This window comes from Ursus americanus, chromosome 12, assembly GCF_024610735.1.
Source record: "Ursus americanus isolate L20-20 chromosome 12, mUrsAme1.1.p, whole genome shotgun sequence".
Classification (NCBI taxonomy): Eukaryota; Metazoa; Chordata; class Mammalia; order Carnivora; family Ursidae; genus Ursus; species Ursus americanus.
Genome location: NC_142138.1, coordinates 17,942,585 through 18,411,220, shown reverse-complemented (window position 1 = coordinate 18,411,220; position 468,636 = coordinate 17,942,585). Strand labels below are relative to the sequence as shown.

Sequence of the window (468,636 nt, the reverse complement as noted above, 5' to 3'; positions counted from 1 at the left end):
TTTTTCTGTCCTTCGGTGCCCACAGTTCTTGGTCACCCGGCTTTGAAGAATGAAGAGGGAGACCAGACAGAGTGGTGGGCCGCAAAGCAAGGTTCACTGAGCGAAGTGATAGCACAATGCTCCCGAGGAGGGAGGGGACCCTAGAGGGTTGCCGTCAGAGTTTCTAAGTCTAGGGGTTTTTATGGGCTTCTTGGAGGGCTGTTTAATCTGATGAATCCTCCCCGCACCTGTCACCCAATCAGGTTTTTGTCACCTACTATCATGTGGGGAAACGGCGGAGGGCTCCTTCCAGGGTGCTATAAAATCCTTGTAATGGTGGTTCCTTTTAGGGCAGGGACCCCCATCCTGGCCTACCTGCCTTCCAACCATCCTTCAAAGCTTCCGCACCCAAGACAGGGCTTGAACTCACAACCCTGAGCTGGAGAGTAGCATGCTCTACCCCCTGAGCCAGCCAGGCAGCCCTGAGTTAGTAAAGATTTTAAGCAGAATTTTGGCTGAGCTAGATGAGGAGAAAAGTAGCAAGTTTTGTTTCTCAGCTCTCTTAGCTTTAAAGTTCCTGTGTCTGGTGATCAGGATGTCTTTTTACTTCGTAGTGCGGGGAGAGTGTCTTTCATAGGGGAGATTTGTTTCCGCTTTCAGGAGGATGGAAGAGGGTCTGAGTGTCCTTGCACCAGCTATTTCTGTAGTAACTTCTATTCAGAATAATCAATATGCCAAAGTGGCGGCCTGCCCTTGGCCCTACAGTATCAGTTGTTGTTAACTGAACACAGCATGTGGGGATCCCAACTCAACCACAGAAGAGCACACCAAACAGGGACAAAAAGGAATATTTGAACAGACTGGATATTTGATGATTTGAAGAGATTAGCTTTCATTTGCATTAAGTGTAATAAGGGTACTGTGATTAGGTGTTTAAGAGCGTAAGACCTCCCCCAGCCCTGTGTGCAGCAATTTTGGGGGTGAAAAGCTTTGAGCCTTGGGCCTTGGGTTTAATGGGCCCATCAAGGTCTATTTATTGTAAGAAGTGGAGTCGGCTTCGGTTGCAACCTAGAGCACAAAGGTGCCAGCTGGAGCCCGCTGTCCCCGGGGTATGCGGAGACCTTCCGGAGGGCATGTGGGCCTGAACAGTTGGGGCTTTTTACAGTAACATAGTACCTTATTTATTCTATCCATTAATAATTAATATTTGAGAACACTTACAATATTAATGGAACTTAATCTAAGAGAAGTTCAATTTACATTTTGTTTTACATCTCAATACATTTCAATAAGAGAGACAGTCAAAATAATCATGGTCAACATTAGAATGTCAAAAACTTACAATGCTTAGTGCTACTATGCCTACATTCAGTAGTTGTTTTTTTTTTTTTTTTTGTAAGATTTTATTTATTTATTTGAGACAGCGTGAGCAAGAGAGAGAGCATGAGCAGGGGGAGGGGCAGAGGAAGAGGGAGAAGCAGACTCCCCGATAAGCAAGGGAGCCCAAAAGGGACTAGATCCCAGGACCCTGGGATCATGACCTGAGTGGAAGGCAGATGCTAACCCAATGCTTTCCCCAGGTGTCCCCCTTGGCTTCTTCCTGCTATTCCTTTATGATTTTATGAATGGGATTGATTGGAGAGGTATTTATGTTAATTCCAAAAAAAAGTACACAGCCAATTGCTATAGTTATAAGGAGGTAGACAGGTCATGCAACTGCCCAGCGTTTTTGAGGCCAATAGGCTAAGCTCAAGAAGTTTAGCTAAGATTCAGGAATAAAAGCCCATACCAGATACAGTATGAAGCCAAATTGGGGGGGTAAGAAAACCTTAGGACCTGGATAAATCACTTTTTTTGGCATGGCAACAGTGAATTTTCCACCATTTTCCCTGTGGCTTTGGACAGTCTCAGGGCTGAGTCCTCTGCCCAAGCGCCCACCTGATAGTAGCAGGAAGGTGAGGGAAAAGATCATGGCGCCGCAGTCACCTGACCTACACTTGGTGGTGCCCAAGTAGCTTTAAAACAAACTACCCAGGAGCTTTGGGCAAACAGGGTGAACAAGCAGGCTCCCAGGGATGACCACCAGTTCATCTTTGAGTCTGCCTACCTCTTCAGACTTGACTTGCCTGTCGGGAGAGAAGATGTTTGCTGGTTCCAGTTGGATGACCAAGTTGACACCCCTTCCTCATGCCAGGACAACCCTAAGCCTGAAAGGAAGGTGTTCTTGAACTTGTAGCAGAATGCTGAAGAAAACCAACCTGGAGTTCCAGCTGAGACACAGCCCTTATACACTCATTCTCCTTGGAATGCCCTTCCTCACCCTAATTCTACCCTCCGTTCTGGGTCAGTCAACTCACTTGTCAAATATTGTGTATGTACTATGTGCCAAGCACTGTTCTCTCAAAGTTTGGCTTTGATGACACCTCCTCTAAGAAGTAGCCTTGTTGGACTCTGTAGCCTCAGTTAGGAAGTCTTCGGAGGGCCAGCATGCTGGGATTTCAGGGGCTCATTACTCTGCAAGTTTCCTTGGAATTCACCAATGCCCACTCATAAAGCTGGCTCCAGATTCAGGCTGTTGGGTTGAGATCACCACTTTGCCAGCTATGTGACTTTGAGTAAATGAGTTACCCTCTCTGTGTGTCTTTTTTAAAAATCTACAAAGTAGGCAAGATAGTACCTACTTCATGGTGTTGGGAGAATTGGAGATAGTTCAGTAAAGTACCTTTCACAGAGCTTAGAAGTCAATAATACATGCATATTGAGATAGATTTGTTAAATACAAGAAAGTACAGGGGCGCCTGGCTGGCTCAATCCATAGAGCATGCAACTCTTGATCTCAGCGTCATGAGTTTGAGCCCCACGTTGGGCGTAGAGCCCACTTAAAAAATAAAATACAAGAAAGTATAGAGAAGCGAAAACACCTCCAACAAGTTGATGCACATTCTTTCAGATTTTTCTACACACACACGTACTTTACATAAAATATGAACCTCTTAGTGACCTTTCCTTCTTTTGGAATTCTGATGAGATTCGAGTTAAACATAAAAAATAATTGGGGGAGAAATATATATATATATATATATATATATGTATAATTCAGGATCTCCAGCTCTGTTTCCTGTAAAATTAGAAATCCTATGGTACCTACCTCATAGGTTGTGGATTAAATGGAGTAAAACATGCAAAAGTTTTTAGAATAGTGCCTAGGGCAGGCATGGTAATCCTCAGGTGTTTGCTATTAATATTGTTAATTTCATCAATTGCTTAAATGCTTGGCAGGTTTTTCCCCCCATCAAACAGGTCTTACATATTTTTTTTGGTTAACATTATTTCTGGGTAATAATTATTTTCATTGCTATTGTGAATGATAGTCCCCCCACCCCCATTTTTTCTTTCTGGGAAAGTAGTAGCTGATATCCTATTGCTAATAGCTCATGGCCTAGCATCTCCTGGGAAAGACAGATCTTGCAAACAGATTAATTTTAACATACCATATTAATTGAAAAGATAATGATAAGCAGTGGTTCTATGAACGGTAGAGAAGGCTGTCAGCCAAACTTGCGGGGGAGGTCTGGGGAAGGTTTGTTAGAAGCTGTAATAGGGGACTGTGCCTTGAAGGACAAGGCATTTTGCACACCTTGCTAGTGATGTGCTCCCATAACTGCTTACCTGTTCCTCAGTGAAGGTGCCAAGGTGAGGGGGCTTTGCCTCCTACTCCCACTGATGTTAGGACTTCAAGTAGAACATCTGTCTTGGGACTAGAGACCCTCTCCCTTTCCTTTTCACTGCTCTTGTTCCTAAATTTCACAGAGAACACCTTATTCTAACAGCTAGCCCTGAATTTGCAGCCAAAAAACCCAAGGGATTGGTTGCAGCTCTCCTTTGGGATGTAGTACTGTTCTAGCCCAGAGGACATATCCTAAACTACTAATCTTTCTCTGGAGAAGAATGGTTTCTATGGAGACAGGATACTTAGTCCTACCTGTTATTAAAGATTCTGGTTTCTTGTTTCTCATCACAATTTCGGGGTGGGGGTGCTCCTCTGTATTCATGTAATAAGAGCAAAAATTTTCTTCTGAACAAGATTCCTTCTGAGGGCACATGAATCAGGTAAATGGAAAACCTGCGCCACCTTCTGGCCACGAGTGTGAGTAGCTTTCTCAAAACCCATTGTTCTTTCATATTAAAGGCAGGTTTTTCCCTTCTTGTCGCTAAATCTGAGGCTCTGAGCACTTTCAGCGTGTGTTCAGCAAAGACTCACCTGAGTTAGGTTAATGCATATTCTGACTCCTGCACCTGCCTGCCCCGGGGTGCTGATGAAACTGTTCACGGACCACACTCTCAGAAACAGTAACAATGATGGGATGAAGGCCAAAATGTAAAACGAAAAATGGTTTTGTTTTGTTTTTTTAAAAATGTTTTCTAATTAAAAAAGAAAACACTTTTGGGGTGCCTGGCTGACTCAGTCAGTGGAGCATGCAACTCTTGATCTCGGGCCTGTGGGTTGAGTGTAGAGGTTACTTAAAAATAAAATATATTTTTTTTAAACCCATTTTTCATTAAAGTGTAAAAGTTTGGGAAGTACAGAATATGAAAGATGAAAATTAAAATCACATATAATCCTGGCAAAAGCATCGTTTTATAGTCTTTCTTAATGTTTTTTCAGTTTTGTGTCTGCAGTGCAAAATTTTCTTAGAAAATATGCATCATTTTCCTTTGGGAGGCTCCAAGCTATATGGTATTTAACCATCCCCACGTGGGTTACTGATGGCCCTTTAGGCCGTTTTCACTATTATAAATAATAGTATAGTATTGGTGTGACCATCCATTTACATTAGTCTTTGTGTACAACTGTGATTCTTTCCCTAGAGTGTAATGGGAATGACTCTGGTACAGACTTATTATGGTAATATCGCCAGTTTGTTGTTTCTTGTTTCCATACATTGGCCAGAACTTCCAGAACATGGAACTGCATAGATGAAGGGAGTCAATCCCTCTACAAATGTAACCGTCTCTAACTGGAATAATAGAGACTATCCTTCCAAATGTCGGATGGAATTTTACAACCCGCAAGGTAGTTCCTCTCTAGGTATAGTTTCTTCTGTTCTTTATTTCCCTTTCTCCTTTTCCCCCAAGCTAAAAAAAAAAAAAAATTGGAGTTTGATGATTTTTCATTATTAGCTTCGTTTTATCTATTTATTTATTTTTAAAGATTTCATCCATTTATTTGTCAGAGAGAGCACAAGCAGGGGGAGGGGCAGAGGGAGAAGCAGACTCCCTGCGGAGCAAGGAGCCCAACACAGGACTCCATCCCAATCATGACTTGAGCTGAAGGCAGACACCCAACCAAGCCACCCAGGCATCCCTATTAGCCTAATTTTAATGAAGAGGTTGGAATAATAGGAGAGTTTGGTGAGAAAAAAAAGATATACCTTTTTTCATGATGAAGTATATGTGATATACCAAGTCCAGTCCTACTTTATTGAGTGCTAACTTGGTAAGGCACTACGTTAGGCCCCATGGGTATCAAGTAAGTGGTGATCTAATTCACGACCTAGAGAGTAACATAGGTATGAAAATAATTACAGAAAAGAAGTGATGGATGCACTAATAAAACAATGCTCAAGGTATAGATAGACTAATAATAGGTAATTCATTTAACTTTCCTATGTTATGTTATCCCTTGAAGTAGGTTTTACTCTTATCATCATCATTTCCATTTTACAGATGAGAATACTAAGGCACAGAGTAACTTGCCCAAAGTCCTAAGAGCCAGGATTTGAACCTGGGTGTTCCTGCTCCAGAGTCCAAGCACATAACCATTAAACAATAATGTCTCTCTGCAATACCAAGCAGGGAAAGACTATAACTCTGGGGGATCAAAAAGTCTTGTTAAAAATTAAAACTTTCAACTAACGTTCATTGAGCATCTATTAAATGGCAAGCACTGTGCAAAGAGCTGGATACACAGTGGTAAAAAGGCGGTCACGGTCCAAGTCTTTATTAAGCTTGCAGTCGAGTGGGGCAGCCATACAGCAAATAAATAAAACCACAAATGGATACATAATTATATACTTTATATATATATATTGTGTGTGTGTGTGTAATGAAGGCAAAGAACCAAGTACTAATATAAAAATAATAATAACAGGCTGAGGAAGAGGAATTAGATGACGGTGGCAGCAGGCATGGCCTCGCTGAGGAAGTGACATGCAGGTCTGGAGCTGAAGTATGAGGAGTTAGCCAGACACAAAAATGGGAGGAAGAGCTTGAGTAGAGGGGGCAGGAGCTCAGGGCAAGAGGGACTAAAAGAGAGGCTGTGATAGCAAGGGAGGTGCTGGTAAGAACAGATCGTTCTGGGTCACATTAAAGAAACAGGGCTTATTCTAAGGTCAAGGAAGTATTTGAAGCAGGGGTGGGGAGGAAGTTACAAGGTTCTATGAATATTTCAGGATCATTGGCTTCTATGGAGTATGAGTTGAGGGAGAGAGGAAGAACTGGGAGAGCAGTTAGAAGTCGGTCCAGGCACAGAATCACGGTGACCTGGTCCAGGCTGGTGGCTCTGGACACGGAGAGAAGTGGGCATCCTGCAGACATACATTAGGGGCACAGCTAACAATTCTGCTGGGTAGCTTAGATGTTGAGGGTGACATCTAAAGGTTTGACTTGGCCACCTGGGTGGATGTGAAGCTGTCTACTGAGGTGAAGGAGCCTGGGGGTGAACAGATTTTGGAGGGGTCACAGATCTCTCAAAAATCCAACTCCCAGAAATGAGCTTTCACTGGAGTTCAACTGGCTTAAATCCTGCTGCTTTTTTCAGCCTAATTCACACTCGCCTCCCAATTCCTCTTCTCTTCGATCTCTAAAAACAATCATAATCACCCCCAAATAAGCACTGGTCTTTTCTTCCTCTTGTAGGCGCTTGTGCTATGACTCCAGAATATGAACTCTTCTTTGGTTGTTCACCCATGTGTCCCTCTTCTGAGGGGCACATTCTATTTTCTGTCTTCTTCCCTGGTGAACTCCCCGCCAGTCCTCCCCATTCACAATTGGTAGGTTTATCACCCCCTCTGCCTCCATGTTATTTGCAAACCAGTTTCAAAGGGGAGTGCAGGACTAATTTGAACATTGGTGCAGCTATCTGAGATTTTCAAGCCCCAGAAATCTTGTTCTTGACTCCATTATTAGAGTGATTTCTTTCAAGGGCACACGAGATCACAAAACTCCCCAGATGAAATGATCTCACTGACTCCAGAATGCGGAAAGGACGAGTTCCAGGCTTTGTCAAGTGGCCGAGAGGGTCCTTCCTGACTTAGACCCTTTGGTCTGCCCAGTTATATCTTTCCACTTCCCTTCCCACATTTTCTGTTCACACTCGACCCCCCCCCCCCCAACTGAGCAAGTCAAGGGCAGATAATAGGTCTTATTCACTTCGGTATCCCCTGAGCCTAACATATAGTCAGCTTGAAATAAGTCTTACATGAGTAACTGAAAAAGTTTTATTGTACCTCATGTGTGTTTTTAAAAGTTAATTTTAATGACTGCTAAATCTTCTAGCACTTTGTAAGCGAATCCTACAATAGCAATTTTATATAAAATACACAAGAAAATGATAAATTCCAACAGGAGGACTCCTCCAGAGTGCAGGTCCTGGAAGGGGCCTGGATAAAGGGGGCAGGGGGCGACAGCTGAGGACTGAACTCCATGCCCAAGCTCTTACTGCTCAGTGTCAAGGGCCACGCAAACGGATCCAATTTAGGTAATGGAAAAGCGAAGATTTCAAGGCAATGCAGCTTGGTCATAGTCAGGACCAAACCACGAACAGCTGCGAGGATGTTTGCCTTCTTGTTAACAACGTGGCCAGGTGCGAGCACCAACATTCTGACATTCTGCCCGCATTGGAGGTCATGCAAGCTTTCACTCCAGCCCGGACTCCCCTGCCATCCCTCGCCTCTCCAGCTGGTTCCCACCGAAGGCTCAGCTAAATGAACTTTTTTTTTTTTTTTTTTTTCTGCTGGCGCGGCCTGGGATTGCAGAGACCCGGGGACTCGCTGCTTCTCGTGCGCCCCCGCGCGGCCGCCTGTGAATTCGCAGGCTGCCTCAGGCCGTGGCGCGGCTGCAGCGAGTCGGAAGGGAGCAAGTTTGGGTGCAAGTGGTCCGGGGTTTTCGTTTCTAGCCTCTGCAGGGGGAAGAGAATCAACCCGCTACTGAAGCACGTGTCCTGTCCTCATCAGCGTGCAGCAAAGCAAACGCCTGGCAAACCTCCCTGGTTAGAAGGCTCACATGGCTGGTAGAAAACCAGTGATCAAGGGAGGGTTGTAAAGAGGACGTAATTATATTTCAGCTATGGACACATAACTCCAAAGGCTGTGGGAGAGAAATCGCAGTGGTGTTTCCAACAAGCACTTGATCTCTCGCTCAGATCTTTAAGCCATATTGTATTGATGCGGCTTTGCCTTGTTTAATGATCACAAATAATGGCATCACAAAGCCTGTGCAGTGGGCGGGGCTTTCAGATAAGGAAATCATCTGAGCAGTCAGGACGCTAGGGGAATGAGGCGCAGGTGGGGTGGGGGGGTGGTCCTCGAACCCCCTGAGGAGACAGGGAGCCCCTCTCCCACCCTTCTGCAATGGCTTGAAACAAGTGTGTTGTGGCCTTCCCACTCCTGAAAGCAACCCATTTTCAGTTTAATTCATGAGTCAGAACTGGGCAGTCTGGCCCGCCTTCTATTTGACAGCCAGAGAAGGAAGTCTGAGAGCAGATGGGGAGCTGGTTTTATAGAGACAGCGTGAAGCCTGCTTCCACCCGTTGTGTGATTTCCAGCAGGTTTCTAACTTACCTGGTTCTCAGTTTCCTCTTCTGTAAGCAATGGAGACAATAATACCTATCGTGAGCTATTGCTGTGATGATTCATTGAGTTCCCTACCTCCCAATATTTCCTTATGCAAAATTTCAAACATACAGTAGAGAATTTAACAGAGTATCCACCAAGATTGTGTCATTTTTAAAAAAGATTTTATTTATTTGACGAGGGGTTGGTGCACAAGCAGGGGGAGTGACAGAGGGAGAAGTAGAGGAAGAAGGCAGACGCTTAACAGACTGAGCCACCCAGGCACTCCAAGATTATGTCATTAACATTTTACAAGACTTGTTTTGTAACACCTCCTATCCGTCCATGAATCCATCTTTTAAAAAATGCATTTCAAAGTAAATTGCAGGGACACCTGGGTGGTTCAGTCAGTTAAGTGTCTGCCTTCAGCTCAGGTCATGATCCCAGGGTCCTGGGATCGAGCCCCTCCTTGGGCTCCTTGCTCAGCGGGGAGCCTGCTTCTAACCTCTCTCTCAACTGCCCCTGCTTGTGCTCTCAGTCTCTCTCTGACGAATAAACACAATCTTAAAAAAGAAAAGTAAATTGTAGAGATTTTTTTTTTTTTAGAAAAATGGTATTGGGGCACCTGGCTGGCTCAGTCGGAAGAACATGTGATCTCTGGGTTGTGAGTTCAAGCCCCACACTGGGCGTAGAGATTACTAAAAAAAATAAACTTAAAAAATTGTATTTGGCATATTTGCCTGGCCAGATATTTCAATTCAACAAATACTTGAAAAACTACTTTGTGCCAGGAACTATGCTAGGAGCTGGGGATGCAATAATGAGACAAGACATTGTTTCTGTCCTTAAGGTATTTAGAATTTGGCGCAAACAAGAGGCAGGTTAACAGGTACCTACTCTCCCAGGGGCGCCTGGCTGGCTCAGTTGGTAGAGCACACGCTCTTGATCTTGGGGTTAGAAGTTTGAGCCCCACATGGGGTGGAGAGATTACTCAAAAAATAAAATTAAAAAAAACCCCACGAAACAAGATACCTAACTCTCCCACCATCTAGTTGACATTATAGGGAAGCTCAGGGTGATCAGAAGACGTGGAGAGAGTTTTATCTGCATCTGGGGGGTCGGAAAACTTCCCCGAGGAAGTGGCTTTTAAAAGGCTTTATTATAGTCTATAAATACTGTTATATACATAGTGTGATGTGCCCATAACTAGCTTTACACTCCAGGGGTGGTGAGCTAACACTGGAGATGTACCCAATCAAGAATCTATATCCAAAGATGGATAATTAGCAATTGAAAGACCATATACTCCTGGGATGGCTTTAAACATCATCTAAAACTAAAGGGTGCATTAATTACCTTAAGGGTAACGTTTTCTTTTCCTTTTTCTTTTTAAGTAGGCTCCATGCCCAACATGGGGCTTGAACTCATAACCCTGAGATTAAGAGTCCCATGGCCTACCGACTAGGACAGCCAGGCCTCCCTTAAGGGTAATTTTTAAATGCATGAAAAGAACGTGTTCAGGGGCACCTGGGTGGCTCAGTCGTTAGTGCCTGCCTTCGGCTCAGGGCGTGATCCCAGGGTCCTGGGATCAAGCCTACGTCGGGCTCCATGCTCTGCTGGGAGCCTGCTTCTTCCTCTCCCACTCCCCCTGCTTGTGTTCCCTCTCTCGCTGGCTGTCTCTCTCTCTAATAAATAAATAAATCTTTAAAAAAAAAAGTATTCAAAATCTGTTGTTGGTAGAAAGATGGAAGAGGCACCCCCTTCCCCTTTGCTTAAACAGCATCTAATGATCTAAAGACCAACACCTTCAGGGGAGCCTGCTGGGTCTGGAGCTCCTAGTTCTGCTTTTCCCCCTCCCACCTCCAGCCACCTCCTCAGGAAGGGTTTATTATCTGATGGGACACAAAGTTTCAATGTTGTTGCAATTGCCTTGGGAGTGAAACTTTTTAAACCAGGTGTTTGTGGAAAGGACCTTGAACAACTGTTCTTAACCCTGGCAGCACGTTAGAATTCCCTGGGAAGCTTAAAAAAAATCCTTGGGTCTCACCTTCCGTGCCCCCCGAGCTCATTTAATTGGTCTGGGGTGTATCCCAGGCGTTGGGCATTTAAAATAGCCCCATGTGATTTTAATGTACAGCGAACGTACTGGCCTAAAACAGACACAGTGGGCAGCTCGCTGAGCTTTCTGGACGGGTGGGGGCTGTGTCTTGTGCCGCCTGCTAATTCTTGTTTATATGGGTAGCTAGCTCAGTCAGACTTGGTCTTGATGGAACATACCTCAGACAGGAAGGCGGTGAGGGAGGAGGCCTGCATTCCTGTCTGCCTCTGACCTTTTGGAGGTCATTGGTATCTACCAAAAAGAACTTGGCGATTGAAAATTACCAGACAGGAAGGAAAAAAGGGAAAGCGCTCTAGCCTCGGGGTTTTCTAACTTCACTGTGTATCCAAATCAACTGGAGAGCCTGTTAAAACAGATTTCTCAAGGCACCTGGGTGGCTCAGTCGGTTAAGTGTCCGACTCTTCATTTCGGCTCAGGTCATGATCTCAGGGTTGGGAGATCAAGCCCCAAGTCCGGCTTTCCGGGCTGAGCATGGAGCCTGATTGAGATTTTCTCTCTCTCAAAAACAAACAAACAAAACAAACACAAATTTCTGGGCCCTACCCCAGAGACTGGGTTGGTCCAGGGCAGAGGATACATTTGCCTGTCTCCCAGGTGATGTGGTCATAGCTCAAGCAGCATTGCTTTCCATGCTAATGAACAGATCGTGCAACGTCCTTAGAGTGAGACCTTGGCTTATTCTGGGAACCATCTGGTGGCATGAGTGTTTATATAACTGCCAGAGATTTAGATGGAAGCTAATCACAAAGTGCTTCAAAAACATGCTGAGTTTGGACTTTACTCTGAGCGCATGAGAAGTCATCTCCTTAGGTATATAAATACCTGGGGGTCCCTGGTGATGAGACAGCGGAAGTAGCAGCTCAGGTGTCTGCTCCTGGGGGATCGGGGCAGGTGGTAGCGGTGATAGTGACTGCTCCACAGCAGAGGACACCAGAGGGGGTGGGAGGCTGGGAAAGGGTTGAGAACAAGGACAGAGACCACTTCCGTGTTTAACTTAAGGCAAGGCCATCCCTAAAGGAGTTGCAATCTGGGGCACCTGACTGGTTCAGTTGGTAGAGCATGTAACTCTTGATCTTGGGGTTATGAGTTCAAGCCCCACATTGGGTACAGAGATTACTTTAAAATATTAAAAATAAAATAAAGGGGTTGCAATTCGAAGTCCCATGATGTCTGTGATAGTTAATGTTATATGTCAACTTTGAGGGTGCTTTTGGATGACACTAACATTTAAATCAATAGACTTAGTTAGCAGATTGCTCTCCATAATATGGTGAGCCTCATGCAATCAGTCGAAGGCCTGAATAGACCAAGACTGGCCTTCCTGAGCAAGAGGAAATTCTTTGGACTTCATCTGCACCATTGACTCTCTTGGGAGATGAGCCTGCCAGCTCACACTGTAGATTCTGGGCCTGCCAGCTTTCATAATTTTATGGTCCAGTTCCCAATCTTTAAAAACCGATGAGTCCTATTCCTCACCTCAGGGTGGCCCTGGAGCCTGTTTTCAAACAGCTATCCTGAAGTTCCCAGGAAAATAAATCATGACTCTGGCCTCGAGGGGCCTTAAATACTAGAAGGCCCACCTTTAGTCCACCATTTCTTCTGCTCTCCCAGAAGAAAGCTAGGCCCAGGACCGGCCAAGACATCAGGCAGTTGACACTGTACCTGTCACCAACTATGGCTACCTTGGGAAGAAGAATGCATAAAGCATGAGGGTTATGGGAAGTCCTATCTTGGAAATTCTTCCCAGAATGTAGAGGTATACGGGGAGTTGGTAGCCCAGGTCTTTGTTTTTTTTTTTTTTGTTGTTTTTTTTTTTAAGAGAAAGACCTCTTTCTTCAAATTAAAAAAAAAAAAAGATTATTTATCAGAAAGAGCGCACAAGCAGAAGGAGCGGCAGGCAGAGGGAGAAGTAGGCTCCGTGCTAAGCAAGGAACCCGACGTGGAACTTGGTCATGACCTGAGCTGAAGGCAGACACTTAACCAGCTAAGCCACCCAGGCGTCCCAGACCAGGTCTTTTTTGTCAACAGCTAAAAGATAGGTCTATTTTTATTTTCTAGGCTTTGTTTTTATTTTTGTCTTGAAAGTGCCTTGTGTTGCAGAGCTGTTAGGCAGAACTGAAATACGCTTTAAAAATTGGGGCTAACTTAGAAGCCCTGCAGGGGCGCTCTACCATAGCCTCTGCTAGACTGATGGATTCCCACTGAGGTTTCCTGAGGACTCCTCTGCCTGCAGATAGCTGGGCACCTGGGCCGCTTACTTCCCCTGGCATCGCTCCCACCGTGAAATGGGAGTGGCAGTGTGGCAGGCAGGGCAGACTCCAATTCTGAGTCTGCCACCATCTCTAAAATCTGATTCTAGAAAGAGGATCACAGAAATTTTTGTTCCTATATAACTTGGCCCTGCTTGGGTCCTAAAATGTGACAGCAACATCTCAGGGATTCAAGACCAAAGCTGCTTACTTGCTCCTTAAAGTGACTGGGAATAAAATACTGCTGAGAAGGGGTGAAAGTTAAAGTCTTTTACACACACACACACACACACACACACACACACACACGCACACCCCTCTTCCAAATTTTAGTTTATATTGGCATTGTGCAGACAGTAAAATGTTTCTTTTTTAGTCTTTACTTAAATATAGGGAATCTGACAATTGGGAGTCAAGCTGTCAAAAACTTTGCATTAGGCTGACAAAATGGAACTATTACCTAAATTAAAAATTTTATGTTCAAAAAAGTCTATTCTGATTGACTTTCATAGAAAAATATAAGTATAAATAAAATATAAAATAGAGGAGGAAATTGGAGCTAAAAAGTTTCAGTTGCTTATAAAGTTTGAAAACTAATGCTGTAAGGAGAAGGCAATGTTGCTTGAGCTCCCAAGAGAAGGTGGTGGGGGTTCTGATCCTGATTTAAAAAAGCGTGTTCCTGAGAAGGGACTGCCTCCTTAGGTCACACGGGCAGGTGTGGCTGTGGGCAGAGGTGTGGGAAGGAACCGAAGGTTGGAGTCAATTCCAGAAGCTGGGAAAAACCAAGGGGCTTACTGGTATACTGCCTGTTTAAGTGCAAAATGCTGACAGAAAATTGAATCATCATATTTATGAGAACTTGATTCCCGTCAGCATCTTAAATCCCTTTGATTTGATCAAGGATAAAGGGCTGAAGGGATTTTGCTTTTGTCCATGAAGAATTAAGTGCTATGGGAATTGCCTTCCTGCTGTAGTAAACACCTGGAAAAGTGGACATTATAGATGAAACAACAGTTTTCAGATATTAGACAATTTTTGTCCCTGAAAGAAGGGAAACAAGGCCCACAACGGCCGCAGTGTCCCACCAGGAGGCAATATCCAGGCTGCAGCTCAGGAAGGGGAAACTGAAGAGACTCCATTGGTAGAGGAGAGATCAAAGTCCAGGGAGGCCAAGGTGGCTGGAATTTGTAAGACAGAATACTGGACAGGAAGGAGCTTCACAGAGGCGGAGCTCTAGAGATCTGCAGAGGGACCCCCTTAGTCTTGGCTGGAGTACTCATCTGTACGTGCATGAGAGGAAGTCGTCAAGGCCAGGAAAGAACCACCTGGAGTTTAGGCAGGGCTGTGAATAGTTTCCAATGTTCAGGATGGAAAGACCTAATAATACACCGGCATTGGGTAGAATTTTTCTGGATAAATCCTTAATTTAAGCGGGGAAAGATTAGCCCTAAACTCAAGCCGCATGAGACCCAGCCGAAGAAAGTCTAAAAACAACACTTGAAAGGATCCAACCGATCACAACTTAAACTGCAGGTAAGAACCATCCACTGCTATTCAAAGGAATACAACAAAATCCACCCAAAATGTAGATTTACAATGCTTGGCATCCCATAAAAATCAGACATGCAAAGAAGCAGAGAAATAAGACCCATCCAAAATTAGAAAAGATAAATCAATCAACAGAAACAGCCCCAGGAATGTCAAAGACAACGGAATACTATAATAGACAAGGACCTTAAACTACTACAAGTCTTCAGATATGTTCAGGTATGTAAAGCAGGGGCCAAGTACACATGTCCTATGAGCCAAATTTGGCCCGCTGCCTGTGTTTGTAAATAAAGCTTCATTGGAATACAGCCAAGATCATTCATTTATGTATTGTCCATTGTTGCTTCTGTGCTACCATGGTAAAGCTGAGTAGTGATAAAGATGGCAAAGGGCTGCGAAGCCGATGATGTTTATTTTCTGATTTTTTTTTTTAAAGATTTTATTTATTTATTCGACAGAGATAGAGACAGCCAGCGAGAGAGGGAACACAAGCAGGGGGAGTGGGAGAGGAAGAAGCAGGCTCACAGCGGAGGAGCCCGATGTGGGGCTCGATCCCACAACGCCGGGATCACGCCCTGAGCCGAAGGCAGACGCTTAACCGCTGTGCCACCCAGGCGCCCCTATTTTCTGATTTTTTATACCAAATGTTTGCTGACCCCTGATGTAAAGGAAAACATGAACATGAGGAGGGAAATGAAAGATATGTGTGTGTGTGTGTGTGTGTGTGTGTGTGTGTGTGTGTGTGTGTATCCCAAATAAAACTTCTAAGGATGGGACATACAGTGTTTGAAAAGTTTCCTGGCATACTGGATGGAATGAACACAAAGAGGAATCTGACCCAATCTGCTTTCAAAGAAGCTCATGATCTGGTGGGGTAGGCTGACCTCTTTGACAACAGAGGGGCGGGAAGTGTGTGGCTTGGTTAAAAGAGGAGCAGTTTGCAATTCCGAATTCCTGGAATTAAGGTGTGTAGCAGGTTAAGATTCCTCACCAAAGGGTTGATGGTCTTTGAAGCACCTTGCCCGGTTCCGGAGGTAGGAGCGCAGGCCCATGGAGTGGACATTACCCCCTATCCCAGTGGCCTGGCCGATGGCAGGAGCCCTGGTTTCAGTTCGGTTGTGGCTTTTTGATAGCACAGGCTCTCGCTCCTGAAGCTCACGCCATTATAAACAGTGACACAAGCTGCTGATTTGGGGCAGTAGTTCTGAGCTAAGCCACCCTCAGAAATATGTTTTTTAAAGGTCATTACCGATTGAAACACAAATCATTGGCATAAATGTCTAATTTCAAGCCACTCCCATAAATGGGAAAAGAGGTTTATTGCTAATGTTTGTTATGTAATACTTCACCATGAGCCAGGCACTAAGGATTCGACCTGGACTTTACCCACAGCAGTACTTAGAAACCACCCACCTTCACCCTTTTCTAACTGAAGAAACTAAAGCAAGGGATAGTTAAATAACTTGGACAGGGTCACGAGGCTGGGGAGTCGGGATTTGAACTCGGGGGGATGCCGAGACTTGCCCTCTGGATGACTATACTGGCTCTTTTATAAAGCACCTGTTCTAACGCCTGGCAACACACTTGTCACGAGGCAGCCATTAGTGGAGCCCGGACTTTAACAGGACCGGGAAACGTTGTGAGAAGTCAGATCCGCCTCCCCACCCCCATGAGGGAACAACATGGCTTAAAAAAAAACCAAATCAGATGTAGAAATTACACTTTTTCATATATAATAAGATTCCATTTGCCCTTTAGGCAACTACACTTATTTAGAATCTTTGGAAACAACTCACACATACATTCGGCAGTTTTGCTTCTCCTGATTTACTTCCCTCTCATGCTGCCTCCAATCACAATAGATTTCCCAAATGGTGAGGCCAAGACAATAGATGCGGCTATGAGACAACCACTCTCCTCACAAATCCCCATCTTCGTGCCTTCTTAGCTTGTCAGTAAGTTCTGATGCAAAAAAGCATTTTTGGCAAGGCAATTATTTAGTAGTCACGGAGCAGAGGCAGAACCAGTGATGAGAATTTTGGTCAATTTACTGCAGCAAGGAGTATAAAGCACAATTCCTCAGTAGACTTTTAGTGGCATGACCTAAGAGCATAATGTATATGAGACCCAACAGCAATGTATTATTTCCAAATGTGTATTTAATGGCCATTTCATCAAAATCAAGCAGAATCACATTTTAAAAGTAATATATGAAGTCTTTTGCGTGTGTGTGTATACACACACGTGTGCACACACACACACTTTTTTTAAGGTGCATTTTCAAGTTTTATTTGGGCTTCATTTCTTCTTGGCTGCCTCAGGTGTTCTCGCAGGTACAATTCGCATAGAACTTCTGAGGCTGAGAGCTTCTCATGCACTGAAAGATAAGATCCTAACGACATTGCACATCTTGGATGCATCAGAAATTCCAAAAGCCGTATGTAACTTCAGAAAACTAAATACCAGTCAAGAAAGACATTGTCAACGTAAAATTTGTCAATACTTTGGAATAGCCACAAAATATTCTGACAAGAGCTAATGCACTTTGTGATTACGTCTACTCAAAGGTAATTCTCAATTAAAATCGGTAATTATTAAATAAAATTTTTAAATTAGAGCCCATTCCATTTTGATAACGACTGTGAACTATTTGCAGCATTGTATTTGAGTTCAAAGATGCTAAACTACTACTACTGATCCTGGCACTCATCTTTCATGGTACATTTTTTTTTACAGAAGAACCTATAACATTCACTGATAAACATCTCCCCCCTTTTTCTGCTGATACTTAAATAAGAATGCCCCTATTCAACTTTAAAGGTATTTTTTGTATTTTCTGCTGGAGTTGCTTTCTTAGCATGTAAAACTTTAGCAAATGGGAGGCTTCCTGAAGATCAGGAAACATCAGCCAAGGAGCCCCCCTCACTGACTCTTGGGCTGAGTTCATTTCCACAGTCACTTTGTGGCTAAGCACATTGCTCCATCCCTATGTTCCTACAGTTTGTGCTGCTAGATTGACCAGTATGGAGCCAAGGGAAAGGACCCTCAAATTTGCCACTCCACTTTGCACAAGTTCAAGGCCACCCAGACCTTGTCTGACTTGAGGGAAAACTTACTGATCTCTGCAGACTGGTTCTGGGGCTTCTACCTCCTTGTGTGAAGACTGAAGGGGGGGAATGATGGCTGCCTACTGGGATGCCATTAACTCCAGCTGAACTTCCTGGACTTGAACATAATTTAGCATGGTGAGAATTCAGAACACGGATGCTAACTGTTCCTGTGGAGAATAAGGTGCATTTGCTCAGCGGTATACATTTATGTAGCCAAGAAAACAATTAGAAAGCCTTCCAGAATTTTCAGATTACAGTCTGTAAACTGACTCATCATAATCACCAATGACTAGCTTATAAAGATCTAACCAGAGAAATAAATTTGAGACTTATTTGACTCTAAGTTGTGCAGAAAAGAGCACAATAATTTCCCATAGGAGAAGTGGGTGTTTCATCTTGGGGATCAATGGTAACTTAATTATACTACTACTGTTTTCTGGCATACTCGAAGAGACAATTAGCTTAAGTAAATCATGAGTGAGATGACAAGTTGCTTAACATTTGTTTCTGTTCATCAGAGGATACGTGAGCTTGCTGTTAAGCCTATGAGTGAGGAGGGATGGGCAGAGAAGGGCACGGGAATGAGAGGCGGTTAACTTCGGTTTCAGCAAATATAATCAGAACCAGTTACTACTAGTGGCTAAATATGGATGTGAGATGCAGATCAGGTAAGACTAGTTCTAGCTTTAGAAGTTCACCTCACCCAGAGGTGACGACTGATCTGGGCAATTCACGTGAAACCTAGCCGCCTCTCCCGAGCAAAGAGGGTGAGGTGCTAAAGGAGGGCGGTTCTAGTGGGGGCTGCTCTTCGTCCTCTCTCAGAGCTTCGCGCCCCGCCGGATGTTCTACGGCATCTATCTCGTGATTAGGACCCGGGGCTCACGACAGCACAGTTAAGATTACAGTCCCTTTCTGGCGTTTTAGAATGGCCACAGCTTGCTCATGGGTAACACCTTCCAGCGTCTCGCCATTAACAGCTAAAATCTGATCGCCTCGCTTCAACCGGCCGTCATCTGCAGCGGCTCCCTACAAACAAGAGACGTTTCAGTTTAATCCGGGACCAAGCAGTTCACAGATAATATTAATATTATGGTGTGCTCATGAAAAGAGTAACTTTAAAAACTACCAGGTAAAGTGATTTCTAGGTAATGTTTTTCAACCAGGAAAATTATGAATGTAGGATATGTTATTTGAATAGTGATTGAATGGTAACCATAATTACGCACTGTTTAGTTTACATACTAGTTTAGGTAACATACTAGTAGAAATGTCCTGATATTCACATTTCGTTTAATACAAGTAGGAGCTTATTTCAATATTCAGTACGGAATGGAATTTGAGTGTCATATTCATGAATACATAATATACTGACAAAGGCAGTGCTGAATCTGGTGTTAGCCTTATTGCCAATACCATCATTTATATAGGGTTTCTATTGCATTACTAAGATATCAGCATTGAGGTGATCTGTCAAAAATAAGTGTAGCCTTGGGGCGCCTAGCTGGCTCAGTTGGTAGATCATGAGACTGTTGATCTTGGGGTCAAGGGTTCAAACCCCATATTAGGTGTAAAGATTACTTAAGTAAATCAACTTAAAAAATAAATGTAGCCTCTAAATGGGATGAATTGTACGTTATGTGCGTTCTATCTCAATAGAGTTGTTCTACGTGAAAGTACACAAAGTGTAGCATCTCTAAAATTTTGCAATATCATATTCAAAAGCTTCCACTGCATTTATCTTTGATCATTTAGGGTTCTAAATGATTACTTTCATTATATACTCAGTCATGCATGGCTCCTCAAAATGGCATGAAGCCAGTGAAACTTGGGCTTTTTAAAATTCTAAAGCCAAGTATCTAAAAATACCATATCACTAGAAATATTCTGGATGAGTAAAGAAAAAAAATAACCTAGGAAATGATTTGTGGGAGGCTTTCTCCTTTTGTTGGGCTGTGAAAATCCCTTGAAAAATTAGTGCCGGAAGAGTTCCCTAAATGATGTTGAAGTGCTGGGGAAAATAATCAAGGCCCACAGGTGGCCTGTCCTGATGGACTCAGTCAGGAGTCAAACTGAGGGACTAACTAATGCTCCAGAGACCTGTGTCCACCTGCAGTATGAAGGTCCTCAGGTGACGGGTGAATTACCTAGAATCTCCAAACCGTGAAAAGAGTGAAATTCTGGTATAATGGAGTTTTAAAGAATATTCAAAACCAGGTCTGTACTGGGGGGAAATACCAAAATTAAATAACTTGTAACTTCATTAAATTTTTTTTTAAAGAAAGTATATTAACTGCAATACGGATAAGATTAAACAACTTGTGGATAAAATCACAATTATTTGGCTAACTTGATTTTATTAAATGTTACATCTAAGGGCTTTAGGAAGCCTCAGATATCTATGTAGTTAGTTGAAAAGCATGTCCAGTTTTTTAAGTTTTCATTTTCTGGGATGCAAAAAAGGATGACTTCACTGACGTCTCCTACTTCATCAGTATGGCATTTGCACACTAAGCGAGGGAAGGGAGAAATAAATGAGTCACAGTCAGACCTCCTTCTACTTCGGAAATGTGGCTCTACCCACTTGCTGTGTCCCCAGCATTGGCACTTAGCCCTCCCTGATGCTGTAAAATAGGCATCTACTACCTATCTCTTGGCCTGTTCTAAGGACTGAATGCATGGTACACGGTATTTACTCAATAATGGTGGTAGTGTAATAAAGTGAACCGAGCTCATGTTTTCAGATTTCACAGTCTCTGAAAAGCTGTTCCCTAAACGTTCGGGATTGTTGCGGTCGTTGTAAGCCAATTTCTTGTTGGCTTATGGTAAAATCTGATTGCTGAGAAGACTGAGACCTAAAGCTGGCTTTGACTTTGAAGTTTCCAACCAAACACCTGAAAGAAAATGGAAGGTTCTGACAGCCCGTTAATCAGACTGACTAAGTCCCAAAAATCCTACACATTCAAAGTGCCTGTCATGCTTCCTATTTCTGGAGGGGAAAAAAGACCTCAACGGGCCAAATTAATTTCTTAGTTGAGCAAGAGAATTATTAAAAGAAGCTTAGGGACATTAAAAAGGTCCCATAAAAACCCACACCTTGTGGGCATCTGAGATCCAGAAACTTGAGAAGACAAACATTTTTAAGAATAAATGATTGTTGTTGGGCGCCTGGCTGGCTCCATCAGAAGAGCATGTGGCTCTTGATCTCGGGGTCATGAGTTCAAGCCCCATGTTGGGGTGTAGAGATTACTTAAATAAATAAACTTAAAAAAAAAAAGAGTTTATGTTCATTGTTTAAAAACACGGAAAACATATAGCTATAGGTCCTTCCTCAAAATTCCTATGGGGGAAATGTTAAGCTTAGTGTCAAAATTCATTTTTAGAAGGATTTCATCGTTTAAAAAAAAAAACCCAAAAACTCTTTTGCCAGTTTTTGGTTTATTGATTCTCTAAAGAAAATTTTTAAATTTGGATATATTGGTTCATTCAAACAAATGAAAAAAGAAAAAGTCACCCAATGAGGTATCATTATAATAAACACCATGGAACAATCTAAAAATAATAATTGTTTGCAGTAGAATATTCTTTTATTGAGATTGAACTAAGCAGGCCATTGGCTAGAGCTTTAGAACATTTTTTTTTTTTTAATTCAGAGCTTTTCATTTTCAGGTGGGCCTCACTTTACAAACAAAGGTCCATTCCTTAAAAAATAAACATATCAAGGATGTTCAAGATTTCCTCCTGGGTTACCACTTGCAGAGGTGCTTTCTAAATGAGCATTTTTCAATGAGGACCTTTGAAAAGAGGTTCTGTCAGAGCTTCAGTCCATTCATTATCCCCACTACTTTGTCCCACTGTGATCTGATGGTGGTTTCTTTTCAAACCCACTAGCCAGGCACGGCCATTTCGTCCTCAGCTGTATGCTCTGCTGACCTGACCGAAGGTGCCTGGCCCCAGTCCCACTGTCTATGAGTTGTCTAGATCGGTGGAGCTGGGTGGCTGCTAACTCTGGGCTGCGGGTCAAAAGCCTGAGAAGCTAACCGGTCCTCTGTTTGAACATCGTGGATCCAGCTCTACAGTTATGAAGTGAGCAGGGGATTACAAACATTCTGGAAGGGTTTTATGGAGGCAAAGGCAGGGAAGTAAACGTGTTTTTCACGATTCTTATCTATGTAGCTGGCTCTTTTAAAAGCAAGTATAATAATACCCCCAAAGAATAGTTATCACAACTACTTATGGTGTTGTCTTTGGAAAAGGAGGGTCTGTAGGTAGCTTACCACCTTGGGAATTATCAGACTAGGGCAGCACTGCTATCCAGAATGTTTCTGATCTGCCTTCCCTCTCGCCTTTTGCCCACGACCAGGTCAACAGATGTGTAGTTTGGGAATAACATGTCTTCTTAATAGGCTCCCAAACAAATTGGAAACAGGTGGGTAAATCTACAGCTGCCTAACATGTTCCAAAAGGAAATGCCAAATGACTTAAGGAGTATGTCAGGTCATGGTTAGGTTCAATTAACAGGTGATAAGAGCTGCACAGGTAAAAGTGAACTTGTTATTTAATGTATAGTGTAGCTTTCTAGAAAGAGTATCTATCTTATTCCTTCTCTTGAAGACCTTTATTTCTTTAGGAAAAAGCAGGAGGGATCAATTAATAAACAAATGACTACCATAAAACCAATGAAGAATAAAGTTGTACTAGCAATACTAAGTCCTTTTCAGAGACCTCCACAATCTATAATAAAATTGAATTCCAACTTTTAAAAATCACAACAAAGTGAAAAATAACTTATCTAAGGGGCGCCTGGCTGGCTCAGTTGGAAGGGCATGCAACTCTTGATGTCGGGGTCGTGAGTCTGAGCCCCACATAGGGTGTAGAGATTACTTAAATAAATAAACTTAAAAAAAACAAACAAACAAAAAAACCCCAACTTATCTAAGAGCCATCTAGAGGCAGCAGTAGGAACGTACACCATGACCTATGTATCAAGTAGGATGTATTGGTGTATTTAGTTCCTGAAAAGCACTACTACCCGTCTGGAGTCTACTTTAGTGGCCTGATCCTGCAAGTACCTTAGCAGAGGACTGGAAGAGAGAGGGCAATTTAAGCTGAAGCATCCTGAAGTTAGTGGAGACGGACAGCCATTAATGCTGTACCGACCCGAGGCTCGTACAGAGCTTTCTGCCACGGTCCTCTGCTGTCATCTCTTCTTGAAGGAGAAAGCCAAACTTTTGTTCTAGCTCAGAATAATACTTCCAAGGTCAGCTTCCAAAGAGCACGACACTGCTCCTTGTGTTCTTGAAAGAAGACACTCTTTAAAATCTACTTTTATAATAGGGTCCAAAGAAAATTACACTTCCTGTAACTCCACTCTTACAAAAGAACTCTTCTTTCCCTAGTCTGGTGCGGGAATGTCCTACACAAGGTTAAAATGAAATAAGCATACAAGCACACACCCAGGTATAGCTAAAAGTAAGCAAAGCAAAGCACTTTAAAAAAAATCTCACCTAGGTTAAAAAAAAAAAAAGTACAGTAAAAAGGAAAAAAATACCTTTGCAAATATAGTCTTGACATAAATTGGCAGGTCTCCATGGGGACTTCCATAACCCCCTACAATACTAAACCCCAATCCTTCAGAGCCTTTCTCCAAAGTAATAATCTTAGGTGGAGGTGTTCTGAAAACACAATGCACGCTGTTTAATTCAAGAATAGATATTGAGAGGGAATTTCATTTTAATGGAAGAACACAGATTTGAGAGAGACTTTCATACTGCAAAACTATGAAGGCCAGTTTATGAAATCGAACTCTTGGCAAACTAGAAACTTACTTTTACATTTCCCATGTCATGTGGGACTGATGAGCAATATGTCTTTAATGACTTGACGTATAAGGGGTTTCTCTTTCATAAAACTCACTGTTTTTTAATTAAAAATAAAGTCATGATGCTGAGGTTGTCACAGCACCCTTCTCCATGCTTAGTTTTTAACTCTGACACTTCCTGTTTAAAGCTGAATGAGACTGTCTTTATACCCTCAAAGAAGGTGCGGGAAGACGGAGAGGTGGGGTATCGCTTAGCTTAGTGGCAGGCCGCCAGTCTGCAGGTGGGCTTGGATGAAGGGCAGGGGACACCAGCCCAATAGCTCAGTACGCTGCGGCTCCTTTTCTGCCTCCGTAGCCTCACACACCCGGCCCACCACTTCCACCTAGGGGACCCAGGGTGGGAACTCGTTCTTCAAAGCCCACCTCCAAGGTGATGCTTTCCCTTGGGAGAGTTAGCCGATCCTGCTTCGTGCTCCCTCTGCAGTGGGTCCCGACGTCCCACTACAGTCCTCGCTATACTGTGGCGTGACCGCTGAGTCACCTTTCTCCTCTACCAGACTACGAACTCCTTAAGTCTCTGTCATCTCAGTATTCCCAGCTGTCTGCATTGTGCTTGTCACAAACTCAGGATCATGACTGTGTCCGTGAGACGTGAAATCCAGGAGAAAAGAGAGAAACCAAAGAGAAGCAAAATGGATAAAGGACAGTCTGTTCCAAATGGGTAATTTAGATTTTCAAAGTTTCGTCCAGTGTGGAAGTCTTCTCTCTTAGAAATAACATGGCTAAAAATTAAATGATCTACGTGGGCTCAAGTAGTTTAGCTTAGCGAATGGCAATTTCTTCTTCCCAAATGTCCTTGTCCAAAGGGTAAAAACCTAAAGGAACCCTGGGATCCCAGCGCCTGCTGTCTTCCTCGTGGGAGGTTCATATTTACACACTGGTCGCCTCACTTGGTTTGTGGCAGCATGCATGTCCGAGGGGCAGAGCCGGGTCCCACCAACTCAGCCGTTCGCGGCTTTAGAGAAATTTGCAGAACTGGGATATAAGCCACCTTTGCATACGCTGTTCTGTCTGACTAGAATATTCTTCCCTCTCCCCCTCCTCAATTTTGCCCGGCTTATTTTTGGATTGATTGTCAGCTGGTTCCCACCGATACAGGTCGTCTGTTGAGGTACTTACTGGTTGTTTACAGCTGGCAATCCATAGTAATGGCTGAATGTCCATGTCACAGAAATCGTTAACTGTTCTGAATGCCACTCCTGCTTATTCTAATTCTTCTAAAACTAAGCCAAAGCACCAGTGTCTCCAACGACACGCCCTAACGGGGTTGTGTCCCACTTCCAGGGTTTCACAGGACCCTGTGCTTCATAATCTTCCTCTTGGAACTGGACTCCCCTATACTTATCAACTCTTACAAACGTAGATTTATGGGCCTCTTTTCCCAATTCTCTGGCAATTCCTTGAGGACTGGGGCAATGCCTTCACCTATGTTTTTTAAGTTCGAATCCTCAGAACCCAGTACTTGTACAGTATCTGGCCTTCGGAAGGTGCTCAATAAAGATCTGCTGAAATAATGATGAATTATATCCTACGGCCACATGGTAATGATGTCATGAATAAAGCTCCACAATTTCATGACTTGGTGGCCTTGTTAAGTATTCTCAGTCATGGCGCACTGGCCAGCCATGAATTGGATTCATGGTTCCTCTTTCACATGCAGCCCCCTGTTTCTAAGGATCCTGAAATAGGAATTGAGACGTCCAAAGTCATTTTCTTAGAGCTAGGCCCTGGGAGCCACCAAATCATTAGAGACCTTCATAATTGTGCTTCTTCACAAATAAAGACCTGTTTTCGGGGGCGGGGGAATGTAACTCCACTCCTCAGTTGGCAACATCAGATGGAGCTTGCCTCCATTTATCTCACATTTTCAGTTTGTTTTAATTTACTTTCATAAAAAAGACTAGTAAAAAAAATCTCCAAATGTTAACAGTAGTCAGATTCTAAATACTTTATAAATTCTTTTATGCCAGTGGGTCCCAACTTGCCAGGAGCTGTGTTCTTAGCAAAGGACCCAAGACCACAAGGGCATCTCTGTATCTCCATCGGGACAGTAAAGGGTGCTGAAGGTGCACTAACCACTCTGCCTATAATAGAGTCCTGGTTTTTTTTTTTCCCACGAAAGGGCCATTGTGACTTGAAAACAGCATAATTTATATATTTGTCATATTTTAAGAGCATGCATTTATTACTTTCATAATGAGAAAAAAGTAAAATGAGCTCAGTTTAATATTCTTTCCTGTAAAGTACCAGGAAAAAGTCTGAAATGTCTGTGATCATCAAAGCTTTCCAATGACACATTCAGATCCGTCAACAAGCATTTACTGAGCACGTACTGGTGACCAGGCACTAGCGGTATTGAGAGGCATAACTTTGGGCAGCATTTCCGAGAGTACGGATCCTCTGTCCTCGCAAAACTGCTCTGGGGAATTCACAGCAGACCACTCATGAGAGTCTCTAAGAATGGGGCCAGAGGAATGAGCCATTTAAACTATGCTCCTTAGATACTTAATACATGCATTCTAGTGTGAGAAATACTGCTTTCATGGCAATGACTGGTTTTAATGAAGAATGCCAGCAAGTATAACAGTAAGATTAAATCTTGGAACAGGACTTTAGCTTAGAAAACATAATTCCCTGCATAATAAAGCAGGGTGCACCTGGGTTGTAAATCTGTGATTCCTAAGGAAGAAGGCACTGTGTCAAAGTGACCAGATGCCGGGTGTGTGCAGGCCCTTCGCAGCCGTCTCTTAAGATTCTACATGGAACCAAGCCTGGTGAGAAATCAGGAAACCCTGGTGTGTTCCTGGAGATTCTCTAGGAGTTAGAAAAGGTAATGTGTACTTCCCCCTCATCTTCTTTAGAGAGCACACTCTAGATTCTGGAAAAGGTCTCGCTGAGCCTTGCCCACACATGTAACAGGCACTCTGCATCTAGAATACTCACTCTGTGTCTTCTGGATGGTGTTCAGCTGTGGGAGAACCAAGGTGGTAGCTTGTAGACATGTTTTCAAGCTGAGTTGCTATGGCGCTTATATTGGTATCTGCTACAACCTGGGGGAAAATTAGAACAAGAAAATCCACTGAAAGTCAGGAGAAAATTAGAGAAACCATACTATATTCAATGGTTGGTTCTCATCCTCATCGGACTCAACCTATCTGCAGCATTTGACACAAATGGATTATTCTCTCAAACTATTGTCTTCATTTGGCTTCCATGACTCCATACTTCACTAGTTTCCCTTCTACCTGCTTCCTTTCCTTCTTATCTCCTAAACCTCTGTGTGAGTGCCACAGGGCTTGGTCCTTGAGTTTCTTATCTCTCCCATCCACACCTCCCCTTAGTTAGCTCATCCTATCTCATCTTACCGTATTTGATCATTTAAATACCATCTATGTAATGATAATTCCTGAGTCCGCATCTCCAGCACCACCTCTTAACTCCAGATCTCTCTATCCAGTCACCAATTAGTGGAATGTCCAGCAGGTATGTCAAAGCTAACACGTGCAGCACCGAGCCCACCCCCTCCGACCTCAGCTCTTGTAGCCTTCCTCATCTCAGGTAAGTACAACTTCATTCTTTCAGTTTCAGCAAATGCCTTGGTGTCATCCTTGACTACTTCTCTCACAACCCACATTCAGTCCTCATAAAATTCTATTGGTCTTTCTTTCTAAAGATTTTATTTATTTATTTGTCAGAGAGAGTGCACACATGCGCGAGCACACAAGCAGGGGGAGGGGCAGAGAGAGAGAGGGAGAAGCAGACTCCCCACTGAGCAGGAAGCCAGACCCAGGAACCTGGGATCATGACCTGAGCCAAAGGCAGACGCTTGACTGACTGAGCCACCCAGGCATCCCTCTATTGGTCTTTCTTTTTCTTTTCCTTTTTTTTTTTTTTTTTTTTTTTTTAAAGATTTTATTTATTTATTCGACAGAGAGACAGCCAGCGAGAGAGGGAACACAGCAGGGGGAGTGGGAGAGGAAGAAGCAGGCTCCCAGCGGAGGAGCCTGATGTGGGACTCGATCCCGGAACGCCGGGATCACGCCCTGAGCCGAAGGCAGACGCTTTAACGACTGCGCTACCCAGGCGCCCCTCTTTTTTTTTTTTTTTTTTAAAGATTTTATTTGTTTATTTGACAGAGAGAGAGACAGCCAGCGAGAGAGAGGGAACAGAAGCAGGGGGAGTGGGAGAGGAGGAAGCAGGCTCCCAGCAGAACAGGGAGGCCAGTGGGGGGCTGGATCCCAGGACTTCGGGATCACGCCCTGAGCCGAAGGCAGACGCTTAACGACTGAGCCACCCAGACGCCCCTCTATTGGTCTTTCTACAAAATCATCTCTTGCCTGGAGTTCTACAAAAGCCCCCTTGCTGTTCTCCTTGCTTTAGCCCCTCCCCAACTCACTCCACAGCAGCTAGAATGGTCCTGTTCAAACACAGATTATTACATTCCTCTGCTTAAAACTGTCCAAAAGAAAGCCAGCTCCCTATGATCACAAGCTTCAGTCCTTACTGTGACCCACAAGGTCATCTGCAGATGACCTGCCCAGTTATGTCTCTGCCTTCAGCTCTTAACATTTTCCTCTGCAGTCCCGGTGTTCCGGCCACACCGGCCTCCTCGCTGTCCCTCTACCATGCCAGGGCATCTCCACCTCCGTGCTCTGCTGGTGCTCTGCCTTCTGCCTGGAACGCTGCAGTCAGCATCCGCATGGGCGGCTCCACTTCCCTCAGGCCCTGGGCCACTATAACTATAATTTCCGCACCAACACCCAGTCCAGCATTTCATACCCTTCTCTGTTTTGTGCTTCCTTCTTACCGCCATTACTGCCTAGTAAACTCTACCTATTTTACCGTATTCATCTTACTGTCACTTCATATGAGATTGCAAGAGCAGGAAGCTTGTCTGTTTCAGTCACTACTGTATCCGCCTTATGTACAACAGTGCCCGGCATATAGATGTTCAAATAATATTTGGCAAATGAAAGAAAGAATGAATGACTATCTCTGATTCCCTATTATTTGTTTTTATAGATGGTTCCAAACAATAGTACATGACATGTAAACATTCACTCTATATTGGTAATCTTCAAATAACATTCAAAGGCATTCAAAAGAAATATGGTATAGCTCTGACAGCTCATTCGAGGACACAGAATGAGGTTCTGGCATTCAGTTCCTGCCATTTAAAGGTTCTGGCATTCAGTTCCTGAATTTCAGCTTTCTCATCTGTTGAATGGGAATCATAAAAGCCTGCCTTGTATACTTAGCCTGGAGATGTCTTCCATCTCCACTAGTTCCAAGCTTCTCTCTCTCCAGAGCTCCTGGGCTACTCCTACCTCTGATCAATGGTTCTTCTTTTAGGTTATAATAGTCAGTACACAAGTAAGTATGGAGTGAGGAACTTGACACCAATGCAAAGGAACTGGATTTGACTGCAGTTTCAGAATGAGCCAACAGAGGGCATGGCTGCCTAAACTGCTAAGCTTAGCTGCATCTGTTTAAAATAGAGTTTTTACAACAAGGAAAGCAACAGGCCGGCCATGGCGAGTCAGAACACATTTTGGTGAAGTATCCTATTCCGGAGGAAAACACAGCTGTGTGCAAGGTATGGAATCTTCTGGAAATACCACCATATACAGAATGACTGAATGAACTATGCAAATATTTAGGATAAGAGACAAAGAGGAAAAGACAGATTCGCCTTGTCCACAAGAGCCCCTCCACTTTCCACCAGCCCTTTTTCTACTCTCCCCATAGCAAGCGTATCAGAGAAGTTGTCTTTGCATCTGACCTCTGTAATCTCAACCTACACATTCTTCCTGAACCACTCCATCTCAGCAGCCATCCCCATCACCAGACCTAAACTTCTATGACCCACTTTCTGGCCTTCCTCTTGCTGCTGGGGCCCACTTTTACACCTCTTGGCTATTCTACTCACTCCTGTGGCTCAGTCCTGTTCCCAATTCCCACATGCACACTCAGGGTCTAGGTGGCAACAAGGTGCTGAAAATTCCCAGCCTAGTCTGCTATATGCAATTGCCAACTTACCATCTGCATTAACCAAATTCAAACTCTTGATCCAACAACCATTTTCTAATTCATTTCCCCTTAGTTTTCCCTCTTAGTAGATGGCACCTCTGACTACCTGATTAAAATGTGTTAGGTATAAAACTGAAAATGCTTGATGGCTGACTGGTGATGACTGTCTAACAAGAAAGGATGCAGGGATGCTAACCACACAGGTGTTTACTCTCTGAATATCAACCTGATACATCCCTCTCTCACCTGCCTTATGCAATCCACCATCAAGTCTTGTGGATTCTACCTCTAAAACACTTGTCCAACCTGTTCCTTTTTGCCTCTATGGTGACCATCCTAATCAATTAATCATCATCATCTGCCTTTTAACCGGCATCCCCACTCATCCTCTTCCAATCTCTCTTCTATACAACAGCCAGTTATCTTTTTCAATATAAACTGCATAATGGCACTCCCCTGCTTAAAACCTTTCAGTGGTCTCTCTTTGTACTTAGAATAAAATTCAGACTCCCTAATTATATACACAAAGGTCCCCCCCCCAGCCTGCTCCTCTAATCCCATCATTCTCCTTCCACTCCACCCCACATTCCAGTTCTCTCTGCCTGCAATCTGTCCCCCCACCCCAAAACCACCAGTTGGCCTGGTATCAGCTTACAAGTCACTTTCCTTATACCAGCCTTCTTTACAATTGGTGCTTAAATTAATTTCTCCTGTTTTTCTCTCTGCAGCGCTCTCCAAATATTTCCCACAAACTGTGATGATACATATTTCCGTATCTCCCCCACTGCCCCATCACAGGATTCATGAGGATAAGGACTGCTTCTCAGTATTAACATGCCTGGCATGTAACAGTTGCTTAATGAGTATTTGTGGAGTGAATGAACCCAAAACCTTCCTAAGGAATAAGGATTATGGGACTCAATTTTCTGAATTTCCACAGAACAGAGTGAGACTGATAGAGGTTACAAGGAGATTGGTTTTGGGTCCTTTTAAGGAGAAAAAACCTCTAGTGAGGCGGTTACAGAACGGAACGGCACAGCTTGTTACAGCATAAGCATCCTCAAACAGAGGCTCAAAATCTATTAACTTGGGATATAGTAAAGGGGATTCCTATATTTGGTGGGAATTTGGACTTGTACTCTCAGCTGACCAAGAAAGAGACCATCCATTATGGGGCTGACAAAGAAAGTCAGTAAAATATTGTCTTCTCTAAGGTGTCTTCAAAAGCGAAGATTTGATGGCAACCTGCTCCTTTCTTTGCCCATTTGTTCAATCTGTAACAGTGCCATGACAACTGGGTATCAACTGAGCACTTCCTTTACGCTAAGCACTCTCCTGAGTCCCTATAGAGGTAGGTGCCACTATTATTTCTGTATTTCAGATGGACGAACCTGGAGCAGAGGTTAAGTAGCTTTCCCAAAGTCTGTTAAGGAGTGAAGGCTGGTTTCATTTCCATGTCATTTCACACTAGAATCTTGTGCTCTTAATCATATGCAGTGTGAGGGTATAGACCTGGCCTTGGACCCTCACACCAGGCAATCTGACTCACACTGCATGTAGTTAAGCACAGTCTCGATATGGTGTCAGGGAGGAAGAGGGGAGAGAGATAGTTGAACAAGCAGTTGCAAATAGAGCAGATCATCATGGCGTGTGGTTGACAACAGGCAGAAAACTTCCTGGCTCTCAGAAGGTACTGTTAAGAAGAGCACTCAGGGCGTGGGAGACATATGCCCATGGATGTTCCAGAAGGATCGCTTTTTTTTTTTTTTTTTTTACTTTTAGAAAGAGAATACACTTTCAAGAGTCTATGAAATCGGCCATATAAATTGTGATACCAGAGTCACAGTTCTATTTGGGTAAAAATTAAATTTTTTTATCTAGCTAGAAAATACAAGAACACTTCTAACAGCACCATCTTACAGAAAAACTCACATCCCTCTAAAACCTGAAGGCCTCTTGCTTACCCCCAACCCTGAAATAAAAAGTGCCTCCCAGCCACTGATGATATTAAATCCTAGGGGCTTACCTAGGCTCCTTGGGGCTGTTTAAGCTCCTGTTTTGTAGGAGTGGAAGCCAAGAAGCTAGATGGGAAATGTGAAGATTTTCACTAATGGCTTAGTCTTTTGTAGGAAGGCAGGGAGACCATAAACCCATCACCCCCAGAATGACTTTATAGCCCCAAGGTGTTTGCATTAACCATCTTGGTCTCAGAGTTGATTGGTCTTCCCAGGGACTGATTTGTGAAAGATGATAATCTGATCTGATTTTGAAGGGTGTGTGTATTCAGCTGGGTACAAGTCCAAGGAGATGTGGCCTATGAGTCTTAGTTCAGTCCTGCATCTGAAGTGCTCGTCCCCCATCAACACATTCAGTTCAGGAACTGAACAGCATGGAGGTAAGGCTGGGAAAGGTCTCTTCGTGTGTTATGAAAAGGGGAAGGTAAACAGACTAATGGGAGGTTTATTCATTTTTTTTTTTTAAAGTAAATCTAGAACTTCGGGTACAAACTTCTGTGGTAGGTTCTGAGGATAGAGAAGGGAGTAGAGGAAACCAAGGGAAAGCAGATGTGTTCAGTCCCTTCCATGGACAGGCTTGCAGTTGATGTTACCTAGTGTGGGGGGCAGATCTGAACACATGCTGTACAAAGGAGAGAGAAGAGGGGAAGAATAGGTTTTCTGGGTAAAGCAAAGGCGACTTTGAAGTCCTCAGACAACAGATATTAAGGTCTGTGCAACCTGAATACATGGTTCAAAAGCTGTGGTGTCCGGAGTCCTTGGACCCAGCTAGGGCCAGCTCCATTTCCACATTACTCAGATCAGCAACCTTTCTTCTCGTCCCTCATCCCTAGGGACTGGAGCTATGACAGATGTCTTCCTTGCTTCCCACTCACCCTTTAAAACCATTCACTTGGTTCAAAACCTGTGGGTCCTGCACATAGTGCTGCTACATAGACCTTGAGTGGCTCTTTAAGACAGACAGCTAGGTGTCTGGGTACGCACAGCTGGGTGATGGGTACGCACAGAGTAAATGTCATAGATCTTCTGAAGCTGCCAAGTAGCTGCAGCAGTTTGAACTCTTACCGGGCTTTAATGAAAGTACTTTGTCTCCTCACCTTCTCCCCAACCTTGTTATGACAAACATTTAATAAGTGCCTACCTGAGGAGAGGGAGGTCACTGGTCTGAAGGAAGACGAGGAGGAAATCCCTGTGCCTGAAGAGAGGGAGACATGTGAAATGAAAGAGAAGGAGGAAGCCACTCTACCTGAGGGGAGAGAGACTCATGAAATGAAAGAGGGGGAAGTCACTCCACTTGAGGAGGGGGAAACTTGTGAAATGAAAGAAGAGAAGGAGGAAGTCACTCTATCCGAGAGGAAGACTTGTGAAATGAAGGATGAGGAAGAAGCCTTATCCGAGTCTAATGAAAAAGTGGAGACTTGTGAATCAGTGGAAGAGGAAGAACCAATAAGGATGTTTCCCCCTCCAACTGCCCTTGCCCCTCACAGAGTGTTTCCCCCTCCAACTGCCCTTGCCCCTCACAGCGTGTTTCCCCCTCCAACTGCCCTTGCCCCTCACAGCGTGTTTCCCCCTCCAACTGTCCTTGCCCCTCACAGCGTGTTTCCCCCTCCAACTGTCCTTGCCCCTCACAGCGTGTTTCCCCCTCCAAATGGATTCCCTCATCAAACTGTGTTTTCCCCTCCAGGAGGGTATTCATTCTGATATGCTTTCTCATGCCTTGGCTTCCTGTGGCATTTACTAATTTAGGTTAAAAGCAAAACTAAATTCAATTAGAATTGTAAGTTCTATATTAAAATGACGTATGCATGATGCTTTCTAATTGAGTAATAAAGCACAATTTTTATTGCATGGACCCTAGGCTGAGTACCTTTTCCTTAAAAATAGGGTTTTTGGGGGGGGGGAGGGACACCTGGGTGGCTTATTCGGTTAAGTGTCTGCCTTAGGCTCAGGTCATGATCCCAGGGTCCTGGGACTGAGCCCTGCATCAGGCTCCCTGCTCTGCAGGGAGTCTGCTTTTCCCTCTCCCTTGGCCTAATTCCCCCGCTTGTGTTCTCTCTCTCTCTCTAAAATAAAATCTTTAAAAAAAAAAAATAGGTTCGGGGGATTGTTTTGGAGAATTGAGAAGTCGAAATACTTTCCAGTAAGTAGGATTATCACAACGCACACAAGCTTGAGCTCCTTGCTTACAAGTCCCCCGAGCTGTGGCTCCTGTAGAAGAGTAAGATTAGCCCTTAGACTTGTTAGGGCTCCAACCCTGCAGTACAGAACACGAACTCAGCACTCACACCCGACCTGGATCCCAGATCCACAGTGTGGATACGCTGAAAGCCGACGGGAAGCTAAGGTGCTCTCTGAGAAAGCTGGCATCTTAAGACGGGGCACAGAACAGAAGAGCAATCAAGAAAAGCTTGCCTTGGTATCCAAGATCTACAAAGAACTTCTCAAACTCAATACACGAGAAACAAATAAACAAATCAAAAAATGGGCAGAAGATATGAACAGACACTTTTCCAATGAAGACATACAAATGGCTAACAGACACATGAAAAAATGTTCAAAATCATTAGCCATCAAGGAAATTCAAATCAAAACCACACTGAGATACCACCTTACGCCAGTTAGAATGGCAAAAATAGACAAGGCAAGAAACAACAATTGTTGGAGAGGATGTGGAGAAAGGGGATCCCTCCTACATTGTTGGTGGGAATGCAAGTTGGTACAGCCACTCTGGAAAACCGTGTGGAGGTCCCTTAAAAAGTTAAAAATTGAGCTACCCTATGATCCAGCCATTGCACTACTGGGTGTTTACCCCAAAGATACAGACGTAGTGAAGAGAAGGGCCATATGCACCCCAATGTTCATAGCAGCAATGTCCACAATAGCTAAATCGTGGAAGGAGCCGAGATGCCCTGCAACAGATGACTGGATTAAGAAGTTGTGGTCCATATATACAATGGAATATTACTCAGCAATCAGAAAGAATGAGTTCTCAACATTTGCTACAACATGGACGGCACTGGAGGAGATAATGCTTAGTGAAATAAGTCAAGCAGAGAAAGACAACTATCATATGATTTCTCTCATCTATGGAACATAAGAACTAGAATGATCAGTAGGGGAAGAAAGGGATAAAGAAAGGGGGGTAATCAGAAGGGGGAATGAAACATGAGAGACTATGGACTATGAGAAACAAACTGAGGGCTACAGAGGGGAGGGGGGTGGGGGAATGGGATAGACCGGTGATGGGTAGTAAGGAGGGCACATATTGCATGGTGCACTGGGTGTTATACACAACTAATGAATCATCGAGCCTTACATCGAAAACCGGGGATGTACTGTATGGTGACTAACATAATATAATAAAAAATCATTATTAATTAAAAAAAAAAAAAGAAAAGCTTGCCTTGGCCCATGCCTGACATTTGGTGTAACTTAATGAAGTAGGAAGCACATCTGCTTCAAGATTTTATTTAGAGTCTAATGACACTGATTCCAGGGACATCAGAGAACACTGACCTCAATGTATCTGTTTGAAAAATATAATGGTTCGAAGTGTCAAATGTTTTAAGTTTGGAGTAAAACAAGGGGCCAAGTGTCTGCTAGTGACATCACCATCCAGTGGCACACATCTCACGTGCCACCTGGAAAACCACCCACTTCCAGGGTCCTAGAAATGTTTGCATCTGCTGACCTCGAGCTCATGTTATTACAATGAAAGTAATACAAAGCCACTTATATAATGCTTACCATTGGCAATTCACTGTTTTATTAAAAATTACACCTCATTTAATCCTCACAGCAACCTTGGAAGAAAGGAGCTATGATCCCTATTTATAGAAAACTGAAGAGATAAGTGAGAGGACTCAAACACACAACTTTCTGGTATTAAAGACTACTTGGTTCTATAGAACTCCCACTGGTCTTCATTTCAATTTTCAAACCTTCAGCTCTTTGTCCTTTTCCTGGAGCTTACCACTCCCTTCCCAGCATCACTTGGCTTTCTATCCATCATGACCTCCACCGGTCAGCTGGTTACCTATTAGAAACACCTGGGAAGCTTTAGACTCTCTCAAAGTCCATGCCACATCCCAGACCCATTAAATCCCTGTGGTAGAACCAAGGACTAGTATTGGGATCAGTGACTCTATCGCACAGCCAAGGTTAAGAACTGCTCACAAGCCCCTCCTTTACTGATGCTCACATGTGCCTTTAGATGCTTGCCCTGCGCCCTCCATCACACACCTTTTCCGTTCCCAACCCAATCCATCTCTCACCTCTAGTAGAATTTTTCCAGACCGAATTGGTAACCGTGCTGATTAGTTCTCTCTAAGTTGGTATCTTTTAACTCGATCAGCATAGCTCAGCAACCCACTCGACGTGACCAACACTTTTTAGGCCAGGCCCTGTGCTGGGGGCACAGACATTACTTTGGAGCAGTTCATGGTCTCAGGGCAAAATGAGCCCCAGGCACTCCCTATTCCCCAACTTCTTGGTTGGAGAGTTTCTAAAACAAAGGATTTCACAGGATTTATAGAGAGGGCATGGAAGTGGGGTGTTACAGGTATTCCAGGCACAGAGAATAACGTGCTTTCTTCTCTCTAAGTAATGCACCCTCCAGTGGGTCTCAGCTCGGCTTCTGAACTAGCAGCAGCACTGCAATAATCAGCTCGCGGAAAATTTGTTTTCTCTTAAAGATTTTAAGTAATCTCTACACCCAACGTGGGGCTTGGATTTATGAGACCGCAATGAAGAGTCTCGTGCCCTACCAGCTGAGCCAGCCAGGCGCCCCTTCACTACAGAACTTGTAATCTTCTTTTTCAGAGGTAACATCATCCCTACCTTGTCTTCTATCTTTTTTGCTCCCAACTATTCCTTTGCTCTCTACTGACTCACCACCAACTCTGAAAGAAAATCAATTTCTTTAAAGATTGCCAGTGATTTATCTACCAGTTGTAGTGATTTTTGCGATTTTATTTATTTCTGCTTCATTGGAAGTGTGCTGTTCTTAAAATTCTTTTCTCCTTAAGTGTCTAGAATCTGTATTTTTGACTCCTGGTTCTTTCCTATTTTATTTTTCCAGGATATTTTTGTGTGCACATGATAAAAAATTAAATAGTACAGCACATGATAAAAAATTCAACACTTTCACTCTCTGGAGACACACTAAACATTTCTCTTTTCAATTCTAGAGGCATAAGCTAAGTAATATGCTTACAAGCCTATTTTAAAATTTATCATCTTGTTGATGTCTATCAACTCCCTATTTCAACAGATGAAATAATCCAGTGGATGAAAATTTAGCTTGCCAAACTCTTCCACTTTATATTATTTTAAAGTTCTACTTGTTTCCTGTGTTTCCTTAAATATACTTAAACCTCTACAGTTCTAACAATTTCCAACAACCTCTTTTATTTCAGCTTTAAAGATTTACTTCTCGTATTTTCCTCTTCACTAACACATCCCAAATAACCATGATACTAACAGTTCATGCATTATGCTTGGTTGTATTGGTTTTATTATTATGACTTACAATTGTTTATATAAACGTTATTTATACTGAGTCAACTACTGTACTATGATTACATTTCCTTTTCTTGGTACAAGTTTATTTTCTCCAAGGTAACAATGATCTCATTTTGTTTAATTTTGATATACTTACCACCAACTGAGCCCCAGATTCTCCCAGTGATCTCAAACTTCCGATTTAGTTAAACAGATGAGATAATACATCTGTTCCTGTTCTTTCCTTTCGATGCACAGGCATCTCTCTTAGAGTATCTTCTCCCCCTGCTCCAGTTTGGGTAAGTTATTCTCTATGCTTGCTACACAGCTGCCCTGGGACTTCCATGTTTCTCAGCATTGAATCCACTGGCTTCCCTCTTTTTTCTTTCTTACTTGCTCTTTTGCTGGATTACATCCTAAAGTGATTTTCTCAGAAATACACTGCTGAAAAAGAGGTGCCATCTGAATCTCTTGTTCTTTTGTAAGTAGCTTTTACTTTTCCCTTTGGAAAGTTTTAGAATGTATACAGGTATTATACTTATTTATCCTGCTTAGATTTATGGACCTTAAGCTAAGATTTATTTTATTTCTTTCTTATTTTTTTTTCTTTTTGCAACTCCTATTTGTTGGATATTGGATCTCCTGAATTAATCCCACGTCTTTTTCTCTTCCATTTTCAATTGAGGGTTCAAAAAGAAGTCACTGTTTTCTCTATATTATCTTAATAAATATGACACACTCTCTTTCTCCAAACCAGCAGTTTGACCCTCTTATATCAATTTTGTCATTGTTGTTCTGGAGAATGTCCCCAAAAAGCCTCCCAAACTACTTTGTAGACAGACCCCTAATGAATCTCCCTGATTTCAGACTCTTCTTCTGCCTTCCCTACTTGCTGTTGACTCCAAGCCTTCGTCCTGTCTTTGTCACACTGTTTTCATTCATATTCAACCAGTATCTATGATAAATAATGTGCCAGGCAGTGGGGATGTCGACATGGAAAAGCCTCAGATGGCTTTATTTACCCTGTTCCCAGCAGTGAAGTCTCCCTGAGTATTGGTGGTAAAATTTCCTCTGCCTATTGGACATCTCCAACTACAATGTTCTCTCCCAACATCCTCTTCCCATATCCCCTAGTTTAGTTAGTGCTCCCTCAATCCACCCATTCTGCTACACTCTCGACTGTTCGCAAAATTTCTTAATGGACCCAGAACAAGCCTCACAAGTTCCTTTACTGACAAAAAAATCTCTGATATGCTCTTTTTATCTTCTGTGTTCTCAAAGAAAGATGTACCAAAAAAAAAAAAAATTCTAGCAGAGAGTCTGGGTTACCTGATTTTGTCCAAAAAAGGTTTCATGGTCATTCTACAGACAAAAGAGCTTAACCAGACAAACTATCAGACTAGAAACGCAAATATAATTGGGAACATCTAAAATGACACCGTGTAGCCACATCAGTCTCCACTGACCAATCTATGATTGAGAATAAGAAACCATCAGACTCTAAGGGCAGGAATATCTACCTGCTTATTAACACCCAGAGACAGTAATGTATACTGTGGGGAGAAGCTTCTGGAAGTGTTGGTCGTCTCTTCCACTCTTTCCCCTTCACCATCCTGCAGTCTGCTGACCCAGACCTTAATCTTCCCCATGCAACCAGCAGTTGCTGACTGCTTTGCATGATACACTGACAGTAAGTCTTTTCCACATCATCAGACACAATTACCTGACCTTCCCTATTGCTCTGCCAATGGGCTGGCTCACCTGATAAAAATAATTACCTATGCCAAGTCAGCTGTAATAACTATATTGCTGGTACTATATGCACATTGTTTTAATTAGGGCAAATACACTATGTAACTGAAAGGCATCTGATGCAGGACATAGGAGTTTTCCGGGTTTTGAGTCTAAAGCCTTTGGCAGCACATATGTTCCATACCCATAACTGTGTAGATTATAACTGTAAAAATCCCAAAGGATTCCATTAAGCTTTTAATAGCACAGGTTAGAAAATAACACTACCAACTAATGTGATTAATGCAAGAGAATTTTTAAACCAAATGTCATTTTCTTAAAATACAGAAATAGGAAAAATAAGGAACTCCTTCAAAGGTATGTGAATAGAGGTAATTTGAATGAAGTGTTAATTCTGCATGGGAGAGCTTGAGTTCATTGTCATTTAAGGTGCTTTTGTAGTTAATGTTACAGTTTTACATTGTGGCTTCTTATTACTTTGTGAAGAAGGAGGAGCTGAACAAATTATATTGGTGTATGGAAATACTGGTAATACCTGAGTTTGCTAAGAGAGACATTTTTTTTTGTCTTGACATAGTTATTCATTCAAATAACTTCCTTTTAAAATTCTGTGTAACTGATGGTCCCCAGGCAGAGACTGAGCAGTTGCACTTTTAGGCCTCTAGGGGTCAGCATAACTCGAAGGAAGAACAAGCGCAGCACAGAAGAAAAGCAAGGACACACAGGGTCTGATGGGACTGAGGTGGGGTGGAGGGAGGAATGTGAGGCGGCGGCCTAAGTTCCATGAAAGTGAGGACTAGGAGGAGAGGGGAAGCTGACTCTACCAGTCCACACAGTGTTCTGGTTTGCGTTCTGCAGAAACCCGGGACCCAAATCACTGAATAATACGTTGCCTATCACATAAACTCCCTTGAAACTACTGACAGTATTTTTATGATCCCCTTCATACATGCTGAAAGTAATTTTTTTTTAAGGATTTTAGAGGGGAGAGGGGCAGCAGGAGAGGGAGGGAGAATCCTGAGCTGACTCCCCCCTGAGTGCAGAGTCCAACGTGGGGTTCTACCCCTTGACCCCGAGATCATGACCTGAGCCAAACTCAAGAGTCAGAGCTTAACCGACTGAGCCACCAAGGTGCCCCATCGTTTACTTTCATAATGTCTGTTTTGGCCTTCTGGATTTAGACCATTGAGATGTGAGAGTTAAGCACCACAAACTGGTTCTCCCCAATGCAATGGCTTTTCAGTTTGAAATTATTATTTTCAAGATTTTAGTGTTAAGTAATTTCCATACCCAATGCGGGGCTCAAATTTGCAACCTTGAGATCAAGAGCTTCATGTTCTACTGACTGAGCCAGCCAGGCGCCCCTGAAATTATTATTTGAAGGCTAGAATGATCTGAGGGGCTGGCTAGCCCTCTCTCAGGCACTAAATGGTGGGTTTTATTCTTTTCACCTGTAAACCATTCAGTACTACCTGCAGAAGTGTGGTGATTATAATCATACATTTTGGAAGAAACTCATTAGCAAAACTCACTGCAGTACCCTGCCTCTCACTGCACCATGTCAATCTCAGAGACATATAGAGTACTGAAATAGAAGGAGGGGTAACAAACAGCACACATTTCTACTTCCTGCTATACTTTTCCGTGCATCTGGACAATACTCTTGGGGACCACAGCTGATAAACAATTGTCTGCCTCAGTTGATGACAACCACACAGTGAGAACTGAACAGTGTTGGCAATCATTTATGCTAGGGGGAAAAAGAGCATTGTATTTCTTCCTTCCTCTAAAGGGAGTGGAAGAAACAGCGTTTGGGCAGTTCGGTAACAGTTTTTGGGCATAAGAAAAGAAATCATTTCCTATTCCTCACAAACTTTGATTTACAATAGAACGCTGGAAGCTAAAAGCCTTGTTGATTTATCATGTGAAGCAAAGAGTAATTTTTCTCCCCTTGTTATGCTTTCATATAATCATGCTCACTGCCTGTATGGGTGGCATTAAAGAATTTCTGAATAAAAATAATAATTTCTTGCTTTCAACCTTCATAATTCACATCAGCAAGCACCCTGCTGGGCGGTGATGCCTACTGCCAGTGACGCTCAATCTTTTTTGCACGCCACTTATCTGCCTCGCGCAGCTGCGTGTTCCATTGATCGCAATACCTGCAGGATAATGCGCCCGTAGGCGTTCTTAAGCAGATTAACCACATCCGCGTGAGACAGCCCATCCAAAGGTTGCCCATTAATGCTGACAATCCGATCTCCAACCTGGAAGTACAAAAGTGGTAGAAAATCACTATCATTAAGAAAAATTAAATTTGAGGAGAATGCTTAAGATTCTTTGTAAGTCATATTTCCCATTTGTGGCTATTGTGAAGAGTCTGTGTTTCTCCGTGCATGCATGTTCCAGAAGCATGAGGAATTTTTATGGCTTTCCCCAAATACAGACCAATCAGAGAAACAAGAAGGGGGTCAGATTTGATGAGGGGAAGGCACAGCAGGCCACTTTTGTATTTTGGCAATGGTGGTGATTCACACATCCATTCACCAGTAATAGTGGGGCATACAAATTAACTGTTCAATAAAGCTCTAATGAGGAAGCCAAATATTTTCTCCTTTATTTTCCTACCTAAGTTAAGATTAAGGGGCAATGGGGAAAAAAATCCTAAGAACATTAATTCTTCTGGTTGAAGGACGATTCTAAGGTCAAATCTCTCTCAGGTGAAAATTAATTTTGGGTGGAATGAAGTGCTAAAAATGGTATGGGAGGCTTTGCAAATGAGCTGCTTTCATCGAGAAGCTTTGATACAAACAATAATATTTTTATATGCCCAGGGACCTAATGAATTTTAGGTGTAAACTTTCTCCAATGCATTTTGCCCTCAGCGTGGGTCTCTGCTGGAATTCCAACTTTAAATAAACCGCCCATGGCTGCAACTTTGTCCCCCACCACATGCTGTTAGCACTTCACCATTTTCCTTTTGTTTACCTTAAGTTTCTGGGTACGTGCAGCCACACCACTGGCCTGAATCATGGCAATAAATATTGGGATATCTCCTAAGGGACTTCCTTTTCCTCCGGCAATACTGATTCCCAGGGCATCACTGAGCTCCTAAAAAAGACGGAAAACACAGGCTCATATATTTACTACAAACCCACAACCTGATTGCCCCCGGACAGCTGTCGCACAGACTCCTTCCATGATGCAGGAGGCCAGGGTAACGGGAGGTAAGCACAGCGCCTGTGGAGTCAGGAAGAGACCTGTGTTTTCAGCTCTAGCACTTAATTAGCTGGGGGTGGGGAGGGTCTCGAGGCAGTTCCTTAACCTCTTAGAGTTTCCATCTTTATGTTGGTTTGAGGATTAAATGAGATGATACAGTGCAGTCTTAGCCTACCGAAGACGCTCAGTAAAAGGCAACAGTAGGAGTAAAAACAAAAAAAAAAAATACAAAACAACCCTATGTTACTGCTCAGTGTAGTGGCCAATTTTGATGCAGACTTGGCAAGTATGTTCTCATATGGTGTTTATGATTAAACTGCCACACATATCATGCTCTTCTGGGTGTGAACAAACACACTTGGCTCTAAAAGAGCTGCACGGCTGCATTACAACAAAAGATCTGAGAGGACACCCACTGGAATGACAGCGGAGTCTGCAGAGAGAAGGAAGATGTGGCTGGAAGTGTCCGCTGAGATTATGAGGTGAGGCAGCTTGGCTCGCTCGGACCCTGGTGAAGAGATCCTGGCTCTCGTCCAGGTTTTCCCCACATTTGTATCACAGGGTTTTACTATTTTAAAAATCAGGGGAAGAATGACTGACGCGTTCCAGTTCCAGCCTGGTGGCTTTCGCTCAGCTAGAGCACGTCTCTCCTGCTGATGAAAATGAACAACTCTGTCAAACACAGCAAACAACTACCTGAGGCTTCGGAAAAGTAAAGACACAAACAAACTGTGGTGGAGAGCCAAAACTCGGAGAAAAAGCAGCAGGGGGTGGACCTGGCCCTTGTTTTCCTGGCAGCCTTGTCCTGAGCACCAGAGCCGGTCTAGGAGCCGGAAAGGGGGCGCCAAGGGTAACACTCTGTGTGGATGCCTGACTCGCCCCATCTCGCCTCATCTCGCTGGTCAGAGGAACCAGGCAAAGGGGCCCCCGGTGGCTGGAGAATAAAGGAAGAAAGCTGGAGTAGACAGAGCCTGAGAAGGGGAGCCACAGAATTCTCTGGCTTCATTCTAAGCGACTCGCGTCGCTCACCACAGACCTGAGCTGGGAGCTGCACCGCCGCTCCTGGAAGGTGAGATGGAACTTGCAGTCTAACCCGAGTGGGCTGACTGCCTGCTAAGCCATAAACATCAACGCTCTCCACGGTCTATACAGTGTAACATTCCTGAGGTCCACGATACAATCCTAAACTGCTCAGTACGTAAAGAAAGTGTGACCAATTTTTTTCAGCAGATGCAGGACAGGGCACCTGGGCGGCTTAATCACTTAAGCATCTGCCTTCGGCTCAGGTCATGATCTCAGGGTCCTGGGACCAAGCCCCACATCGGGCTCCATGTTCAGCAGGGAGTCGGCTTCTCCCTCTGTCCCTGCTTGTGCTCTCTCTCTCATTCTCTCAAATAAATAAATAAATAAATAAATAAATAAACAAATAAAATATGTAGGACTGCTGAAAGTAAAAAATTATAGCACTGCTTCGTGGGTTTCTCAATTTTTGTAAATGTAAACATGACGACTATGGCATAAATATTACTGGCGTGGGTGAGGTAAAGGGGCTTACGTGGTAGCAAGACTCCTGACGTTTTAATTGATTATTTAAAAATATACACAGCTTAGTGTGCTTCGATTTTGCCTCATCAAGTTGGAAGATGGGAAAAGAACAAAATGACAACAAAAACCACATAGGAAAGAACTTTAAAAACTCAAATAAGTTTGAGGAATTCTTTACTATTAATAATATTACTAATGCTGCCATGTCATGCTTATAAAAAAAGAATGGCAAAGCTGACCTCTCCAGTCATGGGTAATTCATATCCTGTTTTCAAACACATTTGTGTCTGGCTTATGTTTTTTGAATGCATCAACAGTAGAGCAGTGCACGCAAAACGGCAAGAAGAGTTTCATCACAAAAGTTTCTGCTTGGAACATGTGTGGGAGAATATGGTTACTGGGAGCAGGCCTTTTTATAAAAGCCTATAAAAAAAAAGTGGCTGAAATGACTAAGGAAACATAAAATGATATTTACATATACATACACACACATATATATTTAAGATTCATCCATTTATTTGAGAGAGAGAGTGTGTATGTGAGCCTGAGTGGGAGGGGGAGAGGGAGAAACTCAAGCAGACTTCGTTGCTGAGCTCAGAGTCTGACACGTGTCTGACACGGGGCTTGATCCTACTGCTGTGAGATCATGACCTGAGCCAAAACCAAGAATCAGAGGCTCAACCAACTGCACCATTTTATAAAATGATATTTTATAAACCTTGGAATGAGGAGAAATTTATGGAATAACTTGGCTTTGTTCAAATCCATCATAACGCTTTCATAATTTATCCATAATTATGTACACGTTGGTAGATTTAACTTTCCCATCATAGGTACATCTGAGTTGCCACATGGTGGAAAGATACTAGGAACAGATGAAGCAGATTTATTTCAAATTGTAGTCAGTAATAATGAATGACACTTCTTGGACATCTGGGACGCACTAGGTACTATGCTAAATACACTACTTGCGTTATCTCATTTAATCCACACAATAAGATTTACCTTGTGAGGTAAGTGTTGTCATCCCCAGTCTACAAACGAGAAAAACTGAGTAACTTGCTGAAGGTCACAGAGCTAATAAATGGTAGAGTGCCTTCAAACACAGCTATGACTGATTCCAGAGAACTAAGCTATGCTGGATATCTTTTTTTTTTTTTTTTAAGATTTTATTTATTTATTTGAGAGAGAGAGACACACACACATGGCGAGAGAGGGAACACAAGAGGGGTAGAGGGAGAGGGAGAAGCAGGCTTCCCGCTGAGCAGGGAGCCCGATGTGGGGCTCGACCCCGGGACTCTGGGATCATGATCTGGGCCGAAGGCAGACAGTTAATGACTTAGCCACCCAGGCGCCCCTGGATATCTCTTTATTGCAGTTGAACCATGATCATAACAAGGTCATAATTTCTTTTTTAAGTATTTCTTGAATCCCAAATTTAATGGTTGAAAGTGGTCAAAGTACTTTCCAACATTCTGGATACCACGCAAGAGCTTGAAAATCAGGACTGACAACGTTATGAACTTAAATACAACTTACACAATCTTCTCAAGAAGGCAATTTAGCAATATGCATAAGAGCCTTTAAATAATAAGTGTGGCTTTTGACTCAATTCCATTTCTAGGAACGAGTCCTGAGGAAATCACCCATGATATAGACAAAAAAAGAAGAACAAGGATGTTGCTATAAAGGAGCAAAAGTTGAGAAATAGGCTAATTGTTTAGTCAGAAGAAGCTGATTAAGAAAATCACAGCACATTTATATGATGGAATCCTATGCAACCAATAAAATCATGCTGTGTGCTGTCAAAAAATATCAGCACGGCTAAAAGTTCATCCTTAAATGGGACAGGGGCACCTGGGTGGCTCAGCTGGTTAAGTGTCTGACTCTCGATTTCAGCTCAGGCTGTGATCTCAGGGTCCTGGGATCAAGCCCCGCATCGGGCTCCAGGCTTGTCATGGAGTCTGCTTGAGATTCTCTCCCTCTGCCCCTCCCCCTGCTTGTGCACACGCTCTCTCTCTAAATAAACAAATCTTAAAAAAAAAAAAAAGTGAAAAAGACAAGCTACAGGAGTATGTTTAATATGATACCTTTTTTTTTTTTTTTTGGTTTGTTTTATAAACTTAAATACATGCACAAAACATAGTGGATGGGATATACCAACAAACTCGCAATGGTCCTCTATGTGGCTTTACTGTACTTCTAAGTCTATGTATGTCACACACACCATTTCAGGCCTTCCGTAACTTAAAAGAGCACACTAACAATCCAACAAATTGTATTCATTTTAAGGGAAATACAACACAAATCTGAAAAACAGCAAAATTATTGACCTACCCTGATGATCTCAACGGTCCTTGGTCCCATATCTGTGCCTACAAATAAGGAAGCAACACAATTAACTTTTTAAAATAAAGAGATAACACAGTTAGGATTTAATATTCTCCTATAAAAATATTATCCTTTAAAAAATAGTATCATTTTCTAGGCCTTTCAAGACAGAATATGAACAGTTATCACATACTTTCTCAAAATCCAAACCGGTAACCATTGAAGGGGTGCTATTTTAAAGAGGCCCTCTGTTTGAGGTAGATGTGGTCATAACCACGTGGTGTGACAGAAGCTGACGGCGGTACCAGGAGCTGCCAGGGATATGGTGCCTGAGTGGCTTGGGGGATGGGCTATCTCTGTGTCACTGTCCGTTTCCCTGCCTTGATCGAAGACAACCCTCTCCTCAAGGAAAGGCTTAAAAAGGACTCCTTGCCCTGCCCTACCCGCAATGGTATATGCGCTTTGACCTTCCTCAAGTGACCTGTCATTTGAAATTTTTCTCTTTGGGAAATGGTTTTCCTCTCTGAAGTAGTTTAGATTTCCGCTTTCCTGGTTTTCATGTGATTCTTGTACAGTTAAAGGCACGTTCCCAAAATGAGTCTCTATGGCTTTACTTCCTTTAGAACAGGCTTTTCATCAAGCTTGGGGCGTAGGTGGACACGTTTGAAGATTTCAACGTATCTGAATTGAGGGTGAAGAAATTGTTTTTAAAAAATATTAATACTTTAAAAAATCGGGTCACAGGTCCTGCTGGATGTGTGTCCAAGTCATACCTGAACTTTTGGGGGAAGGATCTGTAGCTCTTTTTGTGCCGACCAGGTTCTGCAGGCTGGTGATGACAGGAGCCAGGGAGGGAGGGAAGCTGCTATGTGCGCTCTGCTGGCTTCCCTGGAAAGAAACCCCACCGTCAGCTGTGCTCACACACTGACTTGGTCTTAAAAATTCAGACTTAGTATTTTAATTACAAAGTAGCCATAACCATGTGACAGAAAAGTCTGTAGAGGCTAAAAAAGAAAACAGAAGTGATCCCTCCTCACACTCTCTTACCACTCCAACCCAATCCCATTTGACATTTTTCCGTTGCCTTCCCCCTTATATGAGCTTTTATATATGGTTTCAATCATCAAGATAGAAAACATGCAATAATTTAAGCTTTTCTTGCTCCCCATGAAATAAAAAACCATTTTCCTAGGTTGTTGTTACGTACTGTTGATATATGATCAGTTAATGGTGCTGTGTGTCATTTGGGGCTGCAGTCAACATTTATTACCTTATTACCCAAATTACATGATCTGTTTTGCTAAAACAAGTATCATAAAATCTTGACTAACAGAAACTTTCTCCTCAGTTGTAGGAGAAAGCAGCAAATATCAAGGGAATATTTTGTCTTAGGAGTGGGTTAAATTTTTTTTCTCAAAGATTTTCCTAGAGTCAGTGGTAATGGAGCCCAATCTGTTATACTTCCATTATTGTCCTTTTATTCATTTAAATAAATATTTGAGGTCTACACTGTATAGTCATGTATGGCTAGTAGCTATTCAATGAGAATCATATACACAGTGGAGGACCTTTCCAATGCAGAAAATAATGTAACCCCCCCACCCAAAAAGTAACCAATAATGAATAAAGAATGTTTTCTACCAAATTATCAAGGTTATGCCTAATTGCCTCAAAATTTTAAGCTAAACCTAAGATCACAATTATAATCTGATAAATTATAATTTGATCCAATTCCTTAGTTCTATGATGCATAGTTGTTTAATATTTTAATTCCCTAAGTATGAAAATACTCAAACATAAAGAAAAGGTAAATTATATAGCTGACATTCATATGCATGCCACCTAGATTCCACAATCAATACTTCGCTGGATTTTCTTTATCACATTTTCATTCATCTATTCATCATTTTTTTAAAAATTCATTTCAAAGTAAGTTATAGACATCATACACTTCACAGTGGATATATATATTTAAAGGAGTGTTTTCTATATTTTTGATTTAAATCAATAGTGCTATAAAAATATTCAGAATTCAGGGAGGATAGCATATTATAACTTTTGCCTAAAAAAAATCTTAGAACAATGTGTTTGCCATGGCCTTTATAAATATGAAGTGTTCCCTCAGTTACCTGAGGAAAAGATTTTTCAAGTGCTCTTCCATGACACACTTTCCTCGGCAGAGTAAAGACACTCTTTTCTGGTTGGTGGGAAAAGACATTTAAAAAAAAAGAGGCTTGGTGGCCCCAACAATAGAAGATCCCTCTTAATGAACCCACTTTCTCCAGGCCAAGTCAACAAATTATAATTCTCCTTGGCCCTCAAAAGAAGACATTTATCTCCCCATCTTATAATTGCCCAGAAAAAAATCTGTGCCCCTAGAGGGTCTGAAGGTAGAAATGCCTGGGAACGGGATCCTCTTTTTCTCCAGTCAGGTCAGGGGCTGGTCTTCAGCTTGTGATAATGGAGGCCATTTCCTTTTCACAGTTGGCTATGAGCCTTCTTTCAATTAGCCAAATATCACTGCAGACTCTCCTATCATCTCAGCCAAAATTTTAAGGACAAAGTAAGGATAAAACATATTTACTGTTTTTTAAAAAGCGGAATTAAACTTCTGCCCCCTCAGGTAAAAATTCCGTGCCAGAAGGTTAGATAAGTGTTTGATACTTTGTCTTAGGTTTCCAAAATAGGACAGCTCACATTTATAGATCAGCTAAATGGTGATGATGGTTTTATTGACACTTAATTATAGAGCTTCTAAATTTGTTAGCTCTGTATTTAACTTGAGTGTGAACTTTATTAACCACTAAGACATTCTTACACATGTTCCTCAAGGACAGAAATCTAGTTCTACCTACTACCTCAGCCTTCGGTTCAAACTTTTCTTAAAATAGTGGGATTCTTTGTATCCCTTTATGCTTTTGCATATGTTGTTCCATCTGTCTGGGATGCCTTCTTCCTCTTTTCAACCTATCAAACTCCTTGTGCAGTGAGATCCAACGAGCCTCCCCTGTGGCACCCTCCCATATGCTCCAAAGAAGAAAAATCTTATTGCCAGTATTGTTCAGTCTGAATTCTAACCTGCGTACAACAAGGCTTTAGTGAAATCCTCAACAAGTGGAACTTCCACTGAGGAAGACGCTGAGACAACTATTTTTGCAACTGAAGTTCCCACTGTTGATACAAGTCTGCTCAGAATCATTATCAACCATTTGCTCCTGGAGTCGCAATGCGACACTGGGTCTGAGTACTCATGGTATTTGCTGCTCATTGTGGAGGCCAGAAATGAAAGAGAAAATATATTCTAAGCTTAATATGATGTTTATTGGGTTTCACTTTTTTGAAGATTCTCTAAAACAAGATAGCTAGCCTGGGATCCTAGCTGAACAATGGTATTTTTCTTCACCCACTTTCTAGTGGAGCAAAGGAAGCAGTTCATAGCATTCCAGAAGCTTCTGTGTGCTAACCACAAACTCAGAACGACTTCTGAACAAAGGCCTTGGAAAGGTTTTAAGTCTAAGGCAGCCAGGGAGGGGACCAAAACTCATGCTTTTAACCTCAAAACAAAGGCCCATCTATAACCCACAAAGGAGATGGAGGTCACATGTTAAGTTTCTACAGCTTCATTATATACCAAATGGGACAAACATATAGTCTACCATCTTGATTTTGTCAGCCATCATAATGAAAACAAAACAAAACAAAAAATCCCAAAACTTTGAAATATACTTTGTTAAAAAAAATGTGGCACTTACATCAGCCTTGCAAATAAACGTAAGATGCTTGCTAACCTACAAAATATCACCCATTAAGGCCTCCCTCTCAGAAGAGAACCCCCCACACTTTGCTCTCTTAGGAATATGCCATTAATTGCCCTCAGCATGTGTGAGTGGCTATTCACAAGTTAACTTTATAGCAATATTTAATTGAATGAATAGAACAATGTTGTGCTAATGAGGGTCAAATTGCCACCAGATGTTGCTTCTTTCTTTCTTTTTTTTTTTAAATAAACACAGCTGTGTACATGCATGCATGGGCAATACAGAACTACTAGTGGACGAGAAAAGTGGTTCTAAGGAAACACTGGCAGGCAATAAAGAAGAGAAAAATCTAGGGATTAACGAATATTAATGAATTTCTATTCCACCTTTCATTTTTATTTCAAACACATGAAAATGCACTGAACGTGGTCTTGCGAATATGCTGTCTAGTATACATTATTTCCAATCATTTATGAAATGGGGGGCTTTCTCCCGGTGGGGATAGGTGAGTGAGTCAGTCTGACAGGAAGCCATCAACAACCTGACTGTTCTGTGAGGTCTTCCTCGAGGAGGTCCAGGAACCAGCTCGGAGTCTTCCAATCTCTAGCTGCACCAGCCCCTGTGCACACTTGGGAAGACAAGAAAAGAGGTGAAAAACAGCATTTATATTCTAAATTATCATGGCAGAGAGTCCACTCATCTCTGCACCAAGAATTGTAAATGGGTGATGAAAGCAAGAGGAAAAAAAGGAAATTCAGTAAGCAAAAAAATCACACAAAATAACAAAAATTCATCAACTTTGTGGTATTCATCTCATGACTTCATGACTTCTTTAAACATGGTAAGAGGATTACATTTCAATTCACCTCTTCCTTCTCCCTTCTGATGAAAGTATTCATGAGCAGTGAAATAATTAAGAAAAAGTAGTGAAAGGAGCACAGAAAAATCATAGAGGTAATCTACAAATAACACATTCTCTCATAAGTCATAACTGCTGACTACACTTGGAAATCAGGAGTTTAAAATAAACAAGGTTCATTTGTGTTTGCAAAAACTTCCACAGCTATTTGTGAAACAGTATAAGATGCAGCTGGTTATAGGTGAATGGAAATTTACAAGAATTTTTATTGGATCCGTTTCCTCCAAGGGAGGCAGCGCCCATGTGGCAGAGGCACCCGGAAGGGAATTCTGAACCCAGCCTCTCTGCAACTTCAGTGAGAAACAGCGTGCGTGGTGGGAAACCCACTCAAGCAGATCCTTGTCATCTTGGGTGTGCTGCTCTACTTTTTCAAACTTCATTTGTGAAACCGGAGTTGGTCTGGATAAGACTGGATAGTCTTTAATGGTCCCTCAAGCAATAAAAGCTGAATTTGGTACATTCATGACAATACCACTTTAGAGAGAGAAGGATGAATTTTTGGATTCCGGGAGAACTTATTCCATCTAATGCATCTGGAAGGTAATTGTGGGTACTTGGTTTCTCACAAATATAAAAACTAGCTTAGAAATCCCCAAAGAGGTTTCTCGTCAATCCTGTTAAGTCAACGTAACAGCCTTCTTGTAAAGCTACTTATGATGGGTTAAAAAAATCAGAGATTAGATCTCTAGTGAAAACCAGGGTTAGCATAAAGTCGAACCCATTTTATAACCAAGCTAGATGAGACCGGTTCCCTCTGGACGTCAGTTATACCAGCCGGGCAGACAGCAGCCTGAGGACTCACCTTGAGGACAGTGGCCACTGTCTCCTGTGAGGCATTTCTCATGTCCTCCCCATTCACAGATAAGATCTGATCTCCCTGAATCAATCTCCTATCAAGGTCTGCAGCTCCACCTTTCACGATGTCAGAAATAAACACTCCACTTCCATTTCTGTGAATACCACAAAGCAGTGGGTAATGGCACAATTTAGTACTTCTGAGCAAATCTGAGATTATGGACATTCTATACAGTTTCACTAAATCCTAAAGCTTGGAATAAGGGTCCTACAAAGCCATCTCATCCAGTAATATCACTGACTTCCAAAATGATAAACCTCAGAGTGCTTGCCCTTTAAATAGTTTATAACTATTTATGCTGCCTACTGTAATATTCATTTTTATTGGCCCAAGGGCATCATTTCTGCAAGAGGATAATCTTAGTGAAATGAAATGGAAATCCACTTTTAAAGCAGAGTTAAGTACTCTTAAAATGTACAAGTTATTTCCTTATAGATCAGCTCAATTATTAGCATCTGATCTGTTCTGGTTTCTCACTCTCTATTCCTTCCCTTATTATGGTTTTAATTATATTTACTTGTTTGAGGAGTAAATAAATGTATGTCTCAAAATTCAAGAGGTTAAAAAGTGGAGAAAGAGGTTGAAAAGTCTCCCCCTCACTTCTGTTCCCCAGTCCCCAAGTTCCTTTTTCAGAGGTAACCAGTATGTTCCCTTCTTCTTGTGTATCTCCAAGAGATAGTCTGTGTATACATCAGCAAATGCATGTACGTATAGCACATATGTGTGTGAACAGATATACACACACATATTCTCCTCCAGAGTTTTTTCTTCCAGTTTTATTTTCTTTATCTTTTTCACTTGATACACCTTGGAATTGGTCTTTATGAGCACCTGGGGCTTCCTCATTGTTTTTTAGGGCTGTATACTATTCTACAGATGTTCCTCAATTTCACGATAACTAAACTATTGATAAAAAATACACAAGTTATTGTCATTCACTAGCTATTGTAAACAATGTGCAATGGATACAATATCTACAAGCATACCATTAGGATACACTTCTAGTCATGGAATCGCTAAGTCAAAGAATTACGAATCGTGAGAGTTTATATACCTGACCTTTCACAGTGGAACTTTCTGGGCTCAGGAATGTGACTGTTCCTTATAAACTCAATCTGAAATACTAGTGCTGTATGAAGATTGTTTTATCAATCCAGCACAAGACAAGAAAGTAAAACACATTCCTCTAAGTGGAATCTCCCCAGGCATATGTATGTGTCACAACCAGCAAGCAAACTTCAACATGGGCTCTGTCAGGTGCTCTGCACCCAGGTGTGCCTTGAATGTATTAAGAAATAGGAGTCTCAGCTTTTTTGATTTACAATGCATTTTCAGAGTGATGATCATGACAGCACAGTACCTGGCACAAAATCAGTGCTCTCAAAAACTGTCACTGATATTTTTATTTTAATAATGGCTTGGACTGCTGGAAAAAAAGCACTAGGCTAGCCATCAGAGGTCTGGGAGGGCACGAGACATAATATATGAAAAAACAACTTCAATTCTTCCTAGGAAGATGGCTGATAATCATTAAGGCCAAGTGACATCGGGATGTCACTTGGAAACCTTGCGGCCCTGTTGGAATAAATACACACTAAATATCGAAAACCAGTAAACCATGGAAGCTGGAATTGCAGTTTCAAGATTTACTTACTTCTCTAATCTGCTACTATTATTCTATAATGCCCATCGTATGGGTAAGCAGCCCAGACTTCAAAAGAAAAGCCTAGCCAACAGGATCTACCTACATTTTTGTTGCAAGTTCTTCTTTGGGGACAACTTTCTTAATGAAAACTACTCTCATGAAAAATGTACATTTGTCTCTCAACTACATCTCTCAGCTAATTTTTGAAACTCACCAACTAGTTGTAGTTAACATAGCATGAAATTCACATGGTACTCCATGGCAGAGCAATTTTCTTAACCCAAGACTGTATAAACCTCTCTCTTGATATTTGCTGTTTCTCGGGTATGGTGTCTTTAATTCACCCTAAGGGACTCCAAGGTGAAAAACCTTTTTGACTCTGTTCTTATCCTATATGGGAGCAAATACAGTCTGGGTTGATTGGGCTTTGAGTTCTATCTTCATATGACACATGCTTTCCCGGTTAAGATCTTGCTTAGGTTAAGGTCACTCTAATATTTATAAGTAGGTTAATTTTATAAACCATATTATTAGTTTACACAAGACTTTATCTGGTGTTCGTAGGCTCCCTAGGGCTCCGGGGGGACAGGCCAATCTGTCCTGACTTGTATTTCCTTACCGTTTCCCAACAATGCTCAGACCCAGTCCTCGGCCAGCCTTTTTCTGCAGATGCACCGGGAATATCTCCAAGTTCTCCTCATCCCTGTAGTGTGCCTCATCTCTATACACCACCAGTCGCACCTTCTGGGGGGTCTGCCTCAGGGCTGTGATGGCTTCTTCGTGGCTGGCGCTTCTCAGGTCAATCCCATTAACCTGGAACAACGGGCATCTGAGATGGGCTGCTGACCGCAGAGGCCTCTATGGCTGCTCTGTCTGCTGAGCTCCTTAATCCAACCAGTGGAAAACCTCTAGAAATTTCCAGCCATTCCCGAGGCACACAGGCAGTGACTACTAGTGGTAGTAGCTGCTTCATGTGTAAAGGAGGTTAACCCTTATGCTTCCCCCAAGCCCCCAAAAAGCTTAGTACACACAATAATGCAATTTTGCATAGCCGTGAACTTTACTATGGGACCAACATGGTTGGGGAGGGAGGGCGAGAGGGAGCAGGAGGGGTGCAAGGGGCTGACTGGCTCATTTAACTGAGGTTGAACGGGAAATAAACATTAGTGTTTGGTCAGCATTTTTAGACTCAGTTCGCTTATTGAATTTGACATCCTCACTCTTAATTGCAGACATCACAACGACTTTAGAATAAGTAGGAAGGAAATGAGAGATTTTCAACAGCGTCAAAGCCCCTTGAAGTACACTCTTCTGAACCTGGATCTGAGTGGGCACAAACAGGACCACGAGTTAGAGACAAACTATACTGGCAACAACACTGAATAAGGCCATGGCTCTGCTTCTGGCAAATCATGCGACTGTAGACAAGCCGTGTCACCTCTTGCAAGCCTCTGCTTCCTCGTTGGCTAAACGGGGATCATAGCCAACTTATTTTTTTTTCCTTAACAAATGTTTGTGTAGTGCTTGCGAATCAACCTTTATAAATATTTACTCATTTAATCCCTATATTAACTCACTGAAATAGGTCCCATTACCATTTTACAGATGAGGACGGTAAGGCATGAAGAGGCTAAGAGACTTGACCAAGGTTACACAGCGAGCAGATGGGCGAGTCACAGTTTGAACCCAGACTGTGTTCCCACCCTTAGTCTCTACACCATTCTGCCTCACCTTCCTCTCAGAATGAGTTCCTGGAGCCCCCTGCCACAGAGAGTCAAGTAGCGCTGTGGATTAGTGGATTTAACACAAGGGAGAGACTGAGGGACAGAATGGCCGAGCACTCAAAGGAAGGGAGTCATGGGTCACTCCCTCAAGGTCACAGCTAGGAAATAAGCCAAACAAAGGGAAGAACAGGCCCAGGTCATGGCCGGGGGGATGGAAGAATGGAAGAGGTCCCTCACTATGCCGGTTCCACTCCACATTCTGGTCATTCCCTGTGTGTCCTGGGCAGGTCAGGCTTATCTCTGGTCCTCCCATCCTTCATCTGTCCAGTGAGGGACTGGTCTCAGGCTTCCCCAGTGCTAACATTCCAAAGATGAATGACTCGTGGCATGAAGAATGGTTACAGAGAAGGGAGAAGAGAGCAATGAGCCCTTCTCGGAGAGGTGAGTTTTGAGCTATTATTTAAAGCTGATTCTATGAGCCAGAAAAATGTTTGAAAAGCCTAATTTTCAAGGTGCTTTTTTCATTTCTGGTATATCTTGGGTTTGTGTTCTCACTTAGACTAATCACATCCAGCATAATAGTGGTTAAGGGGCGCCTGGCTGGCTCAGTCGGTAGAGCATGCGACTCTTATCCCAGGGTTGTGAGTTCAAGCCCCATGTTGGGCTTGGAGCTTACTTAAAAAAAAAAATTGAAGGGCGCCTGGGTGGCTCAGTTGTTAAGCATCTGCCTTCGGCTCAGGGCGTGATCCTGCCTTTCTGGGATCGAGCCCCACATCAGGCTCCTCCGCTATGAGCCTGCTTCTCCCTCACCCTGCTTGTGTTCCCTCTCTCGCTGGCTGTCTTTCTCTCTCTGTCAAATAAATAAATAAATAAATAAATAAATAAATAAATAAATAAATAAATAAATAAAATCTTTAAAAAAAATTGAAAAAAACAAAAAACAGTGGTTAAGCATGGATTTTGGATACAGATGGGCTTCAATTTAAGCACTGATTCTAACTTATTCTGTGAAACCTTATGTACATTACTTAAGCTTCAACTGTGTCCTCTATGAATTGGAGACAGTATCTACTTAGTGTTGTGAGGATTAAGTGAAATAAACCCTCTCAGACATTTGGACAGGACTTGGCCCGCAGTTAAGCTCAGCGTAAATTAGAAGTTGGTAATTTACGGGGGACTGAAGTAACCCTAGTCAGGACTGTTTTCTGTTGGCGCCAGCATCCACTGTTACTTCGGGCCCATGCTGCATTCTCATTGTTTGAGAGGTAAATCCATAGAACCAAGGGGAAAACAGTGTCTTTAGAAAATGTGGTCTGAGCTGATTATTTCCCCGTATTCCAACAGATGGCACACAAGACCACTTCTGTTACTCCACTGCAGCACAGTTACTCCCACGGATTGAAGGTGAATTCTCTTAAGCCTCTAAAATACCTTTTGAAAGGCCCTAACAATTTTACTTCCAATAAAAAGCACTGTCATGAAACTAATATTATAAAAGCCATTTATACTAAATTCCAGGATTACGATGCCTGCTCAAATCCAAGTAATCTGCTCCAAGTTCATAGTTTCCATTTCCTCCTCTGCTTATCAAGAGGCACCACTAAATGCACCAGGAATCATCAGAGAAATATCGCCGCGTAGCTTGAATATTGTGGAGTGATGTATTACCTTAAGTGCCTTACAGAAGCACTATATGCATTATTTAGAGCATCGATTGCACGGGTGGTAATAGCAGGGCTCCCTATTTGAGACAAAGAGCCATAGGAGGCCCCAGTTGTCAACGGATGTGTACCACATCTCTTGGGTAGGACGAGGAAGTGGGTGAACCGCTGCTTGAGAAGGAAAGAATAGCCAAACTAGGCAGCAGTTCCTCGCTATTTTAGTTCAGGCATTAGCCCTCTACTCTTTCTGCTCCCACATGCACAAAAATAGAAGAGGATGATGGAAGTAGGGGTAGGGTTAGATGAGGGACTTTATTTGTTTGTTTGTTTGGTTTTTTTAGGAAGAGCTAACGTGCATGTGCATGGGATGGTGGGGAGAGGTAGAATCTTAAGCAGGCACCATGCCCAGTGCAGAGCCCAATGCAGGGCTCGATCTCACAGCCCTGAGTTCATGACCTGAGCCAAAATCAAGTCTGACACTTAACCGACTGAGCCACCCAGATGCCCTGAGGGACTGACTTTAAAAACAGAATCAGAAAGAAGGCAGTCCATGATAATTATGGAATAATTAATCTTGCTGTGCTAAAACATTATTGGACTATATCTTTGCAAGCAAAATCTGGCTTGTCCCAGTTGTTGTTGTTATTTTTTTAAGTAATCTCTACACTCAACTTGAGGCTCGAACCCACAGCCCCAAGATTAACAGTCGTGTGCTCTACTGACTGAGCCAGCCAGGTGCCCCATGGCTTATCCTAATTTTCACATGAGGATAGAATTAAAACCATGAAAGACCAGCTGCCAATGCAAAGGACTCTCATAAGCAGAAAGGCCACTGTCTGGAAAGAAACTCCACTGGTGTAGAGTTCTCTGGTTTCATGGTCTTGAAATATACCACCGAAGCTGGCCTGTCTTCTTAAGGCAAACCTGCAGGCCACAGGCTGATTAGGCATCATTATGCATCTATACACATCGACCACAACTAGAACAAGTCCAAATGTGGGGCCTAAGTTGCTTAGAAAAGAAACATGTCACTTGAGCAAACAGCTATTTCTTAACTAAACACACCATATGCTCTTGTGGACTAGATACTACATGGGGTAAAAGAACAGCCTGTCCTGACCAATTAAAAAAAAAATAACTTTCTAGTTGACACACAGTGTTACATTATGTCCTGGTCATCTTTAATGAGAAGTGTAGACCATCCGTCCATATCGGGTATTGTAATTCAGTTGCTTTCTTCATGTTAACCTGTCCCGAGTGTTCCCTTGTATGTGAATATACTTTACAGAAGACAGCAGCTACGGCTGAGGTCTATCCAATACAAATAGATACAGTTTTAAAAAACTTTTTTTTAAGAAAGTTTTTTATTGAGGTATAACTATTATGAGATAAACTATATTTATTTTTTTTCCTTTTTTTTTTTCATTTGAGATAAACTATATTTAAAGTGCCCAATTTATACTGTGAATTTATGTGATTTAAACCTATGCAACCATCACCATAATCAAGGAAATGCACATATTAGATTTTGTTTCAAGTGACCATTATAGAATAATCCATGGGCTTACAGATCACATAAGTATCTAGGCATGTATGCAACTGTACTCTTGAATATTCAATCTATTTATTTTACAGAGCCAATTACAATAACACCAGTTAATTAGAAAACCTAGGGAGGAAAAAACCCTCAAAACTTCTGACCACTAAAAACCAGTGTTGTACGCTAAAGCAGTCAAGCCAATTCCCAAAGAGGTCTCGCTTATTTTTCTAACCTCATACACTTGCGCCTTAATGAATGTACTGGGAATATGTCCTAATCCAATGATGAAGCACAGTAAAAGTCTGCAGAGAAACCCTGAATTTAATTTGCAATAAGCCTGGCTTCTCCTTTAACTCCTTCTTGCCTATATTTTCTGCCCTTAATTATATCTGTGGTTTCATCTTGGGAGGCAGACTTGAACCACCAAAGGGAAAATAAAATTCTATGATGTCATTCATAATGTGCTGTATTAAAGCTGCAAAGCAAAAACGCACATGCCCACCATAAAATGTTAACTATTCAATTAAATTCATCCCATGAAAGAAATAAATGTTGCCTAAAGGTTTCACACCATCAAAAAAGCTCTTTCGTTCCACCTACCAGAATGCCTGGCATTGACCTGCCACTCATCCGTTCCCTAGTTTAGACACTGCCTGCCCTGGCATTTTTTAAAAGGCTTTAATGCCTTTGCTAATTGAGAGTCCATTTGAAAGAGGCAAGCTAACCATTTCAAATTATTAATAAGTACCATGTACCACCTAAAGGAGAAGATTCTACATTTTCATCAACTAGAAAACAGAAGAGGAAAGGCATGGACCTCCACTTTACTTACAGATTTATTAGGAGTAAGAAAACAATACTTACAACTGCAATAAAAGTCTCTAAAACATCAGCTGTGCATGTTTATGCATATGTGTCTGTATGTCTGTTTGTTTAGGAGAGAATTTAGACAGGTATAATGGAGGCGCAAAACGTCGAACTGCAATACTGTACACTCTCATTTGATATTAAGATTCTAGAACTATTAGAACTACAGAACTTGCATTGAAAAAAAGTTTTCACAGATTTAGACAGATAATCTGCCATGATTCTGATGACAGTTATTCAATGTACATTAAAAAAAGAAAAAAGTAAGGTCCATGTTTTGCTAAATGGCAGAGAAGTGAGGATACAGTTGAGTACAAGACAGTGAGTAAACAGTGGATCAAGATCAGGAAAGGAATTGTATCTCCTAGTATTTTTTTTAAGTTAATTAATTAATTAATTACATTACTTTAAAAAATTTTTATTTATTTTTTTTAAGAAGGCTGGGAGGGACAGAGAGAGAATCTTAAGCAGGAACAGGCTTTATGCTTAGCGGGGCTGAATCTCAACCCTGAGATCATGACCTGAGCCAAAATCAAGAGTCGGACAGTGAACTAACTGAGCCATTCAGATGCCCCTGTATTTGCTAGTAGTAAATAAAATGCATAGTCCCATACCTCTAATATCTGGTCACCAGCCCAAAGTCTTCCATCTCTGGCTGCTGCTCCTTCTTCATAGACTTCGTGTATAACTATAGCATCCTATAAAAAACAAATTCTGATTAATTTTCAACAACCATAAATGCTTCCTTACACAAACAACCAAACCATAGGCAGCAACCCATAATTTGCTCTTCGCTAATAATGTCATATTTTATTTGACCTAAAGGTAAACAAAACACACAGTTATGATACATTCAGAGGTATAATTAATTTTTCCTAGGTTTATTATTTCATTCCTTTAGGACTGGCTTTGCCTAATATTTCAAGTTAAACTTCCCCCATGTGTTTTACTGTTAACCTGTACATTGCTGCTGTGTATGAACTTGAGGTGAACTATGTGTCATTCTTATTTACATTTTATGGTATATTTTGAAACATGGTTTCAGGTATTTATTAGTATTCAAGGATTTGGCATAGATGTGTGGCCTGACGCAGGGGGTCTGTCAGGCCTCATTACTTGGGCAATGAAAGAAAAGAACTGAAGTGGAATGAAATGAGCATGGAGGAGGGGAAAGGGTGTTCATGAACCTAAGTGTAAGACAGCAGTGGGTTCCAATTCGGACCTGCCGTTGTGTAACCGTGCGCAAATAAACTCCTGAACTTAGCATTCTGAGCCATAAAAATCAGGATGATACCCAAGGTAGGTAAGCTTAGGCTGAGGAAAGCGTTATCATGGTTAATGAATGTAAAAGATTCCTATCTTTTCAAATCAATAACCTTACATTTTTTATTATCATAAAAATAACACATGTAAAGGACTCAAGCACAACCACAAGGTGTAGTAAACCACAGAAAGAGACCGCCTCCCTTGCGTGCCCCTCAGTCCCACTCCCCAGAGACAATCACCACCAACAGTTTCCTAAGGATCCCTGCAGTTTACACCTGTACACCCAAATACTGATATTATACGGATATGGACTTTGCTGAGACTATTTTTAAAATATTCAATTGAATATGTTCACACAACTCTTCCCCCTCATGTTGAGCAAACGGGATTTTTTAAAAGACTTATTTATTTATTTGGGGGAGAGAGCGAGCGAGCGAGCATGTGCACGCATGAGCGGGAAGGGCAGAGGGAGAGAGAACCTGAAGCAGACTCTGAGCTGAGCACAGAACCCAACGCAGGGCTTGATCTGACAACCCTGACGTCATGTCCCTGACATCACGACCCTGAGATCATGACCTGAGCCGAAACCAAGAGCTGGATGCTAAACCGAGTACACCACACAGACGCCCCACAAGCAGGGGATTTTTATGGAGCTGAAAACTGAACCAGAAGTCACTGGTTCCTTCTGTTGTTTATCAAACTGAGGGGCACTGAAAAAATGATGCTGGAAGGATGATGCCAGGTGTGTTGGAGGGCTTCTGGGAGAGGAAACGAGCTTCTGATGGAGACTAGAAACAGATCTGTGCGTTCCATGAGAAGTGCGGATTTGAGCCCTGCACTGCCCAGTATCCCCCCATTCCGCACCACTCCCCAACACACATGCTGTTTGTAAAACCCTGCAGGCAATGGTCAAGGGGCAAACTCTAGGCATAATGGATCCCACCTTGAAAGCAGTCCTGTGTTCCAAGCATTGGGGCTTGGAAGTAGCAGGATTTCTTGACTTGTGATCATAAAGGTCTGGGTAAGACAGGGCTTGATGATTACCGGAGGACTGATGATAATGAGGGGCCTATCAATGATGTCCGGGAGCTTTGTAAAGAAACCAGAACTCTGAGAGTTTAAGGGGCCTCCAGAATGACTGAGGTTGATACTGCTTTAGTCCAGGAATATGGAGCCTCAGAATCAGAAATTGACAAGAAGTCAACATAAAGAAATATTCCTTGCAAAAATATAACAAATAGGAGAAAAAGACACAAGACAAATCTACTTTTTAAAAAAATTTTAAAAAAAATTTATGAGAGAGAGATATAAGAGCACAAACAGGGGGAGGGAAAGAGGCAGAAAGAGAAGCAGACTCCCTGCTGAGCAGGGAGCCCAATTCAGGGCTCCAACCCAGGACCCTGGGACCTAAGCCGAAGGCAGACGCTTAACGGACTGAGCTGCCCAGGCACACCCCAAATCTACTTTCTTGAAAAAATAAAATAGAAAGGTTTGTATACAAACTCTGGAGTAGAGAAGAAATACATGAGAATATTAAGAGGTTCTTCAACCAGATGACCCTACTGGATTCCAAATATCTTTACATTATTAAACACTTTCATTTTACTACCACACGATTCTGAAAACATTCTTTATTACAGCAGTTAGAGAGGCAGCTCCCAGGAGACAGGAAAGGTTCCTTAATCCAATTTGCATTGTGGGATTCTGTACCAGCAACAGATTTTAGACCATTCTTTGTTTTAACTCTGATTTATGAAATTTTCAGACCCAGGGAGCATCTACACTGCCAAGAGTTGGTTTCTCTGAACTGTTTCAGGGGAATGGTTTTGGGGAAACGTGCTGGGTCAGAGGCTTCAGGTGACCCCAACAACACTGCCAAGATGACGCCAAGGGTCACTTTTATGAAAGTAGTGCGAGGAGACACTAATGCAAGCGTCTGGTAACACCCCACATCATACTGGCTTTCCAAGTTTGGAGGCCAAACACCCCATCTTCCCTGGACTGGGAGAATCAGAGTGAACTCCTACTACACGTGGTTCTTACAGCGTTAAACGTTCAGCCTCAACTCCTTTAATCCTGCAACATTACAAAAGTCAAATGGGAAACTTCCTGTTTATACTTAAAAGGAAGAAGAAGACCTAATGGAGTTTTTATTTCATAAAAGTAGCCTGAATCCAAAACTCTTCAATACTTTCTGGGTGTTTAGTGAACTGGGTATTTAGTGAACTCTTGTACTTAAAAGAAATACACTGCTGGGGTGCCTGGGTGGCTTAATTGGTTGAGTGTCTGCCTTTGGCTCAGGTCATGATCTCAGAGTCCTGGGATCGAACCCTGCGTGGGGCTCCCTGCTCAGTGGGGAATCTGCTTCTCCCTTTCCCTCTACCCTCACCGCTCCCCCCACGCTTGTGTTCACTCTCTTGCTCTAATGAATAAATCAAATCTTTAAAAAAATTAATATACATCAAATGCCAAACTCATGGTTGATGATCTGTGTTTGGTCCACGGGTCTGTGTGAAAAACTCCCCATTTATTTCGTATCTTGACTACTGCTGTGATTTCTCTTAAAGTCATCAATGAAAATATAAGAAAACATGAGACACTCTGACCTATCAATAGAAAAAAGTCACATTTCTTACCATGTGCCCTGTGTGCTGAAAGTGTGTTGTGAAGTTATGGTTCTGGGCGGCTGCATTAGCTGGGGACGCTAGAGGTGAGAGGTGGGGGCCAACAGCTAAATTAGAAATGTGGATTAGTGAACTGAAAAGAAAAATGGATTTATTTTTCAAAACCTACATGGTTCATAAGGTAGGACAGAATAATAAAAAAAAGATACTGCATTGAGATATTTTAGGCAGCTATTTGACAAGGCAACATTAAAATTTTCTTTCTACTTTGAAACAACTGTGAATAGATGAAATAATGGGTCATTAATGAAAGACTGCCCTTTATTGTTTTAAATAAAAAATATGGAGTTGACTGTACATAGGATTCTTATCTCCTCATTGTATATCCTCTTAAATGTTAATGGTCTTGAGCTAGTCACACAAAACTGCTTGTTGGCACAGTTCTGAGTGGCTTCTCTCCCACTCCCTATCTCTGCATATTTAAGTAACGCTCCTTCACCCTAGAATACCTCAGTGACTCTGTCTACCAATACCAATGACTTCTTCTAAAACTCATCTATTCCAGAAGCAGTGTATTAATCATCTCCCTGTGGGTGGGTTACTGGCTTACACCAAGGACAGGCTGTAGAGACAAATGATTATGAGCTAGGTCTCTGGAGTCAGATTTCTTAGTCCAAATCCTGGCCCTGCCACTTCTGGCCATGGGCCTCGGGAAGACTGTTAACCTCTCCGGGTCTTAGCTTCCTCATGTTTATATGGTTTTAACAATATTATCTACACATAAAGCTTTATGTACAATGCCGGCACATAGTAAGGAAGTGAGAACATCTCATTATATTTAACGCCTCTGTGCCGAAGCCGCTGCACGCTTCCCCTTCGTGCCATCCAATCCTCATAACAAGGAAGCAAGTGCAGTATTATTAGTCTCATTTACGGTTGGGGGTATGGAGGCTCAGAAGGATTCAGACTTGACCAGGTCTTTGCAGCTTCTAAGTAGGAAAGATCAAATTCCAACTTGGGACTGTTTAACACCAAAGCCTGTGTTCCTACCACTATTGCAAGCATCTCATCTGTTTTGAATATTTTATTTTGCACTTGTATAAAAGCTAACTTGGGATTTTCCATATGGCATCAATTCTGTTGAATGATTGTCTCCTCAACTCCACAGTAAAAACCTTGAGGGCATGAGCTGATCATTTTATAGAGAGTGAACAAAAAGACCACTGTGGAAGTGAAAATTGAAGCCTTGATGGGGTGGGGTGATGATCTATGGACCTCACTTGCTGGTGCTGGTACCTGGTTAGGGGTTTGCACTACACAAAGCACGATGGGGAAGCCCTCTCCCCAATGCAACACGGAGTCTCTCTCTTAATTCTGTTTGTTATTCTTGTCTCTTTCTTTCTTTCATTTCTTTTTCATCCTCTTTCTAAAGTGTACCCAGATTATTCACTGAGTGATTTTTTTCTACAGGAGCAGATATAAAAGAAAATTATATACAAGGGATGCAATGACGTTTGAAATAAAAAGCTGAGTTCAGTCCAAAAAAACCAGATTAATTCCTCCTAATGGCAGACTTAAGAATCATGTACAGATGACCAAGACTGACATACGATAAAAAACTAATTTCCCCTTGGTAGTTGTGATTTTCACTGGGACAAGAGAAATTTAAGTAAGATGGTCTGCTTATTTACTGCCTGAGATGAGACCAACAATTACGCTCTGGCCGCTCTACATTCTCACTGACAGGCCAACTCTGTAGCCAGAGAAGAGTTTCATCGGTGAGTTGGAGAATCTGACAAATGTTGGGTTTTCCCTCATCAGAAGGGTCGGGCAGGATTTCAGAGATGTAGGAAAAGTCTTCTGCCTAAAAATTCTCTCATATCAGTTTTTGTCTGAAACATGTTTAACTTGAGGAAAATTCCTTTATTCCATTAATTAGGGATAATATTAAAAAAACCAGACACCCAGGAAGTAGCTGACTAGTAAATTTCACATATTGTTTAAGGGACCACTGTCTTAATGTCTCCATTCTTTTTTTTTTTTTTTTAAGATTTTTAATTATTTGACAGAGAGAGAGAGAGAGCACGTGCGCACAATCAGGGGACGCAGCAGAGGGAGAGGGAGAAGCAGGCTCCCCACGGAGCAGGGAGCCAGATGCCCGGCTCGATCCCAGCACCCCGGGATCATGACCTGAGTGGAAGGCACAGGTTTAACTGACTGAACCACCCGGGCACCCCTTACTGTCTCTATTCTTAAAGAAAAAGTATCTTTTAAATATAGATAATATACACATATGGTACTAGACTCAAAGGAGTACACACTGAAAAGTTTCTCTGTACCACCTGTCCCTCAGCCACCATATCTCCCTAATTAGAAACAAACAGTATTAAGTTTCTCGTGTATTTTTATAGAGATAGGCTATATATATTTGGAAAATACAAAGGCACCATGGTCTCTCTTATTTGCTATCTCCTTTGTTTCATGAAATTCTACTTGAGCCCGCCAAGTGGCACCTCTTCTATGAAACCTTCTCTGACTCTCTCCCCCTGGCAAGGCTGATCAACCTTCCTGTGGGTCACTGCTGTCTTTCTTACCGAACTTATCACAGTATCACAATAGCTTCTTCACGGATCTAGGTACTATACTGAGTCCTAGCCTCAGTGGAACCCTTCTAACTCCTCTTTGCATCCTGGTGCTGAGCCCAGAGTAGGCGCTGAATAAATGTTTGCTAAATGATTATCAAGAAATTGGTTGGGATAGGGGCGCCTGGGTGGCACAGCGGTTGAGCATCTGCCTTCGGCTCAGGGCGTGATCCCGGCGCTATGGGATCGAGCCCCACATCAGGCTCCTCCACTGGGAGCCTGCTTCTTCCTCTCCCACTCCCCCTGCTTGTGTTCCCTCTCTTGCTGGCTGTCTCTATCTCTGTCGAATAAATAAATAAAATCTTTAAAAAAAAAAAAAAAGAAATTGGTTGGGATAGAAATGGGATCAAAATGACCCAGAAAGAGGAGGCTGGCAGGGCGTGTCATAATCTTACTCTAATCCAACCAAGCCTCTCCTCTCTCTCTTTTTTTAAAATCCCAGCCAAGCTTCTGATGGCAAAATATTAGTGATATACAACCAAAATGCCCACCACACATGGATGCTGAATCCATGTGAATTTCCAGAGGATTTACGTTAGCTTAGAAAGAAATTTTTTTTAGAGGGAGGAAGGGGCAGAGGGAGAGAGAGAGAGAGAATCCCAAGCAGACTGCACTGAGTGCAGAGCCCAGCACGGGGCTCGATCTCACACCCTGAGATTACGACCTGGGCTGAAATCAAGAGTTGGATGCTTAACCAGCCAACTGAGCCAACCAGGTGCCCCTCAAAGAGCAACTTAAAGAGCCAAGGGTGAGGGACTTAATTATCACTGAGCCCCACAAAAATCACAAACTCCTCCAAGGGGATTTAGAGTCAAAGTCATCAGACACTTCAGCCCATCCGCCACCATTTTCTTTACTGTTCAAGTTGCCGACAAGTAGATAAAGCAACTCATCAACGTTATCAACATTCAGCAAGAGGCAATCTGATTATTGTCACCACAGGCTCGGAACCCTTAAAGAAGCCACGTGTTAGAAAAAGTAACTATGGGTCTCCTGTGGGCAGAAGACTATCAGTAAGCACCCTTGTGTGGGTGAACTCTTTCCACAGAACGAGATTTTACAGATCATGTTTCCAGATATTCAGTGGATTGTTTCAACAAGCATTTCAGAACAAAACTTTGATAAAGAATTATGTTGTAGATCTTACTATAAAGGACCACGTATATATGGCTTAATTCCTGTTTGCAGGCATGCTTAATCTGGATCACTCTAGAATTAAACCCAATCTTTGCCATACTCATAAAGCCCCTGCCCCCCTTCTCCTCAAAAAAAAAAATCCTAAGGGACATTTTAACTACAGAAAAATTTCACATTAGATTTCACATTTAGGGGGAAAACATATTACCAGTGGTCCCCAAAGAGTGTTATGTCTTATTTCCCTGCTTTATGGGAAAAATCCCTCCTAATAAGAAAGACCCATGAGGACCAAAGAAGGATTAGGAAGATTGTGTATAAAATGGGCATTGTTTTTTGTCTGCAAGAAACCATGGTTCAGATCTGTGGTCTTGGAGGAATAATGCTCCTTTTAAACATCATTTAATAGTGCTCCCCTCTGAGGCTGTTGCTGCCCAGAAATGATACAGACGTGTCTTCTGTATAGTAGACGACTTTCTCAGCAGGAAGGCCAAACCAGCGAGGGGTTGTAATATAGTGGGGGTAGTAAAATGCTCAGTCCAGTGCTGTGCAAATCAGAATGACATTCACCTCCACACTAAAAAGCACATGGAGATGTACAAGTTACTGATTTGTGATGTCTACCGCAGTTCGAGAGTTTAAAAAGAAAAGTGGGGGTTAAAGCTGCAAACGAATATCTCACTCTGAACAAAGCTGACTGTACTTATGTAAGTAAAGAGATGAGTGTCTTTACAACATGATGCTTTTCTGTCTCAAACCCTTTGTGTAAAGATTCTTTGGAAACAAAAAACAAAAAAACCAAACTAATGGAAAAACCAAGCTTCCCTATTATATTTTAATTAGAATGTGATTTGGAAAAAAAGTAGGGGGGCAGTACGGTATGGAAGAAGGATAGAAAAACCCAGGACTGGGAGTGGAAGGAGTTAATTTTTCTCATAGCTCTGACCGGCCAATTTTGCAAGTGGGTCTACATTAATGGGACACTTATCAGTAAAGCACAGAGTTGAAATACATGGTTTCTAAAGTCATTGCACCTCTAAAATTTTAGACCTCAGTGAACTCATATATAGTGCAAAGCAAAGCAGAGAAAGCCATTGTTTTATGCACATACTTAGGCCCTGCCTAGGAATAATAAGACCTCCTTTTAAATGGCAGACCAGAAGAATCCCAACTCTCAAAGGCTAAGAAAGTTCAGAAAGAGACTGGCGGGGCACCTGGGTGGCTCAGCTGTTAAGCGTCTGCCTTCGGCTCAGGTCATGATCCCAGGGTCTTGGGATCGAATCCCGCATCGGGCTCCCTGCTCTGCTGGGAGCCTGCTTCTTCCTCTCCCACTCCCCCTGCTTGTGTTCCCTCTCTTGCTGGCTCTCTCTCTCTGTCAAATAAATAAAATCCTTAAAAAAAAAAATTAAAAAAAAAAAAAAGAAAGAGACTGGCGGTGGGGGGTAGGGGGTGGTAATGCTGGCTATTCCATTATCTTTTGCTGCAAAACTTAGTGGCTTAAAACAAAAACTAACCATTTGTCTGTCCATGATTCCGTGGGCTGTCAATTTGGGCTGGGTTCAGGGGCAAGTTCTGCTCTCTGCTGTCTCAGTTGGGCTCACATGAGTTGTAGTCAGGTTGGCGGGGGCCTCAGCAGGATAGCTAAGCCCCTCTCCCCCCATGTACTCTTTGCAAGGTGCGTCACCCCCCAGGAGGCCTGTCCAGGCTTGTCTGCAGAGAGCTAAACCGTAAGGCCTTGAGGCTAAGTCCTGGAAGTCATTTGATGCCACTTTCACTATGACTGGTCAGAGCAAGTCAACTGGCCAGCTCGAATTCAACGAAACTAAAGAGCTGCACAAAATTTATGATCAGTTTTAACCTCCTACAGACTCTATCAAGTCTGCCAGAGGAATTTTCCAGCCCGTAAACAATGGAAGGCAGCAACGTACAGTGGGAATCGTGGCTATGGCCACATAAACCTGCGTTCAGAGTTGAGCTCTGCCACTTACCACAGCTTTGTGATACTTCTATTAAGGTATTTAACCTCACTGAACCAGTGTTCCCGTCTCTGTCAAACGGAAAAAATCCTACCTTTTAGGGTTTGAGGCTGAAATGAGATTATGTATGTAATGTGAACAAAGTGTCGGCCAAACAAATGTTGAATAACTGCTAATGAGGACTCCCAACACACACATCTCTAAGGTTGAGGGGGGCCTACACGGGACATGAAGGAAAGAATGTATGTCACAGTGGTTGAAATTCATGACTCCCAGGATGAATGACGCCAGCCTTGGTCCATTTTTTAATTTCTATTTTTCCTATAATCATGGTGAACTGAGAATACAACTGATTGCTTTCTTTCTTTTTCTTCTTTCTTCCTTCTTCCCTCCCTCCCTCTCTCCCTTCCTTTTTCTCTTTCCTTTTCTTTTTTCCTTCCTTCCTCCCTTCCTTGTTTCCTTCCTTCCTTCCTTCAAGATTTTCTTTTTAAGTAATTTCTACACCCAACGTGGGACTTGAACTTACAACACGGAGATCGAGTTGCATGCTCTACCAACTGAGCCAGCCAGGGTCCCCTGATTGCTTTTTGAGAAAGATTATACACAGGATATTTTAGGTTCTTCTTCTTTTCTCTCCCTCTCTTTTTCAGAGGGAGAACAAGAGGGAAGGGCAGAGGGAGAGGGAGGGAGAATCTTAAGCAGGCTCCACACCCAGTGCAGAGCCCAATGTGGGCTCGATCTTAAAACTCTGAAATCATGACCTGAGGGGAAATCAAGAGTCTGAATGATTCTTAACTGGCTGAGCCACCCAGGAAACCCTTTAGGTTATTCTTTCTGAAGTCATGGACTGCTCAGGGCTAAGGCCAAGGGACCATTTGTTTTTTTGTTTTTGTTTGTTTTTTAAAGATTTTATTTATTTACTTGACAAAGAGAGAGCACAAGTAGGGGAGCAGCAGGTAGAGGGAAAGGGAGAAGCAGGCTCCTTGCTGAGCGGGGAGCCTGATGCAGGGCTTGATCCCAGGACCCTGGGATCATGACCTGAGCCGAAGGCAGATGCTTAATTGAGGGAGCCATCCAGGAGCCCCCACAAGGGACCATCTGGATGCAAACATGATCTAAGCCAGACTGCAAAAGTCCTGTTCCCAGGATTCTGATGTTTTTGTTTTCATTAAGTATAGTCAGTCTTCACTGTCTGTGGGTTCCATATTTGCAAATTCACCCACTCCCCCAAAACAATGTTCCTGGTGCATTCACAGTCATGTGTGGACATGGGCAAAGTGGTGAAAAATCTGAGTTGCCCGATTTCACTTGTTCCCAGCTGAAGTCGAAGAAGGTGACATTTTGCTTTCGGGTTTCAGCTCTCATATTGTGAATAAGCATCTTTTTTGTGGTCTTTTTAGTGCCACAGGTTTTGTATTTTTGTGCTTTTTGTTTGTTCTTTTGCTGTTTAGAACAGCCCCCAAGCCCAAGACTGAAGTGCTGTCGTATGTTTCTAAGCAGGAGGAGGCTGTGATGTGCCATATGGGAAAAATACACATTAGATAACTTTTGTTCATCTATGAGTTACAGTGTTGCTGGCCATGAGTTCAATGTTAATGAATCAACAATAGATATTAAAATAACCTATCTTTAAAAAGTAATACATGTAAAACAAGGTTATGTCTTTATTGACTGTTAAAAAATGTTGTGACCAGAGGAAGCTATCTCTGTATTTACCCTAGAAGTAATGGTTCAGTATTCACGAACTCAGGGTTTGCTATGATTTTATAGAACATAATTGCCACGAATAACAAGAACGGACTGTACTTCCTACTGTTGCTTCTCCCTGCCGATACTTCTCTACGACATAGCTGGGAAGTCTAACGTGAAAGGTGATAAAGGTAAACACGCAAACATGGGCTATCTATAATAGGGATGGCAGGACTGTCAACAAAGGCAGGTCTCTGTTTTCCCTATTGTGGGGCAGTAGGTTGATTAACCCAAGGATGGAAGACTGAATGCATTTTTCCAGCTGCAGCATGTGTTATTATAATTTCGTTCCATGTGTTTTGTAGCTCCATATATTTTTGAACCCATTACAAATGTAAAGGGCAAAGATGATTCAAGACAAGTTGCAAAGATGCTAATCTTCCCCACCGTTTAAGCCCCCTGCTTTGATGCAAAAGGTATTTGGCATGCCCTTGCTGATTCACAAGAAGCAAAATGTTAGATTACTTTCAGTATCTCATAAGAACATGCAGGACTTGTGGCAGAACGTAGTCCATAAATGCCACATTTCCTTTATTCTAAGAGGATTTTTTTCTCCTTTTATTTTAATTTTATAATTTTGATGAATCTCAGAGTCAAGTGTACATTCAATATACTGCTTTCCTACCATGGATACAGTAAAAGATTATTACTTTAGAAGAAGTACAGTATTTGTCAAACTGATATAGCTTTGCTTGCCAACTTCATAGGCTGAATAATTTTTCTGTTCACAAAACCCGAAGAAGCCGTAGCTAAACAAGGGAAGTCAACAAAAGTCAAAAGAACTTATAATACTTGAAATCCTACTTTTTGAAATCTGGATACTCTAATAAATTAGGGTTCACTACATAGATTTTCTATGAATCTCAAATCACAGTCTTTAACTAATCCCCATAAAACTATGCTATGAAAGGAACAAAGAGTGATTCTCTATATCCTAATCTCAACTTATTCATTTATTCTAATATGCTTCGGGTCGGGTATGAAGATTCATACTGACCAAACCCTCCAAGAGAAAGAAAACGGATCACAACGTCCGGCACCGACTATTCTGAAATACTGAAATTTCCTTGGGTAATAAATTATAGACGACATAAATGAGTGTTAGCTCAGCAATCCTAGTGGCTCTTGACTAAAAGTATGGATTAAATGATCAGTTACACAGGAAGCAGTAACAGCAGTGTGTGTGTGTGTGTGTGTGTGTGTGTGTGTGTTAAAGCAATGGACTATATAAGCTATCCTAAAACTCAAGCTCAGGGATTGCAAACTCTTGCACACTATAGTAACAAAAATGTGGAATGAAAATCACAGCAATAAAACAGCTAATATAAGAACTGCAACGAATATATAAAAAGTTTCACATTTTAAGACTCTGAAAAGCTTTCCCTTCTCAAACTCAGAAAAGAAACTATTTTATATTTACTTAAAATGGAGTTCCCTTGCCAAAACTGATTTAGCAAAAGGTTGATACTCATCATATGAATATAATTTTTCATACTGAAATATAGATTTATTTTAAGGAAATGGGATAATATTTGCATTATATTTTATAAGTCTCTATAGTTCCATCTGGTCCTTATTTATCTAAACTTTACTCAGCTTGCATAATATTTTTGCTTACAGTCATATTCTTTAAGATCAGAAATGCCCAAATCTGGAAATTCAGAGGTACTATTCGTTAACATTCTTTCAGTGTGATTCATAGACTTTTTGCAAACTCTGCTTTGATTTTAAAATAAAACTAAGGTAATAAGATGTTTTGTGTAAAAATATATGACTTAAGCAATAATGATAAAAGGAGCCTGGCTTTGGGGGATTACACGCCAAAGCAAACCACACTCCTCATGAAACAGACCGTGCAAAGTTCATTTGAAGGGGAAAAGTAAAATAAAACACTTAATCAAATGTAAAATAGTTTTCTATTCTGCTTACTTAAAAAAAAATACCTAGTGGTTTAAATTGCTACAGTTCTACATGTAAATGGTTAAAAGCAGTTAACAGCTAAACAACGGCATGCAACATGGTGAATCGGGGTTAAGGGAGGTCACTGCAGAGCTGGACATAGCGTTAGCGCTAAAAGACAGGTATTTTTCACTTCAATTTCTAGATGGGTGACTTTACCACATAGTATCCAAATGTGATAGTCCTTCTACCTCGATGCTTCTTGCTAATGTACCTCTCTCCTATCTATAGAACTTCTGTTTAACGAGACTGAATTAAACTGGTACTAACTCAGGTGGTGAAAAAAATACTGATTTGAAACATGGAGAGAAATAAGATTTGGAATCTGACATTCCCAGGCCTTCTAAATATTACGAGCATTTAAATTTTACGATCTACCCTGGGCATTCACTGACCTCAATTACAACACTGGATGGTACCAAGAATATAAAGACAAAACAAATGCCCTAGGCTAACTGTTTTCCTCTTACAAAGAGACAAGCTTATCTCCAGCCCCGAGGAACAACACAAGTGTAACAACTAGGGCTTATTTATATTCATAAATTTAACCTTTCCAAAAGTGATAACAATGACTAGCTTCCATAAAACAAAACTAAACAATTAAGCCTTATTCTCTAGTTAAAAGAAACTCAAGACTGAAGTTTTAAGAAATCTGTGAGACGGGAATGTAAAGAGAGAGAATGAATTTCCTTAGACTGCTATAACCTTGAGAAAGACACTTACCAATGTAAATGTTCCTGTCTGATTAAAAAATAAAGCCTACTAATATCCATTAAGAGAGCGGCTGCCTGCATTTGTCAAAATATTTCTCAAGATTTGGCACTCACTACAGAGTTCATTCCACCTTTGCCCAGCTGATGTTTAGAAGGTCTTTCCTTATGAAAATGTGAAATCTGTTTTCACCAGGCCCCTTGGAAGAACCTGTTCTTATTCCTCATCCACAACAAGATAACTACATGTTTGCAGAGAGTTGTCGCGGTCCCCTCTGATCTTCCCTCTCCCAACGCTATTCAGTTCTTCCTTGCAATGATGTGGTTTCAACAATGTCCTTGTCGACCACATAACCATACCCAGAACTGAACAGGATACTCAAGCTACAGTTAAAACTGATCAGGGAAGCATTCCAGACAGATCTAACAGCATGGGCCAATATCTTGAGAGGAATGGAAGGAGTCCAGAGTGGCTCACAGAGGCTAGACAGTCATATTGTTACGTGTGCAAGGCACTGTATGCCAGTACTAAGGGTACAAAATACAATAAAACAGGCCTGTTCTCAAGATACTCAGGGTCTGGTGGGTGAGATGAATAACTCCCTTTTACAGGTGAAGGTCGGTGATACATGGAGGTAAGCACTAGAAAAGGAGCCCAATCGTGTGGCTTTGGAGTCAGATCGTCTGATTAAACCACAACTGGACCAACTGCCAGCATTAAGTCCTTGGAGAAGTTACCTAACTTATCTGCATCTCCATTTCCTCCTCTGTAAAACGGGGATAATACCACTACCTCTTCTCCAGGGTTGTTGTGAGCATTAAGAGGATATGTATTAATTACATATTAATAAAAGCGTCAAATCACATTTTAAAAGTGTGATGCTGAAAAATATTTAAACATGCAGAAACAAAGTCATGTTTCTCCGTGTACAGCTGATATATCAAAGACAGATGAAGGGAACTGAGGATATATTTTAATACGAATGTTTAACAATAATCAATAATAATTGAACTCATGGGGTGCTTGGGTGGCTCAGTTGGTTAAGCATCTGCCTTTGACTCAGGTCATGATCACAGGATCCTGGGATAGAGCCCCACGTTGGGAGCCTGCTTCTCTGTCTGCCCCTCCCCCCCACTCCTGCTTGTGTTCTCTCTCTGCCCCCCTCAAATAAATAAATACAATCTTTAAAAAAGTAATGACTGAACTCAGTATACAGGCATTGGAAAAAGTCCTTTATATTCTTTATCTTATTAATCCACACAACAACCTTAAGAAATAGATTTTGTTGTCACCACTATTGCACAAATGAAAAAGCAGATTTAACTTCGAAGGGTTAAGTTGCTTGTCCGCGGCCCTACAGTTAGAGACCGGGGACTCAGATGCCACGCATTCAGCATTATTACTCAGTCTTATCAGATGATACAACACACTGCCTATAGTCTGGGGCCTTTGGCAATGGTGACCAGAGAGGGGAAAATGCACAGAGTGAGGGTCCTGGAGAAACTTTTGTCATTCTTTCTGCACTCCAGAACAGCCCAAGTCTGCCAATAATCTGAGAGAAAAGATTTGTTTCTTAAGTTTTTCTTTCTCTTCCCAAAGCTGATAATAAAATAACCCCAACAAGATGACACTGGAGAACTATGTTTTACTTCTTCTGAGGACACTAGAGATAAAACTTCTCATCAGCAAGCAAACATTTCAGAGAAGGAGGAATTGCAGGATGCAGGGAGAGGGTAGAAATACGGGGTGAGCTTCATAAGAGGTAGGAGTCTTCAGTCTTTCATTCAGCAGAATATGTCAAGTCTTCTGAGCTGCAGGACTTCATGCAGACTAGCACTCCAAGACCAAAAAGAGTGGTGGTGGTAGTGGGAGGAGAGAGGATGATGGGTGGATGAATGCACGGAAGGAAATGATATGAATAAATATACTACCTATTTCATACCTTATCTGATTTCCCTGCCGTGTGCCCCTCTAAATTCACGTGTAGAAACTCTAATGCCCAATGTGATGGTATTAGGAGGTGGAACTTTCGGGAGGTGATTAGGTCTTGAGAGCAGAGTTTTCGTGAGTGAAATTAGTGCCCTTATAAAAGAGCCTTCACAGAGGCTCCTTTTACTACGTGAGGATATGAGAAGTCTACAACCCAGAGAGAGCCCTCATCTGACCATGACGGCACTGACCTTGGACTTTCAGCCTCCGGAACTGTGAGGAATAAATTTCTGTTGTTTATAAGCCTCCTGGTCTGTGGTGTTTTGTTACAGCTGCCTGAACAGACTAAGATACTGGCTTATAAGAAACACATAAAAACTAATCCATATTAATTAAACTTAGAAAGTGTGTACTGTAGTCCTTCCTTCCCTCCCTCCCTTCTTTCCTTCCTTCCTTTCTGTAGGTAGACAGGGCTTGAACTCTCGACCCTGAGATCACTACCTAAGGTGAGATCCAGAGTTGGAAGCTTAACTGACTGAGCCACCCAGATGCTGCTAGTTGTACTTTTTTCTACTTTTCAGAGAAAATCCCCTATTTTAATAGCCCTTATTAGGGTTTTTCATTGGCTGGTCCCTTATTTTAGACCATAAACACCAAAGGTGGTAGAATAAACTTGATTGAACGTGTACGGACAGGGTTATTTCACTCAACTTTATGTCTTCGGCACTAAGAAAAGGGCAAGGCTTTAAGCAAACACATGCAAGCGATCATAGAAGAGCCACAACCACCAAAAGCAGACCCGGGAGCGCAACAGAAGATTAAAACAACAGAGGCAGAAGTCTGTCACTGAGGACTGAGTGCAGGTGCGCTCATAAACCTTCCCAAGAGGCTCACCCTCACCATTATCTCGGTACCTAAAAAGCCTATTTAGATGACTGGCTGCAAACATACTGGGATGCTAGCAGATCTCCCTCTCTGCTCTCAGAAACCATCTGCCTTGGCTCTGGAGCTATTATTTATAGCAGATAGGACTGATGTGGTGTCAAGACCAAGTCCCAGAGGCTTGATTGCTCCAAAGATGGCAAAAGTATCTGTTGGACACACAACAAGGAAGGCCCAGAAACCCTAACTGGGAGCTTAAGAAGGGTCACCAGCACTCAGAATGTGCTCTTTCCCCGCATCAGAGCCGAAGTGAGGGTGCGTCACACAATCAAAGGTGCAAAGACAAGTGCAAAGGTACTTTTGACAGTGGGTCAACACTGTCCAAATTTCCTTTCAGATGCTCTCATCTGCATTTGCTAACTTCCTGCTGGCTGGGCGCAGTCGCGTGACCTCACTGGATAATGTGGCCTGGAGTGTCAACAAGGCTGCATGTTCCATGTCAAAATTTGGAAGGAAAAAAAAGATCTTCACTGTGGTAAACAATGGTTTTATTTGTGAAAGCACCTTCCACCAGCCCCTGCTGTTCATCTTCGCCAAAAAACGGCATGGCTGTAAATAACTCGTGAGTCTAACTTCCAGCTTTTGATAAGGTACCTGAGGTTAAGAAATAGAAGCTGTGTCCCATTTCTCATTTTTAAGTGGTACTTATCCTTCCAAGGACAATGGGATTTACAGTCTCACAAGGCAGACTTACAGATTATGAACTTCAGAATGCTGTTACAGAATTTTTTTGGGGGGGGGGGGGCGGGCTGCGTCGTGTGGCCAGAGAAGCGGGAGCAGAGCACAGTATTTAGCGAACAGCCTCAGCCAGGAAGCAGGAGGTGACGTGGACAGCGGAAGCCCCCAGGCCGGCAGCCAGCAACGCAAGCGTAAGCAACAGTGAAGCCCCAACAGTGGCATGGGTGCATCTTGTTCAGGTTTTCTAACCCACCCACATAGAGCAAAAGCAGATTAATAAAAAAGCCAAAAAAAAAAAAAAATCAGCTAACAAAGTCATTCAGCTGGGCAAAACAGGCTGTGGGATTTCCTATGGGAAAAAATTTCCGTATTTCCTATGAGGAATTCTAGCTTTGCCTTATTTTAAGCAGGGTGGACGCAGATTCACAAAAAATAAATCAGAGGTTACCTCTTCATGAAAGAATTCACTACAGAATTTCTCTAAAGTGTAATTTCCCTGGTTCATTTCAAATATAGATTTATACAAATTCAGTTTATTCAATATTCAGGAATATCTCTTTGGAAAGATGAGAAAACAGGCTCCAGAAGGGAGAAACAGCCAATGTTCAGGGTTGGCCAAAAGCTTCTGCATACTACCCCAAAGACCTGGGGATAACAATTTATACATGATATGCTTTAAAAATAGAGAATATGTATATACATTCATTCCTTATGACCCCAGAACTTTTCTGCATTTCTCATTATCTGGCTTAGAAAGCTATCTGTTCAGCTTCTGTCGCTGAGGAAAGGGACAAACTTTTCTTTAGAAGTTTCCCTTCAAGTGACCTGGTCTAGGCGATATTTTTAAATCGTATTTAAATCTCACCCCATGAAAGGGTGGGGGCTAAAACTGGCTGCTGAGCTAGTTACCTCCAGGTGTTCCCAGTTCCATCCAAGCTGATGAAAAAATATCCCCGTGTATGCATGAGGCCACACACCTCAGGCCTTGCCTACACAGGCAAAGGGAGAGTAATGCAGGAAATAAATAATCCTGAACTCGGGAGGAAAGTTACAGCAATACTTTAATCAGGTGGATGGAGCTAAAATCCTTTAATGAATAAACCCCGGCGTCTAAGCACAGTCCTGTTTAGGTTGCGCACTAGCAGAGCGCGTGGTGCCGCCTTTGCGAGATCGGGTGGGACGGTGGGAGGGTGAAGGCTGAGGCCAGGGAGCGGGCAGAAGGCACGGAGACCTGGGTTTCCGCCGCACCGCGCGGTTCTTGAGTTGGCTAGGGCTTCAGGAGCCTAACAGTTACTACAGAAAAATATAACGGGATCTCCCCGCCTCCCGACTGTACTAACGTGGAAATATTATATTCCTGCCAAAAATGAAGATGATTTTTACTGATCCTATTACACTTGTTTTATCTGTAAATCTGCATATACACTCTACTCCTTACTAAATAATATGGGCAAAAGAAATACCAAAATATTCATTTAAAAACATATTTATTAAGAAGAAGCCTCGTCTCTAGGGAGAGGCCCAGGATGGGTGTGGAGGGCAGGGCTAGGGCGAAAGGGTTGGAGGGAGATTTGCTTTCTACTTTATATGCTTTTGTGTCAATTTAACTGAGTATAATATGTACGTATTACCTATTCAAATATATATGCATTGATTCATCACATTTTTATAAATCAAAATCCAGAAACTTTTACAAAAAAATGGTAATGAGTAGTAACATCAAAATATACTAAACAGGGTGCCTGGGTGGCTCGGCAGGTTAAGTGTCTGACTCTAGATTTTGGCTCAGGTCATGACCTCAGGGTTGTGAGATCGAGCTCTGGGTGGATGTGGAGGCTGCTTAAGATTCTCTCTCTCCTTCTAACCAGTCCGCTCTATAATGTATATATATATATACACACATGCACACTGAATACTCAAAGATCTGTCATCCATTCAAAAACTAACATTCTAGACTAATTTTTAAAAAAATTATGAGTAGACATGAACATAGTTAGAATAAAGCAAAACCTTAATTGTTGTGCTAGAATAACTGATATATATTTTTATCTAGCATTCCATGAAATAATAGTGATGATCATAATAATAACAGTTCATACTTACTTTACACTTAGTATGTACCGGAACTGGCCTAAATCCTGTTATTTTTTTTAATGTTTATTTTCTAATTTAGCAGATTTGAGAGAGAAAGGGCGAGTGTGCATGTGAGCTGGGGGGAGAGGGAGAGAGAGAATCTTAAGCAGACTCTGTGCTGAGTGCAGAGCCTGACTTGGGGCTTGATCTCATGACCCTGAGATCATGACCTGAACCGAAATCAAGAGTCAGACATTTAACTGACAGCCACCCAGACACCCCTAAATCCTGTTACAATATTTCTAAATGCTGCTACAATGTTGTTAGTCTAATAAGCATTTATAAAAAACACTCAATGTAGAGAAAATCCTGGTGAAAATTCAACACTGAGAAAAACTTGAAAGCTGGCCAGAATATACATGCATATCTATCCTTAGTTTTTTTCTATACCATGAGAAAGCCAAGTCTTCCACAGAAGTGATAAAGGCCCAACAACGAACTCTGTGACAGCGGATATACTTCACTTCTAGGAACTTACCAAAGGGGTGTCTTTTCCTCCCACAATGCTGAGACCAAGACCTGAACGTCCCTTGGATATTTCTATAATCATTTCCTGGCCAGGAACAATGGGGCACGTGGCAGGGTCCACTGACAGAGGGGCCTGGAAACCACCTGGAGAAGGATGAAACACAGAATGACACACAAGGAGGAGAGGCAGCCCGCATGCACACTCCGTTAGCTGGGGAGTACATGGTTTGCACGTATTTGTTACTTCACTCTTTTCCTGCTAAGCACCATGAAGGAAAGAGTTGGGTCCTTAATGCCTATTCAGGAAGGGATGAAACGCGACACCTTTGAGATGAAAACAATAACTACCGCCTGACTTAATCATCTATTTTAAGTATACTTGAAAATTTTTAAATCTTAAAATATACCCTGAAAACTCATACGGAAAGATGTAAGATGATTCAATGACTAAGTACATATAGGCGTATGTTATAATGAAAATGAAGACTGGTATGACAAAAGATTCTGAGTTATAGTTAGACGACACGAAGAAGAATTAGTGCTTAAATACTTTCAATTAGAGCATATCACAAATGAACATACACAAAGGATTTCATCAATAAAGTATGACGTGGCTGAAAATAAGAATTACCCCTAAGAATGATCCTGAAATATATACACAGTAAATGAATGAATGAATGAATGAATGAATGAATGAATAAAAAGTGTCATAAACACAACATTCAAGGACTAATTACTGGGTCCATAGCTGAAAAACTTCTTAAAAGAGTTACTGCTACTTTATAAAGGTTTACTTTTTACTTCTTAAAATTTTAAAAAAGATTTCATATTTAAATTTTTTAATGTAATCTCTACCCTCAAAGTGGGGCTGGAACTCACGACCTGGAGACCAAGAGTCTCATGCTCTATTGACTGAGCCAGCCAGGTGCCCCAAGGTTTACTTTTGAAAATCACTGTTTTATTTTATTTATTTATTTTTCTTAAGTAGGTTCCACAGCCAACGTGGAGCCCAATGTGGGGCTTGAACTCACCACCCGGAGATTAAGACCTGAGCTGAAATCAAGAGTCGGTCACTCAATCGACTAAGCTACTCAGGCGCCCCTAAATCATTGTTTTAAATTGGGTTTCTCTAACAAATGAGAGAAAAAAATATTTACTGGCTAGGACAAGATGTTTCATACAACCCCTTTATCTAGCATAACTTCTACATATGTGCATTTTCCAGATGACTGAACCTAACTAATTGAAAAACCAAAATATTCAAAATGTTAGCTTCAAGAGATTCTTGTACAAATAACAGCCTCCAGAGAATGTCATCTTTTTTGACAACTAAGTTCGATCCTCATGAGTACTGACTCTTACCCTGGGATAGAATTTAGTTAAGGGCTGATAATAAAGGGCCCCACCTGCTGGTCAGCCGCAGCTAATGCACAGGGGCCAACTTGGGATCCACAAAGCTCATTACACATCTGTACAAGCAAAGGCCCGCAGACTATGGCCTGCAGGCTAAGAATGATTTTCACATTTTCAAAAGGTTGAAAGAAAAAAAAAAAAAGAAAAATAACATTTCAAGACATGTGAAAATTACATGAAATTCAAATTTCAATGTCCATAAATGAAGTTGTATTGGAACACAGCCCTGCTAATCCATTTACTTCCAGTCTACGGCTGTTAGCACCCTGCGACAGCGGAGTTGAGTAGTTGCAACAGAGACCATATGGTCCACAAGCCTTAAATATTTACTATCTGGCTCTTTGCAGAAAAAGTTTGCCAATCCCTGATATTAAACAAAAGGAAACAGGCTCTAGGTAAGCCTGTGGAGGGCTCTGCTCTGACTCAGCAATAATAACAGAGCAGGTTTTGGAGTGGTGGGGACGTGGATTTAAGTTCCCAAGAAGGAAATTAATAGGTGGGTGAAATGGAGGCTCATTCCTCACCCAAAAAATGCATGTAACGAACTGCTTTCCAACAGGAAGTAAACGAACAGTGTGTGTGAGATGCCCAGCCCAGCAGCTGGCATAACGTAGCACGCACACAGTTGCTCTTTCTGACCACACGGAATTTATTAATCTAATGGCCTCCTAGTTAAGAGTGAGAAATTTAGTGACGCAACCTCAGTAACAATAAAAAATGCCCCATTAGAAGGAGAATACTAAATTATAAACCTAATTTGACTCTAGATCTTTTGGCAGCATATGTATTTCACACTCCATTCTCCATTCATTTACAATAAAAACAATGTGCGATAGTGCATAATTTCATGAATGCATTACAAAGTTTATACTCCTTTTATAAATGACCAGTTTAGCCTTTTGAGTGAGAAGAGAGAACACATAGTCAGAGATGCTGGGGATGTCGTTCTCTTCCTCCATTTCTGCCTCCCCCAAGCCAGTCCTGAGTCAGGGTTGGTACGCACTTCTCCCGTACAGCCCAGCCCAGAGCCTGACATATCAAGCCCCTGATAAATGCTTGGTGAGGAGATGACCGAATGAGTAGAATTTCCACAGATTAAATTATAGGAGATTAATTTCTGTTATCAAGATATAAATATGTGATGCATCTTATCAAAACTCAATTGGTCTACAGTGCGGTTACTTTCTCAGTAAAAGGCCAGGTGGTAAGTATTTTGAGCTTTACAGACCATACATTCTCTGCTGAACTACCCAATTCTATCCTTATTCTGTGAAAGCAACCTTAGACAACAGGTAAACAAATAAGTATTCCAATAAAATTTTATTTATGGACATGGAAGTCTGGGTTTCAGATAATTTTCATGAAATATTCTTTTGATTGTTTCCAACCTCTTAAAAATATGAAAACCATTTTTAGCTTGCAGACCGTACAAAACCAGATGGTGGGCCAAATCTGACCCACGGGTCATAGTTTGCTGACCACATTCATTAAGTATTTTCGTAAAAATCCAGTACTTTAGAATAATACCTGCTTTCTAAAGTTTTTGTTGAGTTAATATTTATGAAAAATATGCACAAGACAAATGCATAAAGGTGTCAGGCCCGTTAAATTCATGCAGGGGTATGCTTTGCCACTGGTGAGCACAGTGTTTTAAATAGGCCACTTTTTGTTTTTTTTAACGGACTTATATCACATAAAAAGCAAAGTGGAAATACTCATTATTCATTTCGAAATTCTATTTTCAACTGCCAGTCAGCATAATTCATGCCAGGAATTCAAAGAGAGAAAGTGAATACTCATGTCTTTAAGCACTGAAAATTAACAGTCTTCAAATAACTTACATCAACATATGCAAGGCTAACAATTTGACTGAATATGATTTTTAGGAGATAATACTCATACACTAAACACACTCTTTTGGAGAGATTACAGAATAATTTGTAAGCCTCATATGCAAACAGTATTTACTGAGGGCCTTTTTTTGTTCTGGCTCTTTCCTACTCAATAAGCAATAGGCAATCCCGGTAGCAGGTGAGGAAAATGGTGACCTGCCCAAGTCCCAGAGCTAAGGAAGTGGAGAAGGGGTGCAAAGCCAGGTTTCCTGACTCCTGATCCAGTGCTCTTTCCAGGGTATCACAATCCCCTCCTTTTCTCATGTTTGAGGAGTCAATTCAGTTCGGCTCACAGAAAGAATCATACCATAGCTTGTGAAATCCGCATCCGTTGAATGGTACAACGGAGCTGGTGCTAAAGGTGTCTCTTGTGAACCGAAGCAGACTTTTGTTGAATATTTTTGCTGTTTCATCTGGCTGACAGCCTACAAAAGAAGGGAAAATAAGATGAATGTCAAAGAGGAGAACGAAAACCAAAGGATAAGACTTTAAAACTGGTGTGTTGTTACCAAAACAATGGTGGCACTCCAATAATGTCTTCTGAGAATTTAGAGCGGGAAAGGTTGCAGGAGGAAGTCAGGATGATTTCTGTCCCACCCCCCATGCTTCCCTATTTAACTTTACATCTAAGATGCTCCAGTAAAGGATGGATGGAGGAAGGGAAGAAGTATTAACAGCTGACGATACTCTATCACTGTGGTCTGTATATGATGTTGGGGCCGGGAAGCCGAACAAAAATTTTGACAATTTCCACTGATTCTGATGAAGTCGATGTGAAGTCCACATACCCATGTTGGGCCCACTGAAAAGCAATCTATGTTGCAGATGTTCTGAGCATACAATGATGTCCTTCTCTTCTGGATACACCCACAATCGTTAAATGCTTTAGGCAGGTTAATTGAGCAACATGAGGGCCAGGAAGAGGAAATAAGCATCCACTGAAAGCCTACTAAGTGCCAGGTACACCAACTACATTTTAATTCACCTCAATGAACTATATCTTATTCACCCTTGATTCCCAGTACCTGGAACATAGTAGAGCCTCAATACATGTTTGATGAATGAATGAATGAGTCAATGAATGGATATAGAAGAGCAAAATTGAAGACATGGAATCTCACAGTTGAAAATGAATTTGTAAATCAATGAAGGTACAGAGACCTTTGCTGTGTGAGCTTTGGAAAGCTAACTCGTAATTCTGGATCTTTGTTAATAATACCGCCAATGAATATTAGTATTAGAAAACTGAGAAAAACCAAAAGGACTCCATGCTTGCTTAACAGGCAGTTAAGAAACATAGGTAGTGACCTGACCTGCCTTCTGGATCTGTAGTTAGCCAGGGAACCCATCCCCAGCTGGAAGATTCTGGTGGAGGCAGTGAAGCACCAGGCTGTCCCTGGAGTCTAGAAATAGGATCAAGGTAACTGCTCCAGAACAATGATACCTCAAGATTCTGTCCGTGGAAGGCTATGCCTCAATTCAAGGCACCATGCAGTATATAAAAGCCAGAACACCACGAGCATTGTGTATCTGTATTGTGCTTTCCAGTTTTTAAAAACACTTTTACATCCATGAATTCTTTTAATCCTGAAAACAACCTGGAGAGGTAGACAATATTACTTCTTTTCCAGATAAAGGAACCATTGTCAAGTGACACGTCTGAAATCACACCATTATTTAGAGGAAGAGGTCAGACTGAAAGTCAGTAGTAGCTAAAGAATGTTACAAATTATTTTTTTATTTTTATATTTTAAAGATATTATTTTATTTATTTATTTAATGTTTCTTTTATTATATTATGTTAGTCACCATACAGTACATCCCCGGTTTCCGATGTAAAGTTCGATGATTCATTAGTTGCGTATAACACCCAGTACTTTTAAGCAATCTCTACCCCCATCGGGCTCGAGCTCATAACTCTGAGACCAAGAGTTGCGTGTTCTACCGACTGAGCCAGCCAGGTGCCCCAGAATGCTACAGATTTAAAATGCTTATCAAACAGCTGCTAGGCACTGATTCTACGGATGCTCATTTTCTTTTCTGTAGTTTTTCTCACCAACGTTTAACGACGACCGTATACTTACTTAAAAAGACTTAATCAAAGACATATTTTCAGTGATTTAAAAAAGAGGTTAGTGGAAAAATGACAAATATGGGTTTACTACCAGAAAACTGAACACTGGAACCACCTAGATATCAATTACTCTGAGGACCATATTTCCCAGTGTCCCTGAAGCTAGATGCATCTGCAGACTAAGTCTTGGTCAGTAGGATGTACACGGATGTGAACTGTACAATTTTCAGGTCATTTTCTACAGGAAAAGGATCCTGCCTTCTCTTCTCCCTAACTGGAATGCAGATGGGATGACAATAACCAGAGCAGCCATCTCAGACCAAAAAATGGACACATTTTTTTGAGGGCAGTAATCAAATAAGAGGCGCCTGAGTGTGTGACACTGTGGAGACACTGTATCATCCTCAGACTGATTACACCCATACTTGACGTAGAAGAGAAACTTCTTGCAGAGATTGAGCCTCATCTGAACAGTACTTACGTTCAACTTTTGTTTTGTATCACCTTTAAAAAGACCATCAATAACAAAGCTGAATGCAAGCTAGAGAGTGCTCTTGTGACAAAAATCATGTGATTAAAAAAGAGATTTATTTAATTTAGTTTAGAGAGAGAGAGCGCATGAGGAGGGGGGAGGGGCAGAGGGAAAGAATCTTCAAGCAGACCAACCCATGAGATCATGAAACCAAGAGTCAGACACCTAACTGACTGAGCCACCCAGGGGCCCCAGAATCATGTGATTTTTACAACAGGAATGTCGGTGCTAATCATTACATCCCAGCTCCAGGTAGCATCCCACTGCATTGTGCATAACACGTTTCCAACAGATAGTGATAGTACTGAACTCAATTGAAAAACAAGGAGACAGTCCACAGAAACCAAGTGAAACACCCACCATGTATTTTTAGAGGCCGACCTCTTGTTGGTAGGTGTGGTGATGGGTGTGTGCTCCTGTGACTCATCCGTGGGCACAAACCCACACCACTAAGAATGAAAGATAAGAAAGGCTGGATTCGCTGTTGAACGTCTTCTAACTCAAACAGGAGAGCTGGAATGGATGTTCTAGGTTATCCAACCTAACTAAACCAGTGGTTCTCAAACCCTGTCTTCATAATAGAAATTGTCAGGGAGCTTTTTAAATTTATGGATGCTGGGAGCTGGGAGCCCCCCCCCCCATCCTAGACCAAATAAATCGGCACCTAGGTGGAGCCCAGGCAAGTTCTGTTTGCTTTAGGAATGACTGCTTCAAGTTAATCCATGGATTCTTCACCCAGGGTAAATGGGTTTCTAAGAGACCACAAAGGGCATTTTGGGAATTATAAAAATCCTGTGTTGTGCCAAAATTATGTTTATCAGGGTTTTCTGGGGGAAAAAGTTTACAGTTCATTTATGATGGGAAAACAAAAATCACCATTTAAAGAAGATATGAATTGTTGAGTTTGCTAGTACTGATTAGCCGTGTGGCCACAGGCGAGTCACTTTCCCTCCTTACACCTAAACTTCTTCATCTGTAAATTGGTAGGGATATTTCTAAACCTTGAGAGCTTGTTCCAAAGATCAAAAAGAAAAGGACATAAATAAACCTATCATTATGCCAAGAGCAGTTTAAGATTTCAGCTGATAATAGCTATTAATGTCTTTATGTCTTTTGGTAATAAATGACCAGCCAGCTCCTGGTTAAAAACCATCCAGGGTGGTTTGGAACAGCTCAGGGGGTTGGGAAGTTCTTCATAAGGAACTGACACAGCCTCACAGCAGGTGTTGTCCACTGACCTCGGCTGGTTCTCTTCAGCAGCCATGGAAAAGGGTTATAATCACTTTCCCGAAGGACAATACTTTAGATATTTAAGCACTCATTTTTCAGCATGGAAAAGAAAGGACAGGTGGTGTTTAGGATTTGTCACAGCTCTAAAGTTCTATGGTTATAACATTTTAGGGATGCCTGATACATGCCTTGAGATAAGTGGCAGCATATGAAGCATTAACATATTAATAGTATTCACAAATATATCACATAAAGTCTGGTCTTAAGTTAAAAAAATTTTTGCTTACACATTTCCATTTGAACCAAATCTGGTTATTTTTAAGCTTCTTTCTATACCTACTCATTTTTTAAAAAGTGATTTTATTTATTTGAGAGAGACACAGAGATAGCGACAGAGACGGTGACAGAGAGTAAGAGCGGGGAGGAGAGGGAGAAGTAGGCTCTCCGCTGAGCAGGGAGCCTGCTTCTCCCTCCCCTGGCTCGCCATCTCTGTCTCTCTCTCAAACAAATAAATAACATCTCTACACCCAACGTGGGGCTCGAACTCAAAACCCTGAGATCAAGAGTTGCATCTTCTACTGAGTAAGCCAGCCAGGTACCCTTGCACCTACTCATTTTTAAAAAAGTGTATTTCAGAGAGAGAATGCATGAGCAAGCAGGGGGTGGGGAGAGTCTCAAGCGGATTCCCCTCCGAGCATGGAGCCCAATGCAGGGCTTTATTCCAAGAACCTGACATCATGACCTGAGCCAAAATCAAGAGTTGGATGCTCAACTGACTGAGCCACCCAGGCACCCCTACAACTACTCGTTTTTATTTAGGTTTTTAGCATTTAAGTGTGGAGAATTTTCAAAGGTATTTTCTTTGGCAGTGTTTGAAATATCATGGGAGCTCTAGTTCCTTAAACATAGAAATAGCTAATACAGTAATAATGTAAATTTTAGTAGCATGAAAGTATTAGCCAGCACATAGAAATGAGAATCAAGATTTTAAAAAGGAAAAAAAAAAAGGAAACACTCAACAGCAACAAAAGTACAAAAATTTGACAGACAGAAACTTAGTTGTTTTTTTTTTAAGAGAAGTGAACATAAAACATAAGGAACACCAAAGTTACTGTATTTATATTTTTATAGAACTGCAAATTCTCACACTTCAGATTTTTATTCATGACATTAAGACACGGCACTCTTAGGATTTAAGTGCAGGTGTGTTTGTAGGGATGGCTCACTTTTAAACACCTGCTCAGGGTATTGGTCCAGGAAATGCACACAGAATATTTCCACACACCTTGCACAGAATCAGTGATATGGCTGTGGGTTGACTTCAAGTTCCAAGACACACCATAACCTCCTAGCAAGTAATAAAGGGTCTGATTTCATTGCAATCACTTCCTTTTCTTCTGGATCCCATTTATAATGCACACCATCCCAGTAGAGCAAAACCTAAAGTGGAAATTACGTACATCATCACTTGGGCACTCCAGTGCCTTCTGCTGACCTGCCACCATGCCCTGACCAGCCACCTGGGAGATGTCCTCCTGAAACGTAAAAGATACAACAGTTAACGGCATTGAAGAGCTCAAGTGCACGCTCCAACTTTAGCAAACACCACGGGGCTTGGGCTCCACTACAAAAATGACCAAAGCACCAGTCATAAAAGTTCTGTTCCTCCATCTGAACTAAGACTCATTAATGAAGGCAGTCTCGTCATTTCCAAATGCTTCTTTTGGGCCCTTTAGATCAGGCTTTAACCCTATCAGATACCCATTCATGGTCACTTCAGCTAGAGTTTGCACTTCTTTTGCCATTCCAGTAATCTCTAACTCTGTATTCATACCGAATATTTAGTTCTTTCAGGGTCTGAACTCTGATGTTAGAACTTTTTTCTCCTCAAAGTCACTAAAGACACTGGAGGATACAGAGTTAAGTTAATCCTGAATCCCATGGAAAAGTGCAGAGGCCAGATTTTTGAGAGAAATAAACTACCAAAACACACAGGAAACCAATGCATCCTAAAGGGCAGTTTATTGACACCAACAGATTGGCCAGAATGCTTATGTCTGCTTCCCACCATATCCCATCCTTCTTTACAGGCAAAGTTACAGAGGAAATTATCATCTGATGGTTTACTCTCAGGCATGAACTGCTGCATTTGGACATGGACAAGGCAGGGAACCTGGAAACAGACTGACTGGGATAGGAGAAAGGATGGGCTTACTGTAGCCCTTGGCAGATGTCTGAGAGACACCAGGTGGCAGGTCTAACATACAGACTGCAGGTAGGTAAGCTATCTGAAGATGGTGAGAGGTGTGACTTGTAGAGCAAAGTAGTAGGAGTTTGTGACCCTAGATCCTTGACTCAAGAGTTCTGCAACCCTGAGCAGATTATCTGACATCTCCAAGCCTCGCTCAGTCTCCTCATTTATAAAAAGGTTGTTATGCTCTAGGGGTGATGTAAGGATTAAATGAGGCAATGCATGAAAAGCACTTAGTTTGGTACTGAGCAGACAACAAATACGTAATAAAGATGTTAATGATGACAGTAAATGGGATCCAGCACTGATGCACCCATATTCCTAACTCTACTATAGAGTTGGTGAAAATAATTACATGGACAGGACACTTCCTCCTTTGGGGAATGCTGGAGTACAATCTGACATCCCCCACCCCCACCTTGGTTTCTTTTTTGAACATAACTGACATACCCTTGATTCAACAGGCTCCCATCAGATTTGTAACAATACAATAGATAATGATGAGGTCATGCCCACCCATTCATTATTATTAGATTAGGTTACAATCTCATCCTGTCTCATCAATTCTCTATTGGTTTACAACCTGAGAAATTCAACACCAGAACATAATATCCGGAGCCTGCAGCCTAGGTCCCTGGGATGGTTGTGATTTCCCTTATCTGTCCACTTATTTTTTAGGACCATAGCTCTTTCTCAGTTAGATGTAGATTCTCTCTCAATTTCTCCCATAGAGGGCAAGCACTCTAGAACTCCTCCCCAACAACCCCCTCCCCAACTTACCCCCCCAAGCTGTGCTCCTAAACAGATTACATGACATGAATTCACAAGTTACTTCATGTTGTAATTCTTCCTTGAGGCCCTGGGCAGTGCCCCTTCCATAACATGACCAAGTTTTTTCTCACAATTTATGCAACACTGTGTGGTATCTTTTTATGTGTCTGTCTCCCATACACTAATATGATTGACTTTGTCTTGTTTGTTTCTTCAAAATATGGCAGAATAGACTGTGAGCTTGATAAAGGGCCAGTGCTGAATGAATCAAAGTTCAGGAACTCAAATCTTAAATGCACCTGCGTGGACTTCAGAGCCAGCCCTGAAAGAAAGGATGCACAGCGAAGGTGATCCTGTGGCTCGCACTTAAAAGGATCACAGTTGAAAAAAAGACAGACATGGGAAGGTCAATAAACGGTGCTCACGGGAATTTTTAGAATCAAACTTCTAACCTGCCTTATAAATGGAAACCACTGGTATTATTCCTTCCGGTGTGGATCAAATAGCCTTCCGAAGAGCAACAGTGCCTCTATTTGAAAATGATACTGCAAGTCTGCAATTCTGCCTTTGCTTAAACCCAGATTAACTAGCATGGGAAGGAGCTGACCTCCCCAGCCAAAGACTTAAAAACCCAATCTGGATATCACACAGAGCTACTACTAATTGGTTGCATTCATCCTCATTTGCACTTGTAAATAAAAAGGACACTGGAACGGTCGCCAGAAAAATCTGGGTTCAGATTGGTTCCACTACTTATTAGCAGCAGTAGTGCTCGGAAACCTTAATTTTTAGCATCAGGAAGAATACAATAACAGCTACCTAAGTAAGGGGTTGCCAGCAAAGTTGAACTCAGCACATGCTTACAGATTATCTACTCCGTGCCAGCAAGGAAGACGACTAACGGAGCTTTGCACTTATGACATTTACATATCTGGTGCGACAGATAGTAGAGAAAAAAGTTATGGAAACTTTGAATTATAAGTGAATGATATCTGCAGGAAAGTGTGTGGCAGACAGCAGGTGCCTGAGAAGTGACAGTTTCCTTCCCTTTCTCTTGTCCTCAAAATGTGGAAGGATGAGATGAGGAAATCAGAGCTCTGAAAAGCATCTGGTCCAACACCTTGTTCCATTTCCTTCCTCTCTCTCTCTCTCTCTCTCTCTTTTCTTTCTTTTTCTTTCTTTCTTTCTTTCTTCTTTCTTTCTTTCTTTCTTTCTTTCTTTCTTTCTTTCTTTCCTTTTTTTCCTCTTTTCTTCCTTCCTCTTCCTTCCTTCCTTTTTCTTTCTTTCTTTCTTTCTTTCTTTCTTTCTTTCTTTCTTTCTTTCTTTCTTTCTTTCTTTCTTTCTTTCTTCTCTTCCTTCCTTCCTTCCTTTTTTCTTTTCTTTTCTTCCTTCCTTCCTTTTTTCTTTTTCTTTCTTTCTTTCTTTTCTTTTCTTTTCTTCTTTTCTTTCTTTCTTTCTTTCTTTCTTTCTTTCTTTCTTTCTTTCTTTCTTTCTTTCTTTCTTTCTAGATTTATTTATTCATTTGAGAGAGAGAGGGAGAAGCAGACTCCCCACTGTGCAGAGAGTCCATTGGGGGACTCAATCCCAGGACCCTGAGATCATGACCGGAGCTGAAGGCAGACTGAGCCACCCAGGCGCCCCCTGTTCCATTTCTTATGCTGATTCCCCTTAAACCTCTGGGCCAAGGGACGGGGCCAGTGCATGATGATGGTGATGACAGCTAAAACTTACTGAGCACTGTCTGTGCCAATTACTGAGCTAGATACCATCCCTATTTTGGATGCTGATGTATTACGAGAGAGCTAGGGGATAAGGGTTATTATCATCCTCAGTGCGTGGTTAACTGGGGCACAGGAGGCTAAAGCATATGCTGAACCAGAACTTGATCCGGACGCATTGTGCTGCAGAGCCCCTGCTCCTAAGGATAAACCACAAGGGAAAGGCAAAGTGCTGTTCACCTCGTCCCAACGACACACATGAGATTCTTAGGAGCCAGCCTCAACACAGTGATTCCATTTTTAGACACAACATTAACTCAGAACGAGTCATGCCACCTTATTTTGAGCGTGGGCAGGCAAAAAGAATTCATGGTACTAGTCACTGCAGTGACCTAGGGTGTGCGACTTTTTTCTGTGTTTTGTGTTTAGACATAAATTTAGAACTTGCTAATTTTCCAACTACTGCACCAAGGGAGTTCTTAGTGCCTTCAAAGCTGAGGTTCTGGGACATTCTAAGGTGTTGACTTTGCACAGGGGACCCCCTAAATAAGAAGGCTGAGGAAGGAGTGGGGAAAGATCAACTCATTTTGTGAAACAAACTGATAGAGCACATTCTGTGTGCGTTATGTTATAATCATCAGCACAGTACTATAAGCTCCTGAAAGAAAATGCTTTGTGGGCCAAGCAAATTACTCTCATCAAGAGAAGGAGCTTTCGAGTGGTGGACATAAAAAGCAAGACTGGGAATATTCTATATAATAGATAATAATGGGATGTCCAGTTTACAATCACCAAAGCTGGTTAACTTCTATCCCAAAGTTGGGTAATCAACATGCCCTGTCTGTCCAGCCGAAGTAACTAGTCCAACGGTAGACATTTGAACCACACAAGAACATCCTGTGGATTTTCCAAAGTGGACCCAAGGGGAGAGAGTCAGCCCTTTTCTGGCCGAGAAGCTTAGGAGCTTTCGGTGGCCACACTCCCACTAGGCTAAGGAAGCAAGTCTGAGGGAGAAGAGAGTCAAAGAGACATGCAGAGACCTCTGGCAGCACCAGGATTCAGGTTCCAACTGTCCCTAAGACTTTCACCCCTGCCTTCCCTGTAGTTATGTAAAAAGGACCTGCAGCCTATCAGTAAATCTCCCTTTGTCAGGTCAAGCAGAGGTTTTACAACTTGCAGTCAAGAGACTACTGATTAAAATGAGGTGGAACCCAGAAAAGGTCTATTAGGGGAAGAAACTCACAGGGGTCAAGCCGTAAGGTAGCTGACTGGAGATGAAGGAAGTGAACGGAGCCTAAGATAGCAAACTAGACAGGGCTGCTCAGCTTAAAGGTAGTCGAAGTCAACAGTAGTCAAATTCAACGATTTTTAAAACCTGCCTCAGACACAAATTGTCTCCTGCGGATTTGGGTCCTTTGCGGATTTGGGTCCTTGGACTCCCACTCTGTAGCATGTGGATACACTAGAAAAGGACAGCTTTGCCTCAATCAGTCCCACCCTAACCCCCCCCCCCCCACCTGACCGCTTGGATTAGCTGACATCCTATCAGCAGGAGCTCCCCAGCACCTTCCTGGGCCCTTCTACAGTACTTGGCAACACTGGGAATTACTTAGGGAAAGTTGGATGCCAATCCTGGCTGTGACACTTAGCTGAGTCTCTGAGCCTTAGTTTCCTTATCAATCAAATGGGGATATTAATAGGCTCAATCTGGGACACCTGGGTGGCTCAGCCATTAAGCGTCTGCCTTCGGCTCAGATCATGATCCCAGGGTCCTGGGATCGGGCCCTGCATCGGGCTCCCTGCTAGGTGGGAAGCCTGCTTCTCTCACACTCCCCCTGCTTGTGTTCCCTCTCTTGCTGTCTCTTTGTCAAGTAAATAAATAAAATCTTTAAAAAAAAAAGGCTCAATCTCTTATAAAATAGAAATTAATACATTTAGAATGATGCCTTTTGGAGCACCTAGGAAATGCTGTGAAAGCGTTAGCTGACATTATTCTCAGCAGTTCTGAAAGCACCTTCAAGATAAGATTTATGCGTCTTGTTCACTGTGGTATGTCCTGTGGCGGGCATGGCGTCCGGGACATAATAGGCCTTCAATACTAAACTTGCTTAATTTCTGCTGCCTTTGAAGGATAAGATATACGATATGGGTTTTGGATTATAGGACCTTAAAAAAGATGGTGACAAGTAAGACATCTCCAGAGAAGTGAAAACTTTACAGGTTCAAAGAACAAAGTGTGAGCAGCACAAGGTTTCTGACAAGCTCTGGAATTCAGAAACTAGGGCCCTAGACACAGGTAAGAAGGTCCGAGTTCTGGGCTCTGCCAATGCGTCATTTTCCTTCGCTGGGTCCTAATAATTGTGATTGCAATTGTGCTAATAATTATGATTGTAAGGTTATTTTCTCAGTTTAGAAAAATCTGATAAGCAATAGCTTCCTTCCAGGCAAGTTGAATTTCACGTAACGAGTCTTCACAGCAGACCAGTTAAAGGGGTTGGGAGTGAAAGCAAGCGAGCAGACGTCAAGATGGGAATTTGTGTTAAAAATGTGCACCTCTGTTTCTGCTGTCTCTGAGTTCATGAGGTTACCTTTGCTTGCTACCCTCGGGTCTCTATATTATCTTCATTTATGATGCAGAGGGAGAGAGAATGGAGGAAAAAGCCAAAAGCTTTCCTCTTGTGACTTTCACGAAGGGAATAGACTTGACTGTAAATCTATTGTCTTTTTTTATGACCAGGATAGGGAAATTTATCATGTAGGCAAATCTCAAGTGATTTTCAGAAATACAAGATATAAAGTACAATGAGCTGTGAAAAATGCCACATATTCGAATGCACTTGAACTCTGCCATTGGCAATTTGCATACTATCACAAAAGAGAGGCCGGTGCTGACTCAGACACATTCTCTCTGGCTTCTATACAAGGGAATTCCTAGGCTCTTGTTATAGACACAATTTTCATATTGGATCTGAAACAGAAAATAGGATTCACACAGTGACATCTGCTCCCTTAGCCAAACTAGAAATCCTGCAGTTCTTGAAGGACTACAAATTGGGGATAAAAATGGATTTTAAGTACACAGTCCAGCTGTTTACAAATGAGCAGGATATACATCTGAGAATTCCAGCCCGGAATTAAGACCTATAATCACCAGACACATATTTTAACCTATTTTTCCAAACTTGGATGCTGGCACTTTAAAAACAATTAGGAATAATTTTTAATCAAGCCCAGTAGTCAAAATTGATAAACTAATGTCAATTATACTTCATTTAAAAATTTTTTAAAGCAAAATAAAACATAAAAATAGATAAAATGAACCTGCACTAGAAATCACATGGCATATTATTACCTTAACAGTTAAAATTCTAGGGGCGCCTGGGTGGCTCAGTCAGTTGAGTGTCTACCTTCAGATCAGGTCATGATCCCAGCGCCCTGGGATCAAGCCTGCATTAGGCTCCCTGCTCAGTGGGGGAGTCTGCTACTCCCTCTCCCTCTGCCCCTCCCTCTGCTTCTCCTCTCCCTCTTTCTCTGTCTCAAATAAATAAAATATTAAAAAAAAAAATTCTACACTGAACTCATTATCTTCCTCTACAAATCTATTTTTTCTCATTTCTTTCATGTTATTGTTTTAAAAATTAGAGACAGTATCAGCCTCCTATTTACCCAGGTTCAAAACCAAAGTCAGCTTTTACTAATCTCTCTCCTTGCCTGCTTTGATTCAATCATTTGCAAAACAAATCCTTTCAGACTTTGGGATTTCACAGACCAGAAAATTGTCAAAAGAACATTGGGATTATAGAGATACTCTCCCCCCCCCCCCCGCCCCAAGTAATGAAAACTAAAGAAATACAGGTTGGAGCACATGAATTTGCCATTTTGTAAGTCAAGAAATGGTCAAGTATCAGTGATTTCAGAGGGTTCAACCTATTAAAGTCCTCTCCTCCCAATTACTACCATATATCATTACCATAATGTCACATAGGAAGAGCCATTTTAACACTAAAAATTTAGGTAGGGCACAGTTTTAAAGGGCAGTCCATGAAATTGAATAGATTTAGCTTTATGCAGAACTCTCCATGTGGTTGTTTTTCATATTTCCCACAAATCAATGGAAACTCACAGATCCCCATGGGTCTAACTCTTTAGTATTATCTGAATAGAAGAGAAAGCTTGGACTTTGGAGTCGGATAGTGGTTTACATCCAAATTTCTCTACCTCTAGGTTATGACAAACTAGACTTCTCTAAACTTCAGCTTCTTCATAGGTTAATGTCAACGATCTCTTGGAGAGGCAGTGTGCCATGGATCTCTTGGAGAGGCAGTGTGCCATGATCAGGCATGTGAGTCCAGCACATAAGGCTCTGAATCCTTACTGTGACACTTAGTGCCCCTAAGCCTTTGGGCAAGTGAATTAACTTCTGGAATACTCAGGTCACTCATCTGCAAAACGGAGACGGTAATAATAATGCTTTCATGATAGGGAGGATGGAGAGAAACACCCTGTTCAGGCCCTAACAGATAGTAAGTGCTCAATAAATGGTGGAGGGTATTATCATTATTACTACTACTGTTTTTGTCAGGACAAATGAGGTAATATTTTAAAAGTGCCTTCCTTCTTACAGAGAAATCTGAAATTCAATATACAAGAAGGAATGCATGAGATCAATGGCAGCTACGCTTTCCCAGCACTTCCTAGGTGCTCCAAAAGGCATCATTCTAAGTGTACTAATTTCTGTTTTATAGGAGATTGAGCCTATTACTATCCCCATTTGATTGATAAGGAAACTAAGGCTCAGAGACTTAACTAAGTGTCACAGCCAGGATTGGCATCCAACTTTCCCTAAGTAATTCCCAGTGTTGCCAAGTACTGTAGAAGGGCCCAGGAAGGTGCTGGGGAGCTCCTGCTGATAGGATGTCAGCTAATCCAAGCGGTCAGGTGGGGGGGGGGGTTAGGGTGGGACTGATTGAGGCAAAGCTGTCCTTTTCTAGTGTATCCACATGCTACAGAGTGGGAGTCCAAGGACCCAAATCCGCAGGAGACAATTTGTGTCTGAGAGGCAGGTTTTAAAAATCATTGATTTTCACGAATTTGAATTGGATTAGGCTGAGCAGCCCTCTCAAGCCTGTTGTCTTATACCCAGTCCACTTCATTCATCCTTCCCCACAAATGTGTTCTTTCTCCTAGCTTTCTTTTCTCAGTAGAAGCACCCACCACCCAGTCAGTCAGCTGCCACGATGCATGGAAGTCAGTCTTGGTCCCTGTCCTCCTCCATCAACTTTCATCGCAGTTACTCTGCCAACTTTTTAATTCTCTCCCTGCCTTCAAGCTTTGACATTTTCTAAGGGATTTTTCAGAGGGCATTCGGTCTTTTCAAATGGCTCACCCCATCATCATCTGTTAAAAACCAGTCCAAAGGCTTCCATTGGTCCCCGAGGCTTTCCACCACCCAGCCCCTGGCCACTCTGCCTGAATGGCCACAGCTCTGTCTCCAGTATTAGTCCCGGGATGCAGACTCAGGTGTCTACAGGTGATGGGGATGCGGGAAGCAGGCTGGGGTGAGGGAATGCTGGAAAAGTAGGGGCAGAAATAAACTGGAAGTGCATAAATGATTTATGGGGCAGCTTGGAATACTGGTCTGTTTTGAGGAGAAAAGCAAAACCAGGATTTTTATGTAAGTATTTCCTGATTTATAAAATCAAACATCATAAGAACTCATCACGGAGGTGAACTAAGATCTGGACTGGACTCTGACAGCCAGTTTGTGACCTCTGCATCAGACTGAATGAAAGAGGTCTTATTTACCTTTACATTCCTAGAGCTTGACACATCACAGGTTCTCAGGAACTGTGTACTGAATAATAAGAGTCTTGGCACACCTAGATTTTTTATAGGCAAAATCTGGGGTTAACAATAGCTACATTTACGGAGCCCTTGCTGCATGCCAAGCACTGTACTAAGCATTTCATGTCTAAAATCATACTCCATTCTCACAACAGAGGTGGACATCCTCTTCTTCCATTTTTGGATGAAGAATGCAGACAGACAGGATGAGGCATGTTTTCCTAGTGAAGAGAAGAGGTGAAATTTAAGTCTGTCCAGATTTCAGAGCCCACGATTTGTATCTGATTGCCTCTGTCATCTGAGAAAGCGAGTACTATCAGGCCATTTGGAGACATGGGTAGTATCTATAACACTCAACACTGATTTTTCAATAGGTGTGTTTGAAAATTTTATATGGATCAAGCATAGCAAGTGGAGAGTAAAAAGTGTTCCTAAAATGTTGCTATTGGAGCTGGTGGAGACTGAAATGGTAGAATGCATGGCCAGTTACAGCGTGAATTTCCATGTCACAGCTCATTGAGGTTAGCGATAGTTAATTCAGAAACGACTCATGCTTCCTCAGGCATCTCGTTACCCCGTACATTCCAAAATCTCCACAAAGAACCCATAGGTTGAGGCCACTCTGAGCTGACTGACACACTCTCATTTTTCTGTTCTTGCCCTAAGGAGCAAAACTATTTCACAATGAAAGATAACAGTAAAAATACGGTTGGAAAAATCTAAACGTTTTTGAAAATTTCTGAAAAATCTAAAATGTTATTGAGACAGCTGTATCAGATCTGTGATGACAAGGATCACTGGACACATAGACACACGGACTATATTGTTGTGAAGCAGTTTCACATATTGGGGAAAGAACGCTGAGCACATCTGTTAGGGGCATTTCCTAGCAGGTCTGTCTTGGGCTGCTGGCCAAGGGCTGGGATGATGCTTGTTCTCCAGACCCAGACGGTACAACAGTTGCCATTTAAATAGCTCTACACCTGCCTTCAGAGGAACGTTTTAAAGTATACATAGAGCAGAAAGTTTGCATACTGAGGGCAAGAAAGGTAAATTCCTTTACTGGCAACTTTCTGTGGAACTTGCATTACCTTGCTGTTCATTAAAATCTTTGCACAGAGTATGAGAATATATAGCTGTCACCATTGCTTCTGGATGGCCACTGCCACAATGAACTTCCAGCTCGTCAGGCAGCATCCAGCCCGGCCCCTGTCCAAGCTAACCACCACATCACAGCTCCAGTGCAGAGTCACCTTCTAGGGCCCCGCAGGGCCTCCCATTGCTTTCAGCGCAGAGATCCCCTCGTTAACGTGGCCTGGCTCCAGCTTGGTGTTCGTGTCACCAGTCCTGGTAACCATGAACTTTCATACTTTCAGTTCACCAGATGCCCCAAGGCTCTAACATCACCTCGCACCCTTCCTTCTTTCTTCTTTGCTACATTCCCAGTACCATCAGCTTCTCCTTCCGATTTCAGTTCCTCTCCCTGAGAAAGCCCTCCCTGACTACGTCAAATCCCCCTTTAAATGCTCCCTTAGCACCAAGCACCTCCAGTTCTTAGCTTTGCTCAAAGTTGAGATTTCAATCTATTTGTGATATTATTTGAATGACGTTTGTCTCCCATGAAGACTGTAAACAACACAGGAAGAGAGTTTTGTCGGTTTACCTTCTGCAGCATCTTCCCAGGATCGAGCACAGAATGCAGTAAGAGGCAAAGTGCAGGAATTTATAAGATGGACAAAGAATCTGGGCCTTTTCCACCAGGGATTATTGAACACTGGCAAAACATCCCAGAAGGTGGAAAGACTATACGTTACAAGTTCCATGCATAGGATCACATTGTAGTTATTTAACAGATTCACAGAATTTCTAGAGGTTACCTCAACATTGCTCATTTGATTTCACTTTGTGGATTATCTATATTCTTACTTCTCCTCTTTCCTCTCCTGCTCCTGTTTTTTAAAAATGTTTTTATTGATATATAATTAACATACCACAAAATGCCCCCATCTCAAGTATACAACACAATGGTTTCTGCATTCAGAGTTGTACAAATATCATCACAATCTAAGTTTAGAACTTTTTCATAACCTCAACAAGAAATCCTATACCCATTAGGGTCACTCCCATCCCCCGCCCACACCCCCAGCCATAGGCGGCCACTAATTTACTTTCTGTCTCTATGGGTGTGCCTCCTCTTGACATTTCATACACATAGTATGTGGTTGTAGCACCACGTATCAGTATCAGGACTTCATTATCTTTCATTCCACTGCATAACATACCACATTTTATTTATTCATTTGTCAGTTGGTGGACATTTAGGCTGTTTCCATTTTGGGGCTATTATGAATAATGCTGCTATGGACACTGGTGTACAAGTTTTTGTGTAGATATGTTTTCTTTTCTCTTGGGTGTACACCTAGGAGTGAAATTATGATAATTATGCTTAATATTGTGAAGAACTGCCAACTATTTTCTCAACTGGCGACACTACTTCATATTCCCACCAGCAACGTATGAGAGTTCCATTCGCTCCTCCTCCTCGCCAGCACTTGCTATTATCTGCCTTTTTGATTACAGTCCTCCTAGTAGGTGTAAAGTGGTATTTCATTGTGGTTTTGGTATGCATTTAATTCCCTAATGGTTAATGAGGTTGGGCATCTTTTCATGTGCTTACTGGCCATTTGTTTGTCTTTAGAGAAATGCCTATTCAGATCCTTACCCACTTTTCAATTGCTTTGTCTTTTTATTATTTTGTGGTAAGCTAGTTGCTTTAAAATGGTTTTACTGGCTATTAATATCTGTTACAGCAGGAAGAAGGAGACAGACAAGAACAAAAAAAAAGTAAACTGGTTTTACATCAAAGCTGACAATTACGGTATTTGACAGAGTTAGAGATCCCAAAGGTGGTAGCAAGAACAGAGGTTAGCTACTTAGAAGGAGAGGGTACTATCCCTTCCTTCCCTTCCGTCGCTCCTTCCTTCCCACTAGCCACTGAGCTTCGAAACACAGCAAGTTGATGTGAACACTTGTCCTCAAACACCTCAAGCTCTTTAAGAAGTGCTAAGAGTTCTGCTCATCACTGACTCTTCTGCACACAGCAAAACATACTCGATTAATATTTGTTGTTTGAACAAACAGACCACACAGTTGATTATTTCTGATATTCCAGAAAGACTCTCTATGTGAACTATACAACGAAGAGAAGATGGGCTTTCGGAGCAAAAAGAACTGGGGTTGAGTCCCAGCCATACCACCCACCTGCTGCGAGACCTTAGGAACATACCTGCCACCTCTCAGCCTCACTACCTCGTCAGTAAAGTAGGGCCAATGATACATGCAGTGTTGGGTTAAATAAGATAACCAGCATGAAAACAACTAACAGGTCAGCTTCTCGAAAAATTTGAGTCCTTCGTTTTATGATACATCTATTTGGAGGTCGATATAACTTTACTTGTCGACGTAAAAGGTGCATTTCTGTATATCTGTTTCTATTAGCCAATTTTCTATGTTGAAGTTCAAGATTTAGATAAAAGGGAATGAAAATCATGAAGTTCGGATCCCAATGTAACTTTCTCGTTGTCCTTTGACTTCAGTGTTGTTCCAAGTCTGTATCTCTCTGAAAGGCAGTAGTGCACAGAGGTTTAGAGACTAGCTTCCAGCCTCACAGTGCATGGACCTGGATCTTTGCTTCACTGGGTGATGGATTATTTATTTGCTTATTTCATTTTAGATTTATTTATTTGAGGAAGGGAGGGGTAGAGGGAGAGAATCTTCAAGCAGACTCCTCTCTAAGCACGGAGGATGCAGAGCTTGATTCCAGGAACCCGAGATCATGACTTGAGCCGGAACCAAGAGTCGCGTGCTCACCTGACTGAGCCACCCAGGCGCCCCCCGCTGGGTGATTATTTAATGTCTCACTGCCTCTGCTTCCTCACCTCTTAAATGGGGATAATACTAGTACTAACCTCATAGTATTATGTAAATGAGCTTAGAGTATGTTTAGCACATAGGCATTCAATAAACACTGCCTATTATGATCAGCATTTGCATTTTTCAGGTTGAAAAATTGACTTCGGTTTTCTAAGTTACACCTGAATGCTTCACTTACAACAGCGAATCCTTCTGTGGCTAACACTAAATGTTTTAATCAGAACAACAGCAGCAGCAGCATTGACAACAACTCACCCTGCACAGAGATTCCAGTGCACTCTGACAGGGTTCTGCACACTACCGTATAGCTGGTACCTCCTCAGTTCTCACCAACTGTGGTTTCTGTCTCCCATTTTATAGATGCAGAAACGGAGGCACAGAAAGGTTACGTGTCTAGGATTATACTGCTAGTCAATGGTAGAGTCAGGATTTGAATCTAAGTAGTCTGGCTCTAATGTTTGTACTCTTCATAATTTAGTTATACTGCTTCAAAAGAGTATATTAATGCAGATATTCTCAACATGATAAAAACAGGCTGAAGGGCGCCTGGGTGACTCAGTTGGTTAAACATCTGCTTTTGGCTCAGGTCATGATCTCAGGGTCCTGGGACTGAGTCCCACGTTGGGCTTCCTACTCAGCAGGGAGTCTGCTTCTCCCTCTCCATCTGCCTCCCCCCCACCCCGCTTATATTCTCTCTCGCTCTCACTCTCTCTCTCAAGTAAATGAAATCTTAAAAAACCAACCAAAGAACATAGGTTGATATCCAAAAGATTAAGATAATTACTTTAGGGATTCATGACCTTCTGTGTCAAGATACCAGGGAGTCAAAGACCCTTCAGTATGAGCCCCAGCTTTTCCCATTTCCCATTTTGTGATCTTCCACTAAGCAGATTAAGGTCTCATCTGTAAGTCTGGGATAAATAAGTCCTGCCCTACTTTTTACATAGGGTTATTTTGGGGATAAAATTGAATAAGATCACAAAGTATCATTTTAGAAAAAAATTAGATATTAAAAAATTAAGCTAATGAGGCAATGACGCTTTGTTTTGCAAATCACAAAGCTCTGTGCAGATAGCTTTTTAAAAGTTCCTTTCAAAAGGCTTAAAAACATAGTCTTAACAGGCTCTCACCTAGACTTCTGAAATAGATTCCAGACACTTCCCTGCCTCCAGTCTCTCACAATTGGAATCTATGTTTCACAAACCATCATCTGATCAGTTGTCTAAAAACAAGTTATTCTCCCTTTAAAAATATTTTAGAGAAAGCCAGTACCTACTGAAGTTATTATAAACCCCTTGGCTGTGAATCTGGGGACTACTGAGATATGGACCAAAGCCAACCAGAACTGAACGGTGGAAACAGTCCTGGAATATGCTGACCCACGGTTTAATCTTAGCTCTGAAAGCAGGTAGTCTTGAAGAATTTAATAGCTCTCTGAAGGACAGTTTCTCAGAGGTGGTACCTTGTGTCTCCATGGATCCATGCAATACCGAAGACACTGACGGAGCACTGAGCACATAAAGATGAATAAATTCATCTATAATTCACAGCATATAGTCCCTTCAGTTCTGTGAGTCTACTGTTCAAACCGTATTGCCCATTGTTGCCCTACAAAAGCCCAACACTTACTCTCTACTCCATAATCCACACTGACGGAGCTGGTAAACCTATCTAGGCCAACCTCACCAGTCAATTGTCTTCTCATCTTCAGAGGTTTACCTTAAATGCCATGATGTTAAGAAACCCTTCTTAATCCCTGAATGACATGGTCTTCCTCCCACTTTTGAACACATGCAACATAGTGCTGTTTTTTCTCTAATATACTTCTGCATGTATGATTTTCCAGATACAAATTCTATTATCCTCAAGGCTGGTGTTTCTCCTGGTCATTCCTGCAGGGGCCAGCATAGTGCCTGAGACAGACATATGTCCCCCATAAGAAGCAAGGAAGCAACTTTTAGAGGGTTAAGGCTTAGTGTTTCCAACTGTCCTGACATAAACAGGGGTGAAGAGAGTCAAGACCCATACATATCACATGCTGTCCTTTGACAAGATGCATTGGGCAACAATCCTAGGATGGTGTACCAACCCTTGCACCAATCTTTTAATAGAAATAATCATGATAACTAGTGACAATTAACAGTTATTAATACTTTATAACATGGTAACACATGTTAGGTTGTACCATATGAAATTCTTACCTACAAAAACAGCAATTTCTTATGACCCAAACTAACATTTTGCTAATCTGTTATCTATCTCCTTCCCCTACTTATTCCTGAAGAGAGACCACACGAGAGCAGGCATTTTTTAAAAAAAAATTAATTTAGGGGCGCCTGGGTGGCACAGCGGTTAAGCGCCTGCCTTCGGCTCAGGGCGTGATCCCAGCGTTATGGGATCGAGCCCCACATCAGGCTCCTCCGCTATGAGCCTGCTTCTTCCTCTCCCGCTCCCCCTGCTTGTGTTCCCTCTCTCGCTGGCTGTCTCTATCTCTGTCAAATAAATAAATAAAATCTTTAAAAAAAAAAAAATTAATTTATTTAATTATGGGGGGGAGGGGCAGAGAGAAGAGCAAGTCTCAGCCCGGAGCCCAATGTGGGGCTCTGTGGGGCTTGAGATCACAACCCTGAGATCCTGACCTGAGCCAAAATCAAGAGTCAGACACTTAACCAACTGTTGCCACTTAGGCGCCCTGAGAGCAGGCATTTTTCTACATTTTGTTCACTGTTGTACCTCTAGCGCCTGGAACATAGTGGCATTCAGTAAATATTTGTTGAATTAATGAATGAACTTGCTAAACACCAACTGTTTGCCTTATACTCTACTACATGATTTATACCTTATAGCCCATTTGTTTCCTCGTAACATCCTGAGTACAATACTTCTTCAGGTGAGAAAACTGAGGGTTGGTGAGGTCAAGTAACTCGTCCAAGACCACACTATTGACTAATGTTTTATGGTAGGCATCTGTATTTATACTATAAAAGTTGTTTAAATTAAGGCTATCTTTCCTCTCTCAACTAGACCATGCATTGATTCTACTGGAAACAGTGAGAAAGAATTGTAACACTAAAAAGAGAGGGAGGTGAGGAGGGGAGGGGAGGGAAAAAGAAAGGGAGACAGCAGTCAGGGGGTATGGGAAGGCTTCCATCTTGGTGAAATGGAGTATAAAACAGTATCTAAAAATTACCCCCAGCCCTTCAAGTCCTCTGCCTGAGGGTGGGAGCCTTCAATTGTCTTGACACTTGGAGACCCACCACTGGCAGTGGATAATGGATGGCTGTTGCCTGTAGCCTACAAGTGAATCTCTTTGGATTACCAGATTCTTCTGGCAAGCAAGGAAGTGTTCTCATCCTCTTTACCATTTCCTCTGTGGATTGTGTTGGAGGCTCCTACTTAGAAAATCCTGTTGCTTTACAAGACTTTCCTCTAACCTATCTATAGAGATACAGTGCCCCAAAAAACCACGTTAATAGTGTTTTTAAATGAAGGAGCTTTGAGTTCAAACCTTCTTGATGTTACTCTCTCCCCTTCCAGTGGAAATGTGCTGTTTATCTTTTAGAAAGGGAACAGTGTAACCTAGGGACACCTTGTTCAAGAACAATGGCTACAGTCTGTTAGTCGTGTTCTTGACCCCAGAGTTCTTGAGTCCCATTTACAATTTGTCCAAGAGTAGCCCATTGTCATTTCCACTTTTGCTGAAATGTCCTTTCCCTTCAGCCTGAAAGAATAGTTTCTTTTCTAGGACACAGAATCTAAGACAGTCCCAATATACATTTTCTAAAGGCTGAAAGAAGATAAATGATTTCTCAAACTCCCTGAAGTAAAATGAACAACTCGGTGCTGCCGTAAAATCAGGGTGACCCTCCCAAGTGATAATTCTTTGAGATTTGTAAGACATTTTGAAATAGAGAGAAAAAAAGCCCACATTTCTTTCTAGAACTTGTAGTCTAACCCTGTAAGCATAAGGCTGCAAAACAAAAAGATGGATTGTGAATGAAAGCATGGGAGTCAGACCAAATGGGGGTGAATCTCCAGGTCTACCACATTCTAGTGAGTGGCCTCTGGCAAGTTAGTGAACATCGTCAGTCCTGGGTTGCTTCATGTGTAAAAGGAAGGTATCGCCACCTGCACTATATAAGGATGAGGAGATGAATGTAGAATGCAGCACGGTACCCAGTACCCAGTACCCAGTACCCAGTAAAAGTTCAATAAGTATCAAATAAAATATCAAGCATTAAAATATATACGGAGGGAGGGTTCTCTAAAACTGACTCTCTTTGGCGCAACCAGCCGGATCAGTTGGAAGAGCATGTGACTCTTGATCTTGGGGTTGTGAGTTCAAGCCCCACGCTAGGTGTAAAGATTACTGAAAAAACAGTAATTAACTTAAAAAACAAAACAAAACAAAACTGACTCTCTTCTAATGCTCCAGCCCCTGGGTGAGTTTAACCATCTTTTACTATGAATCAATGGATTACATTTAATGTCTTTTTCTGTGCCTTTAGGGACTAATCGAGGACAGCCCTAGCCTTAAAGAAACCTAATATTACACAAGATTAAAAGAGAAATTGCTTCTTTTGTCCCAGACAGCACAATTCAAGTGTGAAGAAAATAGGAGTATATGCTATTCATTGGAATTAATGGGTCACTCCATATGGAAAAGCTTCTACTAGCTCAGAGATCAAGATTCCTAGAGAAGTAAATACAATGCAAGTTGATCCTTTCCATGGTGGTACAAAATATAAATGATATGCCTTTAAAAAGGATTCTCACCAGTTTGGAGCTTTCATTTTCAGGCAATTGTTTAATACCAACTTCGAGACTGCCATCTTCCTCACTGCTAACAGGTTCCGTACCACTCTGATCCTTTGGGACATTAAGAAAAAAATGGTAAAGACATTATTCTTCACTCACACTGCCTAAAACTATATAGATACTCAACCACAAAAGCTTGTTTTATTATTGTTGTAGATTGTTTCCTCTCTAGTGGCCATTCCTATTTTCCTCCTTTCCCCTAGAAGGCCATCCCCTCAACCTCTGCCCCCCCCTGCCCCCAATCTGTCCCTGAGGTTTCCAGATATGCCTTGGAAAAAGCTGATCCCTATTCTCTGTTCCAAGGTTGGGCCTGATTGTCTTACGGTTAATCCCACTCTTTTTGCCAATGACTTTGTCAGGAATGGGTATGTGATCCAGTTCTGCTCAATGAGACACAGAGACTTCTAGAAACGTTCTTCCTTGATCTTTTTTTTTTTTTTTTAAGATTTTTATTTTTTAAGTAATTGCTACACCCAGTGTGGAGCTTGAACTCACAATCCCTAGATCAAGATTTGCGTGCTCCACAGACAGAGTCAGCCAAGTGCCCTAGCTCCTCCTTAGTTCCTCCTTGGTCTTAAAGAACCACAAGAAGTCCCCCTACCTCCCAAATTAACAAGAAAGCATGAAGCTCAAATTGCCATGGGCAACAATCCCACAGTCCTGAGGAAACCAGCCTTGAGATGAAGCTGACACTGTGAATGACAGAGCCAAGTTAGAGATGGAAAAAGTGGACTTTGATGGCAAAAGTGGGCCACTCCATCAACCTGACCTGAAGTACAGTCCTATTCTTAGCAGCCTTCACATGAGAGAGAATAAATTTACTTACTGCTTCAGCCAGTTAGCTCTTCTATTCCCTCTAGCCAAAACTTTCTGAGATGCTTATTTATCTTCTATGCAAGATTAAACTACTTGAGATAAGAGACTATTTATCCTGTTTATCTCTGAAACTTAAGTACCTAATACTATGTCTGGTACACGGAAAACACGGGACACATCCTGGTAAACCAAAGAATGGAACAGTTGTTTTCTTCATGGTTATTTTCTGCAGAATTCTGAAAATATTTATGTAATATAAATGAGACATAAGAATAAGCCCCATTAAAATTCCAAAACGGGGGCTCCTGGGTGGTTCAGTCAGTTAAGCATCCGACTCTTGATTTTGGCTCAGGTCATGATCTCAGAGTCCTGGGACTGAGCCCTCTGTTGGGCCCCATGCTCAGTAGGGAGTCTGCTTGAGATCCTCTCCCTCTGTCCCTCCCCCAGTTTGCAGGTGTGTACCCTCTCTCGCAAATAAATAAATCTTTAAAAAATAAAATTCCAAAACACATTCAGTATGTCCTTAATTGAATTGTAACATATTAAATGTTATACTTAATTAACGAGGAGTTTGTTTACTTTCTGAGGGCACACAGGGAGGATAAGGATGATACATGGAATATCTACATTGTATTTATTTGGATTTTTATATTAAAACACCACCATTTTGGGATTACTACAGATTTGGTGGGATTGTTTGGAGAGAAAATAGTTTTGATTTTGGGACATTCAACATCATTTGTAACTTAAGTAGTACAAACCAAAGCAAAGACATGGCGTTCTTTCATCTATCAAACGGACAAGAGAATAGAAAGAGAACATTCAGTATTGATAATGTAGAGAAAGAGGAATTTTTACATGCCATTGAAAGAATGTAGGTTTGAACAATCTTTCAGAAAAAAGATACAAAATATACACATATATAGATACGCATGCAGGAAAATATCTGTCAGCATATAGGACAAATTTTTTAAATTGCTTACTTCTGGGGAATAGGATTAAAGAATGGGAAATTGTTGCATTAGTTATTTCTGTACTGTTTGATTACAGAAGAATTCACATGTATTATTGCAAGTTTAAGAAATAAAGGGGAGCTATGAGAAATATCTAGAAGAAAAAAAATATAATAAAGAAGGTAGCATAGGGGCGCCTGGCTGGCTCAGTCAGAAGAGCATGCAACTTGATCTCGGAGTCATGAGTTTGAGCCTCTTTACACTGGGTGTAAAGATTACTAAGACAAAAAAGAAAAAAAGAAAAAAGAAAAACAAAAAAACCCAAAAAAGAAAAACAAAAACAAAAACCCTAAGGAGAGAAAAAAGCATGGATGTTAAACTGGTCAGATCCAGGTTCATATCTCAACTTGCAAATTAGAACTATATGCAAGGTTCCTTCTGAGTACTTATATTTAACACAGAGATAAAAGTACCAGATTAAAAATACTACCCAATCAGGTTGCCTTGAAGATTAATACATTAACATGCAAAATGTCTATTAGCACATCAGGTGCAGTTAATTTGTTTCCAGCTTTTTGCTGAGACAGGTTCTTTATCCATCCCCCATTCCGTGGGGTCTTTGTAACAACCCCATATGAATATGTACCAACGTCATTCCAACTCATGGACGGGAAGATGATACATTTTAAATGAACCTGCCTAGCTAGTGAAAGGCAAACCCAGGATTCAAAGCTAGGGAAGACTGATATCAAAGGTGTCGTGCTTTTTAATTAAGCCCTAGGTCCTAAGTAAATGATGCTCTTGTTTCTTTTCTCTCTTTTTGATAACTAATCTTAGAGAAAACAGGATTCACAAGCTTAAAAAAAAATCATCAGACCATTAATTTTAAGCAATATTTTAGCATTTGTTAACCAGAAAATTTCATTAGGTAGAGCATCCTCCTCTCAGTGAATTTTGGGTAAGCAAGAAGTCACCATATAAAGTAAGCATGCCCAAGTTAAGAAATGAAGCTTGAGAATACATTGATTTTCAGCATTTTAGACAGTGGGTAAGTTCTAGAGACAGAAAAATTCAGAAGAAATGAGTTACACGTTGATTTTTATTTTTAAAAAAGATTTTATTTATTTGAGAGAGAGAGACCACAAGCAGAGGGAGTGGCTGGAAGGGGGAGAGGGAGAAGCAGACTCCCCGCTGAGCAGGGAGCCACACCTGGGTCTTGATTCCAGGACCCTGGGATCAGGACCTAAACCGAAGGCAGACACTTAACCTCCCTGAGCCACCCAAGTGCCCCTGAATTACACTTTTAAAAAACAGTACTTATTCTATGGGAAACCTTTAACTCCCCAAATATTTCGTGTGTCTGCTTCTGTACGCTGTGGTGAGCCACGAAGAAGCCCTGGGGAGGGGGGCGCTTTGCTATCCCACCGAGGCTTCAAGACAGTCAGTGTTTGTAACTACAGCACATTCAGTTATAGAACAAACACAAAGGGAGCTCCTCTGATCCCAAATGAGAGGAGATTTTCACCAGGACAGTGGTCAGCTGATGTCATTCATCTAATCATGCATATATCTTCTTGCGGAAGGCAAAGTGCTGTGTAAATAAGTCACAGGAATTTTTTACATTTCTCAGCAGTGTGAGTATAGAAGTGAGGTGGTCTTAGTTTTTATAAAAGGAATACTGATGTCAGACAGAAAAGAGCTGTTTGATGCTTCAACTTTGAAAATGTAAGAAAACATGGGCAAGGCAGTCGGGGTTGCAAATACGCTGTAGATCTTTTAAGATTTGAATAAAAACAAAAAAGAACACCCTTTACATCTATAGCTACAGAATTATCACACAAAGCCGAGTTTCAAATGTCACTTACTCCATAAACCCTTTCCTTCTCCTCAGCTAGAAGACATCTCTCTTCCTCTCACCTCACTTGACATTTTACCTGAACTTCCTGTGTCACTTATCATCTCATTTGTATCCTAATTACGTATGTACAGCATTGATCTTCCCGATGAGGCTGAAAGATCCTTGAATCCAACATCTGTGCCTCATTCATTTCCTTTGTCTGATCCTTCTTTATATTCATCCTAGGTCTCTCTCACTTCAAAGTCAATGCTCTTTATAACTCTACTATGAACCCCTTCTAAAGCTTTTCCTCTGTTTTCAGTCACTGGGTTAGTTTGAGACCGCTCCACAGAGGAGGGTTTGAAGTCAAAATCTAGAGGGAGAGAAGTCAGGTAAAAAAGGAAGTTGGAATTGAGAGAGGTTAGCAATAAAGCATGTGCTTTCCTAGGAGAGCTCCCGCTTATAGAAGGGTTTTCATGCTTAAATGAGGCACAGAATGAAACAATGTGGGTTCTGTTCTGAGAACAGAATGCCTCACATGTGTTAGGCAACCTTTAAAATACCCCGCTGACCAGGAGCTTAGAAATCAGCAATCAGTCAGGGATGGGAAGAGGAAAATAGGTCAGCAAGCATGACTTCCAAAGCACAATTGTATCACGGTGGTTTGAAGACCATCTGGCTGATGGATGGTGGCCCAGTGTCACCCAAGATGATTCAGCTAACTTGGGTAGCTGGGTGTTCACTTCCTTTCTTGCTGATCCTCAAACCAGCTGTCCAAAGCTGCCTGTGCAGCCAAGGCTGCTCGTGGACAATGACCTTGCCCCACAAGACCACAGACAGTAGTTTCTGTGATGGATTATGTTTTAAAGATGAATAAAAAGAAAAAGCAAGGCTCATGACTGTATGCTTAACACAGCCGTTACCAAAAGAAAAAAAAAAGAAAAAAAAAAAGATAAGAAGTGCTGTTCAATCCTCAGAGAAGTCCCTTCCAAACCTTCAGGAAGTTCGAAATTCCCTCCCCTGGGCTCCTCAAAATCTACATTAAGTGATGATAGTTTTTATTTTTATACTACTTAATTTTTTCATACCCACTACTTACCTATAGTTTTCCCCAGCTAGACAGTGGGAGAACCTTGAGAACAGGAATTTATGTTTTTATTTGAAAGCAGGTTATCAGGGGCGCCTGGGTGGCTCAGTCGGTTATGCATCTGGCTTTTGGTTTCTGTCCAAGTCATGATCTCAGGGTCCTAGGATCGAGCCCCACAGCAGGCTCTGCGCTCAGCAGGGAGTCCCCTTGTCCCTCTCCCTCTGCTCCTACCCCCACTCGCTTTCTCTCTCTCTCAAAATAAATAAATACATCTTAAAAAAAAAAAGAAAGAAAGAAAGCAGGTTATCAAAGCTAAATTAGTTAAGGATGTTACTGTGGATTGGAAAAGCCACACTTCTGATCAGTTAAATGCTCCGCAGTGTTGCTCCCTACCCTCTTTCCCCATTTAACATGAGGGGCGCCTGGGTGGCTCAGTTGGTTAAGCATGTGCCTTCACCTCAGGTCATGATCCCAGAGTCCCGGGACCGAGCCCCACATCTGGCTCCCTGCTCAGTGGGGACTCTGCTTCTCCCTCTCCCTCTGCCCCACCCCCTGCTCATGCTCTCTCTCTCTCTTGCTCACACACACATTCTCTCTCTCAAATAAACAAAATCTTTTTAAAAAATGATGAAACAGTATATTAATATATACAACTATTTTTCTTTTAAGGTTTTACTAAGCAAATTAAAAAAAAAAAAACCACAACAATAGCAACTACAACTCCTTGGTACAACTGAAAGTTTTTTTTAAAAATAAGAAACTTATATTGGCTTAAATTTTATCATCCCCATATTTCCCAAACCCAATGCTCTCTTCCAAAAAACCACAGGATGATTTATTCATTTCGTTGCCAGCCTAAATTCACAAATATTCCTTTCTGCAAAGTCATGTTGACCGGATGTGACAAACTGAATTTCTTTCTTCTACGCCATCCTGAGCGTATTTTCTAGGCTGCTCAGAATTGCAGGAAGGCGGTGCACAAGGAAAGGTAAAATGGGAAGTATGCTAACGGCGCTCCCTGGGTAGTCAACCTGTCCAGTCTTTGGGAGGCCTGCCTCAGCTCCCTTAGTATTCAAAAAAGCACAACTTCTGAGAAAAAGACAAAATGAAGTCGCTTGCTTCTGTAAAGATATTCTAAAAGAGTCACCCTGCCTTGTCGAGGAATGAGGCAAATACCTTGCAACCCAAGTATACTTGAGCCTTGAGCACCTCTTACAAGACCACGGCAGTGGCTTCCTAACTGGGTTTCCCTCTCCGAGACGTCCTCGATGTTGCTATTAGATGAACCTACCTGAAGTAGAGCTCTGATCAGACCATTTCATTGTTTAAAATGCCTTCGAAAGCTCCAAGGGCTGAATACATGAAATTCAAACCTTCTGAGATTTAAATTCAAGTCTGTCTCATTTGACCTCAATTTATTTTTCAAACCTCACCTTCTATTACTCTCTTTTACATACCCTTAGATTCTTCTCCCCATTCCACAACCTGATTTTTCTTATTTCCATGTTTTTGTTTGTGCTATACCCACATTCTTATCTAACCATATTCCTATTTTAAAATCCAATCAACCCATCAGAAATAGCTGTTCTCTTACCAGGAAATACTTTTCATCTTCTCTGAACTCCTCCTAAAGCTTTATCTCTTGGGACACCTTATTTTAGTGATATACATGTCTTATTTTCCTAATGAGACTAGAAGTTCTTTGAGGTGAGAGACTATATAGGTGATCTACAAAGTGGATATCTGATACATAGCAGAATAAACTAAATCAGTAAGAAGTATCCAACATTAAATGAAAGCATCAGGATATGGTAGAAAAGCTTAAATATGGTTCACCCCATTCACTGATTCAACAAACATTAAGGAAGTGTTATATGCTAGGCTAGGAATGCAGTGGCCAAGAAGACAGTAAGGCCAGCCCACCAGAAGACTACAGTTTAGTGTGGTGCATATAGTCGTACATTCTTTTTTTTTTTTTAATGGAGACTTTTATTCTTGGTCACATATTTATTATTTTTTAAAATTAACATATAATGTATTATTAGTTTCAGAGGTACAGGTCTGTGATTCATCAGTCTTATACCCAATGCTCATTACAACACATACCCTCCCCAATGTCCCTCACCCAGTTACCCCATCACCCCACCCCCCTCCCCTCTAGCAACCCTCAGTTTGTTTCCTAAGATTAAGAGTCTCTTATGGTTTGTCTCCCTCTCTGGGTTCATCTTTCATTTTTTCCTCTCACCTCGTCCTTAAATTCCACATTTCAGTGAGATCATATGATAATTGTCTTTCTCTATAGTCGTACATTCTTAAAATGTTGAGATAGTGAGAGAATACAAGCAACATACTCCTAGTTGAGAAACTCCTTCAGAAACGGGTCCCTCTTTTCTATAAGGCCCAGGTGACATCACATAAAGGACAATTTTTATTTTTTAAATGAACCATGAATATTACTTAACTATGAGGGGAGTTAAGATTACTGAAGGGAATGATGTGGGATGAAGCTGGTCATAATAATATCTCACATCTGAACACTTATATTCCAGGTGTTAGGCATTATTTTAATCAGTTTTTTAAATATTTTATTTATTTATTTGAGAGAGAGAAAAAGGGGGGGGGCAGGGAGGAGGGGCAGAGGGAGAGGGAGAAGCAGATGCCCCGCTAAGCAGAGAGCCAGACATGGGACTAGATCTGGGGACTCTGGGATCATGACCTGAGACAAAGGTAGAGGCTTAACTGATGGAGGCACTCAGGCACCCTTATTTTACTCATTTTGAATCAAAGAAAACTTGAAGGAGTCTTTCTAAAACAACCCTTCATGAAATTTTCGTTGTGAAATAAAAAGGAAGTGGAAAAGCACCCCAGGTGTTAGAAACAATAGGAACCAAGACATAAGTATTGGCGAGACCAAGATGTGCGTGTGTGTGGGGGGGTGGAGTTGACAGATACATGGAGAGTGTCTAGTGCTTTATTATGCATTAATGAGAAAAGAAAGCTCATAAGTAGAGATTGGGAGGTAAATACAAAACCTTTATACTAACCTTGAAACAAAGATTCTGAAACAAAGATCTGCTAGGCAAGAGGTATAAAAGGTTTTTGAGCAAGAGCACAAATACAATAATATAGTAAGAAAATAAATCCTGTGTTACGTGTAACTGTCGAAAATGGAAGATGCTGGAGGCTGGGAGTTTTACTAAAGGGCTATAATAATATGAGTATAATCACAACTAAAATGAGTTCTTACTGTGTGCCAAGAATAATGCTAAGCATTTTATAAACATGATTCAATTCTTCCAACAAATCCATAGAATTAATTATTATTATCACCCCCCCCTTTAAATGTGAGGAAATGGGAGCTTATAGAGCTTAACTGGCTCAAGTTCACTCTGCTAGTAAATGGCAGAACAAATATTAGGACTCGGATCTGTCCAACTTCCAAGCTTATGTTCTTAATCACTGTACCATATGGCTGCCCCAGTATTACAATTACCAAGAATATAGCAACAGAAATGCTAATAATCCCTTATATACGTATATAGCTACATGGATTATAAAATACTTTTACCTGCGTTCAGTGTTTGATCCTTGTAACTACCTGCTGACACAGACAGGGGAGGTTATGAATGTGGCTTTACAGAAAAAGCAAGACTTTGAGAGGCTAACTACCTTAACGAGGTCAGGTGCCCAAGAGGTAACTGGTAAAGCTAAAACAAGAACCACATCTTCAGACTTTTTGTTCAATGTTCTACTAGCACTCTTGTTCACTCTGCTAGCACACGACTGCATGAGGTGATTTTGTTCTCTGCCATATCCTTGGTGTCTAAAACAGTACCTGACACATAGAAAGGGCTCAAAAAATATTTGCTCAATGAGGGAATGAATATGAGATCCCATTCGTATATAATAGTGCTATTCAATGTGCTGAACTATTATCAGGCCCAACTTAATAATGATATGGCTGTATTTCATCTATTTAGTTCTGATTTAAGTGGGCCAGTGCTTTCAGCAATATGTCAGACATGAGTTATGCTTAAGTACTTACTAGAAAGGGCTGAGGGAGGAAAAGGCCTCATGAGAGGGTCACACAGGCGAGAGGGAAGGGATAATGAAGTGGACACGGGACCAGAGCATACTCAGAGACTTAACATACCACCCAGAAGAGGGGTATCACTCATCATTTGGTGGCAGTTGTTGGAGGCTGACAGTCCAGAGAAAAACTAAAAACCCCCTTATAATATAATTCAATTCATATATTCAACTGTAATATAATACAATTTATTTTTTACTGGTGACTGATGATTAGAACCCATTTCTGTGGTTAGCACAATTAAAAAAATGAAAACAGTAGCTAATATTGTACAATATACTTAAAATTGAGTTAAATATACTTAAATACTTGAAGAAAGGGTAAGCAGTTTACATTTATTGAGCATTTGCCTCGCACCATGAGCTGTACTAAATACTTTATATATATTACTTCCTTTGCTCTTTACAAGTCTATGAATGTTTGATGGTGACACCCGTAGGTGCAGGTGAAGAAGCTGCCGCTGCTAACATACCCACCTCTGGGCGTGTGGACATACTATTCAGCCTCTTTAGACCCCATCTCCTCTTCTGCAGTGTGGAAGTAATGCTACTACTGTCTCTCAAAGGCCTGGATATAAGTGGGACACGAGACCACATTTTGAAGGCCTCTACGACAGTGTCCGACCTAGTAGACACAAGATTCAACCATCTGCTTAAAATTCAGTTCCAAGGAGATATTTTGATGGGAACATTCACAACTAACAATACAATAGAAAAAAATTATTCTAAAGTGATTCCTCTTATTCTTCCCCACTCCCCCCCAAAGACTTAGATGACATTCTATAAACACAAAAAAATTAAAAATTAAGTACTAGCGTTTACTGAGCAGCTACCATGTGTCAGGCACAAGATACATATGTCTTATTTAATCTTAAGAACCCTATGAGGCGAAAGTATTGTTACCCTTCCACAGATAAGTAAAGAGATGACAGGACAGGTAATGTACTGTTCAAGACCGTGTGTCTAGGATACAGTTAGGCTAGGATTTGAACTGAAGCAGTACAGGTCTGGGGCCCCTCTTTCTGCCACCCCAGGTCTTAATTAGAATGAAAATACCCAGTGCTGGCAAGCTTTGGCTAAATGGCTATTTGTGGGGCGTCAATACCTATCACTATAATCTTGTCAGATAGTAAGTGGTCAATATAAGTGAAAAATTTCAACTTGTATAGCTTATGACTCAGCAATTGTACTCTGGGGGGAATCTTTGCTATAGAAATAAAAGCACTAGTACCTAGTAATTCTCTCTCTCACACACACTCATAATCTTTATTTTGGTATTCTTTGACTGGCAAAACATTGGAAAATCATCTGAATATTTGTCAGTTTGAAAAAAAAAGTATAATAACAGCATATTAAAATATGGCCATTACATTAAGCAAAAAAAAGCAAGGTTTTAAAACAATGAATAGAATCTATTCCAGAAGTCTGTATAATATGCATCTCAAACTTAATCTATCTAAAATAAACCTCTTAATTTCTGCTTTCCTGTTGAAGAACAATTATTCTTCAATAGACTGTAATAAATCATACCACTATCCACCTAATTGCTCAAGCCAAAAATCTAGATTTATTCATGATTCTCTATTTCTTCTCAGCTCCCACATTAAATCAATCAAGTCTGATTCAACATTCAGAACACCAAGAATCCACTCACTTTCCTTCGCCTCCAGTACGAAACTGCAACCTCACCTAACTGCAAACGGGTCTCATGTGGGTCTCCACCTTCTAGTGTATTACTTTTACCTTCCAGTTGTCCATTCTCTACCTAATAGACTGTACACCAAGCCAACGAATCCCCCTTTACTGGCTTCCAGCACACACAGGCTAAACCCAAACTTCTTACTCTGACTCACAAAGCTCCCCACACCGTTACCACTCTCCAAGCTCCCAATATGCCTCTAGCCATATCCCTCAAATGCCCCAGCGTGTTCTCACTTGAGAGTTACTTCTGTCCCTTCTGCAAAGAAAGCTCTTCCCCTTTATTTCTGTGTCTGGCTCCTTCTTATCATTTTGATCTTGTTTACATTTCACCTTGTCCAAGAGCGCTTCCTGAACACCAACTGAAGTGGTCACAAGCTACATTCCCTATTTTAATTCTCTGCAAGGCACTGACCACTATGGATAATTCTCTTGGTGTATTTATTAATTTCCTTATTAGAATGTAAGCGGAACCACAGCAAGGAGGCTTCTGTTTTATTCACACCTATGTCTCTAACACCCAAGACTGCCTGATGCTTAATATGCACTCACTGAATACTTGCTGAATGGAAAGAATGTATTATACAACTGAGTTTTTACTAAAAGAGATATTATTCATACACAACTGTTTATTTTTGTGGTAGAACAAAAGGAAAAAGTATGGAAAGATACTAAACCATAAACATTAACTTCCTCGGGGAGGTAGGTAAAGGAAAATTAACTTTTTTTTCTTTTCTTTTCTTTTCTTTTTTTTAAAATTTTAGTGTTTTTTTTACTATATTATGTTAGTCACCATACAGTACATCCCTGGTTTCTGATGTAAAGTTTGATGATTCATTAGTTAACATTAGTTAACTTTTTTTCTAGTAACTCTGCATGGTTTGATTAGTTTTGATTAGTTATAAGTATATATTTCTTTTTGGAATTAAAAAATAATTCAATAAATAAAAAATGTAAAGAGAATGTAATATTCCCTCAGCTGAAGAGATACTTGATTACATAGCTAGTTAGCTATCTAATGTCAGTCTAACTCTAGAAGCAGATCTAAGTGATATAACAATCTTGTACTAGTCATTTCCCCATTAATAGATTAAAGTAATTATTTAAAGATACTTGTGATCATAGATAATAGGTACTAAAGTGTTTTGAAACTACAAAGAAAGAGGTACTGATGGTGACCAAAGGGGAGGGGGATGGGGTGATGGATTCAATAGGTGATGGGGATTAAGGAGAGCACTTGTCCTGATGAGCACTGGATGGTGTATGCAATTACTGAATCACTATATTGTTCACCTGAAACTAATATTGCACTGTAACTTAACTAACTGGAATTTATTTTTGTTATGTTCTTTTTTTAATGCTTTACTTTTATTCATTTATCTGTCAGAGAGAGAGTGAGAGAGAGAGCACGAGCAGGAGGAGGGGTAGAGAGAGAAGCAGACTCTCTGCTGAGCAGGGAGCCACACATGGGACTTGATCCCAGGACCCTGGGATCGTGACCTGAGCTGAAAGCAGACACTTAACCCACTGAGCCCCCCAGGTGCCCCTAACTGGAATTTAAATAAAAGCTCAAAAAAAAAAAAAAGATAATTTTTTTCCTAATAAATTCTGAAATGCTCAATTAGGACAAATTATAGGCCCAGAAAAAACTTTAAAGAACTTTGAGGAAGGCTATATTCATATGTTAAGTTTTAATGTGTTTCACATTATTATCTATTACCATTTTTTCCCATGGCTTGTTTGTTTGTTTGTTAAGGAAGCGGAGAGAGAGAGAGGGGGAGGGGTGGGGGGCAGTGTAGAGGGAGAGCAAGAGAGACAATCTTAAGCAGGCTCCACGCTCAGCATGGAGCCCAAAGCTGGGCTCAATCTCATGACCCTGAGATCATGATTGAGCTGTAATCAAAAGATACCACCTTATGCCAGTTAGAATGGCAAAAATTAACAAGACAGGAAACAATAAATGTTGCTGAGGATGTGGAGAAGGGGAAACCCTCTTACACTGTTGGTGGGAATGCAAGCTAGTACAGCTACTCTGGAAAACAGTATGGAGGTTCCTCAAGATGTTAAAAACAGAGCTACCCTATGACCCAGCAACTGCACTACTAGGTATTTACCCTAAAGATACAGATGTAGTGAAAAGAAGGGGCACATGCATCCCAATGTTCATAGCAGCAATGTCCACAATAGCCAAACTGTGGAAGGAGCCGAGATGTCCTTCAACAGATGAATGGATAAAGAAGATGTGGTTCCTATATACAATGGACTATTACTCAGCCATCAGAAAGGATGAATACCCACCATTTGCATCGACATGGATGGGACTGGATTATGCTAAGTGAAATAAGTCAAACAGAGAAAGACAATTATCATATTTTATTCATATGTGGAACATAAGGAATAGTGCAGAGGACCACAGGTGAAGGGAGGGAAAACCGAATGGGAAGAAATCAGAGAGGGAGACAAACCATGAGAGACTCTGGACTCTGGGAACCAAACTGAGGGTTATAGAAGTGAGGGGGGTGGGGAGATGGGGCAACCACATGATGGGTATTAAGGAGGGCATGTGTTGTGATGAGCACTGGGTGTTATACACAACGAATGAATTGCTGAACACTACGTCAAAAACTAATGATATGCTATATGTTGGTTAACTGAACATAAAAAAAAAAGAGCTGGACACTTAACTGACTGAGCCACCCAGGTGCCCCTATTACTTTATAGTAATATATATTACTATATTTATATATATATTATATAATACTTATATTACTTTATATATAATGTATAAATATATATAATATATAAATATATAATATAATAATATATATAATATATAATAAACATAATAAACATATAATATAATAAATATAATATTTGTATATTACTTTATAATCCTACCTCAAATACTTTCTGATTGGGGAAATTCCCTATTTAACAAATGCTATGAATTTGCAATACCAGATGCTGAAAATCAAAAATGCTAGATTTGGAAAAAATAATCATGACCAATCCATCTAAATCACTACACGCTAATTAGGAGCCATCTTACCTCAAGAGAGGATGGGGAACTTGAGGGTACTGGAAAGGGAGCAACGGCCATCTGATTGACTGCATCTTCATTTCTGTGGATGTGAAAATAGGCAGAATCAGCACACAGCAAATGCTAAGTTTCTGGCTCAAATTACAACCACTTCTTCTGTTGCAAATGTATACAAAGCACCTTAGAATAAAAATATGTACAAATATATATGGTTTTAAGCATGCAAAGCTATTAAGCACAAAAAGGTACATATTACCCCAGGGACACTGGGATATGGTTACTAGTGACAGAGAATGATGATGCCAGGGATTAGCTAGATCCTGCTCAGTAAGTCAGGTGCTGCTGAGGATCATTTTGGAAAGACATCAGCTCTTTCAGCACTGTGGAGCATAAATTTTTCAAATGGCCACATTTAACCTCTAGGCCCATTCATGTCCAGAGCATTTTTGTTCTTTGAACTGGATAGGTTCCCGGTCTCCTCATTTGGCTTCTAACTTTGTTCTGCCAAATGAAGGATGATGCGATGTGTACGATAGGCCCTCCATGGGTGGACACAGTGAGGAGGAGTGATGGATGGAGAGTGCCGAGATCCAGACAGATAATGCTTTGTGGGTTAATTCCACTCCTCCTCATCCTAATGGAAGCAGAGACGGTAGGAGCTAAAGCTTCATCACCCGGGTCACAGGCACAGAACAACTCCTATAATACTAGTTCTAATTATTTGGATCTATTTCCATGATGTTACCAGCAAATGATACGCAGTGGTTCTGTGGGAGATCTAAACTTTACCACTCACTCATGGCGCAAAACCAACATAATTATCTCAAGATTTATGTGACATTTGACTTTAGGTCTCACAGCATAAACCAAGGGAGATCACAAAAACGTTTCTCTCTGGTATGCAAAGATCTAAGGCCGCTCACAGATCTCTCTCCATATGACCAATATATTCAGGATAGGCACTACTGGATTTGGAAGGGCCTCAAAATCCAATCCCATTTTATCTTTTACTTCTCACCAACTGGAAAAGGATCCACTGGTCCATGTCATTCCTACTTTGATGCTTTAATCCTATCACTGCCTTTACCTGAAATGCCTTTCTTTATTAAATTTATAATCTACCCGTCCTTCTTCTCCAGTGTAAGTTCAATAGCCTCAACCAGGTGAGTTATTCCCTTAAGTCAAAAGACCATCTATATATTGATGTCTTCCAAATTCACATAGTTAGCCCAGGTCTTTTTCTGACCTTAATATCTTATCTCTAACTCCTACTTTCTATATCCGTTGGATGTCTTACAAGTATCTCAAATAAAATAGATCTCTTATTCCCACTCAGTCACCAGAGGGTTCCATGATCAATCCTCGTCATTTGGTAAATGTCAACAATGTCCACCCAGTTATTCCACCAGGAACTGAGGAGGCAATCTTGAAACCTCTAACCCTTCAACTGTATATCCAATCAAGAAGTCTTGTTAATTCTACCTTCAAAACGTATCTTGAGTCTTTCCACTTATTTCCATTCTATCTTAGGGCAAGCTATTATAATTTTTTTCTTTCTTTTCTTTCTTTCTTTTTTTTAAGTAGGCTCCATGCCCTGTGTGAAGCCCAACGTGGGGTTTGAATTCATGATCCTGAGATCAAGACCTGAGACCCAGTTGGACACCCAACAGACTGATTCACCCAGGTGCCCGTAGCTATTATCATTTCTCACCAGAATTAATATAAGAGCATCCTATTTGGTCTCCCTATTTATATTCTTAATCCTTTCTCCAATCTATTCTTCACCGAGCAGAGTTATTACGGTTCTAATACATAAATCTGATTATATTTCTATCCCCTGCTTAAAATCCTCCTATGGCTTCTTATTACACTTAGGATCAAGTCCACAATTGTTAGGGAGGCTGTAAGGCCTTGAGCAATCTGGCCCAGCCCTCATCTCTGGCTTCCTCTTGTTCCCTCTTCTCCTGGCTCACTCTGCTCCAGTCTAGCTACATAAGATTTCTTCCCATTTCTCAGGGGAGCTAAGCTCCAGCTACCTCAGGGCACTCTCTAGCCCTATCCTCTTCTGCTCTGCATGTCTGTTGCCCAAATCCTTTGTCTGATTTATGTTCTTATTTCTACTTTGTACCTGACCACAAATGTCATTTCCTAAAATAAGCCTTCCAGGAGCTCCACTGTATGTGTATAGCACCCTATACAAAGACCGACCGTAGTTCTGTGTCTTTTGTAATTTACGTAAGAGAATTGTATGAAATGTGCTTCCAATCTGCCTTCCCCGAGATGGTAAACACTCCAAGGACAGCAAGCATGTCCTTCTCACTCTCTCTTATATTATCTAGGGCAAACAGTGCCTGGCAAACAGTCTGTACTTAACATAGTTGTTAAATGAACTAAACTGCAAGAATTCAACTGAACTGCAAGAATTCCGGGCTGATGTAATTGGAATGAGGCAGAGTATAAAGAGATGAAGTCCAGGCACCATTTCTTATTCTAACCTTCTGAGATTCTTGGATTATCTGGCATATGAGCCAAACCAAAGCAAAAGGGGGAAAAACTAAAACCATCAAGTGACACAGTGCATGAAGAATATCTCTGTGTTTTCCCACAGTATTACAGATGCATTGAGCATGCACGATTACATTAAGAGGTGGCTATTGTTTTTCAGGGACTACAATCCATTTCTCAGCAGTTTGCTCATACACAGAAGAAGTAATCAGTTACCTCGGGATAAGTAATAGCATTTTCAAAGTGGTAATTCCCTTTCTCATTCATTTTCCTTCATTGAGTAACACAACAGAACTCAGCTCTACCTTAGAGCTGAAAGCCAACAGGACCTGTCTGCTCCAGATTCAGAGCTCATGGGGCAGAGTATATTTGGCAGTAATTAAGCAGATGGCTCTTCATACCTCTTTCAAAGGTTACTAGCATTAAAAATACGGCTGCACATAAATTCTTATTGAGAAGTCATGATTACCTGGACCAAGTTACTTCAAATCAGCCAAGTTATCCCTTCATAATTTAATGGTTTTCTCTAAATTAGTATGACTTTAATGGCCTTTAAACTCCACATTAATTTTTTTAAACCTCACAAAAAAATAGAAAACCTACAATTACTCTCAATAGAGAGAAGGAAGCTGCTTTAAGAAGTTACATTTCATAATCCTTTAGAATCCACTTAGTAGGGAGTGTTCACACCTCCACATTAAGCAAGCAGAGACTTGACAATTTTAAAGAGAAATGAGTAGGAAGAGGGAAGCCAAAGGAGAGAAGGCATTTATACTTCAAACAAGCAGTTAACTTGAATGACTTCTGGGGACCCTCCCACCCCTCCTCTCCTATGATTCTCATAAGGAATAAAGTCTACTTGCTTTATAACTTTCCTTTCCTTTCCAATATAATTAATATAAGCTTCTTAGGCCCAGGTGCCCCATACAGGACACAATCAGAAATTGTAATTGCTTATTGGTATTTTTATAATTATCTTTAACAGCTGGTGAGAGAGATAATGGAGTGCCACCATGGGTAAGAGAATAGTTTTCCAGAGTACAGAACCCCGCATGTATCATTGTATTTGCCGTGCTCTATTAAAATTATCTGTGCTGTTCTTTCTCCTTCTCCAAGCCCAGGGATGGGATCTTATCTCTGCCTCCCCCAAGCTTGCAATAAGAGACCTGACAGAGAGTAGGTGTACTATATATCTGTTGAATAAAAGTGATCTTAACAAGGCAAGAAAAAGACTTGGAAGCAGAACTATCAAAACTATGCCCTGAGTTTTTCGAGCTGCTTCAATGAATTAATGACGGTATACTGCCTCTAGCCAGCCAGCTATCAGTATTTGCCAACTTAATGGACATTTCTTGGGCTGTCTGACCAGCTCACAGTGACTCCCTGAATGGATCACAGTAGCAATGTCTATACTGTGTAACAATGACAGTCTGCCTCAACCTCGGTGGATGTAGGGGGCAAACACCTGTCTCAGTTTGGGCCAATCAGATTCTTTCCCAGGGACTCAAAATTTAGAACAGATACAAAGGTCTAGAGTGTAGTAGCTAGATAATACCAACGGAAATGCTCAAGGCTAAAGAGGGGGTTCGGACGTTCCTTCTGCTGATATCTCTGGAGTCATCCTGGCTCCTTTTCTTCAGTCTCAGCTGTATGGCTTCTTCTTCTTCTTCTTTCTTCTTTTTCTTTCTCCTTCTTCTTCTTCTTCTTCTTCTTCTTCTTCTTCTCCTTCTCCTTCTTCCTTCCTCTTCCTTTTCCCCTTCCCCTTCTTCTTCTTTTTTAAAAATATTTTATTTATTTATTTGACAGAGAGAGAGAGACAGCCAGCAAGAGAGGGAACACAAGCAGGGGGAGTGGGAGAGGAAGAAGCAGGCTCCCAGCAGAGCAGGGAGCCCGATGCGGGACTCGATCCCAGGACCCTGGGATCACGCCCTGAGCCGAAGGCAGATGCTTAATGACTGAGCCACCCAGGCGCCCCTGTATGGCTCCTTCTTAAGAGTCCCTGAGATATCCCTGTATTCTTACAATGCATTTTCCTTTTAATTTAAGCTGGTCAGGATTTACTTTAATTGGCTGAAACTCAATAATATAGCTCTGATTTTGAATATAGGTATTAGTTCATTTAGTATTTATACTATGGGTACAAAGATGAATAAAACATTATTCCTGTCTTTGATGATAATAGCAATTAGTGAGGAATATAGCTAAATAAATAAACAATTACAATAATGGAATTACTATACAGGGACTGTCAATTTAGTTTTTCTCCAAAAAGATGCTAGGAACACCCCCAGTTCAGTTTCTTGTCTATAGAATATATTTATATATTCTACACAATCTACCTCCTGATTTCAATTTTACTTTGTTATAAAATACACCCACTGGTACTTGGTGTTAGGTTCTAAGAAGGTTCCCAAGATTCTTGCCCCCTAGTTTACATACTGCATAGGATCAATTTCACTTCCATGATTAGGTTATACTATACAGCACAGCTGACTGTTAAGATTATCAGTTTGGGCCTGACCTAATCACATGGGTCCTTTCAATCTGGAGATTTCACTTCTCAGAGCTTCAGTGCCCTGATGTCCGAAATTAGCAGTCGGTGTTACCTGAACCCTAAGGAATGCGTGGAGGTTAGAGACAGGCAGTCAGAGATTAGAAGCACTATTGCTATGGGTAGTAAGGAGGGCACGTATTGCATAGTGCACTGGGTGTTATACGCAACTAATGAATCATCGAGCCTTACATCGGAAACCGGGGATGTACTGTATGGTGACTAACATAATATAATAAAAAATCATTAAAAAATTTAAAAAAAAAAACAATCGATGTATCCAACATTAAAAAAAAAAAAAAGAAGCACCATTGCTGGTTTGAGGATTACGGAAGCATGTAACAATGAATATGAACGGCCTCTAGGAGCTGAGAGTAATCCTCATTTGAGATTCAGCAAGGAACTAAAAGACACCACCTAGGATGAACCTGAAAACTGATTTTTTTCCAAGGCTCTAGAAGAGAACTCAGCTTGGCCAACACCTTGATTTCTGTCTTGTGATACCCTGAGCAGGGTATACCTTGTGATACCCGGCTACACTGTACCACACTTCTGATTGACAGACCTGTGAGCTAATAAATAGGTGTTGTTTTAAGCCATTAAATTGGTGGTAATTTGTTACAAAGCAAGAGAAAACGAATACATGACAAAACTCTTTGATTTGGAAAACAGGTCACCAAAGCCATAATATTTGCGTTCTTATCACCTACCCCTGTTCTAAATGCTTTTCACAGATTAATTCATTTAACTTTCGTAACAACTCTACATGGTAATTACAATTACTTTCTTCATTTTACACAGAGGGTAAGCAAACTGACCAAATTCACAAAGCTATTCAGCAGAGCTGAGATTCAAACCTGGCAGTCTACTTTCACAATCTATTCTTTTGACTACCACACTACAGTGTTTCCCATTTTAGCAGCCTCTTCCAGAAACATATATATCTTCTTCTCTTATATATCCAGGCTAATATTCCCAAACCAAAAGTTTGACTAGGTCACAATTTACTCTTAAAGCTCTTTCATAATTTTCCTTAGGGTAAGAAGCATGAAAGATTCTGAGTTTGTTCACTCTATCAACTTTTCATACTTACGATCCAAGTGTCATATCTTCATTACCTAGTCCTTGTATAGATATAATGACTGTAAAGTGCTTTAAAATACTTATCAAACATGATAGTGCAGGGAGCATGGTAAAAAATACAGTGGAGTGTAATTCCCTCAGTACTCTTCTGTGATAGTAATTAGAGCTGTTCATGAACCTCTGGTTTGTACGTTTCTTCTCCTTTAAAGCTGAGTCACAACTTGAACCAAATAATCAGTAATCATAGAAATACATGTTGAGATCTTGCCTTGGGTCCCTCAATGATCAAGGTGAGCAGCGAGGCCCCCTTGCCAAACCCTGATGGACATGTAACATGATAAAGCAATAAACCTTTGTTGCTTCAAGCCACTGAGATTTGGCTGTAAGTTCACTGAAGCATAACTGAGTTTATCCTGACTCCAACATGCTCTACACAAGTTGAATCTATAATAATTATTTTTAAAAGTCATGCTTCTACTGTATTCAGAATAGCTAAAAACTAGAAACAAACCAAATGTCCACATACAGGAAAATGGAACAACAAATTATGGTATGTTTATAGATTGGAATATTACTCAGTAACTGAAAAAACAAACTATAGATACACATAAAAACAGGGGTAAATCTTGAAAAAATTATGTAAAATGAAAGAAACCAGACACAAAACAATTAATTCTATTTGATTCTATTTACGTAAGTTCAAGAACAGTTTAAACTAATCTATGATGAAATAAATCAGGAAGTGTTTTCTCTAGGGCCCAGAGGGACTGACCAGAAATGAGAACCAGCAAGCTTTCTGGGATGCATGAATGTTGCATATTTCTGTTTTGGCTGATGGTTACACAGGTATCGGTTTTGTATTCTCAAAACAACAAACTGAATACTTCAAGTCTATTGCACTGAGTGTAAATAATGCCCCAATTAAAAAATTAATTCATTGTTACATCAATGTAGGACAACTATGCTATTCTGGAAAGAAACCTAGAGTGAGGCGGATCTAGGCAAAGGTACAGATTCTATCACTAAGATGTAAGCAAGATTCTAAACAACTTTTTAAAAATCTTGGTTTCTTAATCTATAAAATTGGGATGGTGGGATGCCTGGATGGCTCAGTCGGTTAAGCACCTGACTTTGTCTAAGATCATGATCCCACGGTCCTGGGATCGAGTTCCATATCAGGTTCCTTGCTCAGCGGGAGCCTGCTTCTCCCTCTGCCTGCCACTCCCCCTGCTTGTAGGCTCTCTCTCTCTCTCTAACAAATAAATAAAATCTTTAAAATTGGGATAGTATCTTCTAACAGAATTGTTGTAAGATAAGGCCAATGTCAAAGCACCAAAGCACAACAGTTGTTAACATTTACTGTTTTATGGTTTCATGATGTTCAGTCTCACATGCTTAAATTTCCAGGGCCTAAGAGTGCTCAGTTACCATTAATTCATTCACCCATTGACCCTTATATCCAAAGAAATCACTAAGTCTGATGGTTTCATTCTAGACTTCATTCTTTCTTCTCTTTTCTTCTAGGCCCATGGCCCCCATCCTAATTCATGGACTTTTCACCTTGTCTGTACTATGGCAAGAGTAACCTTACTGGTTTCCTTGTTCTGCTGTCTCAAAAAATCCAAATCACTCCTTTCTCAATTATGAAAAACACTCTGTTTCAACAAGCCTGAACATGCAATCTGAATAACTCAATATCACAGAGTTCCCCCTATAGGTGCTTATTTTGCTTGATGTATAATTATTTATTTGTATGTCTTAGAAGTTCTTAAAGAACTTCTTATTTAACTCTATGGTCTTATTAGCAACTGACATACAGAAGGTACTTCATAAATGCTTGAATTAAATTTGTTCATGCAGTTTGGACTCAATTCTTTCCTATGTAAATCTACCCAGGTATCATTAACTAGCTTTTGCTGTGCTCGCTTCTCCAACAGTAATCTCTCCCTCCTCTGCATTTCTAAACTACTTACATAGCTTTTCTCAGTAACTTCATTCTATTCTTCCAAGAATACTTCACTGCAATCTTGGAAGCACATACATGTTATACACAGGGATTTGTTGATAAAACCCTTTACACTTATTGCTCATCCATCAAAGTTGTAACCATAATTCAAATTGTAAATCTCTTAGGATTTCATTAACATGTTACTTGAAGCATTTATCCAACAACTATTGACTACTTCCTTAGGATAAATATGAGATACTCTCTCCAATATAACCTCTACAAGAACATGACAAATTATGGTAAAAGAAAGATTAGTGGGCTACGATAAGAACATACTTACCCTTCAGGCAAGCACAATGAACTCATGACAACAATTTATGAATGAAGAAGAGAAAATCTGATATAATGGGTGGTATATGTATGTGTATGTAGAATGCCTTAACTTTTCATTTATCATAGTCAGAGATCTCTCCAAGAAGCATTTCTACATCTTGCAAAGTGAGTGTGTTCCATCTAAAATCCATATGGAATCTCAAAGGACCCTGAACAGCCAAAACAATCTTGAAAAAGAAAAACAAAGTTGGAGGTCTCACCCAATGAAAACAGTACTGGCATAATGAGAGACACACAGACCAATGAAATAGAAGACAGAGCCCTGAAATAAACTCTCACATATTTGGCCAAACGATTTTCAACAAGGATGCCAGAACCATTCAATGGCAGGGTGGGGATGTGGGCGGGGGGGGGGCGGGGGCGGGGGAAGCTGATCTTTTCAACAAATGGTGCTGGGAAAACTAGATAACCATATGCAAAAAATAAAATTGGATCTTTCCCTTATACCACATTCAAAATTAACTCAAAATGGATCAAAGCCCTAAACATAAGAGCTAAAACTGTAATACTCTTAGAAGAAAACTTAGAGGAAAAGCTTTGTGTCATTGAATTTGGCAATGATATCCTGCATATGAACCAAAAACACAAGTAACAACAACAACAATTAAATTGGACTACATCGAAATGAAAAACTTCAGTGCATCAAAGGACACAATCAACACAGTGAAGAGACAACCTATGAAACGAGAGAAAATATTTGCAAATTATAGATCTGATAAGGGTTTAATACCCAGAATATATAGAGAATCCCTATAACTCAACAAAACAAACAACCTGATTAAAAAACAGGCAAAAAAGTTGAAAATAAATTTCTCCAGAGAAGACATACACATGGCCAACAAACACATGAAAAGCTAATGAGCAGAGAAATGCAAATCAAAACCACAGTGAGATACCACCTCACACCCAACACGATGGCTACTACCAAAAAACCTGAAAATAACAAGTGTTGGTGAGGCTGTGAAGAAATTGGAACCCTTGTCCACTGCTGGTAGGATGTCATATGGTATGGATGCTATGGAAAATAGTATGAAGGCTCCTCAGAAAATTAAAGATAGAATTACTATATGACTTAGCAATTCTACTTCTAGGTATATATCCAAAAGAAACAAGAGTAGAGTCTTGAAGTCATTTGTACTCTCACGTTCATAGTAGCACTATTCACAATAATCAAAAGGCCGAAGCCGCCCAAGTGTCCCCTGACAGGTGAATGGATAAATACAAGTATATACCAACAATGGACTATTTTTCAGCATTGAAAAGGAGGGAAATTCTGACATGCTACAACATGCATGAACCTTGAAAATATTACGGCAAGTGAAACGAGCCAGTAGCAAAAGGACAAGTGCTGTATAATTCCACTTTCATGAGGTACCCAGTATAGTTAAATACAAGCACAGAAAGCAGAATGATAGTTGCCAGGGGCTGGGGGTGCGGGGGGAAGAACGGGGAGTTATTACTGTTATTTTCAACCAGGTACAGATTTTTACCCATCTGGAGATGGACGGGGCGGCGGCTGTACAACAGCACGAACATACGTAACGTCACTGAAGCACACACTTAAAACTGGTTAAGACGGGAGAGTTCATGTTACACAGATTTCACAATTTTAAAATTGCGTGAGACCAAAGAGAAAGTGCAAGTGTGATGAGAATATATTTGAAATACTTAGACTATCACTTAAATATCATTTTTGTCTTCTGGATTGTTGTGGTCCTGCCACTTGGAAATTCACTTTCGGTAAACCCAGAGGATCTGACTTTATGCCAACAAAACAGCACTATGTCAAAAACAGAAGTTATGTCCCTGAATTCAGCCTGGATAGCTGAGTAGATAGACTTCACCTTGTTTTGAAACCTGTTCTAAAATGGTTACAACTACAATCTAGCGCCTAGCACATTGTTTGAACTCTCACACACACACACACGCACACTGGTTACAACTACAATCTAGTGCCTAGCACATTGTTTGAACTCTCACACACACACACGCACACACACTGGTTACAACTACAATCTAGTGCCTAGCACATTGTTTGAACTCTCACACACACACACACACGCACACTGGTTACAACTACAATCTAGTGCCTAGCACATTGTTTGAACTCTCACACACACACACACACACACACACTGGTTACAACTACAATCTAGTGCCTAGCACATTGTTTGAACTCTCTCACACACACACACACACACACACACACACACTGGTTACAACTACAATCTAGTGCCTAGCACATTGTTTGAACTCTCACACACAAACACACGCACACACATGATGAATAAATGAGGAACACATGAACACAGCTAAACAGGCCTACATACTATTTTCTGACTGCACTAAATATAGTGATGTAAGACACTCGAGGATAGAAAAAAATAAAGTCTACATTTGTTGTGTTAATTGGGACACGACACTGAATTAACATTTGGTCGGGAAGCTTGATATAAATGAACCAGAAGTCACATATAAAGCACATCATTATATTTAAGTGGGAGCAAAACTACTTTCTGAAAAGGTTCCAGGAGACATCTCTAGCTCTATGAACAGACTGAATAGTTTTCAATTTCCAATTGAATGAAACCACCAAACCAGCAATATGCTGAATCTGAAACAAATGACCAATGATTGAATTATGAACTTTATTTACTTGGCATTCCAAACAATGCCAATCACTAATGAAGGCTGTTGGGAGTAACTCACATTTCACAAAGGCGGGCCCAGGCAAGTTCTAAATAATTATTGCCAGTGTGCAGAGAAAAAAGTGGCTCATAAAATATTTGGCAGTGCGGGTGGGCGGAAGGGTTGATGTGGGGAGCACAGGACTAGATAGACGGGATGACTTAGCCTAATAATTTTCTCACAGAAGTTCTTTCTGAAAGATAATGTAGTAGATACCCTCAGCCACCCTCCCCTTATCCTGGCTGGCAAAGGCCTAATGTTCAGATATCCAGCCCTCACCATAAGGCCACGTTCTGGGGAAAGGTGACTTTCCCCCACCCTAGGTATAAATCCAGGATAAATCCTGATTCCTCTGAGATAATCATGGCAATCTCATTTCAAGAGCCAGTGAATGGTCTGGCAATGGAAATGTGTCACACTGGAGATCCTCAGTAGAGACTTGCTCAGGGGTCTTGTGCTTTGCTAAAGAAGTCTGAAGGAGAAAAACTTTTCAGAATCAAGGCTAAAAGCCTACAGGTGACAAGAAAATGTGCAGAAGGAACCAAATATCTTACCCTGGTTGCTCATGATTTGTTCAGATAGCTCACTTTTATCACCCTTACTATTCATTAGGATTCTCTGGCAGCAAGCAAGAGAAATGAATTTAGACCAACTAAAGCAAAAGGGAAATTATTAAAGGGATACTGAGATCTCACAAAACACAGGCAGGCTCGATGATTGGACTTGGAACATAAAGAAACTAGGAGACCTCCAGAGGACAAGGAAGCAGGGAAACAGAATGATGTCATAGTAGGAACCTCCCAGTAAGGCCCTGTGGTTTCATGAATAAACACCATTCATATAAAATCACTCATATTACTTGCTTCCTATTCTAAGCTAAGTATCATATTGCCCAAGTTTAGGTCACATGCAACCCCCAGCCACATCTCAGCAGGGAAATACATGTCTCTTCCAGCTTCCGCAGAGGGAGAGAGGCATCTCGATGGACCGCCTTTCCTGTTCCACCACAGTACATACACTGTGTGTGTGTGTGCGTGCGTGCGTGTGTAAGAAGGCCTACTTAAGGAAACAGACATTCTATGAGGATAGGAGTATAAATACTAACCAGCAAACAAAACAAAAAAACAAAAATGAAGAAAAGAGAAAACTGCCCATTTCCTCTCTGTAACCAGACACAATTAGGTGTTTCTGAGTGTTAAAAGGAATCAAACAAATATAGTCTTAATTCCCTCAAGCTGATACCATGTTAAGGAAGGCGGGGGGGGGGGGCAAAGAGAAAATTACCAATTCTGTCCATGAAATAAAAATGATTTTCAAAGATATTTTACAAGTCATGCAAGAAAGTTTGGTAGCAACACTTTACCTAATACACTGAATGCACCAGATTCATGAATGATCCTGCAAAATCTGGAGTCACTTCAGATTGACTAGCTACAACGACCCTCAGAAGAGGGAAAACTAAGCTTTCTGTGGCTATTCAAAAGAATATAGCATAGGCTTTCAAGATGATTCCACAAATGTATGACCCAATGGAATGATAAGTGGATTAAATGTACAGCTTCCCCAGGTGACCACAGCAGATCAAAGGAAACAATGCTTCTTATTTGGATAAATTCCGATGTCTTGACAAAAGATCAAAATACTCCAATTCCACCTTGTCTTTGAACTACAAGTCTTATAAATTCTAATTACAAATATAAGATTAATAAAGTTACTCTTGAATATGGAGAATACAGGACACAAGCACTGAATAAATTAAGCAAGAATCAGCATTTCAGAGCACTTGAGAGACTCCTATGGGTCTATCACGTGCTCCAACTAAAAGGAGAAAACAGAAGAGCCCTGAAGTTGAAGAGTGTCTCTAACTTTCTTTTTCCTGCAATTCCTAGTAAGAACTCAATGCTAATGGACAGGCCTCTTCCTCAAAACATGTCAGGTATCCCATGGATGGTATTTTATTGTGTACTTAAATTTCTTTAATGGTCCACGAGAGTCAGGAGGATGCTTCCTCATAGATTTCAAAGTGGCCGATGTGGACAGCTGTACTCATCCAATGACACTTTCCTAAAGAAGGACTGCTTTTCCCCTAGAAGTAAATGTTCAGATAATTGGGTATTTTACCCAATTCCAGAAACTTTTGGGTTTCTGTACATACTACAACTTTGTTTACTTACCCTTCAGGCCTGAGCTCCAGCATCTTTCTCTGTAACACCGTCCCGAAGGCTCCGAAGATTAGGTTAATTGTGTCTCCTATATGTACTTGAAGTACCATAGCACCTTTATGCCCGGATGAGGTGCCAGATGCTTACTCTCTGCCTCCTCCTTCCAAGGTGGAGCTTGTGTTCTTTGTATCACTGACTCCACAGCCCCAGCACAAGTAGGCACTCAGCAAATACTTGTTGAATAAATGCATGAATAGTTCTTTATGGAAGTAAAACTCACGCTTATTCTCACCATCTTTTCTCCCTCTTATTTAGATATAAAGAATTGAGAGCACAATCAGGATTTTAAAAACAGGCATTCAGTTTGCTTCCTCGGATGGACTTCTCCCACAGATGACTCTGACATTCACATTAATTTCAAGTCAATATCATCTTTTAGGGATATGGCCAGAGGATAACAGGCCACACTATATTTTTAATTACAAAACAAGACATATGTTCAATCAATACCGTATGGTGGCTCCCACGGTGAGTCCACTTTGACTCAGTAGGGCTTGACAGCCAGCACTAAATTTTTCCATGGGGTTCAGTTTCACTTGGCCTCCTCTAGCCCCAGGAGTTTTTATACAGTACACATTTTCCACATGTAATTAAGTAATGGAGAGTGAGTTGTTATACATGACATTTAATTTTCGATAGTGGGGGAAGGTATGACAAGAGCTGCAGGCAAGATCATTAATCTCCTTGGATCCCTGCACTGCCAAATACAGCAATTCATTCTTTCTTGGATTAATATAGCTCTCCTCCTGTACTTAAAATTGTAGCGCTTGCGTAGAGGGGATAATGTCGAGTAGGAAAATCCACAGAATTGAACGTGTGCTACATAGTAAGAACTCAAGATTGTAAAATACATCTGGATTATCCACCATAGAATAATTTAGATTACCAAAGTCCATATGTACAATAGACAAAAGTATGTGATTACCGGATTGTCCAAAATCTAATGTGGGGACAAAAGGGGGAGGAAAAAGTGATTATGTAAGTCATGTATACATAGCAGCAACTTGCTAATTTTCACTAATGACTCACGGACTTCTTGTGAATTACAGATCAATTAGTATATGAATAAATACAAGTGTTAAAAGAATATGACAAGGACGTGATCACACAAATGTACATCACTATAGACTAAATGCCCCTGTTAATTAAAATGTTGTCTGCAGCACATTTTAACAGCTTTCTGTGATTACTGCTAATCATACTCCAAATCTGTGGCCAGTTCCCATTTTTATCTCAATTGTCAATAAATTTGGAAAAGAGCTGCCGAGGGATAGAGGCCAAAAATTTCTCTATTATAGAAATGCACAGAGAATCAATAATTTCAACTAAGGAAGGAAGTATAAGCAAACAGAAGCACTAACTATAAAGAAATACAATTTCTAAACACCAGTGTTTAACATTAAAAGTGTAATTGCACCTGCTGTGCTGAGATGATTTAAGTGTTAACTTCCTGAAACTTGATAGCAAACCAATATTTAACTGCTTTAGGATTTGGTTCCAAAGTAGGCACAACTAGGGTTTTCCTACCGATAGTCTGAAAGAGGTAACCTATAGGGAGAGGTGTGTCTAAAGGAGTGGGAACTAGATAATCAGCCTGAAGGAGAGAGGATGATGTGTTGGACAGCACCTAAAACGTACAGGTTACCACACATAAATAAGTCACCAATCTACCATTATATCCCCACTGGTGATGTACACAGTGGAAGAGCATAAAATATTTTCTTTCTTTGATTTCCTCAAGTGTTTTAAATTCCAACACTATTTGATACTACTCATCTCAGTAAAATCTATTATAATATATATTTTACTGGCATGGGGATTCATTCATGTTAATTAGATTTCTCTTTATACATTCTTTCATTAACCGGTTTTCTACTCCTTATTAGAATATCAGGTCATCATTTAAAAGGAGGAGGAGGAGGGGTGCCTGTCTGGCTCGGTTGGTGGAGCCTGCAACTCTTGGGCTCTCGGGGCCATGAGTTCAAGCCCCATGCTGGTTAAAAAAAAAAAAAAAAAAAAAAAGGAGGAGGAGGAGAGGGGGAGAAGCAGTTGCAGACACAGAACTAAGAGAGATGTTTTAGTCAGGCTATGTCCAGGTCTCTTATTCTAACATTATTAGAAAGGGTTTTATATAATATCTGTAGCTATCTCTTCTAGTGATTTTAAAAATTTTTATTTAAATTCTAGTTAGTTAACATATAGTGCAATATTGATTTCAGAAGGAGAATTCAGGGATTCATCACTTATATATAATAGCCAGTGCTCTATCTCTTCCAGTGTTTAATCATTATAATGTTAATTAAAATTCTTAAACTGTGAATGTGCTTCACTTAAAAAAATATTCAAGATTCTGGAATGAGACAAAAGAAATACGAAGGAGTGGTTCATCTTTTTCCTCCTCTTTCCTTCTCCCTAACTTCTTTTACCTCCTTCTCTCTCTACCTCCCTTTTTCTGCCACCACCATCACCTTCATCACCATAGCAGCAAACATTGCTGAGCCCACATCACCAGGCAATTTATACATATTAAGACATTAGACAATCTATGAGATAGCCATATATACATTTAAACACTTGACTTTAAAAAAAAAGATTTATTTATTTGAGAGAAAGAGAGTGAGCACGTGAGCAGTGAGAGGGGCAGAGGGAGAGGGCAAGCGAATCCTTACGCAGAAGATTTTTTTTTTCCTGTGGTAAATAATCCTTTTAATGTACTGTTCGATCCTACTGGCTAGGCATCACAATGCCTGACTTCAAGCTATGTTACAAAGCTGTAGTCATCACGATAGTGTGGTATTGCCACAAAAACAGACACATAGATCAATGGAACAGGACAGAGACTCCAGAAATGGACCCTTAACTCTATGGTCAACGAATCTTTGACAAAGCAGGAAAGAATATCCAATGGAAAAAAGACAGTCTCTTTAATAAATGGTGCTGGGAAACCTGGAGAGCCACATGCAGAAGAATGAAACTAGACCAAGAATGAAACTCAGCCCCGATGAGCTCAGAACCTGACATGTGGATTGATCCCAGGACCCTGAGATCATGAGTTGAGCTGAAATCAAGAGTTGGCCGCTTCACTGACAGAGCCACCCCCGCGCCCTGAGCCGGCTATATAATCCACATACTGCAGGTCAAGAAACTGCACAAGCTCACATACTGGGGGTATTCTAGAGCTGGGTTTCATGACGTAGGGTGAATCTAGGGTTTCCTCTTTTAATCACTAAGCCTGAGAGTTCAGGCTTGCTTCAGAAAAGAATTTGTCACTTAGGTAAGAGCTCTCAGGCTCTCAGTCAGATGAACAGTTCCTTCCCTTATGGAAACTGAAGCATTAATTAATAAAATGTTGGCACACAAATTACCAGATACATATCTACTGAATCAAACAAAACGTTGTTAGCAGGGCATACATCTGTCTTGATTCAATTTAAACTCGTTTTCCTTTACACAGTCTCAGAGTGGGCGAAAATAGTCTATTCAAAATCACACCTACATCTTTTTTTCTGTCTACAAAGTAAGATAGAGAAACTTTTCCCAACTTAGACTATTTGGGAAAGTACTGTGGAGAGGGACTTAAGTATGATAAATTTTGTAAAATAATGAATTATTTTTATCTATATGTATCTTTTTTTCTATGTGCCTTTAAGTCCACAAAATAACTTACTATGATTGTTGCCTTTGGAGAATAATCTGGAATTGCTTAGAAGGAGCTGAAAGGAAATTTATTCAATAAAGCTTTCTGAATGCCGCCTATGTGCTTAGGCACTACAATTTAATGACCATATAAAAAAGGTTCATAATTAGATCACACATTTTGAATGTACATTGGTACTTCTAAATTGCTTAAAATCCCTTCCAGTAAATAAGTATTCTGTGGCATCCTCAATCATGCTTACACTATTAGTTTACTGAACAAATTATTTCCTCGATTCTGATCTCCTCTGATCAAAATGGAAATCATCAGACACTAAATTAATGGGGTTTCACTACTATTATTAAAATTCTCCTCAGCTTTCTCTTCTGTATTCTAAACAATTTCAAATCATGTAACCTTTCTTTCTTGAAAGAGGAAGGTTCTACTTCCCAACTACTTAACTGTATTGATGGTTTCCTTTGGATCCCATTCAATTTTCTTTTTGTTCTTTAAAATGGGATGACCCCATACGGGTGAAGAGGTGACAGCAACGTCGAGGGCAGCACCTGCAGCAGTCCCCCCACGTGCTGAGCATGAAGCACAGACACTGGCGAGTGCTGTGGGTGCCTGCTCACGAACCCTCACGTGACTCTCTGCGAAGTGTTCATGCCGGCGTGCATTCTTGTCGATGGACACGTTCATGGCTCTGAGCGGCTGACCTCTCCTCAAGTCTGTTCATGTTTTCAGCATCTAACTCTAATTTTGTAACTTCTGGTGACAGGAAGGGCAGAGAAACCCAAAAAGGAGACTGGAGCCTAACAGAGGACTTCAAAGTGAGTGAGCCAGAGGAGGTTGTTTTAACATCAAAAGAGGAGAAGGAGAAAGGATTCTCCCTTTGGAAACAAGAGTAAAACCCTGGAAATCCAGGAAGTGCCACAGCGGGAGAAGAGGTTACTAATGCAGGATTTCTTTAGGAGCAAAGCAGCAACAACACCCTGTAAGCTGAAGTGATGGCATGGGAAAGGATAGGTCAATCACCTACATTAGTGCCCATATCCAGGAATAAAACCCCTGGGATTCAGGGTCTCCGCAAATGGACAGGTCTCACGGACAGGTAACCAGTAACAGTAGGAAGAAGACGAATGATCCTCACTGTCACAAAATACCAGCCAACGCTCTTTCAGCCCTTAGTCTATGTGAGAGAGTGTGTTCAACATTTCAAATTTTTGACATATCACAATGAAGGCGGTGGGTGCTTTATTATTCTCATTTTACAGCTGATACCTGAGACTCAGAAGGAAAAGAAACAGAGCGAAAGTTAATGTACAGGGTTAGTTATATCACTCAGTGATAACCCAGATTCATCAGTCACTTTAGTTCAATAAAAGAAATCAAATTCCATTGTTGACAAGGCAACAACAGCTATCACCAGTGAGAATTCCCAATTCTGACTGACAAAAAGATGCAGTCAGGTAGCAGGTAGGGTAAGGGAAAATGTGGAATCCCAAATATACCACGGGACTCTAGACAGCAAAGCGCACATCTGCTCCTTCTGGATTTCTCACCAGCACTCTGTGGAGCGCCTAAAATGTTTCTGGGTTCTGTTTTCCTGTCTCTTCCTCGATGAAGACATTAATGAGTCAGCAGATATGCCACATGATGGTGACAGGAAGAAGGGAAGCTAGAAGGTTCTACTGAGGGGCCGATCAGCTCCAGGAAGGGAAGAAATTTAAAAAATTGAATACAATCTATACTTTCCTTAAAGTGACAGTTTAAAAAGGAAAATATTTTTAGGATACGGTGATTTTGTTAGACAAACCAAAGATAAGATAGTCTTACAAAATAATAACATCTTCAGAAGGATCTTAGATTTTAGAAAACCGTATGTATTTCTATCTTACCTGATGAAAACCAGCTTGACCTTTGATGGGGCGGTCTTAATAATGGCAGATGCATTTTGGTGACTTCTTCCATACAAGATCTGATTGTTTATCTATTTGGGAAAAAATAAATGCACTTGTAAAAATGCAATATGTATACTTTGTATAAAAATACAGATGTATTTATTTGTTAATTCATACAAATAGATGTGTATATACTTGGAATTAAAAAATGAAGTCCACTCATTCTTAAGTGGGTCCATGTAGGACTCTATAATCTAAAAATCTTAATAGTCTTTGTAGTATGGATTCAAATACTAATTCTAAACAGCTATTAACATCTCTTAAATTCAGTTTTAAATACAGTTAATAAAGTATATATAGTCCTTGACTCTTTTGTTAAACTTCAAGAGCGCAGTAGTTGACCTAAATGCAAAAACTTTATGAAAGATATATTTTTTACAGCTTTTCCAGATTTCTAAGAGATGTAGAAAACAGACCAAGCTTTATTCACCAGAGTTCTGGAGGGCCCATTAAACATGATTCTGTAAATGTGTCAAGGTTATTACATAGCATAAATTTTGTTACTACAGAGGCGGTAAATACTATATCCCCATTTTAAATCAAATTTTAGATCAACTGCATAGAAACATTTTACTTATACACAATCAATGAGCCATCTGCTCTCATCCAAGACATGGTGGGATTTTTAACTTGACTGAATTCACCTAAATATGATCTAAAAACATTTACATTCTAAATTTTTTTTACTCCAGATTTTTCCACTGATAAACTATGATGATGGCCATAATCAATCTTTTATTTCATCCAAATGGTAATAGCTCACACAGTTTGGCTTTTCTTCTCCTGTCTCTTTAATAAGTAGTTAATGATCTATACTGTCCCAATGTAACTGAGGCCTTGGAATTTTCTACTATTTAAGGGATAGTAGAGTACACCATATAAGGAATAATAAAGAGGGATTTCCACTTTTTGTAATTTGCATTTGTCCATCCTTGACGTCTCTGAAATGTTGTTTGAAGACACACTTGGAAAAGATTTTTGTCATAGCCATTATAATGAAAAAGTGTATGGAAACGAACACTTCAAAGGATGCAGTTGTCTGAAATGAAGCTCCTCCACCATCTTGCGTGTATGCACATCAAAGCCTGCTGCAGAAGAACCATGTCCTCACATGCCGCTCATTCTACCCGCTCTCGTATTCACCAAGATGATCAACCTCCCAGAAACCCAGTGATCTCCGCACTATTTTTCTGTGCCTGAAAGTGCGCATGTGCACATGAGTACGATGGCCAGGAGCAGAAGGAGGGAGGGAGAGACTCCCTCAAGCCGACTCCACTCTGGGCACGGAGCCTCACACAGGACTCCATCCCAGGACCCTAAGATCATGACCTGAGCTGAAACCAAGAGTCGCCTACCAACTGACTGCATCACCAAGGGGCCCCTCAGTTTTTTCTTCTTGAAAAGGAATCTGGGCACCTACTTCCCAAAACTGTTGTGAGAATTACATGATAGGGCCTTTAAATTTTATTTATAGTATTTTAATACACAAAGAATTTTTAACTTGGGGGTGTTCAAAATTACTCTTTTCTGTTGAGGTTTGTGCCTTTTTCATATCATGTATTTAAAGACATGCCCGCCCTCTGGATGATACTACAATGATGGACACGTGCCATTATACATCTGTCTGATACCACAGAATGTACGCCACCAAGAGTGAAGCCCGTATGGACTTGGGCGATGATGATGTGTCAGTGCAGGTTCACCACTGTAACAAACGTACCACTCTGGAGGGGGATGCTGGTAATCTAAAAGGGACATATGGGAAATCTCTGTACCTTCCTCTTAACTTCACTGCTCTAAAAAAAAAAAAAAAATTAAATAATATATATAAAGTGCCCACCCTTTAAATTATGTTTTTTCCTAGTATTTTCATGGTTTTATTAGTCTCATATTTACATCTTCTTACCTAACTTAGCTATAAGACAAAAAAATGGTTAAATAAGTCATGTAATTATTAATATCAGTGTGAAAAAGAATTCTTAATGACATAGAAAATGTCCAAATGTACTAAGCAGCAAAACCTAGTTACCAAATACTATGTCTGCCATGATCGCTTTTTTGCAAACCATATTTCTCAATCTCTTTCATTTACAATGAACAATAAATGAGGAACTTAATGATTTTATTTTCATTTATTTGAGAGAGAGGGAGAGCACGAGCGAGCACATGAGCAGCGGGGAAGGGCAGAGGGAGAGGGAGAAGCAGACTTCCCCACTGAGTGGGGAGCCCAACACAGGCTCCATCCCAGGACCCCGCGATCATGACCTGAGCCGAAGACAGACGCTTAACTGAATGAGCCACCCAGGCGCCCCATGAATAAAGAAATTTAAATCACAATTTTAAAATGAGAGGACATGTGAAATATGCCTGATTCAGTGTCTGGTGCTCAGGTAATTATTTGTGAATGTCTTCCCCACTGTATCTGACCGGTGCTTTCAGAAAGCAGAGCCATCAAATCTTCCTGCCTTTGAATTCCCTGGCACTGCATTTAAAAATGTTCTCCTATCGCACTTAGAGCTCACCTTACGTGGTACAGTCAATCCCTGTTAGGTGGTGAGCATCAGCGCAGGCACAGGGCACGCACTGAACTGAGCTCAACTTCTTAAGGGCAGGAACTGTGTCCCCCACCAGGTACCCGCCAGCCTGTCCTGCGCAGCCCATGCACAGCGGCGCTCGGCCAGGATGTACTGGGTCGCAGAGCCCGGAACGGAAGTGGTGCTTCCAGCCGGTCCTGCGCAGCCCACGCACAGCGGCGCTCGGCGAGGATGTACTGGGTGGCAGAGCCCCGAACGGAAGTGGTGCTTCCATTAGCCAACTGCTAGTCGGCTTTCTCTGAGGTGGGCTCCAGCCTTCAAAGAGTTTGAGGTTTTTCCTTTTTAAGGTCTTTTTTATTAGCAAAAGCTTGAACATACAGAAAAGTAAGCTGTTTCATGTTTATGGATAGGCCGGCTTGTTAGCTGTGATCTTCCATTTGGATAGAATAAAACGTAAAATGTATGGTCCTCTTATTCTAAGAGGAAAAATTACAGCCTGAATGAAGAAAACAGGTCATTAATTTTAATTTATCTAAGAGTAAATCTCCAGTGATGCCTTCCTGGTGCTGTTTGTGAATATTCAGGCGCTCTGGCTATAGAAAGGTAGGACAGCTTGCTTGCTGCGGATGTTTTTTCCAGTGCCAACAACTGTGCGGTTTATGATGATGGCAGCTGCTCCCGCCAGCGTTTGGAGGCCTCTGGAGGAACGCTGCTATGCAGTGCAAGACTGGGAACAGAGCAAGAAACTCAAGACGGAGGGAAACCTGATGTAACTGGTGTACATCAGAAAGGAAAATGCAGATTTTAGGATTAAAAAAATCTAACACAAAGCCTCTCTTCTGACCTCGGAAAGAACACATTCGCAGCCTCTGAGTTCCAAGACAGTAAGATCTCTTTGTGTTTTCATAGATCTTACTTAATATAAAATAATTTCACCATTTAAATGAGAGGCACATATAGCTTCCAACTGCATAAGCAGTTTTTCTATTTCTTCATCACTAAAGGAAACACACTCCAGAGAAAATTCAGTTAAGTAATTAGAAAGAATATGATGCATTTTATGCACAATTAACTTTAGACTGTCACTTTTTCTATTTCTGAAAAGCTGCTGTTCTCTGAGGGCACTATTCTTTAAACACCAGATGTAGGACATCCTCTGAGTAGAGCATAGGTAAAAAAGAAAGCACTCTACACCTCCTGCAAGCCTTTCAGGTTAATTCTAATTAATAACAACTGCCATTTATCCAGTGCTTACTCTGTGCCAAACATTATGCTAAGCTCTTTAGGTACAGTATCTCATTTAAATCTCAAGAGCAACTGGGGTATTACGGAATTCCAAGAGTTGAAGCAATTTGCCCTTGGTGATTTAGCTTTCCTTTAAAAGCCCATAATCCTAAGGCACACCTAGAGGTCCCATCTGTATGGTGCACATAAAAATCAGATGATTTTGAAAGTCATCTTTATAAAGATGCCTGTTAAATAAACTCTGAATGGGAACAGGAGGACGCTGGTGACCTACCACCTTAGGTCCTAGAACTCTGAGATAATTTCACCACAATGCAAAGAGGAAATGCCCCATAGTTGACTGCTAGGCTTTTCAAGTCCTAAATGCAATGTGGAATCCCTTAAGACTGTACTTTTCTCTTTGTGCAAACAAACTACAACCTGAATAATAACAGACACTTATTACACTTTTTTTTCATTGTACAGATATATAGACTGTATAGACTGATCACCATTTTAATTTTTTCTGACTCATGCCAAAGGAAGATAGCATTTCATTTTGGGGCAAATATTGCTCCCATTCTTACAGAATATGAGTGATCATTCAGACTATCTAGAAAATAGAAAAACATTATCATTTTCTATTTACTTTCAGTAAACTGAGAAGCAGAAAAGTGGCTTTCCCAAAGTTTCTCCTTTCAAAGGTGACTCAATAATATATAGAAAGAGTAATAAATTACTTAGATATGTACTTACTTTTTTATAGTATTCTTTTTTTTTTTTTAAAGATTTTTATTTATTTATTCGACAGAGATAGAGACAGCCAGTGAGAGAGGGAACACAAGCAGGGGGAGTGGGAGAGGAAGAAGCAGGCTCATAGCAGAAGAGCCTGATGTGGGACTCGATCCCGTAACGCCGGGATCACGCCCTGAGCCGAAGGCAGACGATTAACCGCTGTGCCACCCAGGCGCCCCTTTTTTATAGTATTCTTATTGGTGGGAAGAACTACCCTTAGTTCTGATTTTGTGTTCCCATTACACCTAAATTATGTTATCTTAAAATCTGAGATCTACAACTCTTCTATTCGAGGATAACCATATAGCCCTACTTCTTTCTGGGACAGTCCAGTGTATGCATGTTGAGAGACTTATAATGATTCTCTACATCTTCTCTGAGCTTCTCTGAGGTGGCCATATTCTGCCATGTGGATGAAGGAGCAGGAAAAGCCATCATTTCCTGAGGCCCCCAGGCAACCTATTCTCTGAGCTCCAGGAAGGACACCCATACTACTACAATAAATTCTCTTCTTTGGTTAAATTACCTTTATTTTATTTTATTTTTTTTTAAAGATTTTATTTATTTATTCAACAGAGATAGAGACAGCCAGCGAGAGAGAACACAAGCAGGGGGAGTGGGAGAGGAAGAAGCAGGCTCACAGCGGAAGAGCCTGATGTGGGGCTCGATCCCGGATCTCCGGGATCACGCCCTGAGCCGAAGGCAGGCGCCCAACCGCTGTGCCACCCAGGCGCCCCTGGTTAAATTACCTTTAACTAATTTCTGTTCTTTGCCAGCAAAAAGTCTCCACCCATACAGTATCACCGCCCGTATTTTTAAATATTAACTTATATATTCAAGTGACATCCTCTAGCTCCTAAATCTTATGTTCTTTCAGACATTTATCTTGGCATTCAGAACGAAAAGAAAGGAGAAAAAGACAAAGAAAAAAGGCCTTCTGTCCAAAGGAGCATTCTATGCTCTTGGGCTACAATTCTGGTTTTCTTTTCTGTGCTTGGCTTCCTCTCCTGAATACTGACAGAAAGGGCTTTCTGAGATCCTCCACACGGTCAATAACTTTGATCTCAGCTCAGTGATTCCTGGTCCCAGAAAGACACTAATATTTTATCATGGGTAAATTAGCTCATCTTTTCTTAAATTCTGAATTTCCAGTTCAAAGAGGTATCACTCAGGGACAAATAATAGCAGGTCTAGAAACTGAAGACAATAGCCTCAAATGAGAAACCTTTGTTTCTATAAAACTCAGAAATCATATTATAATGGGTTTTCTATGTGATTCGTATTTCCCTTCATGGGTTGGTTTCTGCTACTGTGTGTGTGGGGGGGGGATCCAGAAAACACTATTTTGAGGTAGACCCTCTATATTTAGGTACCAAAGACAGGATACTTACTTGCATTATTTTATAGTTTGTAGAATTAGGGTTAATACAGCAAGATTCAGCAAAAGTAAATGGATGTAAATCCTTTTGTTATATTACATAAACTTTCACTTAAGAGGTCTTTAATGAGATTTGTTTCAATAAAATTAATTATTCAAAAATATCACTCAATTTCCCATAGTTCAACTGAACATGAATATAAATTTATGCTGGAGAGCAACTCAATTAAATCTATTCAAAAAACTTACCAAATTGGAAGTCAAAGATAATTAACTTAAGCTGGGATTAGAGATATTAATTATACAAAACTAAAATTTAGTTCGAGCAACAGATTTGCCTGAGGTTTGAATATTGTGTTATAATACAATACTCAACAACACCACCTCTGCCCGTACTTTTATTAAAGTAGAAGGATTTATTATGAACAGTTGAGAAATTATTAAAAAACTGAGATGGGATTCAGGTAACTGGAACTTCTGATAATGAAATCTGAGAGTCCTTCTCCCTACTTTGCTTCTGATATATTCCATATTTTACATTTCATGACACTGGAATCTACAGGTTAACATTTTTATTAAGCTCTTTTATTGAGTATAACACACATGCAGAAAAAAATCACAAATAAGGAGTGTTTACAACTTGATGAATCTTTTTATAGGCTAATTTTTAAAAAATATTTTATTTGAGAGAGAGATTGAGATCATGGGTGGGGGGAGGGGCAGAGGGAGAGGGAGAATCTTAAGCAGACTTCCCACGGAGCGCGGACCCTGACACAGCGCTCATGACCCTGAGATCATGACCTGAGCCAAAATCAAGAGTCAGACACTTAACTGACTGAGCCACCCAAGCGCCCCCATAGGTTAATTTTTAATCTGACAATTTCACTGCTAAAAATTTATCCTAAAAAGATTAAAAATCTGGGATCAAAATGTCTATCATGGCTATATACTTATAATAGAGAAAAATGGAAAAACTCTACACTCGTCAACAAAAGGTTTATTATACTTGCCATCGTTATGTTGATAAATGGAAACCTGTGGCATTGAAAGGTGAAGCATGACACAGACCTAGATCCACTGCCATGGACAGATAAAATTATTGAGTGAAAAAAGGAAATGACAAAATACCATGTTATCGATCATGTTATTTTCATTTATGTAAAAGTTCTGAGTCTAAAGAAAGCTCTATGAGTATCTACTAAATACCAACAATGATGATATCTCAAATCTGGTGAGATCTGAGGTGGTTTCAAGTTTGTTCTTCTCTATTGATATTTTATTACTACTTTGTAATAACACCATGTAATAAATGCTTACAACACACACAGCACGTGCATATATACACATATCTGAAATGCATTATTTCACTTAAGTCTCACAAATCAGCAGAGGATTGCATTATCACCTGATTATACAGATGGAGAAACTGAGGTGTAGTGAGTTTAAGGAATTTAACCAATATTAACATGTCTATAGCTAGTATTAACAGCCAAATCTGAGTCCAAAAGCCTGTTCTGTTAAGCAATTAGGAAACATTTCTTTTTTTTTTTCCTTTTTTAAAGATTGTATTTATTTATTTGACACAGAGAGAGAGCACGAGAAGGGGGAATGGCAGAGGGAGAGGGAGAAGCAGATTCCCCACTGAGCAGAAAGCCTAATGTGGGTCTCAATCCCGGGACCCCAAGATCATGACCTGTGCCGAAGGCAGACAGTCAACCAGCTGAGCCACCCAGGCACCCCAGGAAACATTCCTAAAGGTATTTATCTGAGGTTAAAAAAAAAAAAAAAGTCATAAGATAAGTAACTCATTTTTAATCCTGTGAAATTTTAAATTCAATTAACAGGACCTCACAAAATAGAAACCCCAGACTCAGAAATAGTCAATGGAAGTATGAGAGCTTATGTTATCTCCATCCGTCTACTCATTTATTCAACAGTCACGGTACAAGTGATGAGGACACAGGAATTTTCATTACCATCATTACCAAAGCTACCATGTATTGAGGACCAGATATGTTCCAGATGCCAATTCTCTGAAAGTCACTTTATAGGAATTATTTTATTCAGTCAGATATGGTTCCTGCACGCCAGCATCCTATGCTCTAGTAAGTGACCACAGTTTTAGAAACAAAAAATTGCACTGCCATAGGATGAATGTCGGCATAAAGCAAGAAGTGGTTGTCTCTTGCTGGAGATGGGTGGATTGGACTTGAGGCACAGACAGAAACTTAGCAGGCACAGGGGGAGAGAGGTGAGTGGCAGGAAGAGCACCAGGACCAGGGGAAAGCCTAGGAAAAGATGCACAGGTAGGAACCTGCAGGTCTCTTTCTAGGAACCACAGGTAGCATAGTATAGCTTTGGGGAGGGGAGGCGGCGTGTTACAGGAGTAACCAGGTCCCGTTCAAAGAGACCACCATTTCGGTTTTGCAGGTGGGAGAGAGGAAGGGAAGAGAGAGGCAGCAAGGCTGGGGATGGAACAGGGAAGATGACTGAAACTCACGTGAAAATAATTTCATTCTAATGAAAAAATATTTCTGAATAAATTGTCACATTAATCTTTTTCTCAGCAAGACAACATAATACACATCAAGCTCCAATAATTTAATACTTTGGGCAAAGGAGCAGGTTTTAAGGACTTAGTTTAATGACGCAGTGCTGAAATGAGGTCTGCAACTTCAGTGTAATCTATTTCTTGTGAAGTACAATGTTCCCAAAGGAACACATTGATTTAAAAGGCTTAAGCGTGAGAGATTTATTTTCTCTCAAACAAATCTAATTAAATTGAAATACCTTCTAAAGGCAAAGTAATAATAATATGTAGCTCACATCTCTCTAAATTTGATATATTCAGAAAACAGGATGTTCTTTTGAATCCTAAACCTTGACAATTCTGAAAAATATTGACTTCAAGGAAGCAAGCAGAGAAATATATTTATGTTTTGCTCTGATGGTTAGTGTTTCTGTGGAAGCTGCCCCAATTGCTACAGGTTGGTTCACTTGATCAAAGTGAAGGAGGTGCCTGTGGATAATTTCCTATTACCTGCAGGGCATAGGAGGGAGTGAAGGGAGGCAGAAGTATAATCTACCTCTTAACAGCTCATCAATGTCGCAAAGGAATCAAGTTGCCCTAGGAGGCTGAGGCATTACAACCCACCTCTCTTAGTGGTATTGTTAGTCACACAAGTGAATAGGACTCAGCTGACCACTGACCTGGAATTCCTTCTTCCAAGAACATTGGTACACGCTCTGAGTCAAGACTTCACCCAAACTAGCAAGGCCCAGCTTAACGTTTGCCTCTTTCATACAATGATCTAATTAGAGCTCTACTCCAAGTCCCACTGTTACTAGACTTTTTCCTCTCTTGACTTCAAAATATCTTCCTTGACACACCCACAGCCAGCCACACACCCCATCAGTCATCCAAGGACTTGATAGAAGTTCCTAACTCCCCTTCTCCCAACTTCAGCTTCTTTTAAAAAAATTAAAAAATTGACACAAGTCTTGTCAGTGAGTCAGTCCTATAGAGTCAGGGTTAGATCACGCACATCTGGTAACTTCTAAAGTCTATCTCATACAGAGTCAGGCACTGCCACGCCGTGCTGCATGATAGGTAGGCAAGGTGGGTGCTCCCGCGCTTTGCTAACGAGGACACTGAGACTCACACTCAGGGACTTGCATGAGGATTCTAGGGAAGAGAGTGACAGAGCCAGAATCCAAACTCACATCTCCTGATTCCAAAGCCTCTTTCTAGCAGGTATGGGGCTGGAATGGGACTCCTGCTACTTTGATTTTTGGTTTTGTTTTTTTTAAGATTTTATTTATTTATTTGACAGAGAGAGAGAGCGAGAGAGCCAGAGGGAGCACTAGCAGGGGGAGCAGCAGGCAGAGGAAGAGGGAGAAGCAGACTCCCTGTTGAGCAGGAAGCCTGACGCAGGGCTGGATCCTGAGCCAAAGGCAGACCCTTAACCATCTGAGCCACCCAGGCGTCCTGCTACTTCACTTAATACTCATCCAAATCACCCATAGCCCAACCACCTTCCTCTCTCTCCTAGCACCCAATTCTCATTCTAAACTCTGTAGTGGTGAAGGCAGATAAAAATCCAAGTGGCTACTTTAAAAACTGCCTCATCAGAGTATAGTCCTACTTTCTCAGTCACTTCCTTATGTGTACATGTATAATATAAAGAATTTTTTTCAACTAAAAATACTGCATCTGGCAGGTTGGCTACAGTCTGATTACATACATTGTTTGCTAGGTTTGGGGGGGAAATAGCCTCTTATCCAAATTTTCCACCTCACAGTTTGTAAAACACGGAAGAAAGATGATTTTGATATTTTTTTTATGCCATATATTCAAACAACTGCACAGAGACATATGCGCCAGTATTAGTCTTACTTACTGACATATAACTAATATATATAAAAAATGACATCATTCAGTAAAAAAGGTATATACAATATGATTCTGTTGGTGTACATTAACTTTGAAATCTATCCTTTGCACAATGAATGTGACAATGCATGAGACCAATAGGAAAGATGGTAAGTTGACAGGGGTTACTTGTAAGAGGAATAGTATTACAGAGGTAAAAGAGGGAAGATTATTACTTTTACCTGTACCATTAGAATCTTTTATGATTACCTGATATTTTAAAAACCTGCAAAAAAGTGTAATCGGTGAGTTAAAGAAGAGAAAAATAGCAGTGAGAATTAACATCTTTATGACAACTCAGTATACTAGGGGATCATTTAGAATTAAAATCTATTTCCTAACCTAATACTTTTGAATCATACAAACATAAGTAAGGATGGGCAAGAAAATGCAGAGTCAAAATGATTTTAAATTATGATATTTAAATATTGTGCAAAATTTTGGGCCTTCAGCTGAGAAATCATCCTATTCTCCTGCCCTAATTTTTCTAGTCACAGCCCCTACGTTCTGTCAATCCCATTCATGTGGCATGTAGAAGAGAAGTATGGAGACAGAAACTCAAGCTGAAGAGCAGGAAGTATTACGGACCATGTAAGGATCTCTCCTCCTTTGCCTTCTGTGGATTCCAGGACACAGCCAATGCTACTTGGTTGACAAAACTGCTAGTTCCATCACTGAACACACTATTTTATTTCACGCAACTGGTGTGTAATCTGTACTGAATAGCAAATAGTTATATATTATATAATAAGTTCCTGGTACTTTTGTCAATGTCCTTCTATGACAGGAGGAAAAATGCACATCTAGGCTCCTAATAAGATTTGTTATACACTGACTAGTTTAAAGCACACCTGAGCACCACCTTCAGAGACTCTCATCTAGTAGGATGGGATGGAGTGTTGTTATTTAGGTGAAACTGTCCTAGGATTCTCACACACAGACTTGGCTGAGAGCAACTTATACAGCTGAAGAGATCCGTCTAGTAAAATTTTTGAGAAAGGGTTTACAGTTCTTATGTTCCCCAGAACAGAGATCAGAAATTCCTTAGGCTAAGTCACGTGCTGAAGTTTGAAAGCCAAAATTTAGACCCCAGAATCACAGAACATTAAGTTTGAAAGATTTTTCAAGATATTTTACAGTTAAGAGATAAGAGGAATTAAAGGATTTATCTGAGAAAAATAGTTAATTGAAAATGCATCTGGTATCACAAGCTATCTCTCTTACAAAAAAACAGTACATTTTTAACAAATAATAACTAGTATTCTTGTTTTTCCATTCCGTCATCTTTACCTTTGAATTTCAGGTCAATTACTTAAAGTTATGAAGCATTTAAAAAGAATCTATACAAAGAAGAGATATGTGATCTCAATAGGATTTTTATTTAGGGTAATAACAAAAATAATGTCATGAACTCATGCCAAAACAGCTGGGCTAGGTTTTTTTAAGTGTCTGTGGAAGTACACTGAATAAAATACATGGGCAAAAGAATGAAATGAGGGAAATGCACATCTGTATCAAGGACTTATTTAAGTAGTTCAATGCAGCTAGATCATATAATGGTGAAGCAGTCGCAGAAGCTGGAAAGGCAGGTCAAAGATATCTTTTGAAGGACTTTGAATATTATGATAAGGGGTTTTGATTATCCCATTAGTGAGTATCCTTCTTTGCTATACTTAAATTTCATTTTAAAACAAAATAAATAATATCTTTTTAAAAAGGTACGGGGGCGTCTGGGTAGCTCAGTCAGTTAAGAGTCTGACTCTTGATTTCGGCTCAGGTCATGATCTCAGGATCATGAGACTGAACCCTGTGCTGGGCTCTCCGCTCAGCCCAGAGAGATTCGGGATTCTCTCTCTCCCTCTGCACTCCCCATCCCCACTGCTTGCCTGCATGCAAATGAGTGCTCGCTCTAAATGAATAAAATCTTAAAAAAATATACATATATAAATAACCTAAATAGGTGCTGATAAAGCATATGACAAAATACAATGTCAAATTGTGATTTAAAAGGAAAACCCTTGTATCAAATCAGAAATGGAAAGGAATTTCTGTGACTTGATAAAGGGCATGTATGAAAAACCTACGTAATACTAAGGTCTTATTATTTAATCATTCAACACCAAATGGCTTCTCTCTGAGACTGGGGACCAAAAAAAAAAAAAAAAGAGAGAGAGAGAGAGAGAGACAGAGAGAGGAAAATGAAGGAAGGAAGGAGGATAAAGGTCATAAACATTGAAAAGGAAGAAATAAAACTCCCTATACACAGATGAAATGATCAATTACCTCTAGAAAATGCTAAGGAATCAACAAAAAACCACTAGAACTAGTAGGTTAGTTTAGCATGATTATAGGTTACAAGGTCAATATGCAAATACATGAAAATCAATTGTATTTCTATATACTAGCAACAAATAAGAATGAAACGAATATAAAATACACAGGAATACACTTAACTGAAAATGGAAAAGTTCTACACTACAAGTTATGAAACATTTCAGAAAAAATAATTAAATGGAGAGATATTGCATTCATAATTTGGAAGACTCAGTATTGTCAAGATGTCTAGCCTCCTTAAATTAAACTATAGATTCAATACAATCTCGATCAAAATCCCAGCAGCCTTTTTTTAAAAAAAAAAATGGAAATTTACAAGTTGGTTCTAAGATTCATATGGAAACTCAAAGGACCTAGAATAGCCATGACAATTTTCAAAAATAAGAAAAAAAACGAGGATGTAGTGCTCCTGAATTTAAGACTTGCTATAAAGATATGGTAATCAAGACAGCATGGTAATGGCATCAACAATAGGCAGATTAATAGAAGAGGAATGAGAGTCCAAAAACAGACACACAGTTATAGGGTAATTTCATTTTTCACAAAGGTGCAAGGGAAGTCAATGAGGGGAAAAAAGTCTTTCAACAAATGGTGCTGTGTCAACTATGAACTCATATGGAAACAAAATCCATTAACCTTTATCTCACAGCACACACAAAAATTAATTCAAGATGGACCACAGAACTAAATATAAAAGCTAAAACTATAAAGTTTTTTGGAGAAAATATAGGATAATATTATTGTAATTATTGGAGGTAAGCAAAGATTCTTAGGACAGTAACTATAAAAGAGAACATGAATAAATAATGATCTCATCAAAACTAAGAACTTCTATAAAAAGACAAACAACCTGATTAAAAATGGGGAAAAGACTTAGACACTTTTTTATAAAAGAATCGACCTGAATGGCTGCTAAAGAAGAAAAATGCTCAACTTCATCAGTCAACAAGAAAATGTAAAATTAAAGCCACAATGAGGAACTATTACAAACCCACCAGAGCAGCTAAGGTTGTGGAACAACCAGAATGCTCATACACTGCTGGTGGGAATGGTTAATGGCCCAACTATTTGGGGGAAAAAGGGCTGGCAGATTCTTTTTAAGTCAAACACACAACTACCCTGTGTCCCACTAATTTACTATTAATATATACCCAAAAAAAGGAAAATATTTGTCCTCAGAAAGGCCTGCCACATAAATGTTCCTAGCAACTGTATTCAAAACTGTGCAAAAAATCCAAAAGTCCATCCACAGGTAAACCGATAAATCAACTGTGGTAGTTATACAATGTAATATTTTTCAGCAACAAAAAGGAACAAACTACTAATACATGGAACAGCATAGATGAATCACAGACATGCAAAGTGAAAGATGTTGGACACAAAAGACTACATACCATATGATCCCATATATATGAAGTTCTAGAACAGGAAAAACTCATGAAAGGGGGAAAAAAAATCAATGCAGTATTTGCCTCCCAGGATGGGAGAGGTTCCAATGGGAAAGTATATGAGAAAAGTTTCTGGGGAGAGAGAAATGATAGATGTCTCGATTACTGAGGTGTATACAGTTGTCAAAATTATATAGAGAAGATCTGTGCATTTCATTTTTTGTAAATTTTGCCCCTCCCCCTCAACTACAAAAAGAATAATTGCATAGGGGTGGGCACCTGGAGGTGTAGGTGACACACAAATGACCGAGTGTTGGCCACTGCTGAACTATGTGATGGCTACACAGGATTTCATTACATCATTGAGCTTATTTTATAGATGCCAAAAAATATCCTTAACAAGAGTTGTTGGTTTTGTTTTTTTTAAAGGAGGAAAACCACATATGGGTATAGTTCCTAGGTTAGATTTTCCTTATAGGATACCTTCTGATTTTTAACCCTCAAATGTCATAGGATCTACGTATACTCTCAATAAAGCATTTTTCAGTACGTGTTTATATAGGAAAAACTTGTATCTACATCCCCAATACAAAGTAAAACACTTTTTTTAAAAAAGATTTTATTTATTTATTTGACAGAGAGAGAGACACACACACAGCTAGCGAGAGAGGGAACACAAGCAGGGGGAGCAGGAGAGGGAGAAGCAGGCTCCCAGAGGAAGAGGGAGCCTGATGCGGGACTCCATCCCAGGACCCCGGGATCACGCCCTGGGCTGAAGGCAGACGCTTAACGACTGAGCCACCCAGGCGCCCCCTAAAGTAAAACACTTTCAACAAAAACGTCCCAAGCATATTCCATGTACAGAATCGTAGGGTGACATTTTGAACCCAGACTCAGTAACAAGGAGGATGTGCAGTTTGGATGTTGGTGGAGTGAACTGAAACCATGTTATTGCACACAATGCAACTGTGTTAGCAATCGTACTATTTGGTGATTGTGAAGTGCTAGGAGACGCGTCACATCCTAACACGACCGCAATTATTTTTATTGCGTTTCACTAATATTTTAGAAAATTGGTGGGAGGGAGGATTGGGGTTGATGTGTAATGCATAAATTCTCCTGACTTAAAATAATGAGAAATAGGCGCATGGCTACTCTTTGGTGTGGAACATCTGATTTTCACTTTGGGTTACTGATTTTAGGCCTACCTCTTAAAAACTATAATTAAAACACACATACACAACCACATTTTGGATGAGTTTAAGCAGCTGTCTGACATTGTTAGTAGGTCAAACCTGGAATAAATTTCATTAACACTTTTCTTTCAGGCTTCGTGCTTTAAGATTGCAGGAGATTTCCATTGTGCAAATGGAGCAAAATATAGACATTTAAGTTATATGTTGAGGTTGACGTAAGGAAAACCTTGATAATCTAAGAGCGTATCTTTGGCACCTGGGTTGCTCAGTCAGTTAAGCGTCTGCCTTCAGCTCAGGTCATGATCTCAGGGTCCTGGGATTGAGCCCCAGGTGGGGTTCCCTGCTCAGCGGGAAGCCTGCTTCTCCCCTGTCCTCCCCCCTTGCTCTCTCTCTCTCAAACAGATAAATAAAATCTTTTAAAAAAAATAAGAGCATATCTTTCTTGACTGCATTTCAGTACGGTCACTATGACGGCAATGAGTAGGACTGGAAGGAAGTAGAGAGGAAACTGGAAAAAGCAGGAACAGAGGCCTGGAAAACTACCCTAATATGTTACGTAAAAGCTGAGGGAAAACTGCAGGAAGGAGTCTTGCTAAAAACCAATTAGTCTTTCCAAGTGGCAACTTTTCCCTCCAGCATACGTTCCTATCCCTGCTTTTTATATTCTTTCCACAGTAATCTCTCTTCGATTATCCTCATTTTTACTTTCTGCTTCTATGGCACTTTCTCTTTCATGTACTTTATCTCTGATTTTAAGATAATGCAGCTCACTGTAGCAATCACACATAAAACTTTTGCAGAGTGATAATGAGGACTGCAATAATAAAAATTAAATGATTGTCATTCCTCCAAAAGATCAGTAAGAATACAGACTTTTAGCCTAAATATTTCAGCAGTATAAAGACAATGAAGTGTGACTAAATAATTCAAAACTCTTCCCCCAACAAGCCATGGACAGAAACCCAAAATGGCAGCACTAGAGCTACAGGACTTCACGGTGGGCAACAGACAAGAATGAGGCCACCCAATATGGGCTAGGTTTTACAGAGTATTTCCTGCAGCCTGAAAATAAAACCTTTTTACAATGGTATTGAGGAGGAAAGCTCCTAACATATGAAGTTCAGAGACATTCTCAAATTGGGCAAGAAAAACCTCAAAAAAGGAATATTTTTCTTCTCTGATTCTTGAGGGATGGCTATAATTTCACTGACTGCATTCATCTTTTATTGAATTCAAAGTGGCATTCGATTTTAAGACGACAGCAAGAGTAACAAGGTATTGTATTGTGAGAAGCTATCTCAGATAGTTTGAACTAGTACCAGACTAACTGCGTTAATCCAGATCTACGGAACTACAAAATGATGAGAAATTTACTTACTACTTTTTAAGTTAAGCTCTATTCCCAATGTGGGGCTTGAGCTCATGACCCTGAGCTCAAGAGTAGCACGCTCTACCGACTGAGCCAGCCAGGCGCCCCCACCGACCACTTTTCAGAATCATTAGTAATCCAGAATGAAATAACTTAAGAACGTAGCCTTTAGAGTCAGGAAAGGTAGTGTTTGCAGGCTGATTCTACCCCTTCACACCTCAGTTTCCTTATCTGTCAAATGGGGATTAAAATAGCACCCACTTTCATAGGTTTGTTGTAAAAGTTAGGAGAATGCATGTAAGGAACTTAGCACTGACTTGAAAATCGTAAGCATTCAGTGTGAGCTAGTACGGCTTTCCCACCCCCAAATTTCTTTTAACGAGTACATTGTTTTGTAACTCACACTGGATATCACACAATGGGTGAGAGAGGACTTAACAAGCCACAGACAGCTATTGATTATATGCTGGAATAACCAGGGGGCTGCACTTTGAAGAAAGGAAAAATGTTACACACACAGCAGAGACCCCAGAGTTTTATGTGTGAGGCTGACCCCTCAGCCAGCAGCACATTCTTCTGTTGACTTTCAGAGTCGCGAAGTAGGCTGTCGACTATTTTTAGAGTCCCCAAATGGGGTCACTTTCACTTTGCATATGGGAAGGTCATACTCAGGATCTGCTAACAGTATTTATTTTTGTCAGGCTTAATCAACCAATTTTTAACAAGTGCCTTGAGACATAACAGACATATAGCACATTACTTATTTAAAATGTCAAGTATGTTTTAACACTTATGAAACCATTGCCACAATAAAAAATTGGGTCGATCGATTGATTCTTGCACTTTTAGCTATTATAAAATACCTATCTCTTAATAAAACTAGGGAAAATCATTTTATTGCAATTTTGCCAATCTTTTAGTCTTCTTTCTGCTCCTCAAACTAGAGTTTCTACAATGGGATATTTTATTACATGAAGTCTCTTAGGGCATAATTATTGCATTAAGAAGCACACTTTATAAAATTACATCCATGTATGGTAATAATCTAAAAGAGCTGATCTAAGATGACAGATGCTTTTGACTGAAAATCAGAAAGAATCTTATCTGCAGACACACAAAAGCTAGTGATTTGTTTACTGTTATCCTGCGCTTCTAAATCACATTGAAGTCTTCCAAAAGATCTCAAGAATAATTCACTGGCAAGAAGAAGAGAGTGAAAAGTAGGTGCTGAGACCGGGGTGCTGTATAGAGTCCCAAGGCTGGAGCTTTGTCCTGATGCAGCTCCATGGACCTGGGCCAGATACTGACGTTTTATGGCTTCAGGTTTTTTTTTCTCTTATAAAATAAACGTAACAAGACAATAAGATCTGAGTTTACCTGTGGTTCTATGTCGTCATCCCTGGCAAATACGGGAAGACTTCCTGCTTTTTATTTGTAGTGGTTCTTAAGTAAACATATTAGACACATGTAAAATAATAACATTTAACTTTGATTATTCTGCAGGTCAGTGTTTCAAAGGCAATGTGCGGCCTCTACCTTGCAGGGTGCAGGAGGCAGACGAGACTCGGCTCCCGATGCTAGCCCCATCACTGGTACCGGCTTGTGCCACCCACACTGCTTTTTCCAGCTGCTTTTGTAACCTGACAAATCACTCCAATTCCCCACGCAACATTATCCACTCTCTCATCCCACACTTGCACCATAGGGAAGATTATAAATAAATCCTATATTCATATGACAGCACCATGCCCAGGCCTGTGTATTTTCTGAGACTAATTGCTCAGGGAAAGCCAATACTCTGGTGCAGGTCTCATTGCAGTCTACGTGGTAATTATATGCTAATGCCTTTTGAAATTAATTCAGAACCCCCCACACCAGCATCGCAGTAAAGGGTAAAGAAGCTGAGATTTAATCACATTGTCTTCTGGGGGTTTAATTTAAGATTTCTTTTATACATAAACTGGGCCATCGATGGACAGAACTCACTGGCTGTTCCTGCACTGTTAACGAAGCAGTTCCACAGCAACAAAACTGCTGGCCAATGGCATGCGGAAAATCGGTTACGGACAGGCTCTCGGGAAGAAGCAGGGCTTCTGACTTCAAAGAAGCCACAATGCATGTTCGACCATGCTCTTTTCTACGTCCTATAAATTAGCCTCATCTGAGACCCTAAAATAAGTCAGATCCACTATAAATAAAAGGAGGCTCCGAGCAGAGTAAGAACATGAAAATAGCAACAAAGCCGTCCTGAGAAATAATAGGAATAAATGGTGGAGTTGTAAAAACAATTAAGACACGGATAACTTGACCTCGTAGAGAAGCCACAAAACTAAATGGAGTGTGGGTGAGTAAGCAAATATGCAAGATTTGCTCTGGCCCAGAAATCTAGTAAGCATAATCTAACAGCCCCCTATAAAAGCCTCCCACCCAATGCAGTGTCCTTCTACAATCTAACGCGTTGCAATAGCCAAAGAACAGCTATTTTAACATGGGCTTGTAGCTTTCCTGGTACTCATCATTACATCAATTTCCTATTCTCTGTTCAAAAGGACACTGGATTTGATACCATGCAATATACAAATTCCTCACATATCATAGAGGAATAATTAAAATTTTTCCTCAGTTATAAAAAGAAACGAGGGAAATGTTTCCCACACAAATTTTTTCCCATCATCCCTGACCTAGAGCCAAAAGTCACATGAAAAGATGGCTTGTAACTGCTTAAGAATCCAGTCTATGCATTTTTCTGTTCTCTCAGTTTTTCAAGATGCTACATGGAGCTATCGAGGAAGATGGTGGCTTCCCTTTGGGACACACTTTCAGAGACAAATGTATTCATACAAACAAACTAAAAAAAAAAACTCCAAATACACAAATCCACATGAAAATACCATTTTACAAATATTATCAGCTCAAACGTATTACTCTGCACCAGATACTATGGCAAAATCTGACCTATCTCTCTCATTACTGCTCAGAACACCCTCTAAAATTAATGCCATACAATCACTAGACTGTAAGCTCTGTGAGAACAGGGACCATGGATTTTGTTCACCAACGTAAAATCAGCACCTTGTTCATACACTGCTTCCTACATGACAGGTGCATGGCAAGATACTTGCTGAGTAAGTAATTTTCATTTGATAAAGGAGGCAACCGAGGATTAGAGAAGATAAGTAACTAGCCAAAGACATGGGAGGCTAGAATGTATGTTGCAACATATTTATATCTTTTTTTTTTTTTTAGACAAGACAATCAATGGGGAGTGGAGGAGGATCAACTTATTGCCATGTCTGATCTTCTTGCTCTTTCCATCTCCACAAGAAGATAAAGTTGCTGAATAGCAACAAAAGAGCCAAATTCGGAAAGTCAAAAAAAAAAAAAAAAGTAGATGGGGTCCAACATGGCAGGATGTTAATATCCTTTTTCAGACAAGAGAGCTCTTCCAGCTTCTCACCTAGAAAACAGAGACCTCAATTTTCTGTCTAGGAGGGAGGAAATGTGATCTAATCAACAGTCAACTATGTGCAGTGCACTGCGTTAATTAAGCCCCTTCTGAAATGCAACTATAACTTCAAGACCTGGGATAAGTGAAAGCAGCTCTCCCGAGTTCCGCGCTCACAGCTGTGTCCGCAGTGTAGACTTCTGTGTATGGGCTGTAACACGCCCTCATTGCTCTGCAGCCACTGCTCATTTGTTAGCCACATCTAACACAATATCAGGCAGAGAAATAAAATACCAGCTGTTGGTCTAGATCCCATGGGCCATTATTCCATCTTGAATCTTAGCAGGATAGAGAGAACAGAACTAGAATCTTCATGTTCTAAATTACAGCCTTTGGAACATTTTCATACACCATGCAAGACAGGAAGTCCATGTCTAGGTCCATATAACACAACACGGTAACTACATATAATGATTTCTTAAAGACTAGAGCATCATAAATCGGGATTCTCATGGATCTAAGCAATGTACCGCGGGGAACACAGTACACTTCAGTGGTTAGAGCATGAATCTTAGAGTCCGGCAAGCCTGGCTTCTTATCGAAACTTGGTAACTTACTTCTTTAACATTAGACAAGTGACTTACGCAGTTTTCTTATCCATAAAATGGGGATAGTACGAGTACTTACCAGATAGGTCTCTTAAGAACACTGAATACAAATGTGCGAGCACGTTGGTAAAGTACCAGTAATAACTCCGTAAATCAGTTTTCCCTTTCACCTTGATGACCACCACCATCACTTTAGTCTCATCCCTGAAGAAATCTCCAAGCATCAACCAAAGGAAATAAACTTGAAGTGATGAACTGTATTGGTTAACACGTACTGCTGGCTTTGAGTTGTACGTATTTAATGGTTATGCTGGTCACTGCTACTACCCAAAGTGGGTCCCTTTCATGATGCTGTATTACGAAAGAACAAGGAAAGTAATTCCAGAAGTGATCTCTTTGTGGAAACGGCTTTAAGAGGGGGAGAAACTACTGAGGCTTGGGAGAGAGGCGTGATGCTAATGGTCTCACAGTGCTGTCTGACCAGTTTGGGCTGTATTTATTATGAAGCAAATCAGATTATGGGTGACTGAATTCTACTCTGAGTCGAAGTCTGACGAGATCATAAAATGCAAAATCAGTAACACTCATTTTAAGTGAGCAGTCTGATACTCAGTGTCTCTGTTATTTCTGGACCTTTAAATGTCCAAGTGTTGGAGCATTTTATCCAAGAGGCTGCAGAGTGCACTGGTTAACAAAAGCTAAGTTGAACTGCCTGATACTGAATCCCAGCGCCATCGTTTACTTTGTGACCCCACCAGTAAAAGAGGTTGCTGTGTCCGACACTGAGTACAGATTAGCTGCTGCTGCTGTCCGTCTGGTTACTACATTTCTCATTTTGCAGCGCAACAATCTTTTCATGTCTGTTTCCTTCCTCTAGACTGTGAGCTCTCTGAATGAAGGGACTGGGTGCAATCATCTTCCTTTGCGTGTCCAGTCCTAAGAGACACTCTAACAATGTTAGCTGAATGACAGACTGAAACAGCAAATGAACACCAAAGTAAGATCAACTCGGAACAGAAACCCTGACTTTGAGTTGAGGAAAACAGGAATAAATAAGACTACTGATGAAATCATCTAAAGAGTAATTAGCAAAGGACCACCATCTCTAGTCCTCTCTTACTTCTATCCTATTCCTAAATAAGGAATCCATGTGGTCTTTTTTTTTTTTTTTAAGATTTTATTTATTTGAGAGACAGTGAGAGAGAGAGAGAGATTGCAAGCAAGGGGAAGGGCAAAGGAAGAAGCAGACTCCCCACTGATGCGTGATTCAATCCCAGGACCCTGGTATCATGACCTGAGAGAAGGCAGACGCTTAACCGACTGAGCCACCCAGATGCCCAGGCATCCATGTGGTCTTAACCCACATCACCAACTTCACAGACAGTAACCAAGTCTTGACAACCAGTTCACAAAGTTCTGTTGGTTCTGTTGGTTTTTTCCCAAAAAACTAAACGACAACAACAAAACCAAACTTCATACTTACGGTTTATTCTAAAGCTAAAGAGAATTTTGATAAATACTAGTAATAGATTAATACGCAATTTAGTTTTGAACATTTTGGAATTTGTGTTAAGAACAAATCCTACTCTTTTAATAGGCTTTCATGAGATTTTAACTGAAGGGTCCCTAAATTATTTTGCAAGATTAGTTCTTACTCAAGCAGCAAATAACATTTGCAAGCGACAATATGATTTCGCTCTTCCTTTTGAAAATGATTTTGAAGAGTTGAAGAAAATGTAATTTGTAACATTCCTTGCTGCCACCTCATTTTCCTGCAGACTATCCCCTTCACCCCTTCGCCTTACTGAAAGAGAAATTAAAAATCTATGTGCCTCACCTCCAACAGTTCATCTCCAATACGCATTCGCCCGTCCGTGGCAGCAGGTCCTTCCGGGTTAATTCCCACCACAAATATGCTCATGCGTGACCTGTCTTTGTTACCAGCAAGGCTGAGTCCAAGTCCGTTCTGATCCTTTTCAAGCTCAATAATGTGCAATTCTCCAGGCAGGTCTGCATATCTTTGCCTGATTTTTTCTATTGAAAAAAAGAAGGGTAAAAAAATTTCAATAGAGCACTTACATCTACATGACAAGGGCGTCAGCATGTCCCCCTTCTTACCACGCCATACTTTTTTGAGAATGAAGTAGTTGAAGTGATTCATAGCCTTACCTATAGGTTACAGTTAATTATTCCATCTCCATTGAAAAAGTTTAGTTCACCAGTAAAACTTTCTCTTATTGTTCAGGTTCACATTGGCCTAGACTTTCTGTGCATTATTTTCTTACCTGTGACAGTCAACACAATGTGGTAGAAACCTGGCCTACCTACCCCCTCCAAAAACAGAGGGGGTGGGTGGGAAACAAAGAATATATACTGAGCATTAGCTCTGTGCCAATAAAGTGTTTGATCCTGGAGATATCATGCGGAACAAAACAGACATGGTTCCTATTCTCATGGACTTGCATTCCAGTAAGAAAAAAAATCAACAATTATTTCTACATAATTATATTTCTTACACTATACAAATGGTATAAAATAGTATTTTACGTTAAGTGAATAAACGAGGGGAATTAAGGATGTTGGTTTAGCTGTCAGATCTGAATTCAATACACAAACCAACCATTTACTCAATGTCCAATAATTAATACATTATTTTATTCTATGGAATTCCATTTCTTCATGTGTAAAATGGGCATGGTAATACCCACTTCATGGATGTTGGGAAAATGAATAATATACATGTTAAAGGACTTAACAGCTGTCTCATGGCTTATAGGTATTTTTTAAAAAATTTTTTATTATGTTATATTAGTCACCATACAGTACATCCTTAGTTTTTGATGTAGTGTTCCATGATTCATTGTTTGCGTATAACACCCAGTGCTCCTTGTAATACGTGCCCTCCTTAATACCCATCACCGGCCTATCCCAATCCCCCACCCCCCTCCCCTCTGAAGCCCCTTTTTTTTTTAATTCAATCTTTTGTCTCTCCTTGCTACCTCTACTTTTTGGTCTAGATTACCTGTTTTAGGATTTGGCTGGGTATGCTTCACTTGTGTTGATTATGTGCAACAAAACCACACTGGCAGATCAGCGTGGGGAATGATACTGCTTTCAACATGTCTTGTCCCCCACAAAGCACCGGCTCAGGCCAGGTGTGTTTCTGGGGCTCAAAGGCTGACACCATCTACCATGGTATGATGCAATCACCTTATCAGTTGACTAACCAGTTGGTAGATTGTGACTATCTTGGAACTGTACGCTCAGTCTGATGCTCGACCTAGGTCCACCATCCTTATAGGGCACCTTGCAGATTCAAAGCTGAACTCAAATAATTAGTGTTAAGGGGGGACAGGGAGGCAAACAGCCTAGCCATTGTATCACTTTACCAGACCTAATAAACACTGCCTTAGGAGAGTAGATACATTTAAACTCATAAAAATACTTTAAAAAAATTAACCATATAAATGGCTGCTGATTTTAGAAAGAGTATATATCTGTTTGCTTTACAATGATTTTGAAAAGAATCTTAACTTTCATGGATAAAGCTTATTATTAATAATAAAGAACATGTTTAGCAAAATACAGTAAAATACAGGTCTTGCAATGTAACAAAACTGCCTTCTAGATAGGAAAAAAATAAAGTCATATTAACACTGAAGTAAATAAGCTCAAAGTGTTTTTGTTGGTCAACTACCAAGAACAAGACACTATGGGGGTATATTAATGAATAGAGACCTATAAGACACACATTACAAGATGCTTACATAGCAACATCAGGGAAACAAAAAAAAACCAATAAATATTAGACAACTACAATTATTTAAATAGAAGTTCCAATCACCACAAGGGCTGGTCACTGAATAAATACTAATTTATTATGAATAAGGTCAGTGAAAAAATACTAAATTAATTGTATGAGCCATAACTGCTTTTACAGTTTTAAGAAATGAGATTTCTAGAAGAGATTTCATGGAAGCAGCAGAATTTGAGAAGGGCTTTGAACAAGGTACAGAATTTAGTTATGGGAAGAAGAATCCTGTAGGTGGACTGGCAAGTGGAGAAGCATATATGGTGGTGGAGCAAGGAGAAGAATGCGAGAGCCCACTCGGCTGCCAACTGGAAATTCTTTGGGTTAGTGGGTGGGTGATAAGAAATCTTAGTACGAGGTTTAGAGAAATTCCAACTGGGGGTTCTGCAGAAGTGCACTGGGGCCCCCCCAGGGATGGGCCTTGAGAGGACACTTAATGTAAGACCTCTTTTCCCAGATTCAAGCAGACCGCTTAATGCTTTCATCCACTTTGTTGGAGTTACAGGGTAAGACAGTTAAGAAATGCCACTACAGCTAAGAAAACAAAATAGAACAAAAATTTTAACACACCCCTCTCAGAAAATAATAAAACAGAAAGAGATTGTTTTAAAAAAAAGATATCGAAGACTTTAACACCACCACAAGCTCAAAGCAATAGATATAAGAGCACTCTACATCAGACAGACAGAAAATACACACATCTGGGGAGGCGTGCACAGAACAATTACAGAAATAGACTATGTGTTGGGCCATAAAAGAAACATCAATAACTCTCACAGAATCAATATCATACAGGCTATGTCTTTGGACACAGTGCAATAAAACTCTGAAAAACTATAAATTAACAACAAAAAATAACTTTAATACTCCACAGTGTCTAGAACATTAATGTTAGTGAAAAGCCCAAGATTTAAAAGGGAAACAACAAAGGAAATTAAGAAATACAGTACTAACAAATGAATAAAAATGCTACTTAGATGTCAAGCGTGAAGGATTCAACCAAAGCAGAACTTAGAAGGCTAGTTGTAATTCTGAATGATTTTTTCAAAAAACAAGAAGAGTTAAACAATAATAAGCATTATACCCAAGAGATTAGAAAAAGGACTACCTAGCAAATGCAAAGAAAAAAGAGAAAATAGTAAAATAAGAGTAAGTTATTAATGAAAATAAAACCATCACCATCAATCAAAAACCAAACAATCCACAGAACAAAAACACTACAATAAGGATCAATTAAAAACATTAACAAGATAGATACTGCAAAAATGGATCAGGGAAAAAAAAACAGATGAGAGAAATAAATTCTTGAACTAGAAAGGGGAAATAACTACAGACAGATCCGTAAAATAAGATTACTGTAAATAGTGGATTGATATGAAATGCTGGCACACTTTAAAATCTAGAAGACAGATGAATTTCTCAAAATTTAAAATGTCATATTTTGTGTAAAAATAAATGTGAAACTGCAATAGACTAGTAATTATTAAAGAAAATGAAATGGTAGCCAAGGGTATTCCCTTTAAAAAAGGTAACAAAACCCCCCACAGTTCTAGATATTTTTATTTTGAATTCTATCACATTTCAAGTTTTAATGAATTTTATCTATGTAAGCTATTCCAGAACATGGGGTGGTGGAGTTATCCACTTCATATTTTGAAGGTGATATAATCCTGATTCTCCTTCCAAAAATAGAGACAAATAAAGAAAAGAAAATTTCAGTCTTATTTAACTTAGGGTCATAGATTTAAAAATATTTTTTAAATAATTTGAGAGCATATTGAAAATATTAATTTCACCTCCATGATATAGTATTTGACCATTTTCTGACCTAAGAAACAGCAATTTTATACGATTCAACTTAAGAATATATTACAAATAAAGGCACATTCCAGGAATTCAAAGATAGCTAAATATCAGGAATTTTTTCAAGGAAATTAGCACACTGATAAATTAAAGCAGAAAAGCTGGAAAATTATGTTAATAGATGGAGAAAAGCATTTGAGAAGGTACAATATCTATTTAAGATTTTTTTTAAACCCCAAACTGTTGGCAAACTAGAATAGAAGGTACTTTCTGGACTTAAACCGACAAACATAAAAATACAACAGGAAAAAATATGTGCATATTTAAAACAAAAAGGGAATTAATATACAGAGAAGCAGAAAAAGGTTAGCAACCTCAATAGAAATCTGGTCAAAAGATACAAAACTCAAAAGACGTATGAAGAAATGCTCAAGTTCATTAGTAAATATGGAAATGCAAATTACAGTGAGATACCAGTTTCACTATGAGATTGGCAAATGTCTGAAAGCTACATCATGAAGCCTTAGTGGAAACGTGAGGAAGATGCCATAGGAATCCCCGTGCCATTGCCGCTGGGAGTGTTGAATAGCGCAGCCCTCTGGAGAATAGGCTGACACTACTTGATCAAATTAAGCATACACATATTCTACAAACCAGCAATTCCACTCTTGGGAATATCCTAACACATTCTCACACGGGTCTTAAGGGGATGTTATTGAAGACAGCAGGGCAGTTGGAGGTAATGTGGGTATCCGTCACTGGGAGAGAGGATAGATGAGATGTGGATGGACATCACAGTGTCCCATCAGCAGGCAGACACAATTAATTGGAAGTAGTGACAAAGAGATTTCCAAACAGGGAGGAAAACAATGGGTCAATACCATTTATGTAATACCATTTATGCAAACTAAGATTACCGCACAAAAACCACAATATGTGTTTTGGAAGTGCATACTCAAAGTTGCAAATATTTAACACGTTAGAGGGGTTAATTATGGTGGGTGGAAAAAGGAATACAAGGGAGCAAAGAAAACTAGTGAGGGATCCCCATCAGACTAACGATGGTGACGTGATATGAAGGATTATATTTATTTGCAATTCCCTGCCCCTGGCGACTAAAAGAAGAAAGACGCTGAGAAAAACTTCGGTGTAGTATTAATATAAAAAGCCTTCCAGGTTTAAAACTTGTCTGACTTGTTCAACCTTCAGAGAAAAAAATTAACCTTCATGGCCATTAACCATCTATGCAAGTGCTTAGATGTGTCAATGATTAATGGCAAGAGGGACCCTCCTTTGATAAATATGGCTCCATCACAGTTATGCACAACTCACATTAACTCACCATTAACAAATGGTGAATCAACACGTTCTTGGGGCAGAACAGGAAGGGCAGAGGCTAAAGGGCGAGGATTCAGTCAATCCTAGCGGAGGCACGTATATCCCTGGTTCCTCTGACCACTGACGGAACCTCCATGTACAGCAGTTTCTTATTTGTAAAATGGGGTTGTTACCTTGAAAATGGATGTTAGCTAAAAATGCCTGAGGATACAGGGTCCAAATAATGGGAGGGGAAAAATATAGCCATGACTTAGTTTTCATGATTTTATTATGTTGAAGTTTTAAATTAGCCTAAGTTGGTGATAAAATGATTTCTTCTTTAAATTTGTCTATGGTGAGGAAACTTGAGACTTGTGAAAGGAAGCAATGCCCGCCCCACAATGACATAAAGGAAGCAGTCACACAGTCCTCAATGGGAATCACTGGGGGAAGGGGCTAGCCTCACTGTGCCTCAGATTCTCTTCCCTGAGTTACTCGTTCTGAAGAGTCCTGGGACAACTTCTGCAGGTGCAGAGGAATACCGCCACCAGGTCAAGCGTTTGTCCCATGCTACGTAGGCCACTGAGGTGCCTTTAAAATTGTGTGCTAATAAAGTGTGAAATTAAAACCTTTTTTTAACCAGCAAAAATGGGTTTATTTGGGAATAACAGAAAACTGCAATCAGGGACAAGCAAGTGATGGCAAAAACCACAGGCATGGCATTTCCCAGAATCGGAGACTTTTAATTCAGGGAAAACATACTAAGAAACTGTATAAAGCTACATTCTCTTACAGCAACCCCCCACCATCACCCCCCGATTCCATTTTATAAATAAAAAGACTGAAGAAATAAAGATCTTGTATAAGGTTATGAAGCTAATTGATAGCTAGAAACTAAAGTCTTCTAACATATAGGTAAATTCTTTCTCTACCAAATCATGTTCAATTTCTCCAATAACATTTTTACTTTTTTTTTAAGATTTTATTTATTAGAAAGCGAGTGTGAGAGAGAGCACAAGCTGGGGGAGGGGCAGCAGCAGAAGCAGACTCCTTGCTGAGCAGGGAGCCCGACCCGACACAGGGCTCAATCCCAGGACCCCCGGATCATGACCTGAGCCCAAGGCAGACCTTTACTGACTGAGCCAACCAGGCACCCCTGATTCTTGTTCTGACTGCCTGAATTTCTTCACTTTAGATTTATGGTTGATTTTTCTTTCCATTCTTCTATTAAAGTGGATTGAATTTTTGTGAGTGGAAGAAATGAAATGATTTGACTTCTCTGTTTTTCTTCTGAATTCTGTGAATAATACTTTTTGTTTAATTCCAGCCCTGGCATTCACCTAAGATCACAGACTCCAGAGCTGGACTCTCTGGTTTCAAATCCTGGCTTTACCATTCACTAGTTGTGTAACTGTGTGTTACCTATCTGATCTGTGCCTTAGTTTCCTCATCTATAAAGTTGGAAATAATACCCATCTCATGGAGTTTTCATAAAGATTAAGTGAGTTAATAATGAAGTACTTAGAATGATATCTATTATTATTATACTTAAGTTTAGTTCTCATGTTTGTGTGTTTCAATTATTAATTTCTATTTATAGATCCATATGATATTATCACATTTATATCCTGGCAAAAGCATCTACAACATGTAAGAGGGGAGTTTGCTTATTTGTTGTTATGTAAGATATAGTTTCTTTAAGTTGACTTATTTTCATTATTTGCTCTATTTGGTCTGGACTTTGACTTGAGATTTGCTCCTTACTACTGAAGTTCATATGCTGTTTTTTATGATTAGTTATGATTTTTTTCATGTTTTTATTTCTCAAATCTGCATGTACTCACCAACTCATAGAGAATTAAAAGTTGGTAACTGCATAAGAAAATTAGATTAGATTAAGAGATCTTTATTATAACAATTATTTAAAAGTGGGATCCTTGTATTTAATGTAAAGAAAATGTATTTAACTATTTTTCTCTGTATTATTTGTTATTTAAAAACGGACCAGATAACTAAATGCTTCTGAAACTGTATCAGGTCATTATTCCAGTGGGTTGAACATTTTCTATTAAAATACTGGGCAGTGACTTGAATTAAGTTTCTTCCTTGGTGGAAAGGTTCTGTTACTTAGCAACACCTGGTATCCTGTGATGATAGGAAAACACCCTGAGATGACACTAGAGAAATCCTACTGGCTTTCCTGGACAAGGAAAAGGCATTGTTGCTTTGATACAGAATTACGAGCAACTTGAGATTCCTTTCTTCAGATAACACTGTCATGGGGCTAGAAAATCCATGTTTAAAACAAGCATGACTGTTCAGCTGAGTGGAAAAGACTGTTCTCTCTCTAGTTATTCTAGGCTGATGTTCATTCAGGGGAACTTAAATAAAGCGTGGTGCCCAAGAAGTAGTTTCCTTATATTCTAATGTGATTTGTATTTAGAAATGGAAGGGCATCTAGGTTATTTGGGATAGAAACTACGTCACTTGACTAATACACTGTGAAAGTCAATGAAAATCAGTATAAAGGTTGGCTATTTGTCACAGATATTTCCAGAAAATACCAGGAATGGGGATAGTAAGAAACTGGATCAATGTAAACACTTGTAATATTTTGTTGCTGAAAGCTGGGACTTACATAATTTATGCGGGTGTGTACGTGTGCTTGTGTACAGGAAACAAAGTGTGGGTTCTATTTTCTTAAGTTCAGGGGAGAACCCCACTGGCTTCAAATAAAATAACACTCTTTACCCCACCTCTTCAACTGTATTTTTTGTGAAACTGAAGAAAAGATTTAAGAAAACCATTCTCTTTATATATTGTCTTCCCACTTATCCCCTTCCTCAGCTGGAGAAATGCCCCTGGCTCAGCCACTGGTCACCCTGGAAAGGACTCCCAGTTGCCCCCAAAGCAAATACCAGGCAGCGTGGGGTCCCCTGCAGCAGAGCCACTGCAGAGCGGTTGGTGCTGACTCAGCCGGAGGAGCCCGACTACAATTTCTCAGATTCTGAATTAACAAGCTGGCATGCGGTGTCTTGATTGTTCAAAGATGAGGGTTCAGTTCTGCTTTCCCCGCAAAGACTAGCTTTGCTTTCCTCCTCCCCTTTTGAAAATCTAGCTCACCTTTTATTACTGCTGCAGAGTAGAAACAAGTAGTCATGGAAATGGCAGGGAACATCTGCGGTAGGGGAAGGAGGGGGGCGGCTGGGGAGGGTGGGAGCTAGAAGCAGAAGGCGGAGACTGAAACCCTAAAGTGACCTATTATACAGTCAAAACATTTCTTATTTAATCTGGAGGCATGATGGTGGAGCCAGAGATACCCTCCACATTCGATTAGTCTTGTAAAGGATGTATTTAAAGGCTGCCTTAAATTTTGGCATCTGTGAACTTTATGGTTGATGGTCATGATCACTACAGAAAAAATGTTTGTATTGCATGGGAGATTAATCTGTTCTTTACAGATCCAGCTGCCCACGAGAGTCATCTAAGGACCCTGTTAGAAAGAGAAGTTTACCCCATCACTAAACTTCACCGGTGTCATTGGCTCCGAATCTCAGCTTGCAGAGCCTAGTCATGATTCTATTTTATAGGCTCTCAGGGTGATTTTTAGGGATCCAGCCTCGCAATTCTAAGAAGACTAGGCCTGGGAACCATTGTCTGAGCTCTTTTAGGGGAGTCCTCATTATTTAAAATTCTACCAGTCTAAGAGATAGTTGTGGTGTGATGAAGAAAGCACAGCACTTGGACTCAGCAGACTTGGCCCAAACACTGACCACATCACTTTACCTCTCAGTCAGTCCACTAATGTGCAAATGGAGGAGTTTACAGAGGTGTAGGGACATGGCAAACTACAAGATGTTTCTTTCCTGTATGGAGGTATTATAAGGATTCTAAAGATAGTTTCTTTAAAGGAGGGGAAAACCTGAACTAATTCTTCTTCTTTAAAAATGTTAGTGGATGGGGCACCTGGGTGGCTCAGTCAGTTGGGCATCTGCCTTCAGCTCAGGCCATGATCCAGTCGGGATCCCTACTTAGCAGAGAGCCCACTTCCCCCCTCCCTCTGCTGTTCCCCCTGCTTGTTCGCTTTCTCTCTCTGCCAAACAAATAAATAAAATCTTAAAAAGAAAGAAAGAAAGAAAGAAAGAAAGAAAGAAAGAAAGAAAGAAAGAAAGAAAGAAAGAAAGAAAGAGAAAGAAAGAAAGAAAGAAAGAAAGAAAGAAAGAAAGAAAGAAAGAAAGAAAGAAAGAAAGAAAGAACAAATCCTCCTAACAATCCTATAAGGTATAATCATCCCATTGTACAGATGATGAAACTGGGGCTCACTGAAGTTATGGAACTTGCCCAAACTTGCATTTAGTAATTGGTGGACCTGGAGTTCAGATTCAGGTCTGCCTCACTCAAATCCCACATGCACACCACAAAAGGAAGATAGAGATGTTTTCTTGTGTTCACATTTGGGAGAGTGGCAGAAGGGAAGTCTAAAACCTGTCTTAGTCCTTTTGGAATTCACGATTTGGTGGGATACCTGAAACACATATAGGCAATCCCCAGAGTCCAGCCTTTGGGAGTTTACTTTGGGAGCAATACACATAAGGTGACTTGAAAGGGAGAGCTGAGCACACAGACAGACCAAGAGGAAGACTATACAAATAGAATGATGGGGGGAAACAGAGTTAAGGCTAGTGTGTGGTGGGAGGAAACAACGGATACACAAAACCGGGAAGGCTGTGAACGATTCATATGTCTGAGGTAAAAGGGAGTAGCGCAAGGAGAAGGGGAAGAAGGAAACTGAGGTCTGAGCCTCAGAGACAAGGAGTGAAGCACCAAGAGATGACAATCTAGTTTGAATGGACTGGTTGGTGGTATCAATAACAGAGAGCTGCTGAATTCAGCCTGGAGCTCCAGAATGAAGGGGAGCTAAGCCCAGAACTCCTGCTGATAAGGCAAAGACGGGGGGTGAAACCCTTTGAGCAGCGTCTGAGAATGAATCTGTACCCAGCTACAGGAGTGCTCAGGGGAGAAGGATGGGGAACCTGACCATTTAGGAGGTCATTTCTATCCACCGAGAGGAAATACATACCAATTGGGTTTAGGTGTCAACTGAAATAGAAAAATGAACGCAGAGTCAAAGAAAGGAGTAAAAACATATGGAATGTTTGCTCTGGGCCAGGCATTGTGCTACTTGCTAAGGATGTAAGTAAGGACGAATTAAAAGATAAAAGAATAAAGATTGAATTAGGTACTATTAAAAGCATAAGAAAATGATCAGGATCTTTCAGTCACATAACAGCAAAGATTCAACTTCTGTATTCAGTACCTAAACGCTTAAGAATCATATTTAGTTTGGAGAGAGAAGGAAACCAGTCCAGAGCACCCACAAACAAGGATACCAAGGATCACTGAGGCTGATCACAAACTAATAGCAAAATCAGGAACAGAATCCACAAGCCCTCATTGATTAGTTTCGCTATTCTAAGTGTCAGATATTGGGGCAATTAGGCCCAGTCTAAACTGAAGTTAGAGGTGGGCTACTTTCACCTCTTGTTTTCATAAATCTCACTCCAATTCCTTCTTTATTTCATGCTGTGAGAAAACTGATCACTCTGCCAAATCCCTCTGATAATGAGGGATGTGGGGTAAGGCAAACATTCAGTGGGGGACAGGAAGTCGTAAAAGTTAATCTACAAAGTACAAGCTCCCTGACCACCTTTAGGTTTAAAATAAGAAATGAAATTAGTTTAGTACAGAGTAAAGTGTATCTACCCTAATTAGGGAGGATGATCACATTTGCACCTGTGCTCAAACACAAAGGCTCATACAATTGGTCTTGATGGATATGTCCACGGAGGCTTTCTTTAGACCACCATCACACCCAAACCACCGTTCCCCAAAATGTGGTCCACAGATCACCTAAGGTAGTGCTGCAGAAAAATCACCTGTCTGGGCTCCGTGTCTTATCTACAAAATCTAAATTTGGGGGTGCAAACAAGAAATCACCACCTTTTTTTTTTTTTTTTTAAATAAAGATCTCCAATTCACATTAAAAAAACACTAAAAGCTTAAGATAGATGCCCCTCCAAGCTCCAAATACTGTTATGGACCTTAGAGATGACTGAAAACAAGGTATACAAAATGATTTGATGATCGCTGACTTTAAATTTTTCCTAAGTCTTGAGAGAAACCAGGAAAAACATTTTGATTTTGAAACCAGCACTGAGAAAAGCCAAATGCAATTTTAAAAACACTCTTTATAGTCATTTGTCGTACATTTTAAATATCAGGAAAACACAGAACATGGTTCTTTAATCACCCTAAAAGCGCCGAGTCGCAAGCTCATGATGGTGACAGTGTGGGAGAAATGTGCTGGAGTGCCGCCCATTCTGCTCCCTGGTCATTACCCAGTCATGCAGTAATTCTCAGCCAAGCTCCACCCGGGCAACACATCAGGAAATCAGCGGTGGCACTGACAGCATTAAGGTGTTTAATTATATTTTCTGGAAGGGAAAGAGTGGCAGTTTGCAATAATTAAAGAGAACTGTAGTAGAATGTAGAAAAAGGAATATAACACGGTATTTTCCGAGTTTACCTGGTCCCGTTAAGGGACTGATTCTTTGGAAGCAAACTTCCCTCTGCATACTTGCTTTAGGAAACCATCTGGCTTTGTTTGCCCAGGGCCCTGTACATACATATTAGTTCCAATAACCATGAGAGCAAGGTTTAGGGAAGAAGCAGAATTCTAGTTGAGATCTGACAGTATTTTGTGTAGTCATCGTTAGTGGTTTATTGGTTACGTTCCCCCAGTATCATGAAAGAAGAAACTACCTGTTTTGTGTAGGCAGAGTTCTTGGCCCAGAGCAAGTGCAGCATAAATATATGAATAAATTATGGAAACAAAAATTTACAAATTCTTCATTATCTGAATTGGTCAATAAACAGGTTAAATGAATAAAATTTCTAATTAGTACAGAGTTATGTTTTCCCTAAGAATTAAATTATAGGGCGCCTGGGTGGCTCAGTCAGTTAAGCGTCAGCCTTTGGCTCAGGTCATGATCTCAGGGTCCTGGGATCGAGTCCCACATTGGGCTCTCTGCTTAGTGGGGAGTCTGCTTCACCCTCTCACTCTCCCTCTCTTCTCTCTCAAGTAAATAAATAAAATCTTAAAAAAAAGAATTAAATTATAATAAAAGACTCCAAGATTAAACTGAGAACATCAACTATTCTGAGTAATTAACATGTTTCATCTTCATTAGAAACATTATGTTTTAGGTATGTTACACCAGATTCAGTCAGAACAAAAGTACAGGAGGTTTAGAGTCAAAAAGATCTTCGCCAAAAGGCACACACTGAAGTCAGAAAGTGCTACTGTTCAAAGTCCATCGATGCCACATTGTATCTGTTTGACCTCCCCCAAGTTACTTAGCTTCAAATTCCCATCTTTGAAATAAAATAACCTTTCCTGTCGTAGGAATTTGAGAAGACAGAACTAAAGAACATACTAAAATGTTTAGCATAATGCCTAGCGCACAAAAGCTTTATTCCCTAACCAGCCCAAACTTTCCTTCCTTATGTCTTGCAGTTGGAGAGCTCCTGAATGTACCACATAAACCAGTTTTAATTATATTGCACTGCTTTTTAAAGTTATCATTTTTATTTTAAAAATGAGGAAACAGGCTATGAGAATTTAAGTGACAGGCATAAGGTTGCACGGTACATTTAATTTTTAAATAATGACAAGGAAATATCCCATGAAACTTTTTAAATCATTTTAGAAGATACATCAATACTAATTCCATAATTTGTCATAAGATGATTTAAACATAATTTTGTTCAAACAATAGCAAAACTGGTTAACATTTCATCCCGTAGCATGTGAGATTCCACGATATTTTAAACAGAGCTTAGGCAACAAAACCAGTCACCGGAAATATCTCCTTTACTTCTGCAGCAGGCTGATGGCATATTCACCTGTTTCCAAGTCCAACAGGAGGCTACCTAATGTAGTGGAGAAAAGCAACAGAACTTGGTGAAGAACCTGGACTCGACTTTCTAGCCATGAAACCTTGGGCAACTCATTTACCTTAGTCCAACCTCTGTCTGGTCATGAATTGAACAAAAATAATCTTGCCTGACTTCAGCAGGATTTTTGAAATGATCAGATAAGCGGTACTTGTGAAATTCTTTATTAAAAACAGTCATGCTCTACAACAATGTAAAGAACATGGCAATCTTCTTGTATATAAAGATTTTGGTTTTGAAGTTTGTGTTTTTTTTTTTAAATAAAGATTTATTGAGAATAAGGAAGCATCATCCTGATGAAATTTCTACTTCAATCGACAACTAAACCAGGGGAGTGAAAAATGTCAGACGCTGAATACTTGGATGGTGATATCTTTTGAACATTTCAAAACTTTCTTGGCTAAAAGTTAACTCCTTGGGGGAAAGAAGAGAGGAATAGGTGGAGCAGAGAATTTTTAGGGCAGGAAACTATTCCGTATGGTACTATAATGGTGGATACATATCATTATACATTTGTCAAAACCCACAGAATGTACAACACCAAGAGTGAACCCTAATGTAAATTATGGACTTTGAGTGATAATAATGTGTCGATGTAGGCTCATCAATTACAACAAATGTGCCACTTGTGGATAGGGGAAAACTGTGAGGGTGAGGGGAGTGGAGGAAAGGGGAGCTGGCAGGAGATACATGGAAACTCTATGTACTTTCTGCTCAATTTTGCTGTGAACCGAAACTATTCCAAAAAATCAAGTCTAAAATAAATAAGTAAATAAATACAAAGTATATTATCAAAAACTATAAACTTCCTAGAAGAAAACAGAGGGAAAAGCTTCGTGACTTCAGATATGGCCATGATTTCCTGGATATGACGCCAAAGGCAACAAAAGCAAAAATAGACAAATGTGACTACTTCAAACTTACAAACTTTTGTTCATCACAGAACACAATCAACAGAATGAAAAGGCAACCTATGGAATGGGAGAAAATATTTGCAAATCATATATCTGATAAGGGGTTAACATCCAGAATATGTAATGAGATGCTACAACTCAACAAGAAAAAAATTAAATAACTCACTTTAAAAATAGACAAAGGACTTCGACATTTTTCCAAAGACAATCTATGAATGGCCCACAAGCCTATGAAAAAATGCTCAACATCACTAATCCTCAGAGAAATGAAAATCAAAACACAGTGAGACAGCACCTCTTTCCCATTAGGATGGCTACTATCAAAAATAAGAAGTGTTGGTAGGGATATGGAAAAGTTGGAATCTTCCTGCCCTGCTGGTAGGATCATAAAATGGTGCAGCCATTCTGGAAAACAGTACGAAGGTTCCTCAAAAAATTTTTAAAAAGGTTACCATCTGATCCAGTAATCCCACTTCTGGGTATATATCCAGACGAACTGTAAGTGGGGTCTTGAAGAAATATCTGAGGACCCATGTTCATAGCAGCACTATTCATAGTGGTTTTTCCTCACAATAAACGGACGAATGAGTGAATGAATCAATGAACCGACTAAAAGAAGTTAACCCTTGACAATGTATTTAAGATTATGTCGTGATCTAGCATCTGCATGTGCCAAACTGACAACTGCGAGTGGGGAAGGGACTGCATGTACACTCTGTGCAAAAGCAGCGAAGAAAGGAAGCACGTATCCTGCACACCCAGATATGCCAAAAGATTAGGCTCTAAAACCTGGCGGCTAAGATGATTGTAATAAAGACACAGAGAAGACACCAAAGGCCGTCAAAATAAACTGCCAACATTCCGCATTCATGTCCTTCCCACAGAGGAACACATACTTGTTTTCTCTCTGGTGTTGGAAATTTTCCACCGTTTAATTCTTTATCCCTTGGGTGTTAATATCATCTTGGCTTTTTTCAGGCAGTCAAGATGATAACAGGAAGAAGGAATGATTTCAGGCATCATAGCCAGTCTGTTCTCATTTATGTCTCATCTTTAGACTGATCTCACACTGAGAGAAGCTAACCATCAGAACCTGGACTGGATCTTGCACATCAGTGACCAACTGCTTTCTCCTGAGATAAAAGAAAAGATAAATGAGAGGGGAAGGGACGGAGAGGAGGAAGCAAGCAAAACAGAAAAGCGAAAATAACAGCAGAGGAGGAAAGCAAGCAAGGAAATATCTTTTGAAGACTAATCTAAAATCTCCTGTGGGCAATTCTGAACTTGGATTTATAACGACAACAGATGCTGCCTTTCCAGCGACAGTTACCTTCAAATAAATGATCTCATTTAGTACTTCAACAGCCCTTCTAGAAATAAGAAGCACTGAGGCTGGGCGGGATTAAGTGCACTGCCCAAGAACATGAGCTAGCAAAAGGCAGAGTTGATATTTTAACATAAATCACTGCCCCTTTTATAAAGTATAAACCACACGTGTTTCTCTAAAAGGTAATATAAAACTGTATCTAGCACTCTGCTCATCTTTTTTCTAATGCATAGTCAACTTCATCCGCTGGAAAGCAGGTACAGAATGCTTATTAAAGGTATCTTTCCTTGACCAGAAAGTTCAACTCTTAAGAGGTAATTTAAATGTTGTATGTCAATTGTACCTTAATTTAAAAAAAGATAATTTAAGGTAAAATTATTAAATAAAAGTATCACAAGCAAGTTTAGAGAAAGACAACAATTTTTGGAATAAAAAAAGAGTTCTTAACTTAGTGTGGGTAAAATAAAAATAAAATGGCCCCGGATATTTTTGATAACCTCATTAAGTCCCTAGCACTCTTAGCTCCTCCCAAGATGCATGAAAGGGTTCAGTGGGATGTTTCTTTTGTAGCTCTGTTTTCTGCCATGTTCCCTTGCATGCTGCACTGAAGTCACATTATAACATCATGGCTCTTCCGTTTTCTCTCCCTTAGTAACTTTGTACAGTGATCAAAGAAGCATTCCGTGACCCCTCTGGCACGAGTCTGTTCTTTTATTTCCAAGATACTAGAGACTTTTTTCTCAAAGCTCTTCTTCCACTGTGAAAACTGATTTACTTATCTCTCTTCCTCATAGGACCAGGGTTCCTTGGCAACCAGGAACTCATTTTGTCTCCCCGACCCCTCTCATGGTATCTGGCACATAGTAGACACTCAGTTAAATGAATAATATGTGAATTGCAGCCACAAGAAGTTAAGGATGACAGATGGAATATTTTTTCAGGTTTGCCTTTCCTGGCAATTCACTTTTGCTTAAATCTTGATGGAATTCTATGCCCCTAATAGATTACCACTCGAGAATAAAGACAAGGGGGCACTGGCAGGAGAAAATCCAAGGTACCTGGTACAAAAGGCCCCCCTCTAAAGTCTATATAATAGCTTCCTGGATAAATTCCCAGGTGCATGCTCCCAGGGAGCCTGGGTCTTCCTGTCTCACCCTCCCAAACTCTCCTGGTACAAATCTCTCATGCTCTGACCATCCAAAGCAATGCTCCATTCAGTTAAATTGGGCCGTAAAACCTAGTGACTAAGAGCAAGGGCTCTGGAGTGAGACTGTGGGTTCAAATCCCACTTTTGTCACTTGTAGATAGAAAAACTAGGGCTGTTTAATCTCTGTCTTTCCTCTGCTACCTCACGTGTAAAGTGAAAATATTAATAGTAACTATGCGTTTGGGTTGTTGGAGGGATTATCTGAGGTAATGTCCTTGAAGCCTAGCACAATACCCGGTCCTATTTCCAGCTTCACGCTACACTTTATTTTGCAGAATCCCGTAATTCCCCACATCTGCAAATTTTCCACATAATCACCCTATAGCCCACAGATTGCTATGCCCTCCCTATACTCCTTGCCTTTTGCCCCTGTCACTGGTTTCCTCGGTCCCTGGTCATCTGAACTACTTAACTCCCTGGTCCCTACTTCTACGCCTTGAGTTCAAAGAATAAAAAAAAAAAAAAGCTCCATTGATGGACAGGCAGGGGGAGGGGGAGTGGGGTTACACTTTGAGAACTGTGGTGTTCACTACATGATTATGTAACTTTTAGCTTAGAGATATCAAAACCAGTTATGAGATGAATACAGAAGACATTAAAGACAGTAATTATATTCAAATGCAAATAACATCTGTTGAGAATGAGTTTTCTATTAGGCATGCACCAGGCTCTTTCATATATTTTTTTTCTCACATCCAAGGTAGGCATTAGCTATGTATACTGAAGATGAATAAACCGAAGCCCAAAAAATTTAAACGGCATAATTGAGGCTGTACAACTAAAGAGTGATTAAGGTGAAATTTCAGTACAGATCTTCTGATTCTACAACACAAAGGCTCTTTGGCTATACTATCTGGTTTTTTTTTTTTTTGGTTTTTTTTTTTACTTCCAGAGATAAAAGTGGATTAAATGTATGTATTTTTCTTGATCAGGATCAGTAATGTGAAAGTGAACTTCGCTTAGCCCCCTGGTATGAAGTATAAAGGCTGAAAATTATGCTTATTCATTCGCTCAAAAAAGTTGTTTAATGATACCCTACTACACAGCAAGCATGGTGCTTGCTAGATGTTGATGGGCAATGGAGGCCTGACCCTGGAGTTGATGACCTCGTGGAAGAGATGGGTTTAATCTAATAATCACAGAATTACTGCAGATAAAAGGTAGAGAGAAAAAGCACCACAAGGAGTGTGCAGAAGTGTTGGTATCTGAAATGGACATCAAGAAGGGCTTCCTTAAGGAAGTGGGGTTCGGGTTAAGAGAGTTGAACGGGTAATATTAACTAAGCAGGGGGAAAACGCGTGCAAAGGCTCTCACGCAAGGAGGAGGATAGTATGCTGGAGGAACCGCCACTTGGGATAGAACAGAAGGCAAGAGGCATGAAGACACTGGAAAGATGTGGAGAGAGATCCTGGGGCTAGATCCTGAGGACCTTTGGACAACTCCAATGGGAAGCCACTGAATTGTGGGGCAGGGATGAATGACTTATCTACAGAGGTATCCAAATCTAAACTATATCCTAAGCGAAACCTAATTCTTACTTACAGATTATATATAAAATCCAATTAAATTTTAAAGCCACTACAATGTTAACTTCCAGAGCAGGCAAACAGATTTTGTAGCAGATTAATCAATCAATAAATGAATAAATCTTAAAATGTTCACCAACTCAGCACATTTTAATATGTAAGACATCAATATAAAATCTTGTTCATAAATACAACCACAGATTGGAGGCTTTAAAATTTTGAGTTACAAAATTAAGTTGTCTAATACCCCTTTTCATATTTTTTAAGATTTTTTCATTTTTAAGTAATCTCTCCACCCAATGTGAAGCTCAAAGTCACAACCCTGAGATCAAAAGTCCCATGTACCACCGACAGAGCCCGTCAGGCACCCCTCATTTTTATACTATTTCAAGCATATATAATCAAATGGTCGGGTAGCATAGTATGTAAGTGTGACGCTTATACATGATTTGATTTTAGCTCCAACTTAACAAACTTCATTAAGAGTAAATGCTGCCTTATTTTCTTTCCAAATTCCAATTTAGGAATAACTTAAATATCTTTTCTGTATGTCAAAGAAATCTCTTCTGAAAGTTTTAATCTGCCAAACCATCACATTTTTATTTAACTAGCTATTTTAAGAATAGTCAAGAACTTGTAAGAAATTATATTGCTTTTTAATATACCTTAATATAAAGTAAATAAGTAAAAACAAAATACATATTACCTTCTAGATATCATTAGAATAAACTATGGTTCAACTAAAATCATAAACCAAAACCAAAATACTATACAGGCCTCAATGTTCACGCTCTTCCGGTTTGGATAAATACAAGCAAGCAAACAAAAGAGATGACGTATGCTGCCTTTTATACTATCCTTCTTAAACAAAGTGTTTGAAGCTCTATACAGAAAGTATATTTTGGTCTCATTCCACAAATAGAAAAATGTGCACTTTAGAATGGAGGAAATGTAATATTATACTACAGCTTCGTCCCTACTCTTATTTCCAAAGTTTTAAACCTATGTCATAAGCCTAAAATGATGGTCAGGGCCAGAACTGAAGAGAAAAGAAGTTAATAAATTATAGGCTGATGGGTAGAAGGGTGAGGGTGCTGGGCTCTAATATGTACATAGGCCTAAAGGTCTTTAGTCCCTCTCATGAAATTCAAAGAAGTGCTAACCATTTTGCCTAAGGTTAAAAGCTTCACCTCTCCCACACTGTCTGAGCTCTTAAAGATTCCTTCTGACGTCGGGGGCGGGGGGGTGGGGTGGGGGTGGGGGGGTGGGGAAGGGTCCCAGGCCTTACCCATTCGCTGTGACCATCACACCTGCTCTCACAGCTTACACCACTGGCTCTACAACAATGACTCCCTTAATATCTAGAAGCACACTAGGCTCTCAGGACAGCTCCGGTAAATGCTTGTCAAATGAATGAATGCATATCCTCTTTTCTAAGAAAAGTTCTACTTACATTAGTTTACGGCCTTCTCCATGTTTCCTAGAATATTAAAAATTCCACCATTGGAAAATCTGCTAATCTGTTCTCCATCCATCCTATTCTACCTTTCCTGCTCATAGAAATGCAGAAATTTTTAGCTGGCCATGTTTCTGCAAGAAATATAATATTTCTCAGCCTCCTTTGTACTTAGTTATATGACTAAACTCTGGACAGTGGAATATAAGCTAAGGAATTAGGGGCAAATTTCCAGAAATAGCATTAAAGGAGGAATGTCCTTCCCTTCTCTTCCTTCCTTCCTGGCTGCTGGAATGCAGCTTTGATAATTAAAGCTGGTGTCCTCCCGACCCTGAGGGGATGCAGGGAGTGGAAGTGGCACCATGATACGAAAGGAGCCTGGCTCCTAGACACTGTACAGTGCCTGCTTCCAGACTCATACCTACAGGAAAAATAAATTCCTGAGAACAACTCCAGAACAACTCTAATTTTGGGGTTTCTTCACTCACAGTTGGAACTTAATCCTGATACACCTTCTACACAATTCTCTGTATCCTCCCCTTGTATTCTGTGACGTTAATTCTCCTTTAAGATTATAGTCCAATTATTCCTCTGGCTCAAGAGTTTTAATAGTTCTCTACTGAATATAAGAACAAGTCTCTTTGTTCAAAACCCTGCAGCATCAAACCACAAACTTTGCCAACTACCGTACCTACACACCTAGGGGCTGATACAACTTACATCTGTTTTGACAGCTACAAAACTGCTTTGCGTTGGGGCACCTGGGTGGCTCAGCCAGTTAAGCGTCTGCCTTCGGCTCAGGTCATGATCCCATGGTCCTCGGATCGAGTCCCCCATCGGGCTCCTTGCTCAGCAGGGAGCCTACTTATCCCTCTCCCCCCTACTGCTTGTGCTTTCTTTCAGATGAATAAATAAAATCTTAAAAAAAAAAAAACAAAAACAAAAAACCAACTGCTTTGTGCAAGTAACTGAAACCTAAACTCCAGATAGGGTATTTGAAAGGAATATTGTAAGAAGAAAAAAAACAAAGAAACAGAAGAACACAGTCAATGCCAAACCGTTCACATACCTTCTGCATGATTTTATATAACCTGATGTTCATCCATTTACTCATTCATTAAATATTTACTGAGTGGGTGCTCTGGATAAGGCATTAACAAGGCATGCTGAATTAAAAATAAACCAAGACATACTATCTTTGTGAAGCTATAAATAGAATGAAAAAGCACCTACGAATAACGATATCATCACAATAGGCTCTAAGAGTAAACATGAAGAGAAGAGCTGGGAGAGCGAGTTATGGAAGACAACACTTCTAGCTAAGATAATCAGGAAAGGTTTCCTAGCAAGAAGAAAAGGTGGTAGCGTTTGAGCTCTGACAGGAAGGGCTGCTGGCCTGTGCGAACAACCAGAGACTACTGTACTCCCTATTTCTTGTGTCTGCTGTATGGAGATTTTCTGCCTTGTCTTTTGCTGTCAGGTTGACGCTTTTCTTTTGTTGACCCTGCAGTCAGCAGATCTGCCTAAATTCTCTCTGTCAAATACGGTTTTTGTCTCATTCTATGTGAATGTTTACTGTTACGAGGTATCCATGCTCGCACCTTTAACTCCGCCCCTTTCAGCGACAATGCATCTGGCTCAAATGAAAAGCATCAGAAGTCAGTGTTTCCTCCATCTGGAAATGAATGAAATCAAGAATACTGAGACAAACGCTCAGTGAAATGAACTTTTCTAGGGTACTAATTTGCATCAAGACTGTAGGAAATTTCCAAAGAATCAAGAGGGATTTGAAATGTTCTCCATAAAAATTCTACTTCATTCAAAGGTAAAACAATTTTTATGATGAAGTTAGACTTGTATAATAGAAAAGCCTGAGGGAAAGGCAGCTCAGGATGAGAAACTACCGTCTGTCATGTGCGGTATACCTGCTCCAAGCAGGCAGGATGCTATGAACGTCGCATGCACGACGTCCCTTTGTGGGGCTAACATTATATAACTCCAAAGGCCAATCTCTTAGCCACCGAATTATGAGTTATATGCATTTATGTAAAAGTCAAAGATAATGCCTTCATCTGAACAATATATAAGAAATACTGATGTTGAGTAAATAACTTTAAAACATCATTTATTCTTTCATACAACATTAAGCAATTATTATGCACCAAGGACTGTGTTGGACCCATGTGACAGAACCATTCTGAACAGGGCAGCAGAGTTCTTTACAGAAGTGGAAATTGTTACTTCCCAAACTTGGAAGATTCCTCTAATTTTCTTAAGTTACACTGCAGCTGACATTAATTTTGGAGATGAAATGTTATGTGTTATTTATTACCTGCTATGTAATCACTGATCTTGCAGTAATTTCAAAAGTCATACTATGCTGTCTGGTTCTATTTGGTCTGTTCCGATTTAAAGTGTCATCTAATCCTTCTATCCATCATGGTTTTTATAGATTAGAACAGTGGTGTTGGGGCGCCTGGGTGGCACAGCGGTTAAGCGTCTGCCTTCGGCTCAGGGCGTGATCCCGGCGTTATGGGATCGAGCCCCACATCAGGCTCCTCCGCTAGGAGCCTGCTTCTTCCTCTCCCACTTCCCCTGCTTGTGTTCCCTCTCTCGCTGGCTGTCTCTATCTCTGTCGAATAAATAAATAAAATCTTAAAAAAAAAAAAAAAAAAGAACAGTGGTGTTTTATGGGTTTCACGGGTAATGTAATACCGAGAAGAACTCCCCTATCCTACCCCCAAAAACATACATTCTGAACTTAAATAGAAAATTCAAAGGATTCATAGTCATCCTCAGACTCCTTATGGGCTCAAAGACCCCACGTTAAAAAGCCCAGATTAAAATTTTAGCTCTTGCGGCCTCTGGCTGGCCTCAGTCGGTGGAACTCTTGATCTCATGGTTGTGAGTTGGAGCCCTAGGTTGGGTGTAGGGTTACTTACAAATAAAATCTTTAAAAAAAATTAATAAATAAAAATAAATTTAGGCTCTTCACATTAGGTGAAAATAGGTATCTTCAAGGTTTTGTCTGTTCTTACCAGAGTATGCCCTCCCCCCTAAAAGTCACGGAACTAGAAGGAATCTAGGAGGTAATGTAGTCTCACACTCATTTTAGAGATTAAGAAAGTGCTACATCAGAGTTAGTGACCCCCACAAACAACGAGAGGCAGTACCTTGATTTCTAGGCGTCACCCACTCAGCTCTACCAGGAATATCAGGGAATCCCTTTGGATCATTTCTTCTCTATGATCCCTGACAAAAATGAGAATCTCACACATACTTGAGGCCAGATCCATGATTCGTATTTCATACAAAGATAGAATAATTTGTCAAACAAACCAGAAAACACTGCTTGAATCTTGAGAAAATCTTCAAAGTAAATCTCTTATGATTTTTTTTTTCTTTTTCTTGAGAGTGAGTAAGTTGGGGGCACTGACGGAGGAGAGAGAATCTCAAGCAGGCTCCACAACCAGTGCAGAGCCCAATGCGGGGCTCCATCTCACGACCCTGAGATCATGACCTGAGCCAAAATCAAGAGTCGGATGGTGCTCCTGATTTTCAAATCATAGGGTACTTGAAACACTGTGGGTTTTAGGTCTACAGATACTTTTCAAACATTAAACAATCACATGGGGACTAATATTTAATATTTTATATTAAAATTTTCTGATCCATAAAAAGCTGATTAATATGATTCAATATTTGATACCACCGTTTGCTGGAAAGAATTAGGACCATGTTTTAATTACAAATTAATTCAAGGTTTGTACAGCTGATTTTTTTACAGCATGTAAAAACCTGAATAACCCGGCTGAGATAATTTATGCCATCAAAGTACAGAAGATTAGAGATAGTGAGCATATCACTAATCATATCTAGAAGACAAATATATAGCACAATAAGCATGTAAACAAATTATTTCATAGTAAGAATATACCACAATTAACAACTTTCCATCTTGCATGAAGGAAAAATAATATACCAACTAATATGTACACATTTTGTATACAGCTATCCTTGTCAGAGTGCTTACCATTTATAAAAGTGACATGTTAAATACTTTATATATTTTATGCTATTTAAATCACCAGGAAAAAAATGTATGGGATTGGTGGTATTACCTCTATTCACAGAGAAGGAAATCAAAGGCCAGACAATTTTGTAGTAACTAATTTGCCCAAGCCTACATAGGTAGCAAGCTGTAAGGCAGGATTTGAACCCATACCTGACTGAAAGCTTTAACTTCTATGGTATAACTGAGGGACTGTCAAACTCTCTGGAAAGAGATAGTACGTATTTTAGGCTTTGTGGGCTCTGCGGTCTCTTTTGCAACTAATGAATTCTGCTGTCTTTTATAGTTCAAAAGCACTAGAGACAATAGATAAATGAATGGGTGTGGCTCTGTTCCAGTAAAACTTTATTTACAGAAATGTGCAGCAGGTTAAATCTGGCCCATAGGCTGTAGTTTGCTGAATCCTGGAATAAATGATTACTTTTAAATATGTTCACCCTGCACCAAAAGTCTGCTGGTTACAAAATGAAACAGCTGCTACTTTTTCCTACTTGACCAAGAAACTATACTGTTACTTGTCCTGAACATGTTAGCAGTGCATAAATCATATTATAGATTTGTTCAGAAACCACTGAAGAAGCACACAAGATATTTGATTAAAAAAAAAAAGAAAAATGAAAGCAGGAAAATGAACTCATCTACCCATTATTCTACTGCCCACTCTCCCCAAGTATATAAATTTCTCCTAAGAACTTCTTTTTGATTATTGAAAAAAATTTTTTCTAAGAAAAATCATTGTTCCACTGGGAGAAAAGGTCCCTTCCTTATATACTATCTTTGCACACTATGTAGCCCATTAAAAGAAACGTCTAAGTAATACATGTAGATGATAGAATAATTTCATCTTCTTTAGTGAACCACTGTTCCACAAGAATGCTTCCTTTATAAATTGAATAGATTTGGCCATTCCCTCATGAATATTCATTAGGTTACATGCAAAAATGGCTTTTCTACATCAGTTCAAAGAACATTTACTGAACATCTACAATGACCTAAGCTTTGGCTGCAGAGGAAACGGATGCCTAACGACCTAACCTCAACACAGCACCATAAGGCACATTAAGAGCCATAGTCACACAGGGGAAGCGATTATTTAGGCATAAGCTGAAAGAAATAAGAGCACAGACACACGATGAAAGTTATAGATTCCACAGGGACTGAAGAATGAAAAGCTAGTTTTTGTAGGTTCTGTGATCTGTGAAAACACAGATTATCTACCTGCCAAAATGATTCTTCTTAAAGAACAATCAAAACAGGTCTAAGCAACTTGTGAATTATTATATAAATGTGCCTTGGCAATCAATCAAGTCAAATGTCTGTCATTTGAGGAACCAAAGCCTTTAACTTAATTTTGCACAGGAGCAGAGAGCTTTTTTCAGAGATTTCTTAGAACACAGATGAACAGCCATAACCAATGTAATTTCATTATTAGACTATCAGTATGTGCATGTTTTAATCCCTGCAGGTATAATCAAAACATCTCCTAGAAACATCAGATGTATTCAAGCAAACACTTCAATGGGAAGCTAGTAAACTGTCCATTAGATAGAAATTTTTTTTTAAAAAGCTTTTATAACTCATGTTCTTTTGCTTTATGAAGCTGAAAGGTGCTACCTTCTCCTTCCCAGCATGCTCTTATAACTGCACTGGCTTTTGAAATGCTGGAGGGAGCAGATACTGAAAACCCGAAGCAGGTAGAGGCAACACAGAGCCAAAGCCCAAATGCAATTCAAAACATTTACCAAAGTGCTAATACATTTCTATATCACCTAGGATGAACCTGAAAATACTGAAGGACTCAAAATAGAATTTTTAAAAAATTTCATCTAAGTATCTGATTAACCTTCGATACTTACCCATTCCCCTCCGGTTAGAATTGGGAGACTGGCTATTTCTCTTCCAAATGTAGAAATTTTTCAGTAATGGAAGAGAAATGTGTTTATGCTCAGAAGCCTGATTCATGCTGTGCAGTGTGTGATGCCACAGTGATGTGTACCCTGAAGACTAATGGCACATCTCCATGACTGTATTTTTCCCCAATTCAGCTTCATTTGGTTTGTGACTTTTTCTTTTACATTGGAACTTTCAATATTAAAATGTGGTTTGCTAAAGAATATGGTGAACATTTTTTGGAATTCAGAACTTCAGCACTTTTTTTTGGGGGGGGATTCAAATTACGTGTCTATTTACCCAATTATTGGAAAAGAGGAGAGTAATCAATTTGTCTTTGCCAATGGAATGAATTACTTCACAAGATATTTGAAAATATGTGAAGTTAAAATTTAGTAAAAGTACAGTCTTTGGAGTCCTCTAGACTTCATCCACAAAATAATGAGATTTTAAAAAAGAAACACAAAATTATATGGAACTGAAGAAAATTATGTAAAGCATTTAGCACAGTGTTCAGAACAGAAGTACTCAACAAATTTCAAGAAGTGAAACTGCAAATTTTATTCCAATGATTCTGAAATGTGGTTTCCATGGGTCAGCTACCACTATAATGCCCATTTCAGGAAATAATCAATTTGTGAGCTTTCAGTTTTAAAATTCTTGCTCCTCTAAAATCTGGTCTTGCTCTGTCCTTTCTGCTTTACTGCTTGTGACACTTCTTTGCCTGAGTGGACTCCCACATCTGGAGCTACCGTACTTCTGCCAATCCTCCCAGCTTCTCCACCTCAAGCTCTTCCAGAGGGATTTTGAGTCATTTTGCTTCTCCACCTATATGCATGTTCTCTTTTTAGGAAGATTATAAACTTCCTGAAGGCAGAGATTCCATTGGTGTATTTCTCCCCTTTGTCTTAGGAAGGTATTAGGAAGCTTAGGAAGCTCCAAAAATTTTTCACATCATCATAGTAACTGAGGTTATGTCATACTTCCACCAAGCCATGACAAAGCACTCCAAGCTTTCTAGAAAAAGAGTTTTACTATCTACAAAATGAGAATAAAACAACTGACTTAGCACAGATACATTCAGAATATACAATATGAAGTCTTCACACTATGCAAATATCTTAGAGTCCTGTCATAGCATAAAGGTAAAGGAAAAGAGATAAAGTGAATACTTGCGCAAGAAAGCACATAACTATCTAAATAAGAAAACATAAAAGAAACATAGAAATGGTATTTCTTACCTCCCCTCCCCATTGTATTCACCAAAAAAGAGGTAGATTCGCCAAAAAAACCACTTTAAATGTACTTTTTTTGGTACACTACTTCCCTAATTTGAATTATAATACTCTCTTTGTTCAACATTAGATCAATTTAATTGATGAATGTTTAACCTATACTCATATGCAAACATGAAATATTTTAAAGTGGCCTGTTTTAAAACCACCTATACCAAAGCAACGTAAACTCATTTAAAATCACATGCTTCCAAGCAAGTACAAAAAAAGAGTAAATTCTCTGCAGACTGAGGCCTCATCTTTTATTTATCATTCTATGTATAACTATTTGTAAAATATGCCAGAAAAAGACATGAAATAGAAGGATGCTTTTCAAATTAACTGAATGCAGAGCAGTGAACATAATATAAAGACTATTACAAGCATTAAAATATTCTGGAGTTAAATGTGTCCACACATTTAAAGGTAAATAGAAACCTTTAATAAATGCTGAATGTGTTTGTCATGAAAATCATGAACAACGAATCCTGAGCAGGAGCACTGGAAAAATAACTTAGATTTAACACATACATATATGTCTACTTATGAGACACATTTCCAGCTAATAACATAAAAAAATATTTTCATCTATTATTTGAATAAAATGCAAAAGATACAGAAATTCCTACTGACTAGACATACTGTGTGCAATTTCTGGGAAACCCACTGTGGGGATTCATGAGGGTTCTACTGTGGCTTATGAGGCTGGACAGTGGCAACTTTGAACAGGTGAAATAGAGATTAAGGAAATCGTCAGGGATGACAGGTCACACTGAGGAGACTAAAGCACACACGTATTTTTAATCTGGAGAAATAGAGATTTAAAGTGAAACTTCCTAAAATAAAAGGAATAGGAACAAACTGCTCCAGGGAGTCTGAAGACAAGCAGGGAGGGTCCCAGCAATACCTGAGATCATTCCTATTGTTGTCTTGTGAATACAAGTTTGAGAAAGTAGTATTGAAAAGATGACCTTCTGGCAACTGAAATCAATTCCAACTATAAATAAAAAGAAACACAATCAGGACAGTTGTCACTACAGGGAATCTGTGACGCATCCATTTAAGGGCTAACATTTCCTTCAAATCAAAATCACAAAACTGGAGACTAAATAGCTCAGGATGCCAATGATGAGATCTTCAGAAATTGTATTTTAGGCAAAAGAAAAGTTCTTGCTTGATTATTTTGACAGCATAGCCAAGAATAAGGCTTGCTAGCTTAGATCAGGTATGCACTATATATTCTGCTACTGCAATAGAAAAAACCTAATTTGCGTGTGCACTGCTGGAAAAAAAAAAAAGGCTATAATGTGATGTCTAATTCTTTGAGTTTATAGTTGCCTCCCTTAGGGGGTGAGAAGACCCCCCTACCCCAATTAGGTCTAAATATTCCACATCTTACTTGGATAAAAAGCTCTGTTAATAAATTAATTTTCTAAAAGTCAAGCAAAAACATACACTAAAGAGTATCCTATTGTATGAAATTATATTACCAATCTAGCAATGATTTCAGGAACCGTGTGTTAACAAGGAAGTCCCTGATAATACTTCCAAGCGCTGAGCCCCCACCCTTAATGAATTTGAATTTGTAGGTTTAGATGAATGGGACTTTGATCACCATTAGCAAATAACATTTAAGGTGCTATATTACCATGTAGAAAAAGCAGCCTTTTGTTTACTACTAGGATACCTTAATGATATTCTGCTTTCATCCACAACAAAATGCTGAATGGTCAGTTTTTAAAAATTAATCAGAATAACCTTGTTCTAATGTAAATCATCTTCCCTTTTGATTATAGTGAAGTCACAAACAGCAACAATCATAATAAATGTCCAGGAGATCTACCTCTCAATTACCATTCTGAAAGGAGAGGATACCACAGGAACACAGTGTTAAGAATTTTGGCACTGAAACTCACTAGTATATTCCTGACAGTCTGACAAACTGCTCTACTTTTCAAAAACATTACAGGGAAAATTCCAGCTACAATACACATGAAAGGGAATTTTTAGAGGTTTGTTTCTAACACACAATTGCCTGGCACATGCACATGGACCCTCACCCTTTCACTAAAGAGAAATGCCTTAGCTTACAATTGTTCAAAGCTTTAACACAACATTCTGCACCAACGCTGAAACGGCTTCAGACTGCATTCCCAAAGAGCCATAGATCACAGAGACACAGATCGCTTACCTGGGAAACCCCCTTGGACCATTGCTGTACCAGCGTTCCCTTCAGGGTATCTGCATTCCTGATAAACATTCAGTGCTGGAAGCAGCTCAAATCCTTACCAGACTCTGTCCTCTCTCTTCTGGCGACCTTGGGCCTATTTTTTTTTCCTTCCCCTCGGATTTTATTCTCCTTAAGGGCAAGTTGTCAGTCTCTTTCTATCATGAGAAGCAATCAATTAAGCTAATTTCAAGCTACCACTCAAGCTAACAGTCACATCTGTCAGGAGGGAAGAGCTGCCTGGGAAAGTATGCCGGGAGAAGCAAAAATCCCTGGTTTCCAACATCTGACCCTCGATGCTTCACACTGCCGACTGTGGCACTCAGTTACCCTGCTCACATCGGGATGATGGCTCTATTCCAGAGCAGGAGACAATATAAACACAACCATTTATTTTGTGGCCAGCTTCAATTAATATCATTTTAATGACCCAGTTCCCTGCTGAGAAATAGTTCAGGGCATTAGTTGCAGCTCTCGAATGCAGATTAAAAGGAAACGGGTGGAGTTTAACCTATCCGAAGTGAATGAAACAGTCGTCAACTTACTGTCTTATTGCTCACATCATTGAATCATTTTGATAACAAAGAAACTGGTGAACCGCACTGAACATGTGGTGTCCCTAGTGAGATTCATTTGTGTCTCAGTAGCATTTTAAATGTGCAGTAAAGATCCAGTTTATAAGCAGTCAAGTCTTTAAGTTAGCTTTCTTGGGGGGAAAAACTATGAAAAAAATTGAAGCTTCAGAGAAATCATGAGAAAAATGGTTGTGGTTTCTTAAACTTTTTAAAAATGCCTCATTGCAACCCCTATTCCTTCCCACCCTCCCAGCACACCAGAATAGAATCATGACCAACAGCAATGACTTCACCGTTATCTATCAATTACTACAGTGCTCTCTAACCTTTCTTTGTGAAAGGTAGAATACAAAGTCATCTTCCTCATCACCTATCATATGGATGAGTATTATTAAAGTTAAGAACACCTGAATATAATTTAAATGGTTCTCAAAAGAACTTAAATACAATTTTTTATTTATAGTTACAATAAATGCATCCAAATTCTATCAAGGGCTGACGCTTTCGGAGTTTCCAGAATAAAAAAAATCAACTAAAATAGAAAGCAACATTCGCCAGTCTCCAATTATAGGACCAGAATAAGAATTCTACTTAATTTACTTAATTATAAAGATAAAGGGTTCAGAAAAGGATGATTAACCATAGGAAATGAGAAAAAGAATTTACATAAAACTGAACAATTAAAACTTAGCCTTTATTTCTTAATCTTTCCTCTCCTATTTTGCATCATCAAAAACAAATTAAAGGACAGAGCAAAAAAATCCATATATCTAGTAAAATGAACATAGAAATATTGCTAGAAGCCACTAATGAACGCTGTCTGCTTATCTGAGGTGAGCATTCTTAACATTCCTTAAAGCCTTGATAATAATTGCTGTTGATTGTAGTGACATCTATTGGCAAGGTAGAGATCAACTACAGAGTCCACAATGATACAAAACACCAAAAATTTAAACCCCAAAACCTACTAGTTGCTCAATAAATCTTTGCTGATCATGACACTGCTTCATGTTAAAAATTGGCTTGGCGCACACAGGATGGCCCGGGAGGGAAAGCTTAAATATGGCCCTGAACATCAAAGGAGACCGAGACTCCATTCTTGACCTCACAATAACTAATTTTGTGACTTTGGGCAAATTAATCACTTCGGGGGTGGGGGGTGTCTTAGGATTCTTGTAAAATTAGACCAGAGGAGTTGTAAGGTTCTCAAATCAGCACTATCAAGGAAGATATTAAGATACTATTATTCCTTTCTTCAAAGTAGTTTGCTATCGGATTGCCCTCCTCCTTCAACACAGACCTTCTCATAATAATTTTTAACTATCCCTTACAAATATGACTCTTCAGAGAAATTTTTATTTAGATATAATTGACATAATATTATATTAGCTTCAGGTGTACAGCATGATGATTTGCTATTTGTATATATTGCAAAACGATCACCACAATAAGTCTAGTTAACATCTATCACCATACATTGTTGCAAAACTGATGAAAAATTTTAAGATTTACTCTAAGCAACTTTCGAATATACAATAGAGTACTGTTAACAACAGTCCCCACGCTGTGTATTACATGCCCAAGACTTATTTTATAGCTGGAAGTTTGTGCTTTTAAATTTTTAACCTCCTTCACCTACAAATGTCATGTCTAACTTTGAAATAATTTTAACAGGCTTTATTTAATATAATTCACATACTGAATTCACAGCTGCAAGCATATTATTTCAATGATTTTCAGTTAACTTACAGCTGCGTGCAGCTATCACCACAATCCAGCTTTAGAGCATTTCCACCACCTCAAAACATTCCACCAACCCCAATCCCAACTCCAAATCTAAGCAACCAATGACCTGTTTTTTAGAGCTATAAATTTGTTTTTTATGGATATCCTATATAAGTGGAATCATATAGTAGGTAGTCTTTTGCACTGGGCTTCCTTTACTTGGCATCACAGCATACGTATTTTGCTTTTTTATTGCTTAGTAGTATTCCACTGTGTGGCTACACGTTATGTTTATCCACCCGTGATGGACATTCGGCTAATCCTGTTTTGAACTATTACGAATAATGCTGCAATGAACATTCGTGTAGGAGTCTTTGCGTGGACATAGGTTTTCATTTCTCTTGGGTATATACCTAGAAGAATTGTTAGATTGTGTAGTAAATGTACATCTTTTTTTTCTTTTCTTTTTTTTTTTTTTTTGAGAGAGAGAGAGCACTGTGGGGGGAGTGGGGGAGTAGAACGAGAGGAAGAGAGAGACTCTTAAGCAGGCTCCACACCCAGCATGGAGCCAGATGTGGGGCTCAATCTTACCACCCTGAGATCATGACCTGAGCCAAAATCAAGAGTTGGATGCTTAACCAACTGAGCAACCCAGGTGCCACATGTTTAACTTTTTAAGAAATGACCGAACTATTTTCCAAAATGGTTGTACCATTTTATATTCCCACCAGAAGTGTATGAGGGATCTAGTTGTAATGCCCATCTTTTTTATTAAAGTCATTCTTGGGAAGGACACCTGGGTGGCTCAGTCGGTTAAGCGTCTGCCTTCAGCTCAGGTCATGATCTCAGGGTCCTGGGATCAAGTCCAGCATCGGGCTCCTTGCTCAGTGGGGAGCCTGCTTCTCCCTCTGCCTACAGCTCCCCTTGCTTGTGCGTTTGCTCTCTCCGACAAATAAATAAATAAAATCTTTAAAAATAAAATAATTCTTGTGAATGTGTAGTGGTTTTAATTTGCATTTCCCTAATAAATAATGTTGAGCATTTTTTGTGCTTATTAGCGATTTGTATATCTTCTTTAGTGAAATGTTATTTCAGCTTTGTCCATTTTTTAAAATTGGGTTGTTTTCTTATTAAGCTGTAAGATTTTTTTTTCTTCAAACATTTTGTTATACAGAATTTACGTGGATTAAATAAATTTAAAAGTAGAAGATTTTCCTCAAAACTCCCCTGTCAAAGTAGTTAGTGTACATGCTTTTGTATTTTTATCAATTAAAAAACACTAGGATTTGGGGCGCCTGGGTGGCTCAGTTGTTAAGTGTCTGCCTTTGGCTCAGGTCATGATCCCAGGGTCCTGGGATTCAACCCTTCATCGGGCTCTCTGCGTGGCAGGAAGCCTGCTTCTCCCTCTCCTACTCCCCCTGCTTGTGTTCCCTCTCTCTCTTTCTCTCTCTGTCCAATAAATAAAAAATACTAAGGATTCTGCAAAATCCAGCTTTGGCTATAAAATTTGACTTTAACTCTGCTATTCAGCATTGGCTTCTGGAAGGCTAAAGATTTGAAAGACTCTTGGACGTCATTCATGTCCCTCTGAACCCATGCAAGATCAGTGATCCCGGGACAGCATGGATTAACAATAGAGAATAAACTGTGTATTAATGGCAATAACTCAAACAAGGCTGATGTTTTCATTTACTGTTAATTCCTAGGTTAGAATTCTTGATGTATCTTAGAGTGAAAAATTTCTTTATGTGCTTGATATGTTGAAATCCTCTCAGTTGACTGAAATACAAATGTTCATTACCAAAAGAGTAACACGCTACAAATAATTAAAGACGAGGGTGCAAGCTGCTACCATTTTGTATGAAAAATTAAAATTCTTAAAAGGTTAAGTAGGAAAATATATTAACAGTTAATGTGAATATTAAGAGAATTAACTCTATAAAGAACATCATGACCTTTGTGAATCAACAAATTTATAAATATTTAAATACTACAAGGCAAAATAAGGGAGATTATGTCATAAACTTTGTAGGACTGTTTGGCAAACTAGCACTCATATGAAAGTAATCTTTAAAAGCTATATTTTTAGTTTTTAAATTCCATTTGGACCATGAATTTTTCTCAAAAAATTCTGCTGTGTATTTTCCCTACACTGGGAAGAATGAAGGGAAATGTCGACCCTGCAATGGTACAATTCCATTGGAAGAAAAAACCACAAAATCATATACAAATACCTCTAGGATAATTCCACCTTTGGTCCAAAGAAAATAAAGAGAAAAATACTCGAGAAAAAGGAAGTATTCCAAAATGCCTTTCTGTTCCAGTGATCGCAACTGAAAGTGGAAGAGTCAGTGTCACAGCGCACAATGGTGACCAGGCAGCAGCCCAGCTGCACAGAGTTGTTAATGAAGTACTACTGATCCTACATGATAGTGTTTGTTGTTTTTGTTTTTTTTTTAAAGATTTTATTTATTTATTTGACAGAGACAGAGACAGAGACAGCCAGCGAGAGAGGGAACACAAGCAGGGGGAGTGGGAGAGGAAGAAGCAGGCTCATAGCGGAGGAGCCTGATGTGGGGCTCGATCCCATAACGCCGGGATCACTCCCTGAGCCGAAGGCAGACGCTTAACCGCTGTGCCACCCAGGCGCCCCCCTACATGATAGTGTTAAACTTAAAAAACCTGTTAACATTTAAAAAATTAAGCTATAGTAAGTTTTAGTAAAATTTTAATATATACATATGCCAAAAATTCCATTCTTTTTTTTTTTTTTAAAGTAGACTCCAGGCCCAGTGTGGAGCCCAACATGGGGCTTGAACTCATGCCCCTGAGATCAAGACCTGAGCTGAGATCAAGAGTCAGACACTTAACTGACTAAGCCACCCGAGGGCCCATAGAAATTTCATTCTGTAGTGACAATATCCGGCAAACACTGAAGAACGTTGAATTACTACTGATGATAAGAAAGAGTAGTAGCTAACATTTCTGGAATACTTCATACATGTCACTTCCTATATAAGGATTTTATATACATTACCTCTTCTAGGCTCTCACAGCAACTCAATGAAAGGAGTACTAATAGTATCTCCACCTTACAAATGAGGAATCTAAATGAAAAGGATGCAACCTGTTTCAAATCGGATGGCTAAAAATGTTTAGATTAAGTGACTTAATCAAGGCTTTATTATGTATTAGTTACATATAATACATACTGCTATAATTGCTATTAGTGAAAAATGCAGAACATATTTTTGTAGGAATATACACATATGCATACACAGAAATTCACATGGGCAATGAATTCCCTAGGCTATTTCACTGGAAGTTGAATTATTCAGGCAAAGAACATGCACATTTAAATTTTTTATACATGCTGCCAAATGGGTGTCCAAAAAGAGGTACATGAGTTCATATTCCTGCCAACAGTACGTAAGTACTCCTGTTTTTCTACAACCTCTCCAACAATGAGCAATATTAATTTTTAAAATCCTAAGTAATCTGGTAGGCAAAAAAATCTGACTTATTAATTTACGTATCTCTCATTATTAGTGAGGCTGAAAAGACTTTTTGTATTTGCTGTCCAAATCTATTTCTTTTGTTTCATACTGTCTGATCTTTGCTTGTTTTTCTATTGACGTACGTGTCTTTTTCTTTTGACATGTATATATATTGATGTATACATATTTTTTTATTATCCCCTACTTTTCATACTCTGTTTTTTATACATGGATAAACTATTTCTACATCTGAATGTAAATTTTGTGGGAGAATACCTAAGAACATTTTGAATATTTACTGGCAACGATATTGCTTAAAGATATATTTATTGTTATAATTGTTTTCAATTTTTATGTAAGTGAACTTACAATTATTTTCCTTTATAGTGTTGGTATAATAATATGAAAGGCCTTTCCTTCTACCAAGATTACATTTTTAAAATTTTATAGACTTTTTATAGTTTGTTTCTGGAAGCAAACAATATTCAAAATTAATTTCTCATTTTGATGAGAAATGGAGATCTCTACATTTTCTCCCCCTAATTATTATATATCCCATCATTTACTGAATAATCCTATTTCTGCTATTTCAAAAAAGATTATTTTTTATGTTCTAAATTCTTAACACCTGGGTTTATTTCTAGACCATTTTTATTTGCAAATATTGAACGAATTACTGCAGTTTTTAAAAAAGATTTATTTATTAGAGAGAGAGATAGAGAACAAGCAGTGGGGAGGGACAGAGAGAGAGGGAGAAGCAGGATACTCACTGAGCAGGGAGCCTGATGCAGGGCTCGATCCTAGAACCCCGGGATCATGACCTGAGCCGAAGGCAGCTGTTAAACTGACTGAGCCACCCAAGTGCCCCTATTTACTGCAGTTTTTTTTTTTTTAAAGATTTTATTTATTTATTCGACAGAGATAGAGACAGCCAGCAAGAGAGGGGGGAGTGGGAGAGGAAGAAGCAGGCTCATAGCAGAGGAGCCTGATGTGGGGCTCGATCCCATAACGCCAGGATCACACCCTGAGGGGAAGGCAGACGCTTAACCACTGTGCCACCCAGGCGCCCCTATTTACTGCAGTTTTAAACAATGTTTCTGATCAGAAGGGCTACTGGTACTCTGGGCAGGGTTAACTCTTCATTGTATGGGACTATTCCATACAACGCAGTGCTCCTGGCAATTCAACTAATAAATGACAGTAGAATCCCCCAACCATTTAGAACAGGGGACACCTGGCAATGTGTGGAGACATCTTTGGCTGTCATCACAACTGAGGTGGGAGAGAGAGTGTTACTGGCATCTAGTGGGTAGAGACCAGGGATGCTGTCAAACATCTTACAATGCAAAGAACAGCCTCCTTCCCCCACCCAACAAAGAATTATCTGGTCAAAATGGCAATAGTGCCAGGGTTGAGAAAAGCTGATTGAGACAACCAAAACACTCCCACTCATTTCTAAAACTCCAGGTTCAGTTTGAAAACTACCAGTTTAGAATATATTCAGATACGGGGAGAGACTTTTCAAAACCGTCTAGCATTTCACTTCCAAACCAATTTTCAAGCCCAGGCTATATATATTTAGTATCTGGATTCAAATTATCTTAAACTTACAGACTAATTTAAAAATAATTGAAATCTTTAATATACTTACTCTTCCAATCAGGAAAAGAACATGTCTCTATTTTCCCCCTGAACCTTCTTTAATAAAGTTCCACAGTTTCCTTTAAAAAAGAAACTGTAGGGGTTATCAACCTATGGTCCATGAATTCTTAAATGGGCTTCAGAACTTCCACTAAATAGGCAAAATAATGCCTTGATGTCTATTTAAAATGAGGTGTGTGTGTGTGCGTGTGTGAGGGTGCGTGCATGGGTGACAATGGTTTTGTGTGTCTATATACACTTTTCTGGGGGGTGGGTTTAGAGCTTTCATCACAGTGCCCAAGAATAAATGACAAAGAGTTATTATGGATTACTGCCATGAGTTTAACATTTCTAATTCTATTATTCCTAGATATTTTGTAGTTTGCCCATTATCACTATTAGACAAGTTTTACATTTTTTCAGTAGATAATACTGATTAGATAATATTTTCATATGTGCAATTCATATACAGTCTTACTTAACCTTGCCAACAAATTTTTGGGGAGGTCTGAATTTTTGAGATTGTCTACGACACCCTCTGTGAATAATTTGTTCTCTCATTTTTTTTTTTTTTTTTTTTTGGAGATGAGCAAAGGAGCTGAGCTCAATGCCCTGCTAGATTCTTGAGGACAATAGAGCTAGCAAGCAACCTTGTCTTCTTCCAACTTTAGATGCAGATTCTATTTTTGGTAAGAGGAAAAGGGATTTCGGGCAGGATCCCCACCCCCATATATGTGGATTATCTATAAAGTCTTTTTAAAAATTAGAATATATATGTATGTATATTTTATGTATGAATATAAAGAATTTCTGAATAAATATGGTGAAGTGGACTGACTGCTAATGAGTAGGACTTTCTTGGGGGGGGGGGCAATGAAAATGTTCCAGCTGTTCTAAAATTGGTAGTAGTGATGGTTGAATAACAGTGTAAATCAAAGACACTGAACCGTATACTTTAAGTAAATGAATTATATAGTAATGTGGATTATATCTCAATAAAGCTGTAATTTTCTAAAAAAGCAACCCCTCTAAACTTATAACTATTGTGACTCTGAATATTTGCTAATATATCATATTTCAGAGAGTCTTAGCTAATATCCAATCTTCGAAAAAATGAAATAAAGCAATTAAAGTAAAACACGAAGATGCAAAGTGTTAGTAATCTAATTTTTATTTGCATGGTGTAATTCACAGGATAATTTTATTATGCTTCATAGCCTAAATATATACTTTTTGCCAAATATTAAAAATGACATAAAATTTGGTGGTGGGGGGGAGGAATCTGAGCAGAAGATGTACCAGGATCAATAATTAAACTGGGTCCTTCTGAGGGGGGAAAAAGGTGGAAAAACAAAATACCAAAGGAGAATATGCTATTCTAAAATTAAAGTATTAAAAAAAAGACTTTAAGAGGCCTTCACTCAGCCTGTGGTTCCATTCACATCTTTGCTATACCACTTAAAAGCCAAGTGTCAAAGAAGTCAATTATATTCTGAGTTTCTAGAACTTAATATGCATCAAGAGACATGTCTATTGTATGATTCTCACTGCTTCTTTATGATCACTCTCTTAGAGGTTACTAAAAAGTCATTCTAAAACTTCTGCTCCCTGATGTTTAAATATGTAGTTGAAAGAATGAATACCAACAGGTTAGAAAGACGGGGTGAAGTAAAAGCATTTAATGTCTGGGATTAAAAGTGAACAAAGCAGGACTTTTTAGAGATAGTGCCTTCTCTCCCTGGGGATCAATACTTTTATATAAGGTGAGGGGTGACATACTGGGAGACAGAAGGCAAGCTGTTCTGGACAGAAGGCTCTGCAGCAAGATGGATGGTACAACTCAGTAGAAAGGGTATCCTGAAGCCCCACGAGCCCACGTGGATTTTCATCACACTCCCACCCCATCACTATGCAAGTCACACACCCTCCGTCATTAATTTGCCCAAATACTGGGTTTCTATAATGTGCCAGGCCAAAACAGAGAGGATTGCGAGACTCATGGAATTTGAAGGGAAAGACAGATATTAAACTAATAATCGCATAAATCACATTTTGTTAAGTGCTAAAAAGAAAAAATACAAGAATATTTATCAGACTAAGGAGTGAGGCAAAGTTTTCCAAAGAAGGTGAGATTAAGTTGAAATCAGCAGAAAAGATAAGATCTCCTTTCATAGGGGCGCCTGGGTGGCACAGCGGTTAAGCGCCTTCCTTGGCTCAGGGCGTGATCCTGGCGTTCCGGGATCGAGCCCCACATCAGGCTCCTCCGCTGTGAGCCTGCTTCTCCCTCTCCCACTCCTCCTGCTTGTGTTCCCTCTCTCGCTGGCTGTCTCTATCTCTGTCAAATAAATAAATAAATAAATAAATAAAAAAAAAAGATCTCCTTTCATAGACTCTTCTGTAAATCAAATGAGAAAGCATTTAAAGACTTGGGGAAAATGTAGGACACATAGTAGGTACTCAATAAATTGTGATTACAACTATATAATTACTAAAATTGTGGCAATGAAAATGCAAAGGAAGCTACAAATGTGGGAGAGACTGAGAATGAAGATTAATCTAGGAAGAGAGATAATAAGCGGAAGTGAAGTTTTAGTCTGGGATAAGGACTTTATGAAAAATTGAGAATATAAGGAAAAAAGGTCAGACTTCAGGAAGAAACACATTTTGTTTTGCACAAAAGATTTAAAGTGCTAGTGGGAAAAAGATGTGGTATCTTTTTTTTTTAAGATTTATTTCAGAGAGTGTGGGGAGGGGCAGAAGGAGAGGGAGAGGGGAAGCAGACTACCTGCTGAGCACAGAGTCAGGACATGGGGCTCGATCTCACCCTGAGATCATGACCTGAGCTGAAATCAAGAGTTGACGCTTAACCAACTGTGCCACCCAGGCACCCCAACATGGTATCTTTCCAACAGCCAACTGAAAACAGGTCAGGATATCAGAGAGAAGTTATGCCTGAAAATGAAGATTTGAAAGTCACCATGTGATAGTGAACTCAGTGCTACTTCATACCCTCAGTGATCCTGAACCTTTGACAAGAACTTTTAAATTCAGGTATTAAAGACTATTACCATAAAGTTAAGTCTGATGTTCTGTACCATTGGTAACCTCCCTTTGACAACTCCTGCAGGACTGATAATGGTAGTTTTTTTCTTTTTTAAGATTTTATTTATTTATTTGACAGAGAGAGACAGCCAGCAAGAGAGGGAACACAAGCAGGGGGAGTGGGAGAGGAAGAAGCAGGCTCCTAGTGGAGGAGCCTGATGTGGGGCTCAATCCCAGAGCACCGGGATCACACCCTGAGCAGAAGGCAGACGCTTAACAACTGCGCCACCCAGGTGCCCCTAATAATGGTAGTTTTTTACAGCTGAGCATTTATGTAGATATTGTTTCTTAATTCTTAATTGTTTCCTAATTCTTAATTAAAATGTAAGCACTTTTGATTCAATTGACCAATAGACTTCCTATAATTAGAATTCATGAATTATGCCCAACTACGCAAGATAAGGGATCTATGACGTAAATATCTATCATATACCACACTTTCTACATTAGTGTAACATTTAATTCTCTCTCTTTTTATATTTATTTGAAACAGAGCGCGAGAGAGAGCATGAGCAGGGGTAAGGGGGGAGTGGGCAGGGGCAGAGGGAGAGGGAGACGCAGAAGCCTTGCTGAATGGGGAGCCCAATGTGGGGCTCGATCCCAAGACCCCAGGACCACAACCTGAGCTGAAGGTAGACACCTAACCAACTGAGCCACCCAGGCGCCCCAACATTTAATTCTCATAACAATCTCTACAATCGTTATTTTTATCAAGTGTTCTTTTTCTTATCAATTTTATGTTGCTAAGTTCAACAGTTGCTTCCATGATTCTAACCTCCTCAACCTCTCAGGATCATTCCACAGTTCGCTGCTGACATTCAGCGACAAAACCCTTCCTGAAACACGTTCTTCTCTTAAATAGCCTGACTCGACCACCTCCTGGAAATGCTCTTATGCTGGGATGCTCCTCTGCTGGTTCATGAGGCCCATACTGGGTTGGCTTCCTGTTGCTGTCTACACATCGCTCCTAAGAAACTCACTGGCTCCCATGACCTTAAATGCCAGCTAGACCAGTAGTTTTCTGAATATGGCCCCTGGATGAGAAGTATCAGCATCACCTGGGAAATTACTAGAAACAGAAATTCTTGGTCCTCCCAGGTGTAAAGAATCAGAAATTGGGAGTGGGCCCAGCAACCAGTTCTTTAACAAGCTCTTTATGTGTTTCTGATACACTGTGAAGTTTGAAAACCAGAGCTCTAGATTCGTGTTTTTCATACTGCAGGTTGTGACTCATCAGTCAAGAAACAGGCTTGCAGGGGCGCCTGGGTGGCTCAGTCGTTAAGTGTCTGCCTTTGGCTCAGGGCGTGATAGTGGCATTCTGGGATCGAGCCCCATATCAGGCTCCTACGCTAGGAGCCTGCTTCTTCCTCTCCCACTCCCCCTGCTTGTGTTCCCTCTCTCGCTGGCTGTCTCTCTCTCTGTGTCAAACAAATAAAATCTTAAAAAAAAAAAAAAAGAAAAAAAGAAATAGACTTGCAAACAGCATTTAAAAAAATGTAACAGAATAGAAAAATAAAGTTTTTATAGGGTTATAAAAGTAATATTTTGTGAAACCTTTGTTTCAATTATTTTTATTTTTTTTAAAAGATTTTATTTATTTATTTATTGGACAGAAAGAGACACAGTAAGAAAGGGAACACCAGCAGAGGGAGTGGGAGAGGGAGAAGCAGGTTTCCCACTGAGCAGGGAGCCCGATGCGAGGCTCGATCCCAGGACCCTGGGATCATGACCTGAGCCAAAGGCAGACACTTAATGGCTGCGCCACCCAGGCGTCCTGGTTTGTTTCAATTATATATGCACTAAGTGTATGTGTACACATCTATACTTGATTGTTAAGTAAAATATAGGTTACTATGGATCACAATAAAAAAAAAATCTGATCTACAGAACTATATAAGCCAGCTCTTTGATTCCTTCTTGTCACTTTGGTATTATCTTGGTCTTTCGTTCCCATTCTACTTAATGTTGACTCCTCCAAAGCATTTATTCTCACACTACATTGTTTTATTTTATTTAGACTATCAATATTTTAACTATCTTACTGTTTATAATCTTTCTCTCCCACTAGAATATAAGCTAATAAGAAGAGCGATCTTATTCCCTGCCATGTTCCCAATACCTAGAACAACGTCTGCCCACCTATAATATCCACTCAACAAACATTCCATGGCATGATGAAGTTTATGACTAAGTAACTTACCAAAACTCACCTAACTTAAATTACTTTTTAAAGATTTTATTCATTTATTCATGAGAGACACAGAGAGAGAGGCAGAGGGAGAAGCAGGCTCCTCATGGGACAGGGAGCCCAATGTGGGACTCAATCCCAGGAACCCGGGATCATGTCCTGAGCCAAAGGCAAATGCTTAACGGACTGAGCCACCCAGGCACCCCAGATTTTAACTATACTTTAAAAATCCTATGTGTCTCATGACTGTGATCTCTCTAATGCAATCACCACTTCCTGGTGGGCCTAAGGCTTGGATTCCAGCCTTCCACTTCACAATCCTGGACCATGGGAAAGTTAGAAAATCATATTTTCAAAACAACAACAAAAAAAAAAAGAAAGAAAGAAAAGAAAGAAAGAAAGAAAGAAAGAAAGAAAGAAAGAAAGAAAGAAAGAAAGAGAAAGAAAGAGGGAAAGAAAATCATATTTTCACAACTGTAAAAAGAAATTCTTAGTTTTGGGACAATAAGAATCTGATAAAACAGTGAACCAATCCACTCTTGGTTTTGGATGGAGGAGCAGAGTAGTCATTTAATGAGAGTTAAGGAACAAAGGAAAAACCATGGGATCCATTTCACAAAGAAATATGAGAAAGCTAGAGGCCTTAGGCTCACCTACATTTTAACACCCCATACAGTTCAAACTCTTCCGAAGAAAGATGAACAGTGAATTCAATGGGGAGTTAAATGGGAAGGGGAAGTATGCTGAGAAGGAAAAACTAAGGGAGCAAAATGAATGGGAAGTCACATTCACGGCCTAAATATATTTGCTGGAGAATCTGTGAAATGTTTTAGTTAGAAGATGATTTAGGAATTAGAAGGCTTTTTCTGCAAGCAGTGCAAATCGGTATCTCCCTGAACCCCACTAATGCTATGAATGTGTTTGTGCACACGTGCGAACACACATGTACATGACTGGAACCTTGGGGAGAGGGCTGCTGTTGTATCTTATGGCCTCTAAGTGATATTCACTAGATAACTCCAAGCACTTTGTACCCACATCTGGCATAGTAAATGAGATTTAAGTAACGAGAAGTATAGATGAGAGCATATGCTCTAGAGTCGGAGAGTCTGGGTTTAAATTACATTTCTACTACTTACTGGCTGTGTAACATTGAACATAATTTCTCTGAGCCTCAGTTTCTTTATTTGATTAATTAGAGACCTCACAGGTTAGTATGTCGGCTGAGTTAATAGTACATAAAGGCCTGCCACATCGACACCAGAGTTTTTACTAAGTATCATAATCCTATACTGAGCTCTTTAAATCCTCTGCTCCTCAGATTCTAACAATCCTATGAGGAAGCTTATCACAAGACATCCCCTCCCCCTATTACAGATGAGCAAGTGTGAGCCATGAAGGGGTTAATTAATTTGTCCATGAATTCACAACTAAATAGAACTAGGATTAGAACATAGTCTTAGTCACATGCCTAAACCAGATTTCCTAACAACTATGCAAATATGGGCACTCTAGCATCCCAGAAATTATGAATAACCAACAAGCTATCTCCTCTCTGCTGCAGCTGTCCTAATACCTGTATCAGAACAAGGGATTATGTCACACATGCACACACACATATCAGTCACCTCCATCATGTGTAACGCTCCAAAAGAGGTGGAGAACCAAGGCACTATAGCACACTGATCAAATTTTCTTCCCATAGCTTTGTATCCTCCCTTCCAGGTTGGTGACCCCAACAAGAAAAAAGGAGCTGTTTTATTTCTTTCAGAACAGATTTACTTAACACGCTTAGTAAAAAGCAGTTGGCTTTCAACAGAGATGTGTTGAATAAATGAAAAAAATGCACCAGAAAAAAGGCTCTGTAAAACCAAAGTGCAAATCAATTTCTTATAAAGCCAACTAAATGATTATAAACACTATCTATTTATATTCAAATTTATATACTTACTACTGTATTTAAAAAAATATGAAGTTATAAAATCAGCATAATAATTATCATTAGTAAGAGCTATAATACTTGTTAAAATTTCACTATACGGCAGGCTAAAGGCTTTATCACCTTATTTTAATCTTCACCACATCCCTCTGAAGGAAGAACCATGATTTTTATAGAAGAGGGCATGCTGAAGGTCATACACTAAAAAGTGTTGCAGCCAGAATTTTAACTCTTTCCATATCCATATCAAACTCTGTTTCTAAATTGTGGAAGGAACAAGATTATTTTTAAAAGAACATATATACACACATTTCACAAACCATAAAATCCACCCATTTAAATATATAATCCTGTGGGTTTTACTATATTCACAAAATGTGCAACCATCACCACAATCTAACTTTAGGGTATTTTCATCCTTCCAAAAGAAACTCCATGTACAATAGCAACTGGATCTAACTACATATACTTTACGTGCATAAAAGAAATGCAAATTCTTTTAAATAAAGCCTCCATTAAATACATGTATGAATGTGTATTTGATAAAGCTAATGCAAAGAAAGTCATGAAAGGAACTCTAAAGGAGATAGTATGACTTGGGTCTTTTCTAATTTTATATTAGCAACACCACCATCGGTTTGAATAGAGCAAGTAATCAAGAGCTGACGTCCACATCCAACCCAGACTACTGTGGGTCAAACTGGGAGTTAAAGGAATTCTTAGCATTTTTGTATTCACAGCCAAATAGTAAGACTAGGAGGAAATGTAGATCAAATACTGTATAACCCATTGTCTTTGACAGTCACTCTAATATATTGTGTTGAGGAGGGAAGTTTAGGAAAATAAAGTCACAAAAGTTGGGGAGATATAACATTTTCCTTTTCAGCATGATCTGCTTCTACACATTTTCTAAGAACCCACAGCATTGCATTTGATAATTGACAATACTCCCCAAAGCACAATTTAATGAAGTCTGCATTCACTTCAAATAATGAAAAGGAACTCACTGTTGGTAAATGCATATTCTTCTTCATTTTCATCACTGTCATCTGACGGAGCTTTATAAGGAGGTGGGAGTTTCATTGGAGGTGGCGCAGTTCCTTGTCTCTGAAAATGCAAAATTTGAGAGAAGGGTTAATCGCCTTTGCACAACCCTCTTCCTCAAAGACAAACAGGCTAAAAAGATAATCTGGAAATATTTTGACGGTATACAACTTCAGTCACATAACAAGGACTGGAAGACAATTTGTTTTCTTATATTTATGTTATTATGTAATTGACCGTGATGTAAGCACACTGCTACAGAAAACAGGAATTCAAAAGCACAACATTTAAGACTGTTGGACCTACCCAGAAGAATGCATTCCTTTCACCAGTGAGAAAGTCGATTACGTATATTTTATTTACACTGTTACCAACCAAGTAATCCAAATGAAAGACGTTTCAAAATAAATGTAAAAAGTATCCACTGTATTAATTCTACATTTAAAGTTTATTCAATTGTAGAAGGTACAGATTTATTTCTTAAAAAAAATAGTTGAAATGAAATACCAAGGTTTTGTAAGTGAAAAAACATTCATCTGTAATTTATAGTCAACATACATTTTAATGTTTTAAAAAAGAAAGACATCTTTAGGATGAATACTTTTTGTATCTCTGTGTAAGTATTCTTTAAATTTACACACCAAGTGATACAGCATAGAAATATTTGGTTCAAACTTAATTAAAGAGAACAAAACTCAACGATCAGATTACCTTCACAGAATGTAGACATTTTCTTGAGCGCTGGGAAAAATAAAACATGCTAAGTTTACAGAGATCCAAGCTGCTAAAAAGAATAGGAGCTGATATACCCATGCAGTCCACAAATACCAAAATAACTGGATTAAGATTTGTTTTGCTACAGGATTTCAGCAGAGTACATTCAATTATGCTTTATACGACAAAACCACTAATGGCAGGATACACTCCAGTAAATGGACAATGACTGGTCCATTACAGAAAGCAGGCATGTAATAAATTCCTCCAAAGCAGAAAACACTATCTGGGATCCATAAACAAAAACACACACCCAAATTTATTTAAGATAATGTCTAACCAAAGCAGTATTTCATCTATATGTAGAAAATCCAAAAATCAATAAAATGCAGGAATGATGAAGGAAGAGAAGATGCCAAATGCAAAATGCCTATTAAGCAACAAAAGAATACAGAAATGTGATCACACCACGTCTTTATTTTTGGTTGGAAAACCTTAAAAGTGAGTTAAATGAAGAGTAAAGGCAGCAAATGAATTCCTTTCAGTAAACCTTTTCCTCAGAACCAGATCCTTCTAGGTCAAAAACAATACTTGGAACAAGGACAGCCAGCTTTTAACATTAAGAGATATAAATTCTCTCTAATATGTTTTAAAAACATATTTAAGAGGAAACTCTTTACACCACTGACTTATTAAAATTAACTTCTACCAACACTCTCAAAAAGAACATAGGATAAGCATGTCTTGGTCCCTCTGAAGTTTGAACGTGGGTTGCCATATACCTGGGGCATCTCTCTACGGCACACGAGGGAAGGTTGTAGGCAGGACCTGGCTCTCTGTGGCAATGAAGGCTGGAGCAAGGTACATGCAAGGAGGCCAGGTGAATATGATTTCCATGAGGGCAGAGAAAATAGTGTGGTATCCCTCAGCTCCGAGAACAGAGCCTGGTACAAAGCAGGCCTCCCTTAGCTATCTGCTGAATGAGTAAATAACTGGTTGTCAGTCATGCAGATTAGGTCTTCTAACATATTAATTGTCAGAAAAATGACAATGATGGAAAAGGTTCTTGTCCAATAGCTGTGCATATTAATTTTGTCTGGTAGAGATGCAAATTATTTTAGTCCCGTAGGGAGGATAATTCCAAAAGTTATAGTTCTATTGCCCTGTAAGACATTAACCAGTTTTGTACTAAATTTGAATCTAACTTATGCATTCTTTGTTTTTGTTTGTTTTTTAAAGATTTTATTTATTTATTTGACAGAGAGAGAGAGAGTACACAAACAGGGGGAGCAGCAGGTGGGGGAGAGGGAGAAGCAGGCTCCCAGCTGAGCAAAGAGCCATATGCAGGGCTCGATTCCAGGACCCTGCAATCATGACCCGAGCCGAAGGAAGATGCTTAACCAACTGAGCCACCCAGGCATTCCTGCATTCTTTCTTTGAACAATTAATAAATACTTCACTCTCTCCAATTCTCTCTGAACCAAGCGAACCACCTTGCTGGTTCCCTCATTAATAAGTTAAGTAAATAACCATACATTTTGCATAAGAGGTCACATTTTTTTCTTAAATTATACTTTGTCAGTTATGAAGGTCCCACTGAGATGTTCAAGTAGACTCACCTCCCAGAACCAGTTAAAGAGTGATGCCCGAAGTATGCAATTCATGAGCTGCTTAAGCCCAGATTCATCATTTCTTGGCACCCACAGTAAATCCCCAGTGGCAATAGAACTTTGTCTTTTTGACTCTCTTTCTCTTACTTCTAACCCTATGATTTTGTGTCTGATACTAAGCCAAGTTTGGTTCTGATCTGCACTCGGGCTGTTATTTCCTATCAGTAGCAGCAATAAATGGAGTTTGGTTTTACGGTCTGACAATTTAGTGGTGTTTGAGGATTATTATATATTGGTTCTACAGGGATCTATTCTCTATAGGGTGAGAGACAATGGCAAAAGTTGTTAGTCTTTGTTTGCCTGTTGTTGTTTTTGGATAGTAACAGGTTTTGAGTCCACTGGAAAGAACAGCTTTCAGACCAAGGGGTTTGTGCATGTCTAGGTCTGCATGTGTCACACGGCTGAAGCTGGAGGACAGGAGCTGAAGGTGCTCTGTGTATCAGAAAGTGAGAAAAGCCCTTACCTCTCACTGCGAGAAATATTTTCCTACCTTCAAAGGGTGCTAATAAATTAGGGGGAAAAAAATCTCTTTCTGATCTGTTTGTAGAGACTAATAATCATTACTGAAAATCTAATATTCCTAGAGTTTTCTGGAAAATAGTAAAACTAAACTCACACTACCTTAGATGTGACAGCCTTCTAATTAAACATCAAAATCCCTTTTTATAGAAACCACTAACTCAGAAGCATTTTAATGTAACAATCCGGATTCACAAAATCAAAGCGATTTGGTGATTTAAGTGTAGAAACAGTTACACTTTCTCCCCGATATCCTTGATCTTATTGGAGTATAAAGCAAAAATATGTAAGACTATAAAAACATTGACACCAATGCTGCATGATCCCCACATGTCTACATCCTATGTATGTATACAGATATATAAAAAAGAATATCACAAATATTTACACTTTGCAGAGTACTGTCAGCCAAGTCTAAGACCTAGCACAATGTGGAATATCACGAGAGAACACTGCATTATCTGTTGCTGTTAAGAATAATCAAAGAGCACATCTTGTAACATTCTAAGTGTCACCAGGAGGATCACAAGAAACCATTTTATCTTTGCAAAAACCTTCATGAGGTTCTCCTCAGCCCCAGGCTCTCGCATGTCCGGATTTCTCCCTTGAAATAGAAGCATGTCTTCACATCAACCTTAGGGAGGAGTAATCTACACACAATAAAATGTACTCCGCTTAAGGACTTACTTGGAATAGATACATCTTTATAAGTTTAACATGACTGTATTTTGAGGGACTATTACGTTTGGTGGGAGATGATACTTTCATTTGGGTGGTACGCAAAAAGAAAAGAGAACTAACAGCAGGAGACTACTTCTCTGTGAATGTACGTCTTCCACTTGTGTTAGTCTCCGTGACTCCTTTAAGACAAAGAATATATGAAGTAACCCTGAAGAAAATTTTAGAGGGAAAATATCAAAGAGTTATGAGCATATAGTTAATATTAGTATGTCTATGACTCCTGATTGCCTGTCATTTCACACTCCATGATGAAAAACAGCACAGAAAATAGTGAACCGAGACAAAACAAGAAAAAGACTAGGGATTTATTCAAGACCTCTTTATGGATTTTTTTTGGGGGGCGGGGATAACTTAGTTTCTTAGTCACACTCTTTTTTTGTTTGTTTGTTTAAATGGGAATGATCTCAAGCCAAAATTTAGATTTCTATCCTACACCTCCTAGTAACTGGTTTCAGGTGACTTTTTTTTTTTAAAGATTTATTTATTTATTGGGGGCGGGGGAGTGAGTAAACAGGGGGGAGGGACAGAGGGAGAGGGAGGGAATCTCAAGCAGACTTGTGGCTGAGCGTGGAGTCCCCTGGGATCATGACCTGAACCGAAATCAAGAGTTGGGTGCTTAACTGACTGAGCCCACCCAAGCGCCTTGTTTCAGATGCTTTTTATCCTCTCTTTTTTGATTGTCGGTAATTCTAGAGAACACGTATTGCTTTTATATTAAGGAGGAAGTAATGCATAAAAGGAATTACTTCTAATGATGATCCCTTTTAAAGAGATTTTCAAGGAGATAATTTGTAATCACCTGACCTCCCAACTTTGGGAAGGTCCCCCTGTCTCTGCTCCCGTAGCATCCTGTGCGTGCTTCTATCATCATAATTATACTTCTGTTTATTTCACTACATGTCACATTCATCAGTGCACCACCTGGAGTAAAGGTGCTTCATCATTCCAGAAGGTAGTATAGTGCTTGGCATGTAAACTGTAACTTCAGAGACGAGACATAGTGAAGTACATCCTGTAACCACTGCGAACAGTTAAGTATATCTTGTAACCACTGAAACATCATCCTGTAACAGAGACACAGATACTGGTATGGCTTCTCTCATTGCAATGTTAACCTGAATGGTTATTCTCTATACCAAAAAATTCAGTTGGACAGACTTTCGTGACTTTTGGTATTATCGAACACTTACTTGTATTTTTAAAATTTGAATGCAAATATCCTTGCTTTGTACTGAGATTCAATTTGGTTTAATGGAACAAGCCAAAGTTGGTAAGAACCACATATTTATCTTTTTTACTTCCTGGGATCTTATGTGGAATTATCCTGAATCAACTAAATTACCTTGTTCCCTAAAGTAATTAAATTGGTAACCAGTTTATTCATCTGTGTGTGGTTATTATCTGTGTCCCCACACTGATTCCTTGTCTGCTTCCTTTGTGATGTTATATTCCCAGACTGCTGCACAGTCCTAACTGCCCCCACTATATACAGGATTCCAACAGACATTTGATGAAAGCTCAGATCTTTGAATCAAGATATGAACTGACAAAATTCTAGCAACAGAATAGACTAAATATTCTGAGAAATCCATCTTAACCACAAAAAGATGACAGATAAACTTTTGAAAATGTGCTTTTGTAACATGTGCCTGAAGCTAGAAACAACCACAAATCCCAAATCATAAGGTAAAATGGGGCACAGGAAGGTGGCATGTGCCCAGAGGGCATGTTATTGCTGGTGACCTGAAGTCAGAGATGTTTTGTTTTTAGGATCCTTTATTCATTCAACAAGTATATGCTTGTGTCTATGAGGTGCCAGGCAGTGGTTTGGGCAAAGGAGACAGAGTAATTATGAGACAGATGAGCTCCCTGTCTTCATGGAGCTCCTTTTCCAGCCTTTCAGATGCTCCATTTTGTGGATCTTCATGTCTTGTCCCCAGATTGCTTTAAGGTAGCAGTCACTGAACCCTCCATTGTTTGCTTTGCCCCACTAGAAGGGATGTTCCAGGAGGGCAGGGAGTTTTTGTTTGTCTTTAAAAACCTCACTGAGATATACTGACATGAAGAACTACACACATTTTAAAGTGTACAATTTGAATTCATCATCATAATCAGGACGATGGATACAATCATCAATCCCAAAGTTTCTTCACGCCTCTTTTTAATCCCCTCTCCTTCCTGCCCCTTTCCCTGGTCCCCCATTCTCTTGAACTACTAATCTCCTTTTTGTCGGCATAGGTTTTATTTTTCTAGACATCTAATCCCTGTAAATTAGGTCTGTTACCTCCAAAAGGCTGAGAAAGATTTCTGCAGGTAATGACCTCGACCATGTACATAATATTTCTACAAGCCATAACCATGGTCTTCCAGAATCTACATATTATCTGTGTCTACTAAGGATTGCCAAGAACAGCTACAGAATCCTGAACACACAGCATATGCTACTGCTAATCTGATTATAATCTATTGATTAAAATCTGAATTCAAAGAAGGTGGCCAACCAGGTTAAAACACAACCCTATAATGTGGTAAGGAATCTAATATTACTTTTTCTTATCCTTTTAAGAACCCTTCCCCCCAAATCCTCAAGGAGCCTTGACTGATCCCCGTGTACATGTCCACAATTAAAGTTTTCCCAAGTATTTAATTTAGTTACAGTTTTTTTCTTTAATATGGTGAAACCTGCAATGGATGAAGTTTAAAAACAAACAAATCAAACAAACAGACCAAAATCTTGACCACAGAAGACAGTAAGGATATTTCCTGGCCTTGGCCTTAGCTTGAGGTGGAAAAAAAGAAAAAAGGTAATCCTTCAGAATTCCTTACAAGTCCAGACTCTCTCAGGTTGGAGACCTGAATTCATTCTGTGTGTGGCTCAAAAATTTCCAAGCTAAAAACCAGGCAAACACGAAAATAAAGTTGGCACAGGTTCAGTGATATTAGATGAAATAGGTGTTAGGGCATTACTAAATAATGCCACATATGAATAAAGATAATTTAAAACTTGTAGACATCTGATAAATTTACTTGAAAAGATGTAAAACAAAAACTGAAAAACTACATGAAAAATATACTAATTTTACTATCAAAATGGGAGACTGTTAGATTACCATGACCTCCCCTCACCAAAAACACAATTATGCAAAATATCTGAACAACTTAATTAATTTGCTCTAGTGACTCTGTATAAACCTATACCCAGTAAGTATCACACTAGCAGGGCCTGGCTGGCTCCGTCGGTAGAACGTGCGACTCCTGATCTTGGGGTTGTGAGTTCAAGCCCCACTTTGGGTGCAGCGATTACTTAAAAATAAAATCTTTAAAAAGAAAAACTACTATGCTATTCTTTTAAATCACAGATATACATTTATAATAATGGAGAATGTGATAGGCCATAAAAAGTCTCAACTAATGTAAAAGAATATTACATAAACCACAATCTCTGATTGTAATGGAAATATGTTAGAAAATAATAGGTTTTTAAAAACATTCATGTGGGAATTTAAAAATACATTTCTAAATAAATTTGGGTAAAAAGAAATCGTGGGGACTAAAAAAACCAGTACTGTAATAGATACTCAACTTAAAATCTTGGGATGTAAAGAGTGACTTAGAAGGAAATATATGGTCTTAAATGATTGTTTTAGGAAAAAATGGCTAAAAATTAATAAACTCTACAACTACCTAAAGGTTACAGTGGAGGGGTGGGGGAGTAGAAGAAGAAATCCAAGCAAAGTAAGGTAATATAAAGATGAGAACAAAATTAAGCAGAATAGGGACGCCTGGGTGGCTCAGTTGGTTAAGCGACTGCCTTTGGCTCAGGTCATGATCCTAGGGTCCTGGGACTGAGTCCTGCATCGGGCTCCTTGCTCAGTAGGGAGCCTACTTCTCCCTCTTCCTGCCCTCCCCCCTGCTTCTCTCTCTCTCTCTGACAAATAAATAAATTAAAAAAAAATTTTTTTAAATTAAGCAGAATAAAGACACAAAAGAGATAACACAGTTCAAAAATTAAAACTTCAAACACAGGAATTATACACTTGAAACTAATGTAATGTTATGTCAACTATAATAAAAATTTTTTTTGAGAAATTAAATGAAAATTACCTTCAAGATTAAGGAAAAAAAAACGTAAAAAGGAAACTATATTTACAATGAAAAAGAACTATGGATAGAGCATATATAATTCAAGCTAAGATAACAAGCAACTTTGAGGAGCCTGGGTGGCTCAGTTGATTAAGTGTCTGCCTTTGGGTCAGGTCATGATCCCAGGGTCCCAAGACTGAGCCCTGTATCAGGCTCTCTGCTCAGCAGGGAGCCTGCTTCTCCCTCTCCCTCTGCCTGTCGCTCCCCCTGCTTGTGCTCTCTGTCAAATAAATAAATAAAATCTTTTTTTAAGAAAAAAACAAATTTATACTAACAAATGTAAAAAATTAAGTGATATCGATATTCCTAGAAAAGAATCAATAACCATGACTGACTCAAGACAAAATAGAAAATCTGAATAGTTCCATAATTATTAAAGAACTGAATCAGCATTTTAGATTTTTCCCACATAGAAAACACAGGCCCAAAATGGCTTCATAAGCTAGTGTGACCAAAGATTTAAGGAATGAATAATTAGCATTTTACACAAATGCTCAGAGAACTAAAAAAGAGGAAATATACCTACTACTCATTTTAGTAATCTCATATATTCAAAAGCAGACAGAATAGTACATAAATGGGAAATTCCAGGCCAGTTTCATACCTAACCACAGATGCAAAAATCCTTAAGGAAATAATGCCAGCAATGTGCAAAAAAAATCATGATCAAATTAAGTTTAATCCAAGAATTCAAGATTGGTTTGAGATTATGAAATCTATTAATGTAATTTATCACATTAAGGGATTCAAAGAGAAAAAAAAATGTATACACACACAATTATTTCAGTGAATGCAGATAATACATCTGATAAAATTCAATGCCAATGCCATTCATGATAAAAATTCTTAGCAAAATAAGAATGAAAGTGGATACTTCCTTAACCTGAAGGATTATCTACAAAAACTTACAGCACACATCATATTCAATGGTGAAATATTAAAAGCAATTTCTTAAATATCAGGAGGAAAAACAACAAAAATGTTAGCTATTATTACTTCTTTATTAAACACAGAGGAGGTTTTAGTAGATAAATAAGAAAAAGATTGGAAAAAAGGGGGAAAGAAAACTGCCTTTATCCAATGATTATTATTACCCATAAAGAAAATCCAGAAATAAAAATCTAAATAGTATTAGAATTTGAGATTCACATTATTAAAATTATGTACATTTATAGAGGACATAAAGACACTAGAAGGCTCTACATATAGTATTTAAAATATTTAGTAAGTTTATCTTTAGGTGGTGGGTTTATGCGTGATTTTATTTGTTTCAATCTTTCAGTTTTTCCAGTGTTCTGCACTGGATTATTTTATTTTATAAAAGAATAATGGAATAATGTTACAAGATGTCAAATGAGTACGTAAAAAATCAATTCTATGTCTACATACTGGCAACAAACAGAAAATGCAATTTAAATTAAAAGCAATACAAAATGTAAGAGTATCTAGGAATAAACCAAAGATTTACAATACCTTTCCAAAGAAAATTACAAAGATTGAAAGAAAATAAGAATTTAATATGTAGAAAGATATATCATGTTAACGGTTAAAAAGGTTAGATATCATAAAGATATACTTCTTTACAAATTAATCCACAGATATGACACAATTCCCATCAAAATTCTCCAAGAGATTTTTTTTGTAGAATTTGACAAGCTAGTCCTAAAATTCATAGGGAAAGGAAAAGGATACAAATAGGTAAGGCACCCCTAAAGAAGAAGAAATATGTGAAGGAAATTGCTCTACTAGAAACAAGGTTTATTATTAGGCTTTGATAATTGAGCTAGTGCAGGGGCGCCTGGGTGGCACAGCGGTTAAGTGTCTGCCTTCGGCTCAGGGCGTGATCCCGGCGTTCTGGGATCGAGCCCCATATCAGGCTCCTCCGCTATGAGCCTGCTTCTTTCTCTCCCACTCCCCCTGCTTGTGTTCCCTCTCTCGCTGGCTGTCTCTCTCACTGTCAAATAAATAAATAAAATCTTAAAAAAAAAAAATAATTGAGCTAGTGCAGCATTTGTGCTGGAATAGACATGGGGAACAAAGAGAAAGCTCAGAAGCAGACCCCCCCATAACCTGAGCTAGGACTGAGCATTACAAGTCAGTAGGTAAAAGAGGGCCTATATTAAAACAGTAGGATAGTTATCTTTATGGGGGGAAAAATAAAAATTCATCCCTACCTATTATCATATCCTAAAATAAATTTTAGATCAACTTCACTACTAGAATAGAGGTGGGAGAACAGGAATGGATGACTAACTTTGACTGATGGTAAGGAATGTTTTCTCAGTAAAGATGACCTCTGAGCTCCTCCTTGGAAGATAAAAGGAGGAGCAATGTGGGAAATGGATTTCCAGGCTGAGAGAACAGCAAGATCAAAGTCCCATAAATTCCCAAGAGTAAGAGGCATTTTCTGGGAATGGACAACCAGCCCAACTGAACAGGAAAGACAGACAAAGATGACGAGGGATGACTGGTGCTTTATCACATTTTGGCACCTATGTTTCACTAAGTTTCTGGCCTTCAGTCTGGCCAGAACCAGTTATATTCACAGGAAGGAGACATTATAACACAGTCCTTCTAGCCTGATACTAGTCAAAACACCATTCTTACTAACTGCAGCTCAGATAGGCAAAAAGACTCAAACGTTTTTTAAAGGCTTAAGAGGTTCATTACCTTTTCCTTTTTTTCTTCAGTGTTTTGGTCCTGGTTATTAGCAATTTTGTTAGCCTTGTTATGCACCGTAGGAATGACCTATGACCACAAAAAAAAAAAAAGGAGAAGGAATAAAACATTTAATGTCACAATCATTACATTTCTTAAAATTTTAAACAGTTAAAATCTTAAGTTTCTGACTTCATCTAAAAAGTAAAGACATGAAAAGTAGAATTCAAGGCAAACAATACAATTTCAAAAATATCACAAGCTAGATTATCGAAAATATTGTGTGCGTACCATCAAAGAACAATAAACTCACGATACGTGTAGATCCAGAAAGTGAAAATGAAGATGACGAAAAAGAAAGTCATAATACTGATTGTCATCCAAACATCTTATTTTGCAAACAGTTTGAGGGGTGACCTACACGAACCCCTCCCTAGAACACAGGATGCATCATTTATTTGATAGACTTACGTTATTCACCATTGTATCCCAATTCAAGTATGTTATCTAGCACACTGTATACACTCAATAAATATTTCACTATTACTGTTAGCATGAAGATAAATTAAAATCTATTTACATCCCTGGATAAAAGCTCAATGAGAGCTGGAATTAATGATTTATCACTATCTATAGTGCTCCAAAAGAACCTATTACATAGTTGTACTCAATAAATGTTTATACATGAACAAAATAGTTCCATTTCATAGAAATACTTTTAATTCTCAATGGTGCCAACAGCATAGATTACTTTTTGACTCATTTCTTTTTACAAAATAATCTATGAAACATCTTGGGAAAATATAAAATTTTTAGTGATTTTTTTTTAAAAAGGTCCTCAAATAGCTAACACAAATAATCTTGGCATAGGATCTGATGACAGACATGAAGGTTGTAGGAAAAAAACAAATCTCCTTTCCCAGAAATGTAAAGAAACTGCCTGCCTAGGGATAATTTAAAAAACAAAACAGAGCAAAAAACACCTCTCTCTAAATGCAACTTAAGATTAAATTTTCTTCACCTTTAATATAGACTCTATAGAAATAAACTAATTTTGGGATAAATGAGAAAGTCTCAGAAATGTTTCCTTTAAATAAAAAACAACAGAGGCGCCTGGCTGGCTCAGTTTGTAAAGCATGCGACTCTTCATCTCAGGGTCATGAGTTCAAGCCCCACATTGGCCATGGAGCCTACTTAAAGACAGAGAGAGAGAGAGAGAAAGAGAGAGAGAAGGAAAATAGTAATGACACATCAACATATATTTAATGTTTTGTACGTGAACAGACACTGTTAGTGCTCAGTATTTATTCCTCTATTTAATACAAACAATCCAAGTCCATGTCCAAGGTCATTAAACTCTGAGACTTTCTGCAAAACCCCAAAAGAAGTAATTTTCTAACACTGGGACCATCAAAGGCTCAAGTTCAAAACCTGGTAGGTCTATAGGCATATATTTCTTGTCCTGAAGAATCTTAAAGTACTTTGCCTCCCTGACAAGTCAGAATACCTGTCCACACTGGACCTACTTTCTCCTATGGGAAAAACCAGCTGAAAAACAGCAGAAGCTCTGGGATGGGACACAATGTCAGGTGTCACTCATAAGTTTACACTGTTTTTTGAATAGCACAGAAATATATCTCTGTAAATGTATCATTAGCCAAATTTGGAAGACCAAAGGCTCAGCAAGAAGACTGCATCTTTAATAAAAGTAAAAGACAGCATATTTCTTGTGAAAGTAAAAACTGTATTTTTGTGTGTTTAATATGCAAATGTACACATAAAAAGGTTTAAAAAGGTGCCACTATGAAATCATGGTATTAGGGAATGGAATACAGGAGAATAGAAAGCAACATAGCAAATTAATTTAAGGAACTGAAGGGATGATCCCAATTTCAAACGGGTTTGTTTTGGCATGTGAAAAAATAATATGTGAAATGTAGTTAAGTTATTAAGTGGGGAAAAAAAATACCCCGGTATAAAAACTTTCTATAGAGGAGTGCAGTGTAAATCATCGGTTCTGCTCTCAAATAAGCATTTGCCAAATAAATCTAAGTGGATACACACATTTCTTTCTAGCATGCTGAAAATACTATCGAGGAATTCAGGAGAAAAAGCTTAAAAAGGTAATGTATTGGTGATATTCCGAAATCATCTGTTAAAATCGCAAATATAAAAAAGTAAAGTATAATACAAAGAATAAAAAAAAAGTACAAATATAAACGCCGCTGCTCAATTTATGATGTTGATAACAATCTCCACGTGGCCAGGGCACTTTAGACATAGGGCTCCTGATGGTCCTAATGTTAGAAAATGACTTCTTTGGGGGTTTTGCAAAAAGTCTCAAAGTTTAATGTAAAGTGGTCAAAAATGACTAAGCATTTGGCTATATTTTCTATGCCTGTGATGACCAACACTACTTGCAACAATAAACAAGCCAAAGAGCACGCCATTTTGCAAAGTTATGAAACTTGATTTCTTTCAACGCCTCATTAAGCAGGAATCACTTTGTGTTAAAATATGGAACAAATAATGGACGTAGAAATTGACTCCATCACCTGAATGTGTTCCCTCACCTAGAACCAGAGAAAGTTCAATGCTTGATGAACCCAATGCACAATGTGGCGGTCTCTGGTGCTGTATGGGGAGCAAGGACTTGAACATGGCATGATGCTAAAAAGATTCTTTTTGTGAGCAGTGAGAGAAATTGCAATGTTTGTGTCATCTAAGTGAAAATTTCCACCTCAGCTCACCAGCAAAGGCTGGATTAAATGCTTGCTTGGCCTTTTTGGTTGACTTGATAACCTACTTCTTTGCTTTGAATATTTTTTGGCAGGGCAGTCACAAGTGGCCACACAAAGGTTTCAAGTGATTGGCTCATTCTCGTTTGAAACTGTTTCTTTGGAAGTACCATTTGGCAAGGAATAATCTGGCCAATTTTCCTATGGAACTCAGTTTCCAGAAATAAAAGTGACAGCCTCAATTACCTTCTCAATATTGTAAGAGCTAAAAGGTGGATTCCAAAAACCTGGGTTCCAGAAAAGAATTAAAAAGTGGATTCCCCCCAAATTTCAAATTGTATGAAAATGAGAAGACATCATTCAGTTCCCCATTCTCAGTGAGTCCTCACGGTATAAACACAGCACTAAGACTGGGAGGGGTCATACTGCAACGCAGCAATCCCAGCAGAGCTGCCCCAAGAGGGGTGAGTGTGCAGCTCCCTGTGTGCAGGCAGGTTACAAGCATGTCAAAATGTATTGATGTCCCAGCCCTCAGGGCAGCCAAACATCTGTTTGCCCAGGTTGCCATACAAATATTATTTTCTGTATGCCTCGACATACAAAAGGTTGAAAAGCACCACATCACTTATTGAAAAGCATTTTTTAAAAATATGCAGTTTTTCTACTGTTCAGAAGTGCCTATGTTTTGAACAGCTGTCTTCCACTATAAAAAAGAAAAATAAACATTTCTTCCAGTCACAGGGCTTAGGGGTGATATTTCTGCTGCATATTGCAAAATAAAATACATATCCTGCCACTGACATCTATGTATCAGAGTTCTAATTCCATACTGAAGGAGTAATGTATTTCAGATAAAAGTGTTACAATTAAATACTGCTAGTTTTGAATTTGGGATGTCCAACAGAACATACAACAATGCACCATGTTTGCATTTTTACACTCTTTAATAACTACACAGAGCATGGAGGTACCTCAAGAACATTTTCATATCTGACCCCCCTTATGTTCAAAGTATTTTATAAACAAAGTAACTTGTCTCTAAGTTAACAAAGCTGGTCAACAGGGAATTAAGGAATGGAAAGCAGGTCTGTCTGACTCCAGAGCCTGTGACTTACACCAAGGCAGACTGGAATGACTCAAAGTTGACCAAAAGACCAAAACCAAAGAAAAAAAGAGAAAGTGAAGTTAATAGTTAATTTTTATGAAGTGATGCTTTTTCTAGGTAATAGCAGGATCAAAATGAAAACGTATGGGAAAACAACATGGAGGCAAAAGCTGGGTCCATAGATATACAGAGGATATTTTTAAATTTTTTGAAAATATCAACTAAAGCTTACTCTTGGAGTGGATGACAAGCTCTGAACCACGAACACCACAGGATTGCCCGCATTCTTAATGGCCTCAACTGCTTCTCTGTGTGAGGCGTTCTGCAAATCTACTCCAGACACCTAAAACACAGAAGTAATTTTATTTCAATTAGAAAGGCTGTAGAGTTCACATGTATTATCCAGTTATGAGAACAGCCAGAGTCTAATGAATTAGACCAAAGCCAAAAAAAGAAAAAAAAAAAAGATTTGCCCATAAAAAGCTTGCTTAAGAACATCTTTAAGGAAAATAACATTCCACCTTCAAGAAAAGCAAATAAGACGCGTATCTTAATAACAATAGCCCTGGTTAAATACAATTACCCAAAAGAGGTAGCTTGGCCAATGCCAGAAGCTTAGGCTTCTGAGCGGTGATGCCACCTTTGCCACTAAACATAGCATATAATCCTGAGTGGGGACAGGGGAGGGCAGTCTGGACTCTTCTCTCAAATGGGAAAGTACAATATTTTAAGCAAATTGTCCATTATTTTAATTGAGTAGTTGAACATTTCTCAAATTGTGTTTAAAAAAGAACTATGAAAATATCCATAGGTTCTTTTTACTAAAAGTGTTCTCTGTTCAGTAAATTGGGAAAAGTATAAACAGCTCCTCGTCCTACAAATTTCAGAGAACCTAACTTGCAAACATGTCCATAATCTCCAAGAGCATTTTGTATTTACCATATTTAACAGAACCAATTTTTCAAACCAATAATGTAACAAAGCCCTGGTAAATGTTGGGGTGGCTTATGGTCAGTGGATAGTGACAATTTGTGAATACTTCTTTGCCATAAGGAGACCAAAGAAATAGGAGGGTACATGGATAGGGCTGTGGCATCAAGGTTGGCATTCGTGTTTAAGATGGGAGGTATTACAGTCATCAAGGTGTGAAGGAGAGGGAAAATGTATGCTAGAGAGAGAAGTGACACCTGTAGAAGTAAATCTTTGTACAGTGAAGAGGGAATGACTTCCGCAGCACAAGTTAGGGAGATTGGCTTTAGTCAGAAGCACAAATAGTTCGTATGTTGTTACAGATACAGTTAGAAAAACGATTTGGCATGCAGTGAGAGCAAGGGGAAGCTCCTTTTTGACTGCTTCTGTTTTCTCCATGAAACAAGAAACAAGGACCATAAACTGAGATTAAGATGGGGAAGGCAGTTTAGGAGGTGTGAAGGAGTCACCTCTGGAAGCAGGAGAGTGAAGCAACTAGGGAAATATTACAGGATTGCAAGGCAGAACTAAAGGCTCACTTGAGAAGGAGCTCATGAATTTAAAATGAGACCAGACAGCCTAGCTGGTTATTTTCTCCAGCCATGCTAGGGACTTGAAATAAGCAAAGAGTTGCACTTAACTAGGATGTGGTTTCCCCGGACAAGCTCAGTAAAGGCACAGAGGATCCAAGGAACTGGAAGTGATGAGGACGATTAATCACCGAGTCACTGCACAGTGAGGAGAAAACCAAACACATTCGAAGCTGAGGGACACAGAGGTAAGGGCCTGAAGGTAGGAGACAGCAGCCCGGTGTGGGGGAGGGGTTTAAAAGCAGGTGTGTGTAAAGCACAGTGCAAGGGGGAGTGCAGAGAGGCGGGTCAGGGAGGCAGCTGAAGCCACACGACCACGCAGAGGCTGTGGCAAGAACTCTGGTCTTTTATTCTTTTTTTTTTTTTTTTTAAAGATTTTATTTATTTATTTATTTGACAGAGAGAGAGACAGATAGAGAGGGAACACAAGCAGGGGGAGTGGGAGAGGAAGAAGCAGGCTCATAGCGGAAGAGCCTGATGTGGGGCTCGATCCCATAACGCCGGGATCACGTCCTGAGCCGAAGGCAGACACTTAACCGCTGTGCCACCCAGGCGCCCTGGTCTTTTATTCTAACAGACATCCACTGGAAGGTTTTTATGCTCTGCAAAACCCCTTTACCCGTATGAACTTAGGAAGGATATGAATGATAGTAATGAATAGTAAATGAATATAGGGGAAAAAAATTTAACTGAAGCTTAAAATCTATCACAACAGTTTGGTGAAGCTTCTTATGAATAACCTAATCCCCTAAACATTCAACAGTAAGAGAAGGAGAAGCTATAGAACCATTTCATCTTCCAGTAATCATCAGGTTTTGTTTCCCTGACACACAGTTCCATAGGGTTAAGTGGGAATCACTGAAGCTGGGAAGTTAGGGGGAAAAATGGAGTTCTGTTATATTATCACAGAAATATAATCTTAAGTTTTTCTTGGCTTTAAATGTATAACCCAGAAGTATGTCCATTCACATAGGTAAGACCCATTTCTCAAAACTAAATTAAATTCTAACTTCCCAGGTCAACCAATTCTTCTTTATACAGACCCAGCTCCTTTATGGAATTGTCTCAAGGCAGAAAGAAATGATTATTAAGCTTTACTTAAAAACAAATGAATAATGCTTTTCACAGGAAAAAAAGTAAACAAATGACTCAGTATGCTTGATAAAATAAAATATTAAAGTGTTAACATTACAAATCTGCTGTGAGTTCAAAGAAATTATTAAATCTGGGACAAAACAGTGGGTTCTTATTAGTATATAAAAGTGATGGATAAGTGAGAGAATACTTTGTATTCAACTCACAGCAGAGAAAGATGAGGGAAAAAACACAATTTAAAAAGATAAAACAATGAACAATGCAACTAGAAAACAGGCAAAAGACATGCACAAACATTTCACTAAAGAGCACATGTACAGATGGCATGAAATGTTCTTTCTCATTAGCCATTAGGGAAACTCAAAACGAGATATCACTATCTCCCTATGAGAACGTCCAAAATGAAAAAGAGTGATAACACCAAATGTTGGTGAGAATGTGGAGAAACCGGATTACTCATATATTGCTGGTGGGAATGTAAAATAGTACAGACACTCTGGAAAATAGTTCCTTCCAAAACTAAAAATGGACTTACCATACAACCAGCAATTGCATTCTTGGGCATTTACTTCAGACAAATGAAGACTTACTTTCACTTAGGAAGTTGTATACAAATGTTTATAGAAGTTTTATTCATAATAGCCAAGAACTGGAAACTACCCAGGTGTCATATATATATATATATATATACACACACACCTGGGTAGTTTCCAGTTCCATATATATATATATGTGTGTGTGTGTGTGTGTGTGTGTATATGAAATATTTCCTATATATATGATTTATTTATTTGAGAAAGAGAGAGAGAGAACAGAAGCGCACATGGCACGGTGGGGTGGGAGGAGAAAGGGAAAGAGAGTCCCAAGCAGACTCCCCGCTGAGCGCGGAGCCCAACCCAGGGCGATTGCACTACCCTGAGATCATGACCCAAGCCAAAACCAAGAGTCGCTACCCAGGCACCCCAAACCAGGTGTCTTCCAACGGGTGAATGGTTAAACTGTGGTGCCTCCTCCACACCATGGAATAGTGTTCAATCACAATAAAAGGGAATGAACTATTATTGATGGACACACAAATTAAATGAACTTCGGTGAATTTGTGCTGAGTGAAAAAAGCCAATCTCAAAAAGATGCAGAATACATAATTCCATTTATGTGACAACTGTGAAACAACTAATTGCAGGCATGTAGAAACAGAGTAGTGGTTGCCAGAGGCTGGGTATGGGGGGATGTGGCAGGGCAAGGGGCACGGCGGTAGAGAGTAGCACAGGGGAGTCTTGAGGCGATATTGCTGAGTTTCTTTGATTGCCGGGTGGTTCTGCAAGGCTACACACGTGATGAAACTGTGTAGAGCTATAAAAACACACACAGTTCTACGTCAGTGCACGTATAACTGGTGTTGTGCCGATATCAGCATTTCGGTTTTGCTCTTGCACTACAGCTGGGTCACCCGTTAACGCTGGCGGAGGCTGAGGGAAGAGTACCTGGGACTTGCTTATACATTTCTTTACAATTTCCTATGACTGTTTCAAAACAGAAAGTTAAGAGGAAGAAAAAAGACCAAACAAAACACAAAATATACATTTAAAAATTAAGTTCAAATTTATCAGTAATGAAAAAAAAGAATCAGCATCACTTATTTCGTAGATGAAGATTACCAAGGTAGATTTAAAAAAGCAAAATCTAGTTATAGGCTGCTTACAAAACATATAACTAAAACAAAATCACAAGGGTGAAAATGAAGGAATGAAAAAAACAATGTGCCATGCAAATACTAAATAAAGGAAACCGCACCTGCCCAGAAGCCAGAGATGTCCTTTTAAAATATGTATGCATTTGTAATTCTCTAATGGACTCTCGCTACGTTCAGGGACGACAAACTCCCAAGCTTTCTGTGATGTGGCTTCACACGATCTCTCCGACTTTCCTCTTCAGTCTCTTGCTCACTCTACCTACATTAGCAATGCTGGACTTCTCTCTGTTCCTTCAACATAGCCGGGCAAACTCCTACCTCAGAGCTTAAGCATTTTGGTTCTTTCTGCCTGGAGACTTCTTCTCCTGTACATCCCCATGGCGCACTTTCTCATTCCTATATTTGTCCCAACATCACCTTCCATAACCATCTATCAGTTGCAATCACTACCTCCACCACCCTTTGTTCCTTATCTTTCTACTCTTTACTACAATCCCACACTCTACAAATTACTTATTATCTACCTTCCCCACTACCGTGTAAATGCCCTAAGAGTAGGAATTTTGCTCATTTTCTTCATTGCCATATCCTCAGTGTGTTTGAAATCTTCTTTTAATTTCAAAAACACAAATATAACCTAATATTTGTATATATAGAGCAGTTTTACACAGTTCTTGGCTTTTATCCTCACAATGATGTTACAGGTTTTAAATTCTCATTTCCATTTCATTTTGAAACTGAGAATGAGGTGGGTTTAATATGATGTCCAAGAACAGGTACAAAATAAACAGGACAATCAAGACTTCAGCCCATGACCTCCAGGGCTCTTTTCATTCTGTCAGAACTAAAGCACCACAGCTGAAGTTCAGCATCATAAAGCATGTATCAAGAACATACAGATTCTGGGATTAAAGATACTTAATATGATGTCATCCAATTAACCCAGTGCAAAGAAATGCATGAGATTTAGACCTCAGGACATTCTCAGTGCCTTGATGTGCCCTAAACTCTGCAAAGCCTATCACATGTGAACAATGGAGTCACCCATTCCTCCAATGGAGTCTGGGAGGATAAGCATGGCTATCCCACTGACACATATTTATAAAATGTAGAGCTTGTTCTGGAGAATACGGTCAATAATATTATAATAATGTTGTACGGCAACAGATGCTAGCCACACTTGTGGTGTGGTACAGAAGTGTCGAATCACTATGTTGTACACCTAGCACACCTGCAAGGTCACGTAACACTGCATGTCAACTATACTTCAATTTAAAAGATGATGATTAGAAAGTTTTTAAATGATGACAAAAATTTAGAGTTTGTTAACGACTGTGGGAAAAACACAATGCTCACCCAGCTGTCTCATGCTGTTAAATTGTGAAATTGTTTTTTATTAAGCTGATCCTTTGGATATGCTACATGCTACCACCCCAACTTGGGAATCTCATGAAATTATGCAAACAACATACAGACTAGGGCACTGAAAGAAAATACACCAATTGGACCCACATATACCCCAACAAATGGAAGGACTTCTGGCTTAATTACTGTCTTTAAGGAGGTTTCAAACAAACATGGAATTTTAACATCACTTACCTCAAGTATTTTATCTCCTGTTTTAAGGGCATTTGTTTTTCCTGCCGGACTGTCTTCTAAAACTTGTTTGATAAATATACCTTTAAGTTCCTCTCCATTCTTCAGGCGTTTTATAACAGTTTGTCCACCAACAATACTAATACCAAGAGACACACTGGGTTCTCTAAATATCTCAACACTATAAAAAGAAAACAAATTCACTTATGAGCAAGTTAATATAATTTGTTGGACTGTCATTGCAAGTGGTCGATTTGGACCATATCCTTGTGACTCATATTTTATATGAATATATTTTTTACAAATGTTATCGAAATTGTACTCAGTTTCAAAATTATAGGACATATCAATCATTCACGGCACATGCGAAAGCTTGAATTTGGAAAAAAGATTTCTAAAACAATAAGTACACCTCTTAATATTCAGAGATTTTGTTAGGCCTTAATGTTCGCATCTCCGACCACAATATATCTTCTATAATTAGTTCTTTTAATCCACATCCATAACAGCAAAGAATGGATGAAGGAAATAACAAATGGGTGAAAAAAAGAATCAAGAAAGTTGCATGCATCATTTTGGCAAAAAGCACAGACTTTCACGATAAAATAAATTTGCCACTAAAAGGCTTGTTGCCTAAACTGCCTTTTCCAGTCACGAGGTCTAACCTGTGCTTAAGTAGAGGAAGATTTTGCTCTTAAAGCTGGCTGGCTCTCTTTTCTTCCTACCCCCACATCACTTTTTAAAATAAAGTATGGAATAAAACTTGCCCTTCGAATGGTTATGAATTTTACTCAAACTGCACAGATGTGGCCAATGATTAACTGAAATTAAAAAGGAGTTCAGAAAACAGCTCCCAAGAGTCTTTAAGACAAAACTCGGAAGTGCAAGAAGAAAACACCATGTGGAATTAATAATGAATGCAGAACAGAAAGAGCAGCTAAAGGAAGACTTTTAGGTTCTGTTAGCTCAAACGAGGCACAAATTTGGACGAACACAAGAGAAGGAGGTTAGAGATAAATGAATACATGCTAGAAGCCTCAACTACTGTTGCTGTATATTAAAAAAAAAAAAGGACGAAATCTTATTGCATTCAAGGCAGTGATGCAATTATAAAGTATACTTAGTCCATTGGTTACTATCATACATGGACATTTGTAAATTGCTTTTCCTGAAAAAGTGTGATAAAAACTTTCTATTTAATGTTGATTATAGTCATTTTGCCTGGCTAAAAGTCCCTAGATAAGACAAAAATGAAACTAAAATTTAGGCCAGCCTACATGTGAATGACGGCAATTTCTCAATCAGTACATGCTCAAATGACACTACAGAATTAAGGAGCAACTATTCGATTGTGTTCTCCTACTGAGAAAGCCAATAATGTCAATCAACATACATTCTTGGTGGACCCCAGTGGCTGAAGTTTGGAGTTTCTTCTCCTTCACCTTCTTCTCTCTCAGGTAACTCACTGAGGGGAGAGAAAGGAAAAAATACACACACAACTTGTAAAACACAGTGTTGTATTAAAGGTTCCCAGAAAGTTTTGAATTTAAACAATCTATATGTAGTTAAATAGGTCTTAATTTCTAAGCTTTTAAAATATTTACATCAATAAAGTATGTACATCAACCAGAACACTGCTTTAATGTTCAACTCAGTAAATATCCACCTGCCACCAGAAAATCATAGAACTATTATAAACACTTTAATTTGTGACACTCCAGATGCTATTTTCTAAAAATCTGTGTTTTATTTGTACAATTTCACATGTTTCTCTATCAATATATAAAATATTAGGAACTATAGTCCTTCAAACTTGGTACTGATTGACCAGCAAAGAGAACACTCCAGCATAAACCAACATCAATAGTGGAAATGGCTAAACAGCTTAAGCACAATCCCTCTTTCTAGATCTGTCACCTTGGCCCTAAATAATGCCCTTGTCAATTTTAGCCCCTGAATATTCTGTGTCATTATCCATCATTCTGCAGTTTGCAGAGAGATTTACTTATGTTAGATCTAATTCGATCCTCCCACCTAGCACCACCATACTTTCACCACCAAGTTATGTTAGTAAGGAAATAACAACATAAAATGCTGAATTACAGAATAGCTACAAAGGTAATGCTATTGAATAGGGTAGACACGTTACCATATGTTATCTGGAGGAGGAGTCAGGAGTCCTAAGCTTCAGTCTAACCTGCACCATAAAATCGGTGTGTGACTCTGGACCACCAAATGAGATAACAGATCTGATAGTGTACGTTGTATTACTCTACACAAAAATATAGGCGCTACCTCTTCCATTCCATGTTCACAAAAACCCCGTGAAGTACTGCAGGTCATAGTATTATACTTTCCACGTGAGGAACCGAGGCTCACGGAAGGCTCCTACACAACCTCTTCATAGTATCCCAATCTTTGTTGCAGCGCTCAAAGTTTCAATGCTCCATTTTTCTCTGAACTCTCAAATAAGTCCCATAAAAAGTAACAAAACTCCACCTATTTGCTGCTTCTACGGACAGACTTTCTGGGATATAATGGTTTATGGCTGAGTGAGAAAGAGAAAACTGAAAGGATCTAGACAATCCAAAAATCAGTTAAGAAATTGGGATCATGGGGTTCCTGGGAGGCTCAGTTGGGAAGTGTCTGCCTTCAGCTCAGGTCATGATCCCACGGTCCTGGGATAGAGCCCCGCATTGAGCTCCCTGCTCAGTGGGGAGTCTGCTTCTTCCTCTCCCCCTTCCCCCTGTTCTCACTCTTAAATAAATAAAATCTTAAAAAGAAAAAAGGGGATTGGGATCATTAACATCTCATCCACTGCCAGATGGCTTTCTTGCCTCAGACAGTATATTTTTTATTATTAAGAGCATCACAATATTTAAGGAAAAAGAGCTTGGCAGATACTTGCCAATTACTTATCTAATGTCCCCTCCCTCCTTCCTTACCAACATAACCTCTCTTTTATTCCAGGTGGCACTATGCCCAGCTTTAAAGAAATACATTTTCTGGACTTCCTTTCAGCTAATGGTAACTGGATGCTAGAGTTCTGAAATGAAAGTAGAAGTCCCTAGAGATTTCCAGAAAACCTCATTAAATGGAGAGAGAATCATCTGGCAGGAGCCTTCTTCTAGGACCTTCCCTTTCTTCTTGCCTAGAAGGCAGAGATGACATGGGCGGTGAAGCATCCATTTTAAAATCATGAGGAAACAATGACTAAATCAATACATTAAGAACAGCAGAGCAGAAAGGAAGAAGGTGTTTAAGACCCTGACAGATCGCCTTCTTCAGGGTTTTTTTACATGAAAAAAATTAAGGCCCTGTTTGGTTAAGCTACACTGAGGTGTTTGTTTGTAAGCAGCTGAATGCAATCCCTAAATGATACTCATGATTCTACCAACTTAAGTCTTCATTTTATCACATTACATTGTTTTTTGTACATGTGCATATTTGTTGGATGGTTGTAATAACAGACACTTTCATATTCTGATTACCCTATGTAATAGTAAGGGGTAAATGATATATGACTGGCATTTAACTGAGGCTTAACATTCACTTCCTTTACAATTTTTTTTCATTTGAATTTGCATCAAAATTTTCCCCATGTATTATAATCATCATTTTTTATTTAATAGCATCTTTTCTTTTTTTTTTTAAAGATTTTATTTATTCATTTGACAGAGACAGCCAGCAAGAGAGGGAACACAAGCAGGGGGAGTGGGAGAGGAAGAAGCAGGCTTCCAGCAGAGGAGCCTGATGTGGGGCTCGAACCCAGAATGCCGGGATCACGCCCTGAGCCAAAGGCAGACGCTTAACGACTGAGCCACCCAGGCGCCCCTATTTAATAGCATCTTAATAGCCCATGCTACTGACGTAATTTATTTGCTATCCCAAATATGATACGCTGAGATTATATCCTGTTTTTTGTAATGTGGACATTACTGCAAGAAATAACAACATAAAATGCTGAATTACAGAATAGCTACAAAGGTAATGCTATCAAATAGGGTAGACATATTACCATATGTTATCTGGAAGAGGAGTCAGGAGTCCTAAGCTTCAGTCTAACCTTCATGAGTATCTTCATGCTCTGCTATATTTTTTTATTTTTATTTTTTAGATTTATTTATTTATTTTTATTTTAGAGAGAGAGCACATGAGAGCTGGGGAGGGAAGAGGGAGAGAGAGCATCCTCAAGCAGACTCCGCACTGGGCTCGGAGCCCAACACAGGGCTCAATCCCAGGATCCTGAGATCATGACCTGAACCAAAATCAAGAGGCAGCCGCTTAACTGACTGAGCCACCAAGGCACCCCACTCTGCTGTATTTTAGAATTCCCTTTAAATAAATATTCATTAAAGATTACATTTAAAAATCCAAAAAGCAAACCAACACTGAAACCTTCCTCCTCTCCATTTTCTACTTTCCTGTATCCCAAATCATAATAGGTGTGATAATAAGCAGCAGCACTGAGCTTCCACAACCCTTAAATTTCTCAAGTGACAGAAGTGATAGGATCATCTTTTGTTATTTACAACAAGCCCTTTTCAACCATACCTGACTTTATTACGCTAACAAGGGGACTTTTGGTGAGACCCTAGGTAGCTTTGGGATGGGGTCTGGTTGCCAGAAAAACAACCATATGATTAGTTAGAATTTCAGTCCCACCCTCGTCTGGGAAGAGGAGAGGGACTAGAGATGGAGTTCAGTCACCAATGGCCAATGATGTAATCAATCATGCTTACATAATGGAACGTCCATAAAAACCAATAAACAGGGTTCAGAGAAATTCCAGATTGGCACATACATCAAGGTACTGATGTACTGGCTCGGGAGTGGGTATTGCACCAGGAAAGGCATGGAAGCTCTGTGCATGCTCCATATCTCGCCCTACGCATCTCTTCCATTTGGCTACTTCTCAGTTGTATCTTTTATAATAAACCAGTAAGAGTAAGTAAAGCACTTTCCTAAATTCTATGAGCTGTCCTACCAAATCATCAAACTTGAGAAAGGGATCATGGGAACTCCCAATTTGTAGCTGGTTGGTCAGAAGTACAGCTTGCAGCGTGGCTACTTGTGACTGGCATCTGAAGTCAGGACAGTCTTGTGGAACTAAGCCCTTAGCCTGTGTGATCAGCGCTAACTCTGAGTAGCTAGTGTCAGAATTTGAAACTGAACTGTAAGACACCAGTTAGTGCCCAGAGAATCAGTAGTTGGGCAGAGGGGAAATCCTACACATTTGGCATCAGAAGTATTGTGAGCAAAAACAGTTCATAAGAAGCACTAGGAAAAAAAAAACCCCACATAGGTATTTTTACTATGGTACATGGATGCTACTATTATTCAATTTTTAGAAACCTAAAATAGAATGGAAACCAAGTTTTAACATTAATAGGGACTATTAGTTTCCCTGTTAAAAAAAAATGAAAACCAAAGATTCCCCAAACAGCTGGCTTTCATATACAACTAAGGAGGGAAAGAAAACCCTGTCTAGAATAGGCAAAATTTTAGTTTTCTTTGATGGTGTAACAAAAGGATTATTCTATTGGAAGAAACTCCCTGACTTTTTCGAAGCATATTTCTTTAGGAAGTTTACACATATTTTATTCAGATTATTTCATACTTAGAGAAAGATAAAACTTGCAAAAGCTTAGGGGTGCCTGGCTGGTTCAGTCGGGGGAGCATGCGACTCTTGATCTCAGGGTTGTGAGTTCAAGCCCCACGTTGGTTGTGGAGATTACTTAAAATCTTTAAATAGCAACAACAAACCAACCCCCAAAAAACTATCTTGCAAAAGCTTAACCAGATAGTGTGATTTGTTTTGGAAATACCATTACAGGAGATAAGCAACTATACAAACTAATGTGATCACTTTACATTGATGAATGCAACCTTTACAACCAAATTAAAATTTAATTGAGAAAGTAAAATATTTTTACTGCACATATTAAGATCTAAATTTACACAAACATATTTAAAACTTTAACAAGGGATTTCTGACCTCAAATTTTATAATTTGCACTGATTAAATATGGTCAATAGTTCAATCAGTTAGAATCTCATGTTAAAATAAATGAAATTTACTTCTCACACTTATCCAGTTTTATAACCCATTTTCCCCCAGAGGAATTAACCATACAATAGAAACAGTGCTTTTTATTTTAGACTTTTATAACAAATGGCCAAAGTTACCATTTTTTTTACAGAACTGGGAGGAAAGGGGGACCACCCCATTAATGAACAAGTGGATATTAATGTAAGATTTGATCATGATATACAATCTGTTTGCAAATCAAATTTTCAGCATCATACAAAAATGAGATGAATCAGACCTTTTCTTTCCAACATAACTTTTTTCATATAAAATTTCTACCTACTAAGTACAAAGCCAAAATGAGAGTCAAGTAAACTCAGCACTCTAAAATGATGCAAGCAGGATGAGTTTTGGTGGTGACTAAACGATCTCGAGATTTCTTTTTCCACTTTAAGTACAGAGTCTATATGGTAATTTTCCATGATACACCATAGGGAATTGGATGGTAGGCACTAGTGTTTTTCAAACTAGTAGGGCTACTTACACAGATGTTACACGGTGATTTTGAAGTTTGCAAAGGAAATTATTATATGACACCAGTATACATAAGGAATAGGCATTCCCTTACATTCAAGTTTAGAAGGACACAGACTGTGCTGAGGGAAAGAAGCCAGACACAAAAAAGTACCTACTGCATGATAACATTTACATGCGTTCTAGAACGGGAGAAATAATTTACGGTGTTAAAAGTCATATTAGTAGCTGCCTGGGGCGGGACACTGCCAAAGGAGTGATGGACGTAATATCTTGATCAGGCTGTTGATGACATGAATTTACCAAAATTAAACTCTCCCTTAAAATTTGTGCATTTTATATAAACACATAAAATTATGTTTAAGAGTTTTCTTAAGAAACAAAAAAACTCAAGCCATAATGGGTAAGCTGCTTTCTTACAACAAATTTACTTCTCATTTGGCCTTCTGTAGAGCCTGAATTAGTAAACAAAGATCTAATTATATTTTCAAACACATTAGTGTAATGCTCTATGTGCCTCTTGTCCTAATTTCTCACATTTGTCTTCGCCTGCAGAGTAGACAACAGCTCCAACAGCATTATACTAGAAATCTCCCGTTTTCCTCCCAACTCAAACATTTCAGAGTAGTCTTTGCTCAAATGTACATATTTATTCTCCCCTAATCCTCAGCCTCCTACCAATGTTCTGAATCTACACATAATTTTTGGCAGTTTGCCTCAAAAGTAAATCTATTAAATATCCACCATTGCCTTCGAAGGCATTAAATGCCAGGCACTGTACTGGGGCTCAAAACGTAACATTAACTCACTTAATCCTTTCCCCAACTACAACACCCTGCCTATTTCACCTGCCATATTCATAGCAAACGATCGATACCTGAAAGCATTTATTTTCATTTGTATACTAGTATGCCTATAACATGATTTTTTTCAATTTTAAATACAAGTGTTTCATCTCAAGTTCTTCCTCCTAGGCTTTAGGCTGATACCTTGTTTTCCTTACTATAGTTGATCCTACTCATTACACTTACACACACACACACACACACACACACACAAACCACAATCTCTAATAAACTCAGCAACAAAGAACATTGCCCTTGAAACCTCTGAGCCCATGAGTCTATCCTTGTCATCTAGCATCATTGCCAACCTTTCATTAAGCACTGTTCAAGGCATTATATGAAGTCCTTTATATGCACACTTACTTAACTCAAAGAACTACCCACTTTGTAAGTGAGGAAATACAGACACAAGGGAAACCTTCTCAGGGTCAGGTAGCTACAGATAACAGAGGAAATAGTACCTATGCTGTATCTATACTACAGATCTGCCATTAGTCTGAGAAATGTGCATGTTCCCCATTATGGGTGCCCATATGTTTTAGGCAGTAGGTGATGACAGAGATGAGTCAGAAAAAAGACTGAAGCCAAGTGCGTTCTGAAGCCAGAATCTCAAGAGGCTTTATAAGGAAAGAAGCATACTTGGAACAAAAATCACTTGGATTCCCTCCAGAGTTATCACACCCTGCTTGCCCAAAGGCCCCTTCCTAGAGATCTCCACTTCAAGGAGCATCTGACCTCTTACTACCAATCCTCTTGATCATCTGACTCTAGAAGCCAGAGGAGCTCATGTTCTTGGTCACATGGGATTGTAATAATCAGTGTCACCCAAAAAGGAGCTCACACCCCTAATCTGGTGCCCAATATTTGTGATTGCTGTAGAAGGGACACCTCTATATTGCCTGATTCTTGGGGCCAGTTAGGCTTACATTCATGAGTCCCACTAAGTTGTAACCAATGGACAACAAATTCTTCAACAGCTACCACCCCTAGAGCATAACAAGAGGCACAGACCCAGGAGCTTGGTCCTTCCATGGAGGAGCCTATTAATCATTAGGGCTGTGGCCTGAGAGGTGGGGTTCTAATGAAGCACTCATCTTGAGGCTGACTAATCCTTTCCAGAGACCTCAGAGGGCACGTGCTCTCATCATGCTCACCCTCTGCCACACTCCAGGAGTGCCACTGACTCTTGGAGGGGAGCATTCCATGAGTCTGATACCCAGTTTTTGCAGCTGACGTCCAGGGGATGCCCCTTGATTGCCTGGCTCTGGTGGATGAAGGGTCTTGCATTCCCGGATCCCACAGGACTATGGCAATCAGAGGATGATTCTTGGCAGGCTTACCACCAGGGCAATTCAAAGATAACAGATTGAGGCACATGCCCCAGTCTTCCTCTGAAGGTCACTTTGCTTATTCTGGAGCTTCAGGCTGAGGGGCAGATTTTAGGTCTGGCACACATTCAGCAACCTACAGTGTTGCTCTAAAGGAACCTGGGTTGTGAACGCCATCCTGGCACTCTCCTTCTGCTTTGCTCTAGCTCCCTGGTATCTCCCCAAAAGGAGCTTATACACTCTTTCGAGCTCCAATTTTTTTTTTCCATACACCAAATCTTTATTTAGGAATTTTATATAGGAGTGCCTGGCTGGCTCAGTCAGTAGAGCATATTTTCAATATATTGAAAGGATCATACACCAAAATCCAGTGACTGATTCCAGGGATGCAAGTATGGTTCACCATTCACAAATCAATGTGATACACTACAGTAACAAAATGAAGGATAAAAGTCACACGATCATCTCAACAGATACAGAAAAAAGCATTTGACAAAATTCAAAATCCATTTATAATAAAAACTCTAAACAAAGCAGGTATAGAGGGAATGTACTTCAACATAATAAATGCCATATATGACAAGCCCATAGCTAAGATCAGACTTAACAGTGAAAAGGTGAAAGCTTTTCCTTTAAGATCAGAAACAAGACAAGGATGTCCACTCTTAACATTTTTATTCAACATAGTACTGGAAGTCCTAGCCAGAGCAATTAAACCAGAAAAAGAAACTAAAGGCATCCAAATTGGAAAGGAAGAAGTAAAGCTCACTATTTACAGATGACATGATATTTATTATATACAGAAAACTCTAAAGACTCCATCCAAAAACTGTTAGAATAAACAAATTCAGCAAAGTTGTAGTATACAAAATCAACATGCAAAAATCTGTTTCTTTATATTGATACAAAGTATCAAAAAGAGAAATTAAGAAAACAATCCCATTTACAATGCCATCGAAAAGAATAAAATACCTAAAAATAACCAAGAAGATGAAAGACTTGCATATTAAAAACTACAAGATATTAATGAAAGAAATTGAAGATGACACAAATAAATGGAAAGATATTTCATGCTCATGGATTAGAAAAATTATCGTAAAAATGTCTGTACTATCCTAAGTAATGTACAGATTCATGCAACTACTATCAAAATTCCAATGGTATTTTTCATAGAAACAGAACAATCCTAGAATTTGTATGAAACTACAAAGACCCAGAAGAACCAAAGCAATCTTGAGAAAGAACAAAGCTAGAGGGGTGCCTGGGTGGCTCAGTCATTAAGCGTCTGCCTTCGGCTCACGGCGTGATCCCGGCGTTATGGGATCGAACCCTGCATCAGGCTCCTCCACTGGGAGCCTGCTTCTTCCTCTCCCACTCCCCCTGCTTGTGTTCCCTCTCTCGCTGGCTGTCTCTCTCTCTGTCAAATAAATAATCTTTAAAAAAAAAAAAAAGAACAAAGCTGGAGGCAACATGCTTCCAGATTTCAAACTATATTACAAAGCTATAGTAATTAAAATGGCAGTACTGGCATAAAAAGAGACACATAGGTCAATGGGATAGAGAGCCCAGAAATAAACCCAAACTTAGATCATCAATTAATTTACAATAAAGGAGCCAAGAACATACAGTGGGGAAAGGATGGTCTCTTCAATAAATGGTGTAAGGAAAATTGGACAGCCACATACAAAAAAATGAAACCAGACCACTATCTTACAGCATACACAAAAATTAATTCAAAGTGGATTAAAGACTTGAATGTAAGACCTAAAACCACAAAATTCCTAGAAGAAAACATAGGTGGTGAACTCCTTGGCATAGGTCTTAGTGATTATATTTTTAATCTGACACCAAAAACAAAGGCAACGGAAGCAAAAATAAACAAATGCGACTACATCAAACTAAAAAGCTTCTTCTGTACAGCATAGGAAACCATACGCAAATAAAATGGCAACCTACTGAATGGGATAAAATAACTGCAAATCATCTATCTGATAAGGGACTAAAATTCAAAATATATGAAGAATTCATACAACTCAATACCAAAAAACAATCCAATTAAAAAATGGAAAATCTGAATAGACATTTTTTTCCAAAAGACATACAGATGACCAACAGGTACATGAAAATATGCTTAACATCATGAATCAGCAGAGAAGTGCAAATCAAAACCCTAATGAGGTATCACTTCACACTGTTAGAATGGCTATTATCAAAAAAACAAGAAACACCAAATGCTGTTTGGCAAAGATATGGAGAAAAGGGAACTCCTGTACACTGTTGTTGGAAAGGTAAATTGGAAAAAGTATGGAGGTTCTTCAAAAATTTTAAAATACAATTACTGTATGATCCAGCAATATCACTTCTGGGTATTTATCTGAAAAAATGAAATACACACACACACACAATGGAATGTTATACAGCCATAAAAAGAATGAAATCTTGCCATTTGAGACAACATGGATGGAACTTGAGGGTATTATGCTCCGTGAAATACATCAGACAAAGACAAATACCACATGATCTCTCATATGTGGAATCTAAAACAAACAGCAGCCAAAAAACCAAACTCATAGATACAAAGAACACACTGGTGATTGCAAGAGGCAGGGGATGAAAGGCAGGAGAAATAGGTGAACTGTTTTTGTTTTGTTTTTAGTTTAAATAAATTGAATAAACATTCTGACCCATAGTCAGACACATCATCCATTGCACCACTGGCCCCCTTCAAATTGAATATTAAAAACAAACCAAAAAACAGGCCTCCAAAGGTACAGAGAGGTCCATGTCAGTGTGATGCAGAGGCACGGTGCACATTAAATAACTTTGCTGGGTCCTACACAAAAATTAATGCAAAGTAGAAACTCTAAAATATCATTCAGCACTTCATGATACCCTGGTCTGAAAGACTGTCTTCCGAAAGAATCTATGCATTACTCAGGAGAGCTCCTGAGTGGCAATCGATACTCTCCCATGACCCTAACTCCATGGGGCACATCTTGAAAGACTGAGAGAGAAGAAATACGACTTACAGGAACTCTTCTAGAACGGGCTGAAATTTCAACATAGCCTGAATCTATGACAGCAAGTCAAAAAAAAAAAAAACCCAAAAAACAAAACAACAATATTCAAAAGCAAAACTGATCTTTCAAGATAAAAGTTAGGTCAAAACTCTGGGATGCCTGTGCCTGCATAAGAAGTCAGCTTGTCAAAGTTACTTTAAGAGAAAAAGTAATGGATGGGGGAGGAGTCAAGTGCATCTTCCTTCTCAAAAGCTGAAGAAGCAAGTAAGACACAATGGATGTTCCATTTGGTCTTCTGCATAAGAAAGGAGGGGTGGTCTAGGAAATGTATTTAGGTGTTGTCCAATTCTGCAGTCACAGTTCTACACCTTTAAAGAAGCAGCCCCATCTCCGAATTCTTTGACCAGATTCAATTATTAACACCAAGCCTAAGAGAAATTTTAAAAATAAAGATGTTTCATTTGAAAAGTAATTTGACCATGTAAAAAGTCATAAAATTAGGGGCACCTACCTGGCTGGCTCAGTCAGTGGAGCACGTGACTCTTAATTTAGGGGTTGTGAGTTCAAGACAAGTAGTGGAGATTACTTAAAAACTTCTTTTTTAATTTTTAAAAAGTCATAAAATTATATTCCTAAGCCTCTCAGTACTTCCACCTCCAGGCATCTCTCCTAAAGAAACAAACCCACTGCCTGTTTAAGACTGTGCTTCCCAAGGAGCTGGTTACATCACTCGCACCGGGACACAGGACCTGTCAGCACCTCCCCTCTGCACACTGGTTCTCTGCCGAATAAAAAGCCACCGGATTCCTCCAAGTAGTTGAGCTGATCTGAGTCTTTCCTTTCCACTCAGAGAGGAGCTATGCTGAAGCACAGGACCAACTTTTTGTGATATGAAGTTTCTATCTAAAACTATAGGCAAAGGTCACGAGGTTGCTGAACTGAGAAGTGATATCATACTAAGACACTTCATATATCAACAAAAAACCATTCTTGGACTAAGGTTTTAATAAAAACATGAAGGCCAATAAATCCACCCTATCTCTCATCCCTGCTATGCTTGGCCAACGCCTCCAACTCCTTCCTTCCCTGCTGCTCTGGTTTCTCCTTGCTTCCATTCCCAGACCCACCCCCAAGACCCTCCAGCCAAACTACCCATCACACTCCATGGAATATCCTTGAACTGTCAAGAAACTACTCCACACCCTGACCTCTTCACCGAATGTTCTCCCGACCTCTTCTGTTCTCCCTACAGCTTCTGGTTCCCTGCCACAGATATCACGCTCAAGTGAGGGATGCTCATTGTCTCACTTGGGGAAGTTGGAAAAGGAGGGGCAAGATTTTTCTAAATTCCCTTCCTCCACTAAGCCGTTACTCTCCTATCCTTGTTTCAAAAGTGAATCCCTACTCTGACACCTCTCCTATTAATGTCCACATTACTACCACCTCATCACTGTTTTAAAATGACCTTTACCTAAATCACAAAAAATATAAAAAATAAAAAATCTCTTGGGATTCCTGCTCGCAGGACACAAATAGCACTTATATTTATAACTTCCTTTTCATTCCTGGCACCTGTGTCTGTGGAGGAGGTAAACTTCCTCCCATCAAACCATCAAAGGTTCATCTCTCTAGGTGTGCAATGTCTTTCTCTCCCTTCACCCTCGCCAGGGACAGTGTTTAATCATCACTTTTCTAGCATCGACATATTCCTTCGCTGGATCTTTCCCAGAAAGAAACAAAGACAGACAGACAGACACACACACACATACACACACACTATATATGCAGTATATAATTCCTTCTCCTTTACCTCAATCTAGTACTACCCTCTAGCTATGTAGTAACATGCATTATATCTATCTCTTTTCATGACCAGGATTCTGAAAACACTAGTCTTACTGGACTTACTATGCCCGGTTTCAGACCTGTTCAATTCTCAACCCACTATTTTCTAATTTCTACTTTACTGAAACTGTTCTGTGTTTACCAAGGGCATCCGTGTGGCCAAACCCCGTGCAAACTTTTCTGTTTCATCTGCTCTGATCTCTCTAAAGCATGTAATGATGGTCTTCCTGGGGGTGTCAGGGTGGCTCAGTGGGTTGAGTGTCTGACTCTTGACTTCGGCATAGGTCATGATCTCAGGGTTATGGGATCAAGCCCCATGATGGGATCTGCACTCAGCGGGGAATCTACTTGAGGATTCTCTCTTCCTCTCTCTCTGACCCTCCCCTTGCTTGCACACACACTCACTATAATAAATAAATAAATAAATAAATAAATAAATAAATAAATAAATAAATCTTAAAAAAACAAAATGTCCTCCTTCCTGGTTTCTATGACTATCTCTAGGTTCATCAATTTCCTCCAACGTTTTGTTCATTTCACTCTATTATCTTCTTCCTCCATTCATACCTGTAACATTACTGCTTTGCAGGACTACAATTTTGGCCCTATGTTCTTCTTATTATTTGAGCTTACAACGGATGATGACTATTCAAATCTAGCAGTTTTACCTACACTTGATCTTGCTCCCGATTATCCACATCAGGATAATCCCCAAAATCACACATCTAATTGATTCCACTTCACTCTGTGGAACCCTCAACATGTCCCAAACTAAAATCATCTCCCCTTCCAATCTGTTCATGCTCCTATACAATTTTTTAAATTGAAGTATAATACACGATGTTTTATTAGTTTCAGGTGTACAACATAGGGATTCGACAGTTCTATACATTGCGAAAAGCTCACCATAACTGTAGCTACCATCTGTCACCATAAAAATTATAATATTATTAGCTGTATTCCTTATGCTGTACTTATCCCCGTAACTTATTTTATAACTGGAAGCTTGTGCCTCTTAATCCCCTTCACCTATTTTGCCCATCCCTCTTCCCCCTCCCCTCTGGCAACTACCAGTTTGTTCTGTTTATGAGACAGTTTGCTCATTTGTTCATGTGTTCTGTTTTTTAGATTCCACATATAAGTGAAATCATATGGCATTTGTCTTTCACTATCTGACCTATCTCATTTAGCATAATATCCTCTACATCTATCTATGCTGTTGAGAATGGCAATATTTCATTCTTTTTTATCGCTAAGTAATATTCCATGGCATATATACCATGTCTTTTTTTTTTTTTTAAGATTTTATTTATTTCTTTGACAGCGAGCGAGTGAGAGAAAGCACAGGAGAGGGAGAAGCAGACTCCCTGCTGAGCAGAGAGCCTGACATGGGGCTCAGAACCCCGAGATCAAGACCTGAACCGAAGGTAGATGTTTAACCGACTAAGCCACCCAGGGGCCACAATACCACATTTTCTTTATCCATTCATCTATCAACAGGCACTTAAGTTGCTTCCTTTGCTCCTACAATCACATATGAAAGAATTAATGGTGTCACAATCCATTTATTGTTCCAGTCCAGAAACACAAGTCATCCTCAACTATGTCTTCTCACCCTGACACGTTATCAGTTCCAATTTCAGCAAATTCTCTAACTCTTAAATCCATTCCCTCCTTAATCTGTATGTCTTGCTTACATTGTTAAAATAAACTCTTAACTCTTATTCTCTAATAATATTCTCTAATAAATATTCTACATAATCCATTTTCCACACAACTGCAAGAATACAAAATTGTATATAGGCTTCAATTTTAAGTATGTGAAATTCTCATAGAAATTGTCTAATATTCAGCTTTATTCATATTTTCTGTATTTTCCAAATGTGCCACCATAATCATATTTATAAAAATAAGAGCAAAAACAAAACTACTTTCTTTTTTTTTTTTAAATCTTAGAAATGTTTTAATTACTTAACTTTTTATTTATTTATTTATTTATTTATTTATTTATTTATTTATTTATTTTTTTTTTTTTTTACACTCCTCAATGTTTATTTAGTACATTGTTGCCCTCCAATCTTGGGGTTGACTTTCTTAGTTTCCACATAGGGATTTTCATGTTATCACCTCTTTCTTACATTACTTTTCTTTTCTTTTTTTTTTTTTTTAATGATTTTTTATTATATTATGTTAGTCACCATACAGTACATCCCCGGTTTCCGATGTAAGGCTCGATGATTCATTAGTTGTGTATAACACCCAGTGCACCATGCAATACGTGCCCTCCTTACTACCCATCACCGGTCTATCCCATTCCCCCACCCCCCTCCCCTCTGAAGTCCTCAGTTTGTTTCTCATAGTCCATAGTCTCTCATGTTTCATTCCCCCTTCTGATTACCCCCCCCCTTTCTTTATCCCTTTCTTCCCCTACTGATCATCCTAGTTCTTATGTTCCATAGATGAGAGAAATCATATGATAGTTGTCTTTCTCTGCTTGACTTATTTCACTTAGCATTATCTCCTCCAGTGCTGTCCATGTTGTAGCAAATGTTGAGAACTCGTTCTTTCTGATAGCTGAGTAATATTCCATTGTATATATGGACCACAACTTCTTAATCCAGTCATCTGTTGAAGGGCATCTCGGCTCCTTCCACGATTTAGCTATTGTGGACATTGCTGCTATGAACATTGGGGTGCATATGGCCCTTCTCTTCACTACGTCTGTATCTTTGGGGTAAATACCCAGTAGTGCAATGGCTGGATCATAGGGTAGCTCAATTTTTAACTTTTTAAGGGACCTCCACACTGTTTTCCAGAGTGGCTGTACCAACTTGCATTCCCACCAGCAATGTAGGAGGGATCCCCTTTCTCCACATCCTCTCCAACAATTGTTGTTTCTTGCCTTGTCTATTTTTGCCATTCTAACTGGCGTAAGGTGGTATCTCAGTGTGGTTTTGATTTGAATTTCCTTGATGGCTAATGATTTTGAACATTTTTTCATGTGTCTGTTAGCCATTTGTATGTCTTCATTGGAAAAGTGTCTGTTCATATCTTCTGCCCATTTTTTGATTTGTTTATTTGTTTCTCGTGTATTGAGTTTGAGAAGTTCTTTGTAGATCTTGGATACCAGTCCTTTATCTGTAGTGTCATTTGCAAATGTATTCTCCCATTCCGTGGGCTGCCTCTTAGTTTTTCTGTTTCCTTGGCTGTGCAGAAACTTTTAATCTTGATGAAGTCCCATAAATTCATTTTATCTTTTGTTTCCCTTGCCTTTGGGGATGTGTCATGAAAAAGGTTGCTTTGGCCGATGTCGTAGAGGTTGCTGCCTATGTTCTCCTCTAGAATTTTGATGGATTCCTGTCTCACATTGAGTTCTTTCATCCATTTGGAGTTTATTTTTGTGTATGGTGTGAGATAGTGGTCAAGTTTCATTCTTTTGCATGTAGCTGTCCAATTTTCCCAGCACCATTTATTGAAGAGACTGTCTTTTTCCCACCGGATGTTTTTTCCTGCTTTATCAAAGATTAGTTGCCCAAAGAGCCGAGGGTCCATTTCTGGGCTCTCTATTCGGTTCCATTGGTCTATGTGTCTGTTTTTGTGCCAGTACCATGCTGTCTTTGTGATCACAGCTTTGTAGTACAGCTCGAAATCTGGCATTGTGATGCCCCCAGCTTTGTTTTTCCTTTTCAACAGTTCCTTGGAGATTCGGGGCCTTTTCTGTTTCCATACAAATTTAAGGACTGTTTGTTCCAGTTCTTTGAAAAATGTCCTTGGTATTTTGATCGGGATAGCATTGAAAGTGTAGATTGCTCTGGGTAGCATGGACATTTTAACTATGTTAATTCTTCCGATCCATGAGCATGGAATATCTTTCCATCTTTTTATGTCTTCCTCAATGTCTTTCAAGAGTGATTTATAGTTTCTAGAATATAGGTCCTTTACGTCTCTGGTTAAGTTAATTCCAAGGTAACGTATGGTTTTTGGTGCTATTGTAAATGGGATGGATTCCCTAATTTCTCTTTCTTCAGTCTCGTTATTCGTGTATAGAAATGCAACTGATTTCTGAGCATTTATTTTGTATCCTGCCACGTTACTGAATTGCTCTATAACTTCTAATAGTTTGGGAGTGGCTTCTTTTGGGTTTTCCATATAGAGTATCATGTCATCTGCAAAGAGAGACATTTTGACTTCTTCTTTGCCAATTTGAATACCTTTGATCCCTTTTTGTCGTCTGATTGCTGTTGCAAGGACTTCTAGTACTATGTTGAATAATAGTGGCGAGAGTGGGCATCCTTGTCGAGTTCCTGATCTTAAGGGAAAGGCTTCCAGCTTTTCTCCATTGAGAATAATATTTGCAGTAGGCTTTTCATAGATGGCTTTTATGAGATTGAGAAATGTACCTTCTATTCCTACACTCTGAAGGGTTTTAATCAGGAAAGGATGCTGTATTTTGTCAAATGCTTTTTCGGCATCGATTGAGAGGATCATATGGTTCCTGAGTCTTTTCTTGTTGATATGATGTATCACGCTGATTGATTTGCGAATATTGAACCACGCTTGCATCCCAGGTATGAATCCCACTTGATCGTGATGGATAATCCTTTTAATGTACTGTTGGATTCTATTAGCAAGTATCTTGTTGAGGATTTTGGCGTCCATATTCATTAGGGAAATCGGTCTGTAATTCTCCTTTTTGAGGGGGTCTTTGCCTGGTTTGGGGATCAAGGTAATATTGGCCTCATAGAATGAGTTTGGTAGCTTTCCTTCTGTTTCTATTTTTTGAAATAGCTTTAGGAGAATAGGTATTATTTCTTCTTTGAATGTTTGGTAGAATTCCCCAGGAAAACCGTCCGGGCCTGGAGTTTTGTTATTTGGAAGGTTGTTTATCACTGACTCAATTTCTTCATAATTAATTGGCCTGTTTAAGGAATCAATTTCTTCCGGTTTCAATCTCGGTAGTTTATAGGTTTCCAGGAAGGATTCCATCTCTTCCAGATTGCTTAGTTTATTGGCATATAGCTGTTGATAAAAATTTCTAATAATCCTTCCAATTTCAATGGTGCTCGTCGTGACCTCTCCTTTTTCATTCATAATTTTAATAATCTGGGTCCTTTCTCTTTTCTTTTGGATAAGTCTTGCCAGTGGTCTGTCAATTTTATTGATTCTCTCAAAGAACCAGCTTCTAGTCCTGTTGATCTGCTCTACTGTACTTCTGGTTTCTGCTTGATTGATTTCAGCTCTAATTTTGGTCAACTGCTTCCTCGTGCGTGGATTAGGCCTGTCCCTCTGTTGCTGTTCCAGCTTCTTGAGGTGAGAATATAAAAACTGCATTTTAGATTTTTCTATTCTTTTGAGTGAGGCTTGGATGGCTATGTATTTCCCCCTTAGGACTGCCTTTGCAGTATCCCATAGGTTTTGGACTGTTGTATTTTCATTCTCATTGGTCTCCATAAATTGTTTAATTTGATTTTTGATTTCCTGGTTTATCGAGTCATTCCTGAGCAGGATGGTTCTTAGTCTCCAAGTGTTTGAGTTTCTTCCAAATTTTTCCTTGTGGTTGAGTTCCAATTTCAGAGCGTTGTGGTCTGAGAATATGCAGGGGATAATTTCAATCTTTTGGTATCGGTTGAGACCTGTTTTGTGTCCCAGAACATGGTCTATTCTTGAGAATGTTCCATGGGCATTAGAATAGAATGAGTATTCTTTGGTTCTGGGGTGTAGTGTTCTATATATATCTATGAGGTCCAACTCGTCGAGTATGGCATTCAAAGCCTTTGATTCTTTGCTTAGTTTTTGCCAGGGTGTTCTGTCTATTTCTGATAGTGGAGTGTTGAGGTCCCCTACTATTAATGTATTTTCATTTATATGTCTCTTTATTCTGGATAAGAGTTGGCTTGTGTATCTTGCTGCTCCCCTGTTGGGGGCATATATATTTATAATTGTCATATCCACTTGTTGAATACTTCCCTTAAGAATAATATAGTGCCCTTCTGCGTCTCTAACTATAGTCTGTAGTTTAAAATCCAATTTATCTGATATGAGAATTGCTACCCCAGCTTTCTTTTGAGGACCATTTGCGTGAAAGATGGTACTCCATCCCCTTACTCTCAGTCTGAATGCATCTTTGGGTTTGAAATGAGTCTCTTGTAGACAGCAAATGGATGGGTCATTTCTTTTTATCCAATCTGCAACCCTGTGGCGTTTTATGGGATGGTTCAAACCATTTACATTAAGACTGATTACTGAGAGATATGATTTTAATGTTGCCATGTTGCCAGTAAAGTCTTTTTTTTGTATTGGCTGTGACTTTCTGTTCTGTATCACTCTTGGGGCCTTTTTACTTTTATAGAACCCCCCGTAATATCTCCTGTAGGGCTGGTTTCGTAGTTACAAAATTGGTTAGTGACTGGCGATTCTGAAATGTCTTTATTTCTCCATCAATTCTGAATGACAGCCTTGCTGGATAAAGGATCCTTGGCTGCATGTTTTTCTCTGAAAGAGCTTTAAATATGCTCCCCCAACCCTTTCTCTCATTCCAGGTCTGTGTAGACAGGTCTGACGTAATTCTGATGCTTTTGCCTTGGTACGTGAGAAATTTCTTTGCCCTGGCCGCTTTCAATACTGTATCCTTGCATCTAATATTTGCGAATTGCACTATGACGTGACGTGGCGTAGGTTTGTCGTGGTTGAGCTTGGGAGGGGTCCTCTCTGCCTCTTGGACATGAATGTTTGTTTCCCTTGCTAGATTAGGGAAGTTTTCAGCTACAATTTGTTCAAATATCTCTTCTAGACCTCTGTTTTTCTCCACCCCCTCGGGGATGCCAATGATTCTAACATTGGATCGTTTCATTGAGTCAGTAATCTCCCGTAACCTACATTCGTGGGCATGGATTTTTTTAAGACCATCTTCTATTTTTATTTTTTCCTCTATTAACCCATCCTCCAATTCACTAACCCTTTCCTCTGCTTCTGCGACCCTGGCTGTCAGAGCCTCTAGTTTTGCCTGCATTTGGCTCATAGAATTTTTAATTTCTGTCAGATTCGCTCTCATTTCTGTCCTTAGGGATTCTATATTCTCAGTAACCTTTTCGTTTATACTTTTTTCAATTCTACTCATCATTTTGACCATCGTTACTCTGAATTCCATTTCTGATAATTTGGTTACATCCATATCCATTATTTCTGTGGCAGAGGCCACAGTCTCACTGTCTTTTCTTTGCTGGGGGGGGGCTTCTCCTTCTTGTCATTCTGATGAAGAGAGGTTGCGGGGTTTCCAGAGCCCAAATTATTGACTGGGTCCCAGGCCGTGCCCCTTGTTTTATAGGGATCTTAGGGATGTGGGCTTCTTCTTTAAAGATTTTATTTATTTATTTATGTGACAGCTAACCAGCGAGAGAGGGAACAGAAGCAGGGGAGTGGGAGAGGAAGAAGCAGGCTCCCAGCGGAGGAGCCCGATGAGGGACTCCTTTCCGGAACGCTGGGATCACGCCCTAAGCCGGAGACAGGAGCTCAATGACTGCGCCACCCAGGCGCTCGGGTTGTGGGCTTCTTGATTTCTCAGCCTGCCTTCTGTGTTCTGGGGGAGGGGCCTGCCGCGCCGATACTCAGGCAGCCATGTTTGGATAGAGTCTCGGCGTCCCCTGCGAGGGGGGATGGGGATGGGCACTCCCTGAGCCGGTATTTCCAGGCTTTTGTTCTCTGGCGGCTTTCCCTGGCGGTTTGCTGTGCCTCTTCTGAGAGTCAGAGCAGCAGCGGCCGAATTTCAGTCTCTGTCACAGATCAGAGGGATTGCGGCCTGTTCTCCACTAATGTTCTGGCCACTTTAACTGTTACTGTTGGTGCTGCTCAACCCTGCAGCGTCCCGGGATGTGCGCCCCACACCCGGCGTCCCTGCCCTCACTTCCAGGGCCGGCGCGTCTCTGTCCTTTGTGTTTCTAATGCCGCCAGCCGCCCCGCGCGCGCTCCCGGATCTCCTGGTCTCAGTCTGGATCCAGTGAGCGCACCGGGATTCCGGGGTTCCGCGAGATGCCTGGTGGCGCGCGCACCCGGCTCACGGTCTCAGTCTGCTGTTTTGCGGGTGCCGACCGCAAGCCCCGCCCGCTCTCCCGTGCAAGTGGCTACCGCTTCCCGGCACCCGAACGCGGCGGCTCCCTCCCCCTTCCGTTTATCTTCCGATATCTGTGCACAGTTTCATGGCTCCCCGCTTCGTACCTCAATACTCAGCGCTGGAGATGTTCATTTGTAGAGATCCAGATGCGTCTTCCTGCGTCTCAGGCTGGTTCCGTGGTTACAAAACTACTTTCTAATGTGAAAACAAAGATAAATGGTATCATACCATGCATCAGTGGTATATCTAGAAGATGATGTTCCTGCGTATGCCGAGGCCTTGGAAACAACTCGGGTCCTGGGGAGTTGGTATAAGGGCAAATCTTCCTGCTCCCTTCTTTGGGCCACATCAGGGTGTTCAACAAGCAAGCCAGGACCTTGGACATCAGCTGGAATCATCATGCCTAAAGAGCAAACCCAGATAACAGTGAATACAAGATGCTTTCATTCATCCTTCATTCGTTCAATAAATAGTTATGGGTATCCGCTTGGGGCACGCCCTTCAAGGTAGAAATCTTATTCATACTAAACTAAATAAATAAAATGTTTAATATGTCAGATGGTGACAAGTAGTATGGTGAAAAATGAAGCAAGGAAAGGGGACAGGGACTGCACAATGGAAGGAGTTACAATTTTATATATGGCCTCACGGAAAAGATGACATTTTAGCAATAGAAATATTTTATCAAAAGAACCCCCTTAATGATTGTACTCTAACTCACTACACATTTTCCCTTACCAACCTAAGTTGTCCCAACTGTAGGAACTCCCACATTTCACTTATTTAAAAAAATAATTCCACAGAATAATAACCAAATAAAATTTTTTTTTAAAAATTTTAATTTCAGTATAGTTAACACACAGTGTTACATGAGGTTCAGGTGTTACAATAAAGGGATCTGACAACTTCATGCATCACCCAGTGCTTATCAGATTGAGAAAACACATTTTTAACAGGGCTTTGTTTACAAATTCCTGAATTCATTTGCATTTGTTTACCACATTTGATTCTCATATCAAACTATGAGTTAGAAAAGATACTAGCAACCATATTTTACAGATGGAGAAACTCAGGCTAAGCCATTTTGCCAATTGGAATGTGCAAATTTACCTGACATGCCACCTGTGTCATTCTCCCATTTACTGAAAAAAAGACTAGGGCAGAGTTGTGCATAGAGTCCTATGGCACATAGAGACCTGTGCCCATACTGTCATAAGTCCATTAATCACCCTTAGGATACACCCCAGTAACTGATTAGGAATTTTCAGCCAATCTTTCTTCAGCATATGGGACAAGTATGATGAACTGTGATCAAATGCCTTCCTTAAATCCATGCATTTATAGTATTTTTTGGAGCTCTGGCCTTTTAGAAAACCAGAAACGATCTTGATAGAGATATTATCCTAAACAATAGAGATATTATTCTAAATTTTTTCATATAAGCATCACCTAAACTCTTTCCATTTCTTCGGAACAAATCTTCAGTAAACTCACTACTCCTGCTTTTTATCTTGTCTAGAAACTCTGGAATCAGGATCTAATCAGTTGGTCATGCAACAGAACCTGAAGAGGGGGTGAAAGTCACTCTAAGGCTCAGGTGGTTCTATAGGACGTCTCGTGCCTGTCCCCCAGCCCCAGGTACCCTTCACTCCTGTCCTCGGGGGCCTACATTCCTGCAGAACACTCTAATCAATACCATCACCTCAGAGTTCTAGCTTTGCCTGTGTCTGCCTCCTGCCCACTGAGGAGAGACCGGGGTGGGACTAGACTCTAGCTGGAATGGCCAGACCTCAGTGTTAGGAAGAGGGAACCGGCTCTATTTGCAGAGCGGTTTCCCATGCACTTACTCTGGTAAAAGCGGCCTGTTAAATTACAGCATTGGGTTTCATAGGTTGCTGCAGTCCATTTAAAACTTTTCATTACCTGTTCCACACAAAGGCTGCCCGTGCCCTTTGTCCTACTCCTCCTCCACGGACTGCCGGTGCTGGGGCTCAGGCACACATTTCTCAGCTGTCACAGTGCTTGACACACTCGCACTTTACAGAGCTGTTCACCAAGTGCACTGCAGCACCCAGAGCCCATAAAACAAACCGAGTCCTCGAGGGCCTATGCAGGTGTTGGGTAGGGGCCATAACCGGCGCACAAAGGTTAGAAAAACAAAGTAGTTTAAAAAAAAAAAAGTTCCTGGACAAACGGAGATTAATGTTTATAGGAGAGGAATTGGGGGAAATTTTCAAAAGGTTTATACTTGGTGAGGTGCAAGAACAGAAAAGTCAACAAAAAAAAGGCAAGAAGAATCCAAGTAGAGAGGAGGAGGGGTTATTGTGTAACCTGGCCACTGCAGGGGGAAGGAGGGCTGGGAGTTGCAATGCTGTTGAATAACCACACATAAGCAGCATTTCACCTTCTCATTTGACAAATGTTTCTTGAGCACCTGCTATGGTAACACAATCAGATACAAGCCTTGCCTTCCAGAAGCTCAGTTTATAGGAAGAGCTAGGCATACAAATGAGTAAGTGTGCCTGACTCTTGGGTGCAGTGATACTCATCCAGGGTTCCCTGGGGCACGATCTAGGCAGGCACAGTGGAAGATTAGGAAACAGAACTACTTTCTGTTTGAGACCTTCTGAAAACCTGTAACACTAAATGCATTATTGATCTGGAATTTATCTTGCATGCTTCACCTTATTAATTATGCTAATTTCTAGGTTTAGTTTCACAGCCCATGAAGAGTAGAGGCTCTTAGAGGATACAAAATTTTAGATTAAGTATAGGGTCAAGAATAGCCCTTTACACATAAGGTTCTCAAAAAATAATTTTTAAATTAATTGTTCAGAAAAAGAAATTTAATTGTTCAGAGATAAATCTAAAATTGTCTGTTACTAATAAAGTGGTCAAAGAATTACAGATTTGAAAGAGGACTTAGAGAACACTTAGCCCAAATCTTTCATTTTATAGTTGAGGAAACAGAGAGGCTTGGAGAAGCCTGTGGGATTGCCTGGTGACACAGAGCGACCAGTGACTGAAAGAGTCAGCCATTGCTGGAAAGGATCTCAAGAGCAAAATCAAATATTGAGTAGAATGAAGTCAATATGTATGCTGCTGAAATCTGTGTCAATTCTGTATTAATAATTTCTCAGCCTACCCACAGTTAGCATTAATCCAAATAGTCATGCCTACTGAACAGCATTCCAGAGGCTTTCAAAAAATTTTCCTAAAAGCAAGGAATTATGGGGGTGCCTGGGTGGCACAGCGGTTGGGCGTCTGCCTTCCGCTCAGGGCGTGGTCCGGCGTTGTGGGATCGAGCCCCACATCAGGCTCCTCTGCTGTGAGCCTGCTTCTTCCTCTCCCACTCCCCCTGCTTGTGTTCCCTCTCTCGCTGGCTGTCTCTATCTCTGTTGAATAAATAAATAAAATCTTAAAAAAAAAAAAAAAAAAGCAAGGACTTATGAAGCTTTTCCAGTGAGGACAGATCTAAGATATACAAGTCTAACTTCATTCCCAAAACTATAATATCTAAAAAAATAAATTCCCCGGGCCCTGCAAAGTGTTAGATTAAGGCAGTGTAGTGGGCAGATTGGGGGACCTCTCTAAAAGACATACCCAAGCCACAGAACCTATGAATGTGACGTTATTTGGGGGCGGGGGGGGAGTCTTTGCAGATACAACTAAGTATGGTGAGATGAGACCATCCTGGGTTACCCAAGTGGACTCTAAATCCAATGGCAGATGTCCTTAGAAGAGACAAACAAGAGAAGACACAGGGAAAAGAGAGAACAGCCGTGTGAAGACAGAGGCAGACATCACACTGATGCAGCCATGAGCCAAAAAACACTAGCGGCACAAGCGGCTGGAAAAGGCAAAAACCAGAGTTTTCCCTCGGGCCTTCAGAGGGAGCACAGCACCTTGATTTAGGACTTCGGTCCTTGACAACAGTGAGAGAATTAATTTCTGTTGTTTTAAGCCACCCAGTTTGTGCCAATCTGGTACAGGAGCCCTAAGAAACTTATATGGGCAGAAGTCAGAGGAAGGAACTCTGAAGTCACTGGGATAATACACAGAGCAGAGCTCAAGAGGGACTATTTTCCCTGTGTTCCTCCCAACCCTGCTGCTTCTCCCCACAGACGCTCACCCCATATGGCCAGTCTATCCTTTCAGTCCTGACAGTATAAAGCAGTGAGTGATTCTCAACCAGGGGAAATTTTGCCCCCCAGGGGACATTTGGCAATGTCTGGAGACATTTGATTTTGATCATGACGGGAATGACAGTACCATTGGCATCAGGGTTAGAAGGCAGGGAAGCTGCTACACATTCTACCATGAGCAGGTCAGCTCTCCACAACAAAGAATGACCTGGTCCAAAACAGTAATGACATTGCTATAAAGTATCAAGGGCAATCAAAGACATATGGCCTATTAATTCAGTTGTTCATCCACTTGTGCCATAAATCTTCTCCAAGTACTTAGCCAGAGGACTATAGAAATGTGGTAAATTTTTTAAAAACAGTATAATGGGACACTTGTGGGGGGAAAAAGTCCATTTTTATCCTAGTCACAACTGGTTACATATCATGAAAAACTGGATACACTCATCTAATCTTAGATATTCAAAATTAACTATCTGTGCTGTGTTTCAACTCACAGGGAATTGACAATTGTTACCATCTCATAGATGTCTTCAATCTTTTATGTTTGTTTTTCTGAGACAGCAAGCAAGAGAGGGTGGGGAAGGCCAGACAGAGAGAGAGAATCTGAAGCAGGCTACACACTCAGAGCAGAGCCCAATGCTGGGCTTGATCTCACGACCCTGAGCTCATGACCTGCACCGAAATCAAGAGTTGGACGCTTAACCAACTGAGCCACCCAGAGCGCTCCCAGATGACTTCAATCTTTATCAGTAAGGATTCCATTCTTTAGATTTTACTCAATATAATGCTGAATTCATAGAAACTATTATATAACCTTCTATAGTGCACTCTGGCCCTACAATGTATTACCATACAACACGAGAACTGCCCAAAGAGAAAGACTTTTCCTATAAGCAGAGTCATAACACGTGAAGGACAGCATAAATCCTGAACAATGGCTCTATAAATCCCAGTGCTGTGAAAGAACTTAACTGTCTCACCTAAGGATCTTAATAATATAACAGCTTTTGATATTTCAGTGCTGGATGAAGAAAAATTATTTTTTAAAGTCAAGTTTTCAAAATTATGTAAGAATCAATATTGGGGGTAGGCAAAGAGAGGCACTATACTTTTAGGATTCTTTAATGGAAACTAAGTTATTAATGCAGCAAAACTGACCATAATATATGGCTATAAAAATGTTTCATAAATGTTTAAAATATGGCTCTCTTTATTAATATTTAACAACCCCATTCAATGAGCTAACAGTATCACTTAATAGCTTCAGAGATTTTAATATATATTAGTAGAGACTTATTTCAGATTTAGCATGTAAGGTACTAGTTTTAGGTTTAATCCACTCTGCTCATAAAAAGCAAAATCAGTCATTGAAAATACAGTCCTCTCAGACAACAGAATCTGAAAGTTCTCCATTGACATACGAGCCATGTTTATTCTTCCAGATATTCTGAAGCAGATTAATAAACAGATTTAAATTTGCATCACAATGAATTAAAATATGACAGTAAGAGTTATCATATATATAAATAAAACAATAGATTGCAAAATAATGTAATTTGTGTTTATGAGAAACAAAAACCACAAACCTAAATCCAGACTGCTTTTTGTTAATGAATTAAGATTTTCCAGATCATCAAATCTGCCTTGTTGACTGTTTCCTTCAGATGAGGGTATGGAGGGTAAGGAACTGATGCCAAAATTTTCTTTCATCTTTAGAGGAAGAAAGACAGAAATGCATTAGTACTTTGTGATAAAGTGAGGAACATTATAATGTTGTTCAAACCAGATAACAATGATAGTGGAAAACTGGTCCTACAAACAGGCCTTCTCAGTTAATGGTTTATACAGTGGCAAGCAGTTACAAACGCTGATACCTTTCTATCTCCAAGGGTAGAGGCTAATAAAATCTGTTGTTGTTTTTTTTTTTAAACACTGGATTTTTTTTTTAACAAAAAAAATCATTTTATAAACATTAATGAGTGGATTTAAGTAAATGATCACATAGTTATAAGAATAAAGATCTATCCAACCAAGAAAGGTCAATGGCTGACACACACTAACTCATGGATCATGTTGGATCACAACCTCAATAGATTCACTGACAATCCCAAAACACCTGGTTGGGAGATTTTCATAGCTCTAAGCTCTTGCTTTGCCCTCCCTATCACTTTAATCTGCCTAGCGAATACCAGTTATCCAAACCTAAAACCTGCAGATAAGCACAATCAAGGAATTTGGGTTTTCTGCTTGTTTTCCTTTGATATATGTCTTCTATGGTTTCCAAAAGTTATAATCTTCCAGAACATACAATCTTCACTAACATATTTTATTATGATTTTTTAAAAAGATTTTATTTATTTATTTGAGAGAGAGAGAGAGAGATAGTGAGAGAGAGCATGAGTAGGGGGCAGGGAGAGGAGGGAGAACCAGAGGCTCAATCCCAGGACCTGGATCACGACCTGAGCCAAAGGCAGACACTTAACCAACTGATCCACCCAGGCGCCCCTATTATGATATCATACAAATTTTTATAGGCATAAAATTAAATGATACCATTAGGGCCACCAGAGGAACATACCGCAATTCACTTAAGATGAACAGCACCGTTACTCTCTATTGTTGGAAGTGTACGTCGTTCAAAACAAAAAAGGTGAATGACATCTTTTACATGGTCCCTTGTTTATATTAACGTTATATTGGTCAGGCTTCAACGGTAAGAGAAGGAGGTCTCATAAACTGAAGTAACAAATACTGCTAACTTTTTCCATATAGATTATGAATATAGCTAAGTATAGAACTCTATCAGATATCTAATGAAGCCTACAGAACATAGAACTCAACTCCAATATTAAATTGGGGTGAGAAAGGAGATACAACGACCTAGGTGCCTAGAATAAAAGAAGAAGAATTTCTTAGAGAAGTGAGTAAGGAGGAAGCGGTAAGTGCTGAGTACTTAGAAGAAATTTTACAGTAATTTTGGACTTAAAAAAAATGTTAATGGCAATTATGTAACTGAGGAGTAAGAAAACTGATATCTGAATCTGAATTTCAATATAGAGGGTTAGCTCTTTAGGAAAAAAATGAGTTTTTCTAAATAGAGAAGAGAATAAGAACACAGAATTGGTCTTAGGTAAATAATCCTCAGTCAAGAGTCAGATCTTTTGAAAAGGGGCAAAAGCTTAAGACACTTCTCCAGAGAATATATGAAGATGCCCAATGTGCACATGAAAAGTTGCTCAACTTTTCCTAATAATAATATCTAGAAAACTGCAAATCAAAACCACAATAAGATACTACTTTGTACCTTCTTAAAAAAATAGAAACAGAAAACAGTTATTAGCAGACACGTGGAAAAACTGGAAAATTTGTGCATTACTGGTGGGAATATAAAATGATGCAGCTACTGTGGAAAAGAGGATGGTGGCTCCTCAAAAATGAAGCAGACTTGCCATATGATCTAGCAATTTCACTTTTGCGTATATAGTCCAAAACATTTAAAACAATGATTTGAACAGATACTTTATACCAGTGTTCGCAGCAGCATTATTCACAGTAGCCAAAGGAAGAAACAATCCAGATGCTTATCGACTGATGAATGGGTAAACAGATGGTGGTACATACATACAACGCAGTACTATTCAGCCTTATAAAGGGAGAAAATTCCAACAAATGCTACAATGTGGATGAACCTTGAAGGTCTTATACTAAATGAAATAAGCCTCACACAAGTGGACAAATATTGTATGATTCCACTTAACTGAGGTACCTAAGGTAGTCAAATTCTGAGAGAAAGAAAGTGGAACTGTGGTTGTTTGCCAGGGGACGAGAGAAGGGGAGAATGCATAGTTACTGTTTAATGGGTACAGACTTTCAGTCTGGAGAGACGAAAAAGTTCTGGAGATGGATGGTGGTACTAGCTGTAAAATAATGCAACCGTATTTAAAGCTAGTAGAACTGTAAGCCTAGAAATGGTTAAAATGGTAAATCTCATGTACAGTAGCCCCTCCTTATCTCTGGGGAATATATCGCAAGACCCCCAGTGGATGCCTGAAACCAAGGATAGTACCAAACCCCATATATACTATTTTTTTCCTATACATACATACCTATGATAAAGTTTAATTAATAAATTAGGCCCAGTAAGAGATTAACAACAATAACTGACAATGAGAACAATTATATTGTAATAAGAGTTATGTAAATGTGGTCTCTTTCTCTCTCAAAATACCTTATTGTACTGTACTCACCCTTCTTTTTATGATGATGATGTGAGATGATAAAATGCCTACATGATAAGATGTAGTGAGGTGAATGATGCAGGCAGGTGTTAAGCTACTACCGACCTTCTGACAATCTGTCAGAAGGAGGATCATCTGCTTAGACCTCGGCTGACCACAGGTAACTGAAACTGTGAAAGTGAAACCAGAGATTGGGGGGGAGGGGGCAGGGGCTACTGCAATGTGTATTTTACTACACCTAAAAATAAATAACCATGGGGCGCCTGGGTGGCTCAGTCGTTAAGCGTCTGCCTTCGGCTCGGGATATGATCCCAGGGTCCTGGGAATGAGCCCTGCATCAGGCTCCCTGCTCAGCAGGAAGCCTGCTTCTCCCTCTCCCACTCCCCCTGCTTGTGTTCTCTCTCTCGCTGTGTCTCTGTCAAATAAATAAATAAATACAAAGAAAGAAAGAAAGAAAGAAAGAAAGAAAGAAAGAAAAGAAAAGAAAAGAAAAGAAAAAGAGAAAAGATAGAGAGAGAGAGAGAAAGAACCATATCTATAAATCTTGATGGTTTTATCCATCAATTAAAATGGAGTAAGGGAGTAGGAGAGAAAGGTAAACTTAAGAAGTTGGGTACTATTTGTGCTCCACAAATACAGCTACATCTATAGCCCAAAATGGATATTATAATGAAGATAGAAGTGATAATGTTACTCTATCCTTCTGGAGGGCACTCTCTAAAGGAGTATTGAGAATTACGTATTTTGTAAGGTATTCAAATGTTTTAACAATCTATCCAAGGCTTGTAATATTAGATAATAAATTTTCATCACACGAGCACCTTTCTGAGAGAAGGGCAAATAAAGATTCAAGCCCATCCTGATATTATGTGTGTAACTGTTATAGAGAATCAGACCATTCTATCAAAAATACGCCACTTTGGCATAAGGATTATTCCAAGAGGAAACAAATGAGAAACAGCACACATAGAAAAGCTATCTTCCCTGACTGTTAATTACCAGAGATGACTCTAGATTTTTTTTAGCTCAGAGATGGCAGCAAGAGGAACATACATAAAAACCTAACTAAAACAGCCCTTATCTTCCATCAATTCCCCCCTTATTTTACCTTCCTACAGCTCTGACCCTAAACCTAAACCCCTTTTCCTTTGTCTTGTCACTTCTCTATAAATTTATTGTTCTTTGTTAAGAAGCTCTACAAGCCCAAGTTCTAACCACACCTTTGAGTTACTCATCACTGAGTTTCTACTGCATGAGTGCATGCCACACTTGCTAACAAATTGTTTTTCTTTTGTTAATTTTTCATCAGCTTAATTTCCAGGGCCCCAGCCAGAGAACCAATGAGGGTAGAGAAAAAAAAATTTTCCCCCCTTTCACTGCCATCATTGTGGAGTTCAGGAAAGGAAGAAAAGAATGCCCAAAACAAGAAGATATAATTATTTAAAGATAATAAAATATTGTGCAGACAAAACACATTAGGGCTGAAACCATTTTTTTTTTTTTTTTTAAGAGAGTGTGCAAGTTGGGGGTGAGGGGAGGAACAGAGGGAGAAGGAGAGAGAAAGAATCCCAAGCAGGCTCCTGACATGGAGCCCCACGTGGGGCTTGATCTCACAACCCTGAGATCATGACCTGAGCCAAAACCAAGAGATGGACACTTATTCGACTAAGCCACCCAGGCACCCCTGCGGTGGAAACAATTTTAATGCCATTTTAGGGAGCTTACAGGTCACCTGACAGGATCAGAAATGGAAAATAAAAAGAAGCAAGTTAGGAAATTTAACACAGATTTAGTAATTAGGATGCATGCCTTTCAAACTGTGAGCACTGAATGTTGTTATAAACAAGCTTTCTAAATAGCACTTTAAAAACAACAGAGTAAGTGGTTATATTGTGAAGATCATCACTATGTGCTTACAAAAGGAATTCTTTTAAAGTCTATTGTTATGCAAATGAGTGCTTTGAGATCAGGATAAAATTCTGACTGATAGCATGGATTCAAAAATTACTGTATCTCAAACAACCTAGATGAAAATTAAGATGATATATTCGGAAAACTGTATTAAACGACAGAAAGGTGATTCTAATAATAATGTATTTATAAACATATATATGCGTTGAAAGAATCCAAATAAAATTATGTCATTAAATGTGAGAATAGGCAAAAATTTAACATTTGGCAGTTTTTAAAATATGAGTGTTTAAATTTATGAAGTAAATACTGTGAACGTACCTTTGACTATTTCATCTAGAACCCTAAAAGTTTATATACTAAAATGGGCCATTATTTCAGGTTGCCTTATATTTGGGTAAATGGAAAATTTTCTTTTTATAGAAGAAAGTCACAACAAATGAGTATTTATGAATATTCATTAACCTGTGATTAGAATTTGCTCCATTTAACTGAATATTCTGTTTGGGTTTGAGTACTTACAGATACAGGAATGGGACTGGCAAGGAAAGAAAACACCAAAGTCAATGGCCATACACCAGGTGATCCTTTGTCACCTCTTCCCATATCCAGGCATTATTCACATAATCCCAAAACATCTGTTCTCTGGTAGACTGCCCAGAGTCTGCTAATCCTCTTGCATTCCATAAATACAGCTAGTATAGCACCTTGCATAGAAGGACTCATAGCACTGGCAAAAGGGGGAAAATGAAGATAGGCCTGAGGAAGGAGAAAGCAAAGAAACCAGCCCAATGGGCCCTCTGAGAGAGCAAAGAAAAGCACACTCCCCACAGCACTGCGAGAAAGTTACTGATCTCTGTGAGGGAAGTACTATGCTGTATATAAATATATTGCTAAGTGGCCTTGTAAAAAAATATCTCTAGGGGCGCCTGGGTGACTCAGTTGGTTAAGCGTCTGACTCTTGATTTTGGTTCAGGTCATGGTCTCGGGGTCATGAGATCAAGCCCTGTTGGGGCTCTGCACTGGGCATGGAGCTTGCTTAAGATTCTCTCTCTCCTTCTCCCTCTGTCCCTACCTCCCCTCTCTCCCTCTCTAAAAAAAACAAACAAACAAAAAAAACCCAAAACTCTATTTAATAAGTTTCTTTTCGTTCGCCTGGAAGTTAATCTGGGACATGAAATGAACAAACAAAACTAAAACATTAAAAACTGTCCCTGATGGTTGCCCAGGCCTGTGGATTTCAATGAATGATGAGGGTAAAACTTTGTGGGGTGTTGGGAAATGTTCTAATACTGGATGATGGTGATGGCTTTTTAACCATAAATTTGCTAAAAATTACTTAATTGTACACTTACAACAAGGTGAATGCTATGGTGTGTAAATTATACTTTGACAAAGCTGCTTTAAAAGTTAAAAATGATACTGGAAAAATAAATCTAAAAAAATAAAAAATGTCCCTGATGAAAGATTCCATTGGTGACCAGGTAATTCTAATTTATAAAAACAAAGCTTATTGGTGATCTATGGCAAGGGCAAACCTATCAAAACATAATGCTTTCCTGTCAACTTGAAAATAGGCAGTATCACAAACGTAAAGATCATTTTTAAGAGTTTAGTGACCTTCTATTTAGTATCATATATAACACAGAGAACAGTGTGGATAAGCAAGACATAAACAACGTATCTTGAGTCCATTTTGCCTTGATTTTCCCCAATAAATACAAATACACAATATGAGAAATAGAGAGCCGTATCTTTCTGAGGGAATAAAAAATCACAAATGGCAAAAGATCTCTTCTTTGAAATGGATAATCTGGAGAAATACATCATTAAAAAAAAAGGCAAAAAACCACTATAAACCACTATAAAAGGCAACTGCCACTTAGTGACTCTTACTAGAAGTTGTGTAATACAGAAAAGATGAGTTTATATATACAGCATTTCACTATATGGTATGTCTTGGAAAAATGACTAATCACAGCAATCTTATTTTCCATTACATCTTGTTCTTTTGAAAGTTACATGACTTAGGAACAGGGGTTGGGAAGGAGGGGAAGAGAAGGGGGCGTGTGGAAGATGTGTTCTCGTCCCTTACCATGTTTCCAGTGCTATAGCCATACTGCTGTGTCTCCTGGGAATACCCACTCATCATGGATCTTGCTTCTTGAAGCTCAGGGGAATCACTGTCATGTAACCACTGAGTGCCGAAGTGAAGCTCCTTCACAGAGGGAACAGGAGCAGCCTCTTGAAGGTGCGATGAGGGATATAAGTCCATGGACTGAAAGGGATCTTGATAGAGCTCACATTCTTCATCAACAAGCATCTCTCTTTCTTCTGCCATCTCCTGCAATCTAGGAGTCAGAAATTCATGCATCTCCCAGGCCTCCTTGCTGTTGTCTATCTCTTTCTGTTGGGACTGAAAAGCCTTTCCCAAATTGAGGAACGGCTCATCTACAAGTTCCTCTTTATAATAGGGTTCATCTCTAAATTCCTGTAAATAAAAGTTGCAAAAATAATTTTAATAATTTTAACCCCACTACGCATTAACTGGGAAGTTAACCCCTGGCATAACCTCAATGACTACATTCCATGCCAAGGCACAGTGAACTTGAACAGATCTCCATTACAAAGTTGGAAAAATAAATGCTCACTCCCACACAACCCTCAAAGCGAAGAAAGGGAAACAGAAAGAGGCAAAATCTGCCCTTGGCAAAGGCAATGACTATTCCAAAAGGTTTGTTATACATTAAACCACCTGAAAATTCTCAATCAGAAATAGGAATTTTGTTAACCTGCTGCACCGAACATTTAACTCATTCATTTCACACAGAAATAGTACATAAATATAGACACACATCACACTATTACCTAAGAAAGCAGAGACTGAAAAAGTCAGGATTTTCAAGTGTATGTAAAACTCAAAAGAAATTATGGCTATTGGAATTATCAAAAAGCATTCTCTATAAAGATACAGGACGCAGGTCTCAACAACTTGGAGTATGACTATTTTATAATATGCCCTGTAACAGGAATATATTTTTTCAACTGTATTGAAATTATACGGGAAAAAAAGAACGAATATAGTATGCTTTTTAATAAATTTATATTTCACTAATTAGAAGTACATACAACTGAAACTAGTCATACATGTGCAGAAACTTCGCTGAGTTCCTAGGTAATGCCTGAGGAATGTATGGATTTGCTGAGCCTCTAACCTAACCCTGGGGATCCTCAAGAGTGCTGAGCACAACGAGGCCCAATTCCTCTTGAGGGATCAATGACATTTCCTATTTGGACACCTACTCATTAAATACTACCAAATGTAAATTCATGAAATGAATCTATTACTTTCCACTTTTAAATTATTATAGTGTATCAAATACTGCAAGCTAGTTAATTTTTTTACAGGTGCGTTTACAGGGTATATTTGAAGATGTCATACACTTATGAAATTTTAACAAAAAATGTCTACACTAAAAAAAAACCCACAATATACAGTATAGAAATAAATATCAGCTTGAGGCACTGTCAATAAATTATGCAAAGAATATCACCAGACGGTTGTTATCAGGTAAAGCAATACCATACTCTTAAGCACAATTCATTTTCAGAAAAAAAAGGAAAAGCTTCAAAATATACTTTCTAAAATTAAAGTGTAAAGAAGGGTTTGACTAAATAACTCTTTTCTTTAGGAAGTACTCAGTAAGAAGTCCTTTGATATAGCTCTATTTTCTACAGCATTTTAAATGCACGTCTATTTTTGAATATTGTGTTCTACCCTCAAAATTTTAAGAGTGTATCTATGGTATAAAATAAGGTATGTTTGTGCTTTGAAAATGCCTTATATCTGGCCTATGTCGTTTATGAAGCCACTGGGATACAAGAGGGAAAACAGTTTATTTTTTAAAAAAAATAAAAAAGCGAGAGGAGGATCATTTAATTTCTATCTCGTAAGCTCAGAGTGGGAACAAGCTTTTGTCTTCTCTATAGAAATTCTGGCTCACAGCAAACCATTCAAATGGGAAATCAATTTACGAAATACCTTGGGTGCTTCAAGTATTAAAGATGAATTTATATCATGAATTGTTCCTGAAAGTTCAGTCTTGTCTTCATTATTGTTTGAATGTAAAATATAATGACTTTCTTCCTCTTTATCATCTTCCTGAAAACAGAAACAATTTTTACTTAAAAGATTTTATATATTTATTTGAGAGAGAGAGAGATCAACAGCACGAGTGGGGGAGGCAAAGGGGAGAGGAAGGAGCAGACTCCCCGCTGAGCAGGGAGCCCAAGGGGCTCAATTCCTGGACCCTGGGATCATGACCTGAGCCAAAGGCAGATGCTTAACTGACTGAGTCACCCAGGTGCCCCTGGAAACAATTTTTTAAATTTATTTTTTAGCATAATTGAGGAAATGTTTTTGTCAACCATGAAGCTATCTTTTATTGATATAACTGACATATAACATCATATATCATATTAGTTAGGTGTACAACAATTAGATGTATGTATATATTGCAAAATTATCACAATAAATTTAGTTATACTAAAACTTTCAAATATACAATATGTTCTTGTTAACCAGAGTCATCATGGTGTACACTACATCCCCAGGACTTACTTATCTTATGACTGGAAGTTTCCACCTTTTGATGACCTTCGCCTATCTCACCCACCACTCCCTGCATCTCTGGCTACCATCCGAAGCACTTTTATAATCAAAGAAAATACCTTAGTTTTGAACTCTCTTCAGATTAATTCTCATCTTTCCATTAAGTGCAAGGACACAATAAAACTTTTGCAAATTGTTTTATTAGAATAAACTTTTCTTTAATAATTAAAAAGAAAGTCATATTTGAGTCAAAGCTTCGCAAACATTTTTTTCTTTTTAAGTAGCCCTTAAACCACATGCAAAAGAATGAAACTGGACGATTTTCTTTCACCATACACAAAAATAAACTCAAAATGGATTAAAGACCTAAATGTGAGACCTGAAACCATAAAAATCCTTGAGGAGAGCACAGGCAGTAATCTCTCTGACATCAGTTGTGGCAATATTTTTCTAGATCTGTCTCCTGAGGCAAGGAAAATAAAAGCAAAAATTAACTATCAGGGCTACATCAAAATAAAAAGTTTGTGCACAGCAAAAGAAACAATCAACAAAACTAAAAGCCACCTACAGAATAGGAAAAGATATTTACAAATGACATATCCAGTAAAGGGTTAGTATTCAAAATACATAAGGAACTGATACAACTCAACACCCCCCAAAAAATCCAATTAAATAATCCAATTAAAAAATGGGCAGAAGACGTAAACAGAAGATATACAGATGCCAGCAGACACATGAAAAGATGCTCAACATCACTCATCATCAGGGAAATGAGATACTACAATGAGATATCACCTTACACCTGTCAGAATGGCTAAAAACAAAAGCACAAGAAACAAGTGCAGAAAAAGAAACCCCTGTGCACTGCTGGTGGGAATGCAAACTGGCAGCCACTATGGAAAACAGTACGGAGGTTGCCCAAAAAGTTGAAAATAGAAATACCATATGACCCAGTAATTCCACTACTGGGCATTTACTGAACAAATATGAAAACACTAATTTGAAAAAATATATGCACCCTTATGTTTACTACAACATTATTTACAATAGCCAAATTTGGAAGCAAGCAGCCCAAATGTCCATCAATAGATGAATGGATAAGGAAGATGTGTTGTATATACAGACAATGGAATATTATTCAGACATTAAAAAAACAATGAAATCTTGCCATTTGCAACATAGACAGAGCTAGAGAGTATAATGCTAAGTGAAATAAGTCTGTCAGAGAAAGACAAATACCCTATGATCTCATTCATATGTGGAATTTAAGAAACAAAACAAATTAGCAAAGGAAAAAGAGAGAGAGACAAACCAAGAAACAGACTCTTAACTACAGAGAACAAACTGATGGTTACCAGAGTGGGGGGATGGAGGAAATAGGTGAAGGGGATGAAAGAGTACACTTAATCATGACGATAAATACATAGATAGACAGATAGATAAATTAACTTTTTTAAAGAAGCACGAATTAGAGTTTCACAAGTTTGTCAGATATAAGATCAAATTACCAAGTCAGTATCATTATCTCTACTTCAGCAATAGCTAATTTAAAAATGTAAGGGAAAACAAGACATCATTCACAAAGGGGGGGAAAACAGTAAATTATCTCAGAATTAAACTAAAAAAACTGCACAGCACATTTAAGGAGAAAACTGTAAAAGAAGATCTGACAAAATAAAGAGACATACTATGTAGGAAAAAAAAATTTCCTTAAATTAAGAAACATCACTTTCCAAAAAAGGGCCTTAATATTAAGAAATGTATCAGTATAGGGATGCCTGTATGGCTCAGTTGGTTGAGTGCCCAACTCTTGGTTTCAGCTCAGGTCATGATCTCAGAGTGGTGTGATCGAGCCCCAAGTCCTTGAGATTCTCTCCCATCTCCCTCTGTCCCTCCCCTCTCTCTAATAAATAAAATATTTTTAAAAAATGTATCAGTATACACAGGGTAATATTCAAAATATTTAACAAAGGTACAGGGCAGTCATTTGCCCTCAGAAAAGGTTCGGCCATCCGAGTGTTCACCAGCTCAACAGCGGTCCTGGGTCAGAACAGAGCCACTATTTATGGAGTCCTAGCTCTAAATCACAATCTACGGTAAACACTTCATTGCTTTGTCTCAGCTTAGTCTTCACAGCAATCCAAGTCAGGATTTTATATTTTATATTTATATAAAAATGGCAACACATATTTATGGTACTATGTGCCAGGCATAGGTTAAAGCATTTTAAATATTCATTTAGTATATTTACTAATATATTAATACACATTCTAAAAGTAGGTATTCTCATTAATCCCAGCTTACAGATGAGTAAAAAGTTACATAGCTCATCAGTTACACACCCAGAATTGGAACCCCGGCTGTCTGGCCCTAGGGCCTGGGATCGCAACTACCACGCCATGCAGTCCCCCACATTATCGACAAGGAAGTGGGAGCTGGGGAGGTTAAATAATTGGCCCAATTATATTGGCCCCCCGCCCTTGCAAATCACAGAACTAAGCAAAAACCCACAGCTGTCCGGCTCAAGGACCCCATTGCCAGCTCTGACCTATTAGTTCTGAAGATACGATACAGTTTTTGAAGTCAGTTCATTCATTTTTTTACATCTGATACATTTGAGATGAATTTGCAGAAAAGAGAAGATAAGCCCCATTCACGGTTAATATGAAAATATATAATATGAAACACATTATATAGACAATGTATATCAATATAATAAATGACTTAATAAAAAATCGTGTTCTCCTAACTTTTATATATTCATAGTCTTTCTGGCCCAAGCTGACTCTGGGCCACTTTCTTCACACTCTCTACCCCACTTCCACAGAGGACTGAGTAAATGCTCAGTAAACATTATGTGATAAGTGGCCACCAAGTGGACCACCAGAGAGACAGAGACCACAGAGAAGGTCCGTGCATCACTATTTACAGCTCATGAGCAAACATTTTTGCTAAACGGACCCAGACATTAAAGAAGGAATTAGTGGTAATTCCATTAAGAATTTTTTTTTAAGATTTTATTTATTTATTTGACAGAAACAGAGAGAATGTGCACAAGTAGGCAGAACCGCAGGCAAAGGGAGGGGGAGAAGCAGGCTCCCTGCTGAGCAAGGAGCCCAAAGCGGGGCTCGATCCCAGGACCCTGGGGTCAGGACCTGAGCCAAAGGCAGACGCTTAACCGACTGAGCCACCCAGGTCCCCTCCACTAAGAATTTTTTACAGTCCTGAAAGTGACCTTTGTCTTCATCCCTTCTGTGGCTTCCCACTCCCAAGTATCCTGGAAGCCTTCTGCTCACTAAGGGAAGCCTAGGCAAAGGTCCACCTCACGATTACTACATTCCAAAGCCCTCTCAGAATGTGGCCAAGATCCCGAAGTCTCTGCAGCTCTATGTCTGCCAGAAATAGCACAGGAACCCACACCCGGCTGGTCACTAAGCTCTGTTTTTTTACACCACCTCACACATCCCTAAACTGCTTCCGAGTCAAGTCACGCTGTTTAAATCCTCTAGGACGTAAATAGTTTGGGATTTCCTCTGGCAGCCCAAATAATCAGGCAAGCAATCCTCAGGGAAAATCAAGACAAAATCCCCCCACAACCAAAATGCCAAGAAGATGAGATCCCCATAAAAATATCGAATTCCTCCCTGCAACTTATTATCCAGAAATCAAACCAGGCATCTCCTGGTGTCTCATGTTGGCTATGGCAACACCCATACACCAAATACAGGATATAAAGTCAAGAGCTTGATTAGCTATGTGCTATACTCCATTCTGAAATATTCAGAGTGCCTGAAAGTATAACGTACTGGCATCTTTACGGGGAATTCATGAAGGCCACGTTGAGGTTCCCCAATGCATAAATACTATGTGTAATACAGGATCTATCTCTATCTATATATCTATACCTACATATGTATAAGTGAACATATTTATCTATATTTACCTATACATATGGACACATGTAGTATGTTAACATATTCATACAGTATATTAATATATTTCATAGAATAAAAGAATCTTAGAGTTAAGAAAGATTTTAGGAGTCCTCTAGTCTTGTTCAGTCTTTTCAGAGATGAAAAAATAGGCTCAGAGAAGAACAGTGGTATGCCTATGATCAAATTACTAGGACAATGTTTCTCAAAGTGTGAAATTCTGCATCAGAACTACATGGATGATTCACTGAAGAAGCAGATCCCTAAATAGTACATCTCAATGACCAGATGAGACTCTCTGAGCTTAGGACCTCGGAAACTGCATTTTTACCATCTCCCAGATGATTCTCGTGTATATTACATATCTTTGCATCGAAACCCACTGGGCTGACTCATAGGAAAGCTAGAAATGGAGTCCAGGTCTCTTGAAACCCAGTCAAACACTTTAGTAAGACCATCTATCTGTTTCAAGACACACTGCATGCAAACTAAAGTTGCAACAAGTTAAATATACAGTACTGTGGTCTGAAGCCACCTGAGTTTATATCCCAACTCTGCCCCTTACTGCTGACATCATCACGGATAAGCTCCTCAATTCTCTTGTCTCTTGATGGGCTCAGCTGTAATGAGGGTAACAAGAGGACTACCTCTTCAAGTTGCCAGGAGGATTAAATTAGTTAATACATGTATAGGTTTTAAAATACTGATATATAGTAAGCACTCAAGAATATCTTCATACTGCTTGCAAATTATCATCAGGTATTTTGTTGCATTGGGGAACCTCAAAAGCACCCTAATTGTAATATGGCCCTTAGTCATAAACACTGATCTGACCCAGGACATAAGATTAAGCGGCAAGAGAACTTCAAGATGCTCTGACCACACAGAGTTCTAGATGCTAGGTGTTATGAGGCACTTTGATGGGCAGAAAAGCATATTGAAATCTCGTCGCCTATGGTTAAAATGATATAGTTAATCCAGTCATCTGTTGAAGGGCATCTCAGCTCATTCCATGATTTAGCTATTGTGGACAATGCTGCTATGAACATTGGGGTGCATATGGCCCTTCTCTTCACTAGGTCTGTATCTTTGGGTAAATACCCAGTAGTGCAATGGCTGGATCATAGGGTAGCTCAATTTTTAACTTTTTAAGGGACCTTTACAATGCAACATTACTCAGCTATCAAAAAGAACGATTTCTCAACATTTGCTGCAACATGGACGGCGCTGGAGGAGATAATGCTGTGAAAAAAGTCAAGCAGAGAAAGACAATTATCATATGGTTTCTCTCATCTATGGAACATAAGAAGTAGGAAGATTGGTAGGAGAAGAAAGGGATAAAGAAAAGGGGGGTAATCAGAAGAGGGAATGAAGCATGAGAGACTATGGACTCTGAGAAACAAACTGAGGGCTTCGGGGGGGGGAATGGGATAGGGTGGTGATGGGTAGTAAGGAGGGCACGTATTGCAGGGTGCACTGGGTGTTATACGCAACTAATGAATCATCGAACTTTACATCAAAAACCAGAGGTGTACTGTATGGTGACTAACATAATATAATAAAAAATATTATTATAATTTTTAAAAATTAAATAAGGAACAGATGAAATTAATTTTAATAATCTATTTTATTTAACCCAATATATCTACAACATTAACATTTCAATATGTAATACAAAAGTTATTAATAAGATATTTTACATTTTTTGAACAACAACCAAAAAAACGATATAGTTAACTGGATTTCAACTTACCATGCCATCTCAACATCATTCCCAAGTGAAAGTTAAAATGCACAGACTTATTTTCATTTACATCCTAAGGAATGTGATGGGAACTTACAGATCTGTGCTAAAATCATGAAGATAAAAATAGTAGTAAAAGTGGTAATAGGACTAGCAATGTTAGCAGCTACTATTTATATAATAATGTACAAGCACTTAATGAATATAATCTTTAGTTCCCCAAATCTTATGAGACAGACATTATGTTTCTGTCAAGGACATAAGAAACTTGTATTAGGACACACATAGAGTAAGTTGTTGAAGGGGAATTCGAAACCCGGTGTATTTGCCTCCAAAATCCAGGTTCTTAAGTATTACACTATTATCATGTCCTATATTAACAAAATTGAACACTTACCACCAAAGGCTTACAGATGCCAAGGCGTACAATGCCTGGTGGCACAGCTTTCAACACTCCCACAGCTTCAGCAAGTGTGCTGTTTTCCAAACAGTATTCATTAACTGAGACCAGGCGGTCTCCAGGTAACAGCTCTCCCCCTCTTTCTGCGACACCATCTGCCACCAGGGAACGGATCACAATCACTGATCTTGTGGGATCTAAAGGGTCCTAAGGGTCAAGCCAAGAGGAAAGAGAAGTCAGATTCTGAAAACATATATACTCTTGAATCTCATTTGACTATTTACATTAAGTATCGGCATTCGGGGTGATATTCTTCCAAAGAGGTCAACATCTATTACACTATCACGCTATACACCCACGCAAGTATCAGCTTATATCAAGGTGGAAACATCTAAACAATTTCAGTTACATGTCTAAGGGTTCAATACATAAAAATTTCTTCTTTGAACTTTTGGTGACTGATATTTTGTTGGGCCACAAGAAGTCTACTGACAGTTGAGCAAGATTCCCTGACATTCTCAAGCACAGTCGTATTATACACCAAAGACCAGTGCTCTTGGGCAATAAGTAGGCTCCAAGAGAAGTGTACTATGGTAAGTGATACTTCATTTTTTATATGTTCCACCAATATAAAATCCTCCTGCTAAATCAATGAAGCTCAAAAAAGAGGTGGAAACCACCGAATATTCCACTGCATGAAAAAAGTAGTTTAAAAATAACAGAGCTATAACTTATAATACATAAATTGTAACACAGTATAGGGACCCCTCGGTGAGAACTACTCTGATACAAGAAAATGAGTGTCACTTCATGAACAAAACCAATGTGTAAATAATTCTCATCCACTGGGAGGGCCCCATTTTTCTTTTTATTAAGCAGCCCTGAAGATAATGTTGACATTCAGTAAATACATTTGGTTAATAAGAACCAATTTATAAGCCATTATTTTTTATTTTATTGGACACTGATATATAGTACTATGTGTCAGGCTCTATTTTAAGTGCTTTACTCTAATACTTGTTTATGTTTCTACAGATGAGGGAACTAAGGCTCAGATAGTTAAGGAAACTTGCCAAGATTACCCATCTGGTAACTGGCAGAGCTAGGATTCAAACCCAACCAGTCTGGCTCCCAAGTCCTTCCTCTTGACCACCATGCTCTGCCACTTGTGCCACATTAAAATAATGGTACAACTACTAAACCTCAAACTTAGCGAGGGAGAGGGAAAAAATCATCAAATCCCAGGTGAAACACTTGCTTCTGTCTATTTTGTTCCTATTGTTTCATTATGCACATACTCCTCCATAAAGCCAAGGTGTAGTAACATGAGATTCTCTTACTGTTGAACGCTTCCTGACAAATGAGAAACGGTCATGTTTTGTGTTAGACTCAGAAGACTTTGGAATTAGCAAAGTGAGAATCTGCCAAGTTCCAGCCAGTCAGTTTGAAGTGGCTGATGGTTCTTTTGGAGTTTTCTGATCCACTTTTCATAGACCTCTGTGATTCAGACATCAAGGTTCATTTTCAAGGACTATATGGAATTTTCGCCAAATATATTTAAATCAAGAAAAGCTACACAGCTAATTCCTTGAAAAATGCCTTCAAACATAACTTATCTTACTTTCCCTCACCTTGCTTTTCTGCTCCAAGGTCAAGAGATTCTTGGTAAATTTCTAACATGCTCTGATGTATAACACCTCATACTTATATGGGGGACAGAAAGTAAAAAGAGTCACGAGTACTCACTAATAAAGTACATAGCGTTGAACTATAATCACACCAATATTTTCAAGTAGAGGGAGCTATTGCATAGGAAGAGAAAAGAAAAGAACAACAACAAAAAAGTACAGTGGTCTATCAGCAGGCAATCAGTGCAGATATAAAAGAGCTGTCTGTTTTGTCACCAGCAACCATGAATCACAACACACTTTTCATTCTGAAATATGAAACCATTCCATTTTAAGTTTGACACACTAATAAATAAGCTGTACAATTATGTCCTTCATTTAAGATGTCAGTTTGTGATGAAAGGCTTTTTTATTAGGGGGGAAGGGAAACTACATAATAGCATATTCCCCTCATGAAATGCACAGAAAGCATCTAGCATTACTTCATATTAATAATTACTAAACTTTCTTAGAGAAAATTGCAACAGTAAAATAGACCAAAAGCAAATAAATGATTTCACCAGCTTGGTGCAAGCAATCTCTGCAGTTTCATATAACACCAAATCAAAAAGCACTATTTTTACCCCAACTCGGTGAACAGGTTTTCAAAATGCAACCAGCTGAAATGATAATTAGAAACATTTCAAAGAAAGATTAACCGGGCAATAACAGAAATTGAACGATTAATAGATTTCCCTTATTATAGAAAAGTCACGGTGAGCATTCATTTATACAAAGCGCAGTCTTCTTTAGACCTTAAACTATACCAGGTGTGCTTGCTTACTGAAATTTATTCAGGCTTAGACCTCTAGTTATTCTTAACACTAAGTCTAATCTACCACCTCTTTTCCTGGAAGAGAGAACTCAAGGGCAGCTCCTTTGTCATTAAAAAAAAAGAAAAAGAAAAAAAGACAAACCACCCACTTCTGAAGATGCCCCATTATGTATAATCACTATTTCATTTTCTGTGATGACTTTTCTGACTGCGTGATTTCCCACGCAGCTGAATGAAGTTGCTTTAATGAGGAACGGTCATTTCCTTTCAGGCTCATCACGTGTAGTAGCTGCCCTATGGAAAGAGAGCAGCTGCTCCTGCCTACTGGGGCGACTGCTATTCTTGAGGCTTTGCTGCATAAAAAATGCTGAAAAACCAGCCTGATTTAGACTACTCGTCATCAGGAAGGTCTGTTTTCTGAAAATCTAGCCCACAATAGCATACCCATGTTGTAGCAAACAAAATGTTAGCATGGAATTTCTTAAGACCTCTACCCAACTTTGAGACCCCATGCAGAATTTTTTTTTAAAGTCCCCATAAGTTTTTATCACCTTTTATCACAATTTTAATACCTCTAATTCTTCCTGTTTTGGGCAAAACACTGCAAAGAACATTGTTTTCCAGAATCAACATTGTTTTAGACATAGCAGTCAATAGAGGGCACTAAAGACTAATCACAGAACACAAGAAACAGCGTCTTTTCCTATGCTAGCCATTCTCTTCTGAAGGATTTTTTCTTCTTTATTCGAAAGTCTTATATTATTATACGTTATTAACAGTATCCCCTATGTTTGCCTCAACTCAACCATTTATGAAAGTTGCTCCCTACAGCTCTTAAAAATATTATCAAACTCCTACAATCAATTAAGAACAGCTAACCTCCCTCAGAATACACAGACCAGAAGACAGATCTGACCTGAATTCTTCTCACTACTTAGCTATGAGATCCTGAAACCCCAAATAACTGCTGTCTCACAAATGAATACAATCACTGTACCTGCCTGAAGAAAAGTGCATATAAGAATTTTTGAGATTTGCTGAAGTGACACTAATGTTTGATATTATAAACACAAGATGTTTCCACGTAGGGGAAATCCAAGTTGACAGACTCCTCTCCTCCCATAATCCCTGAGTGGCATTACCATATACCCAAGCATTCACTTAAACCCTCTCCCCTCGCCCCTCCACTGAGTTGCTAGCTAAAGGATGTCAGTTTGATCTTCCATCTTTTCTATCTGACCCTTTCTCTCCATTTCTGCTGCTACTACCTTGGTTCAGCTTCCCATTATTTCTTGCCTGGGCAACTGCTAATCTCCCTATCTCCGATCTTGCCCTCATCAGTCTATTTTCCACAGAGATAAAGGAATAATCTTTAAAGATAAAAATTTGGAGCTCCTGGGTGGCTCAGTCAGCATCGGCTCTTGATTTTGGCTCAGGTCATGCTCCTGAGACCGAGCCTTGCATGAGGCTCTGCACTGGGCATGGAACTTAAGATTCTCTCTCTCTCCCTCTCCCAGTGCCCACCACACCCCACTCACATGCATGCTCTCTCAAAAAAAAAAAAAAAAAAAAAAATTGGGTACCGGGGTGGCTCACAGTCAGTTAAATGAAGGTCGTGATCTTAGGGTCCTGGGATTCAGAGCAGTCCAGGCTCAGCACGGAGTCTGCTTGGGATTCTCTCTCACTCTCCCTCTGCCCCTCCCCCTGTTCACACTCTCCCTGCCCCCCCCAAATAAATAATCTTTAAAAAAGAATTAAAAAATAAAGATACTAAAAATTTAAAATATAAAAATGTGATCACAATTTCTTCTCTGTTTGAAACACTTCAGCGACACCCAAGTGCCTTCAGCATCCAGTCCTAACTGCTTGGCAGAGTAATTCCCTCAGATCTGCAGATGAATCTAAACTCTTCTTGCTCCCCCCTTACATGTACCACTGCACACCCCCATTTGCTCCACACAAAGTCCCAACAATACAGAACTACTGAAATCCAAGGACTGTGAAATGCTTTGACATGCTTCATGACATCCTACAAACCATTCCACTTGCTAGGAATACTTTCCCTGCCCCACTGCCACTTCTCTCCATCTTCACTACCAGAGTCAGCTCCAGTGTATTTCCACCAATGAGAAGGCTTCCCTGACTCAGGAACCTTCTACTCTGTGATATCCCTAAATCCAAAAGAGGACTTCCATAGAGCATTCATCATGATATAGTTTTCCTTACTGTCCCATATCTCCTAGAGTAAGTTAGGTCCTCCTGCTAGATGTATCCACGGCACCTTGCATTTCCTCTATTCTAACACTTTTGACATTTTACAGAAATTATTTTAACTGTCTTACCTACTAAAAATAAGCTTCACAGGAGCAAGGATATGTTTGCTTATTTGCTGCTTTATTTTCAGGACCTACTACAGTGACTGCCATATGGAAGGTACTCAATAGTAGCTGAAATATTGAATGACTGAAACTATTTAGTTTCTCTCTCCTCACTGGACTGTTAAGTACATCAAAGGCAAAGGACACATCCCATCATAGGTGAACAAGAACAACAAGAGTTAGCACTTACTGAGTTCTTGCCATGTCAGGAATATTCTAGGAATCTTACCTACTAGAATTCATTTAACCTTCAAACCACCATGAGGTAGGTACCATTATTATCCCTATTTTCAAGATGAGAAAATTAAGAGGAAAATTAACCAAGGCACAGAGTTGATAAATGGCACAGCCAGAATTTAAACTAGCTGGTTAAGTTCCAGAGTTTATGCTCTCAGCCTCTAAGTGATGCAGCTTCTCTATCTTCAGGTATTTGCCAAATGAATTAATATTGAAAGAAGGCCAACCGATAGAAGAGATATTTATTGCCTTGCCAAAGTGTGTGAACTCAGTCCCTTATTTACCACACTTGGCCACCACAGGTTTCTACTTCAGTACCTAGCTGATAGGGTTAGCACAGAATGTATAGCATGGCTGTATGTACAAATAACGCATGGCTTTGTTTGCCAAATTTCAATTTATATCTGCTTTCTCGAGAATCCATTCATTTGGTGAACTAAGGACACCTTTACAGGAACAGATACAAGCATGTGGCAATAATTATGCCCAAATGGATGGACATAATTTCCAAAGTTTCTGCAGGGTCTATAAAGTGTAGTACATGAGGATTTGTGTACATTCCCACCGACCAAAAAGATCCGAGTTCACATAAACTAAGGCAGGGTGCAGGAGCAACACCCGGGGAAGAATGGTGGCTCAGTGGAAATGTGGGCTCTGTGAGAGACATATCGACCTGAAGAGGTGGGGAGCTCTGGCCATGAAGCTGCTCCATAAGTAAAACCACAAATCCATGTAAGCAAATGTGGCAAGCTCAGTGGAAAGGCACAGAGGAAGGAACGCTACATGAGGAGGAGACAGAAGAAATGAACAAGAACAGTGGTCACATTTAATAACATTAGCAGTGCATCAGCGAGAGGTATTTTTTAAAGAGGAACATGAGACATATACCATGGACTGTTCTGACATTCAACATTTATATGCTTTGCAGTATTACTCCAATGCAGAAAAACAGAAATCAAGATGTAAACAATGACTTAACTCCATGGATTCAAAATAAAGAACAACGTCTGGGTTTGTTTGTTTTTAATTCTGTACTCAAAACCCTAACTTTTAAAAGCATTAAGGAAATAGGAGTTTTTATAGCAGAATGACATAGAGATAGACGATATTTTATTTCAGATAAAAATGTGTGTCTGATAGATCAATGGAACAGGATAGAGAGCCCAGAAATAAACCCATGCTTATATAGCCAATTAATCTATGACAAAAGAAACAAAAATATACAATAGGAAAAAGACAGTCTTTTCAATAAATGGTGTTGGGGAAACTGGACAGCTACATGCTGTGTGAAACTGGACCATTTTCTTACACCATACACAAAAATAAATTCAAAAGGGATTAAAGACCTCAATGTGAGACCTGAAATCATAAAACTAAAACACAGGCAGTAATCTCTTAGACATCAGCCTAACCAACATATTTATGGATATGTCTCCTCAGGCAAGGGAAACAAAAGCAAAAATAAACTACTGGGACTATACCAGAATAAAACTTTAGCTCAGCAAAGAAAACTATCAACAAAACAAAAAGGCAACCTAGCCAATGGGAGGTGTTTGCAAATGATGTATCTAAATATTAATATCCAGAATATACAAAGAACTTCTTCAACTCAACACCAAAGGACAATCTGATTAAAAAATGGATAGGGCGACTGGGTGACTCAGTTTAACCAACTGAGTGTCCGACTTGATTTCAGTTTAGGTCATGATCTCAGGGTCATGAGATCAAGACCCCCATGGGGCTCCAGGCTGGATGTGGAGCCTACTTAAGATTCTCTCTCTTCCTCTCCCTCTGCCCCTCCCTCACCCTAAATAAATTTTTTAAAATAGAGGACTTGAATAGACATTTTCCCAAAGAACATATACAGATGGCCAACAGACACACGAAAAGATACTCAACATCACTAATCATCAGGGAAATGCAAATCAAAAACACAATGCGGTATCATCATACACTAATAAGAATGGCTAATAAAAAAAAGACAAGAAATGACAAATGTTGGCAAGGATGTAGAGAAAAGGGAACCCTCATACACCATTGGTGCAAATGTAAATTGGTGCAACCACTATGGAAAACAGTATGGCTGTTCCTCAAAAAATGAAAAATGAAAATACCCTAAAAAAACTGGAAAAAAAATACCCTATGATCCAATAATCCTATTGCTGGGATTTATAACAGCCAAGATATGAAAGCAATGCAAGTGTCCATGAGGAGATGAATGGATAAAGAAAATGTGATGCACACACAATGGAATATTACTCAGCCACAAAAAAAAGAATTAAATCTTGCCATTTTGCGACAACACGGATGAACCTGGAGGACGTTATGCTAAATGAAATAAGTGAGACACAGAAAGACAAATACCATATGATTTCACTTACATGTAAGAATCTAAAAAACAAATTAAACAGACAGACTCTCAAATACAGAGAACTGGTGGTTGCCAGAGGGGAGGTAGGAGGGGAAATCAGTGAAATAGATGAAGGGGATTGAGAGGTACAAACTTCCAGTTATAAAATAAGTCAAGGAAATGAAAAGTAGGGCATACAGAAATAAGTCAATAATATTGTAATAATGTTGTATGGAGACAGATGGTGATTACACATCATGGTGAGCACTGAGAAATACATAGAATTGTTGAATTACTATGTTGCACACCTGAAACATAACATCGTATGTCAACTACACATAATAAAAAAAATTACTTATAAATTACTTCACCTTTGATAATTTTGACACTATTGTCAACTGAGTATATCAAAACATAAAGTTGGCCTACAGTAAACTCAGGAGAGGAAATACGGTTAAGTCACATAGTCTTAATCCTATGTTTAATTACTCAAATTAGTTCTCAAGGTTCTGTGCTGCTGTATAGGTCACCACACCAAAATAACTGCTCTCCTCTCTTACTGGAGTCCTTCACTAAAATGAAATGATTCCAAAAAATGCCTGGGAAAACAAGCTCAAATTACAAAATAAAAAGTGCTCTATGAATGAACAGATTTCCTAATCGATGAATTCAATGTTGTACATCATCACAAAATGAGGTTACTGAGCCTAACTCCACAAATATATATTCATAGAAGGGTGAGGAAGTGTATTTTAAAGATAATTTTAAAGGGTCTACAGGCATTAATTTCTGGATAACATGAGGTAGATAGCTCCGGAACATTTGACAAGAGAATTACTCCAACTAAACAATGGTTAACTGAGAGAAAGCAACACGTGGCAAATATTTGTTTCTTGAAGAGTATGCTCTTAAGTGTGGCCATTATTATTTGAACTAAAGAGTATTAAGTTAAAATCTAAATTAATTAACAACTAAGTAAATTTTCAAAATAAGATCTCAAGGAAGTTACTAAGATGGAGAATACTGGGGGAAAAAAACCCAACAATATATTTAAAAGGGAGACCACTAACTCTTTCATTCTGGAGGTAGGCAGAAGAAAGAATTGGTACAAAAGCAAAGCAAAGACTCTTTTAAACACACACACACACACACACACACACACACACACACACACACAGATATATCTTAAAGAAAAACCAGTGATCTGCAGAAGCTCTGATATACAGCCGGCATGAATTAAAATTTCCATTGCAAGTAACATCAATCAGGAAACAGAATCCAAAGGTATTTTTTTAAAGGAGAAAATATACATAGGAGAGAAAGACAAGGAAGACAGCTATTCAATCCACTAGTGGTAGGATGGGTGTGGATTGTAAGTCAGGGGACAAGTTTTGAGCCCCAGCTTGGTGCCAGCCTGGCTGTGTGTAATTTCACCAGTTCATTTCTCTGAGTCTGTTTCCTCAATTGGAAAATGAGAACATTGGGTACATGACAGTTAGAATCTGTTTCTCCCAACTCAAAAATCCTGTAACTAAATTTGACAGAGTATCTTGAGTCAAATTTGTCATTAATTTCTACCAAAACATTCAGAAAACCACTATAAAAAGTAGGGAATGATGGAAGTTAATTCAAAACACAGCACTGGTAATGAAAAGAGATGCGCACTATGGTCACAAATATGGTATAATTTTAGTTAGTGATGTCTTTTAAGAACTCATAAAAAGGCCAATGACTACACAAGATCTAACTTCCTGGGTATTCTACCATTGAAACAAAACATAAAACAAAGTATTTATGACCTGTGCCTTTTTTTTTATACGATGAATCTTAAAACAACTTTTTTTTTCCTTTGCCATTTTTAGATTGCATCAGAAGACATGTCAGGGACTATTAGTTGAATTAAAATCACTAGAATAGTTCTGGTTTAAGATAGTGGGATGTAATTAATTATACTCAGAGAGCTTCTGATTTGACCAACAAGCTAAGCATTTACTTTTAGGAAAGAGAAATAAATGTATTTATAGTGAATGCAAGGCAATAAATAAATGATTTAATGAATAATGAGCAAGCTACCTTATCAGAATCTAATCCCATTTTTAACTATTTTATAATATAGCCAAGTATTACACTAATCATACCAATTACCGCAACACCATCATGTTCAAAGTACCCACAAAATACATCCAGTGCACTCAAGATAGATTAAACTGATACGGTTCCTGGCTCCTTGTGTCTTATTACTTCCTAAATACTATTAGGCATTAAGAATAGATTTTTCCATGCATGATGCATAGAACTAAACAGTCCCTGAGCAGCAGAGTAAGCACAGCACGTCAGGCAATTTAAAGTGCAAGGGAAGAGAAGTGGACAGAGAAACTTGCTAAAAAATCAAAATACATTGTAAAGAGGGAAAAAAAATACATCAGTTTGCACATAATTTTATTCTGCATAGCTTGGTAGTTTAAAAGTCTATTTTAAGCACCGTAATAATTTAAATGGTTCAAGCAGGAGTCCCGTGGAAATCACTTCTTGAAGACTATTTCTTTTTCTTATCCCTTTCTAGTCCCCAATTAGATATTTTCCTTGGATATTAGATCTATTGCTTGAATGTTTTATCTATTGAAAATTTTTTGTCATGCTATAATTGTTTCCCATTCACTCCTGGCCCAGGACTTTTTCTGGTTTTAACAAAAATAAAACCAACCACACAACAATTCTTTAGCTACAAGTCCCAACATCTGGTTGAAAGGTCCACCAGGCAAACAGTAGTACTCAAGTACAAAGTCGCACCCTCTGTTAAAATTACATTACTTGAAATGTGAATATACTTCACACTATGGAACTGCACACTTAAAAATGACTAAGATGGTCAATTTTATGTGTATTTTACCAGAAAAAATTTTAAGTAGAAAGATGAATTTATAAATAATAAATATCATAGTATATTCCAGGGGGAAAAAAAATCTACGTTAGCTGAAAGTTGTTATGATGTAGGAAAGTGTAGACACATAAAACTTGAAAAAGCTTTTCTAATGTTAGTTTTGGAATTTATTTTCATTTTCCAAACAAATCGTTCTCAGCCTAAGCACTTAACAAATACTAGCTGAGACTTGGGTTTCTCATTGGTGAAGTGGGAAGAACAAGAGTACAGACTTCATAGAGTTGTGCAAAGCATTAAACGACACAGGTCACGAAAGGTGCTTTCTAAGTCCGTAGAGGTCACTTCGTAAGTGCTGTTACCGTTCTTTGGTTTTCACTGTGAAGATGATGACAGAGAAGAGCTCAGCAGGAAATATGGGACTGAGGAGTCAACAATTACCGTGGAGTTTACTGTCTTTTAAACTCAACTGAGCATATGTGATTTAAACCATCAGTGCTATCAACTACTAAACCACTGGTGATATTATGCTTATGTGGTAACATGTGAAAATAAAGAGCTGACCCCATAACTCCCAGATACATAGACCTCTGCATCTGAGAGAAGCTCAGAGCAGTGTGGCGTCCTCAGCCCTCTTTGTCCCTTGGAGCAGACACCAAGAGATGGGAGCCCTCTCCAGGCTGGGACGTTTGCTGACACACACAGCCGTATCAAGAATATAATATGACCTGCACTCTAGAAAAATTCTGTGGTTTTGTTTTTTTTTTTTAAGAAAAATCCTTGAATGGGCAACCAATACTCTGTATAGTATGTAGCATATAACATGCAGAATAAAACCTAGCCAACTTTGGAACTGTACAGGAGAAAGGCCACGGAGTCCTGCTGGGAAATCTAGGACGCAGCACACTGTTTGTACTCTCTGGCGGGGAAGAAAGCAGACAGGTCTCTAAAGAGCTTTGGCCAGGTGGGAGGAATAAACTCAAGGAACCACAAGATTCAGAAATGATCTCAAGTAAATCTTTTGGAATTGTAGTAAGTATTTTCCTCTGGAAAGACAACTGGAAATTTTTTGTCATGTATCATTGTGTTAGGCCACAGTTATGAAGAACCAGTGTCGTTTTTGCAGACTGTATTTTCACACCACTGGAGCACAGACTTAGAAGCCCAGCTCCACTCCCGACTAATTGGGTGATCTTGAGCAAATTCCTTAACCTCTTGTCATCCAGTTTCCTCAGCCATAAAATGAAGATGATCACAGGAGCTACCTCATGGGGTTGTGGGGATGATTGAACCAGTTATGCATGTAGCAAGGCTGTAAGCAATGCCTGCCCCAGCGTAAGCAGTACATAATCCATAATCACGGGCTATTACTACCATGGGAAATGGTAGTCCTGGTTTCCAAATAAAATACGAGCACACAAAGATTCTCAAAGGATTTTTCATTAAAATGAATAATACTAAAAAGTATAGATAGCTGTACATACAGTTAACAGACACTAAAAAAAGAAAAAAAAAAAGGAAGAAGAAGACTTGAAATAAGGACCAAGTAATCAATTCCAGGACATTCCTGTGCCTGGAATGTCCACTACCTGTTTGTCAAGGCTTACCTCAGCTCCCTGTGAGGCCCCTCTGAATCCTAAAAAGCAATCATCACAGAGGCTTTAGTCTCACTTTCAGCACTGCTAAAACCATAATGTATTATACAGAGTTGTTCTCAAGTCTCTTTCCTTTAGTGTATTTAACATGTTTATTTATCTGCTGACTCTCTACTCCTGTGAATTTAACCTCCATAAGGACGTGGAGTCTATGGTTGAGCTTGTTCACGACTATATTCTCCATGTCCAGAACAGTGCCTGCCATAGACGATGCTCAAATATCCTTATCAAAGATCTTTAACATCTCTTGTCATCTGTGTATACCCCATACTAGCTCATAGTAAATGAATAGTAACTTTTTTTGAAGGAGAGAATGAGTAACAGGAAGAGCCATTGCATGCTCAGATTCTATTTTCTAGAATCATCATCATTCTTCAGTAACTGGTAACATGTTATTTTATGCCTAGGAAAGTGTGGGCATTGATATTCATCTTTTATTTAGTCTTTACAACTTTATAAGGCAAATATTATTTCTATTTCAGAAATTATTATTTTAGTAAACTGAGAATAACAAAGACTAAGCCTGTCCCAAGTCCTAGTAGGGGGGCACAGCCAAAATGAAAATCCTGGTCCTCTCTGACTCGTGAGCTAGTGCTGCTAACCATCCTATATGCTCACAGTGGTGTACGGGTGAGTGTCATATCTGACTAAAGGAAAATACAAAAGGAACAGTTGAAAGGGAAACCTGAGCCCTAGAAAATGGTATATAAAGATCAGGCAGCCAATCCCCTTTCATGCATCATTAACAAATTAGGCCTCTGGTACCAGAAGGAGGCAGCACCACTTCCTGGCCCTTGCTGGGGAGAGCATGGCCTCTTTGGATCACTGCCTGGCTCCAAATGACACCCACAAATAGGGCAGAGCAGTACAAATCGCCACGCCTTGGGAAAAGAGAGCCTCAGCACGTGTTGGTGTTTCTGATTCAGTCTTTCGGCCATACTGCAGGAGGGGCTATGACTGTCATCCACCACCATGGTTCTCAATGGTGACATCAGAATCAAGTGAGGACTTCCAAAACACACTCACACCCACAGAGGGAGGGGAAGCCTGGTGAAGAAATAGCTCTGGAGAATGAGTTTCTTCTTTAGACCAACATTTTTTTTTTTGACAGTTATTATTCTGTTTTTAATTACATGGGAGACAGATACGCAGCTAGACTGATATCCACTAACTTCCTGGAATACGTTCAGCATTTCACAAGAGAGATGTAATTGCCAGGTTTTGCAGTCAATCTGAGCATCTTTATGCCTCTATTTTAGCTCTCTGTGGCTGTTTCATAAACACTAATATTTGCATTTTGGCTATCTGTGAAATACTCATGAAAGGTAATACAACAGATATAGCATTTTCAGGATCTCCTTCTCCTCAGCAATGCCTTCTAGTATGAAGCAGAAACAGTCCTTAAGAAACATTTGTTAAAAGGGGAGTCACCCTATGAGAAAGCACCAACCAGCTGACAAGCATTTGCTGCCTGCCTTCTATTCCACCCCCACCCCTGCCCCATTAGACACAATGGGATTTTTTTTTTTTTTTTTTTTGCCAAATTCGTATTCCAGAGGAGCCATGAAATTCCCGCAAAGTTCAACATCAGGCCTGACTTAAGATCTTTGGGGCCTCCTGCTAACTTCATCCCCCTGCAGCTGCCTCACTAAGGCAAGCTTTTGATCTGTACTATCTGGATTTCAAGCTGATATACACACAGCCTCTTTGATCTCTTATTAAGTGGCTTCTGGTCTCCTGATGCCTTTAGTCTTGCTGAACTGTGGTTTTTGGAAGTCAGTCATCATCCTGAGCGCACTACAAACTCCACACACCAGGAGTGGGCTCCCTTCATTCACCCACTTCGCAGGCTTGAAAAGCAATCTTTAAGCCATAAGAGAATTTCCCCACTAGCCACAATCAATCCACTCCATGAACACACTACTAAGAATTATTTTTCAAATGAAGCAGCTTAAAATGATTTAAAGGATACAGAACTTTCCCATAGAGGGAAAGGAAGCAAATCCTCTGTAAAAAGAAATCTTCACCCCAGTTGGCACTGGAGCTTACAGTACTTTGATGTTAATAAAAATAAATGTGGATAGGAATCAGGGATGGGCATCGAATAGCCTTTAACAGTCCCACGTTCCACGAAGCAAAAGTGACCTTTAAATGCAGATGTGTGGTCTGTTCAACAGCAAGCTATGTATCTGCAAGAACGTGGACACTGCCATTAGTAGTAGATTGATGCCATTTTTCTTCCTCTTACTATCTTAATCCTACATGGATGAAATGAACCCAAAGAATTCTTTAAAAAAAAAAAAAAAAAAAGGATGCCTGGGTGGCTCAGTCAGTTAATCGTCTGCCTTCCACTCAGGTCACGATTCCAGGGTCCTGGGATGGAGTCCCGCATCGGGCTCCTTGCTCAGCAGGGAGCCTGCTTCTCCCTCTGCCTGCCTCTCCTACTTGTGTTCTCTCTCTCTCTGACAAATAAATAAATAAAATCTTTCGGAGGGGAAAAAAAAAGAAAAACAACAACAAAAGAAAAAACCAACCTAGATATTGGTGTCCATGTTATGAGGCCCATTGAGCATGAAAGTGCACATATATAGTAACCTGCAACACATGACTGTCCTCCGTGTCTTAGATTCTGGAAGTAGTATATGTTTGTATCTGACTTTTCAATATGACTACTATATGTACTACTATACGCTAAAATTCTGTTAATACCTATCTAATTCTCTATCTTAGATTCTGTGAACTAATCAGCTAACAGGAACATAACAATACTGGGCTTCCACAAGTTAGGAAACACTGTGTGCTAGTAGAGGCATCCACCGAAAATAGCAAAAATTAAAACCCTCAATTTCTTCCATTTATAAACTCAATTTTCTGATAACCAAGATTAAAACTGGCAAAAGAAATAGGAATAACTCTTGGGCACTAATAGCATTGTCTGAATATAAACCATTTATGCCCTCTTAGCTACAAAGATCAATAAATTAATTAGTGCCAATATAAAGTCGAAACAAAATGGATAGTTCTATATCACTATCACTTAATCTGTCCATATTATGGAAAACCATTAACAAATTCATGACTTAGGCACCTGCTTACACTTTGTTTTCCAAGAGAATTATCTAATCAAAGAAATGACACTACATAAGGCATCAATTTTAAGTGGTCTATACACGAGTCTCACAAATGGGTTACATTCAAGCAATTTGGTAAAAATGTACCCAAATTCAAAGGTACCCAAATCCAAAAGGACCTGTGCTCCTTTGATGAGCAATTGTAAGGACTCATCACAAGGATTATTTCCACCTTGTTACAAAAGAGTAGGACAAAGATATTCAACACAGCTTCATTTGAAATACCCACTAACTGGGTACAGGACATTGGTTAAATAAATTATTGAACATCCACAATAATATACTATGCAGTTATTAAAAAGAATTACTATAAAAAGAATAGAACAGCTCTATAAATACCAAAATGAAAGAACATATCATTGAGATCAAAAGTAATGATATATTCCATTTATGTGTAAAAAATTTTTTAAAAACCATTAAGCAACAACAAAAAAAAAACTATTACTTTTATAATTGTGTATGTATTATATCTGAGAGGACAGACAAGAAAAACAGGAGTTTTTATCCAAGAGAAGTGAGGGACTATGATTAGAGGTAGATTTACTTTTCACAGGATACCTTTATGTACCTTTGAATTTTTATGCCATATGTATGCATTATTTAGATTCATTTTTATTATTTTAGAGAAGGAGAGAGAGAGAATCTCAAGCAGGCTCCACACCCAGTGCAGAGCCCAGTGCGAGGCTCGATCTCACAACCCTGAGATCATGACTTAAGCCAAAATCAAGAGTCGCGCACTTAACCAACTGAGTCACCCAGGCGTCCCTTTACTACTTATTTTAAAAACATTTCTAGGAGTTCCTCACTGGCTCAGTCAGTGGAACATGCGCCTCTTGATCTCGGGGTAGTGAGTTCTGGCCCCACGTTGGATGTAGAGTACTTAAAAATAAAATCTTTGAAAAATAATAATATATACATACATTTCTAATGTGCAGAGAAAGTCATTCTGTTGCACATATAAGAAAAAAGCCAATTTAAAGCCACATACATAAAATTTACACAATCTCTTCCTACAACTTTTAAAATCTTTTTTTTTTTAAAGATTTTATTTATTTGACAGAGAGATATACAGCGAGCCCCCAATGTGGGGCTCGATCCCAGGACCCTGGGATCATGACCTGAGCCGAAGGCAGTCGCTTAACGACTGAGCCACCCAGGTGCCCCAAAATCTTTTTAAAAGAATTTATCTAATGGAGGTAAGAGGGAATCAGGCAAAAACTGCACACTAAGTTTTTCTCAGAAATAGTAAGGCACACCATATTCAAGACTCAGCAATACCTCAATGTTTTATATTCATACTATTTGGGCTTTATAACCCATTTCTTCTGTTAAGAAAAATTAATCACTGTTTTTTGAATAGGGAGGAATATTTTCACTATTGTTTTTAGTGAGTCATCATTTGTCTTTGGTCTTTCAAACAATTTTTTAAAATATTACTAACAGTATTTATGTACTGTTATGTATCATTATGTACTGTACGAATCACCTCTCAATGGCTATGCTATAATGCTTTCTAATTTTTATCTTAGTGTCTGAGATAAACCCAAAGTCTTTTAAAAATACGTGCTTTGCCAAAAATTGAGTCTGTCCACATCAGGAGGGGAGAGAAATGAAGATTGGGATGTGGTAGGGAAGAGAATTATTGGTTAATAAATTTTACCTTCTAAATCACTGAAATCCAAAAGTATTAAGAATGGCAATATCATGGCTAATGTTCAAAAATTGGCTAATGTCAAACATTTCCAGTGAATTATAATCATGAGGGGTTATTCAAAGTTCAACATAAATCAAAACACCAGAAAATACCCACTTGCCATGTTTAATATATAAGGTCAACCCAAGGTGAAATCCAGACAACTCTAAATTTATTTCAAGCTTTTTGGTAGAAATTAAAAATCACAGGCTCACACTACCTAACAGCTGCTTCATTACTGAACACTGGCCCACAACAAATTCGTTGCACTAATTTATGATTCTTAAATTTGTAATTATTTTCATTTGAAGCAATAAACAAACACTAGCTCTTACACAATGCATGAGCCCACTATGTTAATCTTTAATACTTACTAAATTTACATATAAGCATTAAAAATGAGAATACTACCTAGCAGCTTACCCTTAAAATATGAAATTTTTTTTACAAGCTGGAAAAACAGGAAGATCTGCTGTAATAAATTTAGTACAAACATCTCCTGTAATAAAATGCCCTCATAAGGAAAGGAGCAACATAATATGGTAGTTGAAAGCATAGATTCTGGGAGCTAACGGCTTGAGTTCAAATTGTAGTTCTGCCATATACTAGCTGTGTGAACTTGGACTAGTTACATAACCTCTCTGTGCTTCAGGTTCCTTACTTCAAGAATGAGGATAATAATAAGAGTACCTCCTCCACAGCGTTCTTGTGAGGAATACATAAAGCAATCAGAACAGTGCCCAGCAAACAGTAAACACTCAATAAATGTTAGCTATTATTATTGGATTTGTGTTAGTTTTACTTGTAGTAGGATTAGTATGAGTATTAGTAATATACCAAGGAATAAAGACATTACATATACTCAAGACAATGATAACTAAAGCACAATATGTAAACCATATCTAGAAATCGGCAAGAAATTATACTATAAAAGTTATAACCAAATTTCTGAAGTTTTATATTGCTTAGAAACAGAGGACATAGCTAAGCCGTAATATTCATGTTCTTGATAAATTATGCACATCGCTGTTTTCCATGACATTAAGTGTATAAGGTATGACATTATAGTGACCAATGAGCCTTCTAATATGGTACACATTTAGGGCAGGAATTTAACTAGCCGCTACATGGAGTAGGACCTAGAAATATTTGAGACTAATAAATATTCTACCTTCATTCAAATCAGAGCCAATAAAGCTATTATCACTTTATCCTAAAATCTAATGAGGCGGCTTACCACCTGAATCATATTTACTATAACATAAAAACTACGTAAACCATAGTTTACTAGGTTATAGTAAATGATTCCCTATTGCTTTCTCCTTTTCCTTTGCCCCAATCTATTTCAAATGCCTTTCATGAAAATGAATTTCCAGTTTGTTCTTTGCTCTTTGAATTTGCAGACTTTCGCCTGTCCAAACAGCTACACCATAGTTCCATGGCCAATTCAAGATCCTTTATCTGCTCACTCATCTTTTCCTAAAGTTCAGTTCAATTTATGTAAAAAGCAAACTGCCGGCCCATAATCCATAACTGGATAATTCACGATGGTTCATCAGGAGTTGGCTCCATTTTAGAATGTAATTTTTACAATTAAATTTAGATTTCACTAAACAAAGGTATCTACTTATTAATTTTCCTAATCTAACCAGATAGCTAAAAATTGACAGGGTTCAACTATACTATAGTATGGCTATACCTTCAAAGACAATATCAAGACTTCCGTAGTTTATTTTCTAAATTGGATGATTATCAATATTCACATACCCATTGTAATGTTAATATTTCCTACTTCTTTACACATTAACTTACTTAATCCAGAACAATCCTCTGAGCTAGACATTATCCCCATTTTACAGATGAAGAAATTACATAAGCAGCAATGAAAGAGATGGATATAATTTTGTCAGGTTCTTGAGGAAGTTCTTACTATTTTAAAGAAAAATCAGTTAGTGAGAAATTAATATTGCTAAGTAAATTTTCAATCTCTTCAATACTGCTAATGCAGCCCTTTACAACCTGGAAGCTCTCCCACTCTCCTATAACTTTCTCCCTGTGGCCAAAATGTTTCTAAAGTATTCTTATTCTAAATGTGCTAAGGGGGGAAAGGGGATGTGGGTGGATCTGCATTGGCCCCATTCAGCTACCTAATAAATTCATACAGGATGCATCAAATACAGTAATGGCCAGGAACATGGCCTTTCATGACTTTTGCTAAACCTTCACCTGCCCTTGCAAAAAAAAATTTTTTGAACTTAGAATTTATTACCTAATTACAACAAGGGATAATATAACCAATTAATTAACTTGCCCAAAACCAAATTTTAAATTGTGTTTATGTGTCATCTAAATGTCATAGTGTTTAACAGTTCCACATGCCACTGACAAATGGTGAAAATGTGCTGAATACAATTATAAGTAAATGTACTTAAGACTGACTTAAGAAAAAAATTCAGTTTAAGTTTGAATGTTTTTTCCTTCCAAGGTTTAGCTACGGAAGTAAATAAGCTGAGTGCTTTAATATGAATCAAAGTAGCATTTCAAAAATTTAATATTTTTCTATCAGTTCTCTGAGAAGCACAAAGGTAAATTACTTCTTTTACAGCAAAATCACTTATTTGTGCAGAAATGTCAGTATATGTAATGATGATTATGAGGAAGATAAGGGGTAGGGGGGAAAACCTAGAATTTTATTAAAAGAATAAAATTTATAAAAACCAAAGTATGCTTCAAAAAGGCATACCTAAAGGAATGCAGTGAAGAAAAAATTTTTTCATATTTTCATATTTTCAAAGCTGATATAAATTCAGAACTGATATAAATTCTTCTGTAAATTAGAGGTTAAACTCTTAAGGACTCCCAACTTTTTCTTTCTCTCCTTTACTTAAGTTTGTTTTTGTTTTTATTTCTAAAGCACTTCTCTGCTTTAACATGGGAAATATTGAAAATATAAAACTTGCACACAATGTCATTTAAGAGGGTAAGAGCAACCATTATATAAGAATGCAAATACATATAGCTTCCAATCATAATGGAAATGTAGCTGAATATCTAACACTTCATCTGAAAGGTGTTTTCTAAACTAAATGCTAATTATCAAAATGGTTAACAAAAAATCTCACTGAATGTGTTCATTTACTTCCAGTTAATTTTGGCTAACCTAAACTTTATTCAATATTCCGCAAATACTTATTTATCATTTACCAAGTGGTAGATAAGAAGGGTACATTGGGGAAGAAAAATTGAGATGGTATCTCCAATGTTTTATATACCCTTATATTTTTTAATAGTTTTATTTAATTTAAATTCAATTAATTAACATAGAATGTATTATTAGTTTCAGAGGTAGAGGTCAGTGATTAGTCTTATATAATACCCAGTGCTTATTATATCATGTGACCTCCTTAATGTCCATCACCCAGTTACCCCCCCTTATATGCCCTTATATTAACCAATATAGAAACTTCTAGAATCTTACAGTATTGATACTTCTTGATAAAAATATTTCCCCAAATACGCATTATTTACAATCAGCAAATCATAATTCAGTAATATTCCAAAGAAAAGTTCTAATAACAGAGAGGGTTATCTGCACAGAAATATGCCAGCAAAAACGAATAATCTATTTCAGTAATCTTAAATCACACTATCTAAATATGGAATTTAATGTTCTTACATAATGCTCAAAGTATTTTTCTTTTAATCTGTTCCCGAATGCCTCATTATATAAAAACAATTGATTTTTATATCACTTGGCATTTTATGTGCTTTGATAGAGTACATTTTGCTTTATTAAACCACAATGTGTTTAGGCAGCACTAAAGTATTAAAATATGCATCTTAAAAGTGAAGAGGTTTTTTGCCAACATTTTTAAATTCCCCATGATAATCAGAAGGTCTAAAAATACTGTAAACCCATAAACTGATACAACATATAGGTGTCCTATTGCGATCTTTCACATACAACCCCCCAAATGCATTAGTGACTTTAGCTATAATTGGAGTACATATAAATACATAAATAGTATGTGTTCTGTATTAAATATAAATATATAATTTCATCAAGAACATTTCTATTTATTCAAGCTCACTGAGATCAACAGACAAGCAAAACAATAAAAGCCTTCATGTGAAGGGGAGAGAGTAGAGTGAGAGTTGGGAATGACTCTAATGTGGACAGGTTTCTTTCTGGGGTGATGAAAGGGTTCTAAAATTAGACTGTGGTGATGGCTGCACAACTCTGAATATACTAAAAACAACCAAACAGCATGAATTTTATGATATATGAAATATATCTCAATAAAAATGGGAGGGAAAATCCCTCCACATAAAAAATCTCTTCAGGGGTGCCTGGGTGGCTCAGTTGGTTAAGCAACTGCCTTCAGCTCAGGTCATGATCCTAGAGTCCCAGGATCGAGTCTCCCATCGGGCTCCCTGCTCAGCAGGAGTCTGCTTCTCCCTCTGACCCTCCCCCCTCTTGTGCTATCAAATAAATAAATAAAATCTTTAAAATAATAAAATAAAATAAAATAATAAAAAAAACCTCTTCAAACTCCAGTCTCTTAAAAGCATCCATAGGCATAAAACTGCTGCTTCCCTCACTGTTCAATTATTATATCATCCATCATTTTATTCACTAAGAAAGCTACCAAGTGCAAGGGTAACAATGGAAATTATAACACCTGCCTTTGGATGGTAGCATTATAGATCAAATCATTCAGTTTGCCCTAGTGGGTGCCTTAAATAATTACTACTTCACATACCTTTAAAACAAATCCCTCCAAAAATTCAATATAGATTCTTATACCTGGTAATCCAAGATGCTGAATCCCAAGCCTTTATGATCTTTTACTAGTTCAACAATCTTGACTTCAGGAGACCATAGTGCTAATTCCCCTTCATCGTCTTCTTCAGTATTGATGTCTATACTGTGGTCAGCCTGAAACACCAAAGAAGATAAATGCTTCAAAACACTGTCCTTTCAATTCTGAAAAGAATTAACATAATAGGAATCTCCTAGCTTCCTCTCCAACTGGGAATTCTCTTTGGCATGCATACTTTATCTTTTTAATCTTCGAAGGGGCATGCACTGGGGCACACACACTCTAGTATAACATCTTCATGAAAATTCAAGTACTTAAAAATGCAGACTGTTCATACAGGTAAATTTTTTTTAATGTAAAGTACCTGCTTCCTCCAAAATATTAACACTGACCTCCTATACTTCAATGAGTTCTGTCATCCCATTAGAAGCATAAAAGGAAAAATATGCAATTAAAGAAAAAATGAAAATATCATACAAAGTCAAAGCTTATAAGATATTTAAGTAGCAATACCTGAATTCATCATGACAGTGAGAGACAGAAAGATGCCAACACAGAGAGAGGACAGGACAAGACCCAAGAGAAACCACTTCCGTTGGCTCCTGGAAATTTTCAAGAAACTCTTCGCTAGAAAAATAAAGTGGAAAAAATCCAAGTCCTTAGGAATCGTCTTAGTCTAAAAACCAGTTTTAAAAAAACCACTGAGGGGCACCTGGGTGGCTCAGATGGTTGAGCGTCTGCCTTTGGCTCGGGTTGTGATCTCCAAGACCTGGGATCAAGCCCCACGCAGGGCTCCTGCCTAGCCAGGAGTCGGCTTCTCCCTCTGCCTCCCCCCTCCCTACTCGTGTTCTCTCTCTCCCTCGGTCTCTAATGAATAAATAAAATCTTAAAAAAAAATCACTGAGTTGAAATAAGGAAAATCTCATCTTGGAGGACGTAAGTCGGCAAAACTATCCAATACACAGGCCCTGGTTATCTTCCTTGACTTCGTACCCCCAATGCCCCGATTCCAGGCTCCCGCCTCCTTTCGGGGAGAGTCACTGCTATAGGGAATTCTAGGAAGCTAAATGATAGCAGGTCAATGAGTTGACTACACAGAAGAAGAGCTGCTTTAACTCTTTAATACTATTTATAGCACTATACAGTGTTTTCATATGATTTATCTTCCTCAAAATACTCTGAACTTCTATCTGAAGCTCAAAGATTATCTTCTTTTTCTTTGTAGCCCTAGCAACTAACAAAATGACAGGCTAGAATAGAGACTTCTGTGTGGGCTACCATGGGGTTTACCAATAGCTATCCACTCAGCCCACAATACAGCCTGGCTCACAGTAGGCGCTTGATAAATATTTGTCCAGTACATTAACAAATCATCCATCTTTGACTGCATATTCCTTGAAACTTTTTAAATAAAGCTACAGACTAAATAGTAATTTTTAAAAATAGACTTCTTAAAACTTTGGGTGCTCTTAGTAAACAAAATCAAAGTGCGTCATTCCTAGGAACATAATTTTGAGTGAGTTGCATAAAGAAATCCATTTAATGAAATCAAAGGAAGGAGACCCCTCTAACAGGAAAGAGTAAGGCACCATAGCAAGTACAAAAAATTTTTTTAAATTAGGGTTGGTCCAGATCTCAAACTGTCCCCGCAAGACATGGAAAGTCAAAACTCAATCCATGGTGGATTGAGTCTAAACATGGGAACAATTTTGGGGTTCTTGAATTACAAAACTTGAAATTAGTGGGATGTTCTGGATCAATAACCTCTGTATATATCAGCCTCATGTGAGGAAATGATATTTAAAAAGAAAACATCATACCTTCCAATAGAAAGTAAAGTTCCAATACCTAATACAATATGATTGATGTTTTACTGGGGCATTTAATACCCTCACTGATTAATGAGCATTAGAATTCTGGCTGAGCTGCCTAACCAGATAAGGTTTAAGAACCTAAGATGATATGGGGATAAATGGGAAAAAAAAAAAAAAAGATAGGAAAGAAAGCCAGGATTTTAAGAAACCACACACACTTATAAAACCTAAGTTTATAGAAATTTCAAGGCATCCAAGATACATAAGATATTATAGTCCAACCTGAGATATATCACTTTGATACAATCAATTCTGCATAACTCCTGTATTTACAGAATGGAAAGCAATCAACTAATGGGCAGCAAGGTTGACATTTAGAATAATTCAAAGCTGTTGTTTACCCATTGTGGTAAAGGATGACAGATGGGAGCACTGAGTCAGCAAGCTGGGTGATTTACACACCCTGTAAGATGAGATTAAAGGCATTTTTATCAATCTTTAGAGGTAAGCCCTCATCCACATTGAATTTTAGTAAAGATACTAAGAATCACAAAAGTGATATTCCAGTTCCTTCCTTGAAATATGTTTTACCAAAGATAAACGTTAAGAAAAAAAAGATTCTCCATCAATAATGGATTAAGCAATTCTTATACACCCAGTATAAAATAAAAACACTATGAGAGACAAAATAATTTTAAGATATGACTCTGCTCACGGGAGCTGAGTTTTCTTGTAAAAGCAAGCTTAATACACATGAAAGTATCTGTGACCCTAAGACAGGGCTAGCCTCTTACATACTTCAGGAAATCAGGAAACACAGAGGGCTGGACTGGAGGAGTCAAGAGCAATAGTTAACTTTTTCCTGAGCACTTTTCATGTGCAAGGCGTTACTGCACTAAGAGTTGGGCACATATTACTTCATTTCCTTCTCATATAAACTGATGAGGGCAGTAAGTACTATAGGTATTCCCAACTTTCAAAAAAAGGGGATGAACAGAAAGTCAAGTTATTTGCTCAAAGATACATAATCACTTAGTGGTTGAGGCACGATTATCTTGAAACTCACACCATAAGCAAGTAAAGCGAAGACTCTGTGTGTCTAAACTGGTGTTAATGGGACACCTGGGTGGCTCAGTTGGTTAAAGATCTGCCATCAGCTCAGGTCATGATCCCAGGGTCCTGGGATCAAGTCCCACATTGGGATCCCTGCTCAGCGGAGAGTCTGCTTCTCCCTCTCCCTACCGCTTCCCCTACTTGTGCTCTCTGTCAAATACATAAAGAAAATCTTAAAAAATATAAAAATAAATAAGTAAACTGGTGTTAATGGAATTATAATTTGTAAGGGTCTGGAAAGGGGGGGTGGGAGTAGGATGGGGAAGTGGCATAGAAGATGAGGTTACAGTTGGCGTGAGACGGCAAAGCACGTGCTTAAAACCGTTCTCATAATCACAATGTTCTTTTTAAAAAAAGAAGTGTACCAAGAGCACAGAAAATGTTATTTTATTCTCTGACCTTCTGAAGGCTTTTACAGCAATTTTTACTCACTTTGAAACTGGTCATAGATCTTCATATTTCTAAGGCTCTGAAAAAGGGAAGTCCATTAGATACTCAACACTCACCAATATCTTCAACTTAAGATGAACTGAGTTGAACTGGGAGCCAAAAGTAATGAGCCCTGGAAATTACTAAAAAAAGGTTCTCTAAGATAAAGGGCATGCACATTAACGTCACCAACATTTCAGGTTAAAAAAAAAAAAAAAAAAAAAGAAGAAGAAGAAGAAAAAAAGTTTTATGATGTGAAATGAAAAGTAACGGTTTGTAAAGCTATGCATGATTGCCTTTGAGTGCTACTGTAGTCAAATAAAAGAAGATGGAAAATTCTCCCCTCCTTTCATATCCAAACACACTGTTCAGGGCATTCTTGATGAATGCTCACTCCTCTGGGAGCCACGGAATATTCAGTTAGTACCTCCATCTTGGGAAGAGGGGCTTCAGTGGCCCTTGGTTCATCCACAGAAGCTTCATCATCAAACAGTCGTCGACAGCAAACCAAGGTAAAGGGAGGAGGCACCTCTTTGAGGAAAGACACTGCTTCTCGGCGAGATTTCCCATACAGCTGCACACCATTGACCTAGAAAGACAAGGGATAAGTTAGAAGTGAGCAGGCCCCGAAGAAAAAACCAAAGTCCCATGCTCACATGGATTTATCCAAATAAAAACCGGATTGCTTTATTTTCCCCATGAACAAAGGGTCTAAACGTTATTTTAGTAGTAACTAAAAACATTAGAAATCAAATGTACAAAAATTAAGACTAAATCTTTACTGAATTTCAGTGAAGAAAGTCTAAGACGTGTGAGGGTTATAAGTGATCTGCCTAATTTTTCACACCTCCATGGTTTCTCTTCTCTATCCTCCAATGTTGAATTCTCTCATCTACTTCTACACATCTCTCCTTAAACACACTAAATATCACTGCTAGTCTTCCTAAGAATGCCTCCTTTTGCTTTTTCATTTCATAAAAATACCACTATAGATATTAACACTAATTTTAAGGCTGTAGTTAAAAACTGCTCAATTTACAATGTGTAGGTAACAAAATCTAGGATACTCAGCTGTCAAAATTTAGCATCAATTTCACAATTTTCTTTCACATGCCATAAACTTTTTTTCAAACTTAAATTCAGTTAGCCAACATACAGCACATCATTGGTTTGAGATGTAGAGTTCAGGAATTCATCAGTTGCGGATGTGAGGGCGATCTGGCTGCGACATCTGTCACCCCATTGATCGCCAGGGTTGATTCGGCTGATCTGGCTGGCTAGGCGGGTGTCCCCTTCCTCCCTCACCGCTCCATGTGCGTCCCTCCCGAAGCTGTGCGCTCGGTCGAAGAGGACGACCTTCCCCGATAGAGGAGGACCGTTCTTCGGTCAAGGGTATACGAGTAGCTGCGCTCCCCTGCTAGAACCTCCAAACAAGCTCTCAAGGAATTCATCAGTTGCATATAACACTCAATGCTCATTACATCATGTGCCCTCCTTAATGCCCATCATCTGGTTACCCCATCCCCCTACCCACCTCCCCTCCAGTAACCCTCAGTTTGTTTCCTGGAGTCCGTAGTTTCTCATGGTCCATCTTCCCCTCTGACGCTTAATACCTTCCTAGAGAAATCATGTCTACAGAAAAGAAATACATGTAAGTTTGCCTCCATTCTATTCTTGCACGTTCTGCTCACACAGCCATCAAGTATAGGATGTGTGTCAGTTTTCGAATTGTTTGATGTGTGTTCCATGTGCTTAAAACAAAATGATAACCAGCTACTCCTTACTAATGCTTAATGCTTATCACCACAAAATTATCTAAGTTTCATATTTTAGTGCACAGTAATATTTTGCACCAAAGATGATTTACAAAGATAAATCTAATTTTTTTATCTACTTGACTTAAGCTCCAGAAGCTCTCTCAGTTCTGACTCAATGCCCCTAAAAACTGATCTGTCTGCTACTCCCCAAAAGCTGAGGCATGAACGTAATCCAGGCATTAACCACTCTTTTCACATCTGACTCCTATCTTCCTGGGAGGGGTCAGTAGCATTATTCGTTTTAAAGATATTTCTGGGCTGGCATCAACTTCTGACAGGTGCCGTGCTAATGTCCAGATAACCGGTGGGGCTGACTTTCCTGGGAGAAACCTTTGCACAAAATCTGTCATTCTCAGAGAATATGACCCTCTGGGTTGTTGCACGCATCTCAGCAGCAGCAGCCTCAGCCCCAAGTCAATCATCGCTGGGAGCCACTCTCAGGCCCTCAACATACAAGCACTCAGCCATCAGGCCAGACACCATCTCTCTGCCTCTTAATTATTTACAGAGATACCACCACAGAGTAAAGAGATCCATATATGCTCCAGGGAGCTGGTCCCGGTAGAACAGTCAATAGCATCTCCCAAGACTTTCTGACTGATGAAAGGGATCCGGGGGACAGCAAGTTCAGCGGCTGACAGGTTTTTCCCCGGAAGAACTGAAAGTCAACCTTCACTGGTCATATCACGTCCCCAGTGCCAAGTGGTGCCACAAACACAGAAAGTTCTCAAATCATCTGAATACACAGTACTCTATACTGAGAAGAAAGCAAGCGGATACAACCAAAGCCAAGAATTCTACCATACGCAAGTCTTAGTTTGTGTTTCCCATTACTTCAACAAATTAGAAAATCACTTTTCAGGTTTTTATCTTGGAGTACATTTAAATATTTATTTAGCTCATTATTTATTCATTTGAATTGTCTCCAATTATTATAGCAGGGCCTGGTAGTCCTCCTCACTGTTCTCTACTGTTAAGGGATTGGTCACATTTCCCATTACCAGCTCCTATCTAAGAGGATTTATGGCTGCTGTAAATAGCTGCTCTGGGCTGAGACTTGGCACAATGTTCTAACCCCAAAGCATATTTGTGTTTCTGGTTTTAAGCTCTAAGGAGCACGCATGTGCACGCACACACACACACTCTTTAGGTTCAGGGAGTTTATTTGGATAACTTAAGAGATTTTTTTATTTCTATATTTGGCTATTCAGAATAAGCCAATTTTTATTTTAGAGTTCACAGTATTTCTCTAGGCCCTCCAACTTGAGACCCTCTTAAGTGCTATCAAGTCTTAATTATTCAGGCTCTGTGATTAGAAAGCACACACACATACACATTTGCAGAGTACATAATACTGTACAAGTATTGTCCCACTACATTACCTCATTCAATCCTCATTCATCTTATCCCATAAAGACTGTTTATGCCTTTTCACAGCGATAATACTGCCAAGATCTCACAGTGAGATAATGCTTTAAAGTTTACATGGATGAATGCAGCCACTCTGGAAAACAGTATGGAGGTTCCTCAAAAAGTTAAAAACAGAACTACCCTACAATCAATCACAGTACTATTTACCCAAAGAATACAAAAACACTAATTCAAAGGGATACATGTATCCCAATGTTTACTTCAGCATTATTTACAACAGTCAAATTATGGAAACAGTCCACGTGTCCATCGACTGGTGAATGGAATGGATAAAAAAAGATGTGGTATACGTGTGTACACACACACGCGCGCGCGCGTGCACGCACAGAGGACTATTATTCAGCCATAAAAAAGAATGAAATCTTACCATTTGCAATGACATGGAGTTAGAGAGTATAATGTGAAGTGAAATAAGTCAGAGAAAGACAATTACCATACAATTTCACTAGTGGAATTTAAGAAACAAAACAAATGAGGGAAGGGAAAAAAACAGAGACAAATCAAGAAAGAGACTCTTAATTACAGAGAACTGAGAGTTACCAGTGGGGAAGTGAGTGGGGAGTGGGTGAAATAGGTGAGGGGGATTAAGGAGCACACTTGTTGTGATGACCACAGGGTGATGTATGAATTGTTGAATCACTATATTGTATGCCTGAAACCAATAAAACACTGTATGTTAAAAAAATAAAGTTTAAGGGACACCTGGGTGGCTCAGTCAGTTAAGCGCAGGGCTCTTGGTTTCAGCTCAGGTCGTGAGATCGAGCCCCAGGTCAGGCTCCACACACAACACGGAGTCTGATGGAGATTCTTTCCCCCTTCCTTCCCCTCTGCTCCTCTCTGCCCCCTTCAGCTCACACACGCTCTCATATAAATAAAATCTTTAAAATAAAATAAAGTTTACATTGCTGTTATTCCACTAGACTCTCACAAAAACATGGTGAGGTAGGCATCTACTGATGAAAAACAACTCTCAAAACAGTTGAGTGACGTGTCAGAGGATAGATTGTGAAGCTGTGGCAAATTCAAACACAGGGGCAGCTCTTCTGACTTCAAACCTATGCCTCACTTCCTATCTCCCTTGTTTTCACCAGAAATCTCTAATTAAGAATTACAGTATACTACCTTATTATACCATGTTCTCTTATAAGATGGAAGGCCCATGGGATCTTAGGCTTGGCTGAAGCACAGAGGACTCAGCTGATGGCTGGGATCATGCACACTTCCTCTATACTTGCCACTATTTCTTTATCACCTACCACATACTATTAGTGAATCATGCTTCATGCCACTGAACTGTACACCAAAATGGTTAAAATGGTAATTTTGTGTATGCATATTTTTTCCTTAGAGAAAAAGTATTTTATTATAATTTTTATTATAATTTTTAATTGTAGTTAACAGAACACTGTATGTCAACTACTCTGAAATTAAAATTTTCAAAAACTGTAGTTGACATACCACATTACATTAGTTTCAGGTATACAGGACAATACATGTGTATTTCTCACAAAAAAGAATCAAACTGGTTTTTACAAATTCCACTTCTCTCCAAACAAAAATATCTCCTTTCTCAATACCTACAAACTATACATTATAGAAATGGTCTCCAATCTACAGATTATTATGTGTGATATCCATAAAGCTAGTATACACCCTGACAATCAAAAGAGAAAGATATGATCTTAGTACCAAAACCAAAACAATAAACAAAAACCAAAAACAACAAAAAACAAAAAAACAAAACCCCTCAGTCATGTAGTAAAACTTAAAGGCATTATTCCATAATAAGCATCCCAGTAGGATTCCTTGAGCACTTCTAAAAATAAGCCACTTATCTACAGCTTAAAACCGGACTCCCACATCCAGCCGTCCTATGCTTATGACAAAATTTAACGACTAGTCATGGCAGCTTTCCCTCTGACCTCAAAAGTCAGCCAGAATTCTCAACATACTTCTCTAGGTGGCCAGACACAACTCAAAAATGCAGTTGCACCCAACAACAACCCTATTTGCTATCCTTGTCATCTCACTTTCAGTAAACATCAACTTTAGAAAGACATCTCTAAAATCAAGGCCCATGGGAGTCTAATCTTGGCTAAGGCTACAAGGTTGATTCTATTAAACCCAAATTAGAGCTTCTTGTGGTTCCTAACTCTTGGCAGAACCCTTTTACCAGCCTTCTTTAAGTTTGACCATTCCCCACATTTGTTTTTTTAGGAGCTTAGGAAGTAGTGTATTTGAAAAAAAAACAGTGAAATGGGAGGTAGAAAATATGAACTAAAGTCATCATGCTATGAGTATATAAAGCTGGGGGAAATCAATGCCTTATTTTCCTGTCTGTAAAATTAGGGGATTCAATGCTGTTTGTTCATTACATTAGCTCTAAGACTATCCAAGCTAACAAAATCTCTCAAGAACGTTATGTCAGAGCAAAAGTGCTCTAGAATTGCTCTAGCTGAAGACAGGCTGGGGAGCCTGAGTGAGCCCACAGAGGCTGCCATGTTGGAGAAGTGAGCCCCAAGGAGACAATCTGAATACCAGTCAGCAATACATAAGCCTGAGGTCATCCAGCTAGCCTAATTCTTATTAGAAATAACCAATAAAACCTGCAAGTGAATGTGACTACATGTTGCAAACAAGGGATAGGGATTTGTCTCTTAAAAAAGAATTTTGCTAAAAAAAAAAAAAAATCCTAATTCTGCTATTAAACTAAAGCAAGACATTAGCTTCTTTCTCAATCACTTAAATAAGCACTTGAAAGAACATCTCAGGAGTCCCAAAAGATGGGGAAAATGAACTGAAAGCATATTATCTATTCTCTTTATCATTACATAGGCTATATTTTTCTTTGCCTTTATTTTATTTCATTTTCTCCAGTTCTATTCAGATAAAATTGACACAAAACATTAAGTTTAAGGTGTACAGTGTGATGATTCGACATACATCTATATTGTGAAATATTGTCACAATTAAGTTAGTTAACACATTCATCACCGCACATGGTTACTTACCATTTTGTATGTGTGGTAAAAACATCTGAGATCTACTCTTAAAGCAATTTGGGGGCTATCGTTAATAATACTATGTTGTATACTTGAAAGGATAGTCCCCAAGTATTTTTCAATGTAAGTGTTCACATTACACTGGCAATAATGTAATTCAGTGCATTTCTGGTAAAAATACATTTTCCTACAACTTAGAAATTCCTGTCCTGTGTCTTTTATCTCTCAGAAATTTTACCTCAAGAAGCTCATCCTCTGGCTGCAGGAGGTTCAATGTATCAACAGGACCACCTGGAGCAACTGAAGAGATATAATGGTGCCCATCAAAGGAATCCACTTCCATGCCAAGCCTCAGAGTGTGAATGGGCAGCAGCTGCAGCAAAATACAAAGCAACAACATCAAACCTGACAAGGACACAGCCAGCTGTTAATCCTCCATCAAGTATTATTTTGACATGAAATCCCCACCTCTTGAATCAGATCATCAAGATCCCAACAGAGGACAATAATGGGAAAACTTGCCACTAATAAAATAGGAGTAATTTGTCTTCTTGCTCTCACTCCTCTTTTCCTTTCAGATTCCCTAGGGATGGAGTCTTGCCTTCATTTCTAAGCATCTAAGCCTTCATTTCTAAGCATTACAAACTTTCTATGGTTCCCAGTACGGATTCTAGGTTTCATTTTTCTGCAGGCTTCCCATCTCCCAGAACATTCTAGTTCCTCTTTATTACCTAATCTCCACTCACACTTCAGTACCAAGGCAGTGTCACTTCCAGGAAGTCCTTCCTGATATCTGAGTTAATGTGCCCCTGTTTGGGGTCCAAGACCACCTTGTACAGATCTCAATCACAGCTCACAACCTACTGTGTTTAGAATTTCTATTTTCTTGATTGTTCCCCCTGCTTAAATGCAAAGTCTATATTTTCTCTCTATAACCTCAGGCCCTATAATAGTACCAGGCACTAAACACAGACTCATTAAATATTTTTTTGAACTAATCTGTGAAAACTGATGCCTCACTCAGGAACTCCTTTTCCATGTCACCAACTTAAGTAGAAAAACTTCCAGTTGGGGGAGGATGGCTATGCAATAAGGAAGGCAATTATTATTCCATCCTAGGACTGATGCTGTTGGCTTAGAAGGATTCGTATGGGCTCAAATATGAGTCAAGGGTTAAGAAACTCTAGCCCCTGTCGAAGTAAACAGACGGGAGTTGGTGGCGTTGGCTCTAAAGGTCAAATGCACTCACCAAGCTCTATTCCCTTGACTTTTGAAGATGGAGCTCATGATTTCTCATTGTGGCTGTATAAACTTTAATGTGGTAAATGGTACTTAATAATTATGATTTATATTTCCTATATCAATAGTCCATTTATCTAAAAATACCAGGCCCCCCTCTAACTATATATTTGATAAGGCGAAAACCCTACACAGCGTGGCAATGCACCCACAACATGGTTCTTTTCTTCATATTTCCTACTCCCTGTGACCCCTTTTCTCTGAGCCTGTCACCTCCCCTTCGTCATCTGCTCCGAATCCCCAGAGTTCTACAGGTCTTGCTTCAGACACCATCTGGGGCTCACGTCCTTCCCACTGTACACACACACACACACACACACGAAGTGGCAGGCAGTCCAGCACACCAAGATGTCATTACTTAAAACAGGCACGAGGGACTTCTGGCCCTGGACTAGTTTTCGGAAAATTACGTGCTCTTGACCACCAAGCACTTCAGGATCTACAAGGATCTAAATAGGAGGTTAGCATTGTTTTCGCTCTTGTTCCCTCTGTGTGATTGTGTGATTTCTTTATTTCTCGCTGTGGTCCCCTCATCCTCTTGCCTAGACACTGAACCTAATCATGCATATCAAACCAGAAGACGACATCAGTTTCCTTATTATCAGTGTGGTGGTTTTTTTTTTTTTAAGTCTTTTCCTTAGTAGTGAAAGGTTAAATAAAAACTCTCAGAGAAATGTTTCTATAATAAGAACTAATCACCCATGTCTGCCAGCTCTCTCCCTTCCTTTGTTTATAAGGCAAACACTGGGGCAGAGTGGTCAGTACGTCCACCATACGTCATCTCCAGTGGTATGAAGGCTGCTTGCAAGAACAGATTGCTCAATTTTCAGGAATTTTGCAAGTCAGCTGTTAAATGCAGCCATCACTAAAAATTAAATTCTATACAACTATAGTTAAATAAATGATATTAAAAATAAATGTAGTAAGTATTCAAAATCCATCACTTCCTAATTATTTTTGCTTACACTTTATCTACCTTCTTTAAGGGACTACTATGTACAGTGGAAATACTGTCTAAAAACTACCTAAATACTCTATATGCTACTGAAGGGGTGAACTGAAAGGCAGATGAATGGATGATTTGTTGAGTCGCTAAATGAACCTGGGCAAAGTAATTAAATAGCTCTGTTCCCACAGAGAAATCTGAAACGATGAAGTGCTATTGTGAATCATTTCCCAGCTCAGTGTTCAGTGAGGTCATTCAGGTAGCCTGAAATCTGCCATGGTGGGACTACTTACACCACAGGTACTGGTAAATACTACAAATTTGGGCTGCTTTTTGTTTGATTTCTTTTGCTGTTTTGAGAGCTAGACATTTACTAGCATACCACCGATCTACAATCTAGTCTGCACTTGATATCCATCATGTATTTATAGGATATAAACGATGTGCAAGGATCTGAGTTATGAGCTGGAATCGTAAGGTGAATGAAAGAAACAGTCCTGACCCCGGACAGCATTAATATCAGTGTGAAAGACAGACAATAAATAAGCAAGAGGGCAAGCAGATACAAACAAGTTAACAAAACAATTTGCCAACAGAGGCACCTGGGGGGCTCAGTTGGTTAAGTGTCCGACTCTTGATTCGGCTCAGGTCATGATCTCAGGGTCATGAGATTAAGCCCCGAGTCAGGCTCTGTGCTCCAAGGGGAGTCTGCTTGAGATTCTCTCCCTCTGCCCCTCCCCCTGCTCAGCTCTCTCAATCTCCCTCTCTCTCAAATTAATCAATCTTTAACAACAACAACAAAAAACAATTCACCAACAAACAAGTGTAAACCAAATAATTACTAATCGTGATAAATGCTACGAAAGAACTAATCAGGGTCAAGATACCACACATGACTGGTAGAGGTCATTTTGGAAAGTTGGTCAGGGTAGGTTTCCCAGAGATGGGGACATTTGTGGTAAGAACTGAAGGGTAAGAACACATCAGCCCTACAAAGAGCCTGCAAGGGGCTGCCTGTGGAAGGTCAATGAAAAAGGTAATTGCTAGATTTCTGTTCGAGCAACTGAGTAGATGGGGATAGCAACTTCTGGATAGAAGTACCCAAATTAAAACAAAGACATTGCCCTATACACAGACTAGTGCTACTTACATAAAAATATGCCCCCATAAAAAAAATAAAAGGATTAAGGAGGGAACTGATCTAATCTCCTCATTCAGCCCCCCTTCTAATCCTGACCTATTCATGTAGCTGTCCCCCTAACCCACCACATCCATGCAACAGCTGAAGTCAGGAATAGGCGGGAGCACAGAGGAGCAGCAGACGGTCACCCATGGAATCCCTTGCCTTCCAGATACAGGGCTCTACCCGTGTAGGCCATTCTCCCAGATACCTATAAACAGCACATGCTTCCTAGAAACTTAAACCATGAACAAAACACACATGCTCCATCTTCAGTCACGCTGAACAAATAAACCAGAAATGATGTTTACAAAATCTGTCAATCTGAAAGAGGCCTACCTAATATTAGTTCTGAATCTAAATCTGAGTACAGCTGGGTTTTGAGACTTCATGTTACATTGCTGCAGGCTTCTCTGCGGGAGCAGGACTGTTTAATTACCTGTCCCAGCTGCATTTAGCAACTCAACAAATCAACCGTTTCATCTGTCTCTCTCAGTTGTCCACCCCTTCAGTATTCTGAGTTCTTAGAGAGCAGAAAGTGCTAAAATGACAGAAGTGGGTGCAGCAGACAGATGATGGATGCCTTCACACACATCCCATGTTATGCTTTATTGATGCTTATTCAATTCAAGGGGTCCTATTTAAACTGACAAAGTTAATGAGCGGCAGGGTTTTCCTGATCCCGATGTGACAAGTAAAAGATCCAAGGAAATATATCCGAGGGAAACTATGACCATTGTGTGATATACTGTCAGTGCTAAAATGATGAAGACCAAATGAGACCAAGCAAGCTAGAGCCCTTCAACCTGAGAGTGGAGAGACCGGTCATGAAGCAAACCGCAATTCATTCATTTTGCTAAAAGCTCTACTTTTAGGGCCCTAAACCAAGATATCAGAATGCTCAAGTGAGAATATAAATGGTGTTGCTTCGGGGGAAAAAGCCCTTCTGGAGAGGAACAGATATGTCAATAGGATGGGGGAGGCTGCTTCCAAAAAGCTGAACTCAAAATAGGACAGAAAGAACCCCATGATTGGTTCTTGTAACACACACACACACACACACACACACACACACACACACACACTTAAGATGTTAAATGCCATTTATGTTAAACAGTTAGAGGGAAAGAATGACTAATTTTACCATAAGTAAAAAACAAACTTTCCAAGAATGAAGCTACAACTTTCCAACAGCGAAACACAGCCTAAGCTTCTCGCCCATCTAAATTTTTAATTCTGAATATTCAAAAAATACACACAGTGTACTCCTTTATACAGAAATACAGTGAAGGTTCTTTTTAGTGGCCTAACACCAAGGTCAAGAGTCAATTCGCATTTATCATTTTGTTTTGTTTAGCGTTATCATTTTAAATATCCTTGGTGTTACCTGCCTGGCCCACATGATATTTGAGCTTTTGACACCTGATCTAACACTTTGCACACATGCTCTTGTACTACCTTTGTTCTTGGTGGTTCTTCCACCTGGAATATCCAACTATTTCCCCGAACCCACTCTTCAGGGTAGACTACAAACGCCATCCTCCCAATAACCCTCCTTCACCCTTCTTAAAGAAGTACCACCTCCTTCCTCGAGCAAATATAAGGCCTGTTAGCAATACCTGAACAGTAGAGTTCTCAGGGGAGTGAGGCAAGGAAAGAATCACAATTTCCTTTAGGGACTTCACCACAAACTACAGAATTAGAATACTGGTCAGGAGGGACAAAATAGGACATGTGTATTTTCTCATTAGAGAGTGAGCAAGAGAGAGCACAGGCAGGGAGGAGGGTCAGAGTGAGAGGGAGAAGCAGACTCCCTGCTGAGCAGGAAAGCCCAATGCAGGGCTCCATCCCAGAACCCCTGGGATCATGACTCAAGCGCAAGGCAGCTGCTTAACCAACTGAGCCACCCAGGTGCCCCAAAGACACATGTATTTTTAAAAAGCTCCTGCTTCCGAGAGGCCACCTACCCCAGCTAAGCACCTCAGTTACTATAGTTACTTCATTCTGTGCCTTGTGCTCCCCACTCAAAAAGAGACCAACAAAGTGTAAATTCACACACCTAAGAATCCATTAACAGTAGCTGCCTCTGGGGAGGAGAACAAGGGGACTGGGATGGGAGAGATACTTATTTTTTGCAGGACGTACTTCTGTAACTTTTTAATTTTTGGTCTTGTCCATATATTATTTATTAAAAAAAATGGCACAGGTGCAGAAGCCAGATAATGCCTGATTTGTTTCCTAATTTTGACACTTCCTAGCTGCATATGAGCCTGGGTAAGACACTTTGCCTGCCTGACGCTCGGTTCCCACATATCATAATTGGAAAGAAGAAAACACCGGCTGACCAACAGGGTCACTGTGACAAATAAAGAAGAAACTGTATTTGAAGCAAAGAACCCATCTTGGTAATCGAGTGGTAACACCCACTGCAACTCCTGGGAGGGTCCGGTACATCCCACTGCCTTAAAAATTAGATTTGCTCACATTGAGTGAGGGGGAAACGCATGTTTGAACGTCCTCTGGTTCAGAGAATCTAATTCAGGGAGGAAATAAAGTGAAATTTGTCAGCCTGTCTTGTCAAAACCAGAGAACAGGACGTGTTCTTTTTGTTTCCCACACCGGGGATCTTCCTAACGCTCAGTCCGAATCACAATTGATGGCCAGCCGAAAGGTCACTGGAACGAGCTTAATGCTTCTTCCTCACAGTGCTGTGATTATCTTAATAGTAAACAGTTGCCAAGAAAGCCATCCCTAAAAGTGCAAGTCTCCCCAGATGCGGGAAAACGGTTCTCGTGTCATGATTAACGGCTTCCTAGAAGCAGGGCAGCTAATGCTCAAACCACTGCAAACTGCTTTCACCTCCCTCTTTCCCACAACTTCATCCACCTCACAAGAAAACCTTATCTATGAGCACTGGCCAGTAATTTATGAAGGTGCTTCTTGAATCGTCACCCCTTCCAGAGCAGTGGCAATGGGGTAGTAAACTGGAGTGACCATCTGAAGACAGCTAGACCCTTAGGAACACCAGCTCTGGCCATGAAACATGGCTTTCCTCAATGTTCATAGCAGCATTGTCCACAATAGCTAAATTGTGGAATAAGCCGAGATGCCCTTCAACAGATGACTGGATTAAGAAGTTGTGGTCCATATATACAATGGAATATTAGCCAGCCATCAGAAAGAACGGTTACCCAACATTTGCAGCAATGTGGACAGGACTGGAGGAGATTATGCTAAGTGAAATAAATCAAGCAGAGAAAGACAATTATATGGTTTTACTCATTTATGGAACATAAGAAATAGGAAGATTGGTAGAAGGAAGGGAAGAATGAAGGGGGGGTAAACAGAAGGGGGAATGAACCATGAGAGACTGTGGACTCTGGGAAACTGAGGGCTTCGGGGCGGGGGGGGGGGGTGGGATAGGCCGGTGATGGGTAGTAAGGAGGGCACATATTGCATGGTGCACTGGGTGTTATATGCAAATAATGAATCATGGAACATTGCATCAAAAACTGGGGATGTACTGTATGGTGACTAATACAACAAAATAAAAGTTATAAAAAAAAAAAAGAAAGAAAGAAACGTGGCTTTCCTAATCAGAAACCTGACGAGACAGAAGAAAAACCTACAGCCTTGACCTCAGATCTTGACACTGCACCGAACCGTCCACTGGTGTTAGCTGGCATTGCAACCGAAGCCCAGGCTTACCACCGTGGATCTGGAAGCCCTGCAGCACCGGGTCTTCCTCACCAGCCACATTTAACATTCCAGTCTTCACTTAGTCTGACCCTAACACTGAAACAAACAGCTTCCATTCTCCCCACAAGCTGGCCCTGTCTTCCCACAGAGTTTTTATACCTGCCACTCACCAGTTTCCCAGCTCCCCACGTCCTTATCCTTCAAGCCTGAGCTCAGAAAGGCTTTCTCTGGCTCTATCCCCAGAATGCTCCCTCCTCCCCAGTTACACTGTCACCATCCTGTTTAATCCTTTGCATCATTCCTAACAATCTACAACTATTTTATCAAGCTATTTTTCACTTGCTTACTATCATGCCCTAACCCAAGCCCAGAGTCCAGGCTCTATGAGAGCAAAGACCTTTTCCATTATGCTGCCCACCGTTGGGAGCAGTGTCTGGCACAGAGCAGGAACTCGGTAAATACTTCAGAGATAAATGAATGTGCTCTAAACTGCAGCCTGCCCCTGCGACCATCTAGCTGTATAATTTGAGGTGAGTCATTGCACCTGTGCAAACTCTGGCATCCTCCTCTGTGAGGTTCTGCAGGGATAGAGGCTCATTTACATACTGCGGAGGGGTGGGGGGGGCGCTGGGAATGAAAAGCTCCTAAGTTAAGAACTAAACTCCCAATCACAAGAGGATTTTTTTTTTAAAGATTTTATTTATTTGACAGAGAGACAGCCAGCGAGAGAGGGAACACAAGCAGGGGAAGTGGGAGAGGAAGAAGCAGGCTCCCAGCAGAGGAGCCTGATGCGGGGCTCGATCCCAGAACACTGGGATCACACCCTGAGCCAAAGGCAAATGCTTAATGACTGAGCCACCCAGGCGCCCCATACAAGAGGATTTTTAAAAACCATAACTCATCAATAAAAAGAAATAATCTGTGGACATTTATAATTAAGAAATGATTTTTTAAAAAAGTAAATATGTATGATAATGTTATATGGGAAAAGTACACATCCCTTCTCTCTCACACATACATTACATAAAAGGATGGGCCTGCTAACTACAAATATGTAAACACATACAGGTAGCATCTAAATACGAAAAGAGAATAGTACAATTATGGATGACTCTTCCAGGGCAAAAAATTTTAAAGAAATAAATACCTTGGCACAACAAAATTTCTTAAATTAAATAATCAAATGTTTTAAAATCTTTTTTTTTTTTTTTTAAAGCTATAGTCATCAGGACAGTATGGTACTGGCACAAAAACAGACACACAGATCAATGGAACACAACAGAAAACCCAGAAATGGGCATACAACTATATGGTCCCCTAATCTTCAACAAAGCAGGAAAGTATATATAATGGAAAAAAGTCTCTTCAACAAATGGTATTGGAAAAACTGGACAGCAACATGCAGAAGAATGAAACGACCATTTTGTTTCAAAAAAATAAATTCAAAATGCACAAAATAAATTCAAAATGGATGAAAGACCTAAATGTGAGACAAGAAACCATCAAAATCCTAGTGAACACAGGCAGCAACCTCTTTGAGACTGTAGCAACTTCTTACTAGACACACTGCCAGAGGCAAGAGAAACAAAAGTAAAAATGAACTACTGAGACTTCAGCAAGATAAAAATCTTCTGCACAGCGAAGGAAACAACAAAACTAAAAGGCAGTGTATGGAATGGGAGAAGGTATTTGCAAATGACATATCTAATAAAGGACTAGTACCCAAAATCTCTAAAGAACTTATCAAACCCAACACCCAAAACTCAAATAATCCAGTTAAGAAATGGGCATAAGACATAAATTAGACATTTTGCCAAAGAAAACATCCAGATGGCTAAAAGACACATGAAAAGACACTCAATATCATTTGTCATCAGGAAAGTACAAATCAAAACCATGAGGAGATACCACCTCACACCGGTCAGAATGGCTAAAATCAACAACACAGGAAACAAGAGGTGTTGGCAGAGAAAGGGGAACCCTCTTACACTGTTGGTGGGAATGCAAACTGGTGCAGTCACCCTGGAGAACAATATGAAGGTTCCTCAAAAAGTGAAAAATAGAACTACCCTATGATCCAGCAAGCGCAGTACTAGGAGTTTACCCAAAGGATACAAAAATACTGATTTGAAGGGGCACGTGCACCCTGATGTTTGTAGCAGCATTATCAACAATAGCCAAAGCAGGAAAAAGCCCAAATATCCATTGACTGATGAATGGATAAAGAAGAGATGATATATATATATACAATGGAATATTACTCAATTATCGAAAAGAATGAAATCTTGCCATTTGCAATGATGTGGAAGGAGCTTATGCTAGGCAAAATAAGTCAGAAAAAGACAAACCATATGATTTCACTCATATGTGGAATTTAAGAAACAAAACAGATGAACATATAGTAAGGGGGGGGAGAGAGGGAAGCAAACCATAAGATAGAGAACAAACTGAGGGTTGATGGAGGAAGGGGAGTGGGGGGGCGGGCTAGCTAGGTGATGGGTATTAGGGAGGGCACTTACAATGAGCACTGGCTGTTATAAGAGATGAATCACTAAATTCTATGGCCTGAGACCAATATTACACTATATGTTAACTAGCTAGAATTTAAATAAAAATTTGAAAAAAAAAATAGTTTTTTTTAAAGGAGACTTTAAAAGTTTAGAGACTAAAAATGAAGCACACAACTGGGAAACAAAATTACCATTTATTGAACAATTCTTATGTATTAGCACTGAGCTATATTAATTAAGGCATATATTATACATATTTATACTTAATCTTCCAACATAAGTATTATTGTTCATATTCTGTAGAAGAAAAATTAGGCTGCTTATTTCACCTCCTAAAATGCTTCCTCAGATGTCACCTTTTTAATGAGGCCTTCCCTGGTCAACCTATCTAAAATTGCAAACCCACCCTCTGTCCTGAATTCCTTATTTTTCTTCCCTGCCTTAAACTCTCCATGACACATATCACCAATACAATGTATCCTATTTTTTATCTCCCTTTATGAAAATATGAGTTCTACAAGGCAGCAATTTTTTTTCCTCTGTTCTCTTCTGAAACCCCAGCACCCAGTAGAGGGTCTGACACAAAGTAGGGTATTAATAAGTATTTGAAAACTGAATAATGAATGAATGAATGTACAGCTGAATGCATTGGTGAGTTTCTATGAGTAAGTTCTGAAAGTCTGTTCGATTCAAACCCTTTTCATGTGTTTATATCAAATTTGCTGAGTACACACATGTGCGTGTGTGTGTGTGTATATGTGTGTGTGCAGATATATACTGAAACAGATATAGATATATATGGCACAGAAGCTGATCAGGAAAGAAAAAAAATCAGTAAGACTGGTGACAAGGAACTAGGAAATGAAGGTGAGACAGAACATCTGTCTGAAAAAAAGACAATGCCATTCTTTAAGATGTGCACACAAAATGTGGTTATTATCTTTTTTTACTTATCATAGAGTACGATGATACAGGGTCTTAATGGCTTTGAACGTGGGAGGACAGACAACTAAAGCTGAGCTGCATGATGAGCTGAGTCTGAGCTAAGGTATGTTTTCCCCAAGGAGGTCTCTTGAGTCCTAAAGCTATATGGGCAAGGAGGCTAAAAGCTAATCGGGAAAACTCTGAAAAACAACGATTTCAGCAGCCCCAAAGTACTGAGGAGATAGAACTGGAGTTCAGGTCCCACTAAGAAGAGGGAACCAGTATACATTCCTGACTCATGGAATACTTGAAAGGCTAGGTCTTAGGAGCAAAGGCAAACCAGAAAGGTCTGAAACTTACCAGAATGGTACCTCCATCTCATCTCAGAGATAATCACCCACCCTCACCCCTCCACCCCCAACACACACACTCACACACACAATCTCATCAGAAACAAGAATGAGTCCGTGGACAAAGATAACATCACCCAAAGCCTCTGTAGTTGTCCTACATAATGTCAGGTAGTCAATTACATTATGACATGAGGAAAGAGACAACCAAATAACAAAAGAAAATATCAAACAATAGAAACACATACAAAGTTCATCCAGATGCTGAAATTAACCATTTCAAGTCCTTATAAACTGTGAGTAATATGTTCAAGAAATAGAAGAAACTATGGCAAATGCAGATTTTTTTAAATTATAAATTCCACCAAAGAATATAATCTAAAAAGGAATAAAACAGAAATTCTAGAATAGAAAACTGTAACAAAAACTAAAATCAAGGACTCAATCGATGGGCTTTAGCAGCAGATTAGGCACAGGAAACTTAGTAAACTGAAAGAAGTATCCAAGAGTTTAGTGTTTATTAAAGAACGGTCTTAGGGGACAGCATCATTGATTTTTATGAATGATAAAAATAGTAACACATATTAGTATGTACTTGCGACTCTTCTAGGCACAGCATATTTAATCCCTATAAAACCAATGAGGTAGGTAGTATCCTATTAATATCTCCCTTTAACAGACAACAAAACCGACACAGAGTTTAGATAATTTTGCAAGCTACTGAATGCATAAGCCAGAATTTGAACTCAGGCAGTTTGACCCCAAAGTCCATGTAATTAGTAAACTGTACTGCAGTGGTTAATAACAATTGAAGTTTGGTGAAGTATTTCTATTTCTTACTATCTTCTTAAATTAAACCCCTCCCAGCATAGTTAGATGGAATTAATAATTAGTGACTATTCTAATGATGATTTTGTAAATAATTTAAAATTAACTATAAATTGTGCCACGATGATTTTATATTGCCCATCGGAGAAAAGCTTGGTCAGTTGGCCCCATAGGTACGCAAGGTAGTGACTCAAAATGCAGGTTAGCACAGGAGGAAAGAAATACTCTCTGCAGTCTCAGCCTTGAAAATTCAAACCTATAAAATGACAGCCCATATAATATAAAATTATGGAGGAGAAACATTCAGCACAAATACTCAAAGAAAGAAATGGCAGAACTATCTAAAGAGATAGCTTCTTAAAAAACCCACATGGGATACAGAGAACTCCTCTTGAATAGTGCATGTGACAGCAGAGTTTAAGCCCGGCTTAGTTCATATACCCGTTTGGGATTACAATATAAATTGTGAAACTATTTTAACAAGAATACCTTTCCTTTCTCATCATTTGTTGAGAAAGCCACCAAGAAGTCTTCTCTAAGTACCAAATGCCCTGCTTTCTGATCATTGAAAATAGAAACTATAAAGTTAATTTGTAGTGAGAAAAAACTAAAAGTGTTGGGGAAAACTGTTATCATCACCTCCTGGCATTTTGCCATTAGAAATAAAGCTCTCGCTACAAAATTGTTTAAGTTCAAGAAAAAATACTGCCTATAATGCACTTTTCTGCCTTTAGACATCCGGACCCGAAAGATTTTGTGAAGTCTATGTTTGTGGTCTTGATTTTTAGGAAACATTTTAAAAGTCCTGCTGATAATGTCTGAAAGGCTAATTGGCTCTGGACGATGCTACTCTGTGTACTACCCGTAAGGTGGGCGAAGCAATCAAACCGGGCTTTTGGCTTCTGAAAGTGGCACAGGGACCCCATGTTCTTCCCAGGCATATCTAACCAACACCCTTCATAACAGTAAGAGCCCACCACATTTCCAGAAAACATCTAAGACTAAATTCTGGAAACTTCTAGTCACAGCACAAACTTAGTTTCTTCAATGAGAACTTAAACCTTTTTTTTTTTTAAGTTTTTAAAAAAATTTATCTATTTGACATGGGGCAGGGGGTGGAGAGAGCAAGCATAAGCAGGGCGAACGGCAGGCAGGGGAGAAGCAGGCTCCCCGCTGAGCAAGGAGCCCGATGTGGGGCTTGATCCCAGCACTCTGGGATCATGACCCGAGCCAAAGGCAGCCACTTAACTGACTGAGCCACCCAGGCACCCCGAACTTAAAGTTCTTCAAACAACAGAAAACGATAACATTTTTAAAAAATAATGCTTACCTTTGAATATTTCTGTAACTCAGCATCATCTGCAATCTGTGTATCCAAAGTAGCAACCTAAATTTACAAGAAAAAAAAAAAAAACTCCAGTATTTGTAAAAGCATAACATTATTTCTTCTTAGGTTTTCTGAAAAAAACTTGTAAACCCTATATATTGATAATACCACCTGATCTGCATTCTCATCTTTTTCCGTTATTTCTGACATCCAGAAGTATAATACATAACGCAAAATTTCAGAGAATATTTTTCTTGTTGTTACTGTTTTCTTCAGCAATCTTTTCCCCTAAATTACTCAGTTGAACCAGAAGGGGATGTGCAAAACACATACACTGTTTTTAAAAATCCATGACCCCTAAAATTTTAATATAATCCTCTGTTATAAGGAGTCCATAAAAATTTTATTCCTATAACAAAGCCAAGAGTATAATCAGTTTTGCTTTTAAATTCAGGCCTTAAAACAAAGTTTGCGAGGTCAGTAGAGTGAGATGAGTTTGGAAAAATTGAAGCATCTGACTTTCCACAGCAAACCCCACCATTTCCCTAGGAGAAATAGCTGGCAAGGACACGAACAGAAAGACCTGGCCTGGTGAGAAGCTCATGGAATACTTAAAGCTCTTAATCCTGGCCTAAAACTATTGTCCTAAGCCTCAGTGGTAGAGATCCCCAGAAGTGAATTCCTACCAAGCAAAATACTGATGATTTGCATGTGTAAGTTGTTAATAAAGTACGGTGCATCTGGAGGGAGGGGATGAGTTACACAATGATCCAACTAAGCTTCTAAAAGTACTGTACTTCACATAAGCAGATTCTAGAAGAAAAATGAAATCAGAAACATCGGAGTACATGAGTGCATGCATGCATTTATTTATCTTGCTTGGTTTCTCCTTTCTGATCCTCATCCCTCAAAATAGCAAGAATCCTTAATGAATAAGTTGTCACTTTAAATTCCCAACCTCAAATTCTGTCCCCTTTTTCTCGCCATTATGTTATGCCCTCACTGTGTGATAAATGAAATTTGGAGGGGTAGTTATAAGGAGAATACAATTTTAACCAAAAAGAGCCCATCACGAAAGTGTCCCATTTATAAATACTGGGACACCAAATTGAATACCAAACCACTAAGAATAGTAGAAAAAGTTATTTGCTAAGGTGATAGATAGCCTAATGACAAAACAGCATTTGAAAGCTATGAAGTAAAGCAGCAGCACTTCATGAGGACCAAATGCGAGTATGAAATTAGCAAGAATAGAGTATGGCGTGTTTTAACTCAACAACATTGGAAGTTTTCTGACAATAGATAGTGACTGTATGTGCTGAACCAATAAGAGGAAAAAAAAATCTCCAACCAGCCAACAAGTACTAATGATAAACATATGTAAGAAAACATGAATGACAATAGAAATAGAATATTTTATTACTAACGCATTTAGTGAACACTATAGAAGCTTTTCTAAGCACAGCTTTCTGCTTTCACGTGGATTCATACGGGGAAATGTAATCAATCCCTTACTCAATGAATCTAATAACAGGTGAAAGGAAGTCTAATGGACCACTGGTGCTATAAACTTATACCTAACCTAAATTACTTCCTGTTCTCCCTAATACATTTGATAATCATTCTTTCATTTTTCTCATAAAACTGTAAGATTCTTCGTGAAACATAGGACTAATATCCACAGCCCTTTCAGTGAACAATAAAACAAACAGATCATAAAAGCAATCATAAAAATGCCAGCAATTTTAAGCAGCTGATAGAGGTTATAAATTTAAAGCAAGTTTTCTAAGATTCTTCTGCCTACTGTTGACTTAAATGTTTTCAACATGAACCGAGTGTCTGCTAATTATAACTGAAACTTGTGTGCAGTCCTTAATTGCTCTTATAGCTTAAAATGTTAAAAGAGGAGGAAAAAATCAATCAATCCACTAGAGAAGAAAGGCAGGAGAAAAATAAAGGCAAGCTGGCTAATCTTGGGCTCTCCCATTTCTTTAAACTGCAATGTTAGGAGCTTGACATGCAATGAGACATGAATTTTTTTTTATTACAATATTTTAACATACCATTACTTCATAATCCGGGCCCAACAGGTTTTCCCATCTAGATTTCAGCTCATTTTCTGGAGAGTCTGGAACATTTTCTGGATTTTAGAGGGGAAAGAAAAAGTTGAAGCTACTGTGAGCCAAACTTAACTACTAAATTCCTCAATAATAGCACAGTTCCAGTAAGTAAAAGGGAAATGAATAAAAAGGAAAATGTACGAACATGGGTCCACCAGGTAAAGTAAGTCAGAGGTGACTTACAAGACTAACGTAGAATGTAAGGCCACTTATGACCAAATTATAGAGGGGTTTTTGTTTTTAAGGAAAAATTTTATATTTTATTCAATTTTATTTTACAGGGAAGAGGAACTGATGAGTTAGAAATGAAATTTGAAATATATACACTTTATATGTAAACATCCTGCAGTTTACAAGTAAAATACATCTGGCTTTGCTTTACACTATGTTAAGACAAACAAGGATTTAATTTAAATGTTAATCACTTCAAAGTAATACCTTCCAACACCCACAGGAAAAGTAAAAAACTTACCGAGACATCTTTACCATCAGCTGGGCATATCAACACAATCCAGTCAGACTTCTCATTTGGGCAGATATAAAACCATGTCTGGTTTAATTCAACCAGGGAGATGCATGAGATTTAACGTCCTAGAAACTCTGTGTACTTTGGTCTCATGTGGTTACTTGGTTATACCCTTGTGACTCTTGAGTATAATATTGCTTTTGCATAGGTCAGATAATATTGACGAACTAAGACAGATTTAAAGTGCCCTGCCTGGCCCCCATGTGATCTTGGCCAGAAGCTCAGGACACAGTTCGTAGTCTGAAGAATGACTCATAGGCAAAAGTTAAAGTACTAAAAATACAATTTCAACTTATATCCAAAGCAGTAGCAGAAAATAAACAAACCTTCACCTTTTTTCCTCTAAGTTAAAGAAAAACTCTCTCAATTTTGTCACAAGATTAAACAAGTCACAGAACACTTACTCCAGCTGACATAACCATCTGTCTAAAATCAAACATAACTTGCAATATCAGCTCTTTCAGTCTTCAGCACGGACAGCTCATCTTGGATGCATATAATGCTTAATTACATAATGCAAATCATCAAGTAAAACAGGCTAACCTAAGAATTCAGAGACTAAGACTAATAAACACTAAAGAGCTTAACTCACTGGACGTACAAAACAATATCCATGAAATAACTATATCAACTGACATGTTGGGGATAACTAACGGAAGATCTTATTAAAAGCAAAATATCATTCAATGTGGGCTCTGCACCTTTGTGCCTATCTATTGTTGTCAACACTTCCGTAAGAAATTACGGTAAGAGTTCTACCATCTTTGTTAAATTTCTTTCGTGCAGCAGCTTCTTATCCAGTAGGCTAATTTGCAAAGTTCTGGATGAACTGTAAGCATAAAAATGACATTTCGTACACATGTATAAAATAATGACATCTCACCTACAATTCTTTTAACTCTTTCATCTTTCATTTGCACAGTGGAAGCACAGATAGTCATGAGTTTTAAAGCATAGCACAAAGCTAAGTACCAGAGGAAAAAGACTATTTTCACAGCCCAATAAATCCTGGGCTACACAAAATGACTTAAAAAAATTAATAGTAGGATTATCTGAAACAATTATTCAAATGGCAATGAAGGGGAGAATATGCCACCCCAAAATATGCCATTTTTGCATGTGGCGTATTTTGAGTATTTTTTGCAAGACCCAGCAGACTCAGGAAAAACTTTTACCTCTCCTTTAACTACCTAGAAGAATTTAGATATGAGGTCTAGACCAGAAAGAGCTATTACCAGAGATAACTTTTTTATCTGAAAGACCTATTGGCATGACAGAGCAAACTTTTAATTACCAAACATTTGCTCTTCTTAACATGCTGCAAATTACCCTCTTCATCTTTAAAGCCCCAGGCCTCCACCCCATTCCTTAAGTTAGAATGGCATATAAGCCTCAACTGTCCAACTTACTCTTGGGTCTCATATTTTTATGGGGTTTCCTCATCAAATTTTTCTCCCATTAATCTGTTTTATATCAATTTAATTATTAGACCAAAGAACCTAGAAGGGAAGAAGGGGGAGTTTTTCTGCCCTTATAATGAAAAAGACAGCTAACTTCTTAGCAGTTCAATGATTTTGGTCTTACTGTCAAGCTGAAATTACACATACTCATGAAGAAAAAAATAAGATTGATCCAAAAAGAGCAGATTAAAGTGTCTGAAAATACTTCTAACTTCAGAATGTACTTGATTTTCATGCAATAGTTCCATGAAAATCTATCTGGGTTCACTTGAATTTAAATAGCAAAGATCTAACTACAATCCACTTGGGTCAAAAAGAATAAGGTAAATTTCCAAATTATAGGAAATTTTTTAACTTGAATGAGGGGTTACTCCTTCCTTCAGGAAATCCTTTCCTGAGATGAGATAATCAAAGCCAAAACTTCTCTGGAAGAGGATGGTGTTAAGTATTCCATTTCATTCAACTGTCAAGGCTTTCTGGAGCAACTCTATGCAGGGAATTGTGTGAGACTGTTATTCAAAATGCTTGCAGAACAGTCAACTATGTAGCCAAGGTATCAAAGTACAAAGTAAAAGGACAAAGTTGCACATAAACTGAAAAGAAGATTAAAGTATAAACGTATAGCAAACTGGCAATTTGATAAACCATGTAAATATGTATACGTTATGAATTATTATGGCAAAAGGAAACACTGCTATATGTATACAGATAGCTAGATATCTATAGTTATATCAATGATAATACATGTTAACATAAGCACTAATTAAAAATGCTGACAAGATTAAAAAATAGTTAACACATACTAATAAAAATGCATGCAAAATTAATTAAAGATTAAACAATAACATGCTTGGTCCCCAACTGCCACAAGTGTTAAAATGTTCATATTAAGAATATCCTATTTTGGGGATGACTGGGTGGCTCAGTGGGTTAAGCATCTGCCTTCGGCTCAGGTTATGATCCCGGGGTCCTGGGTTTGAGTTCTGAGTTGGGCTCCTTGCTCAGTGGGGAGCCTGTTTCTCCCTCTGCCTGCTGCTCCCTCTGCTTGTGTTCTGCCTCTTTCCCTCCCTCTCTCAAATAAATAAAATCTTAAAAAAAAAAAAAAAAGAATATCTTATTTTGGGGGCACCTGGGTGGCTCAGTCAGTTAAGTATCTGCCAGGGTCTTGGGATCAAGGCCTGTGTCCACTCCCTGCTCAGCGGGGAGTCTGCTTCTTCCTCACCCTCTGCCCCTGTCCCTGATCATGCACTCAATTTCTCTCTCACTCACTCTCTCTCAAATAGATAAATCTTTAAAAAAAAAAAAAAAGAATATCCTATTTTGTATCTTCAAAATGCCTCTAAAATTTCTCATATTAACTATAAAGAGAGAAAATGGTTAACAATTGAGAAAGTCATATTACTTTGTTTTGAATTGAATGATTTGTGCCTACCTAATTTTTCTAAGGCTTGTATGTTGTCATTTTTCAGATTATCCATTCTTTCTTCAGTTTCCTCATTCCCACCATCCAAATTAGTTTCCGTTTCCACTGCTCCGGTTAGGTAGTGGGCTGGTGTATCCAATGGTTCCACAGCAGTTCCTAAAATAAGAATTGCTAACTTGAATCACTAGCAGCTGAAGACCATATTTAAGTGAGCTTATTCCAGTCCTGTTCACAACCTCAATACAAACATCTCAGGTAACTTACATATAGGATTCCTTTATTGAAAAGGATAAGGAACCAGGCGCTGGGAAGGTAAGATCAAGATAAAGTCACTGACAAAGCAGGAGTAGATACTTTTCCACATAGCCTTAGAAAAGAAAAAGAACACTAAGGTCTGACACTCTTGTGGTCAAAGTGCGTAAGGAGCAAGATACGCAGAATAAGCCCATCCCAGGGCTCTGGGCTCTCCTAGGTTCTGGCATGACATCATCATGAGTTAAAAAAATAATAATAATAACTCTACATAGGGGTAACTTTATGAATTGGAAGGGAACTGGAGAGAATGCCCCTGGTTTCAGTGGCTCCTCCCTTAGCTAAACTGAGCTAAGTAATAGGATATCCAAAGCTTTTGATCTCACGCATGCAAGTCATTACATATCTCTTCAACACAAGAAAGGTTGAACAGGAATCCATTTTACGTCATTTTTTTTTTTTTAAAGATTTTTTATTTATTTATTCGACAGAGATAGAGACAGCCAGCGAGAGAGGGAACACAAGCAGGGGGAGTGGGAGAGGAAGAAGCAGGCTCATAGAGGAGGAGCCTGACGTGGGGCTCGAACCCGGAACGCCGGGATCACGCCCTGAGCCGAAGGCAGACGCTTTAACCGCTGTGCCACCCAGGCGCCCCCATTTTAGGTCATTTTTAAATGATCACACGTGACTTATAAAGTATTCCTACCAAAAATGTTTAACCTGGATCTAACTAAGGCTTTATAGCTAACTTCTCACACGGAACACAGTGTATAGAGGAATAAGCTGAATTATACAAGGACAATTAAATTTAGAATGTAGTATTCTAGGGACAAACGGACAAATCCCTTTACAATAAGTCTGTGCCACAGAGGCAGGGGTGGGGGATTCTTCTAGATTAAGAAATTAAAGAAACATAACTCAGGCAGTAAGTCCAATGTGTGACTGCATCTTGATTTTATGAGGTTTTTCTTTCAGAGAGTGGGAAAAGAAGCTACAAAAGACATTGGGGGCAACTGGGAAAATATAAGTAGGTGTTAAGTATTTGATATTGGGGAATTACTACTAATCTTCTTTGGTGTGATAATGATATTATTATTACAAGAGAATATCTTTACCTTTAGAAACTATAGATTGAGTACGTAGGACTAAAGTGCCTGATGTCTACTACTCACTCTTAAATGATTAAGGAAAAAAGATAAATAGATGAAACAAATATGGTAAAACATTAACTGTTGACTCTAAATGGTGGGTTTGTAGGTATTTGTTATATTATTTTTTGATTTTTCTGTATGTTTAAAATTTTTTTATAATACTGTTAACCCATGAACAATCGGGGGATTAGGGGCACTTCCCTACCCCATGCAACTGAAAACCCACATAAAACTTTTGATTCCCCTCCAAATTTAACTACTAATAAGGTACTGTTGACTAGAAGCCCTACTGACAGCTTAGTCAATTAACATATCTTATATATTATCTGTATTATATACTGTATTCTTACAATAAAGCTAGAGAAAAGAAAATGTTAAGAAAATCATAAGAGAACACATTTGCAGAAAATACCAGTACAGTACTGTATTGGATAAAAATCCATGTTTAAGTGGACCTACACAGTTCAAACCTGTGTTATTCAAGAGTCAACTATAAAAAGTTGAAAAATATATCCAGTTAAAAGTTCCTATGATCTTGGAGTGCCTGGGTGGCTCAGAAAGTTAAGTGTCTGACTTGATTTCCACTCGGGTCATGATCTCGGAGTCCTGGGATCAAGGACCATGTGGGGCTCCCCGCTCAGCAGGGAGTCTGCTGCTCTCCCTCTCTCTCTGCCCCTCCCCCCTCCAGGTGCTTGTGCTCCCCTGAACTTTCTCTCTCAAATGGATAAATCTTTAAAAAATAAATAAATACTGTAAAAAAGTTTTTTTTAAAAAGTTCCTATGATCTTAATATGACATTTTTAACCACACATAAAATTTCTTAGATCATTAATCCACTGATACATATGAAAAGCACAGCCTAGTGCTAGCCAAAGTACTGTGGCCAGAAGTTGCTAGTGTCCCTGGGGAAAACAGTTACATACCAGAGTTTATAGTACAGAGCAGTATATGATGTAAATGTATGCTACGAGCAGTATACAACTTGGTACACTAATAAGATATACAAGGTATATACACAGTAGGAGTTTAGAGGAGAAAAAGATTTAGAATGGTAGAGGAAGGTGGAGTTAGAAGTTGTGGTTTGCTTCAGTGAAACAGACAAATGCTGGCTCTGGAAGGCACACAAAAATGTTGTTACATGGGGCAGGGAACCAAGGCATCACCGTTCCCCTACATTACAGTGGCTGCACATAAAACAGGTGACTGCTACAAGGTGTGGTAAATGCTACGGTAGAGCACTCTACCAAGGGTGCTAGTAAAACCCACAGGAAGGACCTCTTAACCATGCAAGAAGTACAAATGTAGTGTCAAAATTTATCCCAACATAAATTTAAAATGTAGGCATGCACAGGAAAGAATTCGCAGATGACATACTTTATTTGATACAGTAGACTGAAGCCAACAGCTCTATCAGAGCTATTAGAAACCATTATGTTGCTATAAATATTTATGTAAACCTTTTAAGGTCAATATAGCATTTGTACAATTTGTACTATTTAGGCAATTTCTAATTTCATACATACGATGCAGTTGACAGGGCATCTGTCTTTCAGCAGAAAAATTTCCACTATCACATAAAACTTAAAAAGTTCCAATTTAAATATAAATCAACATCGGTTGAAAGCAAGGCTTCCAGGCTTACTATATTTTCAAAAGAGAGGGGGAAAAAATGTATTCTTCTTCTTCTGACAAATTCTAATGGAATTATTTCTTACTCACTAGTTCTATAACGAGTCATTCATTTTAAATTGAATTTGTTTTCAGGATTGTCAAATTTTGTTGATCTACCCATTAATAACCTGGTAATTAACTAACTGGCATGCATATAATTATGTATTTGTTCTATAATGAAAATTTGTTATTCTTTACTAAAAGTAACAAATATTTCACAAATAAAAATGTCCTTAATAAAAATCCAGGTTTTATTTTTCCCCTCTGCTATTTCAAAGAGTAAATCAGGAGACATTAGAATCAAATATATTGTTAGAAGTCATATGAACTCTGAAGTGTGCAAAATGTCAAAGCATTAGACAAATGAGAGCCCCTAGAACAAAAGGTGTCGAAGCTTTATTATTCAAATATAAGTAATAAATGAAATTTAGAAGCTTTTTGGAAAAATGATTTCCATCTCCATTTAGAACAGCTCTCAGAGCTTAATGCATGTCAGGGTCCGTGTTCTGACATTTGGACTAGCACATCATAACAGGCAAAGGACACTCTTCTTCAAAGCACAAATGAGCTCATTCATTTCTCCATCACTGCATTACAAAAGATGGGCAATTTTTCCTTCCCAGACTCACAGAGCAACTTCCATAAGTAAGCTGTTCTTCCAAGCCCAGCCTATGGGGTGGGGAGAGGGATCGTGGCATTAACTACCTCTGTCTGAAGGCCATTCAAGTGGAGAAGCAGATGAAGACGTCTTCCTCCGAACGAGGGTTAGACGTACCACTTGCCCTGCATTTCGTAAGACTTCAACAACATCCTGGTTGGCAAAACCCTGAATATTCACACCATCAACCTAAAATATTAAGAGACACATTACACAGAGGTTTCAAGTTAGCTGCTATTTTCAATTCTGGCAGGGAGAATAAAATTAGGCCTCTATCCCCTGCAAATCACAGGACATCTCCTAAGCCAAGGGTCATGAAAGATGCTTCCTTAGATGGACCTGAAGGACAAAAATGCAAATGACGCCAACAAACATTTGCTTCTATGTAAATCACTAAATTAAATGTGTGTATCTATGTAGATATGTGTGCTTATGCTTCAAAAATATCATTCAAATAAACTTTAAAATTTAAACAATTTCTACTAAATGGAGAAAGACCAGCCGGAATGGACAAAAGGTAATTACTATATTCTCTAATATATAAAATATTTCAAATTTGTATGTACTCAAATTACTTACTGTTAGTAGAAAAATTACTTTCATGAAGAGATAAAAAGAGCTGGTTAATAGCCTACTAAAATGTATATAAAATGAGTGAGTTTAAAGAACACAGAGGTGCTTGAAAGTCTTTTTTAGGAGAATGCTAGAACATCTTTCAGATGTATGTGTGTGTATAGATATAATTTTTTTCTACCAATATGGTTAGTGACTCCTTTCTTCATACACAAAAACAAAAAAAAAAAAACAAATCTAGGATCCTAAGAGCCAAATCAATGAGATTTCACTGAACTTAATTTTTTAAAACATTATGAGATTATATGAAGCCATTCTCCTCTCATATACACTATAAGCAAGATAACTTTTTCCCCCCAACTTGATTCAAATCTAAAACAAAGGGCAGTAACTTACAGCAACTATTTTGTCATTCACTTGAATTTGGCCGTTGTGGTAAGCAGCACTGCCAGGTATTATACTTTTCACAAAAATCCCTGAAGCCTCCCCTGAGGTGCACAAAAACATATGGAAAAAGGAAGAAAGCTCTAATTAGACCTTGATTGCAAAATTCATATCAAGAGGTTAATTAGCTACAGGGGCTGACTTGAGGCTTGATAAATACTATTTTGAACACAAGCAGAGAAATTGATGGATTATTACAAACTGTCACCATCACAAGTGACCCGAATTTGAAATGATGTGACTGATGACTATTTCTGGAAAAATCATCAGTAATGGAAGCTTGATGAAATGCACTCTACTATAAGCTGGAATTCAGGAGAGCCCAGGCAGTCTCATCTTCTTCTCTTGGGCTGTCCCCCTTCTTCCTGCTGCCTCGGAGACTTATCACTTCACCAGCACTAAGACAGGAGTCTCCTACCTGGTCTTCCTACCTACATTTAGTTCACTGCTCATGTTAGCTTCCCAGACACAGAAAAGTACACAGTGTTCCAAAAAAAAAAAAGAAAAGAAAAGAAAAAAAATTCAGCAACATTAAATCACCTCCACATTATAAAATATTTAAATACAAACAAATGGCTAAATAAAAATTACACCTATATAAAAAGTATACATGCCAATGAGCAAAGACTAGAAGAGAAGCTGGAAAATGAAAAACCATAACTTAGGATGATTTTATATTTTCATTCATTTCAAATGAACTTAAAATAATTGTCCATAGAAGAAAAATAAACATCAACGAATTCCTATCGCCTACATAATAAAATGTAAATTTCACAGACCTCCATAATTCAAGGACCTCCATAATCTGCCCACACTTTTTTTTTTACTTATCTTCCAACTGCCATCCCTCTAAGACAAAAGTTCACACACACAAGACTCTTGATATTTCACCAAAGCATTAAGTATTGTCATGATGTTACTCCTTTTCTTATTCATTTTTTCTTCCTATGTCATCCCTTCTACCAAAATCCTTTTTCATGCCTAGCACAAATGCCTCTTTGTGAATTCTTTATTCCGTCAAATTTAATCTTTCATCTGCCATATGATGATAGTTTACTTATGGCTCTAAGACACATATTTCATTTATCCTTAAACAATTAAGTTACTTATATATTTCTTTCTCTGACTAGGTTTTTCTTATATTCGTTTTTCTATCCCTTTCAGAACTAAGCAAAGTAACCCCCCTCAAAAGTCCAATGAATAGAATAAAGCAAAAGTTACTCTGAAAGACTACATATCAAATAGCATACTGAATTCTTAAATGTTCTAGTTTTGGGATTCACCACTGCCCCCCCCCCCAAAGTCCCCAAAACTTCTTTTGAGAGTAAAGAAGTAAAATGATTCTTTTCTTTATTCAGTAACATAAACATCAGATTTTCTCAATTTTTTATCGGTTATTCACTTTCGTTTTACTTGGTGTGTATATTGTATTGTGAGGTTTACAAGAAGGCTCCAAAAACTTAATATAATAAAGGTTCATAAGCCACAAGTTTAGCAACTAAGCCATGATTTCTCTAACCTGACAGCATATTAAGAGCTATTCAATATAGTTTTTTTCCCCCCAACATTATTATACAATCCATACTTAGCTCTTTTGGAATTCATTTAAATTCTGAACCTAATAAAGGTGGCACTTAGAAAAATCTAAAGGTTTAAAAACAGTTATTTCATTAGGCTAAAATAGCACAAGGTGGTCTGACATGAATTTCATTCAGGACTTTGAATACATTAGCACTCTTAATCTTTCCACCTGCTCTAAGTATGCAAAATAATAATTTTTTTAAAAAATTAACTTTCTAATCTTGCTATTTTTAAAAAACTAGAACATTTAATAACTCTGAATTCATGTTACTAGCAAATATTTATCTAAAGGTTTATTTTTCCTTACTCTAAGGATTGTCTTATAATAATAGAGTAAGTCTTACAATAAAAGTTACCAAAACTTTGCATATAGGAATTGAGAGTGTTATTCAGAGATACTTGAGCCATGTATGTATTCTTATAATAGAATCCCTTTATATGACAGGAAAATAATTCTAATTAAAGAATTAATTTATTTAGTAATTATAGTAATACTTTTTGACATTCATAATATATACAGTAATCCTTTTACGTTATCACATCTAAAATGTCATAATATGTAAGTCACAATATTTTAAATATATCTATCTTAGAAAAAGAGAAGATACAATTCAAATGTTAGAGAGTTGGACAATTAAATCCTTTTGTTAATGACAATCAAGTCAGCTATAAAACTGAGATAAAACTAATTCCCAAATCACTGAAAAGTAACTGGCTGCAACAATAGATACATGGTTTTACTGTTTAGTATTGAAATTAAAATTTGTAGATATTTAATTTTACTATCTAGAAACCTCAACATCCTTTACAATTATTTCCAAATATAAAATAGAAATGATTCATTTACCTGTATGAACAGTTCCAACATAGCCAACAATTCTAATCCCAAGACTCTGTCCATCTTTTTTAATGAGTTCAACATCATAAGTTTCAAAAAGAGAACTGTCCTAAAAGGAAAAAACACTTTTAATTATACATAGTATTTAGTTCCATAACCGTGTGTAGTCAGTTTGTGCATGGTTTGTCAAGTATTTCTTTTCAGAACCTGTGGCAGAATCTTAAGGACTTTTGATTCCTGGTACTATTCCTGTGTTTATGTTCCATTGTGTGGCAAAAGGAAGATTATCCAGGTCCATCTAATCCAATCAGGGGCTTTTCAAAAGCAGAGTTTTCTGGCTGGCAGCAGAAAAGGAAGTGAAATTGAAGCGTAAAGGCTGGACTTGTGGGGTGAAGATGAGGAGGTCCTGTGAGATGTTAGGGGACCTGGAGAAGCACAGAGAGGTCCCTAGCTGACAGCAAAGAAAGGAGACTTTAGTCCTACAGCTGCAAGGAACCGTATTCTGCCAACAACTTACATGAGCTTAGACATGGAGTGTCCCCAGAGCATCCAGGTAAGAGTCCAGCCAGCCCTTCATTTTGGCCATATAGGAATCTAAGCAGAGAGCCCAGCCAAGCCCACTCAGGCTTCTGACCTACACAACTGTGAACTAACAAAGTGTGCTGTTTTAAGCCAATAAGTTTGTGATAATTTTTTTTTTTTTTTGAGACAGAGTACGCATGAGACACGGGGCTTGATCCATGACCCTGAGATCATGACCTGCGCCAAAATCAAGAGTCAGATGCTCAACCAACTGAGCCACCCAGGCGCCCCTTATGGTAATTAGTTACACAACAATAGCAAATACAGCCACTTAGAAAAAAAACCTCAGGATAAATTTTTATCTGAAAATTAAAAAAAAAATGTAAAGAAAAATTTAGAAACAAATGGGAAGAATGACTGTGAATAATAATTACTGGGAGCAAAAAAGATCAAACTGAAGCATACTTTCATTACTTGCCTCTAATTTAAAATACGTCTTTAAAAGAATAAAGTATCTAAAAACACGATTCAATTCAAAACACTAACATTAGAAAGGAAACAGTTGATTGAATCAAATTCTTACTTATCACACAGCTACATTGGTCCCCACTGCTGAACTGAAGGCTGTGGAGAGCAAAAGTAATGGAGGGGAAAAAGTGGCTGTAACCAGTTTGGAGAGGAAAACAAAAACGATGTTATAACATCTCAGACAGAAAACTTCCACTCACAAGGTTCCAAATAGGGAGAGGCAAACAACTTTCTAGAATAGCCCCTCGAATGCACATGAATAATGGTCTTCCACTTCTTCCCACCAAAGTCACTTCTTTCTTCTTCCCCTGCCCCTCCTTTTAAAAACCATTTCTTTCCTTTCGCTTTATTACCCCTTGATTCAGAGCCTCTGAGATGGCTGGAGAGATCTTGGAATGGACCAGAAATTCAAATCCCAGCTTCGCAACTGACTAACTATATGGCCTTTTTTTTTTTTTTTTTTTTTTTTTTTTTTTTTAGCTTAAGACATGAGCGGACTGAGATCAAGAGTGGATGCCTGGCCCCTCACTATACAACTTTTAAAAGAGTACTTCAGACTTGAGTTCCTTCATCTAATATGATCTTATCTTAATGAAAGGATAAGCCTATCTTGCAGAATTCCTGTGAGGATTTCAGATGACCTCAACAATTCTAGGTGTTTGATAACAGTAATGATTATTGTTACATTATTATAATGATTATAATAAATATTATCTATTCCCTTTGTTCATCCTGTTCCTACCTAACTCATACATTCACCAGTATTCTGTTTCCCCTCCAACACGTGGATGTCTCCTCACCACCCTAATGAAGTAGAAATGACAAGTATTGGGGTGCCTAGCTGGCTCGGTCGGTAGAGCATGTGACTCTTGATCTTGGGGTCATGAGTTCAAGCCCCACAGTGGGTGTAGAGCCTACTTTAAAATAAATAAAATTTTTAGAAAGCCTTTATTTAAAAAAAAAAAAAGAAATGGCAAATATTATTTTCCAATTTACAGATGAGTAGCTGAAGGTCAGGGAGCTTGGATGACTTAACGCTGAGAAACAGCAAAAAAAGAAAATCAAACTTGTCTAATGTCTCTAAACTGGGTTCTCCTCTGCGTCACTGGTGAGCACTGAGGCACTACTCCCACCCATGTGGCACTTTTAGTTGAAGGCACTTCTAATCTTGCAGGGTCTCATACCCCAGTGCTTAAGGGGAAAGAAAGGTTTGCATACTCACAGCACTAGGGCTCCTGTGAGCTACAGCAGGCAGGGCAACAGGTAAGGCTGCAGGGGTAGGAGGGGTTACAGAAATTGCACCAACTGGGTCTCTTGCAACAAGCATCCGGACTGAGTTTCCACAGTTCCTGAGCACTTGCGCAACCTGCTCGCTCGTCATTCCCTGCACATCTGTGCCACCAATCCTCAAGATGTGGTCCCCTGTCCGGAGTCTTCCATCCTTTAGTTGAAGAACAAGACAAAATTATTCCAAGAAACCAATGATCTAACTTCACTGGCTCATAACCAATTCATCGGACTTTCAATTCTGGCAGAATGGCTGACAGAGAAACCATCTATAATATGCTAAATAAAACATAACCATTTTAATGAATGCTGAATTGGCAACAGAGAAAAGCAAGACTTTGGGGGGAAAAAAAGATGGAGAGGAGGATGTGTTCAAAAGGAGAAGAGTGACTAGAAGTCTAAAATGGACATTTGCTTGAGGGCATCACTTTATGTCTACTGGCCTAGAGCCAGGGTATTCATGGCCACAAAGATAAGGAAGAAATTAGGAAACCCTGGGCCTCAAGAAGGGAAGGAGATTGGATCCGAGGCCTCTGGCATCGAGCTAGGAACTCTGAAGGCCAACAAACTCAGTGGCATGTTTAAGGATCAGCAAGAGGTCAGTGTGGCTGGAAGAGGAGGAGCAAAGAGGAGAGTAATTGGGATGAGACGGAAGTGTTAACTGGAGGTCAGCAGTGCTGAGCATTTGCTCTGAGCCAGGAGGAAGGGAAGTCATTGAAGGGTCTGGAACAGAGAAGGGACATTACCTGACTTACTTTTACCAGGATCCCTCAAGCTTCTGTGCTGAAAATAGACTATAGGACAGGAAGCAACAGAAGCAGAGATACCAGTTAGGAAGCTAAAACAACCACCTAGAAAGAGATACCAACAGCCTGCAGGCTGGGTTAGCAGTTGAGAAGAAGTATTCTTAATGAACTCCGAACAGGCTCTACTGATAACTTCTATATGAGGTGTGAAGGGAAAAAAAGAGACTTAAAACTCCAAGTTTTTAGCCTAGGAAACTGGAAAGACAGAGCTGCTATTAATTGAGAGATACAGGACTACAGAGGAACGGATGGGTGGGAATAGAAATCAAGAGTTCAGTTTTAGAGATATCCAGTCTGAGATCCTATTAGACATGCAAGTGGAGATGTCAGATATGCAGCTGGATATACAGATTTGGAGTTCAGGAGAGAAGTCCAGACCACATATTTAAATTTAGGAGTCATTAGCATATATAACATATTTAAAGTCAGGACTCTGGGGGAATTTAGAGAAAGGATACATCATGTTCTACTGCTTAAGCTGGGGATACATACATGGGTAATTATTATTGCTGTTATTATTTAAAATGTTTTATTTCTTAAACTAAGTGATACATACATTGGTGATTACTGTCATTATTTAAAATGTGCACAGCCATTATACACACTTTTTTATATATACTTTTAAATGTGTATATTTCATACCCAGAAAAGTTTAAAACACAATTTATCAAAAAGCACATCAGTTCAAAATGTTTAACATTTCCATTCTACCTCCATTTGTCAAATTCTTGAAACAGCAGATCCATCTGCATTTTGTTGCATCAAAATTTTGAATTCTCTTTATTTATCTTTACTATATTAAAGATTCCAAGGTGTAAACATAGCTGGTTACAAAAAAAATTATACCTGCCTAGCACTTTACAGGTCGAAAATCACTTTTCATATATCATGTCATTCAAAGAGGGACAACCTTAAATGAGCAAATGAGATTCAGAAAGGCTGACTGACTTAATCAAGGTCACAAAGCTAGTAAGAGAACCAAAGTTCAACCCAGTTGAACTGAAGACCAGTTCTCATTTAGTCCTTTGTCTTACACTTTGATACCTCCAGAGTGACAGTAGTAGACAATAACTTTACTGTTTTCCTATTCTCCAAGAAACGCCTATTACTGTCAAAACACTTAAACCGAATGAAGATGAAAAGTAGGTATTTTGCAACTGGGAGAGAAGGACAGCCTGAGAACAGAGCAATGACCATTATCAGGCTTGTACGGTGCTAGGCTTCCTATTCCTGGCTCCAGGAGGTACCATCTATAAGGTGTAGATGAAATTCAGAAGAAAAAATAAATAAAAATAAATGAAAAGCCTTAAAGACTAAAAAGTCTACTCTCCATCCTTCCTTTTCTCCAATTTTGCAGGAACCTGAATGAAGGTATTAGATCCAAATACTGAGTAAAAAGCTATGGACTTTGTTGTGAAGTCTGCAGAAGGCCCTAGAAGCAACTGGAAGAGGAGAAGAGGAGGAAAAGAGAAATGCAATTCAAGTCAGAAACATTTGCAAAGGGGCGCCTGGGTGGCACAGCGGTTAAGCGTCTGCCTTCGGCTCAGGGCGTGATCCTGGCATTACGGGATCGAGCCCCACATCAGGCTCTTCTGCTATGAGCCTGCTTCTTCCTCTCCCACTCCCCCTGCTTGTGTTCCCTCTCTCGCTGGCTGTCTCTCTGTCGAATAAATAAAATCTTTAAAAAAAAAAAAAAAGAAACATTTGCAAAGACCTAGAGAAAAAACAGATGCAAAGAAGAAGTAAGAATTGGCGGATTTCTACTTTAAGCACTGATAACTTGATATTGTATCAATGTAACAACCTGAAATAAAGCAAGTAACTATGCAAGAGAAAGTCAGTGGTCATGATGAAAAACACCAGTAAAGCTGCCTCTGTAAATCAAACCATCCTTGGCCTGACCAAAGAATAAAGAATATGTCAAATAAGTGAACTTGGTTTGGCCAAAGAAGGGCACTTCACTGTAAATACATATTTAGTCACTTCCTAGGCACTATTTTTTTTTCCTATTTTACCTCAATTCAATTTAAAATGATGTAGATAATTTGCATCTGTCACTGAAAGTCAAACATTTTCTTGTTCCAGAAAAACAGGTGTTCTAAGGAATTCATAAGTGCAAACACAATCATTAGTCAGATTGATAGGAAAGACACCAAAATGACAGCTACCTTGTTGAAGTCCAGCAGCCCTAAACATCGAATTTTACTGATATTTTTTGATCAACATTCTCCTTCCATAACCTGTCTACTGTGCAAGAAAATTAAAAGACATAGAGTTCTTTCTGTTCTTTAATAGAAATCATAAATCAATGATAGCCAATAAATAGCTAGGCCAAGATTAGAGATATAGTGTGCTAATCAAACATTCAAATATAAAGGTTTATTAACCCATAGGTTCTTTCAAAAGAGAAACATAATTATGTATATAGCCTAAGATAGTATGGAAGTCACAAAAATTAAAAGAGCTAAAGTTTTTTTGTTTTTTTTTTAAAGATTTTATTTATTAAACAGAGAGAGACAGCCAGCGAGAGAGGGAACACAGGCAGGGGGAGTGGGAGAGGAAGAAGCAGGCTCCCAGCGGAGGAGCCTGATATGGGGCTCGATCCCAGAACGCCGGGATCACGCCCTGAGCTGAAGGCAGATGCTTAACAACTGTGCCACCCCTAAAACAGCTAATGTAATAGGGTACCCCACATCATAGAGAAAAGGCTAAAAGTATCATTTATTTACCTTTTTTTTAAAAAAAAAGATAAAATACTTTAATCCAAGTTAGCAGGTACAGGCTAAAAAATATATTAGTTTGCATTTTAAATTTCATGATAGGCAGTTTGGATAATTTCAATTCAAAAAAATAATTGAGGGGCACCTGGCTGGCTCAGTGAGTAGAGCGTAACTCTTGACGTAAAGATTGTGAATTCAGGCTCCACGTTGGGCATGGAGGCTACTTAAAAAAAAAATAAAAAAATTTTTAAATGTATTTTAATAAATAAAATATTTGAAAACCTAAATGAATTCAGGTTTGAGCTACAAAATAAAGCACATCCTTTTCTTTGAAAACTAAAACACAGAAAATACAATTATTACTAGTTTTGACTCCAGGCCAGTTCTATCATTGGTCTTTAATTAAAAGGCAACATAACATAGGCAGAAAATAGCAACTTTATAATTTAAACACTCTTTCCCTCAAAGAATTAAGGATACTACATCTAAAAACATCTATCCCATCCTCCTCAAATTCCCAGAGCCCTCTTCAACTGATTTTTAAGGATAAGGAAAAGATCTGTTTACAGACTCACTCAAAGCAAAATTTCTTGAGAATAATCAACTAGGCAGCAGACTCAAGCTGGGCCTTGCTTATCCTAGACTGAAAATTCCTCATAGTACACACCCACCCTCCAATCTCTGCTTGGTTACATTCCTTCTTAGTTTGAAAGATTACTGGATAGTTAACATGACTCATAATATAATTGCCTAATACCAAAAAGTCAGTAATTCAGGGCAACTTTTAAATAGACTGCATCGTTAGAGTTACCTTCCAGGGAAAATGGGGTTCACTCAGTGCACCTCATTACCCTAGAATTTCTCCAGACCACTTCCGTCAAATGAAGTTTTACACTGTGCATTTTTAATTAAAAACAAAACAACAAAAAAACTTCGGTTGAAAATTTTTGAAGTTTTTGTCATAGCTGAATAGAATGCTCAAAAGATGTATGTTTCAGTTACTGTGAGTTTGGGAGACTGAGCTTACAGGTACATAGGGCTTACAGACTTACAGGTTTTAAGACTGATGTAATATTATATATTATAGGTTATAGATTTAGAATATAGATTATAAGTCTTTCAGCTCCCTTTACACAATATCATGTACTTTTCCTATCCATGGAATTGGCCCTAATTGCATTTATTGATTGGTCATTGTAACTAAATCTCAACAAGTATTTCTTATAAAGCTCCTACGAATCAATGTTTTTCAATTTCATTTACTTTATAACATTAGAGGCAGTAGATAGCAGAAGGACAAGTACAGGCTTTGGAGTCAGACACACCCAAGTTCAAATCCTGGCTGTACTCTGATCAAGCTGTATAGTCAAACGTCAGTTATTTATTCTCCCTAAATCTCAGATCCCTCTTAAGCAAAATGGGAATAAATCCCTCACTCATTGATTTGTGAGCATTAAACTCAATACTATATGTAAAGTCTTTAGCCTAATGCCTTGCTTATACCAAATCATCAAATGCATCCATTTCTTTTTATTTTTTTTTAAGATTTTATTTATTTATTTGACAGAGATAGAGACAGCCAGCAAGAGAGGGAACACAAGCAGGGGGAGTGGGAGAGGAAGAAGCAGGCTCCCAGCGGAAGAGCCCGATGTGGGGCTCGATCCCAGGACTCCGGGATCACGCCCTGAGCCGAAGACAGACGCTTAACGACTGAGCCACCCAGGCACCCCAAATACATCCATTTCTGACACCCCTTTAGGCTGCAGTGATCTCAGTTAGGTTTTCTTAGGCACAGTCCCTCAATTGTACTCATCTTTTAACTATACATATTATCTGTAAACACAAAAGGAAATAATAGAGGGCTATATCATGAAACTCTTCTAAATAAGAAATACTGACTTCCTTCTCTAACTTTCTATTACCTCATTTTATATTCTTTGAAGAAAGTAAGATTGATTAACCCCATTAGCTGAACATAGGTATCACTTTATGATCAATCTTGATCACATCTAAACTAATGACCTAAGACATGTATATTCCCTTACCATAAAGACTGCCATATTCAACAGTGAGCATTAATATTCAAAACAGGAGTACATTTTAATTAAAAGCAATAATTTCCATTCATTCTTTTAAAGCTATGATCAGTACACATGAGCAACAACTTGTACAGGCTTAGCAACAATGCACAGAGCCAGTTCAAGAGATCTTATCTGCCATTAGCTGAGATGAGAAGAGAGAGGGGATGGCTCTGTCTCCTATGTTTAGGCCTCACCATACTCCCTACAGGAAAAAGTCAATAGCTCTATTGCTTCTAGAGCTGGCTATTTACTGATAAGCTTAGACCAACCCTGGACAAATATACATCTGGAAAAGAAAAACATTAGATGAACTTTAGATAAAATAGATTTAAGCAATAAAAGACAGGCTTCCGAGTCAGACAGATGTAGACTCAATCTTGACTTTGTCATTTCCTAGTTGAATAGCCTTGGGCAATTTCTTAACAGTTTCCATATCTATAATTTCAAAATAAAATTTATGACTGTTTTAAGGATCACATGAGAATAATGTATATTAGGCAGATAACAACGTCTGGTATAAACATTTGCTTCTGCATCATGACTGATGGGCATACCCCAACCCCCTCCTTGATGACCTGAAATAGTGACAATCCCTTCCAGTAAAGGCTTAAATTCAGACCTGGGCCTTTCCCAACAGTGTCTCAAAGGGATTAATTTGGGAAACTGCACATCATATTCTCCTTGTGACAATTCTTAATGCACATTAGGATATTAAAAGCTCAGAAAATTCTTACAGTAAAAACGTCTATTTGATTTTGTTTAACCTGGTGTTTTCTAAATTTATCTGACCCTTTGTTTTTCACAGTAACTACTCTACTTTGCATCTTGAAAAATGCTACTCCAGCAAACAAGCCTATGAAAATTGCTAAGTTGTGGGGGGGTGGGGTGGGAGGGAATGTGGGAAAAGATATCAAAATACTCAATACCTCATTCTTTTTCAGGTTACAAAAAATTTCCAAAAACCCTTAAGAATATCTTTTCGGCCACAGATGCGTTATGAAGATCCATAAAATGACCGGTCTCAGGCGTTTTGGCCTCAAAGACACTTCACACTCTTAATTATTGAGGATAGGGAAATGGGCATTACAAAGATGCACAGGAAACTTTTGTGGGTGATGGATATGTTCATTTTCCTCATTGAGGAGACAGATTGTATGATGGTTAGTTTATGTGTTACCTTTGCTAGGCTATGGTACCCAGTTTTTTGGTGAAACACTAGTCTAGATGTTACTGTGAAAGTATTTTGCTGATATGGTTAACATTTACAACTGGCTGACTTTAAGAACATTACCCTTGATAACATGAGTAGGCTGGGGAGGGGCTCCATCAAATCAGTTGAAGACTTTAAGAGCAAAAACTGAGATTTCCTTGAGAAAAAGGAATTCTTCCTTAAGATGGTAACAGAAATCCCACCTGAGTTTCCTAAGAAATCTTGCCAGCCAGCCCTACAAATTTCAAAGTCCAGACTGCAATATCAACTCTTGCCTGAGTTTCTACCCTGCTAACCAGCCCTACACATTTTAACTTGCCAGTAAACATGTATCAAATTTATTAAACTGTATACTTTACCTATGTGTGGTTTGGTTTATTGTATATCAATTATATCTCAAAAATTACTGAGAATCTCAAAGAGCTTTTGTTTATTTGGTTCTCTCTGTTGTTATCTACTGAATTAGAAAATAGCACAGGGGTGCCTGGGTGGTTCAGATGGTTGGGCATCTGCCTTCGGCTTAGGTCATGATCTCCAGGTCCTGGGATCAAGCCCCACATCAGGCTCCCTGCTCAGTGGGGAGTCTGCTTCTCCGTCTCCCTCTGCCTCGTCCCCTGCTTGTGCTCTGTCTCTCTCCCTCTCAAATGAAAAAATAAAATCTTTAAGAAAAAAAAAAAAAGAAATAGCACAGAAGAAATTTTAAAAATACTTAATACATTTAATATACTAATATATATTTCTATCTATTGATGCATACACTTTTTAAAAATTTATTTATTCATGAGAGACAGAAAGAGAGAGAGAGAGAGAGAAGGAGGGAGGCAGAGGGTGAAGCAGGCTCCCCGCAAAGCAGGGAGCCCAAAGCGGAACTCGATCCCAGGACGCTGGGATCATGACCTGAGCTGAAGACAGATGCTTAACTGACTGAGCCACCCAGGCGCTATACACTCTTTATTTTGAAAATCAAAGCTATATTTTCTACAACAAAGTCGTGAGAAGAGTGGTATTTTAAAATATTTTTGGAAATATCTTTAATATCTGGCTTAAAAGAAGACAACTGGTTTTGCACATCTGCGTTAGCATTCAGTACGTTGCAATATGTTGTTGTGGCTGCAGTATATAAAGAAAATCTGGCCTCAGTTAGATACATAGTTGGAACATGGAGGAGTATTTTAATAGCAGTTCGAGTCCACTCTTGTTTGATAACACACCAAAACTTGACAAGTTGTGGTTTCTGAAAGATTAGTTGCAATGTGGAATCTGCAACTTCACCAACAAACTTTCAAATACTGTTTCATTAAAATCTATTGATCAATCCTGAATCCTGAGTGGACCTTTTCCCTATATGTTGTTGTATCACACACTGGTCTTCAGAAAATATAGGTCCATAGACTCAGGCAGATCTTCCAAATATTGACATATTTCATATTATAATATTTTAAAAATCATATTAATATCAGCAATAATCTAATCAGAAAAGTCTTTAAATATTGGAAAATGTCAAGCTTGTGGTAAAACACTTTTCCAGAATTCTAATTTTTGCTTGAAAGTTCAAATTTTATCATCACCCACAAATGCTGTCAGTTGTTTTCCTTGAAGTGACAGGCTTGCTTCATTCATTTTCAAAGAAATGTCTGCCAAGCACCCAACTCTGAATAACCATAATTTTTCTGTCAATTATTCTTTCAAAAATAAAAATGCTATTCCAGACTGGTGGTTGCCAGAAGTTGGGGGGCTGGGGGTAGGAGATGGGCAAAATGTGTGTGAAAATGGTCAAGAGGGACAAATTTCCAGTTATAAAATAACTAAGTCATCGGGATATAATGTACAGTGTGGTGACTACAGTTAACAATACTGTATTGTATATATGAAAGTTGCTAAGATAGTAGATCTTAAATATTCTCATCACAAGAAAAAAACACAACTATGTGTGGTGATGGATGTCAACCAGACTACTGTGGTGGTCATTTCACAGCATAAACAAACATCGAATCATGTTGTACGGCTAAAACTCAAACACTGTATGTCATATTTCAAAAACGTTTTTGAATGAGAGCAAAAATTTTAAAATTTAAATGTTTTCCAAATAAAAAAGTGGCTCGTTTGTCTCACAAATATTTTTCTCAAACCAACTATCATAATTCAGGATGTGGCAGAAGTGCTGTATGGTGCGTCCCATTTTGTCACACAATATTAAAAAGACAAGCACTTCAATGTCAAAGTTTGCTAGAAATAACAATTTTTTGCTGCACTTTCTTAAGTAAGACTGACTTTAATTTTTCCTCTTTGTTGCAACCACACAGTGAAGAATGCAGTGACCACTGGCATGATTTGATGCCATTTCCTTGTCTTAATCCCATAGGTCCCCTGCAAGAGTCTCAGGGAGCCCCACAAAGCAAACTGAGAGCAGCTTCTCTAAATACAAGTGGAGGCTGAAAATAGGCATATTAGCAGCTCCACAGTTTGTGTAAAGATGGAACAACCTTTGAACAGAAATGGGGGGCTGAGGAATTTACCTCAAAGCTGCATTTGCAAGGCAAGTCCATTTTTACTTATGCTTATTAGAAGGGATACATTTGTAGGTAACTGAACATCACTTAGTGAAATTTACATATTATTCTGGTTCTCATGGACAGTTCATATACTATGGGCTCACTACTAAGTGGCATCATAACCAAATTTCTAAACTATTTTCTAAAAACTAAATGCAATGTTTAACATTTTCTTTAATGTAAAACTAAGCAGAAATAGTTCGTAAGTTTTAAAATGGCCCACTTTCCAGGGCATCTGGCTGGCTCACTCAGTGGAACATGTGACTCTTGATCTCATGGTTGTAAACCGAAGCCCCATGTTAGGTATGGAGCCTTGTTTGGAAAAAAAAAAAAAAAAAGACCCACTTTCAGTTTAAACACTGCTAAATAATGAAGTGTAGTCATTTGGCTTATAATACCAGAAAACTGTAATTCAAATGAAATCTACCACATACAATATTGGGACAAATGTTTATAATCACTGTACCTTCTGAGTTTAGCATTTAAGTCCTTGAAAGATACACTGGGAGAGAATACACATATTCAAAATACAATACCTATTAACAACTCTTCAACAAAAAATATTGTTCTCTGATGGACTCAAAAAGACTGTCAACCACAAGCCAAAAAAAAAAAAAAAAAGTTGACTTAGGAAATGTTTCAAATAAAGCCAAGTGAGTGTATATTAACATTTATGGGAATAAAAGTTTTTTTAGCAATATTTAAATTCTAGTCATGGAATCATATATCCTAGTAACCGATGTTGTAAAATTACATTTCAAACCATACAATTTAAACCGTATGACACCAAAATGGGAACAAACAAGTCAACTTACTCGATCCGCTAATCCTCCAGGAACGATCGTCCTCACAACCACGCCACTTGATTTTCCTCCAACTATTCCAAAACCTAATCCAGAGCCATCATTAATGAGCTCAACATCTTCAATATGGCCCCAATGAACCTACAAATTAATGGCAAATAAAAGCAGACATGTTAGTGAAACACAGATGCTTAGCTTTCCAATAATTTCCAATAATTATTAAAGTAAAAGACATATCACAAAATGAACATGCCTACAAGTAATCAGGGCAACTTCCTAGAGGCTAGGAATGATCAGATGGTCCCTGCCCTTGAGAATCTTATAATCCAGTAGAAAGATAATCTAAAGCACAAATAATTAAAATATGAGACAGAATACTGAATAAGATACATAGCTTGAAGAGGACAGAGACATGTCACCTCATTCTTCAGTCTGTACCCAATATCTAGCATGATGCCCAGCACACAGGAGGAACGAATAAATATGTGTTTACCTGAATTGAATCTCAAAATATTATAAAGATTGGGGGGGTGGGAGGCAGAGATAAGAGGTCAAATCCAATGAAGAATTACGGAAAGCTGTGAGGAAAAGGTTGCATTTTAATTGCAGTATGGGGAGAAAAAGAAACACATTCAAGGAAAAGGGAAATATAAGAGCAAAGTGAAGCCAAGTTACAGAATGAGTCAAAGATTTGGTCAAAAGATTGGATTTACTTAACTGGATAAGCAAAAGGAATAACTGAAGGTTTTAAAAAGGAAGGACAGGGATATCTGGGTGGCTCAGTCAGTTAAGGGTCTGCTTTCGGCTCAGGTCATGATCCCAGGGTCCTGGGATTGAGTTCTGCATCAGGCTCCTTGCTCAGCAGGTAGTCGGCTTCTCCCTCTGCCTGCCGCTCCCCTCCCTTGTGCTCGCCCTCTCTGACAAGTAAATAAAATCTTTAGGAAAAAAAATGGAAGGACAGGAAAAAAGCAGTGGTTTAGGAAAATTAATCTGGCAGCAATATGAAGGATGAAATGCTGAGGACACAAGGTAAAGAGACTAATTAAGCAGGCTCTTCTGCAGGAAAGGAAAGGTAGGCCCGAATGAAGACATGATATACGAATCAGACTGAGAGATGTAAGCATTTTTCCTCTAACCAGTAGGCTTCTATCAGAAATGTACATTAGGGGCGCCTGGGTGGCTCAGTTGGTTAAGCATCCAACTCCAGATTTCAGCTCAGGTCATGATCTCAGGGTAGTGAAGATCAAGCCTCGGGCTCTGTGCTCAGCGGGGACTCTGCTTAGACTCTCTCTCTCTCCCTCTGCCCCTCCTCCCCACCTGCTCTCTCCCCCCAAATAAATTTAAAAATCTTAAAAAAAAATGTGAATTAAATTCACATAATCTAACTGCAGAACAAAATTCTCCACCTCAAGCTCAATAGGGTATACTTACTGGTTTTACTATTATACTAAGTTGGACAGTTACTATGCAAGGCTAAAATAACCAGGAATGTTGGGATATATAATCAATTCAGGACTGGAACAATATGTGGGATGTAACAAGATTTGCTAAAATATGCCTGAATTAATGATCACAGCTAATATTCATAGAGTGTATATTTCTGCACCAGGCACTGTGCTTAGCTCTTCACATGCACTCTCATTTAACCCGCATATTATCTCTGTGAATGGACACTGTTACTAGCTCCAAGGAAAAGCAGAAGAAACTGAGGAGTCGAGGAGCCAAGGAACCTTCCTGATACGACGCAGCTAGGAAGTGGAAGAACGGGACTTGAACCCACCTTAGCCTGGCTCCAGAGCCCTTGTTCTTAACCACTATGCAAAACATTTTCCCACCCTGTTCACTGTATTTATTATGTAAATTGTGCTGTATAAATATCACTGATTACAACAGGGAAAATGTCTATACGTTAATTTGTGTTGTGACCTTGTACTGTACCCAGACGGTCTATTGTTTCTTTTGTCCCAATGAATGAAAATTAATCAGCTAGCACTTAGTGTTATAAGAAAATAAGATTTATTAGCTTGCATTCTGAAGATGGAGGCCAAAATCTGTAAAACGTTATAAACCAAGTTGAAAGACTCCCAAAAGAGATATATGCTTTTATTCTTTTAAATTGCTCAGTATACATGTTTATATGAAATGGAAAACTTGTATAATTTTGCAGGGTCAATAATCTAGTCATAAACACCCAATATAATTTACAAAAATAATGTTTTTGCAATAAATAACTAAATCTTACTTAAGATTCTCAACAGTAAATCTCTAATAAAAAGTCTCAGCTTAATTAAGGAACTGCCTATATCACCAAGGAACATGAGACTTTTTCCATCACAAAATAACTTACGCATAACACAACAATTCGCCTGCTACGTTAAATAATAATCTTAAATAAGAAGAAAGACAGAACATTGAAAAAGCAAAACAGAATCCTCTGTACAGTATCTTGTTTAATATGCTAATCCTGTATTTAGAGATGGGATCATCTTTCCTAAAGTATGACAATGAAAATAACACCTTCTAAATGTCTTTATACTTCTTAAAATCAGTAGCATAATTCAAAATTAAGTTTTTTTTCCAAATTTGTAACTCACTGTTTCAGGCAGAGTTGTATCAGTGAGGCTGGCAGAAGTCCTGCTTTTTGTGTGGACCGGTTCCCTGGCCACGACCAGACGCAAAGATCCAGTGGTTTGCTGTAATAACGCAATTGCTTGCTGATGGGAAATGTTCTGATCCAGTGGGGTGTGATTAATAGCCAATATCTGGTCATTTTCCCTTAATCTTTGATCCCTTGATATAATAAGAAAATTCTATTGTAAGTGATACAATAGCATCATTTAAAAAAAATCTTTCATTCAAGTGAAGCAGTTTATTTCTTATGGCACGACTTCACTTAGTGCATTTATTCAAATAATTGTATGACAGAGCTCTTCAGAGCGCTTTTCACCAAAGCGCTTGTTAGCTAATTAACCAATTAAGTGGTGCATCCCTAAATGTGTGCATGTGCACACACACACACACACACACACACACACACACAGACAACCATTTTTGGCTAGAAAAACAAGCAAAAACAATGTGTGGGGCCCCACTGCCAAGGTTTTGCAAATAAGAACAGAGCTGCCATTACTGCACAAATCCTATACTCCTGAACCCCTTCCAACCTGACTTCAGCATACACCACACTGGGGTAACTGTATCCTCACGTTCACCGATAACCTCCTCTCCAGCAGAGTCATCCTGTCTCGGTCATCCTTTGCTTCTCCGACATCTGTCAACTGTTAGGCCAAACTCTCTTTGAAAATAACGGATGTTACTTCTAAATCTGTATTTAAGCCCTTCTCTCTGTCCCAATCTCCAACCACCCAACTGCTAACCAAGGTAAAAAAGAACTATTTTTAAAAAAAATTAGCGAAACCTTCAGGAAAAAAACCCACTATTATAGTTAATATTTACTGAGCACTTGTTAGAAGGCACGTACTGTGCTAGATGGCTTACAGGCATTATCTCATTTAATCCTCACAACCACCTCCTACTTAGTGACAGCGGCGCCTGGGTGGCTCAGTCAGCTGAGCATCTGACTCTTGATTTCAGCTCAGGTCATGGTCTCAGGGTCCTGAGATCGAGCCCTGCGTCCGGCCCCACGTCAGGCCCCGCACTCAGCATGGGGTCTGCTTGTCCCTCTTCCTCCCTCCACTTACACTCTCTCTCTCTAAATTAAAATTTAAAAAAGTAAAATTAAAAATAAAATACAATAAATAAAATTTTTAAAAGTAGTTACATTTTACAAGCAAGAAATCAAAGCCTGGACAAGCTTAGCATCTTATTTTAGCTGGCTCTGAAGCATATTCACTTTAGTAGGATTTACTCTGGTTTACACATGAGTTATCTCCCTGACACCACTCCTCCTCTTCCCATTTCTCCATCATCACCCCTCAATTCCTTCTTACCCCTCTTTATCTCTGTTGCCTCCACCCATCTTTTTCCATTCCCCATGTCAACCATCCAGTGGAGATCCTTATCTAATGCCTAAAACCGAACTTCCAAAATTTCTCAAGGTTTATTTTGCTAGGCTCTCTTTATGCTGGTATCACCCAACTTGAAAATGTATAATGATTATTTGTGATTACTGACCAATAAGAAGAGCGCCAGAGGAAAGAAAACAAACTCGTGTCATCATAGTTTCACAAATGAACATTATTAACCTTCAAAACACAAAATCTCCCTGAGAAGGGATTGATCTAATTCATAAATTTAGAATTATGAAAATTCCATTAAATTGTCCTTATATTTCTCAGGTCACAGCAGACTCAGCAAAACTTTGTCATGGATCAGAATTTGGTCACTTTTTTTTTTTTTTAAGGATTTATTTATTTTAGAGAGAGAGCGAGCAAAAGTGGGGGGAGAGAGAGAGGAAGAGGGAGATCTCTAGCAGACTACCTGCTGAGCAAGGAGCCTGACACAAGGCTCAGTCCCACGACCCTGAGATCATGACTTGAGCCGAAATCAAGAGTCTAATGCTTAACCAACTGAGACACCCAGGTGCCCCTGGTAACTTTTTTTTTTTTTTAAGATTTTATTTTTAAGTAATCCACACCCAACATGGGGCTCAAATTTACAAGCCCAAGATCAAGAGTTGCATGCTCTACAAACTAAGCCAGCCAGGTGCCCCCACAATTTGGTAACTTCTGGGCTCAAGGACACAGTGTAAATTGGTTGGTATTCAAAGGCCATTTGGTCCCCACGTACTCCTTCCAACTTGGCTCCCTCCCCCACATAAACCCCTTTTCCAACTATTCTGATCTACTCTTTCCCACTCAAACATGTCTGGCATTCCCCACTCCTATGTAGATGGTTTCCTCCATCGCTGATGCCCTTCTGACTCTACTCAGCCAAATCAATCCACCTTCTGCGATCTGGCTGAGTCTCCCTCTCTCCCCGACCCTCCCCATCACTTACCTCATTATCACAGTGCTCTGAATCTCTCATCTACCACTCACTGAATATTCATTTATACTAACTATGCTGCTGACAGAGCTAGGATAGCTCAGTCAGTTGAGTGTCTGACTCTTTCGGCTCCAGTCTTATCTCAGGGTCGTGGGGTCAAGCCTTGCATCAGGCTCACACTGGGCATGGAGCCAGCTTGGGATTTCCTCTCTCCCTCTCCCTCTGTCCCTCCTCCCCCACCCCTCATTTGCTCCTGTGCTCTCTTTAGAAAAAATAAAATAAAAATGTTGCTTATACATCCTTTTATTAATATTAGGAAAGGCTTATTATGTTGAGATAAGGATATAAAACTGTATATGCTCCATGACCTTTCCTTATAAAAAGAAAATATTCTAATGTATTTCCTAGTTGTCTTAGGGTAGTCAAAGTTCTAGAGTTCGCTTATTATATTTCTATATATTTTATAATTTCCTATTATGTGTATGTATTACTTTCATAATTTTGAAATATATATTTTATAAATTGAGAATGTTGCTTGTGAACCTTTCTTGAGTCCTAAAGAAACATTTGTTTTTAAATATGACCACTATGGAACAAAACCAGAAATCATTTCCATTTTCTCATTTCCAATGTCCTTCTTTCTCTGACTTCTTCACCTGAATTCCTATTCGCAGCTTGTTCATTAAGGAAAATTTCTTAATTAATCCCAAATGAATGAGATACTCTTGAATCTTTTCAACCCTGATGTAACTCATAGTATAAGTTCTTAATTTACTCACATTAAAATCTTCTATTTTCTGGAAATCAATCTATTTTGGTCTACCTCCCCCCAGCCCCCACCCAATAGACTGCAAGAACCCTGAATTTCCTTCCAGTTAGAATCTGCTCAGGGAATATAACCTCAACCCCAGATAAACAAATTGTAGAGAAGAGAAATCTCTTGGAAAATATGATTTTGATGTATTCTAAAGTTGAACAGAATTAGTTTTACTGCTATTATTATTTATAATTTAACTCCCATATGCTGTTGTGTATATTAAATTCATATTTTTCATTTAAGGGGAGATAAGTTCTTGTCTCTCCGTTGCAACATTCAAAAATAATGGATTCCCATTACTTTGACAGCCAATGGGTCTTAGGTAAGCTCCTAAAAAAACACAATTCTATGTGGAAAGTCCTCAGGAGAAAGGAAGAACTGATCATGAAAACAATTTAACATGACCTAGAAGGTCATGCATGACTGACCCCACATCTCTCCAGTCCTTTCTCGTACTCTCTTGCACTAAGCTCCCACACCAGGTAAATACCAGCTTCACTCAAAGGATAGGAGCTGTATTCCTTCCCTCCATAGGACTACTGCTCAAGACAGTCTCTTTATTCCTCTGACACCTTCTGCTCTTTGCAGATCCCACTCTGTCTCAAGTTTCTCTGTAAGCACTGCTGTCTCTGGAAAGGCACCTGACTGCTTAGCCTTGGTCAAGGCTCTTTACACACTAATATATCAAATCTCTCTTTTTGAAAATGCTCGCCTCAATGTGTAATTACAGACTTGGTACAGAGTACCCCAGACATAAGAACTGACCACAAAAAGGCTGCACAACATTGAAGATACACTAAAAACTACTGAATTGTACACTTTAAAATGGTGACATTTACGGTATATGCACTATATACCAATAATAACTTAAGTTTAAAACATTAGAAGAAAAGTTGGGCCAGTAAAAGTTAAATATGCTTTTTGTCAAGAGACATCATAGCCTGAAGTAAACTAATGGTAAGTGACCCTAAGGCCGGGCTCACCTGGGACTGTCTAGGTTTGCCAGAATAGTCCCATTCTATACCTGGGTCATTAACAGAAGCCCCTCTCAATCCCGAAACTATCCCAACATGGACAATAAACTATATAGTTATCCGAATTATGTATACCCAATCTCCAGGAACAGCACAGAATTTCACAAATACATCTAATCATTGCTAAGGTTCCTCAGAACATACTTGAGGAAATGCTGCATGAAATGGCAGAAAAAAAGTGCAAAGTCATGGAAATCCATTATTTCTGAATATTCAGGTGGGGAGCCTAGAATTGATCCCCTATGAATGAAGAACATGAATTCAAAATTTATTATTGGCTCAGAATTCTTTTTTATAATAGAACCACTACTGTTGGTATTATTTTAACAGGCAGTAGTAATGTAATAAACAGCGTGCTTGTTAAATAAATAACCAAAGGACTGAAATCAAATAAAAACAACATATAAGGCTTGCACGTACCCCTTAAGATACGAAAACAACAGCACAGTGCAATAGGGGGGAATCACATAGATTTGAGGAGGTTTTTCATTGACAAGAGAAACAATCAACAGTGTGATATGACCAAAACAGTTGTTTATGCAAATTTCAGTATTTCCGTCTTACTGACCAGATGTAGCTAAAATACCATGTTCAATCGTGGGAGAGTATGGTGGAATAGAGAGTGCACCAGCTTGCCAATCAGACTGTCTTGGAGTCATATCATGGCTCACGGTTCCAGCATCAATAGCTCTGTGACGACAGGTAAAGCACTGAGCCTCTCTAAACTCAGCTTTCTCATCTACAGAACAGGGTAATGGCACTACTAACTAGATTGCTGCCACAAGTACACGTGAGGATATCTGCTAAAGGCAGATATGGTTAGCTGTTTTAATTACTAGTTTCTTACACTCTTCAGAATAATGTTTTCAGAACTGTCATAAAAAGATGAGCAAAATGCAAAAGGAATGTCCTCCTCACCTGTCTGCTATACTCCCTGGCTGCACTTCCTTCACAAAGATATCAACTTCTCCCAGACTGTGACTCCTAAGGGCCACCACACTGAATCCAAGGCCTCCGGATGAAGGCCGTTCTATATCGATATATTCAATTTGCCGGCCCTAATGAAGGGGGATAAAAAAAAAAGTCAAGGAAGTACATTTAACCATTGTACCCTTTCCAAAAAACTGTAATTGCTATTTTTGTAACACAAAAAACAGCTTCTCCCAAGTCATCTCTATCCAAAAAAACTCAGCATTTCAGCAACAAATTATTTCTGGAAATCCTCTCACTTGATTATTTTCAGTAGGACACAAGAGGAAGTGTGCAGTGTTCTGCAACCTCAGGGATTCAGAGAGGTATTTTCACACTTCATTCACATTATGAGATGAAGACCAAACTGGATGAAAATTCCTGAGAAAAACAACTTTTTCCACAGTAAATTCTAAATTACTCTTTACACTGAATTTCTCTAATGCAAAATATGTCTCTTCATGCAAAATATATTTTTAAATGAGGAAAGCAAAATAGATATCAAAAATATGCTAGTGTTCAGCCTAAGTTAGAACCAGCTGCATTTGTTAGGTTCCTGTTTTTAATTACATTGTGATGAATTAATATTCCACTTTATGAGGTTAATTCAAAAGATTATGGATAGGCCACCATTCAAATGGATTCTATGTGTAATGAACAAATATTTGATTGCTTTAGTTAATAATTACATTTACGACATGAGTACTTCATAAATGTAATCACATAACAAAAGCATCACATAAAAATATTTATTAGTCAAATTAAGAGGATAGAGCTATAAAGTCAAAAAAGGAATGAGGTATAGATTATTTAAGTATTACGCCTTAAACAGATTCTTTTTGACCTTAAAACTCAACTTCCATTTTTTAAACACACTTATTAGAAGGTGAGTTGAACAAACACAAAACTAACACATCCAAAAATCCGACTATTTCATTTATAATAGGTATCAGGGATAAAACTGGAGTACACTCTCAAATATTTTCCAAGATTTTCCGAATCATATTAACTCTAACTCCCATTAATTCTGTTTTGATAAAAAATTAAAAACAGCTGCAAAGGAATCTCATCACTTCCGACAGACATCAATTTTCCTATGATCAAAATCATAAGAATCTCTTTCAAGTGCAGATATGTGTCAAATTGGAGTAATTGTCTAAAAACTCCTTACCACACAGATATTTTCCTTCCATAATTTTAAGCCAATAAATTTCTAATGCAAAGGTTAGAAAATAGTATCAATCTCTCCTAACAAAATAAAAATGCAAGGAAACCACACATAGTAGCAAATTTTAAGGCAAAAAGAGCATATTCTTCTTTTTAAAGAGTATTGTTTTCTTTTTTAACCTAGAACAGAAGAAATATAGCTAAATACTCCCATGACAAGATATAACTTTACCTGAGCCATCTGTTGAATGACTGAGTTAAAGTCTTCATTTCCTGACTTAGAAGTCCAAGGAAATAACCCAGAGACAGTCAAGTTGTTAGAGGGTCTTTGCGCATTCCCGTTAGTAATGGCACCATCTGTAAACACCAACAGACCTTTCCTAGAAAAATCAAAGTTGGCCGAACAATCTGAAGGTATGTGGCTGAGCTATTGGAAAGAAAAACAAAAGAGAATCATCAACAGAAACCTACAGAAAATAAATTATTTCTATGTATTAAATATTCTATTTTGCCCATTACATGTATAATTTGCATATTAAATATTTATACATGAAAAAAAAGACACAGATACATGAATCTGTGTGTTTGTAAGGCTACAAATCTTTTTATTTAGTACTACACAGAATATTTAATAGGTTAAAATGTGTTGCTTCCTGGGGCACCTGGGTGGCTGAGTGACTCTTAGTTTCAGCTTAGGTCAAGATCTCAGGGTTGTGAGATCATGGAGTCTGCTTGAGATTCTCTCCCTCTCCTCTCTTTCTCTGTCCTCTCCCAGCTCACGTGCTCTCTCTCTCTCTCTCTAAAATAAATCTTTAAAAAATATATATGTTGCTTCCTGCCGCCTACCATTACCTCAAGTTAACAGCATGTACAATAGATCATTACACTTCACATACACAGATACACCCGGTCAGATAAACATGTAAGACACTGAGCCCTTTTGCATTTTTTGTAAAAAGCCACAAAAGATCCACAAGTAATTTAAACAAAAATAATAACAATATTTATTGAATGATTGCAATAAGCAAAGTACTATACCAAACTCTTGCTTACAACAGCCCTAAGAGATACTATTATTCCATTTTGCAAACATGAAAACTAAGACACACAGGTTAAGTAACTTGCCCAAGATTAGAGGTAAGTAAGTCAGAGCCACTTAAACATAGAAAAAAAAAAAAAAAAAAGGAGAAGAAGAAGAAGAAGGGGGGAGAGAATTCTGTAATTATGGTGACTAGGAAAATAGAAGTTAATTTTTAAAGTATCATTGGCTGATGTAAGTGCCACCACAGTAGAATGAACATAACATCAAGAAACAAGGTTGGGGAGCGGTTGGGGGGGGACATGTCTAGGTGGCTCAGTCGGTTAAGCATCTGCCTTCAGCTCAGGTCCTGATCCCAAGGTCCTGGGATTGAGCCCCAGTGCAGGCTCCCTGCTCAGCTGGGAGTCTGTTACTCTGACCGCCCCCCCCCCACTCGCGCTCTCTCACCCACTCTCTCTCAAGTGAATAAAAAAAAAAAAAGAAAAAAATGTCAACAGGACCTCATAGAAAAAATCAACACCCATCGAAACTCAATGAAACACTCAAAAAAAAAAACCAGATTTTACAGTTGAATGGATAAAAATATGATTATGCATATAAAAACTGCAAACTACATAAATATAAAAGACTATTATGATGGAGTGGTTGTTTAAGTCCACTCTTACTCCAGTAAGAGTAACAGATTGGTAGTGACCTTTCCCCAGTTCTGTTGCTACCAACAGAATTCACTGTTGCACTACAGGACTCATCCCATAACCAGGGAATACAGAAAGCAGCCCATCAATATGCAAAGTGCTAAAATTATGGTATGAATTCTGATCTAGAGAAAGAAATTCACTAAAAGGCATATGTGCAGAGTTTAATCCTTAGTTATAAGAAAAATCACTTGTTAAATATTTATGGGCAGCCATTTTGATTTATCAGCAAAAAACATTGTTTTCCCAGATTTTATTCATTTTCTCTTAACATTTCTGCTACAATATCTCCAATTACATTTAAAATTCTGCCCAAAAGTAATCCATAAGATAGCTACTATTCAAGCCCAGCTTCTAGAATAGATGATTTAAAATCAGTTGCCATCCCTGACCCCAAAACACAGCAACCAAGAGGACAGCTAAAACTATTAATTTACATTACTCTAAGAAGAGGTGCTATGTGTCCAATAGTTCAACACTCATGAATGTAGAAACTGCAAGAGTCCAGGTACTATGCTATATGTAGTACAGGAAACACTGGTAAATATTAAAACATCAGTTATAATGCTTCCGAAAACTTTCTGATCAGAATATCCATGACATTTAATACTTGATAATTATTTGATAAATAATTGATATTTGAGAGGTGTAAATAATATGCTACAAGAGTATGATCACTTCTTGCTAGAAAAAAAGACTTCATAAAGAAAATATATTTAAGCTAAACACTATTTTATATTTTGAAGAAAATGTTGGGAAATCTGAAAGCATCTGACCTTTACATATTTAAATAAGTACAACTTATATTCCAAAACCAAACACAAAATTTATCATAAACATTTTAAGTAGGCTTCATACCCAACGTGGGGCTTGAACTCAAGACCCCAACATAAACAGTCGCATGCTCTACAGACAGTGAGCCAGCCAAGCACCCCTCATAAACATTTTTAAACTCTCCACGCCAATGCTACCTACAGGTCCAAGTCCCAGTACAGTCTTCTTGCTGAATTAAGTGTATTTAGAGACAGCTTCTCTGTCTCCATCTCCTTCTATGTTTCTTTGCTGGTTTGAACAAACCAACATGTAAAACCCTGATGAGTAACTTACCTGCCCTTTCAGTTGTTTGATGGACTGCTGAAGTGTGAGTATCTGATTGAAGAGAGGGCTCTTTAGTGTCTCATAAAACAGAGAGAGCTTCTCATTCTGCGATGTGTCTCCCTTCTCCTGCAGTTTCATTTTTAGGCGATCAAGAACTTGTAGGACCTGCAGTTTATCTTGTTTGAAGGATAATCAGAGCACAAGTTAATCCCATCGTACATTCCATTTTTGAATCATTAATTAATCTACTGATAGAAGTATGTATCTAGTATACCTGGAGCAGGATTTTCAGGCATTTTGAATGATAGTTTTCAATCCCTTTTAAAGAAACCTAAAGAAAAAATTTAAAATACAAAAGATGATTTTCCATTAGCATATACTTGTCTACAGTTCTGTAAAAAAAAAAAAAAAATTATAGAAAACCTCAAGAACATTCTTCATCAAAAGGCTTCACTCAAATTCAAACTATAATAAGGTACCACTATATACCCACTAGGATGGCTCCAAACTAGAAAGACAAGCAATCTGTTGGGTGTTGACAAAGACATGAAGCAACTGGAATTCTCAACATCTCTAGGAGGAACGCAAAATGGCACGTGCGCTTTGAAAAGTTGTTTGGTAGTTTCTTACAGAGTTAAAAATACACTTAGCAGATGACTCAGCACTTCCGCTCCTAAATACTTACTAAGAAAACTCAAAAAAACCTATATATGAATGTTCATAGCATTTTTATTTATAAAAGCCTTGAACTAAAAAAAATCCAAATGTCTAATAACAGATGAATATATAAGCAAATTATAGAATGTAAACGGAATGCTCAGGAATGAAAATTTGAAAATTACAAATATACAAAAACACGGATTGATCTCAAAAATAGTATGTTGAGGGAAAGAAACCAAACCAAAAAGGTTACAGACTGTATGATTCCATTCACATGAAGTTCAATCTGTAGTTATAGATTAGTTTACCTTGACAGGGTGGAAAGGAGCTGACTGGCAAAGGACTTGAAGGAGTTTTTTGGGGTGATGGAAATGTTCTAAGTTTTGAATGGGGTACTTACTGTTTACACAGATGTATACATTTGTCCGAATTCACTGACCTACATATTTTAAATCAGTATTTTATTGTACACAAATTACTTAAGTTGATTTTGTGTAAAAAAAAAAAAAAAAATCCTGGGCTGGAAAAGAACATCTCCATTTAGAGACGAAGATTTTAGAGAGATTGGGGGGGGGGATATCCCCAAGATGCACAGACAGTCCCAGATTCCTACTAATCATCTGAGTCTCCAAAAGGTAACCACCCAACATATTGGCATTTTCTATGTTTTTAATTCCAGTGATTTGTTCAAACTAGCCTAAAATGTAACATAATCACAACTCAAAATGCTAGCACAAACCCTCTGCTATGACCAAACTGGCACTTCCACGGTGGTCATACTAATAGTACACTAGTGAACCATCAAAGAAATAGGAGTACTATATAGTCAAAATTCTCTTAAATCAACTCTAGATACAGTTGCTGAACAAGGTCTTTCTTTTCTAATTCAAGGTCACTAAGTAGGAAAGTGTATTAAAAGCCAGTAAGGGATGCCATCTGCATTTTGATAAAAGGTCCAGGTATTCCATCCAAATGTTCACTGGATTCAGTGAGAACTACCAAAGAACGGTTGAATAGAGCATCACAGAACCGCCACTGATGAGCTCAGCATCTCAATTGTGCAACCTTTACAACTACCCATTGACAGGTAACTGAGTAACAAAAGACCGTTACAATGGCAATGTCCTTTTCTAAAGCAGCCTAAGGCCCAAGAGGATTGACAAGAGCAGCTCTGTGGTCATTAATACATCAACCTCTCTGAAAGAAAGAATGCAAGCTAAAACTAGGAGATGTAATTTTTTACTGTCAGATTGGCAATTTTTTAAAATAATAATAGCACATACTCTAGATGTCATGGAAAAGCAGGTGGGAATATAAATTTGCACAATCTTTTAGGAGAGCAACTTACACAATAGCTACCAATATATTAAATTTGCATTCTCTTTTACCCAGAAGAGCTACTTCTGTGGGTCTCTCCTGAAGATATACTTGCAAAAGGGCATACAGATGTGTTGTACAAGGATATTTACTTCATTGTTAAGAATAAAAGTCCAGGAAAAATTAAAGTATCAAAAGCAATCAGTCATTACAATAATAAAGTAGGTCTGAATCCCTATTGAAATGAGAATGGGAGGGAAACAGTTAATAGTAAGCCTGTGGCTCCCTCCCTCAGGGAAGGATTCCTAGTTTGATAACCAGAACCCCTTGCAAACATCCTAAAGGTTTTTGATAGATAACAGCCCCTCATTTTTAAATGTCAGGAAATACCTGAGCTGTCTTAATTGCTTTTCGTAAATAATCTGAAAATGTATGGATTTATGGGTCATGGCCAACTAGAAGATAGGAGATAATCACACAGACATTTTCTATTTGTGTAACTAATGGAGTATAAAACTGAGGATTTCCCAAACACAAAAGGCTTCCTTTGAGAAAAACATTTCTATATATATTGTGAGAACTTGTCTAGTAACCCAAAACAAAAATGTGTCCTGAGGTTGAATTTTACTCCCATAAGCAAATTAAAAATTGTGGTTAAGGTCTGTCAAAAATATATTTATAAATGACTTAATATCAATCTATATGTAACTAGGTATTTTAAGTGTGTTAATAATATGTCCTAAGAAAAAAAGTGACATTCTTTGGAATGCCTACTGGCTGGGTATTCCTCCAGCAAGGAATGTCTGTGCCTACCTCCTGCCTGTAACCGCTGAATCATGAGTAAGGTTTGGGATGAAGTTTGGGTTTGGGAACAAAGTTTGACCTCATTCACACGAGCATGCTTTGACAATTCAATCCTCTATGTTAACCCAAGGACATTATCTAACACACAACTGAATAGGGAAAACAGCAAGTTTCAGGGTATGTGCAATATTTTCTTTTTGTAAGAAAAAAATGTATTTGTGTGTGGGTTTTTAGATTTAGAAAGATAATTTCATAGTGACAACTTCTAGAAAGTAGAAATGCAGATGGGAGATAAAAAAAATAGACTTTTACTTTATAGATTTTAGCGGTTTGAATTTTATTTTAAAAGCATGTCTTATTTTATTTTATTTTTAAAGATTTTATTTATTTATTTGACAGAGACAGCCAGCGAGAGAGGGAACACAAGCAGGGGGAGTGGGAGAGGAAGAAGCAGGCTCCTAGTGGAGGAGGAGCCTGATGTGGGGCTCGATCCCAGAGTGCCTGGATCACGCCCTGAGCCGAAGGCAGATGTTTAATGACTGCGCCACCCAGGCACCCCTATTTTATAACTTAAAAACTAAAAAGACAAAAAGATAATGGCTGAGATGGCCTAATGAGAGAGCAAGCAGATACAAAGATAATGACAACACGATAGGATAATTATATTGTAAGGCATAACCGACAGTTGCAGAGGGGTGTGCCATATGCTAAGTGAAATCACAAAGGGAGGTGGACTAAACCTGTGTGGGGATGTTTGGAATGCTGGAAAGAGAACACATTAGAAACTTCTCTCCCAAAAGAAAAAGAATGTGGCGTAAAAGGAGAGTGGTCATTTGCCCTCATTTGCCTACAACAACCTACGCATGGTGTTCCATTTCACTCGCAAAAGTGCTGCCATTATGAATGGATAGAAAAGAAGTGGCAAATACATGCAACAGGTACTACTCAGCCATAAAAAAAAAGGAGGAAACCTTGCCATTTGCAACAACATGGATGGACCTACAGGGTATTATGCTAAGTGAAATAAGTCACAGACGAATACCATATGATTTCACTTAGATGTGGAATCTAAAAAACGAAACAATGAGTAACCCAAAAAAACCCTCTTAAATACAAAGAACAAACTGATGGTTGCCAGAGGGGAGGTGGGTGGAGAGATGGGTGAAATAGATAAAGCTGATTAAGAGGAACAAACTTCCAGGAATGCCTGGGTGGCTCAGTGGGTTAAGCATCTGCCTTTGGCTTAGGTCATGATCCCAGGGTCCTGGGATCAATTCCCACATCAGCTTCTTGCTTCTTGTTCAGCGGGGAGCCTGCTTCTCCCTCTGCCTGCCACTCCTGCTGCTTGTGTGCTCTCACTCTCTGTCCCTAGCTCTCCCTCTCTCTCTGACAAATAAATAAAATCTTAAAAAAAAAAAAAAAAGGTACAAACTTCCAGTTATAAAATTTCTAAAAATTTTAAGTGTCACAGTTCGAATGACATGTAGGACTACCCTGGGTCAGTGGTTCTCAAATTTTAGCATGCATCAGAATCGCCAGGAAGGCTTGTGCAAACACAAGTTGCCAGGGCCCACCTTCTGATCCTGTAGGTCTGAGGTGAGCCAGAGAATCTGCATTTCCAACAAAGTTCCCATGTGATCTGATGCTGCAAGCCCAGAGACCACCACTTAAGAACTACCATACACAGGTGCAAAAGCTCACGAATTTCTGTGAGAATATTAACTAGCTTTAAATAACTTGTATAAAGGTCTCTGACAATAGGACAAAGAAAATAGTGTTGTTTTGTGTTTGTGTGTGGGTTTTTTAATTTCATTTTGCTGGTTTGTTTAGTTTTCTAAAAGTGTGGACTGCAAATTGGTGCTTGGTTCACAAAGAGGTAAGTACCAAACTTGGGAATAAGCATTTAGAAACCATGCAATGTTGCAGAGTAATGTTGACCTATTCAATTTAGTAATAAAACCTTGACTTAACCTTTTATTTCTTTTTTTTTAATTTCATTTTTCTAACAATCCTTTTTTCTGATAAATTATGTTACAAAAATATCAGTCCTTGAAAGACTGGGGGTGCAGGGGAACCCTGATCTCTTACCACTGGCAGCTGAAGAAGCACAGACTTAAATAGACTTTGAGAGGGTCCTTGTAAATAATGCTAAGTAGACTGGTCTTTATCCTGTAAGCAACAGGAAGTAATTAAAGGCTTTTAAGTAGGGAAGTATTGAGTCCAGATTTCTATTTAAAAAGGTAATTCTGGTAATAGGATAGATTAGTGGTCTTCAAACATTTTTGAACACACATTCCCATCAGTGAGACATGTTGACCATTCACCTTATTTTTTATAATTATATAAATAATTATTTATTTATAATATAATACTTTATATTATAATATTTATAATATTATATATATTATATATATTATATAAAATATATTATAATATTTATAATATAATATAACATAATACTATTATTTACATGTCATGTTTTAAAATATACATAAAATAAAAAATGCCATAACAGGAAGATAAAAACACTAAAAAGCAAAGTGTTATTGTCATCTTCCTACCATCCCCATGGACCATCCTGTACATTCTGGAAACCATGATGGTAGCGTATCCCTCAGTAAGGGTTAAGATTAGAAACTGGTTGGCGAGCCAACCTTCTGACTCATATTTAATAAAGGCTAAACTTTGTCCACCAAGCAGGCCTGGAAAATTACTACAGTCCATGGTGTTAGGTAATATCTAGGGAAGGGGACTAAAGCCTTAAGAATCTATGAGGACAGAAGGGAGAAATGCAATAACTCTACAGCTCAACGTCCAGTAAGCAGTGTACAGGCTAAATGGTCTCTCAGTTTATGGTCATAAGAAGTATTCAAACAAACAACCTTCAACTATTCGACGAGGCTGAGAAACAGGGCTTACAGCAAGGAATCTCAAGTTTGTGTAAACATGGTAAAGCGGAGTCTAACTTGTCAGAGACAGGCCACCTAGAATCGGCCCTCGCCTAGATATTAAAATGCCACAGTGTGCCGCTGTCCTCACAGTTGCACAGCCTCCAGAGAAGGCATAGTTATTATGCTCAGCGGCTTCCACTCCATCATTGATCAAGAGAGTCTGAGCCATGAATTTTTCATGTCTGGTTCACTGTAGGATTTGACTGAAGGAAATTATTATAATATTGTGGCTTTTTTTTTATACCCATGCCTTTAGCCATTACCAATTAATGGAAAAGTTGAAAAAAGCTGATGCAGAGATAGAAATTTAATTTGATTTAAATTTCTAGGTGGAGGAAACTTATTGAATAGGTTTATTAACCTCCTCAGTTCAAGAATTTAAGTGAACTAAGGACCCTGAGAAACATACTTTTCAGATTCCCAATAGCATACAGAATAGAACCCCCAGGACATCTTATACTTGTATCTTGAACATCTAAGAGAAAAAGATCACTGGCAATCAGTTTGGCAAAGTATCCAGCATCTCACTGCAGATATGAATTGGGAGATCACAAACTCCTCACTGGGAATTCCCCAGAGCACAAGGGACCAGGGAGTTTGAACAATCTAAAAGCTATTAACTATAAACGAAGTCAGGATTTCAGAAGTTATTCAAAAATAGAAGTCCGCAAACAACTTAAAGTTTCTTTTCTTAAAAAAAAAAAAAGATGTTATTTTTGTGAGAGAGAGCGAGTGCAACCATGGGGGTGGGGTGGGGGAAGACGGAGAAGCAGACTCCCTCCTGAGCAGGGAGCCCAATGTAAGACTCGATCCCAGCACTCTGGGGTAACCGACTGAGCCACCGAGGCTCCCAACAACTTAAAGTTTCTATTGCTTCCTTTGAAGTGCAAAGCTCAGGTTGTATCTAATTATCATGGCTTTGTCCCCAAAGCTCAGCATTTGTGAGGTACCAATTACGTGGGAAACAAACTCTCCAAGCCAAAGTAAACACATCTGCCACCATGCTAATGCGGATTCAAGACAGTTGTCATAGCCTTGTGTCCCTATCAAATGACAAGGCCTTTTGTAAACCCCTAAGATATAAAAGATAATACATTTTTGGCTGCTGCCAAAACACTACATTCCTGGAATTCTGGAAACAGATATATAAATTTCAGAACAATCTTGATATTTTGGGGGCCCTATGCTTAAGCTATAACCAATGCTTAATTAACTGCACTTAATGGTAGGTATTCGGGACATGTTGAAATTGAAGATGAAAGATACCATGTTAAACTCAGAATCAGAACTGAAAATTGAGTCAGTTCTTCAGAATAATTCACTTGGCTAAATACTAATTTTCTTATTGAACTATTCAAAGTTAATAAATGCATATCAATATTCTGCCTGTGACTTGGCCACTGAATGAGAACAAAGTTAAACTGTTTCATGGTATGCTTTTGTATTTCTGTTGGTGGCAGTTTTCTCTAACGATTGACGAAAAACAAAAACAAACAAAAAACCCCCAAATCTGGGCAATTTTCACACTTATGGATCTCTGTGCAGAAGACCCAAGCATTCATAAATGATTAGCTTCCACCTCAAATATTCTGTTCAATTCTCCCCACACTGCAGGCCGTATGCCCTTCTCTCCGGAAATATGGTCATGGCATTTTTGGCATGCTTGTGATATTCAAAACAATCCTAGCAAATTTTGAAACAGACCAAACTAGGCTTCCCACCAATGTTCACCCTCCTCTCCTTCTTCCTCCTGACCTTTTCACCAGACCATTTAATCTGTCATTAAGCCACATAATTCACCTTTTGGTGTCTACTATGCACCAAATGCAAGGACATTCTGTAAAACATCTCATTTTCTTAACAATGTAGTATTATCACCCCCATTTTGCAGATGCAGAGAACTTGCTATGATTTCAAAAAAACAAGGGGGAAACTTCACCTTGGGAGGAGGGAAAGTCAACCACTAATGACTTTAAAAAGGAGAGTTGGATATTTCACATTTTCGACAGCGAGAGAATGTTTGCCAACCTAACCCTCAACATCCACTTAACTGCCCTCCCTCCCCTACCAGACTCTTGTCCTGGAGCTTCATTAAAATCTCCAGAAAATAACTCCAAGGGGATTGACAGCCCTTTTCAAGGCAGAAGCCATACTCAGCCCCTACTGTCCAAGTCACGCCCATCAATTAGGGGTCAAAGCTAAATGAAAACTGGTCTGCCCCTCAAAGCTATCTACTAACTAGGCAGGATGTGCAGAGCCCCAAAACAAAGGGCAGGACTTCGGTTTTGTTTTTAAGAGTAAGACCAACATGAGAGAATGCTCATCTCACAGAAGCTTTTTTTCTTTTTAAGTTTAAGTAATCTCTACACCTAACGTGGGGCTCGAACTCACAACTCCAAGACTGAGTCACACGCTCCTCCAACTAGGCAGCCAGGTGCTCCTTACAAACTTGTTTAACGTGAAGGCAGCTTCATAAACACACATAATCAATATACAGAGAACTCAAATCTGAAATTCTTAAAACACACTCTACCTTTGTTTACAATATTGTTGTTCGACAGGTCTTTAAACTATATAAATGGTCATCATACTGTATATTCATCCTTCAGCAATTTGTTTTACCTTATCTCTAAAGTTTTGAGATTTAGTCATGAGGCTATATGCAGCTTCTCTTCATTCACTGTAACTACTAAATAGTATTCCACTGTAGGAATCCATGATTTATTCCCCCAGTCTCCTGCGAATGAGCACTTAATTGTTTCCTATTGGTCACAAACACAAAAACAGGATTAGAACTAAATACCTACCTCACTAATCTACTGTTTTCTAGCTGACTCAGTCACCAAGTCGATAGCCTAGGAGCTTTGAAATCCTGGAGACCTGGGATCTACTGCTGGGACCCGCTCTGTGTTCTTGCACCAATTGTTTAAATTTCCCTATATCTCAGATTTCTCATTTGTAAAATAGAGTTAATGAAAATTACCACATATTCACCATTGAAAGGACTAACTAAGGTATTAGAAAACATGCATCCTGGCCCACAGTGTACCTTCAATACCGAGTAGCTACTATTGTTATCAACAACATCTCCTTTCAATCAAAATTACTTAAGGTATTTTAGGGCCTTCAAAAAAACTAATAAATTTTTTTAGCTGAGATTTTGCTATGTACTCCATAATGGTTATTTCTCAGAAGACTGAAATTCAGTAATGCAATAAATATAAGGGAGGGGGGAGTGGGAAGGCAGATAACTTGGGAATTTAAAAAAACCTGTTTATAAGTAGGAATGTAAGCGCTTCAGTCCACTAAACCCTCTCAAGGATAAACATACTCATACTGAATCCTAATCCAGTGCTGTTCAACAGAAAAATGTGAGCCATGTAAGTAACCTCAATTTTTCTAGTAGCTGCATGAAAAAGGTTAAAAGCAACAGGGAAAGTTAATTTTAATAATATATTTTACTTCACCCAATATATACAATCATTTCAAGATGCAAATAATATTAAAAATAATGAGGTATTTTACTTTTTGTTTTACGCTAAATCTTCAAAATCTGACATGTCCTTTACATTTGCAGCACATGTCCATCTCGACTGGCCCTACTCAAAGTGCCCAATAGTCCCGTCACATGTGCAAGGAGCTCACTAAGTTGACAGCACAGTTTCACCCATGGCTTTTCAGGAAGATCCCTGTACCGTGTTTTTAGCTGGTAAACAAAAGTCTTGATGCCTTTTATTAAAGTAACTCACAAACTTCAGTTCTTCCCAATAAAAATAGCACAATTCCATAATGTTATCAGAAGTTATTACCGTGGAGGAGCAAAGAGGGGGAGAATAATGGCTCACAGTTTACAACACATTCTTTAAAAGGATTTAATTTCAACCTCCCCGAAACTCAGTGAGGTAGATCATTTACAGACTGGAAAACAGAGGACCAGGGTTAAGTGACTTGCCAAGTCTGACAGTAAGTGGGCCCAATACCACGTCTCCAAACTCCACAGGTTGCACAGGTGTACAAACGCAAAACCTAAGTGGGCTCAGCAGAGATCTATCCCGGTGACTCAAGTAAGGGTCTAAATTTCTATTTGCACCGGAACTTAAAATGAGGGCTTTAAAAAGGCATCCAAACCTACACAAAAATATCTGAGTATGAAAAAACCGTAGCAATGGTCAAGCAATCTCGAATATAAAGGTGGGATAGTTCTGTCTCTGAAAATTTACTACCAAGGTGAGCAAAATCTTTACAAATTAAACACCATTTTGGCTTCCCCATAATGTACATTACATAATGCTATTACAAAGCATGTAAACTCAAACTACTTGGTTGTTTAGCTTAAGGACCATTACTAAACGTGTTTTGTTTTTTTTTTTTTAAGATTTTATTTATTTATTTGACAGAGAGACAGCCAGTGAGAGAGGGAACACAGGCAGGGGGAGTGGGAGAGGAAGAAGCAGGCTCCCAGTGGAGGAGCCTGATGTGGGGCTCGATCCCATAACGCCGGGATCACGCCCTGAGCCGAAGGCAGACGCTTAACCGCTGTGCCACCCAGGCGCCCCATTACTAAACGTTTTTAAGTAAAAATGCAATTATAAGGATTATGGAATGCTGAACCTCTAATAATCACAAGATTCTAGTAGTGGTCTCACTACTATGGAAAAATACACAGGTTTCCATTTTTTAAGAAAACTGACTGAAAGATAATATACCATAATTTTATTAGTGGTTACTTTCAGCGATAGGTGGGTTTATTTTCTCCAATTTTCTACAATGAATATAGATTACCTTTATGGTTTAATATCAATACATGACTTAAACTTACTAAGGCCTTCAGAGGTGCCTGTTTCGCTCAGCCCATAGAGCATGTAACACTTGATCTCTCCGGGTGGTAAGTCTAAGTCCCAATCTTGGGAGTAGAGTTTACTTTAAAAATAATAAACGTACTAAGGCCTCTAAACACAGGTAAGAGCTTAATACAATTTCTCTTCCATTTTAAACACAACTATTATTCTAATGCCAAGGTCATCTTATGTAACTCTTAACAGGATCTCAACTAGCAAACCTCCTCAGAACGGAGTTTACAAATTCTATCTCCTAAAGTACCTTCCAGCTCTGATATTAACTTTTTAGTTATTTTAAATTTTTAATAACCCTTATATAGGCCACAGGGGTCTAGAAACATCAAGTCCATTTTAGTTAAAAGTCACAATCTCCCCTAACTTTTTCCTGATACTGCACAATGAAGCAATTTGAGTTTTTACGCCCACTAGCTTTTTTCTAAAAAAGATGTGTACAAATGAATTGGCAGGCAATAGGAGCTTAGACAGACTAGAATGTGGTATCAACCATGCTCGGTGTAACTGAGATTTCTCTTTCTTCTGGGTCTCCAGGAGGTTTCTTCATGAAAAAACACTTGTTTGATGCTCACCTATCAATGGCCAGACTCTAAATACACCTGAGAATCAACTCAGAGAAATAGGGCCCTGAAAGGCGAACGCTCCGAATTGCAGAGACAAACCAGTGAACAACTAATTCGAATCCAAAGTGATAAGAGCCATCTGGAGATATGACAAAGTGCCAAATGAACACCCCTGGGGGAGATAAATTTGGCACACCTCCTAGTTGTGCCGGGAGGGTTGGGGCTCTTGGGGTAGGGGGAGGGGCAGGATTTGAAAATGTTTTCCTGAGCTTGACTTAAAGCAGGAATCCAGCAATATCCCCAGAGCCTGGAGGCCACAGTACTTTCCATCTGATCCTCCCCACCTAAAAAGTGAGGTTAGCAGAGCCCAAGCCTGACCGCCGGCCTGGGAACTCGGCTACGTGACCACCCGGCACCCAGGTGGGGCTGGGGCCAAGTCGTCCTCTCATAAGATCTGGGAACCCCCTCCTTCTCTGGGCCCCCGTGTCAGGCCACCACCTGTTCACGCCTCTCACCGTCACCAGTGGAGGAAAAGACTCCGCCCAGCTCTGGGGCCAAGCGCAGGCACCGATCTGGGTGCAAAATTTGATCCCTGCCAATCCCGGAACAGAAGTGGGCCGAGATTTGAGGGCCGGCAGGGCCTGCCGAGGCTGGGCTGCTCCGCGGCCGGCGGCCTCCGGCTAGCTCTGCACCGAGCCGGAGGGGGGGGGGCACGGTAGGGTCACCCAGGCCGGACGCCGGAGGACCGCGCCCCGCACCCTCCGTGGGCCTGGCGGGGCGCCCACCGGCGCCCTGGGTCTCCGGTGTCCAGCTCCTCCCGGAGGGCGGGCGGAGAACGCGCCGGGGGCAGGGGAAGCGGGCTCCCACGCAGGAAGAAGAGCTGCCCCCCGCCGGCCTCGGGACTCAGGGACTACCACCCCGCACCGCATGCGCCCGCACAGCCCGGACCCCCGCTTTACCTGGTCGGGCCGAGGCTCGGGAGCGGGCGAGCGGGCGGGCACGGCGTCGGCCCTCCCTCACCTGGGCGGAAGTGAGCGGCCCAGGGTGACCGCGCCTCACCTGGCAGGCCCTTCCCTAGCACCGACCCTCCCCGCCCGGGGCGGGGCGCCGGGGTGGCGCGGGCGGGGGAGCCTGGGCCGAGGGAGGCCGACTCTGGGGAGGGGAGTGCGGGGGCGGTGGGCTTTCCCAGTCTCTGCAGGTGAAATTTGTCTGGGCGAGGGAGGGTTAAAGAGCCTGAAAAAGGTAGGGTCTGGGGGCCAAGTGGTGGGGGCAGCCCGTGCTAATGGGGTGGGGAGATCCTGCTGGGCAGGTGTTGTAGGAGAGCTGGCGGAGAGCGAGACCCAAAGTCAGGCAAATGAAAGTATATTGATGAAAACTTGGTCAGATCTAATTAGTCCCCCATTGTCCCTTTCCTTTCAGTTTGGTCATTTGTCCCTTGTGTTTTCTATATCGGATGACCCAAAATTAAATTCTAAGACGTCTACCTGGGGAAATTTAGTTGGGGAAATAAAGGAATCTAACAATATTTGTCTGTAATATGCAGGACACTAACTTATACATACTGATGTGGGAAATAAGGGCAGAAGAAAAATTATTAAATTTCCTTACTACCTATAGCCCATTAACAAGTCCTTGAGATAGAGTGTCCCTCCTTTAGGAACTCAGCTGCAGCAATGTTAATATAATACTTTGCTAAGGGCAAGAGGCACTCTTAGCCCAGCCCCCAGGATCCTGTAAGTCTACTTTTAACATATAAAAATTCCTTTGGAAACTTCCTTTATCTCTACCCCCCAGGATACATGTAGGCAATCATCCTCCAAGCATATGACCCACCGATATACATCTGAAGGGTCTCATGACTGAGGGTTTACTAAACAGTAATAAATGACCTTTCCCAACAACAGCTAGCCCCCTCCTGATCCTGGAAACCCTGTTTCCAAAATACCTGGGAGGCTTACGCTTATTCCTAAGCCCCCTCCCAACTTGAAAGTATATAATGGGTCACTTCTCATGACCCCAGTGCAGCTCTTTCTGCCCACGGGTCCTGTCCCCGAGCTTTAATAAAACCACCTTTTTGCACCAAAGATGTCTCAAGAATTCTTTCTTGGCTGCGGACTTGGAACCCTAACGTCTTTCCTACCTCATTTTCCATACCTCATTTTCTCTGTGAAGAAACTGCACTCCTAATAGGTTAAGTGATTTCCCCCAACGTTTGGGACTACATGGGATCTTCTGACTCTTAAGTCGTATTTTACTTCACTATACATTTTAACATTTTTATTCTTGATATCATAACTTGACATTGAGAAAGTTCTGTGTAAAACCTACAATTCCACTCTCTTTAATTATTCTACTCTCTTTAACTAAAGAATTTTGATGATTTACTTTGTATAATAAGGTCCATGCATTAACCATAAAGATAATCAATCTTCAAGTCTGTATTCATTGAACAGATGCAGTATTTGTTAGGCACTGTGATTGACTCTGTGAAATGTTTTAAAAAAAGGGGGGATACCTGTCCTCAAGGAAGATGAGGCATATATACAAAACAGCTGCAACATAAGAATATTTGTTGTAAGATAAAGCACTTGGCACTTTACAGTGTCGTTAGTTTGCTTGTTTTAAAGGAAATATTACTTGCTAGGCCTGCTTAAAAGATACACAATTGCAGCCTGGTCCTGCTTGTTAGGAGCTAACAAACTATTAAGGGAAATCAATTTATACAATAACTTAGATTACCAAAGACAATGAACCCAGAACTTGCAGAAAACAGAGACTACGCTTGTTGAAAGCATCTGTTAGGACTTAAAAGGTGTTTTTTTTTTTAAGATTTTATTTATTTATTTGACAGAGAGAGACACAGTGAGAAAGGTAACACAAGCAAGGGGAGTGGGAGAGGAAGAAGCAGGCTCCCAGCGGAGGAGCCTGATGTGGGGCTTGATTCCAGAACGCTGGGATCACGCCCTGAACGTGAAGGCAGACGCGTAACGACTGCGCCACCCAGGCGCCCCTCTAGGTTGTATGTTTTTAGATCATCATGTATCCTATGAAGATACAACTCTGTTCCTCCAGTTTGGCCTGGATTTTTAATTATTCTTATATTAGTGACAAAACATTGTGTACTACGTACTGTTTTGGGGGGAATATCTTAATCAAAACCCTTGTACTACTACAGTATCTAGTACAGGCTTCTATTTAAACAATTATCAAATAGTACTTTAACTGTTTATCTTTTCTCCTAGTAAACATAACGTTTTTAATTATTAGATTCTTGTCTCTTCAGTTTTTGAGTCTGTAGGGTCTTGCCTGATGTTGTGCACATAGTAAATGCTTGATAAATATTTCTATGGAGGGGAAGAGAGAGCAAAGAAGGAAAGGATAAAGGGAGGAAAGAGAGAAAAGAGAGAAGTCAACTTAAAACAGGAAGTTTAAAATAGAACTAGTAAATTTCAAATTTCCTATCATTTAAATCTTTAATTAAGCATAAATATTTTAATTTAAAAATACCATAGGGGCGCCTGTGACTCTTGATCTCCGTCTTGTAGTTTCAAACCCCACTGTGGCTGTAGGCATTACTTTAAATAAAATCTTCAAAAAAATAAAAATAAAAATAGCATAGTAATGCTGAAAAATTGGTTTAAGAAAAATTTTAACTGTAGTTACAATACTAAAATATTACTACAAATCATTTCATGTCCTCCTATTCCCAAAATGATACTTTGCATAATACATTATCCCATGCTTCTCCAAGTGTGGTATCTGGACTAGCAAACTCACATCACTTGGAAACCCCATAAATATGCAAATTATCCTGCCCCGCCCTAAATTTTCATAATCAGAAACTGAGGGTGGGTCCCATTCTTGGTGTTTTAACAAAGCTTCCAGATAATTCTGATGCTCCCTAAAATTTGAGAACCACTGCGTAATGCAATTCTTCAAAATTAGTACTACTGTGAATGAGGAGGCACCGAATTCAAATATTTTTATGTTAGAGAAAATGGCTTAAACTTTGACTAAAGAAAGTAAACGTGTTGCCCAAGGTAAAAGATATCCCCACTACAGAACTTTTAGAACATAAAGAAATTTAGAAAGAAGAGATGGAGGGAAAAAACTCCAACTTTTCACTTAGTGTAGTCGTAAATTCTTTAATCTTTTGTTATAGGCCCTCTCGCTCGCATAAATGTCCTCTACTAAAAATAAAAGTGTAATGCCTATTTTTGTGATGGAGTCCTTAAGTTCTGTTTAAGAGCCTTCCATAAGTTCTTCTCTAAGCGAACAGATAGGTCATTATATCATAATAGTAAGAGCACAGATTCTGAAATCCGGCAAAGACCAGTCTGATTCCAATTCAGTAACTAAGGTTGACATGCTTTTTAGCGTCGTTGAGCCTGGCTCATTATCTGTAAACCCAAATCCTACCAGGACTAACCGAGATAGTGTTTGTAAAGCGTTTAACAAATCGCCGAGTGCCGCTGGCACATTTGCGGGTGGAAAAGTCACAGCAGCGTTAGCACGGGAGGAAGCAGTGGATGCGAGGCCGCTGATTTTCAAAGCGAGCCTACTTGGGTATCTCAAAGACAAATCACAGCTCTCCCAGGTAAATCCGAAGGCCCCGTAGCGGAAAAAAAACAGCCTTCCACCGAGGCATGGTCCCTTTAAGAGCCTCGCTCCCTCCGCCCTTCTCCCGCCCCAGCCTAGGCAAAGGCGGAACCGGAAGTGGTGGGGGACGCGCCGGTCCCCAGCATGGCGGCCACCTGGCCCTCCGGGCTGGTTGCTACGGAGGCCGTGGCCGCCCAGCTCCTGGGTGTCCTGTGGTTCGTGTCAGTCACCACGGGACCTTGGGGAGCTGCTGCTATCGCCGCCGCCAGCAGCGAGGAGACGATTAAGTGCGAGGACCTCAAATTGGGACAATATCCTCTGTGAGGAGCCCCCCCCCCGCCTTGGGGGCGAGGTAGATTAGGGGTCGCGAGTGGGTCGCGGCCCTCAACAGGGGCCAGGGTTGTGCTTAAGGAATCGGTGACTTGTGGTTTTTAATGACCGCGGAACTCTGGGAGGTGAAAAGAGCTGTGCGGGTGGGAAGGACAGCGGTCACCCTGTGTGATTTCCTTGGGATTTTACTGATTGTTAGCACTTCCTCGTCTGATCCACCTATTTTTATTATTAATTAGTTAATTACGAGATCCTGAAGTATGCCAGGCCTTGTTCTAGGCACTAGTAATAAAAAGATCGATTATTAGCGCTTCCCCTTCTGATTCACCTGTTCTTATTATTAATTACCGGTGGGTTTATTTTTCAACAAACGCCGAGATCCTGAAGTATGTCAGGCCTTGTTCTAGGCACTAGTAATAAAAAGATTGATAGTCTCCACCCTAGAAGTTTGCTGACTTGGGGGCGGAGACAAATAAGTATTTAATAACGATATAACCCTTGTATGTTGCCCAGTTATCATTAACTCTGTGCGTATCTCCTTACATCATCGTCAAACTCCGCAAGATGCCAGACTGTCAGGGGGCAAACTCCTGCTCCGTGTTGTAACTGTAGGCCAATTATCTGAACTCTGTTTTCTCTTGAGTAAAAATGTAGATAACAATGGTACCAACTTAAAAAGGCTTGTTGTGAGAAATTAGTGCAAGCGAATCACATACAACAATGCCTGGCACATAGTAAGAACTATCTGTGTTATTTACGGATGAGGAAACTGAGGCTGAAGGGGTAAGTGAATCTGCTCATTGTAATAGCTCTGATGAAGGGAGGAACAATATGAAATGGGAGTTACAGTCAAAATAGCTACTTTTGTACAAAATTAGATCATTTTATACAAATTGTAGAGCAGAAAAGTTAATAACAGAAGCCAGAGATATAAGAAAGACTCTAGGAGACAAATTTTTAAATTTAAGAAAATTCTATCCTATAGTATTTTTATGTGAATTGGGGAGAGGCAGCCATTAGTAGATGCTTACACAACAGCTCTAATTTGCTGAATACCATTGTGCTTGGAGTTTGAGAATCACTGACCTAGTAAGTTGAGTCTTTTTTGGCAAAAATGTCAGAGCGATTCTAAGAAATAATTGGATGGTATGAAGAGTTGTAAGATTTGAACCCTAGAGAGATGTGGCTGAGCATTTGGTGATGAAAAATGGAAAATGGCTGTTACTCCTGGTATGAAGATTAGGTAGTACTGAAAAAAACCTTAAAAGCATGTCGTGTTCTCTGTTTCCGGAGACATCTTGTGAATTTATCCCATTTTAGAGTCAATAAAATATTTAGGATACAAAAGCTGCCTGCAAGTGTATTGAACGTCTATTAGAGGACAGTTATTATACCTGTTTTCAAAAGCTTAAGATCCTGTTGGGGAGACCATGTAGACTCACCTAAAAGAACTATCTTCTCTGCAGTCTAATGGAAAGTGCTCTAGCTTGGAATCAGGAAACCTGATTTTACTCCCTATCACTTGTTACATGACTTTGGATAAGTCTCTCAAACTTCGAGCCTCAGTTTGTGCTTCTGTAATATGGGAATAATAGTATCTACTTCACAGGGTTATTTGTGCTACATGAAGTTATGTAAGGGGGCCCTTGGTGCTACTAAGTTATAGGGCCCCATAAATTAGTTCAATCAAATCTCCAGAAACTGATTTTTTTTTAACCTGAAGCTTTCTTACAATAATTTAGTAAAGATTTTAATTTCCATTTTTCCTTTATTCTTTATGCTTAACCCTGACTAATGTTCTTTAAGGATGGCATCCTTGCTAGAGCTTTTAATACGTATTAAGTTAATATATTTTTCCTGTAATAAATTAATGATCAAGTAGTATTTAGCGATGCTAAAAGTATATTTGTGGTTATGCTTGTTGCTTTGGACCAGCTAACAGCTTTTTCTTACATGTAGATGTAAACATGAGTTTATAATACAAGACATTAAAGACAAGGTGATAATGTTTTGTGTTGAAATGTTATTCATATTTCCTTAACTTTTCTCACATATATTTGTAAAGATCCAAAAATAAATGATGCCACACAAGAACCAGTTAACTGTACAAACTACACAGCTCATGGTAAGACTCCCAGAAACATGTTTTTATTTTTATTTATTTTTATTTTTTTAAAGATTTTATTTATTTATTTGACAGAGAGAGAGACAGCCAGCGAGAGAGGGAACACAAGCAGGGGGAGTGGGAGAGGAAGAAGCAGGCTCCCAGCGGAGGAGCCTGATATGGGGCTCGATCCCAGGACTCTGGGATCACACCCTGAGCCGAAGGCGGACGCTTAACAACTAAGCCACCCAGGCACCCCTGGAAACATGTTTTTAAAAACAATTTTTGAAACATGACTTCATAAATCCCATGTATGATCACTAAAAGTAATAAATGTGTGCTTTTTCTTGAGTTAAAACATTATTCAGTTTCTAGAACAACTTAAATTGGAGAACTGGCTAAGAGTTGTTAATATTTAATTTAGGAAGAATATTATTCTTAGTTTTGTGACCTGGGGACTTTTATATTTTCATTCATTTTTTTTAAACCTTTGGAATCAGTTTATGTAGCTTATGCAGAGATGTCTTAGCTTAGATTTTTAATTACTTAAAAGGAACTTAAAATGGGACTGTTAGCCCCGTCAGTTCCAATGAGAAGTTACATCACCCATACTATACAGTTGTAATAAACTTAGGTACATCCTAAGCATGAAAACCGTACTGTTAGGACTTTAAATATGCATCCGTATTTTCTTTTTTTTTTTTTCTTTTTAGTATTATAGAGATGTTTTGATAATAGATACCACCCTCAGCCTAATGATTTTGGGGAGCTTCTGTTATTCTAAAATGTGTAGAATGCCAGATAAAAACTAATGAATTGTTCTGATCTTTTCTTCTATGGGGGAATGTGTTGGAAGGGAGGCAGACAGATGTATGTTGGAACTATTTAGCCTTCTTATTTGGCATGGTACGTAATGATGGCAGTTACATGGTATTAATTTGAGAAACGAGCACCTATTCAGTATATACTGATTGTTTTATGTATTAGGCAAGAAATAAGACAGTAATTGGTGTTTTCTTTTTAAAATCTCTTTAACAGGTTCATTATGTAAATGAGATTAAAGGAATTGTTTTTCTTACAGCAAAAAACTTTCGTTTTTCAACCTATTCAAATAATTGAACTCTTGATTATGAATTCGTATATATTTTAAAAAGCAAATCTTCTTTTATCTTTTTATCTTTATATTTTGGCACACGAGCCCAATTATAGTCAACAAAGATACTTGAAAATAAGTTGTGTTAAACTTTTATAATTGGCATTTAGCTACTATTCTGAAGAAGTATAAACAGTATTAGGTTTTACATATATCTATATATATGATTTGTATAGCAGATATAGCTTAGTATGTATACATTTATTTAATTTAGATGTGTTAAACTTAAAGGAACTTTGTTTTTTTAGTTAATTTATAAGTATACTCTGATTTGTTGGTTTTACAGTTCAGTGTTTTATATTGTGCTTTCTGAACACAGAATAGAGTTAACATATATAACAAAGACTCAGCTTTCAGATACTCAACCATTTATATGCAAGATATTAGAAATCTGTGAATACTTTTGTGACTCAGGTATCTAACTAAATTAGGAAGCAGGCAGCCACCTATCTCAAAAAAGCATTTTCTAGCCTGTAGTGTTCTTTGCAGATAGAAGGATTTTGAAGGAAATTATGCAACTAAAAAGAATAGTTTCTGCCCAAAAGACCTTTGCCCTTCATTTAGGAGTCTCTTGTGTAAGATAAGTTTGAATCCACTTGTACAATTACTGATAAATAAGTTTATAAACGTACAAAATCAAATGATCAGACTAGTAGGAAGTAAAAGGACTTGGAGGTATTATGGTACTATCATGGCTTATCAGGTAAGTACTCATAGTTGATGTAAGGGGAGAGCTACAGGACAATAAAAGGAAGGTTTTCTATAAAAGGGAATGATATGATTATTCATTTGGAGAGAAGAAACCAAGTGCCGTATTGAATGTGGGAACACGTATAAAATGTAGATTAATTAATAAATGACTTTAAATCATTATCATGATTTTAAGAAGAAAATACAGTTTCTGAGACAAAAATGAGTCACAGGGTGGCTGCATATAGATACACAATTGGTACATGACACCGGCATCTAGCTGTGAGCCGGGATAGATTTCTGCCATCCCAGCCCAATGCTCATGAGGCTGTGTCTGTCCATGGGAAGTTTTTCTTTTCATTACCTTTTTAAAACATACAAGGGCTAGTGGAGTAGTTATGGTGAATCACTTCTAAGTCCTGATAGGAAGGACATCAAAATGACCCCCAAAACATGATTTTAGGTCTAACATGGAACTGATTAACAGGAGAAAAGTATTAAGGTTGTGAAAATGGTGAGTTAAATGATCTTTCTCAGCCTCCCAGCCAAGATTGTTCTTCCTCAGTTTTTTCACTATGTATACGAAGACTATTACAGAATCCTCAAACTAAGTTTAATTTTCTTCAACAGTACTTTTTGGGTAGGGATGAATAAGAACAATGTTTTACAAAGAGGGGATTTCAAGGTAGAAGAATTGGGACCAAAGGCAAAGTAATTCAACTGTAACATTAGATTAATGTGATCTTAAAATAGCTCCCAATCAGAGATACAGGCTTCCAGTTATGGAATGAATTAAGTCACAGGGATGTCAGGTACAGCATAGGGAAGTCACTGGTATTGCAATAGCGTTGTCCGGAACAGATGGTAGCTACACTTGTGAGCGTAGCATAGTGTATAGACTTGTCCAATCACTATGTTGTACACCTGAAACTAATGTAACATTGTATGTCAACTATATACTTCAATTTGTAAAATAAAAAAAAAAAAAACCCTAAGGACAACCAATCACAAAAAGTAAGTGAGAACTTTCCAAATAAGGCAAATTCTTAAGGTGTAACCAATCAAATAACTTTCTTGCTTTGCTTACACTTCTGTATAGAAGTCTGCTAACTCCGACAGGTGGGGGAGAGCACTCTAACCACTTCCACTTTGGCACAGCCCAATTCAAATTGATTTTTGCTCAAATAAACTCTTACAATTAAAAAGAAAAATAGCTTCCGTTTAGCCCAATGCCAACTAAGAAGCATATTTACTTACTGAGAAATGATTTGTAATAGACAATTTGATAATTAAATTGATTAAAATAAATGGATCAAGACAATTACCTTAATGAAAATTAATTTATAAGATATCTATTATTTATTGAGAAATTATTTATTTACTGTATTTATTGAGAGATTACATGCAGGCTTCTACTAAGTGGTAGAGATGATACATGAAAGAAGACAAAATCTCTGCCCTCAAAGAATGTTCTGTCTAGATTGTACAGACATACATAGGCAAGTGTTTTCAATTTTCTGATCAGTGAAACAAAAGTATTTAGACTCCATCTCTAGAAAATTTTGCTCTGGTCCTTTGGCAGATCTTTTTTATTTTTTTAAGTTTTTATTGAAATGCATTTATAGGAAAGTACACATAAGTGTAACTCAAATGATTTTTCTCAAACTGAACACATTTGTGAATGCTTCCAAATCAAGAACTAACATGATTAACACACCAAAAGTCCCTTCGTGCTCTCTTATAGTCACTGTTCTGCCCTAATGGATAGCCATTACCCTAACTTCTAACAACATACATTAGTTATGTAAAGAGTGTGTTATTTTTAGACTTTTTATTTGGGGATAATGTTTTTTTCTTTATTAAATATTTTTATTTATTTATTTATTTATTTTTTAAGATTTTATTTACTCATTCGACAGAGATAGAGACAGCCAGCGAGAGAGGGAAAAGCAGGGGAAGTGGGAGAGGAAGAAGCAGGCTCATAGCGGAAGAGCCTGATGTGGGGCTCGATCCCATAACGCTAGGATCACGCCCTGAGCCGAAGGCAGATGCCCAACCGCTGTGCCACCCAGGCGCCCCTATTTTTATTTATTTTGAGAGAGAGAGTGTGAACACATCCACAAGCCCAGGGTTGGGGGGGTGGGACGCAGAGGGAGAGAGAGAATCTCCAGCAGACTCCACGCCCGGCATGCAGCCTGATGCTGGGGCTCAATCTTAGGACCCTGGGATCATAACCTGAGCTGAAATCAAGAATCGGATGCTTAACTGACTGAGCCACCCAGGCATTCCTACTTGGAGCTGTCTCTGTCTGTCTCTCTTTCTGACAAGTAAATAAATAAAATCTTTAAAAAAAAAAAAGGAGTACAAAGAACACCCATACATCTTGTGCCCAGATTCACCAGTTGTAAACACATATTCTTCTTGCTTTATCATTGTGTGCTCATGCATTCTATCTTTCAGTTTGTATGTATTTTGCCCCGTGTTTGTTTTTCCTAAGAATAGAGATAGTCTACTTGATGTAAACTTTAGTAAATTTAATATTAATATTTGTACTTTACCATCCATATTCTAATTTTATCAGTGACCCTAAGTAATGTTTTTATAGCATTTTTTTTGCAGTGCAGGGTACTAAGATCAGGTTTTGACCCTTAAATCTGACAAATCAAGACTAGTCCAGAGCCAAGATGTTAACTGGAGTAGGATCCCAAACCACTTACTCCCTAGGTCAGTCCTTCTGATCGTTATGAAATGATCTTTGTTTATTTCTGATAGTTTTTTTCCATTTAAAAAATGCTACTTTTTATAATTGAAAATTCTGTGTACTTACTGGTTTAAACTGATGCTATCTAAATCACAGACATTGGCCAGAGCAAAACTTTTACAGGAAATCCGTGAATTGAGTAGTTTTCAGGTTGTTGCATGTTGCTTGATTTTGTCTACTAGGTAACATTTATTGGTAACTGGCTTTCTTAGTCTTATCATATTGATTTGTTTATTTTTGCTTGTTCCTGAAATCAGTGTAAGCATGGAATTATGGTATAATGGAAGGAGTATTGATTAAGAAATAATGAGTGTCAGCCTAGGATTTCCAGAGTCTTACCTACTTATAAGGCTTTTGTCAAGTCATTTAATTTCTTAGGATCTCAGTTTTCATGTTTGTGAAAGAAAAGGAGCTATTACTAGTTTTGTCTACTTATTAGGATTTTAAAAAAATAAGGGTCAGTGAGACACCAGGCTGGTCCAGTCAGTAGAACATGCAGCTCTTAATCTTGGGATCATGAGTTCAAGCCCCACGTTGGGCATAGAGACTACTTAAAAAAAAAATAAGGGTCGAAAGAAATTATCATAAAGTATATAAAAAGAAACTCTAGGGGCGCCTGGGTGGCACAGCAGTTAAGCGTCTGCCTTCGGCTCAGGGTGTGATCCCAGCATTCTGGGATCGAGCCCCACATCAGGCTCCTCCGCTATGAGCCTGCTTCTTCCTCTCCCACTTCCCCTACTTGTGTTCCCTCTCTCGCTGGCTGTCTCTATCTCTGTCAAATAAATAAATAAAATCTTAAAAAAAAAAAAAAAAAGAAACTCTAGGGTTGCGGGCTTCTTTTGATTGGTTAATTTCATTTACACAAAATCTTCCCTTAGTGTTACAGCCACTCCGAGTGTTATATTCATTTCTCATGTCAGTTTTCTTAATATTGAAGTTCTCTAATTTACTAGAGTGGAGAACCTAATACTTGTTGAACACTTTCTTTAACCACGTATCATGCTTTACATGCCATATGCTTTTACTACATACCCAACACCATTACAAGAGTATTATCCACATTTCACAGATGACAAAAACAAGATTCAGTGAGGTTTTACAACTTGCTCAAAGGAACAAACTAGTTAAGTTGGCAGAGTTTGGACTTAAACCCAGATTTGTCCAATTCTAAAGTCCTGCTCTTTGGAGTTCACTGTCAATTCAATGAAATCTGATTAAATCAGTATTGATGTTTCTCTTACTATTTTCTCATGTAATCTCTATATATATTTGGAGCAGCAGCTTATCCTTCCTCAATAAATTACATCATTTTCTTTTTTTTCTTTTTTTTAGGATTTTATTTATTTATTTGACAGAGAGAGAGAGAGATAGCCAGCGAGAGGGAGGGAACACAAGCAGGGGGAGTGGGAGAGGAAGAAACAGTCTCCCAGCAAAGCAGGGAGCCCTATGTGGGGCTCGATCCCAGGACTCTGGGATCATGCCCTGAGCCGAAGGCAGATGCTTAACGACTGAGCCACCCAGGTGCCCCTAAAGTACATCATTTTCATCCCTTGAAATAATTAGCTCATACTTCTCTCAAACTTTAGAATCCTTGTAGGAATGTGGTTTCCTCTTCATTCTGGTACCTCTTTCCACTGTTTGTAGTTTTCCTGAGGTTCTGAGCCTGGAGCATTGAGCATTTTTCTCTCATGTCTCATGTCAAATATAAATCATTTCCTATGATAGAAATGAAAAAATATCATTGAAAACTGTAATTGTCAAAATTTGTTATTTGACCAATTAATAATATCTAATTGAAAATAGGTATGATTTCTTAGTATTTAATATTTTTATAAGGCCTTTTTACAACTCACCTATTAGTGTTCGATTTTTTAGAATGTTGTGCAGGAAACTCATCTCAAAAAAGAATGCATTTTTATTAGGCAAGGTGTATTGGACAATAACCCCAACTGGAATCATAATTATAGCGTTTTGCATTGTAACTCTCTCTTTAAGATCTGATTTTAGCTAGTCTGCAGGAAGATCTCACAACGCTGTAAGACAAGAAAGTAGCACTTCAAATTGAGCAAGTAAGTGCAAGGTAATACATTTAGAGGAAGATTATCTAAAATTTAGCAATAGAATTCTATCTTATGGCACAGTTTGCCAATCCAGAACTTACTACCGTGAGGATTTAAAAAAAATTAAAAATCCATTTTGAGGAAAAACGTGTGTTTATAGATTTCTTGCAGATCACTTCTTTGTGGAGGTGGAATGGTCCTCATCAAGGCAAAAAACTAACATTTTAAACCAGACATCTCTTTGACTTATATGCCTGATGCCTAAGCTCTTGTACATGTACTCCTGGAGGTAGACAGAGCTTTCCAAGAGGTAAACAGGTATCATTGTTGAAGTAGTTTCCTAGAGCTATTATAAGAGTGTTACAACAGACATTGACGGTCTCAGTTCTGGAGGCTAGAAATCTGAAATCACGGTGTTGGCAGGGCCATGCTCCCTCTCAAACTCTGGGTGGAATATATCCTCTGCTCTTCTGACCTGCTGGTGGTGGCCAGCCATCCTTGGCATTCCCTGGCTTGTAATTGCATCAGTCTGGTCTCTGCTTCTGTCCTCACATAGCATTCTCTCTGTATGTCTTCAAATCATCTTCTCCCTGTTATGTGTGCGTGTAATTTCCCCTGTTTATAAGGACAACAGCTTTACTGGATTAGGACCCACCCTAATGACCTCATTTTAACTTGGTTAAATCTGCAAAGACTTTCCTTCCAAATATGGTCATACTCTGAGGTACCGAAGGTTAGCCCTTAAACATATCTTTTAGGGGGACATAATTCAGCCCATGACAGGTGTCTTTAAAGGAATTGATTTCCAGATCCTCAGATAGTATGTGTTTGCTTTTCCTAAAATTGATGTAAATTTTCTGAATTTTGTTTTTTTTTTTAAGATTTATTTATTAGATAGAGAGAGGGAGGGAGCTCAGGGGGTGGGGGGACAGACGGAGGGGGAGTGAAGCAAACTCCCCACTGAGCCCAATGCAGGGTTTGATCTCAAGATCCTGAAATCATGACCTGAGCTGAAATCAAGAGTTCAGTGCTTAACTGACCAAGCCACCCAAGTGCCCCCAAATTTCTGAATTTTTTTTTTTAAGATTTTATTTATTTAGTTGACAGAGACAGCCAGCGAGAGAGGGAACACAAGCAGGGGGAGTGGGAGAGGAAGAAGCAGGCTCCCAGCGGAGGAGCCTGATGTGGGGCTTGATCCCATAACGCCGGGATCACGCCCTGAGCCGAAGGTAGACGCTTAACGACTGCGCCACCCAGGTGCCCCCAAATTTCTGAATTTTTAAGAGGAGCTCTTTCATATCTAGTCTCTGTTGGATAATGATGGCTATCTGATTGCTGTGGTGTTCAGATTCCATTGTAAAGTGTGCTATAACATTTAAATTTAATGGCAATATTTATAATATGCTGGAAATTATCTTTTTTCCAACCATTTAAGTCCATGATGAGAAACTTTAGATATCACCTTAAGTGTGTAAGGAAGTACAAAGTTGTAAAAAGTTACTTTAGGGAGTGTGCAAGCAAAATTTTTTGAAGACCACTAGTCTAGAGCAGGGTTTCTCAACCTTGGGATTACTGATGTTTTGGATTAGGTAATTCTTTGTTACAAGGAGGCTGTTTTATACATTGTAGGATCTTTAGGAGCATCCCTGGCCTCTACCTCCAAGGTGGCAGTAGCAACTCCCCAGAGGTAACAACCAAAAATGTCTCCAGATATTGCCAAGTGTCCCCTGGGGAGCGAAATTGCCCTTGGTCATTGAAATAGAGAGTATTGATCTTCTTTCAGTTGGTAGCATGGAATATAAGCATTTCAGGCGTTTGCTAATCTCAGTTTTGAGTTATCTACTATATAGTGCTAGACATGACCCAAGATGGCAGATTTTCAAGAGATATCACCTAAGGGTCGTCATGATAATTTATTCACAAAAGTCAATACATTTTATCCCAGTATCAAGGCAGGTGTCCAAACAGCTATGTATAAGTTGTCTGTTAACTTTTGCCCTATCTCTGTAGATTATAAATGCTTGCTTGTATCTCGAGTCAAGAAATGGCTGTGTGGAAAACCTCTATGTTTTGTAAACGTTCTTATTGAGGACTTTCTCTGTGTTTCCCTTGGGTCATGAACCAAATCCAAGTTCCTGCAGTCGCTCAGAGGTGAAATGGAATGCTGTCTCTCAGTTGTATCACAAAAGCGCTGCAAAGATTTTTGTCTTAACTATCAGGAAGCTCTGATCTATGTTTGTGGCTCAATTAGTGTGTTCTCTTACTTGTTTCCTAGTACAGTTGACCCTTCAACAATCAAAGGGTTAGGGCGCTGACCCCTGTGCAATAGAAGGTCTGTGTATAACTTCCAATTTCCCCAAAACTTAACTGCTGATAGCCTACTGTTGGCCAGAAGCTTAATACATATTTTGTATATGTATTATATACTGTACTCTTACATAAAGTAAGCTAGAGCAAAGAATGTTATTAAGAAAATTATAAGGAAAATATATTTACAGTACTATGTTGTATTCATTGAGGAAAATCCACATGTAAGTATATGTATGCAGTTCAAACCAGTGTTATTCAAGAGTCAACTGTATATTATTTCCTCACTATTTATTTATTTGACAGAGAGAGAGACAGCCAGCGAGAGAGGGAACACAAGCAGGGGGAGTGGGAGAGGAAGAAGGAGACTCCCAGCGGAGGAGCCTGATGCGGGTCTCGATCCCAGAATGCTGGGATCACGCCCTGAGCTGAAGGCAGACGCTTAACGACTGAGCCGCCCAGGCGCCCCTATTTCTTCACTCTTTGTCTTCCCTTCATCTTATTACTTTTTGCTTGTTTAATTGGTTCTCAGTTATACTGAATCTGTGTCTTACAGTGTAAGCACCTGGTTTTGGACATGCAAATACATTAGATAAGTTTAGGGGCGCCTGGCCCACATCAAGCTCCTCCGCTGGGAGCCTGTTTCTTCCTCTCCCACTCCCCCTGCTTGTGTTCCCTCTCTCGCTGGCTGTCTCTCTCTGTCAAATAAATAAATAAAATCTTTAAAAAAAAATACATTAGATAAGTTTATAGGTTACGTAGTATGAACTTTCAATAACCCAACAGAAGTGTGTAAAGTAATTTTATGCGTTTTTCCGACATCATTTTCTCAGTGTACTACTCTGGCCTATAAAAGGAAATCCTAAGATAATTATAAAGTACACATAAATGAATACCATTTTCCTTTCATGATAAAACTCTAGGGCTTCTGTGGCTTTTTTAGACTATTATACAAGGTTCTATTTTCATTTTCTGAAATAAAAAAAAAACACAATCCTGTAATTATTGATCCTAAACATAGAGATAAGCAGTCTGAAACTAGCCTAAAAGCATTAGTACCTTTTAATCAGAAATGGTAAAGGAAGAAAAGACAATAACATTTATTGAATAGCTACTGTATGCTGTGCTTTATACTAGGTACTTTATATCATATTAAATCCCCACGATGGTCCTATGAAGTAGATGATCTTAGTGCTCTTTTTACCTACGAGGAATCCAAGGTTCTCAGAGGCAATGCACATAGGTCATGCTCATTCCAAAGTTCTTGCTCTTTACACAGTGAGGCTATAAAGGCTTCAGGACAGCCCTTGCCTAGCACATAGTAAGCTCTGTAAGTATTACTTCCTCTTATTATGTCATCTGGGGTAGGAGTAAAGATAAAAAATGCTAAATACTAAAATGGTATACTACATCAATTCCTGGAGGGAATAGAGAAATACATTCAGAGCAAGTAATGGCGGGGGTGGGGGGGCGCTTGGCTGGCTCAGTCAGTAGAGCATGTGACTCTTGATCTCGGGGTGGTGAGTTCAAGCCCCACATTGGGCATAGAGATTACTTAATAAATAAAATGAACAATCAAAAGAAAATAATCTATTTAGAGTAGATGAAAAAAATCTTAGTTTATAGTAACTGTCTTCTGCAAGAGTTAATATAAACTGAAAATACAAAATCAGATCATGTTAAATTTAATGAATTACCCAATGAGTTACCAACAAAAACGTGAGCAGTATTCTTTACCCTAGAGATGAGGTAAAGGGCAGTAATACTTTGCAATTCTTCCCTTATCACCTTTGTCAGAGGCAGAAGATTCAACTAGAAGTGTCATGCATCAAACTCAATGTGACAATTCTTATATTTTTGTGTTGAGACCACTATATCATATTATCCTTTATTTAGATATTCCTATCTAAAGTCTCATGTCAGATGTTATATTGGGAGGTAGTGTGTTATAATTTTATATTTTCTTGTGCTTTTTGCTAATCTTAAACATGATTACATACCTTTCCTGCAGAAAAAACCACAGTGGTTTCTTGCTTTTTTTTTTTTTTTTCCTGCCTTTAGTTCCTTGTTTTCCAGCACCCAACATAACTTGTAAGGATTTTGGTGGCAATGAAACACATTTTACTGGAAATGAAGTTGGTTTTCTCAAGCCTGTATCTTGCCGAAATGTGTAAGTCCATTACTGAAGCTAAATTTTCAGGTTACTTGCCTATGTTGTATCTTGACTGCATGGAGTAAAGAGATAAAAAGTTACTTTATGGGGAAAATCCTGCAGTAATATAATTTATCTTTTTTGCCTTTCTCAGAAAACCTCTTTTAAGTGTGCATATTGTTAATATAAATGCAATTTACCACCAAGTAAAGCATAGTAGTTCACTATGTGGGATAACTAGAGACTGAATAGCCTCATGCCATGTTAATTCAGTCAGTTTAGCCACTAAATGAGTTCTGAAAAATTCTGTTTTTAAAATTCGGGGAATTTCTAGAATACAAAAAAGGAATCATGTACTTCTAGTATTAAAAGAATGTTGGGTGCCTTGGTGGCTCAGTTGGTTAAGCATCTGACTGTTGGTTTGGGCTCAAGTCATGATCTCAGGGTGGTGAGGTCGGGCTCTGCACTCAGTGTAGAGCCTGCTTGAAATTCTCTGTCTCCCTGTCTCTCTTTGTCTCTCTCTCTCTCAAATAAATAAATACATCTTTAAAAAAAATAAAAGAATGTTAATTATTAATCATTTGCATATTAAGGGCATTTTGAAATTTGGTTTCATTCTTTGTAATAGATATGGTTGATGAATGGTTAAACAATAAAAAATTCGTTTGGGATGTTAAGACAAGTGGCTTTATTTTGTTAGGAGTGTTCTTTGTTTAAAGGCCTTTTAAGTTTGCTTTTTATTTTTGCTGTAGTAAAGCTAGCAATCTTATTCTTATATTTCTGCCTTGTACTAAAAACATGATTTAGTTTTATCCATTCTTAGTAATTGGTGGCACTATAATCTTTTAACTGTACATTGTTACATTTTATTTGATGGCACCTATTTGCAGCTGTATCAAGAAATAACTTTCTTTCTTTCTTTCTTTCTTTCTTTCTTTCTTTCTTTCTTTCTTTCTTTCTTTCTTTCTTTCTGTTTGGCTGTTTCTACCAGCTCTACTAGAATTCCTAGAAATTACTAGTGAAGTCTTATTTTTCTTTTGACCCTCCTTCACTGAGTTAATGAGGAGCTTTAGATTCTATCTTGCTGTGTAATCCTAACCCAATCACTTAAGCTTTTTGGGTTCTAAGATTTCTCATTAGTAAAGTAAAAATTGCTAGAAGGAATTACTTCTAAGTACTTATATATGGTTTAGTCGAGTTTTGAATTTATGGATTGATATATTTTTTTAAGATTTTATTTATTTATTTGTCAGAGAGAGAGAGAGAGAACAGGCCAGGGGAGCAGCAGGCAGAGGGAGAAGCAGGCTCCCCACTGAGCAAGGAACCCAACGTGGACCTCGGTCGCAGGACCCTGGGATCATGACCTGGGCTGAAGGCAGACGTTTAACTGACTGAGCCACCCAGGCGTACCTGGATTGTGCTGATCTAAGACATCATAGGTTATAATACAACAACTTAGAAAATCAATCATCTGTTGAGAACAGCTAACCACGCAGGTTGGACTCACAGGTTTATATTACCTGTAATGATAATACCATAATGGTCTGTTATTCAATTTCCAAGTTAAGTCTGATTTTTCTTTCAGTGTCTCCGGGCAGATTAGGCTCAGTGTGACTGAGCTGTACTAATCATGCTCACAAGACACTGATGTCAGTTATGAGAAGAAATGTAACTATCAGGGAAACCAGATACTTGCAAGTGTACTGGCCAATTTATTCCCCTCCTATAGTAAAATCTACAATTCCAAAGTAGAATTTGCTTAATGAGCATTGAATCAGAACTAGTGGAGCTAAATTGATGGGTAATTTTAATGATAAGTCACAAAATTAAGATCACCCCATAAATCATTTTCTTGTATCAGAATATTCAGTATATGTCTACCAAAGAGCCAGCTGCTGGTCAGCTACTGAATACTCATGACAAATTCTTATTCATTGAATGTTCCTTTCCCAGTTCGCATATTTTCCTTCTCCTTTTAGCATATTCTTTTTCAAACTGTATATAATATTAATACTTGATTTAAACTCCCATCTTAATATTGCAGATACAGTCATTGTATAATGTATTCTCCAGCACCTGAAGTCTGGTAACCATGTCTGATTGATCACCAAACCACACACCTGTTTATACTGGCCAACTATTTTAGTTGGAGCACACTAACTGCTGTAACAGATGCCTTTAGAATTTCAGTGGCTTAACGCAATAAAAGTTATTTCCTACCCACATCATAGTCCAGTTGGTGTTGGCGTGGGAGGGCTGGATGAGGTAAGGGGAGTGATTGTTGCTCCATGCAGTCATGCAGGAGCCTTGCTCCTTTCATCTTGTGGCTTTGCTTCCTCTTGTCCTCAGAGTCCTTTCCATTCAGCCAGCAGATGGGGAAGAGGAAAAGGAACCCCGTGTAGGTGTGTTTTATGGACCAGATCTAGAAATGGCATACATCACTTCTGTCCTCATTACACTGGGCAAAACTCTGTTATGGCTACACTTAGCTGCAAGATGGGCTAGAATATGTAACTTTGCTCTATGTCCGTGAGAAAAAGAACAGTGGTTCAGTGAACAATTAGTCTCTGCTACGCCACCCGTTTTCAGGTTATTCTTTAGGGTGATATAATATATAGATAATTATGTTTCTAATTTCAAGCTTTTTGAAAGGCTTGTTCCTATAATATGTACCTTTTATGAATTTTTCTGTTTAATGGAGTCCAGCTTCTGGCCATGCTGAAATTCACCAGCAATCTTTGTTCTATATCAAATGGATCTTTATAGTCCATATCTTAATCTTTCTACAGCATTTGGCATTTCCTTCTCTTAAAATTCTTTCCTTGACTTCTAGTATAAAACACTCTTCTATTTTCTGTGATTCTTCTTTTGTTTTTTTTCTTAAATCTTGACATCCCCAAGATTATATCCTTGTCCTATTCCCTTTTTCATTCATTCACCCCTTTGACTTTTCTCACCATCTTTATGTATATTAAGGTCCTAAACTCAATCTATCATCTTCTCCTTCAAATCATCTCCTCCTTTGTCTTAGTGAGTGGAGGCTGGTCTACTCAGTTTCTTAAGCTGAAACTTTGAAGTTATTCTTGACTTCTCCTTTTTCATCATTCCCCACATTTAGTGTGGTTACTTCTGCCTTCTTAGTATTTCCCAATTTTGTTTACATTTCTCTCCTACTGCTACTGCCCAGTAGGTCATAGCTTGAGTTTCTACAAAGCCTACTAATTTATTTCTCTATTTGTAGTCTGGTGCCCCATTCCAGGGTAGATGGGACACCACTGCCCTCAGCATAAAATCTGACATCCTTGCAATATTAGATGCATAAGCAGGATCTCTGGTCCATCTGCCATCTCCCCAACTCCCCCCAACTGTCCTAATTGTGAATGAAATGCAAAAAAAAACAGGATTGTAAGACTGACATAATCAGATTTGACTTTAAAGTGATAACTCCGGCTACCTCTCTGTTTCTTTACTTCCCTTTTGCAGCAAAACTCCTTCAAAGAGTTGTCTAATACTCCTGTTCCTCAATTTTTTTCATTCCAGGCTTTCTTAAGCCTGCTCTGTTTGGTCTTTTTCCTGTATCACATCACCAAAATTGCCCTCGCTGAGGTCACTAATGAACTCCTTTTGATTAAATTTAGTGGTAAATTCTCAGCCATTACTTATGTGATCTGTCAGTCACATTTGGCACAATTGATCACTCTGTTCTCCTTAATATACTGTACTGTTTTCACTTGACTTCCAGTATACCACACTCTCCTAGTTTTATTTCTTCCTCACTGTTAGCTCTTTCTCGGTCTCCTTTCTAGTTTTTTCTCTTCTTGATCTCTTAATATTGGAGTATCTCAAGGCTCGGTCTGTGAATCTCTCTCTCTCTCTCTCTCTCTGTCATTTCCATATGGAAATGTCCTGGTTTAAAATATTTCCTATATGCTTGTAACTCCCTAATTTATATCTCCAGCCCAGACTTCTCTCCCTAACTCTAGACTTATAAACCCTTCTGTCCTTTGAACAACTCCACTTGGATATCTGATAAATATCTCAAACTCACATGTCCAACAATGAAATCCTGAACATCCTTCCGAGGTCTAGTCTACCCTCAGCCTTCCCCAACTCAGTTAATGCTAGCTTCATCCCTCTAGTTACATAGGACAGAATCTTTAGCTTTATTTTTATTCCTTTCTTTTTTCATTCCCTAAATTGAATACATCAGGAAATCCAGTTGTTATACTTCAGAATATAACCGGAATCTCATCACTTCTCACTGTTTCTTTTGCTATGACTCCAGGTCGAGCCACTATTAATTTTCATCTGGGTTATGGCAAGAGCCTTCAGACTCCTCCTTTGTCCTTGTGGTAGCTTGCATTTGTTCAACAAATTCATCCCTCTCAATCACTATTAACTGGGTGGTGTATACTTTCCACTCTTTTGATTTGGGGCTTGACCATGTGGTTGTATTTGGCCTATGTAATGCTAGCAGGTATGAAACAAGCAGGGGCTTAAATGTGCTTGTAGGTTTAGCTTTATTCTTTTTTTTTTTTTAAAGATTTATTTATTTATTAGACAAAGAGAGACAGCCAGCGAGAGAGGGAACACAAGCAGGGGGAGTGGGAGAGGAAGAAGCAGGCTCATAGCGGAGGAGCCTGATGTGGGGCTCGATCCCATAACGCCGGGATCACGCCCTGAGCCGAAGGCAGACGCTTAACCGCTGTGCCACCCAGGCGCCCCGGTTTAGCTTTATTCTTGAATCTTGGTGATATGTTCTGAAATGAACTTGTCCCACGTAAATGCTACACCTTTAGCTACACCTTTAAGAAAAACTTAAGAGGAACGAACTAAGTAAGTAGCCTGGATTAAACTGACCCAAACTTTAGCCCGAAGCAGCATCTCCTGGGTGAACCTACCCTAGATCAGCTGAACCACAGCCAACTGCAGTCTACAAGTGTGAGGATAATTGCTTATCGTTGTAAGCCACCAAAGTTCAGGGTGGTTTGTTATACAGTGTTATTGTGACAGTAGCTTACAAGTACTCCCCTACAGTCTGTTTTCAGCACAGCAGCTAGAGTTATTTTAAAATCTAAATCAGATCATATCACACATCTACTTAAAATCCTGCAGTTGTTTCCCATATCCTTGAGGGTACAAACCAAAGTCTTCACAGTGGTATTCAAGGCCATACATGATTCAGCCTCTTTGCCCCTTGTCATCTCTCTGACCTCAGCTCCTACTATTCTCGTATTCTCTAATTCCACTCCTGCTATACTGGCCTCCCTTATAGACCTCAAACATGTCAGGTATACTGTGCTCGCCACAGCAGTTACTTTTGCCTGAGATGGTCCTCCCTTAGAGGTGTGGCATGCTAACTCACTTAACCTCCCTCAGGTCTTTGCTTATGTATCACCTCAATGATGCCTACTCTTATTAACCCTATTTATATCTTACATCACCCTCGTCTGTACCCGTGGCATACTGAATTCCCTAAATGACCTGCTGCACTTCTTTTTTAAATAGCATTAATGACTTTTTTTTTTAAGACTTTATTTATTTGAAGAAGAGAGAGAGCACAAGCGGGGGGGGGGGGGCGCAGAAGGGCAAAGGGAGAGGGAGAAGCAGACTCTTTGCTGAGCAGAGAGCCAATGCAGACTTGATCCCAGGGACTCAATCCCAGGAACTTGATTCCAGGACCCCGAGATCATGACCTGAGTGAAAGGCAGCTGCTTAACTGACTGAGTCACCCATGTGCCCCCATTTAGGACTTTCTAACATAATATGTGATTTACTTTTAAAATGTTTATTTTTTTTGCTTGTTGCCTATGGATTGAAAGCTCTTTGGGGCAGGGATCTTTGTTTCTTTTGTTCATTAATAAATCCCAATAGAATAGAATAGTGCCTGGCATGCATTAACTACCCAGAAGGCATTAATTAAATGAACGAAGGGATGAATGAACACATTAACCAATAAGTGATAATTAACAGCTTTGTTTCCTAAAATGTTTACATGTTGGAAATACATGTATATAACACTCAGGTTCTAATTTTGTGCAGAAACGGTTATTCATACAAAGTGGCAGTTGCGCTCTCTCTTTTCCTTGGATGGTTGGGAGCAGATCGATTTTACCTTGGATATCCTGCCTTGGGTGAGTATGTTTCATCAAGAAAAAATCCTTGTGAAACTTGTATTTCAGGTAAATATGCCTGTTCTTTCCATTTTATTATTTTTTTAAGGATTTTATTTATCTGAGAGAGAAGGAGAGAGAGCACGAGCAGGGGGAGGAGCAGAGGAAGAGGGACAAGTAGACTCCATGCTGAGCACAGGGCCCTACTTGGGGCTCCATTGCAGGATCCTGACATCATGACCTGAGCCGAAATCAAGAGTTGGACGCTTAACCGACTGAGCCACCCAGATGCCCCAGATATATCGATTCTTATAGATTAAATCTTTGCATACTATTAATAGTGACAGGTTCCACGTAACTGGACTTGAATAGTTAATGTTCTTCTGTGAATATAGAGCTAGCTGTTAGCTTTACAGTTCAGCTTGGGTAAGAAATACTGACTTTTCCTGTATTTTCATCTTTATGAAAACACAAAATAGTAAAGGAACTTCCTTAGGACAGTAGGCTTGAGTTGTCATTGTTAGTACTGGGCAACATGGTGGACATTTAATAACTATTTTATGAATAAATGCGTATCTCTTCTATCTTTCTAAAAATGTTTGCCTTCTACCTGAACCTCTGTCAGTGTTCCCTTGGGAATAGAAACTTTCTTTCAGGAGAAGCTTGCGTTGGAACTACGGCAACCGGCATGAGCTGGTGTGGAGCCAGACTTCTATTAACCTTAGCCTCCCCCCCCCCCCCCACAGACACGTTCCTTCCAGCTGTAATCTTCCCATTTACTATAGTTACTAATGCTTGTGAAAACTGTTTATATTTGATGATAGCGTTTGTTTAAACAATACTTTTATATGCCTGCCCTTAGTTAAGCCTTACAGCTCTCTGACTTTATCATCCTCTTTAAATCTTCTTTACCAGGTAGGGAAATTGTCACCAGAGAGGTTAAGGGATTTACTCACTCTAGAGGCCTTGTTTTATTCGGTGACATATTTGTTGTTATCATCCTTGTTTTATGGATAGGGAAATCGTCAATGAGATTTAAAGATTTACCCAAGGACACTCTGCTAGTGACCTGAATTTGAACCCAAATTTTCTGGCTCAAGAGATCATGCTTTATTTACTATAGTACTCTGCTTCTATATTAGCCCTTTACTGAGCAAAATTTAAAGTTTCTGAATGCTCTGTTTTCCAGCTAGCAAGACTAATCTTAATTCTTTCCATGTTGCTAACTACCAGAGATCAAAGAGGAATCTTTACTGTGTTGTTAGTGGGAAGTATGTTTCTGACAGCCTTACCTGGAACTCACAAATTTCTTCAGTTAATAGACATTTATTCTACATTTATTCTACATTATTACTTACTACCTGTTATGTAAGTAACTAAGTGCTCTGGAAATAATGATGAAGATCATAGTTCATATTGGTTAAAAAGGAAATAAATATGAAATAAATATGTTGGGTCCATTTATGATACAGCTATTACAGAACCATGGCAAAGTGCTATGAGAGTACAGAAGAGGGGCTGATTTAGTTAGCCTTGGGGTATGAGGGAGGACTTCTTAGATGAGGTGACATTTGAACTAGGTTTTGAAGGATGAACAGATTACACAGGTTGAGGGCATTACACAGAACAGCATGTGCAAAGGCACTGGGTGTGACAACATGTGTGCATGCTGAGAGAATGGTGGATACCTTTTGGCATAGAAAGAATAATGGCTGGAGATGAAAAGTGACTGCAGAGGTAGTCTGTGGTCAGATTATAAAGGGCTTTGTGTGTCTTGTTATAGAGTTTGAACTTTACCATTTGAATATCAGAAGCCATAAAAGTTTTTAAGCAGAGAAGAATCATGGTCAGACTCCTATTTCAGGAAGATGCTACTGGAGGAATTGAGGGAAATGGCTTAGAACTGAGAAGGACTGGTGACAGAGAAAGGTGGAAGGAGATTGATGTTATAGTCCTGGCCTGAGTGATGGCGTGACTCACCTTCCTGCTGTGTGTTAGAGCAGCTGTACCTTTCCCTACAGCAGAAAGCCGTGTGATCTGCACAGAAGCCTCGGAGTTGACTAATGATGTACTATACAGTGGCTAATTGAACATAATAAAAAATAAAATAAAGTAGCAATCCTTTAGATGATGGCTGGCTGGCTGGTTAGACAGAAAAACCAGATTCATAGTGAGAAAGTAAAATGATATGGTGATGGTAAGAATACACTTGAAGCCTTCTGCCTTTATCCTCATATTTTTTTCCGTGTTCTCTTTAAGAAGACAGACTCATGTATATATATTGGAAAGATTTCTAACTTTTAGAAAGTTTTTAAAAGGTTAGGAAGGAAGGAGAAACACTATTCTTTAGAACAGTTTATTCGGTGATGATTTTGAATAGTGAATCTATTTTATGTATTTGGCATAATGAGTGACTTTTTGGCTTCTTGTGATGTGTGTCAGATGAGCTGTCCTGTCATATGTGTAAGTTAATGTTTTTGTCTTACTGTAGCACATAATAATATGTCGGCGTGTACATTGTAAATTTTTCTTCCTGCAAAGTGAAATTTTGGGAATAAAGCTCTGTATAGTGGCTCCGGTTAGTGAATGTTAGTTTCCTGCCAGGAGCTGCTTTTCTCTGGCCACTGCTACTCTGATCTATTACGAGCTTTAATTAGAGAGAACCTTTCCCTGGGACGCTGAGATTCCATAAACTTGTAAGTGCAGTTTTTAACATTCAACATTATGCTACAGTATAAAAGTTTTTTGTTTGTTTTTTTTAATTATTAAATAACTTACTGTATTTTTTTTTTTAATTTTATTTGTCAGAGAGAAAGAGAGAGAGAGAGCACAGGCAGGGGGAAGGGCAGAGAGAGAAGCAGGCTCTCCGTTGAGCAGGGAGCCCAGTGTCAGACTCGATCCCATGACCTGAACCGAAGGCAGACGCTTAACAGACTGAGCCACCCAGGCATCCCAATAACTTACTGTGTATCACAACAACCTTTGGGTGTTCATTAGTTCAACACATATTTTGACTGTTGGTCTACGTTACAACTTTCTCAAGATTAAGTCTGTCACTTCTCATTTGTCTGCTTTCCAGCTTCTGAATTTTTGTTGCTACTGTCTTATCTTTTATTCTCTTTGTTCTGTTGGGTTTGTGGACTTTAAAAATTCCTTACCGTCCTTTAGTGGGGTCTTAGAGTGAGAGGAGCTAAGTAGGCATGTCAAAGTCATGATATTTAACCGAGAACCCTCTTATTTCTTTTAAGCATTCAAATATTTCGATTGTATCTTATTTACATTTAAGTTGTCGTAATGTTAAGGATTTTGATATGTTTTATTAACTAATCTAATATGTAAAGTTACAATGTTTTTAAATTTTAAAATATTAAATGTTTTTAAATTAAATTTTAATTTTTACCGAGAAGTCAGGCTTAAAGAATTTTGGTATTTTTCATTAAAATGATTACTAACATTGTAGTACTACCCTTACTACAATGTTGAGTGGTATGAAAATAGTTACATATGGACCCTAACATTCTATTTTTTTTTTTGAAGATTTTATTTATTTATTTGAGAGGAAGTGAGAGAGAACATGAGCAGAGGGGGGAGGCAAAGAGAGAAACAGACTCCCCGCCGAGTGGGAGCCCATTGTGGGGCTTGATCCCAGGACCCTGGGATCATGACCCGAGCTGAAGGCAGATGCTTAACCGACTGAGCCACCCAGGCGCCCCTATTTTTCTTACAATCTTATTTAATCTTCATGGTTATGAAAAGCAGTGGTAGCTTGTTAAAATACTTCCTTAAAACTATTTATGATCTTTGGAATTTTATAAGAACAGAATAAATAATATAAATCATGCAATTTGAAACTTGCTTTTTCTAAGTTGTTTATGGTTGAATATGATATTTCTTTTCTTTTCTTTTTTCAAGATTTTATTTATTTATTTGACAGAGAGAGACAGCCAGCGAGAGAGGGAACACAAGCAGGGGGAGTAGGAGAGGAAGAAGCAGGCTCCTACCGGAGCAGCCTGATGTGGGGCTCGATCCCCGAACGCCAGGATCACGCCCTGAGCCAAAGGCAGACGCTTAACGACTGCGCCACCCAGGCGCCCCTGAATATGATATTTCATTATATAAATTTTACTTCAGGATTAAATAAGGGAAATGTGTTGGTGGGGGTGAGGCTGAATAAAATTTGATAAGATCTAAAAATTCCTTTAAGAAAGTTTTTTTTTTTAATTAAAAAAAATTTTTAAATTTTTAATTAAGGGCTTGAATTCATGACCCTGAGATGAAGACCTGAGCTGAAATCAAGAGTCAGATACTTACCAACTGAGCCACCCAGGCACCCCCAAAATTTTCTTTTCAGATATTTCAAATTCCTTTTTAGCCCATGACTATAACTTTATATATAGCTTTATTTCCTTTAATTGATTTATCCCTCAGTATGCAAGTGCTACATTAACTAGAAAGGTTTTTTTTTTTTTTACAATGAAACCTTATTTTTCTAATAATATTCTATCTTTGTATTCTTAACTGTGTTAACATCTGTGATTTTTTTAGGTATGCGGTAGCTAGCATATTTTGCTTTGCCCATCTGTAGCATTAAAAGATTATGGATTCCTGAAGATAATAGCTCTTTTGGAGCAGTTAACAGGAGAGAGAGATACTCTTTCCATAGTGGTATTCCTTTTAAAATGTAAATAATTTCTTATGAGAATAACAAAATATTTTTAAGCCCAAATCTTAAAAATCTTTGGTTATATTCTTCTTCTTCTTCTTTTTTTTTTTAGTTTAAAGTTACCAGTTTGGACTGGTATATCATATCCATAGATCATGGGACAAATAAAGGGATTTATAGGTTAAACTGTTCTAAGATTTGAAAACTCTCCTTTTATAAGTACAGACAAAAAGAATAGTGATAGCTAATTACCAAGTCATTATAGAACACCTGTGGCTTGGCAAATAGCAACTTTAATATGCAATAATCTGCATTCTCCAAAACAGTTATGCAGACAGCAGAATTTGCAAGACTCAACCTGTAATAAAAGAAAAAATACCAGAATTTTTTTAAATATCCCAAATTAATCTCTGTTCTTTTTATTTTATACCCAAATAAATCCTTTGATTGAATTCATGTTTTAAAATGTAAAGTTTAGGTTACTAAAGTATAAAGTACACTCAAAACATGAGCTTTATTAATGTCATCTGGCAGCATAATCTTTTTGAAAGAATGTATCTCTAATGGTTCAGGATAAAAATGGATCCTTCTTTATTAGAAGCACTTTTATTTGGAATTTTAAAACAGTTTTTAAAATCTGAAACTGATACTCCTTTTCACAATAAGAAGTTAGTAAATCATGTCTGTACAAAGAGACACTTTTTTATTTGGAAAAATAAAGTCAATATATGCAACTTTGTGTGGGTCAAGTTGATCATTGTTTGCAAATAAGGTAATTTACACTTGATATAGTTTTTCCTTCAGTAGTCACACTGACTAGGCATTGGAATGACACAGCACTGACTTCCAGTTGTTCACGGAAGGGAAGGGGAAGACAGATCAATAAAAATATATAGTAAATCACACGATGGGATATGTGTGATGCTGAACGTTAAGGGCAGGGCTGGGGAGCATCTAGGAATATTATTAAACTCATCCTGGGGACATTAGAGAAGACTTCCTAGGAGTTTTAAACAACTCTTAGGGGTTAGCTAGGTGACTGGGAATGGAGGGGCAGAGGAGGAGTCCAGGCAGACAGTAGCATAGCTCATATAAACCTAGAGATGGCTGAGGAGAATCCGAGAGCACAGCACATTGGAAGGGATCTTCGGGTAGTTAGGAGTAACCCAGGCAGAAGGAATTTGCAAGATATGAGACTCGGTTAAATGATCCTACTATAAAGAATGTGAATTTATGCTGTCTACATTTCTCAGTGAACAATAATTGTAGGAATAGTAGAAACAGTGGTAGGAGACATAATGGCTGGGCTAACATTTCAGATTTTGCCATGTGTCATGTACTATTCTAAGTTTTTACTTTTTCTCATTATCTCCTTTAAGTCTTAGTGTCCTTCCTATCTTCTTTCTTTCTTTTTTTTTTTTTTTTAAGATTTTATTTATTTATTTGACAGAGAGAGAGACAGCCAGCGAGAGAGGGAACACAAGCAGGGGGAGTGGGAGAGGAAGAAGCAGGCTCATAGCGGAGGAGCCTGATGCGGGGCTCGATCCCAGAACGCCGGGATCATGCCCTGAGCCGAAGGCAGACGCTTAATGACTGAGCCACCCAGGCACCCCATTCCTATCTTATTTTCATAAAATATTTTTATATTTGGAAAGCTAAAACAAGTTTAAGATAGCAGTATAAGCAACTTACATTAGTAAACTCATCCTTTGTGTTACATTTGCAGAAATAGATGGACCACAGTTAATATAGGTTTGGAGTGAAACAGGATGTAAATCACTGTACTGAACTTTCAAATTTTTTTAATAGTCAACTTAGTTCCTTAATTTTTAAAGTGCTTTATTGAGGTACAAATGACATACATTAAGATGCACATATTTTAAATGTACCGTGTGATAAGTTAGACATATGTGGACACCTATGAAACAGTCCCCATAATCAAGATAATGACGATATATGTCACTCCCCAAAACTTCCTCCTGCCCTTTGTAATCCCTGCCTCTTGGCCCTCCTTATACTGCTCTTTCCCAAGCAAACACTCATCTGCTGTCTGTCACTGTAGGTCAGTTTGCAAATTCCTCAAATGCTTAAGTATCATCTTGGATCTGTTCTGTGGTTTCTTTAAACGTGTGACTTCAGGAGTAGGTGACACTCACCAAGTTCCAAACACACGTATCATGCCCTTATCTAATGTTTCATCTGAACAGGAACCTCTCATGTTCATTTTTCTGAAGCACCCTTAAGAAGGAGTTCATCCGCAGAATATCAAGATTTTAATGACTTATTATCATTCTCTTTTTGAGTGTTACCACATTACTTTGCCAATAAATATACTTTTATGTCATTGTTTTAAATAGCTGCATAGTATTCTCTCCTCTTATTAGGCATATGGGTTTTCTGAGATAATTCCTCCTGTTGAACATTTACATTGTACTAGTTTTTTGATAGTCATACGAGAAATATTTATCAAATCTTACTGTCTGTCAGATACTGTTCAAAGAATTGACTTGAGTAAGATAAGGACCCTGTCTTGAGGAATTTACGTAGCAGAAGAAGACAGAGGATGAATGAACAAACCAACAAACGAGGGTGTTACAGATTTTTAATTGGCACCAAAAAGGCAATAAATAGGGGAGATGTGATAGGGCAAGGGGCTTTGGGGGAAGCAGCGTGCTGCTTTAGATAGGCAGGTTAGACTTCTCTGAAGAACTCTAGAGAAATGAGAAGATGTACAGAATATTGTTGGAAGAGGTCATGACAAGAGCAAAGGCTCTGACATGGTTATTTTTTCTTAATAGAGTAGCAAGTAATTAAAGACAAACTTTTTTTGAAACTTTTTTTAATAGAGAGGGAGAAGAGCATTGGGGAGGGAGCAGAGGGAGAGAGAGAGAATCTTAAACAGGCTTAATGCCCAGTGCTGAGCTGGGCGGGGGCTCGATCTCATGACCCTGAGATCATGACCTGAACTTAACTGACTGAGCCACCCACACACCCCAGAACCATTCTTAAAATTAATCTTTTTAAAAGCAAATTGAAGAAAGGGGACCTCTGTGATATTTCCAAATTTACACTAAAATGCTGTGTGAAGAGGGATACATTTCACAAATAGAATGAATGAGTGAATTGATAGAATATACCAAATCGAGTGGATCAAGTTCCCTGGGCAACTATAATAACATGCAACTAATGAAGAAAATAATTAAAGGAATTTTTATATAAGATAATGACTAAAAAGTTAGAGGTCTTTAGGAAACAGAAAAGCTGAGACAGCTTATCCATTCATTTTACAGATATCGAGCATCTGCTATGTGGTAGATGATGTTGTAAGCACTGAGGACACAGGAGTAAATAAACCAGATGAAAGACCTTCCCTAATGGGACTTCATGAGACAGATAGAACAAATATAAAATATTAGGTAACGTAACAAGTGTTTTGAAGAAAATCGAAAGCAGAATTTTATATAATCTCTATATTTTAGTAGTTTTAAAGTGATTTCCAACATGTGTTCTCTTACTACTTACAGCATTATTCTGCGATATGTCTAATACTAAAAAGGGAAAAATAATCATCTAATGTACTTACAATTTCAGTCTTATTTGTGTATTTCCAAATCGTATGCAGGAGGTGATCTCATCCACTCTTGTGATTTTAGCTGGCATCTGTTTGTAGTTGATACTTAGAACTACCCTTTCACGAAGAGTCTTGTTTCCTACCATTTTTATATGTCTGGAAAGCAATTTAAGTTTAAATATAGAGGAGAGATTACTCATCCCACCCCCACCCCCAGCCTGTCTCTTTATTCCATCATCATGGTTTTGTGTTATAGCGTTGTGTATGTCCTAGATTCTATGCTCTGTAATGATCTGTTCAGTACCTTAGTTCCAAGTTCCTTAGTGACTGAAGGTGGAGATGTATATAGTGCATCGAATTGTTGATTTTGAGTATAGAATTGATGAACATGAGATGCTTAGGAAAAAAGTATAGGATAAATTTAAGATAATTAAGTACAGGATAAAGATAATTGGGTTGCTAATAAAATTTTTCAGTTTAAGATCAAAGTTTTATCTTGGTAATTTTTTCTGTGACTTGACAGTCTTTATTTGTTTGAACTTTCTAATGTAAATGTGTATTAAAATTTCACTCACATAATGTATTAAGTCTAAATAAATAAGGACTAAGAGATGTTCTGTAGCTCTGTCATAATGCAATTTAAAGATTTATTTCTTTAGGACTTTTAAGAAGTTTTGTGAGATTACAGTGAGTTTTTATTTCAGTTCATAATACTTAAGTGAATTAATTTTTGTGTGCCTTTTCTATATAGAGGGTCTTTTAAACCTTTCTCATATTTTCAGGTGAAGATTTGAGTTTTTAAAGCATTGATTTTATATTCTTGATATAAAGAGTTTGTGGTATAGTATACATAATGGTTTATTGGGAAATAGAAAAGTTAATATTCATAAGACTTCCCGGATTTTAAGTGACTCTATCTTTTTTTTCCAGGTTTGTTAAAGTTTTGCACTGTAGGGTTTTGTGGAATTGGGAGCCTAATTGATTTCATTCTTATTTCAATGCAGGTAAGTTAGTTTCAGTCTAAAAGATGATTTACTTTTCCATTCAAATTTGAGTTCTGTGATCTTTCCTGGTATATTTTAAGTATATTAGAAAGCACACTTATATCTCTTAACTGAGGCAAAAGACCCCGCGGGCAGATTATCCCCTGATGGGAACTGAAACTACCCCCTCAGGCAATAAGGACTGCCCCAAACCAGCAAGACCTCACGTGACTGACCCCTAAGAGAGTGATCAACCTGACTTTGCTGCCCCTGCTGCATGTACCCACCGACCTTTGTCCCACATTTTCCTGATAAAAACTTAGAAGTGTTTTCAGCACTTTGGAGACAGTCTTTGAGACGTTAGTCCACTGTCTTCCCAGTGTTGACCTCACTGAAATAAATTCCTTTCTTGTTTCAAAAAAAAATTAAAATGAAAGTAAAAAAATAATAAATATATTAGAAAGTAGTTAGGAATACTTTTTCAGTTTTTCTTCAGATGCTACGTGTAACGGATTATAGCCATGTTTCCAAGTAACATTTCCCAACCTGTGTTCTACCAGTTAGTAGTTCTAAAAGACTGCTATCTTTTCATTAAAAAAAAAAGGATTCCGTGCTCAAATATGATTTGTAAATGTGAATTCAAATGAGATTTTTTTTACTGAATAACTTCTGAGAATCTTTATAATCTGTATTATGGATCTCTAATAAGGATTAAGATTATTTCTCAGATTTATTATTTCTTTTCCTGATAGTCACAGCCACATTTGTCAATTACTATAAAAGGATATTGATGGGGATCTGATATTCACATATGAACATATGGAGGCAGAAACAGTGTTTCCTTTTTTTTTTTTTAATGGACAGGTACTGTATATTAATGTTCTCTTGGTTGTAAATGTTAGAAACTGAAATCCAGCTAGGTTAAGCCATAAAGAAAAAAGGACGGTCTGGGCGTTCTGTAGAAAATCTGGGAGTGGGGCTGGCCTCGGGCAAGACCAAATTCATACAACCAAACGATGTGTTCAGGAACTCTTCTGATTCCCCTCTCTGCTTCTCTGTGTTAACCTCATCTTTTCCCACTGCAGTGGTGTGGAGGCAGACAGAGTGTGAAATGCTATCCTTTAGCATTTAAAAGTGCCACCAGATGTTTTACATTAAATTACACTGAACCGATTGTGGTTAACTTGTGAGGATTCTTAAATTAGAGAAGGAGATGAGTTTATCACAACAAATGTCACAGAACAGCATTTCAGTGAGCATTTATGGAGCACCCAGTGTCTTCAGCAGGAGTGTCAGTATGCATGTAGATCATCAGTTTTGGTCTTCTTTCCCATACAATATTTCCACTCCTCAATTCTGTCTGCTTGATGTTAATCCTTATGTTTTAAAAGAAAGTCAAAATCCAGGAGATTTTGGTAGCATACTGTGAGGAGGGTACCATACTGTGAGGAGGAGGCAGCATATGGACCAATAAGATACCAGAATTAAACAAGGAAAATATTTGGTTTTAAAGTTGGAATTTTCCTGTCTTTATTCATAAACATATGCCTAACCAAATATCCTGCCTTCTCCGACTGGGGGACAGGCAAGCAGGCATGAAGAGGCTAAGGTACTGGTGCACATATGCTTGGAAATGGATTTCTCACTTTAAACGAGGATCCAAGGAATTTCATGTATTATTGGGATTCTTTAAGATATCCAGAATTCAATGTCTTTGAAACCCATTTACTTAATATTTTCACACTAGGTTCTTTCTTTGGTGATGTCATTGCTTTATATAAAGCTTTACTTATATCAAATTATAGAGCTTATTTGATTCACCAGCTGCTTTCTGGTACACAAATGCCTGAACTTTTGAGAACAAATTGTTCTTTTCTTAAAGATCTCTAGCTGAACCTATTGCATTAAGAATACTGAGGCAGGGGGCGCCTGGGTGGCACAGCGGTTGGGCGTCTGCCTTCGGCTCAGGGCGTGATCCCAGCGTTATGGGATCGAGCCCCACATCGGGCTCCTCCATTGTGAGCCTGCTTCTTCCTCTCCCACTCCCCCTGCTTGTGTTCCCTCTCTCGCTGGCTGTCTCCATCTCTGTCAAATAAATAAATAAAATCTTAAAAAAAAAAAAAAAGAATACTGAGGCAGAATTAGAGTGTTTGAATTTCTGCAGTAAATTTCCCTAAGTAAGACATTTTAACAGGTATGGCCACGTTAGCTTTAGACCGCTTTCAGAATGGGGAAACAATAAGTTTTCAAATGTAGCCAAATGAGGGATAGGCTTATTCTACACGTCATTTAATATACTTAACATGTGACGTTGACTACTTTAGTTTTTAAGAATTATTTTTTCAGCAAATAAAATGTTTTTAATATAAATATCATAAATGATATTAATGTTTTTGTCCCAAATATATTTTTTCCAATTTCTCATAGACCTTTTACATTTGTCCATCATCTTTTTGTTTATTCTTCTTTCTCATTCTCTCCATTCTGTTTTTTTTTTTTTCTTTTTGCCATTAAATATTGTTCCCCAGTGAATAGCAATGTTTTTCTTTTGGGCTATGATCCCAGAAACATATTGTGCATGAACTCAAGACCTATAAAAACATACTTTGCTTCACAGTGTTTATAACAAAAATCCAGGAAAATCTTCTTTAAAAAAAATAGGTCTAGTTATTTCATCTTTGAACCAAAGTATATAAAGCATAATGCACATATTACTAAAGTAATCTTTACGTGTCACTATATTTACTGAAAATACTTTAATGAGTATCTATTTATTAATAAACTTTTGAAGTTTCTTCTTTTCTTAAAAAATATGGAAATGGCAGTGTGAATTAGTAGTATAAAATAATACATAGAATTAATTCAGCCCTTTTGTGCATTCAACAAAAATCTAAATCAGTGATATATGTGTAGCATATAGTCTTTCAATTATAGGTAACTGTTGTGTATAATTACTGTAAGGCAGTTCTGAAGATTTTAAAACAAACATTCATTCTTTGTGCTTATGTATTTTATATATATGTTATGATGGATTGATTAGACATTTAATTTTTTATTAGAAAAAATATGAGACTATTTTGATTTCATTTCAGCTTCTTTCCTCACTCACGCAATCTGGATGTTTTTAACTATACGAAACCCACTGATGTGGAGTCTGCCAAACAAAAAGAAAAGAAAGTTTCCTCGGTTAAGTGGAGATAAGATAGCCACAAATCAGAAAGATGAAGATGGGTAGAGGGAAAATGGAAATATGAGTTGGAGTGTAGAAAGTTGTTGGAAGGAAGTATGTCAGTGTACTTTGTGACAATTTAAAAAAATTCTCTGCATCATGGAAGAAATTGCTTTCATTTTTATTCCTATTAACATTACAGAGTAGATCTCCTTAAGGGACTAATAACTAGAAATTCACAGAAACAGCATAATTTCAAGACATTAATGAATTTTAAAATTTATAAAATATCTCATTAGTTTGATATTTAATATAGATAATTCATTTTAGCACTGAATTATATAGTGCTTCTGTGTTATTTTTTAACTTTTAGACACCAGGTTTGACTTTTCACACATAAATTTCTTTAGAAAAAAGTTTTTTACTATAGCACTGGAGTACACTAAGCATAGCATATACTATCGAAAATTTTGGCTGATTTGAACTGAATGCAATATACCTTGTGAAAAGTGTAGCTTTGTACCAATTAGAGGCAAGTTGAGAAGCTAAAAAAAGGTAGTTTTTAAAAGTGCTTGCTTTTTCTTTAGGACCTTGAAGTTCTAAATTTCATAGTTATCACTTGAGAAGTAATGAATAAAATAAAAGTTGATATGATAAGCTATAGAAAGTAGGTTTCATGCCATCGATGAAAATGGGTTTAGTGAGCACCAGTCAGGTATAATAAGTTGAGATCCTGCTCTAGAGGAAGTTAAATCTATCCCAAAAGTGTTCTGTAGCAAGATTCCATTTATTATCAGAAATAAAATGTTTCCTTGGGAACTGCAGATGTAAAATAAAAGTGAGTTATCTTGATTTTATCTTGTTTAAATTGTTTGAATTTTTTAAATTGTTTGAATTTAGTAAAAATTTTAAAAGCCTAGGCTTTTCAGTCTAGAGCATGAGCAGGGCTCAAGTTGTAGGTTCACTTGTGTGTAAGCCAGTTTGTTTTGTCCAAGACATAGCCTACTCCCTTGCCCTGTAACATACACATACCGTTGATCAAAGGAAGGAATAAACCTGTAATCACCCAATATCTGTTACCAGTACTACAAAAGTTGATCAAAGTCCTTGATAGTTCAGTAGATGTAGGACAGCAGTATATAAAAACCAGTAGACATTTTATAGATATCAAGTCTTTCAAATAGCCCTCTGTATTATTTATTTAATCCTGATGTGATTTGTTGGGGAAATAAACTGGAAAACTGAGGAGACTGATAATTTGTGTAGCCTCTGCTCTGTCATGTGACCTTAATTAGGTAGATTTCACTTAGTTCACTTTTCCTGTGGACAGATATTTATTTAGTGAATTAAAGGAAATGTTCAAAAACGAAGAGTATCTTTGTTTTGTTCTTTATTTATTTTTAAAGATTTTATTTATTTATGTGACAGAGAGACAGCCAGCAAGAGAGGGAACACAAGCAGGGGGAGTGGGAGAGGAAGAAGCAGGCTCATAGCAGAGGAGCCCGATGTGGGACTCGATCCTGGTACGCCGGGATCATGCCCTGAGCCGAAGGCAGACGCTTTAACGACTGCGCTACTCAGGCGCCCTGTTTTGTTCTTTTAAAGATTCTATTTATTTATTTGACACAGAGAGAGACAGCCAGTGAGAGAGGGAACACAAGCAAGGGGAGTGGGAGAGGAAGAAGCAGGCTTCCAGTGGAAGAGCCTGATGTGGGGCTCGATCCCAAAATGCCGGGATTAAACCCTGAGCTGAAGGCAGATGCTTAATGACTGAGCCACCCAGGTACCCCAAAAACAAAGAGTATCTTAAACTGGTTTTGAGACTAATCCCAAAGCTGTGTTTTCTTCAGGAGATATAATGTATGAATCTTATTCATTTCTTGAGGAATGATGTTTATATTGGTTATTTAGGATTAATACTAACCAGTCTTTACATCAAATGGAGTCAGGGGGTCTGCATGCATAACTTCTGGCACTTTGTAGGAATCTTGGTGTTTAATTTAAATGTGACTAATCAGATGGTTTTAATGGCCTCATGTTAAAATTAACCACACACAGAAGTCAGCTATGAGCACAAAAATGTAATTTGACTTTTAAAAGAATATATTTTTGGGGAAAAGAACTGGGATGGACACAGGTGGCATCATTGTCCTCTAATTGCAGGTAGTTGAGTCATTTTACTTTTTTCACCATGTTAATAGGTCTTTAGGAGATGATTTAATCTTGCCAGTGTTAGTATTTGCATTCTTCATATGGAGAAACTCTTAAGTGGGTTAGATCACATAAAAGGTGCATTGATAGAGTCGTATAAAGTGTTCTTAGTTTTCCTTTTTCTCCTTAATTCATTCATAACATTTGAAAGTTGTAAGATAATTTGAGTTACCTAAGCTGATATGACTTCAATGACAATGCAAAGACATTAATGTGGGAGCATAGGTAGATAGCTATTGTTAAAGGTTAGGTATTAAAGTACTTACTAGTAACCACATTTTTTTCTTTAATTAATTTATTAAATGTCACCTAAATATATTCAAGCAAAAATACATATTCCACTAACAAAATCAAAAATTTATAAATTACGAACAAAACTACAGTATTAATAAAGTTCACATAAAGTAAGCTCTCTTCTGGTATGGTAAAAAATATATATATATAATATAAAATTTTTTATTTTAACCTTTTTTAAGTATACAGTTCAGTGGCATTGACATTCAAAATGTTGTACAACTGTCACCATGATCTATTTCCAAAACTTTTTCATCACCCCAAACAGAAACTGTGTACCCATTAAGCAATAGCTCCCCATTTCTCACACCTCCCAGTCCCTGGTAACCTCCGATCTACTTTCTGTCTCTATGAATTTGCCTATTCTAGGTATTTCATATAAGTGGAATCATATATTTGTCCTTTTATGTATGGTTTATTTCATTTTAAATAATGTGTTCAAGGTTTATTGATATTGTGGCATGTATTAGAACTTCATTCCCTTTTATGGCTGAAGAATATTCCATTGTATGTATATACCACATTTTGTTTAGTTCTTCATCCACTGATGGACACTCGGATTGTTTCCATGTTTGGGGTATTATGAATCACTTTGCTATGAATATTTGTGTATAAGTATCTAATTAAGACCCTGTACAGTTCTTTTGGGTATATGCTTAGGAGAAGATAAACTTTTTTTTTTTTTAAGATTTTATTTATTTGAGAGAGAGAGAGGGAGAGAGTGGCAGAGGGAGGGGGAGAAGCAGGCTCTGCTGAGGGAGGAGCTCCCTCCACTGAGCAGGGAGACCCACGTGGGGCTCGATCCCAGGACCCTGGGATCATGACCCGAGCCGAAGGCAGACGCTTAACCAACTGAGCCACCCAGGTGCCCCAAGATAAGCTTTTATATAAAGCTAATCGAAGAGAATATCTTCGTGACCTTAGATTGGTTAAGTCTTTTCAAACAAGATCCCTAAATTGTAAATCATAAAGAAAAAAAATTAGTGAATTTGAATACCTTAAAATTAAGAAATTGTGTTTTAAAAAAGATACCATAGGTGTGGACCAACTTAACACTTAATAGACTGAATAAAAGGATATTAGCAACAGGAATTGATATGTAGGATATACAAATCATTTCTGCAAATCAACAAGAAAAGATAGATCCTAGTAGTTAAATGAGTATAGTAAACTAATAGGTGATTCACAGAATCACCCAAATAACTAATATATAAATAAATACTTCAGGGCATTTACTCTAAAAAAATTGTAGTGCTCTCCACAAGGGGTCATGTGCAAAGATTTTTGTCTGTTGTAGCCTGTTTGTGGTGGCAGGAATTTGGAATCAACCCAGATGTGTGCACGAATAGGAGAATGGACGCATCCTCTAACACTAGGCTGCAATTACGGGCACTTACCTAGCTGTACATACGCCACATGGAAATGTCTTAAAATTACAGCATACTGTGACAATAGTTTAAAACTGAGCAAGGTCCACAACAATATTATTTGGGCAGATTAAAAATACATATTCAAAGAACATGTTTTTAAAAAATAAATATGTATCCAGCTCATATACTAAATTAAGTGTATGCTCATTATTTATGTGGGCAGATGGTGAGTAGGGGTTGTAGAGAATTAGAGTGGAGATCAGAGGTAAAGAACAAAAAAAGGAATTTGGTGACCACTTCTTAACATTCGTAACTTTAATGTATATTCCTTTTTCCTGGTTACTCTTTTTGCTATAGACTTTGCACTTATAGAAGAACCTACCTCTTTAAGTAAACAATTCAAGATTTTTTTGCATTTAAGCTGCAAATAAAATTTCATGGTAATGAGAATCAGAAACAAATTAAAGAAGAATTTAAATTCCAGCCAGTGCCTCCAAACCACCACCATTTCCATAGGAGAGTGTGGTAGGACAAAAGATACCCATGTCAAATCCCGGGAACCTGGGAATATTACCTTATTTGAAAACAGGGTCTTTGCAGATGTGATTAAGTTAGGGATCTAGATATGAAGAGATCATCCTGGATTATCTGGGTGGGCCTTAAATCCAATGACCAGTGTCCTTATAGGAGACAGAAGAGGAAAAGATAGACACAGCAAAGAAGGCGTTGTGAAGACCAAGACAGATTGGAGTGACATGGCCATAAGCCATGGAATGCCAAGGAGTACTGATTGCTGTCAAAGACTAGAAGAGGTTTAGAACAGATTCTCCCCCTTAGAGTCTCTGTAGGGCATGGGGCTGTTGCAGATAACCTTGATTTTAGACGTCTGGCCGTAGATCAGTGAGAGTAAATTTCTCCTGTTTTAATCCACTAAGGTTTGTGGTAACTTGGTACAGTAGCCACAGGAAACTAACAGAGAGGGATATGACGTTGCTTTCTTGTGGTTTTAAGGCTTCTTACACAAGAGACCTTGATAGCCATTATACAAAACAGCTTCCCACAGTGTCGTGGCCCTCCTGTTTCCCCTTTTGGAAGATCAAGACCTGTAGCAACCTCTTGGTCCATGAACTGGACCCACAGATTTTGGAAATCTGCCCCAGCTTATCGAATGGAAATGCTTCATGCTGTAGAATTTGGTTTCAGGCTATTTCTTAGCAGAGAACCAAACTTATAATTTTAGGTTTCATACTCTGTTGTCAATGAACAAATGGACATAGGCATATTTAACTGAGTAAACAATTCCCCAGCATGGGATATTTTAAAGACTTGTAATTTTATAATTAGCAATTTAATAATATACTCAAAGGAATTTATAATTGGCACATGTATTGTACATAAGTATATATACGATGCTTAAAAACATTTAATTTTTTTATTTTGGTGAGGGAATATGGATATGAATAATTGAAAATTTTACAACAGATAGTTTTCTTAAATATTAAGTAGGATGAACAATTTCTTCTTTGATGAGATAGTTCATAGAAAAGTATATTGACAATACCTTTTAGATGTCATTTAATGTCATGGTCATACAAGATGTAGAACTTAAAAAGTACCCTATGGATCAGCTTGTTCTATTCCTCTTTATATGGACACAAAAACCTGAGATCCAGAGAGGATTCCTCCTACAGCTAGTTATGGACAGCCTTCTCTTCCAGTTCTCCTTTCCTCTGGTGCTTTCCCACGGTGACTGAATTTCTTAGTCTTTGGGGCAGCTCTTCAGATTGTTTTAGCAGAGACTAGCAACGAGAGCCGTGCTTTGGTGATCCGGCAGGGGGCACTGAAAACTAGTGAGTTATCAGGTGTTTTCGGCTACAAGTAACAGAAACCTCAATTTAAATTTTCTTTAATAATATGGTTGTTTACTATATCATACCAAGAATCTAGAGATAAGGTAGTTTTAAGATTTGTTCATTTAGAGCTAAAGGACATAATGGAGGGCCCTCCCTCCCATTCCCCTTCCTTCCTTCCTTCCTTCCTCCCTCCCTCCCTCCCTCCCTCCCTCCCTTCCATTTCTCCCTCTATCCTTTGTTCTTTCGCTTTGCCATCTTCAGATTCTTTGATTAGTATCACTTCATTATATAGTGACTTTCAGAAAAAAATCCACCCCCCCATTTCTTCTTAAAGGCAGATATGCCAACAATGAACTTGCATCCTGGGTGGTTGGTCAGAATTGGATTCCGTGCCCAGCAGACCTAGTCTCTGGAAGGAGGTGTGGAATTCCCGTGATAGAACTGGTTGTCGAGGTGCCACAGTTACATAGTTTGAGTGGAGAGAAATGGTACTAAAATGGCTAAGTTAGATACCGAGTTGGATCATGCATTACCAGGTGATAAAACTGTATCCTTTGGGGCTCTCTTCTCTACAGAACAGAGGAAACAAAACAAAAACACAGAAACAACCCCTTACTATTTTTCTACATGTTAACTACTAACTTTACAGGATTGTAAAACATGTGGGTCCTAATTGGTTTTTGGTTGGTTTTACATTTCCCGAGAGAGGCAGGTAAGCCTGAGGTAGGCTTATTAGAAATGCATGATATGAAAAGATCACCTAATCCTATATTTTCCTTATTTCCAACCTTGAATACTTTTTTTCAACAGGAATAAGTGTGATTGTTAGGGGAGATGACAAAGGAAGAAAAAGAGAATGGGACAAAAGTCCTGGTTCCTAGCTATACACATATTCCTAATTAGGCAGTTTTTTTGCCATATGATTTGGTTTATTTCTACAGGCTGGGCTTTACTTTTTCTTTGTTCCCCTCATATAATCTCACAACATGTTGTGACTCGTAGTCACTCATTGTTCTCTTTCTCGGCTTAATGCTCAGAGTAGTTTCCTCTGGGACCTTGGCCACTAAAAAGGTTTTCTTTTTTTTTTTTTTTAACTTCAAAAAAATATTTATTTATTTATTTATTTGAGAGAGAGAGAGAGAGAGAGAGAGCGAGCAGGGGTAGGGGCAAAGGGAGAGAGAGGGAGAGAATTTCAAGCAGACTCCAGCTGAGAGCGGAACCTGACACAGGGTTCCATCCCACGACCCTGAGATCAGAACCAGAGCCACAATCAAGAGTCGAAACGTATAACCCACTGAGCCACCCAGGCACCCCAAAGTTTTATTAAAATCTTAAATAACATTCATAAATGTCAAACCAAATGAATTTAATCTTTGGAAAATAAGTCAAAGTGCATAACAGTACCCAGCATGGTATTTAGCACAAAAATGCTTTGTGTTATTCGAATATTAATATTTATAGTTCACTAGTATAAGCTCTTTGTGGGCAGAGATTGTATCTCATTCACTTTTATATGTATAATGCCTAGGACAGGGCCTGGAGTGTTGTAGGAATTCAGTATTTGTCAAATAGTTTTAAAAACCAAACTTATTTTTAAAATGAAGCATGCACTACAACAGTGTTCTTCAAACTCTGGTTGTATAACCCCTGAAAGAATTTTTTTAAAAATCCCTACCCTCCACACGTTTTTAAGTTGACATTTAAGTTTTCCATCATAAGTTTAAATAGTTGCAAAGGATATAATTTCTGGTTTGCAAATATTGACATATTTAAATAAAACTGTTACATCAATTTAAAAATGTATCCAACAGAATATAAATACCATAGAATTTTAAATATCATTCATTTAAAAAAGACATGAATGAACCCTTCACTAACCATTGTGATTTTTACATAGTTTCATTTTCTCCTTGAATGTGTATTTCTAGTCCTTTCTCCCACAGAATTTTATCCTAATGTAATATATTTTTATGCTTGAAAAATCTTCTACTGATCAGTTTCATTATCATCATTTTCATGATTCATTAAAATTAAAAGATTGTAAAATTTTCTGTAATTACTGGATTGTCATAATTGTTGATACACAATTGATCAAAACAGCATAAGCATATTACATATTATAAAAATAATTTTGCAAATTATTTTTAAGCAAAAAAGTAAAATGTTACTGGGAATGCATCTTTTGAAGAAGATGAGGCAGAGCGAGCATATTTTTGGACTCTTGATTAAAGGAAATTTCCTCAGGAACCTGGGTAGCTAAGTTGGTTAAGTATCTGCCTTTGGCTCAGGTCATGATCCCAGGGTCCTAGGATCCGCTGATCAGGGAGCCTTCTTCTCCCTCTCCCTCTTGTGCCCCCTGCTTGTGCTTTCTCTCACTCTCAAATAATAAATAAAATCTTTTTTAAAAAGTGATTTAAAGGAGATTTCCTGAAGTCTACCATTTTGAATTATCCCTTTGTTTGGCACATCAGAGGCAATGTCCTATATCATAAGACCTGCTCTGATGGCAGGTGTGGTTTATGTCCTCAAGTTGGAGAAGGGATCACAGAGAGAGGGAAGTGGAACGGGGAGCTAACATGATGCCTCCACCATAGCTTGGTATCAGGTGGATCACTTTTACAAAGAGTATTTATGGGAATTAAGGATCTCAAAATTGATTTCCTGAAACCATCTGGGCGAACATACACTTGGTAAATCTTTGTGTGCCCCTAAAACTACAGTTTGAAGATTGCTACCTTAAAGAATAATTTGTAGAGATCGTGTTAACTGGATTGTCAGAAATGTGATGAAGTGGGCAAGATGACTAATGAGCATGTGTTGTTTTTTTCTATCTCTTCCATTTTACATAGTTCTGGAAGGACTGTCAGTCATACTACCTCACCTTCCACAGGGACTGGCCTAGCCAATCACATTAATCCTATTCCCTTGGCTATAGTAATTTGTCCAGCAGTGGGCATAAAACCCCCAATCAGTCCTTCCCTGGAATTGGTATACAAACACTGAGGAAGAAAATTATACTTTCTTTCTGAGCTTTGAAGATGTAAATCTGGAGCTGTTGGCAAGCAAGGAGGAGTACGGCTCTGCAGAATGAAGGCAGGAAGAGCTAAAAGGCCCAGAGGCCAGACCAAGGGCCTCAGGGGGCATGGAATAAAACCCTTGAGGCCTGGGTTCCTGCAGCTCTTTTGATCCTGTGATCCTCCCCAATATCCTTTTCAGCTACAGGAGCCACTAAGTTACTTTATTTATTTATATTTTTTTTTTGCTTAAGTTAGTTTAAGTTGCATTTTGGTGCTGCTGAAATAATTTAGTAGCAACTGAGCAAAGTAAACACAAAGTATTGTGAAAACGTCTTTTGTAAAATGGTAATTTTGGAAATTTTCTCTTCTAGATCGTTGGACCTTCAGATGGAAGTAGTTACATTATAGATTATTATGGAACCAGACTTACAAGACTGAGTATTACTAATGAGACATTTAGAAAAACACAGCTATATCCATAAATATTTTTAAAAAGAAACAGTAAGTCACATGCATTTATAATCTTTATTATGGTATATTATCTGTATAAAATTATGAAAATGTGAGCGCCACAGGAAATTTAAGGAGGTCATCTAATGTTACAAACCTCTAGTTTTGCTTACCTAGAAACAGGTCTCCATTTGCCTGAAACATCTCTAATCTTTTGTAAAGCATTTTTATTGCTCCTACAGTTCCTGATTCAGTCTCTCTTTTGCAGAGATTACGGTAGAAGACAGAGTTCACAACAAAAAGATAACATCAAAGCAAAAAGATATTTCATAGTATTACATGGTGGTTATGAGGAAAGTATGTGTTGTAGAGAGTTCAGTACAGCATATCTTTCCTGCTCTCCTGCTTTCCTGGGGTCAATATGATCCTTAAACCTCTTCCTTCTCTTCTTCCCTAAACCTGAAGGTTGACTGAGTCTTAACCCAGACCTACTATAAGTACTTACTACCTAAAGTTTGGCTGTGTCCTTGAGAATTATTAACTGGCCGTAGCTTTACATAAGTAGTACTCTTGGGTCAGTCAGAGATATCATCAGTCTTCATGGTTCAACTCTCTGGTTCTCTAAGGCTCTGTTACTACAAGGTTTTTATTTCCAGGGCTGTACATTAGTCTATTCTAATAAATAATCTTCCAATAATGCTAGATTTTTCTCAGGATTTTGATAGACTATCAGGAAAATGATTCCCTAGCACAATCTCCTCTGCAGTGGAGAAGTCCTATATAACATGTAGGGAGCGGGGTACTTCTTAGGTCATAGTTCACTTTGAACCATCTAGCAGCTCTCAGAGGGAGAAGGCAGAGAGAAAGATAAGCTAGACTGTTGTTGTTTTTTTTTTTTTTAAGATTTATTTATTTGAGAGAGAAAGAAAGAGCACCCGTGCGAGCAGTGTGAGGGGCAGAGGGACAGAATCCTCAAGCAGACTCCCCACTGAGCATGGAGACCACCATGGGCTCAGTCCCAGCACCCAGGAGATCATGACCTGAGCCAAAACCAAAAGCCGGAATCCCAAACTATTGAGCCACCCAGGCGCCCCAAGACAGGCTGATGTTTTGGCCATAGTCCTAGTCATCGGGTTTTCAGTTGATTCTGTCTCAGAGCATGCTTCTAGAGGCCAGGAGAGGAACAGACATTTATTTTCTATGTTGTAGTGTATAAATAGGGTATGAAGTATAATTCTGCCACGAAGGCAAGTTTCTTTTCTTTTTTCACATAAAATCATGGGATCTACTTTATAGTTATTTTCTTTTTTCTTTTTCTTTTTTTTTTTTTTTGAAGATGTTATTTATCTATTTGACAGAGAGAGACAGCCAGTGAGAGAGGGAACACAAATAGGGGGAGTTGGAGAGGAAGAAGCAGGCTTCCCAGCGGAGCATGGAGCCTGACGTGGGGCTCGATCCCAGGGCTCTGGGATCACGCCCTGAGCCGAAGGCAGATGCTTAACGACTGAGCCACCCAGGTGCCCCTATAATTATTTTCATGAGAGTTGAACCCTGTTAGGATCTGAGGAATTTATTCAACTGATTGTCCAAAAAGTTTTTCAAATCTTTTCTTATAAACTATAAGAGTCTTTACATCTAAATGAAGCTTTGAGATCCACCTGCCTCTTCTTACCAGGGAATACATTGAGGCCTGAGTAAGTCGAGACTAAGCTACGGCTAGTCAGTACGAAGCTGAATGTAGAATCCAGGGTTTGGGTGCCTTGCCTTCATGCTTCTGCCCCGCCCACCCCACCCCATCCTCCACCAACGCTGTCATTTTGCAGTAAGCATCTTCATTTTGGAAATTGTAGGCCCAACTTTGTGAGAAAGCATGTATAGTTTCACATAGCCCTATTTTCATACTGTAAATTGTTGTGTCTCTTTCAAAAGTATACAGATTGTTTTTAAACCATAATGTGGAAAAATTAAGCAAATGCAATTTAGAAAGTAGTTTCATTCTCTGGTAGTCTATTATATAAACTTTTAATTGGGATTCCAGACTCAGATTTGATATTTAAAACTTGAGGGGCTCATTGAGAAGGCAGATCTCTGCACTGTCATTCACACGATCTCCTACAGAAATATATAGAAGCATTCCAAGACAAAGAAAAAAAATGTCCTGAGTAAATGAAGCGTTAAAATGTGTATCTACAGTAACCTCATTTGAGTCTTAAAATCCGGTGTTTTAACGTATTTCTTTTTTCTGTTTTAGGATTTGGGCTTCCTTGATTCCAATAGAGCACTCTCAGTATGTGGATTTCCAGATTTTCCTTTCTTCTTCATATACCACTTTATGGATTCTATATAACTTTTTGTTGTTGTTGATATTTTTTGTTTTGTTGCTTTACTTAAAAGCGTATTATACTGAGATTTATGTAATTGGATTTTCTTTGAGAGCCATGTGATGACTGAGTCTTAGGCTACTGTCTCTATGAGATAGATAGCTTATTACCCCGATATTCTTTAATGTTTTTTCCAAAGGCAAGTTGCCACTTGTCATTTTCGCTTCTGAAAAATAAAAATATGACTTATTCACATTTTTTCTTTAGTGCTTTATTATCAGGAAAACCTTCAATGTTGAATATAGCTGTCTTCCACATTTTGATCCTTCAAAGCAGTTAACCCACAGTGTGAACAAACACCATGCACTATACTGCCTGGGGCCGCAGTTGTGTAATGAGAACCCACCTGTTTTTCTGCAGCTTTCAGCTCGGTCTCTGCCTTGGTATCCGTGGAGCGAAAGATCACCAGGGAGTCTGAAACCTTGAGGCGATGTGGATACTCTGGCACCGATTCAGGTCTCTGAAGTGTGAACCTTTTCCTTTATGCTTTGGGAGTGACGCACTAGCTTTCGGAAGACCAGCTGCTGACTCATCTCGCGCGGTAGTTGTATTGGAAGCTGGACGGACAAGGTGGGAACACCAGACAGATGATGAATGTCTCCCATCTGCTAGCGCTGCCGGGCAGATGCGGGCACAGTGCCTTACGGGATGCCCCGGCGTCTGAGGGAGGCCACCCCTGTGCCTTTGCACCGCCTCCCTCACCACGTTTGGCAGGGTTGTAAGAGGATGGAAATACAGGAAATGTTATGTCCTCAGAATACTGTCTGTCATCGTCATGCTTTCTTGAGTAACAGGTATAACGATCTCACAATTACCCGCTCCTCAAGAGTAAGAACCATGATATTTTATTCCTCATTTTACTCAAAAGTATACAGTTATAATACAGTTAGCTTCATAACACGTTAGTCATGCAGTAATGGCTTCTGCAGTTGGTGGGAGATGATGCGGTATTGATACGTGAAATGAATTTGGATTCATTCCTCATGTATGCCAGGAATGGCCTCTTGGATTCATTCGTTAGTTAAAATACCGAGTGTCTGCTACGTGGGAGGCACTGTTCTAGATGCAGGGGTGCAGTAGTGAACAAAACACAAACATGCCTGCCCTTCAGGAGCTAATGTTCCCTGGGGACCGACTTTTCACAGTGATAGTGTTTTCGGCTGCAGTTAAGCTAGCTGGTTGATGCCCATTTTCTAGTATTTCCTAGGTCCTTTTGGTTGCAAACAGTGCTTTGGAGTTTAACCTCAGGGTCCCCTAAGTCCAGATTTGAAAATCTTAATGTTTCTACAGCCATGTAAGTTCAATTATGTAAGAAATACCTGCAATCAGATCTTGAAAAGTAATCTTGATTCTTGCATGATTGTTAGTTATTAACTTGGCCAGTGGGAAGTCTTTTTCAAAGCAGGTGCTTCTCAAAGTATTTATTCATATAAGCTGTACTCTGAAAGGATTGTAGATAAAATCTAGAAATAAAGTCTCTTCACAATATATTCTTAAACCCATAGATTTTATTTTTTCTATAATTTCCTAAATTTACACGACAAGAACAGTTCAGATTTTCCAGTTTGCCTAATTCTCTGTTGCCTAATATATGTCATTCTTTAACAAATGGTTTTTCTGTGTCTTATTATATTTATTGTTTATGTAAATGCATCAGATGCATACAAATGCAGTTGTTGTCTTGTTTTGCTTTCATGAAACACTATTTTATTTTGGCTGTTTGTTAGTAGTGTCTGTGTGTACAGATCCTATTTTGAGGCCTCTGTATGAAATGTTCATATGATAACTCTGCTTTTAGGGCAGGGCCAAAATTGTGAGATGGATTAGCGTGTCGTTCCTTGGGTTACTCCTAAACCGTCTAGGATGGGATGGAATGGGTTCTTTCAATGCTACAGAAACAGTGTTTCCATAGAAATATTTTCAAATGATACTACTTTAGCCTGAAAGAATTAGTACAATTTCCAGAAGTACCTCTTTACCCGGGAGGATTTCTTACCTACACTGTATTAAAATAAAAGACCTCTTTAGGACATCAAAGATTGTGCTGTGTGTATGGCCAGCATCTGTTCATGGAATTCCTAGGACTGTAAGAAATATTGGTTTGTGGGTATGTTTTGTTTTACAAAAAAAAAAAAAAAAGTGTCTTTTCCCCTTATTTTAACCTAGATGCTTAAGGCTAGGTTAAGCATCTAATACCGCTAGGCAGCTAGGAAGCTAAAATAGATCTAATAGCAAGAACTAGCAAAAAGAAAAATTAGTTCTTAGAAAGTACGTCGAAGATGTCAGTTCCTATTCCTCATTCAGACACCTTAAATGTAGATATTCCCCAGGCTTCTGGCACCTTCTCTCTTCCTTTCTCTCATGAAGTCAGCATCCATTTTGCTTTTTTCTATTTACAAAATTAATACAAGTATAATGCAGAAATTATGGGAAAACGCCAAAAGAGTACGAAGAAAAAAAACTCATTTCACAGTTCAAAGATAACGATGTTCATATTTTTATGTATTCCTGGTAGTTTTTTTATGCATTAGCTTCTTCACAAAAATGGTATATTATCCATACTGTTTTGTATCCTGCTTCTTCATATTGTAAAGATTTTTCTGTTTCAATAAATATTCTTTTACAACATTATTTTTAATGGCTTACAACATTATTTTTAATGGCTGCGGAATATTCCATGTCTGTATCATTATTTATTTATGTAATTCCTTTATGTATTCTTTGGTATTTAAGTTATTCCAATAAATCAGCAACACACATGTATGATTCTTTTTTTCTCTAGAATTGCCATTCTTTTTTTTTTTTTTTAAGATTTTATTTATTTATTCGACAGGATAGAGACAGCCAGCGAGAGAGGGAACACAAGCAGGGGGAGTGGGAGAGGAAGAAGCAGGCTCATGGCGGAGGAGCCTGATGTGGGGCTCGATCCCACAACGCCGGGATCACACCCTGAGCCGGAGGCAGACGCTTAACCGCTGTGCCACCCAGGCGCCCCTTGAATTGCCATTCTTAGTCAAAAAATAATCATATATTAAAGTTCTTGATACCTATATACAGTCCTAGTTAACCAGGGTAATGGAGAAGTATTGGGGAATGATAGCAAATTGATTAGTTTGGCACAGGATGCTGAATAATTACATTATCTAATGCCCTCCAGAAAGCTTCAAGATAGAAGCTTTTTATGAAGGAGTAAGTAGGAGGTGATCCCAAAAGAAACAGGTGTAGTGTGAACATGGGGAAACAAAAGAAGGCAAAGTATGTGACCATGAAGTGAATGCTTAGTCTCAGAGATGAGAGACTTAAAGAGAGGAATAGATTATCTAAGAAAGAAAGAAGAAAGATCCCAGTGCACTGAAGGAAAGAGAAGTCTCCCAACATCCTTCCTGCTTATTCTTCCAATATAACATATAGCTGGGCCCACCAGGCCACATCCTGGTTGATACCAACTTTATCAACTTTTCCATTAAAGCCAAACTTGACTTAGTATAGTCAATGATTGGCTATGTGTTTGCCAAGTGTATCCCTTGAATAACTGCATAATGGCTGAAATTGAGAAATTGGGGCTGAAGTATCGTATGACTCTAAAGATTGCCAGGGATCCAAGATTTGAAGGATTACCATTCACACACAAAGGAACCTATGCAGATGACCGCTTAGTACAGAGAATAACTCACAAGTGTTACATTGTGGCCACAGTTGACCAGGACCTTAAATGAAGGATCTGAAAGATCCCTGGAGTGCCCATGTGCATTTCTAACCAGAGGTACAATATTGAGTGGATGCCAGATGATTATGGAGCCCCTCAGTCCTAATTCTCAAAAGATAGGAGTTCGTCTGCCTTCCTTTACCAACTTTTTCTGTTGCCCATTCATATAATAATAGGCTGTGGCATGAATTATTACTCCCTTTATCCATTTGCTCGGTTATAAGCTGAGTATGGTTAAATACACTCACTTTTTGACATTGTTTTGAAAAAAAAAAAAAAAGTAGGAAGCTAATCTCAATGGTCTTTATTCTCCCCTACTGAGAGGGAAGGGAAGATAGGTAAATACAGAAAATGAGTAAAGTTACTAATTAAGAATGAATCAAAGAATTCTGAACAGCACCAAGTACCCAAATGTAGCTGAGTTGATGAGCATAGTAGCTGTTACTTATTCTTATTACCTCTCTCTCTCTTTTTTTGGTAAGATTTATTATTTGAGAGAGAGTGCGTGAGCAGGGGGAGGGGCAGAAGGAGAGAGAGAATCCCAAGCTGACTCTGTGCTGAGCACAGAGCTCGATGTGGGGCTCGATCCCACAACCCTGAGATCATGACCTGAGCTGAAATCAAGAGTAGGACACTTAACCAACTGAGCCCCCAGGTGCCGCTCGCTTGCTCTCTCTCTCTCTCTAAAGTAATCTCTATAGCCAATGTGGACTCAAATTCACTACCCTGAGATCAAGAGCCAGATGCTCTACCAACTGAGTCCGTCAGGTGCTCCCTTATTATCTTTTTAACTAGAGCCTACTATCTTAATACTTAGTAAACGTAGCAATGCTCTTAAAGCTAGTCCTTGTCTGATGGAGACAATGTTATCTACCTTCTTAGAAAATAGATATTTTTAGGAAAGATATAAAAATATTAAGGCTTAAATTCTTAAAGTTTCAAGAAGATTCTAACTTGTTAAAATGTCCTTTTACCACTTTCCATGTCCAGGATGTTATGCTAAGCTCATTTTATATTTTAAATGACTTAGTCCTCACAACATTTCTGTAGGGTCTTTCTAAAGAGTTAATATCATCATCCCCACTTTCCAGATAAGCAAATTGAATCCCACAAAAATTGAAGGACTTGCTCAAGGTCATGAAATAAATGTTGAAGCCTGGATTGAGACCCAGGTCTGTACCTGCTATCCTGCCTACCATGGGATAGTTACAACTGTCTAATTCTATGAGACACTGCTAATGACTGTAATAAGAGTTTTTCTTAATATGTTGTTTAATGTTTTCAGTATGGAAATTATCAGCCTATGCCGAGCCTTTTTACTTAACCGATAGTTTGCTGATTTTTTAAAACACTCATTTATTTAAACTTCTCAAATTTGCATCGTGCAGATGCCGACATGCTTTATGAATATCTAAATGAGACTATGACAAAGGAATGATTTTCTAAAGCCCAAAGATTTTCCTGCTGCCACCTTATCTGACGTTTGCAGCACTTTCTGGACCAAAAGTCTGATTATGCTTGTATGACAAGGAGAGAGATGTTAGGTAGGACCATGCTGTCATGCTCTGCTTAGTCCTGCTGAGGTCAGATGATGACAGAAATCTGTAGATGGTGGGATTGCAGGTGTTTTTTACTTAAGGTGGATTTTTTTTTTTTTGGCTTATCTGAATTTTCTAACTTTTCCACAATAAACAAGCGTTATTCGCATGCACGTATTTGACGCAGTAAGTGACAGTATGGGTAAATTAGAACAAAGAACCCAAGAAAATCTTGTTCTCTTCCTCCCCTCTCCTTCCTCCTCAAGATACACTTACCCTAATCTCTGATGTGACTCTGACTTTAAGGACTAGATAATACGTTCAAAAGAAAAAGGCAGATCTAACACATGATACCAAAGGTCTGACATCCAACCAGTGCAGTTGGATGGGAAAGGCATCAAAGCAGGACTGTGGAATCAGGCCCGCGTCTGTATCCTGTCTTTGTCACTTGTTTTGTGACTGAGCACATAACAGTTCTGAGGCCCTCTGTCTTCATATAAATAGGGATCATAATACCAGTTAGAGGATGTTGAGAGATTAAAATGACATAGATAACAGTCATTATTTATTGAACATACTTTAGAGGAATGGAATTCATTAGGCTTTGAGGGGAGCATCTGGAATTTGCAAGGGCTTCCTCATACTTGGGCTATAGTGTAATTATACCTTGCGTGAAATGCCAGTGGACTTGAAAGTTCCTTTTACAGAAGGAAGGTAAGATGTGTTCTTGGGACATTACTTACCTACATTTTTCTTATCTCTATTATCGGTATTGTTACATGTAACCCCTCTGAGTAATAAGGGCCAAAAATGTCTCCTTTCTCAAGAAAGTGCTCTTTTTTTAAAGATTTTATTTATTTATTTATTTGAGAGAGAAGGTACATGAATAGGGGTGGGAAATGGCCAGAGGGAGACGGAGAGAGAGAGGAAGAAGGAGACTCTCCACTGAACAGGGAGCCCAACACGGGGCTCGATCCCAGGACCCTGAGATCATGACCTGAGCTGAAAGCTGATGCTCAACTGACTGAGCCCCCCAGGCGCCCCTGAAGAGAGTGGTCTGACTGGCACCTTCAATGCTTTGAGACTTTCTCGCGTAAGAGAAGGGTGCGATGCGGCAGATTTTGCTTTTGTTGCTTTTTCATTTGAAGTTCTTTGGAGATATTTATGTAATACATTTAGAAATGTTGCCGTGAGGCAGAAACGTTGCTACTTTCAGCCCAAATTAAGGTTAATTGCAAGCAATCGCTCCACATGCAACAGAAGGTCGCTCTTGCCCCGTCGATGTTATCAGAATATGCCAAGCATGTGGAGAGTAAAACTTGAAAAATGATTAAGGTTAGAGCTCTCTGGGCTGCATATGCCAAAGGAAAACGTTGTCTTACCAGAACACTTTAGAAAGTGTGTGGCGTTTGGAACTTTTAATCATGTGAGCTCATTTTATATTTAAGAGGGTGTGATATGAAGGCTCAAGGTTCTGTCTCTGGTTTAGGACAAACCTCAACATTTGACTATTTCTGTGAATGAATGAAATTCCTTTACGATCGCGACATTAGAAACATGGGGGAAGTGATGTGTCTTCTTTATGTGATTTGTGATTGAGTCAAAGTGTTGGAGTGAAGTGGCTGGGGACATGACAAATTCCTCTAAGTAACTACAGCAAGTCTTTAAAAAGGTATTCAAAAGGCATGAATTTATTGTTTATTAATTCTCAACTATATATTGACCTACTGTGTACCCCTTCTGCTCTTGCCCTTGTATGGATAACAAATATTCTCCCCGCGGCAGCCAGAGTAATAAAAGTAAATGAAAACATGTCACTTTTCTGCTGATTCTTAATGGTTTCCTGTCATGCTTCAAATATGCCCAATTGGTTCCCACCTCCAGATTTTCATGCTGGCTCTTTGCTTTGCCTGGAGTGCTTTTCCCCAGGTGTTTGCAAGCCTGGCTTCCTCATTTGTTTGGGTCTCAGCTCAAATCATCCCTCTGACTGTCCTTCTCCTCCACTGGTCACTCTCTGTCTCGATCGCTCTTCATTTCTCTTCACAGCACTGATGCTGGCTGAAATGACATGCGTTTATTTATTCTCCCCTTATTTATTTGTTTCCCCTACTAGAATGTAAGCTTGGTGAGGGCAGGGACTTTCTCTTGGATATCGTTGTAACTTCAGTTCTTAGAACAGTCCCTGGAACATAATAGGTGCTCAAAGAATATTCCCACTGGAATGGGAACACTAGAATGGGTTAATAGGAATATAAATTAATTCGAGATTAAATAACCTTCTGCTTTGAGTAATCTACTTTAGGAGTTGGCATCCAAACATGATCCCAACCCTCATTATTGTCTACAGGGAAGGGAGGGTTAAGGAAATGGGCTTATACTGATTTATTCAAGTCCTTGATGGTCCTAGTGCTTGGGACAGTGCCTGGAACAGTATAAGAATTTTATCAACATTAAATTCTTCCATGGGATGGATGATTGCTAGAGGTGGTTCTCAAAAAGAGACCAGCAAGTAGATTATCAGAAACAATAGGAAGGAGGTAGATGGGGGGGGAGGGAGGGGCGCTTCTAAATTTCCTAATATGTGTCATATTAGGTGTCATTATGTACTTTCCTGACCTGTTTATCTGGTTGGTAGGAAGACTAATAGCCTTCTGGAGATACCCATGTCCTAATCCCGAGAACCTGGGAATATGTTACTTTATGTGACAACAAGGATTTTGCATGTGATTAAATTAAGGTCTTATTTTTTTTTAAAGATTTTATTTATTTATTTGACAGAGAGAGACAGTGAGAGAGGGACCACAAGCAAGGGGAGTGTGAGAAGGAGAAGAAGGCTTCCCGCCGAGCAGGGAGCCCAATGCAGGGCTCGATCCCAGGACCTTGGGATCATGCCCTGGGCTGAAGGCAGACGCTTAACGTCTGAGCCACCCAGGCACCCCTAAATTAAGGTCTTAAAATGGGAAGATCATCCTGGATTATTTGGGTGGGCTCAGTACAATCACAAGAGTCCTTACAAGGGAAAGAGGGAGGAAGGAGAGCCAAAGAAAAGACGACTGACCTGAGGTCAGAGAGGAGAGAGGTTTGGAGATTCCGCACCCATGGCTTTGAAGGTAGAGGGAGGGGCCATGGGCCAAGGAATGTATGTGGGCTCTAGAAGCTAGAAAAAGAAGGAAAGGTGTTCTCCCCTAGAGCCTCCAAAGGAACACAACTCAACCGACACTGTGATTTTAGCCTAGTAAGACCCATTTCAGACTAGTAACTTCCAGAACTGTAAGATTATAAATGTGGGTTGTTTTAAGCCACTAAGTCTAGCATAATTTGTTGCTGCCGTACTAGGAAACTACTATAGTTGTTATGTTCGAAGTCAATTACTTAAAGACAGCATGTTTCGGGATCACCGCTTTCTCCATTCTGCTAGTCTTAGTCTTTAATGGCTATGTTTAGACCATTTGCATTTAAATTAATTATTGACCTGTTAAGGCGAAAGTCTGCTGTTTATTACTTGTTTTTTGTCTTTCTCTGTGTTCCTCATTCTGTTTCTTTCTTTTGCCTCTTGGGCATTACCTGAACATTTTTTTAAATTGATATTCCTTTATTTACAATGCTTTGGAGCATATCACCCTCATACTTTTCTTTAGTGGCTGCTCTCAACATTCCACTATACATACATAGCTTGTCACAGTGTACTGGTATCAGTATTTTACCACTGTTAGTGAAAGATTGGAAGCTTACCTCAGTTTAGGTCCCTTTACCTTTTTCACTTTTTTAAAAAGTTTTTGTTTGTTTGTTTTTGGTTTGGTTTGGTTTGGTTTTGGTTTTGGTTTTGGTTTTGGTTTTGGTTTTTTAAAGTGATCTCTACACCCAACGTGGGACTCAAACTCACAACCCTGAGATCAGACGTTGTATGCTCCATCGACTGAGCCAGCCAGGCACCCTTACTTTTTTCACTTTTAAAATAGTACAGTAGCAGCAAGGAACTAAGACAAGCCTCAAAACCTCTTTCACACATGGCTATCCCTGTGGGCTTAGGAGTTAAACTTCTCAGGCTCAAATTCTACCCTCTGCAGTTAATGTGCTGTGTGACCTTAGGCAAGATACTCACCCCTCTGAGTCTCACTTCCCTCATCCATAATTAGGAAGGAAGTGGTAATAGCATACTCCCCCTTCCTTAAACATTGCTATTTATATTTCTGCTGGGCCTATATGCAGCATTTTCAAAACTGCTCTCAGCTTCTTCTTATTTTTTTTAAGATTTATTTATTTATTTGAGAGAGAGAGAGAGAGAGCGTGAGCACAAGCCGAGGGGAGGGCCAGAGGGAGAGGGAGAAGCAGACTCCAACCTGAGCAGGGAGCGTGACGTGGGGCTTGATCTCAGGACCCTGGGATCAGGGCTCTAGACGAAGGCAGGCACTTAACCAACTGAGCCACAAAGGTGCGCCCTTTTGATTCTTTACAATAGGCTTTTTTTTTAGAGCAGTTTTAGGTTCACAGCAAGGTCGAGCAGGAGGAACAGAGATTTCCCGTACGTATCCTGGCCCCACACATGCACAGCCTGCCACGTTATCAACATCCCCCGGGAGAGTGGCGCAGTGATTTGTTACCATAGTTACACCCACACATCATAATCACGCGAAGTCCATGGTTCACATTAGGGTTCGCTCTTGGTGTTGTGCATTCTAATGGGTTTGCACGAAAGTATTGTAACCTGTATCCACTATTATAGTATCACACAGCTACTGTATTCTCACAGGCCTAAAAATCCTCTGTACTCTGACTATTCATCCTCCCTCCTCTGCCCCCCAACCCCTGGCAACCAAATATCTTTTTACTGTTTCCGTAGTTTTGCCTGTTCCAGAATATTGTTAGACTCATGCAGTCTGTAGCCTTTTCAGATTGGCTTCTTTCATTTAGTAACTTCCATCTGCAATTCCTCCCTGCCTTTTCATGACTTGATAGCTCATTTCTTTTAGTGCTGAATAATATTCCATTGTCTGGATGGACGACAGTTAATTTATCCATTCATCCACTGAAGGACATCGTTTCCAAGGATGTCATTTCCAAGTTCTGGCCATTATGTGTAAAGCTGCCATAACCATCTGGGTGAAGGTTTTTATGTGGACATGTTTTCAACACCTGTGGGTAAATACCAAGGGGCATGATTGCTAGAATGTGTGTTAAGAGGATGTTCAGTTTTGTGAGGAACCTTCAAACTGTCTTCCAAAGTAGCTGTATCCTTTTACCTTTCCACCAGCAATGAACGAGAGTTCCTGTAGCCCCCCCACGTTCACCGGCATTTGGTCTAGTGTTTCGAATTTTAGTCATTCTAATAGGTATGTCGTGGTAGCTCGTTGTTTTAATTTGCATTGTTCTTATGACACGTGATGCAAAGCAGCTTTTCCTATGGTTATTTGTCATCAGTAGATCTTTGGTAAGCTGTGTGCTAAGGTGTTTGGCCCATTTCTAGTTGTGTTACTTGTGTCCTTATTGTGGGGTTTTTAGAGTTCTTCATATACTTTGGATAGCAGTCTTTTATCAGGTGTGTCTTGTGCAAATATTTTCTCTCAGTCTGTGGCTTCTCATCTCATTCTCTTAAAAGTGTTTTTCATAGAGCAGAAATTTTTAATTTTATCGAAGTCCAGCTTATCATTTAATTCTTTCATGAATCGTGCCTCTGGTGTTGTATCAAAAAAGTCATCACCAAACCCAAGGTCATCTAGATTCTCTCCTATGTCATCTTCTAGGAGTTTTATGGTTTTACATTTTACATTTAGGTCTATGATCCATTTTGAGTTAATTTTTGTGAAAGGTGTAAGGTAGGCCAGAGTCAAATATATATATATATTTACATGTGGATATCCAGTTGTTCCAGCACCATTTGTAGAAAACTCATCTTCATTTCTAAATGCATTCCTCCTGTGTCATTGTGGTGGCAGACAGCAGCGCCTCTACCAAGAGAGAAACTCAGCCATTCTCCCTCTCTCTCTTTTTTTTAAGATTTTATCTTTTTAAGTAATCTCTATGTCCAACGTGGGACTCGAGCTCCCAACGCCGAGATCGAGCGTCGCATCCCCCGTGGACGGAGGCAGCCAGGTGCCCCTCAGCCGCTGTCTTTGACGCCATCTTGCTGTACATCCGATGGACCGCCAACCTTCTCAGTCCTACCCTGTCTGAAGTCATAACTTCATCCTCCCTGCAACTCTGTTGTTCAGGCTCCTGACTCCCTGGCATCTGGGAACCTGCAACGAACTCCTGTCTGGTCTACCTGGTCAGTCCCAGCTTCCTCTCTGTCCACCATTCCTGCTCCTACCACAGTGATCTTTCTGAAAACCAAATCTGATCATCTCTTTGTTGCTTGCAACTGCCCAGCAGGTCCCTATTTCATTTATCAGATGAAGTCCAAATCCCTTTTGCTGGATTAGCAGGCTTATCCCGACCGAGTCCCAGCCAGCATGACTCACCTCTCTTCACTGCCAGTACGTGTGAGCAGGCCCCTTGAGGTGAGGGGAGGATGCTCTCCCTCACCCTGAGACTTGTGCTGACTGCGGCTCACCTGGTCACCCGCTTCGAAGAATCTCTTAGTTGCTTGAAGACACAAGAAGGAGGTCAGAAGTCCAATCACGTGTCTCCGGGCTACAATGGAAGTATCTGCAGGAGCACGTCCTACTGGAGGTACTAGGCAGAATGCATTTCCATGCCGTTTCCAGCTTCTCCTTGAGTCAGGTTCGAAGCCTTCTTCTGTCTTTCCATACTACCCTAAGCTTCCCTCCAGCACGGTACGGATGATTTATTATTGTGATGGTCTCTTTAGGAAACAGTAGCAATACTCCTTAAGTTCATTGATTTTGGCCTTATTGTGATACATGGCAGACTAAACTAAAATGAAGAAAAGTAATGTAAGAGACACCTGTGTATTTGGCACCGAGGTTAAATATGTTAGTGATTTGCCATACTTGTTTCAGATTTCTCTTTTTTCTCTAATGAAATAAGAGGTTATGACATACTGAAGCCCCACCCCTCCCAAACCTTTCTCCACCTGTCCTCCCTGAAGGGAAGCACTAACCTGAAGTCAGTGAGGAAAGTCTTTACTGCTCTGTCTCCCTCACTAAAGAGTCGGTTGGCACCATAGGGCAGGTGGTGAAGATGGGTGTCGTTTTGCTGTGGTCTCTCCATTGCCAGCACTTAGCACAGGGCTTGTCCCAAATGCCGCTCCAACAACTGGCTGGTAACACTAGCTTCAGTGGCCGCCCTGAACCCACTGCCGTCCAAGGCAGCTCTTTCTAGAGATTTAGGCAGCTCCACCTGTTGGTCTTATTCTAATGGGAATTTGCTCCTTCTCAGAGAGGGTCTGAGATGATTATTATGGGAGCAAAAAGGAACAGAGAACAGAGCATGACTTTTGGAATCAAACTTACAGGGTATATGCCTTTGAGCAATTACTGAATCTCTCTGGGCGTTTAATTTCCTCTTTTGGAAAAATGAGGCTAATAATACTCATTTAGCAGGGGTTTTGTGAGGATTAAATAAAGTTAACAAATGTGAATCTTCCCTTTAGGGTGGAATAGGTGCTCAGTAAACGTTGCCATTGCCGTAAAAACAATTAAGTATTTTATCTTTTTTGTTTTTTCTGTCTCAGATTTTTCCCCTTGCAGGCTTTTTATTTTCTTCTCCCCATTTCCCCTTCTGTTCCTTGTCTCATTCCATTTCCTCAGGCAGGAAGAAAGCTCCCTGTGTGCTGCCTGTCCGTAGCCCACGTTCCCTGAAGGTCCCGTGCCACCCAGTTCTGAGTAGTCCAGCTTTCTTGTCCTCTTTTCTTCTTTAAACCTGGGTCATAGATCACTTAGCCTCTGCGATGAACTCTCTCGAACGTGGCATTTACGTTGGAGTGCTCTTTCCCATTCTCTCTGTCAGTTCCTCGAAGGCCGGAACCGAGTCTTACATTTCTCTGTTATTTTCCATGCTGCTCAGCCCTAACACGGGAGGTAGGATGACGAGGAGTCAGGCTGTCTGGGTTCGAACCCTTGTTCTGCTGCTTGCTAACTGCGATCTGGATCAAGCGACTTCCGTTTTCTGGACCTCGGGTTTCTTAGTGTCCGTTGGGAGTAATAATAATCCGTCAACCCCAGGGGCGCCTGGGTGGCACAGCGGTTAAGCGTCTGCTTTCGGCTCAGGGCGTGATCCCGGCGTTATGGGATCGAGCCCCACATCAGGCTCCTCCGCTATGAGCCTGCTTCTTCCTCTCCCACTCCCCCTGCTTGTGTTCCCTCTCTCGCTGGCTGTCTCTATCTCTGTCAAATAAATAAATAAAATCTTAAAAAAAAAAAAAATCCCTCCACCCCAAGATTCTTCAGGTAATCACATCTTCAAAGGCCCTTTTGACATGTAAAAGAATATAGTTAAAGGTTCTGGGGATGAGGATGTAAACATCTAGGGGAGGGACCTTTATTACTGAACGAGGAAAACTCATTCATTCATTCAACCATTTATTCATCACCTAGTATATGCCAGACCTTCTTTTAGGCCCTGGGTTTGCAAATACAGATACAAATAATATCTAGTGGATAGATAGTATCTAGTTTAGTGGAGAAACTCTGTTGGCAGTGGACCTATCTTATGATAGTACTTCTTGAAATGTGGGGGAGAAATGAGAATATCTCACATTTAACGGTTACCCAAAACTTGGTGCCACTTTGATTAATGGAGAGGCAGAAAATGGACCCAATACAGCACTCCATGGGTTAAACATACCCTAGACCTGTGTGTGTGAATGCGTGTCAATTAGGTTGAGGTATTCTTGAAATTGTTCTGATGAGAAACCAAAAGAAATCACACACACAATTTTAAAGTGAGAAAGAGAATGGGGAAGGGTGATATTGTCTTTTATTTTCTGTTTATCACTAAGGTAGTATGTGCGGATTGCAAGGATCAGGGAGAAAGGTTTTTTACTAGGGCATCGCCTACCCAATAGAGTAGGCGTATTTCATTTGCTTTCTCACCCATTAGAAAAAATACACTGGTTCGTTTTTCGTTTTGTTTTTTGTTTTGTTTTGTTTTTTCACAGGCATGCTTTCAATTACTGATTGTGAGGTTAACCCAGGGGCATTATCACATCCTATTCACAGGAATAGAAAATGGGAGAGTAAGCACAGGAATGGGAAGTACCTGCCAGAATTCTTAGAGATATGGGCCGTGGTTGGCAAAGCAACATGCTAGAAAAGAGAACAAACCAAAAATAATATTTTCAAGTAACAAGTCAATCATGTCTTTATTTCTATTCCCTTGTCAGAAATGAATTAAAAATGTCCCTCTCTAGACCCTGTATTTCCCATTGAATAATTCTTCCTGACTTCTTTGAACACAGACTTGTCCTCCAAACTTCTTTTCTCCTGCATGGTCTTCCTCCTGCATGACTGCCAAGAAGGGGGCTAATGACATTGAAGGACAGAAGCCAGAAAGGTTTTCTGTCTTTCCCAGGACTTGGCAACAGGTCACGTGTTTTCATCAGCTGGGGTCTGGGCTTGGTTGTATTTTGTCTTCTTTAGCTCTGAAAGGACCAGCAGTGACTGGAGAGGCCTTCTTAAAGTGCAGGAAGTTCACTCTGGTTGCTTTTGTTTATTCATTATTTTAAAAGGTGAGACTTTTGTAAGTCACTTTGGTTTGTAGAGACCACACAGCTCACTTTGTGAAGGTGACGCTGACATTCTCTCATTCAACAAATATTTCCTGGGTACCTACCGTGTGAAAGTTAGGTGCAGGAGGGCAGGAAGTAGGGAGGGGACAGGCATCTACTGAGCTTCAGGTTGTGCGTGCTCTGTGACCGTTTAGGCTTAGATAATGTGCCTAGGAAGCATAAGTCATCGCACCCAGAGCTTTTCAGTGTGGCAGATCGGTTTCTTCTTCTGTGCCAGCTCCCGTTGTCTGTCTATGGCCTCATGTCACGAAGGACTGTGAGCTGGGCTCACATAGGAGGGGAAGCATGGCGAGATCAAAAAATTATGTCTGTTCTAAGTGTGAGAAGGGACACACTCGTGACATAGATGCACGTAGACTTTCATTTGCTCATTAAACTCTTACGGAGCACCAACCATGTACTAAGCACTGTGAAGGTGTATGTGGATAAAAATGTGGTACAAGGCAATACGTGACAAATGCCAATAGATGACCACACACACACACACACACACGGTTACACAGAAATGTAGAGAAATTGCTCTGGAATGGCCCAGAAATCATCAAGGAATAGCTTTTCCATGAATGGAGCCTTGTGTATCAGTCAAGGTTTCATCAGAGAAGTAGAACCACTGTGAGTGTTATGGAATATGGGATTTATTATAGCAATGAGACATGACATCATTGTGGGAGGGTCTGGGTGGGGAAGTAAGATCCAAAAAAGGTTGCTGGAGGATCAGAAATAAAATTACCAGCCCTCCTGAAACCCTGGCACTGATGGATAGGTAGGAGCTTGCAAGGAAAATCTGGGGAGGCAGGTGAGTCTAGCTGCTGGGATGGGACTACCAGGGGAAGTGCTGGAGAAGCTCGTGGAAGGTTGTTGATTCTGTATCTGGTGGTAGACTGGAGTAGTGGCTGGTCATCAGGGCCAGCAATTGGGAACAAGAGCTGGTCACAGAGTAGGCGGAAGCTAGGACACATTTGAACCAGCTAGTGCCACTGCTTTTGTCTCTCATCACATCTAACCAAGACTTCAACCTTCTGGAACTCTTGCAAATTTGTCTTGTGGTCAACTCTAATGTGCAATCATACAGGAGAAGAGATCACGAGAAATGCCCTTCCAACTTAGCCAAGTTGACACAGTTCAAAACATCACACCTCAAGAAGTGACACAAATCTGCATAAGAGAAGGAGTGAGCAGAGCATGTGGGAAGGCTTGTGGGCAAGGTTTGGTGGTGGGAATGAGTAAGTTAGTGTTTAGGAAACCATGAGTGGATGGGCCTGGTTATAGTGAAGGGCTTATGCTAGAAGATAGTGGAAGATAAGGTTAGAAACAAAGATTGGAAGCATTAATTAATGAATTAATTAACCTAGTCAGCCATTATTTATTGAGCATATTTTCTCCAGCAGGCACTGTACTAAGTGCTGTCTACCAGGCACTGTACCAGGCTATCACTATGGTGATAAATGAAGAGCCAAATTTTGAAAGAATTTAAATGTCAGACTAAAATATTTGTTCAGTTTTTGATCCATCTCTTGAGAAATAATATACACTTCCAATTGGGACAACTGATTAATTGAATTTCTGCCCTTAATTCAACTCCACCAATACTGAACTCAATGCAACCAACATTTAAACCCCTTCTCTGGGCAAGCTCCTCGAAGACACTATCACATCCTCTCAAACTATGAAACATGGCTGCACCTCATAGTATTGGTCAGAGTAGAAATACTGAGTCACTGCTTTCCCTGGCAATTTTCTAGAACGATTTGTGCTCACATTTTATTTTAAGCCATGATGTTTTTCTTCCAAAGCAAAGGTACTTTATTAGGTGCTTAAGTCAGACAAACAGCATACAGGCTGACTTGCCTTAAATCCCCCAATTTTCATTGAAACCACTGTTGTTTCAGAACTCTGTGCTAGCGAAGTGTAGCGCCATGGAGCACTGGGCTTCTTGCTGGGCATACAGGATCTCACTCAATAACGCTCACTAAAGCCTTAACGGTAGATACTATTTTTGGACCCATGTTGTGGAAATGGAAAGCAAGACTTAACGAGATCAAGCAACTTTTCCGGATTATATAACTAGTAAGAGACTGAGCTAGGAATCCACTCTTCCTAACCACTCCACTGCCAATAAATGAGCAGCTAACTACTCTAGTTTGGCGACGGGTGACTTTAAGAATCCTCCGCGATGTCAGAAGCATTTCCGTCTTTCCATTTCTATTTTACCACTTGCTGTTATCCCAGATCCTTATTGAAGTGTTTCTATCAGCTTGACAGACTGTACTCTTTTTCTTTTTAAAAAGATTTTATTTATTTATTTGAGAGAGAGAGTGAGCAAGGGAGACCACAGGAGCAGAGGCCGAGGGAGAAGCAGGCTCCCTGCTGCACAGGGAACCCCATGTGGGGCTTGATCCCAGAACCCTGGGGTCATGACCTGACCCGAAGGCAGACACTTAACCGACTGAGCCACCCAGGTGCCCCCAGACTGTTCTCTTTGATACAGAGCCCATTATCCTCACTTTGCGGTATGCAGTAATAAGATTTCTACATTACTTGGTAGGTTACCAAGCCGTGCTACATTTAACCCTCATAACAGCTTAGTGAGGTAGACAAGGCTACTACTCCGCTTTCCATTGTACAGCAGAGCAAACTGAAGCCTAGAGAGATGAAGAGACTTGCCCAGCTAATTAATGGCAGAACCGAGGCTAGTCCCAGCTTTTTCTGCTCTGTAAGTGATGTCAGTCCCGGGAAGGAGAGCGCCATAGTTATGAGTCAGATGTTTTTACTTTTTAATCATATTTTCACATGTTGACATCCTGTTTTCTTTTGGACCCATTCTAAATTAATCTTTGGATAGGGCCGTGTGAGGTTGTGCTGTTGAGGGGGAGTGGGTGGACAGGAATCCCAAGCACACAGGTCTATGGCCAATGGGCTGCTTTCCTTACAGCCCTGGCGATCCAAACCAAATGTGACAAATGGACAGAATCTCATAAGTATTCTAGCTCTTCACTTCCCTAGTTTGATTACATTGTACCGGATGGCATTTGGAACTCGGTTCAGGGTGCATAGAGCTGAATTATGCAATTTGCCAATATGCAATTAACTGGAGTAGCAACACATTCAATCTAATGGGGGCCAGACAGAGACTGCATAATTCTTGGGAGCACAAGTTGATTATGCAGTTAAGTGATATGCACTTAAGAGAAGTGCACCACATCTATCTGATCCCATTTCTTCCAATAGATTCTTCGTGGCACTTTACTCCAGGCTTTCTGCTTTTATGGTCAAACACATTCTAACCTGTATCCACTTGAAATGAGAACCTTACAGTTCATATGTAGATTCGGGATTCATTTCTTTTAAGAACCAACCTTTTAAAAATCTTAACTCTTGAATGCAAAAATGGATAGGCATGTGAGAAAGGAAAGGGGCGAATTGGGGGGCTCCGTATGTCTGGGTCTTAAAGATAGGGAACAATACCTGAATTGTATAATTTAGGGTGCTTTGTTTTCAGTTTCTTTTTTCCCCCCTTGGTTAGGAAGTTGTGTTTCAAATGCAAACGTGAGGTGCATGAAAAGATTTCTTTTTAAAAGCAACGGCCTTTGCAGTCGGTATTTTTTTTTAAACTTCAAAATGGATATTGTAGAAAGGGGGCCCTTTTACGAGAAACTCCAATTAAATGACAGTTCATTGAGTGTAGCCAGTTTTAAGTTACTCTGATGATGATGGATCGTTAATTTAATTTGGCAGGTTTTACTGGTTTACTGTATGCTTGCTATATGCCCTGGATTGACCTAAATCCTTTGGGGGACCCCCAGAAGTATAAAATATGGCTGCCTGTCCTCAACCTCCTTAGCAGGTCACGAGTCATGCATACAAAGCAGTTGAAACAATAAAACACAGCGTATGATATGTGTCTGATGTGGTTGTTAAAGAGAGTACAAGATGAAAGAAATCAGAGAAGAGAGAAAATAAACTGGGCTGGAATTTCTCATCACTAGAGGGAGACAGAGGGAGAAGCAAGGGTCAGCTTCACGTATATTAGGTCACATCAAAACTATTCTGTAAAGGGATTCCTGTCCTAAATTTACAGATGAAGAAACTGAGGCTCAGGGAGGTTAAGGAACATGTCCGATCTGCAGGTCATCGGAAACAAAGTCAGAACTTAGAATCACCTCTACCTGTCTCCACACTTCCTCCCTGGAGGTGTTCAGGTGGGAAGCCATGGCAGACAGGCTGCGGAGGGTTCAGACACCTGTTGGGAGAGCTAACTGCGTGCTCATCACCATCTCTCCCCATCCGGGGTCCTATGGTGTGGAAAGATTTCAAGGAGCAGGTGGGAGTTGTGGTCTCAGTTTTGAGAGAGCTCCATCTTATCCCTTTAGCAGAAGAGATGTCAGCCTCACAGACAGAGCTTTTCCTGAGTTAAGTACATTTCTGCCAGGGTAACAAAACCAAGTGTGGTGACTGAGCAAAGAACTTTAGCATTCATGCCTTAGCATTTGGGACTGTTGTGGTAGGCAAGGAAGAGAGAATAACAATGGTTAATTGTCATATTATCATTAAATCTCCTTTCCCTGAAGGAGAAGATTCTCATGACCCAGGAGTGGGGAGCCAGGTGTGACTGGGGCCAGTGGGGACCAAATGGGTCCCTATCTTCTAGGTTTGTATCGAAAGCACATCAGGGCTGTCTGCTACTCAGTAACTTACTCTTTAACTCTATTACTTTTCTACTGCCATGTAACAAACTTAGTGACTTGAAACAGTACCCATTTGTTATCTCACAGTTTCTATGGGTATGGAGTACATGCATAGGGTAGCTGGTTCCCTTGCTCAGAATCTCACAGGACTGCAATCCAGAGGTCAGCTTGGGCTGCATTCTCATCTGGAGACTCAACAAGAGAAAAATCTACTTCCATCCTCATTGAAGTTGTTGGTGGAATTCAGTTCCTTGCAGCTGTGGGATTCCTAGTGGTTTGTCTTCAGCTTTTGGAGAACACTTTGCAGTTTGCAGATGCTTTTCCGTTCTAAAATTAACCGCATGCGTTCTCTTCCTATTCTTAGCTAAAGATCCCACCGTTCAAACAATTGTCCTAACCAAAATCCTGAAAGTCACCCTTGATTTCTCAGTTCACTGGCAAGTCCTATGGGCTACACTTCCAAAATAACTCCTGAATCCAACCACCAGTTTCCATTTCATAGTCCCCACCATTGTCTGAGCCACTGTCATCTCTCACCCAGCCTGCTGCAATGGGCTTCTCACTACTCTTCCTGCTCTTCCCCAAGTGCTTCCCAAACCCCATTCTCCACTGAGTAGCCGGGGTGTCTGTAAGAGATGGAAATAAGGTCATGTCTCTTCCTTACTCAGAATCTTCCCATGACTTCTCACCGCGATAACAATAACATCCAAATTCCAGTCCTCCAGGATCTGGTCCCTGCTTGTCCCTGCTTTTACATCCTACCACTCTCCTTCTTGGTCATCATGTTTTGGCCACCCTGGCTTCCTTCTGTTCCTCAAGTGTGCCATGACCTTGCCTGCCTTACAGTCTTTGCACTTGCTATTCCCTTCACCTGGAACTCTCTGTCCTTGGATCTGCCCATGACTGGCTCCTTTTCATTATTCAGGTCTCAGTTCAATGTCATCACTTCACAGAGAACACCTCTGACCACCTTTTGCAAAGTAACAATTACCTCCCTTTGTCCCGTTACTTAATTTCCTTTTTCTCATATCACTTATTACTGCCCAAAATATCTTCCTTTTTCCTTCCTTCTTTCTTTCCTTTTATGGTTAGTTTTATGCATCAACTTGACTGGGATACAGGGTGCCTGGATTAAACATTGTTTCTGGGTGTGTCTGTGATGGTATTTCCAGATGAGATTAGCATTTGAATCAGTGGATTCAGTAAAGCAGATTACCCTCCCCAATGTGGGTGGTCTTCATCTAATCTGCTGAGGGCCTGAATAGAAGAAAAAGACAGAGAAGGAAGGAATTTGCTCTCTGCCTGACTGCTTGAGCAGTCTTCTCCTGGTCTTCTCCTAACCTCAACCAAGAGTTACACCACTGGCCCTCTGATTCTCAGAACTACACCCTGGCTTCCCTGCATCTTTAGCCTGTAGACAACAGATCATGGGATTTAGCCTCCCTAATTGCATGAACCAATTCCTTATAATAAATCTGATCTTTTTAATAATTAAATCCATACATATCTCTTATTGGTTCTATTTTCTGGAGAACCCTAATACCTTTTCTCTCTCTCTCTCCCTCTGCCTCTTTCTCTCTCTTTTGCTCTCTTGACTTATATATCTATTTTATACATGATGATTGCCTTCTCTTCTTTCTAGAATATAAGCTCCATGAGGGAATTTCAGCACTGTGCCTGGCACATAATAAATGTTTAGTAAGAATTTGTGCAATAAATAAATGAACCTTGCAATGAGGGTAAGAGAGGGGTTATTAATTCCCTTTTTAAAATCAGAAATAGTAGGTCACTTGCCCAAACTGAAAGTATCATCCAGCGTTTAGTTATGAGCTCTCCCAAGGGCAGGACTATGTCTTATACATTTTTCTTGCCCCACAGAGTATCTGGAATACAGTCCCTGGGAACAGGAGAGCGTAGTGGTTAGTTAGTTGGAGTCCCGACTCTGCCATTTACTGGGTGACCGTGGGAAGGATATTTAACCTCCTTGAGGCACAATTTCCTCATATGTGCAGTGGGAATAAAAATAGTACATACTTCATAAGGTTATGAAGAGTAACTCAGTATAGGCAAAGCTCTTAGTTCACTGCTTGACACATATTGAGGGCAATACATTTTCATCTTCTTCTTTTACTTTTGCCTCTTTTTTCTCTTAGTAGGCTTTCAATTAATTTTGAGTCAAATCATTCAATTTTCTATGGTCTTCAAACTATGTCAATGAATCAACTTATTTTCAGTTTCCCTAACTCCAAGCAAGGATTCTTTCTTGACTTCACACAAATGTGAGTGGCATTCACACTATGCAAACCAGCAACATTGCCCAACTGAGAAATGCTCCCACTCCTCTTGTAGCCTTCCGTGAGCTTTGTGGCTGAGGGAGGGGGACCTGGTGAAAGGGGAGGAGCTGCCAAGGGTGGATGAAGTTTTGTCTTCAATTGTGAGCAGAAATATTTCAGGCCTTAGACCATTTCCAGGGAGTCCACCTCCATGCTGGATTTTTAGAATCCCTCTTATGGTCCTTTCTTTGGAGATGGGGAAAATGCTCCCCTCTCTCTTCTTTTATCTTTTCCTATTTCCTTTCTCTTTTCTCCTTTGCCCAGTCACTGCCAGCTTCCCCTGTCAGCTTCCCCCATCTACGTCAACACAATATCTCTAGTCAAAACCCTTCTGCCTTTGAGTCTCTTTCTTTCCCAAGTCTACCAGAAATTCAGCAATGACAAGCAGTGTAGTAGAAAGTCCAAAGGAGTCAGAAGGGCCTGTGTTGAAATGGTTTTCTATTTGTTACCTTTGTGACCTTGGGCAAGTTCCTTAATTAACTTCTTGGTGCCTCTATTTTCTCATTGGCAAAATAATACCATCTGCCTTATAGCTTACCTACGAATATTTGATAAGCACTTAGTAGGTGTCTACACAATACTAGTTTTATTTCCTATCTCCACGTCCCAACCAAATGTACAGATTTGAATTTCACTTCAGAAAGGAGAGTCAGACTAATGTTCACAGCAGTTCTATTTATAATAGCCAGAGATTAGAAGCAACCAAAATGTCCTCCAATAGGTGAGTGGATAAACTGTGGGTTCAGAGTAGTCATACAATGGAATACTACTCAGCCATAAAAAGGAATGGACTACAGATGCACACAGCAACATGGCAAATCTTAAAAACATGCCGAGTGAAAGAAGACATACACAAAAGGGTTTCTACTGTGTGGTACTGTTAATAGGAAATGTGAGAAGAGACAAATATAATCTACATTTTAGAAGGCAGGTCAGTGGTCATCTGGAGCCAGGGGTGAGAGCGAGGACTGAAGGGTGCAAATAAATGGTTTTGGTTGATGGGATCAGTAAAATTGATTCTGGTGGTGGTTGTATAAGTCTATGACTTTGTCAGAAGTCATGGATACGTACAATTAAAATGAAGGCCTTTTACTGTATGTAAACTCTACCTCCCTAAAGTTGAGTTAGAGAAATAAGAATCAAGAGAAACTGACAATTTGGATAACTCGCTCTTCACAGTACCTGGCACTGTGATTTTTCCTTTAATAGTCATCATCAGAAAAAAAATTCCTTTGTTGCACAGATATTCCAGTAAGAGGTATTAGCCACTCCTTGGAGTGAGGAGGAGTTCAGGTGTAGAGTGTGGTGTTTCATGGTTTGGGAAGGAGAACAGCTGTTGTCTCCCACCAGCCTTGTTCCTTTGTTCCTGGAGGGTCTGGGGTGTGTTCTATTACTTTATTAAGCCTTCTCAAGTTCCGCCCATCTTCTTTCATCCCCCACTTTCCCCTTTCCTTTTCTTCCTTTCTTTGTATTTCTTTGCCTGCCAAGTTCTGTGAGGTTCTGAATCACAGAGAAACAGATCACTTCACTTTAATCTGAAAAGCCAGGTTCAAACAGGAAAAATAAGCAGGAAGTTTTCAGACAATTGTCTTGAGATAATCCAAGACAAAGTTTTGCTTTTTACCGTGTTCTCATAATAATCTGGGTTCTTTAGCCTGCATAATTAAGGCTAATTCTTCATTTCTCTCTTCATCTGTGCCAGTGGAGAAACATGGTGAGCTCCCGGGTGTCTGGAATTTGTAAACGAGGAAAACTGTTATAGAAATAGTTTGGAATCAGTTGTAATAAACAAATTTTAAAAGGAAATAATTAAAAATCACCATTGTAAAAGGCCCAGAAATATCCATGTTACTTCTTTGGTGAGTATCTTTCTCATTTATTTTTTATATTTTCATTTATAACATCGATATGTACTATGGTGTAACTTGCTTTTTCTAATTACCAATACGGTTAGAAATGTTTCATGTCTATACATACATTAATTTGAATCATATAAAATTAATATTTCTGTAGATCTAAACAGGAAAGAATTTTAGCCGAATATATCTATTCCAGTATTTTAATGGTTACATAGTATTGCATTAGATGGTCATACCATGATGTAAAAGAAATTATTCCCCTATTGATGGACATTAAGGCTGTTCCCATTTTATTTTGCCAATATAAACAGAATTGTAATGAATACACACACACATACACACTACACATATTTTTGTATGTGTATATATATATCCGCATATAAGTTTACATATGTCTTTGTGTGTATACGCTCATATGTATCTTCTTATATATGTATATCTTTGTGTGTATATACACACCCATGTATAAATTCTTTGTGTATGTATATCAGTTTTTCTGTAGAATTGATTGGATAAATTTCTAGATGTATAACTTTGGACAAGGGGTTCACACATTTCACATTTTGATAATTATTGCCAAAATGTCCTCTAAAAGGACTGTAACAATTCCTTTCCCCAGAGTGTCCTTTTCTCCCCACATTCTCAGTAATCTGATGGGTAAATTGGTTTACGAAGCATTTTGAATTTAGTTATTTTATTCAGCAAAAGCCGTAAGAAAGACCTACCATGCGCCCAGTGCTGCTAGGCCCGAGAAGTAAATATGTGAGTAATTATATAGTCATTGCCCTCACAGTGTGTGTGTTCCAATTGGTGAAACAAGACTCACGCACATGCGCACGTACACACTCACATACGAGCATGCCCTCGGTGGCCATGACTTCATTGTCATACTCACCAATCATCTCTAGCAAGATGCACTGAAAATACACCCACTGCCTACTCTGAGGGTCCATTGGAGTCTGACAGGGCCAGTGTTGTTCTAGTTCTCCCACTTACAGTCTGCATGACCCTGAGTTTCTTTATTTGTAAAATGGACAGAATAATGGTAATGTCCTCATCGGGTTGTTATAAAGATAAAATAGAGTGCCGAGTGCAGTGCCTAGCTTTTAGTAAGGACTCCATGAGTATGAGCTACTGCCATTTGCCTTCTTTTCAAGAATGCTTACCACCTTCACATGCCTATTGTTATCCCTCTATAGTATGACATGAAAAATGTTTCTTATGGGGTGTGTCAGGCCCCGAGGAGATAGGGACGATTGCTCCCCTCGTTCTGAACATTATACCTCTGTTAGTACAACCTGGTTGCTAAGCTTTCTGCTCTAGAGTTATTTTATTCTAAGAACTTTCAACATTGCCTACCCCCTCAGTGGAGGGATTTCTCATTGCTGTTTTATAAAACGCTGACTCTTGATTGCAGAAGGGCCAGTTCAATGTCCACCAGTGTATTTTAGAAGGAAGATATGGGGGCAACATGGTAGATACATCTAACCAAAATGGAATGGCGCAAAGCGAAGCCATGGAGATGTTGACTCAGACAAATTTTCTGCATTTATTATTAACGTTTCAGAAAATACTGTTTTCTTCCAGGTATGTAAATTCCGTGTTCACTGGGGTGGCATAAGCGGGTGGGTGGAAACGTGCCTGGTCCATTATGCATGACCATGAAAGTACGGTGGTCCATAAACAGTCAGCTTCCCTCTCCAGTACACTTATAAAATCCGTTCCAATTACTTGCCTGTTCGATGCTCAGGGGGCTGCGGCAACGGCTGCTTCAATGGAAAGTACAAGAAAAGATCAGAGAAATGTAAACAATTGACAATCTAACAAGAGGGCACTGTCTCCACTGGAAACTCATTAGAGGGAAAGACTTTGGTGCATATAAATAGTCTTTGGAGGGAGGCATCTTCATCGGCTGCTTAGGATACCCTGACAATGTGGACAGATCTGAATCGGTAAGTTGCAGGAAGGAGGTGCTAAAATGTCATATAATGTTGGGGCTGAAACCATTCCAGCTCACTCGGACTTCAGGTTTTCTGCGTTGAGATTCCCTTGGCACATGTTTCGTAATCAGTAAGGGGGTTCATGGCCTACCTGCGATAGGCTACCTGTTCCCTCCGAGGGTGCTAACCTAGTGAGGGTCATTGACCACCTGATGAAACTTCTAGTCCCACCAGATTGGATTCAAGCACGCTAGTTTGAAGTGTGGGGTGTGTGTGAGGTGACCAGGGGCATTTCCCGTTGCGTGGAGACCTTCAAGAGCTGATAGCTGTGCTATGCGTAATCTCAGTCCTCAGGTTCATAAGGAATAGCCCATGTATGGCAACAAAATGGAGAGGCCATAGGAATGAGAACGTTGATTTCTGGTTTTGACTCTTTTCTCAGGACACTGGTTGGAAGAGGCCTAATTATGCCATGGACACAAGCAAAAACAGAGAAACAGATCCTTCTGAGTAGTGTGTTTTAGTGTAATTGCCTCTTCCAGATTTTCTTAAGGAAAAAAATTTGCTTTTTGGCATTTGGTCTTAGTATTAGGACAACTTACAGACTGTGGGCAAAGGCTTTGTGAAAACAGGCATATTGATGTGTGAGGTTAGGCTTTTTTTTTTTTTTTTTTTTTTACTAGGTGATCATAAAATTTGGATTTAAAAATTGTATTAATGCATTTAGTGAACACTCTTGATATTTTGGGAGAAAGTTTTACTGAGTTAAACTCAGCAGACACTTCTTGAGCAGCTCCTGAGTTTAGTGCTACAGAGTTAATCCCGACCTTGAGGAGATCAAGTCTAGAGAAGCCTGTATCCTGATGTTTTTTTAAAGTCTCCGTATTAGAATGTCAAAATCTGAGATTGTGGCAAGAATTTGTGTTTCTTTAAAGCTGTGGGATTTTAGAAAGAACAGTTGGAACCCTGGAGCCCTGGCACCTTCGACCTTTAAACTGTAGATCACGAGCTTTCCAAAGTAGTTTAAAGTTACCCTGCAATGGAGTCATACAGAACCACAGGGATGTCCACTGCATGCCGTTGAAGTCTCTCTCTTTTCCTGCCTGCTGTGTGAGAATTTCCACCATTTCGATTCCTTTCACATAGACCTAGAAGTCTTTAAGAAGGCTTTCCCGGGTACCCACCTACCAGTCCTCGGTTACTTGGCAATGGCCACCATTTTGTTTCTTACTTCTCTAGCTCCTTGTAATGAATCTTCTTTCAGGACAAAAGCTGGTGCCCTCAGCCACCAAAAGGCCCCCCAGGGCTGCTGGTGCCAGCCGGCATGTATGGCCACGCCTCTTTCGGCACGTCCCCAATTCTAGGGCTGCCACCCACTCTGTCTACAGATACGGACAACACCTTTCCTCTCCTTCCCTGCCTCTGGCCTAAAGGCTCTAAAACAAAACCAGAGCACACACCTGGATCCCGTTAGCAATCTGTTCAGGAGCCAAGTAAACAAGGAATTTCTGAGTCACAGCCTTTCTATCCCCGACTTGATATCTTTCTGCTTGCTACCTCATCAGGCAGGAGAGGCCTGACATTAGACGCTCAATCCTTGCTTCCGACGCCGCAAGCCATGCCCCATTTCTGCTCTCATGTATCATCCTCCCAGGAAGAACCGATTCAATTCCAAATAGATTTGGAGAATCTATTGTCAGGTGTGTTTGTAATAAGGCACATGCCTGTGCTCCCCACACTCCTAAATTTAGCTCAGAGAAACATCCCTTTCTCCCTACAGTCAGCTCTGACTGCCAAGGAGAAGCAGATTTCCTGAGGCTGTTTGTCCCAGACCTTCCCATTCCCAGTGGGGGTCTGGGCTGCCTCGTTTCATTGCCTGCCTTAGAGAGGAGAACAGTCTGCTTTGGTCAACAGGTTAAGAATCCCAACTGTGCACCCAGCACACAAAGCAGTTAGGAGCAGAGCTTTTGGAAGCCGGAGCCTGACTCAGCTACTTCCTCTCCAGGCTAAGACTGTCCCCTTATCTGTAAGATGGGGGAAATCCCTGTGACAATGGGGAGCGCTAAGTAATGTTATATATACTGTAGCTTTGACTTACAATAATCACTCAAGTGTTGGGTGTTGTTTTTTTTTACAGTAAGGTGGATGGCAGTAGTGTTACAACATGGCTTCCTCTCCAGCTCCTGATTCTCTGCAATTCCTTTTCATTCAGTGGCTGGATTCATCTCCCCAGAATGTTTTGATGATATCACTCCTCTATGTGCAAATGTGAGATACGCTTCCTATTACTCACAAAGTCCGAAGTCTTTCTCTCTGCTCAGGGCTTTGATGTGGCCCTAACACAACATTACCTCCTTTTGTCCACTAACCCTCGTCACACATCCTCCGCTCCAATGAGAATCAACCAACGTTGCTGAAGTCCACCCACGCCCTGCGTATTGTTTGTTCTTTTAGCTGGAATCCCCATCTTAGCTCTTTGCATCTGGCTCAAAGGCCACCTCCTCCACCAAGCCTTCCCCAGCCCCTAAACCCCACAGCTCTTTATGGACTCTATGGACGGGGGAGGGGGGAGGGGGGGCTTTTATTCCATGTCAACACACAGTTATCTATGCAAACTTTGTGCTTCAAATTTACACACCCATCTCCTGCATCGGATGACGGATGATGGCATCTGTCTGATTCATCTTCATATTCCTCAACCAGGGTTTCTCAACCTCAGCACTATTGACATTTTGGGCTGAGTAATTCTTCGTTGTGGGAGATGTCATGTGTGTTGCAGGCTGCTGAGCGGACGTGTGGTCTTGATTCGCTAGAAGCCAGTGGCATCCCCTCACCCCAACTGTGACCACCAAAAGAGTTTTCAGACATTGTCAAATGGCCCCCCGAGGGCAAAATCACTCCCCACCCCCCCCCCACCCCCCAGTTGAGAACCACCGGCTGAGACTGAGCTTGGAGGTCTGAACATGGGTGGTTCTCAGCAAATGCTTACGAAAAGAAGGAAGAAGTTCAACTTAGGCCCTTTTAATTTTAAACAGTCATGAAATATATAATTAATGATATTCTTTCAGTAATTGGAAATAAAAGGATAGAGTTCCCATGAGAACTCAGAACTAGAGATAAAGATTTGAATGTCACCAGCATGGAAAAGCAGCCAATAGGTATTTATTATATAGCGTAAGGCTTAGGAGTCTGGAGTCAGGCAGGATTTGTGTTCCGATACTGGCCTCCTCACTGTGAGCTGTTACTGTGGGTATTTATTTTTTAAAGATTTCATCCATTTATTTCACACAGAAGTAAGGTGAGAGCACGAGCCAGGGGGAAGGGGAGCCCAGAGGGAGAAGCAGACTTCCCACTTAGCAGGGAGCCGGGTGTGGGACCTGATCCCAGGACCCCGGGATCATGACCTGAGAGGAAGGCAGCTGCTTAAGCAACTGAGCCACGCAGGCGCCCCCCACGGGTGAGTATTTAAATCTGAGTTTCAGTTTTCTCCTTCTGTAAAATGGGGATGATAATTGTAACCCACATGGAGCTGTTATGAGGACGAATTAGGTAATGTACTTATAGGGCTTAGCAGAGAGCCTGGAATGTAGTAAGCACTAATAATAGTTCAAAGCTATTATTAATATTGTGATTATTATTGTAAAAATGATTCATTTCTAATCCTTTCAGAGGTCGTGACGGTATTACTTCCATTTTATAAATGGGTTGTGGTTGGAATCCGGATCTTTTGAACTCCAACTTACCCTGGATCATATTCATTTGACATAACACAAATGGAGTCATTCACAAGAAGGATCTTCACTTTATTTGGAAACTGAGCGCTAACTGCCTACAGCAAAAATTCCTTTTCAATTGGTAAACACCATCTTCATCTGTGACTATCACTGGGCTACCCAGTACCTGCTTATTAAGCACTTTGGATAAGTAGATGTGCTAGATACTGGATATAAGACACCTGTGTTGCTAAAACAAAGCACCTGCCTGTTTGTAGGTTACAAACCCACAAGCTCAGATTCAGTCCTTTAGGCTTGAAAAAATGAATTCATAAGTGTAGCAACGGGTTGGCATCAGCTCCACGCAGCATTTGATATTTGGAGTAAAGCAGCACGAGCGGCTGCCTTGGCCCAGAGCAGAAGCTGGGACAGAAGCTCAGGGACAGGACAACAGGTAGGTGGGGAAGCCAGTTTCCCCCCGAGATAGCCAATCAGCTGAGAGGATCCACGCAGGCCAATCTACAGTAGAGCGGAATAATTCTCTTGCCTTAGAAACCGAACACAAGAGAGGTTAGAAAAATTTTCCCCCAAACCATTTCCATCACCAACAAACCGGCGGAACTCGGACGGACGGGGCGGGGGAATCCTCTTCATACTTCCGCTTACTCATCTGCAAAACAAGGGCTTCAGATGAAAGGAGTGGTTCTTGGTGCTGCCCACCTTGGAGGCGGAACCCTGCATTCCTGTAGATAGTGCAGGATTTTTGTAGCAATTACTGACCATTAACAAAATGCGTGACAACTCATAAATACACCTGAAAAAAGAAGGTTTTGGTTTTTTTTTTTTTTATCACATTCCGTCTCTGTTGTTTGATAGAGTGGATTTGTTCATCCGTCTATTCAATAGTTGAGCGCATGCTAGGTGCTGGGTCTGCACGAGAACCAAATGCTGCCTTTGCCCTCACATGGGGCTTACATTTACCGAGCATAGGTTGGAGGAAGGGTTTGATGTCTTTCCTCCTCCAAATACAAATCCCTGTCCTGAATCTGGCCTGCCGCCCTTGCTCGGTGATGCACATCCCTACTTCCCCACTCCTTCCCGCCGCGCTCGCGCCCGCCGGAACGTTCCCCCGCCCCCCGCCCCCCACCCGGGTGGTGCGGGAGCGGGGCATCTAAGCGGCGTGCCTCGCGATTCCTGCAGGTGGAGCCAGAGGCCCTGGCTGCGCGCGGAGGCTTGCTTGCCGGGCAGCCCCGGCCGAGCTCGCGGGCTCCCGGCGTCGCTTCCCCCCTCTCCCCTTCTCTCTTGTGCGGTCTCCCTCCACAGCCAAACCAACCGAGTGCGTCTGAGGTGAAGTCGTGCCAGACTTGGAGACGGCTGCCAGCTCTCTCTCCAGTCTTGGCTTCACAAAGGAAAGCAAATTACAAAAATGGAAATTTTCAAACTAGCGTTCAGTGGTATTCAAATCGACGTTTGGGTAGCACGCAGGCACAGACCGCGTTCGTGCTATTTTGTGATTAAAATGATACCGAAAATACCTCCTTGCTTTGGTTTTCATCTGCTAAAACGACTTGTCTCTTTCCCTCTTCGAATCTCCCCTCCGTGTGGGGAGCGGCAAACCCCTGACCACCCGAGAATTGCTAACATTTGGATGCGCGTCTGCTGAAATCTTGCCCCTGCTGACTTTCCTCAAGAGCTGAACTTTTAAAATGCCTGCGCTTTTCAGCGTGGAGAAATACAAATGAAGTTTCTAGGTACTTCGCCGGGAAGTTCGTGTTTTGTGGCACGAACCCCCAGTTCCGTGATAGTGCCTGAGTCGTCTGTCCGTGTGGTCTGGACGCGGGGAGCAAACCTGGACGTGGAGTCGCGTCCTCTGTCTCATCCTTTTAAGAGAGTTTTAAAGTGGCCGTTGACTTGGGTCTTGAATGGTTTTACTTACTGTGTATTTTTGCAGTTGCTAGACAGGCCGTGTCCCCAGTGGGGTTGTGAGAAAGGCGCTCCCACTGCCGGGCTCCCCCGCCACTCCCCTCAACCCCCCGGATTGTACCATGTCTTTCCTTGGAAGCGTTGGCTGGCTCCTTACGCAGCTGTGTTTGCAGCGCCTGGAGACAGGTGGGGGAGCAGCCTCCAGCTGAAGCTGCCAACTCCCTAAGGACTGTCTGAATAGCTATTAAAAAAATGTAAAGATCACACACGTACACACGCACACACATACACGCACATACTTTTATTCTTTTGGTGGCCGTTACTATGCCTGACTGTTGTCCAAAGGCAGCTGTGCCGGTTTGTGGGACAAAGTGTCAGAAACATTCTATTATCTGTATTCTCCAGGCCATATCGGCATTACCTTGGGCCGTGGCTGTGTCTTTCTAGGTACAATAAAAACTGGGTCCTGTGGCCGTGGCCAGGCTGTGGGGCTGATTATGATTGTGGGAGGGAGGACTGCCCATCTCAACAGGTCCACCTCAAACTCACATGAACACGGGCGACATTTAGGCAGTAGTCACATGAAGAGGTTTTGTTGATTTGGGTCTGTACGAATTAGAATTCTTTGCCTGGGTCAAGTGATAGCAGATAAATTGGACTAGGGTGGTAGTGTTTTTCAGACTTCAGAATGGAAGGATGACCTCCAGTTTGGACCAGACACCCTGAGGGCTCTAGTTGTGAGTACCCCGTGTTCTTTGGGACCCTCATGCCTTGGCTTGCTCTGTTGCCTCCTCTGGGACTACCTCCCCTATCCTCTTCTTTGCTTAGCAAACTCTTGTTTGTCCTTGAAGACTTGTCTTAAATGCAACCTCTCCGAAGTCCTTCATAGCCATGCCCATGTGCCGGTCCCCCACACCCCTGTAAAATTAATTATCCTGTCATCTGTTAAATATAACTCTATTGTTTGATCTATATAACGTACTGCACTGTATTAGACATTTTTTTGCCCTCTTTCTCTCCTGACAGAATATATTCTTTGCAAAGGCAGGGAGCACATCGTATTTACCTCATACCCCTCATACTAAAGATGCTTAGGAAAATCTGTTGAATGAATAAAGAAACATGCTTGGTTTTTAATTATTTTCAAAGGAGCAATTTTTTTTCAGATTCTCCTAGTTCAACAGCCAGACATCTATGACCGTGTCTGTAGAGCTGAGAGTAAACATCTTAAGTCTATGTTGAAGTCTGATTTTCCTATCTGAGAGACATTCCCCTGCTTATGGTAAGAAAAGTTTGATGTGCTTGTAGGTGGAAAATTTCTGTATCGCCACCATCTGATTAATGCATCTGTTCGTACACAATCCAAGAAGAGCAGAACATCACTGCAGACATGGGAGCTTGTGGGAGGGACGTAGTTCTCCTATTGCTTTGGGTACTCTTACGAGCTATGCTAGCAGATTGGTAGTTATTAGACTTTATTCATTAAATTGCTGAAGCCACAAATTCAGAAGTGTCCTTGGAAGCTTCCTCTCCCTCACGTCCCATGTCCAGTTATCACCAAGTCTTCTTCTCCAAAATATCGCTTATGTTTGTCCACTGTTCTTCACCTCTGCCATTGTTCCATTCTAAGCCACTATCTCTTCCCATCTGGACAATAGTCAAAGTCTTCTAGTTTGTCTTTCTGCTTCTTGTCTTGCCTGCCTCCCATCATGTCACCCCCTGGCAGATCACCTTTAAGTGGCTGCATAATCCTTACATAATCTTAGCCTAAGCCTTCACATGGCAAAGTTTGATCTGGCTCTCCCCTGTCTTTTTAGCTTCTTTCTTGATGAATATATTAGCCTTCATATCCTTGAACTTGCCCAAGTCTTTCCTACTTCCAGGCTTATCTATGTGCTTACTTCTCCTGGGAATACTCATCCACTCTCTCAGATTACTTCTCATCTTTCAGAAATCAGTTTCAATGGCACTTTCTTAGGGATGTGTTCCCTGCTTCTCTTCCCCACTGCGTCTCTCCTGGATAAGTCATTTCCCCATTTTTGTCTCTCCTGATGCTCTATTTTTTCTTTATGTTAATTATCACAGGTTTACAATGATAAAAATTATTGATGTTTTTATTCAATTTATGCCTGTCTCCCCATCCACAGCAGATCACATGAAGGAAGGGATCATATGTCTTTATGCAAAAGAGTGTACTTGTCCACCCGTGCCTAACATATAGTAGGTAGTCAAGAAACGTTCTGGATAGTGCTGCAATGAGAAATGCTAGCAGGTCATGTGTAACAGGCCTGTGATATGAAAATAGTTTCATGCAAAAAAAAAAAAAGGTAATCTGAAATGAGACTCAAAGATGTTTATGCACATGGAGCAAGCAAGGGGAAGACTTGAGTTATGATATGATATCCCACGGCCTTTCTCCACTGCTATTTGAAAAATAAGAAGAGAACAAGAACAAAAATATTTGTTTTACAGCTCTACCAAGAGTCAGCCCTCCCCTCCTCTCCCCCTTGTATCAAGTACATCCTGTACTTTTGGCAACATGTTGACTGGATATTTAAAAGCTGTGAACTGTTCTGAAAATTTCACATACTGGGTTATGGGCCATGTGTGTTTGATCAAAATTCAATTACTACACTGTACCATACTTGGAAACCTATCATCCCAAGTTATGAAGTATGACGAAATAGGCGAACCTAATGGGTTCAGTATGGGAACAGTATCAACCAACCTTGTTATGATAAATAGCTTCCTGTGTTAAAGGTTCTCTAGAGCTTATAAGTATCTTGGCTCACCTCCTTCAGTGGAATAAGAATATTGCTCCCAGGGACCCCCTAGATCACCGTCCCTCCAATGCAACAGCAGTTCAGAGTTTTCTTCAACTTACTGCCCCTGAAAAAGAAAAATGCTGTGCAAGTTTTCCTGTTCCTTTTCATTTCTTCATTTAGAATTTGAGTACCTGGGAATTTCTTCAGCTTTATTTTTCTTTAGAAAAGCAATTTAAAATTATAAAGCCTTCCAAATACAGAAAAATAGACAAAACATCAGACATCCTTGTACCCACCACTCAGATTTAACAATGGTTTTTTCCTGTTTCCAGCAGCTCTTTTGTCTGATGTTTCTTATATGTTCTTTCTTTTCTTTTTGGGGTCAAAGGTAGACCAGCATTCATTAAAGGATAATATTCATGAGATTTATCAAGTAAGTGCTGACATACTTCCATACCCTTGAATCGGGAGGATGTTCATCTCGTTACAGAGAAGTACCTGTAAGTTGTAAGTCTTTTCAGGTGTCGAAATGGACTTAGTAAGAATTCCGTGTCTGATTGTAGGTGAGCGCACAGGATCCATAGAGAAGGAAGGTTTTTGGAGGTGGGGGGAGGGGGTGGAGAGATCAAGAAACTGTCCGAACAGTTGAGAAAAGATAAAAAAAAAATTGGAAAATGTTTCCGTGTTTTGTGGTCATCCTGGGCGTATGTACTCAATTTTTCGTTATAAACGACATTTTGGATTAGGTTGGAAGTATTTCTTTCTAGTGTTCTAAATAAAAGGCAAAACAACTGGGTGATAGGCGTCTTAACTTCTGAAAGACAATCCGTAGCATTGGCTTTTTCCTTAGAAGACAGCTTCAAGGCCAAAAAATTTGCATACATTTACCCTTAATTCAAGTCAGTCACTTGTGGTTGCTTTCTGAAGTTTGCTCATTCACCATTTCTATGAGACCATCCTCTTTACCCTCTTCACAAAAAGCCGGAATGCTAAATTTGCATTTCTCCCTCAGAAAAAAAGATTTGTGCTCCCTAAAAAGTTGTTTCGGTAAAAAGCGAGGGCTTTCGTTTGCCTTTGACAATAATTCATCAATCATGAGTGCTGCCGTACATAACCGAAGCCCAGAGAAGGATCCTTGGTGAGGGTAAATATGCATGCCCACACAAAGGGAAAGTGAATATACTGTGTGGCTGAGCAGTTTGAAATCACAGCGCTGCCAAGATTAGATTAGAGATGTTCTCGTTCTCTGCAGTCCCATTAGGTTTACTTTAGAAATTGCAATTAGCTTAAAAGTTGTGATTTCTAAAATGACCCACTCGCCTTTCTCGTTTTCCTCTATCAGGTAGATGCGAGTATCGTAATCCTTACATAATTTTTAAATAGAACTTCCAGCAAGAAGTGCTCCCTGAGAGCTGTAAACTTCAAAAAATAGAATGTCACTGTAGGCACTTATGCTAATAAGTGTCTACATAATTTTTTTCACTTAACAAATGTCTGATTTTGGCAAATCAGCTTTTTTTTTTTTATTGAATCTTGCTTGATTGAATAGCACAGGATTTGCCAGAATACTACTACTGTCTGTACAGTAATTAAGGAAATAGTTCTTGTCACTCTAATAGAGACCAGGCTCTGCCTGCCTGTAATAAAGTTAAATGATAAAGAATAAATAAAGCGAAAAATAAAGGGAAGTCAGTTACTAGCATGTGGTTATCTCAGATGAATAGTAGGTATCACACAGTGGAGTATTTTATGGAAAGTGTTGAAAAAGTTAACAAAAGGATATCAACTTTTCCAATTTAATGAAATAATCATTTTAGGAAAAGAAACTCTTCAATTTCTCTCTTTTGGAAAAGTGGATGTGAATTATTTTAAAACGTAGCTTCACCAAATACAGGTGAAACCTACTGCAGTAAACATCAGTTTTCAGACAACAATTTTCTCAGTAATCACAATGAACAGTTTACTGTAGTAAAAATAGTTCCAAGCTTGGAAAAGGCCACATTACATAGTTTGGAATGATGCTGACAGAAGTAAAATTTCTCTTACGGATTCATTGTGTCAAAGTGGGGCATCCCAGCTTCTCCCCTCATCGTGGCTGATTCTCTCCTGCCTCTCCGTATTTGTCTCCCTCGGCTGATACATGTCTTGTTGTTTCCAATACGGCCAAACGGAGCCTAAAGGCACTGGCAAACCTCTGAATAAACCTCACCCGAAAGCCATGACATAGAAAAATACAGTTTGGTATTTTTAGAAGGAATTGAAGTGGAGGGGTAGTGCTCTGTAAAGGAAGGAGGCAGCCCGGTATTAACCATTGTCTTAAACATTGCTGTGTTCTGTACTTTGGAAGGTCTGGCTCAGGGGTCGGAGAAATTTTTCTGTAAAGGACCAGTGTTTTGTGCCAGTCACAGCCTATCGATAACCAATGTTGTGGTTGTACCAGTCTTTGTGGGCTTTTTTTTTTTTAAGATTTTATTTATTTATATGACAGAGAAAGAGCACAAGCAGGGGGAGCGGTGGAGGGAGAAGCAGATTCCCCACCGAGCAGGGAGCCCCATGAGGGGCTCTATTGGAGAACCCCGGGATCATGACCCAAGCCAAAGGCAGAGGCTTAACCGACTGAGCCACCCAGGCGCCCCAACCCTTGTGGTTCTTATTAAAATTGCAAGATGGCCTTTGGCAATGACCATCAGGAAGCTTTGAAAAAAATAAAGACTTATTACTCACAAGACCTAGACATTACATAGTGTACCTGGGCCCACACAGCGAGGTCCTGGGTGGGAGAGAAAGAGAGCCCATGGCTCTGGGGTTCTCTTTTAATTCAGGTCAAGAGTGGTAGCCTAGGGTTTTGTGAGCTCACTCTTTATTGGTTAATTAATTAATTTTTTATTGAAGGAAAATCGTTATATGACATTATATTAGTTTTAGTTACATGCACAACATAATTCGGTGTTTGTATACACTACAAAGTTATCACTACAGTAAGTCTAGTCACCATCTGTCACCATATAATTGACCTTCTTCAACCATTTCAAATACCCTACAACTGTCTTTCATGCTGATAGTCACTAGCGTATTCTCTGTATCTCTGAGTTTCGTTTTCCTTGTTCGTTTGTTTTGTTTTTTAGATTTCACATATAAGGAAAATCATACTGTCTTTATCTGACTTATTTCACTTAGGATAATATCCTTAAGGTCCATCCATGTTGTTGCAAATGGCAAGATGTCATTCTTTTTAATGGCTGAGTTATCTATCTATCTATCTCTATCTATCTATCTATCTATCTATCTATCTATCTATCTATCTATCTATCTCACGTCTTCTTTACCCACCTATCCACTGATGGACACTTACGTTCTTTCTATATTCTGGCTCTTATAAATAATGCTGCAGTGAACACAGTAGTGCATGTTATCTTTTAAAATTAGTGGTTTCATTTTCTTCAGATAGTACCCAGAACTCAAGAACGTGGATCATATGGTAATTCTATTTTTAAGGTTTTGAGGAGATTCTATTCTGTTTTTCATATTGGCTTCACCAACTCACATTCCCACTAACTGTGTAGGAGGGTTCCCTTTTTCTGCAACCTCTCCAACACTTGTTACTTCTTGTCTTTTCTATGCTAGCTATAAGGTGATATCTTACTGGGGTTTTGAGTTGCATTTCCCTGATGATTGGTGATGTTTCCATGTGCCTGTTGGCGATCTGTATGTCTTTGGAAAAATGTCTGTTCAGATCCTCTGCCCATTTTTTTTAAAAAAGATTATTTATCTATTTGAGAGAGAGTGAGAGAGAGTGAGAGGGGCACATAGAGGGAGGGGCAGAGGGAGAGGGAGAGAAGAGGAATCTCAAGCAGACTCCCTGCTGAGTGCAGAGCCCAAGGTGGGGCTCGAGGGCCTCGATCTCCTGACCCTGAGATCATGCCCTGAGCTGAAATCAAGAGCCAGACTCAACCGACTGAGCGACCCAAGTGCTGCTTCTCCCCGTTTTTAATTGGATTGTGTCATAAAATATTATTATGCTTTTCATTTTTTCCAACCCTTTAAAAGCGTAAAAACTATTGTCAGTTCATGGGCCATACAAAATCAGGCGGCAGGCCAAGTTGGACTCACATGCTGTAGTTTGCTGACTTCTGACCTAGCCGATCATATATTGTTTTCGCTTAACAAATGTCTGTTAAGCACCTACTTTGACCCAAATACTTTCAAAGCATTATGAGAAGTATTAAAATATAGAACACACTCAACAAATATTCAGCATGTACTGTTGAGCTCTGTTACATCTGAGGCACAGTGCTAGGGCTGGAGATACGAGGGACAGCAATACAGCCATGCTCTGCTCTCACGAGTGTGCATTACAAAGAGGCATGAGAAGTGCCACAGCAAGGGAGTCACGGGAATTGTGGTAGCACATGGCAGATATAACCTGACCTTGAATGGCTTTTGGGTTTTGTTTTTTTTAATAGTACTTTGTACTTGAGCTTCTTGCTTTTAATCTTTCCCCTATACATCACTATCTGATTCTTCTTCTTCTTCCATTTTTAAAAAGATTTTATTTATTTATTTATTTATTTATTTATTTATTTATTTATTTATTTGAGAGAGAGTGAGAGAGCGATCACGAGCAGGGGGGAGGGGCCGAGAGAGAGGGAGAAGCAGACTCCCCGCTGACCAGGGAGCCTGATGCAAGGCTCGATCCCGGGACCCTGAGACCATGACCTGAGCTGAAGGCAGACCCTTCACCGACGGAGCCACCCAGCTGCCCCTCTGATTCTTCTTCTTAAGGGAGAATATGGTGATGATACCTCCCTGCACGCAAGAAAGGTAAAACTACACGTAGGACAAATTTCTGTTCCAGTGAGGACAAAGCGTTGCCCCTCTATTGTGGGCGCGGACCGATTCGTCTGCCACCAGCTGGTTCTCTGCTCTCCCCGGGTGTGGCATCAGACAGGGAGCTAAGCTGGGGGCTCTGCTGTCGAAGAGTGAGCACTCCGCAGTGGTGCCGTCCGGGTCCAACACAGGAAGGAGAGAAATCTTACTCTGTTACCGAGCTCATAAATAGCAGCCCTCTCTGCCCCTATGGTCCCTTGCTTTATCTGTGAGCACCTTGAGTAGGCTCGGGCGTTCATCACTAGGAAAGAGGCTGACGGTACTCACAGATCAGATCATCTTTGCTACTGTTACTGAGAGCCTCGTCTGCGGTGGGTGTCCTCCGATGAGCATTCACCCAGGACACAAATATTCTCGTGCTCCGGGGCATTCTGCGAGGTCCAACCTCACTACTCGCTCCCGTTCGTCCTTGTTACCAGCCCTTTAATCTGTTCCTTCCAAGTCTGTGATCATCTAGCTAAACCATTCAGCACTACCCACAACTGTCTGCAGATATGTACCTCTTCTGCTTCCTCCCGGGAAGGGGACAGTCGTATGTACTGCTTGAGGTCCTGCCTCCCGGAAGTAGCTTTCCCTCGTGTCCTTCAGGAGCCACCCTTCAGGAGGGCACACTGTTCCCGCAGTCCGCTTTTAACCAGTGCATGTTCCTGCAAGTTTGTTTGGTTTTCTTTTTTGCTTCTTCAGGTCACTTTTCATAAACAAATCCCTGCAAAGCTATTAAAATAAGTTAAAGAGGGGCACCTGGGTGGCTCAGTCCGTTGAGCAGGTGACTCTTAATGTCAGCTCAGGTCATGATCTTGGGGTCCTGGGATGGAGTCTCTCGTTGGACTTCATGCTTTCTAGGGAGTCTGCTTAAGGACTCTCTCTCTCCCTCAGACCCCTCCTCCCCGCTCTCTCTCTCTCTTTCTAAAATAAATGAGTAAATCTTTAAAAAATAAAATCAGGTGAGTTATAGAAGAAGAGGCAGTGCCACTGGAGTGGGTGCACTGGGGGTGTAAATGACGTGCCCGTGCAGCTTACCTCTGCCTTCACCACCTGTTTTAGTATAATCGCATACTTAACACTTCCACTTGATTTGGGAGTGTTGCTAGGCACACCAGATTTATAGACTGATGGATTAGAAAATACACAGTTGTAATGGGCCGCTCAGGTCACATGATCCCTTGGTTGTCCCATGGCTAGGCAAGCAGTCTCTACCAGCCAGGAGAGGTTTCTGAAAAAGAGACTGTGTGTTCGTGGAAGAGTATAGGGCTTTGCTCCAAACCCTAGGGGCTTGTATCTTGATTCTTCTACTGGAGCTGTCTGTCCTGTATCCTCATCAGTCACACACACTTAGAGCACCATGATTCTGCTAGATTGTATGTCCGAGCTGCTTGTTCAGCATCCTGGACCAGCTGGAGAATTGTTGCTTGCTCTGGGACCTAATCAAAGTCGACAGTGCTTAGGTGTTACTTGGTAAATGTGTCCAGCAGTTTATCCCAATGTGGTTTGAATTGCCTCCAAAACCCTAAGAGACCTTCTAAGCATCTCTGTGTTGAGGTGGCAGAGCCCTGGGTTTTTATGAGGTTTATCTCACACTCTTTCATGCACATGTGTTTTATCAAGGAGTCTAGAACTACAGCTGCTTCTTATTTACTGTGTCTTAAGGATAGGCTATCATCCATGTACCATGATATCCTGTGGGATGGTAAGGCAATCAATGTCCCGTTGACTACATTTTCACGGAGAGTCAGAGTTGCTGTAGCCACGAAGTAAAACAGTACAGGTGAATTGCTTTCCTGACAGATGATAGCAAACTCTTCTGGTATTTTCTGCTTATTGGTGGAGAGGACAAAGTATTTATCAGATTGATAACTGCATACCAAGTGCCAGGATCTGGGCTGATTTGCTCTAGTAAAAAGAACATATCTGAAAAAGCAATTGCAATTGAAGTGCTGTTACATGACTAAATTTAAGAGAATCCATTGCCATTCTCCAAAACCCATACATCTTCTGCCATGGTCGTAGTGGTGAATTGAATGGGACTTTATTAAAAGTCACCACCCCAGCATCTTTCAAATCTTATTTTTTTTAACAGCTTAGTGAATTACTTTAAAATGAACATCCTTGTAACCAACACAAGAGTCAAGAAACAGAACTTTTGCCAGTCACCCTAGAAGCTTCTGCATGTCCCTCATGCCAATCACAGCCTTCTCCCTTCAAAAGTAACAACTCTTCTTACTTCTGTGTGGTGATCACTTCCTTATCTTTTTATGCTTTTATCACCTGAATGTGCATCCTTAAATATTATGGCTTAATTACACCCATTTCATACAATTTATCCCAGCCTATTTGAACTGTAGAGTGTCCCAAAGTCTGGATTTTATTTTATTTTTATCGCGTATTCATGGGGCAATTCTACATGCTTCTTCCCCCTTTGTATCTCCTGCAAATTGGCTGCTGGATCCAGAGGCCTAGACTCAGGTTCAATCCCTTTGGCAATACTATAGGTGATATTGTGTTTTTTCATTAGAAGATACATGTCTGTCCAATTTTTATACTCTTTTAATGATTTCAACAGTGGTGAAGCTCAAGGCTTAGGCCCATTTATTTATTTGAGGTATCAAAATTGTGATAGTCTGTCAATTTGTTTTCATACTAGCTGAACTAATTTTATTATGTTTTTAAAGATTTATTTATTTGATAGAAAGAGAGCGCGAGTGCATGCACACAGACACACACGCACGCACTCGCATGGAGTGGGGGAGGGGGAGAGGGAGAGGGAGAGAGAGAAAATCTCAAGCACACTTCCCACTGAGAGCAGAGGCTGACGGGGGCTCCATCTCATGACTCTGAGATCATGATCTGAGCTGAAATCAAGAGTCCGACGCTTAACTGACTCAGCCACCCAGGCGCCCCTAAAGTAATTTTATAAAGGGACATGTCCCCCTATCTATTAAGCTAGTTTATGTAAAATAGGCAAGATAAATGCTTGATTCTTTTCTTTCATTTTTCCAGTTCTCAAGGAAGTAAACCGAGTTCCTTTTCATCCTCAGAAGGTGACCAATTGGTTATTATTTATTATTATTATTATTATTATTATTATTATTATTATAACCTTATGGATTTAAACATATTTGGTGAGTTTCAATCTATTGCAATTTTTCTGAAGCTGAAATTATATCATCTTTGGCCAATAGGAGCTTCTTCAAGTCAACTCCTGGATCTTTTGACATGACTCCAGTGGTCTTTGATAGCTTCCTTGCTATCTATTATGTCAAGATGTTCCAGGCATGTCTTGTAAGTCTTGATCTAGACCTGGATCCAGTAATTTCTCCAGAAATCCCTGTTTTCTTTTAGTGAGGGATGATATTTCAAAACCATAACATGGGCCCTCAGGATACCTGTGATTACTGGGTTGGTCATGGGTTCTTGTTCATACTAACATTTCTAATTTAAATTTAGGCTCTGAGATTTTTTATTTAACCTCTTCTATATTACATCTGTATCCCTTTCTTCCACACTGAGACTTTGGTTTGCAAGGACACGATAGAATTAGAATATTCTATAATTATTAATTTGTTTTGTTCTGCATCACACTGAGTCTCAGATTAACAATTCTAATAATAACACCATCAATTATGATTATTGAAAATATAATTTAAAAATATTTTTATTTTGCATATACCCCTATTTCCATCTCCCACATTTTTAATAGTTTTACTATATGTCAATTGTCAAATTATACAGCTTTTATATACTATCATCTCTCCCTCTTAATCCTCATTTAGTTTCTGCTATTCAATTAAGTATATATTTAATACCCACCGTCAGTCTTTATGTCAATGATTGTTCAGTCATTTGGTTGTCTGGAGCTCAATGGCTTAAGACAGTACTGTCCCATAGAATTTTCTGTGATGCTGGAAATGTTCTATGCCTGTGCTATCCAGCATGATAGCCACTAGCCACATCTGGGTCTTGAGAATTTAGAATTTAGCTGGTTTGAGTAAAGGATTGAATTTTTACCTTTACTTCATTTAATTCATTAAAATGAAAATTTAAATAGCAACACGTGGCTAGTGGCTAGCACGCTGCTCAGTTCAGCCCTAGTAGATCTCTGAGGAAGGGCTCACGGGAACAGTACCTTGGAGTCCTTGCATGTTGACAATAATTTGTCTGCACCTTTCATATTTGTAGATTAGTTTTACTGTATATAAAATCCTTGGTTCACATTTTCTCTCTTCAAGCAACTTAAGTACGTTGCTTTGTTTTCTTTTGGCATAAAATGCTGCCGTTGAAAATCCAATCATACTACTTTTTTCCCTATTAAATGGCATGTGTGCTTTTTTACCTAGAAGCCTGAAATATTTTTTTCCTTAAAGCTCAGTAATTTTACTAGAATATGTCTTAGTGCTTGTGTAGCTACTTTATCATGATCAATCACCGATGATAATTTCATTAATTGTGAACGTCACTGCATGCCATGGATTACCTAACATCCTATTTTCCATTGGCAAAGAGTTCTGCACTCTTTTCCAGAGCCAGGACATCACCAAATCCTCAGATTCAATCTTTGAGTGTCTATTTCCTGAGACCACTGCTGGTACCAATTTCTGTATCAGTGTCTAGTCAGGAGACAGAAACCGTTCCAATAATTAGGACAGAGAATTTATTATAAAAGAGAGACATTAACTTTATAAATGCCGTGACCACCTTACATGTCTTTTCTCAAGCATACAGTGTGCTCTTTCAATATGTAATTTCAAAAACTTTTATTTTTTATTTCAGGAAAGATTCCAGTATTTAGTCTGTTCCCCTGCTTTGGGTATGTTTCTTCAGGGACTTCTATTATCCATATATTGGATTTTCTTTGCCTATTTTCAGTATTTATCCCTTTCTCTTGACTTCTTTTTTGTTTTTCCTCATTAATTTTTGAATTAAAAATTTTCCTTCTTTTTACTTTCCATGTTTTAGAGGCTTCACTTGTATTTATTTGCTCTTACTTTTCTCCTACAGAAATCTTCATTAAAAAATTTTTTTTTGCCCTTTATTGGTTATTCTTCCTTGACTTCTATCACATCACTTCTGAGTTTTCCTGATTCTGACTTATGCTATTTTCCCTTATATTGTATTATTTTCTTAATATCTTCTAGCTCATTTTGAAATAGTATATTACAGTTTTGGTTTGTTTTTGAGAACAGCTTTTGGGTGTGTTTTCTTTGCCTATAGGGATATCATTCTGCTCCTTTTCTTTTTTTTTTCAAATAGTAACATTTTACGGGACTTGATTTTGACACTTTTTTTGTTACTCATTTTAATATAAATTTGGTTGTTATTGCACTTTTAGAGGAGGCTTGTTTCAGATAGATCTTCTAATTTTACACAGTGTCCTCTTCTGTTTTCATGTAATGTCTAAAAATATGGTGGTTTGGTTTCTGAGATTTTTCTGGCTCTTTTCCCCCTCTCACACTTTGATCTAGACCTTCCTTTACATTTATTTCTGTTGCTTCTATTCTACTCAGATGTAAGCCTACTGGCAGTAGTTTCTCCTGTGGAGTTCTGTCTGGAGTTCAAGGGGATTAGACAACTCCAGCCCCTTACTCCTGGCCCCTTACACTCACTCACTAGTGGAGTTTCTGCTCTTTTCTCAAACTGACCAGTTGTACTTTTAGTCAGTATCTGTTGCCTTTTTGAGGAGGTTTCTATCCGTCAGTTGCATTGTTACATTTCTCTGATTTCTCCAACCCAAATGATGATAACACATAGTTCATGTTATTGTCCCCACCCCCCCATTTGTATTTTGGGGTTTGCTGGATATCTCATCATCTAGTTTTATTGTAAATATTGGTCATATATAAATTTTTCTATATGTTTTTATGTGGGAATCCAACAACATTCCAAACTACGCTGTCCCCTGTGACCATCATCTTCCTCTTTCAAGTTATTTTTCCTTCCTGAATTACCAGAAATTGAGGTTTTTTTTTTCAGGAATAGCAGAGGAATTGCAATTCAAGAAACACAAACTATAGTGAGCTACAGGTGAGGTCCTCGAGTCTTTGATGGTGGTATTAATATGTAATTCCCCCAGGGATGCGGTATTGTTTTTGATTCACTATTTGGTTCACTTCTCTAGTCCCTTCCCATCATGACAAGAGGATGAATGCAGATAATCTCCTACTTGATGAAATGTTACTACAACTTGGTTTTCTGGAATGGGAAAATAACCACAGAATGGGTTCATGGACTTTCTTGGCCCATTGCAAGATGGATTCTGGCCAAAACTGCGTGTATTACTTGACCCTCCAAAGCTCTTACTCTTACTAGTGGGTCACATTTGTCTTTAGTGTCCCTAAGGATTAATGCTAAGAACCAATGTCCAGTTATACCCTAAAGAACGGGTACTTCCCTTTCCCAGTGCAGTTACTCTGACAATTGGTTTTAGTTTATTTAAGGAGACAAAGAAGAAGTTTACAATTCATGCTTGAAACAATGCCACAGGGTCCTTGCTCAGGGGCCCCCGGCTTCTATATTCAATAACCTCAAACTGTGAACTGGATCTGTTTTTGGGACTTGGATAAGGTAATCTGACTTTTCACTGAGGCAACTCAAATCCAGTGCTCAAATATGCCAGATTTTTTCTTGACTTTTTTTTACCCATTTGCTTCAACCATAAATAATCCAGCCATAAATAATCTCATTCTTGAAGGTCAGACCATTCTGATCACAGCTGTATTCGTGCTGCTTATATGGTAACCAGTTAGTATTACCACTTGACCTCTGTCACTCCAGAGTCATATCATCACCACTGAACTCAGGAAACCTATTTCAATACCAGCATCTCCTACATAGGGCAGCTACTCTAGTGTTTTAAAGGATATTGGTATTTCAACCAGACCTATTTCTCTGTGTCTTAGTTAAGGAAGCATCCTTTGGGCCCTCTTGACAAACATAGTTAGATGCTGAATGAACAGGTCATAAATAGTAATTCCATTTTAACACTGTTATCTCCCTAAGACTTTGTATTTTCCCTGCCTTTCACATTCTGCCAAGGAATTTTGACATTTCAATCTCACTCAGGGTAGGTCTGTGTTGAAACCAGATTTAAATTGATCAGCTGAACAAACAGGTGCATTCTCTTGAATTAGATTACTGAATTAAAAATCTCCAGTAAATGCATCCATGTTGATAATTACTTCTCATTGATCCAGTCCTTTCCCCCTCTGAATCCATTATCACACATATTCCCCAGGTTTCTACAGACGTAAGTAAGCAGGAAATTGTAATATTAAACGGTAAACTCTCTTTACTGGTCTCCTTGAGGCATAATGGGATTTGACTTTTTTTTATGGGGCAAGAAATGATGAAAATGGTGGAACATAGCCACACAGCTACGGTGAAACATGAGGTTAACTGGCATCTCCTTCAAGGTAGATATCTCTGGCAAGGTCAGTGCAGGCTTTCCACAAAAGGTGGAGCTAGCATTCTCATGCGAGAAGAAAGGACTGCTACTTCTACCAAGTAAGGCTCGATGTATACTGAAGGCTCCAGAGATTCATCATATTCATCTGAATTTATCCAGATGTTCTCATCTCAGTTCTCAAGTTTCCATTCCTTCCCTAATCAAAGTCTGTCTTGACCATAAAAGAGTGGGGAGGCTGTGAATTCAATTTCATTCATAAATCAATAGTCACATGACCAGCCTTGGCATCTTACTTTTGGACATGTCATCCTGTTGGCTTGAAGAGATTAGAGATTGTTTGATGGCAGTTACAGAAACTTTCCAATCCTCTAATTTTGCCTAGAGTGTAGCATTTTTAAAAAATGTACATCGGCTCCTTTCTGTAAGCTCTCCAGGGCTTCAGAAGTATTTAGCTTGCCCCATGGTCCTTGTTTGCCACATTCCAACCATATGAATCTACCAAAGACTTACCTTCAATAGGCACTTAAATTAAGTCCTCCAAAAAATGTGATAATTTAAGTAACTCTATTTGCAACTGTGCCATGGACTGTCAGTTCCCATTTTTCAGTGGGAACCGAATCATCTCTGCCTTCAGATCCAACCAAATCAGATAACCACATCCAAATCCTTGTTGAGAGTCTGTTGTCTATAAACACTTCTAGTTTCACAAACTATGTATTAGTCAAGGCTCAGTATAGGCAATGGAAAATATCCCAGGTATTTTAAACACTAGAGGATTTTGTTTAAGAAATTGGATGCTTTAAGAAATGGCTAGAAATGTTAGAGTAGCATGAATCAGGAGATCTAAGTTCAATGCTTATCATAGATGCTACTCAGAGATCAGGTAGCTGGGGTTAGAAAGCCACTTCCTCTGTCACCATTGAAACTTTCTTGACACCCTTAACAAAGGTGTTAACCAGGCACTGAATCTGGTCGTCATTGCCTCTGACCTGCTTTTTGACACTTGTGTTTTCATGAGCTTACTTGTTAGCAATAGGAAGATAGTTGTCTTCCATAGTTTTCTTCCAGAACTTTTGTGAGAGTCTTAATTGGCAGAACCTAATTTGCATATAGAACGCTAGCTGCAAGAGAGTCTGGGAAATGCCATTTTTAACTTTCTAGGCTCTTCAAGGTGAGAATGGATGCTATCCAGTATATCAGAAAACCAAATGCTTTTTTTTGGGGGGGGGGTCTTACATAAGTCAGTTGTTGCTTCATGCAAAATGGGAAATAAACTACAGTGAGGTGACGTGTTAATGGAAATGAGGTCATATAAAGAGCAAAAATCGTATACTCTTTAAAAGGTTTGTATATGAAGAGAGAGATGAGATGGTAATTAGTGGGAGAATTCAGAGGAAAGGGATAGTTTTATTTAGATGTAAAGGATTCAAGCATTGTTATGGGTTGAGGGGGAGTAAAGAGTAGAGAAGAGGTTGGTTGAGGACTTAGACTAGCACACGAGGGATGATTGATCATACAAGGTCTGCAGGAGATGGGAAGGTGAGGATTAGGGTTACAGGCATCAAGGTTGGCCTCAAACAGGGAAGCAAGAGGATCGGCTTTACTCCATGGGGGTCCTGCCAGGACCTTGAACATGCAGGACCCTGCCAGATGTGAGGAACCAGGAAGCATGCTCATAGGCAACCTCATATGTACATCAGTCATACAAGAGCAGTTTGTAAAACAGATGACTAGATGTGCATACAGTTCCAGGTGTTTTCAAGTGAATAACTTATTTTGGGGAATTTCATCTTTCAAATACTTTAAACCACTGGTTGTCACATATTTACTTAGGACAGATTAGATCCAAACTGTGTTGTGTTAAAGAGGAACACTGTGAAGCAGCCCTCTTCGCTCTTGGAAATGTTTGAAACTAACCAACAATGGATCAGTGGGTTGCTCAGGACTCCACACTGCTCAAGCCTACCCAGAGTCCTCCCTGTCTGCTAGCCAGCTCAGATCTCCGTTACTTAACTCTAGCCATTGATGTGGCACGTTGTAAGCCCCTGAAAAGCAAGTTAGCTCTGGCTGGGAAAAATAATGCAACAATGAGGTTCTATCTGCAGTAAAAATGTTCACCCTTAGAAATCAGTATGATAAGAACAGACATTTTGAACTAGGCTATGCAAAAAGAGCAAAAGTAGGGGGTTAGGACAGAATGAGATCTGCCTTTACATTTATCTTTTGCCAGGGCAGGTTTAAAACATCCAGGCAGGGGCTTTTGTGTGTAAGGGCAAGTGGAAAGCAGAGAAAGTCCTTCTCTTGAGGTGATATGAATGGGTTTTCCCAGGTGGCCAGCAGAGAGGTGAAGGGTGAGCGGACTTCTTGAGAGAAGTGGTGATTCGGAAGGAGATTTCCAAGGGAAAGTAAGAGGATTCCCAATTTCCCTCTTCGTTTTCTTCAGTCAGTTTTGAGTCAAGAGGTCACTTGGGTCACTCTAAACTGTCCCATATACTCTCACCCCCCACTTTCCCTCTACATCCATCATCCTAAATAAACCTACAATCCAATTAAGAGTGGTTTGTGCAAATGTAATGCAAATGTGCCCTGAAGACAGTCCCGGAGCAACCGTTTCTTACCAGCCGTGACCCGAAGCCCTTGCTGTAGAGATAGTCTGGATCTGCCGGCTTTCATCCCAGATGCGTGTTCTAATGCTTTATTAGGAAAACAAAGTTGCAAACACTTTCCTATGATGTGTTAAAAATTCTGTCTGTGACTCTCCTTTCTCCGTGACATCCACCAGGGGCCGAATGCCTTGTACGACCTCTGTGGGCCTAGCTGTCCTCTTCTCTGACCCACCCAAACCTAGCGCCCTTTGTGATGAATCCTACCTGGGTCCCTTTCTCTCAGGGCTCTGCAAGGTGACTGGTTAGTAGATTTAATTAACTAATGCACAATAAAGCCCCACCGGTTTCATGCATCACTCTTTGAGGATGACATTTGCATTTTAAATGAAGCTCCTTAGACTGTCAAGCTCAGCAAGTAGCTTATAGATCATCGGGACAAACGCTCTGACTGTATGGAGGAGGCCGCCGGTGCTCCCAGGCCGCACAGGACTTGCTAGAGGTCTGAGGGCGAGGAAGGGGTAGAGCCGGCTCTGAAACCCCTCTGGGGTCTAGTATACCTTGCATCATTACCCACAAGCTCTCACAAGATGATGAGTTAAAAACAGAATTTTCAGGGACTAAGGGAAAAGCTGTCTTTTGAATTGTATATTAATTTAAGAATCGACATACATTTACACACAAAGTGATTCCTCCTTACCTAGAATTCTTAGTCTCATTTGTCTCAGTGGCCACTTAGCCAGAAAACTGCAATTGTTTCTTACTTGCATGTCTCCCCAGCTGGACTCTGAGCTCCTAAGGACAGGGACTGGATTTTATTTGTCACTGTGTCCCAGCACCCAGGCCAGGTAGGGCAGAGTGGGGATTCAATACACATGGCTGAAGGAATGATTGAACAAATGAACGATGTGATCCACCAGGCACAGCGGATCCAGTCTTAGGTAACACACTTGTGTGGTTCTGACAAAGTCATCCTCATGGTGAGGCATCTTTTCTAATATTTTTCAAATTATGTGAGTTACTCACCCTCCTCCTCTGTCTCCTTGGGAGGCTGGTTGCTGCCTTTAACTTTTACTTTGTGTCCTATGCTGACGTGATTACCTCTCTCGTTTCCTCTGCTCCGTAAGATTTCTTTTCCTCATATGGTTATCATCGCCCTTTTGCAAGATTAAGAAATGACATACTTAAAGAATACCAGATTAATCTGTTCCGATTTTTTTTTTCCCTCAGCTAAGGATAAAAAAAGAGCCTTTTGAAGAGCCTTCAAATCAACAGTAATTTCAAATTTTCACAACATAAAGAGGCAGAGCGCAAAGTGAAGTTGACACTTTGAAAAATGCTGTAAGCCTCCCAGTAGACGGATGAACGTGTTTCCAGTTCATGAATGCTTGTTTCATAAGTATTCCATAAATATCGATGTCAGGGTTGTTAAGTAATTAATATTAACCTATTGAGAAAGCGTTTCTTTTCTAGGTGGTTGATTTCCAGTGGGGAGACTAATGAAATATTAAAGACCATGTGCAATGTTTTCTATAATTACAGTTTCTAGCTGTATTTACAAATGATGCGTCTACATGCAGTGAAATAATAACATGGTATTAATCTGTTTTTATTCCTATACAGAGTGTATAGATTTTTTTTTCAATCTGAACCTTCTCTGCCCAAGCTTGTCTATAGTTATTTATTACTTTTCACAATTGCCCTCATAGACTCTTGCCTGTTTCTACCATGATTTGAGAGTCTACCATTCCACACTTTTATACTTCTCTGTTTTCTGGTTCTTTTTTTTTTTTTTTTTAAGATTTTATTTATTTATTCGACAGAGATAGAGACAGCCAGCGAGAGAGGGAACACAGCAGGGGAGTGGGAGAGGAAGAAGCAGGCTCATAGCAGAGGAGCCTGATGTGGGGCTCGATCCCATAACGCCAGGATCACGCCCTGAGCCGGAGGCAGACGCTTTAACTGCTATGCCACCCAGGCGCCCCTGTTTTCTGGTTCTTGAAATATCATGAGTTGTTTCTGTGAATTCCTATACTTATCTTATTTATAGAATAAACTCATGTTGAGTCATCAATACGACCCATCTCTAGTTAGTTGAGTGTTTAGATCTCAGGGTTTGGGGAAAAGCATATCACGTACATGTTTATATAATCTGAGTGTTTTCTAGGGCACTCTTGTCCCTTAACATCTTCTTAGGATTAACCTGAACACATTCCACACCCTTATAGGAAAGTCTAATGCCCTTTCTAGCATTTGTGCAGATTCTCAGGGACCTTAATTTCTTTTGCTTTAAAGGATTTTATTTATTTATTCGAGAGAGAGAGAGAGAATGCACGCACACACACACACATACACACACAAGCCAGGGGGTTGGAGACGGGGCATTGGGAGAGGGAGAAGCAGACGCCACACCGAGCAGGGAACTGGACTCGGGGTTGGTCCCAGGACCCCGGGATCAGGGATCATGACCTGAGCCGAATGAAGATGCTTAACCAACTGAGCCACCCAGGCGCCCCTCCGAATTTCTTATAGTCATCTCTGAGTCTTGTATTTCTAGTCCATTTTTATTTTCCATTCTGTCTTTTTGTGGTTGGTCATTTCTCTTCTTCACTTTGGTTTTGACCCCAAAAGAACTCAAACACACACCCCTCTCCACATGCATATCTATCCATCTATCTATCTATCTATCTATCTATCTATGTACATATACATATGCCTGTGTTTATACATGAAACATATGTATGTGTGTATGGAATACATATACGTGTGTGTGTGTTTTAATCACCAAAGGCCTCTGTATATGTGGCAAACCGAGGTTCGGTTAAGCAAATGGAAGCTTCAACAGTATGGGTAGATTAAAAGAAAACTTAGATAGATGTCTTCTTGAAAGTTCTAGTCTTCCAGCTGCTTGCCCATTATTTCCCATCTCTATTTCCTTCTCTCTTCTGTGCCCCTGTCTTCTCCAGTTCTTCCCACTGTCTACGTGGAGCAGTCTAACTCACTCCGCCCTATTCCAAATCCCCACAATCCCTGGCTTTTCTTTGTAAATACAAGAACTCCGTCCAAGCTTAAAGATCACCGTGAGCAAGAGCTCACGCCACTCTATTTCTTGGTAATCCTCCTCATTCTCTGCTGTGGGATGGGTCATGCCTGGTTCTGGCTCTTCCATTACACCCAATTTTCAAGCAGAAACTATTGGATACCTTCAGATTTTCCTCACTCCTCAAGAGCACATGAATAAGGCAGTTCTAATTTTTGCTTTTATTTTTCTTTATATATTTATCTTTTGCTATAAAAATATATCACACTGACCATGATTTTAGATTATCGACCTTAAGAAATAATTGAAAGGAAGATTTTCGGAAGCATCCTTGCTGACCTTGCTAAATATTTATATGACTTAAATGGATTCAAGCAGGATTGTTTCCGATGCAAAGAACCTTGAATTGTTTTTAGTATATAAAATGCTATGACTTTCACGTGTATGTTGAAAGAGGATTAGATTTGCTGTGTTGAAGAAGGGAGAAATAAATTTGAATAGGACATTTACCTTACGCAGTATGGAGAAAATGTTTCAAAAATCAAATAAAATGTGTTTATTAAAAGAAAAAGGAAACCCTGCCTTTTATTATCCCAAAACCAAGAAAGACGATTAATCTACTTATGGTTTAGAAGCTCCACTTTCTTCCATTCAAGGCAGAGTCCTCAGTAGCTACACACTTGAGGACTTACCCAATCAATACCTGCAAGAAGGAAAATCACTCCTTAGACTCGTTTCCCCAGTCATGAGGCTCAAGCACACTTAAGTCAAGGCTCCTTTCACAAAGTCCACTGTCAGACGGAGAGCCCTAAATCTTTTTGTTCAGTGAATTGGACAGGGCATGATGGCTTTTCTGGTAAGAGCTTTCTTAACTTTAGGTTCAGTTAGTACTTTAAGCTAGGAAAATCAGAATGCAAACTGGAGGCTTTACAAGTGTTTACAGATTAATAAACATTCTAGGCACTGGTTAACCAGGCAAATATTATTTAAGGAGAAACCACATGTAGACACAGCGAGTATGGCCTCCGCATCAGGCTGTGAGAAATGGGTACAGTGTTGATGAACAGCAGACACTAAGCAGGTTTGGGGGTAGAAGGAATTCACTTTATGCAGCAGTAACTCCTAAACCTTTTGCTAAGTTATTTGTTCATCTATGTAACATGTTTCTATTGGGTCTTAATTCTAGTTACTGCAATTCTGAAGGGACACAAATTCCAAAGATATATGAGCCAGGCTTCTTGGTTGCAAGTATCAGAATGTAACTCATATGCCTTATGCACAAGAGGGAATTTATTGCCCTATATAATAGGGAAAGGCAGAATGCACTTGCTTCTCAGATACTGATCCAGGGGCTAAATTATTTGGGCTCTATTTCCATATTCTAACTGTGCCTCTCTCTCTAGGGTTGGCTTAACTTCATGGACATGCTCTCTTCGTGAGATGGGAAAGGGGGATGGCGGTGGTCCAAAGCCTCTATCATTATAGCATTCAGCCCAAAAGAAAAACAGGGATCTTCTTTTTCCAAGATCCATATATTAATATCATAGAAAGACTATTCAATCACATGCCTGTGCTTGCATCAACCATTGTTGTCAGGAGGACATGGTACACAGTTTGCCAGGCCTGGGTTACAGGCCCGAGCCTGCTGGAAGCAGGTAGGCAGAGCACTGTGAGGCCCGGTCTCAGCAGAACCACATGGAAAGGAGTGGCACTTTCACAGTGGAAAGAATGGTCCTAAGTAGACAAAGAGAACAGATGCCCACAACAAAAGACTGAGCCCCTTCCTGAAGAAACTCTGAGCACACTAGGAGCCGCTGCAATAGTCAGTCAGACGGCAGCTGGTACAGTGCAGGTAAGCCCAGAGCAGTACGTAAACACAGACTGGGGAGCATAACTCAGGTTTGGACCACGAGGGATGGTTCCTTGGTTAACTAGGGAAATAGACAACTAAGTAGGGGTTGTCAGTGAATAGGGGGACGCAGAATAGATTTTTTGGCATTAGATGTAACACAAACAAAAACAGAGATGAGACTGCCTAAAGGCCATTTGAGAAACACTAAATACTTGGAAAAGTCTCCAGTGCAGCATGTTTTGGGGGATTTTCAGGAGAAAAGGCTAAAGAAGTATAAAGAGCTAGAGTATGAGGGATCTACACGACTTGCAAAGCATCTAAAGTAGCTAAAGTCGGAAAGTTACGTGATCAAGCTCACGTTTTATGGCAGTAGGTGAATAGATTGGAAGGCACGTGGACTGGAGAACGAGACCTTACTCAGTAAGCTGAGGGAGAAATGGTGAAGACCTAATTGAAGTAACGCAATTTAGGAGACATTCTTGATAGGACTTGACAACTGACGGGATGTTGTCAGTGAGAGAAAGGGAGAAGTCTGAGATGACTACACGTTTTCCAGCTTTGGTAACTTGGCAGATGGTGCTGTAAATCACCAATATAAAGAACCAGGAGAACCATGGTAGATCATGAACTTTGGTTTGGAAACTCATCTTTATAATGCAAACCTGAAGTGTCCCCAGAAGCTAAATGGACTCATGAGGGACAATGCAGAGAACATTGTTGTTTGCTGTAGAAACAGGGACAATGTGACTTCTTAGGATCCCTTGTGCGCACCCTAGTAGAAAGTTCATCACTAATTTTCACCATATTTAATCTTCCTACTGTCAGAAGTTCCCGTGACCTTTGTTATATCTGATACAGCTTTGATACCGCTTGTGCCTGTATCTGTGGACCTTGTACTGAAGGAGAGAATTTTAATATTGTGCTTTATTGATTTAGTTTTCATAATTTAGGGATAGCAGCCTAGTGATATGAAAAGTGGAGTGGTGCTTAATCATTCCATTCTGGAATGGAATTAAAGACTATCTTTAGTTTTTTCCAGCAGGCAATTGCTACATTTATAGTGTTTCTTCATAATGATTACCTTTGACACTTCAAAGTGTACAAGAGAGCTTCCCAGCTCTCTTGTCTGACCTACAAGGCCAGGACCAACCTGATCTGACCCATCTTTCCAGCCTCATTTCCTTCCACTCTCTCATGTAGATACTCAACTCTGATCGAGGTGGTCTGAACTTCAAATGACCCTGGGACAAAGTGCCTGGCACACCCACACTCAAAGACTTACTGCATTTTTGAAAGAAGAATTAGAGAAAATCAAGTGGCTCTCTTTCCCTCTTTTTGAAATGCGTGTTCTTTTTCTAATTAAATAATGTTTTTATGGTAAAAATTACAACATACAAAAATAAAAAGAAAAGAAAAAGTAAAATAAAAATTACTTATCATTTCATTCCCCAGGATTAACCATTGATAACTTTTAGGTGAATTTCCATTTTTTTCTATGTATGTAGAAGCATATGTGTGCATATATATACACACACATGTGTGCACACATATGCACACATGAATCTCATTAGATAAAATGCTGAATTCTGCTCTTCTCACTTACCATTTATCCTAAACTTTCTCTCGATCTTCGAGTACTCATGGATACTATGCTTTTTAATTGTCTGTATAAATAGCTATCAATTGAGATATAGTTTTCTCATCATTCTCTTGTAGTTAGATATTTAGGGTGTTTCTAGTCTTTGTCAATGATAAATATCCCACAAATATCCTCATAGACAAATTTTATCAGCATCTCTGGTTGTTTCTTTAGATAAATTCTTTAAAGTAAAATTCTGGGGTGCTAGCTGGCTCGTTCATTAGAGAATGCGACTCTTGATCTCAGGGTTGTATTAGTTCAAGCCCCACATAGGGGGTAGAGATTACTTAAAAATAAAATCTTACAAAAATAAATAAAAAGTAAAAGTAAAATTCTGGATCAAAATATTGTGGACATTTAAAACGATCTTTGATTTACATAGCCAAATGCTTTCTAGAATAATTTTACCAACTTATATTCTTATCAAATTATGAGAGGGGCGCCTGTGCGGCTTAGTCGGTTAAGCATTGAACTCTTGATCTCAGCTCAAGTCATGATCTCGGGATTGTGAGCTGGGGCCCTGCGTTGGGCTCCGTGCTGGGCGTGGAGACTGCTTAAGATTCTCTCTCTCCCTCTCCCCTGCCCCCTCTCTCTCTCCCTCTCTAAAAAAATAATCTTTTAGAAGATTTTATTTATTTATCTGACAGAGCACTAGAGAGAGAAAGAGAGCAAGCATGAATTGGGGGCCGAAGCAGAGGGAGAGGCAGATTCCCTGCTGAGCAGGGAATCCGACGGGGGGCTTGATCCCAGGACCCTGGGATCATGACCTGAACTGAAGGCAGACGCTCAACTGACTGAGCCACCCGGGCGACCCTAAAAAAAAAATTATATGAGAATGATTATCATCAAATTGCATGAGAATAATCAATTTTCAGGATATTTAAGCATATGTCAGGTTCAAAACTAGGCTGGTAGGGTTTTTTTGTGTATGTAACTTTATTAAACATCCAGAGAAGTTGGAGAATAATTTATATATTAATGATATTTGAACTTCCAATAGACTATGTCTTTCCAGTTATTCCAGTCAGTGCTATTTTTAGTCCTTTAAATTTTAAAGTTTTCATTTATGGGTAAGTTACACACACTTCTTGTTAAGGTTATTCCTAGGTTTTTATTTCTACTGAAATTGAGAATGGGATATTTTCCCATTGTACTTTTTCATTAGCTGCCTCTACCACATAAGAAAACAATTGATTTTAAAACATTTTTTTAAAAATCTCCTTCCCATCTTGTAAAGGAAAAAAAAAAAGGAGAAGATGCTCTGACTACCTTCTAAACATGCTTTGCAATTTATTCTCCTCTAAATTTTGTTCATATGGTCTGGCTCTCTTAGAAAGCCGCCTCATGCTTTTCCACCTAGGAAAATCTTAACAAAGAGGAAGAGACTGTGGTGGTCTGCCTGAACTCCTCCGCGTAAAGAATGCTGGTTCTGGGACCCCCAAGGGGCACCTGCCAGATGTACTCAACACCGTTGCCAGTGCTGTTTCTCACTCCCCTCGGGCTCTGCGGCATCTTTGCCGCTGCCCACACCAGCCAACAGAGGAGAAGGAACGCCTGGTCCTGCTTCCCACCTGCTGTCTCCCTGGGAGGTACGAGCACCTATCCTTTTTGGCCCCCAGCCACGGTACACCAGCCTCCTGTTTAAGCCCCAAGCGAAGCCCCTCCAGTCATCCATTTCCTCTGATACGGTTGTGGTGTTTATTTACCTCTTGTCTGTCAGTTCCGACACAGCTCTCCGACGTTCTGCTCTGTGACGCTGGGCTCAGGGTCTGCAAACTGTATTTCTCAGAAACTCTTGCCAGTTGGCTTCCTATTAGCTGATGGACTCCCAATGGGAAGAAATGGAGGGGGATTGGGAGATGGAAGGAAGAGGGACTTGCTATTTCCAGTGTCAGTGTCCCTACAGCCAAACAGCAACAAGGTGCAGCTGTGGCTCCCAGCCCCAGCTTCATCTGGTGCTCCCCAAACCAGCTATGCCGTTCCCCCATAGAAGTGCCAACACCGGGACCAGCCTCACCGTTCCTTGAGGTCTGAGCCTACTCTCTTCCCCTCCCCTTTCTTCCTTCCCTCCCCTTCTCCCCACTTCGCTTTCCTAGTTAGTGCTTAATCCTTCAGATCTCAGCTCAAGCATTGACTTCTCAGATCATGATGCTTGTTCGAGGCACATCTGCTAAGGGTGGGTAAGCTGGCCCCTCCCACATGAAAACCAACTAAGGACTGGTCAGGAGGTACTTTCTGGGCTTTATGAGTATGTGATTATGGGGCTTGGTGTGGGTTTTGGCTCTAATTGTGTGCATGTTTTTTTATACTTCTTTTCTATTATCTTCAAACCCTAAGTCATATATACTAGCTGATTTCATTTCCTTTCCTATTATTTATTCCACACAACCTGGCTTTCTCTACTGTCCACTAGACTATACACTTTCATGGGTGAAGGGGTCATCTCTATTTCACTCACCTATCAGCAGTAGATAACATACGCAGTGAATATTTTTTAAAGGAATGAGTGAATGATATGCCTAGAATTGCCATTTCTAAGGCCATTAGTGGCACGCCATTACAAAATGGAGAATGGACACCTTCAGACCTTGCTATCTTACTCTGCCAGTACTCGTGCTTTAATCCCTTATGTTTCATGGTACCACTCTTTCCTGGTTTTCTTCCTTCTCTTGCTGTTACTCCTCTGTTGTCTTGGTAGCCTGTTCATGAAGGTCCCACCATATTTTCATTTAATTCTCCAGTTTAGCCCCTTCAGAGACCAGATATTTCCCAGGTGACTAATTTGTGCCCTCTTTCTGGAATGTGATACTGTTTCTGATTTATTCTTTTGGCTGAGCTAGGTAGGGCATTTTCAGAGACCTCCACTTGACTTTACCCACTATGGTAGTTTTTCAGGGACCCAATATGGGAGTTGCAACAAGTATATCAAACCCAAGTGAACATTCAGGAATGGGGAAATGATCACTGGGTAGGTCCATGGATCCAGTGTAAACCCGATTGTGGCCAAGATTTCATCCATTACCTGGTCCCTGTAGTTCCCTACGCTAAGAGCGGGTCCAATGATGATTGTTCAGATCTCTGAGTATTCATGCCAACTGTGTCCAGTAGTCCTTGAAATGTTTGAATATTTCCTTTTCCTAAGTGTACAGCTACCCAAGTACATGGTCATAGGTCCCAATGGAGAAGGAATGGGGAAATCATTACCATGTATATTTGCTTGGGTGTTAGAGGGTCCTTCCCCCTGGAGACATGCCCTCATGTTGAGTTAGTGAGTCTGGGTCTGAAAACAGATTGAAGTCCAGAAACTAGGGATTGTGACTTTTTTGGGGGGTAACTGCTTTCCGTCTCCTATCATCCATCCTTGATTTCTTAGGAGGTAAACCTGATTAGGACCCTTTTTAGCTGAGGAATGCCATGTTCCATTAGGCATCTTAATAAATCTTTGTGGGTCAAACCCTTTTGGCTACCATATCAACCATGGTCTCTTTAGGGTAATTATGTCTTTTTGACTTCTGTACTTAAGCAGCACCCCCAACCTCTACTGTTTTGGGGGGTTTTATTATACCCATTGCTATCTGAGTCTATTTCTGAAGTGGCCTACTCCTACTAATAGCCCTGGCCTACTGTATGAGGCTCTGGAACATTCTGATGATGCCCAGAAGAATGGGGAGTCACTGAAGAGTTTTTAAACAGAGGCAATAAGGTCAGACGTATGTTTTAGAGAGGTTAGTTTGGCAGCTTTCTGACATCCTCACCACAACATTCCTTCTGGTCTTTGTAAATGTGTATCTTGGCGTTCTCACGGAGCACAATCCTTTGGTGAGTCTTCAGGCCTTACTTATTATATCCATTCCAGCCTGCCTACTTCTGTGAACCTTCTAGTCACTTTCTCAACCATCCAGCACAACAGTTCTGAAATTTTGATTTCACTTAATGTGGTCCATTGCTTACCCCAATATTTTTAGGAGCTCTCCTAGAAGCAAGTTTGTATTATCTCTTGGAT

General features: G+C 39.5%; 2 protein-coding genes and 1 pseudogene across 11 annotated transcripts; 2 read left to right on the top strand and 1 right to left on the bottom strand.

The window, feature by feature from the left end:
- Window positions 1–16,865: 16,865 nt before the first annotated feature.
- PATJ (PATJ crumbs cell polarity complex component) lies at window positions 16,866–361,947 on the bottom strand. 6 transcript variants are annotated; one of them, XM_087865951.1, is made up of 46 exons: window positions 361,792–361,947; window positions 349,959–350,015; window positions 349,694–349,860; window positions 347,085–347,279; window positions 345,635–345,774; window positions 340,513–340,708; window positions 337,931–338,059; window positions 327,682–327,900; window positions 325,419–325,518; window positions 322,943–323,034; window positions 322,021–322,162; window positions 318,251–318,397; window positions 314,776–314,852; window positions 312,716–312,772; window positions 299,888–300,022; window positions 293,827–293,988; window positions 290,028–290,159; window positions 268,454–268,663; window positions 261,811–261,930; window positions 259,864–260,259; window positions 253,206–253,329; window positions 247,700–247,874; window positions 227,155–227,226; window positions 225,765–225,942; window positions 220,051–220,161; window positions 215,988–216,065; window positions 205,494–205,593; window positions 160,817–161,013; window positions 138,214–138,305; window positions 119,295–119,367; window positions 105,724–105,816; window positions 87,891–87,965; window positions 83,908–83,997; window positions 82,902–83,019; window positions 79,300–79,433; window positions 59,693–59,776; window positions 53,906–54,099; window positions 51,588–51,735; window positions 50,408–50,494; window positions 46,882–46,996; window positions 46,115–46,152; window positions 42,002–42,124; window positions 41,176–41,280; window positions 26,658–26,764; window positions 23,385–23,508; window positions 16,866–18,862 (listed from the first exon to the last, which is right to left on the bottom strand). In XM_087865951.1, the coding sequence occupies exons 2-46, from the start codon at window positions 349,978–349,980 to the stop codon at window positions 18,716–18,718; spliced, it is 5,820 nt and encodes a 1,939-aa protein (XP_087722077.1). In that variant the 5' UTR covers window positions 349,981–350,015; window positions 361,792–361,947; the 3' UTR covers window positions 16,866–18,715. The 6 variants fall into 6 exon arrangements, with proteins under 6 accessions (XP_087722077.1, XP_045658159.2, XP_045658161.2 ...); XM_045802203.2 differs by lacking the exon at window positions 83,908–83,997; XM_045802205.2 differs by lacking the exons at window positions 23,385–23,508; window positions 83,908–83,997.
- A 3,595-nt stretch (window positions 361,948–365,542) lies between these two features.
- Window positions 365,543–411,694, top strand: TM2D1 (TM2 domain containing 1). Of its 5 annotated transcripts, XR_015726253.1 has the most exons (8): window positions 365,543–365,746; window positions 367,817–367,886; window positions 378,898–379,006; window positions 385,031–385,122; window positions 394,266–394,339; window positions 406,604–406,733; window positions 408,934–408,969; window positions 409,424–411,694. XR_015726253.1 is itself a non-coding variant. In XM_087865948.1 (7 exons), exons 1-7 carry the CDS (start codon window positions 365,576–365,578, stop codon window positions 409,487–409,489), a joined length of 618 nt encoding a protein of 205 aa, XP_087722074.1. In that variant the 5' UTR covers window positions 365,543–365,575; the 3' UTR covers window positions 409,490–411,694. The 5 variants fall into 5 exon arrangements, 3 of the variants coding, with proteins under 3 accessions (XP_087722074.1, XP_087722073.1, XP_087722072.1); XR_015726254.1 differs by lacking the exons at window positions 408,934–408,969; window positions 409,424–411,694 and adding an exon at window positions 399,119–399,270 and having other exon boundaries at window positions 406,604–406,732; XM_087865948.1 differs by lacking the exon at window positions 406,604–406,733.
- A 601-nt stretch (window positions 411,695–412,295) lies between these two features.
- LOC123794919 (rRNA-processing protein FCF1 homolog pseudogene) lies at window positions 412,296–412,875 on the top strand (annotated as a pseudogene).
- The last annotated feature ends 55,761 nt before the right edge of the window (window positions 412,876–468,636 follow it).

What these genes read in the sequence shown, in the direction of transcription:
- PATJ (XM_087865951.1), bottom strand. Translation starts at nt 349,980, where the DNA reads ATGCCTGAAAATCCTGCTCCAG. An exon ending in CACGTACCCAGAAACTTAAG is followed by an intron (nt 41,281 to 42,001) that starts GTAAACAAAAGG and finishes TTGTACTTCCAG; the next exon opens with GTTGGAGATCGGATTGTCAG. An exon ending in ACGGGCGCATTATCCTGCAG is followed by an intron (nt 26,765 to 41,175) that starts GTATTGCGATCA and finishes ATTTTCCCCCAG; the next exon opens with GTTGTAGCAGATACCAATAT.
- TM2D1 (XM_087865947.1), top strand. Translation starts at nt 365,576, where the DNA reads ATGGCGGCCACCTGGCCCTCCGGGCTGGTTGCTACGGAGGCCGTGGCC. An exon ending in ACCTCAAATTGGGACAATAT is followed by an intron (nt 365,747 to 367,816) that starts CCTCTGTGAGGA and finishes TTTCTCACATAT; the next exon opens with ATTTGTAAAGATCCAAAAAT. An exon ending in CCTTGGATATCCTGCCTTGG is followed by an intron (nt 385,123 to 394,265) that starts GTGAGTATGTTT and finishes TTTTTTTTCCAG; the next exon opens with GTTTGTTAAAGTTTTGCACT.